General features: G+C 51.8%; 15 protein-coding genes and 1 pseudogene across 76 annotated transcripts; 8 read left to right on the forward strand and 8 right to left on the reverse strand.

Moving 5' to 3' along the window:
• Positions 1–10,510: 10,510 nt before the first annotated feature.
• Positions 10,511–22,057, forward strand: STK25 (serine/threonine kinase 25). Of its 2 annotated transcripts, none has more exons than XM_084892618.1 (12): positions 10,511–10,640; positions 11,028–11,149; positions 16,223–16,453; positions 17,082–17,138; positions 17,622–17,730; positions 18,440–18,597; positions 18,679–18,864; positions 19,188–19,333; positions 19,582–19,696; positions 19,862–19,933; positions 21,096–21,232; positions 21,495–22,057. In XM_084892618.1, the coding sequence occupies exons 2-12, from the start codon at positions 11,120–11,122 to the stop codon at positions 21,532–21,534; spliced, it is 1,281 nt and encodes a 426-aa protein (XP_084748744.1). In that variant the 5' UTR covers positions 10,511–10,640; positions 11,028–11,119; the 3' UTR covers positions 21,535–22,057. The 2 variants fall into 2 exon arrangements, with proteins under 2 accessions (XP_084748744.1, XP_084748743.1); XM_084892617.1 differs by having other exon boundaries at positions 10,520–10,702.
• A 92-nt stretch (positions 22,058–22,149) lies between these two features.
• On the reverse strand, positions 22,150–117,118 carry FARP2 (FERM, ARH/RhoGEF and pleckstrin domain protein 2). 6 transcript variants are annotated; one of them, XM_084892581.1, is made up of 28 exons: positions 106,006–106,187; positions 100,667–100,898; positions 74,771–74,875; positions 74,553–74,595; positions 73,480–73,558; positions 70,817–70,914; positions 68,459–68,573; positions 67,794–67,941; positions 60,520–60,615; positions 58,314–58,477; positions 57,364–57,432; positions 56,850–56,907; positions 55,929–56,178; positions 42,918–43,096; positions 39,494–39,583; positions 38,758–38,891; positions 38,274–38,355; positions 34,984–35,221; positions 31,808–31,938; positions 31,238–31,306; positions 30,582–30,671; positions 25,843–25,863; positions 25,551–25,633; positions 24,624–24,742; positions 24,255–24,418; positions 23,343–23,450; positions 23,037–23,188; positions 22,150–22,801 (listed from the first exon to the last, which is right to left on the reverse strand). In XM_084892581.1, the coding sequence occupies exons 2-28, from the start codon at positions 100,868–100,870 to the stop codon at positions 22,735–22,737; spliced, it is 3,156 nt and encodes a 1,051-aa protein (XP_084748707.1). In that variant the 5' UTR covers positions 100,871–100,898; positions 106,006–106,187; the 3' UTR covers positions 22,150–22,734. The 6 variants fall into 6 exon arrangements, 4 of the variants coding, with proteins under 4 accessions (XP_084748707.1, XP_084748708.1, XP_084748709.1 ...); XR_014795767.1 differs by lacking the exon at positions 25,843–25,863 and having other exon boundaries at positions 30,582–30,684; XM_084892582.1 differs by lacking the exons at positions 25,843–25,863; positions 106,006–106,187 and adding an exon at positions 117,056–117,118.
• LOC311626893 (kinesin-like protein KIF22) lies at positions 43,327–55,021 on the forward strand (annotated as a pseudogene). The gene is made up of 2 exons: positions 43,327–52,597; positions 52,724–55,021. The product of its transcript is annotated as a kinesin-like protein KIF22 (transcript).
• A 1,772-nt stretch (positions 117,119–118,890) lies between the features above and the next one.
• Positions 118,891–150,570, reverse strand: SEPTIN2 (septin 2). Its single transcript, XM_084892619.1, has 12 exons — positions 150,385–150,570; positions 146,437–146,466; positions 143,277–143,397; positions 136,639–136,725; positions 135,755–135,878; positions 132,118–132,370; positions 127,683–127,784; positions 127,189–127,334; positions 125,665–125,748; positions 124,515–124,572; positions 122,655–122,757; positions 118,891–120,903 (listed from the first exon to the last, which is right to left on the reverse strand). Exons 1-11 carry the CDS (start codon positions 150,487–150,489, stop codon positions 122,656–122,658), a joined length of 1,212 nt encoding a protein of 403 aa, XP_084748745.1. The 5' UTR covers positions 150,490–150,570; the 3' UTR covers positions 118,891–120,903; position 122,655.
• Positions 150,571–150,619: 49 nt separating this feature from the next.
• Positions 150,620–219,438, forward strand: HDLBP (high density lipoprotein binding protein). 10 transcript variants are annotated; one of them, XM_084892573.1, is made up of 30 exons: positions 151,224–151,247; positions 152,692–152,756; positions 155,665–155,776; positions 182,230–182,292; positions 183,608–183,720; positions 185,229–185,386; positions 186,980–187,195; positions 193,843–194,049; positions 194,161–194,376; positions 194,866–195,072; positions 195,199–195,306; positions 196,436–196,540; positions 196,871–196,949; positions 199,219–199,358; positions 202,529–202,633; positions 202,757–202,870; positions 203,683–203,769; positions 203,929–204,060; positions 206,957–207,175; positions 209,357–209,578; positions 209,671–209,889; positions 210,636–210,774; positions 212,308–212,453; positions 213,708–213,812; positions 214,084–214,218; positions 215,179–215,322; positions 217,785–217,970; positions 218,403–218,519; positions 218,667–218,795; positions 218,952–219,438. In XM_084892573.1, exons 5-30 carry the CDS (start codon positions 183,645–183,647, stop codon positions 219,036–219,038), a joined length of 3,798 nt encoding a protein of 1,265 aa, XP_084748699.1. In that variant the 5' UTR covers positions 151,224–151,247; positions 152,692–152,756; positions 155,665–155,776; positions 182,230–182,292; positions 183,608–183,644; the 3' UTR covers positions 219,039–219,438. The 10 variants fall into 10 exon arrangements, with proteins under 10 accessions (XP_084748694.1, XP_084748697.1, XP_084748696.1 ...); XM_084892568.1 differs by lacking the exons at positions 151,224–151,247; positions 152,692–152,756 and adding an exon at positions 150,620–150,762; XM_084892571.1 differs by lacking the exons at positions 151,224–151,247; positions 152,692–152,756 and adding an exon at positions 150,629–150,777 and having other exon boundaries at positions 155,665–155,742.
• A 2,734-nt stretch (positions 219,439–222,172) lies between these two features.
• Positions 222,173–246,704, reverse strand: ANO7 (anoctamin 7). The gene is made up of 23 exons (XM_084891423.1): positions 246,609–246,704; positions 245,664–245,697; positions 242,052–242,191; positions 240,634–240,741; positions 239,846–239,982; positions 239,058–239,115; positions 238,224–238,334; positions 236,946–237,111; positions 236,364–236,454; positions 235,729–235,825; positions 234,485–234,628; positions 234,276–234,413; positions 233,582–233,680; positions 233,393–233,495; positions 232,348–232,459; positions 232,003–232,057; positions 230,645–230,742; positions 229,211–229,356; positions 227,381–227,586; positions 226,981–227,123; positions 224,227–224,317; positions 223,663–223,782; positions 222,173–223,536 (listed from the first exon to the last, which is right to left on the reverse strand). Exons 1-23 carry the CDS (start codon positions 246,699–246,701, stop codon positions 223,465–223,467), a joined length of 2,562 nt encoding a protein of 853 aa, XP_084747549.1. The 5' UTR covers positions 246,702–246,704; the 3' UTR covers positions 222,173–223,464.
• A 5,437-nt stretch (positions 246,705–252,141) lies between these two features.
• Positions 252,142–270,549, reverse strand: PPP1R7 (protein phosphatase 1 regulatory subunit 7). 2 transcript variants are annotated; one of them, XM_084892177.1, is made up of 10 exons: positions 269,694–270,549; positions 266,254–266,382; positions 262,600–262,652; positions 261,856–261,921; positions 261,163–261,293; positions 260,646–260,808; positions 259,277–259,393; positions 258,283–258,387; positions 254,872–254,958; positions 252,142–253,150 (listed from the first exon to the last, which is right to left on the reverse strand). In XM_084892177.1, the coding sequence occupies exons 1-10, from the start codon at positions 269,890–269,892 to the stop codon at positions 252,974–252,976; spliced, it is 1,227 nt and encodes a 408-aa protein (XP_084748303.1). In that variant the 5' UTR covers positions 269,893–270,549; the 3' UTR covers positions 252,142–252,973. The 2 variants fall into 2 exon arrangements, with proteins under 2 accessions (XP_084748303.1, XP_084748302.1); XM_084892176.1 differs by lacking the exon at positions 266,254–266,382 and having other exon boundaries at positions 269,694–270,536.
• A 53-nt stretch (positions 270,550–270,602) lies between these two features.
• On the forward strand, positions 270,603–300,379 carry PASK (PAS domain containing serine/threonine kinase). Of its 3 annotated transcripts, none has more exons than XM_084892174.1 (18): positions 270,603–270,689; positions 274,027–274,255; positions 274,885–275,117; positions 275,903–276,073; positions 276,662–276,802; positions 277,812–277,946; positions 278,140–278,400; positions 279,913–280,069; positions 282,073–282,229; positions 284,631–285,907; positions 287,325–287,506; positions 287,895–288,062; positions 291,836–291,961; positions 292,068–292,202; positions 294,869–295,068; positions 297,518–297,651; positions 299,180–299,326; positions 299,897–300,379. In XM_084892174.1, exons 2-18 carry the CDS (start codon positions 274,060–274,062, stop codon positions 300,025–300,027), a joined length of 3,951 nt encoding a protein of 1,316 aa, XP_084748300.1. In that variant the 5' UTR covers positions 270,603–270,689; positions 274,027–274,059; the 3' UTR covers positions 300,028–300,379. The 3 variants fall into 3 exon arrangements, 2 of the variants coding, with proteins under 2 accessions (XP_084748300.1, XP_084748301.1); XM_084892175.1 differs by having other exon boundaries at positions 274,888–275,117; XR_014795722.1 differs by lacking the exon at positions 297,518–297,651 and having other exon boundaries at positions 299,897–300,032.
• A 4,210-nt stretch (positions 300,380–304,589) lies between these two features.
• On the forward strand, positions 304,590–309,029 carry MTERF4 (mitochondrial transcription termination factor 4). 4 transcript variants are annotated; one of them, XM_084891366.1, is made up of 4 exons: positions 304,590–304,697; positions 305,624–306,119; positions 307,725–307,909; positions 308,471–309,029. In XM_084891366.1, exons 1-4 carry the CDS (start codon positions 304,677–304,679, stop codon positions 308,831–308,833), a joined length of 1,065 nt encoding a protein of 354 aa, XP_084747492.1. In that variant the 5' UTR covers positions 304,590–304,676; the 3' UTR covers positions 308,834–309,029. The 4 variants fall into 4 exon arrangements, with proteins under 4 accessions (XP_084747492.1, XP_084747493.1, XP_084747491.1 ...); XM_084891365.1 differs by having other exon boundaries at positions 304,646–304,978; XM_084891364.1 differs by lacking the exon at positions 304,590–304,697 and adding an exon at positions 304,704–304,998.
• A 144-nt stretch (positions 309,030–309,173) lies between these two features.
• Positions 309,174–363,884, reverse strand: SNED1 (sushi, nidogen and EGF like domains 1). Of its 11 annotated transcripts, XR_014795662.1 has the most exons (32): positions 363,362–363,884; positions 352,366–352,653; positions 347,146–347,286; positions 346,268–346,430; positions 343,811–343,936; positions 343,387–343,500; positions 342,093–342,206; positions 341,816–341,929; positions 340,448–340,573; positions 340,156–340,260; positions 339,759–339,872; positions 339,096–339,212; positions 338,431–338,547; positions 338,161–338,277; positions 337,876–337,989; positions 330,027–330,140; positions 329,304–329,417; positions 328,861–328,974; positions 327,854–327,967; positions 327,110–327,406; positions 325,900–326,083; positions 324,168–324,280; positions 323,150–323,431; positions 321,893–322,037; positions 321,718–321,815; positions 320,265–320,357; positions 319,503–319,619; positions 318,962–319,049; positions 314,981–315,064; positions 314,123–314,166; positions 311,499–312,697; positions 309,174–311,286 (listed from the first exon to the last, which is right to left on the reverse strand). XR_014795662.1 is itself a non-coding variant. In XM_084891360.1 (31 exons), the coding sequence occupies exons 1-31, from the start codon at positions 363,572–363,574 to the stop codon at positions 311,271–311,273; spliced, it is 4,074 nt and encodes a 1,357-aa protein (XP_084747486.1). In that variant the 5' UTR covers positions 363,575–363,884; the 3' UTR covers positions 309,174–311,270. The 11 variants fall into 11 exon arrangements, 10 of the variants coding, with proteins under 10 accessions (XP_084747486.1, XP_084747485.1, XP_084747480.1 ...); XM_084891360.1 differs by lacking the exon at positions 311,499–312,697 and having other exon boundaries at positions 314,134–314,166; positions 321,718–321,800; XM_084891359.1 differs by lacking the exon at positions 311,499–312,697 and having other exon boundaries at positions 314,134–314,166; positions 321,718–321,803.
• Positions 363,885–368,881: 4,997 nt separating this feature from the next.
• On the reverse strand, positions 368,882–420,861 carry CROCC2 (ciliary rootlet coiled-coil, rootletin family member 2; the record flags this gene model as incomplete). Its single annotated transcript, XM_084893085.1, has 32 exons — positions 368,882–368,908; positions 369,705–369,827; positions 370,407–370,527; positions 372,812–372,993; positions 381,065–381,217; positions 381,409–381,864; positions 382,271–382,452; positions 382,654–382,978; positions 384,515–384,682; positions 385,376–385,535; positions 386,050–386,267; positions 389,271–389,414; positions 392,539–392,652; positions 395,170–395,346; positions 395,977–396,146; positions 396,599–396,726; positions 399,635–399,828; positions 401,519–401,686; positions 401,992–402,138; positions 402,438–402,582; positions 403,319–403,501; positions 404,243–404,442; positions 404,624–404,830; positions 404,932–405,021; positions 405,108–405,204; positions 406,223–406,450; positions 407,052–407,158; positions 408,465–408,630; positions 409,811–409,917; positions 411,958–412,106; positions 413,102–413,252; positions 420,784–420,861. The coding sequence occupies 32 exons, from the start codon at positions 420,859–420,861 to the stop codon at positions 368,882–368,884; spliced, it is 5,265 nt and encodes a 1,754-aa protein (XP_084749211.1).
• A 7,331-nt stretch (positions 420,862–428,192) lies between these two features.
• Positions 428,193–436,786, forward strand: MAB21L4 (mab-21 like 4). 2 transcript variants are annotated; one of them, XM_084892149.1, is made up of 5 exons: positions 428,193–428,808; positions 432,049–432,274; positions 433,735–433,888; positions 435,142–435,498; positions 436,353–436,786. In XM_084892149.1, exons 1-5 carry the CDS (start codon positions 428,301–428,303, stop codon positions 436,443–436,445), a joined length of 1,338 nt encoding a protein of 445 aa, XP_084748275.1. In that variant the 5' UTR covers positions 428,193–428,300; the 3' UTR covers positions 436,446–436,786. The 2 variants fall into 2 exon arrangements, with proteins under 2 accessions (XP_084748275.1, XP_084748276.1); XM_084892150.1 differs by having other exon boundaries at positions 428,312–428,808; positions 435,142–435,483; positions 436,708–436,786.
• A 3,031-nt stretch (positions 436,787–439,817) lies between these two features.
• AGXT (alanine--glyoxylate aminotransferase) lies at positions 439,818–449,816 on the reverse strand. The gene is made up of 11 exons (XM_084893322.1): positions 449,355–449,816; positions 449,070–449,262; positions 447,845–447,909; positions 447,235–447,335; positions 445,188–445,258; positions 444,284–444,368; positions 443,049–443,144; positions 442,321–442,390; positions 441,281–441,376; positions 440,623–440,751; positions 439,818–440,123 (listed from the first exon to the last, which is right to left on the reverse strand). Exons 1-11 carry the CDS (start codon positions 449,583–449,585, stop codon positions 440,016–440,018), a joined length of 1,245 nt encoding a protein of 414 aa, XP_084749448.1. The 5' UTR covers positions 449,586–449,816; the 3' UTR covers positions 439,818–440,015.
• Positions 449,817–466,088: 16,272 nt separating this feature from the next.
• KIF1A (kinesin family member 1A) lies at positions 466,089–539,071 on the forward strand. 29 transcript variants are annotated; one of them, XM_084892043.1, is made up of 51 exons: positions 466,089–466,234; positions 482,693–482,860; positions 487,344–487,420; positions 487,648–487,827; positions 488,386–488,451; positions 489,078–489,256; positions 490,575–490,686; positions 492,141–492,218; positions 492,895–492,960; positions 493,673–493,690; positions 495,609–495,684; positions 496,449–496,527; positions 497,366–497,508; positions 499,097–499,308; positions 500,075–500,154; positions 500,449–500,524; positions 502,545–502,624; positions 502,939–503,045; positions 503,910–503,993; positions 504,422–504,602; positions 504,747–504,819; positions 505,001–505,094; positions 506,036–506,184; positions 506,512–506,690; positions 508,096–508,233; positions 509,034–509,309; positions 513,949–514,067; positions 515,600–515,685; positions 516,244–516,382; positions 516,609–516,783; positions 516,891–516,981; positions 517,598–517,716; positions 517,870–517,925; positions 518,702–518,810; positions 519,055–519,121; positions 519,222–519,306; positions 520,736–520,841; positions 521,245–521,370; positions 523,075–523,101; positions 527,579–527,602; positions 528,770–528,884; positions 529,681–529,814; positions 530,603–530,664; positions 531,053–531,198; positions 531,636–531,827; positions 532,270–532,347; positions 532,760–532,884; positions 534,017–534,169; positions 534,593–534,785; positions 535,478–535,611; positions 535,952–539,071. In XM_084892043.1, exons 2-51 carry the CDS (start codon positions 482,755–482,757, stop codon positions 535,992–535,994), a joined length of 5,613 nt encoding a protein of 1,870 aa, XP_084748169.1. In that variant the 5' UTR covers positions 466,089–466,234; positions 482,693–482,754; the 3' UTR covers positions 535,995–539,071. The 29 variants fall into 29 exon arrangements, with proteins under 29 accessions (XP_084748169.1, XP_084748191.1, XP_084748180.1 ...); XM_084892065.1 differs by having other exon boundaries at positions 535,493–535,611; XM_084892054.1 differs by having other exon boundaries at positions 516,612–516,783.
• A 2,465-nt stretch (positions 539,072–541,536) lies between these two features.
• Positions 541,537–546,412, forward strand: LOC311627113 (aquaporin-12-like). Its single transcript, XM_084893355.1, has 3 exons — positions 541,537–542,194; positions 543,907–544,023; positions 544,381–546,412. Exons 1-3 carry the CDS (start codon positions 541,588–541,590, stop codon positions 544,665–544,667), a joined length of 1,011 nt encoding a protein of 336 aa, XP_084749481.1. The 5' UTR covers positions 541,537–541,587; the 3' UTR covers positions 544,668–546,412.
• Positions 546,413–555,677: 9,265 nt separating this feature from the next.
• On the reverse strand, positions 555,678–558,107 carry LOC311626327 (G-protein coupled receptor 35-like). Its single transcript, XM_084891425.1, has 2 exons — positions 557,929–558,107; positions 555,678–557,078 (listed from the first exon to the last, which is right to left on the reverse strand). The coding sequence occupies exons 1-2, from the start codon at positions 558,030–558,032 to the stop codon at positions 555,803–555,805; spliced, it is 1,380 nt and encodes a 459-aa protein (XP_084747551.1). The 5' UTR covers positions 558,033–558,107; the 3' UTR covers positions 555,678–555,802.
• Positions 558,108–559,294: the final 1,187 nt, after the last annotated feature.

Consider the following 559,294-nt stretch of genomic DNA (forward strand, 5'->3'; position numbering starts at 1 on the left):
AGCAAAAGGATAGTATGAGCAAGTTGGAATTGAAATGAAATGCAATTTATCAAACTGATACTAGAAGAAACCGAAAGCTTGGATAGTCCCCTACCAATTAAATTTAATCCATAATTTAAAATTTTCTTACAAAGAAAATTCTAGGTTCAGATGTTTTCATTGACAAATTCTTTTAAACAGTTGAAGAAATATCACCAATTGATATTTGGTGATATTTAGTCCAAAGAATCAAAAACGATGAGCCTTTCCCAGCTTATTTTGTAAGGCCTACATAAATTGATCCCCAAACCTGTCACGGACGTTAGAAGATATTAGGAAAGCTACCAAACCTCTATCTGCATTGGTATCCCCCACCCAAGGAACAGAAAATAACAACGTCTATCTCCTATGGTTATTGAGAAGACTGTATCAGTTAATATGTGTAAAAAAATTGTCGTATAGTAAGTGCTCAGTAATGTTCAGCTGTTTTTGCAGAACATGCCACAGAACTCTAAGATATGAGCGTGCACTCTCCTGTTCTCTTCAATGCATAGAGCACCAGGACAGAGCTTCACCCCAGCTTCCCACAGGGGCTACCGCGGGGACAGGGAGCCCTCACTGCCCATCAGGAGGACCATGTGGGGCAGAGGAGGAGGGACAGGTGGGTGTCCCCTCCCACTCTCCCTGCAGTAACAGGACATGACCAGGTGGGGTTGGGTGACCTGGCAGCACCTGGAAGCTTTCTGGGGCTGAGGCCTGGGGACTGTCAACCCCATTTGCCCTGGGCCAGCCCCTCCCGTGTATTTTTGGCCAGAAGCTCCTTCTTCTTCAGGAGGGATCCGAGCTCAGACAGAAGGATTTTGTATAATCTTGGTTGAGTGCTTGGCAAGCTGGGAGCCACAGACCCAGATGGCAATGCAGCAGGCAGGGGGACCCCCACCCCATGCACCTGACCCACTCGCACTCACCCCAGAGGGATCTGTCTGGAAGGGTGGGCTCCTGCCGGGGCGCCTCCCCATTGCTGCTGTTCCACAGTCTGGAGGGATCGGTATTCATCTCATGCGTCTTCTCCTCATCTTTGGTCATTTTGCTACCTGGTCTGTTTACTGTGTTATTTTATTTCCGTTCACGTGTTAATGCCACGTCTCTGCCGGAGACACCGCGTTGCCCCCTGAGACACGAGCCACACATTGCAGGCCTCCAGCGGGCGCTCCCCCGTGTCTCCCTGGCAGAGGCCGTGAGTTCCTCCTTCAGCTGGCCAGCGTTTCCTGCTGCTCAGGCGGGGTGCTAGCTGAACGGCAGCCCCAAAGTGCTCTTGTCCTATTCCCCGTGGTGGTGCCACCTCAGGTAGCAAAAGGGACTTCGCAGGTGCGACCCAATCACGGATCTCAGGATGAAGAGATAGACCTGGGCCTAAGGCCACAGAGGTAATGGGACAGAATGAGGGGTCGCTCAGAGAGGAGCGGGGTCAGAGATCCACCAGGCTGGCTGGGAAGATGGAGGAGGGCCCACACATCAAGGGATGCAGGCGGCTTCTAGAAGCTGCAAAAGGCCAGGAAGCAGACTCTCTCTGGAGGAACCATGTCGGACTGACTTCTGCCCTCCAGCACACGGGATAAGTGTGTGTTGCCTGCAGCCATTGGGTGGTTGTGGTCCTCGGCACAGCCACAGGAACGCACAGGCGTGGCCCTCCGGTGTGCGTTCACCTGGCTCAGGTTCCGAGGGCTGCTTGGAAGGCAGGCACAGTGTGCTGGGGTGTTCGGGGGCTCTGGGCCCCGGTGGACCTCGTCATGAAGTAATACAAGCTCATGTGATAAATTCTGGAAAATACAGGGGGGAAAAACATAAAGAATTTGCACAAAAGATTCATAATTGGGCTCCCAGGCAACCGTTGTAAATGGTTGATATATTTTTGTCCAACCACAGGAGGGAAAAGGTAAAGAGAAGGAGGGAGCTGGGCTGTGGCTGTTTCTGTTTTTCCCGCTGTATTGTCGCCTGCGAGAACTCTCCCAGCTCATTACGATTCTGCACAAATGGCAGTCTGATGACTGCACGCTGCTCCGCTGTGGCTGTGTCCCTCAGTTATTTATACCGCGGGGTATGCTTAGCATGTTTGTACTTTTCCACTATGGAGCTAAATCAGGTGCCTCTGATCACTTCCTTAGCATTGCTGCCCAGGAGTGGTTTCCAGGTCAGTGGGAAGGGGTGTTTGAAAAATATATATCTATTTATTGATTTCAGAGAAGAAGGGAAAGGGAGAGAGATATAGGAACATCGATGATCAAGAGAATCATTGATCAGCTGACTCCTGCATGTCCTACACTAGGGATCAAGCCCACAACCCAAGCATGTACCCTGACTGGGAATCAAACCGTGACTTCCTGTTTCATAGGTCGACACTCAACCATTGAGCCATGCCAGTCAGCATGGGAAGGGGCGTTTTTAAAACCCCGCATCATATGTTTGGGCCCTGGTGGGGTAGCTCAGTTGGTTAGATGCAGTGGTCACCAACCTTTCAGAACTCATGGATCACCTGCTGGCGACCGCTGGATTGGGGCATTGTCCCAACACACCAAGGTTGCGGGGTCCATCTCCAATCAGGGCACATACAAGAAGCAGCCAATGAATGCATGAACTGGTGGATCAACAAATCTCTCTCTCTCTCTCTCTCTCTCTCTCTCTCTCTCTCTCTCTCTCTTTTTCTCTCTCTCTCTCTCTTCCCTCCTCCTAAAAGACATTTTTACGGAAGTGTTTGGGGGACAGCGTGGTCCCTGTGGAACCCCATTGCAAGGGTTTGAACCCCAGAACGGGCAAGGGCTTTGAGCTCCGTGGGGTGGGCATGCGGCAAAGCGAGTGTCTGGTCTGCAGCCAGGGAGATATTATGGCAGCCTGTTGGGGGGCGGGGGCTGAAAGCACCTGGGTTTGAATGTCTCCAAAACTTATACTCAGTTGTAGAAGGTGAAGATTTGCTGTCTGTGAGGATAGAGGAGGATGTGACCTCGAGCTGTGTGAAGTATGACCCGGTGTAACGACGGAGTGGCTTACCTCTTGACCACCTGGATGTGGGAGGGTCTGCCTGGGCCCAGTGCGCCCCTGGTCGTGTGAAGGACACGAATCCTTGAGCACACACTTGGCAAACTGTGTGACCCAGCGTGTGCTGCCCTCAATGTGCCGGAATGGCACCCCAACCTGGGCTGTGAGGACCCTGGCTCGGCCCTCCCGTGGTAGGTGACCTCCCCATGCACCCAGGGAGGCCTAGGCAGCCACACTGTTCCCCTCCCTGGGTCCTCATCTCTTCGCTGAACGTTCACGAGGTGCCCACTCTGCAGGGCCGCACTGGAGGCATGGCGGCCGCTCACTGGCAGGGCACAGTGCCCGGCGGCGAGGCAAACACCTCCCAGGCTCACACAGGTCTCTAGGAAAGCGGGTGCGGTCTGCTGGGGGACCTGGCCCTGAGGCTGAGCCTGAGGCTGCTGTGAGCTCTGAGGACCCGAGGGCGGGCACTGGGCACCACCCCCCAAAGCTACCAAACCCTCAGCACCTGCGCGTGAGGCAGCAGAGTCTGTGCTGGAGGGAGATGCTGGGATCCAGGAGGAGGAGGCCTGGGCAGCAGGTGGGCCGGGAACGCAGGGCCTGACCTGAGAGAGAGCAGCACTGACCCCTCCGGGGCTGGAGACCCCTGGGCACCCCCCTGTCCTCCTGCCCTGGCTGCAGTGTGGAAAGGCCCCTGGTCTTGGCCCCATACCTCAGGCTCCCCCTTTACAAGGCCCTATACACCATTCAGGACTTTCCTCTTGGCTGCAATCACAGGTCCCGGTTAGCCCAGCTCTCTCCAGCCTGTCACAAAGGTGGACCTGCCCGCCAGGAACCTGAAGAGAGACACAGATTTGGGGGCAGCTGTGTATTCTGTGTCCCAAACCCACAAAGCAGTGGTTCCTCTAGTGCCGTGGTCGGCAAACTGTGGCTCGAGAGCCACATGCGGCTCTTTGGCCCCTTGAGTGTGGCTCTTCCACAAAATACCACGGCCTGGGCGAGTCTATTTTGAAGAAGTGGCGTTAGAAGAAGTTGAAGTTTAAAAAATTTGGCTCTCACCAAGACCGGTTTGGCTCAGTGGATAGAGCGTCGGCCTGCAGACTGAAGAGTCCCAGGTTAGTTTCCGGTCAAGGGCATGTACCTTGATTGCAGGCATATCCCCAGTTGGGGGTGTGCAAGAGGCAGCTGATCGATGATTCTCTCTCATCAATGTTTCTAACTCTATCTCTCTCCCTTCCTCTCTGTAAAAAATTAATAAAATATATTTAAAAAAATTTGGCTCTCAAAGGAAATGTCAATCATTGTCCTGTTGATATTTGGCTCTGTTGACTAATGAGTTTGCCGGCCACTGCAGTAATGGAAGCTTGACAATCCCCTTGAGGCTGATCTGGGGACCCCAGGCTCCCCTCCCAGGGGCCTGCGGCCTGCGTGTGCGTGAGGGACAGGAGCAGACCCTGTCCAGACACCGGCAGGGACAATGGCCGGGAGCCATTGTCCTGTCGGATGCTTGTTTTTCCCTTGACGAGCTCTTTTTCTGCTGCCTTTTCCCCCTTCCTGAGATCTGGAAGCTTTTTCTGCACAAATAGGTTGTTTTGAAACACTCTGTATTGTTCTGAGATTTCAAAGTCATGGCCAGCAGCCAAGGGCAACATATTTTTGCGGCTATCACAGTAAAACCTGGCCACTAAAGTATACGTGCAAAATCAGGAAAGCATATAAGAAACATTTTAAAGTCACAGTGCTGTGTAGAGATAATAGTCACATTTTGGCCTATTTTCCTCTCAGTTCAAAATGATGTACGCATATTTATACAGAATTCCTGTGCAGCCCTGAAACCTGGTTTTTACCTAACACCGGGGCCTGGGCGGGTTTCCACGGCGCCCTGACACGCACAGCGGCTGCGCGGTGATCTGTCCCGTGAGGAGACCACACCCCCATCCACGTCCACGGACACACATGCCCGGGAGGCTCCTGGCCTCCTGACCCTCCCCTGCTGGGCTCAGGGTCTCGGGGTCCTGGTTCAGGGATGTCCCTTGGGGAAGGGGGAGTCCGAAGACCGGGCGGTTTCTCCTGGCCTGCCTCCCGCACAGGCTGTGGTCCCGACTCCCAAGCTGAGACAGTTCGGCCCCAGTGTTAATGGGAAGAGCCTTCTTCTGGGCAGAAACTTCCAGGATGCCTCATCCCAACCGCAGACCCCAAACCGGGGTTCCCAGCAGAGTTCTGACCCCCGGGTCACTGAGCGATGGGAACATTAAAAGCCGCGGAGAGCTGGAGGGAGCGGCGGGGACAGAAAGCTCTGTGCTTTACCTGGGCCATTGGGGCTGGGAGGGCCCAGGAGGGTCTGAACTCTGGCAGAGAAGCCCTCCCAGGGCGTCCGCAGAAGCCTCCGCCTCCTGGCCCCGCCCCCACAAGCAGGGCTCTCGCTAGGCTCTGGGGGTGGAAATGGGCCTGGGGGTGCCCAGCCTCTGAAGTGCAGGGGGCGTCCAGGTCGCCCTCAGGCATCTCCTTTCCCACCCAGGTGCTGAGAACCTGGTACCCTGGCTCTTTTTTTTTTAAAGAAAGAATCTTTTTTTTTTTTTTAAATATATTTTGTTGATTTTTTTACAGAGAGGAAGGGAGAGAGATAGAGAGCTAGAAACGTCGATGAGAGAGAAACATCGACCAGCTGCCTCTTGCACACCCCCTACTGGGGATGTGCCTGCAACTCAGGTACATGCCCTTGACCGGAATCGAACCTGGGCCCTTCAGTACGCAGACCGACGCTCTACCACTGAGCCAAACCGATTTCGGCTTAAATATATTTTATTGATTTTTTTACAGAGAGGAAGAGAGAGGGATAGAGAGTTAGAAACATTGATGAGAGAGAAACATCCATCAGCTTCCTCCTGCACACCTCCTACTGGGGATATGCCCGCAACCAAGGTACGTGCCCTTGACCAGAATCGAACCTGGGACCTTTCAGTCCACAGGCCAATGCTCTATCCACTGAGCCAAACCGGTTTTGGCACCTTGGCTCTTCCCACCCCTCACCCTGCACAAGGCGGCCTCCTCCAAGCTGCAGCCCCCACCCCCAACCTGGCCTGCTGCCAGCCACTCCTGAGGACCTGTGTCCCCCAACCCCTGGGTGCCTCCCTGCCCCACTTCCTCCTCACCAGTCTCTCCCCTGCGGGTGTTCCAACTACAGGGGTCTGTCACCCTGTCACATCGAAGCCCAAGCAAGCAAGAACAGGAGCCTGTGGCCTCGGAAGTGAAGGTGCCACGGCCGGGTCACCGGGCCACAGGGGAGCTGGTGCTCAAGGCTGTGGCTCCCCCACGACTTCCAGGGGAGGAGGTCACCAATCATGGTGACTTAGGGAGTTAGGGTCGTGGTCAAGATCGTGGTCTCCAGCTTCTGCACAACCTCAGGGCAGCGCCACGCAGCCATGGAGCCAGGCTCACCCTGGGCGCCTGCTGGGCATCCTCGAATACCCTGGTTTCCAGGGCTTTCCAGGAAGACATGCTGCTGTGCCCCCACTTGGAGGTGTGTGAGCAGGCCACCGGGGCCCCTCACGGGAACAACAGAGCCTCAGGTCTGACCGTGACGGCACAGGACAGGGGTCTGAGAGGTGAGCTGGCGTGGGGAGGGGCAGAGGGTGTGCAGGTGTGGGGGTCCTTCTACAAAGATCAGCCTGGGGTCCTCTACAGGACAGGGGAGGGATTTATTATTATTTTATTATTATTTTTTTTTCACCCAAGAATATTTTTCCATTGATTTTAGAGAGAGTGGAAGAGAGAGGGAAAGACAGAAACATCGATGTGAGAGAAACACATCGATTGGTTGCCTCCTGTACTGACCAGGGCCTGGGCCGGGAGGAGCCTGCAACCGAGGTATGTGTCCTTAACCAGAATCGAACCCGGGACCCTTTGATCCACAGGCCGATGCTCTATCCACTGAGCCAAACCAGCTAGGACCGGGGAGGGATTTTTAGCACCAAAATAGCAAGGGGAAAAAGAAACAAGCCAACCAACGGTGACACATGGACCTTATTGGGATCCTGACAATCATAGACCTGAAATCATATGTCTATGTGTGCAGTCATAGACCTGAAATCATATGTCTATGTGTGCAGTCATAGACCTGAAATCATATGTCTATGTATAGGCACCCATGTATGAAAGTGGAACGCTGATTCCATCTGTGATATGGAGGAATTATTTTAATCTTTGTTTTAAAAAAATACGTCAGTGATATTGCCCTTTTCAGTGTTCAGTTCTGAGTCCAACATGCAGACAGCTTTGTGGTCCCGGGATGCAGAGTGGCTCGGCCACTCGGGAAGCCCCTCATGCCGCTCCGCGATAGGCTGCTCCTCAGTCCCAGAACCACTGTCTGTTCTCCCTGCAGCTTTTGTCCTCTGGACAATGCCTCCTCTATGGACTCACATACTGCGTGACCTTCCGGACTGGCCTCTTTCTCGCACACGTGTCTCTCAGGTTACCCAGAGTGGCTGCACCAGGGGCCGATCTCAGGCACGGAACCTCAGGTTACCCTCTTGTGGCTGAAGGACCTCGGGGAAGTCCCTCTGGGCGTGGGGCTCCGGGATAGACGCGCTGTGGACATCTGTGTACAGGCTTTTGTGTGAAGATCAGTATTCTCTTCTCTGGGAATACCCAAGAGTGGGAACACTGGCTCATGTGTCAAGTATCCAGTTAATTTTTTTTTTTTTAATGCCAAGCTGGATATAAAAGGATCTCTTTCCCTTTTCAATAGCATGGATGGACCTGGAGCTTATTGTACTAAGCAAAATAAGCCAGAGAAAGACACATATCACATGATCTCAGTTATATGTGGAATCTTAATGAACAAAATAATCTGGTGAACAAAATAGGTCCAGAGGGCATGGATGCGTGGAACCGACTGACAGATCTCAGGGGGAAGGACCGGAGGAGATGAACCAAAGAACGTGTATTCATGTATGCATAACCCATGGACACAGACAATGTGGTGAAAGCCTGGGGTGGGATGGGGACTGGGTGAAGGGGGGCAAAGGGGAAAATGGGGGACACCTGCAACGCTGTCAACAATAAACAAACAAAAACACAACAAATCCCTGGAGTTTAGAGGGCTGCACTACTCAGCATTTGCACAATTTACAATGCACGGGAGTCCCGGGCTCTGCCTCCTCACTGGCGAGACCAAGTGACCCACCACCCACTTAGCCCAGGACTGGGGGGGGGAGGTAGGTGGGATGTGGAACTTTCAGCATTAAAATAGGAAGCTCCTGGGAAAACTAGAATGTTTGTTTACCCTATCCTTGTCAGTTTTGTTTTTTTAATGTGCTTTTATTGATTTTAGAGAGAGAGAAAGGGAGGAGAAAAACTTTGATGAGAAAGAAGCATTAATTGGCTGCGTCCTGCATGCCCCCTCCCTTCCCCCCACTGCCCGCTGCGGATCGAGCCCACAACCTGTGTATGTGCCCTGGTTCATGGGTCGATGCTCAACCACTGAGCCACACTGCTGGGCATTATTTTTTACTTTAGCTATTCCAGTGTGTGTAGTTAGCACCTCATCATTTTAATTTGCATTTCCCTGAGAGTTGATGATGTTGAGCATCTGTTCATGCACTGTTTGCCATCCATATACTGGAATCCTCCTTAGCGAACTGTCTCTTTAAATCTGGTCTCAACTTTTGCTAGGTGAATTGTCTTCTAACTTTGAGTTTTGAGAGCTTTCTATATATCCTCTCTCTCTCTCTCTCTAGTTGGATATGTGATTTCCACATTTGTCTCCCAGTCTGTTGCTTGTGTTTTCATTCTGGTAACAGTCGTTTTGAAAGCAAAGTTTTAAAATGTTGATGAAACTGCAGTTATCTTTGGTTTTCTTTATTTGTGGTAAAATTTATATAACATAAAATTTACCATTTGAAACATTTTAAGTGTACAATTCAGCGGCATTATATATCCAGTGTTGTGTAACCATCACCATAATCTATTTCCAGGGCTTTTTATCACCCCAAACAGAAACTCTGCACCCATTTCCCTCACCCCCAAGCCCCTGTAAACCTCTATTCTACTTTTTATCTCTTGAAAGGGACTATTGTTAACACCTTATATGAGTGGAATCATACAGTATTTGTCTTGTTGTGACTGGCTTATTTCCCTTAACATAATGTTTTCAAGGTTCTTCCATGTTGTAGCATGTGTCAGAACTTAATTTTTTTTTTTTTTTTTTTTTGGTTAATCCTCACCTGAGGATATTTTTCCCATTGATTTTTTTTTTTTTTTTTTTCTGAGAGAGAGGGAGGGAGGAAAGAGGGAGGGAGGGGCAGAGGGAGAGAGAGATCATGTAAGAGAGACACTCCTTTGGTTGCCTCCTCCACGTGACCTGAGGGGGCAGAGGATGGAACCAACAACCCAGTACTGTGCCTTTGACCGTGCCCTTGACCCTTGATGGGGAATGGAAACCCATGACCCTTCCCTGCGCAGGAGTGTGTGTGTGTGTGTGTGTGTGTGTGTGTTTGTGTGTCTGTGCGTGCTCACAGAGCACATTGGACAGGGCTTACATTTTTAAAAAAATTGTATTGATTTTTAGAGCGAGGAAGGAAGAGAGGGAGATAGAGAAAGAGAGGGATGTGAGAGAAAAACATCCATTGGTTGCCTCCTGCAGGCGGCCCAACCAGGGATTGAACCTGAAACCTGGGTATGTTTCCTGGATCATACTGGCCACCTTTCGGTGTACACGACATTCAAACAAAGGAGCCAACACTCCAGAGCAGAACGAAATTCCTTTTTCAATCTCATTTAATTTATTTATGTGTGGCAAAGTACACATAACCTTAAATTTACCATGTTTATAGTGTTCATTTGTGCTAAGCACATTCACGTGGTTGTGCAGCCATCACTACTATCCATCCCCATAACTCTTGATTTTGCAAAACGGACACTGTCCCCATTAAACACTCTCCCCACCCCTGCTCCCCACCGTTTACTCATTTGTCTGTGCACCTGACTCCTCCAGGAACCTCAGATCAGTGGAGTCACAGCATTTGTCCTGTCGGGCTTATTGCACTGTCAGTCCTCAAGGTCCCTTCATGTCGGAGCAGGTGTCCCAGGCCAAATTCGTCGGTCCTTTCATCATTCCGTGGACACTGGGTCTGTTGCCACCGCAGGGCCCACCGCCTCCACCGTGGGTGGGTGGGGGCGCAGTGGGGAGAATGAAGGAAGAGGAGGGAAAGAAGAGGAGGAGCGGTGGGCGTGCCCTACTCCACCAGCGCCCAGCCTGGCCCCACCTCCAGGACCCGGCTCCGCCTCCAGGACCTGGCACCACCCCCGCCCCGCGGCCTGCCGGGAGATGTAGTTCACAGCCGCTTAGAAAGCCGGACTCGGAGTCCCAGCGAGCCCCGCGGCGCACCTGCGGGCCCCGACACCGTTTCACCCCATGGCCTGCCGGGACTTGTAGTCCAACTCCAGTGGACGCCTGGGCCCGGAGCGAGCGGCGGGACTCGATGTCCCAGAGAGCCCCGCGCTGGGCTACAATGCCGCGCTCCGCCCTCGCTGTCGCCTCGGCCGCCGGCCTTTCTTCGGCCGTCGCCGCCACTGCCGCTGCTTTGCGGGCTGGAGGGCCCGGTGTCCGGGGCGAGCGAAGGCAGCGGGTGGGAGCCTGCGCGGGCACTGCGGAACGGGCCGGGGGAGGCCGGGATGGAGCCCCCCGGAGGTGGGCGCGCTGCCGGGCGAGCCCGCGCCTAGGGCAGTTGGGGAGGGGGCCGAACGGCGCGGGGAGTGGGGCTGGGGAGGAGGGCACCGGGGGCGGGGTCCGGTGCGGAGGAGCGGGCCTGAAGGCTGCGCTGGGCTGGGAGCTGAGGTGGGAAGGGCCTCAGGGATGCCCGGGGTTGACAATGCCCGAGCTGCTGTGTTTTTCCCCCCAGTGTCTCTGTCTCTCCCCCAGCTTGTTCCCAGATGGTCGGAGGAGGGGGCGGCCGCCTGGCCTGGGGAGCCGTGTGTCCTGAGTGGGATACTGAGCTGGCCTGCTCTCTCTCCAGTTGACTGAAGCGAGCGAGCCGGGTTCCAGAGCCTCAGGCGGAATCCAGGGGCCTCCTGGGGCTGCGGCGGATGGTCTGAGGGCCGCGCAGACATGGCTCACCTCAGGGGATTTGCCAACCAGGTGAGGGTTGGTTTCTGGGTTGTGCGCGCGCGTTCGCTGGTCCCCTGGGGCGAGAGCACTGACTGCAGAGTCCGAGGTCCCAAGGGGACATCTTATGGCGCCAATAAGTATCTCTCGTACATCTGGGGTTTCAGAGGAGCCCTCCCCTCCAGGGTGTGTGAGATGAAAAGAGGAGCCTTCAAGGGGAACCTTGTGATGTACATGTGTGGGCGGGGGAGGGGGCAGTCCTCAGGAGCTGCTCTGGGTGGGAACAGGGCTGCCTCGGGGTGGAGGCAGAAGCCCACAGGCCTCTCACAGGGAACCACTTGAGGTCAGTGGCAGGTGTGCAGAGACCTGTCTCAGCAACAGGGCGGGGCAGGGCGGGAACCTGGATCTGCAGGGACAGCGAAGTTCAGAGTCCACACTGGAGGCTGGGCTGTGGTCATTCTGTCCGTGTTGGGCTGGAGGAGGGACTCTGGGGGACCCCTCCCTGATGGGCAATGAGAGAGGCTGCGAATGTGATGAAGCAGCTGTCGTGTTCCAGTTGGCATGTAGAGAAAGCAGAGGACACCTGTGTGAGCATTTTCATTGAGGGGAGGTGGAGAAGGCTGGTCTGCAGAACCTGGTTTGCCCAGGCTAGGAGTGCTGACCTGGGCGCTGCCTTCTGTCTGCTGTCTTTCTTCTTTGGTGGATTGGTTCTTGTATTTTGTGGCACCGACTGACTTTGAGGGACCCTCTGTAGTGTGCCCAGAGTTTGCCTCGAAAGAGGACCTGCTGTCGGTGCCAGGAAGGGGGGTGTGCATGGGGACTCATGGTCTGGACCTCCTCCCTTTTTGTTATTTCAACGCAAATGTGATGTGATGCTGATTTGGAGTGGAGTAAACCACCTGGTGGCAGGTGTTCCTCTTGACGTGCTGGCCTGGGCTAATGCAGGCCAACTGCTGCAGTGTTGGGAGGAGCTCTGAGAAAGAGTGATCCTGCTGCTTGCACCATGTGGGAATCCATGGGCACAGAATGCAGGAGGAGCAGGAGGCGTGTGTCTGTGTTCGGCCAGGGTTCAGCTCCAGACACAGGCTCCTTGGAGAAACCTGGAAGGCCACATGCAGCTGCTGGGCAGGGTATCGGGGTCCAGCAGTGGTCACAGATGGGAACCAGGGCTTGCTGACTGATGCCAACAGATTTTTCATTCATATCTGACATTGCGTATTTGGTAAAATTACATGACTAATGCTGGGAGAGAAGTCTGCCTCCAGCTTATTTTTAAGAGCTATAGGAATAGATCCTGTGGGTTCCAAAATGAGAAAGTGGAGCTGTGAGCTGCCTCTGTACCCATGAGCTGATGGTACTTGGTGCTCGGCCTGGGGTGTCCAGTCAGATCCAGGAGGGAGGGCGGGTGCAGACGAGCTGAGAAAGGGACCCCAAAGGAAGGAAGCCCCCTTTGTCCTTTCAGGGGCAGAGAGACTCGGCCTTTGTCAGTAGCAGGAAGCCTGACAAGACTGTTTTCTCTTGAGGAGCCCCCTACAGCCTGTGCTCCTACGCTGCATTTCTCTTCACCTAGCTGATGGCCACCTGCCTGCAGGGCCTCAATGGCTGTGGGTGGTTACTGGCTCCTCTTATTTTGTGGGGTGACACTAATGGCAGGCACACTGCCACATGGTGTACCCAGATCTGATAGCACCAGGGCTGACTCGGAGAACAAGAGTCTTGACCGCCAGTTGAATGACCTGAGTGATTGTCCAGACCCGTGGCCGGCAAACTGCGGCTCTCGAGCCACACGCGGCTCTTTGGCCCCTTGAGTGCTGCTCTTCCACAAAATACCTGGGTGAGTCTATTTTGAAGAAGTGGCGTTAGAAGAAGTTTAAGTTTAAAAAATTTGGCCCTCAAAAGAGATTTCAATCGTTGTACTGTTGATATTTGGCTCTGTTGAGTAATGAGTTTGCAGACAACTAGAGCTTGAACTTTAAGGTACAGAGGAACCTCCTGATTCAGTAGGTAGGGCGTGGGGCCTGAAGGTCTTGATTTCCAACAAGCTTCCCAGCAGTGCAGACACTGCTGGTGCGTGGGGCACACTTGGAGTGGCGAAGGGTTAGAGCACTGAGTTCGATCTTGGGACTTTGGCTAAGAGTGGTCACCACAGCCATTATCATCTTCCTCTTCTCCTTCCTGTCCCCTTTTCTTTTCCCTTCTATTTTTCCCTCTTCTTCCTCCTTCACAGCTGTCACCACCACCTCAATATATTGAGCAGCTACCACGTGTTCCATCTCTAATCCTGCTGACAGCTGTAAAAGGTGACAGATCTTCTGAGTCCGGGGTTTGTCTGGGTATATCTGATGCAGCCTGGGCGTGTCTGAGTCCTTAGGCATCTATCAGCACAGCTGATGTGCATGAAGGCTTGGCGCTTTTTGTTTCTGTATCTGAGCCCACAGAGGAAGGAAACCATTGAGGGGGCCTGCAGAGGGGGGTGGAGGAAGATACAAGTTTGCCGACGACTGGTCCAAACCACTACATCCCCTAGAAGGGCAGCCTGGGCCCGGTGGGGAGCTGCTCGCCTTTCCTCCACCCTGGGGGGGAGTGGTCGTCCCTGATTGCTTGTAGGGTCAGCATCATAGTCTGGACTATGCCTGTCACACCCTAGCAGCTCAGTTGACTGACCTCCAGAGTATGAGAGTTGAGGGTTGGGGGTCCCCTTCCATATTGAGCCGGAACCCTGGCTTAGGGACACTCTGAATTCTGCTCGAGCTGACTGGGATTTCCTTTGGGTGGCTGCGTGGACCAGATTCAGCTCTGGCTGGGTGTGCAGGGCGACACTGTTCTCAGTGGAGCGGAGGGTGTGTTATCAGCAGAGGCCTGAGTGTGGTTTGGGGTGGGGGGCCGAGAGCTAGAAGGGCAGTGGTGACAGGGTGCTGCCAGGCCTCAGTCCCCCCCTGGGTCTTCGGCCACCTTAGGAGAGGACTGTCCTTGCAGTGACAGAGGTCGCAAGGTCAGGGCACCAACTGGACTGTAATCACTGGGGGCTGGGTGTCTTACAGGGCTGCCCCAACATGAGCTGGGGCTGGGGGCAAGTCTTCAGGGCACCATTAAGCTCTGTGGAAGGCACTGTGGGTCAGTGGGGGAGGAGTGGGCAGAGAGGGCCCTTTCTGGACTACGTACATTCCACACGTGGCCAAGGCTGAGCAGGGTGCATCGAGGTTCCCCACCCAGGCCAGAGCCAGCTTTTTCTCCAGCGGGAAGGAGTGTCATGTTGATTGTCAAGTGGTCAGCGGTGTGAGCAATGCATTGATGAGAGGCTATTCTCTCCACCTGGGGTTGGTCCTAATCTTGTGATCCATGACCCCATCTCTCACCTTGAAGATGGCTGAGCAGCTGTGATTTGAAGCCACACACCTGTTAGGACATGTGAAGCAGGAGGAGGAGGCTGGGGCAGGCTGGGGCAGCCTGGCGTGAGGGACCTGTGCTGCCCTCTGCTTTCACTGTCCTGCCCTTGACCTTGACTTTGGGGATTTCTGGCAGCAGTTGGCTGCACGCATCTGCGGCTCTCTTCCTCCACATGCACTGGACTGCCGTTTTCCGTGAGGGAGTGAGAAGGGCCTCATTCTTTAACTGGCTGAGTCAAGGTGCCAGTGGACACCCATAGGCCTGCTTGAGGCACCTGCCTGTGGCTGCATCCCCTGGCTCTGTCTGGCCTGCCTTATTAGCGAGGGCTCTGAATTGAGACCCTGCTGCTGGCCCCAGCCTCCGCAGTGCCTGCTTACCTATCACCTGCAGCTCTCTTCTGGCTTGCCTGGTACCCAGAATCATCTGAGGTCTGGGCCTTTGTGTGTCCCCTTCCTCCTGGTTAGGAACCCCAGGAAGGCAAGTAACTGGTAGTTTCTGATTGACATGTGTCTCAGTCTGCAGCAGGTTGGGCCAGGCTGGAGCTCTGCCCGGGGGTGAGCCCAGGTGAGCATGGGCGCCGAGAGGAGCACTCCCTCCCTGGGCTGGTGTCGGCACCTAGGCAGCAGTGTGATTTTTGTCAGTTACATTGGCCCTGGTGTAGGTGCTTTGGTCGGGTGGGGTGGCCTCTTCAGAGGGAGGGGTGCCCTGCAGGATTTGAGGTCTAGGGGGCTTGGAAACCTTTCTGCCTCTGTCCAGACAAGGCCGCAAAAGGACATGTGGTTCGTGGGCACCTGGCTCCTTCGTTACTGGGCCTGCAGGGCCGACCCTGGCTTTCTGAGAACATGGTCTGTGGAGCGTAATATTCTCAGGAGCCCAGGACGCCACATGGGCAGGAGCTGGGGGGTGCCCAGGGTGGTGCTGGCCAGCTCTCTGTTGTCGCTGTCCTCCACGCAACCCCCACACGACCTCTGAGCCCCTCTGCCAACCCTGTCCCGGCACCATCTGCACTAGCAGCTCTGTACCTTTCAGGCCCTGTTTGTGTTTAAATCCGAGGGCCATGTGGGCAGTTTGCTGTGACACTGAGTGTCCAGGGTCAAGCTTGGCGCTGGAGTGAGGGTGCAGCTTCCTGAGGGCTGCGTGGGGTGGTGAAGGGAAGCCCTTTCTAAGGGGGGTGGCTGCCAGGTGAGTTCACGCACGCTGGGTGTTTTGTTTGAGAGAATTTTTTAGAGTAGTCTTAGGTTTACAGGAAAATGAGCAAGAGGTCTGGTCACTCCCCTGGTGTTAGCATATTATCCATATCTTGCATTTATGTGTTTGTTAAAATTGATGAGTCAACAAGGATACATTATTAACTATGCCCATGGTTTTCATGTGGTATTATATCCTACAGGATGATATCACTGCCTAAAATCTTTATGCTTCACCTACTTTTAACCCATCTCTGTATCTCACTTGGTCCTCCCCTCCGGTGGGGGTGGGCAGTGGGTGTGACCTTTGTGGCCCCTCCACGTGCTCCACGCCTCCGCCCCTTGGCTGGAGCCAGGCCTCTGTGCTCTTTGAGGATCTCCCTGTGGAGGGTGCATTTTGGTTTCCTGAAACAAAAGGGATGAAAGAGGAAACTCAAAAAGACCTGGGTGAGCTGTCCGCTGCTGGCACATGGGATCCCCACGTCCTGCAGAGCTGCCTGCGCTGACGGGCTGCCTGCCTGTGTTCCCGCAGCACTCGCGTGTGGACCCCGAGGAGCTCTTCACCAAGCTGGACCGCATTGGCAAGGGCTCCTTCGGGGAGGTGTTCAAGGGCATCGACAACCGCACCAAGGAGGTGGTGGCCATCAAGATCATCGACCTGGAGGAGGCCGAGGACGAGATCGAGGACATCCAGCAGGAGATCACCGTGCTCAGCCAGTGTGACAGCCCCTACATCACCCGATACTTCGGCTCCTACCTGAAGGTGTCTGGGGCAGGGCCCATGCTCAGGTGGATGCCCAGGGTTCCCTGGGGCTGGGGCTAAACCCAACAGTCTCTGCACCTGCCCCGTATTGGAACAATGGGGAGGAGAGGCATGGCCTGACAGCGAGCATGGTCACAGCTTCACAGTTGAGCAGGCCCCCGAAACAACCACCCAGAGGGTCAGGCGGGCGTTCGGAAGGCTCCTCTCATCCTGAGGGGGAGTCCTGGGAGAGGCAGGGCTTAAGGCTGAATCTGGATGGGCTGTATGACTCCCTGGCTGGGGTAGCCCCTATAGGATGGCATTTATGAGGCCCCATAGCAGAGCCCGGTGCCAGCTTGGGGGGCCTGCCCAGGGCACACTGTGTGGATACATCAAGGTCAATGCTAGCTGGGCAGCCGTCTTCCCAGCCTAGTTTTTGATGGGCTGTTGCAGAGTAGACTTGGCTACTCTGCAACATGTTCCATCTGCAAAGCTGCTGTCATAGGAGTGGGATGGGAGGGAGCCGGGTAAGGCTGCTGGATGCCTTGGAGGGCTCCCCACAGGCCGGAGCCCTGCCTGGGAGTATGTCATGGGGCCTGGGGAACCCCCTGCTGACTACCATGTACTGACCGGCATTTCTTGGTCCCAGAGCACAAAGCTGTGGATTATCATGGAGTACCTGGGCGGCGGCTCCGCACTGGACCTGGTGAGGTGTGGGCCGAAACAGTGGCAGCTTGCCAGGGAGGACCAGACCGAAGGGTGCTCTGGGGTTGTCCCACCTGTGTCCCTGGACTTCTTTCCTACTCTATCTTGGCCGACTAAGCCCAAATGAAGTGCTATTTTTAGTCCCCACTGGTTGGTGCTGAGGGTCCTGGGCATCTTCTGGCCTGGGGAGGGGGCAGAGGGTTAGTGTCCCCAGTGATACGGGTTAGAATGTGCTGGGACCCCATTTTCATCGGCTACCTTTACAGTGAAGGTGAAGGTATTGTATGTTCTCTAAAAACAGCCTCTTGACCCACACCTGAAACCTTATTTCCAAAGTGGTTAATGGAGTAGGGAGCCCTACTGTGCACAAGGTCACCCTCCCCTGGCGGTTGAGCCGGGGCCTTGGTGACGGGTGGTGTGGAAGGAAGGGCAGATTGGCCTCGGTGGAGGGAGTCTGAGGTCCTGCTGTCCGGTCTGTGCACAGTTGAAACCGGGCCCCCTGGAGGAGACCTACATCGCCACGATCCTGCGGGAGATTCTGAAGGGCCTGGACTACCTGCACTCAGAGCGCAAGATCCACAGAGACATCAAAGGTCCCTCAGGGCACGGCTCCTGCCTGGGCCCCTGAGCTCCGCGACACTAGAAAGACCAGGGCATGAGGTGGCAGGTTGATATGGGCACGTGGATGGCGGTGCTAGGCATCTGGGATGTGGGGACTCTTGTAGCCCAGTGCCCACTGGAACCTGAGCATGGCCATCAGCTCGGTTGCCAGGAAACACAGCCAGTAACTGGTAGAACTTAGCACCACATTTCCATATGGAAAAACACCTACTGTGCGCCTAGTGTAAGAAGGGACCCTATTTAAGCCAAAAGTGTACATTGTTTGCATCAGGTGTGGGCCGGTCCTCTGAGTGTCTGACTGGAGACACTGGGGAGTGAGGGAACCTGCATGTTCGGTGGTGGAGTGAGGGGGAGCTCTGCCGGTTCGGCGGTTTGGGAGGAAAGGGCAATTGCTGTGTTTTGGGGATCTGTCATAAAAGGCAAACTAAAGCGGGTCCCGGGGCTGGGGCTGGGGGGCTGCACAGGGTGGCCCCTGGCTTGCTGGCACTGCCCTTGGGCCTAGAGATCTGCCCCATCTCTAGCCTGCTGGGTGGAGGAGAGACAAGACGAGGTCCCAGGGACGGCTCTGCTGGTGTCCCAGGAGGCCAGGTGGCTGCCAGCAGGCACTTCTTTTGCAGCTGCACATAGGGTGGGGGTCTGCATGGCTCAAAGGGTGACGCCCTGCCGTCCTGTGTTGAGCAGCTGCCAACGTGCTGCTCTCAGAGCAAGGTGACGTGAAGCTGGCAGACTTCGGGGTGGCGGGGCAGCTCACGGACACGCAGATCAAGAGGAACACATTTGTGGGCACCCCCTTCTGGATGGCACCCGAAGTCATCAAGCAGTCAGCCTATGACTTCAAGGTGGGCACGGCAGGCATGAGGGTGGCTGCAGCAGGGCCCAGGGTGCCTCTGGTGGCAACTGTTCTTTGTGGCTCTGTCCAGGCCGACATTTGGTCGCTGGGGATCACAGCCATCGAGCTGGCCAAGGGTGAGCCTCCGAACTCTGACCTCCACCCCATGCGTGTCCTGTTCCTGATCCCTAAGAACAGCCCGCCCACGCTGGAGGGCCACCACAGCAAGCCTTTCAAGGAGTTTGTGGAGGCCTGCCTTAACAAGGACCCCCGCTTCGTAAGCCTTCAGGCCCCTGGCTACATGGGGTGGGCTAGGACCGTTCCAGTCCTCTGGGAAGGTCTGTGGTGGGAAATGGGAGGTGACAGGGCCCTAGGCCCCTCCTTGTTCAGGGTCTGGGGAAGTGAGGGTTTTGGCCCGGGGCAGATAGTAGAGCCCAGCCCCAGCTTCCTGGTTGCCCTCCCCTGAACCCCTCACTGGGTCCTGTCAGAGCTTATGGCCAGGCCCGTTCCCAGCCTGGCTGGCTGTAGTCCAGGCGCCAGGAGTTTGAAGGACGAGCCCAGCCATCCCTCACCCTGTGATGCCTGCCCACTCCCCTGCAGCGGCCCACCGCCAAAGAGCTCCTGAAGCACAAGTTCATCACGCGATATACCAGGAAGACCTCCTTCCTGACCGAGCTCATTGACCGCTACAAGCGCTGGAAGTCCGAGGGGCACGGCGAGGAGTCCAGCTCTGAGGACTCGGACATGTAGGTCTGCTTGTCATGCAGGGCTTCTGCTCTGGGCTGTGACGTGTGAGGGGTCCCTGCTCCAGGGCAGGAGCTTGGGTGCTGGTTTCTGAGGAACTTGGTGGCCACCTGGCCCCTGCAGCCTGAGCAGGGCCCCTACCCAGCATTTAGGGCCGTGAGGATGCCTCAGAAAGTAGTGGGGAGGGGGTGCTTGGGTTCCCCCTGAATCCTGGCCCTCAGGGCGCTCTTGACTTCATTCTCCTCTGCAGTGATGGAGATGCTGAGGACGGAGAACAGGGCCCCATCTGGACGTTCCCTCCAACCATCCGGCCGAGCCCGCACAGCAAGATGCACAAGGGGACGGCCCTCCACGGCCCCCAGAAGGTGCGGGCCCCCAGGCCCTGGACCTGCATGTGCTGGGAGGGTACCTTGTGCTTCTCACATTCTGCATCTCGAGGAGGCTGGGAACGGGGCCAGGGTGGAGCACACCTGCCCTGGGCACCCACTTGCCTCTGCCCTGTTCACCTCGCTGTGGCCTTGCTTTTGCAGTCTGTGGAGCCCGTCAAGAGGCAGCCGCGGTCCCAGTGCCTGTCCACGCTGGTCCGGCCTGTCTTTGGAGAGGTGAGGGCTAGGCTGGGGGTTCTGTGGGGCATGGGGCTGCAGTGCCCAATATACAGGGTTCCAGGTCCCTTGGAGTTGACAGTGGTCTAACTGTTGGCCAGGGTTTGTAGCAGCAGGACAGGGAACAGCTGAGACTGACTGCCCTAACATGGTCCTCTCAAGTCCCCGCGCCTGCCCTTGCCCTGCTGGGGACCCCAGAATGGCTTTGAACTACAAACATACAGGGTGACCAGAAGCATCCTGAGGTCTAGTTCTTGCTTCATGGCATTGACCCTGTATCTGTGTCACCTGCCGATGGGAGTATGATGCAGCCGAGAGCCCTCAGAGTGACCACTTTCTACCCTGGAGTGAAGGCAGCACCTGGAATCCAGGGAGGGGGACAGGATACAGCAGAGTCTTCCCGAGGAAAGTGGGGGCGTCTGGACAGGGCAGAAGCCTGGAATTCGAGGGAAGGAGGTTGGATGGAGCTGGTTGTCATGGACCCTGCGGGAAATTATGAGCTCAGCTTAAATACTTGGATTAGAGGCTGGGCCCCACGTGGGGCAGGGCCTGGGGATGCCTCAGGTGTTGGAGAGGCAGGCAGGACTACCATATCCCAAGCTGCTTGGAGCATGTGTGTGTGTGTTTATTTGCAGGGGGTTCGGGGGGAGGTCAGTGAGCCCAGTGGAGAGGCAGAGCCCCACCCAGGCTGGCAGGGGCATCCCTTAGGGGTCCTGACCCTGTAAGCTGGGCCTGAGGTCTGGGCTGCCTGGTGGAGTGAACTGGGAGACATGCAGGCTCTTCCTCATATGTGTCAGGTGTCAGGATGTGGCAGGGAGGGCCATGTTGACCTGTTCCTAACTGCTCCTGCCAAGTCAGCGGTTCCCGCAGCATGGAGGCTGAGGGGGGTCAGAGCAGGTGGTCTGGCTGTGCAGTGCACTCTGGGAGTTAGTTTCTGGGATGTTTTCTCAAGTCTGTTGGATCTGAGCCCTGAGCTGTCACTTACAATTGGAAGTCCTGTGGTTAGCTGGGCCTACCACAGCATGGGAGGCTGGTTGTACCCAGCCATCCTGGCTTTCTGGTGGAAGGACCGTGAGTGGGGCCCCCAAATGCAAGTCACAGGAGAGGGCCTGAGGGTCTTCAGTGTGAGCCTCTGACCAGGCGCATGGTGGTCTGTCCACAGCTCAAAGAGAAGCACAGGCAGAGCGGCGGGGGTGTGGGGGCGCTGGAGGAGCTGGAGAACGCCTTCAGCCTGGCCGAGGAGTCCTGCCCCGGCATCTCTGACAAGCTGATGGCTCACCTGGTGGAGCGGGTGCAGAGGTGAGGGGGAGCTGGGGTGGGACCCCAGGACGGGCTGTAGGGGTCACTCTGGAAGAGGATCTCTGCCTCTCTTCCTTTCTGTTTTGTAGCTTCAGGGCTGGAGAGAGGAGGGTGGTCTTTCCTGCCAGTAGTGGGCTACAATGGGCGGTGCCCCCTTCATCTCCCAGCCTGCTCTGTGCTGCTGACCTCAGCCCACGCCACCTGGTGGCTGCCTGTGGGCCTGCACTGGAGCCTGGGTAGTGACAGGGCCTCTCTCCTCTAGGTTTTCACACAACAGAAACCACCTGCCGTCCACCCGCTAAAGCTGCTGTTGGTGCAGAGGGGAGAGAAGGGTCCTGTTTTGAGCTCTGTACAGACTGCTGACTTGGAACCTCTTGTGGGACAAGGCCCCCCACCCTGTGCTGAGGGCTGTCCGCTTCCATTTCCTCCCGGCCTGGCTGAGGTTACCTGGCAGCAAAGACTCATGGAGAACTGTGCAGCCTGGCGGCGGCAGGTGCAGCCTCCTCAGCTCCCCTTGGCATAGCCGCCCCCTCCTTGGGCTCACAGGATGGTGGCCACTGGAACTGAGGTGGGGAAGCTGTTGGGCAGATCAGCCTTCTCCCCACTCACCCAGGCCCCCGTCCCCACCCAGGGCCCACAGTGGTGGTTGATTTGCCTTGTGGTGTTGGGTCGGGTACCGTGTCTTCTCAAAGTAAGAGTGTCAGCCAGGATGTTTCTTTTGTTTAAGAAAACCGAACTTCCTTGTTTCCCCTTATACTCTGAGGTTAAGGTGTTAGTTTTCATAGGATATTGAGAGGCTTCTGTCACTTTCAATAAAGACCTTAATGAAGACGGACTGGTGGTGGGTGGGGATCCGGGCCAGGCAGGGTCTCGACAGCCCTGTCTCCCCCTTGGAGTGACCCGAGACTGAGCAGGCAGGCGAAGAAAGATGCCCTTTATTTTCAGCCACACGCACAAGCAGGTGTACCTCTTCTTCCACTTGTTAAGAAAAACTGGGTACCAATAAATTAGAGGCCCTCGCCCTACCAGGGCCAAACGGGACTTTGGTTTCCCCTTCTCCGGAGGTATGTGAGGTGGGCACCAGAGTGGCTTATGCTGGGCTTTTGTGCAGCTGTGACCTGAGGCTTGTGCCTTACCCCTGGTTGATCCAGGCTGAAGGACAGGGCAGCCAGGCCCGGGTACAGCAGTGGGTGATTCGGAGCCACCCTAGTTCCTGCTCAAAGCCATTCTCAGCAGGGCCCTGTTCTAGAAGAGGAGAGGGCAGGTGAGCACCAGCTTGGTGCCACCCTGGAGCTGGACCTGCATTTCCACTTTGGTGTTCTTGCCAGGGCCCCACGGGGCCAACGGACTGCACTGGGTCTTCCAGGGAACAGAGTCCTTCCCAGATGGCACGGTGAGGCCCACCCATTCAGCTGGTCCGTTGTCGGGAAGACTCAGGATGAGCAGTCGTGCGCTGACTGTGCTTTGCTTCCTGGGCGCTGTCCTCAACTAGGCTGAAGGCTTCATGCCTCCTCAGGGCCCCCAGCCTTTCCGGGCGAGCTGCTGGCTCTCTCAATCACCTCCATCCACCTGCAGAAGGAGTTGTCCCATCAGAAAGGCCAGGATGCCCGCTTGGGAAGGAAGGCACTTTCTGGCCACCTGACAGTGGGCTTGTGCTCAAATACCTTCCCAAGATGTGGAGGGAATGGGACAAGACAAGGCCAGTGAAAACCCAGGAAGCCATGTGCAGCCCTTTCTTCCCAGCACCAGGAACCTGCCTCCAGCCCCCAGTGGGAGCAGGAGTACTAGGCAGTCCACCAGTTACCTCCCAAATGTGTACTTGCTCTCGGCCCGGAAGAAGTAAACGTGAGATTTGAACTGCAGCTTGAAGACATGCTCCTTGTGGATGCCATCAGCCTCCCTGGGGACGCTCACACTGTAGCCCAGCAGGGGGAGGCTGGCCAGGGGATAGTCATCCTAGAAGGGAGCATGGTTCCATGGGGATTCCCCAGCCACCTCTCTCCCCCTCCCCCCCGGGTGGGGGAAGGAGATTGAAGTGAGAGAGAAGGGCATGGTGGGCCCTCCTCCAGTGCCACGGGCAGGCTCTCCGGGCCCTGGTAAGCACCCTCACCTGGTGTGTTTTGTAGAAGAACAAGCAGAAATTGGTGAAGACCACCCAGAGCTTCTGCCAGCCATTACTGTTTTTGAACTTTCTTAGCAGATAGCCTGAAAGCTGGTTCTAACAGGAAAAAAGCAAAAGTGCTTTAGTTAAGGTCCCAAGACCACAGCCCATCAAGAGCAATCACCCTCCTGGCTCCATCCTCTTGGGATCTCCTGGGAGCAGGTGTGCTCCCCAAGAATACAGCCAGCTCCCCCCCCCCCCTACAATCCTCACAAATGCCCTCGCACCAGGGAGGAAGCTGTAACCCTGGCCCAAGCTCAGCCGTAGGCCTGAGCCGCTCTTGTGCCGAGGTAAGTTGGGAGCCCTGGCCTAGGGCAGACCCCTCTCTGCAGTGCCCCCTCCTTTTGCACCCCCACCCTCCTTGGTACCACACTTCTTTCCTATAACCTCACCATGAGGAACACAGGCTCTGACACATCTGTGGCCTCCACCACCAAGCAGGCACCCACAGGATAGCACAGATGGCTGAGCTGCCCAGGCTCAGGGGACACTTCTGTTCACAAGCGCCCCTGAGAGGTGTGTGTGTGGGGTGCTCCTGATGGTGGAGGTGGAAGCAGCGACTCCTAGTGACAGGCCCTGTTGGGAGCACCCTGGAGACACCAGTTTCCCTGTTCTTCCCCACACACGTGGCTGAGTTTTTTCCTCACTGGGTTGCTCAAGTCCTGAGGGTGACTGTCACTCCACAGCTCTGGCAAAAACCCTGGGCTGCTGTGCCTGAGGGGACTTTTCCAAGCCAATTTCCTGCCCAAAGAGAGAGCGGGAGGCAGCTCGCCATGGCCTGGCCCAGGCCTGCTGCCTGGGATCCCCAGGGTCCCTTCCCCCAGCAAGCACAAGCTGAGAGGGTGCTCCTGTGAGTGATACCTCAACGGCTGCGCTATGGTCGGCTCTGGAGACACTGGTGTTCCGGTACCAGCACACGTGCACCGTGGTGTTGGCCCGGTGCTGGCCCTGCCCCTCCGAGGAGCTGTGGGTACCGTGTGCATCATCTTCCGACTCCTGCTCCACAGAGACTTCATCGGAGGGTCCTGGGGGAGAAATCGGGCATCTGCTCAGAGGGGATAGGACCACCCTGGCGAATGGAGCCCTGAGAGCAAAGGAGCTATTCCTTTGTGCCCAGGCCGAGAACAAAGCCCACCCTTCTACCTGGAACTTGAGCACGTGGGCTTAGTGGACAGAACAGGAAACAATTTATAGGAAAGCTTCCTCCGTGCAGGGGTTCTCAGAACTCACTGCGGGGGGGAATGCACACTGCGCCGCCTAGCAGAGCCAGAGTCGTGTTGCCACTGCTCTTCGCCGCTTCAATGGCATTGTTCAGGTCATGCATCCACTTCTCCTTTTCCAGCTGAGTGCTGTGGGGAGAGGAGGGACGGGAGGGAGGGCTGAGGCTCAGGGCCTGCACAATCAGAGGGGACAGGAGGCCGGGATGCCTGTCTCAAGGGATCAAAGGATGATCAGGAATGCTGCTGCTGGTGGCCCACCTGCACCCCTCTGTGAGCTGCCAGGGGCAGGAGGAGGGAGGGCAGCACCTGTGTGTGGACTGGGGTTCTCTACAGGGTAGTTTTCTTCTAAAACAAGGTTTTAAAAAGTCTCAGGTACAAGATTGGTTGCTTCCTGGATCATCATTTCCTGGTGGGAGCTAGTGGATGCCTGCCTGAGAGGAGGATAAACTGTTGGGAGTCACTTGGCTCCTCCAGGGGAGGGACAGCACAGATGGTGCGGACAGAGGTCGGGCTGCCCCCCTTTGTTGATCTGATGTGGAACCAGGGAAAGTGGCCATTTGCCCCTGAGCTGTGGCCCATCAGCCTCGCTGCACAGCTAGGGGCCAGGATGCAGGTGAGGAGGGGCCCCAGCCTGGCCGCCCTGTCATTCTGCCACTAACCCGCTGGCACTGCGCCTTAACTTGAGTGTGCCAAAAGCTTGTGCCCCTGGAGACCGACAGTCTTCGCAGGCCTGTTCTTGCCGAGGGCCATGAACCTGAGGCGCAGGAAGCCGCTTGGCAGTGCCTCCCCACCCCGGAGAGCAGTGCCCAAGGGGCACACCTCACTCCGAACTGTGGGGATGACACTCACCACTCAGAGGGAACTCTGGCTCATGGCAGGGAAGCCCCTACTCCTGGCTCGCAGGGCCCACTGGGATCCAGGTGTGAAAGGTTCTTACCTGGCTGCCACCACGATTGTTTTTTGAGCTGCATAAATAGTAAAACAGTGTGGAACGGACCACTCACTCTTGCTTTCTTCTACCTGTGGGTGAAAGAAGAGGTAGAAGTCTGGGCCAGGTGCGGGGCTGGCTGACACAAGCTTGAAGCATAACACAGGTGATGTGAAAATTCTGTGCTGTCCAAGTCTACGCTGACTCTACAGGGGGCTATGGGAGGCATAAGGGGTCCCCAACCATGGCACCTGCCACCCAGGTGGGTAAGCTGTGGGCCACAGGGCACCCAACTACTCACCGGTGGGTCCAGTACTATTAGCTGAAAATCAAGCACAGGAGAAAGTGTTGAGCATTATCATTATTAAATAGGGAGTTGGACAATTCATTTTATAAACTTGGTACCAAAACCTAACGAAGTTAGATTCAAAAAACCAATACAGAGTAATCTCAGTTATAAATAACTAAATGAAAGAACTTAAATATTCCCAGCCAAGCCTAAAAGCAGACAGAAACTATCCTGTGACCAAGTAAGGTTGTTCTAGGAATGTAAGGATGGTTTGACATTAGGAGGTGATAATAGCAGTAACTTTGTCACAACATCAAAGGGAAAATAGTGATCATTTCTCTAAATGCTCAAAAGAACTTTGCTAAAGTCCATGATGTTATTTCTGATATTTCTTCAAATCAGAAAGAAACTTAACATGATAATGGTTCTGTTTCTCAAGCCAAGAGTCATCATCCTTCCCTAGGTTCAGCCAAATTACACATCACCCCATAGAAGAGACAGCTTCCCTGTGCAGGACCTACAGAATGCCAACCACGGAGCCTTACATTGGACATACAAAATCTAAAATTAACATGAGCAATGACCAGTAGCAGGAGGTTGTGATGCTGTTAGTATTCTCCCAAGTTAATATGTAATTTTAAAGTTAATTGCCATATATCACTTCCATCAACAACAGACCGTATATATGACAGTGGTCCTATGAGATTATAATAGAACTGAAAAATTCTTATCACCTAGTGGTTATAATGTCCTAGCACCGTGGTCGGCAAACTGCGGCTCTCAAGCCATATGCGGCTCTTTGGCCCATTGAGTGTGGCTCTTCCACAAAATACCATGGACTGGGTGAGTCTATTTTGAAGAAGTGGCATTAGAAGAAGTTTAAAAAATTTGACTTTCAAAAGAAATTTCAATCACTGTACAGTTGATATTTGGCTCTGTTGACTAATGAGTTTGCCAATCACTGTCCTACTGCAACACATTACTCATGAGTTTGTGGTGATGCTGGTGTAAATAAACCTGACACCAGTCATATAAAAGTATAGTAATACAGTTATGTATAGTATGTAATACTTAATAAACTATGTCACTGGCTTGTGTATTTAATATAATTTTCATCATTGTTTTAGAGTATACTCTTTCTATGATTAAAAAGCAGTTTATTATAAAACAGCTGTGTTACATTGGCGGCACCCTCATATATCTTGTGTTTACCGTCTCAATGTCATCATTTTTTCTTGTGCTTGATTTAAAATCGTGTTTTATAAATTGAGGGTAGCCTCAGTGTACAGGGTTTATAAAGTCCACTGTTGTGTGCAGTGATGTCCCAGACCCTCACGTTCACTCACTGCCCACTGACCCAGAGCAACTTGCAGTCCTATAATCTCCATTCATGGTAAGTGCTCTATTCAGGTATACCATTTTTTATATTTTTTCCACTTTTATTTTTTAATACAGTATTTTTATAGTATCTTTTCTATGTTTAGATACACAAATAACATGGTGTTATAGTTGCCTACAGCATTCAATACAATAACATGCTGTGTAGGTTATAGCCCAAGAGCAACAGCCGTATCACACAGCCGAGGTGTGTAGTGGGCCGAGCCATTTAAGTTTGTGCAGGTTTGCTCTGATATTCACATGACAAAATCACAGCATGGCACATTTCCGAAACACATATCCCCATCATTATGTGGCATATGACGGCAATACAATTTCAAGAGAAATCTCAATGGTGTTTTTTGAATGAATCTGTCCAAATTATTAAAAATTTTACTGGAAGAATTAAATACATAAAAATAGCAAAAAAGTTTTTTAAAAAGGAGGACAAATGAGGGATGAAACTTATTCTCCTGACAGTGACTGTAACATATTACACCCCAAATTAGAAGAGCGTGGACTGATGAGAAACACACAAAATGCCCAGAAAGAGCCCAAGTGTGAAAACAAGGGCTGTTTTTATGGTCAAGGTAGCTTTCGAAATCAGAATAAGAAGGGTCCAATGAATAAGGGGAAAACTGATTATATGGGCAGAAAATGAGTCCCAATCTAATAACATCCAATGAAATAATTTAGGTAGATTAATTGAATGAGAAAAATGACATCATAAATGTACCAGAAAACAAGAAGTCCCCACACCATGGCACAAGGTGCCAATATAACCTTGGCATCGGAGGGACTTTTTGAGCCCATACCAAGGTCAGGAACCCTAAAGGAAAAGATGGCAGATCTGACTACAGAGTCTTAAGTTCACTCCCTCAGCAAGACTGTGCCACAGACTGTTCTAGGAACAAGACAAACACAATCCCTGTCCAGATGGGTTTCAATTCTACAAGGTAAAACTAAACTGCGGGCAAAGTTAAAAGGTGTTACTAGATGGGGAATGCTTTTCTGAGGGTTGGCTTGCCTCTTAAAAACTGTCACAAAAGTGCATGAAAAGCTAACATCATGGAGACCAGAGTGATAGATATGAATGCCTCCTAGAGGGAGTGCCAGGAAACAAGGACCCAGCCAGCCTCACTGACATCCCAGGGCTGCTCCACTCGCCAAACTGGAAAAGATGAGGGTGAATCCCCAGCGCTCCCCAGGCCGTGCAGACGGTGCAGCCTCAGATGTGCTCAGTGGATGGTCCACTGGTGCAAGTGCTCCGACAGCCACGGAGCAGCAACACTCACGGGAAATGGCACACTGCGTCCAAACAGCGCCTTTTGGGATTTATTTCAAGGATGTGGTTGAGGTGTGGAGAGGCACACAATGGTGTTATTTCTAATTCTGAAATGCTAGATGCAGCTGGAATGTGCAGAATAGCGAATTAGTCAAGTCAATGGGCCGGCTCCCCACTGTGCGTTCATCTCCTCTCACCTCCACTTGAGGAGGAGGTGGGAGCACAGAGGACACAAGGGCACGTTCATGACGCATCACTAAGCAAAACTGCAGGCCACAAAACAGCTTGGAAAAGTGAGTCCACTGTGGCAGCAAAATACCTCGATTGACACGTGAAGCTGGAAGGGTCTTTTGCAAAATTCCAACAGTGCTTATTGCTGGGTGGTAAAATTGTGACTAATTTTCATTTTATATTTTCAGTTATTTTTTTCTATAATGAAATTATGAAAACAGGGGTCTGCTTCCAGTAATGGCAGGTGAGCTTTTTCAAACTGATCCTCCTTGCTGACAGTGGAGGCACCCTGAGGGCCAGGAAAGGCAAGACACCCTAGAAGACGGGTGTGTGCAGGACTGCTCTGAGCTGCAGAAATCGAGACAGCAGGCCAGACACGACAGAGCAAGGCACGATCGATCCCACCCACAGACCCCTGGAGGGAGGCCTGGCGGGCCTCAGGGAGAGAGACTCGCTGCAAGCAGATGCTCTGGATCCGTGGCACCTCTGACCGTGGCCTCTCTTTACCGTTCCTACATGTGGGTTCCAGGCTGAGTGCACACTTACACGGAAGGCAAATGAAGGTCTCTCATCAGGCCATAGAAAGTACTGACCGCAAAGGAGGCAGCTAACAACTGGATTACATTAATATGAAGAATTTCTCTTCATCAGAATTACAAGTGTCATGTTACAGCTGGGACAGTAGGGATGGGGACACGCTGGACAAGTGCTCCCAGACCAGCAGGATCCCTAACAGCCCTGGCCAGCAACAGAGTGGAAGCAGAGGTGAAAGGGCAAAGGGCAAGCTGGATGCTACATAAGAGACTACTGCAGGGACCTCACACAGGACTCAGAGGAAATGAGCCAGGCTCCAGTTCACTGGGAGCTTCTCCAGCCCATAGCTTCCCCTCAGTGGTAGCATGTTTTTTATTTTTAACTAGAGGCCTAGTGCACTGCGGGGGGTGGGGGGAAATATGGGAGTGGGGGTGGTCCCTCAGCCCAGCCTGCACTCTCCAATCAGGGACATGCCCCTAACAATCCGAGACCTCTGGCTCCTAACCGCTTGCCTGCGTGCTGGCCTGGCCGCCCCTCCCCAACAGCCCCCCTGCTGGTCTAGTCACCCCCCAACTGTCCCCCTGCTGGCCTGGTTGCCCTGGTTGCCCCCTAACTGTCTGGAAGGAAGTCAGGCATCCAGAAGATATCCAGTCACCTAGTCTAATTAGCATATTACCCTTTTATTATTATAGATAATCCTCACCCAAGGATACCACGGATATATTTTAGAGAGAGGAAGAGGAGTATGTGGGAGAGAAATACATCGATTGGTTGCCTCCTACACACACCCTGATCAGGGGTTGAACTTGCAACCTAGATATGTGTCCTGACCGGGAATTGAACCCACGAACTTCTGGTATATGGGACAACACCCCAACCAACTGAGCCACCTGGCCAGAGCACATCTGACTGTATTAAAGCGGGGTGTGTATGTGTGTGTGTGTGTGTGTGTGTGTGTGATAACTAATGATGCCATGCAGGACCAAAATTGTCAATATAAAAGATACAAATCAAAGAAGTAGAAACGCTACAGTCTTAAGATGTGGGGGTTTGGTTTTGTCTTTCAAAACCTGTGTCAGCTCCTACCCCTCCAGCAGCTAAGTGGCCCCAGCGCCTGCCTGGGGTCTTTCATCACACTTCCCACTCTGGGGGGGGCAGGTGAACAGGTGAGTTGGGGGCTTGTCCTGCAGGTGCTGGTGGTGGTCCCAGGATTGAGTCTGAAGGGGCTGCAGGGCAGCTGTTTGAGCACCAAAAACAATAACCACAACAGATAGAAACAGACCAACAGGTGCTTTAAGGTAGCCAGTTGAATCCCAGCACTCACCAGCATGCCATGAAGCGGGAGGAGGCCCCGGATCCGGAAGTGGCTGGTTCCCGAGACTCCTCTGCTTGTGTACAGCAACATATCTGAGAACTGAGCCAGGCAGCTTTAGATAAATCATTTAAGAAACAAGTAACAGGGTTGGAACTGTCAGATGAACTTCAACTCTAAGGGCTCTATGGTGTTATCAAGTCTATTCAGCTTGCTGGAGATTTCTGGCGCAAAAGGGACTTTTATTTCATTCAGACAATTGTTTTTGACTAGAAGCAACAAGTAACCACACAAACCAGCAGACGTCCTTGGCCCAGACACCCCTCATACAGGCTGAAGTCTGGATCTAACTGGATATGAGGAAGAAGTGGGTGATAGGAAAGCTGGTGGCAGCAGGGACTGGCTGGGAGGGCCTCAGGTCCCAGAGTCAAAGCCGGAGAGCAAGACCCTGCGAGCTGGCAGCTTGGCAGGGCAGACACCCCTGCAGCCACAGGCACATGAATTCTCTAAGCGCTGGCTTTGCTCATCCACAGACAGAATCAGGACGGCCGCTGGCCTGGAGTGTGTTCTGTGACCCTCACTTGGCTCCTGTCTGACTCTGAGGCTGCCCACCTGGCCCAATGCGCTGACATAGCCCCCCCTAACACAACTGCTGCCCATCCACCTACCAGAAAGAACATTCTCTGCTGCAGGCCCTTCCTGGTGAGCTTGTGAAGGCAGCCCTCACGGATGAACTCCTGAAAGACAGCATTGAGGTCTGCATTGCGTGGGCCCATAGCCACCTAAGCAGACAGCACGCTGGGGGGGGCCAGGGCCTGGCTGATGTTACCATGTGTGCTTCTCTGAGCCCTTGGATGAGCCCCTCACAGCCCCATCCAGCGCTTCACCGGTGCCCTCCTGCCCCGATGTTCAAGGACCTTCTGCACCTTCTTGCCTTCCTCCTTCCTGTCTGCTCCTCATGGTCACCCGGGGCCGGTCTGGGTGCCAATTAACTCAGTCTCCAAACCATCTGCTGAGCACCCTACAACTGGCTGACTACACTAGGCTGTCATACAAAGCAAAGCGCACTGCTCTTATTGAGAAGCTTCTGGAAAGTTCAGCCATAGTGACGAAGCCATGAATTCCACATTGAGGAAAATTGAGTTGCACACGTTGAAAGGGTGAATTCTGTGGTATGTGAGTTATTTCTCAACCAAAACAATGAAGTAAACAGCTCAAAAACCTTTTGAGTCACTTACCCTGCCTGGAGCGATGAGGTTCTCTATGCCAACCAAGTCCCGCTGCAGCTCCGTCAGCTTCTGGAGGTTCTCCAGGCGGACGAGGCTGTGCTGTAGTATGGAGGTCACTTCCGTGATGACCTGGAGGGCATCTGTGTGGAGAGACCCCTCAATACCGGCACCAGGCCGGTGGGCACAGACAGCCCTGTTCCCCCCTGGCACCACTTTGCGATAGGAACTGGAATTTTATTTTTTAAAATCCTCACCCAAGGACATGCTTCTATCAATTTCAGATGAGAGAGGAAGGGAGAGGGAGAGAAACACAGATGCGAGAGTGAAACATCCATCAATTGCCTCCCATACTTGCTTTGACTGGGGATTGAACTTGAAACCTGGGTATGTACCCTGACTGACTGGTAATCAAACCAGTGACCTTTTGGTGTAAGAGAAGATGCTCCAACCAGCTGAGCTACAGTGGCCAGGGTAGAACTAGCATTTATTTATTTTTTATTAAAAATATTTTTATTGATTTCAGAGAGAAAGGAAAGAGAGAGAGAGAGAGAGAGAGAGAGAGAGAGAGAGAGAGAGAGAGAAACATCAATGATGAGAGAGAATCTTTGGTCAGCTTATTTCTACACAACCCCTACTAGGAATGAAGCTTGCAACCCAGACATGTGCCCTGACCAGAATCGAACTGCGACTTCCTGGTCATAGGTCAATGCTCAACCACTGAGCCATACCGGCTGGGCCAGAACTGGCATTTAAAAAGGCAGTTTTAATTCAAGGAACATTCTACTCCAACTCCACCCATAGCCATGGCACAAGCTCCTGCAGATGAACCAAAACTTGAATTTGTTCAGCCCAAACTACTGACTATCCAACACTCAGATGTGGTCAAGAGAAAGAACAGTCTTTCTTTGTAAATAATTAATGTTACAGGCAAAGCAGTATTTGTTCTTTAGGGAAAATCATTTACTGTAGTTTAAAGTCTAAATAATTTGCGCCTTCAAAGTATTTGCAATTTTCTCCTTGAATGGAGGTGCAGATGCTAATCTATAGTTCAAGCCAAGTTATGAAAATTTAGAATCAAGAAGGAAAACATATTCAGATGAAACACAAACTCAGATATTGAGAGTGGTCTTCAGAGACCTGACCAAGAAACACTGGGAGCAGCTGCTTGGCCAGATTGGCCCCACCCCCCACAAGCAGGGACCACATCTTCCTTGACTCCTTGTTTCAACCACTGATGGGGGCCTGCTGTCTTCTCATGAGGACCCGGCTGACTGCCTGCCCACTGCCCCTCGAGGTCCCAACAGGCACAGGTGACATCCACCCCACCCAACTCTGCGCCTTCTCAGCTCCAGCTCCATGAGTCTGGTCAGTGGAGGTCTGTGAGTGCTGGCTCCCCAGTACCTGCCCTGAAGCTTTAGGAGGATGAAGTCAGACAAGGGGAGATGAATTACTCATTCACAAATGAGCCATTATAAGAGCCCTGGTGATGCTGACACAGGGCGGACACCTGTAGTTGCTCTGTGCAGACTCCTGAGCTCTGGCCCCCAGGGCCCAGCTCAGATCTGAGTGACACACTGTTGGCAGAGACTCTTCCCTCTGCTTGTTCACTGGAGGCTGTCTGGCCCCACATGTCTGCCCTGGACGGCACCCAGTGTCACGTGCCCTTGGACACTGTGTATGGGGTGCAGGGCTGGAAGGCTTGACTGCCGTGTGGGCGCCACCTTGCCCTTGGGCTGGAACGAGAAGCTGCCAGATGCTGGGGATGTGCTTGGACACAGTACTACCCTGTGCCTGGGTCTCCACAGAACCAGCATGATGTTGACAAACCATCAATACACACTTAGCACCTGGCCAGCCCAGGCACAGCCCTTGGGAAACCCTTATGGAATGAAGGATAAAACTAAGATGCAAGGCCATCTTCTCTAAGCCCCAACCTAGAGGTTTCTCCTTTTGTCCAACAGGTTCAAGTTCAACTCTTGAGAAGACCGAAAGGGCTGGTAACATCTACACCCCAGGGGGCCTTCTTCCTTGGCCCTGTGAGTGGGTGGGTCGTGGTGGGAAGGGACTCCACCAGCTGAGCCCTCCAGAGAGGCTGAAGCAAACCCGTCCAGGTGCCAGTTGTTGGCACCATGTTGGGTCAATGATTTACAAAGCACTTCCACAAGTGCAGCCTCGTTTAGCTTTTGTGTCAGCCCATGAGATGGCTTTACTGATGAGGGACCTGAGTAGTGAGGGCGCCCGGCCCTCTCCATGGACCTGGCCTCCCAGATGTCCTGGAGAGGGGCCACCTCTCCTCCTAGCACTACCCCCTCTCCCCCCCGCAAGAAAAGGCTGGCAGAGGCCAGCATGGCGGCATTTTAAATGTGCTGCACTTTTTTTATTTCCCTGAAAATGCTTAGAAATATTTTTGACAATTTTGTCTTTTCCTTTGTAGCAAACATGAAACACTTGCTTTTAAAATGAAGACGAGAGTAATCCATTTTGTTTCTCATTCATCAGAAAGCATCTTATTTATACCCATTTATGACTATGGGAGACCAGCTAGAAGTAGTGCTAGTCTTTTATCTTACTTGTAATGATGATGGTGAATTTACTTGTAAAATCCTACAGTGAGTAACTGCATGCATTAAATTTATCCTACAACTAGAGGTGATATTGTAGGTTAAAAAGGTCAGGGTTTATCCTTTTGTTCCTTTCACACACACACACACACACACACACACACACACACACACAATGATAAAGTCCATCTATAACAGAAACTTCTAACAGGCCACCCCACCCTGGACCAAATGTTTGAGTTTTAGCGTCAAGGCTTGCAGAACAGAAATACCTCCAGGTAGCAGTCCCTCTAGGGGTCATTCCACCCCCACTGCACTCATGGGGGCTCCTCCCGGACGATCGGAGCCCTTCACTCGGTTCCGATTTGGAGAGGGAAAGGCAGTGGGGCTGGAGGGCAGCCCTGGCCTGTGCAGACCCAGGGCCTGCTGGCCGCTGTCAGCTGGGGAGGAGGGTGAGCAGTGCCAGCTCTGCCCCTGCAGACGTGGCTCTCCTGGGGGAGCGCACACCCTGAGCTTCCCAGATAAGGGAGTTGAAGCTGCAGGTTTGCCAGCTGCTCCTCCCTCGGCTCCCCCTGGCCCGGCAGCCCCACTCACCGCGGCCCCACTCACCGCAGCCCCACTCACCGCGGCAGTCGGCGTAGTCGTGGTGCCCGGGCGCGTAGTGCCCGCACAGCCGCTGCAGCAGCAGGCGGTAGTGCACCAGCCGCTGGATGGGCTTCAGCAAGAACGTGTTGAGAGGCAAGTAGCAGACTTTCTGGAGCTCGAACTCTTTGTACACGGTCTCCAGCTTCCTGGAGCGTTTGGTGGCCTTTTCCAGTTCTGTCAGCACCTCGTCGTGCCGTTGGAAGCAGCCGGTGAACTGCTGTGGAGGCACAGCGGGGGCTCGTTAGGTCAGGGCCCTGGACAGGGAGTCCAGCAGGGAGTGGCCGGTCTGGACGGCTCTCCAGTGTGGACGTCACACCCGGCTGGACACCCCGATGGGGCAGCACAGAGGACAATGGCCAGAGCATGCCAGCTGGTGTCCAGCCCCATCGGAGACTCCACCCCAACCCAACCTCTCGCCAGCAGGAGGGCACCCCCTCGCTGCTGACTGTCCTCAAACCTCAAGTGCGGGGAGGACCACAGATGAAGCGCCGAGGCCGAGAGGGCTGTACCCGCCTCAGGTGACAGCAGGGAGCTCCCCGCCTCGGGCGGGCAAAGCGTGTTCAACCCACTTACCAGAGAGGGCGGGTCACTCCTGACACCGTCACACACCAAGTGCATACATGTACGGGCTGGCAGTGTTTCAGTCATACTAAACTCAACTAGTCCCTACCTTCTAGAAGTTTCTAATATTCAATCAGTTTGTTTTAATGAACATTACATGTGACTTGTGTGGTATAAGCCCAATCAAACAGATTTATATATATTTTGATTTAACATTTTTGTAAGGCTTTTGGGACAGGTGGTAACACTTATTCATGAGCCTGGCTCAGAAAACCAAAATGTGTGGGGGTAAAAGAGGGGGCTCTGGGCAGGCAGGGCTCTCGGAAGGCAGCGTGAGCGATCCAGTGGCCCCTCAGGTGTCTGGGAGCCGCATGGGCGGAAGGACCTAGGAGCCTGGCTGACTGGGAGGAGGTGGGGCGGACTGGGAGGAGGTGGGGCGGACTGGGTGGAGGTGGGGCGGACTGGGGGGAGGTGGGGCGGACTGGGGGGAGGTGGGGCGGACTGGGAGGAGGTGGGGCGGACTGGGGGGAGGTGGGGCGGACTGGGGGGAGGTGGGGCGGACTGGGAGGAGGTGGGGCGGACTGGGTGGAGGTGGGGCGGACTGGGTGGAGGTGGGGCGGACTGGGAGGAGGTGGGGCGGACTGGGGGGAGGTGGGGCGGCTGACTGGGAGGAGGTGGGGCGGACTGGGGAGGAGGTGGGGCGGACTGGGAGGAGGTGGGGCGGACTGGGGGGAGGTGGGGCGGACTGGGGGGAGGTGGGGCGGACTGGGGGGAGGTGGGGCGGACTGGGAGGAGGTGGGGCGGACTGGGAGGAGGTGGGGCGGACTGGGGGGAGGTGGGGCGGACTGGGAGGAGGTGGGGCGGCTGACTGGGAGGAGGTGGGGCGGACTGGGAGGAGGTGGGGCGGACTGGGAGGAGGTGGGGCGGACTGGGGGGAGGTGGGGCGGACTGGGGAGGAGGTGGGGCGGCTGACTGGGAGGAGGTGGGGCGGACTGGGGAGGAGGTGGGGCGGCTGACTGGGAGGAGGTGGGGCGGACTGGGGGGAGGTGGGGCGGACTGGGGGGAGGTGGGGCGGACTGGGAGGAGGTGGGGCGGACTGGGAGGAGGTGGAGGAGGTGGGGCGGACTGGGGGGAGGTGGGGCGGACTGGGGAGGAGGTGGGGCGGACTGGGAGGAGGTGGGGCGGACTGGGGGGAGGTGGGGCGGACTGGGAGGAGGTGGAGGAGGTGGGGCGGACTGGGGGGAGGTGGGGCGGACTGGGGGGAGGTGGGGCGGACTGGGGGGAGGTGGGGCGGACTGGGAGGAGGTGGAGGAGGTGGGGCGGACTGGGGGGAGGTGGGGCGGACTGGGGAGGAGGTGGGGCGGACTGGGAGGAGGTGGGGCGGACTGGGGGGAGGTGGGGCGGACTGGGAGGAGGTGGAGGAGGTGGGGCGGACTGGGGGGAGGTGGGGCGGACTGGGGGGAGGTGGGGCGGACTGGGAGGAGGTGGGGCGGACTGGGGGGAGGTGGGGCGGACTGGGGGGAGGTGGGGCGGACTGGGGGGAGGTGGGGCGGACTGGGGGGAGGTGGGGCGGACTGGGGGGAGGTGGGGCGGACTGGGGAGGAGGTGGGGCGGACTGGGAGGAGGTGGAGGAGGTGGGGCGGACTGGGGGGAGGTGGGGCGGACTGGGGGGAGGTGGGGCGGACTGGGGGGAGGTGGGGCGGACTGGGGGGAGGTGGGGCGGACGACTGGGAGGAGGTGGGGCGGCTGACTGGGAGGAGGTGGGGCGGACTGGGGGGAGGTGGGGCGGACTGGGGGGAGGTGGGGCGGACTGGGGGGAGGTGGGGCGGACTGGGAGGAGGTGGGGCGGACTGGGGGGAGGTGGGGCGGACTGGGAGGAGGTGGGGCGGACTGGGGGGAGGTGGGGCGGACTGGGGGGAGGTGGGGCGGACTGGGAGGAGGTGGGGCGGACTGGGAGGAGGTGGGACAGGCCTGGGACGGAGGTGCCGCCTCCCAGTGAATGGGCCCCACAGAGAAGGCTTGGGGTCTTGGAGTGATGTGAGCGGGTAGAGACGGGCTGGGTGAGAGAGCTCCGGGACAGATGTGTGGGCGGGAGAGGCCCGTCCCAGACCGATCAGCACGACAGGACCCTGCGCAGTGAAAGCACAGCCGCGGGGTCCAACGCCTGCGGTGGCCGCCCCGCCCCCCCCCCCCCCCCCAGAGGGCCTCCCGCGGCCGCCACGCTGCTGAGTGGGTTCCGACAGCCAGTCCGTCCGGGCTTTCCCTGGCACGTTTTCTTCATGGACCTCTAATGGCTCTGAAGAAAACCCCTGAACGACGAGCCCAGAGGAGAGTGGACGCAAACCCTAACAGCCCCGGACAGGCTCTGTGCGTACCCTATTGGCAAGCTCAGCAACAACAGCCCCTGGGCCCGGGCTCAGGGCCCGGCCAATCCAGCTCCCAGCACACGTCCCCTGAGGCTGCTCCGAGGCGAGGGGTTCTCTGAGGGCCTGGCTCCGAGGAAGGACCTCTGAATGGAGCCCTGTCCTGACCGCGCTGCCTGGAGGGGAGGCTGGGCACCGGAATTCCATCCTGACGTGGTGGAACGAGGGGGCGCTGCAGTGGGGGGTGCTGTTGGGGAGACTGCCCTTAGGGGAAGCAGCTGTGAGGTGAGAGCTGTTCCCAGGGGACGCGGCCCTGAGGGAACACTGTGCTGCCCGAGCCGCTACCTTTAACTGGCGCATGTTCCGGAGCAGGACGTCCCCGATTCGCTGGTGGCTGCCTGCGGCCTGGGCCCCGGAAGGTCCTTCCCTGCAGCAGAGACGGACAAACACAGTCACACCTCAGGACCCCTCGTGGGCCAGCTGTCTGTCCAGCACGGCCAGGACAGCAGCGAGCTCCCTGGCGGTGGGAGGCCTGTGCTTGACAGGAGCCGTCTTTACTTGTGGGCCATTCTCTAACAGACAGCGACTAAGAAAAAATAGAACCATCTACTTTTAACAACCTTGTTCATTCTTCTGAAATAGGATGAATAAACGTGATTATTATTGTCTACTCCTCCTCACACGTTTTAAAAAGAGACTTCAGTGAAGCAATGACTGGTGAATTAGCGTCTGAAGCTGGGACGTTCCCGAAAGCAGTGGTGGTGATGAGGGGCGGCTATGGGTGCGGCGGGGGAGGGGGGCGCGGTGGAGGGGCGGGCGCGGGAGTTACCAGAGTGCCAGCCTCTGCTCCACCTCGCACAGGAAGCCCCTGTGGAACTCGTAGATGGGGTCGATGTTGGAGAAGAGCAGCGTCATCAGGTCTGCAGGCATGGCGTCCTCCTTGACCACGGCGCTGCGGAACCACTGCGGGAAGAGCCGAGCGCGGGGCCTGAGGGCCACCCGGGCCGTGGCCACGGGACAGCCGTGCTGACCGAGTCCCCTGGGGACGGGTCACAGGCCATGGCTGTCCTCCTGACCGGCCACCAGGTTTCCCCAATGTCACAGAGAACCATTCTGGATGAAAAGCTTCAAGTGGCTCTATTCCCAGTTTTATAAAAAAAACGGACCCAATATTCTGACCCGACTGAGACATTCTTTAGATGTATTTCACGGAACATGTACATGTAGATCTCATGATGGCTGAGAAGTATTTCTTGGGAGGGCTCCTGTCTCTGGTTTAGGATTAAGAAATATTAAGAAAATCAGCCCAAACCGGTTTGGCTCAGTGGATAGAGCATCTGCCTGTGGACTGAAGGGTCCCGGGTTGGATTCCGGTCAAGGGCATGGACCTTGGTTGCGGGCACATCCCCAGGAGGGGGTGTGCAGGAGGCGGCTGATGGATGTTTCTCTCTCATCGATGTTTCTAGCTCTCTATCCCTCTCCCTTCCTCTCTGTAAAAAAATCAATAGAATATATTTTAAAAAATATTAAGAAAATCAAAGGAATAAAAGACTTAGTTTTCATACCACAGTGATAACCTCTAAGTCCTTCAGGTACGTGCGTTCCGTGGCGAGAATCTCCTTCGCTATGAAGTAGGCCTCGTCGGCGCCCGGGCCCTGCAAAAGGGGCAGACGGTGAGCCGTGCCTGTCGGACCCGCTGCAGCGGTGCGTGCTCTCTTCTGCTCAGATTAACATTCTCACAGGGTTTGTCGGTAATTCCTGAGGACACTCCCCTCTGAGTAAAAGTATAAGCCCGGTTGTTTCTCCTTCACGTGTTTTTCTCATGGTATGTTATTCTTTTTTGAGAAATAATTGCTGTTCAAACATCAACATATGGAAGCTAATTATTGGTTTTGTGATAAAATTACTGTTCAGATACCACTGCCAGGAGTGTAGCTGCTTAACACACAGACATGAGAGTGTGGATATGTCTACGTGTAATTATAACAATTAAGCCTAACTCACAAAAAAGTCATTGATATTGCCAACAGTATACATCCTAACGGTGCCCTGTGTGAGAGCACCAGGCGGCCAGCACATATCGAGTGCAGGGCCCGAGATGGCCCAGCGCTGGGGCTCCAAACCCCATGAGGGCCTCTGCCCCACGTGTAGGTGTTGGCAGGCCCATCAGCAGTGATGGGACCCTCAGGAGCAGAAAGGGTGGCACTGCGCCCCTGGGAACCCAGGCCCCCCATGCCTGGCTTGCGGCAAAGCACAGGCCTCACGCTTGGGCTCGATGACCCCTTCTCCATCCTTCCTGCCTGGACGACACCGGTCCCGCTCTATCCCTGTGCCCTTGTGCTGTCCTCCAGGCTGAGATCTCGAAGAGACCAGCTGTCCCCACGTCTGCCATGCAAGCATGCCTATGAAGCACATGCCAGCCCCAAAGAGGCACCTGAGACGGGCCCAGGAACAGAGTGGACAGCATCTCAGCAGGAAAGAGACAAGCAGCCTGGCCCCGGCTAGTAGGGAAATTCCCAGCGCAGGAGAGAAGTCCTCTGGGCCCAAAGCAGAGCAGGAAGTGAGGCGGCCACAGCCTCCAGGGAGAGGGTGGGGCTAGCAGCTGGGCGTGGGAGACAGGTCAGAGGTCAAGGGGGAGGGGAAAGAGCTTACTGGCAGGGAAGGCAGGGAGGGATTTGGGGGTGGTGCAGGCTGGGAGGGGTTGGGACTCTTCAGGAGGCCTCTTCCCACCCTGGGAAGGGGAATGGCCCGAGGAGGGGTGGGACCCTGGACACACTGAGGGTCCAGTTCTGGTGTGGGTGGAGGAGTGAAGGACAAAGGAGGCAAGGGTGTTAGTTTTGGGCATAAAGCCAAAGGAAAAAGCCTCTGAACCATGCAGGCGACAGGTTTGAGGAGGAAGGTCAGGGGTCAGGTTGGCCCCCGTTTCCATTGCTGACCCACATTTCTAGGGCACAGAAACCTCTCAGGAAGCCACCCACACGTCTGCCGCAGGTGTTGGGGGGCATGCCGGGAGGGGATGTGCTTTCTGCCACGCTCTGCTCTGCCGCCTGCCCCACGGAAAGCGGCGAGATCCGAGCGTGGTGCTGTGGCCACTTCTCTCAGCCCATACAGTCCCTGTAAGAGGCACCAGCCACCTCCAGCTTTCGTACCTTTCGAATGTTGTTGTTGCTCACCAATTTCTATTAGAAAGGAGGAGAAACAGTGCGTTAAGTGGGAAACGCTGGTGAGAACAAGCCACACGGGTGCTCCTGAGGGGCAGGAGGTCCTGAGGGAGGCTGACAGCCCTGCCTCTCTGCACAGCCAGACGTGAACGCCCTGGCCACGCCCAGATTCCCAACCCCTGCATCTGTTTGGAGGGGAAGCTGAGGGACCCAAGACTGCCAGGTCCCTCTGGGGGGGTCATCAGTGAACCTGGGGGCCGGGCCTTGTAGGGGACGCTGGTTCACAAAACCAGCACAGAACACGGCTAGTCACTCCCCGGGGTGGCCCAGGGGGCAGAGGTGAAGAAGGCGCTGTCCTGCCCCCCCGGGAACCCCTGTGCTTAATGCTGCTTTTACACTTTCTGCGGGGCAGGTGGCAGAGCAGAGCACGGCACACGCAGCCTGGCACACGCAGCATCCCGCGGCCACATGGCCGGGAAACAGGAGGCAGTGTGAGGGGAGAGGGGGACCCGCTGTGTGAGGTGCTGCACCGAGACCTCCACGTCCCTTCTCTCAGAGGCCTGGTTAGATAACGATGGCCACAGACACCTCTGTTAGCCCAATTAACCTCAGGTGCCAGGTGTCAGAGGTCACCACCCTACAGATCACCACCTCAAGATCAACTATTTTATTAATGCAGAAAGTGACAAGTTAAAATTTACTTTTTTAAACAGCTTTCCTCCAAGCCATCTTTGTTACCGCACCAGAGCAACGTGGCCAAGATGGAGGCCCGAGGGCTGGGGGCTGGCTGCGAAGCCCCGACCACCAGGGGGCACCCACACCTCCTACACAGCAGGCCTTCCCTCCCAGGGCCGCTGTCACTGCAGAGGCCTGGGCCTCGGCACAAGAACAGATGTCTGCTCTTTGGACAATTCAGGAGGAAACACACGAGTGCTAAGGTGTTCTCGATGACAGCTGCCCACAGGACAGGCCCCTGCGGGGCGCGGTCCCACCACGTGGGGAGCGGTCCAACATGGCTTCCTTCAGGTGTGCACCTCGGGGGGGCCCCCACTCGGGGCAGGGGAACAGACAGATGGTTCCTGGCTTCTCCCTCTCCATGGCCCCCAGGGCCCACCCAACCCACAGCCCATTATTTTAACCACTCTCTTCCCCCAATGTCAAATTCCCTGGGCCCTTTGCCCTTCCTCATGTGCTCACACGCAGAGCCACCTTGCCCAGGACATGGCCCACGCTGCAGGCCAGGGCCACAAGAGTGGAAGTGGCCACGAGGCCAGGGATGCCAATGCCTCTAGCCATCGCCTTGTCCTTGAACCATGAGCTCTCTATCCCACCTTTTTGCACCTGCCCCACTCCTATCCCTGAGGAATCACCTCTACTTTCTACCCTAAATCCACCCCATCCCTTCGCTCCCCTTGCATCGACACTCCAGGACCCATTATACATCAGCCTGACTCCCTTGATCCCGACAAGACTGGTCCCCAGAAAACCCTTCCTGAGCATTAGACCTCCTCCCCGATACTGGGCTGAGGGCTCCTCCAGGGCCTGCCCCTTTCTGCCACATCCCCAGGGCCCAGCCCAACACTCGGAGCCCATAGGTGCCAGGTACTCTTACAAAGGTCCCAAGAGAGTCCCCAAAAGTGACAGGAGGACCTCAAGACGAGATTTCTCTAGGGAATCCAGCTCACCATCGTCCCTCAGAGGCCTGGGGCGGGAGGGCTGTGTGGGCAAAGGGCCCGGTCCCGCTCCGCCCACAGGCTTCCCAGCCCAGAGGGAGGTTTGCAAACCCAGGCCCACCAGCACCCAGCCCTCTGCTTGGGGCGGTGCCCACCTTGTGTTTCGGCTCCTCCTCCTCGTCCGTCCTGGTTCCGCCGGCGTCGCTAAGGACAGGGCTCAGGAGTGGGGACGAGCCCCGCTCGGCTGGGCCCAGCGTCACCTGAAACACAGGGCTCAGGCTCAGTGGGCTCTTCCGGGCGGAGGGAGAAGGCTGAGGACTGTCCTTGGGAAGGCCTGGAATTGAACAGGGCGGGGGAGGGAGTGAGAAAAGAGAAAGGGCCAGGATGCGGCCAGACACCACATTTCTTACCAGGCGTTAGCAACCCTAGCCTTACACTGCTGCTCGGCACTTTCTGGAAACTGTAAGTAAAGACACTACCACATGCATTTCTCAACGTGACATAAAGTGAACGTGAGAAAAGGTCGATGGCTGACCAATCTGACTTCGCAGACACCAACCACAGACGCGGGACCCTGGAGCGGTGCAGTGCCAGGGCTTTCTCTTTGCTCCAGAGAGAAAAGCAGCAGCACAAGCATGTGAAGCAGGACAGACAGGGAGGAGCACCTTCTGTGTATGTGCTAGAGACAAATCAAACTGATGCTAACATATCCGAAGAAATGTCTATTTTAAGGCTAAATTCATTTAAAAAACTGATCATATAAAATTACAACTCATTATATTGTTTCCTAATTAATTGATTTTATCTTGATTTTCTAGAATTATACCACAAAAGTAATTAATAGTTAAATTTCCCCCCTTTTTTAAACAATGTTTGCTTTTGACTAGACAGAAACCAACATTTGGCCTAGTTCTAAAATGTCTAATGATGAGGTATATTCTATCCTACATTTTGTAATAAAGAAATTCTCTTATCCATTATTTTTTAAGAATTCTTAAAGCTTTGTTTCTAATATTCTCCCCCCTGTGGAAAAACAATCACTATTAAATGCTGAATTTTAAAGATACCATTAAAGCAGAGTTTTAATAAAAACACGTAACTGCTGTTTTAAAAGATGCTTAAGATAGACATTTACCTTAAGTTTCCAAATGTATAGAGTTTTATACTCAAACTACCATTATTTCTAACTATGATTAACTCCGCTTACAAAATGCTGGGGTAGAAATAACTCAATTTGAGCCCGTGGTGGCTGCTCACTCCCTACACAATGGCTTAAAGCAAGATCCTCCAACACTGAAGACTTCAGATGCAGTCACCTATAGTGACCAGCTTATAAAACCAAAGCTTGGTTTATTTATCCCAAAGCATGGAAGTGTGTAGGCAAGTGTAGAGGTTTTGTGAACACCTGACACACCTGTTTCCTGCTCCGTGTCCAGTCATAAGCAACGGAACTAGAGTTAGTCAGCCATCCCCAGGCAGCGTCCCAGGCTGGCGAGGGCCCTATTTTCACATTGACAAATCTGGAGCTTGGATGCCACCGAGGTGCTTCCAGAGATGAATTACCAAAGCCAAGACGGCAGTTACCTCTGGAATTTCTCACAACTGACAGTTAAAACACGACGAAACACTCACTCACATTAGAAAACCTGGACAAAGTAAGATATGTAATTAACAACCAGTTTATTAGAATTTGCTTTTATTACACATTTAAAATATGCTAAGCCACCTTAAAATAACATAAAATTCCTAAACCCCTTCTCCCACACCAGGACCAGACTCTGTAAGGTCTGAAGGACCCAAACCCGAATGGAGGGCTCCCGGCTAGCCCCAGCAGTTACTTTTCACACGGAGAAGAGGCATATGTCCAAAGATGAGCTAGTTAGGATTTGCACTCCAAAATCCTTTTGTCCCTAATAAGCCCAAAATTGCATTATGAGATACCTTCACACATTGAGATTTTAGAAAAAGTCTAGAAGTGACTAATAACTCATCTATTTATTCTTCACAATTGTACTGCTCAGGGTGTGAGAGCCAAGTGTTTTACGCTCAGTGGCTGTGAAAGAAGTACAAGGTCATTGTTTACTCTCCCGTCTACCAGCACCGCACACAGCTCCTCCCTCGGAGATGGGCAGTCCCATAGCAAATTACTAGTTGGCAATTCACCAAAAAGTTGCTGCAAAACTTGACTTCATTTTTCAATGGCGGAAGGAGAAAGCCGAGGAGATGGGATGACCAGCCCTCTCTCTGCTCTGCTGGCCCGTGTGGGCTAGTAAAGCTGTCAGATTAGAGATGCAGCCCAGTACACAGCCCCTCGGTGAAGAAATGTGAAAGAGAGGGAACCCTTTCAGTACGGACTGCTCATTTGGGAGGTTAAAAGTCATCATTTGATGTTAGCATTGTAGATACTTCTTATTTCACAAAAATTGTCAACTTACAATTTAGTGAACAGATTAAAAAGTATCACATACTGCCATTAAATACTTGTTTTTATTAAATCTGTCAGCTACAGCATAATGTTATAAGTCATACCTCCTTCCAATATGTAAACAGAGATCCTACAAGATAAAGTCAACAAATCTGTGGGAAGCTATCTTTTCAAGCAAATGACTCATCTACACCCGGTTGTCTGAGTGTACATCGTGTGCCCATGCCCTATCCTCTGTGGCCAATCTTACTGCTGTGTGTGTCGCTCACACACACTCCACACCAAGAAGCAAGTGTGGACGGCGGCTCGGCAGGCATCTCTCTGGAAGGGATGCTGGGGTGGCCCCAGCCTGCTGGGATGATGGGAGGGGTGTAAGAGGAGCGCTCCCTTGCCTCGGAATATCCTGCCCATGTTCACAATGCACATTAGAGCGCCTGGATAAGAGGCCGATGTCTTCAGAACTTTAGGTATCACAGAATATGTTTAGCCTTAACTGACATGGTAAAAAATTACCCTGAGATTTTTATAAAAACTGACCTCCGTGTCCAAGGTCCTCTGTGGAACAACAGGCAGGAAGAGTGGATGTTGCTCTGCGTTACAGGAGTCCCTACGACAGCATCCACTGAGACACAGAGCGTGCTTCCAGACCACTGTGGTGCCAAGGAGTGGTAAACAAAAAATTTTTGGAAATTCTTCAATTTTCAAAATCTGGTTACTTGAAAGTGACAGACACAAGTGGCAGTTGTTTCACCGAGCTTCGAGTTTCTGCTGGAGTGGATCAGACTGTCTACTGTGTTCACAGACAGGCTCCGTTCTCAAGGCTGCAAGTTACAAAAAGTGCTTAAATTTAAAACTATTTCAAACTTGGCAGTGAGTACGTCTGGCAGTTGGTTTTCTTTGCTTTGTGGCACTTGTTATTTCAAAAAATCTTGAAATACTTATAATTTTTGAAATGTCACTTTAAAAAGCACAGTATTATACGTTGTGGTTACCTTCATTTTCTTCATCTAACCAGGTGATGAAAGACAAATATCACGTTTAGAGGAAAGTTCACATTACTTTTATTTCATACCTTTAAATCCTCTTCATCAAATCTCTATAATAAATAATCTTGAACATTTTTGCCTAATAGTGGAGAAAGAATCAGCTCCAGTTTGGAAGACTCAAGGTTAAGTTTGAAGGTTAATGTGACAGTAGGAGGCATAAAATCTAGAAATTCCTTCTTTAGCTTGAACAATGACTCAGTAATCCCGTGAGAGTAGGGAAGGCTGACTTGTCCAAAGAATCCAGGTGAATGTGAGTTGCTGCTGAGTTAGCCATCTTTGGCTCCATTTTTGGACTAGAATGTCATGAGTCACTTTACACAAAATTTGGCTTAAAAAAAGCAAGTGGGCAGTAGAAAAATGGCCCAATTATCAGTCCATTTTATACTTTGTCCCTGCAAAGGTCACCTTCCTGCTCTTCTTCATCTACAAAACAGCAGGTGAGAATCTGACACATGGTCTGTCCTCTCCATGGGGCTGAGAAGCCTACACAAGGAAGGCTGGAGTGGGTGCCTGGCCCATGACCCACGTGGTGACTGAAGTTCAGAGGGTGACAACATGTGCAGTGCTCCCAAGAAGCATTTTTTAGTTTTTTTTTTTTGTTTTTGTTTGTTTGTTCTAAATAATCAAGACTCTTTCCTTGTTGAGAAAAACAGGCGCATTAACCGATAACATTGTGATACTGTGGGCCATTTTTCCGGCTTGGTGCCTGCTGGGTGTGGGGTTTCCACTGTGTGTGCACACATATGGGTGTCCCAGGGAGCTCTGTCTTTGTTCTAATAAACAACACCTTTTGTCTCAAACTTTGAGAAGCCTGTGACTAAGATCCTCTAAACTATTGGATCAATGATAGCAAGGTCCCCAAAGCAAACTATTCAATAAATGAAAATGTCTGTTGGTGACTTTCATTAGAAAAAAAAAGTAACCTGAAATAACATACTTCAAATATAAAGGCCATACAGTGTTACTCTCCTTACAGGCAACCTACAGAGCCAATAGAGAAATGCTTTTGAGCAGTGTCTTAAAGTCTGGATTTGTCACAGAGGTGTCTCTCTGAGGATCCACTCGCTTCCATCACCACTTCATTCCCAAACTGGGGCACTGGGCAGTGGTGGCCTCGGTCAGGGAGCAGGGCTGGCCTGACATGGGAGGGAATTGACTCTCGCTTGGTGATCCACCACCCTCTTCTCTCAGTGGGGAGTGACTGCAGACAGGGTCTTTTCTAGAAGGCCACTGGCATGTGCCGGTCACCTTAAAAGCTGAGGAGACCCCCCCCCCCCACTCCTGTGCAGCACAGAATAGCCCAGAGGGAGCAAATGCTGCTGCCCAGGAGGCAGGGGGTGGGGTATCACCAATCCCATGACCCAAGTGTGGCTGGAGTGCAGGGAGAGCTCTGGGGAAGCAGCAGAAAGTATGTTAGCCGAGTGGGAAACAAGTTCAGAGCTGGAGTAAAGACTGTCCAGAATCTGAACTGAGGCTACAGCATGGGCCAGGGATTTTATAGGGTGGGTTCTAGCCAACTGGGTGGGAAAGGCAATCATGTTCTTTTTTTCAGAATTAAGAAGCCAACAGCATGTGTTCTGTGCACTGGACCAGCCCAGGGACCACATGGTTCAAACCTAGGCTGCAAACAGTGCTGCCCTCAGCCAGAGCCTCAAGCTTAGAGCAGGCAACTGCCATTCACCTGTGCACCTGACCACGCAGCTGGGCTGGCCGACAGAAAGCACTGAAAGTTGGCTAAGGCTGAGAAAAGCAAGCCCTCTCCTTGCCGTCACTGGCCTTCAGGGCATGTTGTCCACCTCTGAAACAGATAATGCCTGTTTGCTGCCCAGAAGCCTATAAAGTGAAGAGCCGTTTCAGGGATTCATTTAACATGGAAAATAATATTTAATTATGTAAATCAAAACTATAACCAAATAGAGGGAAAGAAAGCTAAAAAGCCCATTTAAAAATTCATAGTAAATATGTCCTTATTTTATTGAATAAACAATTAAAAAATTCTGAATTAGTACATATATGCACATTTATAAATGGCAATTTCAATGGAAAACAAGCTTTATAAGTACCACAAACCAGGCAACATAATGTTTCTTTAAAGAATGAACAAGTTCAAATGCATAATGAAACGCCAGTTCCTTCTCTCCATTTTCTAGAGGAATGTAGATGCTTTCATGCAAAAAAAACAGCACCTGGGAACACGTAAGGCACAGCTACTGTGTGACGAGAGGGGCCAACAGAGGTGTGACAGCGAGGTGTGACAAGCTTTGTACCTTCAGGACAAGGGCCAAACAAAACCCCGGCAAAGTAAGACTCCATGGCTTTGGGAACAGACATTAAAGTCCTCAATTTTAAGTGCCTGAGGAAACACTAACATTTCGTCTATGAAGTAAATGTTCTAGTAGCAATTTAGGTTCCATGAATGAGGAGGGAATAACCGTACCGTTAAGACATCGGACTTGGCATCACATGTCACCTACACGTAACACATAGGGGAACGGTTCACGTGCTGTGTGTGTACAGCACAAGGTTGTCACCATGGCACGGGACATTTCCAGTCTCCCGCTGGGCAGCAGGAGCCGCGAGCCTGCGCTGGGAGCCGAGTGTTCCTGCACAGAAAGCCATTCAAAAGGCCTTTGCAAGATGACAATGACGGGCGTGACATAATCAACAGGCTTAAAAGTCTTTCATATTAAACTTCTTTGGTGTGCTCTTTTTACTGCCCACCTCCCTGTCATTATATTTTGTAAATGTGTGTTCAGTGGAAAAGGGAACCCCAAGCTGATTCTGTACTTAGAGAGGAAAAAGAGGTGCTCCCACTGCACATTATTCTGTCCCATGCACCACTCTTCCCAACATGGAGCTATGCTGCTGTTAGACTTCAACATTCATAGATTGGTAGAATACCTGGATTTGAAAGCTTGAATACAAAAATAGATTTGGTAACTTATAAAAATAAATATTCTACCTAAAGCAGGGTGCATTAGAGGTGGACTCCGTAGGGACAACAGACAGGCACAGCCTGCTGGGGGCCTGGCAGTGTGGGGACGGCACAGGTCTGCGGTCAGCTGGCCCTAGGTCGAGTAAAGGATATCAACAGATGAAAAGGGAAAACTGGACAATTATGTCATCCAGGTAGATGGATCCACCCTTCCCAGGTGGTATTACCTCATAACACAAGGGCTTCTCATAATCATGGCCCTCACTCTGAGCTGTTCTGGATGTCTTGAGTATTTGCTAAAATCACCTCTCACTAAGGTCAAATACAACAAGGTCACTGATTACACAACCTGCCTTGAGTGGAAAGCTACAAGGTAAGCAGGAAATGTGGTCCTTTCCAAAGAAGTTCCTCTGGGTCCAGGGGGTGGGGTTGGGGTGGGGGTGTGCGCAGGGATGTTTACAAACCCTCAAAAATGAAAGGAGCTATGAGCAGTAACCAAAGAAAGTGATTTTAAAGTAAATCATTTCATTATAAAGGAAAAACTGTAAACTCAAAAATATTATGAACATGCTGGAAAGTAAAATTTAATAATTTCTGCCAAAAATCTAAACTTGGACCTGAAAATGACGCCTTCATCAGCAATGTCCACAGAGCATCTTTCCTGTGCTGTGGGCCCCCCAGGGGAGGGAGGGCAACGGCTAATGAGTTCCAGATCCAGCCCAAGGTGAGTGGCCAGAGGGGCAGGCCAGCTGTGGGCATGAGGAATGACCACTTCTGGCACAATAGAGGGGTCTTCTACTGACAGGGGAGCTAAGAGGTACCAGCCACATGTGGCAAGCACTCGAACAAATCAAATAGTAACAAGTGCTTTAGACCAGTGTGCAAACCAAGCCTGTGTGCAGTGTTAGATGATGCTGAGGGCTCTCTGGTCTGTATGACTGTGTGGGATACGTGAGACGGCATCCTTATGTCTCAGACATGTGCAGAAATTCAGAGGGAAGTTGCCCTCTTGCAAGGGACCCACTTCAAGTACTGCAGCCTCAAAACAGGAGAAAAGGGGTGTGTGGTCAAGCTTTAGGAACACTGAGTGGTGGGGGACGGTTCATTCGTTCCTTATACTACCGTTCTTGTTTCTGTAAATTTGGAAAACTTCATAAACAAAGAGCTAAAAAATAATCTCTAGAAAATAAAGTTTCATTGAAGAAACCAAACCAAATCCTTTTATGGGAAGGCCTGGGCAGAGGTCTACACCAGCGTTTTTCAACCGCTGTTCCGCGGTTGAACTAGTGTGCCGTGAGATGTTGCCTGGTGTGCCGTAGGTGCAGACAAGACAAGAATTTTATAATTTTTCACTATTTTGTTTACTTAATATTTCATAATAAAGTAATTATAAAATACTTTCTTTGTGTTTATTTGATTCCTATTCAAGAGAATTACTTTATATATAGTCAATATAGGCACAGAGTTAAATTTTTTAACATTTTCTAATGGTGGTGTGCCTCGTGATTTTTTTCATGAAACAAGTGTGCCTTTGCCCAAAAAAGGTTGAAAAACACTGGTCTACACAACGTGTCTTCAGAATCTCAAGAGCATGACCCACCACCTACAGCCTGGCTGCACTCAGGAGTGGCCACCAGGCCTGCCGTAGGGCTGGCTCAAACCCATGTCTGACCTGCTACTCAGGCACTAGTGTGGGTGCCCTAAAAAAAAGGAGAGAGACATTGATCAGCTGCTTCCCACATGCACACCAGCCAGTGATCGAACTTATAACCCAGGTTGACATGTCCAAACAAGGGCTCTACCAGGAGCTCAAAGATGCAATCATCTTCCCTGGTTAAGCTTCTAGAAAGGATAGGGAACTACTTAACAAATGGTTGAACCTACAGGATATGGGATCTTGGGTGAAACTAAGAAATAGACCATGCCTTTACTGCTTACTCCAACATGTTGAATACTGAGTTACAAAGAAGGGAACATCTTAGCTGAACTCCTTGGCTCAGATAGGTGACATAAGGGGGCACCTCTGGCCTCTGCACCTCACTTAGTGACTTTAGGCTTAGTAAGAGGAGCTGGTGGCTATCAGCTAAGCAAGGTGGAAGCTATTGGGCACCCGCTTCCAGCACGGATAAGGCTGTGTGACTGATGCCATTTGCAGATGGAACATCTGGAGCAAATGATAGCCACTGTGTACAGGGCCTGCTATTCTCTAGAGACTGCCAACTGGAAGAACCACTAGGAGACTCAAGTACCAGTCTGATGCCTTCTACAGAGAGAGGCATTCTCAGCAGGAAACCTATGCTGGATTGGTACAGCCCATCTAAGGCAAATGCTGGAAGGGCAGAGTGCCTGTGTGCTGGCCATGGGCCACAGTGGTAAGGAAGGCGCACACAATGCTGGGCAGCCCAGAACAACCTGGGTGATTCCCCGGCTCTCATGGAATACCCACAGCTCACCCAGGAGGAGGGTGCCAGAGGCCTACCAGGAAAAGGTGTTAGATCTTTTAAACCCTGTCTCTGGAGACCTGGTGATCTGAGAAGATTGTTGAGGAAACATACTTATTTCGGCCTCATGCTGAAGATCATCACCAGTTTTGCTGATTTTGAGCAGCACTTCCTGCCAGCGCTCCTCCCATAGTCACGTTGTGTTCCTGGTTCAGGTAAATCAGCGAGGATGCTTGGCCTCATTTCCCCAGTGAGAGGGGAAACCACCTGATTGAACTGACTAGCTCAGAGGACAACCAGTACAGAGGCAACAAGGGCCTGAGGTTGAAGGACAGCAGAACCATCAACTCCTCCTTCTTTGTACTGGGCAAGATGGTGGATATGCTGAACCAGAGCCTCCCTCTTGTGCCTTACCAGGACAGCAAGCTTGGTCTCTTATGGCATCCTCATTGCCAACACTGCCCCCGAGAGATGCTTCTACCCAGACATAGCCTCTGCACTCAACTCTGCTGCCAGGGTCAAGGAGGTGATCAACCGACCTTTTACCAATGAGAGCCTACAGCTTCCTGTCTTGGCACCTGTTAACTGTTTCAGAAAGAACTGGTAGGCCCTTCAGAGGCAAAGAGAGCCCAAGGCCTGAGGAAGAAGAGATTGGGAATCTTGAGCCCCCGGTATATTCAGCCTCTGTTCCCCAGAAATTCAGCCCCTACAGAAGATGAGTAGCATGGACTGGCCATGTGTAGCACCTCCTGAGCTTGAGCCATCTGCTGGGCTGCCAGGGGACCCTGCTGCTGAGCACCCCAATGCGAGAGTGAATGGCGATCATGGAGATAGTGGAGAAGGATTTGGCAGTCCTAGCCGGTTTGGATCAGTGGATAGAGTGTCGGCCTGTAGACTGAAGGGTCCCAGGTTTGATTATGGTCAAGGGCACATGCCTGGGTTGTGGATTCAATCCTCAGTAAGGGGCATGCAAGAAGCAGCCGATCAATGATTCTCTCTCATCATTGATGTTTCTCTCTCTCCTTTTCTCTCTGAAATCAATAAAAATACATTAATTAAAAAAAGAGAAGGATTTGGCAATTGAAAAGCTTAATTAAGATGAAAACAAAAAACAAAACTGGAAGCCAAGGTGCGGGCCCAGGAAACTGTGGACCCAAAAGAGGAAGAGAATTGCTCTCCCACAATGCTCTGACCCTCTTGCCCACTGCACGGTCACAGTGGCTAAGCCCCTCAAATCTGTGGTGATTCTCCTACAACAGATTCAGGAGCAGGCAGCATCCCCCAATGCCAACGTCCATATCCTGAAGAAGAAAAGCCACAAGAGAAAGCTGTAGTGCCTGGATGCCAGAACGAAAAGGCTGAGGACCCTGGGAGCTACAGATCAGCCCGGAACTACTAGCCCATGGAAACCAAAGAATACTGGAAATGCGGAATGAAGGCCAGCCTGGGATCTGCACTGCCTGCAATGCAGTGGCCAAAAGAAGGCCCAGCTCATCGTGGTCTGGAGGGAGCTCCATGGCTCCTTCAGCCAGATGGAGGACTTGGCGTGTGTGAAGGTCATGTCAGGCAAACAGCTGGAGTCTTTCCTGAAGGTGAATATTTGGTCTCGCTGGCCCTGCCTGACTGCCAGCTCTTCTTTCCCCTTGGCATTTTCCCCACCTTTTTCAGTCCTTGTATAACCACTTCTTGTATAAATAGTTTAACTCCATCAAAAAAAAAAAATAGGGCACCTTGCTAGTTGAAAGCATCATTGGGCAATAGCAGGTGGAGGACTGGGCAGCCCTCATAGGACTGAGACCCAAGAAAAGCATTCTAGATGTATATGCTCATTGTCTTCACCACACAAGTCCAAGCTTTGCTTTCTGAGTGACACAAAGAGGAAAAATGTCCTGAATAGGTTACTCCAATGAGCAATTCTGACATCGCCTTTCTCATCAGAGTTGCACAGTCTCTTCTCAGAGGTCAGCCAGCCCCCTCGGAATCGACCCTGTGTCCCGAGGTGGGTCTGGAGCTGAAGGGAATGGGCAGAAGCAGCACACCCGAGACACCAGTCCAGAGACCTGGATGAGTTAGACTGCAGTGTAGTTTTAAGGCAGCTACAAAACCCAGGAAATTTCTCAATACACTGAGCTAAAACCCCACCAGTATTGGACCGGCACTGATAAGAAGAGAAAGAGTGAGCCTCACAAGAGGCCCAGGGCAACTCTGAGTCCCTGAGAGCACGTGCTGTCACACAGAAAACCCACCCAGGCAGAGTTACAGTCTCAAACAGGAGTAGAGGCCGTAGGCTTAATGTCACCACAGGACTTGGAAGCAAATAAACCTTTAAACATGGTACTGCTCTCCTAGGTAAGAGCAGGAAGAATAAACAAAAACCAAAGCCTAATCTGTGGACCTGACAAATTGAACATTATGTGCCCAGGGCTGGAGTGCAGTCACCTGAGGTCCTGACTGCACTGCAGGGGTTTCCTCCTGACATCCACAGAGGATGCGTACAGTGCGGGCCGTGAGCATCTGCCCACCTTCCACAGCGGTATAGATGGGCACTGTAGGGGCCTGTACAGCCACCTCAACCTGCCTTTCCCACGGCCGGGGACAAGCCCATTTCCACGAAGGGGGCTATGAGAGACGGCTAGTGACTGTGTATGACACAGCCCTGGCCAACAAGAAACAACACTCCTAAGGAAAGCGGGAGCCCCTCGATGTTCAGGGGGTCCTGGGATGTTTATTTGTTTTAGCGAATAACCCACTCTATTAGTCCCAAGGAAACAGTTGTTGGATGCGAGCTTACACTACAACTCTCAAGCCGACCGGTGTTTTTCTGTAACCAAATACCTGTTATACTCCCAATTAAGCTAAACAGAAAGAAAGAGTTCAATTGCATTTTAAACCAATGCCTCTCCAAGCCAACTATCTAACCATAGCACTCTTTCTGGGTCTCAAGTCATTAATGGGACAATGCCTTTGGCACCGAGACCAGGATTTGGCTCACTCAGGACTTCGTGCAGTGGCTGGACAAACCAGGCAAAGCCTCCATCCCAATGACCCATCTTACAAAGCAGCCTCAAAAGGCAGACTACACACATTCTATTAAAGATCAACATGAGTCAGATGGTGTGACATTGAAAGTGGACAGCATCAGCTTTCAGCTGAATCAAAAAACTGCCAGAAAAATACAGCTGCAAGACTAATTCACCAGCTCCCAGGGGGACTAGCTGCAAACACTTATCTATTTTAAACTTGCATAGTTTTAAACATCCCTCCAAGTGTAAGTTTTAATTCTGTGACATTCAAAACAGAATACTGGACCAGAGAATTGGGAGAAGAAAGAATCCCTAGCTATGGATACAAGCCAACAGTCTGAGCTCACTGCATGAGCAGGTGCAGGGCAGCCTGTGAAGGCTGGAGTGGTCAACATGGGCTTTGATTTACCTGCTCTCCTGGATTCACATTCTTTAAATTATTCTGCAAATCGAAAATGACTCTCTCTCCACTCGTCTGTGCAAAAGAGTTGCCAAAAAAAAGGCTCACGTCCAGGGGGGACTCGGCCTCGGATCCCCAGGAGTCTGTGTCTGTGCTGCTGGAGTCCTCAGCCGTCGTGGGCGGGTAACTGAGCTGCTCTAACTGGTCGAGGATGTCGTTGAACTGAAAGGCCGAGCTGGCCTCAGAGCGCACAGAGCAGGCGGGGAAGTTGGCCATAGAGCTGGCCTCGGACTGGTTGGTGGAGCTGGGTGTGTGCACGGACAGGCCAAGCAGCGGGATGTGGCTGAGGGAGCTGCTCTGGGAGGGGCTCAGCAGGCTCTGCATCAGGCTGGCCTGGGCCTTCACCTCCAACAGCTCCGACGTGTCTGAGGGGTGCACGCTGCCAAAACCACTCTCTCCCCCAAACTCAAAGCCATGCTCTACGCTCATGGGTGCTGCCTCAGTGCAGTACCCGTCTAGGCTGAACTGGGAAGAGCCTGGGTGACCACACAAAGGGGTTTGAAGGGCCAAACTTCCATAGGGGCAAGAAAATGCCTCAGAGCCTCCAGCAAAGAAAGAGATGTCTGCTGGGTCATCATCTATGAACTCCTCAGACACCTGCAGCTGGGTGTTCGTCAATGTGAAAACAGGGCTCCCCCCAATGCCCTGCCGACCACATGGGTGCTCCCCCAAGGAGGGGAATGAACCCATGGTCAAGTCTCCCTTGCTGTTGTCATTTTTACCAGCAGCTCTGCACTCCCTGCTGCCACCCCCTGCACCCAGGGCTAAGGCACTGTGACTCTGCCCCCTAGGACTGCTGGGGCTGCAACTCCTCACAACACGACAAACCCCAACACCTTGGCAAGGCTGGAGCGCAGCGGGCCCTGGGGGCTGGGCCTGTCTCATGTCGGGTCCTTCCATGGCTTCGCAGCCCCTCTCTGCAGCCGGCCTCTTGGTGTGGGGAGCCTGGGGCTCCGTCAGGGAGATGATGCTGTCCTTGATATTGGGCTGGCCAGGAAGGGCAACTGGGGAGGTAGGGACTGAATAGAAGGAGGCATGTGTTGATGGGGATGCAGAAGTCCTCATGCCCTCAGTGAAGGAGATGCTCTGGGGATCAAAATTAAGAAAAGAAAAATAGGAACATAATTTTATAAATCACCATTAGAAAGTTGCAAAACAAACTGGGCCCAAATTAATAAGTCCACACATTTCTATCACAACTTCCACAAAGGGCAGTGGGTCAGAGTTTTTTACCAAAGACTTGTCATGCCCACAGGCGTCCAAAAGGACCAGGATCATCTGTGTACAACACCTATCCCTGAAAATAAAGACTGCTGAGAGAACTGAAAAAGTTGGCCTCGGAATCCTGTCACCTGGGAGATGACACATAGATTACATGGTGAGGTTTGCTCCCCAGCCTTTTGTCTCCATGCGTCTAATTGACACGAGGGTCATGTGACATGGGCTTCTTTGTGACCTGCTAGTTTTACTTAGTGACATGTTTTGAATGTGTCCTTGGTCACACTATTCTTCTAGAAGAAGATTTGTAATGGTTCCTGAGTAGTGCATCAAAGGGACACAAGGAACACTGACACCTGTCTCCACGAATGAAGCCTTCTCTTCACTTAGGACTCCCCTCTGCAGACAGAGTCCCAGGACTGGAATTGCTGTGTAAACGATACAACTAGTTTTGAGACTCTTGTTACAACATTGCCAGATTATTTCCCAAAAGCGTGCAGGGGATTGGCATGGTATCCATTTTAACCAAAAGGACTCACCTGCTTTGGCAATTCTGTACTCAGAGCGCGGCCCGACATCCGCGTCCTGCTGTGTCTTCTGCAAACAGAGAAGAAGCTGTGAGCCACCCTCTGGATTCCTGCTTTGCCCACAAGGAAGAGCTCACACAGAAATGTGGCTAAGACTCTGATTATATGCCAAAAGGCATCTAACTAGAAATGGGCAGGAGAACAGAAAACAAGAACAGGAAATAAAAAATAGATGTCTCAGAGAGGCAAAACTGTCCTCCCACACTGAAGGAACAAGGTGAATGTTCAGATCAAAAGTTTATTATACTATGTAAAAACATACGTAAGCTAAGCTATGCAGACTAGAAACTAAAAGTAATATCCGTATCTGATACAATAACTGTATATAGATATTACAAATAAACAACTCAAGTTTCAAAATCCATGCTTATGTATCTGAAATGACTTTTATTCAAATAAAGGTTAAATACTTAAAATATTAATTTTAAAAGCATACACTTTATATCCTCAAGACCACGGAGCTTACCTTTCATATGAAGTTCTTGTCATCACACCATCTTTGACATAATCTACTAGTTGTTTCTGAGTTCTTCCACTGTGAACAAAGGTTCAGACATTTAAGAAAAGAATCAGTGGTAATTTGCAGCATTAATTTTTCACAAAGGCAAGACTTGCCCATCCTTCCTCATAACCCTGTATACACATTTTAAAGTTGTGCTGTGTTGCCAAAACCGGTTTGGCTCAGTGGTAGAGCGTCGGTCTGCGGACTGAAAGGTCCCAGGTTCGATTCTGGTCAAGGGCATGTACCCGAGTTGCGGGCACATCCCCAGTAGGGGGTGTGCAAGAGGCAGCTGGTCGATGCTTCTCTCTCATCGACGTTTCTAGCTCTCTATATCTCTCCCTTCCTCTTTGTAAAAAATCAATAAAATATATTTAAAAAAAAAAAACTTAAAAAAAAAATTAAGTTGTGCTGTGTAATAAGCATAACCAATTTTCTAAACAAAGTTTTTATTACATCTACTTTTCCACTATCTTATTTGATATTAGAGGCCCAGTGCATGACATTCATACACTAGGGGGTGGAGTGGGGTAGGGGTAGTCCCTCAGCCTGGCCTGCGCCCTCTCAGTCTGGGACCTCGAGGGATGTCCGCCTGCATCGGAGGTGAGAGAGGCTCCTGCCACTGCTGCTGTGCTCACCAGCTGTGAGCCCAGAGACAGCGCTAAGGAGCAGCGAGCCTGCATTGGGCATCTGCTCCCTGGTGGTCAGTGTGTGTCATAGTGATTGGTCCTTCTGCCATTTGGTCGATTTGCATATTAGCCTTTTATTATATAGGAGGGTGCTTTCTCCAGTGTGACAGTAGCTACCTTCTGTATGTAATTCTCTGAAACGTCTTACGACATTTTCCTGAACCAGGGATATTCTGTTCTCAGTTCTACAAAGCAGCCCAGTTCTGCCAGGCCATGCGCCGCCCCCACCTGTATCTGAAGGAGGAGCCCCTGCTGAAGAGGACGGCCTTAGCCTTTGGCTTCGGTTGATCAAAGAGTCTAAAGAAGGTGTGATACTCCACACAGATCTTCCAGAAGTTTTTACATTCATCTCTGCTACCCAACAAGAACTCCAGTGTGTCCTGGTAAGGTCCCTAGAAATAAATACAAAGGTTCAAGTAACTAATTCAACCAGGGAGCAGTTCAGATAACAGGCTATTTCAAAGTTAAAAATTAGGAAAATGTTTTTCTGAAAATTGTACATAAAGATTTCTGGTTCCCTCTACATTTAAGAGAAGAAAAACACAACATACACACACACACACACTCTGTTTAACTATCAGAACATGTAGCCCCCATAGTCACCCCACTGTGGACATCCTAGAGTGTGTCCTTGTCAGATTTCCCAGAGGGGTGAGGCACCTCCTGTGACGGTAGACATGCTTGTCTGTTATTACCGAACCATTTTCAGTGGGGCCCTGGGGGGTGATGTCCAGGCTCCCAAACATCACCATGAAGAAATTATTGCATTACCTTTCACAGTTATTCCTGGAAATGTTATACTGAGCTCTCAGAGAATGCAGTTTTAACCTTCTGATATATATTATTAAACTACATTCCAGAAAGACTCTCATACTTTGATTCCTAGAGTTACTACTCTTAGGCAAGTATGTCAAACTCGAGGGCCGTGTGCAGTCCGTGACGAATATTTCTGCAGCCCAGCCAATATAATGGTATGCAAGAAACGTTTTAATAAAAATTATGTAACTTTATTTTCACAATATCCTGTTATACATAATTATTAACAAACTACAACGTTTACTAATGACTACTATAATTGTGTTGCATTCATTTCCCTTACATGCAGGCACACCATTTCTCTCCACTAATACTAGCAGCGAGTATTTTAGCAGCAAATTGCCATGTCATTAGTCTTGGACTAGCTTGTTTGGTGTGTGCAACAGGAAATATTTCACTTTCGGAGAACACGAAAAATAGATTTATTAGCATTACGCTTATTAATTTGTGCAGTTATTCAGTATCTGGTAAGTTAATGTTCAAGAAAAAATATTAAATTTTATTAAAATGTCCTATTATTTTATGTTAACGATTACTCATTTATTTCAGCCCTTGGTATTCAGCATGTCTCTATTAAAATAAACTTACATTTCTATGAAAATGGAAGCTTTTGTTTTTTTTGCAGCTTACATAAACTTAAACCTTGTTTATTTGGCCTGTGTTAGCCTGAGTTTGACATGCTTGCTATTAGGAATCAAAGTGCTTGGGGACGGAAAAAGGCAACTTTACCAAGTGCAGCAATAGATAAGGTTCTGAACTTTGAATATTAAGCTATTCTAGTTAATAGCTGCTGTGCTATCTTGAGCCATAATTCTCTTCTTTCCCTGTCTTTTCAGAGTAACTGTTGGAAACATTTTTTTAACCTACAGAGAAATCAAGCAGTCTTTTGCTTGTGTTTTGTCTGTTTTTGGCATTCCTTGTATTTCCTTTCAACCAAGGAAGAGAGTTCTGAATAATAAACAATTAGGCACCTTCTCACAGACAGCCTGTGGCTTGACCTTGACAAAAGCCCTTGATAATGAAGTGCCTGTGAATTCTCAGGGCAGCCCCTCCTCTGGACTAGCCCAGGCTCTGAATCCCCACCACCAAAGCTGTGTAAACCCTCCCGCCCCTTAAGTTTCCATCCAGCAGGTGGCTCAGCTAATCTTTCATCCTCTAACTTCCTTTGTACATTGTAAATGTAACAATTTGAACATATGTGAATAGTTTGAAGTACTGGATTTTTGCCAACTATCAGCTGTATATACACTTTTTCCATTTTTACTCCTTTCTATAAATTCATAGACAATTACTTTACTGATTAATAATCTCAATAGGAAGGAATATTTATTTTCTGAAAAACCAAGTTCCTTCATTTAGAGCTATTAAAAGGGTCAATTTATGAGCCACAGATACATGAGAAAGTGGGGAACCTGCTCCTCCCTCCCCCACCCCATGTCCCACTTTCACCAGAGAACTGCTGGGCAGACCAAGGAGAGCCCGGCCAGACCCCAACCCGAATGCTGTCCTTAAATCCCAGTGTGCATTATGCTGAAATGATTTATGGAGCAACTAATAACTTGCTATTCTAGCGTAATACATTCTCTGACAATTTAACAACTCAAAATAAAATCCTTACATGAACTTCTGGGTGGAGTTTGATAAGGAACCTTTTCCTCTTGAAGCTGAGTTTCCGGACCCGGGACCAGTTGAAGGTGTTGATTTTGGTGGTGCACTGAAACCCAAGAGCGGACACTTAGCAATATGGACACGGACTCAGGAACTAGAGAATGTGTAAATGACATCCTTGCCAGACAGCACAGCAACGCACATGGTCTTTAACAATCACATTGGGAATGACTCTGAATTAAAATATCGAAATTACCTACTAATTGAACTGTTTTAGAAAAATAAATTGATTTCTTGGATGAATCTTTATTATAACAAGTTCTTTTTTTATTATTGTTAATATTAAGCATTTTAAAAATATATTTTTATTGATTTCAGAGAGGAAGGGAGAGGGAGACTGATAGAAACCTGAGTGATGCGAGAGAGTCATTGACTGGCTGCCTCCTGCACACCCCCTACTGCGGATTGAGCCCACAACCTGGGCATGTGCCCTGACTGGGAATTGAACCATGACCTCCCAGTTCATAGGTCAATGCTCAACCACTGAGCCACGCTGGCTGGACAATATTAAGCATTTTCAAAGCTCACCCCTGCAAGAAGGCTTGACGGTCAGGAAAGGGGAAGGGATAACAGTGGGTGTTGCACAGGGCTGCTTTTTCAGAGCCACATTTCTCAGAAGGAAAGGGAGATCAGAGTGGGTCCTGGGTGCTGAACTGAAACTAATGACATGAGCTCTTGACACTGAGCTCACCAGTGCATGGACCTGGGTTTCTAGTTACCCTCTACTAAGAAGAGCAGGGTTTTAACGTCTTCCAGGGTGAAGCAGGCAAAGTAGAAAATGAACCTAGAATAGTTTGTTGCGTAAGAAAGTGAATAAGTGCTTAGAAATAATGGGGACATGCCACAAGGACACAGGAACCAGCTCGAAGGGCTAAATGTGGGACATTTTAAAAACCACAATAATGATAAAAACATAGTAAAATATTAGATTATAACCCATGTCATTACAATTTGAACTTAATGCAATTATAATACAAATCCCAAATCCATAGTAACATAAAGAAACTAAACGAATGTGGAGAAAACCCTTCTAGGAGCGACAAAAAAGGGAATTTCCAGAGTTGTCATTCAGCATCCATCATAGTAATCCAACTAGGAGGTAGTGGGATGAGGCCTCAAAAGTATCTCCATAAAATACTTATTAATCACAAAAGATGAATAGTAACTTTCAGTAGAGAAGCCTGGGGACACCATCTGACCAAGCGGTCGATGTTGACACCACCAGCAATGGGAGAGGTGGGCTATCTCACAGACTGTACCAGGTATATCCTCATGTCTGTGATTTCCTGCCCAAGAAGATGAGTCTCGAGTTTATCACTAGCAAGTACTGGACGAGCTCATATTATGGTCATTCTACAGCCTATAATGACCAGCTTATAATCTTCTAAAACCTCAAGGTCAAGAGGAAGGAAGTTAGTCACTGAAGATGCTAGACCTAATGACTGAACAATGTGGACCGTAGATGGGATCTTTTGCAATGAACAAGATTGGGGCAATTGTTGAAATCTGGATAGGTGAGGGTCGGGTCGGATGAAGGAGGTCTTGTATTGCATTTGTAACTTTGCTGTAAGTTTGAAATTGTTTCAAAATAAAAAAAATCTAAATGTATTAATACTTTTATGGCATTTTCTACTCTTGATCATCTTGACCATTTACTCTTTACTGTAAACTTGAGATGGGGGACAGCAAGATAAAGAATGTTCTCCCTTTAGAGAGACTAAAAAAAATCTCCGCCATAAAAGGGAGGCGGCCCTAATAAATGGCACAATGTGGACCGACTGTGAGAACAAGGGGAGCGGTGAGGCAAGGCCAAGCACCGAATGATCCCATTTCTGTGAAATGTCCAGAAGGAAATGCAGACAGAAAGCAGATTAGAGTGGTCAGGGGCTGCTGCCAATGACTTGTGTGGATGATAAATGCTCTGAAATTAGGTAGTGGGGATGTGCAACTGTTTACACTAAAAGAACTGATTGTACACTTTAAAGTGGTGAATTTTATGGCATGTGAATTATATCACAATGAAAAAGATTCCTGATTTATGAGATATCCTCAAGGCCAAGACATACATGTCTGGATCCAAATGAGACAGGAAGCTTCCTAGCCCCCCAACTATGGCCCAAATACTAAATTACCCTAATTTCTACTCCAGGTAAAATATTGGAGGATTTTCGAAAATGTTCTTAAAAAAAAAAAGCCATCACAGCCAACAAAACAGCCCAAACACAAAGCAGCAGCAGCAGCAGCAGCAGCAGCAGCAGCAGCAGAGAAGTGTTCCAGCTGCTCGCTTGCCTTCCCAGTCCCCTCCTCCTGAAATGAAAAAGCTGCAAAAGCACTTTTCGTCTGGAAGTTCCTGCCTCAGGTTCTGCATGTTTTCTCTGGTAGCCATGACTTCCTCGGCCTCTAGGATTCCTGGGTGCTGGACCTGGGTTCCTGCTGGAATCTCCTTCACCTCTCCTATCTGTCATCCTTTAGCTTTTATTCTGCTGTGTGGAGACTCCCTCAACTTTGTTTTTCCAACTGTCTGGCTCTGCTAATGCTGTCACTTCTACTCTCACATGTGGAACTCTGCAGGCCGCCCTCCTCTCCGTGCCTGCATTCCACTTCTGTTTCAGATACAAGGTTTCTCTGACTTCTGTGAGGCTTTCTGGAAAATGTAATACAGTAAGTACATTACCAAGGTTCAAATCCCAAAGGCACTGAAAATGAGTCCATGAAGTCAGCCTCTCATCCCTTTCCAAAGCCTGCCACCTGCCACACCTCACTCGCTAGAGGCGATCAGTGCCACCTGCTTATTCTGTGTGGAATAAATAGAGTGTGTGGATAATTGCCTTTTCCCCCACAAGCAACCTGCAGTTTTGAGTCTTTTCTCCATGTAATGATCCATCTCGAAGTCTGTCTCCTCTGTCAGGACAGAGAGCTTCCACATCTTTGTACAGTTGCCCACATTCCAATACTTCACTAATGCAAACAAGGCCAGAACAAAAAATTACAAGATGGGAGTTTTACACGTGTGATAAAGGAGTGACCCGGGTCCTCATGAGGTGACACAATGTGAAGCCTTCTGTTTTGCTGATCTGACAGGTGATGTGCAATCATGTCCTATAAGGACAGTGCAGGTTTTTTTTTCTTCCATCACTGGCACTGCTTGTTTTTTCTGAGTTTCTTTGTCCCAACAATTTGGTTCCAGTTCTTCAAGAGAGAGGCCACATGGATTATTTATCTATGTTTGGAAGGGAGACTGAGGAGGGCTGGAGTTGTGAGTGTGTGAATATGTTTGTCATCACCCTGTATGCTAGTCTGGGGAAATCGACAAGGGACAGGACACCCCGATGGTTCCAAATGTCTCATGGCGGATTGCTTATTAGAGAAAAACTAGTAAATACACAATGGAAAGCCAGAAAGCACTGGGAGCAGGGTTCACACATCGGCAAGGCTAGCCGGTGTCTCAGGTGTGGCCCCTGAGAAAGATATAACATGAATAGTGTTTTGAGCTGGGAAAATGTCATCTGAATTTGATCACAGAAAAACAGCTAACAAACCAAATATGAGGAACAGTCTTTTAAAAATAAAATGGGACTGCCCTGGTCGGTGTGGCTCAATTGATTGGGCATCATCCTATTCATTGATGGATGGTGGTTTGCTTCTAGTCAGGACACATGCCTAGATTTCAGGCTCAATCCCTAGTAGGGGGCTTGCAGGAGGCAGCTGATCCATGTTTCTCTCTCAACATTTCTACCTCTCTTTCTCCCTCTCCTTTTCCCTCTCTCTAAAAATCAATAAAAACATATTTTTAAACACACACACACACACACACACACACAAACAAAAAACATGTGACATGTCAATATAGAGGTTGCATAACAGTATACGACTTTGTCACCAGCCATAGCAGTAGTTTAATGACTAGATTTAAAAAGCAGTGACTTAAGCATTTTACATCTTAACATAATAGTTACATATGTGCATTTTACTATTTCATTTTTTAATAATTTGTTTGGGTACCTATAGTCACTTTTAATATGGAACTTTTATTTTTTGACATACCACATTTAAAAAAATAATGTTTTGCTGAAACCGGTTTGGCTCAATGGATAGAGCATTGGCCTGTGGACTCAAGGGTCCCAGGTTCGATTCCAGTCAAGGGCATGTACCTGGGTTGCGGGCATATCCCTAGTAGGGGGTGTGCAGGAGGCAGCTGATAGATGTTTCTCTCTCATCGATGTTTCTAGCTCTCTATCCCTCTATCTCCCTTCCTCTCTGTTAAAAATCAATAAAATATATTAAAAAAAATAAAAAATATGGTTTTATTGATTTTTAGAAAGAGAAAAAAGGAGAGGGAGAGAGAGGTAGAAATGATGTTGAGAGGAACACCGATTGGTTGCCTCCTGCACAGCCCAAACTAGGGATGGAGTCTGCAATTCGGGCATGTACTCTGACTGGAATCAACTGGTGACCTCTTGGTGCATGGGTTGATGATCAATCCACTGAGCCACAATGGCTAGGAAATACTGTGTGTGTGTGTGTGTGTGTGTGTGTGTGTGTGTGTGTGTGAGTATATACATATAACTTTTTACAAAATATATTTTTATTTATTTCTGAGAGGAAGAGAGACGGAGAGATAGAAGCAGCAATGATGAGAGCGAATACTTGATCTGCTGCCTCCTGTATACCCCACACTGGGGATCGAGCCCAAAACCCAGACATGTGCCCTGATCGGGAATTTAACAGTGACCTCCTGGTTCATAGGTTGAAATTCAACCACTAAGCCATGCTGGCCAGGCAATATCACATGTTTATGTGATACTGTTGTTCCACTGATTGTGTCTGGAATATAATTGATAGTATTTCCACACATGGTTTTGCTATAAATTCTGTATTGCCATTTAGGGATATAAATATACATTTTCCTATATAAAATAAATAAAAATCAAGGGGACTACAACTACATGCTCTGTATGGTCTTAGGCCAGATCCTGTTCCGGAGGAAATGAAGCTCTGAGCACACTCTTGGCCAGTTGACAAGCCTTGGAAATAAATGGTGTATTAAGATGTGTTTGAGGCTTCCATGGTAATTGCATTTTGATTATGTAAGGGAAAATTCTATTAGAAAATACACACTACATTTCTTAGGGTAAAGATCCATGATAAATATCAAATGCTTCAGAAATAATTGTCTGTGCATATGGGAACGTGTGCACGTTTGTGTGTAAGGCGGGAGGAACATGCCTGTAACGGCTGGATATGGGTAAAGGGTACATGGAATCTGAGCAATTCTAATTCTTACAGCTTTTCAGCCAGTTTGAAAGTGTTACCAAAAAAAAAAAGTTTTTATAAGAGGAAACTCTAAAATGTGGGTGCAGGCCACATTTGTGGAGTATCCCAAGGTCAACATCTGTGAGGTTCCTGCAAGGCTGGTCAGACTTTCTAGAGAGCAGAGTGTCCTGCAGCAGGCCACACTGCAAAAGGGCTGAGATGGAAGGCCTACAGCCTGATGCACTTAGAGCACAGGCTCCCCACCTTATGACACTTGGTATCTCTACCTCTGAGCTGCCTGGAGAGGAACAGGCTGCTCTGGCTTGGATATGAGGCTTCTCACAGACGATGAACGGATGAAACTAAGTTTCCGTTTCCAGCCCCAGGCTCCTCCTGGCTGTCAAGGGGTGCCCTTGTCCACTCCTGGACAGAGTGGTCTGCTCACAGCTTTCCCTCTGCAGGCCATCGAATTCCAGTCTTTTCCACCCTTCTGATCATTTCCCAACTTCCAAAATTTTACTGTTACACCTCATCTTCTGGGTTCCCTTGTTTTCACTGATTTAAATTTAAAAAGAAAAAAAATTCCTTCACTCTCATTCTGTGTGGTTTGCGGGAACAGAAGTAAATTCAATCTAGAAGTCTCTACTTTCTGCTTTTCCAACTTCCTCTGCTTTTCCAACTTCCGTGCGACCTGGTTGGTGAAAAGTGACAACAGCTGGATTTGGATGGACATGCGATTAGAATCTGTGTGGTGTAGGGACGACCAGAGTGAGCAGATTGGGGCCTGGAATTACCTACTCAAAGGGGCGTGGCGGCTAAAGTCTCTATCTTGAATTTTATTGTTCCTATCACATCTGATGTGTGATATAACACAATTAACATTCTAAATTCAAAATTTTTTTTTTCTTCTGACAAAACACTAGAAATTTTTTTTTTTTTTTCCAGAACACTGAAATTTGATGGCTAGCTAAAGAAAAAGAAAGCAAGCCTGAGCAGGGAGCCTGAACAAACCAGCCACTGCAGGTGATCACAGGCTAAAAGGCCTACAGAGGAAAGAGCTGCTAGTCAGGTTCCAGAAACAAGTGCCAACTGCCACCATGTGCCCTTGGAGTCACTGTACTGGACCAGAGGTGCACAGCTGTGTAAGGCCCAGTGACAAGAACTCCTGATAGGGGATCAGAGCCAATGATGGGCAGGATTGGGGAACCCACCCACAGTTTCCAACACTCGAAGGCCTGCGTATACAGTTGTCAGACCTATGACACCACAGACCCTAGGGCACATATACTTAACTACAAATAAAACTCAGTAGTCATTTATGTTACTATCCAAACACAAATAATAAAAAAATGCCATAAGGCTCTACTGTTACTCCATGTGGCACCTCTGGTATTTTCTAGTGTGTTCTTACCTCATTAATCTAAATTAGGGGTGTCGAACTCAATCAGAGAAGGGGCCAAAATCTAAAATCCAGCCTAAATCGCGGGCCGAATGGTTTACTGAACAGTCATAAACTGACAATGTTATAAACTGACAGCAGAGTGTAGTGATGACAGCGCGGTGCGGGCCACATTGCAAGGCCTGGCGGGTTGGATTTGGCCCGCGGGCCTTGTGTTTGACACATGTGATCTAAATGATGACTGCATCCACTCAGAGACCCACACCTGGAGGACTGAATGGAGCTATGGAGACTGCTCCAGGGAAGGGCCAGAGTCTCAGTACAAGGTTCTAACGGGCGAACTTTCCTTCAATATTAGAAGGAACAGTGGGAACGTGACTGGATACCCTGAGGGGCAATGGGTTTTGTGACAGTGAGGACAAAGACTAGATGACAATTTCTCTACTGGTTGAGAGGCCAGATCAGATGACATGCAAAGCTCTCCTCCAAGTCCAAGACCTTATTCATCGGAGCAAAGGTTTACTAATGTATATAAACCCTCCTCCCCATCACAGAGAAGTTCCTAACCCTACCTGGAACACGAGGACGCCCATGTGGGACACAGCCAGGTTAATCTTGGCTCCTTCCCTGTCGGAAGCCTTGTGAAACCTGATGCCATACATTTCCAACTTCCGTGCAACCTCGAGCACCTGGAAATCTGACTCGGCCGGCGTCTGGCCCCTGTGATAAAAGACAGCAGGGTCACAGCACTAAAAACAATCGGGTTCTGAGAGCCTAGCACCTCACAGAAGTGATCAGCACAGGAGGCTTTGTGTCACGGTCATCTTCACCTCATCTACAGTGACTGCCCTGGCTCTGCCTTCTCCTGCTCATTCCACATCGCTCTTCAGTCCCTACTGCTCCAGTATGTTCCCTCCAGGCATCCTTTACTACAGTCCAGGAAACTCGCCAGGGGCCAGTGTGGAGAACCCAGCACCTCAGCATTGGGCCGAGCTCTCTGTAGGGATGTCTCTACCTGCAATGGATAAGAAAGCCCACATTGGCCACCCAGGGCTCCTGTCCTCACTCCTCCCTGGCCCTGATATCTCTTCCAGCCGTTTCTAAAGCAGTAGGCCGTGTCCCCAGAGAGCCGTGGTCAGCTGTGGCTTTAGTCCAAGCCTTTATGCAGGCTTCTTGATGCACTAGCCATGACCAACTGTAGTGACAGCAGTCCACCGGCTGATTCTCACTGACTTACATGTGCTTCCGATGAAATTCTAGTATCTTCTCTAGAGAACACTCCTGATGGGGCAGGTACTTGTTGACTTTGAGGTGCTCGCGATCCAGGGTTTCATCATAATCTCCTATTTCCGCTAAGATGAGATAATAATAGTCAGTAATTTTAATTTTTAAATAAAGAAAAATATAAACTTGCCCAGTCAGTGTGGCTCAGAGGTTGAGTGCTGACCCATGAACCAGGAGGTCCTGGTTTGATTCCAGGTCAGGGCTTATGCCTGGATTGTGTGTTTGAGCCCCAGTAGGGAGCATGTGTGGCAGCTGATTGATGATTCTCTCTCATCATTCATGTTTCAATTTCTCTCTTCCTCTCCCTTCCTGTATGAAATAAATAAAACACATTAAAAAAAGAGAAAAATATAAACTCATGTTATTTTACTACAGATTTAGGATAATTTTTTTCTACTTTTAGTTTATGCATTTGGGTGTACAATGCCTTCTCTAAAAAGCAGAAAATATTATCCTAAATATGTAGCATGGGGGGAGCAGGGGCAGGGGTAAGAGGAGAATAAAGGAATTACCTGTAATACTTTCAACAGTAAAGATAAGTTAAAAAAAAGAGTAATATAAACAAGAGTTTGTATTTGTATTCCAAATATTTTATGCTATGAAGGCAAAATATAAAAACAGGTGAAGATAATTTCTTCTGTGTTTTGAAGAATTAAGACACAGGTGAGTGACTCCAGGGAGGCAAATGCTGGGCTTGCAAGCTTGATATGTTTGTTGTTTTACATCACACATTATCTATCCCAAAGCTGTTTCAGACTACTATGACCAGGATAAGGTATTTTACTTGTTTCAAGATAATGTATTTTAAATCATTTTTTTCCTTCAGGCCTCTCAAATTCTTTAGGAACAATGTTTCTAATTTCAGTATTTCCAGGTGACACAAACGTTTTAAAAATAGTAAAGCCCAATAATGTTAAGCAATATATTTCTTGTTTTGTCTTGAGACCATTTTAAATCCACAGTGAAGTCTCATGCGTAGAATCACATATTAGAATGGGTTTTCTATAAACTAGGTGTTCTCGCTCACAACCACAGCACCGCACCCACAGCAAGAAGGGACCAGGACCTGCTGTGACCCTGAGCCTCAGCCCCTATTCATATTTTACCGACTACCCAACTGTGTCTTTTACAGCTAAAAGCCCAGTTCAGAATTATGCACTGAATGTGGCTGTCAAATCGATTCAGTGGCCTTCAACCTCAGCAGCACACTTCTAAGGTGAAAATCACAGTTGGACAAGTTATTATGACATCTCTAAGCTGTACACAGAGCCCTTCAAATGAGTTTACAGTGAAAAGCCATCTGTCTACCTGAGAAGACTTCAGGTCAAATAAAAAACAACTAAGTCACTTTGAAAACGTATGTTAATGAGAATCAACAAGTACTATCCCGTAGGAGAAAAACCATTGATAAAATTTGCTATTTGGCCCTGGCTGGCTGGCTCAGTTGGTTGGAGTGTTGTACCATACACAGAAAGGGTTCAATTCCCGGTGGGCACAATCTCGGGTCCGGATGCATACAGGAGGCAACCGATGTTTCTCTCTCACAGCGATGTTTTTCTCTTTCCCTTCTTTTCGCTCTAAAAATCAATAAAAACATACCCCCAGGGAAGGATTAAGAAAAAATGCTATTTGAAGGTGTGCCAGGGAAAGAACCAAGTAAATGATAAATTAACCCACATACGTATTAGTAAAATTTCTGAAATTTTCTACAGCATGCTTCTTACTTTCCAGCTTTCAGAAGCACTAGTTTACACCACAAAGATGTGCCTCCACATCTAGTCCAAAAGCAACAAGGGTATTTCCTTCCTTCCTAGCTGGGCTTGGAAAAGCCCTGGCAAAGACCACACCTGCTTGCCAGAACCTCTTCTTACATTTCTCCTAGTTTGTTTTTGAAGTAACTACAGTTCTTCACATACTGCTGAACCTTCTCTTGTGCGAGATACTGAGGAAATATTTTCTTTTTCCTTCAGGGTTTAATGCCTAACCCATCACCAGGGGAGCTGTGACATTCTCCTCAAGGAGACCTGATTCTGGGGGTACCATGTCAGGGTTACCGTCTGGCTTTTAGACTGAAGAGGTTTTTGGTAAAATGCGTGAAGGCACAAATGAGGGACAATCTGAAAGAATGTGTGTGGGACCGACTTTGGCCTTGAGCCTTTGTTTCTTAGCCGTGGGCTGATTGCCTTATGGAATTCCACTTTGTAGAAGTTAGTCTTCAGTTTATTACAAAATGTGTAAACTGAAAGGCCTGTTCTTTGTCACATTCAGGAGCCTAGGACACCTGCTGTCTGCCACACTGGCAGATACTAACACTGCAGAAGATGGGACGTGAGGAGGGCCGCTGTGGTGTCTGTGCAGGTCAGACGCTCTTCCAACAGGTCTCTCTTAAGTTGCAAGGCAAACAAGTATCTACAAGGGAATTCAAAACATCAGAGAGATCAGCTCCAAAGGTTCTAGAACACACTCCCCACGTCTCCATCGCAGGAGAACACAGCCACTGATCCATCAGAGCAAAGTCACGAGTGACCCTTCACACCCCTTAGCACTGTACACTTCAAGGAGCTCACAAATTTCTCTTACTTCTGTTACACACCAACAGTACCCATGATTTTGAGTGAAAAATGAGAAATATCCAATTAAGATACAACTTAAAATGTGGCAATGAAACTTGTAAGCAGATTGATATTTCTTGCCTGGAATTTGAAGAACGGGGACTCCTAATACCACTGGTGAGAATATAACCAGAAAAAGCGATTTGGAAATATTTATGTATTTCTTCATCCCATCAACTAGAGGCCCAGTGCACAACATTTGTGTACTCAGGTGGGTCCCTCAGCCTGGTCTGCACCCTCTAACAGTCCAGGAGCCCTTAAGGGATATCCAACTGACAGCCATCAGTCAGACATCCTTAGTGCTATGGTGGAGGTGGGAGAGGCTCCTGCCACTAGCCAGCCCTGAGCTCGGCTCAAGGCTTCTGGCTGAATGGTGCTCCCCCTGTGGGAGTGCACCAGGGAGTAGCTATTACACTGAGCATCTGCCCCCTGGTGGTCAGTGTGCATCATAGCGACCAGTCATTCTGCCATTCTGTCGATTTGCATATTTCCCTTTTATTATATAGGATAACTACTGAGCACAGATTGTATTCCAGATTTCTTGGATCTGGAAATATGATGGTGAACAAGACAAACACTCCCCTCACTGAAATTCACATTTTAGTGTGATATCTTAAAATGTATTGCATTCACTTAAAATTTACATGTGTGTACCCCCTGGGGTGGAGGGGAGGTGGAGGAGGGTATAGGGGGGATAAATGGGGATGGAAGGAGTTTTGATTGGGGGTGATGAACACATAATACAGTATATAGATGATTTGTTGTGTAATCATGTACCTGAAACCTATATGATTTCATTAAGTTTGTGTCACCCAATATATTCAATAAAAAGGGGGGGGGGGAAATGTGCATACCCCTTAACCCAACAATTCCAAGATAAATATTTCCAGAGTTCACAAAGATATGTGGAGAAGGATGTTTATTTGTAGCATTATAAGAGAGAAAAATTGGAAATAAGCTAAATATGAACTAATATATAAGAATGATTACATAAATTAGATAGCAGCCATACATACGGTATATACTAATAGGGAAAGATGTCCACACAGGCTATGGATGTGCAGGTAATTATATCCCCCCCGAGTTTCATATGCACAGACTGCCGCTGCCCTAGGTGGCTGTGTATTGCTGGAACATGCTGGGGTCAGAGCTTCTGGGCAGAATGTGGTGCAAGGAGTGAGGGGCTACTTTTACTCTACATGGCTTCATTTCAATGTTTTTCTTCTCTTGTCCCAAGTGAGTACTTTTTTTTTTAATGAATAAACCAAGGACCTTCTGCATAAACATGGCTTGGGCCCATCATGCTGAATTAGGTAGCACTTTCTGTTATTCATCACTTTCAAGGTCTAAATATATTTAGAAGCTATTACCTTAAAAGGGATCTTTTTTTGATATCAGGTATTTAATATGTCATTGAGATACATTCTGTACCATAAAAACTCTTTTCCATCCTTGGGGTCATTTCCTCACCTATATAGCGGGAGGTAAACAAATGTGATCTTGGACATTTCCTCACACGGACAGTCTACTTTTCTGATGGTAAATTACCTGTGAAAACTGCAGAGAGAGGTTCCTAAGACATCTAGGACAAGTCCATGTTTTGTCTAAGGGCTAAACAGTTGTCCTATTCAGCTCACACCTGACCTTGGGCTGTGAGTTGTTTTATGTTGTTCCTTTATTCTCATTATAAAATTGGTACATAAAACATAAGGAAAAACCTTCTATAATCCTTTGCCCAGAAAAAACAACTTTTAATGTTTTCTTTCAATTGTAGGGGTGTCAAACTCAATCAGAGAAGGGGCCAAAATCTAAAATCCAGCCTAAATCGCGGGCCGAATGGTTTACTGAACAGTCATAAACTGACAATGTCATAAACTGACAGCGGAGTGCAGTGATGACAGCGCGGTGCGGGCCACATTGCAAGGCCTGGCGGGCTGGATTTGGCCCGCGGGCCTTGTGTTTGACATATGTGCTTTAAAGAATCAAGCATGAATTCAGGAATTGCAGAAAAGAAGTCACCAGAAGTGTCTGTCCTACCTATTCATGAGGTCTCACATACTAGGTACTTCTCCTAATTAAGTGTATTTTATTGTCAAAGAAGTACTACTAAATATATGGGCAAAATTCCTAAGAACTTTATGCATATGTATAAATTTATGCCCATTTGTGTTGGTGCAAGGGTTAACTGCCTGAATGCTTCTTTTCACTATTACATACGTATCACAGTTTTTATGTGTATACTGGACTCATTCATTCTTTGAATAAATATGCCCTGAACATCTGATAAGTCAGGCACTGTGGAAAACACAGGTGAATTCAAGGCCTTGCTGACAGTGGCCTCAATTCAGAACAGGCTCTTTACCGTGTGTATTCCTCCTGCAACTGACCCGGATCGGGTGGAAAAAATTTTACTGCTAGGCGAAGCATTGCATTCTTTGGCCCTATAAAAAAAAAATAAATTTAAATGTCACATATAAGGCCATCTCTCTGTATTGTAGTTACTATCTTTCTATGTATTATGATATAGTTGAGCTAGTACATTCAAACGGACTGTTAAAGCAAATCTTTCCAAATGAGATGATATTAAGAAATTTCCTATACATGAAATTATGAATCCTAAGTACCATTCATATACAGTAAAGAAAAATTTTAAAACTTTTGTGTTAAATGGATATTACGCAAGGAAACTTGAAGAAATTGCACATTAAAAAATTTTAAATATATTTTTTATGTTAAAAAGTTAATATATTTACACAATTAAGAGTAATAATAAAAATTACTTTTGAATTTCTTATATACTTGACTGAAAGAAAAATGTTGTCATCACTCACTATACTGAATTGGAACAACCTGATTATTGTTTAGCTCATCTAAGCACTCAGCTTTATTGAAATGTTATAATAACACAACCATGTAATTTTCACCAAAAAAAAAAAGGAACTGTTTGTTAAAATGTTATGGCAACCAAAATGGCCTTAGCTCATCAGTGAATAACAAAGTTACTCCTCACGTCCTTTCTTCCTCAGTTTAGTAATAAGGAAGTTTAAAAAATTTAATTAAGAGACTAACAAAAATAATCATGCTTACAATTAAAATGATGTTTATACTTACAGAATGGTATTAACTATTTTATTAAAATGTCAATTAAAGGAAGAACCTCAGTGTCATGTCATAAAGAGAAACTGCATACCTATTTTTGCATATTGCTTCCAAATTCGAGGCAAATAACCTAGAACCAGAGTGAAAGCACTGCCCCCCACCCCCGCATTAAACAGCACCTTGACCTCCAGGTCCATTGCTGCTGGAGCACCCTCATGGCTATCCAGAATGGTGACAGGGAACATCTCATCATGCCTCAGATTTGAACAGTCAAGAATAAAAACAAAGCACTTTGAGTGAACAGAATTTTAAGGAATTAAAAAAAATGGGACTTACTTCGTACTTGCCTACTGATGGGTTTCATAGGTTCAAGCCAAATCTAAAGAGGATTTAAGAAGAGAGCAAATCCATGAAATAACTTCTCTATTTAGTAAGTATGCTACTAACAAGAAAATAACTATAGTCATAACTCAAAGGCTCTCGGTGACCCGTGGATGTGGGGAGGGTCCTACAACACACCCAGAGCTATTTCCAAACGAATGAGAAGCACCTACCCAGTAGGATGGGATGTTTTGAAACTCCAACCCGAAGTAGTCACATTCTATCAGATTCAAACGCCGCCACACTTGTGTCAGTAAGACTTGGCCATCACATTTAGGCTGTGGTGCGACAGGTGAGAAAAAGCATGTAGAGGATTATATGACTTTAAACAACAAAGACTTTAAACAGGGGGCAGCATAAGACTACTTCCTGCACACGAACTTTATTACAATTAATTTCTTGTTTCACGGTTCTTCTAGGAGGGCTTCAGAACTGTCACAAAGTAGCCCTAGCCAGTTTGGTTCAGTGGATAGAGCGCTGGCCTGAAGGATCTCAGATTGGATTGCGATCAAGGGCAATGCCTGGGTTGCAAGTTGGATCCCCAGTCCTGGGGTCCTGGTTGGGATGCATGTAGGAGGCAACCAATTGATGTGTCTCTCTCACATGGATGTTTCTCTCTATGTGCCTGTCTTGCCTTCTCCTTTCCACTCTAAAAAAAAAAATCAATGGGAAAAAAAAATAACCTCAGATGGAGATTAAAAAAAAAGTAAAAAGTAAAATAAAATAAGAACTGTCACAAAGCAAATAAAATGAGTCTTGGGCTCTTAGTGCTCAGAAACTGACACCATTTAAATAAAGCTAAAAAATTCCTTCAATTTTACATTCTCAATCTTTAGTCATATTTCTTTGTAAACTTAGGGCTACAGAAACCATTTTTAGTCTTGGTAAATATTTTATCAAATTCTGATATTTACTAAAAAGGTGGATCTCAGAGTCCATGTTTGCATAAAATCCCAGTGAATAAGTTATTTGGCGGCATTTCAAGCCTATGAGAAGAGCATGGGCCATTCTTAAATGAGGTGGGGCAATCAGCTCTAAATTCCAGTGGACTGAAGACTAGAACAAAACTAAGGGGAATATTCCTATAATCTTGGGGTAAATAAAGTCTTCCTAAGATTAGCACAAAGGAAAGAATGACAAATTTGATTTGCTCAGTGAATAGAAAGACATTCTAGAACCAAACTGAAAAAAACAACCGTTTATCTCATATTGCTTTTATGGATCGAGTGAGAAAATACAAAGGGCACTCAAGCCCTCTAATAGCTAAAGAAGTAAAACAGCAGGAACATAGCCATGTCCACACACACTGCTGGGACCACAGTTCACATGACCTTCTGGGTTCGTTTGAAAAACACCTCAAAATTTAAAGTGTATAAAATACATTTGCCTCAGCAATTCTACTTTTAGAACTTTCTCATACAGATTTTCTTTTGTTTTGTTACTCTTCACCCAAGGATAGTTTTCCCATTGATTTTCAGAGAGTAGAAGGGATGGGGAGAGATAGAGAGAAAAATCGATATCAGAGTCACACATTGATTGGTTGTCTCCTGCATGCGTCCTGACTGGGGTTGGGAATTGAGTTTGCAACTGAGGTATGTGCCCTTGACCAGAATCAAACCCATGACTCTTCAGTCCATGGTCCAATGCACTAACCACTGAGCAACCAGCCAGGGCTCTCCTATAGATATTCTCACTCAAATATACAGAGCTAAATATCAGGACAAACTCAGTAATAAACTGGTAAACTAAACAATGGTGCAATCATAATTGAAAATTGCACAATCCTTAAAAAGAACACAGAACCCTGCATATACTATCATGGAATAAAGTTCAGGGCTACAGTTCAGTCAAGAAAAAAATGTTTCCATGTCTATACAGTGTTGGAAATATGATTCCATTTCCCAGAACCCACACACCCTGCTTACATACAAGTCTGGAAGGCTGAACAGGACATCTTTAAAAAAAAAAAAAGTATTTTATTGATTTTTTTACAGAGAGGAAGGGAGAGGAATAGAGAGTTATAAACATCAATGAGAGAGAAACATCGATCAGCTGACTCCTGCCCACCCCCCCTGGAGGTACCTGTAATCAAGGTACCTGCCCTTGACCGGAATTGAACCTGGGACCCTTCAGTCCACAGGCTGATGCTCTATCCACTGAGCCAAACTGGTTAGAACTGGACCGGGCATCTTCACAGGTAGCCACAGTAAAAGGACTGAATGGAGATGGGGAATGGTCAAGGGCTTTTACTTTTACCTTATTTATGAACTTCTGTAATGTCTGCATATTTTTCAATAGGCATGTCATTTCTATGATTAAAAAATACCATATGCAAGGGTGTGTGTATTGTTTCAAAGGACACTGTTTCTTTAGGCTTAATCACCAGATTTTCTAACTGTGTACCCAAGAATTGTTTACTCTCCTAAAATGAGAATTCTTATTTGAAGGAATAAAACCTGCATCTGTTGTAACAAAGAAGCACAAAGAGACACAGCACAGTGAGCATCTCAGCAGAATGAGAAGTGAGCTGCAAGATGGTCTCAGATAGAAAATACAACATAAAGACCAAAGAGCAAATCACCTGGGCTCAGGATCCTCTAACTTACCTCTTACAAATGTCAGGTAGGACATGCTGGGGGATAGGAAGAGGCCAGCCCACGCTCCACATCGGCTCCATGTCACTGGGATAACCACACAGTCCCTCTCTATTCTCCCTGCTGACAGAACTGAGCAAGTCGCTGTAGGACTGGAGTTGGGGACACAGGGGTCTCCTCAAGGAACACCCCAAGTCCCTCAGTTTGAGTGCACAGCCCCACACTATGAGGCATCACCCACCAGGGGTGACCCAAGCTATTCCTGCACAGGAAAAAGCCCTCTCTTTCTGCTGGCCTCCAGCATGTCCTCTGAGAACCTGGTAAGTCACTCATTTTTCAAGTCCCTGTAATTTCAATCAGTTCCACCTAACTACCACATCACCTGGTACTGACCTCCAGTACTGCACTTCTGGCATTGCTGTTTATACCTCTGTGGGTACATTTCTCCCTCGAGATGGTAAATTTGAAGGACAGAGACTATGTCTCATTCACCTTGAGGCCCAGCACATGGGAGATGTGCCATCAACAACCTAATCAGCTGCCACTGCTCCACTGTCCTCAGCTCGTCCCTCTTCTTAAGCTGCCTGGCCAGCCTTGTCTGTTCGTGGGGTTAACAGCCCTGCCCAAGCCCTCCACTCCTGGTGAGGATAGCCAGAACTGCTCCAGGAAAGCTGCCGACTGGGCTAAGGGATGCCAACGCACATTACATGTGCAGACCCACACAGGCAAATTCATGATGCAGCCTTACCCTGCAATGTCTAACACCCAGGATAGAGCTCATAAGTGGGTACAAAAATACATTTAGTGACACATGCATTTGTATTCTCTCTCTCACACACACATACACACACACACACGTATAATACACACCTGCAGGGCACATATACATGCATGTATAACACAACACACACGAAAACACATGCATGCGTATAACACATACACACACTTATGAATACATGTGTATAATACACACATGTGCACAACATGGATGGATACACATATGGACATATGTATGTTATGTAGGTGGGTTTAACCTCCTGAATTGGAATAAATTTTATTAAACTAAAAAAGTTTTCGCAAGTCAATTAGCCTATGTTTAGGTAAGAAAAGGAATTTTGAATTCTCTGTGTCACCTAAAATATAATCAACTCCTACAAAACCATCAGAGTCTGGTGTTTTTACAAACCATAAAGAAACAGACAGTTCCAGTGTTATTTAAATTGATCCAAGCAGCGGGGAATCCTTTCTAAATCTTTTTTTTTCTGAAAAAGAACCCCCAATCTCCAAACAAATCCACACACACACCCTGCCTATAGAAACATTTCCACTTATGGGTACCAATAAAAATATCCCCACTAAAATATCAACAGATACAATCCAGCAACAACTAAAAGAGTAATAAGCCACAACCAAGTAAAATTATTAAAAAGAGAGGATAATTTAACATATAGTATTAGAAGATTTATTACTACATCATATTAATAGACCGGTAGTAAACCCCCCCCCCAAAAAAAAACAAAAAACAAAAAACAAAAAAAACCCAAACCTATTATGAGACCCAGTATCTAAGATACTGAGAAGGCATCTGATAAAATTCCATTTCCACTCTTTGTATAAATTCTTAATAAAATAGGAAAGAGATGTGATTGTTTACCATTTAATAAGATGGGTCACTCCAAAGCACACTCCACCACTACTGAATTACCAATGACATCAACACAGAGAAGAAATGAGGGGTAAAAATCAGAAAAGGGGAAGCAAGACCATCATTTGCAGATAACAATAATTAACTTTGAAAATCCAAGAACACCAAGTAGAAAACTGCCATGGAAAAGAAGGAATTTCATTAGGTAGAGAGAAAAACTTATACAGATATCAACAGGCTTTACATATACAATTAAACACAATTTTCAGGACAGAAAGGAAGAAATAACCACATTGTAACAACAACAAAAAATTGAAGTACCTTGGATTAAATTTAACACTAAGAGAAAGCTATATGGAGGTAATTTACAAACCACTCTTCTGAGAGAGAAAAGGGGGACAGCGAAGAGGCAGGAAGATGTGGTGGGCGCCACGTTCTCGGGCAGAAACTTCCTCACAGAGACATTGGGTCTGCTTGAATACTCTGCTGTCCTAATAAGAGTGTCAACAGGGTTCTGAGGTACCTGATAGCCTGATTCTACAGTTAACATATATTTTTTAAATGCAAAAATAGCCAAGAAAACTCTGATAAAGAAAAATAGGGGAAGACTAGCCTTATAGATATTCAAAATGTTGAAAACCATAACTGAAATGTTTGGTACTGGTACACATCTACAAAGACAAATCAACAGAATAGGAGATGAAGAAATATATCCAAATATATCAATATAAGAAACTGGAGTGTCTGATAAGAGTGACATTTTAAATCAATCAGTGGGAGAAAAACAGATTTTTTTCAATGAATACTATTGCTTATCCATCTGGGAAAAATAAGGTTGTAGACTTACTTCATATCATAATTTCAAGATGAGTAAAACATTTAAACACAAACATGTCTATTCATCAAAGTGCTGCAATAAGATAATTTTGTTTTATACTGTGGGTGGGGAGAGGCCATTCTCAGGACACTCCAGAAGCTAAAGCCATAATAGGAGGTTTGAGAGTCTGAAAACATGAAGATCAGAAACATCTCCCAAGAAAGAAGCATTGTAAACTCAAAAGACTTTTTCAAAGACAAACAGGGAAAAACATTTACTGCTCCTATCACAAAGGGCTAACTTCCTTAAAACACAGCAAACTGCACAAATCAGTAATAAGATTAGAGCTGAATTTTTAAAAAGGGCAAAAGAACAGGCTGTTCACAAAACAGAAAACTAGATGATGTTTAAACACACACAAACACATTAAGAGATATCCTATGTAATAAAAGCCTAATGTGCAAATTTCCCCTTGGGTGGATGTTTGACTGGGACTTCAATCAGAAGACCTGGAATTTGACCACTCGCTATGATATGCGCTGACCACCATATCATATGTGTAAGAAGGGGTCCGATCGCCCGCTATTGCCCTGAAGAAGCGACCAGTGACAGTGGTGAGGGACGGGGCCACCACCTGGCTCCCAGATACTGAGGGAGCTGGGGAGGGGGCCTGGCCCCAACCAATCACCCAGCAGGTGGGATGGTGGAGCAGGTGAGGGGAGGGTGCCAGGCAAAGCAGGGTGCCAGGTGGGGCTGCGAGGCTGGGGTTGCAAGCTGGGGCTCGATCTCCACAGGCCACCCGAGGGAACCCACCTGTGCACGAATTTGTGCACCGGGCTGCTAATAAAGAAATAAAAATGAAGCTGAAATTCCATGTTTTGTCTATAGGGTTGGCAGAACTCAAAGTCTGAATGCATGTGTTGGGGAGTATGGCAAAGGCATTCATTTGCCCACAGGGCTGGCTGGAACAAACCCTGTGGAGGCCAGGAACTACCTACTAAATGTCCATATCCACACTATTCTCTTAGAATCCCCAGTTCTAACAAGTATTTCACAGGTGCAAAAACATGCAGATAAATAAGACTTGTTCCAATAATGCCTCCAATAACAAGTGATTAAACATACCCTAAGTCCACCAGCACAGGACAGGTACTGAACTGTGGCACACCCAATGCCACGAAGGGCAGTTAGACTGAGGATACTCCCTATGACTAACGTAGAAAAAGAGTACGGAGAAGAGCAGTACCCATGATGTATACCTAATCCTAGCCATCACCTTATCACTAAACCTAACCCTAACTTTAACCCCACAGTGAGGGACATAAACACAGAATAGTATGTTGATGTGCATGTGAGGAAGTGCAGAGACTCTTGGGAGGGAGCACAGGAACAACAATGCTGGCGATTCAGAAAAATGAACCGTGTGACTGAATATCCTTCTTTATTTTATATCATGAGCATGTACTAACCTGTTTTTTTTAAGTCTACACATCTTTTTTATTTTTAAAATATGAGAGGGAGAAAGAGTTAGAAACAACGATGAGAATCACTGATCGGCTGCCTTCTGCAGACCCCCATTGGGAATCCAGCTCGCAGCCTGGGCATGTGCCCTTGACTGGAATCGAAATGGGACCCTTCAGTCCACAGGCCAATGCTCTATCCACTGAGCCAAACCAGCTAGGGCTAGACATCTTTAAAAAACAAACAAACAAGGAGGATCCAAGATGGCTGCTCGGGTATACACCTAGCCGCAGCAGCTCACAACAATTTCAAAGGAATACAACTAAAATGTAGAGTGGACATTGCCCAGAGCTACAGGTAGTCGACTGACTGAAAACTCTACAATAGGAAGGAGGGAGAAAACCAGAAGGAAAATCAGAGGAGCTGAAAAAAAGCCTAAGGTACGGAGACATGCTGCGCGCTCGCACGCACGCGCGCGCGGAGAGGTCGCAGCCGGAGAGGAGGAGAGGGCTGGGTGCTGCCTGGCGTTCCCTAGCAGGAAGGAAATAGAACCCCCAGCCTGGGCTGAACCCCCGAACCGGCAGCGCTGAGCCCCAAGTTATGTGCCAGACCCTGGGGACCCAGGCTCCGGCAGGGGGAGACAATCCCGGGGGACGGCGAAATGCGGGGCCCCCGGAGTCGCGCGCACATGGCGCGCAGAGGACTGAATGTTGACTCTGATGCTGGATTACCCTAGCCGGAAGAAACAAAGCCTCCGGCGGCAGCTCTGAGCCTCAGTCCAGACCTCCCCGAACTCCAGGTCTGGGCCAGTCCCTGGGGACCCAGGCTCGGGCAGGGGGAGACGGGGCTGTGAGGTGGAGTCCTGGGAGCGCGGCGAAAGGCCGAGCCCCCGGAGTCGTGCACACTGTGCGCAGAGGACAGTCTGTTGACTCTGATCCTGGACTTCCCTAGTGGGAGGGAGAAAGAAAGCTCCAGACTGGAGGAACGCCACGAGGAGCAGGAGCCCCTGCCGGACACCGGCCAGCTGGGCGCCAGCAAGGAGCCGGGCGACGGGGCCCCCAGTGGGGGGGGTGCCCCTGAGCCTTCGACTGCTGAGCGCTGGCAACGGAGCCAAGGACGGGGGCTGCTTCCTGGGCGGCGCCGACCCCGGCAACAGGCTGGAGCAGCGCGGGAGCCCGCGGAGAACAAAGGGGTGCCACAGGCCAACCTGCTGAGCTCCCAGGACAAGGAGGAAGAAACCAAAGAAGTTCTCAATGTGAAGAAATCAAGTGAGAGCAAATGATAGTAAAATTACTTAAGAAAGAATACAAAGAAGATCTTGAAAAATCAAAGACTAAGTCAGAACTCAACGCACCAGCCAACATTGCAACATAAATGCGTTTTGTTGTTTTTTTTAAAAAAAGAAAAAAAAAAGAAGAGAAAAAAGGGACAGAATGTTGGAACAGCGGCGACCAGGCCTAGAGTGGCCAGGCACAAGGCAGTGGCAGCTGGGCCCGGAGCAGCAGTGGCCAGGCCCCAGAACAGCAGCAGCCAGAACAAGAGCATCAACGGCCAGCACTGGAGCAGCCAGACCTGGGGCAGTGGCAGCCAGGCCTGAGGCAGAGGCGGCCAAGCCCAGGGTGGCCAGTCCAGGAACACCCAGACACGGAGTGGCTGGGCCCGGAGAAGCCCGGCCCAGGGCAGCCGGGTTGGGAGCAGCCAGGCCCAGAACAGCAGTAGACAACCACGAAGAATCCAGGCTGGGAGCGGCCAGGCCCGGAGCAGCTGGGTCTGGTGTGGCCAGGCCCGGAGCAGCGGCTGCCAGGCTAGGAGCGGCCAGGCCCGGAGCAGCAGCTGCCAGGCTGGGAGCAGCCAGGTCCGGAGCAGCCGGGTCTGGTGTGGCCAGGCCCGGAGCAGCGGCTGCCAGGCTGGGAGCGGCCAGGCCCGGAGCAGCAGCTGCCAGGCTGGGAGCGGCCAGGCCCGGAGCAGCCGGGTCTGGTGCGGCCAGGCCCGGAGCAGCGGCTGCCAGGCTGGGAGCGGCCAGGCCCGGAGCAGCCGGGTCTGGTGCGGCCAGGCCCGGAGCAGCGGCTGCCAGGCTGGGAGCGGCCAGGCCCGGAGCAGCCGGGTCTGGTGCGGCCAGGCCCGGAGCAGCGGCTGCCAGGCTGGGAGCGGCCAGGCCCGGAGCAGCGGCTGCCAGGCTGGGAGCGGCCAGGCCCGGAGCAGCCGGGTCTGGTGCGGCCAGGCCAGGAGCAGCGGCTGCCAGGCTGGGAGCGGCCAGGCCCGGAGCAGCCGGGTCTGGTGCGGCCAGGCCAGGAGCAGCGGCTGCCAGGCTGGGAGCGGCCAGGCCTGGAGCAGCCGGGTCTGGTGCGGCCAGGCCAGGAGCAGCGGCTGCCAGGCTGGGAGCGGCCAGGCCCGGAGCAGCCGGGTCTGGTGCGGCCAGGTTAGGAGCAATGGCTGCCAGTCTGGGAGCGGCCAGGCCCGGAGCAGCGGCTGTCAGGCTGGGAGCGGCCAGGCCCGGAGCGGCCGGGACCGGAGCAACCGGTCCCAGAGCAGCCGGGTCGGGTGCGGCCAGGCCTGTAGCAGCAACAGCCAAGTCCAGAGCAACTAGGTCGGGAGCGGCAGTGACCAGACCCGGAGCAGCTGGTTGTGGAACGAACCAGAGCAACAGAGGCCAGGCCCGGAGCAGCCAGGCCCGAAACAGCTCGCTCCTCGCCTGTACCTGCCCACGGCTGCCTCTCAGACATGGCTGGAAACTTTTGCGGGAACTTGAGGGTCTGCTGAATCAAGTGATGAAGGCTTAGATCTGGATGTGTTGAGTTAGTATAGCGCTGGGGTGTTGATCTGTAAGTGCCTTGGGTGGGGCCTGGATGAGGCTGGTTGACCTATTTGGAAATGTCTTTTGTGTGAAGTGTATCATTGGGCATGTGGAGGTATTATTGATATGAGATAATGCTAAGTAACAGATTTACTATCTGAAAAGGGATTTACTATCGGGGAAAGGGAGGGAGGAAGAGACTGAACATAAACTGTGCACCTATGGATGAGGACAATGGGGGATGGGGAGGGGGCGGAGGGTGGGGTGGGAACCTGGTGGAGGGGGGAAGAAATGAGGAACCTTTGTAATAATATGAACAATAAAGATTGATTAAAAAACAAACAAACAAAAACAAACAAACAAGCCCAGAAATGTAGCCCTGGCCAGTGTGGCTCAGTTGGCTGGAGCATTGTCAGGTACACCAAAAGGTTGCCAGTTCGATTCCTGGTCAGGGGCATGTATATTGGTTGCAGGCAAATCCCCAGTTGGGGGTGTGCAGGAGGTGGCTGGTCGATGTTTCTCTCTCATTGACGTTTCTAGTTATCTCTCTCCTTTCCTCTCTGTAAAAAATCAATAAAACATATTAAAAAAAAAAAAAAAAGTTAAGCATTCGAGAACTTAAAAAAAAAAAAAAAAAAAAGCCCTTGGGGTTCATGAAAACTGACCTCTACCTTTCACCTTAATCTCTGAGGTGTCACTGACCTGAGACATGAAAAGCGCACAGCTCATTCATCACAGAGCAGCTGGTCCTCTCACTGATGGTTCTGCTTGACAAGAACACTTGTCTTTAGCCCACAGGTCTCTCCAACCTCCACCTGCCCAAATCCCACCTAGTCTGCCCCCTCCACAGCTGTCAAGATTTCTTTAAAATGATCACCCAAAATAGAACACCCAAAAACACAAATCTGATCCAGTGCCTACACAGTGGCATTGAGTTGCTGGCTGTGGGTCACTGCACAGAAATTGTTTTCCAGAGAATAGAGCGCTGCTCTCCATGACCCCACAACACTAAACACACATCTGTCCAATTTACTTTATAAAAAAAAAAAGAAAGAGAGGGAGAGAATTTCTTAGACCATGTTCTGAGACAGCAGGAACCATATTCTGAATTTTGTCCAATAGTTAACAAATCTCCACACATGTAAAGACTTTCAACAAGTTTTCCTTGACGATAAAATGCTACATGGTTCTTGACACTTCAATTTAAATTATAAAAAAAAGGGCCGAAACCGGTTTGGCTCAGTGGTAGAGCTTCAGTCTGCGGACTGAAAGGTCCCAGGTTCGATTCTGGTCAAGGGCATGTACATTGGTTGCGGGCACATCCCCGGTAAGGGGTGTGCAAGAGGCAGCTGGTCGATGTTTCTCTCTCATCGATGTTTCTAGCTCTCTATTCCTCTGTCCTCCTCTCTGTAAAAAATCAAAATATATTTTTAAAAATTATAAAAAAAGGACAGTTGTTTACATGGTAGGCATTCAGATTAATGAATGAACAAGTCACTTAATAACTGGGACAAAACTTCTAGTTATGACTATAAGTAATTAAGTCCAATCTGATGTAACTTATAAAAGATGGGCAATTCATCAAGAACAGTTATGGGCTGATGAGGTATGATTCTGGCTACAGGCCAAGAAAGGTTTTCCAAACAGGCCCTCTGTCCTGGCAGTGACGTAAGTACAGTTTCCAAGTATGTAAAGAATTTGAGGAAGATATTCACCAGTGATTTCTAAACCTCAAGAAGACTAAACTAGAAGAGATAGTTTAATTTTTTATTTATTTTTCTTTTTAAGTTTGTGTGTGTGCGTGTGTGTGTGTGCGTGTGTGTACCTCGAGCCTGCAACCGAGGTACGCGCCCTTGACTGGAATTGAGCCTGATTTTTTCTCATTTGAAAAATAAATACCATTCTTACCTGGAAGGGCTGATGGGGATGTAATGAAATAACTCTCTGCATGAAGCCTGGCCAGGCTAGTTTCCAGGGTAGATACCAGGTGTCCTGTCTGCATCCCAGAGCAGATCTCTGGCTGAGAGAGCTGACACCCTCCCAAATCCCTTCATCCAGGACTCTGTGCCCAGCCAGTGTATACAATGGGAAGGAAGCAGATGAGACAGAGCCCCTGCTTTCCAAGATGGGGCATGTCCCTCAAAATGGCAAGTGATAACTAATTTCTCCTGCCAAAAAGTATGAAAACTCACTATCTTTTCTATAATGAAAGTTAAAGATACCAAACTTCAAAAGTTATTTTTGGTTTGTTAAATCCTCATCTGAGGATATTTTCCCATTTATTTTTAGGAAGAGTGGAAATGAGGGGTAAAGACAGAGAGAGAAACATCCACGTGAAAGAGACACATCGAGTGGTTGCCTCCTGCACACAACCCAGGGCTGGGGATTGAGTTTGCAACTGAGGCAAGTGACCTTGATCACATTTGAACCCAGAACCCTTCTTCAGTCCGAGGGCTAATGCTAATCACTGAGAAAAATCGGCTAGGGCAAGAGTATTTTTCAACATTAGTTGCCAAAATAATTTCTCACAGGTTCATTACTCTTAATTTCTATAGGGGCATTGTGACTGAAACTAAGTGTTGCAGCCAGTTCTGTTCTCAATGTCCCTTGTTCTGTCACATGTCCACTTATACCCAATTATATCTATACTTAATATTTACCTTCTCTTCCTAAAAGTGTAGAAATTCATCAGCAATTGAACTGCACTACCCATTGTATATTTCCAAAGTAGGAAGTGGTCGGATGACATGAGACCGTCCCTGAGTGGGGATGGCAAGTCCTCACAGATACCAGAGGCACTGGTGTCATTAACAGATCCCACAAACAAAGACAAACTGCCCCATTGAAGCCAGCAGCTGCCAAGTCAGCACTGTGCTTCGCGGGCTGGCTGCAGCAGAAGCAGCACCAAGAACATAATGTACAAAATATAGCTTAAAAACCAAGATTTTTTTGTTCAGTGTTTCCATTTCCCCCGTTGGTCAGCTTAGACATAAAGCATATTGTTAAAAGTTTATATCCACAAAAATACCATTAAAGATTGTGTCTGGATGGGAATGGGCTACAAAAGCTTAGCTAACAAAGTACTTCTTTATTCTTTGTCTTAAGCAGTGTGGGAAAATCCTTCTTGAAAAAGCTTGATTTCTTCCTTCAACTTGTTTGTTTCATGTGTCCATTTACTTCATTTGCCAAATTATAACATCTCCATCTAGATGCCTCCTGTTATAAAGTGTGTTTCTCTACAGTTAATTTCACTGCTTAAGATTTTTCTTGTCTAATAATTAAGTTGGCCCAAATTTCCTTTTATAATATTCCATTGTGGAAGGAAACGAAGCACGAGAGCTTGTAGGAAACTGTAGCTACATTCATTCTAGATTCTTTGAAAGGTCACCAACATTTTTGATGGGCGTCTCATTCTCTCTGGCACACTTTCAACTCTTAGGTTCTCCCATATTCCTGAAATGCTGCAGCCACAGAGCCTGTGTTGAATTTGGGAGCACAGCACTGAATGCTGCTTCTGCTTGTTGGGGGTTCTGTATCTGGGTAGGAGGGATGTACCCCACGCAGCCCTCAGATGCAGATCCACTTGCATACAGATCACCTCCACCGTAAGATGTGGGCCTAAGAAGAACTTCTCATCAGTGGATCCGTGGGCACTCGGCTCTTCCACAGTGGTTTCTCTTCAATGACAGAAGGAAACAAGACAATAAAAATACCTACACTTGAACCCATGAATGTGGGGAAGCCCGTGTTCTAGGTGTTGCAGCTTCTCCAAGCCCACCACTCCAATCCTCGCTTTGTGAGACTGAGGTCCACACCCAAGGATATTTTCCCATTGATTTTTTTAGAGAATGGAAGGAAGGGGGACAGACAGAGAAAGAAAAGCATTGATGTGAGAGAAACACATCGACTGGCCACCTCCTGCAGGCACCCTGACTTGGGCCAGGGACCAAGCCTACAACCGAGGTACCAAGGTGCGTGCCCTGGAGAGGAAGTGAACTAGCGACCCTTCTCACTCTATGGGCTGATACACTAACCACTGAACCAAACTGGAACAATATGGTATTTCTGGTAAGTTTTAGGAGTTGGGAGAGAACCTACTTCTTATTCCTTGTCTTTTTGTTGTTGTTATTAATCCTTACCCGAGGATTATTAGAAAGAGTGGAAGGGAAGGAAAAGATAGAGAAAAACATTGATGCAAGAGAGACACATCAATTGGCTGGCCTCCTGCATGCATTCTGATGGGCTGGGCGTTGAGCTTGCAACCTAACCACTGAGCCAAACTGGCTAGAGCTGTTCCTTATCTTTTATTTTATTTCCTAATCCTTACTCAAGGATATCTTTCCCATTGATTTCTAGAGTATTCCTTGTCTTTAATCGAGCCTCATGGACAAAGGGAAACAGAAGATGTTTCAGCTCAGCCATCAGCCTCTTGGGCAATTCCTTGCTTGCTTCCTTCCTTCCTCATCAACCAAGGGCTTTTAGTCGGATGCCTGTCCTTGCTTGTGAAAACACACCCAACAGAAAGGAAACCTGTCTGTCAGCGTGCCCTACCCACTCACCCAGCCTGGGCCCTGCGGCCAAGGCAGTTGTCACTTTCACAAGGGAAGCCTGCCTGGGAAAATCACACTTATTTTTTTTAATCCTCTCCTGAGGACATCTTTTCCATTGATTTTTAGAGAGAATGGAAGAAAGGGAAGAAGAGGGGGAGAAAGAGAGAGAAAAACATCAGTGTGGGAGAGACAAATGGATTAGTTGCCTCCCGCATGCACCCTGGGATGTATAACCCAGGTGTGTGCCCTTGACCGGGAATCGAACCTACAACCCTTTGATGTGCTGGCCATTGCTTTACCACTGACCCACACCAGCCAAGGCAAAAATCACACTTTTAAAATGGTCAATGACCACTTCTCGGCCTCTTGGCTAAGATAATGTGTTTACATCTGTTCTTATCAGTTTAAAAAAACGGTCAGTAAAACCAGTACTGGTCAGTCTGAAACTTCATTCCTAAAGTACACAGACAACCCAGAACAGCCACATACTGAAAACCAAACTACTGACACAAAGACAGCAACCAAAATACAGAAAAATGATCTCCCAGTGAACAGTATGAATGGGCTATACTGAAGAAAACTCAATTTAATACATTAAGATTCTTGAAAAGATCAATGTAATAATAAAGTGTGGGGACTTTGAGTGGAATTAAAAAATAAAAAGGGGAAATAAAAAGATAACTGCAGCCTTGCTGGCGTGACTCAGTGGTTGACTGTCAACCTATGAACCAGCAGGTCATGGTCAGAGCACATGCCTGGAATGTGGGCTCAATCCCAGTGTGGGGTGTGCAGGAGGCAGCCAATCAATGATATTCTCTCTCTCTCTCTCTCTCTCTCTCTCTCTCTCTCTCTCTTAAAAGAACTGCTGAAATTAAACCTCACTAGGAGGCCTGAATACCAGATTAAGAGGTATTGAGCGGTCCCTGGCCAGTGTGGTTCAGTTGGTTGGAGCATTGTCCTGAATTCTGAAAGGTCATGGGTTCCATAAATTATCATTCCTCAATCTCTTGTGGAATTAAAAATAACAACAAAAACACACCAAAAAACAAGATAAGAATCAAAATGTGAATATCAGTTAAAAAAACCAAACAAAAAGGGTACTCCATTTTCAGCAAAACTAGGACATAGTTACATCCTAAATCACAAATATGGTGGGAGGCATGCCAACAGCAACAGAATCAGAATGCACAGTGCCAGGGCACAATTTCAGCAGGAGCCACAAAGAGCGATGGTCAAAAGGCATAACCTGCAAAGTTAAACCTAAATTCTGTCTGCAAAACTGAGGGGAGAAGCTCAGGTAGCAGAATCCCAGCTTGGATCAGCCTGGCTTGGCACAGTAGCACAGGAGGCAGGACCACAGGAAGAAACAACAGGCAGGTATACCTGTGTGGGACAGTGAGAAACTGCAAGGCAAAAACCCCGCTGAGGGACCTTCCATTGGCTGAGAAGAAATAAAAGCCAAACTAACACACATATAAGCCTGGAGTCATTAGCAACATTTCAAGTTTCAACTGGTCTATAATCAGCCACCCACACAAAACTTCCTTTAAAATAGCCAAACAATGAACAACTTAATTCAAAAATGGGTGATCAAATAGAACCATCACTGCAAATATTCAAAGACATTCAAGATAAAAGGAGAAAAGAAACAAACAAACAAAAAATGTCAGATGAACACTTAGTATAATAGAAATATGTTGCCTCTTTAACAGATGAAACTGACCAAAATTTCACCATGAAATTAAAAAATAGTGAATAAGGCATCTGTAATACAAGAGCACAAAGCAGAGATATAAGAACTCTAGAAAGACAAGAAAAGGCAGCACTCATTACAAGGAGGAGCACTGTGTGAGAGCTCCTGTGCCCTGTTTTCTAACCAGGTGACCTTGGGTAATACCCAAAACTGGACTTCTTGTCTTTATATTATTGTCTGTTATTTTAAAAAACATTCTAGATATAAATTCCTTATCAGATATATAACTTGCTCTCATTCTTTTCACTTTCTCAATTGATTTTTTTAGGGAGTGGAGGGGAGGGAGAAGGGGAAGAGAGAGAAACATTGATGTGAGAAGACACACCGATTGGTTACCTCCCACACTCACCCTGACTAGGGTGGGGGATTGAGCCTGCCACCAAGATGTACCTTTGCCTGGGAAATGAACTCGAGACATTTGGTACATGGGCCAGATGCTCTAACTAGTGAACTCCACCAGCCAGGGTTGTGTTCTTATTTATTTAGTTAGTTTTAACTTTTATTATTTATTGATTAAATTGATTGGAGTGACATTGGTCAACATGAACATATAGGTCTCAGGTGTGGGTTTATATGGTGTTTGTATTCTTTATGTTAACATAATTACAAGTTATATTATGTTAGTACTTATTTATAATTCAGTATTTCACTTAATAATAAAATTTGCCTTAGCCACATTTAGGGTATATTTTTATTATTTTGTATGGTTTTAAAAGATGTAAGACTTGATATAAGTTAAAGCCAGAAGCAAACATCTATAGAGCTAACTATCCTTGATTTAACGTATGTTTGATTTAATACTCACTTAGTATTTTTAACATGAATGTTCCAACATATTTTCCAGAAGGATAGCAAAGTCTAAAGCCTTAAAGTCATTCTGAGTTGTCTTAACTGAAAATTATTTTAATAGGGAAAAAATGGCTTTTCTTCTGCTACAAAACTCTGACTTTTCCAGTTTCAAATATCAACACATGCAAAAAAGCACATGGGCACATATTAGGAAGGACCAAACAACAAAGTTATAATTATGATGAAACATTATGAATATCTGAAAACAGAACACTAAGAAAAAATGTATTTTTCATAATCAAACATTAGACTTATTTTAGAAAAAGATATTTTAGATTTGTCAATGAAATATGCTGGGAGACTAAACTGAAGCTTTTGAGGAGGCTGTCAGTTCCGGACAGGCACTTCTCTGATTTCCAGTGTCAGCAGAGAAAGCCCTAGAGAAGGAAGGGCTGGGATCCTCTGCCACTGTGGTGAATGTGATCTATAAAATTAGACACAAAAATGCACAACATGTGTGCATAGACCATTCCATTAACAACAGTTTGGAAGCACCTACAGATGTTTTTTATGTTTCTCTTTAACAACTAGTCAAAATCTCTAAAAATAAAAGCCCGCAATGACTGCGGCCTAGGAGTCAGGGGCCGAGGAGTTCTACTGCCTACTTGGCCGGCAGTGCAGCATCTGACCCCGGGTGCAACACCAACTTGTGTGAATGTGAGGACAGCATCACAGAGGGACAACACTGGCACCTCTGGGAGGTCACGGTAGTGGCCACCCTGCCCTTGTACGTGAGAGCCCAGACCCCCGATGAGACAGCAAGGCCCCTCCTTGTGTCCACACTGCCCTGATCTTGCTCCCATTGGTGACTCAGGCCCAGCCTGAATCATCTTGGTGTTTTTAAGCCCATGTCTCCTCTACCTGAGAACCCTGCAGTGGCAGCTTTCAAACACTTCCAGGACCACACTGATTCTCACCGCCATCTGTCACTCCTTTCCACACCACATTCTGGGCCAGGCCCTGGATGGGCTTGGTTCAGAGTCATCGTGTCCTCGGTGCCTTTCTGTCCATGAACACTTTTCCCGAGAAGAGACCTACCCCTCCCACCTTCCTACCCAAGTCCCATCCCTGTGTGATTTCTCTTCTGAGCACGAAGGGTTCTATTGTACCTTGTTTATCCTTGAGCTCCCACTGCAGAATAAGAAGGCTGGGCTCAGCCGAAACCGGTTTGGCTCAGCGGTAGAGCGTCAGTCTGCGGACTGAAGGGTCCCAGGTTCGATTCTGGTCAGGGGCATGTACATTGGTTGTGGGCACATCCCCGGTAGGGGGTGTGCCAGAGGCAGCTGGTTGATGTTTCTCTCTCATCGACGTTTCCAGCTCTCTATCTCTCTCCCTTCTTCTCTGTAAAAAATCAATAAAATATATTTAAAAAAAAAAAAAAAAGAAGGCTGGGCTCAGAGTCCATCCTGCTGACCTCTGTACCCCCGTTTCTAAATCAACCTGGTGCCATCCCCAGACCCACTGGCAAGTTTCATTTCCATGCCCCTCTGCTGAGATCCTGAAATGACTTCTCTACTACACAGCTGTGGTGGTGGGACTGTTATTGGCATGGAGATCAGTAGGATCTCGTTGCTAGCAGAATTTCCTCATCACTGTGTCACCCAACATAGATTATATACACCAACCTTATGGGTGTGCCTGAATGCATGTGTGTGTGTGTGGGTGGGGGTGGGGGTGGGGAGGGGAGTTGGCACTGGGAGCCTCGGTACCACAACCCAGTAAGTAAGAATAACAATATCCACATGTCTGCCTTGTACCACATTCCTGGGCATCAGGGGCAAAGGAAGAGATAAACTGCCCAAGAGAAAATGACAGGTTTCAAAGGCCAGGGCAGAGTCACATAATAGCTATGTGCAATAGAAACACACAGAACTCCTGTGGAAAGCCTATATTATCCTGGAGTTTCAGATGCTGAATTACTAACTTCTTCTCCTGAGATCAGACCAAAATAAGTTCTGAGGCAGTTTATTGCCATATTTAGGATGTTCATGTAGGAGCAATGACAAACATCTGGCTATGATGCCTGCTGGAATTCTGACTATTTTTTTCCTGGCCAGAAAGAAAACATTAGGTTTTTACTGAAATAGTAACGTAGTCTTCTAGCATGGAACTCCACAACTGAGAATCTGCCCTCCTATGTGCCACATGTTCAAACAAAAGCTTTTGCAATTCTTAAAGAAAAAGAAGGAAAGCCCACTCTAAAAATGTTGAGTATTCTAAGCAAAGGCATGGGTGAGGTCTCACACACCCAAACTAGGTCCCAGACTGTTCTTTTAACCACCAAATAGCACTTTTCCACAGTACTAACTTCCAGATAAGATAACAGAAATGCTACAACTTGCATCAATTCCTAACCTTAATATTACAAATGGTCTAAACACATTGTTCTCTAAGCCCAGGAGAAGGTCCCCCTCCTCTGCACCAGGGTTGACTTCAGACACCTCACACCTGACAGTCTGGCGCTGAGAGTGTTTCTGCTCCACAACTGCACAGGGGGCAGGGCAGGTGACACATGGCTTCCACGTGAGTTCTTTTATTGTTCAGAAAAACACACACACACACACACACACAAAAAACCCCACAAAACTTTCCAGAGCTGAGGCCAGATTCCCTCCCCTCCCATATTATAGAATTCATATATGAAATGAAAACAAATCAAGATTTTATTAGATCAAAAAGCTGGCCACTGCCTGGCCAGTGTGGCTCAGCGGTTGAATGGTGACCCATGAACCAGGAGGTAAACAGTTTGACTCCCAATCAAGGCACATGCCCAGGTTGCAGGCTCAATCCCCAGTAGGGGGTGTGCAGGAGGCAGCCAATGATGTTTCTATTTCTCTTTCTCTTCCTTCCTCTCTGAAATGAATAAAAACATATAAAAAATATATTTTTAAAAAGCTGGCCACTGCAGAAACCGATTTTGCTCAGTGGATAGACTCCGAGCATCAGCCTGTGGACTGAAAGGTCCCAGGTTTGATTCCAGTCAAGGGCATGTACTTTGGTTGCCGGCACATCCCCAGTAGGGGGTGTGCAAGAGTCAGCTGATCAATGTTTCTAACTATCTCTCTCCCTTCCTCTGCAAAAAATCAATAAAAAAAATATATATTTTAAAAAAGAGTAAAACTTGTTGGCAACATTCAGTGGAGGGTGGATGAAGCTGGAAAGGAATTAAAGAAAAAAAAAGAAAAAGCTGGCCATTGACTAACCTTTGGTAACTTAAAATCCCACCAATAAGAGTCAAACATCACACGATGAATCCCACACCAGGGGCTCCACTCTGGATTCATAGATTTTTCTCCCTTTCTCTGTACTATAGCACATGACCTTCTATATAGATTACTATATCCAGCAAGGCTATCATTCAAAATAGACAGTAAAATGAAAAGCTTCCCAGACAAAAAAGGCCAAAGGAGTACATTACCACCAAGCCAGCATTACAAAAATGCTAAAGGGATTGCTGTAAGGTAGGGGTGTCGAACTCAATCAGAGAAGGGGCCAAAATCTAAAATCCAGCCTAAATCGCGGGCCGAATGGTTTACTGAACAGTCATAAACTGACAATGTCATAAACTGACAGCGGAGTGCAGTGATGACAGCGCGGTGCGGGCCACATTGCAAGGCCTGGCGGGCTGGATTTGGCCCGCGGGCCTTGTGTTTGACACATGTGCTGTAAGGGGTTGCTGAGAAGAAGAAACAGAGAGAGAAACCTAGCCATACAGAATTAAAATGGCTATAAATAAGTACCTCTCAATAATAACCCTAAATGTAAATGGACTAAATACTCCAATCAAAACGTGCAAGGTAGCTGAATGGATACAAAAACATGACCCAACTATATGCTGTTTACAAGAGACCCACCTCAAAACAAAAGAGACACACACAAGCCGAAACCGGTTTGGCTCAGTGGTAGAGCCAAAACCATTGATGAGAGAGAAACATCAATCAGCTGCCTCCTGCACACCTCCTACTAGAGATGTGCCCACAACCAAGGTACATGCCCTTGACGGGAATCGAACCTAGGACCTTTCAGTCTGCAGGCTGATGCTCCACTGAGCCAAACCGATTAGGGCAAGACCATTTTTTTTCTTGAATAATTAGTGTTTATTACATGTAACATTATATTTAAAACTAGAGGCCTGTTGCACAAAATTCATGCACGTGTGTGTGTGTGTGTGTGTGTCCCTCAACCCAGTCTGCACCCTCTCCAATCTGGGATCCCTCTCACAATCCAGGACTGCTGGCTCCCAACCGCTCACCTGCCTGCCTGTCTGATTGTCTCTAACTGCTCTGCCTGCCAGCCTGATCACCCTCTAACCACTCCCTTGCCAGTCTGATCGACGCCTAACTGCTCCCCTGCTGGCCCAATTGCCTCTAACTGCCCTCTCCTGCCAGCCTGGTCACCCCTAACTGCCCTCCCCTGCAGGCCCAGTAACCCCTAACTGTCCTCTCTTGCCAGCCTGGTTGCCCCAACTGCCCTCCCCTGCAGGCCCAGTCCCCCCACAACTGTCCTCCACTGTAGGCCTGGTTTCCCCCAACTGCCCTCCCAGGCATGCCTGGTCCCCCCCAACTACCCTCCCCTGCAGGCCTTGTCCCCCCAACTCCTCTCCCTTTCAGGCCTGGTCCTTTTCAACTGTCCTCACCTGCTGGCCCGATTGCCCACAAGTGCCCTCCCCTGCTGGCCACATGGAGGTGGCGGATACACATATCTGTGAGTATACTAAAAGAATACTGAATTGTATACTTTAAGTGAATGAATTGCATGGTAGGTGAATTAAATCTCAATAAAGCTATGAAACATTTTCAGTTTTATTGTCTCTAACTTCTGGCTTCAAGCCATTTTCACCTCCAGCAGCAAGAATTAAACAACGCATATGCTCTCTAGATCTAGACAGAAAGCTGGGGCAAGCATACTCATGCTCCCCTGAAGATGGGATGAGGCAATTCCGTGATTGTGTGAACATCACTTCTGAGAAAGTATAATGACCTATCTCTCCTCTAGGTGACAGCAGCATGGCTCATCTGCCACTATTGTGGCAATCAGCACAGATAGCAAACAAAGTTCATCTGCACACATGGGGAGACGGAAGGTATAATTAAAACTGGATCTTGCAAGCCCACCTCTCTGAAGCAAGTGTGATGAAGCAGCTGGGCTGCCTCACTTGTTGAGGATAAACATGAAACAATTAGCCATAGACTCTGCATATAAAGACATGACCACAGGGAGGCCTTCAGGCCAAGTTACTCTACATTTTCAGTGAAGCAAAATATAGGCATTTCAAAAATAACTAAATGTCAAATCCTTCCCTAAGTTAAAAAGGCCCCGTAAGTATAAACCTCCAACATCAAGTAGAGAATTCTACTCAGCCCCACTCAAGGCCAGTGTTTTGTCAACACCTGTGCATGCATGTTAGCCAGGACTCTACAAGGTGTCATCAGCATGTCTGCCCTGCCAGTTCACAGACTCTGCAAATTCACAGACTCTACAAGTTCACAGACTTTGCTGCTTAAGACTTAAGTGAAAAATAAACCAAGCAAGTAGGTATGAGATGGGTGCAGATGGCCAAAAACCCAGAACAAACAAAAAAGGAAACGCTTGGGTCTGAGGTCAAAAGGATTGCTGCAGAAAGAACTCAAGCACTTATATAAAGCATGTTAATCCAATCTAACTTCTGATTTTGTTCATACAACCCATATTTACAGAGCAAGGCCCTGTCCAAACGCTGACGATACAGCAGTAGCTAGAACAACGCCTTGCCTTCCAGGAGGAGAGACAGCAGCCAATTCTGGGACAGGGCGTGTCCTCACTGTGGCCAACAGACCCACCAGCCAGGGACCTCACTGCTCTGTATGCCCACACCCTGCACTACAAGCTTGCATCATCCCCCGATCCAATAGCAAATGTGTCTCTCTGTTCAAATATTAAGAATATAAAGGAAGGGTCCCCTTTTCTCTCTCACTCTCTCAAAAATTCAATTTAAAAAAAAACAAACACCAACAAATCCTGGCTGGGTGACTCAGTTGGTTGGAGCATTGTCCCGTACATCAAAAGGCGGTGGGTTTGATTCCCGGTCAAGGCACATACCTAATTTGAGGGTTAAATCCCCAGCCAGGTGTGTATGGGAGACAACCAATTGATGTCCCTCTTTGTCTCTCTAGAAAAAAAAAAAAAATCAAATGTAAAGGAGAGGGCAATGGGGACACAGGTGACCGGTGAAGAGTGACAGTGGAGCAGGGACAAAAGGCCCAGAGAGGCAATCAGTCTTGATCTCTGGATCTTAGGAGCTGCAACACACAAGAGACACGGAGGCAAGAAAGTAGCAGGGCATTCCTGCCTTCTCAGACTAGCTGCTTCTGGAGGAATTTAGGGGAAGCACTGATGGGTCAGGGCAACTAAGTGTGTCTATCGTTTAGCAAACCAGCCCAGCCCACTGTCACAGGCACTGAGCTTCACAGATGGTCTTCTTTCCAGGACTGCGTTCCTAATCCACTGGCAACAGCTGCTGTGGTAGCAGCAAAAGGCCACAGCTTCCTTGGCACACCCTACCTATCACGCCCGACCTATCACGGTGGCTTTGCCTCTCCACCTTGTGAATCTGGTTGGCCTGGGAGTTTGCTTTGATCAGTAAAAGCTGGCAGAAGCTACAATAGATCAGTAAAACCTGGCAGAAGCTACAATGCGTGAATTCCAAATCTAGACCTCAAGGGACTTTACAGTTTCCACTCATCCCCAGACAAGCAAGGCCTTGTTTTCACTGGAGGGAGAGAGTCTATAAGGATTAAGATTCTAGTTGAGGCTGTGGAAATGTAAGGCCATCATAGACCATGCAGCCCCTCAAAGCCAGCCAGACCAGAAGAACCTCCAAGCCAACACTCAGACACACAGGCAATAGTAAATGTTTGTTTTAAGCTACTAAGTTTTGTTCTTTACCAAAGCTAATTGATACAAATTTAAATTTTAACTGCTCCTAAAAGGAATGCATCAGTAGGTAACCACAACTTAAAAAGTACCCTATTCACCTCAGGATATGCAACAGCAATTTGATTCCTTAATTTCTGGTAACTCTCCAGGTCTATACAAATACCAAACATGATAGTTGTATTTGATTAATATAGACAACAATTGCAATTTATTAAAACTTTTACATGCTCTAAATATTTTGAAATCTTTACAAAATACCATCTCTAACTTCCTTATGTATAAAATGACCCAGTTACTTAGTAAAAGTAAATTTCTCAGAGAAGGACTACAACCTATTTATGACTCAACAATAAGTGTGTGTGTTTTTCTTTTCTGGGCCTAGTTTTAGTTGATAAAGACCATGAAGCAGAATAACAAAAAAGATGCTCTAAAGTAAACTTAGTACAATTCTTTTTTTCTTTTCTTTCTTCCTTCTTTCCATCTTTTTAAAAATTTGATCCTGTTATAAACGCAGACCACAGTGAATGTGTTTAGCATAGGATGGCTACATGGTGGAAAATCTTCCAAACATTTGCCTGGAAGAGTTTTGGGAGCTCACTTAATGCCCAGACCTTTACCTATTTCCTACAGGTGATTTATGGGAGGGTGTCTTGGTCAGCCAGGAAATGCGGTCATGGAACCAGTAGCCACTCATTAGCTGCTCAGGGTCAAAGGTTGCCTATGCTAGACTACCTTCCCTACAGAGGCTGCCTCTTACAACATAGTGACTTAGGAAGCTGAACAGACAGGTCCTGCCAGTTTCAGTTACCACTGCCCTGATGGAGTGATATTTGATGTCCTTCTCAAATAAGACCTTAAAAGAAGTACCCTAGTTCAGACACTATGAATCTGGGCACTCAAGTGAGAAATGGTGTGCCCTAGGCTCTAAGCAAGAGGCCAGCCTCCTTTCCGGCATCCCTGCTGACCCCTTTCTAGCCGCACTATGCTCATCTCCTCCTCTCCCTCCCCCTTTTCATGAATGCACTCTATAATTAGGCAGTGCCAGAGGCTAAAGGAGGTTTCCTTCAGGCCCCTTCACAGCCTGGCCCACAGCTCAATAACTGTCTTATTTTCTGTGTAACGTCTAGATTTCTTGATAGAAAAACCCAAGCATAAGTTAATCTGCTAAAGTTTAAGTTCATTTTCTTGCCCTTACTTTTGACATTAGATCAGGAAAAGCTTCTAAAATACTACTGTGCCCAGTGGGTGTGGTTCAATGGTTGAGCCTCGACCCATGAACCAGGAGGTCACAGTTCGATTTCCAGTCACGGCACATGCCCAGGTTGTGGGGTCAGTCACGAGGAGAGGTTGTGCAGGAGGCAGCTGATCAATGATTCTCTCTCATTATTGATGTTTCCATCTCTCTCTCTCCCTTTCCCTTCATCTCTGAAATCAATAAAAAAATATGTAAAAAACAAACAGATACTACTGTAAGTCAATATGAAATATTTTAAAAAGGTAATATATTTATGCATTACATTTGAAAATAAATAATTTAAAAATATTCATTCTAATGTCATTTAGAAAAATCAGAAAAATATTTTCTAATATATTATGTTGGTCTAAAACTGTCCTTTAAAAATATGTAGCCGAAACCGGTTTGGCTCAGTGGTAGAGCGTCAGTCTATGGACTGAAAGGTCCCAGGTTCGATTCTGGTCAAGGGCATGTACATTGGTTGCGGGCACATCGCCGGTAGGGGTTGTGCAAGAGGCAGCTGGTTGATGTTTCTCTCTCATTGACGTTTCTAGCTCTCTCTCTCTCTCTCTCCCTTCCTCTCTGTAAAAAATCAATAAAATATATTTAAAAAAATACATATGTATATACATAGATACATACATGTACACAATTGTTTTTGCCAACATTATCAGGTCAATCTAATATTAGGAAATTTAAAAAATACAAATGTTATTATGGCTGACCTAGAAAAACCAGTTCTATGCTAAGACTGTGCAACACTTCCCATCCAAGCTCTCTACATGATGAGTGCTCAGTCCCTCCCAGTCACCCTGAGCTTGGGGACTGTGTCACCCCCACATTTCGGACGAGGAAGCTGACATGTAATCAGGCAAATGAACAGCCCCCCCCTCAGGTAGGCAGTGGCTGAGCCAGGAGAACCTGCGTGATACCCCATTGTTCCAGTCTGCACTCTATAGCATCAGGCAGCTTCTCAAAAGAGGAAAGTGCAGAGACAACATGATCATAATTTTAAAGGACAGAGAGGAGGATCCCATTTTCCAAAGTGAAAGGAGAAATGCAATGTCACCATTTGCAAGGATTTTATTGGGTGTACCAAAGCCACCCTTAGTCAACTTCATAAAAAAGCAGCCTAACCAGCAAAATGTAATTTGGAGCATAATATTCAACTTTCATGCCTTAGCTGGTTTGGTGCAGTGGATAGAGCATCAGCCTGTGGACTGCAGGGTCCTGGGTTCAATTCCAGTCAAGGGCACTCACAACAGTTGCAGGCTTCTACCCTGTCTGGGCCCTGGTCAGGGCGCGAACAACAGAAGGCAACCAATCAAAGTGTTTCTCTCACACTGATGTTTCTCTTTGTCTTTCCCTCTCTCTAAAAAAAATAAAAAAATCCTTGGGTGAGGATTAAAAAAAAGAAGAAAATATAAGAAACTATTCCTCCAAAAATCACTTCTTACCTCAATGTCGAACATTTCCACAGAGTTGTCCAGCAGCTTTACTCGGAGAGGAAAGCGCTTCTCTTGCATTCTAGCTGCCATCCGCGACATCCCTGCCGAAGGAGCCTGCCCGGGCTCCAGGGTGCTCACTCCTGCGAGGGGCTGGGCTCCAAGGCGTGCCCCTGGGGTCTGTAGGGTTCGGTATGTTCCTTCTATCTCCCCCATTCTTCATCAAGTAAGAGTGAGGAATACGCTACAAAAAAATAAAACCAAAGAATCACCACCAGGTATTTAGACATTAAAACAATGTAAAAAATGACCAGGTACAAGGAATTCTCTGCATGATTTTACAACTCCAATGAGTCTTAAATTACATGGAAATACAGAGGTGCCCTGGGTGGGTGGCTCAGTTGATTGAAGCGGTGTCCTATACACCAAAAGGCTGCAGATTCGATTCCCAGTTAGGGCACACACCTAGGTTGTGGGTTAGATCCCTGGTTGGGTGCGCATGGGAGGCAACAGATCCATGTTTCTCTCTCCCTTCCACTCTCTAAAGAAAAATCAATAAAAACATATCCTTGAGTGGATTTAAAAAAAAACCCAAACACTATCTTCTACTCATACTTGGTTGGTGGAACAGAAAATATAACAAGCACCTCCAACATTTCCCAGGGGGTTCTACAGGTTGGGTGGCATCTGAGCACACGGACCCCAGAGAAGCTCCTATGAGAGCCGCCTCACCATCAATCGGTGGGCAGAGGGCAAGAGGCTGGCAGGGCTAGTCCTTCTCAGGCTCTGCTAACCAGTTACACACCCACTGTGCTGTCCGGGCCTTCGGCACAAGTAACGGGTCCCACGTGGCACAGCTCCAGTGCGCTCAGCAGGCTCCTCATTACTGCTGATGGGTGGGGAAAATTCCAAGGACAGTAGCTCAAGACAACCACCCCCGTCTCTGCCAACTTTGCATTCCTAGGTTTTTCTAGGTCGTGTCTCACCAGGCTGGAGTGGGTGTCACCGGTGGTGGGGAAAATACTTTCAGGCGCGGTACAGAGGAGAGCCCAGGTGAGTGTCATGAGGACCACACACCTGAGGCTGGAAGGCACCCTCCCTATCCTGTCCTCACAACGACCACCTGCCACCACCTGATAACAACACTGAGGGTCCAACAGAGCTAAGTAGCTGGGGCAGCACTGAGTGCCCTTTTCAATCCTCCTTGTGCCCTGAAGAAAGTCTCTATTTTTAAGCTACTGAGTTGAGCAGGGCAAATCACTTCAGAGTTTTTTAACAAAGAAAGAACAGCTAAGTATCAGGCAGAATCTAATAAGACTGGCTTGCTCTGAATTGTATTTATTAATATAGTTACCTTCTATTTACGGCAGATTTCCTTCTTAAATATAAGTATTTATGTTTGAAAGTCAACTTCAAGAAACATATTTAACAGTAAAACACAATATGGCAAAAACCAATGCCAGATGTATAATCAAGAAAGAATGCAGCTGCTGCTAAGTGTTTTGTTTCACGTAATCATCTTCAAAAAGTCTTATACAAGTTTGCAGTAAAGGTTTTAGAGGATTAATCTCACTACATTCTTGGTCTAGTCCCTTGCTTGCAAACTGCATGGCTGGCTGAGTCCTTTGTCCCTTTCCTCTTTGTCATGCTTATTTTGTTATCAAGACAAACACATGAACTTTTTATTTGACTTAAGTCCTAAAAGCTTCTCAATGACCAGGTGCCAGGCATCCCACTTTGACCACTTAAACCCTATCTGGGCAAGAACTTCCATGCACATCTGGTTTATCAGGCAGTAAGCACATAGCAAGAAGTGAAACCCTCAGGAAAGTGGAAGGTGAATAGCACGGCACCTGGAGGTCGTGTGTTATTCTGCCAAGCACACGTCCTGTCTCAGTTCCTACACACTGAAAGGACAGATCGCCTCTCTTGTTTGTTACCTGGGCCCCATGTCTGGGCTGGGTTAGCAGTTACCTATCATCTTCAGAATTCTCTCCAGGTTGTATGCCCCTGAGAGCAGGAACTAAATGCTACTGAAAATGTCTGCTATGTGTTTACTTAAAGTCACTGGCATCCAAGAACCCGAACTGCCTCATTATGCAATGCATTGTGTAGAGTTCAGAAACAAAGACAGGGCTCCCTCACAAACAGGACACTTTAGGAAATCACTATTTTCATGCCATTAATAATAAACCCGGTATGTACAGGTTCTGAGAATCATAAATACGAGCTTTTTTAGTACAAAAGTGAGGGGATGTCAACAAGGACCCCACCTTGAAGGTGTCTCCTGTATGAAACATGAAGTTCTTGGTCAGCTCTCACATTTAGCGAACCCAGAACCATCAAGAGTAGGTTCTTCTGAAACAAGCTGGGGGGAGTTTTATTTGGGCACCAAAGCTACCTTGTCTACGTTTAAGCCAAGCTACAATTCTGAAAACATATGTAAACCATAATACATTTTTAGAAGTCACTACCCTTATTTATTTCATTGTATAATTCTCATTTATATTTGTTCTTAATAATTTTATATGGAAAAATCTTCTTCATGCTCTTTCTCTTCTATTCATTATAAGAAAGTCATCTCTACACTTCTAAAAAAAGGCAAGAAAGACCAACCTATAGTGTCCAGAGGGCACATTCAGGTGAAAAAACTCTAAGGAAAATATGCAAGGAGGTTATTACTAGAAAAGTCAGGGCAGTGGTCCCTCCTTCATGGTAGGAGGGGTCTGACACTGGAGGGTAAGGGGGCTCAGTTCTATTACTTGACCAGGATTGCATTCACTTTATAAGTAAGCTAAAGAATTGATTAATGTGGTTTTTCTATGTCTGTGTTTATTTTATAATGAAAATATATTTAAAACAGCATACTTTTAATTTAACGCTGCTTCATCTGTCAGAAAAACGAAAGACATATTACACATAAAAGACTTTTCTTAGATCAAGGAATGCTAAAACATGGCTCCCTAGAGGAAACTCCTTCCTCACAGCAAACTCAGATCCACTCTACTGTAAACATTGGCATGGTTGACGCTGAAACTCAGGGTCATCTGAGGAACACAGATTCACTCTAGTCAATGCTCCAGGAGGAACCCTGCTGTGACATTCCAAAGAAAGATCTATCTGCTATGACATAATAGTAATGTGGCTTAAACTACCCATTTAATAAGCATTCAGCTTTAAGTTTAAGAAAGCCTTGAAAGTAGGAAACTCCAGTGCTGTGAATATCAGCTAACCTTGTTCTCAAAGTCTATCCATCTATTTCAGAACAAGCAGCATAATTGGATACTTCCTGTATAAAGTGAGGCTGATCATTCAAGTCACTTTCTACAGCCCTACGATTTCCTCCACCCTGACTCCGGGAAAGATGTCTGCATTGAGCCTTTTTTTTTTTTTTCCCCAAATTATGACCTACAGAAGTTACTTTGTTCCGTTCTGTGTGCTTATAAACTAACATTACAAAAGCAAGGATATGAAGCCAGACTGGAAATAAACACAGCAAGGTCAGTAGCAGTCCCCGACACACCCAGTGTTCTGCAGCCCCTGCTCACGTCTCTGCTGCTGCCAGAGAACCTTTCCAGAAATCCCGAGAGAAGTGACCTCCAAGGGACTGCAGCCCATTTTCCCATCTTCCTCCCACCAGACTGAAATGCTTTGTGGTCTTCATTTCTAAAAATACTGCTGGTTGCTGGATAGTTTCCACTACTGACTTTTAGTGCTACCTACGACAAACTCAGCTCCTATGCGTACATACTCATTTAATAAAAAACTTAAAAAACCATCTTGAGACATATTCCACCTTGAAGTTGGAAGAATTTGGTTCAAAAGTCTGCCAAGGCTTTGACTAACGAAGTGTCAATGCAGGTTTGTAACAGATGTTGCCTGGGGAGGGAGGGTGTTGATATCAAGGGAGACTGTGCCAGGAATGGGGTAGGGGTCATATGGGAATTCTCTATAACTCCACTCAGTTTAGCTGTGAACTAAAAACTACTCTTAAAAAAAAAAAAAAAAAAAAAAAAAAGGAAAGAAAAAAGAAAAACGTCTAGCAAAAACAAAAATCTTCCACAGAATACATAACTCAGAAGTGACAGTCAGGACTCAAGCCCAGCCTGGACTTGGCCACCATGTTTCCGGTCTCTGCTGGAAAACCAGCTCACAGCTCCCCAGACACAGCAGCCCGTAATCACACTAAGGGAGCTTGCTCAAATTTCTCTGTGCAAAAAAAAATCCACCTCCCATGAAATATTTTTGGTTGCTTCTTTTAGGAGGACCAAAAAACACACAACAGGTTCTCAAATAATATTCTGTTCAATGTCATTTCCTTACAACACTGATGAGGAAAAAAGTCCATTCCCGGTGGGACCACTGTCTGTGTGGAATATGCACGGTCTCCCATGTCCACATGGGTTTCCTCCGGGGACTCCGGGCTCCTCCCAAATCCCAAGGATGTCACAAGAGGAGAATGCCCTATGCACATGAACAGTGCCCCTATCTTTGTGCGCATGGGTGGCGCTAAGATGGAAGGGCACCTGTGGGGGTGGAGGGGGCACTCTCACGTAGCATCATGAGCTGCTGGGAGAGGCTCCAGCCGTCCATGACCCTGAACTAAAACCAGCAGATTAGAAAATTGTTACCTTACTTATTTTCAGTATTAATGTTTCTCAAATGTATGTGTAGCTGACATTTATTTCAGTGTCTAATATTAGAAGTGTTTGGGGTCTTTTTTAGAAGTTTGGTGATGTTTTTGTGACCAGAAATATGTGGAACTTAACTCTGATTCATATCATTAGCTGCTGGTAAAACTGGTTTACTTTAGGTTGTTTCTCTTAATGTCACAATTTCCAAGAACCTGTCGACGACTAAATGAGGACTTGCTGTACTTCTACAGTGACCAACGAAGGATGCAGAAGATGGCACTCATTCCCCTGCACGTTCTAACATCCTAAACCCCATTGCAGTGCTGGGAATGAACTTTTGGCGCTGATGGCATTTAAATGGAATTGTAACCCTGGTTCTCAACCCTGGATTGTACCTCTTTAACACAATGCAATAAGAGAGGGACCTTTTTATTCCCTTTCTACTAAGCATGGCTGATAGGTTTTAGGGTAAACAACTGAACAACTCAATCAATGTAAGGAAACGGAGGAAAACTGTCAGAACCTGCATTGCCAGGCAAGGCTTTGTAGAGCTGACAAGGAATAAACAGCTGGCCGGTGGAGGGTGGGTGGGCATCCCACCCAGGAAACAGGGACAGCTTCACACACCCCTTCTCCAGGAAACAGCCCATCTGTTGAAAGCCACAGAAAACACATCTGGTGCTGAAAACCTGGGGAGAAGGGTGCTTCGGAACTCACCTGTGCACCTGCTCCAGCAGGTGCTTCAGGATCGATGTCACATATGCGAAGCCTAAGGACTGACAAGAACCTGCATCCCGGGCAACGCTGTCCCTCAAGTATCAGGAAGGGCAGTCACAGTCACCAAGCTCAAAAGCCTCTGGTGTTGAAGGGCAGCTCACAAAAACAAAGGTGTCCCCAGGCTGTGATAAAAGAGGCCAAATAATCAGATGGACACTCAGGCACTCATGGGAAACAAGGAAGGAAAGACACTGAGTAGCCCAGGGGCAGAGGGTGGAAGTCTGGAGGCAGTGCACCTGGGATCTAAGTCTAACTGGCCATGGATGAGTGGTCATTTCACCACGCCCAGCCCCACTGTTAGGACTTTAGGTAACCAATATTTGCAAACCTTACAATTCTTCTACTCCTTAGGTTTTTAAAAGAATTGCCTGAACGCTAAACAGATATCAGTAATTTTAACCTTCTACCATCAGGTATTCTGACTTTACATGAAACAAAATTCTATTAACTGAAAAATAAAGTTAAAAATTGTTATTTATTTATTTTAAAAAATATATATTTTATTGATTTTTTACAGAGAGGAAGGGAGAGAGATAGAGAGCTAGAAACGTCAATGAGAGAGAAACATCAACCAGCTGCCTCTTGCACACCCCCTTCCGGGGATGTGCCTGCAACCAATGTACATGCCCTTGACTGGAGTCGAACCTGGGACCTTTCAGTCCGCAGACCGACGCTCTACCACTGAGCCAAACTGATTTCCGCTAAAAATTGTTATTTATTGATTTTAGAGAGAGAAGGATGGGGGAGGAGAGAGAAACATACATTGATTTGTTGTTCCACTTATTTATGCATTCATTTGTACTCACAACCTTGAAGTATAGGTATGGCACTCTAACCAACCAAATATTTAGCCAGGGCGTGAACAATAAAGTTTTAAGAGCTGAAATTAATTTGGATAGCTGATTCTCAACACTTAAAAAAAAAAAAATAAAGTCGCCCAATTCACCATTAAATCTTCACAAAATCAGAAAGATGTCTATACCAGCACACTGCTTTGATGTGAAAGCAGGTGTTTGGCACACTAACTTCTGTCAGAGGAGGAGGAATATAAACACAAGCATTTGCTTATATTCAAACAAGACTGAAGGATAAACCAGAAATGAGACAGGTGAGCACTGGGTGGGGGAGAGGGGAGGGGCCAAGGGGCGAGTGAGTGTGGGGGAGCATTGGGAAGGCATCCTGGAAGCCACATCTAATATACTGTTTAGTCACTTCGACTTGGGAACCTTGTAAATGTTCTTATATGATTATAAAGCAAAATTAAATGTGTTTTAGAAAAGCCAGTCCTAAAATTTCAAACAAAATGAGACAGATGATCCTCATTGTACACTAAAACAGTGGCTAAACTACAAAGAGAATTAGTTCAAGTGACTTTAAAACTTAGTAACTTCGTTATACATCACTAATAAAATGTATCCTAATGATTAGGACTGCAAGTGAAACCAGAATGTGGCAAATTCCATGAAAAAAAAATGACCTAATTTCTTCAATAAATGGCAAAGAAAGTGGGGAGGGAGAAAAGAAAATATTAAAAGACTAGAGGCCCAGTGCATGAAATTTGTGCATTGGTAGGGTCCCTAGGGGCTGCCGGCCGGATACTCCCTCCCTTCCCCCAGCTGCCTGCTGCTGACACTGGCCAGCCCACCCGCTGGTCAAACTCCTGGAAGAATGCCAGTTGAGGGGACAATTTGCACACTATGCTTTTATTAATAGGACTAAAGGCCTGGTGCATGAAAACTCATGCACCGGAGGGGGGGGGGGGGTCCCCTCAGCCCAGCCTGCCCCCTCAGGGGTTGCCTCAGGGATGGGAGGCAATCTGGCAATCAGGGGAAGGCGATGCCCCCATCTCACCTCTGCTGCTGCCACTGCCCACAGTGCAAACCTTGGCCGGCCATGGTTACCTGAGCCTCGGGCAGCCCTGGGAAGGTGGGCAGCTGCCATCTAAGGCTTGCCTGCACCCCGGGCCAGCCCTGGGTGGCTGTGCAGCTGCCATTCAAGGCTTGCTTGTGCCTTGGGCTGGCCTGGGCAGCTGGGGTGCTAAGCAGACTGGGGGACTCCAGAGGCAGGTGTGCAGAGTGGTGGGCCCGCCTGGGGGCGGGCCTGGCTGTGCCACGAGCCTGCTGCCCTGGTGGGGCTGAGGGGACAGCGCCAGCATCTTTGAGGGCAGGGAAGTCAATTAGCATATTCCCCTCCTTATTGGCTGTGGCCACCATCTTTGTGAGGATCTGATGGTCAATTAGCATATTACCTCTTTATTAGATAGGATGTTACCTGTCAGATGTGGACCTAATTTGAATCCTGAATCAAATATTTATGGAACAATCAGGGAAATGTGAATAGTAACTGGATATTATATATTATAAAGTACTGTTAATTTTCTGAATGGTATTGTGTATATATAAAGGATAAAATACAATAATGTCTAGGATTTACTTTAATATAGTAAGATGGATGGGACTATAGATCAAACAAGCAAACAAAAACCCCAATCTACTTGTCCATATGTTGACTACTGAAGCTGGGTTTGATATATTATCCCTACTTTTATGAATGTTTGGAATTTTCCATAAGTTAAATACAAACAGGTCTAGCAACAAGTTTCAATGTATTGTATATAAGGATCTAAGGATCGCTTGAATAGTGCACAGCTGATAGGGAGTGTGTGCGGTTCCTACACAATGAAATGCTGGCTCAGGCTCTCCCTCTCCACCGGAAACCAGTGCCAGAGAATGAAGACTCTCGCTGAGGCCATAGATCCAATCAATGGCCAGGAGAGACCAGCAGCCAGTATCCTGGCTCCCAGGCCGAGGTAGCATAAGTCAAATTCTTCAAGATTAAAAAACAAAACAAATTTGACTTAAAAAACTACAGCACACATTATAAATTCACTATTTTCTTTGTCACTTTCATTTTATTCCTGCTATTGTATTTTTCAGTTCTAAAATTCCAACTTTTTTTTCTTTATATCTTTTTTTTTTTTTTTTTGGCTAAAACGTTCTATCTTTCCACTTGTTTCAAGAGTACCCTTACTTATTGGAACATTTCAATAATAGCTGCTTTAAAGTGTATTTTAGTATTTTTATTGCAACCATAACAACTTACCACAAACTCAGCCTCTTAAAATAACAGTCTTTTATTATTTCAGTTTCTGTGGGTTGGCAGTCTGGATGTGTATGGACCAGTAGAGTTCTCTGCCTAGGGTATCATAAGGTCTAAGTCAGGGTGTCAACTGGCTTAGGGTCTTATGTGGCTGCTCTGGGAAGAAGGTACTTCTGGGCTTGTTCAGTTCTGCTTGGATACGGGACTGAGGCTCCCAGTCCATGCTTCTGGAGCTGCCTGTACCCCATGGCTTCCTCCATCTTCAGAGGCAGCATGCTGAATCCTTCTCAAGCTTCCACTCTCTCGGCCAACCCTCCTGCTGCAGCTGGGGAATGAGCTCTGCTTTTAAAGACTTGTGGAAATAGATGAGGCCCTGCTCGATGATCCAGGAAACCTCTCTTTTAAGATTAGCTGATTGGGACCCTCAATTACATCTGTAAAGAGCTTTTGCAGCATAACGTAACATGTCCCAGAAGTGATACTAGTGGATGAACGTCATGAAGGCTCAATTTTTGCCTACTCCAAGACCTCATCAGGTAATTCCAATACCTGCAGTGTTTCAGTTTTCGTCTGACTTTTCTCTTGTGGCATTTTCCTGGTTCTGCACATGCTGGGTAATTTTGAATTGTATACTGGACTTTTAAAAAAATGTGTTATGAGACCTTGGGTCTTGTTTAAGTCCCATGCAGAAAGCTGGTACTTTTGCTTTGGCAGGCACTGGCCTGGCCAGGTGCAGGCTGTAAGTCCCGACCAGCCATCTCCAGGCTGTGGTTGGCTTCAGCTCATCTGCAGAGGCTCTGTCCTCCCTTGTGCCACAACCGATTGGCTAGCATTGTTTCCATTATTTGAGTTGCCAAAGTCTCTGGCGAGTTGGTCAGGGTCAGACCCATGTCTGCACAGCTCAGTGTTCAGCCCCAAAGTTCATAAACCACGTGGGTCACTTTTCTGAGCTCCTCCCTCTCCGAAACCTCCCTTGTGTACTTTCCAGTTGCCTGGGGGCTCTCCTCAATCCTCCAGCCAGAAACCTGGGGCTTTAGTCATTTCCCGTGACCATACCCATATTTGGAACCAAACTGCAGGAGATGAGGGAGACAAAGCAACACGGTTCCCCTACTCTCTGAGAGATTCAAGTGTCTGTAGGCTCCTGCTGCCACAGGACTGAGCGGAGGGCAGGGAGGGAAAGGACAAGTATGACTTTCTTCACCCTCTCTCTTTTCCTGCAGCTCTCCTTGCTCCACCTGTGCCCTTCTCTGGGTTTCAGATATCTGAAGACCAGGCTGGGGATGCTGAGAGAAAAACAGGAACCTCCCTGTTGGTGCAGTGCACTTTAAATTCTGGCCTTTGTCCCCAATCCGCCTGTCACCATTTACTTGTCAGAGTTCCCAAATAGCTCCACGCAGCTGTCCCGGCTCTCTAGCTACAGTCAGTGGGAGCGTCAGCGTGGAGTGTGCACGCTCTGCCTTCTTGGAATCAGACCTTGACATCCGTGCACACTAAACCATGGCTACCGTGGTTATCTCTGGGAGAGGGGAGAGAATTGATTTCTATTTCCTTTCTTCCGGTAATCTGTACTTTTCAAATTGCCATTACTATTGAAATCAAATGGCTTTTCTGCAGACTACTGGTTAATTACAACTTGCTTTAGAAGTCTTCACCGGTAGGGTTACTTATAGTGTGTTCACCTGCCAAGAGAAAGCAGGAAAGACTATTCCATCTTTCCTCTAGTCGTGCTTGCTCTTCTTTCTAAAACAGTTCATTTAACCCTGGTTGTTGCAGTTCAGTTGGTTGGAGCATTGTCCCCTACACTGAAAGGTGGCAAGTTTAATTCTCGGTTAGGACACGTACCCAGTTGTGAGTTTGACCCCAATCGGGGTGCATATGGAAGGCAACCAGCCGATGTTCCTCTCTCACACTGATGTTTCTTGTTCTTTCTCTCGCTTCCTTCCTCTCTCTCTCTAAAATCCATTTAAAAATTAAATACATTAGTTCACTTAAATAAAAATTAATATTTTCGAACATCCGGAATAGATTTCTTGTTTAGGTACAGTCATGTGCTGTTAATGACTGGAATACAGTCTAAAAAATGCATCATTAGGTGATTTGGTGGTGCAAAAATCACAGAAGCATGTACACAAACCTATATGGGACAGCCTATTGTTCCCAGTTTACTAGGCTGGACAGCACGTTACTGGGCAAAACATCATATGAGATTAAATCATGCACAAGAGAAAATGATGCTATCAAGAGACAGTAAACACAGATGTATGAGGCTGTGGCCAGTGTAACACAGCTGCTGCTTTATAGCAAACATTTTTTTTTTTTTTATAAGTAGGAAGAGTACACTCTAACAAAGGGATGGGGAACATCCAGCCCGTGGGCCATAGAAGATTGGCAAAATCATTTGGTCTAGCCCTGCCAAAGTATTAGGGGTGAGTTAATTATATGTTTGACCAGATATAGAAGGCGAGTTTATTTTTATTGATTTCAAAGAAGAAAGGAGAGGGAAGTAGAGAGAAATCAATGATGAGAGAGATGCTGCCCCCTTTAGGCCTCCTACTGGGGACTGAGCCTGCAACAGGGGCATGTGCCCTGACTGGAAATTGACCTCCTGTTCATAGACACTCAACGATTGAGCTTCCAAGGCGGGGCAGCAGGATAATTTTATTTATTTATTAATATTGATTTTTTTTTTTTTTTTTTACAGAGAGAAAGGGAGAGGGATAGAGAGTTATAAACATTAATGAGAGAGAAACATCGATCAGCTTCCTCCTGCACACCTCCCACTGGGGATGTGCCCGCAACCAAGGTATGTGCCCTTGGCTGGAATCGAACCTGGGACCTTTCAGTCTGCAAGCCGATCCTCTATCCACTGAGCCAAACCGGTTGAGGCAGCAGGCTAATTTTTAAGCTGATAATTTTGTATGGCCTGCGAGTGATGTTATTAAATATACAAATGGCCCTTGGCAGAAAAACAATTGCCCACCCCTACTCTAAAATAATGATAAAAAGAATAGTACAGTAAATACATAAACCTGTAACATGGCCATTTATTACCATTTTCAAGTATTATGTACTGTACATAATTGCATGTGCTGTACTTTTATACTGCCAGCAGGTTTTTTTACACTAGCATCAGCACAAACATGTAATGTGTTGCACTATGATGTTGTGACGGCTGCGAAATCACTGGGTGACAGGAAATTTTGGGGAGAGCGTTGTAATGCAGCCATGGCTGTAGAAACTTGTTCCCCCAACATTCACCTGGTTACCTACCACCAATACCACTGGGGTTTGAATCACGAAGGAGAGAGGCATTAATAAAACCTAGCAATTTAAACAGTCTGTGAAATTCCCTAGTGTGCTTTCTCCTCAAATACATTCTCATTGGCGGCTGGAGGATGCTTAGAGCCCCCCTGCCCCACGAGCTCTACTGTATCATCTGGCATCAAGCACAGGGCCAGAAACTACCCCTGCAAAACCAGCTATTCTACCTCAGATTTTTGGCCCCTCACTTGCACTGGCTTCTCCCAAGGTCCTGTGCAAACTGTGCCTATCATTAGAGCCTTTTGTAAAATTTGCAAAAAACATTCTAATTGCAACGGACTAAGACTGTTGTCTCCTTTCACTCTCTCCCTTTCCCTTTACATCAGGTTGCTTAGAAGGGGCATCTTAGATCCAGCTAAGGGCACAATGAGTAGGAGACATTTATTTTAGGTTTAATGGGATTCATTTATGTTGTTTGCAATTACTTCTGTGTATACTTAAGTTATGACCAGCCATCTCAGTGCAAGTGTGGCTTCCAGGAATACTGTTATAGCACTGTGCCTGCTCACCAGGGGCTAAGACAAAGGGCCAGGTGGGGGCTGCAGCACCTGAGTACATCAGGGCTAGCACTGGAAGTGTGTGGGCAGTGGGCAGAAACAAGGCTTGAAAACCTGTGGCGCTCCTGTCAGAAAAATTGATAATGTAGTAATATAATTATAAATGTACCATAGATTTTTCTACTTTTTTAAAAATGGAATTGTGCAAAATAGAATTTCAAAGAACTCATACTTTTCCAAGACACCAGCTGTAGCTATACTAGAAACAGCAAATATGTCTATATGTGAAATCATGTTTTCTGTGTCTTTAAATAATAAATTTTTTTTAATCAACTATGCTAGAGGAATCACTAAATTCTTTTCATTCTTTGTCATATGAAGAGGCAATTAAAAAGTACACAAAGAAAAAGTATTTTAGCATGTATCAGGTAATTAACAAATGTGCTATTTTCTGGGATTTAGTGATCTGTATTCTTGGGCAGATTCTTCAAATCTGTAACTTTTTTAAAAAAAATCATTCTTAATAATTATTCACTTTCAGAATTAATTTTTATTTGTAACATTGTATTCTTCTTAAAGAGGCCCTCCTTTGCCCAACTGTGTAAGTTTCAGGCCCCATAAAATTTGGCATCTGCCCTTGCCCCAAATGAAATCTAATTAATTTTATTGAGTGCCCAGTGTGTATCAAGCAAGTCTAAATACTTAAGGATATGGGACTTTACAAGGGAGAGAAAAATCCCTTCCATTATAGTGGAATAATATAAAGAAGAGAACGCACTAAATGGTGGTAAGTCCACAACGAAAGTAAAGACAGCAGATGGGATTTGACAGATGGAGAGGGAGTGAGAAGGCCTCAATTTGAAGACAGCACCTGCATCAGGCCAAGAGCTACCACATCCTGAGTGACCATCATTGCTAGGAGCCCATGCCACACCCTCCTCCACGTCACTGCATTTGACCCTCAGGATTCCATTTACAGACCAAGAATCCAGGTGCAGAAAGGTTAGTGACTTGCTTGTGGTGACTCAGCTCTGCAAGTGACCCCACCCTGATTCCATGGTGTACTGTCTCCTCTCTGCTCTGAAGGACCCCAGATGGCAAGCACAGGAACACAAAGATTTAGAAGGGGAGACAACCATGTAAGTGGCCAGGAGCACCTCCCCACTGCAGTACCAGAGAACAGAAAGTACGAGGTAACATCAAGGAAGGGAGTGCTGCTAGCCTGACCCAGAGAGGCTTCCCAGGCCTGAAGTTGGAGCTGGGCCTTGCAGGTGACAGGAGACCAGCTGGACAAAGAGCAGTGTGCACAGGCCTGAGACTGCTGGGTAAGAATGGAAGGCTGTGTGTGGTTGGGGCCCCAAGGATGCCCATGGCGGGCTGGGCAGTGAGGATGTCGTGGCCCAACCTAAGAGGTCTGGATGCAATTTCACACCTCCTTCTGGTCTATAGCTGAGAAAGCAATGAGCAGGATGAGCTGGGGGAATGGGCTGAAAAAAGAGTTATCACTGCATCCTACAACATCATAGTAACATTTTGCATTTGCATTTTAAAATGGCTATAAACCAAATGCCAGTTTAGAGGTAAAACAATCCTATGACTCTAAATAAAACTACTTATATCATTCTAATTTCACTTCTGATCCTTGCCCACGCCCTCCCATATTTTTACAACATATAATTGCTATGCACACAGTTTCACCTTTTTGGTTAAGCCATGTTTTTTTTGTTTTTGTTTTTTTTAACACATTTCAAATGTTTTGGGAGGGAATGACAAGAATGGGTTGCTAGAACATGCTTATTGGCTGTGGAGTGCTATTCCATGTATATTGGAATTTGTTTTAAAAACTGAAATTCCAGCCGAAACCGGTGTGGCTCAGTGGATAGAGCGTCGGCCTGTGGACTGAAAGGTCCCGGGTTCGATTCCAGTCAAGAGCATGTTCCTTGGTTGCGGGCACATCCCCAGTAGGGGGTTTGCAAGAGGCAGCTGATCTATGATTCTCTCTCATCGATGTTTCTAACTCTCTATCCCTCTCTCTTCCTCTCTGTAAAAAAATCAATAAAATATATTTTAAAAAAAACAAACAAAACTGAAATTCCAAAATCACAGTCATTATCACATACTGCCAGTTGCTCTCCAAAAAGATTAGCTCAATTTACAGAACCACCACCAATATAACTGCTCCCTAGAAACTCACCAAACATTGGGATTTTTTCATATTAAGTTTTGTGGAACCCTCACCTTTTTTAGTCTGCTGCCAAGGTAAAACCTGGAGTGACTGAGGTTTTCCTGCATAACTAACACTAGTCTGTGTACAGGAAGCTCATGACCCATTGATAAACTGATAAGAAAGTGGAGAAGAAAAAATGCAAACAAACCTGAAAGGGGAAGCAGCAATAAGAAAAACCTCTTACTGTCTGAGTATAGAGGTGTTGCTGTGACTATGGTAGGAGTGTTTAGAAAGGAGAACAGAATTCCTTGTGGTTATATGGGTTTAAAAAACTTGCATAGAATTATTCCTGCATCAGTCTTTGCTTTGTCAATTCAGTGTTTATCCTCCCCTCCATGCATGATAACTGCTCAAATCCCGTCCATTTCTCGATGTCTACTCAGACTAATCTTTCACCTGAGAACAGAATGGCTAACATTCATTAAGCACTGTCTGTGTAACAGACATCTTGCTAGGAGCTACCCTATCAGTCCTCCCAACAACCCTCTGAGGTAAACTTTAACCCATTTTATCAACAAGGAACCTTGCTGATGCAGCAATAAACTAATGTCATATAAACTTCTTTGGGAAAGGAATTAGTACAGAAAGAACTTGGAAGTCCACTACGAAAAGATGTTCGTGTGTGTAAATGAGCCCAAACTTGTACAGTTCAGGAGGATGCACATCCGTACAAACTGGGCCATGAATGTGCAGTAAATGGGACAGGACCCATACCAATTACCCCACTGCCTCTCCTTTAAAATGGTACCATGCAAACTGGCCACATCTCTGCAGATTTTGAAAGAACCAAACAAAACAACCAGCATGACACGATTCACAACTCAACACAGAATTATGTCTCCTGATGTCCAGGAACTCAGAAAAATGTTTTAAAAAATATATAATAGCAGTTAGAGAAAATTAAAATATTTGGTCTACAAGTAAAGGTCACTCCACGGTGCTACCTCAAATGTCTTCTCCCATCTCGCTGGCATCGAGAAAATCTGTGTCCTCTGTTGCAACACAGTCTACACTCTAACCCAGGGCCGCCTGATGGTTATCAAACATTTCCATAGTGGTCCAGCCAAAGTTACCTCATGGAAACAAACAAAACTAAGAAAGAAAAACCACTCTAAAGATTTAGCCCTAGGTCGTTAAGTCTTCCCATTTTTCCTTTACATTATGTATTGACGTTATTTCCATCAACATGCTTGTTTTTTTTCCACAGGCATTGCTGACTAGGACCAGGGTAAATGAAAACGATGTTTGTGTGATGGACTGCACCATATCCTGGTCCCACCCTTCATGGTTTTCCTTTAGAAGGCTCCCCACTGCCTTAGGAGCACAGTATTTCCAGACCTTAGTGGAGTCAAAACTTTTAACACCTAACACCGAATTCCTACCTTTAAGAAACAATATAAGGAAAGGCCAAGAAGGGCCTGGTCCACGCCAACCAGGGGGAGCTGCCACCTGTGGCTCTGCGCAGGCCTCCACAGTGCACATCTGGGCCTCCGCGCGGGGCACTCTCCGTCCCACCCGCCCCGGGCCTCCACGCGGGGCACACCGGAGAGTCCACGCTGGCACGATCACCACACCACGGGACACTCTGCGCCCAGCCCGCCCACGGGCTCCACGCGGGGTCCTTTTGGGGCACCACAGGCCTCGGGCGGTGGGCTCCCCACACATGGCCCTCCTCTCACGGAGCCCGCCATCCTAGAAGGCCTCGCGAGCGCGGTCGTGGACTCCTCCGGTGACCGCTGTATGAGGCGCCGGGGACGCCGCGGTTCAGACGCACGCCCTGCCCGGACACTCGGCCTCGGCTTCCGCCGCCCGCCCCCGCCCCCTTGCAGCCCCGAGTCCTCACCGCCAGACCGCCCGTGCAGTCTCCAGCAGCGGCCTCCGGTCCTCCGCCGGCTCCGCCCGCTCCCGACTGCCCGCGGGCCGCGCCGCGCCCCCGCCCCAGCCCCGAGCCCCACCCCCTCCCCCGCGGACACGCCGCCGGTTGGCTGGTCTGGAAGCTTGGCATCGAATTCTGATTGGTGAACGGGCCTGGAGTGGGCGGGGAGGGGGAGAGGCCCCTGAGGATTCTAATGCGAATCATCAGAAACTGGGCTCTCTAAGCCGGACTCTGCCCTGGGCGTGGCTTCGACTGGGGAGCAGGGCCTCGGGCTCGCTGGGCGAGGCCTGGACTCGGTCCTGGGCGGGGCCTGCACTTGGGACTGGGCGGGGCTTCGCCTCTGAGGGCCCTGGCGCGGTTCCTCTCCTAGAGGCTCCCTCCGCCACCTTGTGTCATCCTTCTTAAATTCCACCCATTGCACTCCTAGGGCTACCGAGACCGTAGCTAAGGGCACCGAGCCAACAGGAGGATGTGATGCGGCGGAGATTCATTCCTCTTGGAGGAGAACCGCGGCCTGATTTCAGCCTTTGAGGACCACTCCTGCTTCCCGATCCCGACCCAAGTAAGGAAATGTTACACCACCGCCCCCTCCCGGCTCGCATACTCCTCCTTCCAGAGGCTCGGTGAATGAACTGCACACCCTTCAAGGCCACGCCCTCCGAGGTGGGTGTGGTCCTGGCACCGCGGCTTACCCGCTAAGGCTGTAGAGGGGATTACTCCAAAAAACGACTGGGGTCGTCTTTGAGGCGACTTCTACAGTGCTCCCAGCTCCTGAGCCATGCTCGATACCTCGTTTCCAAAAAGCCGGGAAGTGTCGTCTCAGGTCGCAGGCGCGGCTGAGACCCTCCCTCCTGACCGGCCAAGCTCTCCACAGCTCCCTCTGGGAGTTCCCTCTTAATGGCCCCCAGTGACACCGCCAGGCCCCACGTCAGTACCCCCAGCGGCTGCAGCCACTGTCCCTGCAGCCACAAAGCCCCACTAACTCCACCCCACAACAGGTGCATAGGGCCAGGGGGAGACAGCAAACTGGAGAGCCAAGTTAGAGGGCGGGTGACCCTGTACAGGCTGCAGCTTGCATAGTGCCCACCATAGGGTGCAGAGAGAAGGAACTAGACAGCGGGAGCTTCACTACCCAGTGGGACAGCGAGTGCTGTTCAGACCTCCAGATCAGCCTTACAGTCCAGGGTTTTTTGTTTTTTGTTTTTTTGTTTAATGTTTAATTGTAGAGGAACTTTCCTTACTGATCTTAGTAATATTTAGAATATATATGGTTTCTATTTGTCATTCATTGTACTTCCAGGTATTTAGTAGCTGCTGCCACATTGAATGAGATTTTCATCACTAAAATTTTTTGTAAAAATTTTATTGATTTTAGAGAAACATCAATTTGCTTGCCCACTTATTGATGCATTCATTGGTTGATTTTTGTATGTACCCTGAGGCTTGTGCCTGCAACTTGGTGTTATCAGGAGGATGCTCTAACCAACTGAAATAGCTACCTGGCCAGAGCTCTAAGTAAAATTTATTAGTAAGAGGACATCACTGAACTCTTACTAGTGCTCAGTTTTATCAGACATTCTTTCACTTTATGGAGGAGATCAGATCATCTGTAAATAATTCCTTTTCCTGTCTTTATGGCTTTCTTTGGAACTGGATTGCCAATACAAAATTGTTGAATGCTGATGCTATTGATGCAAGTAATTTTCCTGACTTTAGACACACATTTGAGGACTTACCGTAGAACCTTTCCCAGAAGACCTTACACCTTTCCTCGAGAAAGAACAAATAATGAGGAATACTACTTTAACCTCTAAACAATAGTGCTTTATTGATGAAAGGTTAGTTTCAATGGATACAAAATGGCTGTATAAAATTTTTTCAAAATACAATTCTATAGGTAAGGAGTATGGCTTAGTAAAATAACAGTTATCTAGTAGCAAAACTATTTCAGTTTGAGCAATGGAAAAAGATTTTAAAGTATAAAGATGTAGGTCCATCCATCCCGCATAACCATTACTAGGGGAAGTGAGCCCCAAATAGTTTTACATACACAAGCCTTACACAGATCACTTGCAAATGTCCCCCTGCCTCCCTTTAAACAGCTTTTATTAGCAGTTAATAAGTGCCAAAATAACCCAAGTAATTGGCCTTGATGGTACTCTCAAGTCATGGAACACTTTTTTCTTGTTGAAAACTTTACAAAATATGCCTAAACCTAAAGCTTTTGACCCTTCACAATTGTTAACAGTGAGGGGCCAAGTTAGTAAGAACACATTATTTTCTGCAGTACACTTTTATAACTATCATATTTTGACCTCATGTTATTTTTTGACCAAAACCCCTCCTCATTCGCAGATTAAGCATTTTCTCTATTTTAACCCCTCCTGTTATAACAAAATGAAAATAGTGAACCAGCACCTGCTCCCTCCAGGTCTCCTTTCATCTGTCACTTTCTTTTTCAATTTCAGTAGAAATGTTGAATAAAAGCAGGCCTTGGAGCATCAACACCCTGGGAGTGCAGATTGTGAGTGCTACTGTGAAAGACGAAGACATGACAGGAGGGAACGGAAAGGCCAAGGCCAGAGCACAAACCCACCAGGAACGGCTTTGACTGGCAGCACCTGCAAACAGTCCATGGGGTAGTTTTGAAGTGTTTTTCATTCTTACATGATACATGGAGAAATCTGTATACATAACAAAGGAAATGACCATGGCTAAAAATAGGCAACACAGTCCATACATTAAAAAAAAAAAAAAAAAAGACTACTGCGATTTGCCTCTTTTCAGAAAACCATTCAAAAAAGAATTAAAGGAAAGCCGAATCTGGGTTTGGCATCCACCTACCCACCCAAGGACCCCAATTTTCACTCCTGAAGCAGATCTTCTACTCCTTTAGTTACAGAAATATATTAAAGTGCAGTATAAAAATGCAAAAGTCAGTTTTTGAACAGATCAACTGCTAATTTTCCTTAAAAAGTTATTTTTTAACTTAGTGGAGTAAAAATAGTTTATTGATTCTCATTGTGTTGATAAGAATCTTAGTTGCAATATGAACTGGAGCTCATGGATACTCTGACTTTTTCCATAGCAGAGTATAACCAGTATTAGTGGAAAACACTACAAAAAGTGGCTGTAACAAGTTCTCCCTGCCAATGGTTTAAAAAAATGACCTAGAATAAGAATGCAGAAATTTCTAAAATTTATCCCTAAAAGCCGATTTTTAAAAGAAAGCTATTTAAGTATAAGCATATATCTCATTTGATAATTATTTTTCATTTGGTAAACAGATAAATGTGCAGATGAATTAATGGTGTTGTATTGTAGCAGCAAAAATGGTCTTGGGTGTTGTGATAAAACAGAAAGGAAGGCAGGGAAGAATTCCCACATGATGCTCCAGGTAAGTAAATGGCAGGGTACCTTCATGTCATTAGATCCATATCTCTACCACTCAGAACATTTGGGGTAAATAACAAATCAGGAGTGCTCCTCCATGACTAGTTGGTTAGGCCAGTCAAATCATTTTAACGTGCTTGCCAACTGATCCCTGGAAATGAATTCTAACATTAGTGGTTAGTTAAAGTGGAAGAAAATGAAAATGCAAAGTTCACTCACAAAATATAAAGTCTACCCTTTAGTAATGAATATAAATGTTAAAAGTACTTCATACAAAAGAACACATCAAAAGTTTTTTAAAAAATTAAATTCTTGGGCCACAGGCACCCTAAAGTATGGATGCTCACTTCTCCAACAATTTCTTGAAAACACAGAGCTGTATTTCTCATTTGGAATGCTTTCTTTATCTTGCAAAAAGTTTTCTGAAAAAAGAAAACAACACATTTAAATGGGAGGGATGCAATGCTGGCTGCTTTGACCATTAATAGCATGCTTTTTCTGTTAACAGTGTGCAGAAAGTAGTTGGGCTCATTTTTTGCTAATGACAAGAATTAGCAAAATCAAAATATCATTTATGAGGCTCCAGGAAATTAGGAGGATTGCAAAACTGAAAAGTATACAAAAATATAAATCAATTTTATGTACCTAAAGTAGAATTTCCCTAATTCCATAATTAAAATTTTAAAAAGAGCAGCAGTAGGGTCAGAGGAACCCAGCAAACATCTGCCCCCTCCCACCTCAATAGAGGCGCCCCTCCCCCCCAACCTCTGAGTCCTTGCTTCTTTCCACTTTACCCTCAAGGAGCCAGTGGATGCCAACTTGCACATGCAGATCAGCCTCTGAAGTCACTAGTTATATGACTGAAGACAATTTTAAATGCTTGCACAGTGGCAACGTGCTTATTGGCAAAGTGTGAACTCCCATATATCCTGGGACTGTGCTAAGGTTTCGACCACCTCTGACCCAGGTGGGGTTACATGGTCAGTCTGTACTTGTGTGCTTTTGGTGAATGTATTTCATAACTAAAACCCTTCCCAATAAAACACATGAGGGCAGGAGCTTTGTTTGGTGACCAATGCCCTAGTTATGCTCCAGGTCCTTCCTTTATCACCATCTGCCTGTCATAAAGGACTTTTGCCTTTTATCTCATTAATTCTGCCATATGTCAGCTAAGCCCAAGTCATTCCTGTCGTTACATCACTACCTGTTTTCATCAACAAACCTCATGCTTCTACAGTGAGGTCCCTAATGTGCAGTGCAGATGCTCTCCCTGCCGTCAAGCTTCTCCTCAGACCTGAGCCAGCTCAGACTGTCCAGAGCCAGTCATCTTTCTTCTGAGGACAGGGATTGCCTCTACCTAACTCCATGTGACTGCTTCCTCCTTTCTCTTGAGATGATGCAGCAGCCACTAAATAGCTCTGCAATGCCCACCTATCCAGAGGACACAGATCTGGGTCTCCAGTCTGTAGAGTCCCTTCAAGCAGAGAGGCCAGATACCTACTGAATCACTCACTATTACCATGGGTTGGAGCAGAGCTGTGGTGAGGAACAGGGAGGACAGCAACCTCTATCAGGATAACCCTACCCACCAGGAATAATTCACCTGTTTTACCAGCTTTGCTTTTGGTCTGTATAAGCTATTTAACAATTAAAATTCTCTTTGAAGAGATATTTCCAGCTTTAATTAACTACTAATCTTAACTAATAAAAGTTACTTTAATAGTTTTTCTTGTATTGTTAATCATATTTATAAGCTTTGAAAATATGAAAAATCCTTCCTAGACAGGAGTGGAAGAGAAGCTTCATTTTTTAGGAACAACCTTTTCCCTTTATACAGAGCTTCCGAATGTCAACTCTTAGTAAAACCTGAGGAGGCAGTGGCACTTGCCCTCATGTTTGGGCTGAGTCAGTAAGAAAGCTGCTCCTGCCGAAACCGGTTTGGCTCAATGGATAGAGCGTCGGCTTGGGGACTGAAAGGTCCCGGGTTCGATTCCGGGCAAGGGCATGTACCTTGGTTGCGGGCATATCCCTAGTAGGGGGTGTGCAAGAGGCGGCTGATCGATGACTCTCTCTCATCGATGTTTCTGACTCTCTATCTCTCTCCCTTCCTCTGTACAAAATCAATAAAATATATTAAAAAAGAAAAAAAAGAAAACTGCTCCTGCGCTCATACCTCACACGTGGTGCCCATGAACTGCGCCGTCACCGTCTCCGCCCTGCATCTGCAGCTGCATCTGTGCCTGCATCCTGGCGATCATCTCCTGCATGCGGCGGAGCTGTGGGCACAAGACAGGGACACATCACTGTGTATAGGGTCTGCTAGCCCTTATTCTTTATGGTGGTCCTCGGAGGCCTAATATTAACTTCTTTGCTTACCCAACACAAGACAAAGAATTAACAAGCCAGTATAATGAGCAACAACTCAATAGAAAACTGAGCAAATGGTAAGAATACGCAATTCAAGTATAAAAAAAGAAATGAATAAACAAAATAAAGACAATGCGAGATTTTTTTAAACCTAAAAGGTGGGAAAGAGACTGGGGCTACCCAGTGGAGAATGTGAGCCCAGGCCATGCGACAGCCCTGTCACACCCCTGGAGAATATGCATCCTCTGCTATCTCTATCCATTCTACCACTGTGGTTTCTACATGTTCAAAAGACCTCAAGGTTTACAAGGATTATAAATTATTTACCTAAGTTTTCTTCGGGTAACTTTTTAATTCTTTTTCTTAAAAAATATTTTAATTGATTTTTTTAGAGAGGAAGGAAGAGGGAGAGAAAGAAACATTAATGTAAGAGTGAAGCATAGACTGGCTGCCTCATGCACACTCCTTACTGGGGAATGGAGCCACAACCTGGGCACGTGCCCTGATGGAGAATTGAACAGGCAACCTTCCCGTGAGCAGGATGCCACCCAATCAATTGAGCCACACTGGCCAGGGTTTGGTTATGTTTTTAACATTTAAATATTTGCTCTTATTGAATTTATTTGGCCAAAGGAGTGAGTCTTATTTTTGTTTCAAAACGGCTGCCCTGTTCTGGGATTACTTACTAAGTATGTCTGGATTCCACAATTCAACAGACCTCAAAGCCGGCTTTGTAAGAGACATTTCCATCCTTCTGACATAGTTCCTGACATGTACTGAATCAGCCTCCCACAACTGGACCAACTTCTCAGGGTGACCACTGTTCTCTGACTTCTCTATAACCACCAAAGCCAACCTCTTCTCATTAGTCTATTTCCAACAGCGTCCTGTATTTCCCCTGCTTAGTCTTCAAAAGAAACATTACATTATCTTAACCTCTTCCCTCCAAGTCTGCTGGGATTGCATTAAATTTAGAGAAAACTGTGATCTTTGTATTAAGCATCCTAAAAAGTTGGGTCTTTATTAAAATTTTGAAAATTGTCAGTAGTTTTCTGGTTTCTTTCCCCATGTAAGTCCTACTTATTTCTTCATAAATTTGTTAATGATTGTGAATAGCAGTTTTTCATTATATTTTCTAATCAGTTATTATCTATGTATAGGAAAGCTGATTTATGAACATATTACAAAAATCAGTTATGTTAATAAATTCTCATTGGTCACAAGCTTTTTCACTAAATTTCAATTGGATAATACATGTGAAACAATAGATTTATTATTATATATAGATGTGTATATGAAATACATTAGATACATGAAATATATTCCTTCTTAAAAAATCAGGGAAGCTATAAAAAGCTAATTATAAATAGTATTCTTGATATAAACAATTTTAGATTTAAAATACTTTCCTGCTGAAACTGGTTTGGCTCAATGGATAGAGCGTTGGCTTGGGGACTGAAGGGTCCCGGGTTCGATTCCGGTCAAGGGCATGTACCTTGGTTGCGGGCATATCCCCAGTAGGGGGTGTGCAAGAGGCAGCTGATCGATGACTCTCTCTCATCGATGTTTCTAACTATCTCTCTCTCTCTCTTCCTCTCTGTACAAAATCAATAAAATATATTAAAAAATAAAAAATAAAAAAAAAATAAAATACTTTCCTACTTACCTCAGCTTCTTTTTCCAGCAAGATCTGATCTTTATTCATGTCCTCATTTTCCACCTTTCTAAGAGTTGAAAAAAATTACAATTACAATACAGCAACAAATATAAGTTGGTTATTTCTGATGACAGATAACCAAAGTAACATTTCACTTTATATTTCTTAGACATGTATTTACTTAAAATTACATATATTTATCATTTTTCTAATTAATGGCCTGAATAAATGAGGGTAAAAAAAACAAAACATGAAATGGAAAATACAAGAGATACTCTAAGCTGGGATGATGACACTTCCATCATTATCTACTCAAAATACAGCAGCTACTTTCTGAAGAATACTTTTTTGAGTTATTCTTTATGAACACAGACTATGTCCATCACACTGAAAATAAGGAACAGGCTCTGAGGTCTTAGCAGAGAGGGCCATTATAGGGGCCCCAGCTCATGAAGACACAGCTACTAACATGCCGAGGCTGTTAGTACTTATAGAAAACATGCAATTCAAAAACAACCATTGCCTGGTTGTCTGCTCCTCAATGGGACCTCCTTGCTGCTTCTACTTTCCTTAATGTCTAATCCCCACATTAATAAAACAATAAAGTAGACTTTACTGTACACTTGTAAATATGCACATACTCAACAAATTTTAAAAATGTGAATATTTTAGTGAACTACAATACAGAAAATTATTTTAATGAATGCTGTACATTATTTATTTATTTACTAAGCTCTATGCATAGATGTGGTTTTATCAGACATGAATCAGGTCTCATTAAAAAACCCATGGGAATAGTAAACAGCTGAGTGAGGGCAGCCATGTGTGCTACTGAGTAGACCTGCTGCTCCCACCTTAACCCTTGGGGTGCTGCACTTTCTTGGGGTGAGACTGTCCTCATTTACAGACAGACACTTTTGAGAAAGCATCCACCACATGCATATGGCCTTTCCATTTAAAGCTGTCCTGTCTGTGCAGATGATTAAAGCTGCCTTTAACAGGCTAAAAAGGGTGCAATTTGATTAAATTAGCAACAAGTTGCTTATAATAGCTTTTGAGTAGAAAACCAAACCATGCTGCTTTGAGGTCAAGGAAGAGCTGGACACATACAGGATAGTGTGACTTGGAGTGACAAACATGGACAGAGAGGTAGTCTCACCTGCCACCTCTTTTGAGCCTCTCGGAACGGAAGTTCTCATAGTGAAGGTCCTGGGTCACCTCCTGGAGGTCCTGCATGTGAGTGCTGAAAGAGAAAAGAATGCACCAAGCTGGACTCCATGCATGTGCCATTTGCATGAAGAAAACAACGAATTATGGACACAAAAGAACCCACAAAGTAAAATTCCACTTACTACCTGGCAAAATGTACACAAAATTAAAGGAATATGGGGATAAGGCTATGAAAACGTCTACAGAGGTGTATCCTTCCTTGCTACCGCAGTAAATGAACATCCCACCCACCCCGCAGGGCCAGGTTAAGAGTCCCTCCATAGGACCTCTGCCACAGGTATGGCCAAATTCTGCATGAGACTATCATTCCTGGACAGGGCCAGATGCATAGACATCAGTTTTTTTTTTTTTTTTTTTTTTTAGGTAAACAGTGTCTGAAACAGAACACACTTTCTGAAAGTATTTATAGAAAACATGCAATTCAAATATTCATTACTTCATAAACTTAAAATGTGTATCAGATAGAGTTAATTAGCTTAAGCTATGGAGAACACAAAATGAAGTATTAACATACTGGATAAAATAGAAACAGCACTTTGAATCTTCTAATCACTATATAGAACATTCTTGGGTTTCTGGCTGAGTTTTTTCCAGTAGGTAAGAACTCAAAGAGTTGAGAGATTATATTTCTGTTACTCAGGATCCAGGGAATGGACTGAGTAATGGGATGGCCCATTTTCCCTCTTTCTGAGAAACACACAACTGACACCAAAGTTCCACACCCTCCACCTCTGACAGGATCACGACAGCTGAAAACCCATCCCTGAAGGAGCCGGTGCAGTTTAAATGACTGAAGTATGTTAAATAGAGCTTGAATGATAAATTTAATGGTATTTTTTAAAGTGATTTTAATTCACTAAAACTGCTAACCCAAGTGAGACATATGTGGCACGTAGAGCAGTTTTCATTAGTTAAGGTTTTCTAGATCAGCCATTGTTTGAACTCTTCTGATTAAAGAGGTATTAGATTTTGGCAATACTCTTTCTTTCAGCCTCTTCATTCAAGAGCAACAGTATTACATGTACTTTGTTAAATGTGGAATTTATTTTTAGGGGAAACGGTCTGTTTTTGTAGTCAGGGCTGTCCTAGTTGCTAGGACTCAATAGAGGAATAGAATGGGGGCAACCCTCAGAGAGCCTGAGGCTGACCAGCAGGGGCAGCATACCCCAGTTGGCCCCTAAGGCAGATCCAAACATGTCTTCTCTGGAGCAGGAGGTGACCCTTGCTGGGTATGGCCACCCACACATTAGTCTACTTTTAGCCTCAAAAGAGACCCTAGCAATCAATGAGAAAGGAGTACTGAGCTACAGGTCACAGGTGGGAGGGCTAGTTCAGATCATCCCAGAGAGCCTGCAGGTGGGGGCCTTCTGTTCCATTAGGGACAATGGAAGTCCCATGAACATCCCACACTCTCTGTGCTGGGCTCTGCCAACTTTGTGCATGACTGTCTTACATGAGCATTGTCCTCAGCTTCAGAAAGTCATTGTGTTCTGGGTTCTCCACCTCCACGACACCCCACGGATAGAGGCGGCCTCGGACCTTCTTGCCTTTGGCTTCTATCAGCTGATTGGATCCAACCACAGAGAACGGGATACTGGCCTAGAAAGAGACATACAGGGTTGACAGGCTCCACACAGGGACTGCCACCTTCACCGCAAACACAGGAGCATCAACAGAGGGGGCACTTTGCTGCTCCCACAGGATTACTTGGAAAGCTTATGGTGCACACTTTACTTGGAAGTGGCAGGCATCTTCCACAGGACGAACTGCATGAACAAATTAAACCTACAATTAAGATTCCTAAGCCCTACAGCGACAGTTAGATCACAATATCCAGACAACTTCTCTAAGTCAAGCTCCAGAATCTGGTTCTCCATCAACTCCTCCCATTTGAATGCAGACAGCAGGAAACAGGAGTTAGTCATGCTGTGCACCTGGAATTCTTACCTTGAGAAGTCTGGTCTGCTCTTTAAAATCTTCATCTTCATCTGATTCTGCATCAGGTAAGTGATAGATTTTGATGTTATGTTCTTCAATTTCATCCAGAATCTGAAAACAAAATCAGAAGCAATTTTAACAAACTGCACAAATTTTAGTCAAGCTTAACTAATTGTATTGGAAAATACACCAGAATTACACAAACTTCAATAAAAAAATCAAATGGATTATGACAATTATTTTCAAAGATATCATGAACTGCTAAAACAGTATTTAAGTATTTGGAGGGACCTCTGTCCATAGTAATACAATATACCACCAATGTCCATGTACAACCTCCCACAGTGGCCAGAACAAGTGCCTCAGGAGCCACAGACAGATGCTGCCAGTAGAGGAGAGCCACATGTGTCGCCTAAAGAGTTCCCGAAGAACACACAGGAGTCTCATAAAGAGGGAGAGAGGCACTTGGGGAAAATCTGTCAAAATCGTGAGGGGAGAACACAAAAAGGCCGTTTTGATAATCACAAGAAATCTAGGATGGTGGAACACAGGACATGGAATTGGGTAAGTCAGAAGAACCACTGGAGTGACCAAGGGGCAAACCCCTAGAATGCCAGGCCAGGGTCTGAGATCTGGGATCCAGACTTACTCAATAGGCAAAAAGTGGCCTCCAGTGAAACCTCACACTCTACACTGTCAACCAGGGAGCAGACCACTAAGAGGGGAGGGAAAACAAGGCTGGAATCGGGGTAAGCATTCATTCATTAGTCTATATGCTGGGTATTCCATCAGGTACGAGGAGGGCTGGAGCTCTGCTTACTCTCACACCAAGACTTGGGCATTGTAGATGGAAAAAGGGGTTCTATGGAAAGTAAGCTCACTGGGCAAGTAATGGTAGATAGTCACACCCCAGGCATACAACGTCCTTAGTAAAAGGTTTATCTTCAACTTAAATTAGCTCTGTCCATTGTTCCTAGGTGAACACACCTTTGAAATGTTCCCACCCCCCCAGACCTGTCCTTCAAAGTATGTCCTGTAATCTGATCAGTGCCTTGCTCTTACCCACCATCATGTAATCTTGTGTTCCCTCCTTAATTCCAAATACATGAGAAGCTGCAAAACTGTTATTTTTTTGGAGCATTTGAGAATTTGCTCCCTGTCATGTCAAGTTTGGCTAAAGAAAAATAAACTCATAAAAATTCTCTACAGCTCGGATGTTACTTACGTCCGACAGCCCAAGGGAAGAGAGAACATAAGCCAAGCCAGCAGGGAACACCCGCCTCAAACCCTGCTCCTTTTTTTTTTTAATCCTCACCTGAGGATATTTTTTTCCATTGATTTTTAGAAAGAGTGGAAGGGAGGGGGAGAGAGAGAAAAACAGCAATGTAAGAGAGACAGATCTATTGGTTGCCTCTTATAGGCACCCAGACAGGTGGGGTTTGTTTTTCTTAATGTAGACCTCCCATTGAACACACTGTTTGCAGCTGGATAGGTGAGGCCCAAATTAAAGGGGTTAAGGAGAGGGTAGATCGACACCAGAACATAAAACAAAGGAGGGTGGAGAGGTTTGAGAGGTTCCTTCAGATCAGGGAGGAGTAAAGAAACCAGACAAAGAGAAGGGGTTAAAAAGGACCAAGATAAAAGAGATTAGTGCACCAAGTATTTCAATTCATTTCAGAGTTTGAAATCAAGCCCTAAATGTTTTGAGTATAAGATGAGATGGGCATTAAGCAAGCTACCCTGGGTATGTCTTTCCCCTATTGCTCTGAAATGGAATGTTAACACCCTATAGATGATGAAGTTTCCTTAGATGGAAATTGCCAAAATACTGACTATAACATAAAAATGCCTAAGTTTTCAGAGGCTCCTCCAAGGATCTGAATGTTTCCTAAAATATTGGCAGCCATCTGAAACAGTAAAGAATACAGTTGAGAAATATGAGTACATACAATTTAGAAACTCTGCCATGGAAAAGATAGCCAGAAAAACGTGAACACACAAAACTCAGACTCTGACATAATAGTCTAAAAACAAGAGTATCTGTAACTCAATGAAAGGAGAGGCAAGTCTCTAAAAACCTAAGAGAATGCCAAGGGCATTGAGCACCAGCAACCAGGAGGAAACATGACAAAAGTTGGTGACACTTCAGGAGTGTTGGGGAGAGAAGAGCGTGCTTGAATGCTGCTTTGGAAACAAGCTTATTTTGAGGGAAATTTAGCCATCTTTCAAGTACTTAAATATGCATTAATTTCCTTTTCAAGAATTTGTCTGACTTTACAACTGTTCAACACATAAACATATCTGAGTGTCTAACACATGCCAAGTCCTGTTCCAAACTTTTGGAATACACAAGCAAGCAAAGATCCCAATGTCAGGGACTGGGGGGTGGGGGCGGGAAGACCCAGAAACATACTGAAGAACACTATGCATGCCTTAAGATAAGGGTGAGAGGTGTGCTTTCTGCCTAGGTTGGGAGGTCTTAGAAAGAAAAGTGGTAGAAGCATAGCTATGACTAATCTGTAAATAATCCTATTCTGTAAAAACAAAAAGATAGAGACCACGTTCTAGAAGGATACCTGTTAACAGTGGTTATTTTTGAGGATAATTAAAGGAACTCTTATTTGTAGAATATAGCATATGAGCTTGGACTTCTCAATAATCATACAAACAGGTATGCAATTTAAAATAGGTAACTGAAGTTTTATGGGAGAACAGAGACCACACCCAGCTCAGGAGCTGGAGAACCGCTGTGCAACCTCCACAGCTACTAGATGTACCAGTTAATAATTCGGATTTTGTAATAAAAGAAAACACGATAATTTCAAGAGAAACATCAAAAGTGTCTTATTCAAAGTAATGTCCACCGCTAGCTACACTTTTCCCACATCTTTCAGGTAATTTGTGGATATCATCCCAATAGAAATTTTCTTGTTTTGAGGCAAACCATTCAGAGACCCAATTTTCCACTTCTTCATACGTTTTGAAGTGCTGCTCAGAAAGTATGTGTGCCATCGATCTGAACAAGTGGTAATCTGAAGGGGCAAGGTCTGGCGAATACAGCGGGTGGGTTAAGATTTCCCAGGCAAGATCTTTTAATGTGTCTTTAGCTGGTTTGAATTGTGTGATGGTGCATTATCATGAAGCAAAATTACTTTGCCATGTCTTCGGGCCCATTCTGGTTGTTGTATGATCAAAGCATGGTTCAAATTGATTATTTGATGTCGGTAGTGGTCTCACCTGATTTTAAAAGCTCATAATACACCACACTTTCCTGATCCCACTAAACACAGAGCATTGTCTTCTTTTCTAAGCAATTTGGCCTTGCAGTCGATATTGATGGTTGACCTGGATCATCAATCCATGCTTTTGTGCATGTGGGATTCTCAAAATAAATCCACTTTTCATCACCAGTCACAATTCGATGCAAAAAAAGACTTTTTTTTCCTGCCAGTGAAGCAACATTTTACTGATAACTTTTTGGTTTTCTATTTGTCTTTTGTTCAGTTGATGTGGCACCCATTTTCCTTCCTTTAAAATCTTTCCCATTGCACCAAAACCAGTTTGGCTCAGTCGATAGAGCTTTGGCCTGCGGACTGAAGGGTCCCAGGTTCGATTCAGGTCAAGGGCATGTTAAAAAAAAAATATTTCCCATTGCTTGTAAAAGATAGGAAATTATTTGCTGAGCAACGTTTAATCTTTCTGCAAGTTGTTTTTGAGTTTGACACACATCTTCATCCAATAATGCTTGTAATTGTTGGTCTTCAAACTTTTTTGGTTGACCTGAATGTTCTTTGTCTTTCACATAGAAATCATCACGTTTAACACATTTAAACCAGTGTTCACAAGTATCTTGAGATGGAACCTGTTCACCATAAGCTTCTCGAAGTATACGATAACTTTCAGCAGCACTTTTCTTCAAAATAATGAATTAAAACTTCCCGCAAATGCTCTTTTTTGGCACGAAATTTGACATTTTTAAGTGTAAAAATATCTACTGGTGTTAACACCTTCAGAAAATTTGACATACGAAGTTCTGATGCTTGTTATCAATATAACAAAATAGCATACATATCAAATCGCATATATATAAACATATGTGTAACTCCATCCATTGAAAAAAAATCTGCATTATTAACTGGTACACCTAGTAAATGCAGGCCTCTCAGCCTTCTGACAGCAGACTATCATCATTAGTACACATTCCCAGAAAAATGTGAGGGTTAGAGTGTTTAGATGGAACAGAGAGCATCAGGGAGATCCTCTAACCCCAATTCACATTGTTACTGTTCACGAAATGTGGCTGCACAATAGCGATCTTCTTGGCACTGAGGGGAAGAAGTTCACCTAAGGTGAATTATAAGGAACAGTAGTAATTCGATACCTTTGTGAAGGAAAAATACTAAAAAATTAGAAGTATTAGGTGCTGCTTAAAACAGTTACTCACCCTTTTCTTCAAACGCTCCCGTTCCTTTAGAGTGAGGGTATCAGCTTTTGCAATGACAGGCACAATATTGACCTTGTTGTGTATCGCCTTCATAAATGCGACATCTAAAGGCTTAAGTCCGTGTCCAAAGGGCGAGATGAAATAGAAGCAGCAGTGTACCCTGTTGTCCACGATGTGCCGCCGGTTGAGGCCACTCTCGTCATGTAGGTACCGTTCGAACTGCTCGTCGATATAGGAGATGATGGTCTTGAAGCTGAGACACACACAATGAGGATCAAGGGTACAAAAGACAGGCAGGCCCTAACTTCAGAAACGAAGCAAGTTTTCCTTCCCCTGTGCCCTACCTTCCAAATATAACTGTAACTCATCTGTAAGATGGAAATGGAAACTGACTGCTCCATTTGGCAAGATGGATATATCTGGAAACTGTGCCAAGTGCTAAGGACTGGGGGTCAAAAGTCAGAATGGGAGAGGTCACAAGAGCCTGTAATGACTGAGTGAAGAGCCTGGGCTGCCAATCCTTTTAAGGGGTGTAATGGCAGCAGCAGGATACGGCAAGAGCAGGCAATGGAGATGTGGAGACAGTAAGCAGTGTAGACACAATGCCAAGGCTGACCTGCAGGAGGGGCAGTTTCCAATGAAGGGGAGAGGCCTCCCCGTCCTCCCTTTTCTGCCTACTGCTGAGCATTGATGCTTTATGCTCCTGGGAAGGACCAGGCACCTCCCTACATGAAATGGGATTCTCAGCAGCATCCTGGGAAGGCTGCTCTCATTTTCTACTTGTGCATTTCCCAATTGGTGCAAATGTCAGGGAGCAGCCATTTCCAAGCACTGGGTCTTGAGTGACTGTGAGAGTTCCAGAGGAACACTGGACCCCAATATCATGTCCACTGGTTACAGCACCACTTAGAACAGAGGGTTGACTCTATAATCTCAGATCTCACCAGAATGTAATTAAGAGGAAAAAAAACACTCATTCTTTGTGGGATTCCTTATTTAAAATGTCCTACTTCATGTGCCTTAAACTGTCCTATGAATTCCTGGGCCAGTGTTTCTCAGTAGTTAGAGTGTCAGACACGCACCAAAGGGACAAGGGTTCAATCCCAGTCAAAGGCATGTACTTGGGTTGCAGTTTTGATGGTGACCCCAGTGAATATGAATCTTTCACACAGTGAAATCCCTCTCTGCATCCCTCCCTAAAAATCAATGGAAAAAATGTCCTCAGGTGAGGATTAACCAAAAAATAAAAATAAAAATAAAAATTGTCCCATTATTTTATCATATCCAGTAACTCCACACCCAATAATCACTCAGCACTATACATTTAAATATAGCAAAACAAACAAAAGTGGAGAAGTAACCAGTGACACCACAGAAATACAAAGGATTATAAGAAAATACTATAAATAAGATAGACAAAGTGGAAGAAATAGACAAATTCCTAGAAAAATACAATCTCCTAAAACTGAATCAGGAGGAATCAGAAAACCTATAACAACAAAAAATTCCCAGAAAAAACAAAAGCCCAGGTCCAGATGACTTCACACGGGAGTTTTAGCAAACATTCAAAGAAGAACTAACACTTATACTCCTCAAACTATTTCAGAAAATCCAATAGGAAGGAACACTTCCAAAGTCTTTTTATGAGGCCAGCATTAACATAATTCCAAAACCAGATAAAGATACTAAAAAGAAAGAGAATTACAGGCCAATATCCCTGATGAACATAGATGCTAAAATCCTCAACAAAATATTAGTAAATTGAAATATATTAAAAAGATCATACACCACGACCAAGTGGGATTTATTCCAGAGATGCAAGGCTGGTACAATATTCACAAATCAATAAACGTGATACATCACATAAACAAATTGAAAGACAAAAATCACAGCAAAAGAAACCATCACCAAAATGAAAAGAGAGCCCACTGCATAGAAGAACATATTTGGCAATGATACATCTGATAAAGGGTTAATATCCAAAATATATAAGGAACTTACACAACTTACAAAAAGGAAGACAAACGATCCAATTAAAAAATGGGCAAAGAACCTAAATAAGACATTTCTCCAAAGAGGACATACAGATGGCCAAGAGACATATGAAAAAATGCTCAAAGTCACTAATCATCCGAGAGATGCAAATCAAAATGATAGTGAGGTACCATCTCACACCTGTCAGAATGGCTACCATCAACAAATCAAAAATGACAAGTGCTCTGGTGCAACCACTGTGGAGAACAGTATGGAGTTTCCTCAAAAAACTGAAAATGGAACTCCCATTTGACCCAGTAATCCCACTCCTAGGAATATATCCCAAGAAACTAGAAAAACCAATCAGAAAGGATATATGCACCCTATGTTCATAGCAGCACAATCTACAATAGCTAGAATTTGGAAACAGCCTAGGTGCCCGTCAGCAGATGATTGGATCAAAAAACTATGGTACATCTACACAGTGGGATACTATGCTGCCATAAAAAAGGAATTCTCATCATTTGCAGCAACCTGGATAGAATTGGAGAACATCATGCTGATTGAAATAAGCCAGTCAATGAAAGAGAAATACCACATGACCTCACTCATTTATGGATAATAAAGAACATTATAAACCGATGAACCAAAAGATAGATATAGAGACAGTAAAGCAACAAGCAGACTGTCAAATTACAGCGGGGAGGGTAAGGAGATCTGAGGGAGATAAGAGATCAACCGAAGGACTTGTATACATGCATATAAGTACAACCAATGGACATAAAACTCTGGGGAGGGAGGGTATATATATGGGGGGGGGGGTAATGTTAAATTATGTACACAGATAATAATTTAATAAAAAAAAAATGACAAGTGCTGGCAAGGATATGGATAAAAGGGGACCCTAGTACACTGCTGGTGGGAATGCAGACTGGTGCAATCATTATGGAAAACAATATGGAATTTCCTTAAAAAAATTAAATATGGATCTGCCATTTGACCCAGTGATCCCACTTCTAGGAGTACATCCTAAGAAACCTGAAACACCAATCAGAAAGTACCCCGATATTCATAGCAGCACAGTTTACAATAGCTAAGATCTGGAAACAGCCCAAGTGCTCATCAGTAGATAAATGGATAAAAAAACTGTGGTACATTTATACCATGGAATACTATGCAGTAGTAAAAACGAAGAATCTCTTTTCCTTTGAGAAAGCATGGAGGGACCTGGAGATTATCATGGTAAGTGAAATATGTCAGAGAAAGACAAATATCACATGATTGTACTCATATGTGAATCTATGTAACAAAATAAACTGATGAACGGAGTGGATCCAGAGACATGGAAGCATGGAACAGAGTGTGGAATCTCAGAGTAAGGTGGGGGAGGTGGGTGGGTGGGAGGTAATCAACCAAAGACCTTGTATGCATATATGCATAACCCATGGACACAGACAATAGAATGCTGAAGGTTTGGGGGCAGTGAGGGGAGGAGCCAGTCCCCTCCATGCTTCCTGTTTTAGAGAGGGTCAATGGAGGAAAAAAGGGACAAATGTAAGTCTTTCAACAATAAAGAATTATTTAAAAAAATAAAATATAGCAAAACAGATGTGAATATATGTACAGCCCTCAACACTTCCGGTTTGCCCTGTGGGGTGCGTACCAATCCCTGCAGTTGATGGCATCACCATAGCCGGGTGTGTCCACCACTGTCAGACGAAGCTTGACCCCTCGCTCTTCAATCTCAACAGTCGAAGCCTCAATTTGGACTGTTCTTTCAATTTTCTCTGGAAAAGAAAGAAACTTAGTAAGACAATGTGCCTTAACATTGAGCCAGTTTGCAAAGAGAAGAAATTATCTATTAGTTACTTATTATCAAATGACCTAAAAGCCACAACCTCTCTTTGAGGAAGGTTTTCAGAAGGTAATATGAGTATTATGTAAAAATGATTCCAGTGTAAGCAAGGGAAGTGTTAAAGGGCTGCCTGGAAAGGTAAAAATGAGAGCATTGAAAATTTTAATTTCTTTTCCTGGAACAAAGAAAACAATTTATGAATTCCTTTAAAATTGGATTCAGTGATAGGGCTATATGTCTCCATTGTGCTTAATCTAGGATGTCCTAGGATCTACCTGTGCTTAATCCATTCACTTAATTAGCGTTCACAGAAACCAGTTTCTGTACTGGGAACACTCAGAACCCCCAACCCCCACAGCAGTCTACTAATTAGTTACAAAGCTTTTTCCATGAGGTAACACTGTCACTTGATCCTCCCATCATACAGAAAACATAGGCAAGAACTATTTGTGACACTTTATAGACTTTAGAGACAACACACTTGGAGAGGATAGATCCATGGATACACTGTCAGTCTACAACCTGAATCCAAGGACACAGGTGCAGGACACTCTTTCCTACCTAAATGACATTTTCCTTGTGTTTACAGCAAACAAAAGCAAAAATGCAAGGCTCAGGCATAAAATATTAATTATGCCCTCTTAAACAACTTTCATGGCAAATTACACTTAGGAGTGTATGAATTTTTGTACCTGCAGCTCCAGGTATGATTCTTTCTGGGTAAAGATCCGTCAAGAACAGGCTGTTTATAAGAGTCGATTTTCCTAGTCCCGATTCACCTTTAAACAAAAAGGAGGACACCATCATGATATTATCAGGATGACCATCTGAGAGTTTATGCTAAGCCTGGCACTGGGCTAAAAAACATCACTTTCTGTACTCCATACAACTATGAATTTGATAGAACTCTCCCAATTTACTAATGGGGAGATGGATGCTCACAGGTCAGATACCCACCCAGAGCAGGGCCTCGATTTGAATCCAGTGTGTGGGGCTCCAGAATTCATATATTATAAGATCAGAAATGTGATCTCGCCTCTTAACAAATGTGTGAATGAATTCTAGAGGGGGGTCTTTATATTTTAATAGAATGCAAAGTAGTTTTTCAAACATGAGCTTGCCAATTGTTTAATGTGTCACATTTTCAGAAAACTGAACATATCTCCTCATCAATGCCTACAGCACTCTACTCCTAAGTTGTTGGTACAGGACAGAAACAGGAGACCCCTGTGTACTTTGACTTGCTGCAATCCCCCACCCCCTACAAGGAGGGAGCCAGTCCCTGCCCTGCTTCCTGTTTTAAACACCTCCATGTCCCCAAATTGGCAATTGCTATGTCAAGGTAACTTCCCCACACATACTGTTGAATGTATTATGACCAAGATGGGCAATATGTATTCATTCTAGCATTTAAGGAATTAAGAATCCCTCTTCAATTACATATTCTAAATGTTTTAAATTTAACTTCAAAGATATGCGAAAGACCAAACATTCTTATATTTGAAGGAAGCATGAACAGATTCCATCACTTCATTATTAGATTATCATCTACAGCTTAATTTTGTATGGAGAAGTACTTCTGAACTTGGTGCCTGACTGTCTCTCAGGCATCAAGGTTTGAACCTCTACCTGCTAAGTCCCATGTGGAAGGAGCACATATGTTTTAAAAATCATTGTTGATGAGAAAATCAAGAACACAAGAGTGAAGGTGAAATGTGCAAAGCTAGAAATTAGGACTGAACTTCAATTAGACTTTAATTTTTACAGATGAAAAGGAACATCAAAAGGACAAAACTAGAATTACATGAACATGACCCAATATAGGTCATAAAAAAATGTGACTAAACACATACTATTGCATCAAGTTATCCTTTTAATAAACTTTTCAGCAATCCCCTATATTTTTATCACGCTCAAAGGAGTTCCTTTCTGAGTCCCTAGCACAGGTCTGGGTGCTGGGACACAACAGAAAACAAGGCAAACAAGCCCCTGCTTCGTGGGGCTTTGCAATCCAGGGGGCAGATCACCAGATGACTTGCAATAGCTGAAAGGAGCTATTATGCAGAAGACATCTGAGCACAAGTGTTGGAGTAGAAGCAGCCTCTTTTAAAAAGTACTAAAATCCTGGTGGCTGATTCTATATCTTAATTTTAAGGGTATAAGTGATTATTTCACTTAGGATAGTTTTAGGGTAACACCTGCAAATAATCTGCTAACTCAGAACATGATGTTGTCCTTCAGCTAAATTCTGAGAGTGCCCAGCTCTGCTCTGCTCCACTGCCATTAATCTCTTTCCCGCAGTGGAGTTTCTCCCTTTAAAATGGGGGAAACACACACAAGAGATCTGGACCAGTGTAAACGCATCACCATCCAAAAACTTTACATAAAACATACTGGGTCTACAATCTTAATTAAATTAACCAGTAAGAGTAGTGACAACAAAGACTGGTTGGAATGGTGGTATTTAGTTTACAAAATGGCTCGTTTGCATCTTTTAGAATATGCAGCATCAGGCACAAGGTGGCGCTACAACATGAGAGAAAAGTGGCACATGCTTTTGCAATTCCACTGAGATCCCATCAGGCAAACTGTCAGAGGCTTCAGATTTTAATCTGAGGTTTTTGGTTTTTAACCCTTACCTAAGGATGTTTTTATTAATTTTAGAGAGAGGAAAGGGGGGGAGGAGATAAAGAAACTGATCAGTTGTCTCCTGTACATGCCCTGACCAAGGATCGAACCTGTAACCTTCTGGAATATTACAGGATGACATGCCAAACAATTGTGAGCCACCTGCCAGGGTTGAGACTTTATTTTTTAAACTCAGGCTAATCTGTCCCCACGCCCTCAAAAAAAACAAAACAAAAAAACAAAACAAACAAAAAAACATATAAAACACACAAAAAAACTTAGGCCAAGCCAGGAACGGTAGGAAGTAACATTAAAATATATATTGATTCCAGAGAAGAAGGGAGAGAGAGAGAAACATCAATGATGAGAGAGAATCATCGATTGGCTGCCTCCTGCACACCCCCTACTGGGGATCGGATCGAGCTCGCAGCCTGGGCATATGCTCTTGGCCAGAATTGAACCTGGGGCCCTTCAGTCTGCAGGCCGACGCTCTATCCACTGCGTCAAACTGGCTAGGGCAGGAAATAACATTCTTAACCTAGGAAAGTTTTTATTCACATTTACTTTAAAAAAAAAAAAAGTTTGATTTTTTTTACAGAGAGGAAGGGAGGATAGAGAGTTAGAAACATCAATGAGAGAGATACATCGAACAGCTGCCTCCTGCACACCCCCCACTGGGGATATGCCCGTAACCAAGGTATATGCCCTTGACTGGAATCGAACCTGGGACCTTTCAGTCCGCAGGCTGACACTATCCACTGAGCCAAACCGGTTTTGGCCACATTTACTTTTGACTTTAACCAACAAGATACTGCTTCCTCAGTGTGTAACAAGGGCCTTTCTTGAAGGCCTCTCAAGGGCAGGATTGTAAGTGGCTGTGTTTTCTGCCCCTTCAAACAACTCCTGTCACATGCAGAAATCCCGAACCTACAATTAGGTTAGCTTATTTTTGCTTACGCCAGGTTTCATTTTCTCAGTGATCACTCTGACACTTTTGTGAATTTGGTCACACTAAGCATAATATTAACTTTTGATTTGGCAAGAGCCTTTATAATTTTAATCTTGCTTTTCTTATAAATTGAGCAACATCCCACAAAATTGTGGAAGGCTAAAAACTTGATGTAAGTTATCACTAGCAGTCACCACTTAAGGAAACTCTTCAGCAGCATGATCATCATGCTCTCTCATGGATGATCTTGATATCTATAAACAACTTATGAGTTCAAATTCCTTGCAGATATTTTTTCCATTGACTGTTTTTAGAAAGTGGGAGGGAGGGAAAAAGGGAGGAGAAAGAGAAACATATCTATGAGAGAGAGATACATCCATTAGTTGCCTCCCACATTTGCCCCAACTAGGGCCAGGGGTGGAACCTGCAACCCAGGTTCATGCCCTTGATTGAGAATGGAATCCACAATCCTTTGGTGTGCAGGCTGATGCTCTAACCACTGAGCACTGGCCAAAGCTGTCTCACCTATTATTATTATTATTATTATTTTAAAATATATTTCATTGATTTTTTACAGAGAGGAAGGGAGAGAGAGAGAGAGCTAGAAACGAAGATGAGAGAGAAACATCAACCAGCTGCCTCCTGCATACCCCCTACCGGGGAGGTGCCCGCAACCAAGGTACATGCCCTTGACCGGAATCGAACCTGGGACCTTTCAGTCAGCAGACGGACGCTCTACAACTGAGCCAAACCGGTTTCGGCTCAACTGCCCTTTTTTTATTCTGTAGTCTATGATCTATTGTTGGCCCATCAGAAATTTTTCATCTGAGATGTTGGAGGTTTTTTTACTCTAAAAGTTCCATTTGGTTAATTTTTGTTTTATTTTACCTTTATATTACCTTCATGTTTTCCTTCAAGTACTGTAGCATATTTAAAATACTTTAGTTCTGTCTTGGCTAGTTTGACTCAGTGGATAAGTGTGTCAGTCTGTGGACTGAAGGGTCCTGTATTCGATTCTGGCCAAGTGCACATGCCTGGGGTGTGGGCTGGATCCCCGATGGGGGGCATGCAGGAGGCAGCTGATCAATGATTCTATATCATCGATGTTTCTGTCTATCTCTTTCTCTCCCTTCCTCTCTGAAATCAATAAAAATACATTAAAAAATAAAAATGAATGAAAACACTTAAGTACTTGTCTGCCCACTCTAGCATCTCTGTCATTTCCAGATCTATTTCTCTTGCCTGATCTCTCTCATTATGTGCCACATTTCCTTGCTTCTTTGCATATCCAATAATTTTCTAATGGATGCTAGATATTGTGAATTTTACACTGAAATTACTGAATTTTTATGTCCTTCTTTAATGAGTGAGTCTTATCCCAGAAAGTAGTCAATTGGTTCAAGTCTTGTTTAAAAGCTTTGTTAGGGAGTGTTTAAAACAGCTTTTCTGTCTGATTTAACCCAACTCCCAAGTACTTTCTAGAATTTCTACGAATGCCCTAGATGTTTAGTGATGTCCCCTCTGGTTGGCTGAAATTTCAATGTCTCCCAACCCCATTTCGGCTTTCCAACTCCATGCGGTCTCCAGTTCAGCTCACTCCCTTTGTGGTTACATTTTGCCCAGCCTTGTGGAATTTCAGTGTCAGCCAGTGTCCAAGGGTACCCCATGAAGATTTCTGAAGGCCTGGCTGTCTTTGAAACTCTGCTGTGCTAACTCAGGATCCAAGTACTCAGGTTCACTTAATGGTGATCAGTCCTTCAGCTCTGAGACTCTTGTGCTCTGACCAACTTAGCTCTCCCCAGGTACATGGCAGAAAGCTGGAATGACTTTACACTTTATGTAATTTGTTTTCCTTCTCTCAAAAACTGAAGTCCTACACTGCCTGTTGCAGAATGTCTTAGAGAAGCTGTATTTTGACCAGCCTTCGGTTATTCATGCCTAGTAGCAGTTATTTCTGGAAGCAGCAGACGATGTACCTCAGTGTAAATTTAGCCCGCTACTTGTAAGTAAAGCTTCACTGGAACACAGCAGAATTGAATGGCTCCACCAAAAACTGTATGGTTCACAAAGCCTTAAATATTCAGTATCAGGCCCTGTGAATTATTTTATCATGGCCAGAAACAAAAAGTTATTGCTGTTTTAGAATACTTTAAAATGAAGCAACTGTGTGACAGAATATACTGAATTTTTCTCTTCTACCAGGAGCTTGAATTTATAGTATCTTTATCATGTAATTGGGATCCTAAAACATGTCATCATTCCCTTCTCTGGACCAACGGTTCCACAATTTCTTCATTTCATTTATGAACTATACACCCTAAGAAACAATAATCTGTCATTATCAAACTGCCTGCTCATTTTGGGAGAATTTTACAGTTATCAAGAATGAAATGTGATATGGTAAACAGAATTAATAGTTCATCAGAGGATAGTTAAGCTTGTAATGGCCATGCTGAAACACAGTATATGCTATAACCCATGAAAAAAATATATGTGATAACAGAAAATAATTCCAGTAAGCATTCAATTTCAAAGGACTTTAATAATTTTAAAAAATGTATCTAGTAAGATGTTACTTGTTTAAAATACATCCACCACAAAAAAATGTTAAGAAGCTTCCTTTTTGAGTATTAAAGAAACACACTTCTAATTAAATATGTGTATTTGTTATCTATTAATATGTAAAACTCTTAGGCCTAAACCAATAATTAAATTTATTATTATTTCATGGAGTTTTTGGTTAGGAATTCTATGGAGGGAGGCAGGGGGTCTCTCTCATGCAGAAACAGTGAATATCAGCCAGGATGGCTGTAACCACAGGCTGAATTGGACCTAGAGGATATTTCTAATAGGTCACTACATGGCTACTGGCAGGCCTCAGTTCCTTGCCTTGTGGGACTTCGCTAAAAAGTTGCTCGAGTGTCTTCTCAACATGGTGGTTGGCTGCCCACAGAGTGAGCCAAGAGAAGGAAAGATACAAGCACAATGTCTTTTGTGACCCAGTCTCGAAGTAAACACTTTTCTTTCTGCAATGTCTTACTGGCTACACAGGTAAGCCCTATTTAGTATGGGAAAGGACTAGAGAGCTGCATGAATACCAGGAGGCAAGGATCACTGAGCAACATTTTGGAGGATGGCTGCCACAATGAGTAAAAATTATCACTACATCTGAAGAGATAACAGAAAAGTTGTAATTTCTGAAGCAACGTTTTCTAAAAAATTCTTGTCCCTCCCTGCCTCTGCCAAATTCCCAAGTTATTTGATTCTGCTAATAAAGAAATTTTTTCTTTATAGGTCATGCTATTATTACACTCCACAAGTTGGGAAGGCACATAGCAACATCCTATATAGTACTATATAATAAAACCCTATTATGCTAAGTGTCCTGTCGGCCATTCAGCCAATCAAAGAGTAATATGCTAATGATATGCTAAGGTCACTTAAACACTTGCTATGACGTGCACTGAACACCAGGGGACTGAGCGAGACAGGCCGGACACGCCCTGGAGTCCTCCCACGGTCCCTCCCTGGCTGGCCAACAGCCCACGTCCCTCCCTGGCCCCGATTGTGCCCCAGTGGGGTCCCTCAGCCTGACCTGTACTATCTCACAATCCGGGATCCCTTGGGGGGTGTCGGAGAGCCAGTCTGGGCTTAATCCTGCAGGCTAGGCCAAGGGACCCCACTGATGCACTATAATTAGTGTACTGGGCCTCTAGTATTTAATAAGCTCAAAAATACAAGCTAATTTCTTACCGACCACCATTAGTGTGAACTCAAAACCTTTTTTCACTGATTTTCGGTGAACTTGATTAGGAAGATTTGCAAATCCAACATAGCCAGGAGTTTCTGGATTTATAAACTGAGTTGGTTGTTGCTAAAATAAAATTTTACAAAAAAAAAGAAAAGGGAGAGAAAATATCTTATCAATTACTTAGAAGACATAATGAAACTGTGACAAACCTAAGTATCATTAGTTGTCATGAATTTATATACAGTACATAAGTAACATTCCCCAAAAGTTACTTCAATCAGAAAATTAATGGTATTCACTTAATAACATTTATTAAAAAGAAGAAAAACCAATCCAGTATTATTATTAATCCAGTTGGGCAACCTCCCACACCCTTCCCTGGTCCTGGTGCACTGGTGCGGTCCCTCAGCCTGGCCTGCACCCTCTCGCAATCCGGGACCCCTCAAGGGATGTCGGAGAGCCAAGTATGGCCCAATGCCGCAGACCAGGATGAGGAACCCCACTGGTGCACAAGTTTGTGCACCGGGCCTCTAGTATATATATAAAACCCTAATATGCAAATAGACCAAACTGCAGAACAACCAAATAACCAGTCGCTATGACATGTGCTGATCATCAGGAACATGGCGGCTGTTGGTGGCAGTGGGAAAGTGGAGCACATGAGGGGGGGGGGGGGTGCCAGACCAAGGTGGGTCACTGGTTGCTGTAATCAGGGCAAGCCTCTGGTGGTTACTAAAAATTCTTTGCTCCCATGTGCCATGGTCCCGCCTGGCACTTGCACCCGCTGCTGGCGCCTGGCACCAGCCCCAATCGCTGGGTGCCGTCAGCAGGTGCAATTGGTGACTGCCAACCCCAACTGCCCTTCAGGGCTTCTCTACTTCCCCCTGTTCCTGAGGGGCAGTCAGGGCCAGCAGCTGCCTCTTGCACCCGCTGCTAGCAACAATCCTGCTTGCACCTGCTGCTGGTTGAGTATGACCCATGAACCAGGTTGCTGGCTCACCCACTACTGGCCCCATTCGCACCTGCTGCCAGCACCTGGTGCGGGTCCAGATCACTTGGTGCTGTGAGTGGCATCTGCTGGCCCTGATTGTGCCTGAGGGCTTCTCCATCCCCCTGCTCGCTCCTGAGGGGCAATTGGGCAACAGCTGCCACTCGCACCTCCTGCTGGCGCTGGCCCCAATTGCTCTGCGCTTCAGGGGTGTGAGCAGGGCTGCTGCTGTCAATGCACAGGCATGGAGGTGGAGGCAGTGGGACTGCTGGCAGACAGGGGATCAAGGGCTGCCATGGGAGGGGCTGGGTGGGAGTTACAGAGGATGTACCGAGACCCATCCCTGTGCCCACTGCAGCCTTGTGGCCTATGGTCTCTTTCAAGGTGAACGAATTCATGCACCAGGCCCTTAGTACTATATAATAAAAGAGTAATATACATGTTAACCATCACTCTGCTATACCCACAAGCCACACCCACCAGCCAAACAGGAACAAATATGCAAATTAACCCAAACAAGATGGCTACGACGACAGAGCGAGCAGGAGGCTTGCGTTTCTCTGGCAATGGAGGAAGCCAAGCTTTCTGCTCACCCTGGTGGGACCAGGCCATCACTCAAGGGTACAAAGTCTCAATTATAGAAGATAAACCCCAGATGCTTAGGTCGCTGGGGGCCTGTCTGGCCTGCAAACCACCACAGGCCCCATGCCCCAAGGAACCCCCACCCTGATCCAGGACACCTTTCAGGGCAAACCAGCTGGCCCCCACCCGTGCACCAGGCCTCTCTCCTATCTAATCAAAGGCAGAAGCAGTTAGGAGCAATTAGGAAGGCAGGCAGGTGAGCAGTTGGGAGCCAGCCGTCCTGGATTGTGAGACGGATGTTGACTGCCCATTTAGGCCTGATCCTACTGGCCTAAAGGGACAGTCAGACATCCCTTGAGGGGTCCCAAATTGGAGGGTGTAGGCTGGGCTGAGGGACACCCCCTCATGCATGAATTTTGTGCTCCGGACTTCTAGTAGATATATAAAAGGCCAATATGCAAAATGTCCCCTTGGGAGTTCAATTGGAATAATGGGTATTCAATTGCTTGCTATGACGTGTGCTGATCACCAGGAGGGTGGCTCGAAATATGGCAGGGGACCAGTGGCAGGGCACCGAGGGAGTGAGGGAAGGAGGCAGGGAGGTGGGGAACCTGATTGGCCCTGATCACGAGCCAGGCCTAGGGACCCTACCATGCATGTATTTCGTGCACAGGGTCTCTAGTACTTGTATAAAAAACAATGCTTATGTATCAGATACTTATACCCAAAAATTCAAAAATGAAAGGCAAAAAGAAAGAATATAATCTAGTAATTTTAACCACAAATTCTGCTTTCCTCCACATGTCTTTTAGAATTAATTTATTCCAAGGCTCTGGGCTAATCTGCAAAAGATAATATAAACCAATTTATCAAGTTGAAGAGTCCCATCAATTTTATCATGTTAAATTATTAGAATTTGATTAGTCTGATGGGAATGACCTATGGAGGCTAAATGAGTTGTTCCTGATGTATTTAGAAATTTGAAATCTGAGAGAAAAAGAACTCAAAGCTTTTTAGGACAATTAAATTAGAACTTTGTCTTAATGAACCAAATAGACCAGCTATATTAACCCTTTGCACTCCGCTATCCCCTCTCAGGGGACATCGGAATTCTAGCATATCACTCGGATGTCCCCTCTCAGGGGACATTGCAGTTTATTAGTTATTACGGGGAATTGAGTTAATTCAACGCACGTTTCCGCCGTTAGCGTCGAGTAGCTGGTAGCCAATGTCCAGAATGGTTCTGAGTGCAAAGGGTTAAAAATAATGAATCATCCATACTATAGTTAGACCAGCTATATTAAACATAATGCCCGGCTGGTGTGGCTTAGTGGTTGAGAATGAACCCATGAACCAGGAGGTGCAGAGATTTCAGGCTCAATCCACAGTAGGGAATGTGCAGGAGGCAGCTGATTAATGATTCTCTCTAATCACTGATGTTTTTTCTCTCTCTCTCCCACTCCCATCCTCTCTGAAATAAATAAAAACATACTTAAATAAAAATAACGAATCATAAATTTTGACTATAAACAGTTTGAGAACATAAAGCCATTTCTGCTCACACTGTAGATACAGGAAGTATAGGTTCTTACCTTAGACATCTTCAGTGAAGTTCCGTCAATCTGTAAAAACACACAGGCATATATCCATAATGGACACATGTATTTAACTTAGCATGAACTGACATGAAAAACACACATAAGGCATCAATAGCTTATTCATTCAGCTTCTCAATTAAATCAAATACTTCCCCAGAAATGATAAAATTATTTCATTATAAAGATAAATTAGATATGAATTAGTTCATGAAAGCAACAATACATATCTATGCATACATATATACATCATTCCATATTTTCAAGAATATTGACTTTCTTTAATAATGAGAATATGTTAGGTACTGCAATCACAGGTTATATCAGGAGAAGACAAGTTTCCATGACCTCTGGAACTGGGTCTTCTCCTCTCTTTGAACTTTTTCAACAAGAAAAGGATGCCTGGCTCAGCTGGTTGAGCATTGGCCTGTGCACCGAAAGGTTGCAAGTTCAATTCCTGGTCAGGGCACATGCACAGGAGGCAACAGATTGATGTTCCTCTCTCTTTCTCTCTCTGTAACCATGTCCACAGGTGAGGATTGATAAAAGAAGAAAGACCTGTCCAAGATTCTTAGAGTGCCTGAAAATTAGATATTGACACTGGGGATACAGAGCAATATGAACTACATTTATAAGTAAAGGAAAAAGAACTTAAGGCACTTGAGTGTTTGAGAACTGTGATAGTTTTAGAGTTATCTGGAATTTTAATGCAAATTTTAGAAGCCTTGAAACTTTGGGAAATGTGTGGGATCTGTTGGCTGACCTTTGGTAACAAAGTCAAGAGATCTGAATGCAGTCAAATTTTATGCTCTCTGAAGCTTAGAAACTTTATTAGAAAGTTTCTTTCAATTTTGTGCCCTCCCACCAAAAAAAAATCTTTTCATGAATACTGCACACTCTCAAGTTTCCCTTCCAAATGGAAATGTTTCCAGCCACCTCTGAGGAAATGAGGCCCCTGCATCCCAGTGTATCACTTGGTTAACCAAGGATAAGACAGGATTTCTAAGGAATTTGTTTCAAAGAACCAGCTTCTAGATTTTATTTAACCTTCTATTGTGATACTTTGTTCATCATTTCTTTCTTTCTTTCTTTTTTTTTTTAAAGAGAAACATCTATATGAGAGTGAAATATCCATCTGCTGCCTCTTGCACACCCCTTACTGAGGGTCGAGCTTGCAACCCAAGCCATATGCCCTAACGGAATCAAACTGGAAATCTTTTAGTGCACAGAATGGCACGCTACTAACTGACCTACACTGGCCAGGGCCATTTTATTTAAATTTATTGATTTTAGAGAGAGGAAGAGAAAGAGACATTGATTTGTTGTTCCACTTATTTATGCATTCACTGGTTGTTTCTTGTGCCCCAAAATCTTGTTGTATCTGGACAATGCTCTAATCAATTGAGCCACCTGGTTAGGGTTACACCTCTCCAGTTTTAATGGAGCATAATTTATAAACAGCTAGTATAAAAATCTCTTTTCAAAGTTGCTTAAATTTTCTTCACAGCAGTTACATAATTTTAAAAAATTTCAATTGTTTAAAAAAAATATTACTTTTAATTTGTAGAGAGAGGAAGGGAGAGGGAAAGAAACATTGGTGAGAAACATCATCAATCAGCTGCTTCCTACACACCCGCAACTGGGGATCCAGCCCAGAACCAGGGCATGTGCCCTAAACCAGGAATTGACCCATTGACCTCTTAGTTCATGGGTCCAGGCTCAACTGCTGACTCACACTAGTTGAGCACAAATTGCTTTTCTTTATGCACCTGGTTTTCAAGTGAGAAAGTCTTATATAGCAACACAGAATGCCAAGCACTGTAATTTATTCTTGGGTGCAGACCAATTGGATCCCCCAAACCTCAGAAATGTGGTCAAATGAAAATTTTATTCTTTCAGGTTGTGCTCAGTGTTCTAGATGCTGGATCTTGTTTATAAGTTTTTTCTCCTTGACCTATGGCTTTCTTCTTCCACAAAGCAATAGTCCCATGCCAATTCATATTTTCCAAAACAAAAGATGAATAACGATGGATAAAACTGCGTTCTTGGCAATATAAACATATTCTGCTGGTGGCATTTATATTAATAGACTACCCATAACTACCATGTATTGTCATGTTACTCTTGTATTTTATATACATTATCCCGAGTCCACAAAATGACCCTGCAGTGTAGGCCTAGGTCCTAGAAGGTTCATAATCCCTTATCTAAAGCCCTTGGAATGTTCTGGCATTCAGATTATTTGGATCTGAAGATACATGTACAGTATACCCCATGACACCCTCAATGGTATCTGGGGCAGCAGTCCACATCCAAATGTATTTTATGTAGTGACATGTATGACAATTAGCAAAAAGTGGGATAAATATGGACTATATACATGGATTCAACCCAATTTTGCTGCCAATTGGGTTTTGGTGTCCTCTCTCTGGAAAAAGAACAAAACTTCCTTTTTTTTTTTTTTTTTTTTTTTTTTTTAGCAGTTTCTCTTTGGTGTTGGATATAAAAAGGGACGTGAATCATATTTATGAAAAATAGGGCTTCCACTCATTCCCTGCTCATTTCCCTCGGTCACCCTGCTAATCTGACCTAATGGAAAAGCCCTTGTTCTTTACCCTGGGCTGCTGTGCAGTGAGAGAGATCAAGATGGACAGTGGGAAGAAATATCAGGATATCCTTTCTAGCTGAGATCACTGCCAAGATTGGACAAAGCAGCACACAGTGAGTTAGGAAGTTGGGTGGTGCAAAGAAAGCCTGTGTAGGAACTACCAAAAACGGACATCGTGAACTTCCAACTACAAACACCAGGAAGCAGCTTTCATGACCCCTTATGTATTTCTCCTCATGACAGTTAAGTCTGTTTTGGAACATACTTATTTTGAGGTATTATAACAGTAAGTTGTTCAATAAATATTTGGGAACTTACTATGTGAGGGTCACTGTGCTAGGCAATGGGTAAGGTGAGTAAGTTCACACGGGATCCCCTGCCCCTCACAGGACAACTACCATACAGTATGACAAAGGCTAACATCAGGCCAACATCTATGCCAGCTGTGGGAAATCTAATCTGGACCAAGTCCTGAATGGCAGAGCTGGGACTAGGCAAGCAAAAGGCAGAAAAGATGGGGAAGTAGCTGGGCTCTAGACAAAAGAAAGGGTTTGAGCCGAAGCCAAAAAGAAAGACCACAGCAGTTTGAGTTCAGTGTGGTTGGGTCACGTGTCTATGGGGGAGGGCAGACAAGGTAAGGGTGGTACTGGTAAAAAAAAAAATTAGGCGGAAAAGTAAATGGTGGCCAGGTCTTGTGGGTCCTGTGGACCACGTGAGAGTTGGGGCTTAACAGAAAGCAAGGGTGGCCGCAGATCGGCCTCCTCGCCTCAGGCCTTAAGAAGAATGGTGGGGCCTCTCCCCTGCAGCCAGACAGCCAAGGAGACAAGGACTTCTGGAGGCTTCCCTTCTGCCAGGGGCTAGCGGGAGAAAAGGGCCCAAGTCAAGGCGACAAAAGGATGGCCGCACGACAAAAGCATTCTCCCTCCCGGACCACGATCGCCAACTGCGCGTTGGGCACCCCAGGCCAACTGCTGAAATAGTTGCACAGAATTATCACACAGAACGAGCCAGGGGTCACTTGGGTTCTCCCGGGACACACCCTGTCGTTTCCGCCAGAGACAGGGCTCCCGGGGGGCGGGGCACGGGGAGGGCCCGGAAGGCTGGGGAGAGGGGAGAGAAGGCCCGGGAAAGGACGGGGGAGGATAGAGAACCTGGGAGGGCGGGGAGGACCGAGGACCGCAGGCTGACAGCCCCTCCCCCACACTGCGCGGGCACCACGGCCAGTGCGACCCCCGGGACGGCTAACCGACATCCAGAGCGGGCCCCCTACCCCTTCCCTGCCGGCCCACAGCTCGCATCCCGGCAGCAGCGGCGGGGACCCACGGCGAGACACTCACCGCGGAGAAGCCGAAGAAGAACCGACCGACCGCGCCGCGTCCCCACCCAGCGCCTGCCTTCCGCTCTCGCCCCGCCCCGCCCCGTGGGCAGGCGGAGTGCGTCATCACGTTGACCCGCCCCTTTGCCAACGCATTCCTTTCCTCTGTGCGACCTGTCCAGCCTCCCCTCCCCCATGCGCCGGTTTCTGAGTGCGCAGGCGCAAGCTCGTCCGCGTTTTCCGCCTCTGCGCAGGCGCCTTGCCCCTCCCACGGCGGTTGGCCATATAGACGCTGGGGGTGGGGGGGAGGTCAAGCGTAGCCTCTTCTCCTTTACCAAGATGGCGGCTTGTCCCTGTTTCGCCACAGTTCCCAGCTTGTGAGCCTGATCTCCTTACGCTGGTAAGACTGGAACAGGTAATGTGATTCTTCGCCTGTGGGTAACTAGAGTAGGGGGAAGGAAGTCTCTTTAGAAGGAGCTAAGTGACTGCTGGGGAGAACAGAGGCGTTCGGGGAAGGGCAGGTGGCGGTAAGAGTGCGAAGCGACCGCAGGGGCGGGCGCCTTCGCCTCTGGCCCTCTCCTCCAGGAAGATGGCGGCAGCACCGAGTTGGATGCGCTGGAGCGGGGCCGGAGTGGGGATGGCTAGCGGACGAGCGGGCCGCTCCAGCACTGGGCCACCGTCGTCTCGATGGTCGGGGGGCCTCGCCACGATTGGCTGCCGCACGTCACGTGGGCCGGCGGGTCTGTGCGCAGACCTTAGAGTCGGCACTGGTCTCTGGGGACGTGGCCTTCGAGCGCCTGGGGCTGGGGCTGGGGCTTGTGCCCCACGGGGAGGGCGGGGCCGCGGGCTTCCCTCCCCCTTTCTCCTTGGGGTCCGGGTCGCGAGGTGAGACCTGGGGGGCACTCCCAAACCCGCTGGGATCGCGTGGCTCGTGGACTCGGGGCGGGAGGGCAGCATGCCGGGGCGGGGCGGGAGAAGCGCTGCCCTCTGCCCTCGCCGGGGTGTCCTTCCTCCCTCCCGGTGGCCTGTAGGTCCAGCAACCGACCCATACTCTTGAAGGTTGTGCGCGGATGCTCTCCCACAGGAAGCCTTTGTAGATTGCTCCTGACTGAGAATAAACACATTCTTGAGTCTCTGACACCTTTGTGTTGGGAACCTGAAGCTGTATCGGACACTAGTGGATACGGAGGGCAGTTTTTGGAAAGTGGATATGTTAGGTACTCAGGGCCAGCTGCCAAATATCCTCTCCCACCCGGCTTGGAAAATGGAAGGGTCAGACTTTGCATTGAGTTTGGATACCATGTAAACCCAAAGAAAATACATATTATATGCTATTTATTAAGCAACGCTTCTGATCAGATGAAGCATCTTCAGAAACAGATGACTGGCCCTTCAGTTTTGGGTTTTATTATGGGCCCTTCGTTTCATGGCTATCTTCAGCCCTCAGACAATGATTTTACCAGTGTTTGGTGTCTGCTTAAGGATCCTTTATTGGCAAGTAGGGGTGTTATAGTCTGGATTTTGTCTGAGGCAGTTGATTGATAATCACATATGGAAGCAAACCTGGAATGTGGAACATGGGAGGAAACCTAGTGCTCCAGTTTATATTTGACCATTTTGAACTGGTCAAATACCCCCAAGCTAAACTCATTAAGTACGTTTAATTTTAGGATGCTTGGAAGCAGTGTTTAAAGTAGTTGGGAAGGTGTTTCAAAGCTTTGAGGAACAACATTTGAAAGCCAGTTAATTTATAATGAAGATTGGACTTCCCAGTAACTGCCATTAATTCAATTATGTTCCATCCATTTTCTGTAATCAGGTTAACATCACCTGGGTACATGAGCAGTGAGCGAAAGGAGAGCACTCCTAGGATCATTGGGCCATATTCCGAAGCACCTCCAGGTCCTATCCAGGGGGCCAGGCTGACATCTCAGCTGCTTGATGGGAGAATTTCTTGAATCATTAAGTACTCGTGGCCCAGTGCAAATCCGTGCACTGGTGGGGTCCCTTGGCCTAACATGCGACCTCTCGAATTCTAGGAACCCTCAGAGGATGTCGGACTACCGGTTTCTGCCTATCCCCCCAGGCCAGGCCAGGCCAAGGGATCCCACCACACCAGGGCCTCTATTATGCATATAAGATTTTTGGTTAATCTCCTCCTGCCCTCCCCCTGGTGGTCAGTGCACTTTATAACTACGGTTAGGCTTTTATACACACACATACACAGATACACACACATACACACACACACACACACATATATATTTTTCCTTTGGTTTTGTTGTTTGGGGCTTCTTATTGTCTGACTTCAGCCTCATTACTTCAACAGTTCAAGAAACATTTATTGGGAATTGCTGTGTGCCAGACACTGTTAAGGAGTCTGTGGATGCAAAGGTAAAGAGGGTGTAACCTTTTTTCACTAAAGCAGTTTATGGTCTAGTATAGAGGATTTATTGGTAAAAGCATAATTAGATTACAGTGCTGTAAGTACGGTAATGGAGATAGGTCCAACATTTGGGTAGAGGAAGAAGGCAGATGAGAAAACAACCTGTTGGGAAGTCTTCAGAAAGAGTGTAGTTATTGAAATGGGGTTTAGAAAATGAATAAGAGGTTTTCTATGTGGAGTTGGCAGGATGGGGTATTGTATGCAGAAAGACTAGCTAATGCAAAGGGGATGTGTGACAGCTATAGCTGGGCATATATGGGCAAGAGCTTGAGAACTTGGTATACTGCCAACCTCTGAAAGGGTGGAGGGCTTGCTTAGATCTTATTGTGTAGGACTTCATGCCCTTTAGTTAGTCCTATCTAAGGCACTCTGTGGAACAGGGTTTCAGGTGATCACACTGTCTGCCAGGATGACTTGTGACCTTCAGTCACAAATGGATCAGGTAGATTCTCCATTAATGCTTCCCAACTGAAACATTAATTTACCAAAGGGCTTGAGCAGAAAAAACACGCTTTTTGAGCTACCAAGTGGTGTTTATACTGATATCACTCCAGTACACATTCCTCCCACAGGGCTAGTGACATGCAAAGAAAGGCATTTTCCTTTTCTATTAAGAAATAACCAAGCTCCTGGAAGAGTCAGCACACAGCTGAGTTCTCAATTGCTGAGTTATGGCTGCAAAAAGTCCAAAATTTATGTTATAAAAGTTTTGACCCAGTAGAAAAGCAGCCAGAGAACATTTTCATTCCCTTAGAAGCACCACACATTCAATATTGAAAACAGAAAAGAAACTCTTACATGTGTATGACACTTTAAAAATTGGTTATAGGAGTTGTTTTGCGCTAAGCAAGATTTTCTTTCTTAAAGACATTTTGTAAATGACATTCCTAGTAGGTTGTTATTTTCCGAGCACGTTTAAGTTCCTCGAATACCGGTAAATACAAGCCAGACATGTTGTTCCAGGCATGTCTGGGCATCCTGTGGAGTTAGTCATATTGATGCTTGCTGTTAATTTGGTAAAATACATTGACTGCATACTCACCCTTAATACTTGTTATTTGGATTCATATGAATTTTAAAATAAAAATTTTATTTCAAACCAAGGATGTATCTTCGTGTTTATAAGAGGTCAAATAAATATAGAAAGGCTTGTAAGGAAAAACTGACTAGCCTTCCCCAGCGCATGTTTCTTCTGCAGAGCACCCATACTTGCTCTTGGGTCATTCCTTTGGTCTTTACAGCATATGTGCTGACTTGCTTATTTTTGGCTCTTCCTCCATTTCATACATTCTCTTCAGTTGACTGGAATAGATGTGAAGTTTCTGGTTTCTTTTACTCTTTTCTGCTACTGTGTAGACAAATACATGGCAATCAGACAGGCATATCTTTTAATTTGGACAGTTCAGAATTTAGTGTTTATGTTATGACTGCATATTCTCATAGCTAGGCCAGACAGTGTGATAGGTCACTTTATCTTTCCTAAATAAATTTTTGTTTTCCATAAAGTTTTTATAAGTCTTGTTTTTTTGCTTAATTTTCTGTGTATATGTCACTAAAACTCAATGCCAAACTCACCTTTTTATCTTATAAAATTGTGTTTTTTATTAACCTCATAGTGTATAAATTTGTCCTAGACCTCCATCCCTATCATCCAGTGTTATTGCTGAAGCCTTTATGTATGACTGTTGTTGTGTGTGTGTTTGTGTGTGTGTGTGTGTTTTCAGTTTAAAGGACTTCTTTCACTATGAAATTCAAAGAACAAGTGTGATGATGTCCCTTGGAACACTTTGGACCCTTTTATTTGGAAACTCCTGTCTATCAATGCTGGGCATTTTTCCTGATTTATTACTTTGATTTCTTCCCATTCACTTTCTCTTTCTATGTTTCTGTCTTTTAATTAATTTTTCTTTTCCAGAGCAAGGAAGGGAGACGGAGAGAGAAAAACTTCGATTGTCTGTTTTCTGTACTCCCTCAACTAGGGATTGAGCCCACAATCTGGGCATGTGCCCTGACCAGGAATCTAACCTGTGATCCCTTGGTGCATGGGGTCTTAGAGCAACCAATTGAGCTACACTGGCCAGGGCCACTTTCTCTTTCTAGAATGAAACTCTTAGATCTTCTTATGCACACTGATTTTCTTAGGTGTTTTATTTTCTTTTTGGAAGACATTCTCAACTTTATCTTCTAGCCTTTCTATTGAGTTTTTCTCATTCTATTCCAAAGAGCTTTCTCTTGTTCTCTCTATTCCTGTTTTATAACCTGTTTTTGTTTCATGGATGTGGTATCTCCTCTTATCTGAAAACATTAGCAAGTTTTAAAGTTTTCTTTTCCCTGAAGTCATTGTTTCCTTCAGGCTGCTTTTTGTTTGGGGATTTAGCCTTTTCTGGGCTATCTGGGATGTTCCCCTGCCTGCACATTTTTCAGAGAGCCCCAGAGCCTGTGCCTAGAAGTACCTGGCAGAGCCATTAAAATATCCTGTCAGCTTCTTTGGGTCTCTTCGGATTATCCAGAAAAAAAAACCTTTCCCCTCTTGCTTGGCTGCCCATATTCAGGGGGCCAAGAGAGGGAGAAAGCTACAAACTCAGCAGTAACTATGGAAGAACTTACTCCCTCTGTCTCCATAAAGGCTTCCTACCCTCTATTGTAGCAGGTTTCCCTAGGTGAAAGATTCTTTTTCCCTTTCCTGAGAAAAACCTCCATAGCCTTTGACTAGGGCATGAAAGGCAATACATATTTCTTTTGATAATATTTTTTTTTTTTATCATTTTTGCCTGGGTGCCTTTTAGCAATGTTCTTTTGAGCTTACAACTTGAGTTTCACTGAAATTTATAGTTCTTTCTTTGCTTTTCTCCTTAGTTGCATAGCCATGGATTTTGCTTCATCTAATGTGTGCTGAAATACCCTGGCAGAAAAGTGGACAGAGCTTGTGAATAGGTTCGTCTTCTCGGTTAAGAAAATCAGATGGCCAGTAAGCAAAGCAAGATTTTACTTTCACTGACGATCAAAGAATTGACATTAAAATATTTCCCTACAGATTGGAAAAATATACATGACTGTGTTATCAAGGGTGAAGTGTCAGGTTAATGCAGATGTTGTGGAGTGTGAATAGTGTAGCTTGTAGGGGGTTCATCTGCTTTGACCGTGCCCATCCATGTTCCCTTCATGATCATGTATTTCTAAAACTTTGTCCTGTGGAGGTATAGGCTCTGGTGGGCAGAGGGTATTCTCTTAAGCATTTGTAATCACTAAAAAGGGTGAGGGGGTGGGAAGCAGCATCAGCAGGGGATTTGTGTTTATCCTATTCATGCAATTGCTAATGGGTCAATTTGTATGTAAAACTTGGAAAGACAGCATGATGCATTAAAAAAAAAAAGCTTTTATTGACTTTAGAGAGAGAGGAAGGGGGAGAGAGAGAAACATAGATCAGTTGCCTCTCTTTCGCACCCTGACTGGGTATTGAACCTGAAACCTGGGTATGTGCCCTGATTGGGAATCCAAACTGGCAACCTTTGAGTAAACAGGACAACTCTCAACCAACCGAGCCAGAACCAGCCAGGGCATGATGCATTTTTTTTAAAATGGAACTAAGTGCAGCAAATGGTGAAACAGTGGATTAATGTGATCCTGTTTTGATTTAAACCATGTATTAATATATCCAAGAAAAATCTTAAAGTCGTAATTTTGGAGATAGTTTTTGGGGAAGAAACATGAAGGATTGCCTTTTTTTGTTTTGTTATTCCTCACCTTAGGACCTACTTACTTTTCATCAGCCCTGAGATTTCGGGTGTTTCCTAGTCTGTAGAACTTTAGCTCCTTCCTTTTAAAGTTAAGGAGCTGAGCTCTAGCCAGTTTGACTCAGTGGATAGAGTGTCAGCCCACAGACTGAAGGGTTTCGGGATCTATTCTGGTCAGGGGCATGTACCTTGGTTGCGGACTCAATCCCCAGCCCTAGTCAGTGCAGTAGGTGCTGGAGGCAACCAATCGATGTGTTTATTTCGCATGAATGTTTCTCTCTGTCGTTCCCCCTCCCTTCCATCCTCTCTAAAAATCAATGGAAAAATATCCTCTGATGAGGATTAACATAAAAGTAAAGATAAGAGGCTGAATCTCTGTGGTCTCACCCCCTACCTTTGATAGCTCTGAACCCTTGGTCAACGCAGTTTATCAGTAACTTAGTTTGGAAGAAAGGTACTTGTAGCAGATAGTCACTCATACAGCATCCCACTTTGTGATCTGTTTCAAGGGTGCACAAGTGATACAAAAAGCTTTGCCTATTAAAGCTTTTATTCTTTTCTTTCTACACACCAAGCATTATGCCCTTTATTTCCAGCAATGGTTTAGTCAGACAATTTTGTCCCCAGGGAACTTATGGCAATGTCTGGGGACCTTTGGGTTGTCATGGCTCAGATGTGCTACTGGCATTCACTGGGCAGAGGACAGCCCCACAGTGAAGAATTATCTCATGCAAAAGGTCAGGGGCACTGAGGCTGAGCAGCCCTGCTTTCCAGGGTCAGTCCTTGAAAGGGCTCTAGGATGTGGCTCCATTTTTTCAGACTGGCAGGTGAAGCTGCTTGCAGGAGTGGCTGAGTTGGGGCTGTGTCACATGCACTGTTGGAGTCCTCAGCATCATAGATATTGACAAGGGTAATAGAAAATCCTTACTGAACTTTTGGTCTTGTGTCCTTTAGAATTTGAACATTTCTCATTTATTCAGTCTTCAAGCAGGTATTTTTCACCAAGTACATATTCATTAGTGGGTCCAGGAAAGGAAGTGAACAAATCAAAGTCCAGAACTAATGTATTCAGGGCCAATTTCCATGGTAACCTGTAGGTGACTGCTATCAGTCCATGTATGGCCACCTTCAGGGGTTGGCTTTCTATTCTAGGCTTTTGCTGGTCTAAGGTGTCCATCATCCTGTAGCAGCAGCCCAGACAGGACAGAGGGTTAGGTGTCTACAAGAATGCTTCACTGGACTGGGAGTCAGGAGACCTTATTTCAGTTTGGACCTAGTTGTATATCTCTGGCTGCCTGAGCCAGGTCTCTCAGTCCTTCCTTCCCCCGCCCCTCTCCCTCAGTTGGATCACAGGCTAAGCCATCTATGTATCTTCACTTGTTCTGGGCCCCCTTGTCGTAGCAGGTGACCTGGTCATGGCAGGTGTCTGTGCTTGTTTTGAGGGGGTGAACCGAAAGGACTGTTTGATAAAAAGGGAATATTCTGAATACGTGTTTTCTGACCTAAGGTGAATTATGAGCTACTGCCTTCTAGGCTCTGAAGGAGAGGCTGGATGTAGAAACAAGCCTATCCAAAGGACAGGCCCCAAAGTGTTGTTTTTGTGTGTTTCAGCTGCCTTTGGGTTTATGGCTTTAGAGCCACCTTTTCAGAGCAGCTTTTTCTGGAGGTTTGGATGTGGTTGGACTGACCGACTGCTGAGAAGCAGACGTGTACTGACCGTGTGCCTACTGGAGAGCCACTGCTGCTGAGTACGCTCAGAGCTCGATGTCCCTACAGAGACATACTTTAACTACTGATCCTTTGTCTAACCGGCTACCATCCCTTTTGGGGAGTGTGAGCTGGGGACCAAATTTCTGAAGTGGAACAGTAATTCTTCTTGCTCTACTAAGTGAGAAAGCATCCTGCCTAGTGTCCCCGCTCAGGTCTCTCATTGACTGACTGCTCATGAGCAGAATATACTCTTTATGGCCATGGGGTCAGTGACCGCACTTCAAACTTCCAGACACAGCACAGCTGGACCAATGGGTTATTATTTCCTGGTGGGAGAATAATTTCAGCCTCAGTATATATTGTTACTCTCTAGCAGAAACTGATGTGCCCTTCTGGGAAGTTTTGTGCTGTGACCCTGGTGTTGGTGCCTCGCGTGAGGAGCCTTGAGTTAGGCCCCTGAATCACCTGGCCTGGGCAGCTGCAGTTACATGAATGCGGGTGGGAGGGAGGGCACTGGAAGTTGAAATCTCTTTGACTCTGCCTAGGTCAGGCACAGGAGGACCTGGTGGCTAAGCTCTCCCCTACTCCCTGGCTCTAAGTCATCCTGCAGAACTCTGGGGGTGGGTTCCCCAGAGAGGAAAAGCAGTATTCTTGCCGGTGCCTTGATAGCAACTACCTGCATGGCAACCGTTTCTCACCTGTCAGGAGAGTTATATCTGGAGGCTCTAGAGAGAGCTGTTTCCCTCAAGAGGTTGCCATAACAGATAGCCTTAGGGAGCATGGCCAAGCTAGAGAAACTGCCCTTATCCCAAAAGGACTAGACCCCTTGGAACAAATAGGTCAGAGGGAAAGAGGAAACAAAAAAAAGTATAGAGTTAAAAGAAATAATTTTTGAAAGAGGGCATTTTTTGACATTGGGGTTACAGTGAGTGATGTGATTCTGCCCTCAGGGCTTCCTCCTCAATATAAAATGTATGGTGTCTGATTCTATGTTCTGTAGGGCTGAAAACTTGTTGCCCTTTCTAAAACTCTTTTTCTTTAGAAATTAGAAATGAAAGAGGAAAGGATGGCCTTACACAATCTTTTTTGTCTTTCTGCTGTATTGTCCTGATAGTTGGGAGCATGTTCCTGGATGTTGTCTCTCATTTGGTGTTCTTTATGCTGGAGATGGTGCCTTGGCTCCTGGACCTGTTAGGTGATGACTAGACCAAACTCCCACCATTGCTGGTTGGGGGGAACAAAATCAAATATGTTGTATTATCCTGACAGGTTTTACTTTGTAATTAATGTGTGTTGCTCTTCGTTTCACTCTTACACATTATGTTTCTAATTTTATTAATACTTAACTAATTTATAAATATCTTCCAAATGGAATTATTGGATTGTATTAATGTTTAAACTTTGGTAAATTGAAGATGAGTTAGGTGGTCCTGTAGCACTGGTTTAAATCAGTGTGTATGAGATTAATTGGGAGAATACATTTGTTTTCTTTGGAGACAGGGCTTCTATTTTGCTACATTTGCCTGTGCTTGGAGTTGACTGCAGGCCCCTGAGACCAGAGTTCTGTTGCCTTTGTGTCTGCTCGGTGATGAGCTCTGCCGCCTGGCTGCCTGTACACAGGGGCCCTTTGGCTCCCAGGCGTGGCCCTGTGGTCTCTGAAACGTCCAGACAAGAGCCAGCTGTAGTCAGGGCAACCCGTCCAACTTTGTGCTCTGAGGATCCCTTCTTAGTTTACTAGTATACAGGTGCTGGAAATGACTCCCATGTCCACTTGAGATTGGTAAGTACAGCCCTTGTCTGCAAGATTAGGCAAACAGAAAAAGATGGTGTTACTGGGGGAAAGTCAGCTTTTCTTTGAGCTGTGAAAGAGCGTTTGCCTTTGGAGCAGTGTGGCATGTCAGCCTCTCTTTGTCCTTGGTTGCTTGGGGCTTCTGGATAGATGCTTAACCACTGAAGATGCTGGGAGTTGGAGAGTGTGTGTGTGTGAAATCCAGCCTTTGATTTCTTCCAAGAGAGACACTTGGTTTCAGGCTGTGCTGGCAGTTTCAGGACTAATAAATCTACAACTAGGAAATGGTTTGCAAAGGACTCAGTGCCAATTGTGGGTCTTCACATCCCTCAGATATCATTGCACTTGACTTGAAGGGTAAATAGGTTTTTGCTATCAGCAGGGGTATGGCTTTACTGAAGGCTACTTTCCTCTTAGCTGATTCAGAACTTACTTGGGAGATATTAGGGAGCTTCTTACAAAAATATTTTAATTCCAAAATGTACTTTTGCTCATCTTCTCATCTCCTCACAGAATATATATTTTGCAGTGGTTAGCATGTGGGTGGTGTTTTTTCTTCTCGTGGTGTTTTTTCTTCTCTTTTAAGCCATTGCTTGTTGACAGTGTGGTCACTCTCCTCACCCAGCCCATATGTCACTCCTCTGACCATGGGCAGTGCTCCTTTGGTGTGACATGGGTGGCTCCATGTGCTAATGTCTCCGAGTTTGCCTCTTGCTAGAGTGTTGTATAAGTTCAGGTTTGGCTGGCTCAGGCAAGTGGCTTGTACTCGCCCCTCTGAACATGGTGTCTGAACTGCTCATAAAGACACTGAGAGGTCCTGGGGACGAGCTGGAGGGGGTCCTAATGTGCACCTTGAAGTTGTTTGGAATGTGCTGCTGTGCATGTCTAGGCTGTGGATTGACAGCCACGGAACACGTATGGCTTAAAAATCTGCTTTCATGAACTTGAAACAAATGGTGTGTAACAGACTTTAGTATCATAATAGTATCCTCAAATGGAGGTAAAACTTTGTTGTGCTATATAAAATGTGGGTGAAAAGTGCATTTGTCTTAATAGTTGCTCTCGTGATGAAGCATATCTAATTAAAATTGGATTTTGACTTAGAGTTTGAATGGTTAATGTCACTTGCCAACCCCTCTCCAAATAAAGGCATTTTTTTTCTAATTACGAAAGTACTATCCTCCATTAAAAATTTAAAAACTGTCTTTTACTTATAGAGGAGTTGTGAGTGTGGCACAAAACACTTTTTCTGAACCCCTGAGTAAGCTGGGGACATGAACCCTCATCACCCCTTGGTTATATTGATGTGTTTCCCACAAACAAAACACTGTCTGTCTTCACTATCCAGCTTAGGGAGTTAACATGGATGCCTTGCTGCATTCAGACCCATTTACATCCCACCAGAAGGACCCAGCTCAGAATTGGGCTAACATTTTCTTGTCAGGTATCTTTAATCCCCTTTGCACTGGGGCATTTACTCCATCTTGCCTTGTTGTTCCTTCCTCAATACCTGTATTGGTTATAGGCTTTTATGTTGCAGACTGTCCCTCCGTGGATTTGGTGTTTTCCTTTTTAAAAAAATCAAATTTATTAGGGTGACATTGGTTGATAAGATTATGTAGGTTTTAAATGTACAATACTATGACACATCATCTGTATGTTGCATCGTGCACCCAGGTGTTTCTTTTTTATTGGATTCAGGTTTTGCTTCTTTGGCTGGACTAGTACAGGAGGGAAGCTGAGTTCTTTGCTTTTGTTTGATGGCACACAATTTTAGTTTGTCCCACTATGTTTGCTTTGATTCTTTGATTTGCAAGGTGGCTTCTGCCAGGATTCTCTACTGCGAGGTCTTTGTAATTAATAAGTATACTGTGGGAAAGTACTTTTAAAACTAAATATCTGTTCCTATCAAACTTTCAGTTTATTCACTTATTTATGCCAGTACAGGCTAACAGTTTTCTTTTTTATTGAGTTGGTTATTATCTTTTATTATCATTATTTATTTTTATTCTCATATTGTCTAGTTTTGTCCACTGGGAGTCTCATAAGCCCAGCTTGTGTCTTTCTGATATGTTCCCACGTTTATTTAGCTCTTTTTTTTATTTTATATTTTATTGATTTTGTACAGAGAGGAAGGGAGAGAGATAGAGAGCCAGAAACATCGATGAGAGAGAGTCATCTATCAGTTGCCTCTTGCACACCCCCTACTGGGGATATGCCCGCAACCAAGGTACATGCCCTTGACCGGAATCGAACCCGGGTCCCCTCAGTCCCCACACCGACGCTCTATCCATTGAGCCAAACCGGTCTCGGCTTATTTAGCTCTTAATGCTTTCTGGTACCATATAATATGCTGGGCTCTTCATGGACTTTCCTGTCCAGAGCTGGAATCTGCCTTCTCTTCAAGGAAACCCCATTCCTTTCTACAACAGTTGATACTCAGAGAGCAGGGTCTGAGCATCAGGTAGATGGTTGTTGGGATGTCAGTGCATGCAGGCCCTCAGTGGTCAGAGTTCCAGAGTGTGTGTTGTATACTTACATATACATATATACACAAATTCTTGTGTTTTATAATATGCATGTCTATTTTAACATTAATCTATATATATAAAAGCCAAGCGACCGGAAGGACCGGTCACTATGATGCGCACTGCAGTGGCCAACCAGCCCCCCAACCTCCCGCAGCCCCTCCCCTTGGCTTGCCTGGCCCCCAACCACCCAACCCTGATCGGGGGTGGGGCCGACCAGCCAACCTCCAGTGGACTCTTCCCCGGCTGTGCATTAATTTGTGCACCAGGCCTCTAGAGTGTGTGTGTGTGTGTGTGTGTGTGTGTGTGTGTCTATAGTACAACAATATATATTCCTATAGCTGTGATTTCAATCAGTTCCACATTGTTTGTCCCAGTTTTGTCCTTTCTAAATCAGTAACTCACTTTTCCAACAGTGACAGTCCTAGATGCTAGTGTTCCTACTATATTTATTTGACTAGTTATTCTATGTGTTAGTCTCATGCTGCTGTCCTGTCCCCTTTCTTATATAGATGCCCTGAATCTTCTTCATCTCTGTAAGCCTTGATACCCCAGCTGTGTGGATAGCCTCTTATGTGGAAGTCCATGTCCCAGTTGTCAAAAACCAAGTCCTATCAACTGTCTCCCTCTCCAGGCTATTACCTGAGCCCTGTTTTATAAAGCGTACACTTATCTTGTGGTTTTGATGTGACCACTTCCTCACTGATGCACAGTTGTGTTCTTCCCAGTTCTTGTAGACAGTGTAGCTGTGAGCTTGTAGACAGTGTAGCTGTGAGCCTTCCTGGGTGTACTAGACCATGCCTCTGCCATCTTCTGCAGGTACTTCAGGAGAGCAGCTTCTTCGCAATGTGATGGCTGAACTGGATTGTACATATATACATTTATCGTTATATGTCTTTAAATGCCTTCTAATTTTACACTTCCTCAGTGGTCGAGGAGCATATTTTTCTTCACCATTTCACAAACTTCATCACTTTTGTTCATCTTTATTGATCTCAGAGTGAGGGCTAAATGAGAATGAATGTATATTTGTGTGTTTATGTGCAATGTGTGAAATGTGTGTTGATATGTCTTGGCCTATTCAGATGTTATTCAAATAGAGAAAAACAGAATTTGTATCCTAACTTCTCTACTAGATAGTCTTTGCTACATAAAATTCTTAAGCATTTGGGGTCAAGTGAGTCAATACCTTCCTTGATGGTGTCTAGAGTTCGTGTTATCATCAGGCTCTTGCACCCCTTGATTGCAGTTTTTCCTCCTCGGTCTTCTAGTTCCTCAAGGTGAAACTGTTCACCTCCACATCTCCAATCTAGCTGAAATTTACGTTGGACTATGGTGTGAGCTAGGGATCACCCTTTGTATATTTTTTAAAATGGATACCAAATTGGCCTAATTCTCTTTATTGCCTCGTCCATCCTTCCTGCTGACTGGAAATATCACTTGTATCAAAAGATAAACTCATAGATGCACATGAGTTCTGTTGAAAACAACAGAAATCAATTCTTTCACGTTTCTGGGGGCTACAAATTAAAATCTGACAAGGTCACACTCCCTTTGGGGCTCTTGGAGAGAAACTATTCTTTGCCTCTTCTAGCTTCTGGTGGCCACCCTCATTCCTTGGCTTGTAGCTGCATCACTTCAATTTTTGCCTCGGTCTTCTTAATAGCTTTCTCTTCTGCATTATGTTTCTTGGCTCTCTTAATTATACACACACACACACACACACACATACACACACACACACACAAAAGAGAGGAAGGGAGAGAGAGAGAGATATCAATCAGTTGAACCCAACTGGGTATGTGCCCTGGTTGGGAACTTCAACCAACTGAGCCACCCAGCCAGCGCGCGCGCTCGCTCTCTCTCTCTCTCTCTCTCTCTCTCTCTCTCTTTTTTTTTTTTTTTTTTTTTTTTTTTTTTTTTACCTATTGTTATTGTTTTTTTAAACATATTTTATTGATTTTTTTACAGAGAGGAAGAGAGAGGGATAGAGAGTTAGAAACAACGATGAGAATCATTGATCAGCTGCCTCTTGCACACCCCCTACTGAGGATGTGCTCTCAATCAAGGTACACGCCCTTAACTGGAATCAAACCTGGGACCTTTCAGTCCACAGGCTGATGCTCTATCCACTGAGCCAAACCGGTTTTGGCTCTTTGGCTCTCTTTAATAAGGATATTTGTGGGGCCTTGTAGGACCCATTCAGACAATTCAAGGCAATCTCCTTGAGATCTTTAATCAAATCTAGAAGGACTTTTTTCCCCCCCTAAGTAAGATAATATTTACATTCCAAGTGATCAGGACTTGATATCTTTGGGTAGCAATTATTTAACCTTTCACCACAGAGATTTGACATCCCCTTGGGGGTGTAGCTGAACTTGGAGAGAACAGACATCTTTGTGATAAGTCTCCTGGGCTGCGATTTGGCATCTCCATGATTTGGGCCTTGAGTATGTGTGTGTCAGTGTGTATGTTTTGCTGACTTAATGAACTTCAGTTATTCTAGTTTTTCATTTTAGGTGAGGTGTCTCCTAGATAGATGATCATCTGCAAACAGTCTCTTTGCTTAATTGTGTATTCTAGGTAGCACGATTGATAAACTGACAACAGTAGACATCTTTGCCATTTTGTTACTTATTTAAATAGGATAATTTTAGCTTTAAATATATTTTACTTTGGGGCAGTATTTTAAATTTTATTTTATTTGTGGTTCATCCTCACTCTAGGGTATTTTTCCCACTGGTTTTTAGAGAGTGGAAAGAGAGAGAGTGGGAGGGTGGGAGAGAAGGAGGGGGAGAAAGAGAGAGGGAGAGGAAGAGAGAGAATATCAATGTGAGAGGGACAAATTGATTGGTTGCCTCCTGGGTATGCCTCGACGGCCAGGATTGAATCTGCAACCCAGGTAGATGCCCTTGACCTGCAATTGAACCCAAGACCCTTCGATGTACAGGGCCAATACTAAACCACTGAGCACACCAGCCAGACCTGGGCAATATTATTTTTATAGCTATTTCTGTCTATTCCTGATATTAAATTCCATAGGAAGCAAGGAATAGATGCTGAATTGCATCAGTCTTTTTGGCCATTTTTTAAATGGCCATTTATCAGTCATGCATATTTGTCCAATTATCCTTCTTTGAGCTATAAATGTGAGATGTATACACTTCCTAATATTAAACCTTACCTTTGCCTTTGCCAGGTAGCTTGATTGATTAGAGTGTTGTCCCAATATGCCAAGGTTGTGAGTTCAATCCCCAGATAGGACACATACTGACATACTGGAATCAACCAATGAATGTGTAAGTCGAACAACAAATCAGTGTTTCTCTCCCTCTCCCTCTCTCCCTCCCTCCCTTTCCCTTCTTTCTGTCAAAACGTAATAAAAAATAAAAAAAAAGAAATTAAATCCTTACTGAATCCCTAGAACAGTCCCTACTTAGTTATGAGGGCTTGTTTTCTAAATTTTTGTGGATTTATTTGGCTGGTGTTCTATTTAAAATTCTACATGTTTATAAACTACATGGTAGTTTGTAATCTCTTTTCTTTGCAGATGTACTCATTGTTTTTGGGAGGGAAACAGTGCCATGATCTTCCTCTGGGAGCCACCCTTTTCCACCACCATGTGCAAGCCATATGTTTTTGATGAAATGGTCCAGCTGCATGGGTAGACCTTGTTTGGCTGTGTCTGTCATATTTCATCCCTTGTTCTCTTGGCTACAGTTATTGGTCCCTTAATGGCCTCAGAACCCAATTAATGCCAGTGAGATGTAAAAATAATTATGGGCCCTCTTGGGGCAAAGAAACTCTGACTTCCTTGGGATCTACCCAGAGAAATAATTACTGCCATTTGTCGCACAGTTCTTATTTCAGTTCTAGGTGAGAATAATCATTGTAAGCTTGCATTTGGTGTGTTCTTTCCTTTTCTTTGTCAGACTGGAAAGAGCTAATTGCTTTTTAAAAAAATCGATTTGAGAGAGAGAAAGAGAAACATGGATCAGTTGCCTCCTGAATCCACCCGGTTTGGGGATCGAACCTGCAACCTGGGTATGTGCCCTGACTGGGAACCAAACCCACCATCTGATGCCTGGGAGGACACTCCAACCATCTGAGCCTTAAGGGCCAGGAAAGAACTAACTGGTTTTTAATTGAGTTTTTCCAGAGAAACTGATTTCTGGTTTTGATTGACCAACCCAGCTCTTTTTTGTTTGTTTCAGTTTTGTATTTTACCAGTTCTTTTATTTACTTCTTATATTTCCTCCCTCTATATTGACTTAAATGCTTAGCGCATTTATCTTAATTCTTCCTTTTAATGAAATTTACAAGTTTAATTCATCCTCTGAGTGTGGTTTTGGCAGCATCCTGTAGATGTTGAAAGTAGTACTCTTTGATATTAAGGACCCTATACTTAATTTGGTAACTTTCATGGGCTTCAGGACGAAGGAACTGTGGGGACCACGAGTTAGCCCACAATTGGCAGTTGCAAAGTAGAGATTTTTCTAATTCTATTTCTACGTTTATTAATTGGCATTCTCACACAGGCACACTTTGATTTATTGTGCTTCTCTATTGCGTGTCACAGATGTTGGTTTTTTTTTTTTTCAAATTGAAGGCATGATTCTATCACCAAAAAGATTACATCTCATTTTATTGCAATACTTACTTTGTTGCGGTGGTCTGGACCTGAACCTGCGGTATCTCAGGTCAAACTGTGTAAAGAAGACTTCTCTTTCCCTAACTGGTTTGGCTCAGTGGTTAGAGTGTCAGCCTACGGACTGAAGGGTCTCAGGTTCCATTCCGGCGATTGTGGGCACATCCCCAGTAGGAAGTGTGCAGGAGGCAGCTGATCGATGTTTCTCTCATCGATTTTTTTAAATCTCTATCCCTCTCCCTCTCTCTTCCTCTCTGTAAAAAATCAATAAAATATATTTTTTTTTAAAAAGAAAGACTTCCCTTATCATTAATTCTGGTTACCCTGTAATACAGTTCCTACTGGAGAGGAAGGAAAAATGAAGATTTCATTCCTTAATGTTTAGAATGTATTGGGATTAGCAACTTCCAAAGTGACATTATAAGCGGTATTATAAGCTTGTATATATGTATATAATTGTGTTTCAACCCACTAAAGTCATATTTTGATGCTTTTATTATTCCCCAAGTTGGTTTCTCTTCTTTGGATGTGGCCCCATTAGTCTTTGACTGCTTCTTTGCTTTCTGCCACAGCAAGATGTCATGTCTTGTCCATATTCTGCCCCAGACCTAGCTGTTTTCTAAGGTGCCCTGGTTTCATTTAGTGGGGAGTGGTATTTTAATGTCATAGTGGATATTAACTTGATTACCTAGTCACCTTATCTTACAACATATAATATTTTTAGAATAAAATACTGATATTATTGGGATATATATCTCCACTTGGAATATACTGTCAAATTATTGTGTTTTAAAGTTACATTTTCTCTGAAGGCTATACCACCGATGTGATGTAATATACATTTCCATTTTTTTAGTAAACTCTTTATTGAAGTTTTCTAAACGTTTAGAGAACTGTGCAGAACTAATAGTATGTGTCTCAGTGTCTATCCACTGACTGAACTCACCCTGTGATCAGCCTCAAGATAGGGAGCGGGGCATTTTTAGTTTTGGAGATTGTTTTCTAATTTATGTGATTCTCAAAGCAAAGCTGTAAAAATCATGGTATATTCAGAAACATTAGGCTTCCATCCCTATCCCCTTCCTTTCTTCCCTTCTCCCGTTGTTTCTTTTGCAACTATAAACAGACATATAAATGTGTGTTTCTGACTCACTTTGCATGACATGCCTGACCTTCTCCCTTGGTTGTTATCCATGTGCCCTAGGGACCACTTATGGTCCTGTGTGCAGCTTTCCCACAAACATGTTGTTTCATTGTGTGGATGTAGCATGATAGTAATTCAGTCACCTCCATGTGGAAGTTGTTATCTCCAAACTTTGCTAGTATTTTATTCTCATTGTTTCTGTGGTTGCCTTCTACAGTCCCTTCTTCACAGAGCAGCCAGAGATCATCCCAAGTGGCTCTTCATGTTGCTTTGGAGCTGGCCTCAGCGGCTTTCACTAGTTCTCGGTACTGTCCCTCTCCTGTCCTTGGCCCCCTGTGGAGCCACAGACAGGTCATCTTTCTCATAGGTCCCTCTTTATTTGGGGCTTGTTTTCTAATAGTGGGGCTGAGCATCTTTGTCCATGCTCCTAGATGCTCATATAGCATGGTGGCCTGTTTGAGGCCAGGGTTGCTGTTGTCTACCTTAGGTGGAATAGAAAAAGTATGTGCTGTGCACACTGTACTTATGGTAGAGCACCCTAATGTGGAGATAGTTCTTGGGGACAGCTGTATCATTAAGAATTTCCAGAAGTTGCCGAAACTGGTTTGGCTCAGTGGTAGAGCATCGGTCTGCGGACTGAAAGGTCCCAGGTTCGATTCCGGTCAAGGGCATGTACATTGGTTGCGGGCACATCCCCGGTAGGGGGTGTGCAAGAGGCAGCTGGTCAATGTTTCTCTCTCATCCACGTTTCTAACTCTCTTTCCCTCTCCCTTCCTCTCTGTAAAAAATCAATAAAATATATTAAAAAAAGAAAAATTTCCAGAAGTCTTTAAATCCAAAAGTGAGATTTATTCCATAATGTAGCCTCAGAAAGATGGTACAGGAAGAGAGAGTGGAGTCCCACATCCTCATCTGAGGAAACAGGCCAAATGAAGAGTTGTGATGTGGCCAGTCTCAACAAGCAGAGTAACCACAGTGATTTACTCTCTAAGGAGGAGAGAATCCAGAGACTGAATTTTTCTGATATTTGTTACTTGCTTTGTAGAAAAGCATTACATTTGTAGGACTGGTTCTGATTCCTATGTATTTCACCCATCGCTTTAGCTAGCTTTGTATCTATAGCAAAGTTTTTATAAACATGGGCTAAGCTCATTCTGGCTCATGGAACTTTTCTATGTAAATTGTAGGAAGAAAAATATCTTCAAGTAGAAACTGTTGCCCTAGGTCAAACTTGGAATTATTTTGTTTCTTATGATTTAATGGGATTTGTAGTTGGAAGATTAAAAGTATATTTTCATTGTAGGACTGGGGTGAGGCTGATAGATCCCTTTTCTCTAGCCTTCTCATCCCTGGCTGGCCTTATTGCCCTTCTTTTCCCAGAAGCACCATACATTGCAGCAGGGACTGGCTGTGGTGAGGAACCTGTGTGTGTCACCATGGAGGTTAGACATCAAGTGACCCCAGGGTCACTTGGATGCATCTCCACCTGGGAGCACTGGTTGCCCAGTGTTTGCAGGATGCAAGTCCATTGAAGTGTGCTCACTGTCAAATATGTTCTTGTGTTGAGATGAACTGTGTCTGCAGCCCTGCGCTCCACCTCATTCTTTAGTGTGTGTGCGGCGGCTCACAGGCTTGGCCCTTCTATGCTGCTGTCCTGGTGTTGCAGATGGCAAGTCTCCTCTCTGCAGTCAGCAGCCCCTCACAAGCAAATTAATAGCTGAGAAGTCTTCAGACATCATACAATTCTATGACTACCATTCACTGATTTGTAATAGCTAATGCTACTTAGTACCTGTTTCCCTCTCCAGAGGGGAGCATCATGTACCACAGAGATTTTCCCTCCTGTTGTTAGTTAACTGGCTTGAGCACTTACCATATGTCCATTCATAATTTCTGTACCTGTTAAAACACACTTTTTTTTTAGTAAGTGGTAGATTAAATAAATACTGTTTTCCCATTTGTTCATCTCCCAACTTCACAGTCTACAACTTAACAGTACAATTGCTGCCTTTTCAGGTCAGTAAGTGATGGATTCCTCCTCCTTTACCCAGTTGCTAATGCATGTGATTGTCAGTACCTGGCTCTGCCCTTGTGCTCTCAGTGGCTTGAACAGCCTTCTAGAGATGCTGATGTATATACAAACACAGCTTTCTGCACAACCGGCTACATTTGAAAGAATACAGACTTGACACAAGCACTGGGTATATGGTTGAGGGGATGATGTTCATTTGGCCACTGTTCATTTCATATGGGGCTGAGAGTCTGTTTGAGTGTCTGCTGACCGGATGCTGTCGTCTTTCTTACATAAACTCTACTTGTCCTCTCGGACATTCAGAATCAGTTTCTTTTTTAAGTGGATCAAGAATTTAAGACACAAAGTAATGGGAATGTGGGATTTCCTAACTGCATAATTTTTTAAAAGCAACTTTGCCTTGTTGAGAAATTCCAATACTAAATTTAGTATTCACAGAATTATTTCTTTTGCTCTTATTTTCTTCTTTTTATTATTTTTAAATTATGTAATTACATTACCAAGCAGTGCTGGCATGAGCAGGTTTGGGAGCAAGCAATGACTGTCTCGGGGGAGCTAGAGTTCAGGGCTCCTCAGGGCACACAGGAGTGCAGGGTGGGGTTTGTTCTTACCTGTGCTGAAGAGTGAAGCTTGCTTCTAGGCAGTCATCAGGAGGCTGGTTAATGGGGTATATGTTTGCTTGGTGCATTTCTCTTTGGATACATACTTGTATATGTGGGGAAAATTCTTAGAAGTAGGACTTGCTTGGTCAAAGAACATTTCTGGGTTGTTCTTTTTAATACATTGTTTTGTTGATTTTAGAGAGAGAAATATTAATTGGTTCCCTCCCATATGCCCCTGACTCAGTTCTGAACCCAGCACCTGAGCTTATGCCCTTACTGGGAATTGAACCAGTAACCTTTTGGTGCACAGGATGATGCTCAACCAACAGAGCCACACTGGCTAGGGCAAAGAACATTTTATTTTAAATTACAACCTTTAATTAAATTGCTTTCCAAAGAGATCACATCAGTAATTATTCCTCCAGCCACACCAGTTTTCCCACATCTTTTCTGACAGCCATCAAACTTTATTTTTGCCAAACTAAGAGGTGAAATGTAGAGTCTCATGCTACTGTCAGTTTGGGTTTTCTTTTGTCAAATTAAATAAACATTTCTTGCATTTCTGTGAAAGATGTTTGTATCTCTCACACACACACACACACACACACACACACTTTTTAAATGAGAATTAGAGTCCTTGGAAGAAATTCTGTAAATAAACTTGGTTGCTCTTTCCTTGTAGTCTTTGATACTGTACCCTGTTCCGCACACACTTGCGTGCTTGTGATAAAGGAAATATTTTTATGATTGAGACAAGTACCCATTTTGTATTTACCCCCTAATCTAAATGTATTTATTATAAACAAAAAGTCTCTATTGTAGCTGTAGTTTTTATCCCCTTTAAATTCTTAATATTGCCTATTTACAAGTGTTCTCTTTTTTTTTTCATTTATCATTTTTGCCAGAGATCTAGCTAGTTTTTTTTATGACTTAGATGTAGGGTTGTGTTTATTCTCTAGTATGTATTTTACTTTATTAATTTCGAATCTTTATTTTTATTTTCTTTGGGTTTATTCTGTGGTTTTTCTAATTTTAGGAGAAAATGATCAGCCAATTAATTTATACATTTTCCTTTTCACTAATATGGTAGTTTAAGGTTATAAACTTGTCTCTATGTAACTAACACTCTGACCTTATTCTACAAGTTTGGATATAAACTGCTTTATTCTAAATATTTTCAGATTTTTTTCTTTGACCCCTGAGCTAAAATAGGAGCAAGTTTTAAAAATTTACAGGCTTCTTAAAATTTTAACTTGGCTTGTAAAATGTTGTGATATTATTATTTTATTATTAGTATTATTATTTTTTGCCATTTTTTTTTTCCCCTTCAGCTCCTGGCCAGTTTTTATAAAAGCTCCATGTATGCTTGAAAAGAATATGTCACTTCTAATCATTAGGCAAAGAAGTACATAAATCCAATAGAATAAGTTTAGTAATTACATTGTTTTAATTTTCTGTATCATTTTAACCTTTGTAAACTGTTACCACGAGTTGAGTCAGTCTTCCCCTGTAACTTAGATATATCAATTTCTAGTAAATATCAGTTTTTAATTTTTTTTAACAGCTATATTATCAGATACATATATAATCAGAGTTGATTGAATCTTTTATTCTTGACCTTCTTTGTTTTTAATAATGCTTTTTACTCTAGTCTGTTTTATTTGAAAGTAATCGAGCTAGTCCAACTTTCTTTGGTTAATATCTTCTTGGAGTCCGACTTCCATCCCTTTACTTTCAGTCTCTGTGTCTTAATGTCTTAGGATTCTTAAATAGCTTATAGCTGGATTTTGTAACAGGCTAGGTTTAGTGTGTTAACATTAGATTATTGCCACATTTGAATTAATCTCTTCCATCATTTTTGTTTTAAATTGGCTTTTAAATTGCTTCTCTTTTACTTCTCCCCCCTCCCCTTTAATAATTAGCAATACAGAATATCATAACTGCTAAATTATAACATTTATTGTATGAATACCTCTGAACTTAATAGCTAATCTAAGATAGAATATTGCCAACAACTTCATTTGAATGAGTATGGTTTTTAGTTTGAAAGTTAAAAGCTGTTTTTATTAGATTATCTTTAAATTAAAAAAGATAAACCATTTGTATTTATTTCAGAGAGGAAGGAAAGGGAGAGAGAAATAGAAACACCAATGAGAAGAGAATAATTGATCAGCCACCCCCTGCACACCACATACTGGGGATCAACTCCACAACACAGGCATATGCCCTGACAGGGAATCGAACTGAGACCTCCTGGTTCATAGGTCAGCGCTCAACCACTGAGCCATGCTGGCTGCACTATCTTTAAATTTTTTTCATTCATTTAACAAGAGCTAAAATTAATATTTTTTACTTCTCAAATAATATAATGATCTTAAAATACTATAATTTCAATTTTTCCCTCCTACTTTATATTTTATTGTTGCCTAGAATCTTAATTCTATCTTGTATTTTAACTCTGGTTTTTTGTTGTTGTTGATGTTGTTGTTGTTATAGTCACTACTTGTTTCACTTTACCTAGGTTACTGGTTTCTTTATTAATATTCTTCTTGCAAGTCTCTGGCTTTCACTTTCTTCTTGCTGAAATATATCCTTTTATTTATTTACTAGAGGCCCGGTGCATGAAATTTGTGCACTGGGTTGGGGGCAGGGGTGTCCCTCAGCCCAGCCTGCACCCTCTCCAATCTGGGACTCCTTGGGAGATGTCCAACTGCCGGTTTAGGCCCGATCAAGCCTAAATCAGCAGTTGGACATCTCTCTCACAATCTGGGACTGCTGGCTCCCAAACGCTCACCTGCCTACCTGCCTGATTGCCCCTAACCATTTCTGCCTGCCAGCCTAATCACACACTAACCATTCATCTGCCAATCTAATCGACACCTAACTGCTCCCCTGCTGGGCTTATTGCTCCTAATTGCCTTCCTCTGCTGGCCCAGTCACCTCCACTGACCTCCCCTGCCAGCCTGGTCGCCCCTAACTGCCCTCTCCTGCTCCTCTGGCCGCCCACAATTGCCCTCCCTTGCCAGCCATCTTGTGGTGGCCATCTTATGACCACATGGGGGTGGCCATCTTGTGTGAGGGCATGATAATCAATTTGCATATTACCTCTTTATTTATATAGGGCTAGAGGCCCAGTGCATGAAATTTGTGCACACCTAGGGTCCCTAATGGCTGCTGGCTGCCAGGCCGGGGCTTTCCTTTATTCCGTGCTGCCCCCTGGTGGTAATCACATATCATAGGGAGCCATACAAAGAGCAGAAAAAAAGACTTTAAAAAATCCTAAATGTAAAGACACAGCATTCACTCCTGGTCAGTAGAACTCCAGAGGGGACACTTTGAATAGAAGTTAAATCTATCTATTTTATCTATCTATCTATCTATCTATCTGTCTATATTTTTTATTTTATTAATCCTCACCCAAGGATATTTTTCAGTTGATTTTTAGAGACAGTGGAAGGGAGGGGAAGAGTAGAGAAACATCCATCTGAGAAAGATACATCGATTAGCTGCCTCCTGCATCAGGGCCAGGAATAAAGCCTGAACCAAGGTGCATGCCCTTGACCAGGAATTGGGGGGAAAAAAGAGGAACAACTGTAATAATATGAACAATAAAGATTTATTAAATTAAAAAAAAATAGTTTTCTCAGCTGTTAGCTACTGATAGTAATAAGTCTATTCTTTGGGCATTCTGAGGTTTCACTCTAGTGTGCTTTGGTGTGGGTTCATTTAAATTATACTAGCTACCTGTTTTGTCTCCTTTTTTTAAATTTAATTTTATTTATTTATTATTTTCTGTGTACATCTGTTTTGTCTCTTTTAAGGGAGAGGAGTGAATGCTGTGTCTTTACATTTAGGATTTTTTAAAGTCTTTTTTTCTGCTCTTTGTATTTTCTCCTTTTGGAATTACTATTAGGCTTATGTAGAATATTCTCTTGTCTATACTTCTTAACCTCTTCATTTGTCCCACCTTTAGATTTATTAATGTTGCATTTATGTCTTATGTCTCCAATTACTAACATTTCTCTATAGTCTCAGTCAGATAGTTCTGTCCTCTGAAGTTTGAGTCTAATCCTATTTCAATCTGAATTTTTGAATTTTGGGCTTTTAGCCTCTCTGAGGTGTAGGCATCCTTTGCAGCCTGGTGTGAGGTTTATTCCCTCCTGAGCAGGATTGCTTTATGTCTTATTTTCTCCGTTTAACCTAGGGGTTCTTGGACAGATAGAATTGTAGGAATTTGAGCCCTGAATTTTATAGACTAGTCCATGGTTGCTAGTGATTAGAGGTGCTCCCACCTCCTAGTGCAGGCTGGTCAGAAAACACACTGTGCTTGTAGTGTTTTTTTAAGTGAGTTTATTTATTTATTTTTTTAAATTGATTTCAGAGAGGAAGGGAGAGGAGAGAGAGACAGACAGAGAGACAGACACAGAAAGAGAGAGATGTCAATGATGATTGAGTCCGCAACCTGGGCATGTGCCCTTGACTGGAATTGAACCCAGGCCCTTCAGTCTGTAGGCCAACACTCTATCCACTGAGCCCAACCAGCTAGGACTGTGTTTGTAGATTTTTCTTCTTTTCTAGCACCTGTCTCCTGTTGAGGGTTAGTCTTTTTGTAGATCATGGCTTTAATTGTGGGTAGGGATGGTGGCCTATTCTAACTTTTTACCTGAGCAAGCCCAAAGCTTTTTGCCTGTTCCCTTGAGAGCTGAAACCTAAATTCATAGACCAATGTTTGTATTTTGAACAAATATTAAGTGGTTTGCACATTACCTGGTGTGAGTGATGCGGGATCCAGGATTCTCAGAATTTGCCTCTACAAACTATTTCATTGCACTAAACCTTGCTGGGAAGAAAGGCTGGTAATAATTGTCAGCACCAAAGCACCTTGGATGGTTTGTGGCACCAATTTAACATTAGATTTTATTTTTTGTTAATAAGTTTCTTAACCAACTCTTTTAAGGCCTCCTGAGCACTAGGTATTGTGAGAGCTTCTGCCTGTGGCAACTTCCTAGCTTCATTGGAAGTTCTTTGACAGTGAACCTGATGACTGTTCCCGAATCCCTCCCTTCCTCCTTCCTCATCTCAGTCAGTGCTGAACCCTCAAAATAAACAGTAACAAAATACACTTGTCTAAGTTGCTGGTTGGGTAATCCCTGTGGAAAGACTACCTAAAAACAACAGTAATAACACAGGAAAGGGTGCTGAAGAGTCTTGGAGCTTAAAGAGGAAGTGCCCCTGCCCAAGTGTACCTTCCTAGTGACTTAGCGCACCTCTTTGATGATGATGTCTTTGGCTAGGAGTGGCGGATTTTTCTGTCTTCTATCTCCCAGGGTGATGTTATGAGGGGCCATGGCATTTTTGCTCACTGTGCTGGGCTTCTTCCCTGGTCTTTAGCTTGCACATATAGTTGCCTACTTGACATTCCTACTTGGCTATCCAGTGGGACATCTCACATGTTAAATCATGGAAGTCCTGATTTTTTACCTCACACTCCGCCTTTTCCCTGAGGGCAGTTATAGAATCCTTATGCCACTCTTGACTTTTAAATCATACCCACATCCAGCTAAGACAACTTGTTTAGTTCAGCTACCATTGCCAATCATAATGGAAAGCCAAGTTGTCTTTAGACTGCCGTAGCCTCCTGCCCATCTCCTTCTCTGTGTACTCTGACAGTATTCCATGAAAAAGTACAGTTGGTCAGTGCTTCTGCTGTTTGCTGGAAGCTCCCCACCAGCTTCCTATCATCCTGAGCAACCTCGCTATGGTGATCATAGGCTGTGCTGACCAAGCCCTGAGCTGACTGTTCCCACCTGACCTCTCTGTTCCCACAATGCCCATATGCCCGTATCTCACCCCATGTGGGATGGGCCTGTGCTCACGTATACATGGTGCACTCCCATAATTCATGCAGGAATACCTCTCTCTCCCGTGGGTGAGGGAATGAAAATTTGTGCTCCAAACTTTGGAGGCATGGCTTGTGTTCCCAGGGGAGTGTTGTTAAGCTAAAGCCAGCTTGTCATCAGCTACTGAAAGTTGGAACTGGTTGGGGTAGCATTTAATTTGCTTTGTGTTGTCCCTCAAGGCTGCTCGTTTCTTTTGGGTGGGGGCAGAGCGGCAGTTCTTTTTGCCCCTTCTCTGGCTGGCCCTGCAAGTCTCTGCGGTCCGGAGTTGGGCAGGACTCAGGCGCCCTGACCTGTGCGCCGAGCGGGGGCGGGGCCCGGCGCGAGGCGGGGCGGGGCGCCACGGTCTGACGTGTCTCTGTGGGATTGGAGCCGCCGCCCTATATAGCAGCCGGGGCCCGAGCGCCGGCCTTGGAGCGGAGCGGAGCCCTGGCGTTCCTGGAGCGGGCGGGTGGCGAGCGCACCGCACAGCGAGTGAGCGAGCGGGAGAGTGGCAGGCCGGGCGCAGGGCGGAGGGCGCGGGCCCAGAGCAGCGGGCGGCCCGGGCTGCGTGGGGAAGTTGGGCACCGGGGGCGGGGCCGGGTGTCCCGGGCTGGCTGCCGACGTGGAGCGCCGGGGCGGGCAAGCGGGGGAGGGGCCGGGGTCGCTTTCCGTCTCCCCTACCCCGGCCCCTCAGTCGGTACCCCTTCTTCCCGTCCCATCCTCGGGCGCCCCCTCCTCGCTGGCCGGCTGGCCAGGCAGGGGGGGAGGGGGGTGGCTACGTGTCACCACTGCGCATGGGCCGCGGCGTTGGCTAGGGAAGAGTAAGAAACTTTCCCGAGTCCAGCGTCCGCCGGCCTCGCCCGCGCCGTGGTGAGAGCGCCCCTCCCAGCCCTCTACCCCCAATCAGGGTCGTATTTCCTCTGCTCTACCCACCCCCACAGCTCGGGTGCAGGGTGAGGTGCGGCCGACCTGGGCCCAGGTCGGTGACGTGGGCGTCTGGGCCGTGCCCCTTATCCCCCCAAGAGGAGCGCTCCTCCTCCAGGGGGGGGAGGAGGGGTCACAGATGTCTGTCCCTCTGGGCTGCCGGTGCCTGGGACGGTGGGCGGGGCCTGGTAGTTCAGTTGCACCTTCACCTGCCGCCAGCCCACCCGCCTGCGCGGTCGGGGCTGAGCCTGCACTCTCCTCGGGCTGGAGTGCAACTTGGATGTGCCCCAGGGTCCCGAACGAAAAATACATTACGGAAAAATACCGAATTTGGATGGAAGGCGAGGAGGCCGAGCATGCTCCTGCCCCTTTAAGCCTGTCCCCGCCCGCGGGCTCGCGTGGCCTGTGGGAGGGCCGTGCTGAGGTGGCATCTGCGAAAGTTCCTCCTGCGGGATGGTGCAGACTTCCTAACTTGGCGGAACGCACGCATGCCCGCCTCTGCTCCTTGCTCCGGCTGATCTGAAGCAGGCTTGCTGATTTTTTCGGCCCGTGGGGATATTGTGTTTATCAAGTTTGGTTTATGGGTTCTGAGAAGTACTTTAAAAAAAACTTCCCTTGCAAGTTTGCTGTGGAATGAAAGTAAATAATTTTAATTTTGGAAGAAGAGGGGAGAAGCCCTGGGTTTCAGCTGTAGGTTTTGTTTTGATATTCTCCATACTCGGTCCTATCTCTATATAAAGTTCGAGTTTATCATTAGTTGGAGGTAACATTCTTTCTGGACTGTTCCTGTGAGTTCTCTTTGCAAAGATTTATCCTTTTGAATATGTAATTGGCAAAATATCACAAGGAATCAACTTATGCTTTCTTTTTAAAAGCAAAAGAGTTCATTTTTCCACTTAAAGATTTTCCTGTTGTGTGCGCTTTTTAAAAACAAGTTTCAGGTGTAATCTACACATTGCTCCCACATGCGGGGTGGGGTGTTTCAAGAGCTCTTAATGTTCCCTGTGGGGAAGAGAAGAGTCTGGGCTCTACCCACCCTCCTTTTCTAGTTCTGTTTGCTGCATACTTATAATTTGAGATGTGGCTTTTTTTGCTCTGGACATTTACACTGAGAAAACAGTTGGCTAGGGAAGAGTAAGAAACTTTCCTGAGTCCAGCGTCCGCCGGCCTCGCCCCTCCCAGCCCCTCAAAGTCCAGGTTGAGAATAGTTTGTGATTTGTATGGGTGGACCTGAATGCTTAGTGCAGGGAAAGTAGTTGAGAGCCACCACAGTGATGAAGGGGTTGGGACCATCCTGGAATAACTGAAGTAGGAGCACAGACAGCCTCACACATCGAGTGTAGTAGGGAGGAGTAGGCTTGTTCTCTGGCCAGAAGGGGGGAGAGAAGTTGTATGTTTAGCACAACATAAGGCAGACTGTTCTGACAGCTACACTGGAACAGAAGTGGAGTGTGGCTCCCTTGGAAGGCCATGTGATTCCTGTCTCTGGTGGTGTTCAAAGACTGCAATAGAGTAACGTCTAAGGTCCCTTTCAATCCTGATTTGAGCAACATTATTAGATCAACTGAGAAATTGTGATAGTAGATGTCTGGTCTCTGTTCTTTGGGCCTGTCTAAGGTCTCCTGGGAACTTAAGATAGCAAGTGTAGGAGCTAGAGTGGAGACCACCCAAAGCAGTGATCACACTTGTGAGGTGGAAGAGACCTGTAGCAGGAGTAAGTCTGTCGGGTTGTCTGTGAAGGCACAGATGGAGCCAGTGGGTAAGGTTGGTACTGGCCTTTTGTAAGGATTACCTCAGAGCTTCAGGAATTAGGGGCTGAGATCTAATTTACAGGGGCAGGGGGGGGGGGGGTCATCAGATACATGGAAATTTTTAAGTGGAATTTTTAAAGGTGGGAGTTTTGAGAAATTTAGAAGAAAAGGGATAACCTTATTTGATGATATCAGAACCTTAGGTGTTAAAGCTATTGCTTTATTTAATTCATTCACATAATCTGTTCAGCTGTGACATTTCAGATTCAAACTGCCAGTTGAAATCTGAAGATGGGAGACCTAGTGTGTCCTGTCAGACCAGTCTGGAGTTTTCTGGAGGTCCACTCTGTTCTCAGCTGCCTGAAGGCCTGTGCACATGTAGGGGCGTTAGAGATTGTGGCACATTAGGATTGGTTGCAGCAGTGCTTCTTTCTTGAGTTCAATAGAATGGCTAACTGGAGTTGACTCTTGAAAGGTGTGTGAGTAATATCAGAAGAGATCCTCAGGAATTTGTCCCATTTTGTGTGTGACACCAAGTGCAGAACTGGAGATTGACTGGAGTGGACATGGATAGTGACTGAGCTCCACAGGCTTGTTGTGTACCTGTCACTGGGACATGAAGACTTGCCTTGTCCAGGAAAGATGGAAGGCTAGTTAGTGGGAGCGCAGAGGAGAGGGAATGACTATGTTATGGTTATGTGCGTGAACCTGGCTTGTTCAGAGATGGATGTTGCCCACCCGATGTGGCTCAGTGGTTGAGCATCAACCCAGGAACCAAGGGGTCACTCACGGTTGAATTCTCAGTCGGGCATGTGCCCAGGTTGCAAGCTTGATTCCCAGTAGGAAATCAGGAGGCAGCCAATCAGAGGTTTCTTTCTCATCGATGTTTCTATCTCTCCATCCCTCTCAAAAAATCAATAAAAACATACTTTTAAAAAAGAAGTGGATGAGAACCAGCGATCAGTCTCTCAAACCTTAGAGGGAAAGTAAGGGAGGATGGGAGTAAAGGGAAGAGATCAATCAAAGGACTTGTGTGCATACATATGGGCCTAGCCAGTGGCCATGGACAACGGGGGCTGAGGGAGGGCATATCTAGGGAGGGGTTTGGGATGGGAATGCGGGAATAAGGACAATTATGTGAGACCATAATCAATAAAAAAATAAAAAGAAGTGGATGTGTGTGGATTTTAAGAATTTATGTCGGTGCCTGGGACAACCCCAAGTGGGATGTTGTTCAGGTGGAAGGTCACCTGGCAAGAGTGTGTGCAGCTGCAGTGGGAATTCTGAGAAAGGAGGGTCAGTTGGACACCAGGGTCCTGGCTTCACTGTCAGTGTTTAGACCTGGAACACCTCCATGTTACTTTTGGACTGGCTACGTGTACACTGGCCAGACCCTGAGAATCCCACAGAATGCTTACCCTTCCTACCTGTCAGACCTGCTGGGTGGATGTGCTGCTCTGATACTGTGACTTAATGGAAAGGCTTTCTTTATTCCTCACCTTAATATTTAACACTTGCAGATTAGGATTAGAATTAGGAGACAAATTCCTAAGTAAATAGTCTTAGTTTGTCACCACTTTCTTCCTTGGTTTCTGGATGCATCTTTGTGTAGGGTGGGGCTGGGGCCCACAGAGGCTCTGGCCTGTGGGTCATGGCACTTTCCCCATGTGGTTGTCCAAGCCCTGCATTCAGGGGTTTCTAAAATCCTGAAGTGCCACTGGTCTGTATCCCATTTGGGACAAGGAGACCCTTTTAAATCTAGTCTGCTGCATCTTAGATTGCCATTAGCTGTCTTCCTAGCTCCTGAGCCGTGCATATTGATGGGGGCATTATTCTTCAATTGGGTTACTGTTGTTGACTCTCCCCCTAATAACCCATGCCTGACCTTTGTTATTTAGTCTAGTTTATCATACCTTTTCCAGCATATGTGGTATTTTGCCTAAAGTGGCAGTAACTGACCTGGCAGCCTCACTCTCCCAAAGTCACCCAAGGCAGGGTGACCCATACCCTCTTAATTCATAGAGTAATTGTTAACTCTCCCCAGACGGCCTTGCAAAGTTCCTTCCAACCCTGCTGTTTCCTGGTCTGGTTCCTAAAACCCTGTGGATTAGAAGGGAGCAAAGGACTTTTAAAGACAGTAACCCTTAAGCTCAGGAGGCCTCAAGGTCTACATTCTATGTCATAGCATAGTATCAGAACCTTTTTTCCATCTGACTCAATATTCAGAGATTAGAAGGGGTTTAGAGGGAAAGGTACATAATCATGCAGGAGAACAAACCATTAATTTTGTGAGGATTTTACTTCAAAATGGTTACACTTAAAAAAAAGTTCTGGTTCTTAAAAGATCACTCCCTCAAGGCTTTGGAAAACTTGTCCTCTAATACAGCGGTTGCCAACTGGTGGTCCACAGACTACTGGTGGTCCGTGAGGTCCAAAAGGTTGGCCATTGCTGCTCTAAAAGATGTTTCAGGTTTTACTGCAATATGTTTTGTTTGAAGCTAATGGTCTAAGAGCAGAGCTTTCATTTTTTTCCAAGAAAATTGCCTTAATTTTGGGAAAGTTTAAATACCATTTTGACTTTTTTTTGTTTGGGAGGTAAAAAGATCTGGTTTGTACAATGCAGATAAATAACTTTTCTCTGGTTTTCTTCTTTTCCCTCTTTCTTCCTGTCCCACACCAGCAAAAGCTGGCAGGCTGACAGGTGGCCTCAGGACGGACTTTCTGGCTACTGACCGTTTTGCTGGTAAGTTTGACTATCCTTTCTGAATGTTTCCTGTCCTTGGGCTGTGTGTGCACTTTCTTCCAGTACATTTCATCCTTAAGTTTCTAGTGGTTCTTGAGAGAGAATCAGGTTCTGCCTGAGCAGTGTGTGCACGTGTGCCCTTCAGATGTATCATCTGGCATCCATCTATTTTAATCTTTTTTCTTAAATGTGAATTATGTTTGCTCAGGATTATTTGAGTTTGCATATTGCTTCTCTTTAATGCTGAGCTTAATTTTTTCGAACTTGGGGAGAGGTCTAAATTACTAAAATTATGTAAAAACTCACTCTTCTACTAATTAAATTACTTGGCCTAATTATACTTTTTTGTCAAGGTGGTATAAGATATTTGGTATATAATTGTGTGAAGAGGAGGATGCTTCCTCATTATATTAGCTTGAGGCTCACCTAGAGTTGGGAGAAGAAGCTAACACCCCTGGCCTCGGTGTCTTATAAGCCCTGTTTTCCAAATAAAGGAGCCATGGCTTTGAGAGCTGAGGTCCCATGGAATCCCCCTGAGGCCTGGGGATGGGGTCTGGTTTCTGCCACAATTGAGATACCCTTGTACCAGGTTCCACCTGCTTCAGGTCCCCTCCCACACCTGGGTAATAGGATTTTGGAGAATAACCAGTCAGCATATGTCAGTGGCACTTAGCCCATCTGAGCAGTCCTTGCTGCCTTTTGCTACTACATTGTTGCTACAGAGTGCTGTGAGGCTGCTCTTTCCACCTTCCCCCGCCAGCCCCTCAGCATTGCAGTGCTGTTCAGGTGACTGAGCCCTGGATGAGAGCTTTGCCTCTGCTGCATGATTGGCTTTTTGGTAGCAGCTGTCATGTGATACGTTGTATATAAGCATCAGGAGGTAATTTGGTGAACAGATGGACAAAATAACTGAGACCGCTTTTGGGAGAACCTTCCAGATGTTGATCTGTGTTGCTGTGTCACAGTGTGGTGGGTTCTAGTTGGCCCTAGTGGTTGGGGTTGCAACGACTTTCTCTGCGGGCCCTGGCATCCTGTTGTTGATCCCTCTCAGCCAGAGCCTTATCTGCTCAATCAACTACAGGGCAACTTTTGAGGAGACAGTTGTTCAAAGGACCCTCCTTTATTTGCATTTTTCTTTTCTTCACTTGGTGAGAGTTTAGGTATCACCTTACTTACATTAGAGGTTGTAAGTGAGGAAAAGAAGGTATAATTTGCTAGTAAAAGAGAATTAAATCTTGGCTGAAGCTTTACAGCCTCGGTAGATAGCAGAGAGCTGGCTGTGCCTGACTTTCTTCTCTCTTCATTCCCTCTCCAGTGCCTCACCCGGACCGCGTGTGGGCACCCCATCAACCATGAGCTCTGTTGCAGTTTTGACCCAAGAGAGCTTTGCTGAACACCGAAGTGGGCTGGTTCCTCAACAGATCAAAGGTGACAGCCTTGTACACAGTCTTCTTCACTTTTCAAGTGTTCTCTCCAAGCCTTTTTGAAGTCTGTTTCTACAGACTTGTGTTTGAAACTAGTTGTGGGGTGGGGCCAGGGCCTACCCATCTTGTGCACTTGGTTTTGCACTACCCTTGTGTGGAAGGTGGAACTAGCCAGGAGTAATAGGTGAATCTGGACTCAGTGAGATTTAAAATGTGAACAACTTTCTGGAAAGCCAATGAATTTGACCATTGTTAATTAATACGATTCTTTTTTCAAAATTGCTGTTCCTGGTTGTGTTGAACTAAATCTGGGCTGTAGAGCACCCCAGAGCACTGTCAGGAGCCCACTACGGGGTGCTGGGGGGTGAAGGGTGGGCCCTCTCTGGCTTCTCCGTTCCCTAAAGCAGCTAGCCATGACAGAGAACACTCATATGGAGGAATATGTCTAAAACATTATCATTTCAACATCTCTCTAATGTAGCAAAGAAAAAATGATACTTGACATTATTTTCTTCAGAATCTGGTCTCCATTTATAACATCAGGACAGCTTGATTTGCATACCAAATGTTTATCTAAAACCCTTAATCTGTATTTGATTTTATAAAATTTTAATTTGAAAGAGGTTATTCTATTCCAAGTTGTTCCAAGCATTCTTAAGTTTTCTATAAATGCATTGGATATTGGTTCCTAAGTTTAAAGTAATTGAAATTAAAAATTCACTTTGTCAGTCACTTGTGCCACCTTTCAAGTGATCATCTTTGGGCTGTGGAGACCTGGACATTTGCTTGCTTTGATTCTGAGTGCCTGTAGTGCGGGGTCTTTCTAAATGACCCAGCAACCCTATGGAGTACACATCATATCCCTTTCTAGATGAGTGACAAATGCAAGATGGTGACAGAGCCCAAGTACTGTGTCGCTATTGGTGTTGGGTATAGCTCAGCCACATGGACAGAAGTGGTGAATCCAAAGTTGGATGTAGGCCTCTGTGAACCTAATGGTCATCTCACTGCTGTGTGTGCGCACCCATCCACAGCGGGTTTTATCAGGCCCTGCCATTGCCAGACACTGTGCTTGGCCCTGCATGTAGGCTAATTCCAAACAGTCACACTCCCGCTTTCATGGAGCTGTGGCCAGCTCTGTGCCAGGCATTGCCTTAATTATGATTTTTTTTTTTTATGATTAGAAGACTGTGAGGCACGGGCCTGCCTTCAAGGGGCTCACCTCATCACGGGAAGGGTGGGGCACCCAGTGTCTGAGCTGATCCTTCACAGGGAAGCTGCCAGGGCAGGGGTCTTGCCATCAGGTTCACATCAACTTGGCTCCTATGGTTCATATGTTGGACCTGGGAATGCTGGGCCTGGCAACCTCCTAGGGCCCTTTCCCATCACTGAATGAGACAGGTCACTGTCAAGCAGTTAGTGTTCTCTATTTGACATTGAAACCTCCAAGTGTTTTTTTCATCTGATACTGAAAACAATGTGCTTCCTCTTAATCTGTGTTGGCTGGTCCAGTTGCCACTTTAAATTCAGAAGAAGAGAGTGACCCTCCAACCTACAAGGATGCCTTCCCCCCACTCCCTGAGAAAGCAGCTTGCTTGGAAAGCGCCCAGGAACCTGCAGGCGCCTGGGGTAACAAGATCCGGCCCATCAAGGCTTCTGTCATCACTCAGGTAGGAATGCCACTCTTTCTTCACCTGCCCTTCCCAGGAGGAAGCAGGAGTATCTGGTGGAGAGTGCTTGGGGTGGTGCAGAGGGAATAGGCCTTCAGGTTTAGCCCATCCCTACCCCAGGGCTGTTTCATGGAGTATACTGCCCTTATGCTCACCTGTGTCCCCAGCACCCAGAAGGAATGGGTCTACTTCTGTGTTTCAGCCTACTGCAATTCCGTCTCTGCTCCCAGCTCCTGAAACTGCCCCTGCCTTTCACCCTTCCCCATCAGCACATCCAACAAGACCTGTCTATCTTGTCTACTTTGTGTCCCAATGTCTTGAAGCAGTCATCTCCTCTGCCTTCTGTCTGTGAGCTCATGTGGGGTCATGGTGGTTAATTGCCACCTGTCTATCTCTGTGCTGAGAGGGCACCTCTCCAAACCCAGACTTATAACCAGCTGCATCTGATCATCTTCTTTCAATAGGCTCTCCCAATCTTTTTGTTTTTTTAAAATCTTTTTGTAGTTAGTCATTATTCTTTTTATTTACTTACTTTAATCCTCACCCAAGGATATTTTCCCATTTTTATTTTTATTTTTTAATTTTTTTTAAGAGAGAGGGAAAGACAGAGAAATATCAAAGTGAGAGAAATATATCAATTGGTTGTCTCCTGCATGAGCCCCATCTAGGCCCGGGCTGGAAGGAGCCTATAACAGAGGTACATGCCCTTTGACCAGAATCAAACCTGGGACCCTTCTGTCCATAGGCCAACGCTCTATACACTGAGCCAAACCAGCTAGGCCTCTCCCAATCTTTATAACGTGCAGGATAGTGTGCCATGTTCAGTCTGTCTCCACAGAGCAGCTGGGGGACCTGGGTTAGCAGCCAGATGTCTCCTTCTGCTAACATTGTCTCAATGCAAGCTGGCCTGAGGGGTCTGGCCCCTTACTTTCTGCTTCTCAGATGAACTCTGCATGCTCAGATTGCTCTCACACCTTTGTTAAGCCTTTGCCTTCTCTCTTCCACTTGTTCTTACCTCTCAGCACGGCTGGCTGTGTCTTGTCTCTTAGGAAGGTTCTTCCTGGACATCCTAAGAACTTCCCTTACCGCCAAAACCGGTTTGGCTCAGTGGATAGAGCATCAGCCTGCAGACTGGAGGGTCCCAGGTTCGATTCCTATCAGGGGCATGTACATTGGTTGCAGGCACATCCCCAGTAGGGGGTGTGCAAGAGGCAGCTGATCGATGATTCTCTCTCATCGATGTTTCTAACTCTCTATCCCTCTCTCTTCCTCTCTGTAAAAAATAAATCTAAAAAATATTTAAAAAAAAAAAAAACACGAACTTCCCTTACCTCTGCCCCACCCAGCCACTCAACTCTGTTTCCTTCACTGAACGCACTGTGTTGGGGGTGGTTGCTTCTTCATTAGAAGGTCAGCCTCATGACCTTAGGCACCTTCTGCTTATCTCTTCACTGCTCTCTGGGCCTTCCCTCAGTGGGTAGAGGGGTGGCATTTAGTGGATAAACAGACTCCAATATTCCGGACCTAGACACTTAAATATCCTTACTTCCCTTCTTGCTGTCTCAACCTCCCCTTTGGTCCTTTTCTGAGTAGGTGTTTCATGTACCCCTGGAGGAAAGAAAATACAAGGACATGAACCAGTTTGGAGAAGGTGAACAAGCAAAAATCTGCCTTGAGATCATGCAGAGGACAGGAGCTCACCTGGAGCTGTCTCTCGCCAAAGACCAGGGCCTCTCCATTATGGTCTCTGGGAAGCTGGACGCCGTCATGAAAGCCCGGAAGGATATTGTTGCTAGGCTGCAGACCCAGGTGAGTGTTCCCTGGCATGGTCCTTTCGAGTGGGCACACTCAAACTTCTTTAGGCTCTCCCACCAGTGGAGCAGGTTCATAGTTCAGAGGTGGGACAGCAACATTTGGAGCCTCCTGGCATTTTTAGTGAAACACCACTAATTCAGTAATAGAAAGTGGGGTAAATGAACTGAAAGTTCAAGGCTTTCCCAGAGTTTGAGACATTTACAAAAAGCTGATGGTGTGGCAGGGCCATGGTATAGATGGGCAGATCCAATTCTAAAAAGGCACAGGATCAATAAGTGCATTGTTGTAAGCACACATTTTCAGGCCCAGACTAGAGATTAGAAGTTCGAAGTTTGTTTGTTTTAAACCAGTTTCATAGTTGTGAGCAGTCTAATACCAGAATGAGGACTTATTTGGAAACCAGTGTAATAAATAAGTAACCTGTGGTGCATTTCTCCCCCAGGGGAGTCACTGAAAGACCAAGACTGTGTGGAGAATTGTCCGTCTCTTGACAGGTAGAGCCTTTGTAGGTTTATTTAGAACTGGAGGCCTTCCCACCTGCTGCTGAGCCATGAGCTCACAGGGGAGCCCATTCTAGAACACGTGGTGAGAAGATTAGAGTCTGATGCAAGAGTGGCCATGGGGCAGAGGCCAGGGGCTTAGCTTAGCAGGAGGAGGAGCATTGACTTGACCACATGGAGCCTTGGGACAGTCCCTAAGCCCATTAGATTCAGGGCGTTAAATCATTAAATGTGGGAAGTAGGAAATGTTGTGTGTAAATTGCTTCCTGTTGTGGTTGGTAGAGTATCCTCTCGGACTTAAGCTGTTATCTACTAGTTGGTGAATATTTGAATATTTTTACTAATTGAATATTGGGTGGGAGAGGGAACACTGAAAAGCATTTGTCCCTGGCCCATTTCATTACCTCCTGCCGCGCCGCCGCCCCCCCCCCCCCCAATTAAATGATATAATGTGGTGCCCCTCAATCTTTTGTGTTTTTTGTTTCTATATATATAACCACTTTGCTTTTAACTCACTTATTAATGGTAATTTCTTGATATACCCATATTCCACCCAGTCTGCATATATGGACTTCCCTCATTGTGTTCAAGTAACTGTCCACTCACGGCCCGCTGTGTGCTTGTCAGGCCCTGAGTCCTTTCATTCTTCAGCAGTGCATCTCTCTCCTTTTCTTAATGCCCTTGGGTTTGGAGCGGGGGGACAAGCAGGTGTCTGGTTTGTTCTATCCATCATTATTTTCTGTACACTAGTGGTTAGGTCTTGAGGCATGGTTACTTTCGCATTCAACTTGTTTCTTTGGCAAGAAAACTTGTGGGTGGTGCTGTGTACTTGGTGTTGATTCCAAGATTGATCCGTAGACTGAGGTGTCTTCAGCTGAACTGATCCATTATGAAGTTCCTGATCCATCTGTGCTGTCCTTGCCTCATGCATTGCTGGGCTGCCTGGCTCCATCAGGAAGATAGTTTTCTCATCCCGTCCCCATCCACCCCCATCCCACATCTGCAGGCACTCTGTGAAGAGCTTTTCTTCTTGTCATTGGAGTGGGAAGGGCAGATCCTTTTCCTTCACCTTAATTTTTAGACTGAATTGGCCCTCTCACATCTTCACTGGTGATCATTCTTTTTAAGTGTCATTGGGATTTTTTAAAGAACTTTTTTTTTTTTATTGATTTTAGAGTAGGAGGAGGGAAAGAGAAAGAAACATCAACGTGAAAGGGAAACATCAATAGGCTCCCACCTGCACGCCCACTACTGGGGTTTGAGCCCACAACCCACGCATGTGCCCTTACCTAGAATCAAACCTGCAACTTTTTTGGATCAGAAGGATACACTCAACTGAGTCTCACAGACCAGGGCAGGACTTTTGATGTGTTTATTAGTTGTTCTTTAGGCTGAAGTTGCCTCATCTTCAGCCAGTGGTTGGACTCCTCCCCGTTGGCTTCTTGCAGTTTTCTGGCAGGACCACCCTCCTTCGTTCATTTCCTGATTTCTAACAGACATGTGGACTGACCTTAACCGTGTCTTTCCACAGACCCTGTTTGTCCAAGAATTCTTTTTTTTTTTTTAAGTACTAGTCTTTTTTAAATATATATATTATTATTTTATTATTATTATTATTATTATTATTATTATTAATTTTTCACAGAGAGGAATGGAGAGGGATAGATAGCTAGAAACATCGATGAGAGAGAATCATCGACCAGCAGCCTCCTGCACACCCCCTACTCGGGGATGTGCCCGCAACCAATGTACATGCCCTTGACCAGAATCGAACCTGGGACCTTTTAGTCCGCAGACCGACGTTCTATCCACTGAGCCAAACCGGTTTTGGCTGTCCAAGAATTGACGTTTGTAGTGGGAAGTTTCTTGAGTTACTGTTTCTTCTAATTAAGGTGAAGGGTTGTATATTTTGCAATCACTTGAAGTCATTTTTCTCTCTGTTTAGGTTAGGCTATCATTCTGATTAAGTAGTTGGGTTCATTTGCTTTGATTTATTTTCCATGTTACTTAGCCCTGCCAGTGTGGCTCAGTTGGTTGAGCTTCATCTCATGCATGAAAAGTCACCAGGTCAGGGCATATACCCAGGTTATGGGTTCAATGCCCAGTCAGGGTGTGTGTAGGAGGCAACACATCCATGTCTCCTCCTCTCTTTCTCTCTTTCCCTCCCACCCCCGCCCCTCTCTCCCTCTCTTCTGCTTCTCCCTCTCCCTCCGTCCCTCTAAAATCAATAAAAACCATTTTTTAAAAAGTGACTTAAACATTTGATGATTACACAGTCAAAGCTGTGTGATCAAGTAGGTACATGCAGAGCCAGACTCTTCACCCTTTTCCTATCCTCCCTGTTAGGTGGCTTTTATTTTTATTTTAGAGAAGAGAGGGAGAGAGAGAAACATCAATGTTGAGAGAGAATCGCATACCCCCTACTGGGGATCAAGCCCACAACCCATGTTGACATGACAGACATGTGCCCAAACCGGGAATTGAACCAGTGACCTCCTGGTTCATAGGTCAATGCTCAACCAATGAGCCACAACCACCAGGCTTGGGTGACATTGTCAGTCTTTGGTGTATCCTTTCTATTTGGGTTGGAGAATAGGAGCAAAAGGTAGATGGCCATAGACTCTGTTCTGTATCCTGTTTTTCCTGCATATTTTTTGGAGGTGTCTGCATATTAGCACATAGCTGCTTCATACAACCAACGGATGTGGTGCCCAGAGAATTATTCAGGCATTCCCGTTGATGGGCATTTGAGAAGCTTCCCAATTTCTGTTATGAGTCATGTCACATGAAAGCCTTGTGTACATGCCATTTCCTAGTTTACCTAGTATATTTCAAGGTTGGTTTCCAAGAAAGTGATGGCAGTAATGGCAGGTGTGATTTTGCCATAATGGCCAGGTCCCCTTCCTCCAGGCTGTACCCTTGTACTCCATTCCTTTTCCATGGCGAAGCCAGGCCCAGCCAGTATTTGAATGTTTCAGACTGAAAGGCAGTTGAGTAAACTTTTTTGTTGTCAGTCTTCACCCAAGGATATTTTTCCATTGATTTTTAGAGAGATAAAGGGAAGAGTAGAGATAGAAACACCGATGTAAGAGACATATCAATTGGTTCCCTCCTGTATATGTCCCCACTGGGGCCAGGGATTGAGCCTTTAACAGAGGTTCGTGTCCTTGACCAAAATCAAACCAGGACTCTTCAGTCCTCAGGCCTATACTCTAACCACTGAGCAAAACTGGTTAGGGCTGAATAAACTTATTTGCATTGTTCTCCTGATCAAGATTAAGCATTTTTCCACATCCAAAGGCCTTTTGCTTTTCTCTGTGCACTGTCTGTTCTTTTGCCCTTTTCTATCAAGTTAAAGTTATACGTCTTGCTCAGTGTATTAGGGCTCCTAAAAACCCTTCTCAGTCATATGTTACAAATAATATTTCCCAGTTTGCCAATTGTGTTTGATCTTGTATTCTGCATTGTGAAAGTTTATTAATTATAGTGTATTTCATTGAACAGTTTGTTATTTTGAGTCATTGTTAGGAAAATTTTTTTTTACACAGGTATTGTAAGAATGTTTATTGTCTTCCTCTGGTGCTTTTAAGAGTGTTTTTATATTCCAGTTCCTTTTCTATGTGGAATTTGTTATGAATGGTATGAAATACACATTGAGTTTCACACTTTCCCATATGGCTCTCTCATCATCAATATATTTCTTAAAAAGTCAGTACCATTTAAAAAGGAATTCCCCCCACTGGTTTTGAGTGGCTGTTTGTTCTAAATGTTCATATTAACTTGGGTATGTTCCTTAGTTTTCACTTCTGAGCTTTTGGGATCTCTGTGCTAGTGTTCTCCTGATTTAATATTGATGGTTTTATACTTTCATGTGTATACAGTACAATGTTTCCCATCCCTCCTGTACTGTTCTTTTTGGGGGTTTTCCTGTCTGTTGTATTCTTTTTTGTTTAGATGCAAACTTTATAATCAGCCTTTTGCTCACAATTGCATTAGACCTTCTAAGGGATGTTTTCTGATTGCTAATGCCCACATTCCACCTCTTTTGCTGGCTTAGAGTCCAACTACTTTATTGTCTTTTTTCTTTTTCTTCTTTTTTTTTTTTTCCTATTGGAAAGGATGGTCTTTTCATATGTCTTCTAACCCGGTTCTTTTAGCTAAGATAAGTTTGTTGGTTTCTGGCCCTGGTTGGTTGGAGTGTCCTCCCATACACCAAAAGGTGGCAGGTTCAGTTCCTGCTCAGGGCACATATGTGGGTTGGGGATTGGGGGTTCGATCCCCAGTACAGGTCCATGTGGGAGGTAATTGATTGATGTCCCTCTCTCTCTTCCTCGTTTACCCTTCCTCTCTCTAAACTCAATTAAAAAATAAAAGTGAGTTGTTATAAAAAACAAAGGCTGTTGACTTCTTTATTCTAATTTTGCCTTCCTGTTATAGAGAGTAAGAAAAATATAATAAAGCAGCAGTTTCCCAGGGTTTGAGGCTGTGTGTGCAGGTACTCTTCCTGTCCAGCCTGTGCCCCTCTTGTGGGGACCTGCTCCAGTGGAGGTAAAGTCGTGGTGCGGGAAGTGCATGGCCTAAACAAGCACTTTCCCATTAAGTAGAACTTTGGGGCTGAGGTGTATGTATTTTGTCATGTTAAAAAATTGAGTAAAAACCCACATATAAGTGGACCTGGGCAGCTGACACCTGTGTTCAAGGTGGTCAACTGAATATCCATTAATTTATATTTTCTTATAAATTTTTATCATGGATGTATTTAAATTTTTTTTGGACATGATCATTTGATTATTTTTCTTCACAGATCTAACAATGTGTTGAATTATATAAATGGATTTCCTAATATTGAATCATTTTTTGATTAAACCTCATTTGATCACAATGTAGAAGCCAGTGGTCTTAGTTTCTATGCTAGTTGTGAAGTGAGGACCTTTTCTGTTGCCTCTGTAATACAATTTAATGGTTTCCGTTGTAAATGTTGAATATTCTGTGTAAAACTGCCCCTTGGAGAAGGGAAGCTGGCTGATCTGTGACTTTTTTGCTGGGACAGTGGTGGGAACCTTAATGGTTTGCTTTTTAAGTTGCTGTCTGTTCTCTGTGCAGAGTTAGAAAGACTAGAAACTACCATTTTCCTCCCAGATTTCTCTGTGACCTCAGGAAGTTGATTGATTTCTGACAGTTTGACTTAAGAAATGAAGGGTTTGGATTGTTTCCATTTTCTTTACTCAGAGGAGTTGTCTGTTTTAATTGCTTGTAAAAGAGATAGGAGAAAAGTTTATTAATAGACATAAGGCTTATGTCTGAAAAAGGTAGCCCAGTACTCCAGAAACAGAAATGAATCTGGTCTGTCAGTGTGTTCCTGCCTCCTACAGTCGCCCAGGATGATATTAGGAGAGTCACCAAGGTGGAAAACAAGATATACTTGAATATCCCTGTCTTAGTGGTGACTTGTAGCTGGGCCAAGAAGATGTTGAACAAAGAATTATCCTATATAGTAAGGGTAATATGCAAATTAACCCTAATGGCAGACTGAAATGACCATCAGGGGGCAGACACTCAACGCAGGAGCTGCCCCCTGGTGGTCAGTGCGCTTCCACAGGGGAAGCACCACTTAGCCAGAAGCCGGCTCATGGCTGGCCAATACAGTGGTGGTGGCAGGAGTCTCTCCCGCCTCCACAGCAGCTCTAAGGATGTCTGACTAATGGCTTAGGAGAGCTCCCAGGCTGCCAGAGAGATGTCTTAACTGCCAGCTTAGGCCCGATCTCCCAGGCCTAAGCCGGCAGGTGGACATCCCCCAAGGGGTCCTGAACTGTGAGAGGACGCAGGTCGGGCTGAAGGACCATCCCTGAGTTCACGAATTTTAGTGCACCTGGCCTCTAGTCTCTAAATAATTGTGATAGCTGAAAGTGTGACCCAGGGCCATACCACTTGAACTTATACTAGTCAGGGGTTCTGAAAAAGCAGCCCCAAGAAGGTGATATTTAACCTGAGACTATTCTAAAGGGTGATGGGGGTTGGCGAGGCAAAATCAGATGAGAATTGCATTCTAACAAGAGAGAATATTATGGAAAAAACATGCTTTTTCATAACCTACAAGTACTCACTCCCCCCCCCCCCCCTTTGTTTCTCTACCTATTGTAGGCCTCAGCAACGGTTGCCATTCCCAAAGAACATCATCGCTTTGTTATTGGTAAAAATGGAGAGAAACTACAAGACTTAGAGCTAAAAACTGCAACCAAAATTCAGATCCCACGCCCAGATGACGCAAGTAACCAGATCAGAATCACCGGCACCAAAGAGGGCATCGAGAAAGCTCGCCATGAAGTCCTGCTCATCTCTGCTGAGCAGGTGAGGCCAACTGTGAACCTGGTGTTCATGTGGCAGCCTCGACCTCACAGGCCCTGTCTGTCTTCAGATTGTGCCCAGACTTGTGCTCACCTGTGTCCTTTTCATTTCCAGGATAAACGTGCTGTAGAGAGGCTAGAAGTGGAGAAGGCATTCCACCCCTTCATCGCTGGGCCTTATAATCGGCTCGTCAGTGAGATCATGCAAGAGACAGGGACGCGCATCAACATCCCCCCACCCAGCGTCAACCGGACAGAAATCGTCTTCACTGGGGAGAAGGAGCAGCTGGCTCAGGCTGTGGCTCGGATTAAGAAGATTTATGAAGAAAAGGTAGCAGTGGGAGGAGGGAAGTTCCCATGGGCAGGAATGGAGAGTGGACTGAGCTCATGCTGAAGGCTTTCCCTGCTATCTGCCAACCTCACTTCGCCTCCCTCACTCTCCCACCCTGGGCTAGACACACTGCTCACAAGTGGCCACATCTTGAGTAAGCTGTTAGCTCCATTTGGTGACTTTGAGGTCTGAAACTTGTTCCTTAATTTGGGGAGAAGATTTGATTTGGTATCACTGCGCTTCTAAACTGATCACTGCTTTTCCAAATTGAAGTAATCAGTTTGGGCTTGACAAATTACCAGGTGATTCTTCTGAGGAGAAAACCCAACCCTTGATGAGTAGGGTTTCTGGGATTGGCTAGTCATTGTTTCCCCTTCCTGGGGAAGCAGCTATAATTTAGACCCCGTATCCTGATCCCTGCCTTTTTGGTGATAATACTCTGTCTTCACCTGCCTCTCCCTCTGACGTCTTTATGGTACTCTTACTTAGAAAAAGAAGACTACAACCATTGCAGTGGAAGTGAAGAAATCCCAGCACAAGTATGTCATCGGGCCCAAGGGCAATTCCTTGCAGGAGATTCTGGAAAGAACTGGAGTTTCTGTGGAGATTCCGCCCTCCGACAGTATCTCTGAGACTGTGATACTTCGAGGGGAGCCTGAAAAGCTAGGGCAGGCACTGACTGAAGTCTATGCCAAGGTAACTGCCTCCCAGTGGATCTAGGGCCAGGCTGTGTTGGGTCAGGGTGCTCATCTATCCCGAAGTCAACTGAGGAACCTGGTGCTTACGTAGCCTGGACATTGGTTTGTTTGCTTGTTTTCCTAGGCCAACAGTTTTACAGTCTCCTCCGTCTCTGCTCCTTCCTGGCTTCACCGTTTCATCATTGGCAAGAAGGGGCAGAACCTGGCCAAGATCACTCAGCAGATGCCAAAGGTGAGGGAACATGTTGACCTGTTGCACTGGATTGGCCTTGCATTCTGTTGTCCTGTTGCTGACTAACTTTTGTTTCGGTGTTGCTGTTTATCTTCTTGGGTGCCTTTGAGGACTGTGTCACATTTAAAAAAAAATTATAATAATTTTTTTTAATATCTCTTTTTTTAAATGTCTTTTGGTCTTTTTAACCAGAGAGGATGCTAGGTTTAATGAATATCTTAAGAAATACCTCACTTTGCCCTAACCGGTTTGCCTCAGTAGATATAGTGTCGGCCTGCAGACTCAAGGGTCTCAGGTTCGATTCTGGTCAAGAACATGTACCTTGGTTGCAGGCACATAACCAGTACCGAGTGTGAAGGAGGCAACTGATCAATGTTACTCTCTCATCGATGTTTCTAACTCTCTATCCCTCTCCCTTCCTCTCTGTAAAAAATCAATAAAATACATTTTTTTTTTAAAAAGAAATACCTCACTTAGTTACTATGGCATAATAACTTCCTAATATTGTAGTTATGTCTACAAATTCTGAAGAGCACAGTTTGTCTTCAAACTGTGTCAAGTGTGGAGCTCAGACTTGTCCTCTGTACCTCTGTCCTGGAGGCCTCAGTTTTCCCTAGGAAACACCAAAGGTCACTATTGTGTTGGATTCCTGTAGCCACTTTATTTCTAAGATGAAAGTTCTGTTCACACTCATGTGATGACTTTGTGAGGCCAGTCTCTTCTTGGGGCCTTATCTGGTGTGTTATAAACAGGAGTGCAGTGACCTTTTCTGGTGACCACCCTCAGAAGCTATTCCATGGTTAAAATTCTGTCCCTGTTAGCTATCTCATTCTATATGCAATCAGATGGGAGTAGGGGTTCTACAGTGAGAGTGATATAGGAAGGCATGCTAAGGTATTTCAGGCTTTAAGGTATTGGTGGCAAGCACAGTGTAAAGGAATTCACAGTTCCTATTTTTGGTAAAGGAAAGATGATTAGACCACATTAAGTAGCAAAATAATGGTTGTCCCTCAGGCCCCTTTGCACTTTTTCATGGTATTCGTGGACATGCATTCTCGTGAGGCAGTTTAGAATCGGTCGCTGCCGCTGTGCCATCCTGTGCTCACTGTCCCTTGTTTTGGTGTGGTAGGTTCACATCGAGTTTACAGAAGGCGAGGACAAGATAACCCTGGAAGGCCCCACGGAGGATGTAAATGTGGCCCAGGAACAGATCGAAGCCATGGTGAAAGACTTGGTAAGATGCCCCTGATAGTGTTTCCAAGGGCTTTGAACTGGGGATGGAACTGTCATTGTGTTGTGTGGCAGTCAGGCTTCATGGATGGGTAGGCAAAGAGACACGAGGGTAGCCCAGTCGGAGAGTGGTGCATTCTGAGAGTTAGAAACTGGCCAGTGGTGTGAAGAGAGAAGATCTTATTTTGAGGAAGGGTCTTTCAAGGGGGCCAAAGGGATGAGCTTGCGGTAGTTCTGATGGCCAAGTGGTCAAAAAAAGCAGAAGCTTTCGGCTCTCTCCTATGGTTCTGGCCACCCAGCCTGCATGTCTCATGTATGTTCTTTGTCCCTGCAGATTCTCCGCATGGACTATGTGGAGATCAGCATTGACCACAAGTTTCACAGACACCTCATCGGGAAGAGCGGAGCCAACAGTGAGTGAAATGGATGCCAAGGGGGCAGGCTGGGAGAAATGCCACCAGCTGTTTGGGTGCCTTCACCCAGTTGTTTTGCCTAAAGATGAATGTGATCAACTAGGTCAGTTCCCTGAGTCACCCACAAGGGCCATGACAAAGGGACTTCTCAGGGTGTCATCCTGCATGTTTCAGCCAGAGCTGCTGGGTGAAGTCCACCACTCCTCCTCACCTCTAATCCCTGACCTGGACCTCACCAAGGAGTCAGACGTTTCTAGACTCATGCCCAAGTCAGACAACTCAGGGAGGGATTCTGTTGGACAAACAATAATATGTAAGCCTAGGTTCAGTGTTGGATTACCTGTGTCAGGTAGGTAGCACAAGGTGGGACAGCATTGGAAATGTGTTAGGTTGAATTCTGCTTGAATCCCAGGATGTGTTTTAAAATCTCCTTTGCTTAATTTAACTGCATGACCATCATGCATATCACAGTGCTTACTAGTTCTGGAGAGAGCCCTGTGTTTCACCTTCATTGGGACCAAAGTTGCAAGGACCTCATCTCAATAAGCACGATGTCTCTGTGAGTGCGCCCTCTTTGGATGTTGCCCTCTGCGCTCCATTTTTTCCCTCCCCCCAGAGTACATGTGAACTTGTCACCTCCTTTATTTGGTGGCAGTCTTGTGTTCTGGGAACATTTTAAACAATAGACAACATTGAACGCACTCAGAGCAGCTCTGGTCACTGCTCACCTGCACACACCATAAACTTGCTTTTGTTCTCTTTGTTTATTTTAGTTAACTATAGTGTTTCCTTAAAAACATAAGGAAATGCATTGCTAATATTAACCTCTAGTTTCTACTCTCTAGGAACTGTGAAACCACTCAGTGTGATTCAAAGAATTGTGTCTGCTCTGTTTCTTCTGGTTCAATTCCTAACCCTTGTTTTCTTTCATAATCTAAAACCTGCGACAAGCTTCTGTGTGCTTGTCTGTTGTCATGCATGGTTCCACCCTGGAACAGTGCCACTTTTGGCCCATGTCCTGGCACATGGGCTCATGGCTTTCTCTGCACTCAGAACCCTCCCTGAGACCCTTTAAGGAGTTTGGCTTCCCTTATTACAGTGGACCAAATGCTGACCCTGTTTCTGGTGATAAGGCTTCTCCAGGGTGTGGAGCCAGATCAATAACGGTGGGCACTAGGTTCTAGAGAAGGTGCTGGAGGAGGGTTTTCAACTCCACCTGTTTTGCAGAGACAGTGAAGAGCTCAGTTTGCACCTGAGCTGACAATGGAGTGTTAGGCAAAGCGTGGCTGCCATGGGCTGAGGTGTTGATGGGGGTGTTCTTGTTTTCAGTTAATGTAAAGACTTCTGATTTTTAACTTTTTATTTATTTTGAGAGAGTAACTTCATTTATTAACAGAAAGGAAGGGAGAAGGGGAAAGAGATAGAAACATCAATAATGAGAGAGAATCATTAATCGGCTGCCTCTTCACAACCTCCACTGGGGATTGAGCCCAAAATTAGAGCATGTGCCCTGACCAGGAATCAAACCGTGACCTCTTGGTTCATGGGTCAACATTCAACCACTGAGCCATATTAGCCGGACTCCTACGACATTTCTGGTCACAAAAAAAACACCAAATTTTAAGTGGGAAATTCAAAACACTTAAATATTAAACATGATATCTGAGCTTTACATACATTTGAGAAAAATTAATGAAACAAAATAATTCTCTCTTCATGCATTAATTCCAATTTAGGGTCATGTGGGGCTGGAACCTCTCCTGGCAGCTCAGGTACAAGGTGGGACCCACCCTGAACAGGTGCCCTTCCATTAGAGGGCTACCCACACTCACAAGGACGGGGACAGTGCAGACAGGGCAGTTCCCTCACGTGCACATCCTTGTGATGTGGAAGGAACCTGGAGTTCTCAGAGGAAACTTCACACAGTACACTGGGTGTCAACTCTTTTTCTCATCAACATAACGAAAGCATGTTGAACAAAATGACATTATGTGAGGATCTGCTGTATTCTGAGCCTTGGACACATTCTGGCTCTGAGCAGTTGTTCAGCATCGTCAGGTCAATGCTCCATGTGGTCAGTCCCGTGGAGATTGTGCCCCGCTCCTGCTAAAATAAGGGCAGTCTTGTTCTGGGTGGGGGAATGTGGGGGAGGCTCATCGTCCTTTCTGCTTTAGGGTGACTGGTTAGGTTATTTGGGGCTTTACCCACATTAATCATTGGTGGACTGTAGTACAGTCTGAGTCCAAAATGTTTCTTTTTTGTTCTTAAGTCAACAGAATCAAAGATCAGTACAAGGTGTCTGTACGCATCCCTCCTGACAGCGAGAAGAGCAACCTGATTCGCATCGAGGGGGACCCGCAGGGTGTGCAACAGGCCAAGCGGGAGCTGCTGGAGCTTGCCTCCCGCATGGTGAGCCCTGTGGCGGGTCCTGCAGGAGCATTGTTGGCATGTCCCAGAGAATGGAATCGCCAAGTGTCCCGTTGGGCTACTGCTATGCCAGGGGCGCTCTGGAGATCTGCAGTGGAGAACTCAGCCTTGGTCAAACCCTGGCTTCCCTGACGCCTCAGAACCAACTCTAGGGATTGTGAGGGACTTCTCTGGATTTTAAAAGGCAGACAGATGACTTGTGTGTGTGTCTGTAAGATTGAGAGTCACTGGTACGATGTTATCGGCAAACAAAAAGGGACACGGGGCCTTGTTCCCTATGTCCACATTAAAGTATTACGCTGTCCTTGGCCTGCTACCAGCACCCAACTGGGTCAAATACACATAACCACACGACAGTCTCCACTGGGCTGCACGTGACTCACTGGAGTGCCTTTGACACCAGATGAGTCCAATAGTATATGAGTGCTCAGAGCTTAGCATGAACATATACATACTCTCAGGAAAACCCAAGGCAATGTAGGACTTCTTACCTCATCAGGGTAGGAGCAAGTCCCAGGGTCAGCTTCCTTCACCCCGTCATTCTTGTAAATCAAGCATGTCAAACTCAAAGGCTAACATGGACCAAGTATTTTAAATTTTTGTGGGCTGCAAAAAAAATCCCAGAAGCTTTAATTTTCATAGAAACTTAGGTTTATTTTATTTATTTTTTTAAATATGTTTTTATTGATTTTTTTTTTACAGCGAGGAAGGGGGGGAGAGAGCTAGAAACGTCGATGAGAGAGAAACATCGACCAGCTGCCTCTTGCACACTCCCTACCGGGGATGTGCCCGCAACCAATGTACATGCCCTTGACCGGAATCGAACCTGGGACCTTTCAGTCCGCGGACCGACACTCTACCACTGAGCCAAACCGGCTTCGGCAGGTTTATTTTAATAGAGACATGCTGAATACAAAGGGCTAAAATAAATAATTGTTAGCATAAAATAATAGGATGTTTTAATAAAAATTAATATTTTTCTTGGACATTACCTTCACCAGACACTGAATAACTGCAAATTAATAAACATAATGCAAATAAACCTATTTTTTTTTGTTCTCCAAAAGCAAAATATTTCCTGTTGGGCACACCAAACAAGTCAGTACAAGACTAATGATGTGGCATTCGCTGCCAAAACATTCGCTGCTAGTGTTTGAGAGAGATGGTGCACCTGAGCATAAGGTGCGTAAGGGAAATGAATGCAACACGATTATAGTAATCAGTCATTAGCAAATATAATTTGTTAATAACTAGAAGCCCAGTGCACAGATCCATGCACTGATTGGGTCCTTCAGCCTGGCATGCAGGGATCAGCCGAAATTGGCTCTCCGACATCCCCTGAGGGGTCCCAGATTGCAAGAGGGCACAGACCAGGCCAAGGGACCCCACCAGTGCAGGATCCCGATGAGGAAGGGACTGTGGGAGGGCTCCTGGGCGTGTCCAGCCCTGTCTTGCCCAGTTCCTATCAGCTGGACCCCAGCAGCAAGCTACCCTTCCGGTCAGAGCATCTATCCCTGGTGGTGTGCGTCATAGTGATTGGTCGAACAGTTGCTTAGGCTTTTATATATATATAGATTATAACATGGTATTATATAAATTAAATTATGAAATTTTTTATTAAAACGTTTCTTGCATACCGTTATATTGGCTGAGCCACAAAAATATTTCTTGTGGGTTGCATGTGGCCCGAGGGCTATGAGTTTGACATGCTTATAGATGTTTTCACTACCATGCCAGGAGCCCAAATTGGAGACCAGTTTTATGTAGTGACTTTGTGACCTCAGCTGTAGTCCAGGACTTAGCATGGCCTTCTGCTACTCTCTGGCTATCCCTGAGCTCCACTTCTCAGCCTGGGAGTGTCCTCAGTTCTCCCCTGCATCAGCCAGCTCTGCATCTTGACCATCTATGGTCCCTTGCTCTGGAGTCTAGTTACTAGAGTGCTGAACATCGTTTCTCTATCACCCTGATCCTCCAGAATCTTCCAAATAGGTAGTGTTTTTCCTTGCTTTTCACCCCTGTTTATAAATATAATCTCCTGACATAATGGGCCCTCTGAAGCAGCGGTTGCCAACCGGTTGGCAACTGCTGCTCTGGAGGACAGTGAGGACCATGTTGAGTGATTATTAAAAAATAAAAAATATATATTTTATTGATATCAGAGGAAGGGAGAGGGAGTGAAAAATAGAAACATCAATGATGAGAGAATCATTGATTGGCTGCCTCCAGAACACCCCCTACTGGGGATTGAGCCCGCAACCTGGGCATGTGCCCTTGACTGGATCAAACTCAGGACCTTTGAGTCCATAGGCCAATGCTCTATCCACTGAGCCAAACCAGCTAGGGCGAGTGATTTTTTATTTTTTTTATTTTTTTACAGAGAGGAAGAGAGAGGGATAGTTAGAAACATTGATGAGAGAGAATCATCAATCAGCTGCCTCTTGCACATCCCCTGCTGGGGATGTGCCCGCAACCACAGTACATGCCTTTGACCAGAATTGAACCTAGGACTTTTCAATCCGCAGGCCGATGCTCTATCCATTGAGCCAAACCGGTTTCGGGGAGTGATTCTTTCTTAATGCACACAGGCAGTCGTCCCAGCCTCCTGGTGATTAGTAGTGATCACTCCCTGCAGTGCAGTGTAAGGACTCAGTTTTTTTTTTAAATATATTTTATTGATTTTTTTACAGAGAGGAAGGGAGAGAGATAGAGAGCTAGAAACGTCGATGAGAGAGAAACATCGACCAGCTGCCTCCTGCACACCCCCTACTGGGGATGTGCCTGCAACCAATGTACATGCCCTTAACCGGAATCAAACCCGGGACCCTTCAGTCCGCAGACCGACGCTCTACCACTGAGCCAAACCGGTTTCGGCAGGCCTCAGTTGTTAAAACACAGCACTGAGTGAATGGCTCTGGTAAATATGGCACCTGTGGCAGTACTTTTAGTTGGAGGGGTCTGCACTCAGTTCTTTCGTTACACTTTGTTCAGGAGAACAGTGTGGCAGGTGGAGAGGGCAGGTATCTAGTGTGCGCTGTCTACTGGCCAGTGTGCCTGGCCCTACCTCCCTGGGCTCCCAGATACTTCCTACTGCGAGGGAGGTGGTTCACTTTGCTTATGATAAGTACATTTATTTCGTGTCCATATATTTTCAGGAAAATGAGCGTACCAAGGATCTAATCATTGAGCAGAGATTTCATCGCACAATCATTGGGCAGAAGGGTGAACGGATTCGTGAAATTCGGGACAAATTTCCAGAGGTAGTTTCCCAACAGCCTTATTTTGCTAACCCTCAGGCAGCAGTCTGATTGGCACTTGAGAGTATTCAGTTTTTTAGTGTTCTCACCAATAATCAAACTTGGTCTCTTGGTGATTTATTCCAGGTTATCATCAACTTTCCAGACCCAGCACAAAAAAGTGATATTGTCCAACTTAGAGGGCCCAAGAATGAGGTGGAAAAGTGTACAAAATACATGCAGAAGATGGTTGCTGATTTGGTAGGAGATGCTTTCCATCCTTTATTGTGTGGGAGGGTGGGAGACATGTGCCATCAGGACCCTGCTTCGGGGAGCACACTTGGGCATTAGGTGATTCTGCCATTTCAGGGACCTGGGACAAAGTCATGATGCTACCTTCCAACACCTGATACTAGACTGGCAGAAATGGTCACAACTTGAGTGTTCCATGGAATTAAAGTGGGGAGATCCTCTATGTCCCATGCCAAGTGACCTTGTTTTTTTCATGGGTCTTCAGACACCTAGAAAACTGTCCCATCCAGTGAGGAGACAGATTTGTTCAAGTAGTGTCATTTATTGATTATTCCTTTCCTCAGATCTAGAAAGGGAAGAGGCGGTTGATGGAAAGGCTGCAAATGCCCTGTGTTCTCTCCGGTCACCTGTGGGCATGCACTTAGCTTGTGACCCCCCTGGGAGAGGGGCTGTGTGGGCTTCTCAGCACTGGGCTCTTCCTGCTGCCCAGCAGAGCTGGGTGTTCTGAGCTTAATCCTCTTTTTGTCCATCCCCAGCCTGCTCTCCTGTAGTGGCACCCATTCCCTTTTACCCTAGAGGGCCAGTTGAGGGCACCTGGGTAGACTTGATTGCTTCTGGATTGTGGAACACGCATTTGACAGGTTGTAGGGTCTTGTGACAGTTGGCTTTTTATAAAAGGGGGCCCGCACCTGTCAACTGTGACAGGCCAGGTGAGTTAGTTGTTGAATAGTTATCTCACCCATCCTTGTGACAGACTTCTGAAGGTCAGAAAGTAAGAGAGACAGGGCAAAGTTCATTAACAGTCATCTCTTGCTTTTAAGGTGGAAAATAGCTATTCAATCTCTGTTCCGATCTTCAAGCAGTTTCACAAGAACATCATTGGGAAAGGAGGTGCAAACATTAAAAAGGTGACTGGTCGGCTTGTCCCCAGAATCGTGGCTCTTCTCACCCTGCCCTACCTGGTCCTGTGCCATTCTGGCTTTAACTTTGAAGGAGGGGCCTTACTTCTAGCTCTGGGCTCCGGGTGTCTCAATGGTAGTTGCTTCTCACTGCGTCTCTCCTCGTAGATTCGTGAAGAAAGCAATACCAAGATCGACCTTCCAGCAGAAAATAGCAACTCTGAGACCATCATCATCACGGGCAAGCGGGCCAACTGTGAGGCTGCCCGGAGCCGCATCCTGTCCATCCAGAAAGACCTGGTAATGTGGAGCTGGCTGTAGGACTGGCTCTGGCCTGGCCTGGGACCAGGAAGGGACAGGAGGGCCAGAGCTATCTCTGGCAGTGCTTACTGATGCTCCTAAGCAGTAGTAGCATTTGACTTGGGTGCTGGAAAATTTTTGTCCTGAAGGTGTTACGATATTTTCCCCAATTTTAAAAAAATGAATATGTAAAAAAACAACATATTTAAAATGAGCAGTTGGGCCCTGGCCGATTTGGCTCAGTGGATAGAGCATCAGCCTACGGACTGAAGGGTCCCAGGTTCGATTCCGGTCAAGAGCATGTACCTTGGTTGTGGGCACATCCCCAGTGGGGGGCATGCAGGAGGCAGCTGATGATGTTTCTCTCTCATCGATGTTTCTGACTCTCCCTCTCCCTTCCTCTCTGTAAGAAGTCAATAAAATGTATATTTTTTTAAAAATAAAGTGAGCCGAAACTGGTTTGGCTCAGTGGATAGAGTGTCGGCCTGCGGACTGAAAGGGCCCAGGTTCAATTCCAGTCAAGGGCATGTACCCCCGGGCACATCCCCACTGGGGGGGTGCAGGAGGCAGCTGATTGATGATTCTCTCTCATCGATGTTTCTAACTCTCTATCCCTCTCTCTTCCTCTCTGTAAAAAATCAATAAAATATATTTAAATAAATAAAGTTAGCAGTTGGATACGTTTGCCATATGTATACGTCCATGGAATCCCCTCCACAATCAAGATAATGTACTTACCCATCACCTCCAAAACTGCCTTGTGCCCCCTCTTTTTAAAAAAAAAATTTTTATTAATTTCAGTAAGGGAGAGAGAGAGACAAATATTGATGAGAAAGAATCACTAATAGGTTGCTTCCTGCACGCTCCCCCACTGGGGACTGAGCCTGTAACCCAGGCATGTGTCCTTGACCAGAATTGCCTGGAACCCTTCAGTCTGCAGGTCAGTGCTCTATCCACTGAGCCAAACCAGTTAGTACCTCTGCTCAACATCACTCTCCATGCTCCCCCACTGTGTCTGTCAAACCCCCAGTCGGCTTTGTTAAAGTAGGTGAGCTTGAATTTTCATGTGTTGTCTAAGGGAGTCATAGTATCTATTCTTGAGTCTAGTTGCTTTCACTTTGCATAATTTTGAGATTCATCCATGTTATGTATATCAGTACTTTTTTTTTTATTTGAAATGTAATTGACATACAACATTATCCTTGGCTTCACTAGTTTGCACAGACTAGTTCTTCCTATGGCTATTTTTTTTATTGTATCACCAGCTTTGTAGTTTTCTTCATGTTTCTTTGCTTGGAGTTCATTGAACTCCTTGGATATTTGAGGTTAGAGTTTTCATCAAATTTGGGAAAAGGGTCATTATTTAATAGTTTTTCCTGTCCTCCCCTTCAGGGAGTTTAATTACTGAGTATAAGGCAGCATGATATCTGGCTCTCTTTGAGTGGGGAGGGCGGGTGCTAAATTTTTCTTCATGAGTTTCTTTCAGTTCATTAGTTTTCTGCAATGTCTAATCTGACTGTGACCCCATCTAGTATATTTTTCATTTCAGATACTATTTTCATTTGTAGAAGTTCAATTAAAAATTTTTTTATTTTATACCTGACACGTTTAGTGATTTCGTTTGGCTTATTGACTGTATGCTGTGTAGTGAAAATACCTGTTTTAGTGTCCTTAACCCACTGTTGCTAACTTTTGTGTTATTCCTGGGTTGTTTTCAATTGTTTTATCCTGGTTGCAGGATTTTTACCTGTGTCTTTGCATATCCAGTTTTTTTCTTATTATGCCAGACATTACAAAGTTTACTTTAGTGGATGCTGGATACTTTTGTGGTTTCTGTAAATACCTTTATGCTTTGCTAAGTTACTTTGAAACAGTTGGCTACTTTTTGGATTTGTTAGGTGGGATCAGGGTGGTGGTATAGGCCCAGTTGTTCCCTCTTGAGGTGAGACCCTTTTGAGTACTGCGCCCAGAATCCCATATTTGTGGTTACTGACCAAGCTGCTGTCCCCGTGTCCTCTCGTTCTTCTGGTTCTTCTTCTTTTTTTTTCTTTTTTTTAAAATATATTTTATTGATTTTTTACAGAGAGGAAGAGAGAGGGATAGAGAGTTAGAAACATCGATGAGAGAGAATCATCGACCAGCTGCCTCTTGCACACCCCATTCTGGGGATGTGCCCGCAACCAAGGTACATACATGCTCTTGACCGGAATCGAACCTGGGATCTTTCAGTTTGCAGGCCGACGCTCTATCCACTGAGCCAAACCGGTCTCAGCCTTCTGCTGGTTCTTTCCCTGGCCCAGGCAGTCTCCCTACATGTGTCAGTGTGGGAGTCTCTCTCCACATTCTCTCTTGGGCTCTGACCCATCAGCTCCTAGCACTTGATCTTCCTGGACTATCAACTCTGTGTCCTCAATGCAAGGGTTCAACCAGTGGGCAGTCATAGGGATCACCTCATTTGCTTTTGTCTCTAGGATCTTGAACACCATTGTTTCATGTGGCAGATAAATGCAGTCTCTGTTGTTTCATCTTGGTAGGAGGCAGAGTCCTTGCTCATAGAGTTTAATGGGAAAGGTTGCTCTGTAAGCACATCAAACCTATCTTTACTGTTTGTCCAGAGGGCCTGAAGGAGCAGTGCTGTTTATGATCTGACATCACAACTTCCCTTCCCTTCTCTCTCTCTCCCTCTCTCTCTCTCTCTCTCTCTCTCTCTCTCTCTCTCTCTCTCTCTCTCTCCACGCACGCACGCACGCATGTGCACATGCGAGCACAAGGGCCCATGCTTTGGGCTCTTGCACCAGGTCTGTTGAATACCCACCACAACGTCTATAGCTGACTCTCACTCTCGCCTTTCTTGCCTCACAAAAATGTGGTTCCCTTGTACCGTTTGTGATTTCAGGCCAACATAGCTGAGGTGGAGGTCTCCATCCCTGCCAAGCTGCACAACTCCCTCATTGGCACGAAAGGTCGCCTGATCCGCTCCATCATGGAGGAGTGCGGCGGGGTCCACATTCACTTCCCTGTGGAAGGCTCTGGAAGTGACACAGTAGTCATCAGGGGCCCTTCCTCGGATGTTGAGAAGGCCAAGAAACAACTCCTGCACCTGGCAGAGGAGAAGGTGAGTGCCACCCTGGGAGGGGTCGCTGTGTGCTACTTGCTAGAAGTGTCCTCTCTTCAGGATAGAAACTCTAAAAACCCTTTCTTTGTGGAGAAACCTCAGTATTTCTGAAGGCAGCTATGCTCACCACCATACCACCAACACAAACCTCAGTATTTCTGAATCTTTCAGTTTAGCTTGTCAGTTTTTTAAGGCTTTGACTTTTCATTGGCATTTTGTAGTTCTTAGCATGCAGGTCTTTTTCATGTCTTGCTCAATTTACATCTATTTTGTTTTTTAATGCTATTGTAAATGGCACTTTTGTAATTCATAATGCGGCATGTAGAAATATATATATTTGATTTTGTGTATTGGCCTTGTTTTGTGTCTTGACTCACTTATTCCAGTAGCTTTTTGTGTGGATTCCTATGAGATTTTTTTTGTCTTATTTTGATTTTACTAGAGGCCTGGTGCACGATCTGGGCCAGGGAGGGACCAGAGGATGGCTCAGTGCATGTTTGGCCCTTCTCACCCAGTCCTGATAGGCCAGACCTCAGCAGCAAGCTAACCTACCAGTTGGAGAGTCTACCCCATGGTGGTCAGTGGTTGTCATAACGACTGGTCGAATGGCTGGATGTGTGGCATATTAGGTTTTTAGATAGATAGATAGATAGATATTTGTTAATCCTCACCTGAGGATATTTTTCCATTACTTTTTAGAAAGAGTGGAAGGGAGAGGGAGAGACAGAGAGAAACATCAGTGTAAGAGAGACATATTGATTGGTTGCTTCCTGCACACACCCTGACAACAGCTGGGGAACCTGCAACCAAGGCATGTGCCCTTGACTAGAATTAAACCCGGGACCCTTCAGTCTGCAGGCTGACGCTCTGTCCACTAGCCTAACTGGCTAGGGCGATCCTTGTGAGTTTTATGTAAAACACATAATCTGTGATTGTCAGTGCACTTTGGTGATGTACACCTGTGTGTCTCATCTTGCTGTGTTACTAGACTCTAATGTGTTGAGTAGCAGGAGTTGATTTTTTTTTTTTTTTAATGTTTAACCATCTTGTATTTTGGGGGAAGCCCCACTTGTGTTTGTTTTTTTTGTTTTTTTTTTGCGTCATCCTTTACTGTATTGCTGGACTGGGCTTGCCTAACCTTTTAGCTTTCCATTGCTGCTGTTTGCAAGTATTTGTCTGAAGTTAGAGGCTCTCTGTGGTATTCTGTGGAGTCAGCACTTGGAAGGTGGCAAAATACGGGTGTGCTGCTTAGTATCCAACAGTCCTGCTTTGCTCTTCCTTGTGTTTCTTCTTCCTGCTTGTGGGCCAGAGTCAGCCTAGAGGATCATGTCCCTTCAGGTGAATCAGTCTGCCAGAGTAGCTAGCTTTGCAGCAAGGTTCCTGTGGTGGGGCCTTTCTTTTCCTTCCTTCCTTTCTTCCTTCCTTCCTTCCTTCCTTCTTTCCTTCCTCTTCCTTCCTTCCTTCCTTCCTTCCTTCCCCTTCCTTCCTTCCTTTCTTCCTTCTTTCCTTCCTTCCTTCCTTTCTTTCTTTTTTTAAAAAAATTGTTTTTATTGAATTTAGAGAGAGAGGAAGGGGGGAGAGAGAAAGAGATGCATTGATGTGAGAGAGAAAAATCAATCATTTGCCTCCGCATAGGCCTCGATTGGGGATCAGACCCGCCACCTTTTGGTGTATGGGATGACACTCCAACCGATCACACTGTCCAGGGCTGAATCTAGTTTCTTGGTGTCAGATGGAGTTCTGGTTGGCTAGGGTCTCTGAGCTTTAGGTTTGGGCATTGCTGGCTGTGTGCAGGCTCGTCCAGGGCACTGGCAAAGGGAAACCTGGGCGGAGAGCACTCTACCTTTGTTGGGAGGAGGGGCTGTAGTTCTGTCATGTGCACCCCACACCGTGTGGGCCTGGCAGATTTTGGTAATGGCTGGTAAGTGACAGGCAGGGAACTCTGGGTCTGATACTCTGTCTTGGTATCTTCCACTGAGGCTAAGCAAAGTACAAGGGCAGTTGGTCTGTGTGGCAATGCATTTCTTTGGGTGAGGTTTGATTAGCCTCATTGAGAGGATGTTGGGACAGTGTGAAGTAAGTTCCACTCCACACTCTTGTCCTATCAGGCTTCTTGTTCATCTGCTCCTGGGGCCGGGCAGGTGGCATCAGGTCCAATGTGTATGGGGTTGATTTCTGCAGCAAACCAAGAGTTTCACTGTTGACATCCGAGCCAAGCCAGAGTACCACAAGTTCCTCATTGGCAAAGGGGGTGGCAAGATCCGCAAGGTACGTGACACTACCGGAGCCCGCATCATATTCCCAACGGCAGAGGACAAGGACCAGGACCTGATCACCATCATCGGAAAAGAGGATGCTGTCAAGGAAGCCCAAAAGGAGCTGGAGGCCTTGATTCAGAACCTGGTAAGGCCCAGTCTCCCTGGGGCCACCTGAGCATCGGGAATGGGGCCTTCACCGTTGGTCCTTTACTTTCTTTCTCTGGTCTTTATTTGCAGGATAATGTGGTAGAAGACTACATGCTGGTGGACCCCAAGCACCATCGTCATTTTGTTATTCGAAGAGGCCAAGTCTTGCGGGAAATTGCCGAAGAGTACGGTGGGGTGATGGTTAGTTTCCCACGGTCTGGCACACAGAGTGACAAAGTGACTCTCAAGGGTGCCAAGGAATGTGTAGAGGCGGCCAGAAAGCGCATCCAGGAGATCATTGAAGACCTGGTAAGCATCCAGAAGTTTGTAGGGTGCTAGGCCTGGCAGCCACTCAATGCTGGGGAATGGTCTTGCCCCCAACATATCCCTCAGTTTGCAGGCTCCCTCCCATTCTTGCCCTTCCTTCAGTGGGTAAAGGCTGCAGGCTGCCTGTGAGAAGCAACTTAGTTGTCCATTTTGTGAAAGTGCCAAGTGTACAGGAACCAGCTGCCTTCCCTCCTCCTCTGCTCCAAAGGGAGGAAAGGAGGTTGACAGTGTCAGGGAGTCCACGGAGAGGTCACATGACATACTGGGTTTTCTAAACCAGCCTTAGAGAACTGGGCCCTCCTCTTCCTGGCACTTCCCTGCCATGGTCTTAGAACTGGACTCACAGCCATAGTATCTGCAGGTCCCTATCACCTAGAACTAACATGGCCACCTGCCTGCAGGGTCGGGGCAGGGGCTCCCTGTATGGAGAGAAATCAGATGTTATTCAAATTTTGGTTGGGAGCAAGCAACAGAGTAATTTTGTGTGGATGAACCATCTATACTTTCCTCTTTTGGGGAAATGTTTCAGAAGGCCTCTTTGTGGCCCCTCCCACAACCCTTCTCCCATCAACCCATTGTAAGATGAGCCCTGGATTTACCTTGGAAAGGGGGTGTCTGCACTCCCAAAGTGGCTGCAGAGAAAGGTGGTGTAAACAGGAATCAACCATAAGTGGTTAACCTTAACCTTTGCCTTTGTTTTTCTTCTTACTGTGCCCTCCTCCCCCCAGGAAGCCCAAGTGACCATAGAGTGTGCCATACCCCAGAAATTCCATCGCTCTGTCATGGGCCCCAAAGGTTCCAGAATCCAGCAGATCACTCGGGACTATAATGTTCAAATTAAATTCCCAGACAAAGAGGAGAACCCAGGTGGGTCCCCACGGGGAGCTCTATGCTCGGTGGGAGGTAGGAATATAATTGGTACTGGTCTGGGGAGAGGCGGGGACAGGTGGTTGTCATGTTTCCTGGTGAAGCTTCGTCCATCTTGGTGCTGGACATGTCAGGGGACCGGGGGCTTTCAAGGGCTCAGGCTCCCTGGTCTCCGGTTGGTGGCCTCATCAGTTGCTTTAGAGGTGCCCTTCAGATGTCCTAGAGGCTTGCAGCTGATGACAAGGCCAGAGGAGAGAAAGGACCTGTAGCCTCTTACGGAGGGAAAGCCTGTGTTCAGTCCCCCTGCTCCTCACAGGCCCTCTGAGAGCTGGGTTAAGGCTGTACCTGCTCTGCACAGCAGCCTCCCTCTCCAGACCCCTGTGGGTCCTGTGCCTCATGAGGCCAGACAGCTACAGAAGGGATAGCAGCCTCTGACCCATCCAAGGATGTCACTGAGTGGCTGGCTCCTCTTCTGGGATAGTCCTTCGGCTCCCAGTATCTTGCTTGTTATCAGGCTCTGCTTTGTGTCCCCAGGATAGGATGGGGTAGGAGGTGACGTATGAGCAGGATCTGGCTTTTGTCTCAGACCTAACTTTGTAAGTTCTCTGTGTTCCCTGTATTCTCACAAAGAATGCGCTCTCTCTGTGACTGGTTTCCCTGGATCCACCAGGTCAAGCTGGGATGAGCTTGGGACCTGCAGCCTACTGAGTGCACTGGTGTATTCTGACTTGGTCTGGTGCTGCAGGTCGTCTTGGCTACCGAAGCTCCTCTGCTTCTCTCAGAATATAGGCTAATTTGAGTTGAAAACTAGTTAGGTCATACATGCCACGTTTATGTTTCACACGAGTTATTTTTTAAATTTTGATGTAATTTCAAACTTCAGAAAAATTGCACAGAATAAAAACGTATTCTTTGTATTCACTATTCAAACCTTCCCCATCTTTCTCTCCCATCCACCTTTTTTACACACTGTTTTCAGACCTGCCCCTTTTCTTTAGTGGCTATTTCCTAAGAGTAAGGATGTTCTCTTACATTAGTTGTGATAACCCTAGCACATTCATCAGAATCTGTAGATCTGTCATGTGAGTTATTAATTATTGACATTCAGATTTTCTGTTTTGAAGCGTCCCCCAATTTTAATCCAGGATCATGATGGCTCTAGGCAGTCAGGCCTGCTTACTTATTGCATTCTTTAGGTACATACATGGTCCCCATGTGGCCCACAGGAGCCTCACCAGCTGCTTCTGTGTCCTGTTTCAGGTTGCTTTATTCTGTGGCTTGCTTTTTTCGTAACAGAATAAGCTGGTGCAGCATCACCTTGTCCCTCCTAAATTTCTCAAGTCTCTCCCACTGCCTCCTTCCAGAACCAGGTCTCCTGAGCCCTGGGAACATCTGTCCTCCCCTCTCAAACATGGTGGGCACCTCTCACCTCTCCTGCCACCAGTTCCTGTGTCTTGAGTACTCAGGTCCATGCTGAAGGTGAGGCAGTATGACTGAGGCTTGTGTGACCTGCCCCCTCTGCTCTTTCCCCAGTTCATAGTGTGGAGCCAGCTGTTCAAGAGAACGGTGATGATGCTGGGGAGGGCAGAGAGGCTGACCCTGGCTCTCCAAGAAGGTGTGACATCATCATCATCTCTGGCCGCAAAGAAAAGTGTGAAGCTGCCAAGGAAGCCCTTGAGGTGCGTGTGGCTCCTCCCCTGCCTTGGGGGTGAGTGGTGACCTGAGGGATGCTTCCCTGGTGGCAGATTCACGGTCAGTAACTTTATAGAGTCCTAAATCCGAGCACTGTGGCTTGTGTACTGCAGGCTGTGGCATTTCCTTCCCCAGACCTGGCAGCAGCATGGGGCCAGCCTGGGCCTGTAAGCCTGGGGACTGCAGGGAGCACAGTTGGAGTGTCTCTATGAAGTGGGGATTTTGGACTTGTGAGAATGAGTCAGGTGTTTTTTGTTTTGTTTTTGTTTAAATGAATTGTACTGTTACAGATGGTTGTCTTTTTTTTTTTCTTTTTTCTTATTGATTTCAGAGAGGATGGGAGAAGGAGAAAGAGAAACATTAATGATGAGAGAGAATCATCGATTGGCTGCCTCCTGCACATCTCTCACTAGGGAATTGGGGAATTGAGCCCGCAACCCAGGCATGTGCCCTTGACTGGAATCAAACCTGGGACCTTTCGTTTGGCAGGCTTACGTTCTTATCTAGTGAGCCAAACCGGATAGGGCAGTGGTCAGCAAACTCATTAGTCAATAGAGCCAATTATCAGCAGTACAAAGATTGAAATATCTTTTGAGAGCCGAATTTCTTAAACTATATAGGTAGGTACATTGTTATTAACTTAATTAGGGTACTCCTAAGCTGGCCTTTGCTAAAAACTCAAGGGGCCAAAGAGTCACATGTGGCCGACCACTGGGCTAGGGTAAGGATGAGTCAATTTTGCAGAGAGTACTTACTGAGCACCACCTGCATGTTGGGTGCTGTCTTAAATGCTGCACACACAGTGTACAGAGCCTCTGCATTGAGCCGAGAGACAGCTGAGAAACAGCTCTCCCATGTCTAGGGTTTGGTACCATTGGTGACGGTTAGGACTGAGGTGGTCATAGTACATTTTTTTTACCTCTGTGAGGCTGGGAGTTGTGTCTAAGGGCTCTCCCCTGTCTCAAGTCCTGTTTTTCCTGGATTTTTCTGTTTTGCTTCAACAAGGGGCCTTCTGTACTTCGGAGCAGGGGCTTGGGGCTAGGGTCTGCTCTGCTGCTCTGCCAGCATTAATACTGGACCCTTTCCCATGTTTTCTCTGGGGTTAGCAGTGGCCTACTCAGTCCAAGGGGAACAGCGTGGACGGTTCCGAAGTGCACCGTACTTCTCTCCACGAAGTCCTCTTGCTGAGCCCACAGAGTCACTGCTCACTGCTCTGGGCCTGACAACCCTTTTCCCTGTAGGCTCTGGTTCCTGTTACCATTGAAGTGGAGGTGCCCTTTGACCTTCACCGGTACATCATCGGACAGAAGGGAAGCGGGATCCGCAAGATGATGGATGAGTTTGAGGTGAGCAGTTTGCAGGTCCTATTCCCGAAGACCAGGTGTACGGAGTGAACTGTCACACGCCCAACCCAGGGAAGGTGCCCTCCTCCTACTCTTGGTTATCACGCTTCACACTACCCAACCTCCTTGTCCCCAGCTTGCGGGTGTATTTCCTGGCCAAATGTGACAGGCAGGTTGATCCTGGCTTCCAAGCTCAACACCGGAGAAGCCAGATAGACACATTCCTGTCCTGAGGGACCTCCACATACATCAGGTCTGTTCTCGTGTCCATCAGGTGAATATACATGTCCCAGCACCTGAGCTGCAGTCTGATATCATCGCCATCACAGGCCTCGCTGCAAATCTGGACCGGGCCAAGGCTGGGCTCCTGGAGCGTGTGCGGGAGCTGCAGGCAGAGCAGGAGGACCGGGTGAGCTCCAGGTGGGGCTGTGGATGCTTCTCTCAGTGTGGTCACACTTGAGGATCACCAGGGGCTTCTAAGAGACCCAGCACCCCAGCTACACTTCAACCAGTTCAATCAGGAGGCTGGAGGCAGACCCAGTCAACGTCCAGAGGTCTTGCTAAGTAGGAAATTTTTATCAGAACAGTGCTGAGGGACTCTTTCAATGGAGCTTATTTATTAGCAAGTTCTCTCCAAGTACATCTGAGACATGATGGTACCTTCAACTTTACATGGAAGTTGTGGTTGAGAGGCCCTCTGAGAGCTGTTGAGAGCTGTTGCTGGAGAGACCCCAGGATATGCTGAGGCCCAGAGTGGGTGTGGTGTCCCTGCTGTTGATGAATAGTGACAGCCCGCCCGCTCATGGTGGAGCCGAGGGTCACCTGAGTGACGCACAGTGGACAGGTCCTGGGCACTGTTAGTAGTTGCAGATTAAGCAGGGTACCAACTCTTCACTGAGGGGCATGACTGAGCTCAGACATCCTGCAGTGTCAGTGTGGCACAGTTGTCTTAGGCACAGCACTGACTTTGGGGTCTGTCCTCTGACCAGGTTTCTGGCCACACACATTGGGGCTATGTCCCCTGACCCCTTCGGTTCTCTCCTTTCTTTTTGGCCTTTTTAATGCTTGTTCCTCAGATCCCTGCTCCACAGCTTAGGAACACACAGCTCCACCTGTTATCATCCAGGCGCCTCGGTCCTTTTCTGAAGGCCCTATGGACCTGGTTGTGCGGGTCAAGGTTTTTATCACTAGCTGATGATGGAATGTGGACTCATGGAAAAGCCATGGCTTGTTCTTGTTGCTGTGGTAACAGAGGACACCTTCCAGGTTTAGGTTGGAGTGGAGGCATGTGGTTACATGTGATAGTGAAGTGAAGCTCAAGGCTCAAGTGTTCCACCCTTTGCCTCATTCTCCCTTGTTTCATCCACAGGCCTTAAGGAGTTTTAAGCTAAGTGTCACTGTCGACCCTAAATATCATCCCAAAATCATTGGGAGAAAGGGGGCAGTGATTACCCAAATCCGATTGGAGCATGATGTGAACATCCAATTTCCTGATAAGGATGATGGGAACCAGGTAAGAGACCTCTCGGGTCAGATAGCACGTTGGAGTACTTTGGGGGCAGATGGACTCTCATTGACGATTGTCTTGACCTGGGAACAGTGACCAGGCAAACAGGAGGTGCTCAGCTGGGAGGTGAGAGAGCAGGATCCAGAGTGGCAGGTCTTTGAGGATTGAGTTTGGCTCTGGATTTGGGCCCCATGTTGGCATGTGCCAGTTGAGTGAGGTTTCCCTGTCATGGATGTGTTGCCATGTGGACTTGTGCCTATCTGGAGGCTCTGGCAGGGTCCTCACCCAGTTGTCCTCACAGGTGGAGCCCTGCAGAGCCCTCTACTCTCTGCACTTACATGGGCCCTCCCTGGGCTCACCCCAACACCCCTGCATATCTTACCTCTTGGCCCTTCCTGGCACTCGGGCTCACCCTTGGGGAGGTGGGGAGCCCAATATCTATCTCCTTGGGTCTCCTGCAATATTTGCTGTACAGCAGAGCACCCACAAATGGTTCCCTGGAACCTTTTGGCCTGCAAATCCAACAAGCCTTTGCATACTGGCCTGGTCCCATCATACTATGCCTTTTCAGCCTGTGTCATTGGGGGCTTCCCGCCTGCTTCTCTCCTCAGCCTTCCCTTCCAGGCTCTTGGTCATTCAGAAAGAGGCAGGCCTGTAGGTGCTGACCCTGCATCCCTTTTCCTCTGTGCTCCCTGCCCTGATTCTGCCCAAGGTACAGCCGTTCACTACCTTTTCTTCTGTTTTTCTCTGTTTCTAAGTATTATGTTTATTGCTATTCTTTTATTTTTTGACTCGATTTTTTAATTATCTTGATCTTGAGAATTTAGCTCTCTCCAATCCCTCACCTTTATTTCCCTCATTTCCCATATAGTTATTGGTTTTATAAAGTCATTATTTAGTATTTAGACTATTAACATCCCATGAGCCAAGTAGGGTCACTCAGCCACATCTTTCATACACAGCTTTTTCCTGTGAGAATTATGCCAACTGTGTCCTGTGCTTGGCACTTCTCTGGTTGATGCCTTACTTTGGGGTGGGAGTTTCTGGGCATTGCTGGGTGGGGACTGGGTAGGGTCATCTCCTCCTGTCCTACATCTGCTTCACCTAGACTCCTGGGATTTCTCTGTCTCTCTCCCAGATGGGTCTCTAAATTCCTGTTCCTATATTCCATTTTCAGGTTGTTATTTGTTTTGTGTTTATCCTCACTAGAAGATATTTTTCCAATTGATTTTAGTGAGAGGGGAGTGAAAGGGAGGGAGAAGAGAAACATTGATGTTAAAGAGCCACATCAAATGGTTGCCTCCCAAATGCACCCCAACCAGGGCAGGGAACCTACAATTCAGGTACCTGCCCTTGACCAGAATGGAACCCGTGACCCTTAAGTCCTCAGGCCAACACTCTAATCACTGAGCCATGCTGACCAGGGCTCCAGATGTTTATTCTTGTTCTCTTACACTTTGTTCTGTTCTTTTTTTTTTTTTTTTTTTTTTTTTTTTTGCATGTACAATAATTTTTTCTGTCTTTAACACATTGCGCACCAGTCGTTTTATTGCTAGCTTTACCCAGTGGCCAGATAAGTTTCTGTTAAATGAGTACAAAATACATTTTACAAAGTATCATACTTTAAAAATATATTAACTTTTAAACATGTAATAACTTAAAAATGCAATGGGTATTTAATCTTAAGGCATGCCTTTAACATTTATGTAAAACACTGTAATATGATAACACGAGAATGCTCGTGATCCACCCGCAATGTGTTAAGAATGTGATTTGAGGCCCTAACTGGTTTGGCTCAGTGGATAGAGCGTCCCAGGTTCGATTCCAGTCAAGGGCATGTACCTTGGTTTCGAGCACATCCCCAATAGGTGTGCAGGAGGCAGCTGATCGATGTTTCTAACTCTATCCCTCTCCCTTCCTCTGTAAAAAAAAAAAAAAATCAATAATGTATATTAAAAAAAAAAGAAGAAGAAGGTGGTCTGAGGCGATTATTTTGTTTTCCCATTTCTATCTCTGTGCCTTGAATTATCTGTTTGCTCTGCTCACTCTTTACCAATCTGGTGTGCTCATCGGACATTTGTATAATCGGAGACCCCGGGCGGGGCACTGCAGGTATGGAGTACTGGCCACACCGTCTGGCACCTTCTTCCAGGTCGGTCGTCTCAACTGAGACCCCTCCAGATGTGGGGCCCAGGAGGCCCTCCCCTGACCCCTCAGTTGCTAGTGTCCTGCCATGTCTTTGTGGGCAGGTGCTCTGTCTTTCCTGTGTGTTACTGGGAGGGGGCAGGAGCTAAATAAATAGATATTGTTTCTTTCCACCTTCTTTCTCTTCTGAGTGGATCAGTCTTTCCCCTTGAACTGAAGCCTACCACCTCCTTCAATCCAGCTAACGTTCTCCAGTCCCTGTATGCCCCTCCCAGCCAGGAACCCTGGGACATGTTCTCTTCTGATGGATTCTCCTTTCTCAGCCGCAGGACCAAATCACCATCACAGGGTATGAAAAGAACACAGAAGCTGCCCGGGATGCCATTCTGAAAATTGTGGGTGAACTTGAACAGATGGTTTCTGAGGACGTCCCACTAGACCACCGTGTCCACGCCCGCATCATTGGTGCCCGTGGCAAAGCCATTCGCAAAATCATGGATGAATTCAAGGTGTGTTTTCAGCCCCTCCGTGAAGGGTGTATGTTAGTCCTGGAAGCCCCATGGATGAGATGGGTGTACTCCCTGGTGTCAGAGCTTTCTTCCTGGGCTGGTGAGGGACACCAGGGCCTCAGTCTTCCTGATGTGTAGTTGATGCCATTGGTCAGTGCCCTGAGCTAGCCCCCTAGGTTTGGATGCCTGCCACCCCAGCCATTCCCTAGGAAGGGTAGGCATCTTGGAGTTGGGCCTTTACACCACGTGCTTCTATAGTGCACTGGTCTCACATGTCGTGAAGAAGAGGGACTACGGACCAGGTCCTTAGTTTCATGAACCCAAAGGGAAAACATAGAAATGGGCCGTTCCAGCCAGTTTGGCCACTATTTAGTCCAAGATCCTCTAATGGGCACTTGGAGCCACCTCAGCTGCTCTGTGTGCTCCTTCCAGGTGGACATTCGCTTCCCTCAGAGCGGGGCCCCAGACCCCAACTGTGTCACCGTGACGGGGCTCCCAGAGAACGTGGAGGAGGCCATCGACCACATCCTCAACCTGGAGGAAGAATATGTGAGTTCTGGGGTCATGTGAGGCCACATGTAGGTGTTTTCAGATGCCTGTCAGGTGCAGCAAGCCCCAGCACCTGAAAGCAGAGTAAGCACAGTAGATGCTCACGGGGAATCACTGCTGCCAGCTGACCCCCACCTGTGCCCACAGCTAGCCGACGTGGTGGACAGTGAGGTCCTGCAGGTGTACATGAAGCCCCCGGCCCACGAGGAGTCCAAGGCACCTTCCAAGGGCTTTGTGGTTCGGGATGCTCCCTGGACCGCCAACAGCAGCGATAAGGTCAGACGGTGCTCATCCTGGGCACCCTCTCTGTGCCTGGGAAGTGGGAACGCCCCCGCCCCCCAATGGGTGGGCCCATGGTCAGAGGGTGGGTCCATTTTGGAGCTGCCTGATTGAAACTTGCTTAGTAAAGCTGTGCTCTCTCTGTCCCCACAGGCTCCGGATATGAGCAGCTCTGAAGAATTTCCCAGCTTTGGGGCTCAGGTGGCCCCCAAGACCCTCCCATGGGGCCCCAAACGATAATGATCAGAAAACAAACTTCTCCAGCCTGCTGACCCAAACCCCACCACACAATGGTTTGTTTCAATCTGATTCAGCAGCTGGACCCTCCATAAATTGTTGACGCTCCCTCTTCCCGAGGTCTCGCAGTGAAGCCGGGCACCTGGCGCTGTGTGCAGCTGGTCCTCGGGCCTGGCCAATGCCCAACACGTGCTCAGGATCTGCCCTTGACACCGGCTATGGGCCGGCTTTCCACGGTTCAAACACTAATAGAGGCAATTGGACATTTCACGACAAGCTTCCTGGTCCACCGGCATGTCAATAGGCCCTGGCCCCACTAAGAGTGCTGCATAGCTGGGGGCTGAGCCCACTTCCTGTGTCGTGACCTCAGGAAATAAATTTCCTTGACTTTAGAAAAGCCAAACGTTTGCCCTCTTCCTTTCCCAGCTCTTTTCCCCCCTGCCTGTAGTCCAGCCCTCTGTATACTACAGTCCGTCTCCTTCCCACTGCCAAAGCCTGCTCATCGCAGACCACAGGGTGGGAGGAAGGCCCATTGTGCACACTGGAGCACCTGGACTCGGGGGGACCAGGTTCCAAGTGTCTGTGCCCCTGCACCACAGGCACCGGAAGCCCTGCATCTGGTGAGCAAAGTCTGTAGTGAGGCATCTGCCATCTGGGTTTGGTGTGAGCTTAGAAACACGGGGATGTGGAGAGAGGTGGCCCACAGAGGAGAGGTGGAGACTCACTTCCCCTCCCAGCTGACCTGTCACATTGACTTTGGCTTTCCTGCCCCTCCCCAAATGCCTAGTCCAGTTTCCTTTCTACCTCAGAGCCAGTGTGGTAGTGATCTCATGGTGAGGGTGGTGCCACCCCAGGTGCTCAGCCTCCTAATTCCAACGGATCTGGTCACGAGTGCCTGAGTCCACTGACTGTCACAGCTCTGGGTCACACCCTCACTTGCAAGTGGCCAGTGGGGAGTGCACACACCACCCTCAGACACCTGGATGCGTGTGGCGATCCTGGGAGCTGGCCTTCAGAGGCAGCTTCCTGGTCCTCAGGTAGAGAGAGGCTGTCACTCAACCTGGACTGGAGGACCAGGTCCTGCTAAGGGAGTCTGCTTTTCTCAGGTGTGGTGGGTCATACCAGACCAGACAAGGTGCCTGCCCCAGCCAGCATGGTGAAGGTGTGCTCGAGAGAAAAGGTGGCCAAGGCGGTGCTGTGAGAACCACAGATGAGCCCTTGGTTTCCAAGTTGTCTGGTTTCCCATCTCACCTCTATCCTGTAGAGGTGACTGAGCCCCTCTCAAGTTTTCCATCCAGATACTGGAGTTCCTAGAGAAGCCAACTAGTGCCCCTTGCCCAGTCCTTCCCTGGGGAAGGTCACTTCTTCCTGACCATCCCCTACACGAAGTTTTCTATTTGGTTACTTTTCAGCTTGGCAATCTTTAGACTGAAATTCCTGAATAGGCTTGAGTTGCTTAACACAAGTCTGATATCAACTGTCTGAGTCCTGTTAGCTCAGGCAGCCTCAAATGTGCCCATATGTAGAAGTGATTGATTGGGGTTGGAAAGGACATTTGCTTCAGCTGAATGGGCTGGGTGGGTGACCCCAGATTAGATGGAGTCAACTGAGAAAGGGAGTGAGAAGGGAAGGTGCTGTCTTGCCTTTCTCTAGGACCATCCCCTACCTCCCTGGTTCCTGGAGTTCCTTCTATCTGCATGAGTTTGGGAGCCTTTCCTGTTGGCCGGTGTACTGCCCTCCCCTCCAAATCCCCTGCCCTCTGGCATCTGCCCAAACCTCCTTCCTCTTGTTTCTGTGATATCTAACTCCTTCCCCCAAAGGTGGATTTTTAATTGTCCCAACAGGTGTTTGCACATCTGCACTTATTCCTAAATGTAGGTGCAGGCCCCTCTCCTACACTGCGGGTTCGCACTGCGTGGCTGTCAGTCAGGCTCATGAGGTGACTGTGCCTGGGGGTCTCCTGCTGCCTCGTGCTGCTGCAGGAGCCCTGGGCGGCGTGGGATGTGAGTGTCCATTTCCTCTTGTTGACTGTCTTCCATATCACATGTGTCCACAGTTACAATCCATCCCTTGGCCTTAACTTTGGAGTTTGGAGATTATATGCAAACATGTAAAGGCTTATGAATATGGATGACACTGGAATTTTATAAATTCTAAAATAAAACCCAAAACCAGATGCAGTGTGCTGAGGCTCGTTTTATCACACCACGTGTTCTTAGTCCATGGAACACTCTAGTGGTCACGGACATCCATACATAGTTCTCATCTGTGGTACGATTCTCCCAGCTGGCATATAGTTCTAAACACCACATTAACCAACGGCCCTTCAGGGGCCATGGTGGGAGGCCAGCAGTGGTCACAGCTGGGTGGCTGCCTGTCCCTGGGCTCCTGACCTTCCCTCACCTGCTGTGAAGCAGTACCTTGCTACTTCACTCAGCTCAGGATTCTGCCTGAATGATCATCAGCAAAATGAGGTGATCCCAGGACTGGCTGCAGTTGGGTAGTGGTGGGGACTTGGCAGAGGAACCACCTATCACATGTGGGAGGCCAGGCATCGAGGGTCAGAGCTATAGGGTGGGCCCGTTACGCACCACCCCTGAAGCTCGGGTCAGACTGGGGTCCACTGCATTAGAGGCCAAGGTGGTGGCCACTCGGTGGAAGGGTCTATGGCCAGGCATCAAGCCAATGATAGGCTGTCTTGATTGACATGCTGACTATAATGTGTGTGTTCAAGAAAACCTGAGTTACAACTCAAGCATTTTCTTATGTTCAATAAATTTAAAATTACAAAGTTTGAGAAAGCAATAAAGAAACCATGGGAAGAAAGTACTTGTGGATGTGAGGACACTGCACAGTGAAACCATGCGGCCTCACCACTGGGTGGCTCTGCTGCTCAAAGGACGGTCCCTTTTCTCAAAGTGGATGAATGAGTGATGCCCAAAAGCAGTGCCAATGGCATCTTTGCTCACCTCATTGGGAACACTGCGGTGCAGTGCACACAGTGCTGCCTGAGCGGTGGCTTTTTTTTTTTTTTTTAATATATTTTATTGATTTTTTTACAGAGAGAGAGAGAGAGAGAGAGCTAGAAACGTCTACCAGCTGCCTCTTGCACACCCCCTACCGGGGATATGCCTGCAACCAAGGTACATGCCCTTGACCGGAATCGAACCCGGGACCCTTCAGTCCACAGGCCGACGCTCTACCACTGAGCCAAACCGGTTTCGGCTGAGCAGTGGCTTTTTAATGCCACATTTGCAAGAATGCTATTTAGAGAGCTATCGATCGGCCCTTCTGGGAGGAAGTTTGTACATCTAGAAGTTTACCCTGAGGAAGTCAGTGGTGTGCATAGTATTTCCGGAGATTTATTCCAGCATGAATTATAAGGTACAGGTGGAGAAAACACACACACACACACACACACACGCAGCAGGGATGCACAGCAAAGGAAAGCATCCCGTGGTGGAGTCACGCATGGGCACAACGGTTACTGAGTTAATGGAAGGGGGTTCACAAGCTGGTCAGGACAAGGTCCAACTGTATGGACTATGGTGCTCCCAACTTTGGAGATGATCATGTGTAATCATACAGGAAACTCCAGAGTTTCACGGGTCAGGAAATAAAACTGAATCTTCCTCCAAACCTTCCCCAGCCTCAGGCTGTAGTCTGGTAGGGAGGTGGGCAGTACAGCTTTTTAGCCTAAGAGCCCACTGACAGTGACTGGGAGTGAAAGAGGGCACCATGTTCAAGAAATGGTGACAGAATCAAGAGCCCTTGGCTAGGAATGGGGAGTGGAGAAAGTGGGTGAGGGGTTGTGACCTGGAACATAGGGTGCTGGGGGGCAGACAGGACTCTGTAAACAGGTGGGCCTGGAGAGGGGTCACTTCATCTTCCAAGGACAGCAGGATCAAAACACTAGAGAGGACACAGGACCCAGAGTCCACTGCCTGGATTGGCAGATGAGTCATGTGAGGGCTGAAGGGCAAGTAGGAAGTGAGCAGGGAAAGGCAGAGGGGGCCGTGGGTACAGGGGCCCAGGATGGCACGAAGTGGAGGGTTGAAGCCTGGAAAGGCCACAGCTCTGAGTAAAGATGTAGGAGAGTAAGCAGTGTGCTCAGAGGTGGGTGGGGGTGACAGGGAGGGGAGCTAGTCTCAGAGGTGAAGCCATTCTGCCCCTGGGGGAGCATGAGGAGAGGATACTGGCTTGTGGGGCTGGGAGGGAGATGGTGGAAACATGCCCCAGCCCACCAGGTTCCCCTGCTATAGTCGCCTGGCTTTGGGTACTCCAAAGAGGTGGCCAGTGGAGGCTACATCTCCAAGGCATGAGTCCTCTGCACTCCAGGTGGGTCTGATTCCAGGCCCCGCAGCCTCCAACATGATTCCTGTGACCTCAGTGGGAAGGGACTGGCGAGGCCCAGCTGGCTTCTGGTTGCCTAGGCTGTGAGCCCAGACTCTCCTGAGGCTGAGGGCTGGTTGTCCTTGGCTCCATTCGTCCCCAAGAGAGCCTGTGTCCAGGAGGGGTGGTCGAAGAGAGTGTGATTAAACTGACTGCACCCCGGCCAACTTGGTAGCAAGTACCTGGCTGGGGCCGCTCCACAATGGGTGCATGAGGGCTGTGGGTGAGGGCTCACCTCGTTCTCAGCCAGCGCCTGCTTGGCCAGGTAGTACTCCCGCTTCACCTTGATCTGCACAGACTCAGGGATGTCAGGTACCAGGAGGTTGAGAACCCAGCCGATGTAGAACACCACATGCTGGCATCAGGGGACAGGACCAGCAGTGAGGGAGGGCGCCCTACCCAATGGTAAAACAAGTGCCCAGAGTGGCCTTCATGGGCTCAGCTGTGGACACCTGCTTCCCAGGTGTGGGTGAACTGAAATGCAGCAATGTCATGGCCCCAGAGACCAACCCCTGCTTCTCGGGCCCCGGGGAGCTTCCCTGGGACACTACACGGTGCCCAGAGCATCCTGATGTCCACACAGCCCAGTGACAGGCTAGGCAGGGATGCTCCCTTTTGCAGATGGGAAAACAATGCAGAGAGGAACTGTGATTCCACCATAGTGACAGAGTGGTAAGACCAGGGCTCTATTCCTTTGGACACACCACCCCCAAACCACATGGTGCGATTAGGCAAAGCAAGAGGGTAGGGGAATCATGCTATGGCCAAGAGTGGGAAGTCAACAGAGGGCCCCAGCTACCTCAAACACAATGACAAAGGCCAGGCGGATAGCCAGAAGGTTCCAGTAAGTCCCGGAATAATGCCCATCGTCTTCCCTGAATGCCCGATACCTGCAGGAAATACGGGACTCAGTGTGGGGACCAGGGCAGATGACTCTTCGGCATCTCCACCTTTGGCCTCCCTGATGCTAAAAGTCTGGGCACACGTACCATGGAGGGTGCCTGAAGAGGGAAATACGCTCAAGCAGTGTTCTCTGACATATGTTTAGCTCTTACTGTTATGCTCCCAAAAGGAAGGAGGAACTGGGTTATCCCGTTCCCCCACTAGGCTAACCTGGGCCCACTACTGTAGCCACATAAGTTAATACTCCAAACAGATGTGATTAACAAATGACTAAAACTGTTTCTGCGTGTTTTTAATAGTAAACTTAAAACTGTAGAACAATAAGGTGAACTGATGGGTGCTCAATAGGTTGTGGTAAAGCACATGAAGATCCTCGTCACACACAAGGAAATGAGACAAAAATAAATTCCTTCAGGATTTGTTAGAAAAATGTATAATTAAGATTGTATGCTAAAAATTTAAGGGTAGTCCCTAAAATAATAAAAAATATACAGAATCAGTTCCAAATGAGTGTAAAGAGAAAAAAAAAATACAGAACACTAATTCAACAGGAAGTAGAAGAGGAATAAAAAGCAAAAAGAATAAATGGAGAAAGCCCAGCTGGTATTGCTCAGTGGTTGAGCACTGACCCATACGTCAAGAGATTGCTGGCTTGGTTCCTGCTCAGGGCATATGCCCAGGTTGCAGGCTCAGTCCCCAGCAGGGGGGCATGCAGGAGACAGCCTATCAATGATGTTTCTCATCTCTTGTTAAGGTTTCTATGTCTCCCTCTTCCTTCCTCTCTCTCTAACATCAATGAAAACATGTTTAAAAAAAAAAAAAAAGCAAAGAAAAATAATAATAAATGGAGAAAGTATCCACTAAAAAGAGATGACAAACATGAACTTGTCCGGCACCGGTTTGGTTCAGTGGATAGAGCGTCGGCCTGCGGACTGAAAGGTCCCGGGTTCGATTCCGGTCAAGGGCATGTACCTTGGTTGCGGGCACATCCCCAGTAGGGGGTGTGCAAGAGGCAGCTGGTCGATGATTCTCTCTCATCGACATTTCTAGTTCTCTATCCCTCTCACTTCCTCTCTGTGAAAAATCAATAAAATATATTTTTAAAAAAACAAACATGAACTTGTATGCAACTAAGAAACTCAAAATACATAAAGCAAAACCTGAAAAAACTGAAAGGCTTTAATTCATCTCTGTTAGTATCTGATAGAATAAGCAAGGGAAAGGGGGGAAGATGAAAATCTGAACAATAAAATGAAGAAGTCTGGCCTATTAGTATATAAAGAAACTTGCTCCAAAATTGACAGTGAAAAAATATATTTTCAAGTTCACCTGAAATATATGCAAAACCCATTGTGACCAGATCATGACGAAGCCTCAACAATGGGAGAGATTTACATATCAACTCTTCAGGTTGTCTGCCCTCCAAGTAATTAAATCAGAATCAATTACATTAAAAAAATATATATATATATACATAAAATTAATTTCAGAGAGGAAAGGAGAGGGAGAGAGAAACATTAATGATGAGAGGGAATCATTGATGGGCTGCCTACTATATGCCCCACACCAGGAATTGAACCTACAATCTGGGCATGTGCCCTGACCAGGATTTGAACCATGACTTCTTGGTTCATAGGTCAACACTTAACCACTGAGCCACACTGGTTAGGCAACGACCTTTGTTTTTAAGTAGCAAACAGATTTTGTATGGATGGATCTAAGGGTATTATGCTAAGTGAAATAAGTCAGACAGAGAAAGACAAATACCATATGATTTTACTTATTTGTGGGATCTAAAGAACAAAACAAACAAAACAAAAACAGACTCAGAGTAAGAGAACAAACTACCAAAGGAGAGGAGGGTGGGAGGATGGGTAAAACAGATGAAGGGGATTAAGAGGTACAAACTTCCAGTTATAAAATAAGTAAGTCACAGGGCTGTGTCACTTTTAAAGCTTAGCTGAGTTTTCTGTAAAAACAAAACAAAACTACCAAAATTGACTGAAAATGACCTAGAAAAAAGAGAACTATAGCCCTAGCTGGTTTGACTCAGTGGTAGAGCAGTGGCCTGCAGACTGAAGGGTCCTGGGTTCTATTCTGGACAAGGGCACGTGCCAGCGGTGCCGGCTCAACCCCCAGTGGAGAAAGGTACAGGAGGCAGTCAACCAATGATTCTTTCTCATAACTGATGTTTCTATCTCTCTGTCTTCCTCTTCCTTCTCTCTGAAATCAATTTTATATATATATATATATATATATATATATATATATATATATATATATATATATATATATATAATTTTTTTTTTAAGGGAACTATAAGTTGACCCTTGAACAACACGACGTTCAACTGTAAGGGTCATATACTCAGATTTCCCAAAAATTCAACCCGGGGTTGTTGGAGTGCCACCTATAACCGCCCCAGACCCCCAGCTCTCTCCCCGGGGGGATGAGGAGGATGGGCACTCAGTCCCCACCCTGTGCCCCCGGAGTCCTACAGCCGGTGGCTTGTTTAAGGAGGAAGCGCAGGGCTCGGGGCCCATCTGCTCTCTGGTCGCCCGGTCCTCAGGCTTGGCCTCCAAACCTAGGGACCTCCCCTTCCAGCCAGCCCTCAGCCCTGTGCTGCCCGCCCCTCACCTGGCGGCCTCACCTGCACGTGCGGTTGTGCGCGGCGGTGAAGGCCGGCGGGGCGCGCGCCAGTGTGAAGTTGACGAAGCCGCGCAGGTCACCGGCGCGGGTCCAGCGGTAATAGGTGCGCGGCAGGAACTCGGAGGAGAAGGCCAGCAGCACCGCCTGGGCGCCAGCAGTCATGTGAACCGAACCCACTCAGCCCGCGGAGCCCCGCCCTGAGGAGCCCCGCCCCATAGAGCCCCGCCCCATAGAGCCCCGCCCCGAGAAGCACTGTCCCCGAGGAGCCCCGCCCCCGAGAAGCCCCGCCCCGCGGAGCCCGCCCCCATGGAGCCCCACCCAGATGTAGCCCCGCCCCTCGTAGCCCCGCCCCATGGAGCCCCGCCCCATACCTCCCTTACCTCCCCCCACCTAGCGCTCACATTGCTGATGACCGCCAGGTGCGCCATGCCAGTCAGGATGGGGAACCAGATGCCCACACCCTGCGCGCGCTGGGCCACTGGGCGCCGGCGCTCGCACACGAACTTGCGCGCGTCCAGACGGATCTCCACCCAGTTGTTGAGCAGCGCGAAGAGCGGCGCCAGCGGGCAGGCGGCCACGAAGATGGTGACGAAGCCGAACTGCAGCACTGTGGGCACAGGTGTCACCGCAGGCCCTGTGCCCGCTCGCCTGCTTCTGCTATGATTCATTTCCTAGGCTTAGCACCAGGGCCCCTGCTCCCAGGAAGCCTCCCTGACTGCCCCTACTGCTCCACAGAACTGTCCGAGGGGCATGGGTCTCCTGGGGCTCCCTGAGGTCTGGGATTCTCTCTCCTCCTCGGCTTGGCCTGCCCTGTGGGCTTCTGGCAGGAAAGGGAGATTTTAGGCCTGCCTTCTCCATTTACCCCTCTCAGGGAGCAGCTGGTTCCTCTGCAAAATACTAAGAAGAGCTTTGGTCCCATCGCCTGCTGTCCAGTGGCCTAGGGCAGTGTTTCCCAACCTTCTCTCATGATGAGAATCACCTGGTGGAGTTGTTAAAACACAGATTCCTGAATCCCAACTAAGAAGTGCTAAACTAGAATTTTTGGGAACATATAGGTAAAATTGTATACTTAACTAGTGCTCTAAGACAGATTTTATATACAGAGCACTAAGTTAGGTATGCAATTTTACCTATATGTTCTCAAAAATTCTAGTTTAGCACTTCTTAGTTGGGATTCAGGAATCTGTGTTTTAACAACTCCACCAGGTGATTCTCATCATGAGAGAAGGTTGGGAAACACTGGCCTAGGGCCACATAAGTCAACCCCACTCACACATTATCATGAAAAAGCATATGAACTGTCTGCTCCCTCTTATGAGGGACCAATGCAACTACTATCACCCCTTTTGCTTTGGCTGCCAGGGAGTTCAGCGATGTGTTGACCAGATGCAACACTTTCCATTACATGTGGCCATGATCTCAGAGTAAGACCTTGGGCTGCTGGGACAAACATCCTGTCCCCAAAAAGTGCACCACACAGTGCAGGGAATGAGTACAACCACGGGCCACCCCTGGCCAGGGCACAGTTGAGGGTCTAGGAAAGAATGTGGACATCAAGAAAAGTTATGGCCCTAGCTGGTTTGGCTCAGTGGATATAGCGTCAGTCTGTGGTCTGAGGGGTCCTGGGTTCGAATCCGGACAAGGGCATATTCCTGGGTTGCAGGCTCAATCCCCAGTAGGGGGCGTGCAGGAGGCAGCCAATCAATGATTCTCATCATTGATGTTTTTCTCCTTCTCCCTTCCTCTCTGAAATTAATAAAAAAAATATATACGGTATTAAAAAAAAAAAAAAAGAAAGAAAAGTTCTGGAATCAACTCCCATATGGGAGATTCCATTGGTCAGGGGACCTGAGGTCTGTCGCCTCCCAGGGGCAGCCTTACTCCCAGGGGCAGTTGACCCCACCCCTAGTGCCTGGTCTCCTGAGCACCCAGCTTCCTCCCTAGCTCCTACAGGAGGCTCAAGCAGATGCCTACTGGGATTGGGGGATTAAGGCCACTCCAGGAGAGCCCCATCAACTGCCCCCAGTCCTCTTTGCAAACCTCTGTGCCCAGGGTGCTGTCCTTTCCCATCTTCAGCCTGCCCTTCTTGGGTACTCCCCACTGAGATCCCCACAAGTCCTTTCTGGATCCTTTGTAGGCTTGGCTACACTAGGGACCCTCTGTCCCCACCCACATCATGTTTCAAGGGAGACAGAGGAATGTTGAGGCTGGAGGCCCCCAGGGGCACCTACCCATTTTGAGGTACTCATCAAATAGGCCCTCACAGGGCAGGAGCTCGTAGTCTGCCTCCCAGGGCGTCTGGCTGGCAGCGGCTGAAGCCGCCACCTTCCTCTTCTTGGAGCGAAGCCGGAACTTCAGCCACCAGCCCTTGAGCTTCCTAGAAGTGGAAACACCCAGGGAAATAGCTTTTGCTCCTCCCGCTGCTTGCTCTGCAGTTTGAAGGCAGCAGGGGGAGGTCTGGACCCTGGGACCAGCACAGCAGGCTGGCCAGGCCTTACCAAACCCTCAAGAGTATCTGCCTCCTGCCGAAACTGGTTTGGCTCAGTGGATAGAGTGTCCGCCTGCGGACTGAAAGGTCCCAGGTTCAATTCCGGTCAAGGGCATATACCTTGGTTGCAGGCACATCCCCAGTGGAGGGTGTGCAAGAGGCAGCTGATCGATGACTCTCTCTCATCGATGTTTCTAACTCTCTATTCCTCTCTCTTCCTCTCTGTAAAAAATCAATAAAATATATTAAAAAAAAAAAAAAGAGTATCTGCCTCCTTATGGGGGGTAGCCCCTCCCCCAGCTTCCCTGTAGTACCCCATTGTTCATGGAAGCTTTGGGGAGGATGGATTCCTCCTGGGACATGCAAAGAGGTGCCAGAGGTACGTCAAGGTGGAAGTGAGCAGATGAGGAAATCACTGTGTGAATGGGGGCATGTGTGCTTGTTACTTTGTCATAGGCAGGGGAATAGGTGTATGTGGCTTTGTCAGCCCTCATCCAGCGCCTACAGGCACCAACTACACCCCACACCCCAAACTCATGATTTCCTGGAATTCAGCTGATAGAACTGACTGCACCCAAAGAGAGGCATGGGTTGGCCAAGGTCCCATAGCTACGGTTCGAGGGGCCCAGGGGAGTCCATGCTGTCTGTGGGAGATCAGGTGTGCAGGAGAGATGGCAAGATGTCCAGATTGGGTCCAGCCTTGGGCAGTCATTGCAAGGGCTCTTGCCTGGGAGGGTGTCCCAGTGCTTGGATGGGAGCCACAGTGATGCCAGTGGAGGTGGCACTGGGGAGAAAGGACCCTAGTGGCAGGGAACCTGAGGCTGGGGGCCTCCCCTGGATGCCCCCTCTGGTGCTGCCTTGGCAGGGGGTGCTGCAGAGTGTCTTGGCCACAGAGGCTACAGAAAGGATGGGCCTCCTCCCTCAAGAAAGCTGGCCAGGACCAAAGAACTCAATGTGCTGACACAGCAACCAGAGGGTGCGGGTGTCACAGAGCCCCTGGGGCAGATGGCAGGGCGGACCCTCCTCTCCCCTGCAGGTGCAATTGCCAGGTCCAGGAGGGCCCCCCCCCGGCTTCCCTCCACCTCTTTTCCCGGTTGGGACTGGGCTGGGGCTACTGCCCCAGACAGTCCCAGTCCCAGGGCCCCTGGATGCTGCCCAGGGCAAGTGGGGGACTCACGGGACGAGAATCTCCTGCACGTTATTGATGATTTGCTTGCCCACCATGATGACCAGGAGCTCCTGTGCCAGCTCGATGAGACAGCCTCCTGCCGCACACTGCACAGCCAAGCTCCAGGTTAGTGCAGGGGAGGGGGTCCCCTCCCCAACCATCCTCCTCTAACCCTGAAAGGTGGCCCTTGCCATGTCCCTCCTCCTCTTCACACGTGCCATGGGTTGCACAGACCCACCCCCAGACCTCACCCAAGTCCCCACTGCCTCCCCAAGGTCCACCTGCTGGACAGTGCATGCGAATGACCAGGCCCACTGCTGCATGGCACCCCAGTTTTCCTTTGGAGACCCACATGGCGTGAGGCTGATGCTGGCCCTGTGGCTCCAGGGAGGACCCACTATGTAGCCTCAGCAATCCCAGCCAGGGAGAGGTGCACCCAGGGCTTTTAGGGGGGGCTCCTGAGACAGCATACTTGCACAGGGGTAGCAAGCAAGAGGGCGTAGGCCTGTGCTGTTGGGATGTTGGCTCCCCCAGAGGTTGGGAGAACCTGACCGAGCACAAAGCCAGTGCTAGGGAAGCAGGCAGCATTGTTCAGACGCCTGCACCCAGCCGCACCTGAGCCCCCGGGGCCTGGCCAGCATCATTAGAGGAGCCAACGGAAAGGAACTCTGTTTCTGTGAAGCCAGTGTGAGCTGGGAACTTTCCCCCGGATGACCAAAAGCCCCGTGAGTTGGGGTCCCAGCTGCCCAGTCCCTGAAAAGCCCCTCCCCTATCAGGAGAAAATGGAGTATTCCTCGGGGTTGGCCCCTTTGCAAGCAGTGGGTTGGGTCACAGCCCAGACCCCTGGAAAGGAGGGAGCCCTTGGGTCAGAGAGGAGAGGGTCCTCCAGGTGAGGTACTCAGCGGAGCAGCTGGAGCCCGGCTGCCCTGGCTCAGAGACCACCTGTCACTGTCCCAGCTCCACCCAGGTGTGCCCTCGGCAAGGGGACATCAGGGGCTTTCTTCAGTGTCTCTGAGGGGTGGGCAGGGGCAAGCCCAGGCGCCCACAGTGGGCTCTGCGCCTTGAGAGTCACCAGCCTGTGTTCCCAGCGGAGCTTTGGGCAGTGAGAGTGTCAGCCTTTCCCCGCTCTGGCCTGACCTGTGACTTGCGCATCAGGTCAGAGTGGGAAAAGAGTGACACGTGAGGACACGACGGTGTTTTGTGGGCGCTGTTCCAGGTGGGAGTCAGAATGCTAGGAGGAGCCTGCTGTGGGGGTCCCGGGGCAGTTGTGACTGTGAGGGGCGGGGGTCAGAAAGAATCCCTGCAGACTAACATTCTGATGGAGGTTAGGGGGCAGGACCTGTGGGTGTCAGTCCCTGCACACTTACCTCCTCGTTGCGAACCCCCAACAAAGTGTGGTAGTTGCCCGGGTACCCCACAAACCTAGAGGAAATGGAGGTCCAGAGGCCGCAAGTGAGGAGGTGCCATCAGCTGCCCCTCCCCCCCCACACACACACACTATCTCCCTTGCTGCACACACCGGACCTGCAGGAACCTCCAGGTGAACCTGGAGCCCAGCTTTGCTCTGAGGTCCTGAGCCAGGACAGCCGCTGTCCCCACCAGGCCTCCTGGACTGTCATGCCCACCCTCCCTGAGCCTCTGGGGCCACATGGGTTGAGGCAGTGCAGGAGCAGGGCCCAGGGTGAGGTGAGGCCAGGGGAAGCGGCACTGACCTGCCCTTGAAGAAGGCGATGTAGATGGGCGAGGAATAGAAGTTGACGAACTGGAAGATGAACACCTTGAGGGTGAAGGCGTCCTCGAACTGGGTCTGTGTCCGGTGCATTTCTGGGCAGAGAGGCTGGCTCAGTCCCCCACAGCCCAGCCCTGGAGCCACCTCACCCACGCAGGGAGTGAGGGAAGCCGCATCGGACAGACATTCACTCAGGAAGGGGGCAAAGTGCAGCTTTCCTCAAGTTCTAATTCCCAAACCCTCTAAAAACGCTACGTTGGTAGAGGAAGAGCTGGCAGGTGACTAGACCACAGCAGTGCTGAGGGTGAAATGGCAGGGCACAGAGAGTAGCCAGAGGCCGAGCGGAGTGACAGTCTGAGGCTGGGGTGACCGTGCCTGGAAAGCCGTTGCTGAGACAGAGGTCGGGCATAAAAGGAGAATTGGAGGGGATACCTGAGGCCAGAAACGGGGTGCACATGGCCCTGCTGTTGCAGGAACACTGTGGGGGCTCCCTGGGACACCTGCCCACCCAAAGCTCCCCCCAGGGGGACACTGAGCTCTCTGTCCCACCCCTGGACCAGGGCTGCTAACAGGCAATGTGTGGAAGGAATGAATTGGTTCACTGGTGTTTGTCTTTAGGAGATGGGAGAGTAAAGAAAGTGGGGGAGAGGTAGGCAGTGGGGTGGGCAGAGGGGGAGAAGGAAGGAGGTTACTCTGACAGAGGTAGTTTTCTCTCAGACACTGAGAAAGCAGGGGCACACAGGGAGGCCCGGGCTGGGCAGCCTGCCCCAGGGGAGCTCCGCTTCGAACGGTCCTGTGCGCGGGGTGGAGGTGGGGTAAGGGCACCCCAGATGCAGGGCAAGGCCTGGGTGCCCTAGAGGACCCTCTTGTCTCCACCCCCAGGCACTGTGCATAGTCGGGGGTGCGTCTCACATCCCATCTGTGCTAATTCAGACTTTGAGGACCCTGTGATCTGCAAGGAAGTGTGTTCCGACTCGGGCAGCAGGGCTGGGATGGCCCTGAGTGTGCGCTCAGCCTGGGCCACTCACCCCATCTTGTCAGGATGTGGGCCAAAGCCACATAGACCTTGGAGAGGACAAGGATGAAGAACAGGTTCACCACGGAGCCCGAGAGGCTGGCGATGTGAGAAGCCTGGCGGCAGGTGGTGGATCAGAGCTGGCGCTGGGGGAGGTCCCAAGCCACCCCCCACCCAGCAGGAGCAGGCAGTGGAGGCTCACCCAGGCTGCCAGGAGGGTGTTGTTCAACCTGGACACCAGGATGGCCATGATGGCGCGGTACAGGATGATGGACATGAGGCCTATGACCACCACGGCCACCTGTGGGGACCGAGTGCGTGAGCCCCCATGCCGAGGCCCGGGACTCCAGCGCCCTCAGGCCACCGCCCCACCTATAGGCCTGGCTGTGCTCCGTGCTTCTTCAGTGGGTGTTAGAGGCACAGGAAGGCAGGATGGGGCCTGGGAGGCCACTTAGAATTACAGGTGGGCGATATCTGGGTGTCAAGGGAGCCACGGTGCGTTGTTCTTGGTCCCAAGTGCTGAGAATCAACCACCCAACCCCCCCACCCTGCTCTTCCACCGGCCAGAACTTGGGAATTCCTGCCATCCTGGAAGGAGATGGGAAGGGAGGGTCAAGCCAGGAAGCCCCTTTGGCTGGAGGACCTCCCCCTGCCGGGATCCCCCCATGCTTGAAGGATGCCCCAAGCCCACATCTACGGGAAACATTCCGGGAGCCCCCGCCCACACACACTCACAGCTTACAGCCCAGACCCCCTGGCCTGGCCCTGAGCTTGGCGAGGGCCTTTCTGCGGCAGCAAGTGCCTCGTGGGTCCCAGGAGGAGGAGGGGTCACAGCTGCCCCGAGCAGCTCAGGAGGGAGGGGCGTGATGGGGAGGGGAGGGTGGCGGGACCCTCACCATCATCAGCACCAGCACGGAGCTGGCCAGCATGCGACGCGCGCGGCTCCTCCTGGAGAAGTAGGGTTCCTCCTTGCCGGTGATGGGGTTCAGGGCTGTCGTGGGGGCCGAGGCGGCAAACTGGGGCCGTGGCCTCTCCTGGAAGGGAGCCAGTGCTCAGTGGCGGCCTCGTGGGCAGTGCGGTGGCCACGGTCTGGGGACCGACCCACCTCGATGTCCTCGTAGTCGAAGCAGCCCCAGCGGTAGGCCAGCGTGGCGTTCTTCCGCTTCCAGTACTCCAGGAGCAGCACGGCCCACAGCGCCATGAACACGCTGAAGAAGACGGTGCCGCCGTGGTCGAAGAGCCGGCCGGCCTGCGGGCGGGGCGCGGGGCTCACACTCGCTCCTGCTGCTGGCCCCTCTGTGCCTCAGTTTCCCCCCTTGAGCAATGGGTCGTATTTTAGAAGCAGGTGGCTTGTTTCCCGGTGTGGGGCAGCAGGCAAGTGGGATGTTGCTCCAGGAGGGCCACACCTGAGTCTCCCCCATAGCGCCTTAGGAGATGTAGGTGGGATTCTGCACTTCCTGAGCTGTTGATATTTGGGAGCTTTTCGGACTTAGAGTTAACGCTGTGATGAGTTTAGAACTTTGGGGATGTGTACTTTGCACATGGGGCGAACCTGAAGTTTGGGGGGCCAGAGGGTGGACTGTAGGGGGTTGGATTGTGGCTCCCCCCCTGGAACCTAAGGAGATAAGCTTATTTGGAACAAGGGCCTGTGTATGTGTGATTAAGGTGGAGGTCTCTACATGAAAGTACCCCGGTTTAGGGGCCCTTGGGCCCTGCGACAAATCCTTATGACAGAAGGGAAGGGGGATAGACACACGTGCCCGCAGGGAAAGGCCACATGAACATGGAGGCGGAAATTGGGATGGTGCAGCCACCAGAAGTAGGAACAAGGCAGGGAACAGTCCCCCGGAGGAGGCAGCCTTGCTAACACCCGGAGTTTGGACTTCTGGCCTCTGAGCTGAGGGAAAATAATTCGTGTTGTTTCAAGAACAGGAGTTTGTTGGAGCTGCCCTAGGAAACGGTACAGACGGATGCCGAGGTGTGTGTCAAAGGTGTGTCTGGTCTGGGGCCCAGCAGTGCACCAAGAGCACCAAGCCCGGTGTGTGGGGGATGCAGGTGAGGCCACCGAGAAGAGCTACCGCACCCGCAGTGTGCTGGGCTGCTGTGGGGGCCACTGGGCGCAGGGACTCCAAGGAGCTACCTGCCCCCACCTCTCAGGCTGGGGGCTCTGCTCAGCTGTGGGGCCCCGTGGCTCACCTTGGTCAGTGACAGACAATAGCAGCAATAACAGCAAGGGCCCACCTATGGCCACCGACTGTCGCAGGCACTCCGCCAAGGGGGGCACCAGTCACAACCCCACGGCAGGTGCAGACGGAGCTCTCTTCCTCCCTTCGCCCACCTTCCCCGTACCTGGGCTAGGGCGCAGGTGCTGGAGAGCAGCCAGAAGGGGCAGGTGAGACAGAGTGGGCACATCTGGAAGCTATCGGCGCTGCTGCACAGCTCCTGCCTTCAGAGTGGAAGCGGGTGCTGGAGCCTGGGGCCCCCTTCCCACCAGGTCTGCCCCCTGCCCTCTTCCTCCCGCCACTGCCCTGGCCAGGTCCAGCGTTTCTTTAAAATGTATGCAACCATCATTTTTGAGATAACTTTTTGCAATTTCACCTCCATAATAAAGCAAAATTCAAGCCCCGTCTTTTGTTTATTAAAAGAAAAGCGTACACTATTCCAAGAAACAAGGGCACCAACACAATTAGTCTGGAAACACACCTGTCTACGACGTGTGTCATTCTAGGGCACACCTATCAGTGTGGGAACACACCTGTCCACCTGCGTCAGCCTGAGGCCACACCTGTCCGACGGTCATTCTGGAGCACTCCTATCTACCTGTCATCCTTCCAGCCAGATCCATTGGGCCCTCTGACATCCATGAAGGCAGGGAGGTGTTCAAGGTCACCTCCATCCCCAGCTCTGCACAGGGCGAGTGCCCCCCTCCCCCTTCCCCGGAGACACAGGGTGAGGCCTGGGAGCTGAGGGGAGAGGGCACTTACGTGGGTGTGTCTGAGAATACCATGAAACAGCCCACCAGGAATACCAGCGTGCCCACCACGGCCGCTGGCAGGAGCCAGCCTGTGTAGAACCCTGCAGAGGGGAGCCAGGTAGGGGCCCCAGGAGCCAGCTGTCAGCAACCATGATGGGCCTGTGCACCCAGCGCTGGGCTGAGTGCCAGGCGGGGGTCTGCACAGACACAGTTGTCCCCCAGAGACCCACATCCAACCAGCAGAGTTTGAGGCCATGTGGGAGGCAGTTGTTGGGGAGATGGTCCTCAGAGGTCCCCCCACCCCCCAGCCCCTTTGTCCTAACCTCTGTCCTGGGCTGTGCAGCCCCCACCACATGACTGGGCTTCATGGGCGGGGTCTGGCAGCTGAAGTGGGGAGGCCCACCTGCAGGAGGGGGTTCCCAGCCCTTCGCGGGGGTGTTAAGAGCGTCCTGGGCCAGTGGCTGTGTTGGCCTAGGAGGGATCAGCATGCTGGCAGCCCAGCCCCTGTGCTTGCTCCCCTTTTGGAGATTATTACCCTGAAGACCGAAGTCGGGGGCCCAGGAGGCCCTGAGGGGCAATGGGCGGAACTTACCCAGCCAGGCGAAGTAGAGGGCCACCTTCTCCCCGAAGTACCTGCGCACGTGGTCCAGAGGCTGGTACTTGTGCCACTTGCCCCAGCGGGCCCAGTGCTGGAACAGGACCTGCCGCTGGTTGAGGCCAGGGGCCCACTGGCTCTCAGGGGGTGTAGTGAAGGGGCCCTGGGGACCAGAAGCCAGTGGGCGGGATTCAGGCTGGTCTGAGCATCTTACTGGGCCTTATTCTATTTTTTATATATATATTTTTATTGATTTTTTTACAGAGAGGAAGAGAGAGGGATAGAGAGTTAGAAACATAGATGAGAGAGAATCATCAATCAGTTGCCTCTTGCACACCCTCTACTGGGGATGTGCCCGCAACCAAGGTACTTGCCCTTGACCGGAATCGAACCCGGGACCTTTCAGTCCGCAGGCCGATGCTCTATCCACTGAGCCAAACCGGTTTCGGTGCTATTCTAAGTGTGGGCCTTCAGCGCTGGGCAAGGCCACCTGCCCGGTGTCCCGGACGCAGGGTTGCTGCTCGAGGACGACAGAGTTATGTTTGGGTCCTGGGGGGTTGGGGGGGAGTCTAGGAAGGCCTCTCTGGGAGGGGCATCTGAGCTGGGCACCTCGGCCTCCTGGGAACCCCTCAGTCTGCGTCCAGGAGGAGCCGCAGCTGTGGTCCAGGATGGACTGGCATCTCTGGGTGGGCTTCTGCAGCCGGGGGCTGTGCTGTCCCCTGGGCACCGGGCAAGCGAGGCCGCTGTGCCATGTGCTGTGCGTCCTGTGCTCTGGCCAGAGGTGGGAAGAGGGATGCCCCAAGCCAATGTGGAGCTGGCCATTCCGCTGCGTGTCCTCCCTCAGGTGGCCCTTCGGTACCTCACACAGAGCTGCAGGCCTGCCCCTGCCCTCCACCCTGCTGCCCCTTCCTGCAGCTCTGGATTTGGTGGGCAGCTGTGCGGGTGTTTTGTGGGCAGCTGCGGGGGTGAAGGACATAAACAGCCTCCAGACCACAGTGAACATTTTGTCAGGACGATGGTGAGCGCCCCTTTGTGTTCAGTTTACTCAGATTTGGGGAGCACAGGGGACCTCACTGTCTTCCCCATGAAGATGGGGCTGTTGGGCGTGTCATGTGCCGAGAGGGCCTTGAACAGCAGCATGGCCTGGTCACATTGCAGTTGCCTGCCTGGCAACAGCTGCCCCCACAGGTGACAGCAAGACCCCCTGGTCTAGGAACTCGCCCCATGCCCGAGTCCGAGACCCCCACCACAGCCTCTCCAGCTCCCAGGTCTCACCTCGTGCAGGGGGAAGGCTGCCCTGAAGACGCCCTGGGACAGCAGCTGCTCGATCCCAAACAGACCTTTCTTGTCATCACCGTATGGGGTCTTGGCCAGGATCTCAAACAGCTGGGGGTGGTGGGGAGAGGGCACTGGTCGCCTGTCATGTGATGGCAGGGCAGGGACATCCTGGCCCTCCCATCTCAGGGCTGAGCCCACAGACAGTCCCCCACAGCCTCTGGCGACAAATGAAGAGAATACTTTGTGCGCCCAGATCTTCCTCCTGCTGCCGGCTCATACCCCCGAGGGGGGACGATCATTCTCCACTGTACAATCACAAGACCTGGGCCAGAATTGTGGGCGCACAGGAGTCAGGCTTGGATTTGACCCCAGGTCCTGACAGTGCACAGCCAGCCCTGGACCCTGCTCCGGGCAGGGCCAGCCTCCAGTTGGACAGCTGTGTCAGGCATGGGCTCTGCCTCTTTGGTGGCTAGCAGGGGGCGGCCCTAGGCAGACCTGTCCAAAGCCTCTTCCTGTCACAGACCCTGGAGTGGCCTGGCTCAGCCCACCCTTCTCAGGCTCGATACTCTGACCCTCGGCTCTCTTCCTCACTGACCAGCAGGTCCCACACCCACCTGGGTCAGTAGCCGTGGCTGTCTGTCCCACAAGTCCATAACCAGATATCCATTCTGAGCCCTGGGGCTCCCGTGGGGGCACTGAGTTCAATGAGGGGGCACCCCTAAGTCTCCAGCCCCCAGCCCTGGCCTCAGTGCTCCCATCACAGCAGAGCTTTCCTGTGTCCAGACCTCAGGCTCCTCTGAGCTGGGTCAGGGTTTGGGGACCCCCACTCACGATCTGGTGCCTGTGGGTACAGGAGAAGAAGGTGTCCTGGTTGTCACTCCTGAGGAACCTGTGGGCATGTGAAAAGTGCAGAAGAGTTCACAAAGGCAGACACACACACACTCACACCCACACACACACACACACACACACACACACTAACCATGCTCAGGCTTTCTCCTTGCACACTGGGGAACATCCACCATCCCCTTTCCAACCCCCCCTCCCCACGCAGGATCAAGTCCCAATATTGTCTTTTCCTTTCTGGAGGCAGGAGGTCACAGAGCATTGTCCAGAAGTCACAGAAATCCTCCACCCGGGACAGTGGTTGGCAGAGGGCAGGGCAGTGTGGGAGCCCCAGGCTCACAAGGAGCCCCGTGGCCTCCCTGTGCGCCGGAGCACCACACATAGGTGTGCCCTGTGACACGCACACAGGAGAGGTGCCACCAGCAGCCAGTGTGGACTGACCACGACCATCTTCCGCCTCGTTTGCGAGGGGAGGCCCTCCAGACCCTGCCACCCACCGTGGACGTGTCATTGAGTAGGAAATGGGCCGCGTGTCCAGCAACTGGGGCTTGGGGAACGTTTGTCCGCAGCACAGCCTGCCTGACCTGACTGAAGTGGCCCAGCCGCCACTCACGCTCCCTGGTTAAAAAGCTCCAAAAAGGAGAAGGTTTGGGAACTCGGGGAGGTTTAGCTCTGTCACTCGGCCTCTCACGCACGCTTCCCTGGCTGTGTCCCCCAGCCCTGGCCGCCGTGTGAAGCTGCCCCGCGGGCACGGCAGGGCCACCGTCTCTTACCTCGACAGCTTGCTCACTTTGAACTGGCAGGAGTAATACTCGGGGGGCACATTGGGCACGTCCTCCAGCAGGATGTTGGGGATGCCCAGCCACCGCAGCAGGCTGGCCGACCAGTTGCTGGCCTGATTGGGCAGCTCCTGCAAAGGATCATCGCTTGTTCCTCCCACCCCTGGGCACCATGCCACGTGGCAGGATGAGGTGTGTAGACTTGCAAACTGAGCAACAGCGAAAGGGCTCAGCCAGGGAATGGGCAAGCCCCTTCCTGTCTCAGGCCTGGTGCTGGGGGGCTCAGCTGGTCCAGCCGAGGCCCAGACTTCAAGGCAGGGAGGATTAGACAGTCACGTGTCCCTTTGTCTACCAAATGCCATCGTGGTCAAAGGGAGCCAGAGTAGGTGGCAGAGCAGCCCCCAGGCACATCATCCGGAGGTCACCGCTGCCTCTTCACACTGTGTCCCCAGTCTACCCTCCCCCTCCTGCAGTGGTCCTCAATGGACAGCCTGGTGGGGGTCAGGAGCAGGCGGGCTCAGGTGGTCAGACTAGGCCATGGTTGCTGCACACACGCCTCCCCCCCAGAGCATCCATGGTTGTGGGGTCTGACCGCCCCACCCTGTCTGCCTAATAAGGCTTCCTGGAGTGTGATGGCAGCTACAAGGGACCTTTGAGGACAAAATGGGGAGCCTCAGGTTGTCAGCAATGGACACTGCACCCAGAACATGGGGTGCAGTCATGAGTAACCCTGGCTTGGGGGGACCTCCAGGCCTTCTCTGAATGTCATGCACTCCAGGTACCTGCAGGGGCAGCTTCAGGCGAAGGTCTTCCGCGTAGTAGCAGAGCACGGCCCAGGGGGCGCTGAGGAGGATGTGGTGCACTCTGCTGTGCTCATCCTGGACAAGATGCTGTGGGGACCGGGGCTCTGTCAGAGCCTGAGTGTGTGCTGTGTACATGTTTGCAGAGTGCATACATGTACACATGTACACACAAGTGTGTGCGTGTGTGGGTGCACACGTGGATAAATATTTGTACACAATATGTGTGCATGCATGCATACATGTGACTGTTTCTGCACACACACGTGTGCATACATGTGTGGGGTGTGCCCGTGTGTGTGTGTGTGTCCATTCACACGTTTAGGAAAAGGCAGGTGTTTCTGTAGCCATGTTAACAACCAACCAGCCATGGCTTTAAACCTATTTGGTAAGTGACAGCGCCTCTGAAAGCCAAGCACAGGGTGCCTGCCCCTCTCTGGAGATCAGGCAATCAGCGACAGACAGAGGACACCAAGCTATTAGGGCCAATGCCAGCCATACCCCTGTGACGAGCAAACCCTCCCAAGGCCTGAGCTCAGAGGACTGCCCAAGCAGCCCTGCTCCCTGACCCGAGCAGCCCTGCTCCCTGACCCAAGCAGCCCTGCTCCCTGACCAAGCAGGCAGTAATTCAGCACAGCAGTCACCAGCAGGTGCTCGGCCGAGGCCTGGCCGCCACTGCACCCGTGACACAGGCGGGTCTCACAGGCATGACGTCAGGAAGAGTCCCACTGAGCACAGCTCCATCTCACCAAGTTCAAGTAGAAACAGAGCTGTACTGTTTATCAACATGAAATGTGCTCAAATGGTAAAGACACACAAGAATGAGGTTAGCATGAAGCTCAGGATTGAGTCTTCTGGGGCTGGGGAAGACAGACACTGGACAGCAGAGTCTGCTCTTGGGGTTAGAAAGCAAGTCAGACAATGTAGGAGACATGCAGAGGGACCCGGCATGGGGTCACTGATGAGATGGAACCAGAGTTCTGCACTCCAATCCCCACTGCTCCAAGCCCCCCTCACTGCCTGCCTGCCCCCACTGCACACCAGTACCACACAGCTCCTTCCTGCTTCCTCATACTCCCCGCAACTGAAGTGGGACCAACTTTTGTAACTGACATCATACCTGTGAAAGGCCTGATGCATACCTTTAAGCACACAAATGTCCCACCCATAGACAGAAGCCCTAATGTTGGAGGTGAGACAGGCTAATGGAGAAGGTGGCTCCTGAGTTTTCTGGTGAATCTGAAGGGCTCTGGCTTCTGTGAGAGAGCTTGTGTGCTACGATGGGTTGATGTTTTATCTGAGGGGAGGGCCATCCAGTCCAACTCTGGGCTTGATTTGTTGTCATGCCCCAAGCCTAGTGGATGCAGTGCCGAGGGCCCTGCCCACAACCAACCCCGTACCTGGTCCACCTGCAGGCCAGCCGTACGAAGGTTCTCCAGGAAGGTCTCCCGCCAGGCCATGTGTGTGCGTCTCTTGTCCTGAGTGGCACTGTCCTGCTGCTGACCCGGCCTCAGGTCTTCCTCCCAAACAAGGACAAAGTCTGCTGGGAACCAACAGGGGCAGAAGCAGGGAGGACAGGCTAACCCAGGGATGCCAGTCTCCCTGTGGGTACACAGGGTACTGGGTGGGAAGTAGGAGTCAAGCACTTGGACACTTGGCCTATCCCTCTATACAAGAGGATGTGGTCATGGTCAAAGGGCCCAACACATATGATCTGAGAATCAGAGAGAGAGAGAGAGGGTAAGAATAAGCACTTTTTAAAGAAAAATGGTCAAGAATTTTTAAATCTGATGAAAAAAGAAATCAATACAAAAATAAAAAATCTCAGTGAGCCCTAAGCAGGATAAAGAAACTCCAGCTAGAAAAACCTTGGACAGCATGTCTTTGCTGTGCACTACAGAGAAAGGGGGAAAAAAAAAAATCAAAACATTATATTTCAGGGAACAACAAGAGTATGGGCAACCAATTTCTCAACAGAAACCATGGAAGAAGCCAAAGGACAATAGAATAGGATGTTTAAAGTGCTGGGGGAAATACGGAACACTGAGGTTCTTATTCTGTAGAAATGTTCTTCAGAGATGAGGCTAAAGGAAAACATCCTCAAACAATCAAAGCCTGGGAAATGAAGTCCAGCACACCTGCTCTACAGGAAACACAGGAGGAAGTCCTTGGGGCCAAAGGTGATACTCAGATGGAAATGCAGATGAGCAAGAAGAATGAATACACTGCAAAGGATCAACAGTTAAATGTGAAAGTAAAACGACCTATGTACAGAGGTCGTTTATCTATCTTGTATATAGATATTCCAAAGGAATCCACTACAGAAACTATTAGAACTAATACCAGTTTTGAGAAGGTTGTTAGATACAAAATCAACATATAAATTTCAACTGTAGCCCTGGGCAGTGTGGCTCAGTTGTTTGGTCCATGCACTGAACTGTCATGGTTTGATTTCTGGTCAGCACACATACCCAGGTTGTGGGTTCAATCTCCAGTCTGGTTGCATGTTGGAGGCAACTGATCAATGTTTCTCTCTCACATCTATACTTTTTTTTCTCTCTCTCTCCCTCTCCCTTCCTCTCTAAAATAAATTTAAAAAAATCAATATTTCCATATATTAGTAATAAACAAGCCAAAAATGAAATCAAGAAAAATAATTCCATTTACAACAACAATTCATATACAGCAGCACCAAAAAAAGGAACAAATTTTTAAAATGTGTAAGAATTATACATTGAGAACTACCTAATGCTATTGAGATACATTGAAGAAGAGCTAAATACATGTGAAGAATCCCTTGTGCATGAGTTGCATGTGAAGAAGACAACCTGTCCAAGATAGCAAACTGACTTACACACTTAATTCATATCAAACACACAGCTGGCTTTCTCCACCCTTGCTCCCCAAAATTGACAAGTTTAAAATATCTTGTGGAAACACATGAGATCCAGAATATTGAAAAATAACAGAGTTGGCCTCACCAGTATTGCTCAGTGGTTGAGCATCAACCCATGAACCAAGTGGTCACAGTTCGACTCTCAGTCAGAGCACATGCCTTGGTTGTAGGCTTCATCCCCAGTGTAGGGCATGCAGGAGGCAGCTGATCAATGATTCTCTCTCATCAATGATGTTTCTATTTCTCCCTCTCCCTTCCTCTCTCTAAAAACAAACAAACAAACAAATAAAACATATATATATTTTTTAAAAAGAACAGTGGTACTACTCATGTTTTTAAATTTTAGAACTCACTACAAAGTAAGGATAATCAAGACACTATGGTACTGGCATAAGGATAGAGATATAGATGTAGTTCAATAAAATCTATTTGAGATTCTGAAAATAAATCCATATATGTATGGCCGATTTTTTTTACAAAAGGCCCAACAATTCAATGGGAAAAGAACAATGATTTCAACAAATGGCGCCAGCACAAGTTGACAGATACACCTAAGGAAAGAATTTGGTCTTTCATAAGATCATAAGATAAAGATAACAGAACTAAGAATAAGAATGAAAATGGCCTGGCTGGCATGGCTCAGTGGTTGAATGTTGACCCATGAACCAGAGGTCACAGTTCGATTCCCAGTCAGGGCACATGCCTGGGTTATGGGCTCAATCCCCAGGAGAGGGTGTTCAGGAGGCAGCCAATCAGTGCTTCTCTCTCATTATGGATGTTCCATCTCTTCCTCTCCTTTCCTCTCTGAAACCAATAAAAACATATTTTAAAAATAATGAAAGTGATAAGACTCAGGAGAAAATATAGAGATAAATAAGTCTTCATGATCTGGATTCTTAGGTACAACACCAAAAGCACAGCAATAAAAGAGAATATTAATAAGATGGACTTTGTCAAAATGAACAACTACGGTATATGCTTCAAAGGACACTGGCAGGAAAGTATAAAGGCAACCCACAGAATGGAAGGAAAATATACATGTAAATAGTGTATCTGATAAGGATCTTGTATCCAGAACACAAAGAACTTTACAACCTAATAAAGAGATAAGTAACCCAATTTTAAAATGGGCCAAGATTTTGAAGACATTTCTCTAAAGAAGATATACAAATGGCCAATAAGCCTATGAAGAGATCCTCAATATCAGGAGTCATTTGGAAATTACAAACATGAGTCACATAGAGATGCCACCATACAGTACCCCACAGTGGCGGCACCATTTCACATTCCCATTAGCAGTGCACAGGATTCCAATGTATCTGCATCCTTATCAACACTTGGTATTTCCTGTTTTTGTCATTGTTGTAAGTGGGTGGGGGGTGAGGGCATCTACTATTAACAATGATCATTGCTGCATGGAGGGCAGGGTCAGGTAGATGAGGCCAGTGGGATGCAGTCCTTTCAGAAATGATGGTGGCTTGGGGCAGACAGGAGGCATTGGGGGGGTTGGCGGGGGGAGCGGGGAGGTGAGGATTTGGTGGAAAAGCTATGGGGCACAACAGGTAAGAATCTGAGGTGAGCCCTGGTTGGTGTTTTTTGGGCATTGTTCCTGTGCACGATTCCTAGTCAGGCACATATCCCGGTTATGGGCTTGATCCCCATTGGGGATGTGCAGGAGGCAGCTGATCAATGTTCCGCTCTCACATTGATATTTCTCTCTCTCTCCCTCGCCCTTCCTCTCTCTCTAAAAATCAATTAAAAAATAAAAAGAATCTGAGGTGACTCCAAGCTGTCCTGAGGCCAGAGCAGGAGGGAGATGGGCCCCCTCTGCCCTCCAGAGTTCTCTCAGCTCCAGCCCCTCAGTAGGAACCCCCCTTTTCTGCTGTGGCCCCAGACTGTGTTCTGCTTACCATGGGGCCCTCACCCCATTTCCCAGCACAGCAACTGGCACCAGAGCTGGCTCAGGAGATAGTGCTGGGGTGGGGAGGGGCAGCCTCGTCACAGAGGATGGTGATTCAGACCTGCTGTCCTTCTGCTACCATATGGGGGTGCCCCATCTGTGTTCCCACCCCCCAGGACCAACACAGGAACAGCTGGAGAACTGGGAAGGGCTCACCGATCCTGCAAGTGGCAGCCTGGTGTTCATCGTGCTGGAAGGAAAGCACCTCATGGTGAGAACACACCCCATCCAGCCCTAGACCACCCAGGAACACAGAAGGCCAAATGGGTGTGGGCAGGGGGCTCAGAGGCACATCCAGGATGAGCAGTCCCACCGTCCTTCCTGACCCCTGGCCTCTGTGCAGTGGGCAAGAGTCAAGTTTGCAGGCAGCATGGCCAGTACCCAGGGTGCCCACCCTGCTGGCTCCAGGGGCTGGAGGGGAGTTGGGCTGTCCTGTAAGTGGCCCTGTGGATGGCAGAGGTGGTCATGAGCCCAGAGGGTGCAATCCTGTTCTGAGTGAATGAGGCCTTGGGTTCCCCATCCCCAGACACTGTACAGTGGGGCAGCAGGAAGGGGTCCCTGTGTCTGCTCTCAGCTGGCGGGGAAGGGGATGGGTAGCACCTGGAGGCAGACATGAAGCCCAGGAGGACCAGGAATTCTCCCAACAGCCTCACTCAGGGTGTATGTGCCTCCCCCCCGACCCCAGGGCCAGGAATGGGAGCCCTATGTCTCCCTCTCTCCCCTCCATGCTAATGGGATCTGACCCTGCCCCCTCTTATACCTGAGTGGCCTCATTTTACCATCCCAGGAGGTTCCACACATCTCTCAGAGTCAGTGAGGCAGGCAGTGACCTAACTGTGACACCCCTCTCTTCCCAGGCAGTGTGGGGACACTAGAGGCCCATACAACAGGTGAGGGCTTGGGTCTCCAGGAAGCATCCACCCCAGGGGCTCAGGGCCAGCGCAGGCCATTGTCCCCAGAGTCTCTGTGTCTATTCCGGGCGTGGAGTGGGACACAGAGACCCTCCAGTATCCACCTTAGACCATGGCCTGAAGCCCAGGGCGGGGAGCTGAAGGCTGTGCTGGGCCTCCTGTCCCCCAGTCCCTGGTGATGGAGAGTTACCTGTGAGATGCTTCCGTAAGAGTCCGCCTTCTCCATCCCCAGGGCCATGTCGATCAGGACAGTATTGTCCTCTGGGGCCCGCCTCCGCAGCATTCCGCTCCTGCACCCGCCAGGACCAGGGTGGGTGCCAGAGTAAAGAGGGGCACATGAAACGTGGCTGCACCACCTCACAGCCCTCAGACCCCCTGAGAAGTGAGAACAGGGCCCAGGGGTTGCAGGCAGGGCCAGGGACCACGTGAAGACCCCAGAACTGGGTGAGGGAGCTGCCTGTCTGTCTGTCTGATGAGTACCCACCTCCCCCTTAGCCCTGCATGTGGGCTGGGAGCATGGGTAACCCTCTTCCTTTTGTTCGCCTGTGGGGGACAGAAGATACCCTTTAACAGAGAGAGACAGGACCTTGGCTCCTCCTTGGGGTCCTGGGTCTGGTCATGCTGAGTCTGCGTTCTCCCCTCTTTCCCCTTCTGGGTCTCTTTGTGGGGAGGACAGTCACCACGGCTCCAGTTGATGGGTTGACAAAGTGGGAAAAGAGTGAGAGAAGCCCTGTGGCCTGGAAGGGGACTGGAGTGGAGCCAGAGCTGGTGGTTCACACCAGCAGAACCAGTGTGGCCCTGAGTGGCATCACCAGGGTCACTGAGGTGGGAGGCTATGTAGGTGGAGGCGACACGGGAAGCCAGAGGGGATAGGGGACAGTTCATCTAGTCCAGATAAACTGAGGCCAGAGGGGCAGACGTGGTGTCCACACCTCCCGACCCTGCCAGGTTACGGATGCCCCAGAGCCAGTGCGGGTGTGGGGCGTTCCTACTGTTGTGAGCAAGTGAGGAGGGGCCTCCTCGGTGCTCTGTTCAGCAGAGACAGAACAGAGGATGCCCCAAGCAAGAGGCCAAAAGTCACCTGTTCTGTGATGGGCTCACTGGACGGTGGAAAACTGAGTTCCCTAGAGTTGGGGTGCCCTGCACAAAGCCACACTGAGCACCTGGTCCTTCTCAGGACGCCCAGCCCTGTGCCAGATCTCGGGGTGCCAGCCTCCCTGGAGAATCCACCCCTTGGAGCCCAGCTGGGTTGGGGTGCTCACCAGCCTCCCTAGAGTCCATCTGCCTACCTTCTTCCCTGTGCCCATGCGATGTCAAACAGTCCCCACCTGGCACAGTGCCTTCTTCCGGAAGAGGCCTCCGAGGTCTTGGACCGCTTCTAGCAAGAGCCTGGTCCGCGCAGCGAGACTGGGCTGGCCCCTGGGGTGGACCCTTCCTGGTAGGCCTGCGCAGGCCGTGATGGCCACTCTGGTGTCCTCACTGAACTCAGGCAGGCAGGCGAGGGGCCTGGCCCGGGGTGTGGCAAGGTCTCCCAGCTCCCGGATCCAGGACCTGCCTCTGTTTGCAAATGGGGAGTACACTCAGACCTGCAAACAGGCAGCGCATTTTCCTAGAGCCTGCACTCCGGTCTGCTTTCTGCCTGATTTGGTTAGGGGGCTCAGCGCCCACCAGCTGCTGGTGTGGAGGACGTGGGAGGGGTGGAATTCAGCTGGATGGCCACAGGTGAGCTCGTGTCATCCTCACCCTGTGCTGGGCCCAGGGGACATCAGGGGGCCCAGGTTGCAGAACCAGCTCTGCTACTTCCTGGGTGTCAGGGCCCACCTGTAAGAGGGGGTCCCAGCCCTCCTTCCCGTGGCCCTGAGCCTGTCTCCTGGGAGCCCACTCCCTCGTCCTCACAGCCTTCCCCGCCAGGGTCACTGAGCTGGGAGGCTATGTGGGTGGAGAACGGGAGGCCAGAGGGCTGCTGTGCTGTGTGCTCTCCTCCGCCTGTCGACACCCCTGAATCTGACGCTCGCCTAGGTTGGAGTCGTGCCAGATTCCTGAACCCCTTCCAGAGAGCCCTTGGATGAAGAATCGGACCTCTGTGGCAGGGCTCTTTCCCTTGTGCCCAGCAGAGCCTGAATGGCAGCTGGGATGCCCTGAGCCTGAGAGCAGTGGCACTGAGGTGTCTGTCAGGGTCAAGCTTTCCGCACACAGTCCCTGAGGTGGAATCCTGTGCAAGGGTTGGATTGAGGAGGGGCTCAGGGCCCAAGGGTGGGAGGCAGGCTGTGAGAAGGGAGGCGGCCTCAGGCTGAGCCCACCGAGCCCCTGCAGGGGAGTGTAGACCATCCCATGAAGTGGACAGCTCTAGGGGGTTCTCTGCCCTTGGTGGTAAAGTGGCTCTGGTGGCCGCATGGCTGTTGGTCCAAGAGCAGCAGGGGCAGAAAGTGGAGCCTGGAGGACATGCATGGGGGACACCTAGACGAGGACTCATCTGGGTATAGTTTTCAATTTTTACTCTTTACAATATTTTATGGCTTGACATTTTTTTTCAAGTTGTGTTACTTTTGCAGTTGTAAAAAATTAAGAGGGAGGGAGGGAGGGTCAGAGGGAGGGAGGGAACGCTACAACTAGCAGAGGTGTCTGTCTCCTTGGGTCCCAAGCACTAGGAAGAGCCCTGCCCAGGACTTGTTACATGAGCTTTGTTTGACTATAAGGAGGGTCGGAGGGAGGGAGGGCAGGAGAGAGGATCGGAGGGAGGGAGGGAACACTACAACCAGCAGAGGTGTCTGTCTCCTTGGGTCCTAAGCACTAGGAAGAGCCCTGCCCAAGTCCAGGACTTGTTACATCAGCTTTATTTGACTATAACTTTTTATATCTACTTATGCAACATTTTGAAATACATTTAATGGAAGTTAAAATAAAAAGCTTCCAATTAATGCAGCTTAACAAAAAAGACCTTCCCTTTTGTTGAGGCCTTCTCTGCCCTCTGCCCAGCCCTTTCCAGGCTGCTCTGTCACTGTCTCCTCACCCTCTTCCTTCCCTCCTCCCTGCGCCCCGTCAGCCCCCCCAGGTCATCCCGCTCCAGCCAGACTCAATGACTCCTCAGTGAGCATGCCCAACATGCTCGTGCCTTCTTCCCTCGCACACATCACCTTGCATCTATGTGACTGTTAATTACTAGAGGCCCAGTGCACAAAATCGTGTGGGTAGGGTCCCTAGGCCTAGCCTGCAACCAGGGCCATCTTCTGCCAGTTCACAAGTCCTCAGGCTGAACGCCACCTCTGCTGCCAGGGTGGGGAAGTTGTGGGCACACCCCGCAGCTTCTGTCAGCATCACAAGCACCAGCAGTGGTGGTAGTGGTAGTGGCAGTGCCTGTGTGAGCGGCCCCGGGTGGGCAGCATGTTCCATCAGTGGCCAGCCCGGCCCACGCACAGTCGCCCACTTTCCCACTAGCCTGAGCCCCTAAGCAGCCAGGGATGAGCTGGGGATCCCAATGACTTGACAGAAGGCCTGGTCCTCCCGACACCCACCCCAGTTCCCCCCTACACCATTGCCGATCCATTGGAACCTGTGGGCTGTGGGGAGGGACTAAGAGGTCAGCTGTTCCTCCCGCTTGCCAGTCCCCAGGGCCACCCCACCGCCACCCACCCGCTTCCCCGTTTGCCTGTGGGTGGAGGCGGGTGGGTGGGGAAGGTGGGAGATGGAAGGGACTGAGAGATGGTCAATGCACCTCATGGCGACTGGCCGAGCGCTCATTCTGGTTGTTAGGCTTATGGTCCCTGGCCATTTATTACTATATAGGATGGTTGCCTGATCTGCTTTCCAATGGCTTTCCCTCTTTGTACCATCAATAGTGCCACCCACTGGCTCCTTTTAACCCTTACCCCCTCTCTAAAACTAGCTTCCTAGACTTTGTCTTTGGTTTTCAAAACTCAGAGCACTCTCAGCCTGGATCCCCATCCCATCTATAAGGGTCCCCCTGGAGCTGTCCTGTACCCCTCTAATAGAGAGGCACTGCACGGGGCTGTGGCCTTGATGGTCCCAGCATGGCACCAACGGTATTTTGAGCTCAGGTGTGCGAGGCTGAGCACTCTTCTTAGGCGACCCAGGTGCATGTGGGATCCCCTGGTCTAGCTAGCACTTCTTTTGCCAGTGGTCCTCTGGCTTCTCGTCTATTTCTATACAGATTCCTACCTCATCTCCGATTTGGGGAAATTTCTTTACATGTATTAGGATCTTGCCAGATTTAAATGCTGCAATACCTCTTATCTGCTATCTGTGGCCCATTCAAGGTACTCTGTTCTACAGGAATTTTCACTTTTATGTTAAACCCCCATCAGCTCAGCCAGCGTAGCTCAGTGGTTGAGCGTCGACCTATGAATCAGGAGGTTATGGTTCGATTCCTGGTAAGGACACACGCCCAGGTTGTGGGCTTGGCCCTCAGTGGAGGGTACTCAGGAGGCAGCCAATCAGATTCTCTCATTTATGTTTTTATTTCTCTTTCCCTTCCTATCTGAAATAAAAACCACATTAAAGAACAACAAATAAAACCCTCTTGTCCAATGGTTGCACTTTGAGGTTTTAAGTTCTTCTCCACTCTGAGCCCACAAATACAATAGGTTTTCCCATTTTTCTACTAATTTCCTGTTCTTTTATTCACATCGAGGTTTTCAATCCTCTAAGTTGGCCCAGTGTGCACTCTGCCTGGCCCGAGCCAACCCCCAGCCCAAGCCCATGTCTGCCCACTGACTGCAGTTACTGCAGGTCTTTAGTCAGTAGAATCCAGCAGGAAATCACTACTGACATCTCCTCAAAGCTGACTGGACTTTTTCAGTTTCAAGGTTCAACGTGGTCCTTTTTTTCTGTATAAATTTTAAAGTTTAATGAATTTCTTAAAAAGTCAGGTGGGATTTTAATTAGCATTGTGGATTTATAGCACTTTTCCCTTCAACCTTTTTGTGTAACTTTCAAATGCGAAAGAACAAACACTGGATTTCAATTGTGACACAGCCTGAGTCTCCCCTCCATCCCAGGGCTTCCTTGTCTTTTTTGACCCCATGAGGATATGAGGCTGCACAGACTGACAGCCTCACCTCTGCCCCCACCCTCCTTGAATCTCCTCCTTGTCTTTTTTGCTGGAAGATTTTCGATTTTTCCGAGTTGCGAGTTGGCTGTTTCATAACTGATTTCTATTAGAGGTTACTTTACACTTCTCTTTTCCTACAAACTTTATTGCTCCCTTTTCCAAGGTGAACATTCCTTCCTTTCAGTTCCTTCCTTGGAGTATGTCCTTTTTGGGGTGGAATAACTTTTTTCAACACAGGCACCCCAATCCCTAACCCTTGTGTCTAAACGCATCTCTTTTGGTTGATGGCAGAGTGCTGGGTCACCATCCGAAGGGGCCCCATCCTACCCAGCCCCTTCCCTTCCTACTGAGGAGCTTGCTCTTCAATAGGCACTCACGGTCAGGTTGCATGGTTTATTTTGGCCAAGATTAAAATCAGGACTCGGACATGGCCTTCAACCTTAGGGCAATCACTGCCATGCTTATGGCTTCCCTGACCATGGATCACAACTGCCCCGAAAGCTCCAATGCACTCCCAGCTCCTAGGGCTGCCTGTGCACGGCGGTGTCACAGGACCTAGGGCAGTGCTGGCCAGGAGGGCACGGTGAGTCAGATGGGCTGCCCTGGAGAGTGTGGCTACTGAGCACTTGGGATGTGCTGAGCACAACCAAGAAACTGAATTTTAAATTCCACTTTATTTAAACGAAGTTAACTGTGAACTGAACCAGCCATGAGTGGCAGCACATGGTCCCGATACTGGACAGGGCAGCTCTGAAGAGTGGGGAGCAGAGGGACCTGTGGTGACTGTGTGTGGGTCCTCATTCTGCAGAGGAGAAATCTGAGACCCCGGGATGACAAGGTCTATGTAGGCTGACTCAGACCCCTGGGGCTGTTGAGGTAAATTTTGTAAAACACGAGTCAACATGATGATGTGGTCAGAGTGGGAGACAATGTTGAAGGTGGTCAGAGGTGAGCTCTTTGCAGAAAGTCTTTGAGGAGCCTCAGTGGGTTTACCTTCTGTCAGTGGCAACATGACCTCAGAGGCCATAGGATGCAGGGGCGGGGGGAACAGGGGAGTGGGGCCTGCACACGACATTGCTCTTTAAGAGAGCTGAGGGTCACAGCACAGAGGGCTGAGCCACACTTTACGCAGTTTGGTTCTTAAATATCATTTTTAAAACACTGGCATCAACTGGTCTACAAGACTAGAAAGCTCTGGGTTGACAGGCTTCAGGCCACTGGGACGGCCCCTGAATACCCCAGCAGCACACGGATGCTTGAGTGACCTCCCTCAGAGGACACAGAGCAACGGGACACCGTGTGATGCATGGAACAGCAATGCCTCCCAGAGTGTGACTGGCAGTACACACGGCAGGGATCACTCAGTGCCTTTTTATTGCCATTGGTTTGTGACCGTTGATAGTGATGATTTCAGGAGCAACGGGTGGATTAAAAAACCGTGGCCAGGAAGTTCTTTTGGAGAAAGAAGCAAGTGAGGGCGAGGAGGGTCAGAACCTGACGAAGGTGGCATCGATCTGCCGCACGCTGGGCAGTGCCAACATCACCTTCCGTCGGTACTGTGGGTCCTTCTGCAGGGGGTTCCCCTCCAAGTACACTGTTTCCAGGTTCTTGGCTCCCTTCAGCTCGTCCAGGTCGCTCCAGCTCTCGAGGATATTGTCGTTCATCTGGGAGGACACACACAAACACGCACACAGACTTGAGACAGAAAATGCATATGTATTTACAAGCAACTGCTACTTCTTCCTCTGTGACTTGCCTGTTTGCTTCTGCCCAGCGTTCAAATGGCAGCTCTGTATGGCTGTCTTTAATGTCAGAACATCACCTCATCGGATAGTCATATAAGCACATTCTCCCTGACATGCAGGCGCCCTCCATCTGACTGGGATCTGACTGCTCAGCTGTGAAACTGGCAACACTGCCTGCTTCTCAGGCTGGCATAATCGTCAGTTGGACGGGAGAGCCGTCTGGACACCACAGAGGCAGCTGCTTGTGCTTACTGTCCGTCTGGTAGTCTGAGGAATAGCATTCCTGTGTTCCGGGCCAGGTGCTAGCCAATCTCCAGCATTTGTGAGCTTGCCTCCCTCCCAGGTAGCTCAGGTCCCATGTGCTGTCCCTTGGCAAAGCATGCAGAGGAATCCCATACTTCAGAAACTTAAGTGTCAGCTGTGTCCCAAAACCTGCCAGCACCCACCTCTTTCATGGTGCAGGTCTTGTCTGTGGTTGGTTTCTCTGTGTGGTTCTTTGGTCTCCCCAGAGCCGAATCGCCTCAGTGCAATGCACCCAGCCCTCCAGCAGCCACACCTTCCCTCAGGATGCAGCACACTTTCCCTGTGTGCTCAGCCCAGGACACCTACCACTGTGGTCTGGTTGGGCCTCTCTGACATACTCTGGTGCTACCCCAGGCCCAATGCTTTAATAAGGAGTGAGGGACATTTTCACTGTGGGTAACCTGTGGACTAGGGACACTTGGATATGCTTTTAAGGAGAGGAAAGGAAAGCCGCCAGGACACCAGCAGGGTCCACAGCATGGTCAGAGGAGGAAGAATCATGCCTTAAGACCCGAAACGCAACTTGGGCTAGAGCAGTGGTCGGCAAACTCATTAGTCAACAGAGCCAAATATCAACAGTACAACGATTGAAATTTCTTTTGAGAGACAAATTTTTTAAACTTAAACTTCTTCTAACGCCACTTCTTCAAAATAGACTCGCTCAGCCCATGGTATTTTGTGGAAGAGCCACACTCAAGGGTCCAAAAAACTGCATGTGGCTCGCGAGCTGCAGTTTGACGACTATGGGGCTAGAGTGACCAAATTGAGAATACTCACTTCACAGAATCAGAGAGTATATGGGCAACGACCCCACAGGGCACAAGCTTAGGGACCAGAAGTAAACATGCCTGTAACACGCATAGGATCCTGACACTGAGGACAATTTTGCCATCATTTGCAACCTGTTTAGAGGGGTGTCCAGACGCCTGACATCCGTTTTCTCTTCTAACTGACTGCAATAGACTTTTTAAGCCACACCTGCAGCCATGAGACAGCTCGAGGCAGATTCCAGAGTGTGCAGAGAGGACACCCACCCATCTTCTCTGTGCTACAGGCCCTCTGGAGAGACCTGATCTCTCTTCCAGGTGTACCGCAATCACCCAGTCTGCTGGTCGGGTATAGTGGGGCCAGAGAGCAGCATCTTTAACAAGTTCCTGGTGATGCTGATGCCACAAGCACATACAATGCCGCCACCAGCCTCCAACCTCTGCACATGCCCATCTCAGCTCGCACTCCATCACCCGTGAGCCCTGTCATCCTGAATGCTAGGCCCAGGGCTGCAGGCTCCACACTCATTGACCACTTCATTCACCCACCCCAGAGGGTGCTCAACTTACCCAGAATTCCAGCAGCTCTGTTAGATGGCTGACATTTTCAATCTTTTTAATTCTGTTTGCCGCAATGTCCAGCATCGTGAGTTTGTTCTAAATAGGGAAGAAAAGTTTGTCTTGGTTATACCTCAGTTCAACGGTGATTGCGTGGCCATGAACATAGCTCAGAGCTGTGGGCCTGCTGCCCTTGCAGAACAGAGGCATGCTGATAGGATGATGATCCCTGCCCACTGCTTGTAGGTCCTCCACCCTGCCCACTACACAGCATCCACACAACCACATCACCCAGCTCTCGATATCACTGGGATTTCAAACTGGTTCTGTTAGACCTGAGCCCGGAGCTCCCAGATGCCTATCCACAAGGACCCAGTGAGACGACAGTCCTGGGAAGGTCAGGGTAGCCCCTGTCAAAAAGCAAAGGGAGGCCAAGACTGGTTTGGCTCAATGGATAGAGCGTCGGCTTGGGGACTGAAGGGTCCCAGGTTCGATTCCGGTCAAGGACATGTACCTTGGTTGCGGGCATATCCCCAGTAGGGGGTGTGCAAGAGGCAGCTGATTGATGAATCTCTCTCATCGATGTTTCTAACTATCTCTCTCCCTTCCTCTCTGTATAAAATCAAAAAAAAAAAAAAAAAAAAAAAAAAAAAAAAGCAAAGGGAGGCCTGGCCCCTGGGGCTGTATGGAGCACCTGAGATTTAGTGCTTATCTCAAGGGCCCCTCCGACACTACTACTTAGAATAGCATTTTTTCATTCTGGAAGAAGGAGCCTGGGCCGGTCCAAGGTAAGAAACTGCACAGGCACAGGTGTAGGTGGTGGAGGGGGCAGCCAAGCCCCAAGCCTATGGTCCTGCAGTAGGCTGTCCTATCTAGGGAAAAGCCACCAGGAGGAGGGGCAGGGGAAGCCTGGGTACTAAGGGAGGGGCCTGGCTGGCCTGGAATTGCAGCAGATGGAAGAGAGGCGATGGGAGAGGAGTCTGGAGCTCAGACCTGCAGAGGACAGTGCCCAGAGCTCTGAAAGTATGTGGTAACTCTGTCTCATCCCTCCATTTCTGACCAGGTCCCTTCTCCCATTCTCTACTGGACCATGGGACAATGATGCCAAACCCTTCCACGTTTAAGGGCAAGTTAAAGAATGTCCCAGTAAAATAAAATGACCCCGCCTGTCCCTAAAACACACGGACAGCAGTTCCGCTGACACAGAGCAGTCTGGCCTTGGTGTCTGACTCCTTGTGGGCCCAGCCCTACCTCCCCACACCCCATGTCCCACCTGGGGTAGAGCAGTGACAGCTGAAGCTGAGGTGCTTGTGCAGGGCTCGTCATGTGCACTTAGCCTGGCGAGTGCCTGTAGCACACAAGGGGCTTCAGAGCAAATAAGGACTGAAAAGGGGCCTGTGGGCAGCCCTTGGGTGCACAGTAGGTGCATGGCAGGGACAGGCTGGTCCATGTTCCTGAGGGTGGGTCTCCCAGCCATTCCCGTGTTCTGTAGTTCTCAGTGCAGGTGCAAAAATCAGTAGAGCTAAAGTAGCCTGAAACATGACAGGATCTGATCTCTGCGCTGTCTGGGTGCACAGGCTGAGCAGCAGAGTGGGGTCCTGGCTCTGAGGACAGGGAATCAGGCACTCAACACCTCATGTTTTTCTGGGGAGCTGGACAATGTTTTGAGATCAAACCAGTAAGAATCTCTCCCCACCCTGCAAAACAAAAGGAAAGCGGGAAGAACAGGCACCTGAGACTCCGACTTCCAGCAGGGGGACAGGTGTGAAGCTCAGGCCAAGCCAGCAGGAAGACCCAGTGCATGGAGGGTACAGCAGAGCAGAGGAGCACCAAGGTGCTGGGAGCAGGACTGTTTGTGGTGTTGGGACAGGGGATTTGCCATTTCATTTACTGTCTTACCTCCCACCACAAAAATAAATGCCAAGTAAGTGAGGAGATAAAACTTAGAAGTTTGAGTGAATATTTGACCTCTAGCTGATTAGCAATCCTGAGGAAAGAATCCCTTGATCAGGACCAATGTACAATCAGGTAACTACCTTTAGAGCACATGTGTCAAACACAAGGCCCGCGGGCCAAATCCAGCCCGCCAGGTCTTGCAATGTGGCCCGTACTGCGCTGTCATCACTGCACTCCGCTTTCAGTTTATGACATTGTCAGTTTATGACTGTTCAGTAAACCATTCGGCCCGCGATTTAGGCTGGATTTTAGATTTTGGCCCCTTCTCTGATTGAGTTTGACACCCCTACTTTAGAGCCACAACTGCTTTGTTTCTGTTCTGTTTCAGAGGCTTAGGGAGTCCTAACCTCTTGACTCACCCATAGGTGGGGGCTCCTCAGCCTGGGCTTCCATGACCACATGAGCATGCCCATCTCGTCCCATGGCCTCCACCCACAGTCCCACCTCTTAGAACTATGCCTCAATGTACAGAAGAAGGTAACTAAACTTCCACAAGCAAATTCTAACTCTCCCCACATTTTATGTAGATGTTGGTAATATGAAATTCAGAATATAGTTTCCCCCCAAACATTACTCATGGTAACTAGGTCCAGGGGCTAAGGCAAAGACTGAAGGAGGAGCCTTTCCTGACTTAAAGGCTGTCTGCAGTAGCAAGTGAACAGTCAGGTGACACTGCTGACAATCGAAGAGAATGAAAGCACCCAGTAAAATTGAACGAGCAAAGTACATTATTTGCTTGAATGCTGCTCTGAGAAAAACAGTTAGTCTGCAGGCAGCCTAGGAGGGCCAGATTTCTGCAGGAGCTCTGGGTGAATCCACCCCCCACACCCATTCACCTGAGGCTGTCCTGCCTTTATGCACCTGAGGCTGTGCTGGGCTGAGCAGGATTAGACCAGGGGTGGGGGTTGTGGAAGAGTGTGGACAGGCCTGTCCTTACCAGGGATGGTGAGAAGGAAGAAGAAATGTGCAGGAATGACTGGGATTGCCACTCATCCTGGGCAGCTGAGATGAGCTGTCCCTATGGTCCCTTACAGGCTGGGAAGTGCAGTGGTCAGGAGAAGGCAGGAGAAGAACAGCTGCTGACTCCTGCTGGCTTCTGTGGTATGGGGGAAGGGAGTACAGGGGTGTACACGAGCAGGTAGGGTTTGGATTTTACACCGTAGCAAATGCCTACAGTGCTGCTGGAGGCTGTGCAGTGAATGCTGCCTGTGTGAGGCCCTCACTGCTTGTGCTGATAAGACATTAGCCGTAGCGGGAGCACTGGTTTAGGGCTCACTCAGGGGACTTTCCTGCATTTCCCGGTAAGAGGGGTCACTCTGACTGCAGGACTGGAAGGTTCTCTATGAGAAACCTCCAGAGGCAGCATCTACTGAAGACCAGCCCTGGAGGCCGAAGTGTGCTGCTGGCCAGCTGCCTGCCACTCAAGCCCCGTGGCCACCCGCCCAGATGGACAAGAGGATGTCTTACGTTGTTCTCCAGGCCTTCTATGACCTCGATGCCGTTGTGGCTGAGGTACAGCTCTCTCAGGTTCACCAGGCTCTGTAGACCCTCCATCTTGGTCAGCCTGTTGCTCTGCGAGGGAGAGCCAACAGCCGTCAGAATCATGTGTAGGGCAGGAGATAAAACAGCTTTTAGGAAAGGCTTCTCTTGTTGGAGAATTCGGACAATTGGGCATTCCACTTAAAACAGACCAGCACAATGGGAAGATATGTACACATATAATACCTTAATTAAAAAAAATAAATAAATAAAACAGACCAGCACCGGATTATGAAAAGAAAAAGGTCAGCATTTCCAATCTGTTGTTCTGGGCTATAATTTATGCATGAAGGTTGGAAGTTTTTATGCAAAGAAGTTACTGTTTTTAGATGTACTCAGGAAGGGTCTGAAAATCAGCTTAATAGTTCATATGTCAAGATCACTGAATATTTTAAAATAAATTCTTATTTCTTTCACGATATGTTGTAACTCAAATTGAACTATGAAGCTCTCCCACACCCATTCCCTGTCACCAGAACACCCATCACATCCCAGCTCCCTGGTCTGATTCCACTCAATGGCTTTTAACAGAAAAGGACATGTGAGCCTGGCAATATTCAAGTGCTGACGGATCCCAAACGCAGAGTAGGACCCTCACCCGCCATTGAGCCAAATGCGCTAGAACATTTGGAACAAACTTATCCTTCTAAAGATGCCCCTTTGCCTAAAATCCACCAGGAACTTTTATCAGGAAAAAGAACATGATCCATAAAAGGATGAAGTGTTAGTCTAACATGCATATGTTCACAGGAGCATATGCACATATGAGATCTAATGCTTCAACTGCTCGTGATGCAGTGCTGATCATGGGCACAGTGGGAGAGAAAACTGTGCCAAGGAGCAGCTCTGGCTGGCTGGGAGACCATGTAGACCCTGCTGGTTCAGGATAGGGGGGTGGAGGTGGGGCAAGCTGGTTCGATACCTGTATACTGAGGACTGTCAGGTTGGAGAGTGCATCCAGGTTCTGAAGTTTAGTGATCTTGTTTTTCCCCAAAAACAAACTGTCCAAATTGGTTAACGTGTCGATGTTTTCGATGGCCTGTAAAACGACAGGTACCAGGTGTCACGGTGCAGCCATCCTGTTTCCCAGGGGAAGGGACAGCACTCTATGGACTTGGTCTTGAGGCGTCAGGCAAGTCTCAATCTGGAAACTTTCTAGTAAAATTTTACTTGAAAGTATAGAATGAAAAAACAGGATAGGCATAGGGTTTGAAGCCTGTCTCTTAGACTCACTTCCAACGTTCATGAATAAGATTTCGCAAGTCCTCCCAGTTCTGAGCTGACATTGTTCTGTTAGTCTATGTGGAGTTTGGTTACAATGTACCCCACCAGCCTCAGTCTCCCCAGAAATGAGCCCTCACACAGGATCCAGCTGTGCCCCTCTTCCTCATTCCCCACCCTCCTTTCTCTGCGCACCTGGACACAGCAAGGTTTAATGAATGTGCAGTGACCAGATCTGTCTCCCTCCTCTCCTCTCAGTCAGGGCATGCTAGCACGATGGTGACCGTAGCAAGTGCACGAGGTGCAGCTATCTGCCCATCGCAGCAGGACTTGGTTGGGGGGCGGGGGGATGAGGATAGAGATTCAGGGGAGGGCTCCCTTAACAGCTACAGCCTGTGGTAATTTGTGACAAGCCACCTCTCCTGGAAGGTGCCACAGAGATACTTAATAAAATACTGACATGACTGCTCTCTAGTTTTAAACATACGGCTCTGCTGTCTGTGGCCACATTATCACCAATAGTGTTTGTCCTCATACAGCCAACTCTTTTGTTTGTGTCCTGCCCAACTCTCAAGGGCCAAGCCGGACTTGACCACTGTCTGCTGTAAACTTCCAAAGCCATACGGAGGGCTACTTTCCCCAGGAATGGAGGGGAAGAAGTGCTCAAAGATACCTGAGCTCAAGCTGCTTAGCAAGGCCAGTGGGAAGCACAGGCTTCCTGTGGCCCTGTTGGAGGTCAGGTTGCTGTCAGCCCCTTCGCTCGGGACATACTCATGTCAGGCAGGATTGTCAGAAACACAACCCAAGTGTTTGGGGCTGATCAATTCATCTCAGGCAGAATGTACTGGTAACTGAGTTTGTTTGCTAAGAGTTTAGCTCAGACTGGGCTGAAGAGCGAGTGAAACCTACATGCAGCAAGGCTAGGCCACTCCATTTGGACACATATTCTTATTAATGCTAATCCTAGTTAGTATTTTTTTCTTAAAAAATAACTTTCGTTTCTGGGAGAGAAAAAAATCACACCAAATGGAAAATATATATCCTGTACCCCAGGCCATGCCCACACCTACCCGGATGCGGTTGGATCCCAGCTCCAGCATCTCCAGTTGACATAAGTTACTCAAGTTCTCAATTTTATTTATTTTATTGTTGACCAAGAAGAGTTTTTTCAGTTTTGTCAACTTGTCCACCCCTTCAATGTTTCTCAGTAGATTAAAAGAAATATCTAGAATCCTGGAATGAGCAAAACAATTATTTTTTAAGAGCACAGGCCACACAGAACTCAGAATATAACTGTCTCAAGGGCAGCATCCCCTCCCGGGAACAGCCTCCAGAGCCCCCAGCACCCGCTCACAGGACTGCACCGAGGGCAGACATCCTGACATCCCCTACTGATAGGACCAACCAGCAGTCTCTACCCAGAGATTGATTTGCAGGTTGGGACTGGGCAAGTTGATGCCACCGATGGAGCCAGGATTGGAGTAGGACCCAAAGGCAGAGGTGGCCTCTCTAGGGCTGAGCCAGGGCAGAGATTGGTTCTGGGGACACTGGTCAGCCCCTGAGCCATCCCTGGGGCTTAGGACTCACTCCAGCTCTGTTAGTGTGTCCAGATTCTCTATCTTCTTGATCTGGTTGTCATAGAGGTCCAGTTCTCGAAGGCTCTGCAGCTCCTCCAGGTTCTCAATGCACTTAATTAGATTCTGACGGAGGCAGAGAGTCTGGAGGGTTGGAAAAAGAACACTCGACATAGGCAACAAGCGGGGAGGTCATGGGAAAACCTTAGGGTGAAGGATGTGGTTTTCATCCTCCAGTTGTTTTCTAGAAAGGGGCTGGCATGGGGAGGATGGAAGACACCCACAGGAAGGCTGCAGTCAGGCCCTGCACCAAGCAGTCCTACTCAGTAAGGGAGGGTTTCGTCAGTTTGGGTGTATGTTGTTTCGTGGCAGAGTGAACCCTTGGGCTCAGGTGAGTTCAGGACTGTACAGTCTGAAGCGGGCTCAGCTGCAGGCAAGCCTTGAACTGAGGATCTGCAAGCAGCAGTGGGTCTGAGCCGCTGCCTGAACTGGGGCCGAGTCACAGCCGCCTGCACTACTCCTCAAAACTGCCACGTTCAAGTCAAATATGCCCAACATGGTTCCTGATGTAGGTGGCACCTCCTGCCGGACTGTGCCTGCCCTCCGAGCTGAGTCTCAGTTATGGATGTACCTACACTCTGTGGGTGGGGCAAGCTCTGGACTATTACAAAATCACTTCACATGAAAGGACAGACCTTCTTCTCACCTTCACTTTCTTCAGAACCTCAAATCCTTCAATTTTTCCAATGCGGTAGTGATTCAGGTCAATGTCCTGAAACAGAAGAAACTGAACTTAGCTGCAGGGAAGTGCCCAGAGCCCTACTTCCTAGAGCCCTGCTTCCTAGAACAGGAACTACAGAGAGGCCTGACTGTGGAGTGGACATGAGGGTGAGGAGAATAGGTGAGCCAGTGCTACACAGGAGTCTGCAGCAGATAGGTGACAGGGACAAGGAGGTGAACTTCAAGATGCTCATGGGTTTAACTATGATTTATCAATTTTATGTAAAACTAACCCTCCAAATGAGCGGTATATAAAATTCTCCTCTCTAACCCCTAGCGCAAAAGGAGGTGCAAGAAGGTACACCCAGCACGGCACCGCCAGAGGCCACATGGTTGGTTATTATGCAACAGGTACTTCTGCAGGCCTTGGATTATGACTGCTTTTCAGATGTGAATGTTAGCACCCCACATTTATAATGTAATCACTGGATCTATTGATTTATGAGTCAAAGGAGCTTCATTTGCCACAATGTGGCAAACAGAAATGAAATTCAAATCAGTGCTATTAAAAAACAATAAGAACCCAGGGAATCTGACCCACCCAAGAGAGGCTTCGACGAACTCCTCTAGGGGATCACTTACTAATCTGGCACCGTCATAAGAGATAACCTGATGGTCAGAGTGGCCTCTCACCATGCCCACCGAGGCTGGGCGGAGCAGGAAGCATTACCTCTGCATCTCTGTCCAGGGTAATGGTCTCCATATCCACAGGCAGCTCTTGTCCTGAAAAAGTGAGAGAGGAAAAGAGCCCACTCAGAGCTCCCATGGCAGGAGGCAGCAGCCAGCCTCGGGGAAAAGCTGACACGCAGGCCTCTTGGCGCAGAGTGGACTGCAATGCAGAGGAGACACCAACAGGTGACACCTGAGGATCTGGATGGAACAGAGGGCTAAGTAACACCCTACTCCAGCCGTGGTCATCTTTCCAGCATTCTGAGTTTCCTGAATTCAGCTATCTGTATTGCAGAGCATCCTGAGAAAGGGAAATGTGGCCTGAGGCTGGCCACCAACTTCCCACTTCTGGTGACAACCAGAGCTGTGTAACGAACAGCAACACAGCTACCCCCCCCCCCCCATCAGTGGCAGTAAGTCAGGCCATTTGACTACAGATCATGCTAGGCATATCAGATGTTCTAGGATCTGCCTTTTATTGCTTCAGAAAGTGGCCCAGCATCTACAAACACTTCTCTCTGCAAAGAGCACAAGAGAATGAAGCATGGCTTAGCAGACAGATCAGCCCTCCTGAATAATTTAAATACACTTATTGACTGGGAGGCTGGGAGCTGATCCCAGCAGAGACCTCCACCCCATAGGCTGGGCCTCCTGGGACATCCGATGGCCGAGGAGGGCTGCAAGAACCACTCTTGCTGCAGAGTTCAAAATCTCAAATAAGTAGGTTCCCCTCCCCCCATCACCTCCCATCTTCATTTAATCTGACCCTTTCTAGGCATTATGTTTAAAAGGGTTAAATTTTTAAAAAGAGTTAACAGTAATTTCTTGATTTCACCAACTATTTTAAGATTTCTTCTCCCACTGAGTTCTGCTTGAATTAGGATATGAAGGTCATATATTGAGGCTGGATGGCTTTTCTCTAAAGTCCCGTTTTGCTCCCCCAATCCGCTGTTGAAGAAGCCAGGCTGCCTGTCTGAGAGCTTCTCTGGGTTGGAGCGTGTGGCTGCCATCTCATCTATTTCCTGTAAACTGGTTGTTACTGTCTTGCCTGACTCCCATTGCTGCCCCTTCGCTTGCAGCTCCCAATATCCTGAGTTTAGCCTGGCCCCTGGAATGGAGGCTTCAGAGGGGGGCACTTGACATAGGACCAGCTTAATCAGGAAGTACTGGCCCCACACTGGCTGAAATCACTTCCTAGTCTTTTCACTATACCTTTTCCATAATGATCAATAGTGGCTAGATTTAAAAAAAAGGTCTTTTACAGTTTATCCAAAACTTTATGAGATATCAAGAATTAAATAAAAGCTGAACAAAACCAAGAGATATAACCAAGCTAAATCCCCCCCCCCCCTCCCCCGGTCCTGATGGATTCAGACAGAACCCCTTTAAGCCATGTAACCACATGTCCTTGAGGAGCCTGGGACAGCCCCAGTTTCCACCAGGTGGCCCAGCATGATTGTCTGTGGTGCCCCTTTTATTCTAAAGCATAGCCTCTCACTGCAGCATCCTGATGGTGAATTTAGGCTGTCTTGGGTGGGGTGAGCCCTGCCCCAAGACAGCCTAAATTCACCATCAGGACCCAGGATGCTGCAGTGAGAGAGGCTATGCCATGAAGGCCATATACTCCGGTCACTCAATGTCCAAACCAGGATGCTTTAGAATAAAAGGGGCACCACAGACAATCATGCTGGGCCACCTGGTGGAAACTGGGGCTGTCCCAGGCTCCTCAAGGACATGTGGTTACATGGCTTAAAGGGGTTCTGTCTGAATCCATCCAGCACAGGACAGGCCCCAAAAGGTCAGCTTAGCCTTTAAAACAAAGTTACTAGACTAGGACATATTTCTGTATATATTCTGCACTGACCATATTTTTTGATTTATTAGGGAAAATAAGTAAAAGGGAAGAGTTGATATGTTTGAATTTGTTTTATTTGAACTTAAGATTTAAATATAGGTAGGAGCAAATCCTACTTTCTCTAAGGAATACAAAAATGTGTATGCCCAGCCGAAACCGGTTTGGCTCAATGGATAGAGCGTTGGCTTGGGGACTGAAGGGTCCCAGGTTCGATTCCGGTCAAGGGCATGTACCTTGGTTGCGGGCATATCCCCAGTAGGGGGTGTGCAAGAGGCAGCTGATCGATGACTCTCTCTCATCGATGTTTCTAACTCTCTATCTCTCTTCCTTCCTCTCTGTACAAAATCAATAAAATATATTTAAAAAAAAAAAAAAAAAAAAATGTGTATGCCCAGAGAACTTCTAATCAGTTAGTAGTTTGGAGGAAAGAATGGATAGTTTAGATAACCGGGGTCAAATCCAGTTGTTCCACTTTGGACCCATGAGCCCTTGGGCTCGTTGTAGTGAGCCTGTGTTCATGAGCCTGGGAGAGGAAGCCCATGACAGAGCTTCATCAACTCTCCAGTCCAGCACAGCAGCAGGCGCTCACACGTGAGGACAGCTGATGCTCCCACCTGCTTGGCTTTCTAGACCTCAGTCAGACAGCAATGAAAGCTTTCACTGTCACTCCCATGTACTTGTCCCACCCACATAATCTCCAGAATGTCGAATGCAGTTCTGAAATGTGACTGGTGCTTTTGTGGTAATCTCCTTTGCCTTAAAATTAGGTTGCCATAGTTACCAGTCATCTTCACCGACACATAGAGCACAATGATGTTTTAAAAATTTGTTTGGTTTTTATAAATTTGTTGTTTTTATTACTAGAAAGGTAAAATGTATGATTACTACCTTGAATATCCACAACTGTATATAAACCTAGAAAATGCAGAAGGTACAAGGCCTTCACCATCCTGCTCTTCAGCAACACCTTCAACAACAGCTTGAGGCATTTTCTCTGGAGCAGGTAAAACCACATTTTATTAACAGTTTTTAAATAAAAACAAGATCTTAACATGCATACTTTTTGGGAATTTGTTTTCACCTAATAATATATCTTGGACAGGTTTTTATTCCTATTCAGATGGTTTCTACTCTCATTCTTTTCAATGTAAGTTGATTTTTTAAGCAACAAACAAATGGGCTAAAATCATGGCTGGGGAGTGTGAAAAACTACTTCTCTTGTCTCCAAATTCATTTTGCTGTTCTTGCTATTCACTAAAACAACAGGAGGCCACTGGTACATTTTCTACATAAAAGATTTCTCTAACACCTGGACAATGAAGAAGTCCATTCTCAGGCCTATAAAAATTGTGAAAAAGGACTCAAGAAATGACTTTTTTTAAGACATTAAAAGTGCTATTCTGAAAGCAGTTTATATTACTATGGTAGGACATCAAAGCATGGTAGTCAGCCATATGTTTACTGCAAATCTCATCTTGAACATATGGTTAATAAAACAATTTTCTGATTCTGTCCCAAATGATGCACTAGTATCAATATCATTATTAGTATTTGCCTTCAGTGGAATTAGAAAAGTTGCACTCTGCCTGCAAGTGCTGGCAATCAGCTAGTTTGGGGAATGCCTTAAGGGGCTCTGTTCCTAGACCACAGGGGGCCTCTGTGGCTGCACCAGCAGACCAACACAGTACAGTGGTCCTCCCCAGGATGACACACGTTGCTACCTTGGGAAGGGGGAGACAGATTACTTGCAACACTGCCTGCACCCCTTTGGTGATGAAGGTTCTTAACTGGGCAGGGTACCTGCTGGTTCTTCTTCCCCCCGCTCCTCTCCATCCTTCAGGCTGTGCTCGCTGAGGTCTGCCACTATACAGCTGTTCTGCTTTTTCCCTTCTTCATCGCCTGATTCTTCAGACTCGACCCGCCTGTCAACTGAACCCACACAGATCAATAAGAATTCCCATCCACATCATATTCTCTTTGAAGTACATATAACAGACAGACATCCAGTTGTAAGTAAAAAACTTCATTTAAAAACATTTGTTGAATTCAGTTCAATGAACATTTGAGTATCTTCCATGTCCCAGGTACCATCTATACAGTGGCATGGAAATCTGGGGTAGGGTAGGAGGGGGGCAGGGAAGCCACATGGGCGAGAAGGTGAGTATCACATTATTCCTCAAGGAGCTCATGAGGAGTCGCCAGGTGTTCTGAATGCCCTGGGATGTTGCGATTAAATGTACTAGTGCTAAAATGCAGTGAAGCCTGGATATCCGTGTAGAGGGGACCATTGTGACCCTTCCACCACATACCTTCATCCATGCTCCACTATCCATTTCATTTGGTCAAGAAAACCAGCCCAGTTCACAGGCCCACGTTCTGAAAGAAATCAAGACTAACTCAAATCAGACTGTGGGCAAGGAGCTCTAATGAAGGAGAAGACAGCCGATAGTGCTAACTGCCCCCCGTAAAGGTCACAGATGCTAACCCTCAGCACACAGTGATGCCAGCCAGCTCAAAGCTTTCAAGGGCTGGCAAATAAATATTTTTTGAATTAATAAATAAGGCAATGATGAAATGTGGCAGATTGGTAAAACTTCATTGGCAAAATTGTAAAGTAATGTTCCTTTCTCCTAACTTTATTCATGACCTCTTTTGGAAGTTTGTCTAGAAGCCCCAAAGCACTTAGAACTTACTTGGAATTATCAACTACACTGAAAGATTTCTTGTTCCTGAGTCCAACTTATCTATAGAGGGGAAGAAAGTTCTATTTCATTTTTGTATCTCCACTGAGCCTAGTAAGCAAGGAAGCATCTAGGAAAGAACTGCTGGACAAAACATATCCTTATGAAATCCACCCCCAAAACTTCTACACCTGTTCCTCTTCCCTGCCCTGGGCAACTGCTTTGGCTCAGCTACTCATTACTTGTGTCCTGGGCTCATGGTGGGCCTCCAACTGGTCTTTCTGTGATTTGTCTGACCCTGTCTAAGCTATTCTCCATTGCCAGAGAATTTGATCTAATTCTAAAATCCAAATCTGATCTTTGACTCCAAAAACTCCTGGAATGCCAATGGCTCTTCCCGAGTCTACATCTTGACCCTAGAAACACAGCTTGGTAAGTTATTACTTTTTCCAAACCTCAGCTTTCAAACCTGCAGAAGGGAGCTCGTAACTATATCTTAGTGTTTATTTTATTTTATTTTTTTATTAAACTATTATCTGTGTATATCTTAGTGTTGATCAGAATTAAATTAGAGAAGGCACAGAAGCAGCTAGCTTTTAATAAATAAAAGCAGTAAACACTTAATAAATTAATTACAGATACTCCCTGATTCCCAAAAGTTCACTTTATGCCATGTCATCTTTAAGAAAGAACTACATTAGTTCTTTCACTAATAAAAGAACTGTAAAGAGAATTTTCTTTCATGAAAAATGTGAAAAGCAAAAATAGCATCATTTTGTTTTGCAATGAGCTCTAATAGAGGCAGCTTGAACTCCAACCAGCCAGCATGGCACCACCAAGCTCCTTCTCCAGGGACTATACCCGGCATCTCAGCATCAAGATGCCATAGCTTTGAACTGTATCTGTGAGTGTCTATGCTTCATCTTGATTCTGTGCATCCATTAGCAAGATGTGCCCTAAGATAACTGCCTCTTCACTTTATTCCTTTTGGCTTTGAAAGTTTTCATAGGAGCATTTCACTTTCAGATAGCGAGGAAAGCTGCATTGCCAAGCAAAAGCACTGAGCCAAGGCTAAAGGAGAGCAAATTCTACTGGGCCAAGATCTGGTGAGGCTCAGCTCTGGGTGGGAGGGGCTTAGCTAATGAGAGACAGCCCACGTGAAACCTGGGACTCTATTCTGAGGACTACAGAGGATCTGGGGTATGGGACAGGATTAGCATGTGAGGTGACTTTCGGGCATTGGGGACGATGGGCTGGCTCAAGGTATTGGCAGCATGAATAAAAGAGGTTTGAAAATTTGGAGATTTTTATTTTTTTGTTAATCCTCACCTGCGGATATTTTTTCCCATTGATTTTTAGTGTGGAAGGAAGGGGGAGAGACACAGAAAGAAAACAATGTGAGAGAGACATCCATGGGTTGCCTCCTGCATATGTCCCTACCCGGGCCAGGAATCCAACCTGCAACGGAGGTACGTGCCCTTGGCCAGAATTGAACCTGAGACCCTTCCGTCAATGGTTGGATGCTCTAACCACTGAACAACTGGCTAGGGTGAATTAGGAAATTTTAGAACCTGAACTCTCCCACCCCATCCATGACTTTCTCTTGCCATCCTCTACTCTCAACCAAAATGAATGCCACCCTTGGTCAAACTCTCCACCAAACAGGCCACGTTCTTGCACACCATTTGCCTTTGACTAGGTGGTTTCCTTTGCCAGAAATGACCTATGATCTTTCCTCCAATCTATCTCCAACCTGGCTGGACTTTTAACGTTCAACTTGGAGCTGGCTTTGGTTGTGCAGCCATCACTCCCAAATACATGCCAGCTCTTCCTTCACCGCCCCCGCCCCTTTCTCCCCTAGCATTTACATACGAGACAGACAGGAGGAAACCTGCATTGCCAGGCACAAGCACTGTATCCTCCATGAAACCAACACATCAGCACTCAAGAACAACTGATTCTCCAAGTGGAATAGAACTACATGTATGGAAATGCACATCATATTTTCAACAAAGTGGAAGAGTTGGATTTAGTCTTTGCTTAACTGTGATAACTTTGTAAACAGGTACCGGTGCTCTATTACAATCTCTCGGCTGCCTGTCACCCTTCCCCACAGCCCACTCGCTTTGGAGAGGACCCTGCTCCGCCGCCGCCGCCACGCTCGCGAATGAACCAACTGGGGCAGGTCCCAGGGCGCCCTGCCCGTTTCCCGATTAGTTGCAAAAGGGACCGACCCGCGGGTCAGGCCAGAGGTTCAGTGCGAGGCTCCAACTAGCTGGTGGGCGCTCGGGCTGCGAAACCACCGCGCCGTCAGCCCCCACTCATAGGCACGGCTCGCGCCGCCGTGGTCCCCCAGGCCCGGGGTCCAGCGCCTCCGGGGCTGCCGCGCCTTCCCGGCCACCCCCGCCTCTCTGAGGGCCAGCAGTTGTCATGGGTCGCGCAGCAGGGTCTGGGCCGCGGCCGGAGGCGGGACGCCTAATGTCCCTCGGGGGAGACCAGTGTGGGCCGCCACCCCTCACCCTCTGGGCCCTTCGGTCGCCGCCCCGCCGGGCTGCTCACCCTCCATCATCTCCTGCGACAGTTGCTGGCCCGAGCCGCCGTGCTCCGCCGCCATGTTGGCTGCTCTTCCCCTTTCCGGAATTGGTCGCCTCAGACCCCTCAGCCAATCAGGACTCCCAGCTCGGAGTTGAGCCAGCCAATGGAATTCCAGCGCAGGTGGGCTGAACCTCAACGGGCTTGCAGGGCTCCAAGACCTCATGGGAGTTGTAGTTCATCCCTGAGACCCGCCGCCTGAAGTCCCCCAGACTAATAATTTTGTAGAGAGGCGAGGAGCGGGGAAGAGGGCAGGGACTGGCGAAGTGCACGCACGGTGCCGTAGCTGCAGGCGAGCGGAGAGAAAAATCTGGGATGGCTCGTGGCGGGTCTCTGCATGGGGCTGCAAAGTGCGGACCTCCAAGCCTCCTCAGTCGCGTCTGCACAATGGGCCGAATTCGTCCCGGCGTCGCCTCGCGAACTTAGCCTGTGAAAGGGGACTCCTCCAGTTAACGCTCAGCTCAGGGCGGGCTCAGCGCGGGTCACCGGCGCTCGTGCCGGGGGGCCGTCTCCGCCGCCGGTGCTGAGAGAGCCGGTGGAGACCGCGGACGCCGATCCAACACGGGCAGGCGCCGCAGTCTTTCTCTCAGTCCTCGGCCCCACAGGCGCGCTAGGTCCGTGAGGGAGTCGTCCCGCCTCCAGGGCGAGGCAGCTGAGAGGCGAGCTCCGCGCTGCTCAGCCTTCTCAATTCCGAGAAAGAAGGAGCCGGCGACTGTCGGACCGGGTTGGAGGAGGCGCTGGCGCCCCTCAGGCGCCGTAGGAGCCCGGTGCGTCCTTAGCTACCGTTAGCGCGGGCTTCCTCCCTCAGGCTCGCTAACTCCCGTCCACAGGAGCCAGTGATTGGTCTACGGGACCTGTCAATCAGCGTGAGTTGCTCTACGATTGGCTGGCAGGACTGGAGACCAAGAACGGTTTCCTCGTGGCGGGGTACTCGATCGGTCGGGTGTCGTTCATCGGCTCCAGGTGAGATACCTGCGCTCGGGAGGGGAGGCCCGGGCTCCGCGGGGCCCAGGCGCGGCCCTGGGACGAGCCAACCTGAGTGCTGTGTCCCCGCCGCTGCCGGCTCCCCTCCGTGCGGCTCCCGCCCGGGAGGGGGCCCGCCGTTCTGCTGCCGTTTGTCCTGGGCCCGGGTCTCCCTGGTCCTCCGTGACTCCGCCTCTGCCCAGCCCTTCCCGCGCTCAGTCCTCCCCTGGAGTTAACTGGGCGCTTTATCCATTATTATTATTATTATTATTATTATTATTATTATTATTATTAGTTTTAGTTTTATTTTTAGAAGATATGACTTTGGTAAATATTTATTTACTTAAATATATTTTATTGATTTTTTACAGAGAGGAAGGGAGAGGAATAGAGAGCCAGAAACATCGATGAGAGAGAAACATCAACCAGCTGCCCCCTGCACACCCCACACCAGGGATGTGCCCGCAACCAATGTACATGCCTCTGACCGGAATCGAACCCGGGACCCCTCAGTCCACAGGCCATCGCTCTATCCACTGAGCCAAACCGGTTTTGGCTTTATCCATTATTATTGCCTGTCCTCCGGGACCGGGAGCTCTAGAACCGAGGCCGCGGGTCTTGCTCAGCTGCGGACGGTGCCAGGCACGTAGGAGCTTTTCAGTAAACGTGGGATGAATGCGTGAGCTGTGGGTACAGACCGCGGATTCCCGACATCTTCACTTGGATGTCCCAAGCACGACCGGCTTTCTCCTTCATTTTGCCGTCACCAGTTTTTCATTTCCAGAGAATGGCAGTGGCCTGCGTTGAAAACTCGTGATGTGGTCTTGATGCCTTCCATTCCCTCACCTCATCACCCAGTAAATGGATGATAATTCTATGTCGAGTTTTTCCTTATGGATTCCTCTCGACATCTTTCTGCCATTGCTTTAATGTCAGACTTCATAATTTCTTGCCTGGATCACTGTAACCTTTCTCTCCCCATCTCCCCCTCCCCTCGCTCTTGGAGCGTGTCTGATCTCCTTGCTCCCGAGCACAGAGGTCATTAAAGTGAATCTTAGGATGAGATCCAGACTTATTGGGCAGGTATAAGAGGGCTGTGGGCATCTTTGACCTGTGGTGGTTCTGCCTGAAAGGCTTTATTCACTCTGCTGGTGCCTCCTCGAGGAACCCCTTGCTTTCACCCAGCAGCCGTTGTCATGGATATTGTTTAGGATAGTGGTCAGCAAACCTCGGCCCTGGAGCCACATGTGGCTCTTTGGCCCCTTGAGTGTGGCTCTTCCACAAAATACCACGTACCCTAATTAAGTTAATAACAATGTACCTACCTATATAGTTTTAAGTTTAAAAAATTTGGTTCTCAAAAGAAATTTCAATTTGTTGATACTTGGCTCCGTTGATTAATGAGTTTGCCGACCACTGGTTTAGGATGCTTGAAAGAAAAAGATGCAGTCTCAAAATGGCTCTGATGGCCAATAAAGTCATTGGCCCCCAAACCTGCAGTCCAGAGGAGGGTAGATTTTAGGGTGGGATCATTGGTGGTGCACAGTGACATTCTTGCCACTTTGTACTTTGCTGTCCACGTGTGGGCTTCATCCTGAGGCAGGTTCTGCTCTTGGTTGTACAGCAAGTGGTGGGGACAGTTGGGGCTATTTGCTTCCTAGCTTGTGTTCTAGTGGCACAAAGATGGTTGCTTCCAGAAGTTCACCCATAAGAGGAAGGAGTGCTTTCCAAAAGCTCCCTGCAAAGCTCCTTGTTTCTGTTTGTTCTGAGCAGGGTCACTTACTCCTTCTGGAATCCAAACTGGCAACAGGAATAGGATTATTCTAAGGCACCATGAAGTCCTCTCTGTTCAGCTTCCCATGATAATCCCCCTTCACTCTGGTCCCCACACCACCACTCCAACAACAAACTGCCATTGCTTAAAACACACACACACAAAACTATTCTAAATACCTAAGCCTGGACTTGCACACACTTCTGGTTGCTGTTTGACTCAAAATTAACCCTGAGAAAAGGAAGTGATCTATAATACAAGTGGTATGAAGTCAAGCTCTGTGCTTAGAGGCCAGAGGCACTGGGAGGCTCCAGTCCCTGGGGCTGGGATATGCCATGCAGTGCTAAGCTGGCCCATGAAGGACCACAGACAGTGCAGAAAGCATAAAGGGAAAAGGATTTGTCTTTCCCGCATCTGCTGGTTTATCAATTTAAGGCTAATCATTTCTTTTCATGAAAGACAAAATTTCTTGCCCTTATGGAGGCTTCACATTCCCCCCGCCCCCTGATTCTTGTTACTTTTACAAAGTAAAGTTTTATAACATTTACAATGTAAGTCTGAAGCTGTAATGAAGTCTTCTGTGTTTTGTCTGTAGATTGGTTGAAGAAGTAAAAAACTAGGATAGTGTCATAGTTACTTATTTTGGAAATTATTAGGACATTAAATATTGCTACTTGAACAAAAGCAATACATTCTGAGCATTTCTTATTTAATTTCTAGCTTCCTACTCATTCAGCTATTGCTTTTCAGGATCCCATGCTGGATGTATATGTGTATATAAAACGTCTCTGAATTTTTAGTACGTACAGTTGCCTCATACAAAAGGATATATTCAGTATTAGTTGTGCATCATAACAGAAAAGTGAACCATTTAAACCCGCCACCCAAATTTGGAACCAGGGGACCCTATGCCATTGTGTCCTTCCTCACCATGCCAGCTTGTTGCTGGACCCACAGAGGAAACCTCTGCCTGAAGTTTGGATGATGCAGGCTCTGGGTGGGCATTTCGCCCGGGCCCTAGGACTCCTCACTTCTCAAGCCCCCGGTCCAGACCTCTAGGCGGTTTTTCTGTACTGTAGTTACATAAGGTGGAGCCATCGGAGGAAAGTCAGTGAAGGCCATGTGGAATTTTTCTGTTTTTTTTTTTTTTTATATCTGCATGAAAATCCACAAATATCTAAAAATAAAAAGTTCAAGACATAAATCTCTGCTGTGGTGCATCTCTAGACTCTCAGCCTTGGCCTTACATTGCTGTTATTAGAAGCTCCGTTAATCACTTGATTCATGGCAATGATAATGTTCCTCTTGACCTGAGAGCATTTTCAGCCCTCTCCCAGTCTGGTCCGTTTTCCCCTCATTTTTTTCCTTCCCATCTCTTCCTCTGTATGCTACTGAAGAGCTCCTTTTAGCAGACTTTGGTTCAGCTATCCTCATGTAGGCTTTGACTCAGAGGGCTGTTTGGGGCTGAGCTTAATGCAGCCTTGGGAAGAATAACGTGGTAAAACTGTCTTTACCTTCTTGCATTGCAGATATTGATTGGGGTCTCCTTGTTTTCTACAATAGTTGACGGCTGTTCCCACGGCCTACCATCTCTCAATGGAGGACAGAGGCTCACCTGCCTTGGAAAAGGACTGGAAGTGTCCGTGTAGGAACCCATCCTCGTTGGCATCCTCCGAGGGCCCTGCTGTGCAGACCTTCCCCCAGCTCAGCAAGTCTATGTCCTCGGCCCACAGACACCTGAGCAGAAGGAATGGGCTCTCGAAACTCTGCCAGAGCAGGATGACACTCTCCGGTGACTACCTCCTTGTGGTCATAGGGCATCTCGTCTCTGTTTTTGATCCCTGAGGGAGGGACTGACAATACTGAGATGGGGCAGTTGCTGGAGCCAGGAGGGGAGCAGAGGTTCTGAGGCTGAGCCTTGGCAGTGGTAAGAGGCTGTGAAAGGGAGGGGCAGAGTGCTGTATTGAGGGCAGGCACTGTAGGATGTGGGAGCAGCTGGGGGAAGCCACTGGAGGTGTTGCCAAGAGCAGACTTTCTGGAGGTGAGGAGCAACTGGTTTAGCAGAATGGAGGGAGGGGACTGGAGACAGCAGGTAGTACTTGAATTAGTGAATTTCTGGGAACAAGGGATAGGGCAGCAGTGGGATCTGGAATGACGGACGAGGGAGAGTGCCCTTTGGCTGGCTGATGGGTAGGGACCTCAGAGTGTTATTTGCACTGAAATGTTGAGCTCTGAGGTACACAGCTCTGCTGACTATGGAGCCCCTGGGGCTGGCTTAGGTGGACTGGGGACTATTAGCACATGAATCAGCTCTACAGGTTAGTCCTTTTGTAGGGGTTGGAGGTGAGGGCTGTGGGCTTTGTGTGTTTCAGAAGCAAGCTCCTGGCAGCCAGGGATTCTAAAGCTTCCTTTTCTTTCCAGAAGACAGATGGACCTCCTATTGTCTCTCTTCACTGGCTGCCCAAAACATTTGCTCAGGGAAAGTGCAGTGCCCAGCCATGGCCGAGCAGGCAGACCCAGCTGGCTTCCTGGGCAGCACGTCCTGCTGTTCACTGCTGCGCGGCTTGTCCTCGGGATACTCCACGCCCTTGCTCCCGTCCCCTGCGGGCAACCCCAACAAGGCCATCTTCACGGTGGACGCCAAGACCTCAGAGGTATTTGTTGCGCTTTGTGATACAGCGATGGGTTTGGGGTCTGTGCCTTCAACCTGTAACCTCAATTAGAAGTATTTGTGCATTTAAGTGCAATTAGAAAAATGTTTGGTTTTACTTCTATAGTAACAACAGAGATATGAATTTGGAGACCCAAATGTGACTCAATCAAGCACATTGACTCAGGCCTGTTATTTATTTGTGCTTGCTGAAGTGTTGGCTGAACTGAAATAAGAACAATGTTCAATATTTGAGCTAAATATGTTGGCATGAATGCACATTTTTATATACAAAGAATTGACTGTTGGAAGTGTGGCGCATGTCCCATTAACTGCCTCTTAGTCTTTTTTTCTTTATATATATATTTTATTGATTTTTTACAGAGAGGAAGAGAGAAGGATAGAGAGTTAGAAACATTGATGAGAGAGAATCATCGATCAGCTGCCTCTTGCACACCCCCCACTGGGGCTGTGCCTGCAACCAAGGTACATGCCCTTGACCGGAATCGAACCCGGGACCTTTTAGTCCGCAGGCCGACGCTCTATCCACTGAGCCAAACCGGTTTCGGCAGCTGCCTCCTAGTCTTGATGACATGCCCATCTTGTCAGGGGACATTCTCCTTTCTACTTGGTCAGACACAGAGCGTCTCTGTGTGAGCTTGCTCATGGTAGATGGTGGGGAGAGGATGGGTCTCCCTCCCCTGAGGGTGCCCAAGCCACCTTCTTCTCACCGCTCTGGGCTTAAAGATGCTGCTGGTAATGCTGGTGCCTTCGCTCTGCCATACTCAGATCCTCGTTGCCAACGACAATGCTTGCCGGCTCCTGGGATACAGCAGCCATGATCTGATAGGCTTGAAGCTCACGCAGTTCTTCCTGAAGCCAGACTCCGATGTGGTGGAAGCGCTCAGCGAGGAGCATGTGGAGGCTGACGGCCACGCTGCTGTGGTGTTTGGCACAGTGGTGAGTCTGGGCTTATGGACTGGCTGCCAGCTGGAACGTGCAGCCTGGGGAGCAGCAGGGGGGTGGTGAGGACACCACAGGAACAGAAGCCACTGCTGCTGGCCTGGTGCTGCTCATTTGGGAGTAAGCCTGCAGCACCACCTCAGGTTCCCAAGAGAGAAACATGCTTTTACTGTTTGGTGTTGCTGGGGGTCTGGCTTGTGGGATGTGTCCAACCCGGCTTTTGATGGGTTGAACTGCATGTTAGTTGGTGGCTCTGGGTCTCAGGCACTGGAAGATTAGATGAGATCTAATACACCAGAAAAATTACCTGTCCTAGGGACGGACTGCTGAGAAGAGGAAGATATTCAGCATGTATTGTGTCTGTTTCTTTAAGAAATTACAGATACCGCTGATAATAAAATTTACTCTTTTGGCAGAATTTTCACTCAAAGATTGTAAAGTTTAGTATCAGAAACCTTGTTTGTACTTTATTTACACAAAATACAGGCAGGTGAGCAGAGCTTGAAAATACCACGTGCTTAGAATGGGAAGGGCCTGGCCAAGGGGGAGGGGCAGACTGCAGGTGCAGCTTGTCCCTGTCCACAGGTGGACGTTGTGAGCAGAAGCAGGGAGCGGATCCCAGTGTCCGTGTGGATGAAGAGGATGAAGCAGGAGCCTCGACTGTGCTGTGTGGTTGTGCTGGAGCCCGTGGAGAGGGTATCAGCCTGGGTCTCTTTCCAAAGTGATGTAAGTTTCACGAGTCTGACCTCGCATCTTCTCTCCAGTGCGTCACACACGCTGTTTCTACCATGTGCCTCTAGGCCGCAACAATGTGAAGATTCTGGAGGTTGCCCCCATCTGCTGAGTCCCTTAGTAATTGTGCCTTGGGCAAGGAACCTTATCTCCCCATGTCTCAGTTTCCTCATCTGCAAAATCAGGATATAATTGTAACCACTCATGGGATTACTTTAACACTTCAATGAAATAGTATACATACAGCCCTCAGGATGGTGGCTGCACAGCAGATGTGAGCTGTGGTCATCGTACTAGCTGATGAGCTTCTGCAGTATGCTGGGATTTGCAGATCCCTCCAGATTAAACAGTTTAGGTCCATGTGGCAGCAGGAGCCAGCTGACCTGTTGTTAGAAGTCCATTTGTTATGTACCTTTTGCAGGAGGAGTAGCTTGAAGGTGTCAATGAGGTTCAGTGAAGTTTGAAGCTGAAGTACAAGAAGCTGTTATTACAGCCAGTTGGTGTAGCTCAGTGCTTGAGCATCAACCTATGAACCAGGAGGTCACGGTTTGATTCCTGGTCAGGGCATGTGTCTGGGTTGCAGGTTTGGTCCCCAATAGGGGGCATGCTGGGGATAGCTGATCAATGATTCTCTCTCATCATTGATGTTTCTTTCTTTTTTTTCTTTTTTATAAAAAAAATATATATTTTATTGATTTTTTACAGAGAGGAAGGGAGAGAGATAGAGAGCTAGAAACGTCGATGAGACAGAAACATCGACCAGCTGCCTCTTGCACACCCCCTACCGGGGATGTGTCCGCAACCAAGGTACATGCCCTTGACCGGAATCGAACCTGGGACCTTTCAGTCCGCAGACCGACGCTCTACCGCTGAGCCAAACCGGTTTCGGCTCATCATTGATGTTTCTATCTTTCTCCCTCTCCCTTCCTCTCTGAAATCATTAAAAATATATTTAAAGAAAAAAGAAAGAAGCTGTTATTATAACACTGCCTTTTCCTCCAAGGGAACGATCACGTCGTGTGACAGTGTCTTTGCCCATCTGCACGGCTACGAGTGTGGGAACGAGGTGACTGGGCATTGCATCACAGACCTGATCCCTTCCGTGCAGCTGCCTGCACCTGGCCAGCCTATCCCACAGGTGGGGCCTGGACCGCCTGCCCTGCCTTCCCTGGGAGATTGAGGGAGGGAGAAGGGTACAGGGGTGAAGGGGGTACAGGGAGCTGGATGTTGAGGTGACCCCATGCCAGGCATGTGATAGATGATCTAAAGCAGCAGAGACTCAGAGCTCAGCGATGAGATGCGATCTGTTTAGTGGTGCATCTTTCTTTCAGAATCTCAAGATTCAAAGGTCTGTTGGAAGAGCCAAGGATGGTACCACCTTCCCGCTGAGCATAAAGCTGAAACCTAAGCCCAATAGCAAGGATCCAGAAGCCGGCCAGGCGGCCTCTGAGCAAGGTTACTCGGCGTCCATCTGGGTGTTCTCCACCATCAGTGGCCTTATCACCCTCCTGGCGGACGGGACCATCTATGGCATCAATCACAGCTTCGCACTGATGCTGTTTGGTTATGGGAGGACCGAGCTCCTAGGCAAGGTGGGCTCTCCCTGCATGGCTGGCCACTCCCCTCTGGGGAAGTTGGTCTGGGTTTGACGGTTAGAGTGTGCATTGGTCCCTGGTCCTGTGCTTCCACGTCTTTCAGTCCGACTGCTGGCTTCACTCGGCATGGGGGCCGAGAGGGATTCACGGTACCACTCCCCTGCTCGATTTTTCTAGACCCCAGTGAGCATTCTGACCCTCTGGACCAGGGGTCCTCAAACTTTTTAAAGTGGGGGCCAGATCACGGTCCCTCAGAGAGCTGGAGGGCCGGACTATATGAACTACTAATTCCTACTGTAACACCTCGGCTGCGCTCACTGCCCAAAAAACCTGGCGGGCCGGATCAGACTCCTCTGCGGGCCGCATGTGGCCCGCGGGCCGTAGTTTGAAGACCCCTGCTCTGGACCATCTCCAGAGCCACCCTAGCCGAGGGAGGGAGCTCTTGCCTCACAGCTTCATCCTGATTGAGTCTGGTCTAAGAGACTGGACTAGGGTGTGTGTCACAGCTGTGGGCATTTGCTCTGAACCCTCAGATCGGGGCTTGTCTGCTTCTCCCTGACTGCCCTGGGAATTATTGGGGAAGCCTGCTGTTCGAAGGAAGGTGTTTCTGTGACCTTCCTTGGTTGCGCTCTCTCTCAGTTCCTTGCACATGGGAGGTAGAGGTCCCTGAGTACCAGGGGCCAAGCTCCAGGGGTGGTCATTACCCCTTTTTTCTTACCCAAAACTGCTGAGTGGTCCTGCACCAGTTATTGCAAACAAACCTCCTCAAACTTAGTGCCCAGGTGACAATCATATGTTCTGGTTACAAGTTGGTCCTTTGACCTGAGTTGTAAGTGGAACAGCGATTCTATTCCAAGTGGTGTTGGCTAGGGGTGATGTCCTCCCCGGGCTCAGGGTTCAATTGAAGTTAATGGAGACTTAGTTGGCATGATTTTTGGACAAGGGATTCTGCAGGAGTGTTGAGAACAGCAGGTCCCTTCAGGGAGTGTGTGGGTGAGAGCATGTTCTGGATTTACACGACCAAGGGCAGCCCGGGGGTCAGGGCCACATGCAGATCAGAGGAAGTGGCTGTCCTTGCTGTCCGGGGCCCAGGACCCCCACATTGGGGCCATGGCCGGTGCAGCGCAGGACGCTGCTGGATTCTGGGGGTTAATTTCCTACTGCCCGAGGCCCTTTGTTCTTTTATGCCAGGACATTGGAAGCTTGTAAACATGGGCTCCCAGGCTTGAGGAGTACTTGGGGCAAATTCAGGAAGTGTGTAGATTCCCGAATAATTAGCTTTGGAGTATGTTAGTTTTCTCTTTTTCACAAGAAAAAGGCAAAAAGTCATGAGTTCCATGTTGATTTTGAGCATTAGAGGATTTTCAGGCCTTTCAGATCTCCCTCACCTGAAGGAATGATACCCCAGAGACTGGGCACCTTGTTTCTGTTCCCCCTCTAGGAGGGATGGTGGGTGGTGCAGCAGGTCTGGATTCTCGCCTTTTCTGAGTGTTGCTGCTTGTTTTCTAGAACATCACTTTCCTGATCCCTGACTTCTACCATATGGACCTTGTATCTGAGGGCTATTTGCCACTGCCAGACCTGGTCAGCCGCCTGAACATGGGAAACCAGAGTGGGCCTGAGGAAATGACTGTGGACCCCCTGCCGGGCTGGAGCACGGCTGAGGGTAAGCCTGGGGCCTCCTTCCAAGGAGCCTGCCTGGACCTCCATTGGGGACAGAAGGGAGCCGGGGCTTGGGTGTGCTAGATGAGATGGGGAGAGATCAGGGTTTGTGTATGTTGGATTGTGTTCTTCTGTTTCTGATGGGTCTTCAGTGTTTCCTGGGGACAGGACATGTGTATGTCCCACTAATATGTTAGCAGGGAGAGGACCAGAACTCCCCCACGTGCCTGTCATAAGTTCCCACAGGCCTGCATGCAAGATGCCATAGCTAATTGACTGTCTTTTGTAAGTAAGTCTATGTAGTTTTATGCAGTTTGAGGCCTGATGTAGTATATCAAGTTAACTTGATGTAAAACAGTCACAGTAGGATTTCTTTTTAAAAAAATATATATATATGGGGGAGGGCAATGTTAAAATATGTACACAGATAATAATTTAATAAAAAAATATATATTTATATATGTATTTTATTGACTTTTTTACAAGGAAAGGGAGAGGGATAGAGAGCTAGAAACATCGATGAGAGAGAAACATCTATCAGCCGCCTCCTGCACACTCCCCACCAGGGATGTGCCCGCAACCAAGGCACATGTCCTTGACTGGAATCGAACCTGGGACCCTTGAGTCCGAAGGTTGATGCTCTATCCACTGAGCCAAACCGGTCAGGGCAGGATTTCTTTATCTTGTTAATTTTTTTTAATCCTCACCCCAGCAGTGAGGATATTTTTTCCATTGATTTCAGAGAGAGTGGAAGGGAGGAGGGAGGGAGAAAGGGAGAAAAGGGGGGGAAGGAAAGAGAGAAAGTGAGAGAGAGAGAGAGAGAGAGAGAGAGATTGATGTGATGAAGACACATTGGTTGGTTGCCTTCTACATGCAATCTAGGTATGTGCCCTGACCAGGAATTCAACCCACAAGCTTTCAGTGTACAGGATGATGCTCCAACCCAGTGGCCGGCAAACTGTGGCTCAGGAGCCACATGCAGCTCGAGAGCCGAGGTTTGCCACTCTGTTGACTAATGAGTTTGCCAACCACTGGTAGGGTAAAACACTTAAAAAAAACATTTTAATAATATTTAATAAAAATATCTTCAACCTGAAGTCAAAACTTCTGGATAAGGGTAATGCCTTAGCAGTGGTCGGCAAACTCATTAGTCAACAGAGTGGCAAACTGTGGCTCGAGAGCTGCATGTAGCTTGCAAGCTGTAGTTTGCTGACCACTGGGTTGGATCATCGTCCCGTACACTGAAAGCTTGTGGGTTGAATTCCTGGTCAGGACACATACCTAGATTGCAGGTTCGATCCCTAGCCAGGGCATCTACGGGAAGGCTGGCAGGGCTAATTTAACATTTAAAATTACTCCCACACCTGCCCGGAGTCACACTCTATGACTTCGTTAGTGTCAGTGAGGACTAAGAGCTCATGGCTCCTGCCCTGAGTGAATCCTGCCCTGGAGCTCAGGGCTGTGGCAGCAGCTTTAGCTCTGGTCGAATGGGGAAGGAGTGGGGCACTCTGCAGCCTCCTGGGTGCTCACCTTCCCTTGACAAGGAGCGAGGAATTGCACCCCACACACTCCCTGGCAGCCTTCTCAGTGGGCGGGCTGGGTGTAGTTCTGGAAAGCTAGCAGGAGTCAGGTCACAGGGCTGTGTGGTCATCTTAGGGATGGTGTCTGTTATCCTGAGTCAGAGTGGAGCCCTAGGAGGGCTGTGGGCCAATGAGGGACCTGCTCCAACTGTGGTGTTAGTGGCACCATGCTGGCCAAGTGCAGGGCCCAGGGCAGTACAGCAGGGTGGCAGAGGGTGCTAGCCTGGACTAGGCGTCTGTGAGGTGGTTAGAGGTGACCGGATCCAGGACAGCCTTTGAACGTGGGACAGATGGAGTTTAGTAGATCAGGTTATCTCCCTCATGCCCTTGAGTCACTGGCAAATGAGGAGGTTTATCTCAGCGGGGTTGCTTTTGGGAAACACTCTTGTTGCAAATGGGAAATGCTCTTTTCTGCTGTTGTTGCTAGATCCAGGGGTTAATGGCATGCCTGCTGGTGACCACATGCTGCCCCCAGACAGGACCCCAAAGCCTGTGGGAAGCCAAGAAGCTGTCACAGGGACTCAGACTCAAGAGGACACTGGAGCCCAGCTCCCATCTCCCCTCTCATCTCTGCCCACTCTGGGGTAAGTCCTCTGCAAGGTGCAGGTTACGTGGTGCTCCCTAGGAGCCTCTGTGTGACTATCCCCATTTTATCTGGAAGGAAACATTTAGGTAGGTTCCAGGAATTGATATGAGCACAGTTTTCTCATTTAAAAAATTATATGAATCTGTTCTCTTTGTGTGTGTTAAATAACAAAGTATTTTATTTAAAGGAAATACATATTAGGGAATTTGGAAAAATGAGAAATGTAGAAATAAAAAATGCCATTTTCTGTTACCGCATCCTGTTGTGCATAGCATTTTGGTATGTTTCAACCAGTTTTATCCTTAAAAATCTGATGCACAGCACATAGTAATGCACCACACAAGGGTGTGTGTGTGCCTGGCCTTTCTGCTCTGCCCAGGACTCAGCGCCCTCACTTCCCTAGGGTCTGGATGCAGGTCACAGGGCTGTCTTTGAACTTGACCTATGCATTCCTTATGTCTGGTTTCTCTTGCTCATTGTTGTGTCTGGGAGATTTATCCACACAATTGTGTTTTCCAGTCTTCTTACAATTATTTTAAAATATAATATGTAATATGTGAATGAATGTGCACTTTTCGAAAGTACAGAAGAATAATGTCAAAAGCAAATGTTCGGTGATTATCTCCCAATCTTTCTGAGAGGGAACCACTCTCAGCAATTGTAGTCTTCTAGACCGTTTCCCTGTGCACTTGAATATAAAATACACATGTGCTCATGTAAAGCTGCCCTTTTCCTTTAACAAAAGAGATCACTGTGCATGCTGTGCTCCTTGTGTGCATGCACACATGCACACACTCATGTACACAAACAGGTTACAGTGTACATGTTGTCTTCCGTGTATATGTGTACACATGCACACACTTGTGTGTCTTGAAGATTTTTGATTTTTCTCTGTGGTGCTACCTCTGAACCAGCTTTCTGTGTGACACCAGAGTTCAGGTAGATATTTCCTTGTTGACAAATGTTCCAGCTGTTCCCTGTCCTTTGCTTAGGCTCCCTGGCTTCTTCCATAACTGTGGTATCCACTCTTGATGTTTTGAGCAGTTAACCACTCTCTCCTGGCTCATCCACAGATGAGGAGGGAAGCTCTGCCCCAGCAGGTTGTGTGCTATGAGACAGGGTCTGAGAGTGCTTGCTGCAGGTGTCTTAGATGGTAGCATGTTCCGCTCTGTCCTGAGCTCCTCAGGGCCCTGCACAGCTTGTTTTCTGGGATGTGATTATGCAATGAGGGAGTCCCACTAGATGAGCCCATCCTATGTTTCAGTTGGTTGGTGAGGAAGCAGAGTGGGATCCTTAGAGTTTAGACCAGATGCTGAGACCCTGAATGAGGCACTCAGAAGCTGGGTACCTCATTCAGGGTCATTATGTTCCCACAGCACCACCACTGGAGGTCCTGCCATCCCCCTGTTCATCATGGCTTGCAGACTTGGCAGTGGGGGAGCAGGCGGATAGGGGCCTCCCCATACTTCCTCACTTTTCCATGGCCAGAGTTTAGTGACAAGGTGACACCTGGGAAGGTACAGGTGAAGGAGGGACAGTGCAGAGCTTGACCCTGAACTACATGGGAGAGGTTGCTCACCCTGCTTGGTAAGGGCAGTGAGGCCCTCCTGTTCAGCTGCTTTCCTGCAGATGGCCTGCAGCTCCTGCAGCTCCTGTGACTGGCATAGGGCTGGTCTCTTGGCATCAATGGATGGATGGAGTTGTAGGTGTAGCTGTAGCGAGAGGGACAGATACTTGTTGCTTGGCCTCTGCAGATCCTTGTCTCATCTCTCAGGTCCTCACAGCAACTCCCACTGCTCCTCCAAACTGCTCGCCATTTCATTCTGAGTGGGGTCCTTTGTCTCCTGTGCCTCTCTGTGAACCTCTGGTACATTGACCACATCACTGGCATGTCTGCCTAACGAGGCAGGGCACAGCCACCTCCAGTGGTCTTGGTGCCAGTGTCGCCTGGGGCTGACATCAGCCAGACCACCTGGAGGGGTCTTGACCCAGATCTCCCCACGGTTGCTCTATCTGTATGGTGGTAGCCTCTTCCTCAGTGGCCGTCACATGCTGAACATGCTTGTGGGGGGGCCAATCAAATCCCTTCTCCCTTTGCTCCTGCCTTCCATGAGGCTGCTGTGTACTGCTGACATCCATTCAGCACATGGTCCTGGTGTTCTGTGGCTTTGATTGATTAATCATTGCTAAACGTGCATTTATCTGGAAAATATGTATGTTGGTGCTTTATTTTTTAACTTGGTTACAAAATTTAATCGTTTTTTTTTTTTTTTTTGTCATAAGTTTATGTTGTTAAATGCTTTATACTTTTCTGTAATAGAAGGGAAGTTCACATGATCTCTGTTTTTGATTCTTCTGTGGCTCCTAAGAAATTGTGCTATTTGTATTATAATCCTCAGGGGTTACAGCATCCCAGGAGGAAGCCCACCAGCCCAGGAGCAGTCATTGCCTGAGCACCAGTGGGACATCCCAGAAGGAAGCCCACCAGCCCATTGCCAGATGTCATCACCTGAGGACCAGCAGGACACTGTCCTGGAGAAGCAGGAGCCTACAGGAACAGAGATCCTATGCCAGGAGCTTTTGAGGGGAAGCAGGTCTGCCTCAGTGGTCATAAGACCCTTTGCTTCCTGTGAAGATTCTGAAGCTCTGACCCCAGCTGAGGACAGGAGCTGGGATGAAGTGTGTGGATTGTCCCAGGAAGCACAGATGGAGTGCATGGGTTTGAGCACTGCCAACCATCAGGCTGATGCTGCGGGACAGCTGGCAGGGGTGGGCCTCCCAGTGCTGTACCCTGGGTGTGGGGCTGAGTGGGGCACATCCCAGGGGAGCCCAGCTATGGCTGCCAGTCCCTCGGGGACAGCGCAACTCTCACTTCCCATACCTGCTTTGGAGGAGCAGTGGCTGGGAGCGCAGGACGACAGGGAGGAGCTACAGACTTGCTTACTGAAGGAGCAGCTGTCCAAGCCGAACTTTGGGAGACCTCAGGACATCTCCTCCATTGAGCTGGTCCCGGCAGACCATACCTCCTCCTCCGCCCCTGTGTCACTGTGTGACCTGGGAGGCAGAGACCTGTACAGTCGCCGCTCTGGCAGCTCCTCAGCCCGCTATGCCCTAGCCACAGACTTCCCCGGCGTCTTTGACACAGTGGAGGTCCCAGAGGCTGACGGAAATTCCTTTTTATGGAACCTCAAGGAAGTGTTTTACAGCCGGTGGGCAGATCGAACTTCTTCCAACTGTTCCTGTGCCTCGTCTGAGCTCGTGAGGACGGCCTCCCCTTCCCTGGCTGGCTCCGATGTGGATGTGAGCACTTTGCATGGGCATGGGGAAGAGGTTCTGGATGACAGGGAGCTGTTGTTGCTGACTGGCACTTATTTCAGTCATGGTGAAGGCCGGCAGTTCTGTGAGACCCATCTGGGCCACATTCAGACAGAACCATCTGACACCTCAGAATGTGAAGATGTGAGTGGCAGAGAGAGCCGTGGCTGTGTCCTTCCCAGGTTGGGATCCAGCCCCACGCACATGTGCCCATTAGAGGAGCCCAGGCCAAGCATCCAGGTCACCTCCACGCCTGTGAGAGGGGATAGCTCGGCGACGTCCGAGGCCACCAGCCTGCAGCGGGAGATCCAGGAGGGCACCTACTTGGGGAGCTGCTGCCACAAAGATGGCTCACTGCTGAGTATGTTCTGGGGGGTTGTTCCTAGAGCTCAGCTGGGTGCAGGGCATCCTCATCCCAGGGTCTGATGGCTCTCTACCCTAGTAATTTTGGCAGAAGTGATGCATTCAAGGACATGAAGTTACAAGTTATGTCTTGCACATGAGGGTTATAGTATGCGTGCATTCCGAGGATGGGGAGCCCAGGTCCCACTGGGGCTGCAAAGCAGGGCGGGGTGAAGTCCAGGGCCAGGCTGGTGTATCTCTGACTGGCATCGCTCTGGGAAGGTGTAGGGATCAAACCCATTCACTTGCCTCTTTGAGGGTGATTGCTTTCCTTTCCTTGTTTTTATTTATTTTTTTATTCTCACCCAAGGATATTTAATTAATTAATTAATTTATTTATTTTAGAGAGAGAGGAAGGGAAAGAGGGCCTGAGAGGGGGAGAAAGAGAAAGAGAAACATCAATATGAGAGAGAAACATCACATTGCCTCCTGTACTCACCCCAAGTGGGAATCAAAAGCACAATCTTTTAGTGTATAGGAAGATGTGCCAACCAAGCCACCTGGCCAGGGCTTACTTTCTTTTCCTTTTTTAAAAGAAATATATTTTATTGATTTTTTTACAGAGAAGAAGGGAGAAAGGGATAGAGAGCTAGAAACATCAATGAGAGAGAAACATCCACCAGCTGCCTCCTGCACACCCCCTACCGGGGATGTTCCTGCAACCAATGTACATGCTCTTGACCGGAATCGAACATGGGACCTTTCAGTCCGCAGACCGACGCTTTATCCACTGAGCCAAACTGGTTTCAGGTTACTTTTTAATTTTCCTAATTAATAGGTCATATTATTTTAGCCAGTTGTTTAGGGTTTTGTATTGTTGATTCCTAAGGCTTTTCCCCTAAACTTTAAAAACTTAAAAAATATTTGAAAAATATAAACAGAACATAAAACCATATGTAAACACCCCCTCCCCCCATAAAAACCTTTTTTGGGTATAGGATCTGGAGGCAGTGTGAAAGTGCATCTGTGCACAGGCGCAGAGCATGTGTAGTTCAGTGTAACTCAGGGCCCACAGCCAGCGCGTGTGTGTGCTTCCGCTGGGTCATTCACATTCCTCCACTGAGTCAGAGCCTCCCCCTGTTGGTATGTTGAGGGCAGGTTTTCCAGGCTTTCCTGAGTTGGCAGGTGGTTGCAGGTATCCCTGAAGTGCTTTCCTTGGCTCTGGCTGCTGTGGATATACCAAGCCTCTGGCTCCACACCAAGTGGAGGTGATGCTGCCGCTGTGCTCAGCCTGGTGCTCCTTGCCCCCCTGCTCCCCTGCCCCCTGCCCTGGGTGTTCTGTATGGTTCTGTGCTGCCCAAGGTGTGTGCTTGTTTCATCATCATGTCGTCTTGGTGAAGTCAGCGGAGGGCTGTGCGTTCTCACCTTCCCCTCAGGTGTTCAGTTTGAGGTGAAGCGGGTAGAGCTCCAAGGCCCTGCTCCCCTGTTCTGCTGCTGGCTGGTGAAAGACCTCCTACACAGCCACCTGGCCTCGGCCACTCGTACCCAGCTGTTGCTGGCCAGCCTGCCCAGCTCCACGCACTCCGCGTGTGAGCATCCTGGATCCAGCCCAGGGGAGGTGGGTATGTGTAGTTTGCTCTGCCTTGCAGTTGCCTGTCTGCATGGAAGTGTCTTCCTATCAGCATCTCTTTCTGTTTCTTCTGGGAAGGATGGGAGGAGGCTTTTTAACCCTGTCTTCTAATGTCCTGTATACTAGTATTAATCAACATGTAGGGTTTCAAATCTGCATGTGCCCATGTGCAGGGTGGGGTGTGAACATGCTTCAATGTGGGTGCTAGTTTGGCTCTCAGGCTGGGTTCCCAGGGGCCTGGGAGGGATGGGCTACACAGGGGTTGGGTTCTGCTGTCCCCACATCTGCAAGGTATGGTGGGGTAATGCACCCATCTGCTGCTGCCTCCTTTCCGATGGTTATATGTGGCCCCTCATACTATCCTTCACCCATACAGATGCTCAGAAGCAGACCGTGGTTTGAGGAGCCCCCCAAGGCAGGAGAGTTGGAGGGGCTGGCAGCCTGTGAGGGTGCGTACTCTCAAAAGTACAGTACGCTGAGCCCACTGGGCAGCGGGGCCTTTGGCTTCGTATGGACTGCTCTGGACAGGGATCAGAATAAGGAGGTACTTGGGCCCTTGGGGTAGGTGGGGTTGGACCATCTTGGGTGGTCCCATACCTCTAGTACTCATGTCTGCATGCTGGGACTCAGTGGGTAGTAGTCCTCTGTGTGCAGCATGAGGCCGGCCCTGCTTGGGTCTGGATGCTGGGAGGAGGTCTCCTCAAAGCAAACACACTCAACCCTAGCCATCCCTCTGGCTGCTTCAGACACCATGAATGGCATCCATGCTCCTTCATGCACGAGGACTACATCTTCTTGACTTCCAGGTTCAGACCTGCAGGGTTTCTTCCCTGGCTGGTGATCCTGGCCATTTCACATATCTGCTGCTGGGTGAGCCTCAGAGCCAGTCCTGTTGAGGTAGCTGGAAGTGGCCAGTATGCGTGTGATTTGGGGATGTGGTGACAGTGCTGCCTGTCCCTGCGAACAGTGCCTGGTATTCCACGCCAGCCTGCCAAGTCCTGGGAGGGCCATGCTTGCTGGAATTGATCAGAGCTGCATGCTTGGGCTGATGTTTGGTCAGAAGTCTACAACTGTCTTCCTGCTTCTGACCACTGTTTAGTGGGTTCCTAGATGAATGATCATTCCTCTGTGGTCATGACAATTGCCTCTCCTTTTCTGTTTGTATCTCCTCAACTTTTTTCCCCCTCATAACTGGGGCAGGACCTGCAGAGCCGATGAAGTGACAGGTATGCCACAGGTCTCCTGTTTCCCTGCCCTTCACAGACACCCCTTTTCTTTTCTTTTTTCTTTTTTTAATAAATCTTTATTGTTCATATTATTACAAATGTTCCTCATTTTTTCCCCCTCCATTGCTCCCCTCCACCAGGTTCCCACCTCACCCTCTACCCTTTCCCCACCCCCATTGTTCTCATCCATAGGTGCACAGTTTATGTTCAGTCTCTTCCCGCACCCCACGCTCCCCTTTTCCCCGAGAATCATCAGGTCACTCCCCTTCCATACCTCTGATTCTATTATATTCACCAGTTAATATTGTTCATCAGATTATATATATACATATTATTGATTTTTTATAGAGAGGAAGAGAGAGGGATAGAGAGTTAGAAACATCGATGAGAGAGAATCATCGACCAGCTGCCTCTTGCACACCCCCTTACTGGGGATGTGCCCACAACCAAGGTACATGCCCTTAACAGGAATTGAATCTGGGACCCTTCAGTCCCCAGGCCGATGCTCTATCCACTGAGCTAAACTGATTTCGGCATCATCAGATTTTTTTTAATTCCCTTGGTTTTTAGATTCCCTTGTTGATAGTTACGTATTTGTTGTTCATAATTTTTATCTTTATTTTCTTCCTCTTCCTAAAGAACTCCTTTCAGCAGTTCATATGATTCTGGTTTGGCGGTGATGAACTCCTTTAGCTTTTTTTTATTAGTGAAGCTCTTTATCTGGCCTTCGATTCTGAGTGATAGCTTTGCTGGGTAGAGTATTTTTGGGTGTAGGTTCTTGCTATTCATCTCCTTGAATATTTCTTGCCATTCCCATCTAGCCTGCATGGTTTATGTTGAGAAATCAGCTGACAATCGTATGGGTGCTCCTTTATAGGTAACTACCTGCTTTGCTCTTGCTGCTTTTAATATTCTCTCTTTGTCTTTTGCTCTTGGAATTTTAATTATGATGTGTCTTGGTGTGGTCCTCTTTGGATTCCTTTTGTTTGGGGTTCTGTGCACTTCCTAAACTTGTAAGTCTATTTCTTTCACCAGATGGGGGAAGTTTTCTGTCACTATTTCTTCCAGTATGTTTTCAGTATCTTGCTCTCTCTCTTCTTCTGGGACCCCCATAATTCTGATGTTGGTTCGTTTGAAGTTGTCCCAGAGGTTTCTTACATTATCTTCAACTTTCTGGATTCTTTTGTCTTCTTGCTTCTGCAAAGGAGTGTCTTCTGGCTCTTTATGTTCCAAAGCTTTGACTTGATTCTTGCGATCTTCCATTCTGTTTTTAGGACTCTGTATAATATTTTGTATTTCCGACAATGTATTCTTTATTTCTAGTTGATCCCTTTTTATTTCTAGTTGATCCCTTTTCATATCCTCATAGGTCTCGTTTATCTTATCTGCCTTTTCTAGGAAATTCTTGAAAAACCTTATAAGCGTGGTTTTGAACTCTATATCCAGTTGCTTGTTGTCCTCCAGTTCTTTCATTTGTAATCTGTTTCCTTGTCTCGGCATTTTCGCTGCTTCCCTGAGTTGGTAGGTTGGCTTTGTGTGCTAAGGTGTCCTGTATGGTTCAGTGGGTCTGCCTCCCAGTTACCTGAGGTGGACACTCTTGGTGCACCCCTTTGTGGACTGTGTACAGCCTTGTTGTAGTTAAGTCTTGATTGTTGTTGGTATCACTGGGAGGAACTGACCTCCAGGCCAATTGGCTGTGAGAATCAACTGTGTCTATGCCGGGAGACAGCCTTTTTCGACTAGACTTGGAAAATTGCAAAAGCCTGTGTGCTCAGCTTGGCTGGGGCGGAGTTTCAGGGTGGAACTACAGCCTTGGCTTCCCTCAGTCCCACCCTATGAGGTTTCTGGGTCTCAGTGTTCCTCAGTGTTCCTCAGTACTCACTGCAAGCACCTCTGAGAGAAAGGTGCCTTCAAGTTTCGCCTACTACCAGATAGTCTAGTCTCTCCCCCAATGAGCTTGGAACTGGGGTTCAGTGCAGTTGGAAGTGGGGTTCAGAGCAGTCCGGAGCTTTTGTCTCCTTCCCGTTAGGGCCATCCAGTGGCACAGTCAACAGTCCATCCTCTGCACGCAACGTGCGTGCCTCCGGAACTGTCTTTCGCCACTCCGCCTTATAGCCTAGATTCCCTCTGTGTGAGCCTGGGTCCCCAGGGTCTTATCCAAAACTGGGGTTCAGTGCTGTCGGAACTGGGGTTCAGCACAGTCCGGAGCTTTTATCTCTTTCCCGCTAGGGAACGCCAGCCAGGCACTCAGTCACCCCCTCCTCTCCGACTCCGTCCTCTCCCTGGGCGCTCACCATGTCTCTGTACCTTAGGCTTTTACAGCTTCTCTGATTTTCCTTTTGGTTTTCTCTTTCCTTCTAGTTGTAGAATTTTCAGTCAGCCAACTTTCCTGTAGTTCTGGACAATGTCCACTTTGTATTTTTGTTGTATTTTTTTGAAATTGTTGTGTGAGGCTGCAGTTAGGTGTTACCTATGCCGCCATCTTGGTTTCTCCTTCCCTTTTATTTCTTGATGGATACCTTTTGTTTGAGGAGATTTTGTTTTATTTTCAGTTCATTAAATTGTTTTTTAAAGAGTGAGTGTTGAGTTTTATGAATTGTTTTTTTAGCATCTGTTGAGATGACCATGTCTGTGTTTACTATTACACTTTCAGGGACTATCTATCATTCATTAAGTACTCACACCACTTTTCATATATTGATCTTGTGTTCATCAACCTTGCTGAGTATGACTAGTCTCAGAATCAATGTCGATGATGGTTTTTGACTATTTTCTAGTTCTCAGGCATCTAGTTCTATTTTCTTGCCCAGAACATCCAGTTCTCAGTTGAGAAATCAGGGTGAGATAGGGTGTTTTGGGGAGTGTCTGCTCTGAGGGCCTCCCTTTCTAGCGAGGCTGTGGCTCCTCAGCCCCTGGGCTCTGCACTGTCCCATTCACCTACTGTACATGTCCTCATGCCGCAAGGGCACATTATCATGTTCTTTCATGTCCCTGGGGCCAGGGGATTAACGTGGGGGTCCAGCCTGCCGCTGTGAGCCAGCGTGGGTACCAGGTCCCATGGGGCAGCTTTCCCCCTCTGCTTTCCTCATAGGTGGTGGTGAAGTTTATTAAGAAGGAGAAGGTTCTGGAAGATTGTTGGATCGAGGATCCCACACTTGGAAAAGTTACGTTGGAAATATCGATCCTGTCCAGAGTGGAGCACGCCAACATCATCAAGGTGGATAGTGGTTCTCTTTGAGAGACACCCTGATGGGACTCACGGGAGCATCCTAAACATGTCTGAGGCATCTGGGCAGTGCTGGACCCGTGTTGTCTCTTCCTAGGTCCTGGACATATTCGAGAACCACGGCTTCTTTCAGCTGGTGATGGAGAAGCACGGTTCTGGCCTGGACCTCTTTGCGTTCATCGACCACCACCCCAGCCTGGATGAGCCATTGGCCAGTTACATCTTCCGACAGGTGACTTGGCCCGGAGCTGTGTAGGGAGCGTGGGCTGGGGCGCCTTGTCCTGGAGGCTGCACTCAGCCCTCTCTGAGTTTAGCTTTCAGTTTTTGAGAAGATAATTTTGTGGTTGAAGTAGAAAAAGTGAGGTTGAAAAAGAAGGATGAGGCCAGATACCTGGAATGATTGGGGAGGTAGGATTAATGATTAAAGTTTATTTACATACATAGATTATCCACACCAATCTCAAAGTGAGCCAACAGAGCTGTCAGACTGAGCTCTTCAACCTGCAGGTTGGATCTGGGTTTTTGCCTACAAGCAGGAAACCACTGCTAACTTGTGCAGCAGCAATTATTCTGGTGCCCACTCCATGAGACTGTTAGGTTAAATGAGAGAGCACCTGTCTCTAAGGCATATGTGCAGCTCTCAGCCTGGAGGGGCATGTGGACAGGCATGCAGCAGGGAGTCCTGGGGGTGACATGTTGCAGGATGTTCTGGGTGGGGCAGGGATGTGAACAAGGCAGGTTTGCTTTTAAACTAACAGTCACTTGGAGGTGACTCAATTTCTAAAGACAACTTCCCTGAATTGACATTGCTTACTCAAAGCTATAAACTCCCAGAAGTTACTGCATTTCTGAAATTAAGTTTCTGAGGCACTTACTTAAAGTTTCAGGTACCATGGTTCTGTGCAAGGAATGTTACCTCTCTTCTAACTGTGTTGGAAGATCATATACTCGTCCGCTTTACTTCATGGCGAAGATTTGTTTCTGAAATTTTCGTGGTAAAAAAAATGTCTGTCTGAGGTAACAGTAGTCACTTGTTAAAAGCTGTCGCCTAGCCCGGCAGGTGTGACTCAGTGGTTGAGTGTCAACCTATGAACCAGGTGGTTAGGGTTCGACTCCTGGTCAGGGCACATGCCTGGGTTGCAGGCTCAATTGCTGGTATGGGGTGTGCAGGAGGCAGCTGATCAATGATTATCTCTCATCATTGATGTTTCTATCTCTCCATCTCCCTTCTTCTCTGAAATCAATATATTAAAAAAAAACTAAAAAAACCCTGCCACCTAACTTGTTAATTCTGGGGCTGCTGATATAGGTGATTATAATATTTGATGTACAATTTTTGCAGCAAGTATCTGTAGCCCATTAGTAAATTTATATACATAATATAGTAAACAGAGTCATTTTATAGAACTATTATCATCATATGTAAATATGTATACATGCCTGTTATCGGTGTCTGCCTGCTTGGTTAGGGGGTGGAGGGATGGTGAATGGGGCCTGTGACCAGTTCTCCTGGCAACTAGGACACTGGGGACCAGCAGCAGGTCTACTTTTTGTCCAGGATCAGATTCTCTTACCCCTTTGTAGTTATAAGCTTGATGAAACTTTCCTTGTTCAGATGAAATGTGTCTGTTTCCTGACTGGGCCCTGATATGTGTGTATGAACATAAGTGTGTGTGTTCATGTATTTGTATGCATGTTGTAAATACATGTTTCAGTATATAAATATGCAGGTGTTTGCATACATGTATATATACCAGTAAACACATTTACTGATTGTTAGTTAACCTATCATTAGCCATTGCTTCTGGTTCAAAGTTACTCATTTATAAATATAGTATTGTGTCTGACGATCTAAGTGACTGACTACGTCCATGAAATCACAATGCTGATGGTACAACTAGTGTCCAATTTATTGCAGCCAGGAAGTACCAATCTACTTCAGCTTACCGAACAGCTACTTTTGTTGGTGTCTGTCACCAAATGGGCAGTGTGGGCCATCCCAGGTTCAGGGGACAGTGGTGTATTATAGTCACTATCCTTTCAGAGTGCAGGCTAACACCTTGGGCTCATGGAAATTAGCCGATTCCAATGGAATTACTCTTAGTCCATGTGGCTGACAGTCCCACATGGGTTGTAGCCAGTGTGGCTGCTGCAGCTTTTTGAGAAGTCACAGGGCCCTGAAATAGTTTGGGGGTGTGGCTTCGTACTTAGCTCTGCTCCTCAACTGCTGCGTGAACTCTGCTGAACCCAACGGCCAGACTTTGGCTTTCTCTGGGGCCACTTCCCATTAGTGTCCACCCTACACTCATTCAAGTGCTGCCACATGTCTCTGTAGCTTCTGCTTGTGGTCTGTCTTTCCTCCCGAGATGGTCATGGCGTGGGTCGGTGTGTGAGTGGATGTCTGCTGGGAAGGTTTTGTCAGTAGCACACAGAGAGAGAGGACATAAGAATCACGCATTTGTGTGGGAGGAAAGCGGGCAGTAGAAGGCATGGTATCGGTGATGTAGGGGAGGAGCCCTGTGGTCTGCGGCTCGGCCTGCTACCTGTGGCCACGATGCTGTCGTGTACGTAAAAATGTGAGAAGAGGGCAGATCTTTTGTTGTGTCCATGTCACAATACAGTGGTGCAGTTTTAAAAGTAATGTGTTCTCATTTGCTGTTAGTCGGGGAGATGTGTGCCAGCCGTGGTGAGCACACTGCCTGGAAGCGCTCTACCTCCGTGTTGGTCGGGTTGTGTCTGTAGCATCCAGTGGTCTTTCCTGACACTGTTTCATCACGAGTTAGAGAACTTTTTTTTTTTCCTTCGTCGTTGTTTTCTGTTTTGCTTGTCGGTCCTTAGTTTAAATGCAAGTTTAGAGTGAACTGCTTTGTAAAAATCCCTGTGGTCTCTTGGTTTCAGGTGGTGTCGGCAGTGGGATATCTCCGCTCAAAGAGCATCCTTCACCGGGACATCAAGGATGAGAACATTGTCATTGCCGAGGACTTCACCATTAAGCTCATAGACTTCGGCTCCGCTGCCTACTTGGAAAGGGGCAAACTGTTCTACACCTTCTGTGGGACAATCGAGTACTGTGCGCCTGAAGTTCTCATGGGGAATCCGTACGTATTACACCACGTGGCCTCATCATCTGTGAATTTTAGGCAGGGAAAATGTGTGATGAGGGATAAAGGATGATATTTGGAAAATGGGCAAATGGACAAAGGAAGGAAGGTTGACCAGGGAAGCTGGGCAATGAGTACAGGATTCTCTATATTAATTCCTCAACTTCTGTTTATGTGTGCAGTTTTACACAATTAAAAGTTAAAAAGATAAAGGAATCCCAAAAGATATGACTTTCCAAATAAGCAAAGAGGAGTCTTGTTTGGGCTTATTTTGATGACAGCAATAATAATCTGTTCCCATAAAATTTGTTGGGCTGCCATTGATACATCAGGGAATCAGTAACAGAGGCAGAGCTGAGGCAGCACCGTGCCAAGACAGCACCTTGGCTGGAGGTGCTGTTGTGTCTTACTGGGAGAAACAGGTCCTGGGGGTGCAGGCTGCACTGGTGTCTGCTCGGGAAGCCTAGGAGCTTTGGGGCAGCCTGAGCAGAGCCTGCTCTTGATGACTCAGGAGAGCAGAGAACAGTGATTATTGCTCAGGTGTTGTTGGGACTTGAGTGCAAATAGTTCTCAGTATTGTCTGCTTCATACACACGGATTTCCATGTCATCCACATATACTAGTACTAGTACTGAAGTGGACTTATTTTGTGGACTGAAGTGGACTTGTGTGTAGGTGATGCAGGTATTTTCCTGCATCACCTACACATATGTCAGAGGTTTAGGGAGACTGTATCTGCAGGTGCCTGTGACTGTCAGTGTTGTATGGGCCTCCCTGCAGTGCTGTGCCACACTCTCAGAGCCCGCCTCTGGTCCTGTTCTCATGAGACAGGCGTGTGGAACATTCAGCCAGATCTGGTCGGAGCCAGATTAGAACCCAGGTGGCCTGAGTCTGGAGCATTTGCATATGGGCACTTATGCTGTCTCTGTGAAATGCCTCAGGCTCCCAGAAATCCCCTGGCATTGGTATGAGATATGGCCGGCACTCTGTCACAGTGTCTCCTCAGATCACGTTTCATTTCAGATTCATGGAGAGAGGACTGCAGGATGCTCACGTGGAGTCTGCTGCCCTCCTGATCCACACACCAGGCAGGCCCTGAGAGCAGAACAACCAGGCTTTTTGTCCACAGCTGAAGGGGGGGGGGGGGCCTAAATAAATCATCTCTCTGTCACCTCTGTGCACATCCAGAGCCACAGACAATGACATACTTGGGCAGGGGGGATAGGCAGGGGGCAGGGAGAGATCATCCACGAAGAGCCTTTAAGATATAATTTGGCCGAAACTGGTTTGGCTCAGTGGATAGAGCTTTGGCCTGCGGACTGAAGGGTCCCAGGTTCGATTCCGGTCAAGGGCATGTACCTTGGTTGCGGGCACATCCCCAGTAGGGGGCGTGCAGGAGGCAGCTGATCGATGACTTTCTCTCATTGATGTTTCTATCTCTCTCCCTCCTCTCTGTAAAAAATCAATAAAATATATTTAAAAAAAAAAAAAAAAAAAAGAAGATATAATTTGGTTACCCTGGCACCCCAGAGTGCCAGTGGCTGCTGTCCTGTGGTGCCCATCATGATATCAGTGTTGGAGGGGTCTTTGTGTCCACAGAACCATGAATGTGCTGGTGGGTAGCTTGTCTGCCCCACTCTCACCCCATGCCTCCCTCCCCAGGGAGCCATCCTCCTACTTTCTCCTGGTGGCCCCACCCAGAATCATTTCTGCTCCTTCCTCCCCAGCTGGGCTGCGGGTGTCCTCCGAGCTCTGTCTATCCCTGGGTGCTTCTCCCATCTCATGGGCCAAAAGACTTCTGAGCTTTGATTCTAGATCCTATCTTCAGGAGCTTTGCTTCCTCTCTCATTTTCATGTCTGTCCACTCGAAATTTTCAGCAAACTATGGTCCTGGGCCATATCTGCCCACCACTTGTTTTTATAAAGCTTCATTGGCACACAGCCACGTGGATTGGCTTATTTATGTCTGTAGCTGCTGTGCTGCCATGACAGAGAGAAAGGGTAGCGACAGAGGCTGTATGACCTGCAGCCCAAATCTACTCTCTGCCATCTCTGAAGAGAACACCATTCTGTTCTGGAACTGCCTGTGGTTCCCCATGGCTCTGCTGCCTTGCACTCTGCTGTGCCTTCTGTCCATCTCCACTGGGAAGTCCCCCACACCTCCAAAAGAATGCTGTCTCTGATCCCTTGTGCCGTGTATATTGTCCCATCCACTGGTGGGCATTCTGTCTCCTGAATTAGTCTCTCAGCTGCCCGAGCACCATGGCTTGGTGTCTTCTCCCTCTCCTGGCACAGAGTGGTAACTTGACCGGAGCAGATGTGCCTGATATTGAGGATGTGGGCGGGAGCATGTCAAACCTCACTGGGCACCATCTTGGGTGACTGGGGACTTGGGCTCACACTCCTGACTGAGCTGCTGTGTACCATGAGTGCTGTCTTCTGTCAGTTACAAGGGTCCGGAGCTAGAGATGTGGTCTCTGGGAGTCACGCTGTACACGCTCATCTTTGAGGAGAACCCCTTCTGTGAGCTGGAGGAGACCCTGGAAGCTGCAATAAACCCCCCGTACTTGGTGTCGGAAGGTGAGCAGGGCTGTAGCCAGCATCCCTCCCTACCTTCTGTATCCCAGAACCTTTATCAGAGCTGATGGCCTCACTTTCTTTCCATTTCTCTCATACTTTGTTTTTTAATCATTATATGTTTTTATTGATTTTAGAGAGGAAGGGAGACGGGTAGAAACATCAATAATGAGAGAAAGTTATTGATCAGTTGCCTCCCACATGTTCTCTTCTGGGGATTGAGCCTGCAACCCGGGCATGTGTCCTGACTGGGAATCAAACTGTGACCTTCTGGTTTATGGGTCAGTGCTCAACCACTGGGCCACACAGGCTGGGCCATTCCTCTCCTACTTTGATTTGAACAGAAGGATGATTGGGATCTGACTTTAAAACATCATGATGATTATATTACCATGAGTTTCCCCTTTGGATCACAGGATCTGTCTTCTGAGAGTTAGACATTAATGCTTGTGGATTTCGCCATGGCAGTGACCATGGAGGGACTCAAGCCCCAGGAGCTCCCATGGAAGGAAGCCTGGGGTGTCTGTCACACCTCGAGCGCCCCATGAGCTGGCAGTGTGAGCTTTATTTGCCTCTGAAGTAAGGACCAGCATGGAAGGCAGATGTAGACTTGGTAGCTGGAAAGGACTTCCTCAGTCTGCAGCTGGCCCACAGGATTCTGAAGTCCCTTCTAATCTTGACAGTTTGATTCCATAGTTGTCACTTATTGTTATGAGTATCAAGGCAAAGAGTATCTTCATGCATGAAATCTGTGCCTTGATTCTTTGCTTGGGTTAGAAGCCTGTGTCTCAGTTGGCTCAGGTGGCCATGACACTCACACAGACAGGGGGCTCAAACAGAAACTGTTTACTTCTCAGTCTAGAGGCTGGGAGTCTGAGGTCCAGGTACTGGCCTTTTCAGCTCCTGGTGAGAGCCTCTTCCTGTCTTACAGACAGCAGCCTGTTCTGTGTCCTCACGTGGTAGAGAGATGGACAGAGTGAGCTTTCTGGCCTTTTCTTACAAGGGACCAATACCATCATGGGGCCTCATCTAATCACCCTGGTCACCTCCCAAAGGCCCCACCCTCTCTTACCACCACCATGGGGGCAGGGCTTCAACATGTGCATTCGAGAGGGTCACAATCAGCCCCCAGTGACCCCGGGGAAGACTGTAGGGTGCTGCTGATCTCTGGATCCTAGGTCTCCTGCGGCCCTTTCCTGTTACACCCTGTGTCATTCTGGGATCTGCACAGTCACAGCCCCTGAAAATAGACCATGGTTAGGGATTTCTGCATAATGAGTGATAGAGGCAGGATCTCAAGCTCCAAGCTCTCATTTCAGAGTGACAGATGGCTCTTGTAGCCTTTCTTAAAGCACAGCTGGAGGCCCCATGTGCTGAAAACCTGGAGTTGCTAGTTAAAAATGGGGGTTCCAAAACCACATGCTGCCCAGTTGGAGCTGCTCCTGGGGGCAGGTAGGACTATGGTTTTGTGATGCCCTTCACTTGACCCCAGCCTGGACCACTATGCTTAGGGTGGGTTTTATGTCCCCAGATCTCATGAACCTCATGTCTGGGCTGCTGCAGCCTGTCCCTGAGCAGCGCACCACCTTGGAGAAGCTGGTGACAGACCCTTGGGTTACCCAGCCCGTGAACCTTGCAGACTACACCTGGGAGGACGTGTGTGGAATAAACAAGCCAGGTATGAGGTGGGACCTATGAACCAGATAAGGTGAGGAGGTTCCCCAGGCTGCCTTCTGGGTCTGGGAGACGGGGTAGCTCCCACTCCATGCTGCCCTGTCCTATGGAACAAATGGGGCTTGGTTCTGTTTCAGAGGTCCCTGAATGCCACCAGGGTTCAGAGGTTGGCTGTGGTCCTGGGAGGGTGGGGGAGTACCCGTGGACCCTGTGATGACATGGCACCTACAGAGGAGTTGAGCTGGGGCTTTAAGAGGTGCAGTAGGCAATGGTCTGAGTGGGCGGAAGGGGATGATAAAGATCGCAAATAGTGAGTGCAATACTCTGGAGGGAGGCTCCTGGCAGCAGAGCCAAACAGGAGCAGCTATATGGTCACTTTGCAGAGCAGGTGGGTCCAGCTGGTGTTGATGGCTCTGGTGTAGAAGCCCCACAGCGCCTCAGCAGTCCAGGAACTCTAGGGCTCTGCCAGTTGGGTTCTGAAGAGTCTTAATGTCTTTCACTCCTATCCAGAGAGAAGCAAAGTGTTTGAGAATCACGTGTTGTTAGCATGTGATACAATGTATTTTTTCTTCAGGAAGTAGAGTCCTATCCACTGTGAGTCTGGAGATGGAGAGCAGGAGCTCCAATGAAGTGGCTCAGCATCCGGAGCTGAAGGCGCCCCCTAATAGTCCTCATCCATTCAGGACAAGTAATTCTCAAGATTGAGTTCAATTCATCTAAAAGCTCATGTGAATTTGATAAATGCTAGAACAAAAGCCAGTGGTGCTATTTTATTTTAGGTTTATAAAATAGACAGGGAGTTCGTTTTTTTCACGTCCTTGGAAAAACACTGTAGAGTTCAATAGAGTTTCATACTATGAAAGGATTTTGAATCTGTGAACTTCTGAAAAGCATAAAAGCATTTTCAAATTCTTTCTTACTTCTGTATATATTCATATGTTTTGTCTCCTCAAACTCAGTCTATGCTTATCTGATAGGTAGACTTTATAGAACTGATGACCAGGGTATTTCATTAATTTATTTCCTTGAACATTTTCCAAATTAAAGCAATTTTGTTCATAAAAATTACACTGACTTGGACTGTATGAATTCTTGTACAATGCCAGTGTGGGGAGCACTGGCAAGAGGTTCACCTTCAGACAGTTTGGGGGGGTTTCTTCCTGGGTGGGGAGCTCTTCAGCTTGCTTAGTCTGAGGAGGCTGAGAGTAAGTTCTCAGACACTTCCCTTGTGTCCATGCACAGCTTGTTAGAGTTGGCTCACTGTCTGTCCGGGCTCTGATGTAGAGTGGGCTCTGCAGCAGGACTCTGCTGTTCACCCATAACACTGCTCTGCCCAGTACCCACAGACGTCCTGCAGCCGGATAGTCCAGGTCCCCCCTCTTCAGTGATGTGCGGGCATCCAGCCCTGACTGTCACTGTTCTACCATTGCTCAGGTCCCAGTGCCTCTCTGAAACAATCAGCTAGCTCAAACACATGAAATCTAGCCTCTATTTTATATCTGTGGGGAGGGGAGGGATTGGTCAGGGGCAAGAGGAAAATCTTTCATTTCCTCCCCACCACACTGAGATAGCAGGGAAAAACTCAAGACTCTCCACCTCTTTCTCCCACGTCACTACTTTCTGCAGGTTCTAAAGCTCCTCCTGTCCAGAGCCCTCAGGAAGGCATTTGGGGGCCAGGCTGCCTGCAGTGTTCCTGTGCTCAGTTTCTAGTGCTCATTTAGGAACCACTCACTGTGTTAATATTTTAGAACACTCAGATGACAATTCACTTTATTTTCAACTACTAGGATATAGGATTTCACTATCTGCTCATATATTTATTTTTTAAAAATAGTTTTATTGATTTCAGAGAGGAAGGGAGGCGAGAGAGATAAAAACATCAATGATGAGAATAATTGATTTTGTTTGTGTGTGTCCCTCCCCCCCCCACTGGGATTGAGCCCACAACCCAGGCATATGCCCTGACCTGGAATCAACTGGTTCCTGGGTCAACACTCAACTGGGCTATCTTATTCCTTTAGAAAGTGCTGCCCTAGACTTCCTGCCATCACAAAACACTGATGGGTCCTCTCCTCCACCAGGGCCAGGAAAGGCAGGGCTTTTAGAAGTTTATTTTTTTAAAGTATGTAGGAAAAAGCTAGCAATGTTTACTCTTCAGAATTGAAATGAGTTTCTTTATGTTCTAAGAACTGTCAACAAGAGTGGGAAAACCCCCCCAAATTTATCCTTGGAGTGTTTATAATGCTTCTAACAAAAGAAATTACCTAATATTTTCTTCAGACAGGTGTGCATTGGGCTTATAATGCAAAGTCCTTCCTCTCCAAGAACTCTTCCTTCAAGAAAAAATAATTCCATCTGACTTTATGGAAGTAGAAGGTTTGAATGAATGTTCTTTGAAGAAAGAATCTTGGTAGAAAAGTTCTGAGTCTGAGGCTGACGCATTTTCCTGTCCATGTCCCAACTATGAATCCAGTAAACAAAATTTTCAGAACAGGATGAAGATGCTGTGGACCTTTAGAGCAGTTCCTGCACCTCAGTTCCTGTACCTTTATTTTCAGAGCTGGAGAACTGCTTAGATTCCTTGATTCTTTCCAGGGTGGCGGCTGCATACAGGATTTTCTTAGGCTTTGGGCATAAAAGCATTACCATAATTTAATTTAAAAAATATATATATTTATTCTTTTTTTTTCTTTTTTTTTTTTTTTTTACAGAGAGGAAGGGAGAGGGATAGAGAGTTAGAAACATCGATGAGAGAGTAACATCGACCAGCTGCCTCCTGCACACCCCCTACCGGGGATGTGCCCGCAACCAAGGTACATGCCCTTGACCGGAATCGAACTTGGGATCTTTCAGTCCGCAGGCTGACGCTCTATCCACTGAGCCAAACCAGTTTCGGCCATAATTTATTTTGAGATGCTAATAGATGAGTGTTTTAAAGAAGAAAGATTAACCTTCCTTTTTTTTTTTTTTTTATAAAGTCATTGTCCAAAAAGATATGTTTTAACACTCAGCCCAGTGCCTAGCACAGAGCAGGTACTTTGTAAAATGTATCCATGTAAGAATCAAATACCTTTTCTTAGTTCAGAAACAAGTAGATAAAACATGAAGAAATGCTTTTAAACTAAGATTTGGGTCTTAGGAGTGTGGGATTTAGGCAGTTAGGAGAGCACACTGGTTTTGTTCTCTTTCACAACTACTCTTTTTGGAAAGATGCATAGCCTCTATACCTGAATAACTACAAGTCTAGATAAGAAATTTAGAATGAATATAGTGACAAGGAGAAAATTCTAAGATGTCCTGTGTTTACGTAAAAAAAAAAAAAAAAAAAAAAAAAAAAAAAAATTGAAACCTATAAAGAATTTTTTGTGAGTTTATTTGAGCCAAATGGTTGACATATGCTGGGAAGCAGAACCTCAGCGAATTGAGATAATGCTCCAGAGAATGGTGGGTTACATCTGTATTTATACATTGCAATCAAAGGAAAGGGATGTAGGTGGGTTACATGAAATCCATTGGTGATAGACTAGAGAGGCGGGAGAAAGCAAAGGGGCAAAGGGGGCTGGGATTGGATAAAAAGTAAAATGATAGACACATACTTAGTGGGGTACAGGAACAATGAAAATAATAAGGGATTTGTGGTATCTGTCCTGGTGCCCAGCACATTAAGTTGTTCCCTAAGGGGTCCAGAAAAAGGGAAGTTACAAGTTACCCAGACATTTTAAGGGTATGTTGTTATAGATGCAGAAAGACACATAGGCTCAGTTAAGTAAAGGTTGACCTTGTCAGTGAAGATACCATCCTAGGACGTAACTACCTACCATAACTGCTTTTAATTAAAGTTTAATTTCAGACCATTCTTTGTGGTTACTTTAGGTCTCTGAGTTTGCAAAACTGCCATGCAAGCCTTCCCTGAGCTTGTCAGGTTAGCATGTGGCCCCTTTCCTCCACACCTGAATTAACTACAGTGGCCAGAGGGTGGAAGGAAGAGATAAGTTAATCAGTTAACAGCAGGGCAAAAACAACAAAAGATGGTTCATATTCCTGAGTGCCAGGTGCCACTGCCCCCCCAGGTGTGTGATTTTTCCATACTGTTGCCCATACTCTTCCTCTGGACTCTGTTGCCTGTCCTGGAACCAGCCTGCCTCACCTTCTCCCATGTCTTTATCTGTGGCGATGTCAGTTTTTTGAAACAACTTGCATCTTCTCCTATGTGGTGTATAGAGTCCCTCAGACCCAGGACTGTGGGCATGTGCTCTTGTTACAGAATTTACCAGGGGACTGAAAAATACACAGGAGTACCCAGAGACACAGGAAAAACCCATTTATTTCCAGATGTATCAGTACCGTGATTCGGGAGCCTATTTCCAAATTCTGAGTAAGCCAATATGGAGGAAGCTTTTTCTTTATACCCTTTGGGTTCTTTGTCCCCCATATATGGATCATACTTCTGGAACTTTTGAAGGCTTTGCAAAAAGCCCAGTGTGTTGGGATGGGGGCTGTGAGACCACACCAAAAGGCCTGGCCTGGCACCAGCACTGATAACCCCCTCTGGGGATTGTGTATTGTTCATGGCTATGGCCTCTGTAAAATGGGAGTAACAGGTCTTGGAAGACCATATAATTAAGGAAGGGACAGTGACTAGAGTATAGGCTAGCAGGAATGTACAATAGGGATACAGAGTCAGGTCGCCCCCCAAAATGTCTCATTTCCCTCACCACTCTAACCTAGCCCCGCTGTGGTGGTTCAGGCTGATGGCCCATAACCCGGCCTGCTGGGCAAGTGTTTTGTTTAGCAACAAGTTCGGCTGAAACAGGACTGGCTTTCATCCTAAGAGGAAACCAGACCTTAGTGGCTAGGGTTGTGTTTCTAAGGGGAAATGTGCTGCAGTTCCTGTGTCCTATTCCTTGAAAACTGGACTTCTGTAGGTTCTCTGGAGACTAGACATCTCTGGGATATACCTACCATCTTTAGTGTGTGTGTGTCCTCAACATTCATGCTGAACGCAGATTTTCACACAAAAATCTTAAACATCATTGCCTGGCTGCATGCTTGTTGGGGTCACGTTGTCCCGCTATGTGCACGGCTGGGTTGGCTCTTGCTCATGAGACAGCAGCACAGCACGTGGCCCGTCTGCAGCTCCGGGAGATTCTGAACTCCTGGGAGGGGCAGAACGCGGCAGAGGACCGCGGTCTCGGGGCGCCAAGACTCATCCTGGCAAGGGCTAAGGCGGAACGCATTTCCTCCCTCTCTCGCTAGTAAGGGGGAGGGCGGAAGCACAGGACCGGGGAGGGCGGAAGTGGCGGAACGCTGAGGCTCTGCTTCCGGCGCAGGAGTCGCGTCGCCGCTTTCTGGCTATGGCGGCGCTCAGCCGGCAGGTGAGGCTGTGCGGGGAGCCGGGCTTTTCGCGGACCGCGGGCGGGGCCGGCTGTTTCACGACAGCCCGTGGCATCTTGCAGCCTGAGCCTTTCAGGGAAGCCGGTGCCCGCTGACCGGGGGCCGCTCCGGCTCCTTGGAGGCAGCAGCTGGGCCGGTGGCTGGGAGAGAAGGGAAGCCGGGAGAGGCGACTTACTGCCGGGTCCTCGGTGCCCGGTGACGTGCTGCGTTTGCTCTGCGCCCACAGAACCGCTGAAGGTTTCTGAAGCAAACGAGCTATTCGGTACGCGAGTTGGCTGACAGGTTACGTAATACACAACAGGCTTGCTTTGCGGAATGTATGCTGTTGCTACGTGAATCTCGGAGATTAGTATGAGATCCAGATTTCAGGAGTGAGTACTCTAGCTCCGCCCTCCAGAGTTGGCACGAAAATTGTTTCAAACTAAAGGCTTTTGAGATTCAGCAGATGCAGGGAGAAGCTTCGTTGGATTTTCTCTCACCACAAAGCAGAAACATCTGGGACTGAGGCCGCCATAGGTTCCATATATTGATACATATTAAGAAACTTGGATGCTTTTTTTCTTCCTGTTAATCTGACTATTGTGAGTTAAATTTGTAAGCCCCCAGGCACCGAACCTTAGCAGATAAGAGGAAAACCCTCCTCTAAACTTGACCAGGTGGCCTTTAACTAGTTCTCTCCTGTCCTTCCTGCCGCTGTCCTCTCAGTTGTGGCAGCAGAAGCTAATAGAGACTGTTTGACTCTGTTCTCTATGTATGAACCTCTTCTAGGTTTTTAAAGTGCAGATCTGATTTTGCAGATTTCTTACAAAATCTGTTATGTTTGTGTGGGACTCTGCTCTCCAATCCTGTGGGTCCCCATTACACGGAGTGGTGAGGAAGTGACTCCCTTTTGTATTACGTTTTACAGGTCTTGGATTGGCACCGCCTGATCCCTCTCTCCTGGGCTGGCATCGCTCGGCACACGCCTCACTTTGGAGAACAGAAAAGGGCCACGGCTTCCTTGCTGCGTAAACTGACCACAGCCTCCAGTGAAGGGGCCTTTGAGGGTTCCCCCCATGTCCAGCCCAGGAAGTGTGTGCAGGAACCAGAGTGCAGGACAAGCCTTACTCAGTGCCTTGAGAAGCAGAGGGCTCCTGTGGATGGAGGGTCCTTGGAGCGAGAGGAGGTCATCAGTTCCCTCCTGGACATGGGTTTCACTGATGTCCATGTCCAAGAATTGCTCAGTATACAACCAAGTCCCCACCCTCAACAGTTGCTGGGCATCACCTCAAAGCTAATACTCTTGGGTGTGAATCCAGAGCCTGTGTGCGTGATCTTGAAGAAAAGCCCTCAGTTATTGAAACTGCCTGTAATGCAGATGGAGAAGCGCTCCAGTTACCTTCGAAAACTTGGGATTGGAGAAGGTACAAAGTGTGGGCTCTATATATAGTGCTGAGTCATTCTGAGCTGGAATACAAATAGTCTAGGTGAGATGGCTTTAGGGAGTTTTCTGGGGGAAAGTTCTTGAAAGGAAGGTGTGATTTGGTTTGGAGGTGAGGCAGTAGGCATTGCAGGAAGGAAGAGGGGATTGAATGAGAGGCAGGGACTTTTGTCTGGATTGTTCACCTTGAGGACTCGGCATCTAGAACAGTGGTGGGCACATGATGCATGCTCAGCAGATAGCTGCTAATCGGTGATGTTGTATAAGTGGGCATTTGTAACCTTTGATGTTTAAATAACTGGATGTGGACTTAATGCTTTGTATCTGTATGATGTAAAGCCAGAGTCTTAACAGCACCCTGTAAAGAGTGGGTTCCAGCTGGGTGTCTTGACATACTGTGGAACATGAGATCTTTCCAGATTCTTGGGAAGCTGGTGGAGTGGCTGTCTCCTCCAGACACTACCCTCACCCCCATCAGGTTTTATGCCTCCAGAATCCTAGAAGTTCGTTGGATCTTTTTATGGGCCTCTGGAGAAGGGGGGCTGGGGGCCCATGAGGGTCTCCAATTTGACCACAGGAATTCCACTATTTTATATTTTAATTAATTAATTTATTTTTTTACTTTATTTTATTTTTTATTTTATTTTTCATTCTTGATTCTTACTGGTAAGATCTTGTTGGGGGAGAAAAGGTTTGTGGATTCAATATTTCAAAGGATCTCAATAGGCCTCTTCTAGAAGATGAACAAAAGACAGCCTATGTATTTCTCTTAACTAATAACTGTTTTAGTGTAATCCGATAGGCTAAACTTAATGCCTTATGCGCTGTTACATAAATTGGCAAGCTCAGCACAGCTTTAAGCTGCAAAGATAAAGTCTAAACTTCTGAAAGTCATTCGTGACCATTTTTTCAAGGCAGTGACGAACTCAACTGTTAGGAAGATTTTAATTAACAGTTTTCATAAGTGATTTTAAGTTCCTGGTGCTAATTTTCTCCAACTGTCCATAGGACACTATATGCCCCAATTCTAGGGCAGTCTCGATTTATACATTTATCCTAAAACAGTTACTAAGGCCTCTTTCACTTAAAGTGCCCCAGTTTGGATAAAATATATGGTCTTCTCACTAACTCAGAATCAATAGTTGTGTTTGTGCATTGTTACCTCATTAAATATTGTCATGGATCATCTTTCCGTGACTTTTACTATGGAAGAAACCCGCTTCTCAAAGCCCCCACTTAGGGGACACTATTGTCCCATCTTACTGTCTGACTTTTCCAGTCAGTCTTTGGGAAATTCTTTTCTAAGTGAGGAGGGCAGAAGGAGACCTAGAATATGAAGTAGGCACCTTTCAGCTGGAAAGCCAGAAGGAGGCAGGAATGCCAGGAAGGGAGGAAGGGCTGTCCAATCTGAGGAATGAGGGTATCAGCGGGGTGATGGGCTGTTCTGGTTCCCCACTTCGGTGGTGCTGTTGGGAAGATCTCGGAGGCTGGCGCCTGTTTGGGAGGTGTCCGTGTTCATTTTGAAATGCTGGCTTGACTTGGGCACAGCTAGTCCCCTTTTCTGCAATATCCTTTTTGTGTTCTGCAGGGAAACTAAAGAGGGTGCTTTACTGTTGCCCCGAAGTTCTCACCATGCATCAGCGGGACATTGACCGCATCGTCAAGGTGCTCAGGGAGAAGTGCCTTTTCACGGTTCACCAAGTGACGGAGATTTTGCACAGATGTCCCTATGTTCTTCGGGAGGACCCGGATGAGCTGGAATACAAATTCCAGGTGAGAGTGGCAGAGTGACTGGAGGACCGACAGCGGACTCTGGAATGTAGCAGGGTCAGCTCTGTGGGTAAGAAGCATGGGATACCCTCTGGCCAGAGAACCCGGCTTTGGTTCTTTCACGCCCATACAGGTGAGATGGATTCCGCAGCTTTCCTGCATTAAAGGTGAATAACCCTGCCCCATTTTCAGAGTCCAAGTGGGGCCTCTGTTTGAAATAGCTAATTTAAAAATAGCTAAAACCTTCCTATCTTTAGAGCCTGTTTTGCATGATTATGACAGCTGTCTTAAATTTTTGGTAAACAGTTATGATGACTTAGTTCAAATCTCTAGATGTTTTCCGATTCATTTCTTCCGCCATCTGAAGAAAAATAGAACTTCTGCCCTTTATTTCCTGCAACAAGAGTTTGAAAATGCTTTGAAACTTGCCAGTCATCATGCAGATGTGGGTGTCAGAGGGTGCCCTGTCTTGTTGGTTAGGCGCGCTTGCTGAATGGTTTTGCACAGTTGAATTTGCTGTGTCTGAGGACCCGCCCTGAGACCCTAACCTGCCTGTGTCTTCAGTATGCCTACTTTAGGATGGGGGTGAAGCACTCGGATGTGGTGAGGACTGACTTCCTGCAGTACTCCATCACCAAGATCAGGCAGAGACACACGTTCCTGGAGCGCCTAGGACGGTACCAGACCCCGGATAAGAAGGGGCAGACGCAGATCCCCAACCCTCTTGTCAAGGACATTCTCAGAGTTTCAGAAGCTGAATTTCTGTCCAGGACAGCCTGTTCTTCTGCTGAGGAGTTTGAAGTTTTTAAGAAGCTCCTGGCTCGGGAGGAGGAAGAGGAGTCTGAGAGCCACATGTCTGGTGACGAAAGCACTAGTGAGGAGGAAGAGGAGGAGGAGGACCAGGACCAGGAGGAGGAGGAGCTGTGATAGAAGGCCCAGAGACATTAAAGGACGTTTTTGTTCTCTCAGAGCTTTTGGAGCTTCACTTGGACCATAGATCACTTGAGAAGTAGGTCAGACTGAGTTGGAGGTTGGTTAGTTTAATTTGTTGTCAGGTCTCTGGGGAGAGCCCTGCTCCATCGAAAATAAAGACTGACTCTCAGCTGTTGGAATTGGGAACTCAGTGCATTGACATCTGGTTTTATTTTCTCTGTCATACTGTGGGTGATGTTCCATGACAGTGTGGGGGACAAGGATCCTTTCTGGTTCTTGTCATTTTACATTTCCTTCCAGTGGTAAAAATACAATTATGAGAATGATGGGAGGCTTTAGTACATCATAGCACTTTATTTTATGAAAACAAATAGCAGGTTTTCCACAAAAGTACTCATGTTTTTAATCTAAAAATATTTCATAGTTGCATTCAGTGTACAGCAGAGTAGAGGGAAGTGGGTCAGTTTGGCTTCATTTTGCATAGGTTCTTCCTGCCAGCACAGTGCTGGGCACTTCTCTCTTGTGAGGAGCAGGCCCTGGCTCTGACCTCAGGGAATTCGGCTTTCATGCCTGCTCATGGCCAGCGGGTCATGTCAGGGCCTGATGTCTCTAGCAGCCAGCAGTGCTGACCTGGGGCATGCCCGAACAGAAGGAGCCATGGAGCAGATATAGCCAGGCACCTCCCATCCTCTTAGGGGGCTTTGGAGGCCAGAGGAGAAGAGCACATGAACACAGCGAGGGGCCAAGGATCTGTGACACCCAGCGGGAGGAAGGCCCTTAGGGAAACCCAGTAGGTCTAAGCAGTGATTTGAAGCATTGGATCAGAGACCCAGACCTGAGGGCATGAGCTCTATGATGGGAGAGGGTGGGTACATCTTAGGATGTCCTGGGAACCCCTTCTTTGGGCTGATTCTGCAGGGAACAATTTTGGTGATGTGACCAGAGTTTAGGCTGGCAGCACTTAGAACCATTAGGCTCTCAGCTCTTTCCTGCAGACCATGTGAAAATCCTCTGTCGGGCCCTATTTTCACCAGGGGCCATCCTGACCCAGGGAACATCTGGGGACATTTTTGGTTGTTAGGACCAGGAAAAGGAGCAGTTGGGACCCAATGGGTTGAGGCCGGGGCTGCTGTCAAATGCCCTACCATGCACAGGACAGTCCACACACAATGACCAGCCCTAATGTTGCTGGCTGAGGTGAAGAAACAGCTCTCTGGGTCCCCAAAATATGACCGTATCGGCTCATGAGAACCTCAGGCTTTAAATGGGCTTACATTTGTTGTACTTCTATTTAGAAAGAAAGTAAATAGTCAGTTTTAAAAGAGAGTTCCTTGCCCTGTGCACTGGATTGCAGTTGGCTGACTTGAGCTTTATTTTCAAGGGGAATTCATTGCTGAGCCAAAACAGTCGTGCTTTCGTTTTCTCTTGGCGCCCAGGGGATTGCAGAGAGAGGCACTGCGTGCAAAACAAGTGGCTCAGGGCACCTCGGACATGTGAGCCAGACATCCGTGGCCCTGGTTGGCCATGGGAGGCGGTCCAGCTAGGAAGGTGCTGGAGCTCGGTGACATGAAGTGGCCCTTGCCCGCTGACTCCCTGGTGGCGAGAAGCTCCATTTCCTCTGTGACTGCCATGTGCAGTAGGGAAAGGGGACATTTTGTCTTTACTGCCTTTCTTGGCCAGGGACAAAATTTTTGAACAAGAAAATAATTCACCACATGCCAGTGTTTTCACTTATTCTCCATTTTGTTGTGTCCAAGTGATCAGCATGTTCCCTAGAGCATACAGTGTGGTTTTTGTGCCCAGTTAGGAGACACAGTGGAACCCTAAATCCCAAATCTATGCCTGATTGGATGGTCAGGTCATCCAGCCTGGTCAGCAGGTGGCTAACTGCAACTCAAGCTTGTTCCCCTGTGATTTTGATACAGAAGTAAATGTTGATGCCCTAACAATTTTCTGATCCATTACTAATTTCCTTGGGTGAACATTGAGTATTTTCAAGGAAGAAGAGTTTTACGAAGGAGCCATGTGGAAGCTCGTTTGGAATGTTTCAAGGATGATTTGTAATTTCCTTTAGTGCCAGGAAGTCTTTATACTAGATATTGAATTTGTACAACATCAAAATGGGCTAATTGTAAGACCACACAGCACTAAGCCCAGGATTCAGTAGACTTATAAAACAAATGCTTCTGAGCTAAAATCGAGCACATCTGCCTCATGGCTGAGGGGCTTGAGGTCATTAACATGGTCATAGACAGTTTCATCTGCTTTTCCAGTGACGTCACTTGGTCTTGTCATTTGCTGGTGATGCTGTAGCTTATGTGGACGCACAGTGACAGGTCGCAGTGCTGCAGCAGGAGTCAGCGGCATGTGTTCATGGTCATGGTTTTCTCCTTTCACCCAGGGTTGGAGCCCCTTGATGGAGCTGGTGCCTTCAGATGGCCCTGAGACTGGGAGCACAGTAGAGATTTCTTGAAATGACTAATCCTCCTTTCTGTAAATGATAAGTATACTACACAGACATATGTACACACAACTTTAATAAAAAAAAAATTCCTCTAAAATATATTCTAACTCTTTAAAAAATGTTTTGTAAAGATGAGAGGAAGGAGCTCTTCCTATGGCTGCAAAGCTGACTTGGGCAGTGTCAGCGATGACGCACCAGGGCTCTGGTGCTAGTTGGGTGGGCTGTTAAAGCGCCCAGCAGGTCGAGGCGGGCTGGCTTCTGTAGTGGCCTCACTTGCAGGGAAGAAAGCTGTTCAGGAGGCTCTGGAATGTGGTGTGGCAATGATGCGCATCTGCTGGGAGCTGTTTGGTGAGGAGATGGTGCTTGCTGCCTGGTAGCCTGACACTGTGTTGCCTGAGTCGTGGGTTAAGAGGATCTTAAATATCGTGTGGCCTCGCCCGCCCCAGATGCCTGTCTTCATTACTCAGACCCGTGAGGAGGAGCCCTGGCTACCGCCAAGTGCCTTCCCAAACAGGGTTTGTGTAGCACTTCCATGACACCCGGGTGGGTCTTTGGTGCCAAGCTGTGACTTGTCGTCCGGGATGGCTTTTTCTGCATCAGCTGAAGCCTGAGTGGGGTTAGCCACATATGGTCAAGGGGAAGTGGCTCCTAATTTTGTAAATCAAGTTTTATTGGAACAGCCTCATGGGGTTAGGCACATGTCAATGGCTGTTTTTGTGCACAAACACAGGGCTGAGTTGTTGCCACAGAAATCATCTGGTCCACAAAGTCCAAGATATTTCCTGCTGACCCTTTCTGGGAAAAGGGCAGACTAAATATCTAAACTCCATCTTAGTATGAACATTTTTCTCTTTCAAAATCTGCTGGTGGGTTGATGGATCACTAGCCTTCACCTCCCTCAGTAAATGCCCTGCTGGGGAGGTGAGCCTGCTTCCCTGTGCCCCTCATTAGTCTGCCCTCCTGCCTCCCAGCCCCACCCTCTGCTCTGCAGGTTGTCCATGGCAGCTCCTCCTCAATTTGGCTGTTGGGTCTCAAAGGGAGAATTCTTTCTATGATTTAGAATCTGGAACTAGTTTCTGGATGTTGCCAGGCTCATCCAGTGCTCTCTGCATGTGATGGCTGCTCGTCAGCGATGCAGGCCACCCTGGAGGAAATTTCCAGCCGTGTGCTGGAGGCAGTGTGGGACTAGGAGGTGTCTGTCCTAGAGGACCTCCCTGGCTGGACCCGCCTGGCAATCTGTCTTCTAGAAGCCGGAGGAGCGAAGCCACAGAGGGGTCAGACTCCAGCCAGGACCCTGTCACTCAGGGTGTCCTTGTCAATTCAATTTAGACCTCATCTTCCTGGGCTTTAGAAACTTGTGAGGTTGATGGATTATAGCAAGAATGTCCAGAATCCTTTGAAGAAAAAAAAAAAAAAGGACATGAGGAGAATGGTACTCTTATCTCTGCGATGGTGACTTCTCATCTCTCTTAGTGCCCCATGTTGTTGTGACATCAGAACTGTGAGGTCCTTGCCCTCTAACGTGGCAGTAAACAGGGTGAGGCAGGTTTGTCAAGGACTGACTATGTCCCCTGGGTAGGGACCTTTCGGCAGCATCACCGGCTGCTCCCCCATTCGGTGATGCCCTTGATCTTTCCTTGAGGCATGCTGCCCCATTGCTCTGAGTTGAAATGAGTTCTTATGTGGTGGCTTTGGATGTGTGGCTGTGTCTGTGTATTTCTGTGTCCTGTTGGTTGGTGTTTTCTCCATTGTTTCAAGAATTAGTATTTTAAAAGCCAGTATTTGATAATTAGCGGAGGGTTTTTGATTTGTTTTTAGAGAAATGGGTTTGTTGAGCAGTTTTTAAAAATATATATTATTCTTTCAGGTGACTTATCACAATATAAATATTTGATACCCAAATCGTGTTTGTGGGATCTTGATCCCAGTATGAATTGCTTGCAGGGCTTGGCATATGTGTTTTGGATGCGCATGTCTTTGGAACCTGAGGTGGGAGTGATGCCTTTGGGTGACTTCACATCTGACGGGACGGCAGCTGGAGAGAACCATGGCACTTCCCCCCTGCAGATCCCCTGCCTGGGCGGTGTGAGCCCACAACTGCAAGGCTCTTTTGCTTCTGGATGTTGGTTAAGGTTTCTGAATAATACTCCTCAGCTATATTGTGACCATGGATTGTGTGAAATAGCGTGTACCCAGAGCACCTCTCTCTCCTACCACATAGGCAATGGACTGTTTGGCTCATTGATGGAGAGCAGAGAGCTGTCCCAGCCACCGAGTGACATTGTGTTGGCAAGAACCTGTGGTCAGTGGGAAGCTCGGTATCTTTCAAGTGACTGTGAAGACTTGGGCCTCTTACATGTGGGGAGGTGGAACCCCAATAGGGTTTGGGAAATGTTAGGTGAAACCGAAGTCAGGAAGCGTCTTTCATCTCAAGGTTTTTGAGTACTCCTAAGCACTCTCTCAGTGATAGAGTCCTTAGAACTTTCCAAAAGTTGTGACTAAGGCTCCACACCCTGTTCTCCCCGCCCCCTCCCCCCCCCCCCCATAGATGGCCATTTACAGCGTCTGGAAAGCACTCCCTTAAGTCCCCAGCCCCTAGCATTCCTGTGTCCTCCTCCCTTTCTTGGTTTCCTTGAGACAAAGCCGTTTGTTTTCCCTGCAGAGAGCCTTGTTTCTACCTGAAGACGTATCTGTCACAGGTTTGGGAGGCCTAATGCACTCTTTCTCACCCAGCTCCCTTGGAATTATGAAGCCTGGTCTAGGGTGTCTAGAAGAACCTCCTTGCAGCTCTCCTAGCTGCTGCGAATGTAAGTACGTACCTAATACCTACGCTGTTTTCAGTGTTGCACTGTTACTTCGTTTTCTGAAAGAAATAGAGAAGGTCGTTTATGAAAAGAAACTGTGGGCCTGTGACCTTGTGGTACCCTCCTCCCAACCGCCTGCTGCCACCCCCTTTTCTTTAGCTCACACATCAGTGTACCCCATGCCAAGGATAGCAGTCTGTATGCCCCTTTACCACTCAACTGAATGGCTGGGTAATTCATGCAGCATAAAGGGGAGGGGGGGATAAAGGGGGGCAGTGGGGAGCCTGAGCTACTGACGGGGAGACAAGGACAAACTCGCACCAGCCCTTGTGAATTGTCATCCCATTTTTTCTGAACACAGTGATGCAGACCAGTGTGTGTAGTTATTGGGGGCCTGTGAAGACTGTGCCTAGGCTCTTTTGAAAGCATGTGATGTACTCAGTACTTTATGTAATAACTATTGTGACTACCTTGAGCCCTTTAGGGAAAGAACCTGGCTGTGAGAGGGTAAAAAGTAAACAGACTTACGCTATTTGCAGTTTTGTACTTGGGCCTGTCCTAATGCTCATGCTTCCCAATTTGAGCACCAGATACTGAGTGCACATGCATGACCAGAGTCACCCCTCACACCCCCAGCACCCACCCTGTGACCTACTCTAGCAACCACTCTGTGACCTCCCCACAGCACCCACCCACGTTCTGACCACCCCAGCATCCACCTAGTCTAGCACCTCCTGTTTGGGGTGCTCACATGCACATCTGGGCAGATATACAGCCTGGCTCAGCCCCAGACCTGTTACATCCACAGTGCTCAGTCCCCTTGCCTGTGCCCTGCGAGCCACAGCAGGACAAGCAGGGCCTCCTGAGACGCACCTGCTTGGGGTTTTCTTGATGCTTGTGCTCTCACAGCTCTCTTTGAAGCAGATATCCTGGTGTACCTTGTAGACTCGTTTATACCTGTCACAAAAAAGCTCCATCAAGGCAGGAACTGGAGCAGGATGGTGCCCAGCTGGTTCACCTCCACTACATGGAGACCAGGTAACCGTGCAGGTGTTTGAGGGCAAGGCCATTATTTTCTTAATAAAACTTGACCTTATAGGGATGTATTGAAATGTCCCACATAAGAGTCATGTAATTTTTAAAATTAACTTTACCAAGGCATAATTTATATGAAATGAGATACACCCATTTTAAATACATTTTGAGGAATATTGATAGTTATATGATATTAAGAGAGAAAATGTGAAATTTAAAAGACATATCTTGCTTGGGGCAGGCTACTTGGCCTAGTGGTCTTGAGATGCAATGACCCACTTTTCCATTGATGGGCAATTCACCGTAAGAAGCCTTGGAGATGCAGGCATTAGATGTGAACAGCGTAAAACAGGAGAGCTGACTTCATGCTCCACCTAGCATGTCTCTGGAACTTAAGCCTCAATTTTGTGTAAAATATTACCTCTCTCACAGGTTTATAGATGATAATGAATGGTAAGGATTTTGGTTCTTTTTAAAGCTCTCAAACATCACACCTGTTGAAAGAGAGATCCAGGGAGTTGGATGGGCACAGCTCCAGCTCATGTGCTCAGTCTAGGAGAGCCATTGGGAGTTAAGGCCTTTGGTAAGACTTCTGGCCATCAGGGAGTTACAGGATATGGAACTACCTCCCAATGCAAGCAACCAGAGAACTGGACAGAATATAAGAAATAACTTTTTTTTTTTTTTCCAGATATTAGAAAACAGAGCAAGACTGTGATCCTGAGAGAAGGGAAATGAGTGAGATGAGTCCTGTGGTCACCCTGGAACTTATTCTGGAGACACTTTTTGGACTTCATTTCAGGTCGGGGATCCAAGCAGTGATTGTAAGTTGAGGAAACAGATTGGAGTTGGGAAGGAAGAGGCAGTGGGGCTTTGTGGGGTGGAGCACTGGAGAGGAGGGAGCCATGCAGTGGAAGAGAGCCAGAGTGGAGGGATCTTGCTCAATAAGAGGCCATTCTATAAAAATAGAAACCCCAGAAAGGCCATGCCTTAGAAGTGGGGCAGGATTAATCCCAGAACAAGGTGGGTGCTAAAGCCACCCTTAGCAAGCTTCAAAAGAACCAAACTCAAAGTAACTGCCTTGCAGAAAAAACAAAACAAACACTCAACATTCTTGAAAAGAATACAAAAAATATTTTAAAATCCAGTATATGGGAGCAAAGTTTATAACATCCAGCATCCAACCAAAATTATGAGACATTTAAATAATTATACAAAGAATCAAAAAACTCATAAATAGGCAAAAAATAATTGATTAGAAAAACATCTAGAGATGAGAGCAATGACAGAAACAATAGAAAGGGCCTTAAACATCTATTATAAATTTTGTTCCACATGTTCAGTCGTCTAAAGGAAAAATGTAAGCATAATGAGAGACATAGAGGATCTAAGAAAGAATTAAGTGGAACTTCTGAAGAAAATACCTAGTAATTTTGCCAACTGGATTAGTGGTCAATAAGACACTGCAGGAGGAAAGATCAGTGAATTTGAAGGCATAACAATAGGATCTACCAAATGAATAGAGAAAAAGACTGGGGGAAAAGATGAAAGGAGCCTCAGTGACCTATGGGACAACCTCAGTCTAATACATGCATAAATGGAATTTCAGAAAGGAGAGGAAAGAAGTGGAGGAACAGAAAAATATTTTAAAGAAATAATGGCCAAAATTTTCCAAATTTGATGAAAGCTAAAAACCCCTCGGGGGGGTTTTTACAAGAAACTTATTAAACTCCAAAGAGTAAACACACAGACACATACATAACCACATGGAAGCACATCATAGGTAAGATTCCTGAAACTAGTAATAAAGAGAAAGCAGAAGCAGCCACAGGGGGTTTGGGGACATATTTCATAGTCTTTTTTTTATTTTTTATAATATATTTTTATTGATTTGGGAGAGGAAGGGAGAGAGAGAGATAGAAACATCAATGAGGAGAATCATTGATTGGCCACTTCCTCCTCCTCTCCCCTCACTGGGGATGGAGCCCACAACCCAGACATGTGCCCCTGACTGGAACCCTAGAGTTCACAGGCTGAGGCTTTATCCAAATCAGCTAGGGCTTCATAGTCTTCTTATCTGAAACTAGGCAAGGCATAAGATTAAGAAAGGATCTACCTCTTTAGAGTGTGGAAAGAAAAAAAGTATCAACCAAGAATTTTGTATTTAGCAACTTTATCCTTAAAAAATGAAGGTGGCCGAAACCAGTTTGGCTTAGTGGTAGAGCGTCGGTCTGCGGACTGAAAGGTCCCAGGTTCGATTCCGGTCAAGGGCATGTACCTGGGTTGCAGGCACATCCTCAGTAGGGGGTGTGCAAGAGGCAGCTGGTTGATGTTTCTCTCTCATCGATGTTTCTAGCTCTCTATCTCAATCCCTTCCTCTCTGTAAAAAATCAATAAAATATATTTTAAAAAATGAAGGTGAAATAAAAATATTTTTAGAAGGAGCAGAGAAAATTCATTGCTAGCAGACCTACACATTGTAGGGGTGAGTGCCGGAGATGGTGGACATGCGGAGATGGCGGATATGCAGATAAATACGAGAGATTTTGCTCTCAACATCTTAAAATATATTGTTGAGAGGAAAAACAACATTTTGCAGCTTGGAGCATGGTGGAAGTAAAAGTCTAACATTGGTAGTCAGAACTGAGAGGGAAGTAGAGGCAAGTCTTCCCTTAAATAAAGGGATACTGTGATGAGCATATTTATTGCTACTCTCTAGATTCACTAAAAAATTAAACAAAAAAGTATAACCAATGAGCCAATAGGAGAGGTAAAATAGAATCTTAAGAAATAATCCAGAAGTAGGCAGGAAAAGAGAGAATGGTAACAAGATTAGATGGGACATAGAAAACTAGTAGCAGTGTGGTAGATTTAAACCGACCACATAAGTCATTATGTTAAAATGTGGTCTGGTCCCTGCAGTGAAAATCAAGACTGTGAGCCTGGGCGTAAAGCAGACCCAACCCCGAGGAAGGGGTGGGGTTGGAGAGATTCTGGCAGGAGCGGAGTTTTCATGGGAGCTGGTGGCTGCTATGGCTCTGGATGGCCATTCCCCAAAACCCCAAGTTGAGGGCCTTTCAGTGAAGATCCCAAGTCCCAGTGCAGCTCAGAACTTGCTTTGTCTAACACACCTATGCTGTCTGTGGATGGCTGTTTCCCTCTGGATGGAAGGAGCCGAGGGCAGGGCTAGGGCTTGTTCTGTTCACTGCGTGTGCCAAGGGTTAGAGCTGTGCCTGGCTCTCAGAAGTGCTAGTATGTATTGGGTGACTAACCACATTGTGAGTGGGACCCAGAGTCACAGAGTGTGATCAAGAAAGGTCCTCAACTTTTATACATGCATATAAGTACAACCAATGGACATAAAACTCTGGGGAGGGAGGGGATGTGTGGGAGGGAGAGAGGGGGGCAAAAAAAAAAAAAAAATCAATAAAATATATTTAAAAAAAAAAAAAAAAAAAAAAAAAAGAAAGGTCCTCAGAGGCGAGCAAGGCAAACTCCTCCAGAGCCCATTTCACAGATGGGAAAACTGGGCCACATTACCACTTAGTGGCAGAACCGACTCCAGTTCTCAGGCTGCTGTTTAGTTTTCCTGGGGTCCATGGCAGAGAGGACTCTGTTGTCCAGAGCCTGAGGACCAGGGTTCCAGAACTCCTGTCCCTCTGCTCCCTGCTGCATGGACTCAGATAGTTGTTCAGCCTTTCTGACTCAGTTTCCCAACATGTTACATGGCAGGAACAGGTGGTCAAAGCAAGCCTCTTTGGGGTGAGCTGGACTTTGTGGAAACACTTCGGAGGTCAGGGACAGTGGGAAGAAACTTACACGTGGTGACAGACACCTCCTTCCCAGACTGGCAGGGACTTTGTCTCCGAGAACAGGCGTGTGCAGGGCTGGGGCTGCTTTTTACAGGCTGCAGAGCACAAAAGAGGCTGAGGCTCACCGGGGGCTCGGGCCCTGGCTGCCTTCTCCCGCACCCTTGGGAGGCCCACACCCGGGCTGGGGTCCTTGGTGCCTGCGGGCTGGTTTCCTCAGGGCTCTCTCCAAAAGTCTTCTGAGGAAGGCCGGTGGCCTTTTTCCCTCCCACCACCTTTGGTCCCTGAGCCAAAAATAGTCCCTTCACCCACCTCTCATTGTAGGGTGGCTGTCGCTCTGTGTTCCTTACTTTCTGGCTGTCCCCAGATCCCCCACTTATCCAGGCGGCACCTTTTGGCCTGGCACTCTGGGGCTGTGAGCAGCCCAGTGATTCACTGCCTGCCACCTCTGTGCCTGGACACCTCATGGCAAACCCACCCTGGCCCAGCAGCCTCAGCCCAGCTGCTGTAACAGACATCTGGAGACCAGGCCTGAACGGGCCCTGACTTACCGAGCTCACAGCGCCTGCCCTTGAACCCTGGGCTGCAGTCACAGCTGTGGGCATCCACGCCTGGCACGCAGGTGCCTCCGTTCTGACAGGGGTTTTCTGTACAGTTCCCAGGGGTGTCTGCAAACAGGTCATGAGTGGTTACTCTCTAGGACCCTAGAGGAAGGCCTGCTGGCATTGCCACATTGCTGCCTCTGGCTGTATCTAACACGGCTGTGCCCTAGGGGTGGTCCCGTTTCAGATGGTCAGAGAGATGCTTGGCTCTGACCCCCTTACCTGAGGGCCAGGGTCCAAACAGTGGTTCTGCTGGGACCCTCAGTGCTGAGCCCTCTGTGGTGGAAGAGCCTCAAGCCACTGCTTAGATTATATTTAGGCACTGGTGGTCTCAGGAGAGACTCCAGCTTTGCCCTAGCCTGTGCTTCCACCTCCTTCTCTCTGGCTGGAGGACTGTCTGGGGACAGTTTAGGCCCTGTGTAGCCCAGTGTTAGCAGGGGCCTTGCTGGCCTGTTCACCGAGCCTGGGTCTGCCAGGTGGTGCTCCAGCTGGACCATGCTCAATGCTGCCCCTCTATGGATTCCTGCCTTTCTGCTCAACATGTTCCTCTGAGGGAGGCAGTGGGGTTGGGGGGGCTGCCGTATGTGGTAAGGTTGGGGCAGAGGTACATCCAGACAGATCTGGGTAGTTGGTCTATAAAAGGACAGGGTGCTGAGTGCCTCCTTCCCAGGGTGGGTGCTCAGCCCGGGAAGTCCATTCCTGCTGACTTACTTCCCACGTCCTTGTCGCCATCATGTTTGGGGTGCTGCAGGGCCAGGCTGACCTGCTCAGGGGTGTCCTCGAGTTGCACCAGAGCTGTGGGTTCTAGGAGAAACCAGGATGAGCAGTGCTGACCACATGGCCTGCTGCCTCTCACTCAGGACTGTCCCTGGGCCGCCTTCCTGAGCTGCTTCCCTCCCTCAGGGTGTAAGGCCATCCTGTGTGGCAGGAGTAGGATGCTCGCTCACCTGCTGGCTCCCCGACTTGGTCACAGAATTCATGGTCTCTGGCACTGTCTCCAGTAAGACCTACTTTTCTCCAAGTGGGGCCAGCCCTCACCTCCTGCCAACCTCCACAGGGACCTGGCTTCCACTGCTGCCCCGGCCAAAGCTTCTCTGGGAAGGTTACCAGTGCCCGAGGCAGGGCTGAACCTCCTGCTGACCTCCTGGCCTCAGCTTCTAGGTCTCCTTCAAACTCCATCTCCTCTGCCACCCCTGATTCTCAGGGGTGATGACACCTCCTCCCCCTTCATATCTGTGCTCAGGCAAACCGCACACTTGGCCACCCCTAACTGCAGGTCAGCTTCTCTGCAGGTCCCTGCCTGTGCCCTCCCCACTCCTGGTCACCAAGGGCTATGGATGCTCTGCCCTCCCTCATCACTCCTGGTGCACCTGTCCCCTGACTAGGAACACTGTCATTGGTAGAAACTTCTCATTGGACTGGTGATCAGGCTCTCTGCCAGAGAGCTCTGTGAAGGTGGGATTCTGGCTTAGTAGTGAGGGTGAGGGTGAGGCCTGGGGATCCCCACCCAGAGTCTGAGGTCATCGGTGGGCCTGCCATGTCAGGATTTCGGGGGAGGCCTGCTTTGCCAGGAGGGAAGGGCCAGGCCTTCTCAATCTATTGCTCATGTCCTATGCTGCTGGGCCAGGCAGAGGCCCCACTAGTCTGGGCCAAGCAGGACATAAACCCAAAGGCTCTGCTTTTAACACGGAATATGACCTCAGTGTGATGAGGCTGTGAGCTCCTGGGGCCACACTGTGCGTGCCAGTCACCTGGCTCCTTGTTAGCAGGCGGAGTCCTCTGCACGGGTCCGAGCAGGACCCTGCATATTTAGGCTGGTGCTGCTGGTCCAGGGGCCTCTTGAGTAGCAACAGCTCAGATAGAGCCATACTCTCCTGTCTACATACCAACAATGATTGGAGTTCTGGCTTCACAAGCAAAGCTTCCATGTCTTGGACCTGCTTCTATTATGTTTATTTTTCATCCTCTCTCATGTGCCCTGCCAGCAACCTGCACCCTCAACCCAGATGGCTGTATCAGGAAGGCTCCTCTGACTCTGGATGGCATGAGCAATTCATGCTGACCCCAGAGGCGGGGCCGTGGGCACTGGGAGTCATCTTTGAGTTCAGGTTTAGGGGCCTCATCCCTCCTGTGCTGGGTAGGGTTGGGTGAGTAAGGTACTCACGTGATCTCACCATGACCGACTTGCCAGGTGAGCCACTGAACTTGGCACTCACTCGTCCTCTGCCGTCTACGAGCTCCGAGAACCTGCTGGGAGAGTCACTAGTGTCGCCATGTGGAGCACCAAGCCTAGGGCCATGCCAGGTTATCCAGAGGGGGCTGATGGCAGAGGCGTGTACCTGGGGTCCTGCGTTGGCATTTCGAGGGCCCCGCGGTCATTGAGTAGACGCAGCTCCGGCAGGCGCGCGGGGACCGGTCTGTTTCTGAGCACCCGTGGGGGGAGTCCTTCTCGGTGCCAGCGTCTGTTGGCGCCATCCCTTGGGGCTGCAGGTAGAGAGTGAGGGGGTGGGGGCACATAAAGCAGGTCTGGGGCTTCCCTTTGTCTCTTCTCGCCCCACTGCTCAGAGAGAACTAAAGGGACCTGACTGTCCCTGCGGTCCAATGGCTCCTTTATGGCTTTGTGAGAAGTCTAGACCCCACACCCCACCCGAGGAGGAGCCACAGCATTCCTACCGGGAAGCAGACACTGCCTGGCAGTGCTGGGGGGGTTGGCCCTAGCCCCCCATCCTGGGCCCAGGTTCCCCACCTGTAGGGCAGGGCCAGGCACTCGACCTGGAGGGACTTCCCTTGGCTGAGGCTGCCACCCCACACTTGCCCTGAGAATGACAGAGTGGTTTCTCTGTGGGTCCTTGTCATCTAGCTATATGCTTCAGCCCCCTGTAAGTCCCTCCTCCCTGGATTGGCTCATGGAGGTGGCCCCAGCATGCCCTGGAGCTGAGCTGAGCTTGGTCAGACTCCGAGCAGCCTGCCGTGCTCAGACACACCATCGTCCACAGTACCTCTCGGGAGCTTTAAAGTATGAGCATGGCTATGCAGAACCTCGGGGGGACCCAAAGGGCCTCCAAGCACTTGGGGGCAGGTCCACATCCTTAGTGTGGCCCATTGGAGTCGCCGTGCTCCTGAGCTGTTTCCCTTTCTGTCCATCCACTCCAGCTCTCCTTCCTGCCTCTCCCCGCAACCCTTCCTATGGCTGTCCTGGCCTCTCTTTCCCCTGCTCCTGACCAGTGGCTCCTCTTTGGTCAGCCTGGCCCCCTCCCTGGACCCTCCCACACTGTCTGCCTCACTGGGGTCCTACCTTCTCTCAGCACCTATTTCTGGTGATTCCCTGTATTTACTGTTCAGCCTTCCGGGGTCCACAGAGTTGGACCACACAAGGTGAGGAGCGAAATGCTGCTTTTCCAAATTGCATTCTGCTGACCTAGTATCAACTGTCCACAAATCCTTTCTTCCCCACTGCTTTTCACACAAATTCACCCGTGCTGACACAGTCCTATTTCTAGGCTATCTGATGTCCTTTGGACAGGGTGGCCATGCTGGGTGAGGGTCTTGGGGTACAGGTGGCCCACCCGGCCCTGTGCCCGCTGCCCTGCACTCACAGGTGATGATGTAGAGGTGAGCAGGCTCGCTGTGCAGCTGGTCACCCTCTGTGCTCTGCACGGCTGTCACTGAGAGCTGGTACCGCCGCCCGGGCACCAGATCCCGTATCGTGTAGGACACCAGCCTCCCATTGGGGACGTAGCGGCTCTTGGTGCTCTGGCTGGTGGTCACATTGATGATGTATGCTTCCAATGAGGTGCCTGGAGTGGGTGCATCCCAGACCACATGGGCAGAGGTGGCCGTGACTCGGGTGGCAGTCAGGTTTGCTGGCGGCAGAGGCCCTGGAAGAGGCATAGAGCAGGGGAGGGAGGTGAAGGGGGCTGATGGGGTCTTGTGCCCAGGACACAGTTTAGAGCTCTGACATGGACTGCAGAAACCACATTTGAAGCCAGATTTAGTTACTGTGGTCTTGAAGGATGGGAGTGGTGGTCTGTAGCACCCTCCTCCTGTCCTGAGACCCTCCCCCACAATGTGGCCCTCCAGCACCCAGCAAGTGTCCCCTCCTGCTCAGTGTCCCCTCCCATGTAGCACTTCTGACTGCCCTGAGCCTGGCCACACCCCTCCCCTTGGGACATAGAAAAGGGGAGTGGGTCCCAGCTTCAGGGTCAGAGCGAGGATTTAAGCCTGTACTGACTCCTTGCCCAACCTGGTCAGGCCCTGCTCACACCTTCCCTCTCACCAAGCCACCTGTTCCCCTACCCCCGCCCTCCACCTTGTTCACAGGTTCACCATTGACAGCACAGTGCTCAGTGTCCACTCCCCATGAGACACCATGGAGCTCAGCGAGTGGGCTCCCTCGCCTGCAGTTCCTCTGGCCTTGTGTTCATGAGCCGCTGGGTGTGGGGGTCAGCCCAGCAGGAAGCTGTGATACTGCCGGGCACACTGCCGTGTCCCGTACACTCAGGCCAGGGCTAGGGTCCTAGTGTTTCAGCCACTATGGCAAGTACTGGTGGGCTGGAAGGAGCCGAGGGCTTCCGAAGGCTCTGCTCACCACGAGCGTCCACACTGTGTACTCACGAGTCCACACGTGCAATGGAGCGGAGGCCACACTCTCAGTAGGGTGCTCCAGTGCCCCGAGCCCACTGAGGGCGGTCACTTGGACGGTGTACCTCCTTCCAGGAAGTAGGGTACTGTGGGGAGAGAGGACAGGATGGTCTTGGGCTATGTGTCCGGCTCTGTGGCCAGACTGCATGTGGCTCTTCCAGAGCAGGGGGTTAGGCTGTGGATGGTCTCTAGTTGGTGGCCCAGGCGGCCTCCAGGAGGGCAGATTTGTGGTCTGAGACCTTGGTGGGAAGCTTCTCCCTGTCTGTCCAGTCCAGAGTCCGAGAAGGCACAGGCCTGTGTAGAGCGTTCGGCAAGGCCAGGAGGCTGGTGTTCAGACAAGTAAGGGGCCCGTGGCTGGAATTCCCAGGTGGGTCCCCAGTCCCTCACGAACACGAGGGCCTCGCTGAGCCTAATGTTTGTGCCAAGTGTGGTTCACACAGAGCTGTCACCTCCTCCTGGGAGCCTGGACTCTTCCCCAGGACCAGCAGGGGGCGCCTGTGACCAGCCACAATAACCCTGGGCACTATGTGTCTGACTGTCCTCACATGTGTTGTCACAACTGGTGGCAGGGAATGAAGCGTGTCTTGTGTGGCTCGATGGGGAGGGGGCTCTGGGAGCTCATGCCTGGACCCCAACCTCTCCCCCTAGGCCTCTTCCCATTTGTGTGCTCATCGCGTTTCTGTCACAGATTCAGCTGTACATGCTGCCTCGGTTGAGTAATGAAAATCCTCCCAGCAAGACTGGGAAGGGTCTTGGGGACCCCAACAGACACCAAGTGTCCCTGGGGCCACAGGTGTTGTTTCTGTCATATCATTCTTTGGAAGTGGGGCAGGACATCAATCAAGAGAAGTGACAGCAACACTTAAAGCAGAGTTTTGTCTCCAGCACAGGTGACCATCTGGTGGGAGACCAACATGACTGGAAAAAGATGGGTCTTGATGAGGCTGCAGACTGATCTTAAACAATTCAGATAGGTTAGAGGATGCCCAGGTACAGAGCCCCTTGACCCCTAACTGCTCTGGGCTGCACGCTGCTGTGCTGTTCCCATCTGTTGGCAAGCACAGTAACTGGATGGGAATTTCCTCCGCTGGAGCTGTGTTTACTTGGCTGGCCCCCGAATCCAGGGCCGAGGCCACCCCTCCCCAGGATGCTACCAGCCAGTCCCCCTTCCTCACTCTCTCATCGGTTAGCACTGTCTGCCTGCTCAACCTGACCCTGGGTGGCCTGGAGTCTGAGACCCTGTATGGGTCGTTAAAGTGGTGATTTCGATAGCTATTTTGAATGAGTTGTGTTTGTCATTAATTTGTAATAATTGGGCATAAGAAGTTTATATGCCTAGGTTAAGGTTTGAACGTATCATTTGCCTGTTTTGTCCTCCTCTCAGAGAGGTCTAGTGACTCAGGCTGGAGGAGCTCTGCATGACCGGCTGGTCTCCAGGTAGCGAGTCTGCCTCACTCCCTTGCAGGTGATACAGCCTCCAGGCTTTTAGGGTGTCTCTGCTCTTTTGGGACACTTAACCCCTTGTCTGGCATCCCTATAAGGAAGTATTGCAGGAGTGAGCCCAGGCTGAATGTCGCTGGGCCCTGTGTGGGCCACCAGGTGCCAGGTGGACACAGGAGGCACACACCTACCCCTCAGGTGGGCAAGGCCAGTGCCAACCATAGGGGAGCTGGAAGGAGGAGAGGAGGCCGGCCTGAGCTCTTACCTGAACGTGAACGTGTCCACACTTTTGTCCACATCGGTGGACTGGTCCTCTTGGGCCTCAGGATGGCGGATGGACACACGGACACTGCTGACAGTGGCATGTCGTATCCTATGTAGAGCCCACCGCACGGAGATGGCGCTGGCCGTCACATTGGTGACCTCAAGGCCTTCGACAGGGCGGGGGCCTGGGAGACAAAGGGTTGCTCAGCTTTGTCAGCACCTCCTTACCCCTGGGAAAGTGGGAGCTCAAAACAACAGAAGAGGCTCCAGAAGGTGCTGGGGCGGGGGAGGGAGGGACTTCACAGAAAGGCTCCCAGTAAGGCAGCAGCCAGCCTGGGCTTGCTAAGTGCATCCCTCAGCCACAGTGGGAACTCCGTCAGGTGGACCTGCCCCAGGCTCCGGCCCTGGCAGGCTGCGGAGGGCCAGCCAGCTCCACCAGAGGCCAGCGGGTGGGTACAGGGCCCTTCCTGACAACCCCGTGTCTATTCTCTGGCTGACGTTTTGGTCGCACCGATGTAATCATTGGGGCGGTGCTGGGGCCTGTCGGTGATAGAAGCCAGGAGAGTCCTCCGACCCAGAGAAGGGGCTGGGTACGGGCCAAACCCTAGACCAGGGGAGCAGAGGGGGTGCTGGAGCAGCAGTCAGTGGGCAGTGATCCTCCCACCCACCCTGGTGTCCTGGTGGAGAACCCATTCTGACAAGAAGGGGAGGCCACCTTTCTCCCAGGTGCCTTTTCTGGGCAGACCCCTTCTTGAGCAGCCTTGAAAGTGCTTCCTCCGAAAGCCAAACTCAGGACGATCCCTATTCTCCCCAGGACTCCCATGCTACCACACGTTCAGGGCCCTGCTGTCCTTTCCCACCACATGCCTATCCTGACTCCTGTCTGTCCCTCAGTGCCCGGTGAGGGCTGGCACATTGCCCCAGGATGCCTTTCTTCTCCCTTCCCTGGGACCTTGCCTCCCAAACACCTGATGTGGTGGGAGCTCTGTACTGCCCAGGGCTGCACACCCCCACCCTAGTCCACCTCCTTCCTCCCTCCCCAGTGCTCTCCACCATCCCTAGTAGCTCCCACCCCACCCGTGCCACTGCCCTTCCCCCATGACAACCCCTCCTCCCCACATCCCTCCACCAGCCTGGCTCCCTAACCCTGCCAGTCTCCGTCAGCCTGTCTCTGGCCTGTGCCTGGGGTGGGCCACGCTGGGGCGACTCACGCGTGCGGGTAAGCAGCACCAGGGGCCTGCTGATGTCGTTCCTATTGTTAGCGTGGCGCTTGACGGAGAAGATGGAGATGTTGTAGGCCCTGCCGGCCCCCAGGGCTCGGAGCTGGTGGGAGGAGCGGCTCTGGTCCACGAAGTCGGTGCGGCGGAAGGAGCCGTCAGCGGAGGCGTAGGTGACCGCATACCCATCCAGCATCTGCCTGGCAGCCTGGCCTTCGGGTGGGTGCCAGGAGATGGTGACCGCACTTTCCTCCACTTGGTCCACCTTGAGGGCCGTTGGTGGGAAGAGCTCTTCAGGGTTTCGGTCAAGAACAAGGGAAGGGGGGCGGTCAGCTGTCGGCCATCACAGCCCCGGACCCCAAGCAGGTGCCCAGCCTGGTGGCTCTGGGGCCTGGCTACCCTGGGGCAGATGTGGGCACTGCTGGCAGGGAAGCCACTCCTGGCACCTGCAGGGAATGCTTTCATTTTGGTTTCTGGCTATTGCTCCTGAGATAGGCTCCTGCACACACATGACCTCACTTAAGCCTCCTGGAAGGTCTCATGCGCACATGTGACTATTCATGCCACCTTCGACTTATGTGCCCCTTCCTACTTCCTTGGTAGAAGCAGCTGTTCATATGCTCTGCCCTGTGGTGGAGGGGGAGCCTCGACCCTTTGGCATGTCCTTTGGGATGTCTACTGCCCCCCGAGTGAGGAATAGAGTCCCTACCACCTCATTCTGGTGCCCTTATGCCTCACCTTTGGCGCAGTCCTTGCCTGTGTAGCCCACTTTGCAGGTACAGCTGTGGGACCCATTGCTGGCCAGGCAGTAGCCACGACCCCCACAGGGGCTGGAGAAACAGGGATCACTCACTGGAGGAGGGAGAAAAGCGGCATTGAGCTCTGGGGTGTCGTCAGGCCCCCCACTGGCCTGGGTCTTGCTCTTGGGGGACTTGGCTGTTCCTGTGTGGGTATGTTTTTGGTGGAGATGAGAGTTCTATCAGGCAGCTTTTGGGGGGTGGAGTAGGAGAAGGGACACTCCAGGATATGAGGTCAGGGCTCCTCAGAGGCTGGGCAGGTGTGGCCTTCTGACGCTGAGCCAGGCCATCTTCCCAGCACCCCAAGCCAAGGTGCTCTGGCAGGCAGTGACGTGTGGTGGGTGAGCACCGAGCTAGCCCTTCCACGGCCTCCCCCTGCACTGCGGCTGCAGCTACCCTTGTGGACTTGAATCCCCACCCAGAGCAGGGACCACAGGCTCCCAGCATGGCCACAGAAAATACTTGCAAACAAGCAGCGAGTCCCTGATCACTCTCTCAGCTGCTGCCCTGCCTCTGGGCCCCTGCCTACCTGACATCATTTTGCTTGTCCCTAGGCAGGCTCCTGTGTCTGCAGTCCTGTCACAGGCCTTGTCCCTGGAAGCCCCATCCACCCTGCACAGCTAAGTGCTGCCCGCCAGGCCCGGGGGGGGGGGGGGCTGGGGACACGCCCATAAGCAGGTCAGCCTTCCCCACAGACACATCTGTTCTAGGAGAGTGGTGTGACAGCAGTAGAGGGGATGCAGATGAGACAACCCCAGAGAGCAGGCAGTGCTGGGGGCACGACCCGTCAGAAGTCAGGGAATGCCTGGTCTGGGAGAGACCTGTCCCAGGGGGAGACTGTGCCAGGTGTAGGGACGGGGGTGCCCAGACCCGGGGCTGGAAAGGGACAGCAGGGGAGGCGGGGGAGCTTGGAAGGAGCCAGAGGAGGATCGTCGGGCCATGCCCCACCTGTCTCACAGTGATAGCCGAAGAAACCCTCTGGGCAGACACACAGGTAGGCCCCGCCACCGTTCTTGCACTGGCCTCCATGCTGGCAGGGGCTGGAGTCGCAGGCATCCACCTCTGGAGAACACCCAAAGAGTGGGCCCGAGCGGCAAAGGGGTGTCTGGGGGAGGGAGGAGAGGACAGCGGGAAGAAGGGAAAGGGCGGCGTGGACGAGCCGGGGGTGGAAGTCTCTCTTATCCTTGGTGGGTGCCCAGCTCTCCCTTCACCCTAGAATCCTGCCTGCCAGGGAATCTGTCCAGCAGGGCCAGGGTGGCTGCCCCCTCCCCTCTGCTCTGAGTGGCCCAAGGTCTGGGCTTTCAGAAAGCAGTTTTGCCTGGGTGTCTGGGGCATCACAAGTGTGGGTGAGGGCCTGGGCACAAGGGGACCCACCCAAGCATAGCCCCTACCTGTCTCACAGTGGACTCCAGTGAAGCCTGCGGGGCACTGGCACACAAAGGCTCCTGGGAGGTCCCTACAGGAGCCTCCGTTTCTGCAGGGCTGCGCCTGGCACTCATCTGTGTCTGAAAAGACAGGACATGGGGCTGCATGGCCTACATGGCCCCACATGGACCTAATGGGCCTATAAGGACCCCACATGGTCTTATATAAGCTTACATGGGCCTACATGGACTTACATACCACCAGGGTTCTGTGCTCAGCCGGAGGCTTCTGCCTCACTCCTGCTCTCTTCACTGCGTGCTCCACAAAGCCCCCACCCCAAGCTACTCCCAAATTTATTGTCCAGGCTAGACATCCTGGGCCTGGCCTTGCCTGGGTGGTGTCACTGTCTCAAGGCTTAGAGCCCCACCCAGGTGTAAGGAGTTCATGCAGCGGGCACCTGGCAGGCCCCCACTCCCTCCACCAGCTTGGAGCACTGGCCAGGTATCAGGGCTGTGACCTGCCCTCTCTGAACCCCATCTTGTCTGCCCCTGAAGCCAGTCTGCAGGAGCAAGAGAAGACAATCAGTGTTTCTCAGCCAAGCTCCCAATCTCCCCAGATAGTTGGAGGCAGAGCCGGCAGGGGCCTGAGTGTGTAGCCAGTCAGACACCAGCCAGGGTGAAGAGGGGTCAGGGCAGGCCATGGGCAGGCTGCGGAGCTGCTGCCCCGTGGTGAGGGCCAGGCTGTCTTACCCAGCTCACAGTGGGCTCCTTCATGCCCTGGGTTGCAGACACACAGGTACCCGGCGACTCGATCCTGGCAGGAGCCCCCATGCAGGCATGGCTGGGATCTGCACTCGTCAATTTCTGGGAGGGTGGAGTGCCAGGTGCACGGGTGCCAGGAGAGATCCAAGAATAAAGCAATGCTGCCGTCATTAGAGGTAATGACTTGAAGCCAAATTAAGATGCATATAAATGAGTTTTGTTCTGAGAGACACTGTGGAATTCAATTTCCCAGCTCAGGTGGACGGGCCCAATTCAATTAATAACAATCATGTACGAAAACAATGCAATGGGGTTGATTCCTTCGTTTTAACATGTTCACCCTGTGTGCTTCTTAAACTGGGAGTTGTGCTACTGAATTCAAAATGTTCAATTTATAAAAGTTTAGAGAATCCAAGATGGCTGCTCGGGTAGACACCTAACCGCAGCAGCACACAACAATTTCAATGGAATACAACTAAAATGTAGAGTGGACATCGCCCAGAGCTACAGGTAGTCGACTGACTGAAAATTCTACAACAAGAAGGAAAGAGAAAACCAGAAGGAAAATCAGAGGAGCTGAAAAAAAGCCTAAGGTACGGAGACATGCTGCGCCCTTGCACGCACGCGTGCGGAGAGGTCGCAGCCGGAGAGGAGAAGAGGGCTGGGTGCTGCCCGGCGTTCCCTAGCAGGAAGGAAATAAAACCCCCAGCCTGGGCTGAACCCCAGAACCGGCAGCGCTGAGCCCCAAGTTATGGGCCAGACCCTGGGGACCCAGGCTCCGGCAGGGGGAGACGGGGCTGTGAGGTGGAATCCCAGGCGAGCAGCGAAAAGCAGGGCCCCCGGAGTCACGCGCACATTGCGCGCGAAGGACTGAATGTTGACTCTGACGCTGGATTACCCTAGCCGGAAGGAACAGGGCCTCTGGTGGTGCTGAGCCTCAGTCCGGACTGCTCTGAACCCCAGTTCTGGGCCAATCCCTGGGGACCCAGGCTCAAGTAGAGGGAGACGGGGCTGTGAGGTGGAGTCCTGGGAGAGCGGCGAAAGGCCGAGCCCCCGGAGTCGCGCACATTGCTTACAAGGGAAGGAATGTTGACACTGATGCAGGATTGCCCTGGAGGGAAGGAAATGGGAGCCCCGGCTGTGTTGGGCCCCAGTTTCGACTGCTCTGAACCCCAGTCCTGGACCAGACCCTGGGGACCCAGGCTCGAGCAGGGGGAGACGGGGCTGTGAGGCGGAATCCCAGGGGAGTGGTGAAAAGCGGAGCCCCCAGAGTCGCGCGCACTGTGCCCAGAGGACAGTCTGTTGACTCTGATCCTAGACTCCCCTAGTGGGAAAGAGAAAAAAAAGCTCCAGACTGGAGGAATGCGACAGGGAGCAGGAGCCCCTGCCGGACACCGGCCAACCGGGCGCTGGCAGGGAGCCGGGCGACGGGGCCCCCGGGGGGGGGGGGGTGCCCCTGAGCCTTCAACCTCTGAGCGCGGGCAATGGAGCCAAGGCCTTGGGCTGCTTCCTGTGTGGCGCCGACCCCGGCAACAGGCTGGAGCAGCTTGGGAGCCTGCAGAGAACAAAGGGGTGCCACAGGCCAACCTGCTGAGCTCCCAGGACAAGGAGGAAGAAACCAAAGAAGTTCTCAATGTGAAGAAATCAAGTGAGAGCAAAAGATAGTAAAATTACTTAAGAAAGAATACAAAGAAGATCTTGAAAAATCAAAGACTAAGTCAGAACTCAACTCACCAGCCAACATTGCAACATATATGCGTTTAAAAAAAAAAAAAAAAAAAGACAGAATGTTGGAACAGCGGCGGCCAGGCCTAGAGTGCCCAGGCACAAGGCAGTGGCAACCGGGCCCGGAGCAGCAACGGCCAGGCCCCAGAGCAGCAGCAGCCAGAACCAGAGCAACAACAGCCAGCACGGGAGCAGCCAGACCTGGGGCAGTGGCAGCCAGGCCTGAGGCGGAGGCGGCCAAGCCCAGGGTGGCCAGTCCAGGAACACCCAGACCCGGAGTGGCCGGGCCCAGAGAAGCCGGGCCCAGAGCAGCCGGGATGGGAGCAGCCAGGCCCAGAACAGCAGTAGCCAAGCCCGGAGCATCCAGGCTGGGAGCGGCCAGACTCGGAGTGGCCGGGCCCGGGGCAGCCAGGCCCAGAGCAGCCGGGTCAGGTGCGGCCAGGCCCGGAGCAGCAGCTGCCAGGCTGGGAGCGGCCAGGCCCGGAGCAGCCGGGTCGGGTGCGGCCAGGCCTGGAGCAGCAGCTGCCAGGCTGGGAGCGGCCAGGCCCGGAGCAGTGGCTGCCAGGCTGGGAGCGGCCAGGCCCGGAACAGCTGGGTCGGGTGCAGCCAGGCCCGGAGCAGCGGCTGCCAGGCTGGGAGCGGCCAGGCCTGGAGCAGCAGTTGCCAGGCTGGGAGCGGCCAGGCCCAGAGCAGCCGGGTCAGGTGCAGCCAGGCCCGGAGCAGCGGCTGCCAGGCTGGGAGCGGCCAGGCCCGGAACAGCTGGGTCAGGTGCTGCCAGGCCCGGAGCAGCAGCTGCCAGGCTGGGAGCGGCCAGGCCCGGAGCAGCTGGGTTGGGTGTGGCCAGGCCCGGAGCAGCAGCTGCCAGGCTGGGAGCGGCCAGGCCCGGAGCAGCAGCTGCCAGGCCCGGAGCAGCCAGGCCCGGAACAGCTCGCTCCTCGCCTGCCTCTGCCCCACGGCTGCCTCTCAGACATGGCTGGAAACTTTTGTGGGAACTTGAGGGTCTGCTGAATCAAGTGATGAAGGCTTAGATCTGGATGTGTTGAGTTAGTATAGGGCTGGGGTGTTGATCTGTGAATGCCTTGGGTGGGGCCTGGATGAGGCTGGTTGACCTATTTGGAAATGTCTTTTGTGTGAAATGTATCATTGGGCATGTGGAGGTATTATTGATATGAGAAAATACTAAGTAACTGATTTACTATCTGAAAAGGGATTTACTATCGGGGAAAGGGAGGGAGGAAGAGACTGAACATAAACTGTGCACCTATGGATGAGGACAATGGGGGATGGGGAGGGGGCGGAGGGTGGGGGGGAAACCTGGTGGAGGGGGGAAGAAATGAGGAACCTTTGTAATAATATGAACAATAAAGATTGATTAAAAAGAAAGAAAGAAAGAAAGAAAAGTTTAATTTGAATGCTTAACAACATGTGAGTAAATAGATGGTAATGATATAATGACTCCTGGAGCTGCACTCAACCTGGGCAGCAGAACACTGAGGGGCTCATCAGGTTATGTGCACATCCCCACCCCAGATGACACAAATTTCTGTGGCTTTCATTCCTGTGCCTGTTTAAATTTAAATTTTTATGATTTGCCTAACCAATACTATACATGGGTTTGCTTTGGCTATTTATGAACTTTATCAATAGTATATGTACTCTTCTCTGTCCACGCTACATTAATAAGACATCTCCATGTTGCTGTGGGTCTCTGTGGGATCCCCTTTTCACGGCTGTATAATATTCCACTGTGTGATTATACTATACTTTACCCATCCTTGTTTGGTGCACACTTGGGTTGGTCCTAGACTTTTTACTATTGCAAAACCAGTGTTTCTGTGTCTGCTTCTCCATCTACTGCTTGTGGATGTGCACCGAGAAGTGGAGTTGCTAGGATACAGCTTATATGAACAGCTCAATAGACAGATTAACAAGTAGTATTCAAAGTGCTTAAACAATTTGCACTTCCTCCAGCAGTTTTCTCACAAATCCTGTGGATCCACATCAACACCAACACATAGGCCTCTTCAACTCCAGAAGTTTGGCCAACTGCATGCATCTCAGCATGCTTTTGATTGGCATATGGGTGGTTGCTGCATTCTTTACTTTCACTGGTTCTGTGTACCTCCTTCTCCATGAAATACCCGTTTGTGAGTTTTGCTGATTTTCCTGTTGGGTTGATTATTCTTTTCTTATTGATTCATAGAGTTCTTCATATATTCTTGAAAACAGTTTATACTTTATATTTCACTTTTTTCTTTAAATTCCTAATTTTCATAGTCAATTTGCCCATTTCCCCCCTTTTATAGTTAGTGCTTTATTTTTCTGGCTTATGGAATCTTTTCTTACCCCAAGGCCAAAAAAAATATTTACCTATATTTCCCACACAAATATACACTGAGTGGCCAGATTATTATGATCTCTAAAAGCATAATAATCTGGCCACTCAGTGTATATCCTATATAATAAAAGGCTAATATGCAAATTGTCCCCTTAACCAGGAGTTCAATCAGCAGGCAGGTCAGCCAACCCCCCATGTCCCCTCCCCCTGTCCAGGCTGACCGGACCCCATGCACTGGCCCTCTAATACACACACACACACACACACACACACACACACACACACACACACTGAGTGGCTAGATTATTATGCATTCAGAGGTCATAATAATCTGGCCACTCAGTGTATATAGTTTAAAAAAATTTTAATCCTTAATATATTTGGAATTGATTATTGTGTATGGTGAGAAGTGGGAAACCAATGTAATATTTCTCAAAGTGCATGGAAATTTTATTTCAGCCATGGTGAAGATTTTCTCGCCCTTTTTAAAGAAGTTTATAGCCCAAGCTGAGATAGTTCAGTGGATAGAGGATAGGCCTATAGACTGAAAGGTCCAGCTTGTGGGCTCAATACCCAGTAGGGGAGTGTACAGGAGGCAGCCAATCAATGATTCTCTCTCATCATTGATGTTTCTCTCTTTCCCCTTTCCTCTTTGAAACCAATAAAAATATATTAAAAAAAGAAAGTTTATAATTTTGGCCTTTATATGTATGTTATAATGAATTTCACACATAAAAATTTATCATGATGTTGATACCATTTTACATCATTTTCTTTCACTTCATTTCCCACGTGTTCACTGCTAGAATATGAAAATACAACTGGTTCTGTATGTTGACTCTGAATCCTGTGATCTAGTTAAATTCACTTATTAGTTCTTTTGTAGAATTGCCTTAGCATTTTCTCTGTTCACTATTGTGTCATCTTCACTGCTTCTTTTCCAGTAGATACATCGTTAGTTCCTCTTGTCCATGGCCCTGTCTGGGGTCTCCAGGACCACATTGGGAGGAGTTGGTGAGATGGACACCTTTGCTTCAATACTGTTATGGCAGGAAGCCAGTCATCATGAAGTATATTATTGGCTGTTGAGTTTTTCATGGGTTCCCTTCATCAGGTTGAAGAAATGCTCTTCTACTCTTAGTTTTCTGCCCCCTAGTGAGGTGATCATATGGTTTCCTCCTTTATCTCCTAATATGGTGTATTACATTGATTGATTTCCAGATGTTAAACCAGCCTGTGCTCTAGAGATAAATCTTCACTTGGTCATGATGGTTTTACTTTTTATGTAGTACTGAGTTTAATTTAGTAACACATTGTTAGGATTTTTGTATGTATGTCATGAGAATGTTATCTATAATTCATTTTTTTGTAACGTCTCTGTCTTGTTTTGGTATCACAGAAATACTGGTCTCATAAAATAAGTAGAGAAATACTCTTTCCCCTGTGTTTTCTAAGAGCTTGTATACGGTATAATTCCTTTCTTAGATGCTTGATAAAATTCACCAGTGTTATGAAAATCTGGTCCTGATATTTTATTTGCAGGAAGGTTTTTCATTCCAAATAAAATTTAATAGATATAGGGATATTCATATTTTCTAGTTTTCCTTCTGCCAGTTCTGGTAATTTGAGTCTTTCAAGGTATTCATCGATTTTATCTAGATTGTCGAATATATTGGCCTAAAGTGACAATTCCCCTGTTGTCCTTTAAACATTGGTGGGGTCATTAGTTATGTCTCTTCTTTCATTCAAATATTGCCAATTTTTCTTTATTTTTCTTGATCAGTCTAGATAGAGGTTATCTATTTCATTGGCCTTTTTCAAGGAACCAGATTTTGGTTTCATTGATTTTTCTCTCTATATATGTTTTTTATAATTAAATTCTCTAAATGTTTATTTATTTATATACTAGAGACCTGATGCATGAAATCTGTGCAAGGAGTTCAGTCCTCACAGTCTGGAAAGTTGTTGGGCTGTTCAGTTTAATTAGCATATTATGATTTTATTATTATAGATTTTTTCTGAATGTTTTTGATATATAAAAATGCAACTAATTTTGTTATAATAACCCATATCTACTAAATATGTTGTATTTTCTATCATATTTTAGTAATTTATAGATTAAACACAACTGTATCATCTAAAAATACTGACATTTTTACATCCTCCTTTAGCATTTTCATGACATTAATTTTTTTTTTATTGCATTGGCTAGCATAACCAATATAAGTCTGGTTAGACTTAGTGGTAATGGGCATCCTTCTCTTGTTTCCAGTTTTAAGGGGTATGCTTCTCTATCTAGGATAATGTTTATTCTAGGTTTAAGAAGTGGCATAAGTAAAATCGCCTCAGACGCTAATTTTCTTCCCCTGTTGGTGGCTCAGCCTGTCCAGTCCATTCAGCAGAACTGCTTTTGAATTCCAGATTAATCTCCTGTATAACAAGGATCGGTACGTGCCCTGGAGTGGGAATTGAACCCTTGGCTCTTTGGTGTGCAGGCTGACACTCTAACCACTGAGAACACTGGCCAGGATCATTACTATTTTTGAGATGGTTGTACTTCTCTGGGGTCTTTGCTGAGTGCTCACATTCCCTGGGGCACTGACTCCTCCCCTGACAGCACACTGGGGAGAGGGACGGGTGTCTAGCCAGTTCCCTCCAGCTGGGGGCTAGGAAGGACCGAATGGAGTAAAGGAAAGCTGCCCAAGGCTCGCGTTGCCCACCTGTCTTCCAGAGCTCTTCCCCTGAGCTCTGCGTACAGGCTGGGCTTTGTAGGACATTTGGGAGACAGAAATGCATTGTGAGCCCCACCCATCTCTGGAGGCTGTCACTGTCCCTACACTAATTTGTCTTTGTTTCATGAAAAATGTGTAAACATCACACAGATTTTCTGATGAGCAATTTGGAATGCTTTGGTTCAATGCAATAACCCTGCAGTTGTGTTAGCAGCCCCATGACCCCACGGGCATCGTCAAAGGGTGCCCTGCCTCCAGACCACGCAGCAGCACTGTGGGAGCCTGGATGATGTCCCCTAGAGCAGCACGCCTCAACATGTGGGGGCCTCCAGGGCTTGGTCAGTGTGGGGTCTGATTCCACAGGTCTGGGAAGGGCCTAGAGCAGGAGGTGGTGCGGCCTGAATCTGACCTATTTCTTTGGGACTCTGCCCTTGGGCTCCCATAAGCTGCTCCATCTGCAGAGGCTGGGCTGCTCTGAGGACAGGGAGCCCTTAGAGGATTGTCAGGAGTGGAATTGCACTGGCCATCCCACCCTCACCACTGGGCTATACTGCCTCACTTCTCCTGAAGGAGAACAAAGGGAGGAGGGGCAGAGCGGGTCAGAACTGCACACCTGGGCTCCTCCATGAAGGCATGGCCTCACTGGTTCTGCCCACCCACCTGCCCCACCCCAGAGAGCCCACAGATCACCATGGCATTGGGGAGGCTCACTCCAGACACCCTGCAGCTGGCAGACCCAGATGGAATTAGGGGCGCTCAGAGCCTTGGTCCCATGAGTACCATGCCATTGAGCCTAGCTGTGTGCCGTTGAAGCGCCACATGGCATGCATGACCTCCTAGAGGGTGCAGGGCACCTGCCCAGCCCCACTACTCTGCCCACCAGGCCACAGAGCTCAGAACCCCTGCCTTGACCATCAGGATAAGCTGCCCAGAGGTTTCCTTCCTTCCCTTCTGTTTCCTCCACCCCCTGCACACTATCCTTTGCTCTTCCAGGATTAGGAAGAATTCCTTTGCCCCCACCCCAGTCCCCCAGCCTTCTCACCCGCCTGGCACCGGCGTCCTGTGTAGCCAGCTTGGCAGCGGCAGGAGAAATCTGTGCCCAGGTCCTCGCAGGTACCCCCATTCACACAGGGGCTCCGGAAGCAGGGGGAGGGGGCTGCAAGGTCACAGGGGCCACTATTACCATCACTTCCCCCCCCCCCCCTGGCTTCTGGGCTGCACAGAGATGTCCCCTCTGTGCTGCTCTGCCTACCCCCTCCCCTACCCCCGCCTTGGGCAGCCATGAGGGATGTGTTTTCTGTCTCTAGCTGGCTTGCATCCACCTTACCTATCTCACAGTGCCGCCCAGAGAAGCCTGGGGGACAGTCACACTTGTATTTGCCGATGTAGTGGAAGCAGGTGCCACCATTGTGACAGGGGCCGGAGGCGCATGAGTCTGGCTTCCCTGGGAGTAGAGGGCACTGTTGGGGTCAGGTGTCATATACCCACCATCTCTGCCCCTTCCCTGGTCCCCAGATGTCCCAAAGCAGATGTGGTGGTGGGTTGGGGGTGGTTCCCACCCCCATTCCTAGCCGATCCCAGCCGGCAAGGGCCGCACCGATCTCACAGTGCCTCCCGGTGAAGCGGTAAGGGCAGTTGCAATGGTACTCGCCGCCTGCTTCCTTGCAGGTGCCCCCGTTCCGGCAGGGGCCTGAGCTGCACAGGCGTGGCCGGACTGTGAAAGGAAGGCAGAGAGAGGGAGGCAGGTAAACAAGGTCTCACGACACCCCCACCCATGTCTTCTCAGTCCTCAGGCCCTGGCCTGCTTCTCAGCCCCACAGGCCTGGCAGCAGCAGGGGCCAAGCCAGTCTGTAGATCCCCTCTCCACCGCGGAGCCTCTGCCCCAGGCCTTTCAAACTGCATGGAGGGGACCATCCAGGGTGGGCGCTGGTCAGTAGTTAGGGAAGAAAAGTTACACTCTCAAGTGGCTGTGTAGTTGACATTCTCTAAGTTGGATTAGATTTAACAAAATCCTAACGAATGTCCCTCAAATCAGTGATTCTAAAAGCTGTTTGAAAAAACGCTGAGCAGGAAACAAGCCTATTCTGAGGAAAGCAGTGATGACCAGGAGGACACAGACCAGATCCAGGAACCCCCGAACCACTGGAAGGGGAGCCGCAGGCCCATGGGGCCAGGTGCCCAGGACGACCAATGCCCTGACAGATACCCTCGGGCAGGGGGAGGAGCCAGGCCACTGGCGCTGTCCGGGGTGCTGACACCCACCTTTCTCACAGTGCCTGCCATGGAACCCACGTGGGCACTCGCATGTGTAGGAGTCGTCCTGGGCCTCACAGGAGCCACCGTTGAAGCAGGGGTCGGAGTCACAGGGTGAGGGCAGTGCTGTGGGGTCAGAGGGCAGCCCTGTTGCATTCTGGGCAAGAGGCTGGCAAGGCCACCCTGACACCCTGGCTGGGACCGAGGCCCCTAAAATATACGTTGCTGGGTCTTGATTCCTCATTCAGTCTCGAAAGCCCCTCCCTGGAATTTCTTTTATCCTCGATTTTCCCAGAATTCAGCCTCCCTCTTCTAGGAGCTGGGATTGAGCTCACCAACACCATCATCACACATTGTGGTGGTAGTGGTGGGGTTTAATCACGTGCTGCATTAGGCACCTGTTGACATGTTAGCAGCTAAGCTAGAGGCTTGGGAAGACGCTGCATGGCACCTGTATGCGGTCAGGTGCCCTTTGGCTGTCAGCCTGCTGCAGGGAAGATGGGTAGAGACCTGGCCTGTGTTAGAGGTCTGCCGACTGGGTGGTGGTGCACCCACAGGTCCCATGGTGCACTGCAGGGAAGCCACCGCTTTCCTCCCAACCCTTCCCCCTCCCCCCAGTTTGTGGGCGCCAACCCAGCCTTCAGGCCTGTCCACGCCCTCCACCCCTCTCACAGTGGCTGATGTTGTGGTCAGTGTGGCAGACGCACAGGTAGCTCCCGCTGTACTCCATGCAGTAGCCGCCATCGGGGCACTGGGTGTTCATGTTGCAGGGCGTGGCTGTGACTTCTGTGTGGGGAGGAAGAAGCCCTATCGCAGGTCTTCCTAGGGACCTGGTGTTCTTAACAAGGGTGGGGCCGTGCAAGACCCCGTGACCCCACCAGGGAGACCAGGTTCAGGCCCTTTTATTGCCAGCTCCCTCCTGGGGTGGGGGTGGGGGTGGGGTCACAGAAACACAGGTGGAGGGTCTGGCCTTGTGGATCCTGGTCCTGGCCGAAGCCGCCTTCAAACCCTGGTTTGGAGGATAGTCAGGGGCAGGCAAGGTGTCCCCGGCTCAACTCTGGGTACCTACCAAATTCGCAGAGGAGCCCAAAGAAGCCCAGGGGGCACTGGCAGAGGGTGGTATTGCCCGCGAGACATCTGCCGCCATTTCGGCACTCACAGTCATCCGGGGTTCCTGCCATGGAGAGAGGAAGGAGCCTCCGATGTGGGGGTGCTAGAGGGCACAACCCTTTCCTGACCCTGCCCTGCTCCTGGCGACCTTTCCGTAAGAGCTGCCGTGTGTACCCCCACACGCTCACACATTCTCTATCCTGCTGTTTGCATGCACACCCCACAGGAGGCCCCAGCCCGGCCGCACGCACTGTCCCTGCAGTCGAGGCCCATGAAGCCTTCGGGGCACTCGCACACGTAGCCCTCATCTGCGTCGACACAGGTGCCCCCGTTCTGGCAAGGGGCCGAGAGGCAGGGGTCAGGTACTGGCTGGCTTCCTGTAAGAAAGACAGTGGTCACCAGAGCAGCAGCACACATTGGGGTTTCAACCTTTGTTCCCAGTGCCAAGCACAGTTTAAGCCTGAGGCTTATTTCCTAGGAGCTAATTTCCAGCTGCCCCTTCCCCGAGAGCCCCTCTTTGGAGCAGAATGAGAAGCAAGGGTAAGAAGGGCCCACGGTGGGCACCGAAGGCCTCCAGATGGTTCTGCTTGAGCATCTCTTAATAAATAAAATACTGGGATTTTCCTGATACCTTTCTGATGTTGATTCTAGTTTAATTTTGCTGTGGTCGGAGAACACAATCCCTTTGAATTTATTGAACCTCATTTTATGGTGGCAGGATGGTCCGTCATGGTGAGTGCTCCCTGAGCACTGAGAAGAATGTGCGTCTGGATGCCCATCAGGCCAGGCGGCCGATAGTGCTGGGCAGGTCCATCCTTGTCGACTTCGTCCCCGTGTCCTGAGCTGCCGGTGTGTTCTGACCTCTCCACCGACAATGATCTGTTTCTCCTAGTGGTTCTGTTAGCTTCTGCTTCATGTATCGTGATTCTTGTTAATAGTATATTTAAAATTGTTGATTCTCTTGGCAGTTTCTCTCTCTGCCATTATGATAGGTTTCTCTTTTGTCCCTGGCGGGTTTCTCGTACTACAGAGAAGCCGGGCCAGATTCCCGGGATGAGTAATGGCCAACCCCTTCCTCTACATTTCTTCCATGTTCAGTTTCTTCAGATAGTTTCAGGATTGATCGTTAAGTTAATCCATAGTAAAGCTGACTTTCGCTGGCAGTGTACTTCCCTGAGTTGTAACTGGTGTAGATCAGTGTGGCCACGACGCCCCGTCCGAACTCTTCAGGGTCACAGATGTGCCCGGTCCACCCCACATGCAACAGAAGGACCTGGCAATGTTTTATTCCCTTCACTCAGAGGTCAGTAAACTGTGGCCCACAGGGTTTCCCTCGCCTGGTGAGGGGTCCGGGGCACAGGCGGTATGTTGAAAAGTCAGTGCTCTCCCTGACAGGGGTCACCCATGCCTGCATGTAATTAGGAGACCAGGCCAAGAGGAGAACTGATTTGCTCGGCCTCTCACAGCACGTGGGTGGCTCAGCCAAGACCAGTTTCCCCGCAGAGACTCAGGGGACAGGCCAGTGTAGGGGACAGGGGTGGGGCTAAGCCACACAGTGATGGAAAGAGGCCAGTGACCCCGAAAGCACTATCACCTTTGGGGGGTTACATGGCCATTACCTGCCTCGCAGCGTGGTCCCTCGAAGGGCCCTGTGCACAGACAGGTGAAGTTCCCCACAAGGTCGACACATGAGGCTCCGTTCAGGCAGGGGCTGGAGCCGCATTCGTCCACGTCTGTGGGGAGCGGAGATAGGAGCTGGGCTTCCAGTCAGCCTTTGACCACAGCTCCACATTTAGTCAGGAGTAGCCCCTCCCTTCCTGGCCCCGCCCCACCCCTCTCTGCCTCAGTCCCCCTCGTCTCCCTCCTCCCCACCTTCCCGGAGTGCTGGCCACTCACCTGTCTCACAGGTGTTGCCCGTGTAGCCCACTGGGCACTCGCACACCGCGGAGCCGCTGACCACCTGGCACCGGCCGCCATTCACACACCCTTTGGTGTCACATGGAGATTGTGCTACAAGTGCAGAGGGTGGAAGGCCGCTGGAGTCCTGGCTGCAGTGCCCCTGGGGCCTGTCAGATGGTGGGGGTCCTGACCAGGGCATTCCTCATCCCCCGGCTGCTGAGAGCTCATCTGCTGAAGGCTGCTGAATAGAGTTTCTTCCAGCAGAAGGTGTGCGTGCTGGATGGGGTCTTGGCTGAGCTGACTCAGAGCTGGACTCTGGGGCACTGGCTGAGAGATTCTTTCCAGCCAGGTGGGGGGGATGCAGAGTGTGATGGAGACTTAAAGGGTGTGCAGCACCCAGGGGTGCAGAAGGGGCCTCAGGGGTCCTGGGGGGTTGACATGTTGCTGCAGGGACATTGTGTGAAGGCACTCAATCCCCAGTCAGAGTGGGAGTGAGCAGGTGCAGCCCACTTCTGTCCACCCTCCCTTCCGACTCCCTGCTGGTCACTGAGCAGATCCCGGGTTTGGGAGACATTGCCTTTCCCCAGCTGCATTGCCTGTCTCCTAGCAACTCAATACAAGGACCAGGTACATCCTGGATGAATGAGAAGCCCTCTCTGGAGTGGGGGGAGGGAGGAAAGGAAAGAGAGGGCCCCACCCCCCAGGTGTGGAGGTGCTTTGGTGGCTAAAATCATGGGCAGCATAGATGGGAGCTCAGCTCTGAGCCAGCCTATGACCACTCGAACCCAGGGGTGTCTCAAGAAGGACCCCAACCCATACCTGGGCTGTGGGAGCTCTGGGGGTTGGAGAGAAACAGCCTCTATTTCTGCCAGTGCAGAAGGGTTCAGGGTTCCAGGGTACAGGGAGGAAGAAGCTAGGGGGTGTTGGCTCCTTCCCACATCCCCACATTCCCTTCAAGTCGGTCGTGTGGTGAGAGTGCTTGATGGCTCCTACCACACCCAGGCCCTGCCACCAGTCCGGCTCTGCCTGGGCCCAGTCTGGAACGGGGCACTGGCCTGTCCCAAGGCCTCTCCCTGGTCTAAACACTGGGGCTCCGGAGGCCCAGTGCTGTGGTCAGTGCTCCTTTCATGGACGCGCAGGCCTCTCTGGTGGCCCTTGCCTGGTGCCAAGCCCTCTGTGGCATGGCTGACCCGACAGTTCCCCCAGGCTGCCCACCACTCCTTGGCCGGACAGGACCACCCGACCACCCTGCAGCCCGTGGAACTTGGGGGCCCAGGTGGTTGCCTCTCACCTGTCTCACAGGTGGGTCCCCCGAAGCCAGCTGGGCACTGGCAGCTGAAGCTGTTGATGCCGTGTGTGCAGGTCCCTCCATTCTGACAGGGGTGGGAAGCACACTCATTCACGTCTGAAAAACAGGTGGGCTGGGCCTCAGTGGAGGAACCAGGGTGGGAGGATCTGCCACCCCTGGGAGGAGCCGGGAGGGGACAGCAACCTGGCCTTCCTGGGCCTCACCCTGGGGCAGTGGCTCAGAGGGGCATCTGTAACACCTGTCAGGAAGCCACTGTGTTTGGTAGCCCCCGTGGTGCCCCACACTCATACCCCCCACCACAGGGACAGAGACCCTTGACCTCGGGCACTTGGGGCCACTGGCTGCACTTCCAGGGGTCCCTCAGAGCCCAGTGCCTCCCAGTGGGTGGTGCCCTCAGTGAACTCACCCAGTTGGCACCTCCTCCCTGTGAAGCCGGAGAGGCAGGAGCAGGTGTAGGAGGGGTTGCCCGTGACGCAGTCGTCAATGCACTTCCCACCGTTGAGGCAGGGGCGCAGAGCCAGGCACACGGAGGCTGCGGACACAGGAGGAGCAGAGCAGTCATCCCTCCCTCCTCCCAGACCTGAAGTTTCCATCTCCAAGGAATGGCTGTGTCGCCCTCTAGCGGCAAAACGCCCAGGTCTGCGCAAGGGTGCCCAGTGCCACTGATGTCTGTCTTCTGCCTGTTTCTGTGGGTGTTGTTTCCTAAGCTGGTGAAGGGCAGGCCTTAGAACCCCACAGCACCTTCTTATTCCATTAATCCATCAGCTTCCAAACTTGTCTGAGGGACTAAGAAAACAGGGACCTGAGGACTCGCAGCAATATGGAGAGATGCCAGTGCTCCCCGTGGACAAGGGGGATCCCTGTGTGGAAACCACAGGTGGTGAGGGGCGCCCCTCAGACCCTCTGGCAGCTGCAGTCTGGTCCCAGCAATGCCCAGACAGCTACATAATTTGGGCATGCCCTGTGCCCTTCGTTCCCTGTGTGCAGAACCAGGTCTGTGCTCAGAGATGTTGAAACTGGTGTTTCCTGGCCAGGGTGGGGGTGCCTCCTAGGGTCCCTTAGGGCCACCCAGCGCTGCCCCCACCCAGCCTTCTAGGAAAGGCAGCATGGAGAGCCCTCTGGAGGATCAAGGCTGCTGGCATCTGCGGTTAACCAGCACAGATTGGCGCGTCTTGCCATAACTCAAGTTACCGAGGGCTCCAGAGAGCTGGCATGGTATCAAGGGAAGGAGGGGGGCACTCCGGAAAGCACCCTGTGGCCCAGAACGCCATCAAGGCTGTAGGACCGCACCTTCCATCACTTCGCTACGTGTCAATCAGTCTGCGCTTCGGCTACACGGTGGTACGTGGCAGAAGGACTGCCCGAGCCCTTCTCTGGACCAGCCTTGCTCAGGAGCTAGGGTTCCCGGTGCAGACGCGCCGCCTCTCAGGTGTGAACGGACCCTCCCTTCCTGGTAAAGCTGATGCGTGTGACTCCAGCACTGACCCACACTAGCTCCACCTCCTGGGCTTGCAGTGTGGGTGGGGACCCCAGGGAGCGAGTCCTCTCCCGCAGCCCTGCTCCCAGGGCCTCTGGGCAGCTAGTTTGGAGGGCCCAGCGTGCCTGCTCCACCTGTTCCCCCCAGAGGCCTGGGACAGAGAAGGAGGCATCTCTACAAAGGAAAGGGGTCTACAAAGGACTGTGGGCCCTCTTCTGAGGACCCCCCATTCCTCAGGGTCCCAGCCTGCAGCCTCTGCAGAGGAGTATGGACCTGCCCACCCCCGCACCCATTCCTTACTCTTCAACCACAACCCAACCCCCTGAGCCACCACTGACCAGAGCCCCCCTGGGGTGCAGGAGAGCTTGGCTCTTAGGTGCCCTGCTTGCTTTTCTGGAGGAGGGAGAGAAAACATTGGCACCTGGTGCCATGAGCCCCTCACCCCATAAGCTCAGTCTCTCGACTGGGGGCTATTGGATGGGGGCTCAGTGTCTGTCCCTCATGCACTCACACCCTACCCAGCCCTGGCCCTGGGGTGCATGCCTGCCTCCTTGGGGGAGCTCTCACTCATTTTATGTTAGGGGGAGCAGCCCTTCCCATTGGCCTGGGTCTCTATGGGTTAGAGGTGAGTTGGGGGTGGTGGGAGGGACCAGGATCAGCCTCAGAATGACCAGGGCTTGGCAGGGCTTATGATCAGCCCCTCTAGCCGGAGTGGCTGAGTCAACCACTGACACCATCCCTCTATTCATTAGCATGGTTTCAGGAGGGTCTGTGACTCGCCCAGTGCCACACACCCTTCTGCAGCCAGTCCGACTGTCCCCACTGGTCACGTGCTCCCCCCTGGGTTGGACCCTTCCTCCTCTGCAGTGTGTTCTGAGCCGGAAGGCCCCCTGGCTGTCAGGGACCCTTGGGTGTCTCCCTCCCTGCGGGTAGATGGATGTCCGGGTTGTCAAAAAAGCTGCAGTCCCAGCAGAAAAGGTGAAATGGGGTGAACAGAACACCTGCTTCCCAGGTGATCTGGGGGACACAGGTGGCCCGGGACCCCCATCTCGGCCCAGGAAGGAGGCTGGGCTCCTCCCCTCTGCACTGCAAACCTTGGGCTCCAGCGGGACCCCCGGCTTGCGCACCGGAGGCTCGAAGGCCCCCCTCCCCCCAGGCAGAGACTGAGGCTCTGGGGCCAGCGGGGCGGGACAGTAGCCGCAGTGGGCGGAGCCACACGCAGCCCTGGGACTGGGGCGGAGCTGGTGCCCAAGTCCCCGCCCCGCCCCTCCGGCACCTCCCCCGCCCGTAGCCCACGCCCCTCCATAGACCACGCCCTCCAAAGGCCACTCCCCTCCCTAGGCCACGCCCCTCCCGGCGCCCGAGCTGCTCGCTCGGTGCTCTTACTTGCATGGGCGCAGCCCCCCACGCGCACCTGGGCATCATCGATTCTGAACGCCCAGCGCCCGGGCACGCCCACGTTGGTGCTGGTCTCCACCTCCGCCATATCCGAGGTGCGCGAGCCTGGGATATTGAAGTAGCGCCGCCCATCTCCCGCGTTGAAGCCAGCCTGGGTGGGCGTGAGAGAGTGGGGGCAGGTGCGGGCTGGGACCGCAGGTCTCCCTAAAGGTCCCACCTTCTCCAGATGGGGCCCTGCCCCATCCACCATTCCTGCACACACTGTCAAGGTCAAAGAGCTTGTGTGGGAGACAGCCGGAGAGCTCTAAGGTTTAGGGGTATCCACCCCTTACCCCCAACACGTTGTCCTTGCCAATGTCAGCCGCCTCCCAGCCAGGCCACTAGCCAAGGACTGGGTTGGGCCTGGCACCCCCACGTCTCCTCCCTCCCAATGACTCACTGCTGGGTTCTGGGTCTCTCCTAGGGCCCAGTGGCAAGTGCAACCTCAGGGGAAGTAGATGGGGGTGCACAGCCAGAAGGCGACCAGCAAGCCCTGGGCACTGGCGCTTGACCATGCCCCCCACACCTGGGATTTCCTGCTGGCCAAGTTCCTTGGGGCCACAGCCCTGCCAGACCTAGGGGCAGTCAGTGCATACAGATCCCATGACCTTCTTTCCCTGCTGCAGTGGCAGGCAGTGTGGTCAGGACAAAGGCCTTTGGCCAAAGATGTTTCTGTGGTTCTGGGCTGTGAGAGGCTTGGATCGCCTTACAGCAGCCTCTGCACACCATAGTGCATGTGGGGGTGGGGGATGGGGTGGGGGCGGGGAGAGGTCTGCCTGTTTCATCAGCTCATGACAGTGCTGGCAATCGAGAGCAGGAACCCCTACCTGGGCCGCGATGCCCCCCAGGCCAGAGGCGTCACCCCCGCTGCTGGCGTGTGTGCCTGTGGTCCACGTGATGGACTCGTAGTTGAAGATGGTGAAAGAGAACTTGCCGTCCGTAATGAGCACAGTCTGGAACGTGTTGACCTGCCAAGGAGGAAGGCCTGAACAGGGTCCTGCCCCTCTCATCTCCGTTCCCAGGCCCTGCCCCATCCACTATTCCTGCACATACTGGACGTTTGGTCAGCCACAGGGCAGAACCTTGATGGCCTCGACCTCCATCCTCCACTGTGTTTCCAGTGCCTGAGGCCCTGGCAAAGGCCAGCCTGACCCCTCCCCCATACGCTGCACAGGGGCTGTGGGGGCCCACCGATGCCCGGAGCAGACACTGTCCCCTGTGGGGGCCGGGGACACAGAGCATTCCTGCTCAATTGGTCAAATCCACATAACTGCCTTGAGGGAATAGGACAAAAACATAAAAAGAAAAGGGAAAGATGTGAGGAATCAAGGAAAAGCGTTTTTTAAATAATTAGGTTTTATGATTTTTATGGAATTCTATTCCAGAATGTTAGTGGATAGGGTACATATGAGATGCTATTTCACATTGAGCAAAGAAAGGATCATGGGATAAAAAGGAAATTCTGAAAAACAATGAAATCAGAATTTTACCTTACTCATGAAAATAAAGCCTAAATCAAGTAAGGCTGCAAATGACACTGTCGCAGCACTGGGAGAAATAATGGGGACCGTGGAGAGCCTCTCAGGGAGGCTCAAGCAGGACTTATGTTAACACAAAAACCAGAGAGAAAGAGAGAGAGAGAGAAAGAGAGAGAGAGAGAGGGGGGGGAGAGAGTTATACATTTGGCTACAAAAACTTCTGAATATCACAAAGTGCCATGAGTGGCAAACAGCAAAGTGAAAAATGTTTTTATAATATATGCAGCAGGCAAGAATGTTTATATTCTTAATACAGATCTTCCACAGATCAATGAGAAAAAAGACCAAAAAGATAACACAGGCTATGCTCAGATGCATGACAAGTAGAATACAACCAGCAGGTAACACAGGAACAGATCCAGTATCGCTAGGAATCAAAGGTGTGGAAGTTTGAAAAGGCAAGGAAGAAAAGCGGGGGGACTCCTGGCTGGGGTTCTGGGAACCGGGCACATCCATGTGGCATGTGAGAATGCATGGGCACATTTTTGCGGGGAGCATGAAATTCTGCAGGCAGTAATCTCCCTTTTAGAGGCTCATGCCAGGATAAACCTCAGTGACTTGAGGTTGTGCATGCCCACCTCAGGGTACCCTGCTCTTGAGGCCTTGGACTAGCGGCTCTGGGCCAGTGTGTGGACGTGGCAGTGACCAGAAACCGTATGGTGTATAGGCATACTTTTTTTCATTGTGTTTCATTTATGGCACTTTTAGAAATTGAAGATTTGTGACGACCCTGCATTAAGCAAGTCTGTTGGTGCCATTTTCCAACAGCATTTGCTTACTTTGTGTCTCATTTTGATAATTGTCACAATATTTCAGACTTTTCATCATTATGTTATCTGTGATGGTGATCTGTGATCAGTGATTCAATGTTACTATTGTAATTGTTTTGGGGCACCATGAACCACCCCGTTAAGACAGTGACCCTAATTGATAAATCTGTGTTCTGACTGCTTCACTCATCGTTCCCCTGTCTATGCCCCTTTCTTCAGGCTCCCTGTTCTCTGAAACACAACAATAGTGACATTGGACCGATAAATAATCCCACAATGGCCTCTAGGTGTTCAAGTGAGAGGACCAGTCACGTGTCTCTCCCTTTAAATCAAAAGCTAGAAATGATTAAGCCTAATGAGGAAGGCATGTCGAAAGCTGAGACTGGCTTAAAGCCAGACCTTTTGCACCAAACAGCTAAGTTGTGATGCAAAGGAAACACTCTTGGAGGAACTTAAAAGTGGTATTCCAGTGAACACGCAGTGATAAGCTAAACAGCCTTATTGTTTATGTGCAAAAAGTTTTAGTGGTCTGGATAGAAGATCAAACCAGCCACAACATCCCCTTAGGCCAAAGCCAAGCCCAGATCAAGGCCCTAACTCTTCCCAATTCTATGAAGACTTGGGGGAATTGAGGGGACTGCAGAAGGAAAGTCTGAAGCTGTCTGAGGTTGATTCATGAGGTCAAAGGGAAGAAGCCATCTCTGTAACATCCAAGTACAAAGTGAAGCAGCAAGGCTGATGTGGAAGATGTGGCAAGTTATTCAGAAGATCTAGCTGAGATAATTAATGAAGGTGGCTACACTGAACAACATTTGTAATACAGATGAGACAGGCTCATATTGGAAGACACCACCTAGGACTTTGATAGCTGGGGAGAAGTCAATGCCTGGCTTCAACGCTTCAAGGACAGGCTGACTCTCCTGTTAGGGGCTAATGCAGCTGGTCACCCAAGAGCTCTGATGGAAATGGACAATGAGACTAATGTTGTTTTCATGCCTGCTAACACAGCACCCATTCTATAGCCCCTGGATCAAGAAGTCATGTCAACTTTCAAGCCTTATTATTATTTAAGTCTTATTATTTTGTCAGACTATAGCTCACATAGATATGATTTCTCTGATAGACCTGGGCAAAGTAAATTGGAAACTTTCTGGAAAGGATTTACTATTCTAGAAGCTATTAAGGACATTCATGGAAATAGATCAACAAAGCAACTTAACAGGAGTTTGGCAAAAGGTGGTTCCAGCCCTCATAGAAGACTCTGAGGGGTTCAAGACGTCAGTGAGGAGTAACTGCAGATGTGGTGGAAATAGCAAGATACTAGAATTAACAGCAGAGTCTGAATTACTGCAACCTCATGATCAAATTTGAATGGATGAAGAGCTGATTTTTACAGATGAGCAAAGACGGTAGTTTTTTGAGCTGGAATTCACTCCTGGTGAAGACGCTGTGAAGACTGTTAAGGTGACAACAAGGGATTTAAAATATCACATACTCTTAGCTGACAGGGGTCGAGAGCACTGACCGCAGTTTTGAAAGGAGTCTGTGGGTAAAATGCTTATAGCACTACGAGAAATATTTTGTGAAAGGAAGAGTCAACCAGTGCAGCAAACATAATTGTCATATGTTAAGAAAATGCCCCGCCACCCCAACTGTCTGCAACCACCACCCATCAGTCAGCAGCCATACATCAAGGCAGAACCTTCCACCAGCACCATGATTACCCCTCACTGAGGGCTCAGATGATGAGTAGCATTTTTTAGCAATATAATATTTTTAATTAAGATATGTAATTTTTTTTAAGTGTTCAACAATGCTATTATACACTTAATGGACTACAGTAGATTGTCAACATAACCTTTATATGCAATAGGACACAAAAAAAGTCATATGACTCGTTCTATTGTGCTATTTGCTTTATGGCGGTGGCCTGTGTGTCTTCTTAGGTCAAAGTTAACATGGGAACTGAGCGCTAGTCTTTGGGAAGGTGTGGACGTAAGTGCTCGAGTTCTGAGGACAAGGAGGGTGATGGCCATGAAGGCGAGTGGCAGCACGGTCCGGGCAGTGGGAGCTGTGTGCTGGCGAGGCCCGGATTTGAGGAGCGTTAGCCGCTGCACCAACACCACCCGTGGATCACCTGCTCTGGAGCTGCTGCAGCAGAGAGGGCTCCCAAGTCTCCCTGTCATAGACCACCTCCCACCCCAAACTCAGGACCCCGACTCCCTGTCTTATGAGGATGTGATGTGGATACTCCCTTTCTAACTGACATCTCCGGGTTTGGAAATGGGAGCATTAAGGTTCTCTGTCAACTCCGGGGGCGTTCTGGGTGCCTCTTCCTCTGCAGAGGTGAAAGAATAATTTTTAAAATGAGGTAAGGGAACATATAAAATGAGGAAAATGCTCACAATACTGTTGAGTGAAGAACAAAACAACAACCACTCACAGAACAACATGTTCTTGGCTGCTCTATTTATTTTTCAGACTGGGTCAGTGTACACTAGGAAATGTTGACGGGGAGTTGTCTTCTGGTAGAGGAATTATAGTTGGGTTTTCTTTACCTTTTGTTACAAAGTTGTTTTGTTAAAAATTGGTGAAAAGAAAACAAAAAACAAACCTTACAAAGTATCAGTGGGCTCAGTGTGGACAGAAGGTCACCAGTGCGCGGATCTGCAGTCACGTTCACAGAAAAGCCCGCACGGGGAGTGTCTCCCTCTCGTAGGCACCTGCCTCACTACCTTCTTCCTCTCTCTCACTTGTTTGTTTTGGCTGCTGGGAAGCTCAGAGCCTGTGGGCATCTCATCACTTGGCACATCCCTCCCTTGACCCACTCGCCCACCTTCCCAGTTCCCCTGGGCCACCTCTAGGGACCCTGGGCTCCACCTCTAGATGCCCGCTGGGCATGGCCATCTTGGCACATCACTTGCACCCCTAGAGCCAAGTGCAGGCCTCTCTGTCCACCCCACCCTCCCCAGTGAGTGTGACGGGCACCAGGCTCTGCTGTGATTGCTGTTGCTCCCCTGCTGCCCAGTGTCCTGTCACATCCCTCCAGTGGCTGCTCTGAGCCATCCTGGTCCTCCACCTCCAAACCATGGAGTCCCTAAGACCCACCCTCTGGCTGGCACAGCCATGCTGGCCACTTCAGGGCACCTGGCACCTTTATCACATGGTCGTTTGTGACACCCCATAGAGAGCCATGTCCTATCTGATCTGTACAGAGCCTGCCCCCCAAAGAGGTGCTCCTACAGAAATGTGCGTTAAATGCGTGAACCAACAGCTCAGAGAATCTCTCTACTCCCATTGCATCCTCTCGTGCATGGTGTGACCCCAGGAGGGCCAGCACTGTCCTCATTGGGGGGCAGGGACCCACCAGGGGGACCCGCCCACCAGCACTACCCTGCTGGGCAGAGTGCTCACTTATTCCTGAACTCACATTTGTTGTTTGGCACAGTCAAGGATGGAGTACAAGACGTGATAACTTCCTGTCTGACCCTTTGAGGACAAAAGCATTCCCAGTGGAAAACCTGCTAACATATCACCCTTCTCTTCTCCCCGCCATGTGAGCTACTCTCCCGGGCCTTGTCAGGTTCTGGCCTTCATGAGTGACTACCGGGCCCGAACCCAGTTTTTCCTCTCAGGCATGGTCCCGCCACTGAAGCTGACACCCCCTTAGCAAAGTGGTCGCCCTGGAGGGAGGCCGGGACCCAGCTGTGCCTCCCCCTTCCCCGGGACAGACACTCACGGGGGAGGAGGAGCTGCCTCCGAAGAAGGTCACACGGTTCCAGGTGGCGATGAACACCCAGGTGGCAGAGAAGTCCGGCAGCTCGGGGAAGTAGCGTCTGACGTCGTCCGTGGCTCTGCGCAGCGTGGCTGGGTCGGTGGCCTCCCGGTAGTACACATCCCCTGCACGCCGGTTGTCCACATCCGCCCAGAAGGCCGCCACCACACAGCGGTCCTTGGCGATGGGAAAGGCCACTGGGGTGAACTGAGAAACCTCCTTCAGGAAGGAGATGATCCCATTGTTGTTCACCTGTCAGGGCAGAAAGCCAGAGAGGGACTGATGGGGGCTGTGGGTGGGCAGGCGGGCCAGCGCCTCCCAGCCTCCCCGACCAGGCACCCTGCGAGGTGAGCCCGGCTTGGGAAGAGCATCCCAGTACGGCCTGGCAGTTCCTGGTCCCACAAAGGGGACCCCTCAGCCTGATCAGTTCCCTCCTAGACAGGTCGTGTCCCAGATGCCCTGCAGGGTACCCAGCCCTGGGCTGCTGCTCTGGGGTCCGGGAGCCCCAGTGTGGGCCCTTGTCTTTGACAGGTGGGGCACTCAGGCCTGCTCAGCAGCCATTCCAGCCAGGGGCCTTCGGAGGGTAGGACAGAGTCCCAGCCTCTGGCCTGGAAGGATCAGGTGAGGGCAGGAGTGCCCACAGAGCAGAGGCGGGGTGCACAAGGGCCAGCATTGCCAGGGGAGGCTGCAAGGGTTTCAATGACAAGTGGCTTCTGTGCTCAGGACTCTGGGAATGGGGAGCCCTAGAAACTCCTGAGCAGAGGAAGGGGAACAGCATCATTGCAGCTGGACAGCCCTGACCCTGCCACATGCTGGCTATGCAACCGTGAGGTGCAGCCTGGGCTCTCTGCGCTCTGGATTTTTACCTCAGAGTCGGGGCTAATGCTGCTGCTGGCCTCGCAGGGTGCTGGACAGGGTGAATGAGTTAGCGATCACAGAGCTGGGCTGGAGGCTGTCCTGACTCACTCCGGGGAAGACTGTGGTCAGAACTGTGTTTTTAGAAAAGACCTTCAGGACTCCTCCTTAGGTGAGGGAGGCTCTGTTACCCAGACCAGCAAAAAAGGCCGATAAATATATCTCTCAAAGGCACCACCGCACAGACAAGCGAGTGAGGGTCTTGATTCCACGTGGAGCACAAGGAGCCTGGAGGGGCCCAGGCATTCAGAGCTCTTTCCCTGAGAGACTATGTCCGCGGACACAAAACCCACAGCTGCAAAGCAGGCCTGCGATCTGAGTGGCCTCGTGGAAAGAGAAGAATAGAGGTCAGAGCTCAGAGCTGGCTCGAGTCAGGGAGCCTAGAGAACCCCGCACCAAGCTGGGACCCCACAGCTGCCCACACCGTTCAGGTGAAGCTGAGGGAAGAGTCTTGTGCAGACTTACCCCCTCCTGTCACACCTGTGACTTGGATTAAGGTGTTTCCTGCCAGGCAGAAGCAGAGAAACACCTTTTTTTTGGAGGAAGGTGGTCTCACCTGAGGCTCAAGTCACTCCCATGAATGATGCTTCAAATGCAAAACTAAGGACACAGTCGGAGATAACGGGCGCACAAGGAAGCCGGACGCCACCAACAGGAGCAAGTGGGAACATGAGAAACACCAGATACCAGAGTTATCTGACAATAAAATAACTATATTTACTATGTACAGACAGGCAGAGAGGCCCATGGGCCAGAACAGAAATAACCCCTTGTTCGTGTGGTCAAATGACTTTCAACAAACGGTGTTGGGGAAACAGGAGATTCACAGGCAAAACAATGAAGCGGGACCCTTACCTAACACCACAGCCAAAAATTAGCTCCAGTGGATCAAAGACCTAAAGGGAAGGGCTCAAAATTTAAAACTCAGAAGAAAACACGGGATAAAGGCTTCACAGCATTGGACTCGGCAGTGATTTCTTACAGGTGACACCGAAGGCACAGGCAACAAAACAAACCAAACTGCAGTCCATTGAAATTAAAAACCTTTTGTGCATCAAAAAGCACGATTAGCAACCCACTAGATGGGAGAAAACACCTGAAAAATCACATATCTAATAAGGGATATATAGAAAACTCCTTCAACACTATAGCCCAAAACAACCTGATTGAAAAATGGTCAAAGGACCTGAAACTGACATCTCTCCAAAGAAGATCCACAAATGGCCAATCAGCACATGCTGGGTCATCAGGGAAAGAGTCAAAGCCACAGAGCGGTACCACCTCACACCCATCAGGGTGGCTTTCATCAAAGAAACAGGAAACACCAGTGTGAGGGGTTCACAGAGAAGGGAACATTGCACAGCCGCTGGGATAAGAGGCCACCACAGAGCCCCAGCCCAGGCCCTTTGCAGGAACTCCGTGATTCCCAGAGGTGCAGGTCGGTCACAGCGGGAGCTGAAGCAGGACCCAGCCACACCCTGTTTAAAATTGGGACGCTGATGGGCCCAGGGTGAGAGCCTGTCGAAGCTGAGTGTGACCTGTGGGCCTTGTGATTCGCTGGCCTCTCATTTGGGGTGAGTGGACTGGAACTTGACACGAACAAGAAAAGGGCCCAGGGTGGGAGGCCTCAGGGAAATGGCTCAGTGGCAAGAGACACCTCGGTTTTTGTGAGACAGGAGAGCTGCCCCTGGGAAGCCTTTTCTCCCACTCCAGTGACCAGTGACCAGTGACGCCACTGCTTTCCTGGGCCCTCCAGTCACAGAGGTCCCCAGGGCGGCCGCAGCCTCTCAGGGCAGCCCCGACATGAGGAGCTCTCAGAAGGGTCAGCCAGTGCTGTGGGCAGAACTGGAAGTGGTCACCCTGGCCATGTCGGGGGCTCTTTGGGACCAGACAAGCCAGATTTTTACTGACCTTGGGTTGTTGCAAATGGCCTCATCCGGGTAAGCAGTCTGTTCTCTGAAGGGCCAGACAATGACCCTCTTTGGCCTGTGGACCACATACAGTCTCTATGGCGCATTCCTGTCCCTTCTCTTTGTTTTTGTTTTTACAGCCCTTTAAAAATATAAACAACATCCCTAGCTCACAGGCCATACCGTGGCTGTCCGATGGGGACCCCTGGCTTTGCAAATCCAGACTTACTGGTACAGCCACACCCACTCGCTATCTGTGGGGCTCAGAGCAGAGTAGCCCGTCAGAACCTGTATGGCTACAGGCCGAAGATGTCCACTGCCTGGCCCTCTGCTGGAAAAAGCCTGGCAGACCCATCTGCTGGCGGGCCTGCCACAGGAAGAGCACAGCACACCTCACCAAAGACGCCCACTTCGAGGCCTAACGAGGGAACAGACTGCAGCTGCTAATGAGACAGTCTGAGTCCCTGTGATGGGACTGACGCGGACTGAGCTGCTGGAGGTGCATCCTAGGTTGCCCCTGCCTCCGGGGCTCCTCATGCCAGAAATGGCAGCTGGGCAGGAGGGAAGGACTGTGTGCTATTGAGGCGAAGCCACCAACACACACTGGGCTTGTCTCCCACAGACACTGGCCTGCTATTCCCAGGGCGGGTCCTGGGACTGGGCTGCTGCCACAGGCGCCATGGGCCACCTGCTGGGGTGGGACCTGCCACATTGCCCCTCCTGGACCCCCCCCTTCCACCCCCTGGCCCCGCTCCCACAGACGGACCAGGTTTCCTTCCTGCCTTTGAAGTGCAAGTCCAACTCTCAGGTGTGTGTGGTGTGTGCAGGGGCCGCTCCAGCCTGCCCACCAGCACTTGGCTTCGTTCCTCTCCTGTGTGCCTCCCCACGGGGTGTGGGCCCAGAGCCCGGGGGTCCAGGAAGGAGGCAGAACAAGCCGGCCCTGTTCCTCTGCCAGAGCAGGGCAGGGCCAGGACCACAGCGGAGCAGGCAGCGGGGCCAGGCACTGGGCAAGCAGGCTGCTGGCAGGCCTGTCACCTGGACAGGATCCTCCTTGGATGTCCTCTGTCCAGATGGGAACCCTGAGCATCCTGTGTGGGTGGGGAGTGGGCAAGGGCTGGGTGAGGTGGGCCCAGGGAAGCAAGCTGCTGGCAAAGGCTACTTCCTGCAAAATATCCATTTTATTATTATTATTTTTCTACTTTCAATAGTACTTAGTAAAACACACAGCACAGACATGGAAACAAGGAGAAAGGGTGAGGCCGGACCCCCTGCCATACGCATCCTGTGGACGGGTGCATACCCTGGATGAGAGGTGTGTTTAATCCCACCCTTCACCTACACAGGGGCCACCAGCATGCTTAGCTGGGAGAAGCCCTGACGCCACATGCTACAGGAAGCCCAATGACTGTGAACTCCGGTGGCCCTTGGGGCATGGAAGAGGCCCATGCTTCACCTGGGCGGGGGTGGGGTGGGGGGGGTGGGGGCATATGTGGTCAGGAGGGGACTGGCCTGTGGGGACTCAGGCCTTTCCTGCAGGACACGGCTGGCCCTGGCTGGCTCGGGAAGAAGCACAGAGAGACTGTGCTGGTGGCATTTCCGACTTGGATAGAAGCAGGAAAGAGCGGAAGTGTCCTGGAGAGTCTCTTGGAGAGACTTCCAGCCAAAAGCGTGTGAGTGGGGCTGGCTGGTCCCCTGTGCGGGAGAGCACGCGGGCTCTCTGGTGCCACCTCGCTGGGGGGAGGGGCTGCTCTGAGAGGGCAGCCTGGAGGGGAGCCAGGGACCCCGCGTGTGCGGCCACAGACCCCAGCTCTGCAAACATCAGAGCCAAGAGGGCGGGCCTTGGTTCCTGCTTTGACTTCTCTGCCAAAAATAAAACAATAAAGCCCCTGAGGCCTTTTATAAGCTTGTTTTGAAAAATGTAGGCATGTCTTTTATTTCCTGGCAGCTCTCTGGGTAATCAGGGTTCCTCCCACAAGCACAGTTGGGGCCGGAGTCCTGCTTGAAGGGCAGTGAGTGGGCAGGGCTCCTGGGGCCCATGGGCAAGGTCAGTCTGAGCCCTGGAGCCCCGAGCCTGGTGTACACCCAGCCCCGGGAGCAGGAAGGCTGGCTCCTGGCTGGCACCCATGTCCTGGAGAGCAGCACTTAGGGCTGCAGGAAGATTGGGAGGGGAGGGCATTACCACCAGGGACAGCCAGGGCCAACTTCCTGGGGGAGAGGTAAGCCAGTGCCCAGATGGCTGCAGGGTTGGGTGGGCTGAGGGGTGAAGGAGGAATTCCCAAGGGTGGGAAAGAGAAGCTGGTGTTGGGGGACCAGCCCTTCCTTCCCTTCTAGGCCAAGCCCTGCTGGGCTGTGGGCCCTGGACTGCACTTCCCGCTGTCTGCTGTCCAGGGACTCCTGCAGGGCCTCATGGCACTGCCTTCTCTGAGCCCAGCCCTTTGAACCCCTCCAACACCTGTCCCTTCCATATCCTCCTACTGTCCCCCCTCTCTTCCCTTTCCCATGTACACCTAGCCAGCTTGTGCCTCCCCTTCCCTGACAAAGCCACCTTTTTGCCTCACCTCTGATACACCTCAGCCAGGTGCCCCTCTAGGGCCCAACTCCACAGAGGCCCCTGGACATGCTCTCCTGTGGGCAGCAGCCCCTCATCACCTGGGCCTCCATACCCGCCTTTTACACCCATCACCAGCCCGAGCCCAGACACAAACCCCCACTGTGGGCCTGATACGCCCCTGCTCCCCTCACACTGACCTAGGACTCTCACTTTTTGGGACAGTGGCTGCTTCGCTGAAACTCAGCCCCATCCAGGCCCATCCCCAGCAAGCATCCAAGGTGGCCTGTGCCTGAAGCCCCCTCAGGCTAGTGCAGGTGGTAGAATATGTTCAAGTGCCAAGGGTGGTGCCTGGCCCTGGACATGCCCTGACTGACTGGAGGACAGTGGGCCCTGGCTGCCTGCTGTGTGCAGGGTTTGGGGTCGCGACCCATGCCTGCACTCCCTCCTGTTCTCCCTCCTCCCACCCTGGCCTCCCTGCAGAGCTCGGTGTGGGAAGCAGTGCTTCAGCTGGTGGTTAACAAATCACTTGCCCCACTGAGGTGGGACCCCTGTGGGGAGGTGGGGGTGGTGGCGAAACCAGTGGGGAGGCCCCACCCAGCCGCCTGCTCACAGACCCATGGGGGAAACATCCCCGGGAGCCAACTCTTACAGCTTCTTCTGTCCTTGGGCCTGCTCGCTGCCCCATCCCTATCATCAGTCTGACCACAAGGATGGCCTGGAATCAGGGGCCACCAGGAGCACATGTGGCCTGAGCCCTTGGAGGGCAGCTGGTCCCAGCCAGCCCTGCACGTGTACATGGGAGGCAGTGGAGACTTGAGCTTGCAGGGTTAGGAGTGCCCGGGGCAGGCCAGTGAGGAGCAGCACTTCTCAGGTGGGGACCTGGACAGGCACCAGGGACCTGAGTAAAGGCTGATTCTGGGGCCCCTGCATGCTGGGGAGGGTCCAGGGCTCTGCATTTCTCTCCTGCTCCCAGGTGACCCTGTGGAGTCCCACACTGGGATCTGCTCTGACCAGGTGCCTAGTCCTGGACCATGCAGGAGCTGAGTGAGTGGTGGCCTGCAGGTTGACCCAGGCCAGATGAGGTGACTCCTTCAGCCAGGAGAGAAGGGTGCAGATGTGGATGTCCCCTGGGTGACGGGCAGCAGGCAGACGCTGTGAGAAGCACGTTCCCTTTGACCCACTCGGTAAGGAAGGAGAGAGTGGGAGACTTGCATAAGGACACACAAGGGGTCGTGCACTGGCGACATTAGCTCATGGGAGATCCTGAAACCACCCACAGTCAACAACTCATTGGTTAAAATGACACGGTGCAGCGACTGGAGGAAATATACTGTCACCAAAAAGCATGCTCTTACATACTCAAGGCATGGGAAAATGCTCACATATGTGCAACAGAAACTTGTATGAAAGGGCAAGTTTGTTTTGTAGAACCCTAACAGTGCTTGAAACAAACCAGGGAGTGTGGATGCAGGATCACGGTTGTGTCATCCAATGTCAGAAGGTGGATGACTAGCACCGACTGAGGCCGCCAGGAGCCAGCACTCTCCTGGAAGCTGGGACAGCACAGGGAACAAAGCAGGGAACAGTGACTTCAGCTCTCAGAGTGACATGCTGCCGCCACCACATCTTGTCCCCTAGGCTCAGCCTGGCCTCAGGCAGGATGTCAGGATGCTACATGGATGAATGCATTAGTGAAGAAGTCCAAGGGCAGTGAACACACCAGGTTTCCATGCGAGTTGTATGGGAAGACAGCCTGGCAAGCTGGCCACTTCTAGCTAAGAAGTTCTGGCTTCACAGAGTCCCCAAGAGATAAGGAGTGGGGACACCCGAGTCATTCCCAGCTGGCCAGGCTTGCTGCCCAGTGAGGTGCACAGGGTCAAACCTTCCAACCTAAAGACCAGGGGAAGGTAAGGGAAGGAAATAGAGGCAGGGGAGAGGCCCATTTGGCGATGCTTCCTTGGCCGCCCTGTAAACAGGCTCGAGGGGCAGGGCCAACAGCTGGGGGCCAGTGAGTGGGGACGGTGGCCTGGCCCAGGGACTTGACTGCAGGTGCTGGGAAGTGAACGTGTTTCTAAGGCGGAGCTGCCAGGCCCAGCTGCTGACAATGTGGGAACAAGGAAGGGAGAGAGGCCCTGAAGAGGCTCCGGGGGCTGTCTGCACGCCCTGTGCAGTGGGCTGGAGAAAGCAGGACTTGGGGCTGGGTCCTGCTAGTTTGGGCTGGAATGATAAGGAGGCACTTGGACATGGGAGTCTGAGGCCCTGGATCTGCCTTCTTAGCCCAAGTCTCCTTATCTGTACAGAGGATGACCATTCCGCCTGCCCTCTGCCAGGCTGCCAGGGAGGAGGTCTGGGCAGGGGGGCCAGTGCCACCTTGACCTCAACTCCTGCTCTATTCCACCCCTGCATCTCCTTTCTTCTATTGCTCCCCTCCCCTGCTCTGGCACAGCAGGAAGGAAGCACCCATGAGGGCGCCCACAGCACGGAGAGGGGCAGCTCCTGGGCCGCTCTGGAGTCCGCTGGGCTCTCACGGCCTTGCTCTGTGGGTTCAGAAGAAGCAGGACTCTACCGCCAGGCCCGCCTGCACCTCACCAGGCTGTCCCTGTGGGTCAGGGCAGTTTTTGTAGATGGCTTGGAGCTGGTGGCCAGAACAGCTGCGGCAGTGATGGTTGGACATGTGTCACGGGCATTCTCAGATGGGGGCATTCTACTGCACAGAGAGGAAACTGAGGTTTTGGGAAGAAATGACTAGCCATGGTGGCCCTGATCTGGGGAAGGCAGGGTGGGGACGGCATGTTCAGGGTGGGCAGGCAACCTGCCTTGGTCATTCATTGTTGACACCACGCCTTCTCTCTGGGCTCCACGGACACACTGTCCACCTCAGCTCCCACTCAGCTCTGCCTGCTGGGACTGGCTCCAAAGTGTTCCAAAAGGCAAGGAGGGTCAGAGGGTCAGAGCAACATGGGTGAGAGGCCAGCAGGGGTTGGAGGAGGCCCCGGGGTGACAGGTGGAAGGGACCCTAAGGGGCACATCTTGTCTGCCATTCCAACAGGTCAGTCTTGGAAACTGACTGTCAGATCCTGCACCCCCTTCCTGGCCTCTGCAACCTTGTAACAAACTTGTGGGCCCTTCACAGGCGGGGCACCTTCACAGGCGGGGACCTTCACAGGTGGAGCACCTTCACAGGTGGGGCACCTTCACAGGTGGAGCACCTTCACAGGTGTTGCCCATCTGGCAAGCCCTTCACCCAACGAGGGAACAGAAGCCGAGTGGTGACATGTACCTGAAGCCACTAGTTGCAGTTCCTGGTGACAAATAAATCGAGATCTTCCTTTGCATCTCCATAACCCAATCCAGTGTGGGGGCGGGGGGGGGGGGGAAAGGTAGGGGGGGTGGGATGGGGAGGGGCTGCCTTCTACAGAATCGCTGCCTCTTACTTCCAATGCCACCCTGAGTGGTCGCTCCACTTAGGCCAGTCCCGTAGGCCATGGCACAGCTGCCATCTATACTCACACACCATGCCCCTCAGCAGGCTGCTGCAGCTCTAACCCCCTAGCAGCACTGCCTAGTGTAGGACCTTAGCAACGGAATGACTCTCCATGATTTTCAGAGCCTCACAACTTAGCACATGCAGCTGCTATGACGTGAGAAGAGCCTAATGCTGGGTGCCTTCTGGAAAGGGGGCCCCCAAGTATCACAGGACTGAATCCTTACTAGGGTGTAGCCTGTGTTCTGATTCCATGGTGACTCAGAAAACATTGATCTCCAAGCAGCATCACTGTTGATTTGAGTGACAAGTGGGCCCTGTCAAAGGGCTGAGGCACCCATCCACCCATCAACCCATCCATCCATCCTTCCAGACAGAGGGCAGGGGGAGCATGAACTGGGTCCTCACTCGACTGGCCACAGGGGGCTGGGCTCAGGGCTGGTCCAAGTGTGCTCTGCTGGATAATGGTTGGATCCAGGGACATGCAGGAAAGTGACTTCTGGACCTGGGTGGGTGTGGGAGGCACCGGGGCAGACCCACACTTGCTTCAGAACAGATAGCATCCCGTCCCTCCTTTGGCTGTGATTCTAAGGCCTCCAGGCCCGCTGGCCCGTTCCCTCCCTGACACAGAGCCGTGGTTATTTCAGGCAAGGTGCTCTGGGCATTGTCCCCTCAAGAATTCCGTTCTTTCCTTTGAAGGGAAGGAAAGGTGAAGGGGCTCTCTATGTCCACACAGGCAAGTGTTTTTCAAATAACATCTCTGTTTCAGGAAAAAGCTCTTATGAAGATCTATGTTTTGTTAGCAGTCAGAATGTTGGTTTCTGATGAAACCATTTGTTTTGCTAGTGGATCTGTCCACTTCAGAGCCCTCTCTCCCGTTGTTTTGGCAAGGGCCGATGTTTTCAGTGGGGCTGGTCAGGGGGCCGACTGTTTTCATAATATTTTCACCTGTGACTGTGGGTGGGAAAGTGGAGCCTGGCTAAGTCCCAAGGGCCATGCTGATGCAGTGTTGTGTAAGATGGTGCCAACATGTGTTTTCCTATTTCTAAGATGTATGGGGCTCCCAAAGAGCTGAGCACAGCTCTGCCCTGCTCCTTCCACATTTCTGAAGCCAGTCCTGACTCAAGGTCCAAATCCTGGACCAGAGGGACTTCCAGCGGGTGTGTCTACAGAGCAATGTCTGCCTCCTGCCACCACAGTCCCATCAGCAGATGCTGCCCCTCACGTGAGGAGACTTTTCTGCATGGGCTTGGGAAAGGCAGCTGCCCAGCTGTGGGGTGGTCAAGTGGCAGAGGGAGCCGATGATGGTAAGGGGGTGGCAGAGGCCACATGAACAGTGGTGGGTAAGAATGACAGCAGTGCCAAAGCTGTGGATGGTGATGGAGGTGGTGCTGGAGGTGGGGGGGATGATGGAGCAGGTGACAATGCTTATGGGGGAGGTGGCAGTGCAGGGGGTGATGCTGATGGTGGGCTGATTGGGGAATGGGTGGTGGTGGTGGTGATGGTGGTGGGAATGGCAGAGGTTGTGTTCCAGGCATTGGTGTTGGAGGTGACAGTGCCTCAGGCTGCCCAGCCCCTTTCTAGCCCAGATTCAGGCGATCTGGGGAAGTCAGGTGCCAGTGCACTGTGGCCCACCCACAGAAAGTGCACGAGGCAGTGAGGAGGCTCAGCATTTCTTTCCCTTAGTGGCCAGGGTCCCGCCCTGGGAGTGGTGGAGACAGAATTGGCCCGTGCCTGCTGTCTGTGAAAGAGTCCGGACCCGGCCAGGACTCCCCCCACCAAGCTGGGACCAGGCGCCGACAGACCCTCACTGCGCGCTGCCCAAGCTCCAGGCTGGTCAGGCGGGAGCAGGGGCGGGGCAGGCGCCGGGTCGCCAGGGCGGTGGGGCTGCATGCAGCTCGCACCCCCACCCGGCCCGCTTCTCCTGCGGGCCGCTGTCCGGCCTTGGCCGCCGAGGGAGGAAGCGCTGTCCTCATTCCACCTCTGGCCGCCGTGGTGCCAAGCTGCTGGCGGCGGCGGCGGCGGCGGCGGGAGTCGGGGCGGCGGGCAGCGGCCAGGGCACAGCGCCCTCCCCGGCGCCCCGCGGGCTCGGGTACTCACGTAGAGTCCGGAGTGTTCGGCGCCGAAGAACGGGAAGGGCACGGAGAGCGGCCGCAGCCCCGAGCCGCCGTCGTCCTGCTTGGGGGTGACAGCGTCGCCGTGCTCCGCGCCGAACGGGTAGAAGTCGGCCAGGGCCACCGCGCCGCGCGCCCCGGGCGCCCCGAGCCCCAAGGCCACGGCCAGGAGCAGCGCCCCGGCGACACCGCACGGCATCGCCAGGGGTGGGCGGCGGGGACCGGGCGGACAAAGCAGCGCGGAGCCGGAACGGCTGCGGACGGAGCGGGGACTGAGCGGGGACGGAGCGGAGCGGAGCGGGCGCAGCGGGAATAGGATGGGGACAGAGAGGGACAGAGCGGGGCTTCGCGGTCCCCGCCGCCCGGAGCGAGGCGGCTGTCGGGAGTGGCCCGCAGGGCCGAGCGGGCGTTCGGGCAGCGCGGCCGCGCCGTCGATCGTTCCGCGCCCTGCACCCGCGAGCTCGCCCGGCCGCGGTCCGGTGGCCGCTTCGCGAAGGAAGGCGCCGGGCGGGACCGCTTTTGGGGCGGGCCCCGCCCCCGAGGCAGCTATTTAAATACGGAGCGGGGCCCCACACCGGCATGGGCGGGGCCATGCAAATAGAGCGACTCTTAAAGGGCCAGACCGGCAGAAAGCGCGGGGGCGCGCACCCAGCCTCGGTCCCAGGGCTTGGAGCAGCTTAGTGGTCCTCGGCTGCTTGGAGGCCCAGCCCACGCCCCCCGCGGCCTCCACGTTCCCGTACCCCCCTGGCCGGGTGTTGGGGAGTGAGGGCTTCGTGGGTGCACGCCTCGCGATGGGGACCATCCTCCTCCGTGAGGCCGCAGTGTAGTGCATGGAGCAGTTTGGGGACAGACCTTAACTTGGGGGGCAGATTTTCCGCGTGCTCTTTCAGATTGCTGCCCGACCAGGGAACCCGGCCACCCCACTGCCAGAGTGTCGATGGTGGGGGTAGAGGGGAGGGGGCCACACTGGCCGAGCAGTGCCCGGATGAACCCTTCTAGAACAGGCCAGAGGCCAGCCCTGTATTGCCCCCAAACCTCCCTAGCCTTGAGCCTGGGGTACTGGATTCCTGTGCAGGGGCGAGGCTTTCTATCTGGTTTAATGTGGGAATGACCGCTGGCCGGGGGAACCTCAGGATATTAAACAAAGTGTTTCTGCTCCAGAGGTTTCCTGCCGGGTGCAGGCAGCAAGAGAATTTTGGCGACTCCTATGTAAAACAGCCCAAAGCAGTCGTTTTGGGGAAGGCTGGTCAGTGGGGGCCTCTGCAAGTGGCTTGTTGTCCCTGGGCCCCTGGGTGGGAGTAAGACCTCAAGGGCCCACAATTCAGATTCTCTGTCCCCAGCCTGTGGTGATCCCAGCCCTTCTTCCACCGCTGGGACTGCTGATCGGGACATCACTGCATTTGCCCTCACGGGGCATCTGTCCACCTCTGGCTCCCCAGGCCCAGGGCAAGACCCAACTCTGTAGGCCTCAGTTCCTCCCCCATCCTCTCTGCTCCCAGAGTCCTGATGTTGGCGACTCCAGCCAAGCCCCCCGCCCCTGAAGACAGGTTTCTCTCCCCCCGACCCCCAAAGATAAGCAGAGAGAACAGTCACCAGGTCCTGAGAGGTTTCATACTTGTCTTTGTTTTTCTGTATTTTCCAAAAACGCCTTCAATGAGCATGTTGTCTTGCAGTCAAAACAAGGAACATTTCATATGATTTTTAGGAACTAGTGGAAGGGTCTCTGTGCGTGTGGACAATTCTGAGGCCACCGGTTTACACAGATCCCGTTAAGGATGCAATCAGGGCCATGTGAGAGTTTCAGGAGGCCAGCCCTATACTGGCAGCACCCCGAGAGTGAGGGTCCTATAAATGCCCTAGTCCCACGAGGTGCAGCTGTGGGAGGGCTGGAGACCCTAGGACACCAGAACAGGGGCTCCCAACCCCACCACCCCTGGGATCTCCTGGGCCGCTTTGTGAGATGCTCAGGCCCAGGCCCACTCAGAGAGCCTGCTCCCTTCACCCTGGGCTGATCTGCAGCCCTGCCTGGGGGTTAACACAAGGCCTCACCCGCACTGGGCACTACATTAAAACAACAACAAAAACAACAACACAAAACACAACTCCACAGGCCAGAGGAGAAAAAAAAATGTTTTTTTTGTGTTTTTTTCCAGGTGCTAAAAATATTATCAGGAAATAGCTTTCAGCAATGTGCCGTTGTAGGTTCTCCTCTGGACTCAAGGGCGCCTTTGTCTCTGCCACAGAAAGTCCACATTTATCAAAACCAAAATGGTTTTATCAAGCAGGCTCATGTTCTGCGGCAGGAAACCCGAGCCTCCCCATAGGCCTGTGACATTTTAATTTAGGGCCTGAGTGTGTGTGCAGTTTAGATGGGGGAGCCTGGAGCCGACCTCTGGATGCCCCAGGACTTGGGACTCCTTGCAGGGTAAGGTGGTGAATGTCCACACCTGGCCCAGGGGGCTGTTCCCTGCAGGCCTGGGGAGGGGGCTCTGGGTGAGGCCACTAGTGGCAGGGGCGGGCTGGCTGGCAGGCTGCACCCCCCACCTTCCTCTCCTTCCCTCCAAGAGGCAGCTGGCAAGGCATAGATCTCCCCAGAGCAGTTTGTTCTACCATGCAGGTGAAACCAGAGACCCTGCCGCAGGTAACCCGCCACCTGCTCTGGGAGTGAGGTTGGGAGATCACAGGGCCCAGAGGGGCAGGTAGGATCTGGCTCCTGTCACTACACTGTAAGGCTAGATGGGTGCCGCTGGTGTCCCAAGACAGAGGTGGGAGGGCCTGGCTCAGGGTGCCCAGCTGTTCACATAGCCAGTGTGTTGAGCCCTCCGACCCCAGCCTACTGGCTCCTCCTATGTGCAGTGAGGGACAGATCCTCCATGGAGGTGCCTTCCCCACCCCACACCCCCACCCCTGCACCTGAATATCACGATGAGGCTTCTGCTAAGGAAAGCCAGAATGGGTCCACATTCACTTCTGGGATGTTTGTTGCTGCTTTAGCTCAAAAAAAGAAAGAAAAGAAAAAAAAAAAAAAAAAAAAAGAGGAGCTGGAAATATTGAGCTAGAGGTTCTGCAGGAAAGGCCATAAATGGGTTACAGGTGGGCTCAGGTACGGCTTTCCTTGCCTTGGGGTGATGACAGGCCCCTCCCTGCCTCCTGCATACCCCCTGGTTCAAGGGCAAAGATCCTCATTTCCGAGTGTTTCATGATGGCAGAGAAGCCACAGTGGAGACCTGGGCACGTGGGAGGCAGGGTATGTCCCTGCTTGGCAGCCAATAAAATTATGCTCTGTGGCCTTTCTAATGCTGCAGGAAAATGCAAGTAAGATTTTTTTTGTTTGTTTTGTTAATCCTCACCAGAGGATATTTTTTCCATTGATTTTTTGAGAGAGTGGAAGGGGGGGAGGGAAAAGAGAGAGAGAGAGAGAGAGAGAGAGAGAGAGAGAGAGAGAGATCAGTCCCCACACATGTCCTGACTGAGGCCAGGGATTGAACCTGCAACCCAGCAATGTGCTCTTGACCAGGAATCATAAACCCAAGGCCCTTTGGTGCTTGGGCTCACGCTCTAACCACTGAGAACACTGGCCAGGGCTCAAGAAAAAAATTTAAAAAGAATATTAAAAATAGCAGATTCAGCCTAACGCACAGGCTCTGAGCATGCATGTGCTGGGAGAGGGAGTGCTCCGGCCTCATCTTAGAACCACAGGTGAGAATATTAATGTCAAGAGGCCCAGCTGCAGTCCTGGGTCCTGCGGCTCATTTCCTCCCCAGCTGTGGCCAAGACAGGGCCTTTGCCTCCCTCAAAAACTGGGGCGTTGGAGGCTGAGCCTGTCTCCTCAGGTGCTTGGTCATCCTCCCCTGCCTCTCTGTCTTAGGGTGTCACCTCCTTCCTTTCGGCCCAAGTGCTTCAGGATGGCCCTGTCCCCATGGCTCTCCTGCGCTCTCAGGGGATGAGTCCTCCTCCCCCTGGGGGCTTCAGGTGTGTCCTTTGACACCTGAGAAGGTTGGTGCCCCAGACCAGGTGGTCTCCTAGGCCTAGAGAGCCTGACTGGGATTGCACAGCTGGAGAGGAGCAGAGCTGGGACTGCCCTGCAAGGCTGGCAACTCCTAAAGGGATGCCGGAACCTGCCGGGCCTCTTACAGGCCACAGGCCTCCATGTGGGAGAGCAGGGGAGAAGCACCCAAGGGCCGTGGCCGAGTTCCAGAGAGCAGGGACGGGTGAGAGACCGGTTGCTTTTCTGCCCTATCCCTTGGAGTGTAGGGAGGACAGCAGTTCTGCCTTGACCTTGTATTCCAGGATGGGCCCCTACCCTGCCCCCTCCCTGCATTTAACCTCCAGGGTTCTGTGTGAGAGCAGGTCCAGTGCCCAACACTGGGCCTCACTTTGCTCAGTCTACCTGGCCCAGCTCTGTCCTCCAGTCAACAGGACCCTGTGCCCGAAGGCTTGCTGGGCAGATGAGGGTGGGTGATGAGCATGGCTCGCCCCCTTGGGGGATGGCAGGGATGCCCCTCTCCAGCTGTGCAATCCCAGCCAGGCTCTCTAAGCAAGCCTGGATCCATCTTGAATGAGACAGATGGCCGTCTCTTTGGGCCACAGCTTACAGTGGCCGAGATGGGGTGGCTTCCTGGAGCTTTGGACCCTTCCTGCCCCCATGCTTGTCCTCCAGAGTATGGCAGGGTTTCCCTGGGAGGGGCAGAGCTCACAAGAAGCGTGTGAGTCCTGGGCTGGCTGGTGTCATAGAACAAAAGAGGCCATTTGGAGAGGAAAACAAACCACTGACCCGGTATAAACGGAGGAAATGAATACAAATGCCTACAGGTGAAGATGGCTGCCTTGCTTCCATAGCAATGGGGCTGGATTCCGATGGTCCCTGGCCCAGGTTCACAGACTGTGAGAGGTTCTGTAAGGCTGACTTTTAAGTTCCTACTCCCGTGCCTCTCAGGCCAGTGAGTCACAGGGAGCGACTGAGTCATTTCCAGGCACCTGCCATCGTGAGAGACCTGCAGTTCCTGGATACAGAAGGTTCCACAGCCTCTGGGCGTGGGAGGCGGGCACTGGGCCTTGAAGGACACTGTTTTTGGCTCCATTTGGTGGAAATGTTTTCCACGTGTTTCCCCATGTTTACAGAGCTGAGGGCAGGGAATGCAGCCTGTGGCTGAGGAAACTGGCCTGGCGGGGTCTGTCCCCATGGCGTGTCCAGGGGGAGGAGGTGGTGTGCAGCGGGGAGGGGTCCGTGCCAGCAGAAGCCCACGTCACAGGGTGGGGGAGCTCAGTGGTCGGGGGACCCAGAGGGTGCCTGCTGCCAGGGGACTCCTGGGGGTGAGTGTGGGCTCCGGCTGCCTGCTCCCTGAGCCCTCTGCGGGCACCAGGCCACACTGAGGCGCATGAGCATTGGTTTTCCAATTCATGGCTCTGCGTCTGGCTGGTCAGGGCTGTGGCAGGGTTGGCGGCAGGGCTCAGTCCTTGGCAGGGAGGGCCGGCCGAGGTGGGCATGCTGTTGCCGTTGTACTTCCTAGTCCAGCTGCTCCTTCCGGGCCACCTGGGAACAGGGCAGGAACGGTCTCAGGCCTCCCCAGAGCTCTGTAACAGGAAGCGCTGGGAGGCCACAGCCCATGGTTCCCAGGAGGTGACGTGCATGGGTCTGAAACATCGGCAGACACACAGGGACACATATGCTCACCTCACAGGTACTCCCACCTCTCCTAGGGACCCACAGTGGACAGACTCCCTCCCATTCAGGCCATGAATGTATTCAGAGTGCTAAGGAAATAAGTTCTCCTGAGCACATACATTTAGCAGACGAGGCTTGGTGGGTCAGGGACACTAACTTGGGGGTAACACGGGGCAGTCACTTTACCTTCTGGGTCTCAGTTTCCTTATCTGTAGAATGTAGCTGTCTCTCACAGCTTGGAGCCTGTGGTCCAGCCCTGGCAGGCATGTCTTTGCCTGTGTGTATACGTGTGTGTGTGCGCGTGCGTGTGTGCAACACAGCTACATTTCCAAGGCTCTGTCACACTGTCCCCACCTTGTCCCCACATATGACAGTCTCTCCCCTCCTGCCTGAAGGACAGGTGCAGGGGCCACCTCTGCTACAACTGCCACCTGCCAGGCACGGTCTGGACACTTCACGGGCCTCGCCCTCTGACTGAGGGACTGCCCTCACCATCCCTCCTTACGGACAGGCAGGCAACCTGCCCCAGAAGCCTGCTCAGCCTCTCAGTGGGCTGGAGCTCCTGGGTGTCAGTTTGGGGAACCCCTGCTGGAGGGGTGTGTTGCAGGACACTGGGCTTTCCTCACCCTTCCCCTCCCCTCCTCTGCCTTCCACCCAGCCCCACCTGCTCCTCCAGCACGTGGGACTCCAGGGCCTGCTTGGCCTCCACAGCCTGGTCTTGCTGGTGCTGGGCAGCCAGCTCCTGGGGCTGCTGGGCTTGGGCCTGCTCCAGCTCCGCTGTCTGGACCTGGGTGAGAACTTAGGCACCTCACTGCTGCCCACTTGCCCTTGTGGCCACTATTCTTTTGTCCAGCCCTCTGTTACCCACTGCCCTCAGCTGGGGGGTGGGCCCCAGTTCAGGATCGGCAAGCAGATTTGGGCCTCACCTGAGCTAGGGTCCGGCCCGCAGGCCGGTAGGGTGGACCTTACATCTGCTTTAATGGCATCCTGGTTTCTGCTTGTCCGGACTGAGGGTCCTGCAGGCATTACTGGCTGAATCTTGCTGCCTCCCACCTGCTTGTAAACTTCTTGTCTGGGGTGGAGAGCCTGCCCAGTGGTGGAAAGAGAGATTCCCCCACCCCCCACTCAGGGAGCTATGCTTCCCTCACACCGCCCTTTTTGGTTTAGGTGCTGGCTCACGAGGTCCCCGACCGTCCCACCACTCCCAGGTGTGACCCAGCAGACACCCCTGTGCGTGCACACCTGTCTGTGTGTCCTGAGTCAGGCAAGGTGGCCCTCCCTTCCGGCACCCACACCATCTGGATAGCCCCTGTCCCGGGGCCACTCCCAAGGCTGGGGTACACAGAGCTGCGCCAGCCCTGCTGACCTGTGGGTGCTGGTCCTGCCTCAGGGCCCTGTCCACTTGGAGGTGCAGGCTGCTCAGGGGCTGGTCCAGTGGCTCCTCAGCCCCCACCGTGTCCCCTTCCCTGCTCAGCGTGTCCCGCTCTCTGCAAGAGCAGAGCCTGTAGTGGCTGCTGGGGGAGAGTGGCCTGCTCTTCGGGGAGCATGTGGGAACCCCTGGAAGGGCTCTGGGTCCCCTGAGCACTGGCTTGGTGGGGCAGGGCGCTGCCCTGGGCCAGGACCCCGAACCCCACCCGGGGCCATTGGCATTTGAACCAGGGTGAAACAGAGAAACAGCGTTGGTGGGAAGGTTGGTGGGGCTCCAATTGCCCCTGTGGATGATCCTTTTGGAGGAAAGAACTGACCCCAGACATGCCTCTTGGGTGCTGCTGGGGACCGTCTCTGGCCTGGCAGTCCTAGCAGCAGCTGGGCAGCATCAGAGCCCAGGCCCTCTCTGCAAACCAGACCTGCCCACTGCCCACTGTGCCCAGCCCTGCGGGTCCTGCTGCGGCCCCTGTCGGTCCTCCCTCCAGGGCCTGGGCTCTCAGGGGCCCTGCTGCAGAGGAGCAGTCTCAGGGTGAGACTATGGGGTCAGTGTTCAAAAGCAAGGATTCCTTTCTTCTTCAGGACTGGGAAGAACAGAGCCCCCTCCACTGAAAAAGGAAGTCCTGTTTCTTTAAAATCCCAGTGACAGTCCTGGCAGTGCATGTGAAACAGAGAAACATGAGGTCCAAAATAAACAAACGGCCACGGCCGGGCTTCCCCTCCTGAGACACCAATAAAGGGTTTATGGGTTTGCGGCCCCTCGCAGCTGACCTCCTGGAACTCATTAGCTGTTCCTCCCCTCCCCCACGGGGCGGTGCCATAGCCGGGCTAATGCTCAGCCCCCCAGGAGCCCCTGGAGGGGCCATGAGTCCTCCGCTTCCCCAGCTCAGCAGCTCAGCGCTGGCCCACCCTTCAGGAAAGGTGACAGGATCCTGGTGACTGTACCCAGCTGGCCGGCCCTCCTTCCTGGGAGGGCAGGTGGCCCGGTGTGGACGAGCTGGCCAGTGGTTGTCAGTGCCTGTCCTGGCCTGCTGGTCTCTCTGCCCCCATCCAGACCCCAATCCTATTCCCAGGGTCCTTTCCCCGCACTGACTTGGCCACTCCCCTCTGGAAAACCCTCCTGTCCTTGAATCCACCTCATTGAACAGGACCTGCCTGGGACATGGAACAGACACTCTGCCGGGGGCTCTAGGCCCAGCAGTCCCCTCCCCGCAGCGCACCACTGCTCCCTCAGGGGGCATGTGGTCGGTGTCCACAACCCTACAGCCCATGGGGACCATGGCTGTTTCTGGTTCTGCCTCTGACACAACTAAACACGTTCCCTCCTACCTGAGGTAGAGGCAGCCTTCACCTTTTCTCTGGCCCTGACCTTTCCTTTTCTCTCCTCTCTGGTGTCCACATATCCCCCTAGCATCTTTCTCCTTCAGAGTCTGAGAGTCCCGGGCACCTGTCTCCTTGCTACTCCTTCCACCAGCCAGTGATGCTAGCCTAGCCTCTGTGGTCCCCTGGTCCTTTTGCCCTTGGGCCACACTGCCCAGACCAGACAAGCCCGCCCGAGCAGGAAGCCAGTCTTTATAGGCCTTGGTGAGCAGGTGACACAGTGACAAGCCCAGGGATTCACTGGACCTGAGGTGGCCCTTGCAAAGTCTGCGGTGTGCCACTTAACACCCTCCACCAGCCCTTCTGAGCAGCCCTGCCTGGGACAGCCCTGAGTGACAGACACCTGGCTCCCTTTGCATAGGTGAGCCCAGGTTGAATGCCCTTCCCGGACCCTGCCTGGGGCCAGTGCTGCAAAGGGAAGGATATCTGTGCCCAGGTGGCAGCTGTGTGTTCCTGAGCCCCTCCTCTGTCTGTGCCCGCACACCACTCTAGATCCCTGTGCTGGGGCCAAGCAAGACCCTCTGCCTAGACTTGGCCCAGAATTGCTCACAGACTCTCAGCCATGACCTGCCAGGCCCCCAGGGCAGTAGGACACATCCTCAGCCTCACCTCACCCCAGCGAGGGACCCTGGTGAGGGATCCCCTGACTCCTCTCCTAGGACTACTGTCAGAGCCCATCCCAGCGGCTGGAGTGCATGCAGCACCACGAGCTCCCCTTGCAGGTGGGAGCCCTTGAGGTGCTGGAAGGCCTTGGGTCCCTGCAGGATGTGCCTCTTCAAGCACTGTGCCCCCAACCCCTGCTTTCTGAACTGCTGCCTCCAAAGGACCTGGATAAACAGACTACATGGACCAGGCTCTCAGGTGGTCCTGGAGCAGGGAATCCCTGCGTGTGCTCTCCCTCCTCCGATTTCTGCTCTGTCAGCGGGGAACTGAATGGCGTCTGAACACCTGGACCTCTGTTCACACCCGGGAGCTGATTCTGTGAAGGGATGTAGGGCCCTGCCTTCTGGGGGCCTCACCTGCCGCAGGGGCCCCTGTGCACTCTCGGCCTCCTGGCGCCTGTGCTCCAGCCGCCGTCTCCTCTGGGCGAGGCCCTGGCTGTGCCTCCTGCTCTCATGCAGGGCCCGGTGCAGCATGTCCAGTTGCTCCTGGGGAGGGAGGCACAGGGTGTCTGCCCAGACCGGCTGCAGGATGTGAGGAGGCAAGACGAGGCCACGCACACTGTGCACACCTGGGCTGTCTGTGATGCAGCCGTGGGAACTAGAAAGGAGGCCTTGTTGGCCCAGCGTGGGCAGAGACTCCGCTGGCAGGTTCTGTGCTGTGGCCAGAGTGGCCTCAAGACACAACCAGTGTCCCTCACCTGCTTCCAGACTTGGAATGAAGACCAGAGTCACCCCGAGTCATGAAGCCTGTTGGACTCAGCCCACCCCATCTACTACCTGCTCCCCTGCCCCCGGGCCCTGCCCTCACTGCCCAGAGTCCTGCTCAGCCCTGCAGCCCAAACAGCCTCACTGGGCCCCCCACCGACACCACCCACACCACCCACACCAGGTCTCTCTCCTGTGATAGCAGCCTTGCCCCCATCACCCCTCTGCTCTGAGTCCTCACAAGGAGAACATGTCCCTGGGCCCCGAACCAGCCTGCAGTGGGGTCTAGAGATCCCTGGTGAGTTCTATGATGGACACTTGAGGTTGGCTTGTGACCAGCATGGCTTCGTGAGGTTGGGCCAGTCTCTAATTTTTGAATCTTTCCCTGTGTTGGGTGTGAGAAGTGGCCAGTGTCTCTGGTCCTGTGACTCCGGTGGCGGACAGGAGGTGGCCTGGACGTGAGTGGGGGAGTGAAAGGGCATGACATGGGACTTGGAGCCTGGAGGGGCCGTGTGGGGGAGTGAGGACTCCCAGGCATGGACTGCTGGGTGCTCCGGGACCCACTCACCCAGACGGAAGGCAGGCGGGGGAACATGTCTGGGGTGAAGGTTCAGAGTTCAGTCTTGAGGGGTGCCCAGGAGTCACTAAACTCAGGGGCAGTGTTTCAGAACCAGGTGGCTCTGGAGGCCAGAGGAGGGGAGGGTGCCCTGGTAAGAAGGGGGAAGGGAGTGAAGGGGTCCTGCCAAGTAGATGTCCGGGCAGAGAGAAAAAGAGATTGTCGAGCAGGGAAGCCCAGAGAGTCAGCAAAAGTTGGGAGGGAGGGGCCAGTCCCTTAATGGGGGTGCCCCAGGGGTCAAGGAGACACCCCTAAAGGACCCTTTGGGTGGGACCAAATATTGTTAGTGACTTTTTCCTGTGTGTGTGTGTGTGTGTGCGTGACAGGCTGAGGGTGTGGGAGAGAGAGGGGCAGGCCTTCTGGAAGCCTGGCTGGGGGAGGGGAGAAAGGGCCAACTGGGCAAGAGGAAGGCTGGGCACAGAGCCAGGGAGAAGACCCTGAAGGTGCGGGTACCCAAGTGACCCAGGCAAGCTCTAGTTCTAGGTCCTAGGGTCCCAGTCTCAGCAAACACCCGTCCTCCACAGTGACCACAGCAGTCCGGGCTGTCAGAGGGGCCGTTTGTCCATCCTCTCACTTTATTCTCACCGAATGCCAGAGCAGACTCTGGCTGCTCACACAGGAGGGCTGCTCAGAGGAGCCAGGAAGGGCTGGAGACGGCAGGGGGACCCTCCGTACACTTTCGTGGGGGCTGACACTAGTACTTTGAAAAAGGAAAGGGAGGAGGACAATGCTTGTCCCTAAAATTGTGACGTTTCACCCTCCCTTGCAATTTTGAAAATTATAATTTTCTGTTCGTACACATTTTCCAGTAGAAAAGTAGAGGTTTCCTTCGAACACGGCTTAGATATCCCATGGTATTTAAAGAGGCCCCGCCCACTTATGTGAAACCCTGGGCTCGTCTTGTCAGGATTCCATGCCCTTGGAATTAAATTTCTTGTAATGGCAAATGCAGCCCAGCCTGGGGCCAGGCAGGGAAGAGCCGGGCTTGGGGCAGGGACACGCGGCTCCCCTCGTGCCCTTGGACAAGGCCCCAGCCTCAGTTTCCCCATCTGTGGCATGGGGTGATGCAACCTCACCGGGTTCTTGTTGGGACCAGGAGAAGGAAGGGAGGGGGCTGTTGTGAAATAAGGGTCTTGTGGAAGGAAGGGTGGAAAATGTCTTGTACACGTACAGCTGGCGGGGGTCTCATTACCCAGCCCACTTATGCACAGTGAACGGCAGAGCATGCCACGACTCCCCAAGTCCGTGCTTTGGGCCTTGGCATTCAGGTCCTCAGCCTGACACCTTTCCAGCCCCTGGGTGACAATGGGCCCATTGGTTGGCTGGCTGGTTCTGCCCTCTGGCCAGCCTCTGGACACAATGAGCCCTTGAATTGCTCAGATATAAGGGGCTTGGTGCCAAGTAGTGACAGCTGAACACCTCTGGTCTCCGCTACCCTGCTGGCCTCTTTGTTCAGCCGGTGCTACCCCTCCTGCTGCCTTAAATCAGTTATAATAATCTTTTCTTCCCTGTAAACTTTGCAATCAGGTTGTCCGGTTTCCTCCAAACATACCACAAACAAATAGACAAAACCAAACCAAGAAAGCAAAGAGCAACCAGCAAACAGCCGACAACCAGGAGCATAAACCCAGATACCCCCAGAAGCTGACCAAAGGCCCACACTGCCCAAGCCATGCCCTCTCACCAGTGAGACCAGATATGGCGACAAAAAGAGGCACAAACATGGAATTTGTCTTTTGAATTAAAGAAGAAATAAAAGCTGAAACTCCTAGAAAATGGGTAAAAAGGAAATAATTTATATGAAAAAGCCACGGGTCACCCAGCAAACATCAATTAGGGAAAATATGGTTAACACTGAATTCTCTTACTAGAGAGAGAGAAAGTCTAAACATAAACACACACTTATTCAATATCAGAAATCAGAAACACGACAACCAAAAGAGGATGCTAACAGAGATGAAAGCCGAGATGAGTAAACTGGACAGAAATAAGAGAAGAGATAAAAGTTGATTCTTTGAAAAGACCAATAAAAGAGATGAACTGTTGGCAAGTTGGAAGAGGGGAAATAAATAGAACCTCCGACACCCAGGACAGGCACAGATCTAACTGCGGGTGCAACCACACACATCACTATGACGACAGTAAATACACATGCACTCAAAAATATAAGGTGGGTGACTGCCACGTGACAAGAAGAGGAGGAGAACTGAACAAGACAGGGGACAGACGGAGATGGAGAGGAAGTTAAAGCCTATTTAAGATGACAGAAGGGCAGGGTTTGCAGGCAAATTCAAACTAACCTTTAAAAAAACCTCACCTCTTAGGCTATTTGGGTAGTCCAGGTGAAAGGAAAGGATGGAAAGCTTACCAACTCACCAAATCAAGATAAAATAATCTTAACACAAAAAAGCTGATAAAGACAATACCTAAGGAGACACAAACACAGACATTCTTGACAAAAGTTAGGAACCAGCTGCAGCCCCAGCTGAGAATGTGTGCCCAGGGGTGCCAAGGGCTCTCCAGCTTTGCTCCTAGAACCTGGATGGAGCTCAGGTTGGGCCAGGGGAGGTTCTGGAGAGGTGGGGTGTGCAGCAGGGCTGACACGGGGTGTGTGAGAGCCAGCGGGGTCGGACGTGACAAGTCCGGGTGCCAGGAGGACTCTGGGAGCCTGGGAGCCGGGAGGCTGGGACCTGGCCCTGATGCGGGGTCACGCGGGGTGGGTGATGCGGGCTGTGCATTGTGGATCTAGTGAATCCCCAGGGGAGCCCTGGGAACGGGAGGGGTTTGCTCTCAAACAAGAATCTTACTGTTTGCTCAGCACAGCCTGCCACTTAATTAGAAAAATATGTTTTTAATTAACTTTCTCTTGACAAACACATTGGCTTATGTGAAACAGAGAAAAACCCAGCCCAGGAAACGTGAAAGTTGTCGTGTAGCTTACCGACCTTGCTCTGGCTCACACCCTCGGTGGCAAACACTTCTGCCTGGGTTGGCTGTTTGTCAAAAGGGCCTGGGGCTGCCGGTGATTTCGGCAAGCCTCAATCCCAAACCCATGCCCACTGCAAAGGCCAAGAGGTCACAGAATTTGGGAAAACTTTCCTCAGAGCTGGAGACCAGAACTTTGAGGGCTCCTGCAAGATGAAGGCCAGACAGAACCAACCAGCCTGAAATTAGGAGAGATGGTAATTACCAGGATCCTAGAAAAATTTCCCACAATCCTGATAGATTTTAGGACACACACTTCACTAAAAAAAATGAGGAAATTATTGATCAAGCAGAAAAATTAACATGTATACAGAATATCTGAGCAACCTCAGAAGACCTCCCCACTCCCCCCAGTCCCTGGGAACCCGGCTCAGAGCCAGGACTGGAGGGGCGTCTGGCGTGGAGGGGAGGCCTCCGGGGAGGAGGGTCATGGTGGGTGAGGAACAAGAGGTCTCCAGTCACTGTAGCTGTGTCCCTGGAGCAGGGCCCTTGCCCACCCCGTTCCTGGAACAGAAAAGCTCTAGTGAGGGCTCGGGACTGCTTTTGCCCCTGGTTCCCCATGCCACAGGGCCACCATGGTCTCCCTTGAGACCTTCCTCTCTGCCTTTCCTTTGGGCCTGAAGCATCTGGACAGGGTCACAACAAGTCCCCAGGAGGTTCCTCTCCACTTCCAGCTTTGAGCAAGGCCAGACCCCCTTCTTTAAAGACGTGCAGAGGAAAAAAATGATGACGTACGTACTAGTAGCAATCAACTGTGGTTCAAGAGACAAAGCCAATCTGAGGAATCAGATCCGAGGGTCTCCAATTAAAGAGAATAGAGTGATTGAAGAAAAGGGAATCCATGTTAGGAAAGGTTCATTGATATTCTCAAGGTGAGGCCATGGGGGAGCCGGAGAGTGAACAGTTGAGATAAAAACATAAAGGCCACCTAGCCAGTTTGGCTCTGGGTACAGACGTTGGGCCAGGGGAGCGTTCCAAACCTGCGGCCCAAATAGTCCCGGGTTTGATTCTGGTCAAAGGCATGTACCTCAGTTGCAGGCTCCTTCTCGGCCTGGCCCTGGTCGGGGCTCATGCAGGAGGCAACCAATTGATGTGTTTCTCTCACATCGATGTTTCTCTCTGTCTCTCCCTCTCTCTTCCATTCTCCCTAAAAATCAATGGGAAAATATCCTCGGGTGATGATTAACAAAAAACAAACAAATAAAAACACACACACTAAGGACAACACAGGACAGGTCAGCTAAACAGGCAGAAGACCCTAAACTGCTGGGACCTGGAAAGGTGAAGTTTAAGGTCAGCAAGGAAGACAGGCCGGGAGAGCAGTGTCGGGGTGCTGTGAATTTCGGGACAAGCGAACAGGGAAGCACGGGGAGGAGAGGTGCTGTTCAAGCGGAAAGACCTGTGTAAACTGAGGTTGACTGGATTCTGCCTCGTCGGGCTCACCACGCACAGGTACAAACAATGGAGGAGTCAGTGTTTTTGAATTTCAAAGCTAAATGGGCATTCTGGCTCCCCACTCTGGAAACAACACTTCCGATAACCTACAATATCCTCCCATTTCTAGAATCCAACCGAGACGGAGGTCAGAGGGCAAGCAGCCAGCCTGAGATCTAAGGGAAAACAGGCCTCTCTTGGAGAGATGGGAAGAGGGCTGGCTCACCTGAGACAGCTGGGCGCATGAATTCAGTCGACATGTTCAACAAATTACTCAAACCCGGGGGGCTGGCAGTCACAGATGGCCTGTGACCTTTGGCCCTGATGTCATCCTGTACTGATTACGTAGCGAAGGGATTTGCAGAGGTAATGAAGGCTAGTAACTAACCAATGAGAGGCCACCCAGGTGGTTCTGGTATCACTGGAGGTCTGCTCTTCGGGACTCTGAGTGAGGGCCCGTGAGAAGACCCATTCCAGGGACTGGGAGAAGCCTCTAGAAGTTGCTCCATCCTTAGCCGAGGGCTGGGATATGGGACTTGGTCCCAGAGCCACAGGGAACTGGACCCTGCCACACCCTGAATGAGCTGCCAGGGAATTCTTCCAGGTTTGGGTGAGGATGGGGCCCAGCCCAACCCAGAGGCTGAGACCTGGGAGAGAACAAGTCACCCAAGAGGGATTTTTGGCCTCCAGGACTGGGAGCCCACCAATGGGGTTCCACCGGCCTCTTCGATTGAGAAGGAATGCACCAGGTGTGGCTGCTGTGGGATGGTCCCTTGGGTCTGCAGACACTGGGGGCTTTGAACTCAGGGGCAGGCTCTGTGCAACCCCAGCCGGCACTTAGCAGGAGATCAGGGCAGGTCCCAGGACAGAACCCCCTGCAGCTGGGGAGGCCGGGGCCCAGGAAGGGTACCAGCTGCCATCAGCACTCCCTGAGCACAGTGCGACATCGCTGCCACGCCCATCTCTGTAACACTCCCGTACCCCCAAGACCAGGGAAAGGGACAGGCCAGGATGTGGGCACTGGAGGGAAGGGGAGAGCAAACAACCTGCAGTCAAGGGCAAAGTGGAGCTTGTGAGGGGACACTAAAAGCAGAAAGCATCCTCTCGGCAGAGAAAAGCAGAATAAGCACACCGCCGTGAGGCGTGTAAGTGGATAAAGTCTCCTGGAAATGGCAAAAGGGCAAAGATTCAGAGGTGTTGAAACGGACGCCTGGCTGAGGGAGGGTGGGGCGGGAAGGGCAGGAGAGCCTCTGGGATGAGTGGGCTGTGCCGTATCAGGTGGAGTGGAATTCAGGACAGAGCGGTTCCGGGCACAGAGGCCTCCAGATCTGGAAAGGCTGGCGCAGCGAGAAACGTGGAATTCTGAAGAGCATGCCGTAAAAATCCACAAATCAAAGACCCTTGGAGTAAAGGAGAGGTTGCCAACAGGGAAATCGCAGTGGGAAAATTCAACGCATCACTCCCAGCCCGGATAAATTCAGGAGAGATCCAGTGAGGAGCGTTGTGTTGGTAACGGTGGATTTAATAGGTATACTTCAACTTACTTTCAAAAGTGCATGGGACGCATGCATGTGAACATATGTGTAAAATGGAACACAGTCCCACCCTACCTCTCCTGGTTCCTCGGACCCTCACACCTCACGCGTCCTGCCACCACTCAGCAGGCACCTGGGCCCTGGGATGACCTCTCCCCCGCCCCCATCACCACAGCTGCTTCGGCTGGAGGGATTCTTGAAACAGAAATTACATTTGGTCTTACAAATCTTTTCTGGGCTGAGCTCCTCCGTGCTTTCTCTGCCCCCTCCCCTGTAGGGCCATCCCTCTCCCTCCCCATCCATCCAGGGCACTTGGAGAGGCGTGACATGCAGCTAGTGGCACTCATGGGGCCGAGAACCTGTGTCCTGCCCCACAAGTCCCTTGAGCTCTGCTGCCCGCATCCACCTCAACTTCCCAGGGTGAGGCCCAGGACCCTGGTCCCCAAGGGCCTCCCAAGGGCCAGTGCTCCGCTCCAAGCACACTGTTCCCATGGTCCCGAGGTCCTCAAGGAGCCTCAGCTTTCTGGGGCCGGGCTGGTAGTGACGGGGAGGCCCTTCACCCAGGCCATCACCCAGGCTGGCCCCTCTCTGCACCCAGGTTTCTCCCCTGGAAACCGCAGACTCTAGCCACCTTCACAGCAGAGCCCACTTGGGGCCATTTACTGAGTCCGTCCTGTGCAGCCTGCTGTGTGTGTGAGGGACGTGGGTAAAAAACCGTCCCACAGGCCTGGGTGAGCTGCTTGGTTGGTTCGAGGGTCAAACCGTATACCAAAAGGTTTCTGGTTTGATTCTGGGTCAGGCACATACCTAGGTTGTGGGTTCAATCCATGGCCGGGGTGCGCACAGGAGGCCACAGGTCGATGTTTCTCTCTCACATCCATGTCTCTCTCTCTCTCTTTCAAAACCAATAAAATTTCCTTGGATGAAGATTAAAAATAAAAGTCCCACAGCAGCGAAGACCTCACCCCATAGACAGAGAACACCGAGGCTGGGCCACCCTATATCTGCTGGTGTGGCCACAGAAAAAGGCCGGGGTCTGCCCCTGGTCTGCCTTTGGCAGGCTCTGCCACCTAGGCCAACTCCCTCTCTGCCCAGGACTCAGTTTCCCCAATCTGTAAAATAACAGCTAGGACCACCTCAAATACAGCCCTGCAGGGACAGCCCTGATAAGCTATGTGGGAACCCAGTATCCCTTGAGGTCACCTGCCCACAGGGACCTGAAACCTCCCCTCCCCAGCAGCCCTCTCAGCCCCCACTTCCTCTCCCAGCCCTGGGTCCCCACCTGGAGCCGCCTCTTCTCCTGGCCTGCTGCCTGCACACTCGCCAGGTACTTCCTCTCCAGCCTCTGAAGCACCTCCTTCTGCAGGGCCCTTGTGGCCTGGGCACTGCCCGCCTCCCTCTCCGCCTGGCGCCAGCCTGTGGGCAAGCAGGGTGGCTTGCCTGGTTCCCAAGGTTTAGGGACTCCCATACCGGGGACCGCCCCTCCCATCTCATAGGCTGGGAAACTGACAACCTTGCTCCTCCCTCAAGGCTCAAGGCCTGGACCCCAGACCCCTCCCCAGCCTACCCTTCTCTCAGGCCTTTCCTTCCAGACATTCAGGCCCTGGGCCTGGCTCCCTGGGTGACCCACGGATGGGGTGAGGGACAGAAATGCAGTGGGGTGACCAGCAGGGCAGTGGCTTCTCTGAGGGCAGAGACCCAAGGGGGGGAAGGGGGATGGGCCCTGTGACTGGGAGGAAGGCTCCAACTTCGGGCACAGCCAGTGCAGAAGCCCAGGTAGGAAGGGCATGGCATGGAGGGAGGCCTCTCACAGTCTCGGGAAGTGCTGTCCCCCAGCTCAGGGGGGTGCTGGTTTGGTGTTACCCCATGGCCCACGCCTGAGCTGTTCCCAGGATTGCACAGTGGGGGCCAGGAGCGGGTGTGCTGGGGCGCCCCCAGGAGTGGGAGGGGAAGGGGGTCACCTTCCTCGGCCTGGGCCAGGGCTGTCTTCAGCTGCCCCACGTGGCGTAGGGCTCGGGCACGCTCCCTCTCCACCTCTCTCAGCCAGCAGCTCAGGTGGCGGACCTGGGCACACCAGTTGTCCTGGGAGAAGGTCAAAGATCAGCAGGCAGGGCTGGGGTGAGGGGGGAGCTAGAGGTTTTGGGGGTCTGGTGGGCATTATAGAAGCACTCAGGACAGGCCCTGGGGAGGGCTTGAAGGGGCTGTGCCTGCATGTCTAGGTTTGGGGTATGCACGTAGAGTGGGGGAATAGGCCATGCCATGACTATCAGTCTTTCCCATAGCCCTTCCCACCTGGCCGGTCAGGAGGGGCACCCCTGGGGTGGCATGCTGGGAGCTTGGTCCCCTGTGGGAGGTCATTGGGGACACTCTTTAGGAGACAGGCATGGGGATGGCCACCCCTGCCCTGGACCTAGCTGGACAGCACACAGAGAGTGGCCCCTCCTGTCTCTCAGAGCCTTCAGGGCAGGTCCTCTCTGTCCCTTTTTACCCGCTCCCGCTGGGCATCCCGCAGCTTCTGCATGAAGTCCCTCAGGGCGTCCTGCACAGCGGCCACGTCCACGTCTGGGCCGTGCTGTCCTGGTGCAGGTGAAGGCCACCGAACTGGTGAGCGGGACCTGGCAGGGGGGCTGGCACTGTGCCGCCCAGAGCGACCCTGGGAACCGTCCACACCTGTGGGACAGTGAGGCTGAGGGAAGGGACTCGGTGACACATGGGTGCCCTGTCTCCCTTTCTCTCTGTTGTCTCCACCCACAGGGAGCTGGGGGTGGGGCACAGGGTCCAGGCCCTTGCGGTGCAGTGTGAGGCCCAGGGAGGGGTGGGGGTGGCCAGGGCCTGGGAGAGGAGCCCCCCGAAGCCACCAAAGTTACTGACCTTTGGTGGGGGAGCCGGGCCGTTTAGGGGAGGCAGAGGGGCTCTGTGCTCGGAGACCCAGCTCGCAGCAGAGTGTGGACCAGAGCCGGCTCAGCTGGCCCTGTGCGTCCCGCCTGGCACCCTCTGCCCGGGCCAGCTCCTGCTCCAGGCTCTGGACGCGGTGGTGGGCCCTGTCCAGGCGGGCCTGGAGGCTGTCAGTCACACTGCTGGCCTGCTGCAGCTTCATGGTGGCGCCGTGCAGCTCAGTCCGGAGGCTCTGTTCAGCTCCGTGGCTCTCACAGAGGCGCTGCTTCACCTCCGCCAGCTCCTGCTGCAGCCTCAGGACCTGCGGCAGGGCCGTGGGGGCTCAGATGGAGGCTGGATACTAAGGACCTCTTGCCACAGCCCCTCTTTGGCATATCACAGCTGGAGGGACCAAGGCCCTGCCTCACAGCCCATGTTTGTCAGGGAAGACACCTGAGCCCTGGTGGGGAAGGGCACCCCAGGACCACGGAGTACATTCGGAGAGGCAGCAGAGAGCCCCCAGCGGCCTCATGAGAACCTGGGCCAGACAGGGCCGTGGCTCTGGGCTGCACCTCCTGCAGCCAGCCCCTACTTGTCTGCCTCTCAGGACCTGTGGTAGCAAAGGCTGTGTCACCTGAGACCAGAGTTGGGGACCCTCAGGGTGCCAGATGCCCCACCACAGACTTCCAAATGGATAACACTGCGGAAAAATAGAATGTCGTCCACCCCACACAGTGCACGGAGGCTGAGGCCGGCAGTGAGGCGCTGGGTGACTCCCCCGACGGCCCTGGCTGGGCCTCCCTTGCTCCCTCTCACTTCACTTCAGCCCCTGGCAGCCCCCTCTCCTCACCATCCTTGCTGGGTCACCTTCCCCCTTCTTCTTTGGGTGGCCCAGCCCCGGTGAGAGGGGCCCTCCCTGACCCTGCTGTCCCTCTGCTGCTACCCATCTCCCCACTCCCAGTTAGGCCACTTGTTTGCTGCTGCAGACCCTGGTCATGGCCTGACTGTGTCCCCAGTCCTCCATTCACACAAGGTGAGTGAATAGGGCAATAAACGGGGGACACCCCCCCACCCCCTTGGAATGTGCACAGGTTTGGGGGGAGGCAGCCAGGCCCCAGCTCCAGGCTGTTTAGCCCCTGCCAGACTGTAACCCCCGGGGCAGGAGGCCTGGCGCCAGTGCAGGTGGGCCTCATCTCATCTCCCTCCCTGGGTGGCCACAGTATAAGGACCCCATTCACAGATGGAGGTGAGGGGCTGTGAGGTCACACAGGGGTCACGTGGGCCATGGGAAGTAAACCATGTTTCTGGGTGTGGTGGGTGCTTGGTAATAGCCATTCTGCACATGACTTTGGGTCTGAACCCGGGAGCCCCACACAAGGCCGAGGCTCAGGGGGACCTCAGGCTGTGTGTGGGGGGTCCAAGGCCACCTGGCCGTGGGCAGCGCAGCCCGCAGCAAACAGAACCTGAGGGGCGGGGCCTGGGCCTGAACAGAGGGTCTTTCAAGCTGGTGTGGGGCTGTGTGTGCTGGCGGGGGGAGCTCACGGCAGAGTGCATGGTGTAGGGTGTGGGGACATGTGTGCAGGCGTTTGGGGAGAGCTCATGGGAGAGTTTGTGCCAGTGTGTGCAGGTGTCGGGGTGTGGTACACATGTGCAAGCCTGGGTGTAGGTGTGAGCTCAGAGACCTGAAGCTCTTGGAAAATTGGTTTCCAGAGTCCCCCGTGCCTGTTCCCAGGCTCAGAATGCTCTTCACCTGGGTGAGACTCTGTCCTTGACTAATATGTGATGAAATGAGGTTGAATGCAAGGCCTGGGCGGCCCTGGACCTCTGCCTCCCCTTTTGGGGCCCCTCAGCCCTCTACCTCCTTCTGGGCGTCTTCCCAGGCAGCGTCCACCTCCGCCGCCTGCCTCTGCAGCTCCAGGGCCTCCCGCCAGCTCTGCTGCTGCCGCTGCGAGTCCTGTGTGCACCGGGCCTGCAGCTGGCGCACCTCTTGGCTTTTCCTCTGGTTCTCGGTCTCCAGCATCTTCACCTGGGGGTGGGAGTGGGGGGAACTGATGGGGGCCCACGTCCCCTCATAGGCAGCCTCCTGCACTCCTGCCTCTGCTCACGTGTCCTGGGAAGAAGCCTCCCTCCCGGGCAGCTCCCCACACTTGAGGACGCTCAGGCTAAGTCCAGCTCTGGACAGGGGTCTGTGCAGTACGCTCAGACCTTCACCCTCAGCCACTCTACAGACACCTGGCACCTCCACCCGGGGGCCAGGACCCTGTGGGGCTCAGAGCTCAGAGCTCGACATTAGCCCTGGTGGCCCAGCCTACCACCGGCATCAGCCACTGGACATGTGCGAGGAGGTGCCTCCAGGAGACCCCGTCTCTGCTGTCAAGCCCCGGCTGTGGAGGCTTCCCCCAGGGTGTCTGTGCTGAGGGGCAGAGCCAAGCTCCCGCCTGTGCCCTCAGGCTGGATTTCTGACCCTCAGGGGTCATGAGTCTCAGAAGGTCGTTTTAGGCCATTCGGTTTGAGGTTTGTCGTCTGGGCCCCATAGGGCAGACCCACCCAGGAGCCCTGTGAGTCTGAGCAGGGCCCTTCTGCTGGTGGCTCCAAGGGCACAGACAGCAGGCCAGTCTGCGAGCTCTGCCCTGCAGCCCTGGGTGCCCTGGTGGGAAGGGGGGAGTAGGGAGGGGGGAGAGGGAGGGTGGTGTGTGTGAGGCTCAGAGAGCTTGGTCACCTGTCTGCGGAGCTCCTGGAGGTCCCGGCAGGTGTCCAACTGGGCCTGCTCTGCTGCCTGCAGGCTGGCCCTCAGCTTGCCAGCCTCCTTCTGGGCTGCGGCTCGGGCCTCCTCCAGGACCAGCAGCTTTTGCTCCTTTTCTTCCTTGGACCGCTGAAAACTGAGTAGAGCATCATCGGCTGGGGCTTGGGGAGCCACCCGGGGGCTCTGGCATCTCCCATGGTTACCATTCAGGCTACCCTGCAGGCTGTTCACCTCACTCTATGGAGACATGCCTAAGGTGTCCCAAAGCCCAGCCTCCTTGGGGCTGCCTGTCACCTTTGGGCTCAGTGGGTTTGAGTGACCAGATGTCCTGGCCCTCTCTATGTCTCCAGCCCCTCTCACCACTACTCCCCTCCCTCCAGCCCCAGCCATTGCCCACTGGCCACTGGGGCCCATCTTTCCTGCTGGAGGGGAACTCCCTGAGGGCAGGGACAGGTCTGTGTGTCCAGGTGACCCCTCATGGCCAACAGTCATCACTCTGGATGGACAGTTGGCACCCTGGATCTGCCGGGTATATCCCCCACCATCATCTGGCCCAGCTTAGTAGGAAACCCCTATCCTACCACGGCTTGGGGGCAGGGAGCTTTGGGGCGAGGGGGACTCCCTGCAGCCAGTCCATGGTGGAGCCATACCTGGCCTTCTCCTGCTCTGCCCTGAGCACCGCGGCCCGCAGCTCGGCGCTGGAACGCTGCAGCATGTCCTTCTCGAGGGCCTCGTCACCCAGGGCATGGTGGGCCGCCACGACCTCCCTGCGCAGCCCCTCGAGACTGTCCTCACGGCCCTGCAGCTCCCTGCGAAGCACAGCCAGCGCCTCCTGGGCCTCCCCCAGTTGTGCCCGCAGCTGCTCGGCCTGGAGGAGGAGCGTGCAGCTCTAAGAGCCATGGCCCAGCCCGGATGGGGGTGTGTGTCAGGAGCTATGGATCCAGCAGGCAGAGCTGCTGCTCTAGGGACAGCCACGGGCAGCACACAGCCTCGGGCTCCGGTCTGCAGTGCTAGTGTCCCGCTGGCCCCATCTCCCAAGTGCTTGCAGAAGCAGACAGTCTGGTTCTGCCAACCTGTGGCTGCAGGTGACTCCCCAGGGCCAGTCCCAGAGCCCAGGCAGGTGACTTCTCCTAGTTCTGGTCCTGTCCTGTGCTCCCTCCCTGGACCCCAGGGTCGATGTACACTCCATGCATGGGACACGGCTCTGCCCACCCATTTGCACGGTCCCCACCCAGTACCCACTGCCCAATGGCCCTTGCCACCTGTTGGGCTCTGGTGTCCACTTCTCTCCCTCAGTAATGGCGTGGCACCCAGGTCCACTGTCTGCCCTGGTGTGGGCAGCAGTGTCCGTGGCCCAGGTTCCTGACCCCTGCGCACCGGTCCCCTATCAGAACTGGAGGCAGTGGGGAGGGTGGGTCTCTGGTGTCCTTGGAATCCTCCGTTGGCACCAGCGCCCACTGGGCCAGGCTGTCCAGCTGCTCGGGCAGGGAGTTCTCGCTGTGTCTGCATGGAATGCCCCTGCGTGAGCCTCCTAAACTCGAGGTGGGCAGTGGAGGCCCATGGTTGGAGGCTCCCACGCCCAGTCTGCACCTCAGGGAGCTGACCAGGGAGGGGCAGAGGCTGCAGGTGGGACACCCATCACCTGGAACCAGGACCTGTTCTCTCCTGTGCCAGGCCCTACACCAGGGCTTCTAGGCAGAGCCTGCTGACACCAAAGTGCAGGTGGGGGTCAGGGACCCTACTCACCCTGGGGCACAAAGGCCTGGGCTCAGCCCTGCTAGGAGGGCCTGGGGGAGAGTGTAGGCTTGGGGAAGGGGCAGCCCAGCCCTCAATGCCCAGGCTATGGGTGGGGGCTCTGCCGGGCGCCTGGTGTTTTGCTGGCTGTGGCCATAACCAGGACACTGTAGAAAGCTCTGTTCCAATTCACATGTCCCCAAGGAGAAGACAGAGGAAGCTAGCGGGATATGCCAGGGAGGGGAAGCCGCAGGAACTCTGGGCCATGTCAAGACGCCGGTTTGCCAAGAGCAAACTCCACTTTGCTGGCTGCTTCTGTGGGACACTGTCCAGGCCCCGGCCGGCCTGGCTCCTGCACCCGCCCGCTGTTATTGTTGTTCTGTTTTTGGGAAGGGCCTGAGCCCCCCCTTCGCTCCCCTCCCACCCCCCACATGTGGGAGCCACAAGTTGTGTAGAGCATTTTCCGCTGAGCTCAGCAGAAATCCACCCAGAAGGTCAAGGACCAGCAAAAGGGCCTATCCATCACAAAAGAAGCTGTTTTCCTTTCCCAGGACAAGGAGATGAAAACAAGCAAAACAAATGCAGGGCCCTCCCCCGCACCTCCACCCACCTCCCTCTGCCTCCCGAGAACAACCATCCCTTTTACAGGAATTTTACAGCCAAATCGCTTAACGTGATTATAATAATTATTTCTTTACTAAAAATTGTATAAACAGCCTCTTTTGAAATCTCCTGCGGGGAGATGGTTGAGAGCTCTGCATAGAGGGAGGGGTGTTGAGGGCCCTGGCCTGCGTGTGGCATGTTCATTTGTGCACACATGCCAACACAAATGCGTGCTTAGTGTGCACGTGTGTGTGCATGCAGCATGGTGACCATGTGGTTGTGCAACTGCACACAAGTATGTGTGAGCATACATGGCATTGCGTATGAGCCTGTAAGTGCATGTGCTGCCTGTTGGACATACTAGTATGTGTGCATTTCATGGTGTTCACATGTGTTTACGTGTGCATTGTGCACGCACATGCATGCGCACACTGTCACTGTTTGTGTACATGTGTGTGCATGGGGTATGGCGTGTGCATGTGTGTGAGCCATGCAGTGGGTTCATATGTGTGCATGCACGCACACATGTGTGGACTCAGTCAGGGCTGCCAGAGGCCTGTATGTGCCTCCAGTTTAAGGGCTGTGAAAATGTTACGGTTTCCATGGCGACTCTGGCCAGCCTGGCGCCTGTGAGGGCGCTTCCATGCTCCTCTTTCCCCTTCACCCCCCGGGCTGCCTGTCCATCTCCCCGCTCCCTTTCTGGAGGCCCCTCTCCAAGAACCTGAACTTGCACATCTCCCAGCTCCTCCCCCCGCTGCCCCCAGTTTTAAAACCTCATTTTGTTTCCCCGTGTGGTCGCTGACCGGCCTGACTTTGAAATCTGTTGAAAGGAGACCTTTCTCTTTGGGGGCCAAAGTAAACAGCCTGTCATGTTAAATCACGCTCTCTTCCTCCGTCCACCCAGCCTGCCCGGGTGCCGGGGGAGGGCGAGCCCGCTCCCCCCGCCGAGCCTCCAGGCTAGTGCATGCGCACGGCCAGCGCCGCCTGCCAGCCTTGGCACACCGCCCAGGGTGCACGCGCGCGAGAGCCTCGTCCCCGCCTGCCCGCCCTACCTGGGCGCCAGCTTACCCTCCCCCAGCTCAAATCCCGAGTCCTCCTGCCCTCCTCTCCCAGGCGCCCGAGCCTGTCAAACCCACCTCAGAAACACCTCCCAGATCCGCCTGCCTGCCCAGCTCCGCCGGCCTCCGGGGCCTTTCCTGCTCACCCTGCGCAAGACTGTCCCCACCCAGGGCACCATCACAGGGCTCCTGGGGCCATGCCCGCCCAGGCAGGCCCACCCTGCACCCCTGCTGCCTCTCTGCTCCAGGAGACCCCAGGGCAGCCTCACACCACCCCCTGCTCAGTTCCATGGGGTCCATGCCTCACGCTGCTCACCAGGGATCTTCCCACAGCGTGTTGGATGGATGGGTCTCTAGGCTAATGGCCCAATTCCCTCTCCTCACCCCCAGGTCACCTGCCTTCTCTCCCTTCTCCTGGTACTCCCTCTCTCACCTCTCCTAGCACCTCCCTCACTCCCCTCGGGGCACCCTCTCACCTCTCTGCCCGCATTGCTCCGCTCTGCCGCCATCTTCCGGAGACTGTGGCTCAAAGCCGAGGTCTCCCTCTGATGGGCCGAGATGGCCTCCTCAAACTGGGCTTGCAGGGCCTTCAGCTCCGCCGCCGTGGCTCTGACTGTGGCCTGGGGGAGCAGTAAGCCAGTGAGGCATCAAGGGGCTGCCCATGGCGGGCGGGGGCCACACAAAGTCCTGGGACCAGATGGGCAGCACAAGGCAGGTGTGGGCCAGAGCAGGGACTGGGGCTCTGGGAGGCGGTTCTTGTCCTGACTACAGCCAGTGCCACCCATGCCAGGTCCAGAGTGGACACAATGGTGAAGGGTGGGGGCAAAGGCCCCAAGGGCATCCCTAGGGGAAGGGGCTGACCCTATTGTCCCTTGTGCCTTTCCTCTGGGATCCCCAGGCTGCCAGAGCAGGGCTATCCAGCACTGACCTCTCTCCTGCCTAAATCATTGCTATCAGGCCCACTGCGCTGGATAGTGAGCGGCCAGGAATGGCTGCTTGGCAAATGAAAAGAGACACTGGATCTGGGCTCCTGCAGCCGGGCAGGGGCTGGCATTTGCACCAGGAGCGGAGCCTCTGCCCTCTTGGGTTTGTGGGGCACAGGAGGAGCACCCTCAGCCTGGGGTGTCCCAGGGAAGGTGCCTCTGGGGTCCCACCATCAGTGTAGGGGAGGAAGGTTGGACCCCTCAGCGGACGTGGCAGTGGCTGGGGGAGGGCTCCTGGAGAGGTGACCACGGGAACCCCTCCATCAGCCGGAACTTTCAAACAGGCAGGTGACACTCACAGTGCCTGCAGGGCCGTTCCTGCAGGGACCACAGGCCACGCTCAGGTGGCCAGACATCCGTTCAGGACTCAGCCTGACCCAGTGTGCTTTCCTGTGGCCACAGCACCCAAGATGCTCCTCCCTGACACTAAGTGATGGGCACGGGGAGGAGGCAGCTCCTTGTCCAAGAGCAAAGATGTCATCTGCTCACCTGTGCCCCAGGCCCACCCAGCCCAGCCTCTGTACTGGGACTCAGGGTAGTTTGAGGGTTTCCTTCACAGGCTTCCTTCCCCTAGGAGGCAGGGGAGCCCCTCAGTTGCCCTGAACCCATCTCTGGGACACACACCCCATGCCACACCCCTTGCTTAGGGCACTGGTGGGCTGGGTTCTATCAGCTCGTGCCTCCTGCTCCTTTTTGTTGTTGTTGTTTATCCTCACCTGAGGATATCCTTTTCATTGCTAAAAAGAGGGAATAGAAGGAAAGGGGGAGGAGAGAGAGAGAGAGAGAGAGAGAGAGAGAGAGAGAGAGAGAGAGAGAGAGATATGTGAGAGAGACACCAATTGGTTATCTCCTGGATACACCCCTACTGGGGACTGTGAGCTGGGGAACAAACCTGAAACCCAGGTATGTGCCCTTGACCAGGAATTAAACCAGCGACCCTCCGATCTGTGGGCTGACTCTCTACCACTGAGTCAAACCTGCCAGGGCTCACGCCTTCTGCTCTTGGTGAGGGAGCCTGCTCTGTCTCCGTGAGCGCCCCCCCCCCCCCCCCCCCCCGCCGGGCTTGTTCTTACATGGCCTGCAACTGGTGTTCCTTGGCTGGCCTTTCTCCCTCCCCCCGCTCTCAGTGGGTTTTCATTTTCATTTTCCAAGCTAAGGTGGCAAAGAACCCTTAATGAGCTCCCTAAAGGACCTGCTTGCTGGCAGGCCATCCAAGGGGACACACAGCCAGAGTGAGGGAGACCCCCTGAGAGCTGGGGGAGTTCCCAGGGTCTGGGGGGCTTTCTTAGTTTCCTGCCGCCTGAGGGGAGGGTTAAAGGAGCAACTGGGGGGGGGGGAGGAAGGAGGACACAGTCCCAGGGCCCCCCACTCCCCTCTTGGCTGTGCACATTGAAGGGCCATCTGCTAGGGGGTGGGACAGAGCCTGACAGGGATCCAGGGAGTGAGGATCTTGGGCAAGGCTCCCCTGAGTGCTGGTGCCGGGGCCGGAGATCTTCCCCAGGCAGGAGGGGACAGAGACACCCTGGCAACCAACTCCTAAGAGCAGCCCCTTGTCCACCACACAGGCCCCTGCCCCCTGTCCATAGGCCACAGTGAACTCATGGCCTCCCAGCCAGGCCTTTCTGCCCTGCAGCCCAGGAGGGAAGAGCACACTGGTCCACGCACTCATTCTTGGACTCCTGAGTCATTCACTCAAGGCCAGGGAGCATGTGACTGTGCTCTTGGGACGAGGACACGCCAGGGACCAGCGTGAACAGGGGTCACCGAGGTTAAAAGTGAAAGAGCAGCACTGGAACAGAAAGGTGACTGGGGCTGGTGGGACAAAGGCCCCGTGAGGCTGCGTGGGTGCGGCTAGAGGTGGAGCTGTGTCCCCCTCAGGGTCCTGGAGGGTACCTGCAGCCTGTGTCTGCTCAGGGCCAGCCCCAGGACAGCTGTCTGACCCCAAGTGCAGCCAGCGCTCCTGAGATCCCTCTCCATCTGTTTCCTATCACCTTGCTTTGACCACCTCCTCCTGTGAGTGGGCCTGTGCCTCCACATTGCCCACTTTATAAATGGGCTGAGGTCACCCTGCCAGCAATGGCAGTGGGTGCTCAGTCCCATCCATGGGGTGAGGACACGGCCCCATAATTGCTTCCCCTCCCCTCTCCAGAGTCCTAGTTGCTGCTGCCTGTCCTGCCCTAGACATGGGCTCCTGAAGAGCACTCAGGGGCCCCACGTAACCCCAGCTGCAGCCTGCAGCAGTCTCCAGGCACATGTGGGCCTCTGTCCACTGTTCGAGGGCAGGCAGCTGCCTCCTGGGGTCTCTCCCAGCCCATGGTGGCTGCCTCACTCTAGGCTCTATGGGATTTTCCGTGGCTGTCCTTCCTCTGGTTTGGTTTCTTCTTTGAAAGGGGCCCCTCCAGCGAGTCAGATTTCCTGCAGTTGTATTCAAGTGTACAGACAGGCAAGGCTGGGGCCAGTGGATTGGGGGCACAGGCCTAGGTTCTGCCCACTCTGATGCTGGCTTATGTGGAGTCCCTGGTGCCTTCTGTGGGGGCAGGGACTGGCTTCATCAGCCTTTCCTTCCCAACAAGACAATGTTCCCTCCCAGCAAAAAGCCTGGAGATACCCAAGAGAAACAGGCTCAGAGGGGGACCAAGGGGGGTGTATACCTGGGATGAGGTGGGAAGGGTGTATCTGGGGCTCTGCCAGCACCTTCTGGGCATTGCAGGTGGCCAGGCCAGTGCCTGGAGTCTGGCTGATGGGGGCACACAGGGCTCACCTCTGCTTGCTCCTGCTGGCCGCGGGCCTCCTGCTGCACCTGCTTCAGCCTCTGAGTGGCCCGGGAGAGCTCCTGCTGCAGCAGGCTCCTTTCTGCTTCTTTCAGAGACAGGGCCTGGTGTGACAGGGGGTTACTGGGTGCTGAAGCCCTTGGCGGGATGCAGCACGCTCCGGGTTCTACATCCCTGCTCTGGAGGGGCGGCACCCCAGAGACAGTGATGTCTGGGGAGGGGGTGGGAGCCTGTTACCCCATATGACATGGTCCAGCCTTCGTGCCTGCACTCAGGCAGTCCCCCACCCCACCAGGTGCATTACCTCTTCCCCACCGTGCACCTGCTCCTTCCCAGCGCAGCTCAGGGGCTTCACAGAACCCTTCTCCCTAGAGCCCCCCAACCCCTCCAGTCACCAATTCCTACAGAGCACAGAGTGGGGACCCCTAATGATTCTGAACCTCTGAAAATGCTGTGTCACTAAGGGTGAGGGGCGCAGGTGAGCGCTCCCCACAGGGCTGCAGAAGGTGGAAGGAATTCGTCAATGACCATCAAAGTCACAGGTGCATGGGTCTCTGGAGGGCAGGAGGCCTGGAGACCTGCGGGCACCTATGTGAGATGACCTGCACAGGGTCACTGGTTATTGTTCATAATATCACTCAGAACAGCAACAAACTGAAAATAAACCAGATGTCTGCCGATGGGGGCCAACAAAACAATGCATCTGAGAACCTTACGAGGCTATGAGAAGGATAAGCAAATCCTGAGCATACGGATGTGGAAAGACTCCCAACATAGACTGATGCCTGGAAAAGCATGCACTTGTCAGACTTTTTGTGTCACAAAGGCGGGAGAGCAATGTGTACTTCTATTTGCTCTTCTGGGCACAGCCATCTCTGGGAGGCTCTTTCATAATAAGATTTGGTCTGTTTTTTTGTTTTGTTTTGTTTTTGTCCTGGGAGGAGCCTCTACACCCTTAGAATTCACCAAAAGAGGAGGATCTTTGTTATTCCTGGGCCCTGGGGTCACACCTGAATTTACTCCAAGAGGTGACTCATGGCTGCCTGACAGTTTGGGGAGGGGGTGGCCATGCCCCATCAGTCATGGATTAGAACACTGGGACTGTGAGCCACTGAGATCTCCAGCCTCGGGGAGGGTGTGGGGACTGAGTTCCACCATGTGGCCAGTGATTCTGTCAATTACACCTATAGGAGGATGCCAGTGAAAACCCTGGACTACCCTATATGCCAGAGGGTGATGTGCCCTGGTTTCAGGGGAGAGACCTCATCTCACATGACTCTTCATTGGGGTGGTCCTGGTTTGTGTCTTTTAAATAACTCTGTAATCATACTAGCAAGTGTAGCACTTTCTTGAGTTCTCTAGATCATTCTGAGGAATCATTGAACCTCGGGGTTTCTGCACAATCCTTTGTGCCATCCTCAGACATTCTCCAAATTCCCTTCCCTCCCTCCCCAACCACCTCCTGCTCCTCCTTTACAGTCTTACTCTTCCTCCACCAATACCACCACAGCTACAAAGCCTCTTCTTTCTTCTCCTCAGGAAGTGAAGAGTGGAGCAGCTAAGAGCACAGACCCCAGTGTGCTGTGCAAGCTTGGGCAAGGTGGTCACCATCTGTGAACCTTACTTTTCTCACCAGTAAAATGGGGCTAATAAGAGCATGTACCTCAGAATGTTGAGAGAATAAAATTAGAAATGCATGGATTCTGACAATAAGCCTTGGTGACTCCTGCTACTGGAACCCATCCCCTGTGGTTTGTAATTTGTGCCAACACCCGAGAGTCCTATCACATTGTGTGACAACACATGTGCTACATTTACTTGTCCTTCCATTCACTGAACAGTGAATAGTTCATGGTGTCACAGTAAAATGAAGAGCCTGGACTCAGAGGGTAACTTTTACATGTCCAGGGTCTGAATCAATATCTGGAGGATAGAAAGATGGTTAGAAGAGTGGCTGGATGAATGGCTGGCTAATCAGATAGATGGATGAATAGTCAGGTAGATGAATGGTGGATATGAATGAACAGCTGAGTGTGTGGATAGAGAGAAGGCTGTTTAAATGAAAAAATATAATCTATTAATAGATAGATGGTCAAGTGAATGGTTGGATAGTCATTTTGATGGATGATTGGGTACATGAATAGCTGGATGGATAGTCAAGCAAATTGATGAATTGATGAACAGTGATGTGTGTGAATAGACAATTGAGTATGTGGAGAGATAGCCATGTATGTGGGTGGACAGCTGGGTATGTGGATAGACAAATAGTGTCAGGTGAATGAATGGAACAGTTGAGTGTATGGATGGATGGACAGATAGACACATGAGCAGATGGATGAATGGATGGATAGACAGATGAAAGGATGGATAGTTAATAGAGGGATGGGTGAATGGATGGTTGGATAGATGGTGGATGGATGGGTAGATGGATGGATGGGTGGCTGGATGAATAGGTGGATAGGTGGGTGGGTGAATGTCTGTCCTCCAGGACTGCTGTGGAAGACCAACACTACAATAGCAGTGACCTGGAAAGGCTTCCCTTATCCAGCCCTCTTGCTGGTCCAGAGAAGGCATGGTGAGGTGGAAGTGAGGACACCCACTGCCTCATAGTCCCCCATTACCTGTTGCATCTTATGTTCTAGTTGGAGAAGGCTCTCATCCCGCTCATGCTTCAGGCTCTGAATTTCGTCCTTTAGAGCCTCCCTCTTGGCTGCACTTTTTGCCACCAGCTCCTTCTCCTGTTCCAACCTGCATGCTGCCACCTTCTTCTCCTCTGTCAGAGACAGACTGAGGGTCTCCTGGGCCAAGAAAAAAGGGCAGGCTGTGAGGACCACATAGGTCGGGACATGTGAGACCAGTAGGTGCCTGTGGTCTGAGTGAGATCTGGTTCATGGGACTCCAGGGCAAGACAGGTCCCTAGGGATTGTCAAGCTGGCTGCAAGCCCCTTGTCTCACACACAGTGTCACCGAAGCAAGAGCTGCAAAGGGGCTCTCTGGACCTCCACCTCCACCTCGACCTCCTCTATCTGACATGAACTAACAGTTCAAAGGCCTTTCCTGAGCCTCCATGGCATACCAGTGACATGCACGATGTGTACAGGCTTGTCAAACAAGGCCTGCAGAAGCCTGTGACCAGTGGGATGGTTTGGGTGGGCGATGAAGCTTCAGCCCTCAAACTGCAGCCAGGTCAGCTAGTGCCCACAGCTGGCCCTTTCTTCGAAGGAGAGGACATAGCCACACAGGCTCAGCCCCATGACCCTAGCTGCCCACCTTACCTATGAAGGGTCCTCTCTGGCCCCCACCTGAGTGTGGCCTGGCACCTCTGCCTCCTGCTTTGTCTCCCAGGACCCCTCCCCTGAGGGTCTGCCATGATCTGGGATATGTAAGCTCCCAGGAGTGGCAGCGGCTGGTGGCCTAGGGAAGCAGACCTTCTCCCTCTGGAGCCGTGCGAGGTCCTCACAGTGGGCCACCGCCTGGCTCTCCAGGGCCAGCTGTGCTTCCCGCTCCTGCTGCGCCATTTGCCGCCGTAGCTGCCCTAAGTCCCATTCCAGCTTTGTCTCCTGGACCTCCCAGGCGCCTTTCAGTTGCTCCAGTTCCACTGCAAAGTGACAGAAGTATCCAGGACTGGCCACAGGGCCCCATGCCATGGAACACCCTATGGCCTGGGCAAGCCCCCTGTGGAGGGACAGCCACCTGCTCTGCGGACCCTGCCCAAGCAGGCAGGGACAAATCCCACCACAGCGTGTATTCTGGCTATGGCCAGGCCTAGGGGCTGGGTGAGTCACACATGGTGAGGTGGGCTGAGCAGGGGTGGGAGCTCAGGGAATGGGGCAGGGGCTGCCACATGGACCCAGGTCTAGACCCTGGGAAGTAGACTGGGCAGGCCACCCCTCACAGATGGACCCATTCAGCCACAGAAGCTCCAGGCCCAAGTTGGTGCCCTTCCTAGGGGGCCAGGCAGTGGGAGCAACATCTTGGGGCTGAGCTCCATGGAAGAGCTCCTCTGGGCCATGTGGGGAGAGGAGAGATAGGCGGGAGCTGCGGGAGCACCTTGCAGGGCCTGCCTGGCCTGCCGGGCGCTCTGGGCCTCCCCCTCCAGATGTTCTTGCTGTGTCTGCAGCTGCTCTGCCAGCTGTTGGGCCTCAAAGAGGCTGCTCTCCAGCACATCCCGCTCGGCCCTGTGGAGAACCATCAAACAGTGGGCCAGTCACCAAGCGATCCCGTTTGCTGCTGGCCGGACAGCACTTCCCAAGGCCAGGCTGGTAAATCAGAGAATAAACAGAGGACATTTCCTTCATCTTAAATCTGTAAAAACAAATGGACCCCACACAAAAAACCATTTCAGGTGGATTTAAAGCAAAATGCAAAAACAAAACAACTAAAGTACTTAGAACTATAAAGATGGAAGAAAAAAATACAGAAGCATATTTTATAATGACACAAAACCAGAAGATAAAAATAAAGATGCTGACATGTCTGAATATACGTAAAAATAGGAAAGGAGAGCTTTCATGAAGATTCCACAAACCAACTTAAAAGACAAGGCACAGTCTTGAAGAAAAAAATCTGGACTAAATATACACAAGGTCCATATCCATCACATACAAAAAGCTGTTACGAATCAATGACAGAAAGTCAGCTGACCCTACAGAAAAATGAGAAAAATGACTGTTATTCACAAAAAATCCACAGATGGTTAAACATATGAAACTTGCTCAACCCTATTCAGCACTCAAGGAAATGAAAACCACGACCAGGCATTCGATTACCAAAAGACTGAAATAATGATAATATCCAGGGCCTAACCTCGAGGCAGCCACCCCACCTTCAGGTGTCAGCACCCTGGAAGCACACGGGACCAACAACGCTGCACAGGGTGCTCACTGTGGCGGGAGAACGGCACTTGTCTTCAGAGCTGGCGGTGGCAGAGTGTTGTGGAAATGATGGCACAGTGTCAGTCGTAAGGAGGATGAGGAAACTCTTATCTCCTAAAGAATGGCTCTGAGAAGCAGAACCTCACACGTGTGGCTCCATTATAGGAGAAGCTGCCTCTTCGCCTCTGCACATGTGCAAATGCCCAGAAGACACCTGGGATGAGCAACGAGCACAGCCCTGGCAGCACCCCCATTTCTGGGGAGGTGGCTTGAACATAGCCAACCCATTAGCATCAACCAGCCAGTGAGCCTGTTTTAAGTGTTACTCTGCTCTGCTGTGCTGGGTGACATACACACGGGCACACCACAGACACGGAACACAAATACCCACATGAGCACACCAATGGCCAATGCGCAGCCCCACCATAGCCCATGAGCCAGGCCGGGCCATGGGCCTTGGTCAGTCTTGCTAGGTTCTCCCTGCCCACCACTACCACCATTATTGGGGGTTAGGCACTTCCACACTTTCCAGTGGCCTGATATCTGCAGAGCCTAGAAATTTCGCTTCTCTGAGACCTCTCCAGTCCCTACCTGGTCAGCACCCACATGTTCCCCACTCTCTCTACCTAGACGGCTTTTCCTACCTCAAACCGGTCTCCTCCCAGAGGCCCTTCAGGTCTCCTCTGCTGTTCAGAATCTGCACCTGGAGGCCGGAATCGAAGGGCATCTCCAGTCTTTCCCTCCACAGGAGCCCACGGACAGCTCAGCCTCCCCAGGCCAGCCAGGGTGAGCATGGGGTATGCAGGCAGGGAACCTAGTCCATCTCCCTGGCTGAACAGCATGCTGGCACCTGTGAACTGAGAGAGTGTCCCCAGGGCCTGGGGTCCTCCCACATCAAACCGACAGTGAAGGTTTCACCAGGAGACCTGGAGCAGGACTGCTCACACCGAGTAGTTATCAACATGGTCTGGGAACTCAGGAAAACTGAGCGGCTAGACAGCCCCCCCCCCCCCCGCGCCCCCTCCAGCGAGATAAACACACATGGTTTGTCTCAGGCAGACATGGTTTCAGGACATGTCCCGAGCAGCCCTGTCATCAGCAACTTAGATGGCTCATCCTGAAATGCTGTTCGGTGGGCATGTGACTGTACAGGGGTCCTGGGCCCAAGAGTCAGGGTTGAGTTAGTGCAGGATCCCAGGTTCCCAAAACCCTGACCAGGGCACCACTGCCCCCTGAGCACTGTGGGCCTAGGAGGTGGTGGTGGGCAGGGTCCTGTGACCCTCTGCTTCTGACAACCCACTCTGGCCTTAGTCAGGTTTTATCCATTTCTACGAAAGCTTTCATTTTGAGGAGAGGACTATCTGTGAAGATATACAAGGACCCCCAGATTCTGGCATTCCAGGAGGAAATATTTCCTAGAAAAGGACTTGGATATTCCTGAGAAGGGGCCATGAGGTCCAGAAAACCACTAGCTCTGGGTTTCCACAGAGGCCACGGGACCAGATCAGCTCACCAGGCAACAGCCTACAGGGCACCCCTGGGGTGGCCTAAAGCGCCCATTCCATGTCTTCTGGAAGTGGCCCCATGGTCACTGAGCTCACTGTGGCCCCGCTTGCTGCTTAGTGGCTCCCTGGGGCTGACACCACCCCCACTCCAGGGATGAGCATATGACCTGGATAGCCAATCTGAGCCCTGTGACTCACTGAGCTGGTTCAGGGACATGAAGTCGCTCAAGATGATTAATGGCAGCAACTCTTGGCCCTTGTGGGGAGAAGGGCACTCTGTGTCTGCTAGATGAGGAAGCCTGGAGTAGCCACTGGCCATCTTGCCACCTCTCACCCTAAGCCCTTGAAGCAGACCTCCTCAGGATTGAGCAGTGCTGAGGAGGGAGAGGAAGGGTCCTGCGGGCACTGTGGATCTAGCCTTGCCTGAAGCCATGCACACCTTGAACTTCTCAGATCCACAAGTAAGACATTCCATTATGTCATTCTGTGCCAGTGCAGCCACCTCTCACAGGAAGGTCACCCAGGACTCTTACGGGATCCACCTCACTCACAGTCTCTCTCCCATGTAGACATACCCTCCTTGCCCTACAGTTGCTTGGTGAATGCCTGTCCCCTGCCACTGCAGTCTCTCTGAGGCAAGGCCAGGCACACACACACACACACACACACACACACACACACACACCCTGCCCATAGGCCCTGGGTACCTGAGATCAGCTGCCTCCTCCGCCGTGAGCCGGTCCTGCCTCTCCAGGGCCTCCTGCTTGGCCAGCAGCTGAGCTCGCTCCTCCAACAAAGCTTCCTTCTCCTGAAGGGCCGTCCGGAGAGTGTCCATCTGGGCCTCCTGGTCCTGCAGGCTCTGGGCCAGCTGCTCCTCCAGGGCCTGTTTCTTGCATGTGACCTAGAGGAGGGGGAAGGGGAGAGTCCAGCAGAGAAAGAGAGAGTGGGGCCTCTTCAGGGTAAAGCAGACTTCAGGAGAATGGTATCATGTAGAATGGCATGGAAGATAGAGGAGAGTGAATATGAGACACACGGGACTCAGAGTGCTCATGTGCTAACAAAGCAGAGGGGCCTCCATTCCTCTGACCATGATGGAGGCGTTACTGAACTGAGTATGCCCAGCTGCCAGTCCACATGGTAATCTTGGTTAGACCACAAGTGTCCAGGGGGGCAGGAAAAATTGCACAGAAATGACAATAGAAGGTGACAGAGGACAGACTAACACTTCCACCAAGAGCATCACAAAAGCTAGACAAAAGACATAATGGAATCTGAATAAGGCCCGGGGCTGCAGATCAGCTGGGATGGAAGGATCTGAGATCTTGGAGAGAAGGGATTGAGCCCACCATTAGGTATCTTGTCCCTCTTCAGAGAGTGTGCCGAGTTAAAAGTTTAGGCTGAGGAATTGGGAAGTCAAGGATAGCTTCCAGCAATATTATGATCTTAGGAGGACAAAAACTTAAATTCAGAGCCTTTGAAGCAGAAGGGTTCTGATAAACACCCCAGGTTCCTAGTTGTATGCATTGAAGGGCTTCACCCTAGTAGTAGAGGTGATCAGAACAGACCATCCCTCAATCATGAATTACGGTGATCACCTACCCTCACTATCTGCTAGAATCAAAAGCAAATCCTCTCTGGAAGAATAGCATCATCAAATTAGTTCTATAGTTTTAAAGTATGATAACTGACATTTGATCAACATTACCAGGAATATCAGGAGATAAGATCATATGGCAAAAACCATGTGTAAAAAAGTCAAATAAACACAGATACGTCCCTGTCTCTTCAAACTTTAAATTAGCTGTGATTAAATGCTCAAGAAGGTGAATGGGGAGATATAGTATTTTGCCCTAGAACTAGAAACAAAATATAAACAACATAATTTAAAAAACAAAATAACCAAAATTAATAAATATAATGTTTCAGTGACAGATTAGACAGAAGACTAATAACCTGGAAGACAGACAAAAGAATGCATTCAGACTGAATCATGAAAAAAAACAAAAAAAAACCCACGATGGAAAATACAGAAAAAAATGTAACAGACACATAGGGCAAGGCCTAACATATGTATAATTAAAGTTGCAGAGGGAGAGGAGAGAGAATATTTGAACAGATACTAGACAAGATTTATGTCAATAGAAGATCTGGGAATCAGTGACTGAGGGAACTAAGGTTGCGAAGGAAGCAGTTCCTTTAGTGCAGTGAGTCCAGCTGTGGACGAAAGCAAACAGCATGCAGGAAAAAGCAGCGAAGCCTTTTAACCCCAAGTGTGTGGAGTCACTGGGCCTCTGACCCCTAAGGAGGAGCAGAACTCAGCCCCTGCACTGGTGGCAGGTATGATGTAAAGGTTGGTGGCAGGTATGATGTAAAGGCTCTTTTTTGCATACCCATCCCCTGTCCTCTACCCCCACCACAGGGAACCTGCCTTTGAATGCAGCTGAGCCAATCAGCACTGCAGTCAGAAAGCACTGGTGCTGACATCCTGAGTGTGATGTGGTAAGGTGAGCTGTGACCCATCCACACCACAGAGGGTAAGGGATGGCCCTGCAGGGTGGGGCCAGAGCCAGGAGCCCCTGCAGACCTCTCACCTGGCCCACCTGCTCCTGCAACTGGGCTCTCTCATGCCGGAGCCGGTCTGCCTGCCCCTCCAGCTGCTCCAGCTGCTGCTCTGCAAGTGCCAACCGCTCCCTGGCGTCTGCCCGCTCCTGCCTCAGCACCTGCTCCTGCTCCCGCAGCTGGTCTCCCTCCTGTTGCAGCTGCCAGGGGGAGAGGTGTTGGGGGAGTCAGCATCCAGACCGTGCCCCACACACCTGTGCCTCCATGGGCTGACCACCTTTCCCTGGACGGCCTTGGTGTGTATGGCCTTCCCTCCCACAGGCCTGGCCAGGCCCACTGTCCCTATGTGGGCCTCTTCCCCACAAACCTGTGCTCAGTCCGGGAATGGAAAAGGTGGGGGGAGATGGGTGCAGGGAGGATTTTAGGCTCGGAGACCAGAGTCTCATGGCCACCCTGGGGAATGTGAGGCTCAGGGGAAGGGCTGCTCACATGGGCCACGTCTCACCTGCAGGACCAGGTGGGTCAGGCTGCCTTTGTCCTTCGCCAGGCCCTCCATCAGAGTGGCCATCTTGGCCAGGGAGTCCCTCTGCTGCACCCCCTCTGACTTCAGCTGGGTCACAAGCAATTCCAGGTCAGCATTGCTGGACTCAGCCTAGGGTGGGGAGGGTCGGGCAGTAGTCACTCTAAGGAGGGATGCCAGGGAGGGACTTTCAGATTCACAGGAGAAACTTTCTCCCAGGCAGAGCTGTTGGTGCCAGGGAAGGAGTGAGCCTCTCGTCATGGAGGTGTGCGAGCTGGAGGTCTGGGCGGGACGGGTGTGGGGAGGGAATCCCAAAGTGAGGAGGCCTCTGGGGTAAACAGCAGCCCTCTGAGTACTAAGGCTGTGGCCAGGAGAGGTGACAGGATGGCCTGGCGGGAGAGACACGTGGGAGGTGCGAGACAGAGGCATACCCGGGCCAGCGTGCCATGCAGGGCCTCCCTCTCACTCTCCAGAATGTCCCTCTGTAGCCGGGCTGCGTTCAGTGCCTCCTGGGCCGACACCAGCTCCTTCTTGAGCCCTGAGACCTTCTCCTCCAGCTGCTCCAGGCGCCCTTGACTAAGGTCCCAAATCAGAGGTAGAGGGTGTGAGGTTGGCTCAAGGCAAGACAGGTCACCTCACAGGACCTAGTAGGCAGGGTGGCTGCCTGCACCTTCCTCCAAACCCAGGGAGCCCCAGAGGAGCCCAGGTCACTCTGGAGGCCTGGACTTGGTGAGTCCACAGGGTGTCATCCAAACCAGGACCCTGTTTCCCAGCTGGGGGTTGGACTCTGTCCATGCCTCAGTGGACTCACCTGGGTGCACACATGCTGGGGGCACCCCCTCTCCTGGGCCGGAGGTGGTGGATGTGCTGGGGCAGGCACTGGGTGGATGTTGGGTGGGTGTTGGGTGATGGCTCAACCTTCAGGAATCCTGGAGAGCCTGTCACCCCTGCTGTCTCGTTGGGTGCCCCCACTCCCGCAGATAAGGTTGCTAAGGAAGCGGTTCCCCTAGTGCAGTGGTCGGCAAACCGAGGTTCGAGAGCCACATGCGGCTTGCGAGCCGAGGTTTACCGCTCTGTTGACTAATGAGTTTGCCGACCACTGGACTAGACTAAATGTTACCGTGTAGTTGCAAGCTGTGAGGACTAGGCAACTGTGGCATATTGTGTGCAAAGAGGAAAAGGGTAGTATATGACAGTGGTTGGCAAACTCATTAGTCAACAGAGTGGCAAACTGCGGCTCGCGAGCTGCGTGTGGCTCGAGAGCCGTGGTTTGCAGACCACTGCCTTAGTGGATGAGGACGCTGAGGCCCACCTGGTCTGCAGCTCCCTGCGGCCCCGCTCGCCCTGCTGCTCCAGCTCCTCCTTCTGCTGTGTCCAGAGCAGGAGGCTTCTCTGCAGCTCAGCGTTCTCCGCCTCCCGCTTCTGCTTGTCCATGTCCCAAATATCCATCTTGTCCCTTAGCTCCTCCACCTCCAACTCCAGAGCTTTCTTCTCTCTGCGAGCAGGGGAGGCCAAGTTGTGGCAGCCTTGGAGGAGGGGAGCCGGGAGACCCACACTGGATACATTCTGGCCTCAGCCCACTGCCAGGCGGACGCGTAGGGTGGGCGCCAGGCATGAGGGCCCCTGCGGGCAGGAGCTCAGGGAAGTGTGGGGAGGGACGAGGAAGATCCAGCAACCTCCAGCCCCAGAACAGCCTGTAAGGTGGGATGACCAGCAACTTGTCCCCTCCTGGTGGTCCTGGGAGTCCTTCAAACGCAGAGGCTCCTGGTGCATCCCTGTGCTCAGCCTCTGCCACCCAGAGGCCTGGCTCCACCATTCTTTGCAGAGCTTGCTGGATGGAAGACATCTCTCCACCTGCACCTTCCCCAGCTCCACATCTGCTTGTACTGCTCACCTGTCCTCACAGGCCCTGGACCCTCCAGATCCAGCTTCCCGTGTGAGGCTGTGCTCAGCGCTGACCCACTCAGAGTCCTTGCCGCATGTCACCCTCCAGCCAGGGACCTGAACCTCAGGTGCACCCTCTAGCCCAGGGCCCGGAGGCCCCCATTTCCAAAATGCCCTTAAATCTGGCCCTGTTCCCTCCATGTGGAGGGGCCCACCCGTTCCCAAGAACTATGGCCCAATCCCTCCTATGTGGAAGGCTTATGGGGGAAGCGTCCCCAAGCTGGGACTGCCCACTCTGTCCAAGCCTGACCCAATCAGCTCACCCGCCCTGCCCAGCCCTCAGGCCAGCCACCTTTCCAGGAGCTCGCTGGCTGCCTTGCAGTGCTGTGCCTTCTGGCTCTGTGCCTCCAGCCTGTCCAGGAGGTCCCCCCGGTCCTGCTCTCGCTCCTGCAGGAGCCTCCAGGAGGCTCGCAGCTCCCGCTGCCTCTCTGACAGCTGCTCCCGGAGCCTGGCTGCCACCGCCTGGGAGGACTTCAGCTGTAGACGCAGCTCCTGCTCGGGGTGAGGTGAGGGTGGGGGTGGGGTAGCATGAGCGCCCTCTGGCCTGGGCAGGCCTTTGACCATAGACCCCCCAGAAAGGATGCACCTAGGGCAGAGCCCCCTCCCTGGGGCCGTGGGGCTCACGGGTTTCACACCCCGGTGGGGACAGGGTACAGCTCTGGTGGCTGCCCACCTGTTCCTGCTGCCGCCTCCTCTCAATAGCTGCCTGCACAGCCCGCAGCGCAGGGTCTGGGCTGGCCCGGGAGTGGGCCCGTGGTGGAGATGCACCCCAGGGAAGGGACGAGGTGCGTGGGGGGCTCCTCAGTGGACTCTGTGCCTTCTCCCTGTCAGTGCCGCTGCTCTGTGCCAGCTCTTGGCACCTCGAGTCCGCCTGGGCCACCTTCACAGGGTGGGGAGAGGGCTCAGGGCCATGTCCAGTGGGGACCTCCCAGGTTATCCCCCACAGCAGCCGGACCCCCCGGGACCCAAGGTGGCCTGCACCTCTGTGATGACGTTCAAAACACGCCGCAGGGACTCCACTTCCTCCTTCAAGTTTTCTGCCGCCAGCCGGCCTCCACTGCGCCAGGACTCCTGCGCCCAGGCAGACCCCTCAGCAGGGCAGCAGACGCTCCTGCCCCAGAGCCCCCACATCCCACCACATCCCCAGCCGCACGCACCAGTCTCTGAACATCCATTCTGAGGGAAGAAATGGTCCTTTCCTTCTCCGAGTTTTGCTCTGTGAGCTTCTCCACCAGCAATTTCTGCTCGGAGAGTCTGCAGAAAAGTCGGGGGCAGGGGGCAGGGTGATCAGCACAGGGCACGGGTGGGCCCTGAAGACCCCCGGGCTGAATCAGACTCCTCCTGTGGTGTGGCCGGGCCTCCGGCTTTGGCCACATCTGTCTGAGTGGATCTCAGTCCCTGGTCTGGTCCGACACCTCTCTCCTAGAACCTTCAATGGCTCCCACTGTCTTGAGAGTAAAGCACAGACCCCAAGGTCAGGATTCAAGGGCCCACGCTGACCCTGACTCAGCTTCTGAGGCCCTGCCCTATCCGTGAAGCCAGCAGGTGCAGAGCTCATCGGGGCCTCTGCCCGCCACTGGCCTGCCGGGACTGCCTCTGCCACCACAAGTCTAACAGCGAGTGAAGCCGTTATTGTCCCCTCCTTCCCAGGACCCACCTTCTTCTCAAAGCCCCTGACTTCCCCACGACCCCAGAGTACTCTGCTCAGGCCCGGAGTGCTGCCCCTGCAGGATGTATGGGACTCTCCACATCCCATGAACTCCTGTCCCCTGAGGGCAGGGCAGGCCCCAACCTGTCAGCCCAGCAGGGTGTCTGTGGCCATGAGCCCCGGGCACCCAGATGCTGTGGGATTGTGCCCCACGGCCTTCAGGGGGGAGCTATCACCCTGCTTTCTGCTGAAGGAAACATACGTCAGAAGATCCCATGCTTCCTCTGAGGCTCATGGACCTCCGATGGGCCCGGCCCACTGCCTGCCTCTGCTTCTCAAACAGCTGACAAAGCAAGCGTCTGCCTCGGAAGGACGTGCCTTTAGCCCCAAGGACAGTCCACGCATGTCCAATGCAGTGTCCGTGGAGACCCTCAAAGTCGGGGAGCTCTACCTCTGGCCTGCAGGGCTGTAAGGGGTTTGGCTTGCCTACCTGCGGGAATGTCACGTGGCAGCTGGAGTGACAACTGCCTACCACTTGGAACCCTGGCTGCTGGGCAGATAGGAAGGGGGAGCAGCATGCCCCCACCCTGACCTCCTCTGTGCGACAGCTGCTCGGGCACCCACCTGGCCTGCAGTGCCACCTTCTCTGCGTCCCAGCGGCCCTGCAGCTGCAGCATCTCCCGCACCTTGTCCCGCAGCCGCTGCTCCAGCCAAGCACCCTGCGAGGCCTGCCGCTCCAGGGCGCCTGCCGCGCTGCTGGCCGACAGCTGCAGGTTGGAGTTGAGGTTCAGGCAGGCTGTGTGCAGGCGCCGGGCTGTCCTGGCTGCCTCTGCTTGCATGTCAGTGAGACTCCTGGGAACAAGGCAGCACCCCCAGCGGAACCTCAGGGCCAGCTGTGGGCTCAGGGCCCTGAAGGTCTCCCACTGGCTAGGAGGGGCAGGGTATGGTCACATAGGTCCTGCTCTCTGCCTTCAGCCGACCCCCTTCCTCCCCCCGCCCCCCATTCTCAGGAGAGGCCCCTACTGTGTGTTATCAACGGTCCCCATGACACAGCCAGAGAGGGGTGAGCAGGGACTTCAGCAAGGCCACAGAGGAAGGACGTGGACCCTCTGAGCCCAGTTTCCTTGTGTGCAACTGAGGTGCTGACAGGTCCCTCAATAATTCAGGGCAGACCCAAGAGGTGCCTGGCAAGGACTAGAGGAACTGGAAATTGTACCGTGTAGCTCCTCCCCTTCTGTCATCTCTGCCCTGCACCTCCTCCATCCTCCCTCTGTGCATTAGTGCTTCTCAACCCTACCACCCTCCACCCCACAGGTCCCCTGAGGCCCAGCAAGGCTGGGACAATGGCTTGTGAGCCAGAATGGCTCCTCCATGGGAGCAGCTTGAAGGGCACAATACCTGGGACACCATCAGATGCCCCTTCTCCTACACCCTGAGGGGGCGGCTGGCTCACCTCTCAAAGGCAGATCGAAGCTCAGCCAGGTGTGTTCGGAGCGCTGTCACCTGTCTCCACAGGAGGAGGAAGTCCTGGGATTGCACCCCAAGGCGTGAACGCCGGGTCTGAAAGGAAGGGGCCCGTGACCACCTCAGGTGCAGGCCCTGGCCTGGGAAGTGAGAAGCCCTGTGACCTGTTCCTCTAGCTGTCGCACTGGGCCAGACCCCACACCCCCTACCCTGTCCTGCAGCCCAATGAGCTCATCTTTCACAATAATGCAATCTGCTACCCACAGAGGGCCTGTGAAGGTGACCAGCTTCTGCCCAGGTCAGGACCCACTCAGTCTGGCCTTCTGGAGTGAGAGGCATCTCTGGAGCATCTCTGCAGCCATCAGCTCTCATGCATTCCCCCTGCTTGCTCCCCTCCCCCCTCATCCCCACCCTCACATACAGTACAGGCTTTGCCTCCTCCAGAACGGAGGGTGGCTTTTACTCTGGGAGGGCTCCTAGGATGTCCAGGTGTGTGGCCTGGCTCTTTCCCTTCAGGAAAAGCCTTTGCTGATCCCCTGCCCTGACCCCACGTCCCAGGTCTCCTCATTGGCCCAAACACTTTGCTGGGCGCCTTGTGTTGGGAGTTCCCTTGGTGCCTGGCACCGGGTCCTCGGTGTGTGTGTGGAATAAGCTGCTTGCCCGGTAAAGTGCAGGAGCAGCTGCCTGAACCAGCCTTCGCAAGGACTACACCGACATCCTTCAGATTCCACACTTCACTAGTCCTGAACTGAAGGCTGGTCTGGCCCACATGGTGAGGAACACACAGGCCAGAAACCCATCAAGTCAGAGGAATGTAGGCAGCTTTTACCAAATGGAGCAACTTCAACACATCTCCTTGACCTCAGGGGCTCAGGGGAGAGAGAGTGAAGTCCAGAAAGTCCTGCTGTCGGTGACCACCTATGACGAAGAACAGCTTCTCCCTCCTGCCGAGGCTGCGCCTGCAGCACTTTGCCCTGCCCTCTCCTTCCCACTCAGGGCTTAGGATTTCAGACAACTGTGACCAGGCAAGGCTTCGTGGCCCTGCTGGCCCTGGCCAGGAGCGGGGAGCCACGTGCTGCATCCTGCCCAGGAGGCAGGCCTCCGGAACAGATGGGCACGCTGGGGCCAGGTCTCCAGCCTGTCCCTACTTTCCAGGTCTGGCCTCGGTCCTGCCCTCTGCTCTCAAGCAGGAAGTCTCCCTACCCTGGAGCCCCCCACTCTGCAGACTGCTGTGGCCGAGCAGCGTGGGGGATGCGGCATGGCAGGAGCCCAGTGCCTTACCCTCAGAAGGGAGCACAGCTGAAGCCAGCTTCCCCTGTCCTGGTCCCTGCTGGCCACGCCCCCAGCTGCCACGGGCACCGGAGGGAGTATCCCTGCCCATGGGTGGAGGCAGAGGGAGCACCTGTCTCTCTGTCCAGCGCTGAGCCTCCTTCCGCTCCAGCTCGCCCCTCAGGTGGAGCACGCTGCCCGTCGTCCTGGCCAGCTCCTCAGCCAGCGTGTCGTTGGCCTTCTTCATGTGCTCCAGCTGTTCCCTCAGAAGTGTGTTCACCTGGGAGAGGCCGGTGCTCCTAGGCGGGCGGGGACCACAGTGGGGGCGTGGGCGGGTGACTCTGCTTAGAGAGGCTCTGAGACCCGGCCCTGACCCTCCTGGGCCCAGCCGAAACCAGCTCAGGGTGCAGCTCCCTGCATGCCCTTAAGCAGCGCTGACCATATGCAATGGGTCCCCAATGGCCCCCACACTGGGGCCAACATCTGGATGCCACTCTGGCCTCCTCCTTCTCCCCCCTGAGCTTTCCTGGTTCTGCCCCTACAACTGTGGCAGGCTCCTCAATCCTGGGTGCAGAGGTGAACCCCGAGACAAGAAAGAGGGGCAGGGTTGGGAGACCTGGCCAGGGTACCTGGGCTAGTGGGTGAGAACAGGGAGGGGCAGCCCCCACCATGACCTGGGGGCCTTCTCCACCCAGGACAGGACTGTGTGTGGAGAGATGCCAAACCCACCCTCCAGAGTCAGCATCTCCCTGCCAGGCGGCGAGGCCATTCTCTGCTCCTGGGAGTGAGCCTCCACTCGGATTGTGCCCCCCTCAAAGGGCTTCCCAGCACGCTCCTCCCTTTCCAGTCCCCTAGGCTGGGTGAGTGCGGGAAGAACTCCATGGGCCTGAACCTCCCCAGGGCTGCAGGCGGAGACACTGAGGGCTCAGCTCCTCTGGGCAGAGAGCTGGAGGGGGGCCCTGCCCTTCTGGGATGGTGTCCTGAGGGTTGGGACTCTAGGGTGCAGGGCCAGGGTATCACATGCTCACCACAGGGAACAAATGAGCCCCTCACCATGAAATCAGAATGACTAAGGCCAAAGGAGCCTGCGAGTCAGGGCCAGAGCATGAAGAGGGGGTTTGAGGACAGCACCATGGGCACCTCAAGATGGGCTGGGCCACCCGAGGACCACAGTCGGCTGCAGCGCTGGCTAGAGCACCAGCGACAGCAGGCATCAGGAGCCTGGGGGCAAACTCGAGGAGTGGGGTCAGGGAGACCCTCACAGCCTGTCAGACCTGCACCCAGGGCCATCAACTCCCCTGCCTGCTTCCCCTCCCCCCAAGCCCTAAAGCCTGCAGCTGACTCCTACAGGCAAATTCGACTTAGAGCCACTTTGGGAGCAGGTTGGCCCTCAGCTTTAAGGCACGGTGGGGTCCATTGCCTCTTGAGGTGATGGCCGAGCTCCCTGCAGCCCTGGCTGCTGTGTCTGCCTGGTCTCACCTCTGCTCTGCAGCCTCCAATCGGCCCAGTGCCTCTTCCAGGTCCACGCTGTGCTCCAGCTCTGACCTCCGCAGCCGGGCCTCGGTGGTCTGCAGCCGGGCCTGCAGCTAGAGGGGAGCATGAGCCCACCTGGAGGGGCAGCTTTGGCGCAAAGCCCTCCCAAGGGGCTGAGGTTGGTACGGTCAGGTAGGGTCTGGTCTGGAGAAGCTCAGGCTCCTCCACAGGATGGGTCAGATGGATGGGCATCCACACCCTGGTCCTGTGTCAAGGGTGTGCGGCCAGCTTAGGAGGTGGCCTCCAGAGTTTGGATTGGCCACATGGGGGGTGGGGCAGGATAGCCAGTTGCAGAGCAGGCCTGGGTGAGCTTGGGGTCCCACCCTCTGGCTGCCCCTCCTGCCTATGCTCACACCTCTGCTGCTCCCAGCGCCACATCCAGCAGGTGGGTGGGGACCACACCCTCCACATGTGGGCCAGGCCTGCCCCAGAGCCTGAGTAGATGGGGCCCCTGGGGTTCTGAGGGGGAAAGGAGATGCAGGTCCCTATAAGATGTACTGACTCAGGGCACGCTGGGGTGCTGGGGGAGGGAACTCAGGCCCTACAGGCAAGGTGGTGGTGGGCTGAGAGATACGAAGGTCAGGAGAGCAGGAGGCCACACCTGTGGCATGACCTGAGGACCTGGAACCAGGTGTGTGGGGAGGTGAGTGTCCCCTCCTCAGTCACCAGCTGGATGAGAGAGGAGGGGCCAGAGGTCCCAAATGGATCTAGGGCGGGAGCAGGGGCTGCCACTGGGGTTGGAGACATCAGGAAACAGTCACACTGGCCACCCTGACCCCCACCCACCCAGGTAACTTGGGGGAGGCTCAGCCTCTTTGGTGCTGAGCAAGGGAGCCCAGGCGTGGGCTGAGCTGCTGAGTCTGTGAGTTCAGATCTGACTCATGAGGTTTGCTAATCTGTCCACAGGATTTCTGCGGCCTCTATTCCCACTGGCCGGTTCCCAACATCTCCCCACCCTGTGCTAGGAACATCCCCCACCCCCATGGCCAGCGGGCTACAGACAGCCCCGGGAGCCGGAGGGCAGGCGAGCTCACAGCGTGTTCTCAAGTGCTCCCGCCCGGGGCTCCATGAGAAGGACCCTCGCCTCACGGCCCTGCCCTGGGCCCCCCGGTGGTGCGGGCAACCATGAGAATGGGTGTCCACAGTGTGGGAGTCGGGGCAGAGGGCACCCCACCCTGGGGCCCTCGGGCACTTAGCACAGAGCATTGGTCACTGGTGGTGGTCTCAGCCCCTGGCAGCAGGGCCCTGGACACTCTGGCTGCTCTGAGCCTCTGTTTGCTCATCTGGAGAGTGGAATCATCTACCCAGAGACACATGGAGCAAGGTGCCTCTGAAAACAGCAAAGGCAGGGGCTGGGCCAACCCAGCAGGGCCTCTGAGCCCCCCACACTGTGGGCCGGGCCCCCTCACCCAGTCATGCCTCGGAAGCCATCATGACTGGGGGTGGCAGAAATGGGAAAGAGGCTCTGAGCAAGTATCTTCACTTCTCTGCCTCAGTTTCCCCACATACACAATGGGAGCCTGCCTTCCCCCCCTCCCCCCCGCAACTTTGTGACCAAATCGGCCTCTTGCTGCAGCTTGCCGGACACGCTGGAAGGCACAGAGGATGGAGGACCCAGGCCAAGGGTCACAGCTGTTCCTCAGCTGTCAGGAAGGGGTGGGGGCTGGGGCTGAGCCAGTTCTCCACAAGCTGGGTCTGAGTATTGGAGCCAGTTCAGCACGACTCCAAAGGGCTTGCTTCCTTCCGTTTGCCGCCCTCCCTCCTAGGGCAGGTGCTGACTGAGGGCTGGTGCTGGGTTCACCTGGGCTAGTGGATGGGCCAGCAGTCAGGACCGATCAGGCTGCCCCCACAGGGCTCCTGGGCAGGGGGGCACAATTCAATGCCTTAGCTGGGCTGTGAGCCTGGGGTGGCCAGGCACCATCCTGCCCTCACCTTCCACCTCCAGCCCAGGGTTTGGGTTGCGTGTCTGAGGTACGTCCTAAGACTCGATGATGGTCCCACTGGTCCAACTGACAGTGCCGATGGGTGACCGCCTCAACCTGGGCCCGGCTGCCCCCGCTCTGGCCTGCCACGTGCCCATGATGAACACTTACCCGCTCGCTGACCGCATGGTACCTGCCGGCCAGCTCATCCCGCTCGGCGCCCACCTGTGCCAGCAGGTCCTCCAGCCGGGACAGCTCCTCCTGCAGGAGCTCACTCTCCTCCTGCACCTGGGCCGAGGCTCCCGGTGGCTCCCGCAGCCCTGCAGGTGGCACCGGGGTCAGCCATAGCACCCTGTCCCTATGCTGGCACTGCGGGCTGTCCTGACCCAGGGGACCAGATGTGAGGGAGGTAGACGTCACGCTCTGGGCCTCTCCTGCTCTCTGGTCAGTGGGCCTTCTCCTGCCTCCCGCCCTGCCTTTGACCAGCATCCTTACCCCCAATACAAACCGATGCCCAGGGTGAGCCCCACACCAATTACAACTAGTGGGGGTGCCCCAGCCCTGGGAGGCAGTGGGAACTGCTGATTCAGTGTAACCAGATCCCATCCCTGAATAACGAGTTGCTTTTCCAACCACACATAGAGTTTCTCTTTCCTTAATACACCCTAGTGAGCTCTCAGTTCCTTTAGAGGGCAGCACGGACCCTCTGTACCGAAGGGGTCCTGGGATGGGGGCGAGGGGGGAGAGGGGGGCGGGAGGGGGAGGGCGCCAGACTGGCTTGGAATTATGAGCACGATCTGAGGTCCAAAGGCTTGTGGCCTCTGTGCTGGAGCCCAGCCTCAGGGCCAGTTCCTCAGCTGAAAAGCATGACAAGGAGGAGGTGCCTCGAGTGGGCCTGCAGGGTTGGGTGAGCACAGCTTTTGGGGTGGGGATGGGATTTGGGGCAGGGGGGGCTGATCAGCATCTGTTTCCTGAGTGTCAACCCTAAGGGTTTTCCCTCATCTAATGAAAAACAAATGTGGCTGAAACCAAGACCAGCGCTCACAAATGTTCCACAAACACAAATGCAGTGCTGGCTTGGGAAGGTCCCTGTGGCCTAGTAGTGAGGACAAAGTGGGTGTGACACATGACCCCCTGGGCCACCCTATGGGAGGGTGTGGTTCTGTGGTCCTTCACACGGGAAGATGAGAGGCCAGCAGGGGCCCAATAGGGGACAATGTGGGCTTGACTCCCTGAAGCTGGACTGCGGCCGATGGCTGGGCAGCTCCCCTGGTGTCTCCGCACCCTCATTACTTCCCCCGCCACCTCTATTCACCTTGGGGTGGCTCCTCGCCCAGGCTGCTGGCCACGATCTCACGGATTCGGGCAGGCAGGGGGGTGGGTGAGGCCTGCCAGCCTTCCCCACGCATGGTCAGCGTCCGGTCTTCTTTGCTGGCGGTGGGGCTCAGGACAGTGTCCTCCAGCCTCTGAAAAACACCCGCCCAGAGACACCTGGGGCTGGCAGGCCCTGGAACAGCTGCCAGGCACCCCTATAGGAGCAGTGGAGTTGATGGGGGGTGAGGGTGGCCATAGAGCTCCCCCACAGCAGAAAAGGCCCTGGAGAGGACTGGGTGAGGCTGAGGTCACCCAAGTCATGTGCTTTGGTTTCTCTGCCGTACAGTGGTGTGGCGCCCTGCCTGTCCTGGCACCACTCGGTGAACCAATTAGGAAGTAAGGAGAAGGACCTGTCCAAGAACAGCCAGCCTAGGACCTTAGCACACCCCGCCCTTCGGCACGGCTCCACTCTGAGGGGCTGGGCTGAGCCCTCACACGGGCATCTCTCCAGGGGTGCTGGGAGGAAGGGCAGTGTGAGGCGTAAGGTGGCCCTCCTGCCTCGCCTCCAGAGAGGCAGACCTGCCTTGTAAGAGTTCAGAGGGGCCTGGAAGTGGGCAGGAAGCTCAGGTCGGGGTTCTGGGACTCTGAGCTGACACTGCCTTGGCCTGGGAAATCTCTGCTCCACCGAATCAACAGCAGGGGGAGGGCCTGGTCTTGGGGTGCCCAGACGAGGCAGGGGCCTTTTGGTCTGGGTCTAATTGTGGTGCTGACTGTGGGGAGGACTGTCAGGGGCTTTTGAACGCAGAGGGTGAGGGGATAGCCATTTAAAACCAGAGGAAGCTGTGGACGTGCCAGGTGCCAGGTAAGATCACCCAGGAGTGAGGCAGGTCATAGCCACCCACCCTGCTGTAGTCAGGATGTCTGACTTAAGGCAGCGAAGTAAGTGTGAAAGGGTGACCAGATGGTTCTCAGGGGGTTCTGAGATGGATGTCCACTCGTAGTGACTCTCCAGGATGGCAAAACAGGGCTCTGCTGTCACCTCCCCACCAAGTCCCAGACTTAGCAAACTGGCCACCTCGTGCCCAAATACCCCCTCCACTGGAAGCCCTCTCCCTCTGGCCCCTCAGTGCTTCCCCTACACCGTGACTCCCAAACCTCCCCTCCAGCCCAGGTCCTGGTGAGTGACCCCTGGGCAGCCTCCCTGCCTGTCCTTCCTCCTCTGGCTTCTTCCCAGTTCTCCCTGAAGATCCTCTCCAGTCTAGACCTCTCTGCCCAGCTCTGCCCTCATGCCCACCTGGCTGGTGGGAGCAGAGGGCTTCCTGGGTGCCTTCCCTGTGGCCCTGACTCACTTTCCCTCGGTCCTCTCCTCCTGAGACCCCAGCCTGGAGTCTTCGGTGCACACCCACCTCATATGCTCCCAGTCCTCACTCTCCTTCGGGACCAAACTTCCAGTCCCCTCCCCCCCCCCAAACCTGGCTGCTGCATGACATCTGGTGAGGCTGGTTCTGATCCCCAACAGCAGCCCAGCGATGGGCAGCCACTGAACAAACGCTTAGGACTGAATTCCACTGCTGCCCGCGGAGTGAGAGCCCTGGTCCCGGCTCCCCGGAGCCCAGCCCCGCTTCAGGCTGGAGCCTCACTTTTCACCCTGGGTCTTGGGGAGGAGCCTTCGCTCAACACCCCCCCACATGACCCCTTCAAGCTCTGCTCTGGGCGGGCGTGAGCAGCCCCCCTTGGGGGAAAGGGGAGGCTATGCCTCCTCTGGGCCAAGCGAGGATCGGGCGCCAAGACCACCAACCGCCTCTCCTGTGCGCCCGGGAGGAAAGGCGTGGGGGGCGGGTATGGGGGCCCAACCACCGCCCGCCTGAGCCCTTTATTAGCACTCGGGGAAACTGAGGCCCGGCGGGGTGGCGAGAACCGCCGCCCCCGCCCGCCGGTGCGTCCAGGAAGCGCCCCTCCTGGGCCAGGAAGGCCTCTGCCCTGGCCCGCCGCCCGCCGCCCTCGCTCCCCCGGGCATCCGCGGCGCCACCCGCTAACGGGAAAGCAGCAGCGCGGCCTGAACTTGACTCATTCCTAGCGTTTACAGAGGGTCACTTATTAGCCGGGGCGTCCCAGGAGGCGCGGGGCCTAATGGGTTCCAGCTGTGGCCGGGTGCCTGCGACGGGCCGCGGCCCAGCTGGAGCCGAGGGGGCGCTCGCCCTCCCCCACCTCCGCCCGCCCGTGGGGCGTGAGCGGCCCCGCCCCGCGGAAGCGCGGAGGGGAAAGGGGAGAGGGGAGAGGGGAGACAGGGGAGAGGGGAGAGGGGAGACAGGGGAGAGGGGAGAGGGAGAGGGGAGGGGGCGGAGGGGAAGGGGGCGGGGGGAGGGGCCCCAGGGGTTGGGGCGCGGGTTGGGGCTCCGTCCAGGGCCCGCCGAGCCTGCGCAAACCTCGGGCTCAGACCCACCGCTCTCTGCCTCTCCCGGGCCGGCTGGGATGTGCCTCAGCGGGGCTCACAGTCCCCACCCGGCGGGGCGGGGGCCCTGGGGCCGGGCCTGGAGGATGGGCGTCTGCTGTGACAGACAGCGCCCACAGACCCTGAGTCGGCTGGAGGGACACCAGGCTAGACGTCAGTTTCTCCGAAGACCCCGGTTGAGCCCGGCCCTGCCCCTTCCTCCTGCCTCCCCAACGCCCTCCTCCTCCGCTAATCCCTAAAGACCCAGCGAGGCCACAGCTCGGCGGGGCACCCAGTGGCTCAGATGGGCCCCGAGTGACCCCTGCCTCACGCCGCGCCTCTTCATCGTGGCCGCGGAGGAGAGCCTCCACCCGGGGAACACGCGATCCCCTATCAGCCCCACCCATCAGAGCAGGACTCATTGAAGAGAATTGAGCTGGGGACCCTGCTCTGCTGCTGGTGCACCGCGCACAGTGGGCCTGTCACCTGCCCTAGCCTCCTAGCGTCCTCAAATGGGGGGGGGGGGGGGGGGGGGGGGAGAGAGAGAGAGAGAGAGAGAGAGAGAGAGAGAGAGAGAGAGAGTGTCAGATGAACCCTCTCCGCCACAGCTTTATGGAGGGTGGAGGCTGGGGTCTCAGGGACTCCCCCCACCTCCCATTTTCACAGATTCGGAGGGGAGGCGAGTAGACTTGTAGGTCAGAAATGGAAATCACATGGAGGGATTTTGCCATTTCCCCTTGCTGGTGGCCAGCACCAGAACCTCCTGAGTGGGTCCTTCTGGACCTCCAGGCTGCTAGGAGCACAGGGAGACCACTGATGTCCGGGTCCCCAGGGGAGTGGAGGATGGATTAGGAAAAGGAACACTGACTTCCTGAAAGGAGAACGAGACTCCCCCACACCCAGACTCAAATTAGGGAGACCCCTGGGCTGTCCAGGTGAGCCCAGTGGCAGGCAGGGCGGGGCAACAGAGGTGGCATCTAGTGAAAGACCCCAACTCAACCAGGACCCAGGCAGAGTCACAGTGTGGAGAGAAGGCTGCCCTGGGCCTCGGAAGGGTGGACATGGTGGGTCCAACAGTGCCACCTTGTGGGTGCCAGGGGTGCTGCAAGAGACTGAGCCTGCTCAGCTGGGGAAGGATGGAGGCCTGAGGGAGTGCCCTGTGACTGCATCAGTGAAGGGAGGCAGGACATGGCTACTTGAGGTTTCTCAGCAAACGTTTTCATATCCATTATCTTGACCCCAAAGGGAAGCTTCTCACTTCCACTTCATGAGGAAGTTGGGGACTTGCTCAAAGTCACCCTCTCATGAATGACAATGTTAGGATCCCACCTGTGGGCCCCCAAATGCCCTTGACAGCAGTTACTGAGCCAGCACCCTCCCAGTGGCCAGAGATCAGGGTCCAGCAAGCACACTGACCTCAGGACTTCTCCCCCATGTGGCACCCTCTTGAGCCCATGCAGAGGAGCAGGCGGCCAGGGGCCCACACCAGCACCCAGCCTACCTTCCTCCACCACCTCTGCCCACTCAGAGCCTCCCAAGCCTTTCCACCGTGGCACAGCCACAGGCCTCCCTGCACCCCCAGGTGGCTCTGGCCCTCGCCAGGGGTGGGCACAGCTTGAGGAACATACCTGAGGACAGGGCCCCCAGCCAAGTCCAGCCACCAGACGTCTGTCTGCCATCCTTCCGCAGCTTGGCTGCTGCAGAGCGGGCCCTGGGCCAGGGTGGCCGCCCACCAGGCTCCATTTCCTTAAGAGAAAGAGCTTTCCCGTGTCCGAGGCAGCACCTGGCCCCGCCATGTGTATCTCAGCCCGTCTCAGTTTAGATCTCTCACGGAGCCTGGAGCCCTGGAGCCCTGGGGTAGGTTCATGCTTCTCATGAGTGGCAGTTTGGTCCTCAACTAATAATAACGGGGAGATCGAGGCCAGTGGCTCAGGCAGTGGTCGGCAAACTGCGGCTTTTTGGCCCCTTGAGTGTGGCTCTTCCACAAAATACCACGGCCTGGGCAAGACTATTTTGAAGAAGTGGCATAAAAAGTTTTAAACATTTGGCTCTCAAAAGAAATTTTAATCGTTGTACTGTTGATATTTGGCTCTGTTGACTAGTGAGTTTGCCAACCACTGGGCTCAGGCATTGGGGATGAGGGGGACCACTACTCATTCATCTCTGGGCTCTTACCCCAGCCCTCAGCATGACTGATGCTTGGCACACGGCAAACTCAGATGGGTCACTACAGGAATGACTGAAAACCCAGCTTGACGTATAAATCACCAACTGCAAAATGCCTCACATCAAGGAGCACTGGGGAGGGCAATAACCTTGCTGATCATGTTTGCTTGCTCCTGTGTCTACAGTACCCACACAGGCTTCCTGGAGGAGGTGGCAGGTGAGTTGGACCTTGAAGGATAAGTCAGAATTCAACAGCCAGAGGGGGCACAGGTCAGGTGTCCAGGTGGAGGTAACAGTAGAAGCAAAGCAGTGGGAGGGGCCTCCAAAGTCTGCACACGCACACGTGTGCCGCTGTTCACTAGGGGGCCTCAGTCCACTGGCTATGCACATGAAAGGAACACATGGTGATCTCTGCCTCCAGCTGCACACAAAGATCAGTTGCACATAGGTTTCAGATTTCCCTGTGAAAGTTAAACAACCCAGCTTTTAAAAGGAAACAGGAGAACATCTCTGAGACCAGGGAGTGGCCAAAGTGTGTTTCTTAGACAGCACACAGAAACACTAACGTAAAGGGGGAAATGGATGAGTTGTGCTGTATTAAACTGAAGAGCTTCTGTCCATCAAAATATGCCTTTACAGGAGTAAAAGGCCACCCACCCACAGAAGACGTTTGCAATGCATGTCTTCAATGCAGGACTTGTTTCCAAATCAATAATAAGAGAAGCCACCACAATAGAAAATGGGCAAAATTTTAGAGTAGACACTTCACCAAAGGGGCCAATAAGCATGGGGACATATATTCAACTACACTAGTCATCAGGCAAATTACAGTAAAGCCACCATGTAACACTCAGGAGCCTTCACCCTAATGGCTATGTAGGAAAATGGTAGGAAATGCCAAGTGTTGGCTGGGGTATGCAGCAACCACCCCCTGGCGCCCTATGGCTTGGATGGCACAACCCTTTTGGAAATCCATTCGGCAGCATCCACCCAAACTGCACATACAAAACCTAGGACGATTGTTTCCCCTCGTGGTAGATCCCCAAAAGAGATACATACACAAGGCACCCAACGACATGTTCCAGAATGTTTATGGCAGTGCTATGGCTGGCAGGACAAACTGGAAGCCACTCCAATGGCTGTTAACAATAAGCTGGATGAAAAATATGGAGAACCAGATAGCCGTGAGCACAGTGAGCCACGGCCATGCATGTTCACAAATGTGCTGCTACACATACAAGCATACTTTTGTCTTGATAAAGTTCCTACATAGGTCAAATGAATCTAAGTCAGGGGCTTCTGGCATTCTGATGACGCTGTAGTGCCGTGTTTCCCAAACTTCTCTCATGATGAGAATCACCTGGTGGAGTTGTTAAACTACAGATTCTTGAATCCCAACTAAGAAATGCTAAACTAGAATTTTTTTGAACATATAGGTAAAATTGTATACTTAGTGCCCAAAAAATTCTAGTTTAGCACTTCTTAGTTGGGATTCAGGAATCTGTATTTTAACAACTCCACCAGGTGATTCTTATCATGAGAGAAGTTTGGGAAACACTGCTCTAGTGGATGGACATGGGGGCCAGAGGTGGAAGGGGGTGCAGAGGATGGGACTGCAGTTCTGGCTGGAGGGGTGCAGCGTCAGTAGGTTTCTCCAACATGGGGAGCATGGTCAGGCCTGGTCACACATGAGGCCCCCCATCCTCAAGCCACACTGTGCCCAGGCTCCTCATTTCCCCATCTGCTGCCCTGCCACGCTGTCTGGACAGGCCCGTCTGGGTCCCCATGGCGCCTGCCTGCTTGCTCACCCCCATATCAAGCACCAAGATCTCAATCACTGCAGAGCAAATAACAGATGTTGGCCAGGCGGGTGGAGCAGACCTCATGGGGTTTCTTGTGGCCTTCAGATGACAGTTTCCCATGGGCAGCCATGTTTGCCAAGCACTGGTGCCCACTGCCCACATCAACGCCATCCTGTGTTTCATAAACCAGCCTGTCACCATGGCAACTTGCTTCCACCCTTGAGTCTCTATTTTCCCCGAATCGAGGGGGAATGATGGAACCCTCATGAGCATATGGGGCCACTGGGACACTGCTGAAAGTCTTGTTCACTCTGTGTGCAAGCCCTTCCCCTCCCTCACCCACCTTTGGTCAGCCCCTGTCAGGCCCACAGAGAGCTGAGACCCCTGTGAGCTGGATAGAGCCTCAACCACCCAGGCCACCTCATTTTTCTCATTTTATCACCTGACTCAAATAGCCTCATCACATTCTGTCCTGTGTGGGCACCTGTGTGTGTGTGTGTGTGCATGCACATGTGTGTGGTGACTCCATCATGTTACCTAATCATCTGGCACCAACTGTGGGCAGCTGCTCTTCCCCAGGGACCTGCATTGTTTATATAGGACCACGTCACCCCCAGTGTAGTTCCCAAGTTCCAAGAACTGAGTTAATAAACAATTCTGAGTCACCGCTGCATGGGCCTTCACTGAGATCCCCTGGGGTCAGTCAGCGCAGGGACTGCCTGACTGTGATAGCCCGAGGTGGGGGGGCTCCTAAGGGGGTGAGATGGCAGGGATGCCATCAGGTTGGGTCAGGGGTGAAGAGGAAAGGGGCATGGGGATAACCCCCAGTCATTGTTGTTATGTCAGTGGGGCTAAGAAAGTCAGAACTAGAACTCTGGAACTCACAGGACAGACACTGGGGATGGTCCCACCCACCCACCCATGGGCAGAGGTGGCGAGGGATTGCTGGCTCTCACACTTAGCCACAAAGGAAACAGTGAGCTAGATCCAGAAGTCAGCCTGGATCTAGTCCCCCCTCTTCTCCGTGTGCAAGCTGCAAGTCTGAGGCTCAGCGGGAAGGGGCTCACCAGTGGTCTGAGGCTCCAGCCCCCAGTCAGTCTGCACTGTGTGTGTGTGTGTGTGTGTGTGTGTCTGCGCATGCGGTTGTGTGCTCTTGCTGACCACGTGAGCTTGTGCCAAGTGCCCCTTGAGCCTAGGAGGCGTGGCCTATGCAGGGTCCCTTCCCTCTTAAGGTGCCCTGGGAGCCTGCTCTAGGAGGTGCTGGAAGGCAGCCACCCCACTGACCTGGATCACGGTGTCCAGCCCCAGCGGGGACTGCTCCGCTGCAGCCCCGTTGCCTGGCTCACTGGAGGCAGAACTCATTGTAGCTGGGGCACAGGATCCAGGAGAAAGCCCGGCTCGCCGGGCTCCAGTCAGCGATTCCTCCAGGGATCCTCACCAAGACTTCCTTCAGCTCTTGGCCCCACACCTGTGCAGCACCTGCTCCCTGTCCTGGGCTCCCAGCTGCCCCTCTGGGTTGGGACCTTGTGGACAACTGAAGCTTAGGTGTTGCTGTGGCAACTGGGACGCTGAAGGCTGGGTTTCCCTGGAAACAGGAGTGCAGGCCTTGTTGCGATAGGGACTAAGGAACGCTGTTGTCTGGAAGCTGTTTCCCCGGAGACCTGGAGACGCCCTGGATGAAGCTGTCCACCTGAGCAACCACAACCAGGGAGGGGCTGACCTCTCCCCCAGACCCCCCCATTCCTGTGGGGAAAGGCCCAGCCTTCCATTGGTCAGCTTGAAGGGGCTGAGGCACTTCCTCAGAACCGAAGCTCACTGAAGGCACCTGTGCTCTGTCCTGCTCCTGATTTCCTCAGGTCTCCGGCCACCCTTCCCTTCCTGAGAAGACAGTTACAAGGGTGCCCCATGCAAAGACAGGCCAGCTCAGGGCCAGACAGAGCCCCACTGGGCATCAGAGCTGGTATGGGTTTATGGGGCAGTTTCTAGGGCATCAGGGCCTAGGCCCTAGGCTTTCCCTCTGACCCTGGCCCCGCTGGTCTAGCAATGAGTTCTGGCTCCTGAAGTCACAAAGCAGAGGTCCAGATTCAGAGCCCAGTGGACCGATGCCATGGCTTGGGCATCCTCTTGGCACCCAAGGCTTCCTGCAGCATCCCTGCGTCCTGGAGCTCCTGTGGGCCTGGAGGATGAGCCCAGAGGAACCAGCATTTCCTGCTGCTCAGAGACTGGACCTCCTCTGACAGGAGGACATGGCTCTGTCCTCTGGTGAGAGTTCCTACAGGGGTGAAGAGGCAGTGTAATTTGGGTGCCTGGCTGTGGGGGTGAGGAACCTGCAGAGGTCGGTGTGACCATCTGTGAAGGTCACTCAGGTGAGTCTAAATAAGGCTCCAGTCACTGGAAACCATGACAGTTGGTGCCTTGAGATGGGCGAGGCCATCCTGCCATGCCCCCCCCCCCCCCCCCCGCGCCTCTGGTCTCAGCTTGCCCACTCCCCCTTGACCCTACCGCTGCACGCTCTCCTCCGGGAGCCTTCTCCACCCCCCAAGGCCCACACAGGGCCTGTGCATACACTGGAGCCTCGCTGCCTGGTGTCCAAGCTTGCAGCTTCTGGTCCTGGGCCCTCAATGGACTAGGAGGAGAACTCTGAGTGCAGAGTCAGCGCTGAGCCTGGGCACAGCCCCAGGGAAATTTCTGGAATGACGAGAACATGTGCTAGGAGTCCTCACCATACAGGACATTCCTCCGTGGGATGGACAGGCAGGCAGGGAAAGTTCAGGGAGGTACGGCTGGTTCTAAGGCCCTGAACTGCCTGCTGCCTGGGGTCAGAGAAAGTGCTCAGAGGGCAGACAGCCTCGCTCACCACGTGTTCAGAATGTGCTTGCCTCCCCTGTCTGTGCAGAAGGCCCTCAACGATGGGCCATGGCTGGGCTTTGCCACTGTTCCTTCCTCCACGTGGGAAACTCACTGGATTTCACTTGGCCCCACCGTGTCACCACAGACTCTGCATTTCCAGCTCCCCTGGGACAACCCAAGTCCTGGCCGGGCCCGCCCAAGTGTGGGCCAGGGGACACAGTGTGGGGCAGGGACTGGGTAAGGTGAGGCAGAACTCAGCTCGCCTCACCTTTTTCTGTCTCCTGCTGGCCCAGGGACACCAGAATTTGCTACCTCTGACCCAGATGCTGTCTAAGAGGAGAGGGGACCTCAAAATTCACAGGAAAGCTTTGGTACTTCCTGGTGCGTGGCCAGTCACTCCTGCCCTTGGTCGGCCTCTCGTCCTTGTCCTGGCAGACTGGCTTGCTGCGGATGGGACACTCAGTTCTGACGTGTCCTCCAAAGACGGGTCACAGAGAGGGCAATCGGGGAAGAGGGTGAGAGGCCACAAAGGAATGTGGTGCCCCTGTCCCAGCCCCTCTGGGCCTCTGGGCTGCCAGTCCCGCCCCTATCAGCTCTGGCATCTGCCTTCTTCCCACCCCTGTCTGTACTCTTGGTGACTCTGTCCCAGGACCTGCACTCCCTACAGACCTCTCTTCCGAAGGAGAGGAGTGGTTCCTGCCTGTGGCTGTGGCTCAGCCGAGCCGGGTTTGCAGCCTCTAAGGGCGCGTCCCCTGCAGGTGCCAGACAGGAAGCAGGCTGTGCATTCCTCCACTGAACCAAAATACAGCCCTGCTCTGGACCGTGGCTGGGGCACTGGCTCTGGCACCGCCCAGAACTGCTGACTGGGGCCAAGGCTGACTGTCCTACTGCCCGATGGGTGGGTGCCTGGGTCACTGGTGTCTGTGTTCCCCTGGCCATCTGTCCATGTCTGAGGCCTGGTTTTGGGACAGCAGTGGAGACCCTATAAAGGGTGGTTGGATCAGGGAAGACACTGGAAGGCTCATGGTGGGGGACACTACCAGGTGAGCCTCTCGGGGTCACCCCAGTGGATCCCTGGGCATATCCCAGTGGATCTCTGCCCCACCCCTTCCCTCTCCATCCAGCTCTTGGGGCCTCTCTTTGCATCTGGCCCCCTGCCCAGAGGACCACAGGGGGCTATCAGCCCTGATTGGTGGGAGGAATCCAGACTGTGGTCAATCCTGAGAGGTTCCTTGGGACAGAGCCCACCTGCATTAATCTATTCAAACGGTTGCCTGAGGATGATGCTAGGCACACTGTGGGGGCCAGTCCTGAGATGGGTGTGGGGGTGACTCGTGGACCTGCCCTCTGTCCCTTGCATTCATGGGGAGGCTAAAATGAAATCCCAGACACAGCATTGCAATGAAGAAAGGTGCTTGGGGAAGGGCGAGGTGGGGACGGGGGAAGTTCTGCTGGGGTGACTGAAACTTGGAGCTTTTAGGGCTGTAAAACCCTGCTGAGCACCTAATCATATGAGCTAAGGCTATACAACCCTTAGAAGAAAACTCTGGGGGAAATCTTCATGGCCTTGGATTTGGCAACAATTGCTTAGATATGACACCAAAAGTATAGGAAACAAAAGAAAAGAAAGATAAATTGGAAAAATTAAAAACGTTGTGCTTCAAAGGATGATATTGAAAGTGAAAAGGCAGCTCAGAGAATGGGAAAAATATATGCAAATCACAAATCTGATATTAGAATTAATGTCCAGAATACATAGAGAACTCTTATAACTCAACAACAAACCCCCCAAACACTTCATTTAAAAATGGGTAAAGGACACGACTGGCCAACCAGCCCATGAAAAGATGCTCAACAGTGCTTGTCATGGGAAACACGAATCAAACCACAGTGATACCTCTTCATCCATCAGGATGGCTGCTACCAGAAAATAGTAGTGTCAGGGGGATGTGGAGAAACTGGAGTCCTGAGCACTATTGGTGGGGACGTAAAATGGTGTAGCTCCTATGGAAATCAGTATGAAGTTTCCTCAAAAATTAAACATAGAATTCCCATATGATCCAGCAATTCCACTTTTGGGTATACATCCACAAGGATAAAGCAGGGTCTTAAAGAGATTTTTGCACACCCATGTTCACAGCAGCATCACTCACAATAGCTGAAACGTGGAAGCAACCCTAGAGTCCATGGACAGAAGAAAGAATAAACAAAATGTGGTGCATCCATACAAGAGAATATGAGCCTTATAAGGGAAGGAAATCATGACACTTGCTACAACATGCATATAAGTGGAATCATTCAGTCCCTGTCTTTTCCTGATTGGCTGATTTCACTCAGCACCCGTCCTCAAGGAACCCCTACTCCTCGCTTATGTGAGGTCCCTGGAGGAACTCAAGTCATAGAGACAGAAGGTATGACGGTGGGTGCCAGGCGTCGGGGCAGGAGCTGGGGAGTTTGTGCTCAATTGAGACAGGGTCTCATTTTGGGAAGAAGAGCTCAGGACATGGGTGCTGATGTTGGTAGCACAATGTTAACGTCATGATGCAACTGAATTGTACGGTTAAATGATAAGATGATAAATGTCCTTATGTTTATTTGTCACAATAAAAAAATACCAAATATTCCAACCCTGCCTGCCGCACCAGGGGCTGATTCTTCTCCCACACATGGCAGCCACAGAGGAGGCCTAGTGGGCTCCTGAGTCCAGGCTGTGCGATAGATTCCACCCTCTGGGGGAGGGTTGGGGTGGGGGCTCCAGTCCGGCCCTGTGCTGGCTGAATGGCCCCTGGTGACAGAGCTGGCTGCTCTGGGTGGCCTCACTCAGGGCCACACCCACTTCATCCCCTTCTCCACACTACCCTTTCCCTGCCCTGTGCGGAGGCCCTTGGAGTGTTCCTGTCCCCATAGGCTCCTGCTGACCCCTGTCCTGGCTGTGGCTGCCATTGGTCTCCTTCCTGCTTTGAAAATTTTCACGCTCAGCTGTCTGCTCCTCACTTGCTTATGCCAGGATCCGAGGGCAGGCACCTTCCCGAGGACGATGCTGGTCGGCCACATACCTGCTTCCCCTGAGCATCTACAAACACCTGGACAGCCCCCACCAGACAGACTTATCCTCACAACCCCAGCCCATTTTCTGTAAGGAAGGGTCTTCCTGCTTCACCAGCCTCTCCACTAACCTTGAGGTTAGTTGTCCCGTCACCTCCTTCCACACCTAGTCCTGCCTGTTTCCTGCCTTGAAGGAGCGGCAGGGGTGGAGGAGATGGTTCGAATTTATGGGCACACCCAAGAGCTGGATCTCTGTGGGAGGAGGCGGCAGGCCAGTGCTGGCTGTGTCACATCGGAGGCCCTGGGACTCCTCCCAGGGGGCCTGGTTTGCCCTCTCAGCAAGCCCCTCACCACTTGGGGATTTTCACTCCTCACCGGGTGCTGAGACACGGGGGTTTATGTGGAAGGTCCCTCCCGTCCTCCTGGGAATTCCTGAAATACAGGATCTGTGCTCTCGCCCTGAATTACATGGAGGTGGAAGCTGGACAAACATGCAATCGAGGTGGTTGTGTAAGCCTCAGGCAATCCCCTTCCTGAGCCACCAAGGCCCTGATGGACTGTGTCCAATAAGCCCACACCACTGTGCACACCGGGTCCTCCTCCCCTCACTCACCACCCCACACCACCCCACACTGCACTGCACCGCACCGCACCGCACCACACCAACCCACACCACACCACACCACACCGCACCGCACCAACCCACACCGCACCACACTGCACCGCGGGCTCTGCAGGGCAGTGGGTCTGGGCTGGGGCCTGCCGGTCTCTGGTCAATCACTTCCCAAGTGAGCAGGCACCTGCATCTCCTGCGCCAGCAGCTCGCCCTCCCTGCTCTGCCCTGCCTGGCCCAGGTGCAGCTTATGACCATCTTCCTGGCCTTCACCTCCCTCAGCTCCAAGGCCTTGTCCAAGTGCCTGTGGCCACCTTCATGTGGGCTCCAGGATACTGAGGACCATTCCCCACCCAGGGAGACAGTGTGTGACAGCGTGACACTCTGATTTTGTCCCCACTCCCAACTGCCAATGCTCACAGGGCCACTCCCCCGCCCCTTCCCCTACTCTAGCAGGGAGGACCCCCGCTCCATTGTGTCAGATGGGCAGCTGGGGGGGGGGGGGGGTTAAGCTGGACCTTGTTCTGACTCAGAGCCCTGGGTGTTTTGGGTATACATGGGTCCATTTGTGCCCTGGGCAAACTCAGAGACAGTTGTAAGATTCCTGGGAAAGTGGAGGAACGTGAGAATCCCACCCGCAGACAAGGAAGCCACTACAGGAACAGGACCCAAGACTGAGAGTCAGGATGAGGGCTGCAGGACCAGCTCCCCTGCAGCCACTTCCCTCCTCTAGGCCAGAGTCCCCTGGAGACAGGGGGACCATGCAAAGGTCATGTGTGCAGGGAAAAGATTAGGATGCAGGTGTTAGGTGAGGTCCGAGCAGCAGCCCTCGGGGAGGGTAGAAGTGCTCTGGGCAACCCCCAAGGACAGGGCTGGGCCAGCTTTGAGGAGGGAAATTGGTCTTATTTGTGTCATGGGCTCCCCGGTCAGGTGGGGAGCTCCCCGTTTGAGGAGGCATGGCAGCAGAGACCCATTCACTGGGGCTGCAGCTCCACAGAAGGGCTTCTAAGCACCAGGAAGTGAGTGCCTTGGATCCTGGTTCTGCCCACAGCTCTGACTCAGGCACACAATCTGATTCAGGCACACAGCTTCCCGGTGGGCTGCGGCAGGGAGGGGAGGGTGGGGGGCATGTTTGCGATAGCTGTGGCCTTCTCCATGGAGCCACCTCCATGTTTGTTGGAGCTACAGCGGGGGGTACCTGATGCACACAGCCAGCTCAGAGGGGCCAAGGGTCACAGGGGCGGCTCCCACCCGCTGGTTGGAACTTGCTCAGCCCTGAGCAGAGAGGCAGTTGGGCTGGGCAGGGTGCCCAGCACAGGTGCTGGAGGGACTGGCAGGGCAGGGCTTTTCAGCCCCAAGAGGTGGAGCCAAGGAGACTTCCCCGAGAACCAGACTCACTCCAGCTCCAGGCCCAGGTGGGTACTCCTCTCAAGCCGAAGGCCAGGTAGGGTGGGAGTCAGGCAACTTGAGGGCCCAAAGCTGGTGGTGGGCATCAGGGGGCACTGGACACAGGCCTTGCAGGAGGAAGGGGCAGGATTCACACCTGGTCTTTGGTGGGTTCAAAGTTTCCAGCTTCAAGGTGGGGGCACAGGTGCCTGAGAAAATGCTCAGATTACTACGGAAACGCAGTCCCCAGCTCTGGCCTGAGGCTGGTTGCTTTCAGGATGCCTCAGAGAGACAGTGGGAGGTGATGGCCCAGAAACGGCCCCCACACTCAGGGTCTTTGGGCAGCCGCCGCCCTGCCTCACCTTTCACATTTCAACAAAGAGGGGTGTCTTTTGTCCAAACACCAATCTAGTGGTGGTGGGGGTGATGTCACAGAGCCCCTGAGGCTGCTGCTACTGGGATAAGGGTGGAAGGGGGAACAAAAACAGGCCCCTCACCTCCAGGGACAGCACCCTAGCTGATGGGGAGTGGGGGTAGGGGGAAGGGTGGGAGGGGATTGCGGGGGGGGGGGGGGGGGGGCGGCGAGGTCAGGCCCAGGAAGGTGAGAGTCTGAGCTTGAATGTGCCTTGGGCCTAGAGAGGCAGTGTGAGAGAGGGAGGAGCCCAGTGAGGCCCCTCCCCCGTAAGCAGGCCCCCTCTCTGCCTGCTCCTGTGGCATTCCTAATTGTTGATGACTGACTCACCCTCACTTCAAAGGCTTGGGCCAAGTTCAGCTATTTAACCTGCTGCACCCCACACCACTCTGGAATTCTGCTCTGCGGGGAGCTGGCTCCCCACCTGTGGACCTGCTCCTCACCTGGGCAGGGGCCTCCGCTCGGTCTGGTCTTCGGCACAGCCCCTCCAGGGCCATGTCCTCTGCCCTGGCCCCAGCCATGGCCGTGAAGGTGCCCCTGTGGCACCACTACCTGCAGGCCATCCGCTTGCGGGAGGCGTCCCGGGCGCAGGACTACCAACGTGCAGAGAACGTGCTGCTCACCGTGCTGGAGCGCGTGCATTCCCGGGACCCCCGCTTCCTTGTGGATTACTCCCGAGACCTGGAGGCCTTGCAGTTTGCCCTGCGCTCCTCGGACAGCCCCGTGGACATGGAGGTGCCCCTGAGGGTGGACGCTGAAGCCCTCCTGAGTGAGGAGCCAGGGGCCAGCGAGATGGGCGATGGCTCCGTGACCTGCCGCCTGGGAGTCCCCAGAGAAGGGGCTGGCTTGGAGCAGTGGGTGACTGACGACGTCTTCACCGCCTCCTTGAACAGCGGCTCCAAGTGCCGCGGCCACATTGTTCCCAGCAAAGTCCTGCACGTCCTCAAGGACCTTCTGGTGGCTGCCATTGTGCACTGCAAGCACCATGGCCTCATCGCACCAGGTAGTGGGCAAGCTCTCTGCGCATGCATGAGTGCGTACGTGTGATGGTGGTGAGTGCACGCACACCTGTGTGAGTGCTCAGTGTCTGTGTCTGGGGCACACGAGTTGGGGGACATTGCTCTGAGTTCTAAGACATGTTTCATGTTACTTGAGTTTTATATGGCGATTTTGATAGTAACGTTTGAATGGATGCTACTTTGTAAGTGGCTGGAAACCATGACCAGTGTGCTATTTTCCAGTTGATCTGCTTCAGGAGATCCCTGATGCAGTTCTGTTGTCAGTCCCAGCTGTCCTCACTTCCAGCCTCAGGTCACATTGCACCGGGACAGGACACTGTGTGTGTGTGTATGTGTGTGTGTGTGTGTGTGTGTGTGTATGTGTGTGTGTGTGACTGTGAGATTGTGAATGCATGTACATGTGTGAGCATGCACATATGTGGGTGTGGATGTGTGCAAACATGCACATGTATGCACAGGACTGGTTCAACTTATGGCCCAGTTGCTAATTGATGTCTTGGGCCCCAAGTGGGATCTGTGGCACGTACCATCATATGAGCCAGGGGTCTGGCCTCAGTCTCTCCTCTGGTGCCTTGTTGATGTGGTCTGGATGGTGGACCACTCAAGGTGGACAGGGCCAGGAGTGGCAGGCTTCCTTCCCCCCAGGACTGAGAGGGGCTAGAAGCACAGGTGCGGGTTGTGCAGGGCCCAGGACAGTGGGGCCCGGAGTGAGGAAACCCATCTTCTGAGGGTCAGGAAAAAGACATCAGGGTGTTCTGGCAGGCGATTAGCGACTGAAGCAGAATGTCCTGCCTTGTTGGGAGGGATAGGTAAGCGTGGGGTGGCTGACACCTGGTATTAGTCTGGCCCTCACATCTGCCTTGAGATCAGTGAGTGGGGATGTCAGTCCCCTGAGGGAAGGTGTCCTGCCTGACTGCCCAGGTGTGGAGCCCAGTTCTGGCTGCAATCCAGGCTCCAGCCCACCTGGAGACATGGTCACCTTAGCCACCTGGGCAGCCCATAGGACCAATCTTTTTCCCGTGGCTCCTAGGGAAGCCGGGCATCCTTCTCCATGCCAACATAAAGATTCAGCAGCAGGCCAGGCTTCCGGATAGACTTGTAACACAGAAGGGGTGGCTCCCTATTCCAGCCCCTCCCCAGACCTGGCTGGTGACCTGGCCAGCTGACCCCCTCTTGGGGCTGATGACGGACACTGCCCCCACAGGGTGTTGAGCCTGTCATTAGCTGCTCCTAAAGCCCGGCCTGCAGACATCTTAGCCCACCATCTCTGAGCCTTCCAATTATCGAAGGCAGCTCCGGCAAGGCCTTTCTGAGACCTAGCCTGGCTGTTCCCACCTGGTGCTGTCACCTTCAGGCCCTCTGTCCTGCCTAGAGGACAGACTCACCAATTGGTTGAGCACAAGGCTCTGCCCAGCCCAGGGTCCTTCAGGCACATTCTAGGCTGCCATGGCCCCTCCTCACCCTGGCCGAGAAGGCAGCCACACCCAGGGGCTGGCCACCTGCCAGCAGGCAAATTCCAAGCATTGCTTCCTGACACCTCCCTTAAAAGGAAGTGTGAGCTGCAGGTGACTAGGTTCAGGCTGTCCACCCCACCCCACCCCCACCCTGAGAGCCCCTGGGAACCGTGACACCAGGCCAGACTGGTGGGGAGTGGCTGGGATGAGTGGCAGGTGTGGTTGGCTACCTTCCAAGCCACCATTTCATGGACACAATGTGTGACCAGTGGTAGCTAAGGAAATGAACTCACCTGTGGCTTTGCATAACAGGTGCCTCAAATGCTAAAAGGGAGGGACTGGGGATCACTGAACCCCTCTCTCCCTTTAACTGATGGAAAAACTGAGGCCCATTCCAGGGATGGAATAGCCCAGGTGGCTTAAGAGCTGCCCTGCAGGAGATTAGGAGGAGGGGTATACATAGGGGATTCTGGTTCCTTTCTGGAGGGCCCCCCAAGGCCCTGGACTCTCCAGGGCAGACCGTGTCTGCTGTAGGACAGGGGGAAGGACACTGAGGGAGAAGGCCAGTGTGCTCAGCATCCCCCACCTCCCGAGCCCCAGTCCCATGACCCATGGAACGTCCCTTCTGGTGGTCTGGGGGCTCTGTGTAGGGGAGTAGGGTCTGGGCTGGGCCCCATGGGGCCTGAGTGGGAAGGGGATCAGGAAGCATTTCTGCTGGAATGTTCTGTCTCCCCTACCCCCCTGATGTCAATGGAATTTAGGGAAGCCAGGATTGTCCACTGTCAGCCTTCAGGCAGGGCCTCCTGGACGCTGGGCACCAAGCCTGCTCCTCCAAACCCCAGGTCTTCAGGGACATTGCTCATTCCCTTCTGAGCAGACCTGTCCTTCACTTTCCAGGCCCTCCTGTGAGGGGTGTCTGAGCTGGCAGACAAGCCACGCAGAGAGAAGTGTTAGAGATCCTTCCTGACCTTCCTCCTTGAAGAGGGGCCAGGTCTCAGAGCCACCTTAGTGTCCCCCGCAGGGTTGAGCCAGTGGGGCCCTTGGACCCAGCCAACGGGGCGGTGGCCTGGCTGAGGGCCCTGCCCTGGGGCAGAACTGCTCCTCTTGGGGTGGTGGCCACCCCAAAGAGGGCTGCAGGGGACATGCCCATGGGGTGGAACAGAGCCGGGGTCAGGAGGGCATGGGAGGTACCCACGGGGAAGCCTCAGTGCAGGTGATGCTGTCATCGCAGAGGCTGCAAACTCCTGAGCTGACCGCATCCTCACGACATGAGTCAGCCGGCCGGGTTGTGGGAACAGATACCACAGCCAGGCGCTTAAACAACTTAAATCTAGGCTGGAAGTCCAAGGCCACGGGTTGGTTTCTCCTGAAGCCTCTGGCCAGTCCTCACACGGCCTCTTCTCTGGGTGGGATTCCCTGACATCTCTTCCATAAGGACCAGATTAGCAACCACTCTGATGGCTTCATTTTGTTTCACTTCTTTAAAGACCCCCATCTCCAAATACAATCACAGTCTGAGCTGCTGGGGGTTAGGGCTTCCACACCTGAATTTTAGGGGACACAATCCTGCCCTAACAGTTGTGCAGGCAACTGCTGGGCCAGCCCCCTGCCTGGCTGAGGTTCTGGGTTGATGCTGGTGTTGGGTGATAGGGGAGGGGCCTGCAGGTGTGGGCCTGGGTGGGGCTGACAGGGCTGCAGGTGAGGGCCCAGGAGTATCTTGGGAAGGCAGGGTTAGGCACGGATGAGGGGCCAGCAGGGCGGCCATTGCAGGTTCTCTGAAGGCGGACAGCCTGCGGGAGGAGGAGCTACACCTGTCGCTGCTGGTGTCCAGTGGCTGGAGGACAATCCGCTTCAACGTGGTGCCTGTGGTGCGGTGGAAGCACAGGGTGCCTGTCCTGGAGGGGGCCCAGCGGGCGCCCGGGTTCCCTGAAGGCAGCTTGAAAAGGATCATCAGCCAAGAGGTGGCCCTGGTGCCCGCCAGCGCCCAGCTCTGGAGGTAGGAGGCACCTCCTGGGTCAGTGGGGGCCTGGGGAGTGGGCAGGAAGGAATTACCCCCGCTGCTCCATGGACATCCCTACCACACAGAGGTTACAGGACTGCCAGGAGAATTCAGGAGACCCCCTCCCCCCGCCCCGCCCCGAGCTTTGGGGAGTGGGCTGTGTGGTGGAACCCTTCATGACCAGCCCAGTGCGGGAAAGCAGCGAAGAGGATAGGTGGCTTGTCCAGGGTCCCGGCAGGTTCCAGGAGCAGCTGGGAGTGTGGTCAGGATCTAAGGAGACAAATTAGCACCGGGGCTTCACTCCATCTGGGCTGCTCTTCCAGATTCGTGTCCCCGCTCCCAGGAGGCCCCCATCCAAGGTATTTAGTAGTGATGTCCTCTTCCTGGCCTGGCTGAGGAGCCCAGCAATCTCGGGGGGAAGAGAGGGAGGGCATCTGCTGGGAAGGGAGCCTGGGAAGGTTCTGTGGGAGGGAGGGAGGGAGTGGGGGACACAGGGCAGAGGCTGAGCTCCCTGCAGACCCCACACCAGGGCCCGGCGAGCCCCATTGGGACCTACTTGCTTAACTGCAGCTGGCCCGCAGGCCACTATGATTTGGCCAGGGTGACGCCCCTGCAGCTCTCATGTCGGGGGTGAGGTGTGCAGGTGGCTGATATTTGTAAAGCTGGTGATGCCTTTTTGTGGTTTTTTGCTGCTCACAAAGGCTCAGTAGAGCACCTGGGAGCCACCCCACCCACCTGGCCCATCTTTGCACAGAGCAGGGGCTGCCTTCAGGCGGGCGATGATGCTGGCTGCCGAGAAAGGGGAAGGGCTGGGCCGAGCAGTCATTTTTTGCAAATAAATGGCCTTTCCTGTGCTCTGTCCACCACAGACGCAGAGTGCAGTTGACCATTCAGTGTTGAGGTATAAGGGGGTCCACATAGAGTGGAGACACTGAGGGCACCATGCCCATGTCCCACCCTTACTCACCCAGCAAGCATACAGCTAGTGCCTCTGCTGTGCCCTGTGCTGGGGCACTGCTGGGGGCAGGATTCTGAGCCCCTTTGTGGTCTGAAGCTGCCAGAGTGGGGCATGAAACGAAGACATCCTATCTGCCAGGCTGGGGCGGCTCCTCCCAGACTCCTGCCAGGGACCAGAAACCTCTGCTGCTCCACCCTGAGCTGCTGAGAGTGGCACCTTCCAGTCCCCAAAGGCTCCCCAAGTCCCTCTGTGCTCTGGGTCTATGTGTAAACCAGACACTTCACACTGGACAGTGCCCTCTGCAGGCCGTTCCTGAAACATGCATGAAGCCGGGCATCCTGCCAGTTGCTGCCAAGGCCTGGGCTGTCCTCTGGGGCTCAGGATTGCCTGTCCTGGGGAGGCTTTCGTTTCTGGGGGCAAGCTGTGGGTGCAGGGAGCCATGACAACTGGCCGAGGCCGAGATGCTGACCACGAGTGGTGTGTCTGTCTGGGCCCCCAGGGTCTCCATGGACTACCTGCTCACCAGGCTGCTTAGTGCGCTGGGCTCCCTGCCGGGCCACCGCCTGGACAGCCTCTCCATCCTGGACCGGGTCAACCGTGAGAGCTGGTGTGACAGCGGCCAGAGCCCCGGCCTGACCTTTGACCATCTGAAGGTACATGTGGGGGGCTCTGCTGGGCTTTTGTCTATAACCAGGGGCCCAGGGCAGGGGACCCCATGTTGGACTCTTGGGCCGACTCTGACCAATGCACAGCCCGGAGTAAGCTCTGAGTCAGAGGCTTCTGACGCCTTGCCGATTCCCAGAGGCCCAGGCTCACAAGTGACATGTGGCTGCTGAGTGCGGTGGCACCTCAGACCCGCCTTTGCCATCCCAGGGCTGGTGACCCCGGGGTTCTCCTGGCCCTTTGGGTTAGGTGGCACACAGCCAGCCTGCCTCCAAGTTTGTGTCAGCCCTGGGAGGTGCCTGTCCTCCAGTCTGAGTCTGTGAATGTTACCACCTCTCTGAGTGGAGCCAGCCCAGCCCTAGCACGCCTCCACTGCTGCCCAGTGGCTCTGTGACAGCCCTGGAACCGTGTCCTCCTAGGGCTGGGTACTGCCAGGCGCTGGAGAAGCAGGGTCAGGAGCTCACAGGGAGGTGCAGGGGAAGTGGGTGGGGCCATGGAGTCTTGGGGTCTCTGCCCGGACTGGGCAGTGCGAGGCCTTGGAATGCTGCTCCATGACGCGGGTTGGGGGTTAAGAGATGTGGTCCGACCTGGTGCAGAGGGGACTCCACCAGAGTCCCTGTGTGACCTCAAGCCACTCACCGTCCCTCTCAGAACTCCATCCCCCCTGAGGGGGTGCCAACCTTTGAGGGGGTCCTTTGGAGCCGGACACAGGGTGGCTTCTGCAGTGAAGTAGGGGTGATGCACGGCAGAGGGAGAGGGGTATTAAAGCAAAAGGAGAGGGGGACGCAGGGCCAGGGGTGGGAGGGCAGCCAGGTAAGTCTGTGGCTTTCAGACATATTCTGGGCCCAGGTGTTCTGGGCACACAGACTAGGGCAGGGGATGTCAGGGAGTGGGGCCCTTGGGGTGGAGCTATAGGGCATGAGTAGGAATTCAGTGGGAGTGGGGCCTGAGGAAAGGGCCGGAGGATGGTAGGAGCCTCAAATCCCCTCAGAAGGATCTTGGTGGCATAGAGAGGAGGCTGGTGGGGACCTACTCAGCTGCAGTGCCTTCCCATCCCCAGGAGTCAAGGGAGGCACTATGGTGGGCACAGCTGGTGGGGAGGGTCGAGGACTCACTCTGGGCACCTGGGGGAGCCATAAAGAGTGGGAAATAGTGCCCGTGGGCAGGGAGCTACTGGGTGGGGGGAGGGCTGGAGGGTCCATTACATCCTGTCCTCAGGGCCTGACCCACTGTCTTCCCAAAGGCTGTGCTGCTCTGGGCCTCAGTGCTCTTCCCGGCGCCCGAGGACTGGGCGGAGCTGCAGGGCGCCGTGTACCGCATGCTCGTGGTGCTGCTGTGCTGCTTGGCCACCAGGAACCTGCCCCACTTCCTCCACGCCGAGCACAACCTGCTGCAGGACACCAGCCTGGACCTCAATGCCCTCTACCAGCGCGTGGAGCACTTCGCCAGCCAGCCCGAGGCGTCCCTGCGCATCCACGTCACCCACCTGGGCCGCAGCCCCCCGCCGCGCATCGGCCATGGGGTCAAGGCGCTCCTGCAGCTGCCCGCCAGCGACCCCACCTACTGGGCCACCGCCTATTTTGATGTCCTGCTGGACAAGGTGGGCACAGGCAGTTGAGGGGGCCTTGGGCAGACCCAGGGTCACATGTGGTGGGGATGAGTCCTGGTCACCCTGTCCTCTCTCCCTCGCCCCCTCTGCTCAGGGTCAGGAGCTTGAGCAAGGAGGTTGGTCAGGTCAGGAAAGGATGTGACATTGGGGTCAAATAGGCCATGATTGCCCCCTGGCCACCAGTGGCTCCACAGGCCCAGGACTGCTGTCTTGGAACTAGGGAAGCATGTCCAAGCCTGACCCTGTCCCCCACAGAACCACCCAAGCCCAATGAGAGCACTCAGAGCCCCAGCAGCTACCCTGGGCTCCATCCTCCTGAAGGGGCGTGGCCTCTGTGGGCCTCATTGGCAGGTTCCCTGGACCCAGCAGTTCCATGTTATGTCCCTTGGCATTTAGGGGGTGCCTGTCTGCTCTACCCGCTGCCCCTCTCAAGTCCCAAGGTTCCACTAACTCTGCTGACCTTCCCTTCCTCCAACCCGGGAGCCCCCTCCTGCTCCTCCCCCAAGGGCCATTCCCACCTTCATGCCAAAGAGCCAACATGTCCCCTTACAGGGTACGCCCAGAGACATGGAGTGATGGTAGTGGGAGGGGTAACCCACATTCAGGCCTCAGCAAGCACCTGCCCAGGCCTCCTTGGTGTCAGGCCATCCAGGGACACCTGGGTGTGAGGAAGGCCCTGGGGGAGGGGACCTAGGCAGGTTCAGCTGCAGGGAGGACTGTCCAGGTGAGGCCCAGAGGCAGGAATCCCAGTGGTCAGGGACAGATCTTGTCCCATGCTGTGTCTGGGGCTCGGTGATGTGCTCCCAGATGTCTCTGTGACCCCTCTGTCCCCGCCCTGCCCGCAGTTCCAGGTCTTCCACATCCAGGATAAGGACCGGATCTCAGCCATGCAGAGCATATTCCGGAAGACCAAGTCCCTGGGCGACGAGGACAGCTGAGTGGGCGCCTGGGCTCGCGGCTGCTGCACTGCCCCACGGAGGCTCCTGGGACACGGGCAGAAGGCCTTCACCTTGAGGTGGGTGGTGGGTCGTGGAGGGACTTTCTCCGGGGCAGTGGCCTCATGGGAGTCTAAGAGTGCAGGACAGTGGGCCTCCTGGGAGCAGCTGCCTTGTCTCCACGGGTGAGGGGCGTGTGCTTCTTGTGTCCAACCACCTACATGGTGCTGTCAAGACTCTGAAAAATGAATGTTTGGACCTTGAGGACTTGTCCCATCCGTATCAAATGCTATTTGTGAGGTGAAATACTATGTGTCTGATCTTGAATAAATTAATGTACCCCCAAAGAATAGCAAGAGTTCTTGTACCTGCCCACCTACCACAAGCACAAGGATGGGGCCTGCAGCCTCACTGGGTTTTGGAAATGGACCTTGGGAAGGTCCATTTGTTGGCTGGCTCAGAAACGGTGAGTTCTGAATGGGTCAAAGCACAGACTGGCTGTCCAGCAGGTTCATGGGCTGGGTCCCGAGGGAGACGGGCACCATGTGGCATCTCTGGAAAACCCTAGCATGGAAGCTGAGGTTCTGCATCAGAGAACAATAGTTCACTGTCCAAAGCACAGTGTCTACACCACATGGGGTCCCAGCGGAGGATGAGCCCTGACCACGAGAACCCAGGCCACCACGTGCCCACCACGAGCTCTGTGTTACAGATCCTTGCAATGAGGCAGGAAAACATAAGTAAAAGGCATGAATATTGGAAAAGAAGTAAACCTATCATTATTCACAAACAACTTGATTATTTACATAGAAAACCCTAAGGAATTCACAGAGAAACTATCAGACTTGTTAATTTAATAAGTCAAGAGATACAAGATTAATAGAGAAAAATGAACTGTGTTTCTATATATTACAAGTAAACCACTGGAAAGAAAATTTTAAAAATACCATTAACAATAGCATAAAAATATCACACACACAGAAATATACCTAACAAAGGCTATGTGAGACTTCCACACTGAAAACTAGAAACAGCACTACATATAATCTCGAGCAATCCACATTAATGTTTAGGTCTTTAGAATGTTTAAATTAAAAATTTATAATATTTTGATGCTTTCCATTGTACATAACTTGATACATAGATTTAGTGCCATTCCATCAAAACTCCAACACGCTCTAAACAAGACAATTCTAGAATTTACGTAGAAATTCAAAGGCTCTAGGACAGGAGAAACAATTTTGAAATTACAAAATTGAAGGATTCAAACCACCTGACTTCAGACCTACTATGAAGCTGCAGTAATTAAGACAGTGTGGCGCTAACGTGAAAATAACTAAATACAACAACATAGAATGGAGAGACCAGAGCAGACCAATGCATGGGGTCAGCCGACAAAGTGGCCAAGTCTACTAATTAGATGGGGAAGGAAAGTCTGGTCAGGGTGGAAGAAATTGTACCTTGACCCCCTCTCCACTCCATCTCAAAATTAATATGGCGTGGATCATAAACCTACACATCAAAGCTGACACCAGTGTTTCTAGAAGAAACATGGTAAGCTATCTTTAGGATCACAGAGTAGGCAAATGTTTCCTGGACAGCATCCAAACAGCACGGACCATAAAGGAAAACACGCGGGCTTCATCAAGATTTAAAATATCTGCTCTTTGAAAGACACGATATATAGAGTGCAGGTGAGCCACAGAATAGGAGAAAATGCTCATAGCAATGTGTCTGACAGTATCCAGAGCCTATCAAATAACTATCACAAGTTGACAATAAGAAGATGAAAATCAAATAATGTGAGCAAAACCCTTGGGCTGGCACTCCTCAAGAGGAAATGCATGATTGGCCAATAAACACATGAAAAGATGCTCAACACCATCCATCATCAGGGAAATGCATAATAACATCAAAGTAGATTCAATTTCACACTCACTGGGGCCGAGGGGGAGGGAGGGAAACAATGCCAAGTGGTGATGAGGATGTGGAGTAACAGGAACTCTCCTCTACTCTGGTGAGAATGTAAAACGTTGCAACCACCTCTGAGGCTTATAAAATTAAACCTGTCCTTCCCGTGTGACCCATAATTCCACTCTAGGTATTTACCCAAGAGAAATAAATAGGTGTCCACATAAAGCCTGTCTAAGAACAGCCATCACCTTCGTATTCATAACAGCCCCTGTTGGAAGTCACCCAGAGGTCCATCAGCAGCAGGGGATGCACCAGTTTTGATATATCCATGCAATGCCATGGTACCCAGCAACAAAGACTCACCGCATTCCCACAGCAACAAAGTGCGAAGGGGAAGAAGCAGACAGGCTAGAGAATATACTGTGTGGTTCCATTATATGAACTCCAGTCACAAAACTGATGGGTGGTGATGGAAATCAGTGGGAGGTGGGGCACTGACTGGATGGGGAGCTCAGGGGACCGGCCATGGATGGTGCTTGTCTGCTTCTAAGGAAGCCCAACCAAGACAGGGCTGCTCTCCGGACAAAGGCCAAAGTCTTGAAGGTGACCTGCATGGCCCTGTTTGGGCCCCCAAACTTTCTGGCCTCTTCTGGAAAAGCACCCATCCCTCCCTTTGCTTTCTGGACTTCAGACCCTCTGGCTCTCAAGGTCCTGTGCTGACCATAGTTATGTCCCACTAGTGCCGAGCACTGGGGGTGGGTGGCCTCTGATCTGCTCAGGGATCTACCCCAGTGCCCTGGGTGAGTGACAGGAGCAGAGCCAGGCTGACCCCTTCCATTCACAAAGACAGGGCTGCACTAGACTGGGGAGTCCAACCTGTCTGGCCTTCCTCCTGGGGGATATAGGACCGGTGAGGACCTGGAAATGTGGGCATAGCTCTGACTGCCCAGAGCATACCCTGGTCCAGAGTAGGGCAGAGCAGGTTAGTAGGTCAGAAACTTCAAATTAGGGAGAGGCTGAGGGGGCTTAGCCCAAGTGAGGGCAGAGCGTATGGACAGAAGGTCCGAGAGAGCCAAACGAAGGAGTGGGGAGGCCGGGGTTCCAGGCCACCCTCAGCTGCACATTGGAGGGCCCGGTGGCGGCCAGGCAGAGGCCCTCCCAGAATCGGTGCCTGTGCTGGCCTGTGGGCCAGGCTCAGGTCCCAGCTGTGTGCTCTAGGCACACAGTCTGCCTTCACCCTCAACTCAGGTCACGGATCACCCTGAGGCTGTGGTTTCCCTGGAGGCAGTGTGTGGCCATGTGTTTTGCAGGTGTGAGATCTGGGGCCCCTGCACACCCCATCTTCTAGCCTCAGGGAAGCCCTAGGCGAGGATCTGCCATGAGCTCCCCCAACAAAGATGTCGTCAGGGGGCAGCAGTGCCTTCCTGCCAGACTCTCCCGCAGCCCAGCCCGCACAGTGAGGACAGATGACCACTGGATCTTTATTGAGTGTTCTCAGAAGGCCAGTGACCTGGGACTGCAGCTCATTTGCGGGGAGCTGAGGATCCTGAGCCCAAAGGGCCATTTTCAGGGAGTTCCACTAGGAAGGGGAAAGCCACTTGGGGCTGGGGCAGTGGCTTATCCTGCCCCGGGGCCCAAGGGCACGGCCGGGTGCCCAAGTCATAGCTTGTTCCGGGGGCAGTGCTGCAGGGCCGCCTGCAGGGCCTCAATCACTCGGTCCACGTTCTCCCGGGTGGCGTTGTAGCCCAGGAGGCCGATCCGCAGCACCTGGGGGCGAGGGTGGTGAGATGTCATCCTCCACCCAGCACTGCACCTGGCCCTGGCTGCAGTCTGGACAGAGCCAGGTGGCTCCCAATGAGGGGACTCCCACCCAGGGTAACAGGGAAGCCAGAGCTTCTTCCGGTCACACAGGGAGCTCCCAGACCCAGGCAGAGCCCACAGAGCTCGAGAAGGGCATCCAGGGTGGCGGTCAGAAAAGGCCACTCAGAATCACCCTCTCAGTGGGCACGGCTGGACCCGGGCACAGGGCCTCCTGCCTGCTCTGCCCCGCACACTCTGGGTGGCATTGGAGGTGCTGCACCTCACCAGCCGGGTAAGAAGATTCCCCCTGCCCATATCCCTGGGGTTTGGAGAAAGATGTTCCCTTCCGGACACCCCCGTGACCTGGGTCCTCGGATGACTGCCAGCCTCAGCTTGGACCCGGGCACAGTCATGCTCCATGTGGGGGTGAGCCTAATTTCTGTGGTAGATATGGCCACCCCCTCACCTTCCCCAAGGAGGGCCCAAGGCCGCCCGTGATTTCGATGGAGAAGTGGTCCAGGAGGTACTTGACGATGTCTCTCCAGTCATAGCCAGCAGGCACGGCGATCGTGGTGACGGTGGGCAGCCGGAGCGCCTGCAGGACGGGCCTGGCTCAGCACCATGCTGACTGCTCCGGGCCAGCCCCATCCGCCCTGGCCTTGGGCTTCAGAGGAACAGGTGGGGCTGGGGGAAAACTGGGGGGTCCCAGGCTACTGCTCAACCCCCAAGGGCTTTCATATGGCTGTTTCCTCAAGCAGGTCACACCCACCCTATGTCAGAGGGGCTTCAGATGCCTGCTGACACTTGGGGTGCCTGGCTCATTCAGTTGACCTTCCCCCCAGTCAAAGCCCATGACTGGTTGGGCTCTGGAGGCCGATGGGAACCTTCCAGGTCAGGGATCCCCATAACTATTCCAGGTGGAGATTGAGGCATCAAACTAAAGATTCAGAGGCCAGAGAGCCATGACCTTGATAGTGATGGCCCCCCAGGACTGTCCACAACCCCAGGACCACAGGAACCTGCGTCCATATAGAGGGAACTGGGCAGGACCTGTCCCCCTCCTCAGACCCCCATGGGGCAGAGCCCCCCTTGCCTCCCCCAACCCCTGGCCCTGCCCTCCTTACGGGATCCTTCACGAAGAGCTGCAGGCCCAGCCCTTGAAGGCGCCCGTGCAGGTAAGCGGTGACGTCCCGGTGCCGTCGCCAGCTGTTCTCCAGGCCCTGCACAGGGACAGGGCACCATAGGCAGGTGCGTGGGGAGGAGAAAGCAGACTCCCATCCACAGGGTCAGCTTCAGACTGGGGGCTCCAAGCCTGCCCGGGACTTTGAGCCCTTTGAGAGTCTCCCTGAGCCCCCAGGTTTGGGGCATGGCTCTGTGCCAGGGGCTACCTCTGGTGAGGGGGATGGGTCCCAGCCAGCACTGGAGCCCTGGGGAAGTGAGTCGAGATCACCTTGACCGGGTGGGGGGCTGGCCCGGGGAGGGCAGGGGGTTTCTCAGTCACACTCTGCCTCCTGTCTTCCCAGCACACTGACCACAACCCAAGTTCCATGCAGCTCTACCCTCTCCCTGCCCTACACCCTCACACCCAGCCTACCTGCAGAGCCACCCCCTGTGACACAGGGCCCAGTCTGGGGCTGGCGACCTCTGCCTCCTCGATGCCAGCTCAGCCCTGGGGCGGTGGCTTTATGAGTGGACACAGGAGTGGACACAGCGTGACCAGCACAGCACTGAGCCTTGAGGAGAGGCCGCCCACAGCCCGGTCTCTTCCTGATCTCTGGGCTGGGGGCCAGCCGTGCCCAGGGGGAAGGTCAGGATGGTGAAGGTGGACTGTGCTGCAGCTGTGTCCTGTCTGTGCCCTGCAGAGCCAGCCCAGCCTGTGTAGACAGTCGTCCCAGCACTGTCCCTGTCTGGCTCCTGACCCCAGCCTGGGGCTGGATGTGGCTGCAGGAAAGTGCCCGGCTGCTGAACTTGGGTCATTTTACACTTACAAACCAGGCTCCTGGCCTCACTCCAGCCCCTCCACTCCTCTCCTCTGCACACCTTGCCTCTCCTCAAGACCCCTCCTGCTGGCTGGGCCCTCACGGACGGTGTCACTCAGCATCTACCCGCCCTGGGTTCTGTCCCCGGCCACCCGCAGCCCACAGCTGGTGCTCTCCTGCCTCACCTCTTCTGCGATGAGGGCCAGGCTCTCTCTCAGGCTGAACAAGCTTATGACGGGGGTCGTGTGGTGGTACCTGGAAGACGGGGATGGGTGGGCTTGGTCCAGTGTCACTGGGCTGGGGCCGGGCAGCTCCAGTTGGGCCAGGCTCTGTGCCATCTGGGCCAGCTCCCTTCCAGTGTGGGACCCAGGGACTCAGAGCTGGAAGGGCAGCTGGATCTGCAGGAGCAGAGCTCAGAGGGGCACTGGCCACACCTCAGTGGGATGATGACAGGCACAGAGGCCCCATGCTGGCTCCCACCTCCCAACTGGCCTCCCTGGGCCCCAGTGGCCCCAAGGAACCCACACTGCACCCACTGGGCCCGCTGGGTCGAGCATAATTCCCTGTCCCCATGTGTGACATAAGGCGCCTTGGGTTATGGCCAAAGCCACCTCACAGAGAGCTCCGGGTTTACCTCCTTCTTCTGAGACGGGGGTAAACTGAGGCCCAGAAATGGGGAGATGTGGCCAGGTCCAAAGTACCTGCTGCCACACTTTTAGGGGGACAGGGATCTGGGAAAGGGTGGGGGCCATTTGGCTGGCCCTGAGCCCCCAGGCCAGGGAGAAATGGGGAGTGTAGGCGGGGGCATTGATGGGGAGCTTGAAACAAAGTAAGACTGATGAGGGGCCAAGGGTAGTGAGAGGCCACCCCTCAGGCACACCCAGCCCAGCTCCCTCCCCCCCCTCGCCCTCACATCCTGGGCTTGTCGTCACAGCCCCAGAAGTTGGCCAGCCACTTCATATCCAGGTTGAAGGAGTAGGGCTTCGTCTTCCGGGTGTAGATCTTATCTCTGGGGAGGAAGAACCAGCCTGAGTACCCACCTGTCTGGCTGATGCCTGTGGGATCATTTCCCAGGTCCTCCTGTTCCTCAGAGGTGGGGACCTAGGTCAGGCCTAGCCCTGCTGGTCCTTGGGCTTGGCCTGCACCTCTGCCACTTGGGTGTGACCCTGCTGCATTGGTGAGTCCAAACACATCAAAATGACAAAGAGGAAACTGAGGCTGGGGGCCCACCTCTCCTGGGGTATCGTCTGTGAAGCTGGGTATAGTTGAGGGCCTATAGGCAGCCTCATCCCTGGGCTGGGCACCTCCAGATTGGCCTCGAAAACTGGGCCTCTCCCCAGCTCTGGTCTCAGACCCCGCTGCTTCCTTGACCCTCCCACGGTCATCTCAGACTTCCTGTCCACACAGAATTCCTGATCTCGCCCCAAATAGTCTCTGTTCTGGTAAATGGCACCAACATCAACCTGGTGACAACCTGCTGGGACCGGTCTCCCATCCCCTCCCCCAGACCACCCAGACCACCCAGGCCTGACTTAGGGCTGGACACTGGGGACGTGGGGGACATTGTGGCTGCAGCCAGAGAAGATGGCCTGTGCTTGGCCCATGCCCGCCCGGGAGCAGCTTCTACCTCGGAGGATCCTACCGTGCTTCCCCAAAAATAAGACATCCTCCGAAAATAAGACCTAGCTCATGGAAAGATAAGACATCCCCTGAAAATAAGACCTAGTGCAACTTTGGGAGAAAAAATTAATATAAGACACTGTCTTATTTTTGGGGAAACAAGGTAGATGCTGAGCTGGGGCTGGCGGCAGTGGGGGCTGGCCCTTGTCCTGTTCTTGCTTGAGGCCAGAGAACTTCTGAGTACCAGGCCCTGCATCCCACACACAAGCTGAGGCTCTGAGAGAAGGGTCTTTTGAAGATCAATCTGGCCAGGCCTTTGCTGCACACCGAGGCCCTCACCACGTTCAGCCACTTGCCCCCTGGGCAGAGCTTTGGCACCCCTATCCAGGCTGGGCACCTGTCTAGGGCAGGTGATGGGCATTCTAGGGGCATCTTGGAGCACGACTCAAGGCACCCTTCCCTTCCTCCTGGGGGCCATCTGGACTCACTGCACATCCAGCCCGGATTGGGGGCCCAGGGGCCACTCACTTGGCCTTGTCACTGAAGGAGATGGGTGCGGTGCCCGGAGGGGAATTCAGGACCTTCTGGGAACCCGAGTACAAGACGTCAATGCCTGTGGGGAGGAGGGACACGTGTTCCTGCGGGCCATGCCCCACCAAGAGTGGGGCCATTCCAGCTCGGGTGCCCCTTGAAACCCAGGACCTGGCAAGTCTGACAGTTTGGGGTAATCTGGGGACCCATCATGCAACTGGCATCTGGAGTGAGAGGGACACCCTTGCAGGGCCAGTCCTACCCTGTGGAGTCTGATGCTGTCCTCATTGGGGTGGAGTGAGCTTGGGACACCCAATGAGTGTCCAGTTGCTATGGCGAGAGCCATGGCCTGGTGTCTGAGTGTGTGAGTGCAGTGGGGACAGTGCAAAGGAGGGAAAGAGGTTTTCTTTTCACAGTGTGGAGTACTAGCCCCCTAATCTGTCACAAAAAACCTACACTGCCAACACCTGAGGAGGCCTTGCAATTCTGGACGGCAGCAAAGAATATCAGGGCGCTGAGGATAAAGGGCCGAGCAGATCTGAGCTGTGCCCACCTTATGATCCCCTGGGGGGGCTTCAAATGTGCACTCCCAGGCTTGAATGAGAATGTTCTCACAGCTTATTTCTCAGAGCCTAACCCTGGAAAGAAGCCCACGTCTACCAAGAGGAGAAGGGTGCAGGGAGTAGAGTGTGTGCATGGAATCGATGAAAACTGAAGAACCGTGCCCAGAAGCATCGCAGTCCCCTCCCTCCTCCCACCCCTCCCGCAGGGGTGCTGAGCGCCTCCCCACACATTAACTCCCGCCTGCCCACACACCAGCGCCTGGCAGCCCAGCAGAAACAATGGGTGCTGATCCGTTCATGGAGCCTCGCAGTCAGGGCTGGCGGGGGCACACCCTTACCTTGCTGATCCATGTGGATGGGGGTCCCGCCCAGGGATGCCACAGTGTCCACCAGGAGCAGGCACTGGTACCTGGGGGAGGGCAGCAGAGTGAAGCAGGAGGGACTTCAGCCCCCTACCCTGCCCTGCCCGCTGGCCCCAGGACCCCCATACAGGGTGCGTGAGGGCTCAGCTCCCATGTTTCTGCCTATGGTCCTGGGGTGCCTGGGGCCTCTGAGGGCTCAGCGCCAGGCGTGTGTGTGGGGGCCAGGAACCGCGCAGCATGAGCCTGGGCCTCCCTCTGCCAGCAGCCTGCTGGCTGTATGGTCAGGGCCCAGGGAGGACAGAGAAACAGCCCAAGCCTCTTCCCCACCCCCATGTTTTCTTATAAAAAAAAAAAAAAAAAAGGCCAAGACTTGGAAACAGCCACAGTGTCCTGCGATCGAGGACTGGATGGAGAAGACGTGGTACCTGTACACAGTGGGATACTGCTCAGCCATAAGAAAGGATGAAACAGTGCCATTTGCAGCACCATGGATGGTCCTTGAGAATGTTATACTAAGTGAAATAAGCCAGGCAGGAAAAGCTAAAAACCATATGATTTCTCTCTTATGTGGGATATAAACCTGAAACTTTGGACACAAACAGCAGTGTGGTGACTGCCAGAGGGAAGGGGCTGGGGGTGAAGGGGTCCTAATATATGGCGAGGGGAGATTTAGCTTTGGGTGCAGGAGCACACAGTGCAATATACAGATCTTGTGACAGAAACCCACACCTGAAACCTGTATGGCCCTGTTAACCAATGTCACCTCAATAAATTTAATTTTTTAAAAAAGGCAAAAGGAGGGTCCCATGCTGGGCGCAGACAGACAGGTGTGTCCCTCGGGAATCATGGCCCAGATGATATTCATGAGCTTGATTCACTGGACAGGATTCCCGGGGCAGGCTGACGGGGCTGGAGCTGTGCCTGGCGGACACTCGGCCCTTATAGATCCCGTTTGGCTGTGAGCCCCATCCTTCCAGCCTGTGGTCATCTCTGCAGAGCAGGATCGCTGGTCACAGGAAGGCCCATCTGGCTCCCCTAAGGCCCTGTGTGCCCCTGCAGGGATGGGGGAGGCCAGAGGAGGGGAGTGGAGAGCAGAGGCTGCCTTGGAGCTCTGGGATCTCAGCGAGGTGGGTCAGCATCAAGCCCTTCCTAGCCATGGGGACTGAGGGACAGTGGGCATTATGGGGTACTGGCCATGGGGGACCTAATACTGCTCTCAGAAGGAAGGAGCCCACCCAGACTCAGAGAAGAACAAGGAGGACCCGAGAGGTGCCTGCATCCTACACCATGTGACATAGGCTGGCGGGCAGTGAAGGATGGGGTTTCAGCTTCACCTGCTACCACCCGGCTGAAGGGAACTGCCACACCCCCACCCACTCAACCTGGTCTGACCTGGGCTTGGCTCTGCCCCCAGCACTGTGACCTTGAGACAGGCTCATGTGTGGGGACAGGCTTAGCTGTGGGGACAGGCTCAGCTGTGGGGACAGGCTCAGCTGTGGGTCAGGCTCAGCTGTGGGGACAGGCTCAGCTGTGGGGACAGGCTGACCTGTGGGGACAGGCTCACCTGTGGGGACAGGCTCACCTGTGGGGACAGGCTGACCTGTGGGTCAGGCTCAGCTGTGGGGACAGGCTGACCTGTGGGGACAGGCTCACCTGTGGGTCAGGCTCAGCTGTGGGGACAGGCTCACCTGTGGGGACAGGCTGACCTGTGGGGACAGGCTGACCTGTGGGTCAGGCTCAGCTGTGGGGACAGGCTCAGCTGTGGGGACAGGCTGACCTGTGGGGACAGGCTGACCTGTGGGTCAGGCTCAGCTGTGGGGACAGGCTGACCTGTGGGGACAGGCTCACCTGTGGGGACAGGCTCACCTGTGGGGACAGGCTGACCTGTGGGTCAGGCTCAGCTGTGGGGACAGGCTCACCTGTGGGGACAGGCTGACCTGTGGGGACAGACAGCTGTGGGGACAGGCTGACCTGTGGGACAGGCTCAGCTGTGGGTCAGGCTCAGCTGTGGGGACAGGCTCACCTGTGGCAGAGCTCCCCATAGCCATCAAGGGGCTGCAGCACGCCGCTGGAGGACTCCCCGTGGGTCAGGAACAGCAGCACCGGCTTGTGCTGGGCCAGGCCCTGGGTCGGGGACAGAGGTGACAGCTTTGGGCAGAGCCGGTGCCAGCGAGTGCCCCCAGCAGGACTTTTCCTGGTGAAGGTGGGGCAGGATGGTCCCCAAGCACTCCCTTCCGCCCCTGGTTGGTGCACCCTCCTGATCTGCACGTGTGCTGATGTGGGGGCCGGCACCTCGACTCTGGGAGGAGGCTTTTCCAGGAAGAGAGGGACTTTCCTCCCAGAGACCCAGGGAGAGTGGCCTCATGAGGTCAGCTGAGTCCCCAGGTCAGGGCCCGGGCTGTCAGGGCCTGTTCTGCTCCCCAGCTTTTGCCTCCAGCCCCTCTGGTCCTACCCACAGGGCTGGGCTCCTGACTCAGTTTCCCTGCCAGGCAGAACCCTACCTACCTATCAGGCTTCCCACCGGCCCCCAGGTATCACCTGAGGGTCACATGGTGCTGGACAGTCATCTGCCTCAGCCTCCCAGCCCCAAGCCCACCCAGCTGACTGGTCCCCTCCCTTCCCCGGGGTCATACCTCCTCCACCTCCTGCTTTGTGTAGTGGCCTCCAGGGTCCTTGATCATCGAGTGCGTGCGGGCTCCTGGGGGCAGGAGCAGAGTGAGCAGAGAGCCACCCCCGCCCCAGCTCACAGGGCAGGAGCCACTGTTGGGGACAGCATTGTGCTGAGTAGGCCACATGAGGGCAGGGACCTGCCACCCCAGCCCCAGCCACTACACAGGAGAGGAGAGTGGGGTGTGCTCAGTGAGGCTGCTCTTCGTCAGCTGAGATTTTGGGGTGCGCAGGGCAATAATGCGCCTGGCTCAGCTGTGCCGTCCCTTCTCGGGCGGCCTTCCCCAAGTTCAGCCAGGCTGGGCATCCCAGCATTCCTCACTAAGGAAACAAACAAGCATTTGTGCAAGGCCCAGTGGACAGTGCCTTCACAGCAGAGGAAGGAAGGAAAGAATGGATGAGGGAGGGGGCTCCAGGAAAACAGGCCCTAGTCCTGCTCCCTCTCTCCCAGCCTTGCATCCCCGCACACAGGAGTCCCAGAGCCACACGTAGCAGATGAGAAGGCCCCAGGACCACGCAAGGCTCCGGGGAGAGCTTAAGGCTTGGGGTGGGCAGTCAGAGCCCTGGATTGTGGGTGCTGAGGTGCTGGCCTCTGCCCAACCAGTGTGTGCACCAAAGGGCACCAGGTGCGGGGCTGGAAACCCTTGAACTGTCTGAAGTTGTCTATTAACTGATGGAGTGCGGCCATGTGTGGAGCTGACCAGACAGGAGGATTTCCAAATGTACCATCAATCATTAAACCCAGGCCTCTCGCCTGCTCTTGATCTTTGTCTCTCAGGAAGATTTTCTCTGGAAGCGAAACACTGTCCATTCCTCCGTATTTTGTGGCTTCACAGAAAGAGTTTGTTTCTGAGGCTTTTGAGGGGGGACTTCAGCCTCTGAAACCCTGTCCTAAGGCAGAGCAGGGGTGGCCCTGGGGACCCCAGCGAGCTGTGGGCGCTGAGACGAAGGATTCCCTGCAGTGCCACCCATGCGCTCCACAAACAGCTGTCCCCCACTCTGGGAGGCCAGGGAGATGGGACCCTCGAGCATCCTGACACCTAGCCTGGCCAGAAGGTGACCACAGATGGGGGTAGGCAGGGGCCAAGGTTGGTACCTGGGGTGAGGGGGCTGCCAGGCATCCTGCCAGAGGCAGGAGGATGGGGAAGGGGGAAGGGGGGGCCACACCCCATCCTCTGCCCCATCCCTTACCTATGCGCTCCCCGATCTCGGCTGCCCGCTGTCCCCAAATGCCGTTGACCCCAACCAGGAAGGAGTCCCCAGGCTCCAGGAGGTTGAACAGGGCAGCCTCCATGGCACAGTGCCCCGAGCCGCTGACGGCCAGCGTGAGGCGGTTCCTGGTCTGGAACACGTACTGGATGCCTTGCTTGATCTCATCCATTATCTGGGGGGCGGTGGGGGGTGCAGGTCAGAGGCGGCTCCTGGCCCTCCTGCAGTGAGGAGGCGGCTGGGGCCGGACCTGCCCCCACAGCCCACCTGGTACATCTCCTTGTGCATGTGGCTGATCATCTGCAGTCCCCCGGCCGCCAGGACGCGTGGAGCCAGGTTGGAGGGGCCGGGCCCCAGCAGGAGCCGGCTGGGCACCGACAGAGGCTTGAGCAGGGCCTCTGGGGGGGTCACCAGCAGCTGGTGCGAGGCCATGGTGCGCACCCAGCCTGCCACCTGAGGCCCCAGGGCCACTCTGGCGGAGGTCAGAGTGCGGAGCATTTCCCGGCTGGCCCCGTGCTGGACAGCGCGCCCGTCACACACACACAGGTGCACAGGCGGTGTCAGAGGGGAGGCCTGTGGATGGGCTCCCGCTCCAGCTCCGCCCGCTGCCTGCTGCCCACTGTGCTGGTTACCTCACCCTTGGTCAGTGCTTAGCCTTCTGCCAGGGCCTGACAGCTGGGGTGTTGAACCCCTGGCAGGGAGGAGGCACCTGCAGAGACCAGTCAATGGAAAACAGAGCCTGGACGTCCTCTGCCCCCGGTACCCTCTCTCAGGCTCCTCCCAGCCAGCTGGGGTGTTCCCCAGCCCAGTGCTTGTGCTGGGCTCAGGGGGACCCAAAGTTTTTGTTAAAGGACCGTAGAGCAAATATTTTAGGTCTGGAATATTTAGCGTCTGTGCTGCAAATACTTGACCAGGCTGTTGGAGCGCAGAGTAGCCCACCGTGGTGTGGCCGTGTTCAAGAAACTTTTATTTACAAAACAAACCATGGGCCAGATTTGGCTCAGACACATGTGTACACACACGTATACACACATACACATAACATGTGCATACTGAGGACCTGGTCATTCCTGATCCTTTTGGAAATAAGTATGTCTTCTGCTTCTCCATGCCCACAGCCCTGAGGTTTGGCATTTACACATGTAGCCAGGGCACACGTGGGGGTGGGGGTGAGCCTCCTCTTCTTGCTGAGTCGACAGGCAGGTAGAATACATGTAAGTGAAAGGTCCCTGTAGGAGAAGGAGTCAGACCCACCAGGGGGCACCCAGCAGAGCCGCTGGTGTCCCCAGAAGCCAGGGAGGTCCCGGTGTTGCCTGCGACCTGGTGAAGGAGGCGCTGGGCCTGTGATCTCTGAGCAACTGGCAGGCTTCCTGCAGTTGTGTGCTCAGGGCTCTGAGCCCCTGGGCCACAGTGACCAGGAGACCTCAGGGCTTCTGCAGGTGGCTGAGCAGGCTGCACCGCTGCCCGGGGCAGCAGGAGGCTTGCTCCCAAGCTCAGCAGAGCCTCTCCATTCAGCACTCATTGCTGGGACTGGGTTTGCGTGACATCCTGGGGGCACGGGGACCCCACCCGTTTTAGCCTGGCTGGTCAGTTATAGCCCGAGTACCTAGGAACCGTACAGCCCTGCAGATGGGCAGGAGGTAATCTGTCGATAAAACCATAGAGGAAATAGGCAGATGAATTCCAAGGTGTGGTCTGTGCTGGCCCAGGGCAGGCGTGGGTGATGCTCGCCTTCACTTCCACAGGGTGGCCTGGTGTGAGCTCCCCTCCCTCTCCCCTCCTCTCCCCTCCTTCCTTCCTGACAGAGTTCCTGCTGGGCCAGGGCCAGGCCAGGCTGTTCCAGCTGATGCACTTCCAGCCAGAAGAGAAGCAGACGCTGGGAGAAGGCACCACCCTCCCAAAGGTCAACCTCCCTCAGCTCAGCTCTGGCCTCCTTGTCTGCAGCCCACAGGACTATGCCCCTTCCCTCTGGTCCCACGCTCCCTCCCACCTGGTTGCTGTATCACCTCCCCCTGGACCAGCTCATCTTGTCATGACATCTCTGTCTCCTGCCCTCCTCAGACACATCGCCTCTTCAGACCAGTCTAGCGGAAGCACCTGTGTCTTTGCATGTGCTGTTCCCTCAGTCTGGAATGCTTGTCCCTGCCTTTGCTCAAGCCCTCTTCTGCTTTGGCCAGCTTCCTATCTGCCCAGAGCTCCTCAGCTGCCCCTGGGTGAGAACTAAAGTGGAATCACTGTGATCAAGCTGCTGAGTTATTGAAATCGAGTGGGCTGGGCCTGAGGAGTCTCATTCCTGTTCTGACTCTGGGCACCCCCACTTCTGCACTTTCCATCCTGCACCTGTACCTGGGTGGACATCCGCTGGTCCTGTGTCAAGGCCTGGACACCTTCCCTTAACCACCTGAATGACTTTTGAATGTTGATGTTCCAGTGCCCAGTCCCCCAGACATGTGACAATTATCATCGTGGACCAATCGGGGCTAAGAATGCAGGACCCATGCTTCTGGAGTTTGTGCTTTTCAGTGTCAAACTCTCAGACTTCACTTTCTCCTCGAAACATTCTGCGTGTTGCCTCCTAGTGTTTCCAGTTTGCAAACCTTAAGACTCCTGACTAAATCCTTATCACTTATTTCTAGCCAAAGCCTCCTGACCTCCTGGAGTAAGTTCAACATCCTTCTGCCACATGCCACACTAGTCGCACTGCCTGTCCCCTTGGGCAGGACTCCATATGAGAGGCAGGGGAAACCTGGGCCCTGGGGAAACCAGGGAGGTGTGTGTGTTTTGTTCGAAAACAGGTGTCCCTTGCTAATGCAACCTGAGGGGAGCTGTTGCAATCAAGAGAGGTGTTTCCTCAGGCCTGGAGTGGATTGGAGGCTGCGGAGCCACTGAGGACGGTGAACAGCAGGGCAGATACCAGACCTTTGCCTCCTGAGTCCTGCTAGATAAGGGCCAGGTGACCTGGGTAGTTCCAGCCTCAACACCAAGTCCAGAGGCAGCACCTACCCGGGGAACAGAGACTCTACTCAGCTCTGTGAGGATTCGCCAGCCCGCCCACCCTGCCTTGCCTGGGCTCTGGGCCAGCAGCCCGGGGAGGCAGGTCTGGGAGGGGCAAAAAGTCTAGACCAGGACGGAGTGCCCACTCTGCCTCGCCTTCCCCACCGCAGGCCTCCCAGGCCCTGCTCCTGGAGCACCCAGAGGTGCTCTGCAGGCAGTGTTGGAGCCCACAGGCTGCTGCCTGCCACACCGGGCTGTGGAGGAGTTCGGTTCTTGTCTTTAACTTCTGGTTTTCCCTCACTGATGTGAAAAGTGCACGCAGAGCTTTAGCCTGTGGCCGGCCAGCTGCCGCACTCGAGTGGTGTTAGGACGGCAGATGTGTGCCACCTGCCCTGGGCGCTCTAGGCGGACTGTGACCTCTGCTGGTGACACTGCTTTCTGGCCCCTCTGCCAGCTGCCTGATGCTGCGGTGTCTCCACGGAGGCTGTGTTTCATATCTACAGCGAAGACAGCCTGTTGTGACAGCGAGGCCGGAGGAGGCCGTCAGAGGCCCTCACAGGCAGCTCCTGGGTCCCAGATGGGGAGGGATTGGCCTGGGGCCTGCAGCCTCAACCTGAGTCCCAGAAGCCTGGGGGGGGGGGGAGGCTTGGGGACCCCGACAATTATGCAGGGTTGACTTCCTGAGCTAAAACTCAGGAAGCCATAATTAGACCATGTTGCTCTACCCGTGTGACCAGCTGCAGCCTCGTTTCTCCCCCATCCCACCAGAGGCTTTATTCCGGCTTCATTACTTTTCTTAAAAAGTGGGATGTGCAGACAATCCCAGGGCTTTTCTTTACTCACCATCATTTATGGTCAACCTTGTGAGAAGAGATGATTGAGCTAGGTGGTGAGAAGACTCACAGCTCACTGCTCCGCCTGCGGCCCAGGAGAGGCAGCTGCCCAAGGTGGACAGGCAATGCCAGAGCAGCCGGTTGGGAGCAGGCAGGCGGAAAGGCCTTCTGAGCCAAGACCTGACATGGAGGAAGGGTAACTGGGTGCGGCCGGGGGTGCAGAGTGGGAGCCGGGCACAGCTGGGGGCGTGGAAAGTCGGTTGGAGGCCCTCGGAACCACAGACTTCACCACCGACAGCAGGGAGAGAGCATGGCCAGGAAAGCCCAGAGTCGGCAGGAAAGGGGACTGCCTCCTCCTGGGTGACCTCCAGTGCCTGCAGTGCATCAGAATCCCCAGATTCTGACTCACGGGATGGAGCTGGGCCCGAGAACTTGCATTTCTCACAGACAGGGAGCCCCAGGAGGGCAGGTTCCCAAGCACGGGGAGGCTCTCAGGGGGTGGGCCTGGGGCCATAGGTCACCGGTCTCCAACAGCCTGTGCTTGGACCCCACCCTTGACAGAGAAGGTGAGGGGACTAGGTGCTGGCGCCTTGGGGCCCAGCAACAGTGAGCTTCCCCTCTTCCCTTAAATGCAGCTTTCTGTTACTTCTGGAAGGCAGAGGTGACAGGCTGGTTGTCCCCATGTGGCGGGGGTGGCAAGCTACACGATCCCACCCAGATTCAGGGTTGGAGATGGTCTATGTGGCTGGGTACCCACTGACCAGCACCATAGACTTGGAGCTGGCTGTGCTCTGGTGTGAACAACACGGCAGTGCCCTCTTGTGGCTCAGTCTGAGACATGCAGAGGCAGTGGCAGGTGACTCCAGTAGGGATAATCACAATTTTAAAATGTCTGCAGTGTGAGTAAGGGCGCATTCACTGTGAAGCACGAGGAGCCTTCAACGCCGTCTCTGCCAGCCTTCCTGCACTGACATCTGTCACCCTTGTTTCTTTAATCAGCTGCCCGGCCTCACTTTTACTTGTCTAATTTTGCCAGAATTTTTTTTTTTGTGTGTGTGTGTGTTTTTTAATTCTCACTGAGGATATTTTTCCCATTGATTTCTAGAGAGAGAGTGGACGGGAGGGAGGAGGAGAGAGAGAGGGAGGGAGAGGAACTTAGGTTTGTGCTTTGACCAAGAATCAATGATGCTCCAACCAACTAAGCCACCCAGCCAGGGTGGAGGTCTCTTTTCGTGGGCGATCGTGCTTGGGTGGACACACTCCCCAGGAAGCGTGTTGAAAACACATCTGGCTCAGGCAGCTGGGTTGGGCCCAAGACACTGCATTTATACAAATCCCCATAGCACGGAGGGCCCTGAGTCTGCAGGACTTTCGCTGCCCGAGCCCCCTGCTGCCTGGCCAACCCCTCCCCCTGAATCTCTCTCACTCTCCCCCCACCCTAGGAGCCTCTGGCAGAGGGGACAAGGACGAAGGGAGCAGGCAGGAGGGTGACCTTCCCCAGGGTGGGAAAGGTGAAGGTGCTCCGAGAAGGGTCATCCTAGGTCAGGAGACTCCCTTCCCAGGGCAGACCTCCCCCGGGTTTCCCTGCCAAGTTGGAAGCTCAGACCTTCACCCAGTTGGCTGGAAGCCTGGGGGGCCCCTCCCAGCCCTCCTTGCCCCCTTGTCTATGCCCTGCCCTGGTGGGGGCCCTGGGAGTGTCTGCACATCCCTCTGTGCTGCCCCTGCCCACCTCCCCCTGATCTGGTGTGGCTGGAGGGGTGTCTGACTCTAGGGTCTCCTGCGGAGGCCATATGCGGTGGGGGCCAGGTATGGCGGGGATCTCCCTTTTCTGAGTTCAGCATGGAAAGAGAGATGAATAAATCAATTCTAAGTGGAGGCGGCCAGGGATTGAGAAAATAAAAGGAAGAAAAATAGAAAGAAGAGGCAGAACTAGAATTATAAAGCTGGGAGCTGGGTGGGATGCTGCCACTCTGATGGAGGGACAGGACCTTGAGCCCATGCAGCGCATTTATTTTATACCCCCCAAACCAGGAAGTAACACCAAAACTTAGAATCAAAGGAGCTTATTTGCATAATTGAGTAGGTCCTAGCATTCCTGGTGCTTGACTAGACTTACATATCTAAGCACGCTACCGCCAACACCTGGGCTGATATGAAGGCCAAGTTGATAACATGTCCAGCCTTATTGGGGAAGCATGTTCCCAGGGCTTGGCTCTGCCTATCGCCCAGAGTTCAGCTGACGATAATTAAAGAAATGCCCATGTGCCTTCCCAGGCACTGTACAGTCTCCTGCTTACCTATCTCCTGCACCTGACCTCTGGGAAGCCATCACTGTTGGGGCTGCTGAGCTCCCCAGACTGCAGCTATGGCCCAGGAAGCTGCAGAGAAGGCTGGGGAGACATCGGGACCCAGGGGGAAGCTCCTCAATGCCCAGCCAGGGGGTCCTGAGGGGACTAGGACCCCCTCCTCTGCCAGATCCATCTGGGAAGGGCTGAAACCAAAAGCGCAGGGGAGGGGGAAGGGGCTTCCTGCATGTCCCTCTCCAGTCCTGTCTTCGACACTTCACACAACTGAACTCACATCCTCTCGTGAAAGCAGCCTTTTTAGTCCCCTTTTTACAGACAAGGAAACTGAGGCACAGAGCAGGGCGTGACCTGCCCAAGGCACCCCCATTTACCATGGGGAAGAACATGGAGAAGGAGATGCTGGCCAGCTGGCCTGGAGTGGAAGGGGGCCTGGAGTGACACCTGGACCATCTTCACCTGGACACTGCCTGCTGTGTCACACGCTGATGGGTGTCAGTGGTGAGCTGGGGCCCCCTGACCTCAGCCCCAGGTGTGATATTCCTGGGAGGCAGACAGGCCTGCAGCTCCACTCCTGCTGGCCAGGGCCCTGATCCTCCAGAGGGAGCCTGGGCCAGGCAGGGGCCTGGTGTTTAGGTTTATTCAGAAAACGTACCCCTCCAGGGGCACCCCGCTAACCTTTCCTGTCATTCCTAGACTAGCTCTGGAGTCTGGCCGAGACCAAGTGATCGCTGGGGTCTCATCCCATACTGACAAGGCTGGGGAGTTCACTCTTCCCCATCAGGGCTGCTCAGACCCAGCCTTGATCTCCATATTCCAGGGTGAACCCCTGCCTCTGCTCAGCCTTTCCCTGGGTGCCCCTCCACATGCCCCCCATTATTCCACCCATCTTCATGGCCAGATCATGAGGGGCCTGAATTCACCCCAGGAAGCAATGCTCATGGTGGTCAGCCTGCAGGACCCCGAGCCCCACACTCATTCCTGGTGAAACCTTAGCAAACAGCAGCATCATCCGGGCTCGGACTCGCCTCCTGGCTCCTCGCACGCCCTCTGGGAAAACAAACGAGGAAGACATTGATCCCCAAACTCCTTCCTCCAAGGTCAGCCTCTTCCTGCCAAGATCTAAGAAAAGGTTTAATTTCAGCCACCTTTGCTGCCAATTTTGTTTTTGCACTGTCATCTTCTGACCTCCGCCTTTGAATGAATACCCTGGAAGGGCCCTGACACTCTGACACCTGGATTTTGGCCTGTGAAACTGCTAGAGTCTGGTGGTTCTCAACCTTCCAAATGCTGCGACCCTTTAATACAGTTCCTCATGTTGTGATGACCCCCAACCATAAAATTATTTTTGTTGCTACCTTATCACTGTAATTTTGCTACTGTTATGAACCATAATGCAAATATCTGTGTTTTCCGATGGTCTTAGACGACCCACAGATGGAGAACCGCTGCTGTATAGCCTAAGACCATTGGAAAACACAGATATTTACATTACAATTTAGGGTTGGGGGCCACCACAACATGAGGAACTGTATTAAAGGGTCATGGCATTAGAAAGGTTGAGAACCACTGTGCTAGACTGTGGCCTCCAAAATGGCCAGAGAATAAATGTCTAATTTTTTAAAATTTATTTCCTCACTTCAGGTTTTTCCTGAATTTCTTTCCTTTCCTTTCTGCTGAATTTTGTTGTTGCTGTTACTCACTATCTGAATTCTGAGATTGAATGTATATGCCAATCATTTTCAGTCTTTTATGGATTCTTCTGTCAATGCATTTAAAACTTGATCTTTTCTCTCTTGGCACAATGGCCACATCCCACTGGTTTTTGTAGGTCATTCTCATTCTCACTCATAGAGTGCAGTTTTGGTCTTGTTCCCTCATTTATAACTCAGTAAGTTGTTTAATTTCCACAGTGTTACATTTCCCCTGGACTATGCTTTCCGGCTCACTTCCCCAGTTATTACCTGGGCTCTGAGAAGATGACATGTCCAGTTTATTCCTTGAATAAGGTATGGAGATTCTGGGGGCTGCAGGCCTGGTTAGAATTATGTCGACGCTCATGGGCTTTTGAGAAGGGCCCACATGTCCTCAGTGAGGATCTGGGCAGGGAGCTGCTTCTTATCCTCTAGAGCAGGGGTCCTCAAACTTTTTAAAGTGGGGGCCAGATCACGGTCCCTCAGAGAGCTGGAGGGCTGGACTATATGAACTACTAATTCCTACTGTAACACCTCGGCTGCGCTCACTGCCCAAAAAACCTGGCGGGCCGGATCAGACTCCTCTGCGGGCTGCATGTGGCCCGCAGGCCGTAGTTTGAAGACCCCTGCTCTAGAGCAGTGTTTCCCAAACTTCTCTCATGATGAGAATCACCTGGTGGAGTTGTTAAAACACAGATTCCTGAGTCCCAACTAAGAAGTGCTAAACTAGAATTTTTGGGAACATAAAGGTAAAATTGTATGCTTTAAGCTTAGAGCACTAGTTAAATATACAATTTTACCTATATGTTCCCAAAAATTCTAGTTTAGCACTTCTTAGTTGGGACTCAGGAATCTGTGTTTTAACAACTCCACCAGGTGATTCTCATCATGAGAGAAGTTTGGGAAACACTGTTAGAGGGACAGCCACGGGGACTTCGCTGGCTAGCTGGCAGTTTTCTCATGGTAGGAGGGGCTCAAGACGCCTAGAAGGAGGGTGAGCCCAGATGTTAGTGGCACTGGGTGTCTGTCCTGGAGAGCACAGGAGGGAGCCTAGGGCAAAGAGGAGCGAGGCGGGCTGTGGGAGTTGGGGAGTCAGGATAAGGGGGGGTCCTACCCTGCACACTCCTATGGGCCCTCACTCCATGTGCCACCTCCCCTGCTTGGCTGTAAGTTCTTGTGGAAGCGTCTGTCCTCAGTGAACCTGAAAACTTGCCCTGGGCAGGACTGCGTCCACTCAGTCCATCACCTTGAGCCACTTAGCATTGTGTTGGCTGCCCCCAGGTGTCCCACCCCAGGGCGCCTTCTCTAGACCCTGCCCCTCCCCTGCCTTACGTGCAGGCTCACAATAGAGCCATGTCCAAGGAGCCCCCAGCCTGCTCAAACCACTGGACCCAGCTCAGAATAGGTGCTGGGTGTCCTGATTTATTGGCTACACCTAACCAACAACACAGTGGTCCACAGAGAGGGACTGCTCTTCCCATCCCCTACCACCCCACACAGCTCAGAGCTTGTAGGGTCTTTGAGGATGCCCAGAAGAGGGGAAACCACAGAGGGGCCAGGAGGGGAGAAGCAGAGGGGCCTGTGTCGGGGACATCACTGACTTTTAAAGAGTCAGCATTTTCTTCTGGTCTGGGTCACTAAGGGGCTGCTGGAAACAGCTGCTCTGTGGACACGGGTCCCCACAATGGGCTCTGGCCCCAGCCCAGCCACCCGGCTGCCAGCTGCTGCTGGCCAGACACTGAGTCAGCAGCCATCCACCTAGCACACCATGGCCTGAGCCTAACACAGGGCCAGTCCCTATGGGCCCCCACACCGGAAACCCAGAGTCAGTCCACTCATTCTGGGCCTTGCCAATCTCCATGCCTCGCTGGGTGGGGGTCTCCCAGCTCTGTTCTGTCCCACCCATTGCATTGGGTTCCGAGTCTGGGACTCAGCAATGCCTCACTCCTGCAGGCTCTGTCACTCCATGAAACTGTGTGACACAGGTGCTGCCGCCTGTGTTACTCTCAGTGAGGTGAGGTGAGGAGTTGTGAAGGGGCAGGGTCCCCAGCCTGGCCCACTGTGCAGGGGATGAGCCCCATTGATGGAAGCCTGGGTGAGCCAGCCACCTGGAACCTGCTTCCCACTGTCCCCAAGGTCTGCCTGCCCCATCCCGGGCCCTCAGTCTGGTCCTGTGCCTGCTGCCCTGGGCCCTGAGAAGCCACTGGAGTCGTGGAGTGCTCAGCCAGGGGTCTGGTTTAGATTGGCCTCAGGCACCCTCTGAACGTCAGGGGACTTTCCAACTCTCTCAGCTCTGGTTTCTTCATTCGTAAAACGGTGTGATCATTGTACCTCCCTATGCAAGAGGGTGTGAGTGAACCGAGCTCAGCAGTTCAAATGTAAGCATTTTGCACATTCTGCATCACGCTGCAGGTGCTGGGGAGGCCCCGGGACTGCTGCGAACCCGGAGCAGGTGCTGGTGTTCCAATGTGGCCTGTCCAGCTGAAGCCTCCAGTCAGCTCAGCTCTGGCCAGGTCTGCCCAGGCTCAGGCTGCCCTCCAGTCAGCGGGTGGAGAGTCCCAGCCCTCCACCTTGAGTCTCCAGCTCCCTCCTGGATCTGAAACCCACTCACATGCTGGGCCAATGACAGGGGCTCCTGCATTCAGACCGGTGTCTGGTGTCTGGTCTCCACCTCATTTTACCAACCCCATGTTAGGCAGGAAACCCGTCCACGCCATTGGTCTCAATTTCCCCATATGTAAAATGCAGCTTTGGATCCCTAAGTACTTCTAACAATGGATATAGATATGGAACCCCACACCATGCTGCTCAAGCTTGGCCCCACTTCAAGCTCAGGACTCTAGACCGGGAAGGCAGCTCTCCCAGTCAGACACCAGGCTGGACATGCCCCACGGTTGCTATGGCAGCGACGTTGCCAGGCAACAAGGGGCTGGAACTTGACTACTATGGGTTGCTATGGCAACCGGGCGTGGCCTCCAGGGGCCTGGTCTCTGGTGGGGCTGGCCCAGTATTCAGCAAGTGGACAGCTCGAGCCCTACCCACCAGCAGAGGAACCGGGGCCTGGTGATTCCTGGCGTGGGTTAGGCTGCAGACTGCTGGCCGGGACTGAGGCTGGGCAGCCTCTTTCACACCTTAAGGCCACCCACAGGTCTCCCACCCACCTCCGCAACCCTGCATATTTTTTGTAACTCTGCTCATTTTACCTTTCTCCAGCCATTGAGATTGGACTCCTCCATTACAGGCCCTAACTGGTAATTGTTTGCTTTTATGGAAACTGTTGCCTTCTTGGTGATAGTTTTTCTTACCTGCCCTAACACCGTTTGCCATAGCTTTCCAGTGATCCTGTAAATTTTCTGGGTTGACCATCACTTCATCTATAAATAATGATAATTTTGGTTCTTTCTTGACAATATTTTTACTTTCTAATTTTTCTTATTTGTAATGGCAAATGCTGATCCTACTAAGTAAAACGGAGATGGCATGCATGCCCTTAATCATAATGGGACCCTTTATTGTGTCCCCATTACAGCTACCATTGAGTAGGTTTGCTCTGTGCCCAACCCTGGTCTCAGCACTTCACCTGTGAACCTCAGCACTGCTGTACGGAGTGGGCAGTGTCCTTATCCTATTTACGGAAGAGGTAACAGGCATAGCAATAATGAACATACCTGAGTCACACCGCTGAGACTGAAGCTGGGCTCTGGTCCTGGCTGCCCCTTACTAGACGCATCCGTCAAGACCCTGCAGGAGCCATCAGCCTCTGCAGCATCTGTTGAAATCATCCTATGTCTGTTTATCCAGTGACATACTAGAACGGTAGACTACATACAGTCTCCAATACTGAACAGCCCTTGCATCTCTGAGAAGAACTTAGTCATGATGTAGAATCATTTTAATGTATTTAAAATGCAAGCTGTGGGTGGCTTCTCCTTTACTGCCCCCCCCCCCCCCCAATACACATCTCCAAACCTCGTTCAGTGTGGCCTGCTCTCCACACTGGAAGGAGGTGAAAGAGTGGTTGGTGGTGGTGTGGACATTTCTGAGACATGGGTTTGATCATTTTCTGAAGACCTGTTTTCGGGTAAAAAGAAGGGCAGCAGCCCCAGCCTGAAGTAAGGAAACTCCTTGACTCAGTTCTGAACCCATCAAATTTACCAGTTTTCTTTCCAGAAGCCGGTTGGGGGTCCAGAGAGGAGTGAGCTCTTGACTTGCCTGTTAACAAGCTCACAGGTACATTTCAAATGTGACCCGAGTGGACATTTTCAAACCAGAGGAGTTGGGATGTGCAGGGTGGAACACACAGCTGAAAGGAGATAGTGACGAATCTTAGACGACGGAATCAGAATCTAGTGGCAGAGGCAACAGGCCCCAGATGGAGTCACTTGTGTGTATCCATGCCACCAAACAAACTGAACACCTAATCCATCAGCAGTTGCAAGCCTCTGCCAGTAACTTAAGTCAGCCAGGGAGGTCATCCCCAAAGACCCCCCTGTCCCCCAAAGGAAGGTGGCAGAAACCTGAGACTATCCACTCTTTGAGAGCAAATTCCCTGCCCCTTTCTGTTTATAAAAACCTCTCCTTTCTGCAGCTTGGAGGAGGTATCTCTACTTGCCAAATGGGACACTGCCTGATGCATGAGTTGTTGAATAAGGTCAGATCTTTAACTTTACTGTTGAATTTTTGTTGTTGACAGTGGGTTGGAAGACCATAGGGGGTGCTGTTGCAGGGCTACAGTGTGAAGACTGTCAGTCCAGTCATTTTTTGGGGGGGATATGTATGTGGGTGTGTGGGGGATGGGTGGGAGGGGGGGGTGAACACTGACTCCTGTCATCTCCAGAAGGCAATGGGATAGGGTTAGAAAGAATAAAGAGAAGAGCGAACGAGAGCCAGAGAGGACAGAAGGGCCAGCGTGCAGAAGCTAGGAGTCCCAAAAGAAGGAAGATATTGCAACAGGGAAGAGAAAACATTTGAAAACAATAGAGGTGATACGTTTTCCAGAATTGAAGAAAAACAAACAAACTCAGACTTAAAGGGCTCACCGACTTCAATTGGAGAGATACAGAGAAAGCCACACTGTTAGAAAGTTCTAGAACAATCCTGGGCATAAGAACCCGATGGATGCTGGACTTCTCAACAGAAAACAAGGAAACCACAAAGCACTATTTTTTAAAGTATTGAAGGAAACAAACTTTGCACCTAGAATTTTACATCCAGCCAGACTGAAAGTATAATTAAAGTATCATCAGGAGCACCGGGCTTTAGAATGTTTCTCACCCCCAGACTCCCATAAATAATACTCTGTATTTCATAAGTAGCGCAAATGCAGGAGAAGCTCCAAGAGGTATGGAACATCAGGACTACCAGGCACCTTGGGATGTGAATCCATTGTCTTAAACAAAAGCAAAGCAAAGCAAAATATAGCCATATTAACTCAGAGCTACAGTTATGGACAATATCAACAGTTAAATTACTTGGTTATTAAGGGAAGACATAACTAGAGGGGTACACAGGGCTAACAAAGAAAAAGGGTCTAAATCAAGGGCAGTGGCCACACAATAGAAATAATAAAGGTAAGTCAGTAGAAGAAAACTCACCATACTCAGTGAGAAAGAACTAGGAAAAGTTATACAGTGAATGTAAATTTTTAATAAGATGGTAAAACTCATTCTTGATATAACAGTAATTACTAAAAATGTAACTAAATTAAACCCGAGTTAAAAGGTATAAATAGCTTAGATTTAGAAATTTCTAAACAATAGATTGCCTAAAAGAACAAAGTTTAGAACAAAAAAGTTGGCAAAAACCTAACAGACAAGTAATGAACTAGAGGAAACTGGGTCGACACCTTAATATATGACATTCAAATTTGAGACAAAAAAGTAAAAATAGAAAAAAAACAAACAACAAAAATGTTAATGAAAGGGGTCACAATCCTTAGAGTCACTCTGATGTCAGAATGTGCATCAGTGAGCAGCACGTCTCATCTGCCAGAATTGCAGGGAGAAGGAGATATTTCAATACCATATATATATATATATATATATATATATATATATATATATATATATAATTTCAGAGGGAAAGGAAGAGGGAGAGATAGAAATATCAATGCTGAGAATCATTGATAGGCTGCCTCCTGCACGCCCCCTACTGGGGATGGAGCCTTCAACCCAGGCATGTGCCTTTGGCCAGAATCAAACCCGACACCCCTCAGTCCGCAGGCCTACACTCTATCCACTGGCTAGGGCTATTTCCACACTTTTAACTGGAGATTTTAATTTTAAAAATAACTATTTAATAACTCAAGCAGACAAAACTGAGCAGAATCTATAAATCCTGAACTATTACCCAGTTCAAACTGCCACGTGTCCAAAATGGAAACCATTCCCACACGCCATGATATTTTGGATTTAATTTAAAAAACCAATTTGCAATGAATACTATAAAAATAAATATGTTACTCACAATTCAGATGTTCTTGAATATTTTCAGTTGAAAATTCTCACAAAAAATAATTTTAAAGCGTCTATAGATGTTTACGGCATGCAAAGGGTTAAATATGTATAGGACTCTATATCTATCAAACAGATGCAAAATATTTACAGAAACCGACCATGAGTTAGGCCCTAGAGAAGGCTCAATAAATTCCTGAGGTGAAATTCCATGCAGACAGAGCTGCTAAGCTTGTATTGTGCCTCTAAGACCTCTTTGCCTCATGCTCTAAGACAGTGGTCGGCAAACACATTCGTCAACAGAGCCAAATATCAACAGTACAACAAGATTGAGACTTCTTCTGAGAGCCAAAAGTTTTAAACTTAAACTTCTTCTAACGTCACTTCTTCAAAATAGGCTCGCCCAGACCATGGTATTTTGTAAAAGAGCCACACTCAAGGGGCCAAAGAGCTGCATGTGTCTTGAGAGCCAAGTTTGCCAACCACGGCTCTAAGAGAATGCCCTAAATGGACCTGGTCAGTGGGTGCCCCTGTCCTCCAGCTGGTTTCAGCCTAAGGGAGCACTACCCAACCCTGGGAGGAGGGAGAGTGAAGTCCAGGGATTTGTTGCCCACATTCTTCCAGGCTGGCTGCATCCTCAACTGAGGCCTCTCTGCTCCTACCAGGGCCACGCCCTCTTTTTCCTCCCAGCCCCCACTGCCTGTGGTTTCCCTACCTTCTACCCACCCCTTTGTAAATGGTCACCCTTATCAAACACTTCTCAAATTACCCAATTTGAACATGCCATCTGCTTTCTGCTGGGATCCTGACTGAACACAGGCTTTGCTCTCAAACAATAATGCAATTAAATTAAAAATTGGTAACAAAAGATTATAATAAAAGAAATTCTATTGTAAAGTAAATAACATTGTTAAATAACACATGGGTTTAAAAGGAGATTATCAGGCACATTAAGAAATATTTAGATCTAAATAATAATGAAAGCATTGTATGTACAAATTTGTGAGAGTCAATTAAGGTAGTGAGGTAGAAAGAATTTTGTAGCTTTAAATAGGTCAGAAAACCAGAAGGTTTAAAAATGAATGAGCTAAGCATTTAGCTCACGTGCAAGCAATGGACCAAATCCAAAGAAATTAGACAGTAGAAAATAATAGATAAGTACAGAGCTAAATGAGATAAAGGGAAAGATGAGAATATTAACAAAACTAAAATTTGGCCCTTTGAGAATGTTTTAAAATATTAAAAAAGAAAAATGCAAATAAATAAAATACAGAATGCAAAATAAGCAAACAATATGCTAGTACAGAAACAATAAGAATACATATCTAGTAATTAAAAAACCTCAATGAAATAGATTAATTCTTAGAAACATGACAATTTTGGCTCAAATAGAGGACTTGACCGGTTCAATAAGTAGGATAGAAATGGAAATAATAAAGACGCCCCCCCGACCGTCCCACCCCCAGGGGCCCAGATAGTTTTTTCTATCAAAAGTTTGGAGGAAAAATAATTTCTCTTTTAGGTGGTCCCAGGAAACAGAAAAAAGGAGGAGCTGTCTGGGGTCTTTGGAGGGGAGGGAGAGAGGATGGTCTCCTTTGCAGACGTGGGTATGTCTGTGCCCTTGTTCCTTTGAAGACACGTGCCACGCATACCGTGCAAAACTGAGGTGAAGCACTTCCCTTGCTGGGCTGTGTGAGGATTAGATGGTTAACAGAGCAAAGCCCTCAAGGCAGCACAGGGCACCTGCGGGCCCAGGGTGGCTTAGCCGGGGATGCTGAGGATGCTGGGCTGGAAAGGGATTGGCTGGGTTTCCAAGTGGCATGACGTCACCGCACTCAACTGCAGTTCCGGTGGGTGAGCTGGCTGGAGGCTTTGTCAAAGTTGCCCAGTGCCTGGCAGAGGTTAGTGGCGCACACGGGGATGCCAGTCAGTCCCTGGTGGCCCGGAGAGCGGCTGGGGATGGATGGAGTCTGGGGTTTGCGTGTGGGCCCAGAGCAGCTTGGTGGCTCCGGGCAGTTAGGCTGGAGAGACAGGGTGTGAGGACAGCGAGGGGCTGGTGATCAGGAGAAGCGGGGCAGGCGGCGGGCGGGGGTCTCCCCCAGGCCTGCGGGGCAGAGACGGTGGCGGCTCTGAGCGCTGGCGGGCGGGTTGCATCATCCTGCCGGGAGGGCTGTCGGCGATGCTCTGGTCTCCTCCGTACAGCGCTCTGGCCGAACTCACCTGTTACACCCGAGTCAGGGTCTCCATCCCGCCCCCCACTGCCTCTCTCTGGGGTAAGGAGCCCACCTCAGCTTTGTCCCTCGCAGCGACGCCGCTGTTTGTGCTGCTGGCTACGAGGGCGGGGGCAGGTAGATTTCATGTTTTCATGAGATAAAGGTCATTGTCAGGAGGGCCGGGTGCGGATTCCTCGGGCAAGTTGGGGTGGGTCGGGGGCCTCAGGGATGGGCGCCGCCCGGTCCAGTTCCCTGCGAGGGCGCGCGGGGGCTGCGCCAGGAGAGGGGGCACCTCGTCGAAGCTGGTGTCGGTCCCCCACCTCCCCACCCAGCGCGCTTCGGTGGTGTCGGCGGTGATGTCACAGCCGGGACCCAGCCCCTCGGGCTCCATCTAACCCCATCCCCGCGGCGGCCGCGACGCCCGTCCTCTCCCCGCGCGACAAGCCAGCTGGCGGCCGGGCTCGGCGCCGCGCAGCCAACCAGCGCGCGGGAGGCGCGGGGCGGGGCGGGCGGGGGGCGCGCAGCCCGTCACGCGGTGCAGCCGTCACAGCGCCCGGGGCAGCCCGAGAGCAGCAGCAGCAGCAGCAGCAGCTCAGCGCTCGGGGACCCGCGCCCCTGCCCGTGCCCATGCCGGGCCGCCTCCGGTGAAGCCAGAGAGGTAAGACCGCCGCCCGCCGGGCTCCGGCGCCGCGCCAGGCATCCCGCACCTGCACCCCGCGTCCCGCACAGCACCGATTGCCCCCGGTGCCCGAGTCCTGTTCGCGGCCATACCGCTGGCGCCGTGCGTCCCCTTCCCTCCCCCATCCCTCCCCCGACCCCGCGGAGAACAATGGGGCAAATGCAGGGCTGTCCATCCTTCATTCGAAGCCTCGCTGGGCCCTCTAGAGCGGCCCCTGCGCTGCGGCAGGACTCTCGGCTGGGATGGGCGAGGGTCGCCTGAGGAAGGGCGAGCGCCGCCGGCACACCCTCCCTCCCTCCCCGGCTCGACCCGGCTCTGGAGAGGAGCCAGAGAGCGGGGATGCGGCGCGGGCTGAGCCTGGACCAGCGGGGGCGGGGAGGGATGGAGAGGAGAGAAGACTGGGATGGAGGCACCGGGGAGGGGTGCGGCTGCAGCGGCCAGTCTTTGGGGGAGGGTGCCCAGGGCGGGGGTAGCTGCCCTGGTCCCCAGGGTAGGGGAGGGCAGAGACGGTAGCCAAGAGCCACACAGGCGGCGGGCGGGCGAGGCCCGCGGGGGCTGCTGCTGGGAGGCCCGGCCATAGGCCTGGTACGCACCTCTGGAGCTGCCCATCATCCTACCCAACCGTGCCCCCCTTCCCAAGAGACCCCAGAAAGACCGATGGCTGGGGAGAGGCCGCCGGCAGACGAGGCCTGCGTCTGCGCAGCCAGCGCCCCGTAACAGGTGTGGCCCGGCCGCGGGCGGGGAGGGGGTTGTGGGGCCGCGACATCTCGGCTGCGACGCTCCCCAGGGGCCGGGGCTCGGATGTCAGGGAGGAACGCGGTGGGGCAGACCCTCGAACTCCCCCTTTAAGCTGCCCCTCCCGCTAACTCTCCCCCAAACCGAGGCACAGCCCTCGGGCTCCGGTCGGGGCGGGGACGGCACCCGGGGGTGGGGGTCCGCAGTGGGCGGGGCGCTCGGGGGGCGGAGGCCGCGGGCGCAGGGCCGGGAGGGGGAGGGGAGAGAGGGAATGCCAAGTCATGGGGCCTGCGGGCGCGGGCGCGACGTCACCCCCGCGCGGACCCGATGCGCGCCCCCGTTCCCTGGAACAGGGACATTTCCCTAGAGACCGGCGGACCGCTCCCCAAGCGGCTGCCCGCACCCAGGGGGCGCTGGGCTTTGTGGGATCAAAGGCCTGTGCGGGCAGGCGGGTGGGAGCATGCGGCTTCGGAGAAGCGGAGGTGCAGTGGCCCCATCCTAACCCATCCTGGGGACGCAGGCACTCGTTCCTGCACAAGGCACATCTGCTCTGCTCTCTCGGCCCGCTCAGCTGGCGAAGGGGCGCTGCCAGGCCCACCTGGCCCATCCGCCTCTCCGCCTCTCCGTCTGAGAATGTAGCTTCCAGCTTGAAGGGAAGCTGTGGGGTCCAGTGTGGGGGCTGGGGCTGTACCTGCGGCGGCCATTTTGCAGGTGTGGCTGTGGGAGGAGGGTAGTCTGGTCTGGAGCAGGGGAGGCACCTGCAGTGGGGTGCAATGTTTGCAGTGCAGGGTGAGCATCTGAAGGCGGGCAGAATGTCCTCGGTGGGGTGTGGTCCACAGGGCAGTGAGGCTGGGATCTGGTGTGGAGTCAGGGCCCCCTAACCCCAAGGTTGTCAGTGAGGGCCCCTGTAGGGACAGGCTTGCCTGCTGCCTGCTATATGTTCCCTCCTATCTTCCCCCCGCCCCCCCAATGCCCCACAGACTGTCCCTTGGGGCCTCCTGCTTCACCAGCCACAGCTAGGTGGACACTGAGGTTCTGCTCAAAACCCCGAGCTGGTGAAATGGGTTCATACCCAGACCCACGGGTGAGGGGTTCCGGACACCAACCTCGCTCCTTCCTGTCCTCCCTGGTGTCACCACTGCTGACCCAGGGCTGACCGTGTCCTCTGGAGGCAGAGCAGGGAAATCTTCCCCGGGGCTCTGTGGAGGGCCAGGTGGAGTTGTGGGAGGGACATGGGTGGAGGTGGAGGTGGGAGCCTTGGGGGCAGGGGAGAGCCTTCCTAGGCCACTCAGTTTGCTTGGGCCAGCCAAGGAAGGCAAGCTGGGTGTGGCAGGGCAGGGATGCTTTGAAGGGGTCCTGGTACCACAGGATGGGGACATGGGGGCTGTAGAGAGGCTACCAGCACTGGAACCATGCCCTGGCCTTTAGGGGTGACTGACCAGGGCACATATACAGATGACCCTGCACTTCTAGGAGACAGGAGGGCCTGCAGTGGACCGTGGCTGGTCCGGGTCACTTAGCAGCTAATGCCCCCAGGATGAGCACGTGGTTGTCCTCGCGCCCAGCCCACTTAGGACAGGGCTCAGCACCCCGGCGGCTACCGGGAGCCCAGTGTGTCATCTCCACGGTGCCTCATGCCCAGGAGCATCTCGGACCGTACCCTGCTCCAAACCTGTCAGGGTGCCCAAGGGCACAGCCAGGCTGGTGGGCCAGTGACGTCCTCAGTTCTGTTTGTTCCCTTAGCTGACTGCCTCTGCCCACCTGGTTCTGCTCCTCCCTCCCCCCGCCCCCCAGGCATGCCCAGGGCTGGGGCAGAGGCCTCGCTGGGCCCTCTGCCCCACTGCCCCACCTAAACTAGCAAGCAGGCTTGCTGTTTGATTGCTGACAATGACCAGGTCGAGTTTAACTCCTGATCCTGGCTGCTGGCTGGGCTGAGGGATAGTGGATGGCACCAGGCCACCCCATAGCCCCCAGCCCAGTGCCATCAGGACCCAATAAAGTAGTCATTGTGTTGGGGTTGTTGGAAGGGTGGAGAGCATAGGCAAGGTCAGCTGTCAGCTGAGGCTGAGCCTCCTGCCCCCTCCCTGCCCCTCTCAGCCCCTCCTGGGGGCCTCAGTGCCCGCACCCACAATACCACCTCACACCTGCTTTCTCCCAAGTTCCCCTGGCTTAGCCTCCGAAGCTGAAGCTGAACCCCTTGTGGCCTGAGTACCACCCTGATCCTGACCCTCTGCCTGGGTGGCTGGGATCCCTGCCCTCTAAAGCCTCCTCACCCTGGATTTAATCCTCTAATCCCCAGCTCTCGGGGGTGGGGAAGCCTACCTGCCATCCCTTTGCTTAGATTTTAGCCCCTAGAGGGGCATCTAAGGGGGTCAAGTCTGGACCCCACCTGCCCAGGTTCCCTGTTCTTACTCCTTCCCCTTCCCCAAATGGCCCTTGGGGCTGGAGCAGCCACCCCATACACACACACACACACACACACACACACACACTTGCACACTCACCTCACTACACATACCCACACAGGTTCACTCACTGATTCCCACACACAGACACACGCAGAGTGAGCAGCCAGCTATGTCCATGTGAGGTTCTTAGAGCCCCTCAAAGGCTGCCACCACTTTGTAGCCCTCTCTGAGCACCCCAGGGTGTCAGCCTATCCCCTCTGCAGGAAGGAAAGGCATGGCATTTACTGGGTGCAGATTCTAGCGTACACTTCATGTGAGTCCCTTGTTGATGCCGCTGGGACTCCACGAGGCAGGTGGTGTCCCTACTTGGAGACTGAGGCTCCTGAGAAGGGTGTGCCTTGACAAGGGGGGACCTGGGACTCTCCCCAGCTTCCTGTGATGTCCAGAGCTTTCTGTCCCCCTCTCTGGCTCCCCGCCTCCACCTGCCCTAGCACACTCTCTCCCTCCCCCACGGCCCAGCACAGTGCTCCGGAACAGCAGGCGCTCAGTAAGTGCTGCTTCCAGGTTGAGCCTGTAGCTCTTTAGCCCAAGTGGTCCATTTCCTGAAGGCCCAGGGCGAGCAGCTGCCACTCTGTTAGGGTGGAGTCCTCTTTGTGTCTCCCACTCAGGGCCTGCTGGTTCCTGAGGCAGCTGCCTCCCTTCCTCCGGGTCTCCTGAAATGCAGCTCTTGGTTTCCAGTGGAATGGCCCCAACTGCTCTTGCAGACCCCACTCCCTGCAGACCCCCTCTTCCTTGAGCCAGTCTCTGGCTTTCCTCAGAGGGAGGCAGGGATGCCCAGGAGTGGCCTGGAGGGGTGTCAGGAGTCCTGGGTCCCACTCCTGGCTCTCCATTTCTTTCTGCATCTGTTACCATCTCAGGGTGGCAAGGGGCAGGGCTGGACCATTAATGCCCAAGGCCATAGGGCAGTGGGCCCAGGCTTCCATGGGGCTATCATGGGGCTAAGGTAAGGGTGTCATCCTCGGCTGCCTGGTGTCATCCTCCACCTGCTTCTGGGGCCAGGGCCATGGTACCATGGGTGTGGTACCTGGTGCCTGGGAGGCAGCAGCTGCAGAGTGCAGTGAGCCAGGCCCAGATCAGAGGAGAAATCTTAGGGCCGTATCTATCCGCTTTGCTCCAGCTTCACAGTCAGGCACAGCATTCTTAGTGTTACCTTTACCTGGATCTGAGCTGCCTTTTTCTTATATTGTACGCATTTCTTCCATCCTCACCATCTGTCTCCCTCCCCTACACACACACACACACACACACACACACACACACACACACACAGATCTCAGTCACACTCTTTCTTTCTGATGTCCACACCCTTGGAGTTCATCTCCATCCCTGAGCTGGAGTCTGTGTCTCAGCCCCCAGAGCTGCTTCTTTCTTGGTTTCCTGTCCTGTTTTGCTGGAGCACATCCTTGTGTGACTTCCTAGAATGGGTGACGAGTCCTTGGCTGGGAAGTGTCTTTGCCCTGCCCGAATCTGGGTGGGTGGTTTGTTGGACGGCACTTATTTCTGGTAAGTAATTTCCCTGAGAAGTCTTTTTCAGTAACTCCTATTTCCTGTCTGGAATCTCTCAGGATCCCTTCTCTCTGAGGGGCTGTCTCCTGGGTGGGTCTGCGTCAGCCCTTTCCACTGAGGACCAGCTCTCTTCTCCCATCTGCCCACCTGCTCCTCCCTGCTCATCTTCTCTGCTGTCTTCCCAGAAATCCTTCTGGTCTTCTGTGTTCCTACCCTTCCCCTCACATATTCTATCTCCTTGTTTTTGTTCTATGCTCTGGACAATTTTTGGCCTTAATTTTTGAGTTCTCTTTTGGAATTTGGTGTTCAGCATTCACGTTTTGTCTCTGAGAGCTCCATCTTCCTTGTCTTGAACCTTCCCATTTCATAGCACCCTCTTCTTGTTTTGAAAGTGTAGTGTCTTCTTGAAGCATACTGAATACATTCAGAGGTTTGGGGTTCGTTCCTTGGTTTTGCTTTTGTCCCACGGTTTCTCTTTCCCTGGGGCTTGCTTTATGCTGGTTGATCAGTCCTTCACTTTGAAGCTCTGTGCCCTGCTTGCACACATGAAAGCCTTGGTCCATTCCAGTGAGGGAGGTTCGTCAGGCTGGTGTCCTGTGATCTGAGTGGGGTTCCGTCGAGAACTCATTGGGGTGTGCATTGGCAGGCCTGGCTTTAGGTGGAGCGGTGGGAGCTGGCTGCCCAGCTGTCCCCCCCATACCAGAATGCGAGGTGCCAGCATGCACACCGAAGACTTTCCTCTTGCCAGACTGTTTTCTTCCATTTCTGGAGAGAAGAACCTCCAGCTGTTTGCCTGGACATGGGCAGCCTCTGGCCCTGTGAGGCTGGGCAGGGGGGTGGGTGTGGCTGTTCTAGGACACACTGCACCCAAGGTGTCCTTTTCAGCCTGCACCTCCTTGTCCAGCCTTGAGTCTGTGACCACCTAGTCATCACTCCTCGCACATGCCCCCCTCCTCATAAGCAGCCAGCAGCTTCCCCCACCAGGTCCCCAAAGAAACTCTCTCATCTCTTCTCAAAGTTCTCACCCCTCCTGGCAATGTTGGGGGGAGCTTGCCCTTCCTCCTGCCCTTCAGCATGTGGTCACCCCAGTCCCCCACCTTCACACCCTTCTGCAGTCCCATTCTGGCTCATCCTGAGTTCTTGCTCCCCTTCATAATAAGACATCTCAAAAGAAGTTAAGTCTTTAAAAAAATACAGGATATGTTAATAAATGGTTAGCCATGTGCCCACCATCAACCATAGAAATAAAGCATTTCCCCTGCAGTGCTCACACCCACAGGCATCTCTGACCCGCCCAGGGAGCAGGGTCTGGCATTACCCCACCTTTCAGCCCCGGGAAGGTTCTGTCCATTACTGACTTACAGGAGGGCCACTTGGATGTCCTGGTAGCATCCAGGTCTTAGACACCAGCCTAGATGTTCATCAGTGCCTCAACTTTGGTACCCAGTGCCCTCAGAATTCCATTATCTGCCCCCGTACTCTCGGTCGGTAGAATTATTTCTGATACCTTGTGAGCTGTATAGTTCACTGGGTATCAGATTGTCTGCATCTGTCTGAACCATGATTTTGAGATTCTAAGGATCCACAAATGACTCCATTTCCTTCATTTTCACACCTGGACAGCCACTGTGTGACCAGACCACAGGGGAATGTCCAGTCTCTGGTGGGTGGGGGCTTTAACATATGACTTTGTGGGACACAGACATTCAGTTCACAGCACCAGTTGTCTCAGCATCACTGGTTCAATAGTTCTTCCTCGTCTCATTGCCTTGTAAAGTCACATTTTTCAGGTAGCAGAAGGGCTGTGTCTATGTGGGCTTTCTGATGTCCCTTCTGTGACTTTGGTGATTTCCCACCTTGTTCCAACCACCTATCTTAATTACTCTAGCTTTATATTAATACGATATCAGTAGGGCATGTTGCCTTCTATCCTCTTGTATTTCTTTAAATTTAAATTTGTTATTGGTGTTCTTAGCATTTTACTCTTCCATATACATTTTTATTTTATTATTTTTTAAAATATATTTTATTGATTTTTTTTTTTTTTTTTTTTTTTTTTTTTTTTTTTTTTTTTTTTTTTTTTTTTACAAAGAGGGAGAGGAAGAGAGAGTTAGAAACATCGGTGAGAGAAACATCAATCAGCTGCCTCTTGTGCCCGCAACCAAGTGCATGCCCTTGACTGGAATCAAACCTGGGACCCTTGAGTCCACAGGGCTTCCATATACATTTTTAGAAGCAATTTGTCAAGTTTCATAAATAACGTGATGAAAATTTCATTTGAAATTATGTTGAAATTTTGAATCCATTTGGGTGAAAAATAAGATATTGAAATTTTTTTTTTCCCATGAACAGGTTATAATTCTTTACTTAGATTTTCTGTAATGATTTTTTTAAGTTTAAGATTTTTATTCATAAAAGTTATATGCATCTTCTGTGACATTTATTTCCATAAAAGTATTTATACTTTTGGTTATTTTTAAAATGGTACCTTAATATATTTTTTTTAATACTGTCTCTTGTATATACCGACATGGTTGGTTTCTAGCAACTTTGCTGAAAATATTTGTTTGTGGATGCTCTTGATTTCTATGCAGATAAGTAAATGGTCTGCAAATAATAACAATTTGGCTTCTTCCTTTCCAACCCATAATTTTACCATTGTTATTTCTTTTTCTTGCCTTATCGCTATGGCTAGTACCACTGGCTATAGTGCTAAATAGAAGTGGTGATAGCAGACATTTCACACTTGAGTTTAAAGGAAATGTTCCTAATACTTCACCATTAAGTGTGGTGTTTGGGTAGGTTTTTTAGTAGATGCCTCTTATAAGATTAAAAATGTTTTATTTTATTCTCATATTGCTCAGAGTTTTATCATAAACGAGTTAGGAAAATTGAGTGCTTCTTTAGTACTTATTGGAAATCTCAATTGGATTTCCCCCCTTAATATGATATGTGGTGAATTACATTTAATAGCTATACTAACACTCAGCCATACATTATGTTACCATACTGATACTCTTGGAATAAGCCTGCTGCATTATCTTTTTTTTTTTTCTTTTTTTTTTTTCCCTACCTGACTTTTCTGCCAATATTTTGGACTTTTGTATCTGTGTATTTATGTTCATCAGTGAAATTGGTCATTTCTCAACTTTTCTTTGTCTAATTTGCTACCAAGGTCATATTAGCCTCAGTGAATGTGGGGATATAATTTCTCTCCCTCTGTCTCCTTTTTTTTTTTTTTTTTTTTTTTTTTTTTAATGTATGGTAGAACTTTCCTATAAAAAATGTCTGAGTCTGCTGTTTTACTTGATGGTTATATTTTTAAATTGTTGAATCAATTTCTTTAATGGTTGTAGGAAAATGCAGGTTCCTACTGACTCATTTTTTTCCTCCTAGTTATAGGTCACCTGATTCTAGACATTTCTATATAACGGAACATCTGAATTATGCTTTCTTCCTATAAAATATGTTGGCTTTGTTTTGTCAAGCAGATAAATTGCTTGGGGACTAATTTGATACTTTCAAACCTGACTTTAAGCTTTTCTAGGGTCACTCTGGAGTAGATATCACTCCAGGGGTGGTTAACCCCAGAGGATGAGTTCTTTGGGTTGCCTACTGAATGTCTGGGTGGAGGGATCAAGAAAACTCACTATTCTGGCTGGTAGAAGCTCAATGTCTTTTCACTGTGTGTGAGCTCTGGGGTTATGTATTCTTCTTTGCCTGGACCACATGGGCATGGACTAGTATTGTACAGACTCATGTGCACATTTCTGGAGCTCCATTACTGAGCAACTCTTTCCAGAACTCTGACCCACAACTCCAGCTGCCTCGACCTGCCCTGTGCTGAGTCGGCACAGCCATGGATGAACTTGAGAGGGCGCGGTGAAGGATTTAGAAAAGACAGACAAGAAAAGAAAGCTAAGTCTAGGTGGGATGCTGCTTCTTTGATGGAGAGATAGCGTCACGGCCTGTAAGCCGAATCTTTATTTTATAGTCATATTCTACCAGGCAAAGTGAGGGCGTGATTACAACGTTTTCATGGGTTGCGAATCTACTCAATTACATGCACCTAATCAAGCTTTGCTTACTTGCTGCACCTCCCGCAGCCCATATCACTCAATCACGTGGGACCACAGGTTTGTGTCATAAGGTCAAGCTTACAATTACAGCCTTTGGCTATCATTCTGCTGGAGCTTGCACCTGGCTTTGCCACGAGAGGTTCTTGCCATCTCAATAGTCCCAGGCTTGAATCTGTCCAAACGTTGTAGTTGCTCTCCAGACTGCCTGAATTCTGACCCCCATCTCCCCAACTCATAAAGTCACTGAGAAGTTTGAGGGATTGTAGGGCTCACTTCATATGGTTCCCTTCTCTCAGTGATCACTGTCCTAACCTGCCTGTTGTATAGTGTCTGGAAACCGTTGTTTTCGTATGCTTGTCCAGTTTGCTAATTGTTTGCAGTGGCTGCCAGAGGTGTGGCCAGTCCTGTTCTCATCATCTACCACTAATCTTACTTATAACTCCAGAATTTATCCTTTTGTGCATTAGATGTTTATTTTAAATTTCTCAAGATTTGGGTTTTTCATTATTTTTTATTGATTTTTAGTAGAATTGTGTTCAAGAACATGATACATTTGATCTAGTCATTGATACTTATTAGGATGTACTTAATGGTTTACTACATGGTAAAATTTGTAAATGGTCCATACATGTTAGAAAATAATGTTTCTCTAATTTTTGAGAACAAGAGAGCACATACTGGTCCATGATTATTATGTTGTTCAAATCTTCCACACCTTAGCTGTGTGGCTGATCCGTCAGTTACTGAGAGATGAGTTTAAGTTCCTGTTGTGCTAAATTAGTGAATTCTTTCATGTGGCACGAGTCTTAACCTTAGTTTTATGTTCTCATCATTTTGTCTCTCTGGGACCAGAATTCTAGGTAATGTTTTCTGACATATAATCCAGTTCATTAATTCTCTGTTCAGTTCCATTTAATTTATTGATTAACATGTCTGCTAAGTTTTAAAATTAAATGATTACATTTTTATTTCTAAAGGTTATGCATGGTTACCCCCTTCCCCCATATTTAACCCCATTATTTCCCATTCCTACTTATTTCTGTAAACATTTTAGGCATACTCATTCTATAACCAATTCCAGTATCTGCAGTCCATGAGGATCTCATCCTGATTGTCTTTTCCTTCTTTCCCCCTTGGCTCTTGCTGGCGGTGCATTGCTCCTTTGGTGTTTGGTAATATTTGACTGTGAGCTCACATTTGACTGATCTTCATCTCTGGGAGTACTGGGGACCCGAGGGGAGGAAGCTACTTCCAATATTTCCAAGGAGGATTTGTATTTGCTTTGCAAGGTGCTTTGGGTGCAAACACCTGAGACCATTGTCAAAATGAAACCCAAACTCATACAACAACAAGTTGGTGGCCTCAAATTCTCAAAACACACTGGCTTTTTCTCCACCTGGAGCTGAGTCATTGAGATGAATTCTCCTGAGTCCCGTAGGGGGAAGGTGGCTTTTCCCGACCTCCCACAATAGCCTTGGAGGATGCAACTTCCTGTGGTGATGTGACTCCAAACCCAACTTGCATATGTTTCGCCCATTCCCCACCCAGCAGGTGAAACTCAATTGTCTGCATTTCAGGTGTCAGCAAATGCCTGCATTACTTCCAGATGGGCTTGCAGCTTTAATTTCGGCTCTTCCTTCCTTTTTTTCCCCCCTTTTCCTCAGATGTTTCCTCGTTTTATTCTTATGTGCATTATCCACCCCAAGTTTCCAGGTGATTTCCAATGGGGTAGGGTGTCCCACCCATTGTTTGCCAGAAGTACAAGTCTCTCATTCATCTTTTTTCCTTTCAGTTGAGAGATATTAATTAATATTGAGCAAACTGATGTTTGTCTTCACATATACCAGTGTGTGTCCACCAAAACGAGCTCTTTCAATTCATTTACCTGAACCATTTGGTAATTACTTTAAAAATAATTCTTAGGTTAAATATGAAGGCGCAAGTCAAGAGGACTTGTCCAAAGTTAGATTCCTGAGGTTTCTCCCCCACTTCTCCTTCTCCACTTCTTTTCCTCTTTCTCATCCTTTTTTCTGTCAATCTCATCCATTCCTGTGACTTAAAGAGTCAGTGCTCACAGTGACTGATCCATTTTTCCACACCCCCTCCCCCTTCAAATGCACACATCCAAGGCCCTCTGAATATCTCCAGCTCCCCAGTGCTGCTGACACCCGGGTAAGGGGTGAACTGGCTTGACGGAGTTTGGGCTGCTGGGTCACACCCACCAGGTCCTTCTCAAGGTGAACCTTCCGGTCCTGAAACTCCCTGAAGGAACTGGGGGTCTGGATGGACCTGTGAATAAGGAGACCCCCCTGTCCCCTCACCATGCTTTGAAAGTGTCTATTTCTGGCTTTAGTTGCATTTCACCGTGTTGACATGTTGGATCTTTAACATTCAGTTCAATAATTTCTAATATCCTGTGAGGGTTTTTTGTTTTGTTTTTTTTTTCTTTTTGACCCAAGGGTTATTTAGAATTGTATGGCTTAATGTTCAAACAATGGAGGGATTTTGTGGGTTTTTTTTTTTTTTGGTATTGATGTATAGATTAATTCTGCTATGGTCAGAGAACATACTAATATGTCTTAAGGTTTTAATTTTAAATGGAAATTTGTTAGAGTTTGTTTTATGACCATCCTATGGCTAATTTTAATAAATGCTCTATGTACATTTTAAAAGAATGTGTATGATATGTGTCCTTCTCAGTACCTGATAGAACAAGCACACAAAAATTTTTTTTTTCAACCTCTCTGTGTCTTTTTATTTAAAGGTATCTCATGTCAACAGAATATAATTTTTTTAAATATATTTTATTGATTTTGTACAGAGAGGAAGGGAGAGAGATAGAGAGTTAGAAACATCGATGAGAGAGAATCATCGATCAGCTGCCTCTTGCACACCCCTTACTGGGGATATGCCTGCAACCAAGGTACATGCCCTTGACCGGAATCGAACCCGGGTCCTTCAGTCCCCAAGCCGACGCTCTATCCATTGAGCCAAGCCGGTTTCGGCAACAGAATATAATTTTTAAAAATCTGTCCTGACAATTGTATTGTTTTACTTGTGGTATTTAGGCCATAGTAATTGAATTGGGCTTTTAGCTACAGTTTTAAATGTCAGTTTTCATTTGAGCTAACTTTCCTTTGCTCTGTTTTCCTCCTTAATTGCCTTCTATTGGGTTAATAAAAATATTTGAAATTTATTTATCTTGCTAATAACTTGTTAGTTATACATTATTTTTTGTTTTAGTTTTTTAAAATAATTAATCTAGCAATTGAAACAGTTATCCTTGACAATCTAATAGAAAGTATTACTTTTCTACTTTCTCGATAAGGTTGAGACCTTAGAACCTCGTCTTTGGCTTCCTTCATTTCTGTTGAGTTGATTGTCAATCTGACTTTGTTTCTTTGTTCGGTAAAAGGCCCACGAAATCATATTGTCTGGTCCTGCCAAGGCATTTGACCAAATGTAGTAGGCTAATTTTTAAGTTGATAGTTTTGTAGGCCTACAAATGATGTTATAAGTATCCAAACGGCCCTTGGTAGAAAAAAAGGTTCCCACCCCTGCGTTACAGGTTGTATGTTCTTTTTTTCTCTGTCTGCTTTTAAGATATTTCTCTTCATCTTTGGTATCAGCAGTCTTGTTATGCTCTGGCTTGGTGTAGTTTTCTTTGTATTTATCTTCCTTTGTGTTTGCACAGCTTCTCGAAGATGGATTGAGAAGCTTCAGCAGTTTTAGACAATAAATGGCCATTATCTTTCTAAGTATTGCTTTCTCCGATTCAATCTCATCTCTTTTTATGATCCAGTTATGTGCATATTGGACCATTTTACTGTGTCCCAGATTTCTCTCTCATTTCTATATTTTTCATTCTTTTTTCTGTGTTCTTTAACTTTCTAATGACCTGTCATACAGTTCATAAACCCAGTCTTTCTCGTCTAATCTCTTGAGTTCTTTTTTTGTAAAAAATTTATATATATATATTTTTTTTAAAGGTGTTTTTTTTAAATTGATATTTAGAGAGATCGGGAGAGAGAAGGGAAGGGAGATGGAGAGAGAAAAATATCGATATGAGAGCAGAACATCCATGGGCTGCCTCCTGTATACCCCCCTACTAGGGATCGAGCCTGCAACCCGGACATGTGCTATGACCTGGAATTGAACCAGCAACCTTTAATTGCATGGGACACCACCCATCCAACCAGACAGGACATCTCTTGAGTTCTTAATTTAAGTTATTGTGTTTTCAGTTTTTAGAATTTCCATTTGATTCTTTCTAAAAAAAATATATTTTCAAATCCTCTTGCTAATAAATTCTCTATTTTCCCATGTATTTTCTTCATCATTTTTTCCCTCTCATTTTGAACATATAAGTCATGGTTATTATTTTTTTAATATATTTTATTGATTTTTTTACAGAGAGGAAGGGAGAGAGATAGAGAGCTAGAAACGTCGATGAGAGAGAAACATCGACCAGCTGCCTCTTGCACACCTCCAGGGGTGTGCCCGCAACCAATGTACATACCCTTGACCAGAATTGACCCTGGGACCTTTCAGTCCGCAGACCGATGCTCTACCTCTGAGCCAAACCGGTTTCGGCAAGTCATGGTTATTTTAAAGTCCTCAGATAGCTCCTGGGTCTGGGTCATGTGTAGGTATGTTTCTTTTTTCTCTTTGTGTTTTTCTTTGCTACCCCCCCCCCCCCCCCCCCGCCCCGCTCCCAGTTTGTTTTGAATCATATAGTCCTGTCACTTTTCATGTCTTGTAATTTTTACTGTAAGGTCAGACATTACCTATTAAAACACTGCAAAGTTTCCAGGTGGTATTCCTTTTCTCTTCCAGGATAACAGAGTTGAGGGTTGTCTCTAAATCAGTCAGAGACGGCTGAGTCAGGGCACCTCTGCAGTTTGGATATGGCTTCTCTTACCTATGGTTCCGCCCTGCTTTTAGATTCTGTGCCTCCCAGGGCTTTCAAATCTGGCCTGGTGTGATCACCAGGGCCCCTCCTCCGCTGGATCCTGAGCTCTGATCTTTTCTTCTTAGCACCCGAGACCATGGGAGACAACTCTTTGATTTTCAGAGGTTTTCTGCTTGAGTATTTAAATTTCTACTCATACCTTCTGAGCTTGGCACGTGTCTTAAGGGGAGGACTGGACAGTTGTTTGGCTCCATTCTCTACTGCTTCCTCCTGGGATCTTGGCCTCTCAAGTTTGTTTCTCTCGACCAAAGGCCCTGCAGCTCCCTCCATCGCTCAGCAAGGGCTCTCTGCCTGGGAAGACTGCAGATTCCCAGCCTCTCGCCTGGTGACCGGAATGCAAATACGCTCCCGGGGAAAGTGCTGGGAATGTCAAGTCATCTCCTGCCCTGGCAGCCCTCTGTCTCCGGAATCTTGGCCTGCTACTCTGCATGGCTTCAGTAGCTCATTGAATCCTCAAAACAGATTTAAAATTTTTATTCAGCTTCTCTAGTTGCTCTTGATCCTTGGCCAGAGGTCCCCACCCTGTCCCCACAGAGAGGAGGCTGGGACACCGCTGGAAGGGGTCTTTGGGGCAGATTCTCCTGAGGGTTCTGATGACAGGAAGGGAGGGTGAGGCAGAAGATTCCCTGTTGGGCTCAGCCTGGGCAGCGGGGAGCTCGGGCAGTGTATGGCCTGGTCTTCAGCAGTGGCAGCTTTGGTGAAAGGATTTCCTTACCTTTGTGAGTCCCATGAATCGCCTTCCCACCAGGTGGGGGTTGAAGCTCTGCACTGGTCTCAGCATCATGGGACATCCCTCATGTCTGTGACTGTGCTATTGCCCACAAGTGACAACGATGCCGTGCCTCCTGTCCCCTCACCTCCCCAGAGCCTCCCAGGTGCCCCTTCTCTAGCTCTGCCCTGATCTGGGCACATGGGGACTTGACCACAGTCTACTGTAATGGATGAAGCTCATCCTTCCCTCGCTGGAATTCAAGACCTACTGGAGCCACCTGGTGACACCTGGTGCAGGACAAGGGCTGCTACCCATAGGAGCGCCTGCCCACCTCAGCCTGCCCCTCAGCCCAGGGTTCTCTCTGGGTGCCTCAGTCGGGCACTGTCCTACCTGTAGGCCAGGCAGTGGGTGCCCTGGGGACATGCCTCTGCAGGGGGAAGGATGGGGTGTCATGTGGGACCCCCTCACCAAGCCCAGAACTTGCTAATCCCCTGAGTCCCATCTCCATGGCCTGGGACACTCCCACAGGGAAGACCTGGTCCCACTTCCCCTCCTGTCTGGTCTGAGTCTTGAGACGGGCACTGCTTTGTCCATTCACCTCTAACCTGTGGGCTTTGGCGCCCAGGTACTGTCCTCTCGAACTGCACAGACCTGGTGCAGAGCCCACCACAGGCCTGTGTCCTTAAGGGGAGTTGCTTCCTCAGTGGGAGTGAAGGTGACCTTCAAGTGGATGTGAAGGTCACTTCACACTCACTGGGAGTGTCACAGAGCAGGCCGCACTGCCGCAGCTCACTCCCCAGCACCATCACTGATTCATAGCTGTGGTAAATTTTCTTGCTGAGGATATTAATTATAAGGTATTTAAAATATTTTTTCTCTTTCTGCTGTGTGCCTTTTTTGTTTGTTCTAGTCTCTGCATTTCTTGCTAGAGGGTGTGGTCCCAGTCAGTTTCCCCAGCTCAGCCCCCTGCCCTCTCCCATGACAGCCAGCACACTGGGTGTGCAGCAGCAGCAGGAGTAGCTGGGGTCCCACTGCTGGACATTTGGGTGCAGTTCACATCTCTTTTTAGTATGTGCTTCACACCCACCCTCATCTGCTGCTCAGACCCCCGTCCCTAGGATGGACAGAGCCTCTGGCGTCTGCCTGGTGGGGGAAGTGGTGGTGGGGGGCAGGGTTTTGGGTATTCACAGGATGGGGGTGGGGTTCTGGGGGCCTTCATTAGTCTGCTAGGGCTGCTGTAACAAAGTACCACCGATGGTGTATCTTAGACAGCAAAAATTCATTGTCTCACAGTCTGGGGCCTGGAAGTCCAAGATCAAGGTATCTGTAGGACTGGTTCCTCCTGAGGCTGGAGGGAGAATGGGTCCCAGGACTCCCAGATCCTGGTGGCTACTGTCAATCTTTGGTCTTTCTGGGCTTGTGGACACATCACCATCTCTGTCTCCGTCTTCACAGGACATCCTCCCTGCAAGTGTTTGCGTCCAAATGTTCCTTATTATGAGGACACCAGTTATATCTGCAAGGACCCTAATTCCAAATAAGGCCACGTTCTGAGGTCCTGGGGGTTAGGGCTCCTACATGTGAGTTTGGAGGACATAATTCAACCCACAACAGGTCTAATGCTCCCTCCAGTGACTTTCCATAAATGTATGTTTTTGGTGCCGCCCAGACACTGGCCTTCAGGAGAACCTGGAGTCTTTCTGGGTCCCACAGCAAAGTGGCTGTTTCTTGTTAGGCTTCACGCATCCCATTGACTTCCTTTTCTAAAATTCATGGTGTTTTCCCCCTGCAGCTGCCCCTCCAATCCTGTCCTGTGGCCTGGGACTCGGTGCAGGTGTCACTCAGGATTTGGTGGGAAATGGGTTCAATTGCCAACCAGAGGTGGGCAGGTGCTTCTGTGGGTAGCAGCCCTTGTTCTGCCTTTTTAGCTATTGTTTCCAGTTTATGTCTCCCTTTTTTCCCAAGGTGTCTTCTGCTCTCACCGAGGCTCTTGCCACTGCCAGGAGTGACCCACGAAGGCTGCAGAGATGGCCGGGGCCTCAGTGAAGGTGGCGGTGCGGGTCCGCCCCTTCAATTCCCGGGAAATGAGCCGTGACTCCAAGTGCATCATCCAGATGTCCGGAAGCACCACCAGTGAGTATTGGCTGCGATGGGATAGTTGGCTGCCACTGGTGCTAGGCTACTGGTCCTGTCTCCTGGCCAGAGGTAGCAGCCGATCTGGCCTGGATCGCTCCTTGTCCACACGTGTGTAGGTTTCCTGGGGCTGCAGTAACAGATAACCACAAACTGTGTAGTTGAAAACTGCATTCTCTCACAGTTCTGAAGGCCAGGCTCCGAAATCCAGGTGTTGATGGGCTGGTGTGTCCATGTCATCATGTGGCCTCCTTATGGGGACAGCAATCAATGAATTTCGCACCCACCCTACTCCACTGTGACCTCAACTTCACCACTAATCACATCTGCAAACACCCTGTTTCCAAATAAGGCCACATTCTGAGGTTCAGGGGGGACGTGAATTTTAGGGGACACCATTCCACCTGTGGTTACTGATTCCTTGTCTTGCTTCAGTGGCCCCAGGTTCATAAATGCTTTTCCTTTTTCTATGCTTTTGCTGTGTTTGTAATTGTAAAACATCTCAGAACCTTCCGAGAAGTGGGAGGCCTGGAGTCAGCATCGTGAGTAGGAGGTTGGAAGAGAGGCAAATTCAAGAAAGTCAGGAAGGCAGACATGCCCTGAGGGGTCCTTATTGCACCAGTCCGGCTGCTGGAGGGGGAGAAAGGATGCCTCCCATACCCCCTTAGCTCCATTGTCACACTCATTTGTAGTGAGTTGCTGCTTGGGTGCGGAGGTGGGTAGAGCTCACAGTCTGAGCAGAAGCCCTCTTTGCCCATGTGGACACTGGTAGTTGCCTCTGTCAACCTGTGCAGTCTCAATGCCTAACTCATTTGCCATCACTGTTCTAGAATAATCTAGGCTGCAAACAGAGCAGCACTGGACATGGAAGAGCACAGAAGGGAGCATGGCTGTGGCCCAGCAGGTGGACACACTCTGCAGGCCTCTGCATTAGAGAGTGGTTGGAGGCACATGATGTGGGAGGCTGGCAGGACCCTGGGCAGCAGGGCAGCCAAAGGCCCGGGGCAGCAACTTAGCCAAGGGCACAGGGACAGCAGCTAAAAGCCTGGGGCCTGCTGTCAGTGGCTGGCTCCAGGCCGACGTGCCCTCGGCACTTCCTGATCGAACCATCTGGTACAGCTCGGAGGACGTGAGCTGCTTTCACCCTGGAGGCCAAGATGGGCTCTTCACTGGCAGAGGTCACAGAGGTGACCCACATTGCTGTCCCGGAAGCCCCATAGGAATGAGGACTGTCCGTTACAGCACAGGTGGGAAAACGGAGGCTCTGAGGTCGTGTGATCACACGTGACTGCACAGGGAGGAGGAGGTGGTGATGGGCCCCTCACGTCATCAGCCGACATTTGCTGAGTGTGAACTCGTGCCGGGCTGCACTCCAGGCACCGGATATTCGCTGCCCTCGGGCTGATGTTCGGTGGGGTGATGGATGATGGACGCATGTGCACAATGAGACAGAACTAGACCTGCCCATGCCAAGGGTCCCGCGCGTCCCCCCGCCCCCCCAGGGTCAAGTAGGGTGCAGTGACAGGGCAGGGGGACTCGCTGAGGTGTGTGGGGCGTGTGAGACAAATTAGATAAACAGAAAGGAGGCTTCCTCATCAAAGGATGGGAGGGTCTCCTGTGCTGACAGGCAAGTGCCTGGGTTTGAGCTAAAGCTTCGCTGGAACCCCGCTGAGGTTTTGGTCTCTGCTTCAGCTAGGCTACCTCCCAAATCCTGTGAGTCTGGGGCACTGACCTTCTGGTAAAACAGCATCCATCTCTCTCTTTCTCTCTTTCTCTAGCTCACACGCACCTATGTTTGCCAGTTTCTGTCCTGTGAACACTTCCCATAGCCAGTTTAAAGCCACCTAGGGTTTAACGACAGGCACACAGATTCCGAGCACCTGACACCGCTGTGCTGGAGGTGCCGGCCCCTCTGCCTGGGTGCAGCTGAAGACTGCAGGGCTGCAGGCAGAGACAGTGGCTGCCGTTGACTCCTTTCCTCCTTGTCTTGCCTCTCTGCTCAAGCTGGCATCTCCACAGCTTGTGTCTTTGCCCTGGGCCCCTCTGTTGGCTCCTGCAGAGCCTGGGCAGGGGTGGAGGGGCATGGGGCATTTCAGTGAGCTGTCCCTGAGCCACCTGCCCAGTGTGCCCTGGACGGTGTTCTCCTTCCTCTCTCCTCAAACGTGCACAAGGAGAACCTCCAGCAAAACTGCTCCTCTCTGCGTGCAGCAGGCTGAGGGGGGTGTCTGTCTGTACGGCCCGGCCTTGGCAGATCACCCTGGTGAGGGCTGAGGGGTGACAGTAGAGAGTCAGGTCTGGGGTGGACCCTGGGCTCCAGTCTGGCTGTGTGCCCTGTGACCCGGGGAGGGCACATCCCCTCTGACCTCAGAATCTGTAATGATAGAGGGCATTTCTCAGACACCACAGGACCTCCAGGGGATCAGCCATACCAAGGGACCCGGCGGGGGGGGGGGGGGGGGCGGGAGGCAGGTCCCGAGGGCCAGAACAGCTCTGCCCAGTGGTCTCCACGGCAAGCTCTCCTCAGCTCGTACCCCTCCCTCTGACCTGTCTGTTGGCTACCCCAGCCCACCCACAGTTCCTTGAGCACACCTGTGCCCCGGTGCGGGCTCCCACCTCAGGAAGCTCATGGTCCATGTGGGTGTATACAAACATGCTAGTGCCAGGAAACCATCAGAGCAAGGTCAGCGCCTGGGAATGGGGCCAGGCTGCTCAGAGAGCCGGTGTGGGGGCCAGCCAGAGATGGGAGAGCAGGACGGGGCTTGGGCCTGTCCTGGGAACTTGACCCACAGGCAGGGGGGGAGGAGATGAGGTCATGGAGGTGAGGCATTGTGGGGCAAGCCAGGGGACCTGGCCACTTGCTGCCAGGGGACCCAGTGGAGGCGCAGCCCAGGCTGCCCATGTCAGGAGGGCCGGTGATTGTTGTTTCTATGGCGCCCGCATTATCTGCACTGGGATTATAGTAGCCGAGTCCCTAGGTCTCAGGAGTTGAAGCCAGGGCAGCTGCTCTCCTTTGGGCCTGGCTCCTGGAGGCAGCATGGATGTGACCCCCTCTTGTCTGAGAGGACAGGGATGTGATGGTCAGTCACCTTCTCCTTCTTGTAGCTTCCCAAGGGCACTAGGTCATCTCCCAGAAGTCCTCAAGTCTGGGGTCTGGAGCCCAAAGCCAGGTCAGCCCTGGGGATGGGGCTTCATTTGACACCTGTGCTGTGAGCAGGACATTCAGCCAGGGCAAATGGCCAAGGGGCCTGCCCAGGAACCGGGCCTGGGGCAGCTGCAGGAGCCTGGCAAGGCTGATGGGAGCTCTTGGCTTTCCAGGGCTGCCCTGCAAAGTACCACATGGGGCTTGGACGTCAGGCCTAGAGGCTGGTAGTGCGAGCTTAAGTGTGGGCTGGTGGGTTCCCTCAGAGGCTGTGAGGGAGAATCTGCCCCCTGCCTCTCTGGCTCTGGCGGCTACTGCAGTCCTTGCGGTACCTGGTGTGTAGCCGCATCACTGCATCCCTGTTCCCTGTGTGCATGTCTGTGCCAAATGTCCCTTTTATAAGGAAACAGTCATGTTGGATTAGGGCCATCTGACTCCAGTTTGACCTCATCTTAACCAGTTAATCTGCAAGGGCCCCACCTCCAAATAAGGTTATTGTGAGGTCCTGGGTCAGGACTTCCACATATATGAATTTGAGGGGGCTGCTTCTCTTGATGCCGGTGGCAAGTCATCTGGTGGGGCAAGCGGTGTGGGGTCCTGAAGGCTGTCCCGAGCCCAGGAAAGCGAGGGCCCCAGCCAGTTGTCCCTGGGGAGAACCAGTTGATGGGTGAGCAACCATGGCTTCCACCCCCAAACACGGGGGTGGGGGACTGGCCTCTTAGAGGTGCCTGGAGCCTTGCTGACTGGGACTAGTCCAAGGTCCTGGTGGATATGAAAACCAGGGAGGGATCTGCCTCCAGCTGGGTGGGACTTCAGGGAGTCTAAAGGTCCTCTGTCAACATGGACATTTTGGGTTCAGACAGTTGGCAGCAGGCAGGGTGGCCTGATTGGATTTGGGGCCAAGGTCCCTCCTGCCACTGAGGACCCACTGCCTGCTGGGTTCGGAGCCTGGGAAACCCTGAGGACTGGGCCTCACAGACCTGGGGCCAGACAGCCTTGGACTCGGGGGAGGGGGTCTCCTGGAACACTTGGCAGGCGCCAGGGAGGGTGATTGCTTCATCTCGAGTTTGTGGCTTTTTTCGGAGTTTGATGAACTGATGTTCAGTGACTCGAGAGCAAGGCCTCGGCTGGGCCAGGGTGCAGCTCGGTGATGGGGGGGGGGGGGGGGAGGGAAGGGACCTGTGAGGGGACAGTCCTTAGCCATGAGCACACACCTGGAAAGGACCTGAAGGGGCACTGATGGAAAAGAATAAGTCGTGTCCCTGCCGGGGCAGCCAGCACTCCAGGGCACACAGTACAGACGCAGCACAGGACTAACCACCATACCTGTCCCCCTCCCTGCAGCCATCGTTAACCCCAAACAGCCCAAGGAGACGCCCAAAAGCTTCAGCTTTGACTACTCCTACTGGTCGCACACCTCGGTAAGCCCGGGTGGGGGGTGCAGGGGTGGGGGTCACAGCTGTGTGGACACCGCCCACACCCAGTCCCTCAGCTTCCCTGAGCCGCATGTTCCTTTCCAAATGAGGCGATGACCACATTTCTTCCTGCCCTGGAGGTTCCCGGGCTTGATGTGGGCCCTCGGGGAACATAGTGGGCTGAGCCCTCAGTGCCCCCGACTCCTGCAACTGTGGCCCCTCTTGCCCTGCAGCCCGAGGACATCAACTATGCGTCGCAGAAGCAGGTGTACCAGGACATTGGCGAGGAGATGCTGCAGCATGCCTTCGAGGGCTACAACGTCTGCATCTTCGCCTACGGCCAGACTGGGGCCGGCAAGTCCTACACCATGATGGGCAAGCAGGAGAAGGACCAGCAGGGCATCATCCCGCAGGTATGTGGGGCAGGGAGGGCACAGGCGCTGGGGTGGCAGGACCCGTGATGGCAGGGACACAGGGCAGCAGGGGCAGCTGGGAGACCCTCTGGTGGAAGTGACCCTTCCCTGGGGGCTGTGAGGACGGGTGGGCTGGGCAGAGAGAGGTGCCCAGGTTAACTGAAAGCTGAGATGCAGATGCCTGATACTGCTGGGACCCTCCCTGGCCCAGCCCCCTGGGTCTGAGCTGGTCAGTGCTTGAGCTGGTCAGAGCAGCAGAGAACACTGGGTGGTCTGTAGCATGGCAGGTCCCCCGCCCAATGCAGACAAGGACGGCAGGAGGAGCAGGCCAGTGTGAGCAGATGATACGTGAGAAAAAGTCAGATGTCAACGAGGGGACTACCGAGTTAAGCAGAAGACTGCAGCTCATTTGCCTTGCAGACCTTCTCCGTGCCTTTAAGATGAACTGTGAGGGTGTAAGAGGGGCCAGGAGAACAATGGCGATCCTGGGCACAGGCAACCCATAGCACCTTGGGGGGCAGGGCCTTCATCCTCTGACCATGTCTTGGGTTTCTACAGCTTTGTGAGGACCTGTTCTCCCGCATCAATGACACGACCAATGACAACATGTCCTACTCCGTGGAGGTAGGGATCCCCTGACCAGCATCCGGTCCTCTGGGCAGGACTGAGGTTGTAGGCATGGATAGCGATGCTTTTTTGGTGTATAGTGTGTGCCCTTAGCTTGTCACTCGCTTGTACATGCGGCAACCATGCCACCACATGCACTCAAGACCCAGAAGTGCAGGGCGCAGAGGTACGAGGGGCAGTCCTCTACTCAGCTGGTGTGCAATGAGCCGCTGCTCTGGGCTGGGCACAAGGACAGGTGCCTCAGAGCTGCATAGCCTGGGCCTTACTATGGCTGTGGCCCCATAGTGAGCCCCAGGAAGGCTGTGGGTGAGAAGGGCCAGGCAGACGGGGCTGGGCTGACACCCCCAATGCACACACTCACACTGGGACTTGGATTCCTTTGCCCACCTCCTCTACCCAGTGGGCAGTACCCACACTCCCTACCCCAAGAGTCTTTAAAGGTGGCCCCTGCACTCCCTCCTCAGGGTTCCTGGGTAGTGACCCCCACATCTCCTAATACCCCGCTCCTCAGGAGACCCTGACAAGAGCCCCTCCTCCCATCTTGAGTGTTTCTAATAACTGTCCCCACACCTATCTTTGGGGCTTCTGATGGTGGCCCCCACACAAGTGTCTCTGCCCTGTAGGTCAGCTACATGGAGATCTACTGTGAGCGTGTCCGCGACCTCCTGAACCCCAAGAACAAGGGCAACCTGCGTGTGAGGGAGCACCCGCTGCTGGGGCCGTACGTGGAGGACCTCTCCAAGCTGGCCGTCACCTCCTACAATGACATCCAGGACCTCATGGACTCAGGGAACAAGGCCAGGTGTGTGGGGGTGACTCACCCACCCTCTCTGCCCTCCAACCCCCACTGTGCCCGCAGCTTCCGGTCTCTGCAGGGAAGGCTGGTCCCTGGGCACCTGCATCTTCCCTGAGGAGGGGTGGGTCTTGTGGGCCCGCAGCTCCCTGCACAGGGGGACACTGTTACCTACAGGTGGGCTGCTCCTCCTGGGGCTGCTGTGCACCCCGCGGGGGGAGGTGCTGGCGCCATCTGTGGCTGCTGCCTCAGGTGGTCTCCCCTACAGGCAGCTGGCCTGCTGGGCCCAGTGACCATGAGACTGAGGTCTGGCCACCTGCCCTGAGGGTAAATGGGTCCTGTGGATAGAGCTCTGGACAGGAGCTCATGGGGAAGTGTCAGCTGTAAGCATTGACCGCCATAAGCAGTCCATCTTCCTGAGCTTCACTGCCTGGTTGTCATGACAACAGTCCCCCTCTGTCACCCAGGGATTTCTGGAGGGTTAGGGTTCCCTGTGTGGGTCACCACCACCCCTCATTTGTGGTCCTGTGGGGGCGCTGTTCTGACGAGGCCCCTCGTGCTGTGGGCTGTCAGATAGGGAGCCTATTGGGGACACTTCCCTGAGGTCTCTGCCTATCGGTGGCTGTGGGGCCTTCCCACATCATGGTCATGAGGGCTCCTGCCCAGCTTGTAGAGTGAGCAATACTTGGCTCTGCTGAGCACCCGGGAGCAGAGAAATACCCCCAGTCACAGCACCCCAAGTACCAGGTTGGAGCTGGGGGCTCAGGGTCCCATGATGGACATGGTGGACAGGGGTGTGTGTGCCACAACCCTCGGGGTGGGTTCTGGATGATGTGAAGGAAGGCTGACGACACAATAAATACACTATACAAAAAAATACGAATTTAGAAGGTATTGGGGGGCTAGGTGTAACCTCTTTAGTGAAGGATAACACCAAGCTGGGCCCTGTTCCTTTTTATTCACTTTGAATACACATTTGCCCTTTAGAAATGTATACAGGCAGATCACAGGTAAAGTTTGGTATACAATGTAAATGTTATCAAGTCAGGAAAAAGCCTGGAGCCATTGCAGTCACCACAGGGCAGTTGTGTTGATACTCAGCCCTGCTGAATATGTCTCTTTTTTGATGCCAAATGCTATTTGCTTTAGCCTCTGGCATGTGTGGGCCCTATTGCTCTGATAGGAGGCATGGCCACCAGTGGGGCAGCTCTGAGAAGCCAGGGGAGCTGACACCCCATGACCTGGCCCAGCGAACTGGCACCACTGGTGACCCGAATGTCCAACCACAGGATGGCGGGTAACCACAAAGTGGCTTCTGTTCCCTCAGGACAGTGGCAGCCACGAACATGAATGAGACCAGCAGCCGCTCCCACGCCGTCTTCAACATCATCTTCACTCAGAAGCGCCACGATGCGGAGACCGACATCACCACGGAGAAAGTGAGCGTGGCCTTGGCGGCGGTGCCATCAGGCAGGCGGAGGGTCTGGCCAGTCAGGCAGGATGAGGAGGCCAAGCCACACACTGGCCTGGGAGGCATGGGCAGCGACCTCACCCCGGGAACCAGGCACTTCCACCCCTTGGTGAGAGGTTGGCCACCTCATCTGGGCGTTTGGTGCCACCTGGGTGTGGAAGGGACTTGGGGTGGAGGGGCCATGGGGCCTCTTACCAGGTGGTTTTGGTGGAGACTGGGGGCTGGGAAGGAATCTCCCCAGAACTGCATCCCAGCACAGCCCCACAGGCCCAGAAAGCTTGGGCGACCCATGGAGGCAGCAGTAAAGGCCAGGAGGTCTCAGCTTGAGTGAGTGCCTGTCACAGAGGTGTCTGTGGGCACCGGCATCTTCGAGCACAAAGGAGAGCCTGTGCTGAGCGGGCACCATCCTGCCCCGCTGCCCACAGCCCTAAATGCCTTTCCCACATGCCTTTCCCACATGCCTTGGCATGCTTCATGGATCCTCTTCTGAGGCCTCTATCCCAACAGACATCTATGGGCTCCAGAAAGAGGCAGCAGCGCCAGTGCCAAGTCTGTTCACACCCACCAGTAGCTGTGCCCTACAGCGCTGCGTTTCCTCTGACTGTGCGTCTCCCCCACCCCCACATCCAGGCCTTCTCCCAGGGAACCTCAGCCACTTCCTGGAGGGCCGGCTCTCTCAGGCAGCACCCATAATCCACAGAGGGTCAGGGAAGTTAGCACCACTTAGACCTGGTGGTGCTGGGATCATCCCAGCCAGGCACTATCCTCCAGGAGGCTTATGACAGCCCAGTGGGGCCTGGAGGACAGGGACTGGGTCAGCCTGGTTGCAGGGTACCGACAGGGTCCTATTGATGTCTGTGCCTATTGACATCTGGGCGAGTTGCCCTCAGTAGCTATGCTCAAGAGGACCTTGGCCTTCTCTGAATGCAGGTGACCACCTGCCCTAGGCCAGGGAAGTGTACTGGGGCCCCCTGCACCGGGCACGAGGAATTCAAGCAGTGGCTGGGGCTCTGGAACTGGATTTAAACCCCAGCATAGGCAAAGCTCCTGTCTGTGGAAATGGGCGATAGTGAGGGATCCACCTCATGGGTGCTGTGAGGAGTCCATGCACAAACATGTGAAGAGCGTTGAGTATGCAGAAAACAGTGTGGCCTCAACTCTGGTGCTCCGGGGGCAGGGGGAGGGGTGTGTGAGCCTGGGGGGGCGGCTGCAGCCTGTGAGGTGAGATGGCCTCGAACCTCAGGCAGTGTCAGAAGAGCTGTGAACAGAGGTGCAGAGGGAACGCAGGGCTACAGACTTTCAGACCCCAGGGTGGGGCTTGGCTGTGGCTCGAGGGTGGGCCCTTTGGGCAGTGCCCAGAGAGGAAGGGTGCCCCCTGGCAGCCTCATGGCATCTTCTGCAGTTGACACATTTGCCTTTCAGGTGAGCAAAATCAGCCTGGTGGACTTGGCTGGGAGTGAGCGCGCTGACTCCACAGGAGCGAAAGGCACGCGGCTCAAGGTAGGGGCCAGCCGCCATGCCCATGGGGAGCAGTGGGTGCCCTGCTACCCGACTCAAAGGCGGGGTGGTGTCTTCCATCCTGGCTTGTTCCTGGTGGGCCAGGCACGAGGGCTCAGCTCCTCTTGGGGTTGGAGGGAGGTATTGGGGCCATCCCCAAGGGTGAGCCTGGGTGGAGGGCACAGGTGAGGAGATGGGAGAAGGTCAGCAGGCAGATGACCTGGCAGGAGGGTCCCACAGCACCTCGCTTTCCCACCGGGAGAACACAGCTGTGAGGCAGCTGCGGGAGGGGCAGTGAGCTGGCCGGCCGTTGTCCTGAGGGAATGCCTTCCGGTCAGGCAGTCTTGAGTGCCAGGAAAGAGAGTGTTTGTTTTCCTGTCCAGTCCCCCTTTGGTCCCCACTGGTACTTGATGGATGGGATGGGGCCCCGGAAATTTTTCCAGGTGGGGCACATGTGAGGTGTTCCTAGGATTTCTAGGAAGCCCAGGAGAACCCTGGGCAAACTGCACTCCCTGCCCAGCCAGGTGGGCCTCTGATGGGCCTCCTGCCAGAGGCTCCCATACCCCCTAAAAGCCTAAAGAGTCAACAGTCCTGGCCGGTGGTCTCAGCCCACCCCACATGGGTCAGGCCCCAGGCTCTCGAAGCTTCCTAATGACCCGATCATCTTCTCCACACACAGGAGGGAGCCAATATCAACAAGTCCTTGACTACACTGGGCAAGGTCATCTCTGCTCTGGCTGAAATGGTGAGCTGGCTTGGGCCTCTAGGACTAGGCTGGTGGGACAGGCCATGGAGGGGCTGCCCTGTCCTGCTTTCCTTGGGGGATGCTGGGAGCCAGTCAGGGTTCTGGGGAAAACCCAGAGATATGGGTGGGGCATCACTAGGCTACAGATAGAGTCACTTCCTGAAGCGTCAGTGTCCCCACATGTAAAATTGGGGTGAGCTGTATTCCTCCCAGGGCCCTTTGGAGGGTCACCATGAGCTTTGGTGAGCTTGTTGGCTGGTGTCCTTCTGGGAGGGCAGGGCTGTGTCAGCTCTGACCTCAGTTAGCCCAACCCAGGCCATTCTCCAGGAGGGATCCCAAGGCCCTTGAGGTGAGGGACTGGGTTTGATGGGCCCCATGGGCAGGCAGTATCGCCCACTCACTAAGACACCCAGGCCTTCAGCCAGGGATGGGCAAATCTCCGGAGACCCTGCCCACCTCTGGAATGGTTGGTGGAGGGACGGGCTGATGGGTGGCAACAGCCTGAGAGGCTGCACTATCGTTTGGTCTGACTCTCAGACCCAGCTCACGGTGGCCAGCAATGGCCAGGCGTTGAGTGATGGACACCTGGCACGTGCTCAGGCCTTTCCTGCTCCTTTGCCGTCTGGAGCCAGCCTGTCCCCCTCTCCTCGCACACCCTGAGGCCCCAGCCTCGCTTCAGGTCCTCAGGCTCTTTCTGTCTTTTCCTTTTCAGGACTCTGGACCCAATAAGGTGAGCTGCTTGCTTCAGTTCCAGGGGGAGGTGTCTTCAGTTCTTGATGGGGAGGGGCTAGAAGCAAACAGTGCCCTTAGCTCAGGCTACCTTGCGAAGGTTGCGGCAGTAGAATTCACCCCTTCATTTGTGCACTTAACCAGCAAACACATTGGCCCATCTCTGAGCTAGCCCTGAGCTAGGAGAGCAACGCAGGCCTTCTGGGGCCGGAGCAGTGCAGGAGGCAGATGACAGACAGAAACACAAAAGTGAAAATATAGGGGCGGGCAAAAGTAGGTTTATAGTTGTGAGTGTGTGAAACAGTCACTAAAGCTATCGTAATAGTCATAACCTGCATGTTTTTTTCTATACGGACAACTGTGTTGACCTTCTAGGTGTAAGATGGTGCAGACTGGGAAGGCCGAGGAGAGGGAGGGTGGTGGGTGGTTCTCGGAGTTGCTGAGCATGGCAGAACAGGGGCCGCTGGTGGGTGGAGGGGCACTGGCCTGGTGGGTGGATGGGCACTGGTGAGGAAGCAGCAAAAACCAAAGGCGAAGTAGCTGAGTGATTGTAGGACATGTACTGTGGCAACAAGGACAAACGTGGCAGAGATTCAGCCCCAGGAATTACATAAGTAAAGGGAAGTAGGAATGGAGTTTTTCACCCTCCAAGTTTCCAAAGGAGAAAAAGGAAGCCCCAAGTACTGCCGGCTTGGAGTTCAGACCCTGCTCACAGAGCTGGCCCAGCTCTTCTGACACCCTGTGACAGCGTGTGTCCAACTTTTGCCCTTTGTCCCTGAGCGTCGTGGAGCTCCTCTTGGGGATCATCCTGAAAAGCAAAGACGAATGTGTTGGCCCCAGAGAAATGGCCTGACCCCTTGCAGGGGCACCTGTGCGTGTCCATGGGAGCATGGGGGCCAGGGCTGTGTCCACTGGCTACTACGGGGGCTCCACAAATACTTTTCAAAAATCCTCTCCCAAGGAAATTTTTCCATTGATTTTTAGAGAGTGGAAGGTAGGGAGAAGGGATGGGGGAATAGAGACAGAGAGAGAGAAAAACATCGATGTGAGGGAGACACATCAATTGGTTGCTTCCTGCACATGCCCTGACCGGGACCAGGGATTGAGCCTGCAACCAAGTGCTCTGGACTGGGAATTGAACCCAAGACCCTTTGGTCCAAGGGCCGATGCTCTAACCACTGAGTAAACCAGCTAGGGCCACAAATACTTCTGAAGCCGCTGTGCACATGAAAGAGCCGACACTGGAAAGTAACTGTGATTGGTGGAGTCACTACGTCAGTCATGGCGGGTCCACCGAAGTGATTCTCACAGCCGTTATAAGGGCTGGAGTCCATATTTTGAGTGGATTGGCCTTACTAGAGGAACAAAGACCCCTAGAATAGACAGTGTGGAGGGGGCTTCTTTCACGGGAGGGAGGGGACAGGTATGATAGCAGGGCTTGCAATCTGGCTTCTAAAGGGAAGGGGGAAGCGTGATGGAGGGTGCTGTGTGGTGAGTGCTGTGTGGAAGGGAGCGGTCAGCCGTGGGGCTGGCGGAAGCTGGAATGCCACACTTTGCAGGGGGCCTTTTATTACAATCAGCAGAGCCACTGTGGTGTTTGAGGAGGGGGCTCAGAGGGGCCCTTCTGACAGCGAGGAGGGTGATACACCAGCCGTGACATCAGCACGCCTGGGCTCAGGTCCGGCTGTGCGACCCAGACACTGTGGGGGTGACAAGGGAGGGACCCGAGGGAAGTGCAGCAAGTCGCTGATTCTCGCTCTGGCAGAGGTGCCTGGCGGGCACTCTGGGTCCAGGTGTGGAGAAGCCTTAGAGCTGACCCAGCCCTGCCCCCATGGCAGCCTTGGCTTTGGGGACCACCCTGTGCTTGCCCCTCCTTCTCCATGAGCTCAGGGTTGACCTTGAATGTTCCTCCCGCACAGAACAAGAAAAAGAAGAAGACAGATTTCATTCCCTACCGAGATTCTGTGCTGACCTGGCTCCTCAGGGAAAACCTCGGTGAGGACTCTGGGGTTCTCACTCCCAGCCTGGCCCGCTGCCCCGTCTTCCTGCCTGGAGGGGTGCCCAGCCACCAGGAGGCCTAGGACCTTTCTGGCCCACGACTGAGGTGTACCTGGGTCCTTCCAGAGGGCCTGGGACAGTGGCCAAAGGAAGGGCCACAAATACTTCTTAGCCCCAGAGAAATGGCCTGGCCCCTTGCAAGGGCACCTGTGTGTGTCCATGGGAGGGGCTCTGGGGGCAAGGGCCATATTGACAGCAAGGGTGGGGAACCAGGATGGTCCACGGGCCACAGAACCCACCCACAGGTTCAGGCCAGTGACACCCAGACCAAGTACTCACTCCTCTCTGGGCCTTGGTTTCCCCTTCTATGACAGGGACCTGGGACTCTGCTTGCTGGGTTTGGGGAGCTGCCATAAATCACCCCTTCTCCTGTCTGCCTGAGTTCGTAACCAGCAGCAATAGGTGGGGAGATGGAGAATGAAATGCCTCTCACCCAAATATAAACTCAGGGTCCTCCCCAGCTGGGGAGGCTGATGCCAGGGAGATGGCCTGAGTCTTGGGCTGGCCTGATGAACATGACAGCGGGATCCCCGGCCTCTCTCGGCTGCATCCTAGAGCCCCTCTGTGCCCACCCAGTTGGCCCAGGATTCTGTGTACCTCTCTGAGCTCAGCCTCCCCAGCTGTAAATGGAGGAGGGGACGGCGGGGGGGAGAACAAGGCAGTGGGCTGGTCTTCTGCACTGCCTGGTCTTTTCCCCACAGGAGGGAACTCGAGGACAGCGATGGTGGCGGCTCTGAGCCCCGCAGACATCAACTACGACGAGACCCTGAGCACGCTGAGGTGTGTTCTTGAGGGAGGCGGGCCCTGTGCCCCAACAGGCTCGGGTGGGAGTGGTCCCTCCCTGCCCAAGTCAGGAACACCTGTGAGAGGGATGCCACTTGGGGAGGTCATTTCACCTGGGACTCCTTGTAGCTCCCATAGCTGTCAGGGGTGCTTGGGTCTTCATGGGACCTGTTCATTCCCATAACCCTTTGGGGTACACTTTGGGGCTGCAAGTGGCCAAGGTCCCCTGTGCAAACGACTGGGAGAGCTGTGCTTGTGGGCTGAGCAGCTCGCAGCCTCTATCAGTCAGGGGAGCCTTTATTAGCAGAGGGGTGAAGGTGTGTCTTAAAGGTCCCTCTGGCTGCAGGCGGGTGCCCTTGGGGGAGGGGGGGGGGCGGGGGGGGGGGAACCCGGGCTCCTGCCCTGAAGGAAGCAGCCTAGCAGCCAGGTCAGCATCTCAGGTCCTTTTGACTGAGCACCACTGGTAGCAAAGAGAAAAAGGACACAGGGACACGCTCCTATCTGTACCTACGTGTGCATTTGCTGTGCAAGGCTCGGGCTCAAACGTGGATGTTCTCATGTCCCCCATGGGCTCCCTCCACCCTGGAGCCCAGGCCTTCCCCAGGGAGAAGATGCCACCCCATCCCTTCTCTTCCTGGGGCCTAGGTTTCCCTAAGTGGGTGAGCCAGGGCAGGGTGACCCCACATGTAGGTCTCTGGAAATGGCCCCAATGACTCCCAGTGGGGTGACTCCTTGCTCTGCCCAAGCCCCAGGCCCTTGCTCTTCCCCTCCTCCCATCCCCCAACCCTTGGGCCTGCCGGCACGGGAACAGCCCACAGCTCCCTCTGCTGCCCAGGTACGCGGACCGGGCTAAGCAGATCCGCTGTAACGCCGTCATCAATGAGGACCCCAACAACAAACTGATCCGTGAGCTGAAGGATGAGGTGACCCGGCTGCGGGACCTGCTGTACGCCCAGGGTCTTGGGGACATCACCGACAGTGAGTGTCTGTGTCCACCTCCTGGGCCAGCCTGGCCTCCCTCCTGGGATTCCCTCCCGGTCTGGGGTGGGTCAGGCTGCCATCAAGATCCCTCTGACCCGGTCCCAGCCCCTGCCTTGTTCCTGCAGAGCTGCCCTGGGTGGGAGGCCTGGGTTCTGGCCTTGGCCTTGGGGGACCGCATGGTTTGGGTTTGGTGCTGGCCCAAGCAGGCCAGAGATGGTCTCCCCAGAAACCATGTTGGCATGCCACAGGTGCTGGGGTCCCTGTGTTCCCGCTAAAGACCAGAGCTGCCTGCCTGATGCCTGGCCTGGGATGGGCAGCCCTGGACTCTCAAAACAAACCTGTTCTTCTGTTTCTCTGTCTCTCCTCCCTCCCCCACGCCTCCGCTCCCCCTTAGCCAACACTGTGCCCGGAGGACCCAAATGTGTGTATCCCCTTGCTGCTCTCTGTGCATCCCTGCTTCTGCCACTTGCCCAAAGGGTGTGGGGCAGCCCAGGGGAGGGGCGAGGCCCAGGGACAGCAGGGAGGGGCAAGCTCACCCCCTCTTTAGGGGGCTGGGACAACAGCCCTCTCACAGGTGCCCTTCTGGTAGATTTGGGATCATATCCCTGTGTACATAAAGCACCAGGGAGGCAAGGGGCTGCAGACTAAAAATGTCTGGGCTCAGGCTCCTGGCCCCCATGTGCCCCCAGAGTCCTGGGGAGTCCGAGTGTCAGTGCCGGAGGCCCGGACCGTCCCTGGCTCCTGGCCCCGACCTCCCTCGGGCCCTTCATGCCCCAAGGCCCTTTTCCCCTGGAAATGCCAAGAGTCTGATTGCTGCCAGATCCTCCCAGCCTGTGCTGTGACCCCTGCTGGCCTTGGGCCTGGCCCCCAGAGCAAGCGCACAGTTCAGTGCCTCCCGACCCCAAAGGTGGAGGGGCTTTCGGCTTCCCCAGTACCTTGTGCTGTCCCGTTTGCTGTTGCTTTGCTCCACGTCTGCTTCTGCCAGGAGGGGCCTAGGGGTGTCAGCACCAACTCTGTGGCCTTCGGGGCCCTGGGGGGCTCCATCTCGGGTATAGAGGAGTAGGGGCTTTCTGAAGGGTCCCACAGTCCCCTCCCCTCCAGGGGTGGACAGCACAGCTTGATTCCGAAGCTCAGGGATGGATTGTGGGCCAGGTGTGGGGTGGGCGGAGGGGGCGCCCACAACAGAAAGGATGAGCATTAGTCTCAGGGTCCAGTGACCGTGAAGGGAGGTGGACACGGTGGGAGATGCAGGGAGCACTGGAGGAGCCATGGAGCTCACGCAGCGCAGGTTCAGAGGCTGCAAGGCAGCCTGGGTGGCTTGGGTTTGGCATGCAGGTGCAGGGAAAGCAGAGGCCTTGACCCAGGGCTGGGGAGTGGAGCGAGGGGTTCTGGTGGTGCTGTGCTGCTGGGGGGGGAGGGGCGGGGCCGATCCTGTGGGGTGACAGGTGGCCTTGCATGTGTTGCCCAGCGCCTGGCAGCTGCGCCTCACTAATAGTTTCTGCCTTCTCTTCGCCCACCTCCCAACTCGTGTCTTTTTTCTCTCCCTCCCGTCTGTCTGCCCCCTCTCCCTCCCTTCCTCCCGTAGACCTGTCCGACCTTGACAACAATTACCGTAACTGTGGCTGGGCGGAGTTGAGTCAAGCCCCTGACAATCTCTCCACAGTTACCAACGCCCTGGTGGGCATGAGCCCCTCATCCTCGCTCTCGGCCCTGTCCAGCCGCGCGGCCTCTGTGTCCAGTCTGCACGAGCGCCTCTTGTTTGCCCCGGGCAGCGAGGAGGCCATCGAAAGGCTGAAGGTGAGGGCAGGGCCAGAGTGGGCACCAGGCCCCGGGAAACTGAGCTTGGAGCCGTGGGCACCGGGCCTCGCCTCCCAGGGCCCTGGGCCGAGCCCGCTTGTGAAAGGCAGGAGGTGAGGCAGTGTCTGGGCACCCCCTCCCTATGTCACTGCTCTCCACCCAGCACCACAGGCCCTACTTGCTGACAAGGGTGGTGGGTGTCCTGGGGGTTCTGCCTCCCCTCTTGGGTATTCTGTGCTTGTGAGCCTTTGCCCTTTGGTCCCCTTGTGTCCACAGTCACTCCCTCTCCCCCTGCCATGAGCCAGGCTGGTTTTAGGTTTTCTGTCCTGTTTTCCTGGGTGCAGGCTGAGCCCAGACCTTGGAGATTGAAGGGTTTAGGGTTCAAAAGCACAGAGGCCAGACTCCAGGCTGGGGTGAGGTAGCATGGGGCTTGGGCCCTGTGCATAGGCCCACATGGGGTGAGGGCCCACCTGGGTGTGAGGTCCACCAGGGTGGGGGGCTGGAAGCAAACAGGAAGTGTTGATAGCATCTGTGCATCAGAAGCAGCCCCACGTCTCTCCCTCCTGGGTGACTGCTTTTTACTCGTACCCTGGGCGTGTCCAGAGGAAAGCACACAGTTTTGAGCTCACACTATCCCTCAGCCCTGGATCCTTCAGAAATCAAGCTTCCAGTGTGGACCGGGCATTGGGGTCTTGGTGCTCTGCAGACCTGCTCGTCTCCCCTCTGCCTGGCCCCTGACCTGGCTCTGCTCTGTGTCGTCCCCTAGGAGACAGAGAAGATCATAGCCGAACTCAACGAGACCTGGGAGGAAAAGCTTCGGCGGACGGAAGCCATCCGGATGGAGAGGTGGGTGGTGGGGACACGGCCAGCACAGCCCTGCGCTCCAGCCCTGGGCTCCGACAGACTCATCCTCTCTCACCTGGTGACCCCCACCTCCTGTCACTGTGGTCCCACAGACCTGGTCCCTTGTCAGGTGATCTGTACCTCCAAGCAGACACCTTAGCTCTTTGACCACATGGGTCACTGTCTGGGCTCTGCCTTGGACTGTGTGGCCAGAGCACCACTGGCTCCCAGTCAGTTGGGGGGAGACAGGTCCTGTGGCCTCTTGAAGTTTGAGCTGACCCTCACTCTTCCCTCCAGGGAAGCCCTGCTGGCCGAGATGGGCGTGGCCATGAGGGAGGATGGCGGCACTCTGGGAGTGTTCTCTCCCAAAAAGGTAGGAGCAGTTCCCCGTTTTGTGGGGCCCGGCTTGAACAGGCCTCTGCCCCCTGCAGCCTTCGAGGGGTCTCACTCCTCTAGGAGTGGGCGTACAGCAGGGGGTCCAGGCACCGAGGGCCCATGCCCACCACAGACAGGCCCTCCCTGTGTGAGACCCAGCCCCCCTCCTGAGGGCGGGGCATCCCTGTAGCCTTGGGGAGTGGGCTGGTGTGCTCGTCAAGGTCAGGGTGGCATGGGACCCAGACTCAGGCTAGAAACCCTACCTGGAGCCAGTGCTGCCCACAGACAGGGAGGGGCCGGACTTGGGGCTGGGAGTCAGCATCCTCTCAGAGCTCAGCCAGAGTGCATGCTCACCAGACCTAGTCTTGGGCAGGGTCTCAAGGTCTGCCAGCTGGGAGACCCCCTCTGATGCTCAGATGGAGCATTTGGGGAAAAGTCTCTGATGCTTCTAGGACCCAGACACCACCCCCCACCCCAAAGATTGCCAGATCCTCAGAGCCCTTAGAGCAGAGCTCCAAGCCAGGAGGCCCTGCCCCTGCCACCTTGTTGGCGAGGAGGCACCTGGCCTCCCACAGTGCAGCCCCCTGCGGTTGGCTTTTCACCCCAGCTTTGTTTGGGGCAGATGGATTCTGTGTTTGCGTCTTTGAAACTCCCGTTGAGCCAGTGGGGACCCCAAGGGAAGAGGAACCAAGGGCCTTGGTAGGGTGGGCTCCCTGGAACGGGACCAGGCTTCTTGGGCTTCTGCCCCCACACAGCCCAGGCTGGGGGACAGTGCATGTGAAAGGCAGGAGGGAGGGGTGTTGGGGGGACCTGGGACAGATGGGAGCAGGCAGTGCCTTGATGGAGTCTTACCTCACATCCCTTCTGGAGAGGCCTTGGTTTTCTGGAGTGTGTTGTTCCTGGGCTTTTCAGACCCAGCTCCTTCCTGGAGGGGCGGGGCGCTCCCAGGCTGGCTTGTGGAGCTGTGGGTGCAGGGGCCTCAGGGTGCTGGTGCCCTGCAGTTCTTTGGCTTCATTGGTCGCCCTGGTAATGGAGGACAACCCTGGGGACCACTGCGGACACCTCCTCCTGAGAGGTGTCTGGGACTCTGGGTCCCCTCGCTTAGCGAAGCAGGCGAGCACATCTCTTCCACACATTCCTGCTCCGGGCTGGGGTGCCTGGGGGTGGTTTGTCCTGGAGTCTTCACAGCCCTGCACAGGCGTGTGAGTGGGGTGTGGAGGGACTTATAGCTCCGGGTGGTGACAGCTTGCCCCAAGGTGTCAAGAGGGAAACTGAGGAAGCAGTCTCAGCTGCTGCCTGTTGCAGGACTCTTGCCCAGGACACAATGTGGTGGCTCCTGAGCTGAGGGACCGGGGGAGAGCATCAGAGGAATGGAGGTGGGGCGTCGGGCCCCAGTGGGTAGAGCCTGCAGCAACTGCCCTGGGACAGAGTGGAGCAGGGAGTCCAGGGCAGTACTTAGACAGGGGCTACTGGGGGAGAGGGCCACCTTGGCTTTGGGCCATGCTTTGCTAGACCATGGACAGGAGAGGCATGGTGGGGGGTTGTCGACTGGGGTGGCGACTTTCTCAGCCTCTCTGCTTCCAGCGGCCAGGGTGTGAGGCCTTCTTGGCCAGAGTTGTAATCCTTGGTTCAGGTATCCACTGGAGCCCTCGCTCCCGGGTGCCCACCACAACTCCAAGCGCCCCTGGGCCCTTTGGTGCTGAGAGCTGGGCTCCCAGTCCTGCCCCTTCCCCCCCCCCCCCCCGAAGCCCAGCTCCCCCTAAGTGCCAAGGCTGAGCCCCCACCCAGCCTGCTACCCGCTGTCCCCTCCAAGTCTGTGGAGTCCCCGGCAAAGGCTCTTCCTCTGGGAAACTTCTCCTTCACGTGTCCTGTCCTCCCTGGCGAGCTGGGCGGATGCTGTGTCCCCCATGAGGCCAGGCCCAGGGCTGGTGGTGGGCTGGTGCCCAGGGAGAGAGGTCAAGTAGGTCAGTGCTGGGCTCCGGCTCACTGCAAGACAGATAACCCTCCTCTCTCCCTAGACGCCGCATCTTGTCAACCTGAACGAGGACCCGCTGATGTCTGAGTGCCTCCTCTACTACATCAAGGATGGGCTCACCAGGTGGGGCGGGCTCACGGGAGGGGCGGGCTCACCAGGTGGGGCGGGCTCACGGGAGGGGCGGGCTCACGGGAGGGGCGGGCTCACGGGAGGGGCGGGCTCACCAGGTGGGGCGGGATCATGGGTGGGTGCTCACAGGATTGGCTGTGTTTGGGAGTATTCCATGTGCCCCCTACTCATGTGCATCTTGGGTGTTTCCCATTAAAGCCCAGGTGGGTGTCCCTGGAGGCTGCAGGGGAAGTGGGGAGGGAGCCAGCGGGTGGCACCCTGGGTGCCTGGTCTGGTCGTTGATGACTGTGCTCCCCTGTTCCCCACAGAGTGGGCCGTGAGGACGGGGAGAGGCGGCAGGACATCGTCCTGAGCGGGCACTTCATCAAGGAGGAGCACTGTGTCTTCCGGAGCGACTCCAGAGGCGGCAGCGAAGGTATTGCTCCTCTGCATCCCCACCCAGTGCTGCTGAGCCTCCGGCCAGCCCAGGCCAGCGCTTCACCGTCCAGATCCCTGCTCGGTCCCGGGAAGCCCCTCCATCAGGCAGGGGCTTTGGCCACTAGGCTGGGGCCGTGGGCAGCCTCTCCTGTGTCGGTGTGTTTTGGGCTGATCCTGGGACAGTGAGCCATGAGGAGCCAGCCAGGTGGAGGGAGGAGAATTACTTCTGGACCACACTTTCCTGCTGTCTGTGGAGCTGCCACCGGCCCGTTTCCCCGCCTGCCCGCTGTCCGTCCACATGGCCTGTGTTGGGTGTGCTGCCTAGGGGAGCGCCTGCTGGACAGAGCGTTGTCACAGTGCCTGCAGCCCCCAGCTGAGGGCAGGCGTCCAGCCAACCTCTGGGCCGCACACGGTGGCCGACACCTGCTGTGTAACTGGGACACTTCAGGGTGGTGGCCTTAAAGAATATTGGGGACATTAGCTCTCCCAGAATTCTCTGTCCCCAAAGCCTGCCCTCCCCTGAGTGGGTGGGCACAGAGGCCAGAGAGGCTGTGGGACTCCTAGGGACATGCGACCCACCTGGAGAGCCTGGCAGGGCTGGTGGTCAGCCCAGAGCAGCCTCCTGGCTCTTGGACAGGGTGTCACTCTCCTCATCTATTAATCAGGCGTGACCCCTCGGCTTCTCTGAGGCCCAAACAAGGTGCCACTAACTGTTAAGGCTTTGCTGCTAGCTAGGAGGAGAGTGGTGGTGGGGCTGCATCTGGGTGCAGGTGAGCAGAGCCCTGCAGGTAGCTGGAGGGCGTGGCACCCACGATGACAGCCCCTGACAGTCTTTCTGTCTGTCCCTCTATCTGTCCTGTAGCCGTGGTGACCCTGGAGCCCTGTGAGGGGGCAGACACCTATGTCAATGGCAAGAAAGTCACGGAGCCCAGCATCCTGCGGTCAGGTACAGCCAGGCAGAAGGCCCGTGCCACCCTCTGCTGGTGGGGCCAGTCTGCTTCCTGGGCTGTGGGCATTTGGGAAGGCAGAGCATTGGCTCAAGGTGCCAGGCTGGATGAGAACCTGGCATCGGAGGACACCATGGAAAAGATGGGACGTGGGGAAAGCCCGGGACTGCACTTTGCAAACATCCCTGGCTACAAAAGGGGAGGGGCCGAGAGGGTGGATTTGGGGCAGGTGAGGAGGTCCACTGAAGTCTGAGCCAGGGCGAATGGAGTTCCACAGAGCTGAGGGGTCGGGGGTGGTTCCTGGGGTGGGAGATGCTGGGAGTCTAATTCAAGGAAGAGACTGCTCCCCTTTTTCCCTCTCCTCCCGCCACCTGAGGCCACCCGAAGGTGCAGGTCCCCCTAGTTCAACCCGGCTTCTGTCTCTCAGGAAACCGCATCATCATGGGAAAGAGCCACGTGTTCCGGTTCAACCACCCCGAGCAGGCGCGGCAGGAGCGCGAGCGCACGCCCTGCGCGGAGACGCCCTCAGAGCCTGTGGACTGGGCCTTCGCCCAGCGCGAGCTGCTGGAGAAGCAGGGCATCGACATGAAGCAGGAGATGGAGCAGAGGTGAGTCTGGCTGGGAGCCTCCCCTCAGGGCCCATGCTGCTCCCACTGCACCGCATCCCCCTCCACCCAGTCACCCACCCCTGCCGAGTCACCCTTCCTCACAGCATCACCCACCCCCACGGTCACCCACCCCTGCTCTTGCAGGCTCCAGGAGCTCGAGGACCAGTACCGCCGGGAGCGGGAGGAGGCCACCTACCTGCTGGAGCAGCAAAGGCTGGTGAGAGCGGCACTCCCTGGCCCCCAGGCCCCACATGAGCCGGTCCCTGCTGTGCAAACAGCCCTACTCTCCACTACCCCAAGCCATCGCTGTATTGGTCCGTGGCTGGGCCCACTGGGCAGACCCGGGGCCCACAGCTCGAGAGGCCCAGCTGGAGTCACAGTCCCTGCTTCTGTGCTAGGACTATGAGAGCAAGCTGGAGGCCCTGCAGAAGCAGATGGAGTCCAGATACTTCCCGGAGGTGAACGAGGAGGAGGAAGAGCCAGAGGACGAAGGTGAGGGCTCCCCGACCTGGTGGTGGGTCAGGCTAGGGAGGGGTCTCCAAGAGCATGCAGCCCCCAGGGCACTTCCTGGGATCAGTTAGTCTGCATCTTTGCCCTGCGGTCCTGCCTATTCCTTGGGAAGAGGCCTTGTCCCTGGGAGGCAGGATTCAGGGAGATTGTTGCTGCAGGAAAGCACCCCACAAGCTGCACACACATGTGCAAACAGATGGGGTTCTGGGGGCAGCAGCCTGGACCATGGGGAGGATGTGTCCACTCATCCCTGTGCTACCACCCAGAGGCTGGTGCTCCCTTCGGACGAGGTCACTGCCCCTCACCTTGGGACTCCCTTTCTGGTCTTTGCTTAGGTGGCCTATCGGCTGCCCTCATGCTATTGCGGGGCCTAAGGGAGGCCATGGAGTTCACATCCTGCTTGGCCTCGGGTCTGTGGGTTAGCACCTTTGTGCGGATGTGATCTTGGTTTCTCCTTGTCTGGGCTCATCTACCCAATGAGGGTCCTTTGAGCTCCGAAAGGCAGGGCTCTAGGTGGGAGGAGCTGCTGGGAGGAAAGGTTGAGCCTGGGAGCATGGACTCGTCCTTCCTGGGCCTTCTTGGTGGAAAGAGTGTGTGAGCTGTGAGAGGGTGTGCAAGGCAGTCCCCGTCCCCACTGCTCCCCCATGTGGCGGTGTGCCTGTCCTTTCCTGCTGGCCCCTCAGTCCTCACCCAGCTTCAGTTGGACTCAGGACTCAGGATGGTGCTCATGCATTGCCCTCCTTGGGGCCCGAAAAGCCTTTCCTATTACATGGCTCACATAACCTCTTCCTGCCAGTTTCCTTCTTTCCGAGCACCCAGAGCAGTTAGGCTGAGATTGGGGGCCCAGGCACAGAGCCCCTGGCCCCGACCCAGACCAGGATGTTGTGGCATGGCCTCGGTGACCGTGCGGCCCCTCCCCACAGTCCCGTGGACCGAGAGGGAGTGTGAGCTGGCGCTGTGGGCCTTCCGGAAGTGGAGGTGGTACCAGTTCACGTCGCTGCGGGACCAGCTCTGGGGCAACGCTATCTTCCTCAAGGAGGCCAACGCCATCAGCGTGGAGCTCAAGAAGAAGGTGGGCCCCCAGCGGTGATGGAGGGAGGGCGTCACCCCTCCTGCTTACAATTGGACTGGACACCGGGCTCCTCTGCTCCGGGCACGGTGGAGTGGTCCTGCCCGGCCTGGGGGGCGGGGGTGGAAGGGAGGCGGGGAACTGACCGAGGTGATGTGGCTCCCGGCTCAGTAGGCAGGCAGGTGAGCGGGTGCAGCCCTCTCCGGTGGTGGGGGGGGAGATTCCCACGTGCGGTGTGATTATGGGAGATGGGAAGGAAGCCCTTCCGGGCCCCTGGCTCCCGCCCACCAGGGGGCTGACTGACGGGTGGTCATCTTGTGCCTGCCACAGGTCCAGTTCCAGTTTGTCCTCCTCACGGACACACTCTACTCCCCACTGCCACCCGACCTGCTGCCCCCAGAGGCTGCCAAAGACCGAGAGACGCGCCCCTTCCCCCGCACCATCGTGGCTGTGGAGGTGCAGGACCAGAAGAACGGGGCCACCCACTACTGGACGCTGGAGAAGCTCAGGTGTGGCCGGTGGCGGCGGAAGTGGGCGTTGGGGAAGGGGAACCACCGAAAGGGAGGCGGCACTGGTTGTGTGGTAGACGCCGGTCAGTGCAGCCTTGTCTCCTGTCTTAATCTCTTTGAAAATCAGAGGCAAACAGTGACTGAGACCCAGCCTCACCAGGGCTCGGGTATCCCTTCACCAATGCAGTGGAACGTGTGGTGTGTGTTTGTGGAGGAGGCTGATGGGAGCTGCAGGGAGGTGGCACAGGATGGGCACACGGGGCCTGAGAGACTGGAGGGGCCTGCTGGGGCTGCTACAGGTCCACCTCCTTGGTCCCCGCAGGCTCACTGTGACATGTGCCCTGCCCTTAGTTTGTAAAGGTGGCGCAGACACGACGGGGCAGTGCCACTGAAGAAAAGTTTAATGTCACTCAGTCCCTAGAAGTGAGAGGGATGCCAGAGGGGAGCACAAGACGGCAGAAGGAAGACAGGATCGAGGGAGAGGCCTTGGCCACGGCCCTACTAGGTTTTCAAGGCAAAGCAGGGCGGGGTGGACAACGAGGACAGGGCTGCCCCTAGGTGCCTGGTGCCTGGCCTTGGGCTGATGGAGCACAGGGGCACTGGCTGGGTGTATGTCCGCTAAGGGGGTGGCTGTGTGTGTGTGGAACTCACCCCCAAAGTGTTTGCTGTCTGAGAATTAGCTGGCTATGGGAGGGGTATCCTCCCCAGCCAGCAAGGCCCCAAAGATCATAAAGAAAATCATACAATAGAATCAATACAGCACACACTGCACACTCACAGACTCTCACTCACCTTTCTTGTATGGCTCATTCACACACACATACACATACATACAGACAGTGATCCCTGCCCCCGCCCAGGCACACACACTCAACTCAGCCTCCTCCCCTCCCGGCTGCAGGTTGATGTTTGGATGAATGTCCACCCTTCATTCATTCATGTTACAGCTGAGTCCTGGAGGGAAATGGTGGCATTTTCTTTCTTCCTCACCTTGTGGGTTTCCTGGGGTAGTAATTTTTAAAATATCATTTTCTATATCCTATCACCAATTTGCCCTTCATTCCTGGAGCATCCTGAGGTCCCCATGCCAGCTCCCTTTGGGGTTCTCTCCCCACTTTTCTGCCCCTGCTAAGGGTTATCTTCCTGTCGCTGGTTTCCAGGTATCCTGCCTGCTTGCCCCACCTTGCTGTTACCTGGCCAGAGTTGGGAGGAGTTAGTGGTGACCTCGTCTGTTTACCTGGAAGTCCTTTGCTCAGTGACCGATTGTGAGGACCTCAGAGGTCTGTCAGGAAAGCAGCTGGAGCCTCAGAAAACCCTGAGCGGGACGCTGTGGCCAGAGCTGAGTCCCAGAGAAGGCGAGCGTGCGGCCACTGCAGAGCCCACACTGACCTCTGCTCCCCTACAGGCAGCGCCTGGACCTGATGCGGGAGATGTATGACCGGGCAGCCGAGGTGCCCTCCAGCGTCATCGAGGACTGTGACAATGTGGTGACTGGTGGAGACCCCTTCTACGACCGGTTCCCCTGGTTCCGGCTGGTGGGCAGGTGGGCACCTCCCTCCCTCCCTCCCTGGGCTGAGTCAGAGCGAGAGAGCATGAGAGGAAGAGAAAGAGGAGTGAGAGAGATTGAGATAGAGAGTGAAAGAAAGGAAGCAAGGAAGAAAGAAAGATTGAGGTTGAGAGAAAGAGAGATTGAGGTTGAGAGAGAAGAGAGGGCAGTGGGGGCGGGAGCATCCCAAGGCAGGACCCCGACTGGCCCTGTTCCCATCCTGACTTCCCCGCCCTGGTCCTTCCTGGTCTGACCCCTGTTACTTAGGAGACCATGGAGGGCTCCCAGCATTGTCCCCACACCCACCGTGGGGCGTGGCCACCAAGTCCCTGGGGTCCACGTGTGTGAATGTGTGAGGCTTAGTCTGACTTTCCGGGCCACCTGGTGGCTGGGGCGGGAGTGGGGGCACAGGGCCGTGCCACCCAGAGCCTCAGTCCCAGGCCTCCTGTCCCTGGTCTCCTGGCCTGGGTCTGCGCCCAGCCCCTCGCCCTGCAGGATGGACCTGGTGTTCAGAGGCCTGCAGGTGGCCAAGTATTTCAGGTCTTCGCATGACCTCAGCCACACCAGGGCAGGATCACTCCGCCGGCGCTTCCAGGACCTTCCGGAACCTTCCACTGACCAACCACACATGCAGTTTCCTTCTGAGCCTGGGACGGGGTGCCCTTTCGGTTCTCGTCTTTGAAGGCCGTTCTTGGTGGTCTGTGTGTTTGGTTTGGGTGTATCTGGAAGCCCCTGCCCCCATGTGCCCTGTGCGAGGCTGGTGTTAACTTCTCTCTGTCTTGTCCTACTAACCTCAGTTCAGTCATCTCTGGCTGCAGCAGCTACCCTCTTCTCAACACGTGCATGAGCGCGCGCATGGCTGCTCTCACCCCCTCCCCCACCTCCTCGAGCCCCAACTCCGAAGCCACCGAGCCTGCGGAGGAGCAGAGCCTGGGGGAGGAGGAGGAGGAGGAGGAGGAGTTGGAGGAGGAGGAGGAGGAGGACCTGGAGGACGACGTCTTTCTGGAGCACGCGCTGTGCCACGGCCGGGACCCGTTTTACGACCGGCCCCCCCTGTTCAGTTTAGTAGGAAGGTTGGTGAGGTCGAGGACAGCATGCTGGGAAGGAACCAGCTCTTTTGCACAGGAGCACTGCTGTGGGCATAATTGGATCGCCCTCAGGGCGTGACCATGGGCCAAGGGGCTGGCCTTGCAGGAGGGCGGCTGCATTCCTGAAGCATGGCCGCCAGCTCCGTGCAGGCGGGAACACACTCAGAGAGGGCCTAGAACCCGGGAGGTGGCTGCTGGACCCTGGAAAAAAATCCTTGAGCAGGACCCCACAGGGCACATTTGGAAAGCAGGGGGCAGGCCACCCTCAAAGGCCCCGTGGTCCTGGGGAACAGACCCGCCCCCAGTTCAGGCAGCTTCCCCACCTCCACTGTGGTCCTAGCAGAGCACGGAGGAGCTGTCCCAGGCAGGGAGGAAGGGCTGCGCTCGGGCAGTGGAAACCTCCCTCAGAAGTGGGGGCCCTGCAGACCCTGCCTCTCTCTGAGCCTGTCTCCGTCTAAAGGGGAGGACTGTTTGTCCTCTGACCTCCCAGGCCTTCATGGCCAGAGACACATGGCCCTGCACCCTCACAGGAAGTGCCCTTTGCAGAGAGGAGCCCAATGCTGTGGCCTGGGATAAGAGAGGCCGAGGTCAGGCAGATACAGCTGCCAGTCACGTTTGTTTATCTTTGTGAAATGGAAGTCTGACTGGTGAAAGAAAGACCTAGAAACCTCCTGTGGGAGAAGGAAATGCAGCTCATGAAGCAGCTGAATTTACATGTTTATAGAATGAAAAGGTGTGGGACGGTTTTAGCAGCAGCCATTTGGAGAGTGCTTCCTTGAGCCAGTCCAATGCAGGTTTTGGAAGCCTTGGCCTTGAGCGCCTGTGCTGACAGCTGTGGGCTGCAGGGCCTCAGAGAGTGGGGTTCACACTGATCCTCTTGGAACGAAGCAGGTTGCCATGGGCACACATCCTGGATTTATTCTAATTAGGGTCCCTTGAGGGACATGCTGGCCTATTGGATAAAAGCATGTAGTCCCTTGCTGGCCTACTGAATAAAAGTAAGTGGCTCTCCCTCTGAGACGCCTGGGCTTTGGTCTGCAGAGCCCGAGAGACAGCGGAGCCTCAGAAAGCCCAGCCACTAGGGCCAGGCCCTTTGGCCTGCTGGGCCCAGGAGGCACTCAGGTGACAGGTAGGCATGGGACAGGGCACAGGGGAGCGAGGACTCGGGGAGAAACGGGGTGTGGGTTCTTGCAGTCTCAGCCAGAAAGAGCTGGGTCCTTCCGGCACTTCCCCGTGTGGACCTGAGATGCCAGAAAACAACCAAACCAAAGCAAAGCCGCCCCTGAGAGGCCGGCCCTGCCTGTGGGCGGTCTGTGGAGGGCTTCTTTCAGAACCATCCTGATCTTTTTGTTTGGCAAGAATTGGCTTTTCCCTGCTCAGCAGCTATGTGGGCCGGGCCTCGGAAAGGACCCGGCTGTGTTTTCCTCTGATCCTCTGGTAGCTGCCGGCTCTCTCTCCAAAGCTTAAGCAGAATTGGGGCACTCACTCTCATCTCTCTTCAGAAAGGCTTTCTTGGCCCAGCATGCATCTTTGCACCTCACCAATCTCGTGGTCAGCGCTGCCTCCTCCCTCCCGCCTCACAGCTCTGGCTCTGTGTCTCTGCCACCTCCTCTCTCTGGGCGGGTTTCAGCCTGCTTCAAGGTGTGCTCACCTCCGTGGACAAGGCTCCCAGCCTGGGCATTGCTTGTCCTGACCCAGGCCCCCTACCCAGGCCCAGGGTCCCCCCTGCTCCCCCAGGCGGCCACTCCCATTGGCAGTCTGGGGTGCTGGGTGAATTGGGGGATGGCTGACCAAGCAGAGGAGGAATTTGGGAGCAGGGGGTGGGGGTGGGGAAGGGAGGTAGGGAAACTGTACAGGTGCACAGGGGAGGGTAAGGGAGGGAGGGTCCCAGGAAAGGAGGGATTGGGTGAAGGAACAGAGGTGACTGCTCAAGGGAAGTGTCCCGTGCTCTGGGTGGGGAAACGCTGAGCTGCTCCATGCACTCTGCCACCTGGGCTGGCAAGGCCAAACCATCAGCCAGGTGTCCTCTGCATCCCGGGCTGCTCAGCCCAGATCTTTGCCAGCAAGACCGAGAACCACTCCGTGTGTGTGGGCAGGGCATCTCCACGGTGGCCCATGCTAATGCCAGGTTGTCTCTACCCCATGGCCCCACCCCCTCATGTCTAGTGCTGTTATAGGTGGCTCTGTATGGGGTGTGGGGTCTTGGAGCCCTAGCTTGCAGTCCTTTGAGGCTGGTACAGTGGCTCCTGGGCCCCAGAGGTTCCTTCTGGCTGAATGTGTCCATCCCCACGGCCAGGTGGACTGGGGTTGGGAGGAAGGAGCCAGAGAGGCTTCCTTCTCCTTCTCTGAATCTGGAACCAGAGCAGCAGCCAGATCTGTGGATCCCAGCCGTATTCTGTGCATCCCTAAGAAAGAAAGATGAGGCCAGCTGCTGAGGCCTGCCACTGCTCAGTCCAGCCCCAGTTTCAGTGCTGAAGTGTGAACAGTGGCATCTGAGAACCCAGGAGGTGCTGGAGCACCTACCACCCAGGAAGAGCAGATGTCCCAGTGCCGGCCCTGCTGAGCTCAGGCTCCCACGGGGCTGATCGGGGTTGGGGACACCAGGGCCCGCTGGACCTGGGCCAGCGGGGGGCTTTGAGGTGGCCCTTATCCCGGCTCTCCCTGCTGGCTGGGAGGCCTTGGGCAGCCCTTGACCTCTTTTTCCTGGAGATTGTACTAATTAAGGACCCCCGTGCCCTTACTTAGCCTACACAAGGAGATACCCCCTCCTCAGGTACCCCCGATTTCAAGCAAAGGCCCTTGGCCAGCCAGGTGCCGGGACAGGAAGGCCACCACTGACCCCACTCCGAGGCAGCTGCTGGGAGCAGCCCACCAGCCTGCCCCATTCTGTCCCTGCCTGCTAGGTGCCCTCTGTGACTATGGCAAGGGGCTGCCAGTATTTGGGCCTCAGTTTCATCTCGTAACCAGGGCCAGGGATGGACTTATGGCCCCTGAGGCTGGAGTAGGGGCTGGGCAGCAGGGCTACAGGTGAAGCGAAGAGACTGTATGCCATCGAGATGGGGTCTAATTTGCATCCCAAGACTCCTTGGATGCTGTGGAGGCCATGGGGGAAGCAGGTGGGTGGCCGGTGGTAAGGGACCCGCCAAAGGACATCAGAGACTTCTGAGGTAGAACTGATAGGTTTGAAAGATAGGTAAGATGGTATTCAGGCATTTGACCTGCTTGGGGAGGACCAGCAAGAGCATGGAGGTCGAGATTAGGAGCCCCAACTCAGGACCTGGAGGCAGAGTTACCAGGTGTGGCCTGTTCTGTGCTGCAGTCACAGCAGGTCCAGAGACGAGTGTCCTGGACCTCAGAGTGTGGGGCAAGGCCAGGGGCTCAGTGTGGTTGGTGTCTGACCTCCAAGCAAGCCGAGTGAGATGCAGGGTGATGGTGACACCCTGCTTCTCCCCACGCTGCCCTGTACTGCTCTTGGCCATGCACCTGGGTGCCAGCGCCCACTAGCAGACCCTGGCCTTCCCTTCACCCATCTCCTCCCACCTCCACCCCCTGCTGCTGCTCTAGCCTTTGTCTGTCCACCTTCCCCGCTGGGACCCTGGGCCTCCCTCCCTCCACCTTGTGCACCTCCTCCCCAACACCTCCCTCCTTCCTATGTTCAAGTCCTGCCCCTCCCCCAGGACCTCCACCCCAGCCCCCAGGAGCTCAGGGTTATGATGTTTGCATCTCAGCTGGAGCAGGAGCTACCTGGAGGGGAGGGGAGGTGGAGGCAGGTCCTGCTGGAGTGTGCAGAGGGTGGCTGTCCCCAGGGGCTCATGTGGGTCGGTGCCCCTGAACAGTGGGGGAGATTTGTTCCACATCAGCCTGCCCAGCCCCCAGGGTCCTGTCTATCTTCCTGGCTGCCCTTGTAGCCCTTGCCCTGGCAAGGTGACAGACTCGGGGACTTTGCACATTGACAAACTCTGGTAGCTGGTAGCTGGGGTGATGCAAACTCGGGGACTCTGATAGCTGCTGGGTGATGCACCCTCTGCCTGGTCTGTCCTGGCACCAGCTGGGCACTGCCAGGGCAAGGGAGAGCTCTGGGTGCTCTGGGTAGCTGGCAGGGCCATGGCATGCAGCTCTGTGGGGTCTGCAGGTGTCTGTTCAGCCACCCCTCTCTGAGCTGGGGCTGGTGCCCTCTCTGGACTGACATCACGGTGTTTCTAGGAGCTCAGAGGAATTGTGGGCCCTATTCTGGCACCGGGACCCACAAATGTTGGGTCCCTGGGAAGCGGGTGGGTGTTGGGACTGTCAGGGCACCAGTGCCAGCGTCGTAGCTGTGTGGCCAGGTCCCAGGTCCTCCTCCTTGAAGCAGGCTGAACCCCTCCTCAGCTGCTTTCTCGTCAGTTAGCAGGTGTGGCCCGAGCCCACTGGCCTCTGCCTCTGCCCCAGCGCACGACCTCCACCTCCTCCTGTGTCCTCTGAGCGCCTCAGCCTCTGTCTGTCCCCCCGCCCGCCCGCCGCCTGCTGCCCGGCCTCCCCGCGCTCCGCTCGCTTTGCAGTGTCGTGTCGTGAGCTTGGCCGCACTGTCGCCACCGCCGCTCGCAGCGCACATCAGGCTGGCCCTGACCGGAGCCTCTTCCCCCAGGGCCTTCGTGTACCTGAGCAACCTGCTGTACCCCGTGCCCCTGGTGCACCGAGTGGCCATCGTCAGCGAGAAGGGCGAGGTGAAGGGCTTTCTCCGTGTGGCCGTGCAGGCCATCTCAGGTGTGTGAGGACCGCGGGCCTGGCTCTCCGTCACAGGCAGAGGCCCAGGCGGGGAGGCCTCTGTGGGTATCTCAGAGGTTGGTGTGCAGCCAGCCTCACCAGGCCCCCCGCCTGTACTGTTTCTACCCCCTACCCCACAGCTGGCCGCTAGCTGCTGGTCTCCAAGTGGGACCTCAGGAGAAGCCCCCATGCTCAGTTCTGGCTCCGGCCTCCCAGACTCTCCCAGAGTGACCGGCGCCCTTTGGGGCTGTGCAGGCTGAGCCCAGGGCTGTCTGAGCTCCCTCTGGCTCAGCGGACCTCCCTCCCACCAGGCAGCCCCAGGTGGACACAGAAACTCTCCTAGCTCACCACTTACTGTCTCTAAGCCCCAGGACGGACTGCCCAGACCTCGCCCACAGTGGCCCTCAGAGCCTCCCTTGGTCCAGTGCACCCCTCTTCGGACCCCACAGCCCCTCCCAGCCGTGTCTCTGTGGTGTGAGCCCCCGGGGACCCTGCCAAGAAGGAAGCCTGGGTGGGAGCGAGGGCGGCACTGGAGGGGGACAGAGGACAGGGATGCTGGGAGCAGTTGGTAGCTCTTACTTCCTGACCAGCTCTGTCCCAGTTCGGTGGGTCCCCCTGAGCAGGTTGCTTTATAGGGTGACACTGCCTCTATGTGGACCACACCTGACATTCTCTGTCTAGTGGATATGGTGGGGGAAAAGGAACTTAAAAACACACACCAAAAAGCCAGCCTCCTGGTCACAGAAGTCACTTCTGCCCCATCCCCTTATGGCTGAGCTCAGCTCCCTGATCTCTCGCACCAAGCCCTGAGCCTGCTGTGCACAGCCTGGGCTGGCCCCTGGCGATGGTGGGGCCGGACTGTAGGACAGCCGGGCTGGAGAGCTCAGGGTGTTAGCACCCTCGCAGGCCCCTGAACAGGCACCTGAACACCCCCCAGTTGGCAAGGCCTCTAACCAGAATGACTGCAACTGGGGCTCAGGGGCCTTTAGGCAACAGGAAAAGGGTTTGGATTTTGTCCCAAGCACAGGGGAGACCACTGGCTACTCTGAAGGAAGGGATGTGGGGCGCTGAGTGCCCAGGCGGGTGATTGTGGTGCTTTGTAAGGGTGTGGCAGAGGGACAAGTGGGGTTCTACCGTGAAACCAGGCGACCTGGTGGGGGGAGGGAGGGGCTAGGAGGACCCTGGTTCTGCTCTAGCCTCTGAGTCTGGGGGAGGCTGGCGGGAGATCAGGACTCAGGGAGAGGGCGGGTCATAAGCTTGGCTTTTACAATGTGGTGTTGTGGCCCCTATCAAAGCAGGCTGTGTTGAGGCTGTAGCCACTTCTGGGCCCCAGGGCAGCACAGGCTGGTGGTCAGCGTGCCCAGGGTGGTGCCTTGGGCGTCCTGCAGTCACGGTCGGCAATGTTGGGGATGGGGTGGGTCAGAGCACGGCCTGGTTTCCGTGCCCTCCCCCTACCTGACCGCTCAGCCTGGCTCTGCCACACCACCTGGGGACGAGCAGGGCCCTGACCATATGCTTGGCTCCTGTTCTAGCCGATGAAGAGGCCCCTGATTATGGCTCGGGTGTCCGCCAGTCAGGAACAGCCAAAATCTCCTTTGATGACCAGCATTTCGAAAAGGTACCGGGCAAGCAGCTTCTCTCCCTGAGACTCCTCTCCCACCCACAACGGCCGCCTGCCACCCTGTCCTGAACCTCAGTGCCACCCTGTCCACCACCTCGAGCTCAGGGCAGTGTGCCTGCCCCTCCCCCAGTTCCTCTCTGAGGGGCTCACCAATGTTGGGGATGCACAGGAGGGTCAAAGGGCAAACAAAGATGGAGAGCACAGGGCAGAGGAGGCTGTGTGGGCACCTGGCCCAGGGAACCCGGCCGGGACCCTGAGAGCCAAGCAGAAAGGTTACCTGCATCCTGCCCACGGGGGAGGGGCTGAGGGAGAGTCCTGGATGGGGCTGAACTGAGGACCTTTCCCATTCATGGAATCCGCATAGGCCCTGACAGCCTGGGAAACTGGGGCCTAGGGAGATGGGTACCCACCCACCCTGGGGCAGGTCTGGAACCGAGAGCCATGAAGTTCTCACCTGACTCTGGATAGCACAGGCCCCCTCCCCTGGCCTCTTGACTGGCTGTGGGGACCCCACCCAGCCCCCTCTCTCTGACTCTGGTTTGCCTCCCCCCATAGTTCCAGTCCGAGTCCTGCCCTGTGGTGGGGATGTCTCGTTCCGGGACCTCCCAGGAAGAGCTGCGCATTGTGGAAGGCCAGGGCCAGGGCGCCGACGCGGGGCCCTCCGCCGACGAGGTCAACAACAACACCTGCTCCGGTAGGTCCCTGTGGCTGCCCAGGGCGTGGGGCTCTTGGACGTGGCCCTAGCCCCACTGTAGTCTGGCGGTCCCTTCACTTCCAGCCCGGCCTAGGGTGCTGAGGACCAGGCCTCCTCTCCCCCCCACCACCATGCCCTGTCCCTGAGGGAGGCTGTGCAGCCCCAAGCCTGACCTCAGCTCCAGCGCCCGCGGGTCCTGTAACATGGCTATGCCCTTGGCTCCCAGCAGCCCTGCCTCCGGAAGGCCTCCTCCTCGACAGCCCTGAGAAGGCCACCCTGGACGGGCCCCTGGATGCCGCCCTGGACCACCTGCGCCTGGGCAGCACCTTCACCTTCCGTGTGACCGTCCTGCAGGCGTCCAGCATCTCGGCGGAGTACGCCGACATCTTCTGCCAGTTCAAGTGAGCTCAGCCCAGCTGGGCCGGCCAGCGGGTAGGCGGGCAGGCTCTAAGCAATGCATGGGTGGTGTCCCAGTGGCCCCAGCCAAGTGTCTCCTCCCGCTTTGCAGCTTCATCCATCGCCATGATGAGGCCTTCTCCACGGAGCCCCTGAAGAACACTGGGAGGGGCCCCCCACTTGGCTTCTACCACGTCCAGAATGTAGGTCCCCAGAGCCCTGCTCCCTCCCACTGGGTGGCCCTCCCAGGGTCTGGCTCTGGGTGGCCTCCCTGAGGCCTCATAGAGTCTTCCCTCTGTACCTGTCTCTGTTCTGATTTCCCCCTTCGTAAGCACATGGTCATGTTGGGTTAGGGCCATACTAACGTCCTCATCTAACTCGCTGATCTCAATAAAGACCCTGCCTCTAAATACAGGTGCTGGGGGTTAGGGCTGCAACTTATGAACTGGGGTGGGATTCTGGGGAGACACAGTTCAACCCATAACTCTTGGTGAGTGGGCTAGGGCCCCAGAAGGTCAGACCAGACCCAGAGGCACCCTGGCCTTGGTCATTATGTCGAGCGCTGTGGTCTGAAAGGGCAGCCGAGCCCTCTGGCCCAGCCCATCTGTACTGGGAAGAGAGGCCAAAGCCACCCATCTGGTGACCTGTCCGTTGGGTGGTGACGGAGGAGAGGCAGAGCTGGAAGGACCTCGGCTAGGAGCGTTGTTCCTGTCATGAGTGGAACTCAGGCCCATGAGGCCTTCCATCTGGGCCCGGAGTGCTCGGTCCTCCATGGAGGCCCCGTGTTCTCCTCTGATCGCCTGCCCACCTTGCCACCAGATTGCCGTGGAGGTGACCAAGTCCTTCATCGAATACATCAAGAGCCAGCCCATCGTGTTCGAGGTCTTCGGCCACTACCAGCAGCACCCATTCCCGCCCCTCTGCAAGGACGTGCTCAGGTCCTGGCCCAGTTCTCATGGTCCCGTGGGGTGTCCGGCGGGTCTGGGGGCCTGTGGGAGGGAGGAAGGCAGGCGGGGCTCCCTGCTCCAGCTCAGACCCCTGCAGATGCCAGCCCGCTGGGTTGCCTCACGTAGGTGCTTCTTTCTCCACAGCCCCCTGAGACCCTCACGCCGCCATTTCCCACGGGTCATGCCACTGTCCAAGCCAGGTAGGCCGAGCTGATGGGAGTCTGCTCTGAGGGTGCCAGTGTGGTTGGGACCTTGCAGCTGAGACAGTCCTCATGCCGGTCATCACTCCCAGCCTTGGGGCCCCCGGGAACCTACTAGGCCTCATGGGGTGACGGCAGAGAAAAACACCTCAGGTGTCTTGCCCCTCATCAGGCACAGAGCAGCTGGGTGGTGGTCAGGTGGTGCCTGCCCTGAGCCTCAGAGGTTCCTGGAGTAGACGACAGCAGAGTGGGTGCCCAGGGAGGAAGGCATTGAGGGGCTGGGGACCCTCTGAGCCTGTTTGTCAGGAATTGGCCACGAGAGGGCCAGTGGGACCTGAGGGGCAGGACTTGTCTGTGCTGGGTAGAGTTGCTTGGACAGGTGCCTCAGGCTGTGGCCAAAGTGTGGTCTAGCAGGGATCCTAGGCAGGTTGTGGGCCTCTGAGCAAGTGTGGCTCCTGCTGTCTGCTGGTTCTGTGGCATCTCAAGCCACCACCCCCTCTTCAAGGGCTGGGGTGTGTAGCCATGTGCTCCGCCCCTGGGCATGGAGAAGCACATGGTCACATCTGATCTTGAGCTAGTAAGTGGCTGCTAGTATGTGGCTGCTGAGGCCTGAGTGGGCACCTCCTGGGACATGGGGTGGGGAGCCGCTGGTGGTTTCTCTTGGAGTGAGATGAGCTCGCTGCCTTGACCTGTCCTCCACCTCGGCACCCTCCTTGAGAGAGCCCTCAGTGCATGGTGGGTCCGGTCTCTCGTCAGTGTGTGCTTCTCTCCCCTAGTGCCCGCCACCAAGCTCAGCACGCTGACACGGTCCTGCCCTGGGCCACGCCACTGCAAATACGACCTGCTGGTCCACTTTGAAATCTGTGAGCTGGAGGCCGATGGCGAGTGCGTCCCCACGCTCAGGGTGCCCGTGCTGGGGGGCTGGGGTTCCCGGGGGCCATGGTGGGGGAGGAGGCGGCACATGATGGGTTCCTTGCCCCGCTGACTCTGGTCAACATGGACAGCCCCCCATCTCACCAGCAGAAGTGGGTGACTTTCCTGTTCCCCTCCTTCCACTCCTGGGGCCCGTGACTGTCCCTGGGCCTGTGGGGAGGGCAGACGCCAGCCTCACACATCTTTCTCTCTCCAGTTACATCCCTGCAGTGGTGGACCACCGTGGCGGCATGCCGTGCATGGGGACCTTCCTGCTCCACCAGGTGCCAGGCCCTCCCTGCCCCAGCCCACGCATGCCCCCTCCCCTGCCCCACATGGCCCCCAGGCTCCCTGACCCGTGTCCTCTCCCCTGGTGCCTGACAGGGCATCCAGAGACGGATAACCGTGACGCTGCTGCACGAGACGGGCAGCCATATCCGCTGGAAGGAAGTGCGAGAGCTAGTCGTGGGTAAGTGAGGCGGGTGGAGTCTGCCTTGGGGGCTGGGGCTGGGGCTGGGTTGGTGGTAAGGCAATGGACCTGCCCACCCAGCTGCCTGAATTCTAACCACGGCTCTGCCCCTGTTGCTGTGTGACAGTGGCTAAGTCACTTAACCTCTCTGTGCCTCGGTCCCTCGCCTGAAAAGGAGAGACTAGACCATGGTGATGATTCCAAATATCTATTTAATCACCGTGTTAGCTTGCACCACACACCGGGTAGCTTAAAACAACAGAAATTTCTCCTCTTACAGTTCTGGAAGCATAAATCCTAGGCAGAGGGGTTGGCGGGTGGCCATACTCCCTCCCCTCCTGGCCTCTTGTAGGATCTGTAGACGCCTCGTTCCAATCCTTTGTCTTCACGTGGACTCCTCTTACAGCGACACGGTCAGGTTGCATTGGGGCCCAGTGTTACCATATCTCAACTAATGGCAGCTGCCAAACAGGGTCTTCTCCTTCCAGGAAGGTCACGTTCTGCAGTGCCAGGGGCTAGGACTGCGGCATATATGCTGGGGGACACGATTCCATTCATCCAGGGTCTTAGCTGGGTTCCTGCTGTGTCATGCTGTGAACTCAGTCTACCGATGATGTTTCCTCTGCCAACCTGTAAAGAGTGTGTCTTCCCAGTTTTCATTCGAGGACACAAACTGTCCATTCCCACGTGTCAACGTGAGGCCCCAGCCCTCGCCTGCCCAGGAGCTGGTGGCTCCTCTCAAAGTCCCGCCCTAGGCATGTCCGTGGCTGTGTCCCTGGGGCTCGTAGAGGGCTCTGAGGGCAAGGCAGCTGGGATGTGTCCATCCTCCAAGAAGCGGAGGGGTCAATTTCACCATCACTGCCGGAGCAAGAAGTGAGGAATGAGGCCCTCAGGCAGGATTCCGGACTCCGGCTCTGGAAGCCTCCTCAGACACTGCCGCCCCTCGAGTGTGTGCAGGCGGCAGCTTGGGGGGCTCTGTGGGAAAAGCCCCTTGCAGGAGCATTTGATGGCACGGGTTGTGTTTCTTCCCTCTCTCTCCTTTTTAAGTATAATGAGAAGAGGGAACATTTTGTCTTCATCTTGCTAAGATTTCCTTTCCAACAGATAGGAAGCCTGAGCATTTTGGGCTGAGCGATTGGAATCTGTTAGGAGAGAGGAGAGGGAGGGAGAAGCTCAGAACTTAGACTGCAGGAGGGAAGATGGTAGAACCGTGCACTGACCCATGGCAGCGGGCCGGCTGCAGACCCTGCATGGGTTTCCCTGTCCTCCATGGGATTACCCTTCAACAGATGCCCTGGTGGCCACACCGGGAGCTGGTTCCCTGCAGGCCTCAGTTCAGAAGCTCCGGCCCAGGCAGAGGTGTGAGTAGTTACCTCGTGCCCCCACCTGCCCACCTGGAAGTGACACGGACCTGTCACCTTTTCCGTAGGTCGCATCCGAAACACCCCAGAGACAGACGAGTCCCTGATTGACCCCAACATCTTATCTCTCAACATTCTCTCGTCTGGGTACATCCACCCGGCCCAGGAAGACCGGTGAGTCCCCTTGGGCGGCAGGCTCTGGTCCTGAGTCCCTGGAGATTAGTCTGTCCTGCTTGGGCCCCAGGGGTTGGGATGTCAGCCTATGGCATACTTGGCTGGCCTGGACATGTTGGGTCCAGCCACATGGCCTGGGCTGACTGGCCCCGAAACTTCTAGGCCTCCTGCCTGAGGGAAGGGGAGCAGGGAGGGAGGCTTGTGGCCTCCCAGTTCCGTGGTGCATGTGTGAGCATCTTTGTTCATTTGATCGCCTGGCAGGGACTGTGGGGCAGTTGTAGGAATGAGCTGGTCCTGTCTGGGAGTTTAGTAGGTGGGTGGGTGGGTACCATGGGCGGTGGGTGGACAAGCATCCCACATTTCCCGACCTTGCTGCTGAGGGCATTTGTGTGACCTCTGGCAGGGGAACACCGACCAAGGGTCCTGGAGGCGGTTCAGGGGCGCGCTGGGTTGGCAGCCCAGCATCCTGGGTGAAAGTGTGCCCACCGGTCACTCCTTGTCACTGGGCCATTCCTGTCAAGGCTCCCAGGTGATGGTCAAGATCTCCCAGCTTATGCTGTCCCGGCACTTGGCACAGTAGACTGGGGGTGGGACACCTTGGGGACAAACCAGCCAGGGTGGGAGGGATGTGACTGGGAAATGCTGGAGCCAACTGGGGCTGGGGGTTCACGACTGACATTGCGGAGAGCAGCCTGAAATCCCTGGAGGCATAGCTGTGTCTGAGGGGCTGCTGTCCAGGGCTGTGGGGAGGTGAGCAGGGTGCTTCAGTCCCACACCAGCTGCTCCCAAGCCCTCCTCCTGCCTGACTCTATGAGCTCAACCTGAGGGTGTCTCCATGGGCCCTTGAGGCTGTGAAGGCTGCATGTGCTTGCAGAGGGAGGTGGCGCCCACGTTGTAGAAGTGCCCACGTCTATACGGACAGAGGGTCCTGGGGAGTTGCCTCCCGTTCTGACTCTCGGGTTCAGACACCCTGAGAGGAGGCTGTAAGGGACCATCCCTCAGATGAGCAACTTGGGGATTGGAAAACAGGGACCCAACGGGGCAGATGAGGCTCTGGTTCCAGCCCTGCCCTGGGACCTTTTAGGAGGAACCCACCTTGTACTCATATCCAGAGGAGGGAGGGATTGGGGGAGAGCGTTGGGGGGTGTTCTCATGTGGAGGTGACCCCATGACAAGCAGGCTGGGGCTGCACCTGTGAAGGTGAGGCAGACAGGAGGTGGGCCTGTCACTGTGCGAATGCATCCCGGGACCTGGCGGTGAAGGCGTGGCACTCACCCACACGGGGGCTGCCTGCACGGATGTGGGATGCTGTGTCTGGGCCATGGGAGTCAGGACCCCTACGGGAGGGCATGTGCCCCTATGTGTCTTGCTGAGTGATGCCTTGGACCTCAGCCTTCCCCTGACCTGTGGCAATTCCTAGATTCTTGGGGCAGGAAGGGAGTGGGGAGGCAAAGGAAAGGGGTGGAGGGGGTGCCTCCCAGGCCTTCCACCCAGTTTATGGGTCTTCTTGCTGCTGAGGACACCGTGGGGAGCATCAGCCCTGGGCTAAGTCCCAAGGTAGCCTAGGAGGCTGCTGGACCTCAAGCCAGCAGGGCTTTGTCTAAAAGGTCCTTCCTGTCCCCGGAGGCTCCATACCCATTGCTGACGGGCTTTGGTCCTGCACCTGGGGGCTGTGGGAGTGAAGCAGCTTCAGGGCAGCTTTGGGGTCCGTCAGCCCTTGAGGTCAGGGCCCTGGACCCAGGACAGGAAGGCGGTGTAGACCACCGCTGCTCTGGCCCCTATGCTTGGCTTTGGCCTGCCTGGCCCCACCTCCCGCACTGCCCCGGAGGAGCCTTGGGCAGGCACCGTGCTAAGGCTTGGCCGGCCAGGCCAGCAGGCCCCTCCCTAGGGCTTTCTTCTTCCGGGACCCTGGCTGACATTCTCGGAGCCCCGTGGTGGATCCGGCTGTTCCTCAGATGAACAGGGCCCCTTCCCCACCTCAGATGCTGAGGCTCAGCCACCCCAGCCTAGCTCAGGCTTCGGGTCTCGGGCTGCCCACGAGCTTTGCCACAGCCCCGGCCTCCCTGCTTGAGGCCCCATGCTTTGCAGCCTCCCTGGCTCAGAGTGGGCCTGCCAGCTTGGTGGCTTCTCTCTGTGCAGCTCCCCCTCCCTGCCGCTGCCCGCTGTCCCTGCCCGCTGCCCCACCCCCACTGCCCCGAAGCCTCACTAACCTGTGACTGTTTGTGTTTTGCAGGCAGTTTCTTGATTCGGACATGCCTAGGTATCATTTGTGCCCTCGGTTTTCTTTCAGCATCTCCCTGCCCCCTCCTCCCAGCCCTGAGTTTTAATTTCCACTTTCTGGATTCCTTCTACACTGCTCATCTCTCCTTCCTGTTTCTTCATCTTTTATTTCCTTAGAATACCTTTTTGCTTTTTGAAATTGCTTCTTCACACTCCCCCCCACCCCCCCACCCCGGCTGAGTCCCTTCTGCCCCTCTCTTGGTTTTGGCTGCTTTGGTAGTTTGCTGCCCTCCTGTAGGCACTGGCTGGCTCCCGCTCCTCCCACCCCAAACCTTACCCACCCCGTGCCCACCCAACCTCACCCTACTGGAGGGCAGTGGGCGCTTTGCATGCAGATTGGCTGGCCAGGCTCCCCAAAAGATGACAGAGAAAAGAGGGAGGGAGTGAAGCCACTCTGCCAGATCTCCACCTCTGCCCCTTCCACCCCTGGGTGTGAGCCCCTCACCTGGCTGTGGCCACCACTCACCCTGTAGGAAGTAAGTGGACAGTAAAGCTGTGAGGGGCCCAGTAAGTCTCTGGACTCGCTTGGGTGGTCTCAGGTCAAACCACTGGAGGCACAGGTTCCTGGGCTGGGGACCTCCCATTCCTGCCGAACCAAGTCGAAGCCCCTGAGGCTGGCCAGCCTCAGTGCCTAATCCAGACTGTGTCTATGAGACTGGAGTCTACAAGGCTGTCACGTACTGAATCCCGGTGGATTTGGCCAGAGTTCCATGTGGTGGTCCTGGGGGTTCCCTGTGGGAAGACTAAAAGCTTCCAGCTTGAATGTTTGGGTCTTGGGTCTGTAAGCTACACAGGGGTTGGTGGGACGCACGGCCAGACCACCTGAGGCTGTGTCCCTGTCGGGTCCTGGCTGTGATGGTCTGGACAGCTGGGCACTGTGAGTGTGCCTGGGGGGGTGTCCCTGAGGGCGTGCACACATACCTGCTCAATGACAGAGGCTGCGACAGGCCCTTCCCTGGGAACACCAGCGGGTGAGGCAGCGACCTGCAGTGGTGGTAGCCACACAGGAGGGGCACAGGCCTTCAGGGCCTGGAGCAGGGACCTGCCTGTCCCAGGCCGCTGGGAGGGTTTGCTGGAGGAGGCAGCCTGCTAGCTGGTCCTGGAGGTGGGCCAGGCCGGCCAAGGCCACTGCACCCTGTCTTCAGAAGGTGCTGGTGGGAGCCCATCAGCCCTGGCTCATCCCTGGAAGGGACCCAGCGTAGGGGCTGGTTTCTGGATGAGTGGAAGCTTCCTGCCCATCAGTATGATTGCAGGAGGGTGTGGGTATTTTGTTTGAGTTTGCATTTCAGCAACCAGCTCAGTGCTCAGGCTGGTCCTAGACACCACCTCCCTCAAACATGGTGCCTCCAGGAGGGTGCTAGGTCAAGCATGTCAAACTCAAAGGCTAACAAAGGCCAAATAAACAAGGTTTAAGTTTGCTTGGGCCACAAAAAAACACACAAAAGTTTCAGTTTTCATAGAAATGTAGGTTTATTTCGACAGAGACATCCTGAATACAAAGGGCTAAAATAAACAAGTAATCATTAACATAAAATAATATTAACTGGATAACTGCAGAAATTAATAAGTGTAATGCTAATAAACTTATTTTTCTCGTTCTCCGAAAGCGAAGTATTTCCTGTTGTGCACACCAAACAAGTCAGTACAAGACTAATGACGTGGCAATCAGCTGCTACAATATTCCCTGCTACTATTAGTGGAGAGAAATAGTGCACCTGCGCATAAGGGAAATGAATGCAACACGATTATAGTAATCAGTCACTAGCAAACATTGTAGTTTGTTATTAATAACTAGAGGCCCAGTGCACAAATTTGTGCATGGGTTGGGGTCCCTCAGCCTGGCCTGCAATCTGGCCGATTGGGGCCATCTCACCCAATCCTGATCGGGACTGATTGGGGCTGGCCAACAGTTGGGAGGGACCTAGGGAGGTTGGCTGTGGGAGTGCACTGACCACAGGAGGCAGCTCCTACGTTGAGCATCTGCCCCTTGCTGGTCAGTGTGTGTCATAGTTACCTTTCAGTCATCCGGTTGCTTAAGGCTTATATATTTATATATATATATATATATATATATATATATATATATATATATATATATATATAATGTACATGTAACAGGATATTGTAAAATTTGAGTGACAAAATTTTTATTAAGACATTTCCTGCATATTGGCTGGGCTGCAAAAATATTCATTGTGGGCCACATTGGCCATGGGCCACGAGTTTGACATGCTTGCTCTAAGCATGTACTGTAGAGTGCAAACAGTATCCTTGGCCTGAAGGAGACATGGCATCTGGGAAGGAGAGGGAGGTGGCTTTTCTTGTCAGTAGGGCCTCCTTTAGTCCCCCGACTTCATGAGCCTCAGCCCTGCACCAAGAAGGAGCCCATTCTGAATTCCAGGGCCTGCAAGAGGAGGCTCAGGGCACTGAGGGGGGAGGGGAGCCCCCAAGTTCGGGCTTGAGCCTCCCTCACAGGCGGGAGTCACTGTGCTGGGTGGTGCAGGGACTCGCAGGTGGTGGGAATGGTGGAGGGAGGGTCTCGTCCCGGACATCTAGAGTGTGGACCAAGGCTGTGGCTGCCCAGCTGTGCTTTGGCTGGCTGTGTGAGTGTGGACAAGTGGCGGAACCTTCTGGAACCTTATTTTCCTCCCCCCTCAGGATGGGGTTAATATGAGCCCCTGCCTGGATTAAATGACTTGATACATGAAAAGCCCTCAGCACTAGGACTTGTATACTAAGCCCTGTAATTCTCAGTAACTGTACCAGTTCGCATTTAATTAAAACTCCTCCTAAATTTAAAATGGATAGCCTCTGAGCAAAACGCATGTTTTCTGTACAAACTGCTCCACGTTGCCCGAGGGGCTGCACTGAGATGTCAGGTGTCTCTCACACGGGGCACAGGGCAGAGCCACCCAGGAAGAGCCGAGGAGGAGGGTTTTGTGACACTTGGTCAAGGCCCTCCCCCCTTGTTCCTTCCTCTTACCCAGGGCCCACGCTCCCGCCCCAAGCAGAAGCGTCCACGGGGCCCTTAAAGTGCTGGGGTGTGGAGGAAGAGCCCAGTGGCCCACAGTGACCCCACCCCATCCCACCAGGTACAGGCAGTCCAGTCTGGTGCCCCAAAGGCTGGCCAGCCTCCCCGGGAAGGGCCCAGGTGTGAATCTTGTTGAGACCCCGTGCCTCCACCCCGTGCCTCATGAGAGGGTCCTCATGGGTCTGAGATGGGGCCTGGGAGTCTGCATCTCTAACATGTCCTCACAGCGTGCTGATGCCACAGGCCCGGGACCCCACGTCTGGGCCACACGTTTCTCCTGACAGCAATATCTGGGGGATTAGCTGAATGTATCGTGAGGCAGAGTGAGGGGTGCTATGTGGAATGGGGCTCCCTCCTGGGTGACCTGGTGTCCAGAGAGCTCCTGAGGAGGACCCTGTGCTGCTCATGAGTGAGGGTCCTGGCAGGGCCTCCTCAGCCCCCAGCTGCGGCCTCTTGGCCTCTCTGGGTCCATGTTCCTGCCATGTGGCTGAAGGGCAACTGTCCTTGGTTCCCACACTGTGCCCTGCATCCTGGGGCACCCCTTGTGGCTGTCACTCTGCCACCTACCCCACCCTGCACACACCTGCCACCGTTGCTGACTCTCACTAGGGGTCTGGGTGAGACCCTCACTGCAGAGGCCTCAGGAACTGGGGCTCCAGGATCTGGTACCCATGGTACATGCAGACACCAATGAGGGTTCTGCAGGAGGTGGCATAGGGCTGGGGTAGCATCATGATTGTGCCAAATTGGACCCTGGTCCGGTTGGCCTTCTTGGCATTTGGGTGATGGGCAACTGGGCTTCTCCCACCACCCACCCTACCTGTGAGATCCACCAGTCAGGTTTTGGAGACCTTCTAGGTCACCAGTGTCCGATCAGGACAAAGCCATGATCTAGCCTGACTAAGGACCTCTCACCAGGAGCATCTCCGAGGGGCCTCATGTCCAGTGGGCTTGCTTCCCACAGCCCCAGGCCCGGCTCCTGGGCAGAGGGGGAAGAGACACTAGTAATCTCAGTGATGTGAACGTGCGCCCCCAGCCCCAGGCATTGTGCTCAAGTAACAGCTCCTGTAACCACCAGGCATCTCTGAGGCAGGGAGACGGGTCTGCCGACAGGCTGAGGCCAGGTGGCTATGCCATGGCATTTGGAGCTGGGCAGTCTGGGGACTGCAGGCCTGGGCTTACAGAGCCTGGGTGTTTGCGGGCCTCCGGAATGGACAGCGTCCCTCTAGGTCTTAGTTGCAGCTCCAGGGATGCCCACTGGTCCTGCAGGGGACAGACCCAGGCTCTCCCTGCAGACACTGTGGGTGGTGCTTGGAGTGGTGTGTGGCCTGTGTCCGTTAGCTTGTGCCAAGCGGGTGACAGTGCTTGTTCTGACATATGAATCTCTTCTGTGTGTGTACGTGTGTCCTGCCTGCCTCGCCTTTAGCGTTTCCTCCGGAAATGATACTAGGTACAATCACTCTCTCTTCCGCACTCGCTTGGTCCTTCCTCTTCTGCGTTTCAATTTCCTTTCTCCTCTGATGTCTCCCCACGCTCTCTGCCCCTCTGTCGCCCGCTGCCCTTACCTCCCCTCCCCTGGATCTTTGTCCTCAGTGACCTATGTCCCACACGGCCCAGTCCCCTCCCACCGCTTAGTCCCGCGCCCCTGGGCCGTGCCACAGAGAGAAGGGCAGCCAAGGTGCTGCCCATGCCCCTCGAGGCCTGGCTCCCCAGGCACCCTCCGCACTCCTGGGCCTGTGCCACCGCCCGGCTTTGTGTTGGCGTGTTTCTCAGCTCTGTCTCTGTGAAGATGCTTGGATGGAAACCGGGCGAGACAGGGGGCTGTGCAGCACTGCCCAGGGTCCACGGGGAGGCCACAGTGGGGACCGAGGCACTTTCCCCGCCTCCAATATGCAGGCAAGACTGTAGGAGCTCTGCCGTCCGTGGCTTGAGCGGCCCCCACCGGGAGGGGTTTGCTGGCCCCTGGCTCGTGCTCGGCTCGTTATCTTTCCGGGTTGGAGATGGGGGCAGAGGAGAGGCCCAGCCTGCTCTGCCTGAGGGGAGAGCCTGGCCGCAGTGGGCAGTCTGCAACTGGCCGCCCGGTTTCCACTCCCAGCATCCTCCCCGAGGGCCTTTCCTCCCCCAGGCCGAGTCGGTAATGGAGGAGGTGGGCCCTGGAGGGTGTTGCAAACTGGGGCAGGTTCCTTAGGGTCCAAGGGGAGACCATGGCACCTCCTTACTCAGACCGAGGCTCCCGCCCTGTCCCCACCCTTGTAGTCTTTCCCCTCTTTCCTTTTCCTCACCCTCCCTGCTCTCAGCTTGAGAGCTGTGGGCTGCCACATGCCGCTCTTGGTCCACAGCGGAGGTGACAGCTGGGCCCGCCCTGCTGGTGGCATCTGGAGCGCGCTCCCCTCCCCTCCTCTCCCCCCCTCCCCCGCCCCCTCCCCCCCCCAGTCCTGAGTAAGGAGGGGCCTGTCTTTCCTGGACGCCTGTCTTTCCCCCCCCAGGCCTCCGGACCTGTGACCCCAGCGACACTCCCTGCGGGTCACCCACATGTCTGTCTGCCCGTCTGCATGTCCCCACCCCAACCCAGTGTGGCCTGCACATCATTATCTTACCTTCTCTCTGCTCCCGCCAGGACCTTTTACCAGTTCGAGGCTGCATGGGACAGCTCCATGCACAACTCCCTCCTGCTGAACCGCGTCACCCCGTACCGAGAGAAGATCTACATGACCGTCTCTGCTTACATTGAGGCAAGACTCCTATGCCCAGGCACACCACCGAAACCACCTGTCCCCCGAGCCTGCCCAGGGCAAGGAGGGCGAGTGAGCTCTGGACAAGCCCATGTGGCCCTGCTGTCCCCCAAGTCCTCGTGGCCTCCATGCACCTCGAGTGGCAGTGCTGTCGGCCCACCCGTGTCTTTACTGTGTGGGCTGTCGGGTGGCCAGGTGGCATCGGTGCTCCAGGCAGCTCAAACACAGAAGCCTCCTCCCAATCCCCAGGGCCTGACACACAGAGCAGGCTGGGAGCCGGGGCGAATCTAGTGGGTCCAGTAGCCAGGAATCTGGAAGTTTGGGGTCAGCATCAGAGGTGAGGGCATCACCCCTTAGAGCCTACTCCTCCGTCTGTAATGGCTCTGCCCAGACAAGGCCCCCATGCCCATCGGCTTTGTCAGAGTTACAGCTGAGCTTCAGGAACACAGAGCAGCTGCTTATGACACCACATCCGCCACCATGATGTGGTCTGTGGCGGGTTAGAGGCATGTGTGGGTGGATTCTCACAGACATGTTGTGCGGCGTGTCTCGGATCGATGGTGAGGCAGCTGAGGCCCGAGACGGTGACCCTCGGGGCCTCTGCACAGAAGCTGGTCCTGGGCAGCCCTGGGAGGCAGGGCCCGCTGCCTCTGCCGGGAGGTGCTCCAGCGAGGAGCAGGGACTCTCCTGCCTGCTCTGGGGCCATGCAGGGCCCGGTCAGTGCCGTGGCTCTTGCCCCCAGGAGGTTAGAAGGGGCTGTTCCTGTGCCTGAGCCCCTGTTTCCCTGTCCCCGCAGATGGAGAACTGTGCCCAGCCGGCAGTCATCACCAAGGACTTCTGCATGGTCTTCTACTCCCGAGACGCCAAGCTGCCTGCCTCACGCTCCATCCGAAACCTGTTTGGCAGCGGGAGCCTGCGGGCCTCGGAGAGGTGAGCTGCTGGAGTGGGCAGGGCACCCCGGTCACCCAGAGACCGGACTGCTTGGGATGCTAGGGCACGGGCTGACGAGAGCCCGGCTTGTCTGCTCCTGGATGGCCCCCTGCTCGCAGCCCTTCTCCTCACCCTGATGTTGGGGTTGTTGACAGCCAGGGGGCATGTGTGGGACACCAATGGCATGTTAGGGAGCCACACTGCACCCCACCACCACGTGACCTTTCCCGCGGCTACAGGGGTCTGGGCCATCAGGGCCCCTCTCCTGCACACGGGGAGGAAGGATAAATGTGGGGGCGGGCGCCAGGCCGGCAGAGGACTCGGGATGGAGGCTGGCAGCACCTGAGGGTCAGACTCTAGGACCAGATGTGCCTCTCACACTCCCACCGCTCCTTGCACTCTGGGGGGACAGTGTTAAGGCAGTGAAGTTCCCCACATGCTCTGTCCCGTGGACCCCCCATGTCCAGGCCACTCTGGGCACAGCTGGGAGGAAGGGGTGTGGGGGTCAGGACTCAGTGGTCTTGGGCTGGCCATGACCAGGCATCTGAGAGGTCCACAGGAGTGTCGGTGGGTGCCCTTGGCAGACTCGGCAGTCCCAGGGGAAAGGGGTTTGAGATGGAGCCTCTCCGTGTAGGGCTGCAATGTGGGGCCTGGCACCCAGCTCCCCACTTTGAGGCCACTGCAGGGGCAGGCCAGGGCAGGTGCCCAAGGTGCATTTGATGGTGGTGGGAGTTGGTCCTGGGCATCCCGTTGCTTAGTTACAGCATGTCCCCCTCTGCTCCCAATAGCAACCGTGTGACCGGTGTATATGACCTCAGCCTGTGCCATGTGGCAGATGCGGGCAGCCCAGGTAGGTGTCTGTCCTACTCTCTGTGGCAGGCGGGGCGGGGGTGGCACTTAGTTGCCAGTCACTGGGGTTCTCTCGGTCACTCCAGGTGACGTCAGCGAAGCTGCCATTTGGGGGGTTCCTTCCCTGTGAGAAGCACGGGCCTCTCCAGGGTTGTTCTGAGGGGCTGGGGGCTGGGGGGCAGTGAGGGGAGAGGCAGCAATGGGGAGGCAGGCAGAAGGGAGGGCATCCCGAGCTCTCACCCCCATGGGACGCGATGCTGTAAGACTTCCCTTGGGCGAGCCCAGGGTGGCTCTGAGGGTGGACCAAGGGTTAGGGGAGGGGGAGCTGCCCCAGGGCCCTGTCCCTGCACCCCCGGTAGGGACGTGGTTAGACAGGTGCCCCTTTTCAGGGATGCAGCGGCGGCGCCGTCGGGTGCTGGACACGTCTGTGGCCTACGTGCGGGGTGAGGAGAACCTGGCGGGCTGGAGGCCCCGCAGTGACAGCCTGATCCTGGACCACCAGTGGGAGCTGGAGAAGCTGAGCCTGCTGCAGGAGGTGAGTCTGTGGGGGTCCCAGGCCACCCCAGGTCAGAGCGGGCCAGGGCACTCACACTGCTATCACGGACCAAATTGCAGAGGGCTGTCGGCTTGCAGACAGAGACCAGAAATCAGGATGGGCAAGGCCCTCAGTCACTAAGTCCGGGAGCCAGTGTCCAGCAGCTGTGGACAGCATGCAGCAGAGGCCCTGCAGGCTGCTTTGTCAGAGTTTGAGTATCCATCTGCTCAGAGCTGGCACAGGCTGGGCAGGCAGGAGGCCAGGATGGAAGGAGGGCAACGTGTTGGCTGTGGGGGCTGATTCCCGTCAGCAGCGTGGCCTCAGGTCTCTTTGGTCTCCCAGGATCTGACCTGGGGCCCTGGTGCTCAGGGGGCTGCCCGGCCTGCCCTCGCCCTCGAGTGCAGCAGGTGAGGTCACGCTCTGGCTCTCGGGTGCAGGTCGAGAAGACCAGGCACTACCTGCTGCTGCGGGAGAAGCTGGAGACCACCCAGCGGCCCGTCCCTGAGACGCTGTCCCCGGCCTCCAGCGAGGACTCCGAGTCCCGCAGCTTGTCCAGCGCCTCCTCTCCTGATGGCCGACCATCGCCCCTGGAAACTCCCAACGAGAGGCAGCGGGAGCTGGCTGTCAAGGTAGGGCAGTTGGGCGGGTGGTCAGCATGGCTATGACCCAGCCCCTGCAGGGCTCCAGTGATGTGGCCTTGACCATGCTGGCTCTGTCTATAGAGTCCCCTTGCCCACAGCCCTCACCGCACCTACACTGGAATTTGGGAGCCTTTTACAGCCTCCTCCCTGAGCAGTGTCATGTCCTCTCCTGGATGCCTACATCAGTGGGGAGCTGACCACCCGAATCCCAGCCCATTTTGCAGCTGGAGCCCATCAAGCAGGCCTTCGCCCAGGCCCCGGCATGCCTTGGGAGACTTCCCCAGCTTGCCCATCTTTTTAGAGGCCTGAAGGTGCTCCCACCTTGACCTGCAGTCTGGGCACCTGGGCAGGTCTCTGTGCTATTGGGGGCTGAGCCCTCGGCCGAGCCTGGTCCCAGGAGACTCCTGACTGGTGTTTGCTGTTCCTGCAGTGTTTGCGCCTCCTCACGCACACGTTCAACAGAGAGTACACACACAGCCACGTCTGCATCAGCGCTAGCGAGAGCAAGGTGGGCACCACGTCAGGCCCGGAGCCCCCACCCTGGCTCATGGCCTTCCACGCCAGTGTCCCCATGGCACTCCAGCCTTCCTGGGTCCTCACTCCCCGCCCCGCAGCCTGTCTTGCTTGCTTCTGTCCTTTTCGCTGGCCTCTCCCTCTGCCCGGGAGGGCCTCTCCCCATAGTCCTCAGGGTGCACGTCCTAAAGTCTGGCTCAGCCACACCTTCCCAGCACCTCCCAGTGTGGTCTTCGATGCTCTTTGAAGCCCTACAGCCATGAGTCCCTTGTGGGGCTGGGAGAGGTGGGGGGAGGGGTTGCCCTAAATGAGGTCAAATACCAGCAGGAATCGGCCACTGCCTCAGTGTCCCCACCACGAGACTGTCCCCTCCCTGTGTCCCCTGTAAAAGACTCTCTCCTCCACAGCTCTCTGAGATGTCCGTCACACTGCTGCAGGACACGTCCCTGTCCCCTCTGGGGGTGGCCACACTCACTCCCTCCTCCACCTGTCCCTCTCTGGTCGAAGGGCGGTATGGAGCAGCCGACCTGAGGTGAGTGAGCCTCCAGCTCTGCAAGACTACCGATAACGATGGCCGGGACACGGGCACAGAGTGCGGAGAAGGGGGCGCGGGTGGCCAAGTCACTCGGGCAGCCGGGCATCCAGGACGGGCCTGGTGGCATGGGGTCTGCAGGCATTGCCCCCAGAGTCTGCCCTGTGCCCACCCGCAGCTTCATGTGAGCGTGATGTCCTAACCTTCTTTCTGAGACCATGTTCTGCTGACACATACATTTAAAATTAGCCCCGAATAAAAGCAGGAACAGGTCAAAATAGCACAAAACAAGAAACCCTTTCTATGGGGCAGCGCTCATAAAATGCTCGGTGAGAAAACCCTGAGCCCTCTGCTGCAGGCAAGGACACGCGGCAGCGGAGCTGTGCTGGGAAGAGACCCTCCCCACACACTGCGGACACGGCTTATGTCTGATCATCCAATTTTAAATCCCTTGGCATTTGCTAAATTTCTTCTTCTTCTTCTTTTTTTGAAAATATTTTATTGATTTTTTTTTTACAGAGAGGGAGAGAGATAGTTAGAAACATTGATGAGAGAGAGTCATTGATCAGCTGCCTCTTGCACACTCCCTAATGGGGATGTGCCCACAACCAAGGTACATGCCCTTGACCGGAATCGAACCCGGGACCCTTCAGTCCACAGGCTGACGCTCTATCCACTGAGCCAAACCGGTTTTGGCCTACATTTTTTCTTTAAAAAAAAAAAAAAATGGCATTGAATCCTCTGGCTGTCTTCCTGAGACAGGCCTCCTGGGCACCAGGTCCAGTCATAGGGCCTGGCATGGGCCATGGGGCCATGGGCCAGACGGTCCCTGAGAGACTTGTGTCTCTTTCAATTCAATTTGGAGAATGACGAGTGGCCACAACCACCTTTATGGGTAAAGGGGGAGGGGCAGAGAGCACCACGGGAGAGAGGTGTGGAGCCCTCACAGCTGACCCCTTCCCACAGTGTCCAGCACAATCCTGGAATCAGGCGGGTGGGCCAGACCGTGGGTGTGGCGGTCAGACAGCCAGAGGTGCCCACAGAGGCTCTGAGAGCATGAGACCCCATCAGGAGCCTGGGGAGGGTGGTTCTGGGCCCAGCAAAGGGCAGCAGTGTCCCTCCTCTCCCCCAGGAGCCTGCAGCCCAACTCCCGGCCGGCCAGCCCGGAGCCCGAGAGTGTGCCGGAGGCCGATTCCAAGAAGGTCCTCTCCCCTGCTCGGGCCACGGAATCGGACAAGGAGCCCCAGCGCCTGCTGGTTCCCGACATCCAGGAGGTCCGGGTCAGGTACGCAGGTCACCAGCCAGCTTTGCCCCCAGACCTAGGGCTGGGGGAGGTCAGAGCAGGGCCCTGGTGGCAATGTGTCTGCAAATGACCAGTGTGGCCATCAGGCAGATGTCCTGAGCACAGCACTGTGGATGGGTGTGGCCGAGGGTCACAGCATGACAGGCCGGGGCAGCTGCAGCCTTCCTACGCTTTTCCATCTTACAGCGGGGGGCGCAGCTCAGAGATGGTTGGTGGTTCTGGTCTCCGGCCTCCCAGGTTGGGGTCTTGCCAGGTCCCCAGGTGCCTCTGCCCTGGCTGCTCCTCCCAGAGGCCTGCTGGTGGCACGGCTGGGGACCTGGCTGGTGGTGGACAGTGGACCTCCGAGCTGGGGCCTCCCACTGGCTGCCGGGAGGGTGTGGACGAGCAGACATTCCTGCCCCGCAGCCCCATCGTCTCCAAGAAAGGCTACCTGCACTTCCTGGAGCCGCACACGGCCGGCTGGGCCAAGCGCTACGTGGTGGTGCGGCGGCCCTACGCCTACATGTACAACAACGACAAGGACACTGTAGAGAGGTTTGTGCTCAACCTCTCCACTGCCCAGGTGGAGTACAGCGAGGACCAGCAGGCCATGCTCAAGGTGCGGCCACAGAAATGGGATGGGCGGGCCCTGGGCTGGCAGGACACAGTGCGTCCAGGCAGGGAAGGAGAGGGCAGGAGCCAGGGCTTCTACCACGCATGGGGCTCATAGTCCTGGTGGCAACAGGGGTGATGGTGGGACAAGCATTAACCTTCTCCCATTCGAGGGCCCACATCCCCGTCCGCTCCTGAGGATGCCCATGGTGGGTTGGGCCGAGCCACACAGGCCAGGAGTGCTGTGGGCCCAAGAGTCCAGCCCCCTTACCCCAGTTTGTCCCTGCTCCTCTGAGTAAGCACAACTGTGGATGTGGGTGCTGGGAGCCCTGATTCGGTCCCTCAACCACTACAGTGGCCCTAGGGGTGGGGGTGGGAACTCAAACCACAATGCCAAGGGCTCAGGCTTGAGAAGAAGGGAGGCCAGGGTTACGGGGCCCATTGGACATGTCTGGACCACAGCTGTGCCAGGGTCCCAGGGGAAGGAGCCTTGGCCCATGAGGTGGGGACACAGAGCAGTGGCAAGGGGCCCTGGGGCATGAGAGTAGATGGGTATCCTGCAGAACCTTCAGGGCCAGGCCGTGCTCACTGCAGAGAGCTCACATGGCCCTGCCCGCGCCCCCCTCCCGTGGGTCTCCCCTCTTGCTCCCTCCTCCCTGGCTGAGTGCTGACCCCAGGGAGGGGCGGTGCCTCTCACAGCGTGGTGCTTTGCAGACGCCCCACACTTTCGCCGTGTGCACGGAGCACCGCGGCATCCTGCTGCAGGCCAGTAGCGACAAGGACATGCACGACTGGCTCTACGCATTCAACCCGCTCCTGGCCGGGACCATACGGTAGGGCCACCTCAGACCTGGGTGGGTATTTCCGCCTCCACTGGGACGGGGGAGGGGGCAGGCCTGGGACGTCCTCAGGGACGCCGATGTTCCTGTTTGTCATTGCTGCTCACCGAGTGGATAAACGCCCCAAACGTTCAAGCTTCACCTGCCACCACGGTGTACTTTTCTGTAGGGAAATACCTCTGTGTAGGGGATAGCCAGGCCCTCCCTGTCCGTGACTTCACAGGAGTCACAGTGACATGTCTCTCGGGTGATAAGGGAACCAGAGGGGCCTGGGGTCAGTGAGCTGCAGGCTCCGTCCTCCCTGAGCTCTGCTTCTCTCCCAACCCTCCCGCAGGTCCAAGCTTTCCAGAAGGAGGTCTGCCCAGATGCGGGTCTGAGTGGAAGACGCCCCCCTCCAGACAGCCAGCAGGCCCGGCCTGCCCCCTCTCACCATCCGTCTGTCTTTGCCACCCAGCCCTTCCCACTAGACAGCCAACAAGTCCCCTCGTCCCAGGGGCGCCGTGCTGGGCCAGCGAGCCCGCCTCTGGCCTGGACCTGCACCACATGACCGTCATGCTCCCAGTGGAGGCCGTGTTTGTCATCATTCCTTCTCTGAGACTGTGCCCGGGGGGAAGAGCTGGGAGGTGCTGGAGAGACCAGAGGGCACCAGTCAGGGGCGTCGGTGACGTTCTAATATTTTTTTAAGCATAGACAGACTTATAATTAATATACAGTAGTTAGCGACATGGAAATAGTCCACTCAGAAGTTAACTATAAGACTGTATTCTATTTATAAGTATTTATTTCTAACGACCTTTAGGATTCAGATGGACCCTGTTCGCTTGTTCCCTCACCAACCTCCCACGCCTCTTAGGGACAGACAGGGTGAAGTAGCTGCCTCGGAAGACCACAGTGAGGTTGCTACCACTGGGGCACCTGCCTGAGGGCTCTCCCCAGCTGCCCACGGGGCAGGCCCTCGTCCTGGGGTGTGTGCCTGCGTCAGGGGGACCTGATGCCTGAAGTCCCAGCAGCACAGAAGGTGGTGTGTGTCGCTTCTAGCAGGAGGTACAGCCCACATCTCACCTGCACAGCAGCCACCTGAGATGTGACTCCCAGCAGTGCCGGTGCAGCTCCCGGGAGGGTGCGGGAGATGAGGGAGGTGTGGGGCTGCAGGGGCTATGCTGGCGGGGCCGGGGAGGAGGGACAGGAGCCCACGCTCATGTCATGTGTCCAGGCAGGTAGGGCGAGGCTGGCTGGGGTTAGAGGTCGTCCAGACAGTGAGGGGCTTGAGGTATAGCCCCTCCAATTGCTGTGAGAAATGGGGTGAGCTCAAGGTTGCTCCTGGAAAGAAAGTCTGAGATTTCCCCTCTTTGCCCCAAGAGAAGAGAGTTCCCATGAGTGCCAGTGAGAAGATGCCATGGACTCCTCCTCCCCCTTCTGCATCAGATTTGCCGCCATTGTCTTGTTCTGGCCCCTCTGCAGACCCCGTGCCCAAGGGTTGGCCAGGACAGGATAGGAGTCAGCGCAGGCCAATAGTCTGGCCGAAGGTCCTGTCCAGGCCCTAATCCCAGCAGAGAAACCACAGGGCCTAGGGGTCTCCTGAGACCTGTTTTCACACCCGAGGCACATAGGGCCTCTTTTTAGATCAAGAAAAAAACAACAAAACTGTCCCCACCAGACCAGGCTTCACTCGGCCCCAGGTTCATGCCCAGCCTTGCTGGTCCACAGCTTTCTCTGGCACCTCCCTCCATCCTTGCCAGCCCCTGCTGGGCACCGCTCACTGACACCAACTTCCACTTGGCTTGGAGCACTCCAGCTCACCCTGAAGACAGCGGTTCTGAGACCTACTCTGTCCCCACGTGGTGCTGACATGACACATGGACATTCCCACAGTTCTGGGCACTGAGGCCAGAGTGCCCCAGCTCCTTCCTCTAAGGATGTGTGGTGTGGGCTCCTGTTCGAGGGGCAAGGTTCTGGTGAGGTTTTCCTTTTGGAAAGTTATTCAGGCCCCTTAAGCTTGGCCTCAGATGAGGGATGCAGGAGGGCGGACCCAGCTGGCAGTCCTTCCATCCCATCCTGCACTGAACTCAATGCTATCCAGAAGCAGGACAGTGCTCACCTCCACAAGTGTTTCAGAGGGGGTGGGCTGAGACGCACAGGAGAGGACCTAGTCTGAGACAAACACTGGCTTTTATGACAGCCTGTGGCCGGGAGAAGAAGGGAGGGGTAAGTTCTAAGACAGGTTCCCCAGGGCCCAGCCACGGCCCACTCAGGTCAGCCAGCCTGAGGGTCTGGCTTCAAGGGGGTCTGAGGCCTTCGCATGAGGGCACAGGTGTCTGAGGCCAGCCAACCTGCAGAGCACCTGTTTCCTCCGCAGGGCCGAGGGAAGGGGCCCACAAGAGGGTTTCCGGAAATCACCCCAAGTTCAGGAGCCTCCACGGCCATGGAGGCTTCCAGAAACTGTTTCATTCTGGCCTGGGCCAACTTGGAAGTGGTGAGGAGCCAGGGGTGGACCTGGTGTCCCTTCCCGGCCTGCGGTAGCGGGAGGTCCTAGGTCCAAGTCCAGACACCCAGAGTCACCGGAGGGGAAGCCCATGCGGAGTCAGGAAGCCTGGTCTCTGTGCCCGCCCTGCCCGAACCTCCATGTGTCATGTTAGCTGAGACAAGTCGCTTAACAAACTGGGACTTCGTTTCCACATCTGTGACAAGTGAGGCTCATCTGGGGCCCCCCCGAGGGTCTTCACCCTTCGGGGTGCAGAGAGCAAAGTCCGGTCTAGTGTGGCTCCTGTCCCCCCTGAGTAGGGAGGAGAGAGACTCAGGAAGCCAACTCTCTGATGGTTTTTGTTTGAATGCTGGATGCTGCTCAGGCTGCAGCCTCATTTTGTTTGAAAGACAGCCATGCCTGTCCGGATCAGGCTCTCTGTCCCTCCAGCGGAGTGTGAGTTCCTTCCAGAGGCCTAGGGAGAGGCCCCGGGAGGGGATGCTGGGCTCAGGCCGGCCGGCCGTGGCCTCCAATAACCCGCTGGTGTCCAGGGTGGGTTAACATGCTCAAGAGTTGCAAGGACTCCCTGTTCTGAATAACCACTCCTAAGATGTCAATGTTTCATTCTGACCCCACACACGTGCGCATGTGTGCACGCGCACACACCCAGGCGGCTGTGTGAGGCGGTCCCACCTCAGGCGGGTGTAGCGAAGTGCTCGGGGAGGGGTGAGCAGGCTGCCATGATGGTCCTCCGAACAGCAGGCTGTGGCTTCTTCCTGGGCCCGTGCTTCCTGTAGCTGCCTGTCCCCGGGGCTCCCTGTGGCTTGTACATACGTGGTTGTGTGGCACACCCGCCCCTGCACCGTAACTGCCATCCTGCCGTGATGGTTCCGTCCCCGACGTCCCGCACCCGAGTGTTAGCTCTAGGCTCCGGTACTGTGTGCACCTACGCTCTGTCCAGTTACAAATAAACGTGTTCCTCACGCAGCACCAGCGCGGGCCTCTGCTGTGCGTTATTTGCACATCGGGTCACGGGTGGCGGATCTTAGACTTGTCACAAAGCTTTTAGAAGTTGGGCAAAATAGATCTTAGACATAAGTGTAAAACACAAAACGGTAACACTTCTAGACTTACCAAAATGCCATCACTGAGAAAACAACTGGGAACCGGGAGAAGGTGTTTGTAAAGCAAGGTTAGGACAAAGGATTTGTATCCAGAATATATAAGAATAGAGGAGGCATCGTTATAACTCAGTAATAAAAAGGCAAACACGATAAAAAAAAAACAAAAAAAAACCAAAACATGAGCAAAAAGTGTTTGATCAATAAGCTCACAGCAATGTGCTTAGCATCCTCTGTCATCAGGGAAATACGATCGAAACCATACATAAAGGAAGTGAACTCTGCGTAAGGGAGACAATGTGTGTGAATCTTCACACCAACTTCCTTCACAGCCCACACGTCTCACCCCTGGCTCTTGTGTCACCTGCCACAGCTGCCTAGGCAACGCCGTGCCAGCTTTATTCGTGAAATAATAATAAAATATAAATAATAACAAAAAATAAATCAGGCAAAAACCAAAAGAAAAAGTTACCTGAGTGTTCACGTCAGAGAAATGGGCACACCAGCTGTGGTCCGTCCTTGCATGGGATCCCATTCAGCACTAAAAGGTCAGTGCCCCTCACAGCCCCGGGCTCCGGGGACGGGTCCCTGTCCAGGAGAAACTCCAGCCTGTGGGAACGAGAGCCAGAAGAGTGGAGGAGCGGCACCGGGAAGGAAGGCGAGAGGCCCGGGGCGGTGGGACTGTTCCCTTCCGGGGTGACCGTGTGGCTACTGGGTTCGTGTGTTTGTCACAAGGGTGGACGTTTCCGCTGAAGGCTGATGAGCCTCCCTTTATGTTTTATCTAAAAATCAAAAAGTACCCAAAAATAAAAAATGAGTCGACATTGATTGACACTGAGCCAGGCGTGCTCACAGTGGACTGTGACCGTGCCTTCTGTGTGTTCTGTTTGGACACGTGGAGACGGAGGGCCAGGTCCCACCAGGTGGGAGCAGGAGGTACAGGTACAGACGAAGGCCCGTGGGTGCTGAGGATGGAATGGGAGGCCCAGCATGGACTCACGCTCCACATGGTCCCTGAGGGAACCCTGGCTCGCCTGTGCCCAGTCTCTAGGTCTCTGTGGCTTCAGATTGTCCCCCCACTCTCCTGAGAGGGCTGGGCCTCGGACAAGGACAGGACAGGGGCAGCTCTCTCCCCAGGCTGGAGTCTGCCCGAGTTTGTCTGCCATCCAGGATGAGGTCTGGTGGGCAAGGGGATTGGCGGGCGGGTTTCCTACAGGGTTGTCCAGGGTGGAATGTTGGTTGGTGTTAACTTCACCCTCTCAGTAAGTCTTGGACCTCAAAATTGGGGACAACCAGGAAAACAGCCAGCTCCTTGTCCTCCATGCTGTGGGCTCCCCTTCCCGGGTCTCAGTCTCCCTTCTGTGCAGGGAGAGTCTGGCAGGCACAGGTGTTGGATTAGAAAAATAAAAATGGAAGGGAGGGGGAGTGGGCAGGACACAAGCCCTCTGTTCCCCAAAACAGGTTCTGTGGGATGAACACAAGGGGGCACTGTGTGCACCCTGCCCATGGAAGGCGCTGCCACAGCTCCAGGGAGCCAGCTCCAGAGCCAGCCAGCATGCGGGCCCCAGGGTCTGCTGGGGTGCGGCCAGGTGACGTCATGCTCAGCTGGACTCTCAGGAAGGAAATTCAAACCGATTTTGATGGCAGTGTTCCTGACTCCCGGGTCCCTCTGGACTGGAGAGACATGGCCCAGACATGGGTCTGTGTGGCACATAGTGGGTGTGGGGAGGCATTCACAGGTAATCCTATGTGCCAAGGGCCCGGGGTCTGAGTGCAGCCCCTGAACTCCCCAGCCGGCCACGTTTCTCTCCTAGAAAAGCATTTTATGTGTCAGCACTGCCATGCAGAACACTCACCGCATATAGTGAGGTGGGCCTTTCTGCTGGCAGCCCTCGTGGAGCTCCCGTGGCTTCCTTGTGGGGTAACCTGGCCCCACAGATGGCTGCCTTCATGCAGGGAACTGGTGGCGTGTGACCCAGAGGGCAGGCAGAGCCAGGGACCCGCCCAAGTGGGGCCTCAGCCGAGGCCCAGGGAGCTGCCAGGTGTGGAGCTGGGAGCCTGGGTGTGGCATGGCGCTCGATGGAAGCTTTGAAGAGCTCTGGCCAGGCTGCAGCCCTGGGCTGGCCGAGTGGGGTGAGTGCCCCGGTGTGTCTCACACCCTGGGGAAGACGCCTCGCTGAGGGCCGGTCCGCTGTGGGCGTTCCTGGCTCTGCTCCTGGGTCTGCAGCAGGTGGGATGGAGGTGAGGGTGCAGGTGTGGCGTTCCCAGGAGTGCCAGCCCAGATGGACGCTTCCACGGCTCCCCCGCCCTTGGGTGCTGGGGTGGGTCAGCCCCGACACGTCAGCTCAGGTCCCCTGCTCAGTCTGGCTCCATAGAGCCCCCGGGCCGATGGCTGGTCTGAACGTGTCTCTCTTGTTCTTCTTGGCCACCATTGCCCTGTGCCAGGCGGCCAGGAGGGCGGCCAAGGCCCTGCTCCCCAAAGGTGCCTACGTCAGCTTCGCCCTGGGGGTGGCAGGCTCGGCCCAGCTGGGGGCCTGCTGCCTGGAGATGCGGATGCTGGCAGAGCTGGGCCCCTGGGCCGGGGGCTTCGGGCCCGACCTGCTGCTGACCCTGCTGTTCCTGCTCTTCCTGGCACACGGGGCCACCTTTGACTGGGCCTCGGCCAACCCCACGGTGTCCCTGCAGGAGCTCCTGCTGGCTGAGGCCTCTCTGCTTGGCACTCTGCTCAAGCTGGCGGCCCAGGGGCTGGGCATGCAGGCGGCCTGCGCCCTGACCCGGCTCTACTGGGCCTGGGAGCTCAGCGACCTGCACGTCCTGCAGAACCTCATGGCCGAACACTGCAGCTCGGCCCTGCGCACGACCGTCGCCCACGGCGCGCTGGTGGAAGGCGCCTGCGCCTTCGTCTTCCATCTGGCCCTCCTCCGCCTCAGGAATAGCCTTCCCGTCTACAGAGTGCCAGCTGTGGCCCTGCTGGTCACCGTCAGTGCCTACACAGGTGAGACCTGGCGTCTCTCTCCTGCGTCTCCTCCGAACCTCTGCCTCGGCGGCTGCCGTACTGCCAGCAGCTGTGGGCAGGAAAGGGGCTGCCAGCTGAGGGGCCTGCGAGCCACAGACGCTGGGGAGGCCATTCCCTGGGAAGCGGGTGGTGGTGTGACCGGTGGGGCTGGTGGGACCCCAGTTCCCCGTCAGGGCCTCCTTCCTGGCTAGGCCTCCCCACACTCCAAGCTCCTTCCAGAAGCTGAACCAGCGGGAAGGCCCACTCACTATACGCGGTGAGTGTTCTGCATAGCAGCGTGGACACGGAAATGCTTGTCTAAGGAAGCAAGGTGGCCGGCTGGGGAGGTCAGGGGCAGATGGGCAGCCAGCCGTTTCTCCAGGGTGCGGCCCAGGCTCCAGGCTGCAAGCCCTGCGTCTTGTCACCCCTTCCTAGGTTGCCGGGTCCTGTCCTTTCTTCCTCACCCAAGTCTCCACCTCCCTTGTCGGCACCAAGAGCCTAATGAGGTGGCAGCAGACACTCCATCCCGCTTTGGGGTTCCTGCCCCCACCACTGACCAAATATGCCCAGGTGTACTGGCTGGTCCCTCAGCCCCTGTGGGAGCTGCCCTGAGCCTCCCCCGGCCCTGCTCTGCGTTTGGCCCTTAGATGGAGGTCACCTATTCTGAGGTCCCCTGCCTGGGCCTGGCCCCAGTGTGACGGGGCCTTTCCCACCTTCGTGGAAAAGTGAGAGCAAGTGACCACAGACCTCACTTTCCAGCTGTCCCTGAGTTGTGGACAGAGCTGGGCCAGGACATGGAGGAGCCAGGCTGGGCCCTGAGGTCTGTGGGATTTGCCCCAGGAGGACCCTGCTGGGTTGCACACTCCCCTACCCCCCGGCACCGGGGATGGGGTCAGGGTAGGACAGCAGCGCCTCTCCGGGAGTGGCTGCGGTGCTCCTGTGCTGGGTGTGGACCGGAGCCCTGCACTTGTCAAGCTCCGTTGGAAGGGCGCCTATGGCCGTGGCTGCGCTCAGGGCAGCTGTCAGGCTCCAGGCGTGGGGAAGACACAGCAGGAAGGGGCTGAGGTCGAGCTCTCCAAGGCCTCCATTCCTGGGGTCTGCAGGGAGGGCAGAACCAGCTCTGAGGGCCCACTTTCTGTGTTGCTGACTGTGGCACTTTGGCCACCAATGGCCAGAAAGCTGCCACTGGGCCCCATGCACAGGCGGGGGAGTTGAGGCAGGGCTGAGCAGAGAGCTTGCTGGCACAGAGCTCTGCGGCCAGGTGGCCTAAACACCCCCCTGAGGTGGCACCCAGGAGCTCCTGCTGTCTGCACAGGACCCACCCAGGCGCCTCCCGCAGAGTCAGCACCACTGACCACGCCTGGCCTCCACCTGTAGGCTTCAGGCTCCCTGTCCACGAGGCCCAGACCTGCCCCGGGAGGCCCCTGCTCACTGGGGTCTGCCTGGCCTGGGGCTCAGGGACGCTGGCCCGGCTCTGGCTGCTCGTCCAAATCTCCCCTCAGTCCTGGTGCTGCTATGTTCCACAATCTTTGTCTCTGTCTGTCTGTCTGTCTGTCTGTCTTTATCTGCCTCCCTATCTTTCTGTTGGTCTCCCTGTCTGGGTGCCAAGAGCCCCCCTAGGCCAAGGCACAGTAGGATTCAGGGTGGAGATTTTGAAGGGAAGCTCTGGTCCAGGTAGGACCACATGAGGCCTGTCTGTGCTTCCTCCACAGCTGGACCCCTCACATCTGCTTTCTTCAACCCCACCCTGGCCGCCTCAGTTACCTTCCACTGCTCAGGGCACACCTTGCTGGAGTATGCCCAGGTATACTGGCTGGGCCCTCTGACAGGTAAGGGCTGGCGGGGGTCACTGGGGACCCCAGGAGCTCCCAGGGGCAGAGGCAGGGCTAGCCCTGGGCGTGGCTCATGGTTGGGGAACAGGCCACACAAACATCCTGGTAGGCCAGCCTGCAGGGTCCAGCTTTCTGATGGAGAGTCCATTCAGGGGCTGCTTCCTTTGGGGAGGGGAGGGAGCTGGGTCAAGTTCCCAGGCTGCTGGCACCCCCTACCCCAGCCCAGGTCTGCAAGCTCCCCAGACCCAGGTCTACAATCCCCTGCCCCCATCCTGGCGGGGGAGGGGGGGTGCTCAGGTGTCTCAGGCTGCAAGAAGCCCGAGGGCCCTATGTCTGACACTCTGTCTCCTGCAGGGATGGTGCTGGCCGTCCTGCTGTACCACGGCCACCTTCCCCGCCTTTTCCAGAGGAACCTGCTGTACGGTCAGAAGAACAAGTATCGAACCCCCAAAGGGAAGCCAGCCCCGGGGCCTGAAGGCACCCAGACACCCACAGAGGGCTGCAGAGGCCAGGAGCCCAGGCAGAGGCGGGCGAGGCAGCAGCCACTGGGCTCCCTGTGGAGCTCCATGTGGAGGCCAGGCCCCTGGCTGAGGGGCACGAAGCCCGCCCCCACTGCCTCCCCAGAAACCATCCGTCAATAAACCGCCCCAGCCCTGCCCGTCTCCCTGGCCTAGCAGAGGCCTCTGAAGAGGCGGAGGCTGGTCTTAGTCCCCCGCATCGTTTCACAAGGTCTGTCCCGCCTCTTCCTGACAGAGTCAGAATCAAAGCCAAGACCGAGGAGGAAAGGCCAAAGTGCAGGCAGGCAGCCTGGGCCTGGGAGGACCTGAAGGCGGAGTCTCCCATAGAGGGCTCCTGGCTGCCTTGCACACACCCCTGCACTGCGGCCCAGGGAGCTCGAGTGGCTAGGACACCCTGAACTCTGCTGGGAGGTTATGGGTGGTGCCTGGAGCCTGAGGCTGCAGGGGAGTGGGCCAGTCAAAGGGCCCCCAACCCCTTCATCCACCAGCACCCTGGACCTCAAGGCAGCAGGTCCTCAAAGCCAGGTTAACCCTTGCCAATCACAGGGCCTTCAGGGCAGAGATTCTCCCCCCTCCCCCCTCACTCCTCAGCCATTTCCTCCCCAGAGTGGACCTGGAATCTTTCACCCCAAGAGGCCAGAGGCCCCTCAGCTGGGGGTCCTGGAGCCCCATCCAGCCCAAGGCCCCACCCTACCATCCAGCTGAGGACAGGAGGGAGAACCAAAGACAGGTCCTGGTCAGCTTCTCCCTGAGGCACCACCCAGGGAAGGTCCAGGAGAGAACCCCCACCCCATTTCCCATGGCTCCTCAACCCAGCCTGGCAGTGCGGCTGCTCTGTCTGAACCCCAGCCTCCTCCCCTCCATGGAGTGGCCCCCGGAGAGTAAGGGAGCCGGGACACCTAGCATTAGGGCCTGAGAGCCAGCTGCGCGTCTTCCAGAGTGCTGGGCGGAGGCTTCCAGAAAGAGAGCCCCGAGTGAGTGCACAGGGGTGGAGAGGGCCACCAGCCCCCCTCAGAGGAGGCCTGTGTGGTCCAGCAGGCGGTGCTGGGGGAGGGGCGGGCACTGCAGCAGCAGCACGCAGAGCAGAGGTGGCAGCCCCTGGAAGAAAGAGGGGTCCTCAGGCAGCACCAGGGCCCGAGGTGGGAGGCAGCTGGCATGTCTGTCCCCAAGGTCCCTCTGGTCTCTGCACAACTGCTTCCAGGACAGAAACTGCTGATGCTCAGGCAGTAAACATTATCAGTAAATTAGTACAAGAAAAATGGGCACGTAGACATTGCAACAAAGCCTGTGAACCAGGAAATTATCAGGATGATTCGAGGAGCTAGAATTTCTATTTTAGATGCAATCAGTATGGTAAGCAATATCCATTAAGATTGGAAACACAAATTAAATTTAAGGAACTGCATTCAGTGGAAAAGAATACAATGTTCATATAAAGTTTTGATGAACCAATTACTGACATAGAAGTTAAAAGTTATTTTTTCTTTTTTTAAAAATATGTTTTTATTGATTTCAGAGGAAGGGGGAGGGAGAGAGATAGAAACATCAATGATGACAGAGAATCATTGATTGGCTGCCTCCTGCATGCCCCCGCACTGGGGACCGAGTCCACCACTCAGGCATGTGCCCTTGACCAGACCTGAACCAGGGACCCTTCAGTCCGCAGGCCGACACTCTATCCACTGAGCCAAACAGGCTAGGCAAAAGTTATTTTTTCCATATATTTGGAGATACAACAATACAATTACAAACATGTGTTTTCAATTATATGTAAATCATGAATCAGATTCTTGTATGATCCCCACATGAGAAGAAATATCAGGGGGAACATTAAAATGGCACTGTATGGATTTGCATTTCAAAACTGATTTGTATAGTGTTTTGTGTTTTTTGTTGTTGTTGTTGTTGTTGTTCTGAGAATCATCAGCTCTAAATGTACTAAAACTTGTGTTTCAAAATAATTTCACAGCCTGTAACATGCTCTGGGGAAATCTGTCATGTTCCCATCACAGAAAGAGCCTTCGGCCTTCCTGAAATTAATAATTGTCTAAATGATTTGCAACCATTACATTTGGCAAGAGTGGCTGGTGTTGCTTTTGATTAGATTACCAAATATGGCATTGCTGTGTTTGATGACCTAATTAATGAATCTGCAGAAAAGGAAGCCAGGAAAATCTCAGGATCCATCAAGAGCTCTCATTAACCAGGTGTTACTTATTGCGGTCCATGTAAGTCACACCAGCCGCGTGAGTTTACATTGTGGTCGCTCATGGACCATTGTGAGCCCTGTTCTGGTTGATTCGAGGGAAAAGCTTTCTGTTTTAGTCCCATCGTGGCCCCTTTTCCCACCTTGTGAGAGGTCTGCATTCTTGCTTTGCCCTGAGCCCCGCAACGCATTCGGGCTTCGCTCTCTCAGCTTTGGCCTGGTGTCTCCTCCTGCCCTGGTGCAGGTGAGTCCCCCCGCTACCCCTGCACTGCAGCCAGGATGGCGGGAGCACAGCAGGTGTGCACGGGGGCCCAGACCAGCCCGAAGCTAACAGCCCAGATGGCCACCAGGCTGTGGCTGGTTGGTGGCTACGTCGCTGCCTCTCTGTGCTCGAGGCAGGGGTGAAGCCAGGTGGGGGCCAAGTGTGTGTCCAGCGTCCAGTCCAGCATCCCAGGCCCAGCTCCAGTCACCACATTGTCTAGCACCAGCGCCCAGCACCACCGCAGGACCAGGGACTCACGCAGGGACTGGGTGACCAGCACCCAGCTGGCTGCTGTCCACAAACCAGGCAGCACTTGGTCAATGCCAAGCTGCTCTCAGGACCCTGACCCTGGCAGTGGAATCCCACAGCCCCTCAGGGGTTCCAAAGTCGGTGTCCGGGGACCGAGGCGCCCTGGTCAGGGACATGAGTACCTGCTTGCATTCCCCTGCTGCTGTGCAACTGTATGAACATATTCACTTCCCATCTTCTCTGACATCACTGAGGACGTGTAGAGACTTCAGGTTTCAGGATTACTTTGTGTCCTTTGAAAGTGGTCTCAATCAACAGCTTCCAGTTGTCACCACTGGGTGGCGCTCACCAATTTTTGCCCTGAGGCCATCTACTCCCCACAGGGCCAAGAACAGTCTCACGTGGCATTCATTAGAGTGCTAACCCCTTTTGTTCAGAGGATGCTCTTTGGCCCCTTTAGTGTGGCTTTTCCACAAAATACCACGGCGAGTCTATTTTGAAGAAGTGGTGTTAGAAGAAGTTTAAGTTTAAAAAAATTGGCTCTCAAAATAAATTCCAGTCGTTGTGCTGTTGATATTTGGCTCTGTTGACTAATGAGTTTGCCGACCACTGCTCTAGACTTCCAAATTCACAACCTCTGTGGGCTCAGGCCATCCCGCTGGGCCCCGCTCAGCACATCCACTTGGCGCTGCGGAAGGGCGGGTTTACAGGCCTCTGTTCTACGTGTCAGGAGGGGAAGCAGTTCCCACACAAGGTCCCCAAATCCACTCACGTACCAAGAACCCAAACCCTTCACTTCACATGAACTCCATCTCACAGCACAGTTTCCGCCCAAAGTTTGCCCTTGCATTCCCACATCCTCCCCGCCGGACTGTGGCTTCCAGAGGGACCGCATCACAAGGCCTCGGAGTCACAGCTGCACCGGCTGCCGTGTCAGGGAGTCCCAGCACCAGTCGCCCTGCTGTCTGGGGAGGCTGCCACCGCCAGACGTTTCTCTCTGCTGACATTTTCTCTTGTTTTTTCCTAAGTAATCAACCAGTGACTCAAAAGGAGACACTCAGATAATGATTCTCAGGCAACGCCTATAACTGCAGGTGACTGGGACCCGACCTCTGCGTCATTCTGTTTGTAGGGGAGCAAGCACAATAGTTTGTTGCCGGTCTGTGTAATAAAATAATCCAGAAACACAGCAAAAGTGTCGTTCTGTCTTCTAAAATAATTTTGATATATTTTTCTTGATTTTATTTTATTTTTTAAGTGATCACATAGCATTTCAAATGAAGGCCTGAGAGAATTACAGTTTGGGGTATGTTTTATAAATGTACCTTCTATCAGTGTGACTCTCGTTAGTAAGTAGTCTCCATCTTACTCGATTTCTAGACCATGGACATGGGACGTTTTTATCGCTATTACCTAATAAGTTCCTTCTATTGACCCAGACACGGAGGTGTTAGTTCTCATGTGAAGCCCCTGTGACTTGTCCCTCCTGTGGTCTCACTGTGTGGCTGAGTGATGAATGATTAGCACACGGATGTCAGGCACTGTTATGACTCCACGGCTGCGGTTCCCAAATGGAACTCGCTTAGAAGGGGACCCTCCCGTGCAGTCCCTTCTCTGCCCTGGACAGGGAAAGAGGGTATTTGGGTGTGGTCGGCTCTCCAGGCCCCAGAACGTCGCGGTGGACCAAGAGTTGGATTAACTCTGCTTATAAGACTAACCTGGCCAGCTAACTAAATTTTAGTTTAAACTAAGTTGGGGGGAAATTGTCAGCACAAGGCATCCTTTACTTCACAACTCACCGTTGAATGTGCTGATGGCTCTCGAGGACCTGCCTGGTGGACGCTGCCACCACCAGCGCCCGCACCCCACCCCATCCTTCAACCCTAAATCCAGCTCTGGACAAGGACTGGACAAGGATTGCAGTGGGCAGAGGCCTGCCTGCCATGTGTGGGTTCTTGACTTCGTGTCGGAAAGATTTTGCGATATTGGTTCAGATGGGTTCGAGGGGATGTGTATTAATGCAGGGACAATGAAACAAAGGAAGATATTGGGGGAGAAGGAATAACAGGGAGAGTCTAGGTGATGCTCTCAGAAGGTCCTCTAGAAATGTAGGAGAGAAGTGCGGCCGGTGAGGTGCTGCTGCTCACTGTGAAGTCAGAGAAAAAGGGAGCCCTGGAGACAGGATCAGGGGGTGAGCCTGGGCCGAGCTGCCTCTGCCCACTGCTCCCCTGGTTGCAAGTCCTGTGGGACCCTTCGAAACAAAAAGTTCTTGCCCAGTAAGGGGCATGGGAGGGCCCTAAAGTGAGCTCGCATGGAATATTTGTCCTGAGGGCTTTCTATCCTTTTTTTTTATTCTACAATTGAGACTCTTAGGGGAGGGTTTCACCAGGATATTCATCAGCTTTACAGGTAAATTTTTAATATGCTGGTGCATCAAAATGCGTGTATAGGGGAGTTTTGGATTATTCTTAGGTCTATTTTACCTTTATCAGGTCTGTCTGGTTTTAAGGGTTTTTTGTTATTTATTCCCCAACTTCATCTGTCCTTGGATATGGCTGGCACAAATGGCATTAATTGGGTCTTTTGTTCTCCATTTTCCCAGGCCAGGGTGATTTAAGCGATATATTTCCTGGTTGGGGAGGAGGATATGAATCTTTTGCTCTTGGTTGGGGAAGATAAGGTCTTGCAATTCACTATCTGGCTGCAAGCTGCCCAAACTGTTTAGCCTTGTTTAATGTTCTTGTCTCAGTTTCCCCATTCCACTTGCCTAGGAACTTTCCTAGCTTCTTTTTATCCTACCAAGGGACTGTCTTCTCCCAAACTTGTTTCCCCAAGGCACCCCTCTTCTCCAGCCCCTCTCTGACCCCGAGTAACACTTCTCAAACAGGGTTTTCCAGAGCACACTCCAGAGGGGTCTGAGCTCAGCTGTGACCCTTCACGGGCAGGCTCTGTCTCCTGAACCCTCTCCTGGCACACACCCTAACCTCAACTCGGAAAAGCGCCCAGGTCAAACTGCCACTCCTCAGCCAGGTCCACAGGCAAATGGTGAGGGTGACAAAGATTGTCCAGGACCCCTGACTACCCTCCCCTGCCCAAAGGTCTGGTCTTGCATTTGGAAGGAACCTTAGACATCAAATAGTCACCCCTCCCCGGCCACCTCTGACCTCAGCCCCTGCCTGGCCACTCCCAAAAACAGTTGGAACTGAGGACTGTGGGTAGTTTAGAACTTGGCAGGGCAGGGCCTGAGAGCTGGCAGCTGCAGACCCTGCCACCACAGCTTGACCCTGGGCCCCCGTGGGCCCCCTTGGCTCAGCCCACTGCCACTGACTGCCATGGGACATGAACCCAGTCGTGGGCATCCAGCTGTCCTTCAATTCTCAGCACTCTCAGAGAGTGTCACCTGGCAGGGGGGCAAAGCTCACACCACTTGGAGGACAACAGGCCTCGCCCCAGCAACCCTGAAGAATCCTGTGAATGAGGCGGAACGGTCTGGCCACTGTAACCTGGGGTACTGAGCACCGGCCATGGCCGAGGAGGCTCTTCTGTATGAAGGGCACAGTACCACGTCCAGCACCCGACACTGCCCAGCAACCGTCCATGCGGGTCACTGAGCTGGTCAGCTACAGCCACAGCCGCCAGCCGGGACTCTGACTTGGGATCCGGCTCTGAGTGTCCCGCCTGTGACAGGGTGTGAGTGCAGCCCCGTGCGTGACAGTTCTGCCTGTGGCTTCACAACCAGAAGCTGAGAGTGTGCCGCACTGCAGCCTCCACCCCCAAGATACCAGAGACTCGCTCCCTGGCCGGAGACGCACCTGTGATGTGTGGTGTTTTGCCGTTCAGGCTCTGTCTTTTTTCACCTGGAATCCTGAACTTACCTGCTGGTGTCTGCCCAGCAGGGTGCACGCCTACAGGTAGTCTGTCCTAGAAGAATCACAATCGGCTGTGTGACTGGGGATGCTGACGAAGCCTCCTGTTGCCTCCCCGGGAGCGGCCAGATCCAGATGAACATGGTGTGGACGGGGTCAGTGGGTCTGAGGAACAGAAAGCTCTCAGAGAGGGTCATGAAAAGGTGGGAAGCACATGAGACACTCCCCATGCCACTGAGGGTGCAGTGCCAGGCCTCAGGGACCAAGAGTGGGCAGGGGGAGAGCATCCCTCACCCCACTCCCCACCATTTTCATCCCCGAATCTCCCTCTGCACCTGCTTCCTCCGCTTCTCACGTTCAATACCTGCACCAACAAGGGCAGCCCTGTCACCCTCGGTAAATGTGGGGTGCCCCCTGTAGCCCCCGGGAAGCTTGTGATGTCTGCCTGCCCCATCTCAGCGGTGCAGCATGTGGCCAGACTAACCTCCTCAGAGACATACCTGAGACCATGAGGCCCCTGCTGGGAGCCACATGATACGTCCCTGTCACAGTTACCATATCGGAACCCCCTGCCTGCCTCGTCGTCCCCGGCAAGGACACGGGGAATGGCAAAGGCTTGTTGATCAGCCCCTCCCCATGTGGAGTGACTAATATTTTGGGGGTCTACCACCGACAAAGCACTGAGGCTATAGGCTCAGATCATCCCACCACCCCCTTCAGCTCCAGGTGGGGCCCCCTCAGATGGCAGGCCTCAGAGCCCCGTCTTTCTCGTTACTAATCCTGCTGTAACTGTGCCTGGGACCTGCTGACAGACACGTAACCGCTATTCCTTTAAACACATGTCAAAGGGTAGATTTCCTTGCCCGGGTTCCCTCCTATTCTCATCCAACCTTCTGTCTTAGAAACTTGGACTTGACTCTACGTGAACCAAATGCTTCTAGCTCAGGCCACCTCCTGGCTCACAAAGGCACAAAATCATCTCCCACAGGCCCAGATCCCCCAGCGAGGCCCGGACGGCTGCTCTTCAAAGGCTGCTCTTTGCTCAACGTTTTCCTAAGATGTGGCCCCACCCGACCCAGCGAGTAACATTGCCAACACCTTCCTGAGGATCTTTGGCCGCAGCCTCGACACTGGTGACTGTTTCTGTTTCGTCAGAGCCATCGCCACTGGATGTCACAGATGGTGGCTATTTATCTCATCCTTGTCAAGACTTCCTCATTTTCAGGCCCCAAAACCAACACCCTGAGACAGGCTGTTGCTGGGGCTCTCCCAGAGGGGCAAAGCCTCTCAAGTCTGATGTAGAGCCATCACAGCATTTGACAGGGAAATTGGTGACCATGTGGGGCCTCTTGACCTGACCTCCATGTCACAGACAGGGGTCCTCCAGGGGCCTCCAGGCAAGTCCAGGGCTGTTTCTCAGGGTCACTCAGATAGAAAGCAGCAGGCAGAATGGGTCCTTCTGTTACCAGCAAGATGACGATACCTCGGTTCTTGTCTTGAAGGAATATTTCAGCCAAGAGACACCGTGCAGCAAAGCTAGAGTTTACTGGCAGCAGCAAAGACACACTGAGACAGGATGTGTATGAAGGCTGGGCAGTGCCCCAGGGAGGAGCTGAGCATGGAGGAAGCCACAGGAGAGCTGAGGCTGGGCTGCTTTGGCTCCCTAGGAGGTCAGAGAAAAGGGGCCTTGGAGACAGGGTTGGGGGTAAGATTGGGATGAGCTGCCAATGCCCATTGCGCCCCTGGTCTCCTGGGGTCCCTTAGAGCAGCAGTCGCCAACCTTTCAGACCAGATGGACCACTCTGAATCATGGGCATTGGCTCTAGTTACCTGGACAGGCCTGAGGTGTAGTCATGGTGACTGCGGCCTTAGAGGGAAGAAGAGAGAAGAGAGAGGTGACCCTTGTTGACCCAAGGTGACCCTTGACACAGAGGATATTTATGTCTCTTGCAGGTGAGAATTTTAGGGGAGGGTCTCAATAAAATATTCATCAGCTTTCCAGGTGTGTCCTTACAGGGTCAGTGGTCTCCACTGACCAGTCAGTGCCAGGGCAGGGGGTCATCGGTCACTGTAGCTGGTCCTGAGGCAGCCAAGGCATAGCTTGTCTGGTGTTGCTGCTTTTTTGGGCCTGGAGCTGAAAGATAGCTGAGGCCTAGATGTTATCTCTGGGGAGGAAAGGGTCAGGGCCTAAGCCGCATGACCAGCGATACGCTAGGGGAGGGTGGAAGGTGGGAATAAGGTTTGTGTTTTCCCAGTTTTGCCCCTTGCTGGGCACCTGGGGCTTTCTGCCCTGGCAACCTGGCTCTGCTCATGTCTGTCTGTCTGCCCACAAACGCTGTGACTGAACAGGGGTGTTTGGTGGGAGTGCCCACCTTGGCCCCTCATCCTCCCTGGCCCAGGAGTCACCCCCAGGAGTCCTGGCCAGGCCCTGCAAAGGGTCCTATGGGTCTGGCTCCTGGAGTCAGGCCAGCAAGAGGGCAGCTTCTTGTCCTTCGGGTCCCTGTGCTCTCCAGACTCCAAATCATGGGCATAGGCCTGAGGTGTAGTCATGTCTGGAGCCGCACCTTGTGAGGCTGACCCTGGATCTGAGGGACCCCAGAGTGCAGACGGACCAAGAGAAGACAGCTGGGGAGAGAGGCGCCTGAACATGCACTCAGGGAGCCGGCTGGAGGACGCCCCTGGACCCCTGGAGGGCTATTCTGTGAGCAGACCCAGTGTCTGCGCCCAGCACCTGGGCTCCCCACAGAGGCCAGCAATGCGACGGCAGGCTCAGGTGGAGGATGGGCAGCTGTGGAGTACAAGTTCTCATGAATGGCTTCAGTGCCCTCATACAGGGACTCCGTGGAACTCCCTCACCCCTTCTGCTGCGTGAGGTCACAGTGAGAAAGCTGCTGTGAACCAGGAAGGGGCTCCCACCAGAACCCGGCCATGCTGGCATCCTTCCCATGCCGGCTCCCCGGTGCCCGACTGTAAAAAATAATCTCCCTGGCCTGTTATGTTTTATCATGGGAATGGCCTAAGACCATCCCAGACCCTGCTCTGCCGACTATTGGAGGGCTTGCACCCCTCTCTCCACACCCTGCATTGCCTGCTCATGCCCTGGCCATGTTTCTGTTGAGCATGTTACTTTTATGAAGTTGGTTTGGGTCATAGTGAAGATGCATATTCCCTTTGCTAATTTGGCAAAACTTTAATCGCAGCTGGACACAGCTGCGTGGGCACTCCCTGCCTTTTTGTGACCCAGAATCCTCTTTGGTGAGAGAACAGGTTGGATCAGTGGCCCTCAGCCCCACAGAGCATACACCACTGGAGGGGGACGTGTCACATCTCTACCCCCGCCCCCACCCAGACCCACTCTGCCAAGGAAAGGGGAGAAGACGGTGGTGGGGCCTGGGCCTGAGGGGGTGTGAAGCAGGCTCCCCCCACCCTCCATCTCATCAACCTGGCCCAGCTCCTCCACCGGAAGCTCCACCCCCTTCTCTGCCAGGTGCTGGATGCAGGCCTGGGAGCAAGGTGAGCAGCACCGGGGACAGCAACCCAGGCTTTTGCTCCAGGGCTTGAGGCACAGAGACTGTGTAATCAGTTCCTATCAAGGATGGTGGCCCCTCCTCAGGGCATGGGTCTGGTCTGGCCGCCCTCAGGAAGCAGCCAGTTGTGCCCCAGCATTGCCCCCAGGCTGGGAGGCCTGGGCCTCTGGCACCCGATTCCCCAAAAGGATCAGTCCTGGAAGGTGACTCCAGGGGCTGCCCCGACCAGGGTGCTGAGGCAAGGTGGGGACACACAGTAGCTGAGCCCTGCTCCTCCCACAAGTTTGCCAACAGCCTGAGCCCAAGGCCCCTCCTCTTCCTGGTCCCTCTCCAGGACCTGGTGGGAGAAACTTCACACACTACGGGGCCTGGAGTTTCAGGCATCAGGCCTGAGCCTGCCGAGGGAGAGGGGACTCATGCAGAGGGGACACTGTGGGTGGAGCTGAGGAGGTGGAGTGGGGAGGAAAGGGGCCTGAGCAGCACCCCCAAAGGTAAGGAAGGTGATCTCTCTGATTCTCTTCAAGAATCTAGTTAAACCTTTTTTAAAAAGAATTTATTTAAACTCATTTGACGGCTGTGTCTCTTTAAATGGGACCCCGAGTGGAGACATGGTTGCCCTGCAGCCCTGGGACCTAGTCAGGTTTTGTTGCAATGGTTGGAGGCTTTTGGAGACCCCGAACTTCAGTAGGCTTTGTATCTTGCTATGACCTGGAGGTAACAGAAGAAATGATGTCTTGGTTCTCTGTAACACCCTCTCCCGGTCTTCCAGTGCTCAGCGAGTGGAGGGTGGAGGTCAGAGTTCAACCTGGCCAAAACAGGGCCACTCTGCACCGCAGAGCTTGAGGGCTGGACAAGGGAGAGAGCACCCTAGAAGCTGGGCTTTGAGGGAAAAGACCCGTGTGCTGGCAGTCCTTTAGTTTTTTGGTTAAATTCTATTTGCAGAGGCAAAGCCCTGACTCCAGGACCCATCATTCTGAGCCCGCACCCAAGTCAGGCTGCACTCAGGAAGGCTGCTTCTTTTTTTTTTTTTTTTTTTTTTTTTAAATATATTTTTATTGATTTTTGTACAGAGAGGAAGGGAGAGAGATAGAGAGTTAGAAACATCGATGAGAGAGAGAGTCACCGATCAGCTGCCTCTTGCACACTCCTTACTGGGGATGTGCCCGCAACCAAGGTACATGCCCTTGACCGGAATCGAACCCGGGACCCTTCAGTTCCCAAGCCGACGCTCTATCCATTGAGCCAAACCGGTCTTGGCAGGGAGGCTGCTTCTTGCAGACACTGTGGCAGCAGGAAGAGAGTGGTTCTGTGGGGGCCTGGATGCCCCCCGCCTCATGCTGCAGGGGTGTGCGGGGGCCCACTCCTGTGCCGCTCTCCTTCGCTGCCTCCCCCTGGGCGCCCAGGTCGGAATGGCCACAGGCAGGAACACCCTGCATCCTTCCCCAGAGAGGCCAGGGCCTGGCGAGGACGGCCCCCACCTCCTCCTGGAACTCCGTGGCCACGAAATAGTAGCAGACAGCGTCCAGGCAGCAGTTGGCGTTGGCAATGCGGGAGGCCACCTGCACAAAGGTGGCCACCCTCTGGATGGTGGGGCAGGCTGCATTCACCCACTGGGCCACGAGCTTGGCCAGCAAGGCCACGTGCAGTGGGAGGAAGCAGAGCATAAAGGTGGCCAAGTTGGCCGTCACCACGCAGAGGGCCTTGAGGATGGGGGTGGTGGCCTGGGGCTGTGCCCGTGTCCACTCACGGTGGAGGCGCCGGAGCACCCGGCCAGAGCAGAAACTCAGGATGAGCAGCGGGAGGAAGAAGAGGAGCAGGGAGAAGATGAGGGCCCTGGGGCCCCGTGTGTGGCCCCGCCCAAAGCAGAAGCTCTCCCCTGGACGCAGCCAGGCGACAGGCAGGGCCACGGCCCCGACGACCAGCAGCCAGAGGGCTGCGCAGGTGAGGGCAGCCTGGCGGGGGCCTCGCCAAGCCCGGGCCCGCAGGGGAAAGTGCAGGGCGGCGTAGCGGTCGGCGGCGATGGCTGTGAGGAGCCACATGCTCATGTAGGTGTTGACGTAATAGAAGCTCTGCAGGACCCTGCACAGGGGGCCCTCTGGGGCCCCCACCCTCTGGCTCAGCGTGTGCAGGACGCCCAGCAGGCTCAGCAGCAGCAGGCAGTCGGCCACCACCAGGTTGACCATGTAGATGCGGGTCTCCGTCCACCTGCGCAGGCGGCAGCAGAACACCCAGAGCGCCAGGCTGTTGAGCAGCAGGCCCAGCACCAGGACGAAGCAGATGGAGGCAACGGTCGCCTCCTGCGACAGGGTGCCCCTGTCTGTGCTACAGCTGTTGGAGTGGTTCCCAGGGCCTTCGGCCACAGGCACCATGGCTGGCAGCCTGAGAGGGCGGGAGGATGGTGGGAGCTTCAGCAGGCTGTTTCTCCTGGGGGCCGAGAGGGAAATGCTGCAGCCTCTCTCCCTTCTTCCTCCCCTCCCCCCCCCCCCCCCCCAGCTTTCTCTCCCTCCCCGCCACTTCCTGTGCCAGTCCCAGGCTCCCACACAACCTGGATCAGGGTGCCCCCTCTCCTAACCCACTAAAGCCCCTGAAGACTGTGGACAGCCAGCCCTGCCCAGGGGCATCCTGCCAGGCAGGGGGCTCTGTAGGGGCTCTTCTCTGGGCCTCCTGACTGGAGGCTTTAGCTCAGCTCAGGACCTTGGCTGACCTAGGCCCATACAAAGTAACCTTGTCCCCCAGGGCCATGTGGGCCTGTCCAGGCGTTACCCACCCACGGCCCCAGCAGCGGGGTCCCCAGACTCCTCTGGGAGGCAGAGCTGGCCCATGGTCCTTCCTCAAAAGCTCAGGACCTGCTGCTGCACTCAGGCATGGCCCCGGGCTGGGACTCACAAGGAGGCATGAGGGCCAGCTGCCCCCCGCTCCTGGAAGCCCTCTTGGCGGCCACGAGGTGAGGGAGAGTGAAGGCCTGCCGTGGCCGGTGCTCAGTGGTTACAGTGTTGGCTCATGCACCAAAGGTCATCGGTTCGATTCCCAGTCAAGGGCAAATATCTGATTGCAGGTTTGATCCCCAGCGCCTGCCAGGAGATCAAAAGCCTCCGGTCAGGAGATCCAGAGAAATGTGAGAGGCAACCAATCACTTTTTCTCTCACAAGATGTTTCTCTCCTTTCCCCTCCATCCCTCCCTTCCACTCTCTCTAAAGAGCAATGGAAAAATGTCCTCGGGCAAGGAATAAATAAATACATTTCAGAGTGAGAGGCCTGACTGGGGCGTACTCACCAATATGGGAAGCCAGGGCCTTGAGGATCTGGGCTGCGGCCACTCTGCACACATCCAGGCTGCACGGGCTGGATCGGCCCCAAGGCTGTGGTCACCACCCTCATGCTCTCCTCCAGTGGGCGGGGCCCTGTCTCTGAGGTATCTGGCAGGTAGGCGGTACCTCCCAGAGCCTCCCTCCTGGCCTTCATGTCTCCAGTACCCCTGCCTGCGGTGCATGACACCTTGCACACCCTTCCTTCCTGGCCGCAGCTCTGCAACAGGGTGACCTGAGCTGCAGCAGGGCCTCCAGCCTCAAGCAGGCCCGCTTTGGCTGGGTAGCGCTTCCCCTTCTCCGCCCCCCGCCCCCACCTGCCCCCAGTACCTGTGATTGACATGGGCTGGGGAGCCCCGTACAGGAAGACCCAGTGGTTTAGGGCTGGCAGCAAGCCAGCCACGTGCAGGAGAACCCAGAGACCCTAGGCCAGCATTCCCCATTGGCAGGGCCTCTAGTTTCCGAGGCCAATGGAGAGCTGGACAGGCCCACAGCTGCACATGGGGCTCCAGGCACCTGTACTGTCACGATGGGAAGGTGTAGTGAATGCTGTGGAGTGCTGCCTGGGGACCCTCTTCAGGTCAGAAGTGCACACTGCCTGCCCAAGGCCCCACTGGAACTGCCTTTAGCAAGTGACTCTCAGAGGTCATGTATCCATCAGCCTCAGAGTGGTCAGCTCAGGTCACCCAGCCCAGAAACACCCTCTGCCCATCCTGCTTCACTCGCCCCTTCCAGGTGGGGCTGGGAAAGAACTCTCAGGAAACCCCTGTGTGCAAATCTCCATCACAGAGGGGCTCCAGCCCCCCCAGTGCAGGGGTGTATCCTAGTGCAGGGGTGGCCTCACCCTTGCCACACCCCATGCTGCAGCCCTCAGGGGACCCAGGCCTGAGTGAGGGTAGGCCTGGGGCTGGTGGCCGAGGGGCTGGCGGAGGTGACAGTGAGAACCTGACCAGGCCGCCTGTAGGAGGAAAGGGCCATGACTCCCGGGCCCTCCACTGAGGACCACCTGCAGGAGAGCAGGGGGCAGAGGGAGCTTCCCCCATGGATTTCTGTGAGAGGTCACGGCTGCCAGCTGGTGGTACCCAGCAGGTGCCCGGGGGATGCTCCGAGGAACAGCCTGTCTCCCCAGACCTGGAGCTGGGTGGAGTGTCAGGCACTTCAGGTGGCGCTGTGAGTGACAGAGCTCTGAGAGCCCACAGTGGTTAGGGGAAGGGCACACAATGAGAAGAGGAACACGGTTGTTTAATCATTGTCACCTTAGTAACCATAGGTAGGCAGTTTTCTTACCAACCCTGGGGCCTTGGAGGATGTGCTGTAAGAAGGAAAACAGGCCTG

This window comes from Pipistrellus hanaki (genome assembly GCF_964339955.1).
Source record: "Pipistrellus hanaki genome assembly, chromosome: 8".
Classification (NCBI taxonomy): Eukaryota; Metazoa; Chordata; class Mammalia; order Chiroptera; family Vespertilionidae; genus Pipistrellus; species Pipistrellus hanaki.

What these genes read in the sequence shown, in the direction of transcription:
- STK25 (XM_084892618.1), top strand. Translation starts at nt 11,120, where the DNA reads ATGGCTCACCTCAGGGGATTTGCCAACCAG. An exon ending in TTAACAAGGACCCCCGCTTC is followed by an intron (nt 18,865 to 19,187) that starts GTAAGCCTTCAG and finishes ACTCCCCTGCAG; the next exon opens with CGGCCCACCGCCAAAGAGCT. An exon ending in CCCTCCACGGCCCCCAGAAG is followed by an intron (nt 19,697 to 19,861) that starts GTGCGGGCCCCC and finishes TTGCTTTTGCAG; the next exon opens with TCTGTGGAGCCCGTCAAGAG.
- FARP2 (XM_084892581.1), bottom strand. Translation starts at nt 100,870, where the DNA reads ATGGGGGAGATAGAAGGAACATACCGAACCCTACAGACCCCAGGGGCA. An exon ending in AAAACATCCCATCCTACTGG is followed by an intron (nt 74,596 to 74,770) that starts GTAGGTGCTTCT and finishes AATCCTCTTTAG; the next exon opens with ATTTGGCTTGAACCTATGAA. An exon ending in GAGCAGAGGCTGGCACTCTG is followed by an intron (nt 38,356 to 38,757) that starts GTAACTCCCGCG and finishes TCTCTGCTGCAG; the next exon opens with GGAAGGACCTTCCGGGGCCC.
- SEPTIN2 (XM_084892619.1), bottom strand. Translation starts at nt 150,489, where the DNA reads ATGACGCACTCCGCCTGCCCACGGGGCGGGGCGGGGCGAGAGCGGAAG. An exon ending in CTTCACTGAAGATGTCTAAG is followed by an intron (nt 143,398 to 146,436) that starts GTAAGAACCTAT and finishes ATTTTATTTTAG; the next exon opens with CAACAACCAACTCAGTTTAT. An exon ending in AGCAGACCAGACTTCTCAAG is followed by an intron (nt 127,335 to 127,682) that starts GTAAGAATTCCA and finishes GTCTCTTTCTAG; the next exon opens with GCCAGTATCCCGTTCTCTGT.
- HDLBP (XM_084892568.1), top strand. Translation starts at nt 183,645, where the DNA reads ATGAGCTCTGTTGCAGTTTTGACCCAAGAGAGCTTTGCTGAACACCGA. An exon ending in TGTCCATCCAGAAAGACCTG is followed by an intron (nt 204,061 to 206,956) that starts GTAATGTGGAGC and finishes TTGTGATTTCAG; the next exon opens with GCCAACATAGCTGAGGTGGA. An exon ending in CTGCCAAGGAAGCCCTTGAG is followed by an intron (nt 212,454 to 213,707) that starts GTGCGTGTGGCT and finishes TTTTCCCTGTAG; the next exon opens with GCTCTGGTTCCTGTTACCAT.
- ANO7 (XM_084891423.1), bottom strand. Translation starts at nt 246,701, where the DNA reads ATGCTGCGGAGGCGGGCCCCAGAGGACAATACTGTCCTGATCGACATG. An exon ending in GCCTGAAGCTGCCCCTGCAG is followed by an intron (nt 239,983 to 240,633) that starts GTACCTGGAGTG and finishes GATCCTTTGCAG; the next exon opens with GAGCTGCCCAATCAGGCCAG. An exon ending in ACCTGGCGGTCATCAGCAAT is followed by an intron (nt 227,124 to 227,380) that starts GTGAGCGCTAGG and finishes GCTGGCGCCCAG; the next exon opens with GCGGTGCTGCTGGCCTTCTC.
- PPP1R7 (XM_084892177.1), bottom strand. Translation starts at nt 269,892, where the DNA reads ATGAGGTCTTGGAGCCCTGCAAGCCCGTTGAGGTTCAGCCCACCTGCG. An exon ending in GTCGCAGGAGATGATGGAGG is followed by an intron (nt 266,383 to 269,693) that starts GTGAGCAGCCCG and finishes GTGTGGGTTCAG; the next exon opens with TTGACAGGCGGGTCGAGTCT. An exon ending in CAGAGCTGCTGGAATTCTGG is followed by an intron (nt 253,151 to 254,871) that starts GTAAGTTGAGCA and finishes GTGTCCTCCCAG; the next exon opens with ATGAACGACAATATCCTCGA.
- PASK (XM_084892174.1), top strand. Translation starts at nt 274,060, where the DNA reads ATGGAGGACAGAGGCTCACCTGCCTTGGAAAAGGACTGGAAGTGTCCG. An exon ending in TGGACGCCAAGACCTCAGAG is followed by an intron (nt 275,118 to 275,902) that starts GTATTTGTTGCG and finishes TGCCATACTCAG; the next exon opens with ATCCTCGTTGCCAACGACAA. An exon ending in GGACCGAGCTCCTAGGCAAG is followed by an intron (nt 278,401 to 279,912) that starts GTGGGCTCTCCC and finishes CTTGTTTTCTAG; the next exon opens with AACATCACTTTCCTGATCCC.
- MTERF4 (XM_084891366.1), top strand. Translation starts at nt 304,677, where the DNA reads ATGGCGGCGCTCAGCCGGCAG. An exon ending in TGGCGGCGCTCAGCCGGCAG is followed by an intron (nt 304,698 to 305,623) that starts GTGAGGCTGTGC and finishes TACGTTTTACAG; the next exon opens with GTCTTGGATTGGCACCGCCT. An exon ending in AAAACTTGGGATTGGAGAAG is followed by an intron (nt 306,120 to 307,724) that starts GTACAAAGTGTG and finishes TGTGTTCTGCAG; the next exon opens with GGAAACTAAAGAGGGTGCTT.
- SNED1 (XM_084891354.1), bottom strand. Translation starts at nt 363,574, where the DNA reads ATGCCGTGCGGTGTCGCCGGGGCGCTGCTCCTGGCCGTGGCCTTGGGG. An exon ending in GGGCAACACCTGTGAGACAG is followed by an intron (nt 341,930 to 342,092) that starts GTGAGTGGCCAG and finishes CGCTCCCCACAG; the next exon opens with ACGTGGACGAATGCGGCTCC. An exon ending in GGGACCACGCTGCGAGGCAG is followed by an intron (nt 340,574 to 341,815) that starts GTAATGGCCATG and finishes TCTTTCTTACAG; the next exon opens with GAAGCCAGCCAGTACCTGAC.
- MAB21L4 (XM_084892149.1), top strand. Translation starts at nt 428,301, where the DNA reads ATGTCCTCTGCCCTGGCCCCAGCCATGGCCGTGAAGGTGCCCCTGTGG. An exon ending in CCATGGCCTCATCGCACCAG is followed by an intron (nt 428,809 to 432,048) that starts GTAGTGGGCAAG and finishes CGGCCATTGCAG; the next exon opens with GTTCTCTGAAGGCGGACAGC. An exon ending in GCCAGCGCCCAGCTCTGGAG is followed by an intron (nt 432,275 to 433,734) that starts GTAGGAGGCACC and finishes CTGGGCCCCCAG; the next exon opens with GGTCTCCATGGACTACCTGC.
- AGXT (XM_084893322.1), bottom strand. Translation starts at nt 449,585, where the DNA reads ATGCTCCGCACTCTGACCTCCGCCAGAGTGGCCCTGGGGCCTCAGGTG. An exon ending in CGAGATCGGGGAGCGCATAG is followed by an intron (nt 447,910 to 449,069) that starts GTAAGGGATGGG and finishes TCCTGCCCCCAG; the next exon opens with GAGCCCGCACGCACTCGATG. An exon ending in TTGGGCCCTCCTTGGGGAAG is followed by an intron (nt 440,124 to 440,622) that starts GTGAGGGGGTGG and finishes CCTCGCCCCCAG; the next exon opens with GTGCTGCGGATCGGCCTCCT.
- KIF1A (XM_084892043.1), top strand. Translation starts at nt 482,755, where the DNA reads ATGGCCGGGGCCTCAGTGAAGGTGGCGGTGCGGGTCCGCCCCTTCAAT. An exon ending in TCTTGGGGACATCACCGACA is followed by an intron (nt 497,509 to 499,096) that starts GTGAGTGTCTGT and finishes TTCCTCCCGTAG; the next exon opens with ACCTGTCCGACCTTGACAAC. An exon ending in CTGTTCAGTTTAGTAGGAAG is followed by an intron (nt 509,310 to 513,948) that starts GTTGGTGAGGTC and finishes CTCTTCCCCCAG; the next exon opens with GGCCTTCGTGTACCTGAGCA.
- LOC311627113 (XM_084893355.1), top strand. Translation starts at nt 541,588, where the DNA reads ATGGCTGGTCTGAACGTGTCTCTCTTGTTCTTCTTGGCCACCATTGCC. An exon ending in CACCGTCAGTGCCTACACAG is followed by an intron (nt 542,195 to 543,906) that starts GTGAGACCTGGC and finishes CTTCCTCCACAG; the next exon opens with CTGGACCCCTCACATCTGCT. An exon ending in CTGGCTGGGCCCTCTGACAG is followed by an intron (nt 544,024 to 544,380) that starts GTAAGGGCTGGC and finishes TGTCTCCTGCAG; the next exon opens with GGATGGTGCTGGCCGTCCTG.
- LOC311626327 (XM_084891425.1), bottom strand. Translation starts at nt 558,032, where the DNA reads ATGAGGGTGGTGACCACAGCCTTGGGGCCGATCCAGCCCGTGCAGCCT. An exon ending in GGCCCTGGCTTCCCATATTG is followed by an intron (nt 557,079 to 557,928) that starts GTGAGTACGCCC and finishes CTCGGCCCCCAG; the next exon opens with GAGAAACAGCCTGCTGAAGC.